The sequence below is a fragment of the Cygnus atratus genome, chromosome 1 (assembly GCF_013377495.2).
Source record: "Cygnus atratus isolate AKBS03 ecotype Queensland, Australia chromosome 1, CAtr_DNAZoo_HiC_assembly, whole genome shotgun sequence".
Classification (NCBI taxonomy): Eukaryota; Metazoa; Chordata; class Aves; order Anseriformes; family Anatidae; genus Cygnus; species Cygnus atratus.
The window spans coordinates 189,989,776-190,551,404 of NC_066362.1; the positions used below are offsets into that span (position 1 = coordinate 189,989,776).

Consider the following 561,629-nt stretch of genomic DNA (forward strand, 5'->3'; position numbering starts at 1 on the left):
CAAACCGAATCTGACTCAGCATGACACCTTCTTGCTATATGTGCCATTTCCCCCTCCTTTACCCATACCATGGTTTAGGATTTTACTTTGATGATACCATTTTCTCACTCTAACACAAGGTAAAGGACAAATTTCAGTCAGCATTTCTGTGCAGAAAATGGCACTGCCAAGCTTCAGAGACGTCTGGCTCCTCTGCCACCCTGAAACTTGTCCCCCCCCCACCCTCTCGAGCAATTAGTGCCTGAGGGAGACCCTCCTCTGAGAGCAGCAGCAGCAGCACTATTGCTGAGGCTAGCAAAACTGTTTATTTCAATAGCTCTAGTCATTTAGGCAGACTGTTTACCCTGATGCTCACTTTCAAATGACACTTTATGTAGAATTACTGAAAAATGTGCTGGCAGATGCTACAGCTAAGAATAACGTGAAGCAGTCAGGTGATTTGCATATGAAAAATTTCTGCTTGTGAAGATGAGTAATCCCACAGATCATTTTTGTTTTCTCAAATTAAAATCCCAATTCGAATATTTTCCTGATGGCAAATTATTAACAGATTATCAACTTGGTTTTGAACTTAAAAGTTTTAAAATAAGCTGTCAGAGCACTTACGAGTGATGTATAGAGACTGATTATAAATTAGGATTACTGCCTTTGTTTCTCTGAAGCAGGAGCCTTACCTACACTTTTAGGTAGGTGTTTTAGGAAACACAATTAGTTTCACTGTTTAAATTTTACGTTGATTGTTTGCTCACAAAGGTTTTTAAATTAACAGTTAAGCTGACTTTAAATTTGGTATTTTTTCATATGCTGTGTCATCAAGCATGCTTCTAAGGGTAATGTCCCCAGAATCCCCAGACCAAACCCCATCTGACCCCAGATGAGTAACTGGGACACTCATGAGTACAGTCTAGACCATCATGAGTCCTCAATCCCTGTGTTAAGAGTTTTTCCTCTAGAACAGATCGCATGCTGATTTCAGGTTATCAGCTCTCATCTCTGACCCTACCCTGTGCAGGGACTTCTCGAGGTATAGCACACAAGACGAGCAGGTCACCGAGAAGAAAGACTGGTTCTCAGATTCAATATTATGGATGTTGTCTTTATTCACAAAATGCTTGCAAGCAAACCACAGTTTTAGCACGCCTGGTTCGGGAAGGTGTAATCCCAGCAACTTGACTTAATTCTTTACTACAGCTATTCCTTTGAATAGTTAATAAAAAAGCTGCTCATCTAAGAGAGATGTTGCCTTACATCACAACATAATATTTTGGTGTGTGACTGCCTAAGCAAATTGTTAAGTATTTGCTTTTCCGGTCAGTGCAAATGTAATCACAAAATAAAACAGTTCTGTGATTAAATATACCTGGGCCTTTCTCCAAAGAAACAAATAAATGCAACTTATTTCATCTGAATTTACCTGAATAACCATGTGAATGTAACTTCACTGACAACATCATACATGGACAACTAATAACAAGTCATTGCTGAAATACTTTTAAACATTCATTCCTCTAATACTCTGCTAATTGGGAAAGAAAATAGGGAAGTCTATAAAACATGCATCATTTCACTTTGCTTCTTTCTTATTTGACTGAGCTTGCTAACATTTAACTAGCATACTTTCTGCACAAGACAATCATGTTCCATCAATCTCATAGTATTTCTTAAAATTTGTGATGAAATGATGGAAAAGGGAGAAGTAATTTATATTTATTCAGACTTTCAAGAGACTGTTTTAAGAAATTAAGTGGTTCTGAAATGAGAATTCAAATAATCAAATGGAAAGGAACTAGTTAAAAATACAAAAACCTAACAGAGATTTATGCTGTAACTGATAAAATTAAGAACAGGTGCCTCAAGGTTGTGTATTAATTCCATTATTGTTTAAGATAGTACCATCTGGAAAGGGAAATATTAGATAACAAATCTGTAGACATCGCAATTAAATTAATTATCTTAAAAAACAGGAGCAGGCCACGGTACTCAAGGGAGATTTAATATGAATATATGAATGGACAACCTGATATAAAATGAAAATTCAATAGTGACAATGCAATAAAACAAGCACTGGAGACAAAAAAATATAAATTATCTATGCACCTTCAAAGGGTCTAAATTAATTTGATCATCTCAAGAAAAGCACCTGAGCATGAACACAGGCAGCTTATTGAAGCTCTGGTAAACATGCAGCATAGCCATGTAAGCATGTAAAAGGTTACAATGGTCAGAGAACATAGAACAAAACTAAACAAATCTGCTGAGCATCTTCACATGGCATCTTTCACCCAGCGCCACATCCGCTCTCATTTTTTTTTTAAATTTATTTTTGACAGAGGTGAAAGAAGCAAAGTGAGGGGGGCATTTGGAAGGAGATCTGTGGGGCTCCCATGCTGCATTGACGATTGGAGATGTCTTGGCAGACCCCGTACCACACAGCACAGCTCTGAGCAAGGCGCTGAGGACACAGATTTAAGGAAAAAAAATAAAAATTAACTATGTATAAGAAAGAAATTAACGGTGTATAAGAAGTGTTCACAAGTGCTGTTGCATATTTCTACACCCAAAAGCTAATACTAAAAAGTCTTCTGTCTTTGGAAAAGATAGTTTCCACGTCTAATTGATAAAGATGGGGATGGCATGCACTGAAGTCAGATCAGTCCCTATCTGCAGCTGTTTATTTACGTCCCATTTCCTTCTGAGCATTTCATCCTCAGCAGCTCTAGATATAAGACATAGTATTACATCTACGTAAGGTCTAATCCAAGATGGTAATGGCTATGTACCTATGCATTTATTCTGAAGAACCAAAAAAACTATGGACTCAAAGCATTCATTTATTCCAGACTAAATTTTCTGGAGTTCAGAAATGATTGCTCTTTTGTCGCATACAAAATGATTAGTTAAACTAGAGATGCTGAAGGCTGTTAGAATGGAAACTGTCAGAGAAAACTGATCGTATTGGAAAGAAAAGGGAGCAGAGGTTCATCAGTCTTGACCGAATGCTTCTAGACCCATAAAGATCAACCCACTAATACCTTTCCTCCCATTTTCTTGTTAGTGGCAGCTTTCAGCAGCCATAAAGTAGGTCGTGTCTCAGCAGTGGAGTAAGTGTACCCCAGCTAGGCTGACCAAAAGGGTGGGCAGCACCTGAAGCATGCAGATGGAGAAAAAGCAAGCAAGCAGCAGCAGCCACCTGGGACTGCTTGGCAACTTGTGGGAGAAAATATCTAACTGGTATATCGTGAGGTATCTATGGGAAGAACTGTCTTAAAACATAATAATCGTACTATAACCACATGGAAAACCCAAGAGACACTACAGACTTGTCCACTGGCCTCCCAGAACTGGAGCTCCAAGTCTGGGGGACCAAAGAAAATCCTAACCAAGGAAAAACAGCTTGAAAGATTTATCCCCTGGTTCCCCCATGCTGACAGACCAGAGGTAGAGTGGCAGTGGAAGGATTTGCAGACCACCTTCTTCAGAAAAATCACAGAGCTGGCTGCCAAGGTACCCACTGTGTCAGACCTCAGAGGAAGCAAAGTAGGGGCAAGGCTCTGAACTGCTACCCGAGGGGCTGGCTGGAGGTCTCACAGAGCTCCCACTAGGAAGGGCTGGGTAAATAAACGGGAGTGGGGTACTTAAATGGGAGGGGGGCAGAGCTTTGGAAAGGGTGGTTAATCTGAAATTTTTATAGAGCTGCTTGAGACTCCCAGGGCCCTCCTGCAAAATGGAGAGAAATGGAATTCCTGTCTGGAATTTATTAGAGGGAATAGGAACTTCATTACAGTTGTTTACCTGAATTGCCCTGAGCAGGGCTGATTCTAACACCAGGACACTCTGTAGTGAAGTCCTTGAGGGACTGCTGATGAAAAGTAGAGATGGTATTTCTGCCACACAGACCTCATCGCAAAGGGGCATGTCAAGGGGTGGAAAGACTAAAAATAGGCCCAATTTTAATACTTTTACAAGTGGCTTGAGAACAAAAAGTAGAGCATGATAATGAAATCTGCAAATAGCATTCAGGCACATTGAGTAAAAGATTACTGAAAGTACAGTAAAAGGAAAAACTAAATTACTTTGATGCATGGAATAATAGAAATGGAATGAAGTTTCTTATTGTAAGACTTCTGGGATTAGCACCCTAAAATTCCTGCTGTAATGTACGTACGCTTATCAGGTGATTTTAAGAGTAATAAGGCACTAAAATGATGCAGACGTGAAACCAGGGAAGACAATTTTACAGCCTTGGTCTATGCATTTTTAAGAGAGCTACAGAAAAAGCAATGTCCTTGTAAAGCTCAACCTGCAGTATCACTTACCATTCTGGTGGTCATTTTTTGAGACTGATCAACTCATGTTAGAAGAGAAGTGCTAGTAGGATCAAAGAGACAGAAATTACTTCTGGGAAGGAACCTGTTCTAATTCTATATGAACTAGCAAAATGATGAATGAGGGCAACGTAACTTTCTAAATACACCTGGAATAAACACCAAGAAGGAAGAAAATCTAATTAGGATAAGGAACAGTATCGACTCCTGCGTCAGCAAGCTGGCTGCAAATAGAGTGGAAGTAAATAAGCTGGAAGTCAGAAGAATTGCAGCTCTCAGAAGTCACCCGCTGGAACAGCTGCTCAGTATGAGCTGTGAGGACAAGAAACTTGGGTTCTTGCATTTTCTGCAGGACCAGTGAGAACCTGGCTGTGACTTGTAAGCTACTGAGAAGAAGGAAAAAACATCTCCTAAGCAAGTAGCCGTGGAAATAAATTGTTGGAGTAGGAAGCCCTTTGCAGGTATCCTTAGAGCAGGGTCAGAACAGAATGATCTCACAGAGGAGAGACTAAGGCATCAGTACTATAGCCTCCACTAATCAAAAGGATGACTTAATCTTCAGTGAATGACACTTAACATGAAACAAGTAAGTGTCTAGAGACAGTAGCCTAAAATACTCTGGTGCTACATCGATCCCGTTTGGGTTGGCAAGCTTCACAACAGTCTGGGACGAAAGAGGCAGTAAGCTGGCAATCTGAGTCAGCATTTTGTCTGCTTGAACACAGATATCTGCTGCATGAAGATTTTTAAGTGTTTGCTACGGACAGATGAAACAGGCTAGCTTAAACTATCATCCTGGTATATAGTGTACCAGTAACATGTTCCCAAATAGCACAGTAGAGTCAGCATGGAGGCTTTGCGAAGGAAAACATACACATTTTCCAAATACTTACAGTTACTGCTGATAAACTTCCAAATGTGAGTTATACACAACATATCTTAGTCAACTAGTCACAAATCCCAAAGATAACTCTGAAGGTCAAAGCAGCTAAACTCAGTGGCTGTCCCGTTTTACACTTGTTTTAAACAACACTTATGCTCTTGCTATTGTAGTTTTGAATACAGGAATAAGTGTCACAAGATGCCAAAAGCAGACACCTAGCAACACTGCTGTCATCCAACTATCTTACTTTTTTTTCTTATACTGATATTTTGACTCCTGGTGTCACACAGATTTACCCCCACGTAATGCCTTGCTGGTGAGAGGCCAGGTTAAGTGTGAGACCTTCACTTAAATCGTTAATATTTCACCTCTTCCCAATGAACCTCACACACAACACACCCCATCCGTAGCCAAACTCCATTCTTAACAAAACCAAGAACTCTGAGGTTTGCTCATGGCTATAATAACAAGCACTGAATGAGTAATCTGGCTTCGCAGCATTGTGTACTGTTGTTTTGTAAGAAATACACTGAAGAGCCAATGGTCTAATTCAGAGCACAAAAAACTTGAACTAAGGGATCTCTTTTCTTCATCAGATACCAAATAAATTTATTTTTAATTGCTCCCAATGAGGATCTTGTTGTCTACTTGCAGTTGTGAATCTTCAGTGCTGCTACAAATATACCCCAGAAACCAAGTCACTCTTGTGAAACAAAACAAACAGTAAAAATATGAAGTCTGGTTTAAGCCCCTCAGCAGAGCAATGCAAGAGCAGACAGGCAAAGACAGATGCTCTCCTAGAGCAAATTCCTAGAATTTGTTTCATCATTTTGATTCATCCTGCACTTCTTCAGCAAGGAAGGTAAGGTACCTCCTACAGACAAGCTGCTTTTATTACATTTACAGCTGGATCTTAATTTATTCACTAAAGAGTTTGGGGGATAATGAGAAGTGCACTGTTCTCTGTGTCCTGAAAGGACACAGGAGCAAGGGAGAAGTGGATGGTGATTACATGGCTTCAAGCCACGAGCAGAAGCTGTGAGGAGCTGGAGCATGCTCTGGGTGATGAGACGTGCAGCCCAGACACATGTGAGAGCTGTGAGGGAGAGGACTGATCTGAGGTCTGCTGTGAACACCAAGATGAATTTTCATTCTTAGGCTTAATCAGAAGCCTACAATTGCTTTATTAGCTCAAATATGTATAAACATTCCCAGTTTGTTAGTTCAAAGGTGGCCACACACAAGTTGGTTATCACGTATGGGAAGAGACACTTTCGAATCAAAAGTTTTGCTTTCTCAAACTTTGAACCTATTTTCCAAATAAACTGCTTTTCTACAAAAGCCTCAGTTCAATCTTTCAACTTTATTCTTCTCTGTTCTCAGCAGTGACTACCATTTAAGTGTAAATATATATATTCTTTATGCTACAACAGGTACCTTGCACAAAAACTGTATACCAAAAAATTTACTGAGGTCATTTGTATTGAAATCAACTGAGGTCATTTGTGTTGAAATCTAGCTAGGGTGCCAGAAGGAATTACACAGAACTGTTTGAAATGACCCTGCCAAGTAATTCACAGTGGTGGAAGATCTCCTCTGTCACTGGAGATGAGCATCTCTGGGGACAGCTGGAACAGGTAGCACTGGCTGGAGCCACCACTCTGAGCAGATTTCTGACAGTTGCTGGTGAAAAGACAGCAAACAACCAGAAGATATTGCTGGAATTTACTGCAGAATGTATTTGCAGCTTATTTGCAGAATTTATTACAGGACTTGTTTCAGAAATTTGACCATTGAAGTTAGAGGAAAGTTGCCTAGGAAAGCAAGCAAACGAGACATCCTGGCCAGAGAAATGAGGTCCACTGAAAAATAAGCACGGTTATATACAAAGAGATCGCTTGAACACATTTGGGAAATGGGAAGGAAACAGTCTTAGGAATACTAGAGTTTCAAGAGTAGGAAATAAATTAAGATACACAACGTGATAGGGGAGGATGGTTTCAAAAGCTTCAACCCAACCAGAAATGAAAGATAAATGCCTCCCGAGCTTGCCTCTTGCAAGCTTGCAATTGTTATTGCTCTTTCATACCAGTGATCCACCTCGCTACTGAGTTTTGCTTCCTTGTCTCATCCAACTTAGTGCTCAGTCACTTCTATTTCCTCACCGTAGACTTTTCTCAGATGGTCTCAAATAAACAAATCTTATCTGTACAACAGGGGAAATCTTATTGATGTCTATAAAATCCCTGAAAAGAGGGTGCAGAGAGGACGGAGCCAGGCTCTGCTCAGCGGTGCCCAGTGCCAGGACAGGAGGCCATGGGCACAGCCGGGCACCCAGGAGGCTCCCTCTGAGCCCCAGGCAGCACTTCTGTGCTGGGCGGGTGACGGAGCCCTGGCACAGGCTGCCCAGAGAGGCTGTGGGGTCTCCTCCCTGGGGATCTCCAAAAGCCGCTTGGACGTGGTCCTGGGCAGCCTGCTCTGGGTGTCCCTGCTTGGGGGGCCTCCAGATGGCCTCCACCAAGTGGCCTCCAGATGTTCAACCTCAGCCATCCTGTGATTCTGTGATCTTTCTTGGTGTTACTGTGTGTGTACATATTAATGTCTGATCAACATATATTTTATAATAATAATAAACAACTATTTTATTGGCTCATTTGTCTCAACATTTTAATCTTTGACCAAAACTAGCACAAGTTGGATGTTTTCAGCTATGAAAGAAAGCAAGACAGAGAACAAATTGCTAAAGCAAAAAGCACAGGCTCCATTACCAGCAACACCCTTTCTGGCCTGGCTGTGAGTCTAAAAGCTTTGAACTATTTTAAGAATATTAACACCACGAAAGAGGGAAGCGTTAAGGAAGAATTTGATGCATCTTTTTTAGCCAACAGCAGAAATAGCTTCAGCATTCCTTCTGACAAGATAAATGGACAATCAGCTTTTCTAAGACCAGCCAAGAGAACATTGAGATTGTAATGCAGCTGAGACAAAATGTGACCACTGGAACATGTTTGTTTTTAACGCAGATTACTCCACTCAGTCTTTCCACTGGAAATATGGGCAAGATGCACTTGATGACAATATAGTAAAATGCAAGGTTTTTTGCTGCACACATTGTATACATCTGTAAAAATAAATAAATAAATAAAAATCAAAGGATTTAATTAACATATTGCCTTCGAAGTATGCTCAGATAGAGAAAAAAAAACTGCAGGAGGAGAAGGGGAAGACCAAACCACTATGCCCATGCAAGGAACCAGTGGATGGGGCCCTAAGATGCAAAGCAAAGTGCTGTACCTGAGATGGAATAACCACTGCAGCAGTACACACTGGAGACTCACTGAAAGAGGACTCTGGAGGTCCTGATGTACTATATCATGGCCGAGAAGAGCAAGGCGGCTCCGTGAGGGCAGCTCACCAGGGCAGTTCCCTCAGGATTTGGGCAGGACTGGGCTGGTGATGCTGTTGTTGACAGTCCAAGCACAAGGTGAGATAGCCAGGCAGGTCCAGGGTTCTGCCAGAAAGTCTAGTCAGGAACAGCAGGATACAGGGACAAGGTCCATGCAGGAGAAAAGGCCAGAGACAAGGCTACATATTGCACAGGTCCACCTAGGAAGGCCAATTAATGAACGAAGACGGGAGACAGGACTGGGCACAGGTAAACCTGCAGCATGCTAAAGTCTCTGGTGAGGCTGTCAGGGCAACCAGTCGTGCAATCTGCTTGGCCCTGGCAGAAACCAAGCTAAAACATAAAGCAAGCAGCACACCGCAGCAGCGAGTAAGGCTACCTCCGTAAAGACACACTAGGTTATTTTTACAGGCATGAAGCCAGTAGATCAACAGACTTATTAGTCCTCTTCACTCAGTGCTTGTTAGCTCGTGTTGAAAAACTACCTCCCACGTTGTCCCCCCAGTGCAAAAAAGATGTTGACGAACTGCAGAGTGCAGCTGAGAGCAACCAAGATGGCGAGGGGCTGGGAGCATGCGCCCTGTGAGGAGAGGCTGAAAGAACCACATTCAGTCAGAAGTCCTGGAGGGGAACCCAAGAGCTTCCTTCTAGTACCTGAGATTATCATGAAGATGGAGCAAAACTCCTTACTGAGGTGCACGGCAGCTGGATGAAAGGCAATAGTCATACAGGGAGGTTCTGATTTAAGGGGAAAAAGCTTCATTGTGGCAACCATCAAGTACTGGCACAGACTGCCCAGATGGGGCATGCACTCTCCATTCTTGGAGGTTTTCAAGACTCAGCTGTCCAAGCCCTCAGCAACGTGGTCTGTTGAGCAGAAGCTTGGTGTGGAGACTTTTTGAGTGTTCCCAACCTGAACAATACAATGCTGTTTCTATTGATCCCATGGCTATTTGAGCGTGCTGCTGAACGCACGAATCCACAGGAGAATGGAGGACCTTTAAGCAGGCTGAAGAAGTTGTTGAAGAATCTCATTTTGGATACAAGCTACAAATACAGAAATACTCAACTGAAGTAGTGCCTTACTGAACCCAGAATTCCTTACAACAGCTTTTCCAGTGATCATTTTTTTTGACATTACTGCTTTGTATGCACATTTCTAGTTCCTTAGCTCATTTTACCATTCTTTAGACTCATTGCATATTGCAGTTTGCCCAGTAAACACACTTCAGGACCTAAGTGTGTTGTCACACTCTTACTACCTTTGACCTCCTCCATCTCTGACTGCTGGTTCCATTTTCCTTATACCTCTCTCTCTCCCCTAGCGCAGCCCTGCTGAGCTCCCCACACTCTTCAGCAGTGAAATTAGGATAGAACAGCACCCTGAAATACATTTAACGTTTTACATTTACATTTACAATTACATTACATTCTCGACAAACCACAAAATCAAGCTTTCACATAGTTTGACTGGTATTTCTAATCTTGTTGAGTAGTAAGCATTATCACGTCCTCTTGAGCCTTGAAAGCTGCCCTTTCTTGGGGGAAAAATACCGACACCTTTCATTCTTCTATTCAATAAGTAAGTCGTATTTCTTCCTGTCATCCTATTTTCCTTGATGCATTCTTCTTCCTTCCATTATTATCCTGCATCCCTCGCATGCAAACGCTGGACATTTACACTCATTTCACACCACCAGGTCCCAGTGATACCTTCCAAACCCCACAATCTTCAGCACAGTGGAGCTGTGAGGACCAGGGCTGCAGACACTGCACTGTGGCCGGAGTCGGGTGGCTAGGGAGGGTCTGTGTGCTGAACAGTGGGTGCTGTTACGTGTCTGGCCCACGAGGGACATACCCCAGGAGCTCCAGTTGGCCCAGTGCACTCAATGCTCAGGGCAGGTCTTCTGATTTAAGCTCATCTGAAGGTATCAAAGCTTGCATGCTCTAAGGCTGCTCCAGAGTGCAATCTAGGTGCAGTGACAGTATTTCACAAACTGAAGCACAGGAGGTTCCGGCTCACTTCTGTACTGTGAGGTGACAGAGCACTGGGACAGGCTGCCCAGAGAGGTTGTGGAGTCTCCTTCTCTGGAGATATTCAAACCCCGCCTGGATGCCATCCTGCGCAACGTGCTCTAGGTGATCCTGCTCGACAGGAGGTTGGACTGGATGATCTCCAGAGGTCCCTTCCAACCTCGGCCACTTTGTGATTCTGTATTTAATCAAACTCCTACACCAAAGAGAAACACCAGCACGGGCGCTGGTGGCACACGTGGCTCCCCCTGCTCCCTACATCTACCCACCAAGCACCCCTCCAGCACACCCCTCATCCCCACTCCGCTCCCCAACACACCTCCAACACCCGAGCCAACTCTGTGCGGACCACCCCCCGCCTTTCCCCTCACTTTACAACCTGCCCTAACCGTACAGCGGCGGGGGGCAGCCTCGAACCCGCGTCCCCACGAACACCACCACCACCACCACCACCAGCAGCAGCAACAGCAACAGCAGCAGCAGCGGCGGCGGCTCCTCCCCGGCTCCCCCGCGGGGCCCGCCCCGGAGGCGGGCGCGCAGGGCCGGGCGGTGGGCGGCGGGCGGTGGGCGCTGCGTGCGGCGGGGCCGCTCCGTGCCCGGTGGTGGCGGTGGGGCTGCCCGCGGCCGTCGCGCTGCCTGCGGCGGCGGCTCCGCCGCTCGGGCCGGGCGCCGGGGCCGCGGGCGGGATTGGCTGTGCGGCCGCCTCGACCCACAATGCAGCGCATGGCGCGTCATTGAACGGAGACCATGATGGCGGCGGCGGCGGCAGCGGGGGGGGCCCCCGAGGTGATCGCCCAGCTGGAGAACGCGGCCAAAGTGCTGATGGTGAGGGCGGCGGGGCCCGCGCATTCCCCCCTTCCCTCCTCCTTTCCCCCTCTCCTTCCCCTCTTCTCCCCTCCTTCCCCTCTTCTCCCCTCCTACCCCCCGTCCCCTCGCCGCCCCCTCGCCCCGCAGCCTCCCCCCGCTTTTCTTTTCCAGAGTTTTCTCTTTGCTGGAGCAACGCGGAGCTCCCCCCCCAGCCCCCCAGGACGAGGATGGTGTCCGGGAGGTCTCCGCGCCCCCGTCCTGGCGGCTCCGCTCAGGGCTGGCCGGGGGGGAAAGCACGTGTAGTGAGGAGCTGGGGGCAAGCGGCCGCCCGCCGAGCATCGCCTGGGGTCCTCGTGAAAGTTTTTGGGCTCCTCTGAGTGGAGAGCAGCGTGCTGGGCGACGGGCTTAGCAGGGAGGACGTGCAGGTCTTCTAGAAATGCCTAGCTGACACGGCTCCCCGCGAAACTGGAGTGTATCGTACCAAAACGTGGGCCCGACGGAGAGGGAGTTGGCAGGTTGTGGGTACTGAAGGGGTTTGAAGTGAACCAAGCAAGAACTGGGGAGGTTTGTCCTGTATCGACAGCTGGACAACGTGCAGAGCCCGTGGGGTAAGTGTCTGGCTGGAGCAGGCAGAGCAAAGCTTCAGCCGTGGGTATCCTCATCGAAATACACCTGTGTTCTCCATCTGAAATCAGCCTGGAAAATGTTGAATATCTTTCCAGATGAGAAAGTAAGATACCAACAAGCACTAATCCTTTTAGGAAAAAAAAAACCACCACCAACAAAACTTTTCAAGGCATGCACACAGTGATACATTTTAAGCTTTGCTTTTGGTTCATGCGTTCCTTTGCAAAACTGAGCTGCACAGGTCTTTAGACAGCCTCATAATCTCTGTGTCTTGTTTTCTTTTAAATAATGCAGTTGCTGTAATTACCAGAAGTGCTTGGCTGTGTAGAGGAAATACGTAGCAAGTATTAGTATGACACAGAACTTGGCTGTGGAAGGAAGCCCCGCGTTAGGTAGGTTTTGGTATCAAGCACGTGGAGTTGCATCTCCAGCATTGTGCATCCGTGCTGGGAAACTTAACGCTGCTTGTGGTGGCAGTTTCCCTAGCCTTGCTACTACAGAGAGGAAGATGCCTATTAATATGGAGATAAAGTAATCGGAAATGTCAGTGCAGTGAAAAGATGCCAGCCTTTTATGGCAGCGTTGATGCTTCTGTTGAAGAATAGGTCCTAAACTTGCTGGTTAAACTCTGTCTCGAGTCTGCAAACACTGTGGCTGTTAGGATCTTTGCTGATATTTCTACCTTCCTCTCTCCCTCCAGCCTCTATCAGTATGAAAAAGGACTTGTTGCAGGCACGAGCTGCTGCTTGTTTGTTTGTTGTTGTTTCTTTTTTTCCTTCAGAGCTGCTCTTGGAAGTCCTGTAGACATCCCTGAACTGGCAAGAGTTAGATCCCTGTTCCTGAGGAACAGAGAGGTTTCTGGAAGCTGTCTGTGAGGCTAAGGAACCCGATCAGGCTTTAAGGCAGGGTGGCTATGAGGGCTGTGGGAACTGCTTACGGTTTCTGCCCTGTGCCTCATGTCCCAAGAACCGCCAGGTTTTTGGGGTGACAGCGGAGAGGAGTTCAGCTAGCCTGGCGTGTGTCAGTATGAAGGTAGATATGGGACCCCCAGCCCTGAAAGGGTCAAACACCCTGCGCCTGTTCCTTCAACTCTGGACAAATGAGAGCAAAATCCTGTTGCAGGATCGCACCTGGGCAGTGATAATCTTCATTTAAATTTCCTATAACGTTTGGTAAAATCTTGTAAAAGGTCTGTTTGGAGCTGGGGGCAATGAGTAATTGTGTGTGACAGCTGGGAGGCACGAACTGATCAAACGAACTGATAGGATTAATTATTTATGTAAAAATCCGAGGACCTGGGGGAGGAGGGTGGTGAACCTGGTGCTGGTAATGGAGGTCAGCAGAGGCTGGCGCGTTGAAGTGGAGCCATACCTGAAAAATGAGCTGTGAATGGTCTGACAGATGGCAGCAGGGAGTGGTGGGGAGATTCAGGGAAGCGAGATGGTTTGCTCTCCTCACCTGAGGCAGATGACACTGGCAGTCCATGCAAAATTCAGTTGGGAAGGAGGCATCAAAGGTGGTGCAAAGTATCTGAGGATGGAGCAGGGAGCGGTGGCAGTTCACGTGGTGTTTGTCTTATTTTCAAGCTGAAATACAGAACCGTAGGGGAGGAGAATTGACTAGAGGAATTCAGACATGCTAATAATAATAAAAAAAAAAGAATGTTTAATTAACTTTCCTATAGGGTAAGTATGGATCACCTTGAGCTCTCTAAATCTTTGATAAGTATTTTCATAATTCTTTTTTTTATTGCTCTGGGTTAGTTGAGTTTTCCTTTGGAAAACTACTTCTTATGTGTCAGATATGAGAGAAATTTATTCTGAGCTCACAAATTGCTGATCTTTATGGGCTTTACAAATCGTGGCATGCAGTGTGTGAAAAATGGAGAGATTTCAATCTGTTCTCTCACCAGGTTTCTCTTACAGCTGTGTAAAAATGCTTGTCCTTTATTGCAATAATGCTTTTCAAGGGGCTCTAGGCAGCCCGTGTTCAAAAGGTACGGTTTGGAAAATGATTGAAATTCGGTATAAGTTAAAGAGTAGTTAGATGAAGTTGAAGTTGTCATTGGCTGTCAAACATGACTTTGAATGCTGATCCTTTGGCAGTTTTCTTTGGTGTGTCTGAGAGTATTTGCCATACTAAAAAGTACACACTTTTTTTTTTTACTTGATTCCTTTCCAACCTGTGTGTTTAATGTAAGCTTCCCACAATGCCTTGTAGCTTAAACCCAAAATGCCGTGCTGTAGTTCAGTGCCACGGGCTGCTCTGTACCTTTGACCTGTGTGACTCTGGCTTGGTGAAGACTGTGCACACCAGAATCCGTGTGAAATGAAGTGAGTACAGTGCTGCTCCATTTCCAAACAATGTGGCATCCCTGAACTGTAACATATGTTTCCTTTCTCTTATGTTGTGTTTAGCTCAGGTGGTAATTAATGCTAAATATAATTAATGTCAGTTGAGCACTGCTTTAATTGCTCTCTTTGTGGATTAGGAGGACAGGCTGCATTAAGGAAAGAAATGTAAGCTTCATCCCATAGGTGAGAGCGTGAAGTTGGAAGTGTGCATAAGAATTTTATTGTTGGCAGTTTATTAAAGCAGATTGATGCTTTTTTAGCATATGGTGTTCTGTGTCACCTAAATCTACATTCACAGGTTACAGCTTGTTCCCTGGCCCCCTCCAAAACGGGATGCTCTGTTCCTACCTGCAGCTTCACTTTCTCCCTTGTGACCTGTGCTGAACATATTAATATTGCAAAGAGGACATAAGAATTAAACAAGGGAATGGATTTCTGTCAGGTTAGCAAGATGAATTGATGATCTGTGCAGCCATTTAAGTCGCAAAGCTAGCGCAAGGAGGGGGCTGAAATTAGATTGCTGGACATGTGCAGGGCCAGTGTGCCTCATTAGCACTGATGAGCCGTCAGATTGGCACAATTGTATCACACACCTTCAGTGTAAAATTTATTTGCCAAGTCAGACCATCTGGGTATTAGAAATGCAAGGCACACGATGAAAAGATAAGATGTTACAAGTTTCAGAAAGGGAAATTCCGGCTGGGTAGGAGGAGAAAACTTTCCTAGTAAGTATGGCTGGTGGAGGCAGTGGAACAGGCTGCCTGGAGAGGCTGTGGAATCTCCCATCTTTGGAGAAATCTAAAACTTGACTGAATGAGACCATGAGCGACCTGATCTAACTTTGAATCAAGTTCTCTTTTTGGCAGCAGTTTGAGCTGAGTGGCATTCAGAGGTTCCTGTCATCCTAAGCTATTCTGTGCGGTATGTTCTGGGTTGCATTAATGGGCAGGTTCAAGAATGTCTGAGTGAAGGCTTTTACAAAATAATTCCCTTATTTACAAGTTTTTAAATGTTCTGTTCTCACCATGGTCTGTTTTGGGAGTGATGGTGGAGGGGAATTTCTTTCTTCTTGGGGTATTTCTTAGTTTGTGATATGTCTTGCCCATCTGAGGTTAAAGTTGGGTAGTCTAACTGTGGTGAAATGAACTTGTTTTTCAGATGTTTCAATAAGCTTGTAGAGTAACAGCATAAGGGAGCACATTAGTATTCTTAAAACCTAAGAACAAATTGTTTGTATCATCTACCCTGACAATTTGTATGGGATTTTCTTCGGACCTGTCTTCCTTGGAGTTTGGACCATGGCAATCCTCCATTTTCTAAGTTCAGTTTCTGGTTGCAGCCTGTCTTCTTTGTGGGGCAGTTCTTCAGGTCGTGATGCTTGAATAATGGTAAGGATGAAAGGAAGAGATGTACTAGCTCTGATTTTCTTATGGCAGGTTACCTGTTGGAAGAAATCCAGGCAAATGAATCACTTCAATGCTGAGACTTGTTGAAGTCTTCCAGGTCATCACCTAACAAAACAAGCTGGACGTGTGCCATAATATTGTGGCTGGATTAGACTAAACATCTGCCTAGCTCAGTTCTGTTTCCAGCAGTGTTTTCTAGCTGCTGGCTTAGAAGAAGGGCCTCAAAAAATAGAGATAATCTTTTCACTGGTATATGCTTTACCATATTTGAGTTAGTATTTTGAAGAGCTCCAGGTAGCGTTGTTGCTTAATGATTATTGATGAAATTTTCTTCCCCTCGTATCTAGTTGTTTCTGGAATAAATGTATATGTTTGATTTTTTTTTTAGTTTTTTATATTATATTTGTTTAGTAATAACGAGTTTAACAGGAGTTTTTTTGAGGGAAAGAACAAAAGAAAACATTGTTACTTGAGAGAAGCCTGCTGTTTGATCGTTTCATTCATTATTGAATTATGAGAAATAGCAAGTCATCGTGCTGGGTTTTCTTCTACTGTACACTTTGATTTTTATAGCTGTCTGTCATACCGCACCCTCTTGTCATCTTTTATAACTGGTCAGCTTTTCAAATAGGAGATGTCCCATACAGCTGATCATCCCTGTATTCCTCTGCAGAGTTTTTGAGATGGACCAACCAGAACTGCATTCTTTTGTGATGTGGGAACATGAGGAGTTTAGATGGCTGTAAATTTTTGGTATGCTTCTGTATTCCTTTCCTAGCAGTACTTAACGTTATGCTTTTCTTTATTACTTCAGAGCATCAAGGTGATGTTCTCAGAGGACTATGCTCAAGCAGTCCAGATCTTTGTCTGGAGTGGTACTCAGTAATGCAAGAGTCCCTCATTGTGTATGTATAGTTGTGCCACCTTTTGCTTAAGAACTGGTATGGTTGGTGTGTTTTACAGGCACGCAGTTCAGGTTACAGTTTGGGAATAAGTACACGCAGTGCATGGCGTGCTAATGGAACTTTCACCTGGGAGCAAGCGTGCATGGCGTGTACCCAAAGCAGACGGTGCCGAGGGTGAGGAGGTGACAACAGGAATGTGAAGATCGCTGCAGCTTCTGATATCTTTAAAAAGCAAACGTAGCATCTAGCAAAACGGGACTCTTCAGACGTAGGGCTTGTTTTTTTCTGATTGTTTCACAGAGGGAACATTCATCACTTCAACTAGCGTTGTTTCTCACTCGTTGCATGTGTCAGTGTTGCCTTAGCATGTTTCTATACTTTATTCTGAGTTGTTAATGAAAATACCGTGTGTCTGCTTCTAGAATTGTCCGTCGCTGAGGTTCATTAGTTGATAACTCCATCTGGATAATTCTTCTTCCGGCACTACCTACTGTTTTCTTCCCTTTAACCTGCTTCCTAAGAGCCTTACTGTTGGTACGATAATCTGTGTTCATTAGTTAATTAATGGCTTTCCATATGGAGGGGTGGAAGAAGTTCTCCTGGTTATTAAGTTGAGCTGGTGCTGTCACAAGCGGCCAAGTGATACATTCCTTTCTGTGAATTTCTGGCATTGTTTTGATACTAAAAAGTCTGTCTGGATTAGGTATACCTAGGAGTGTTTCTTCCACTTCTGTGTCCTGGCTTGGTGTAAGGTTGGGATTTGGGATTAAGATGGTCATGTCTTCCATTTTACCAAGGGCAAATGTATTCCTTGTGTGTAACTCCTTTCCTGCTTTCCAGGCTTCCTTGGTTTCCCCAGAACAAAAGGAAGTGGAACAGATAACCTGTGCTGGGGCAGTGACCGTGGTATAGGGAAAGCAGTAAAATTTGGAGCAATTCTGGTGCCTAGTGGGGTGTGTGTGTGACATAAAAACACACGTGCTGGGAGATGTTTGGAAGGGAGGCTGTCACATCTGAGCAGGAGACATTGACACAGTCAACCTTCAGGTCTTTTTCCATTCCTTTGAAGTCTGTCTAAACCACCCTGGTGAGCGTGGAGTAGTTGTTGGAATAGTGAGTGTAAGAAATGGGGGAAGGCTGGCAGGAGGATACATTTAAAATAGCCTTCTTTCCCGTCTCCACCTCCCAAAAAGGAACCCCCCAAATCTTCCTGTCTCTGAGGCTTAGCGGTGAGTGGTGGTTGTTCAGTGCTGCCCTAGGCTCTGCCCAGACACTGAGCTGTAGTACACCAGTCCGGGTGGCTGGGTTGGGAAGTGGATGCAGGGAGAAAAAAAAAATTAACTGAAATTATTTTCGCTGTGTTGCATTTTGAACAATTGTACTACCTTGACTGAGATGAAAAAGGATGTCTGTGCTCCCAAAAGAAACTTTGGTCAAATTGTGCTGTTAATCCACTTAGGAAATAGCAGATATACTTCTCTTTTACCTTCAGATCAGGACTGATTTCATTTTATTCTTTTTTTTAATGGAAAATACATTTAAAGTTATTTGGCTTAATATAGGAGCTATGAATGAAAATTTATTGTTCATGTTACTCTATAACAGAGAAGCTTTTTAGTGGTGCCTACTGGCTTCAACATTTACAGAACTGTGAAAGTGAACGTGCAGAAAGGCTAGGGATGTAGCCTGGTTTGTGTTGAAGCTATGACATTCAGTATTTGCCCTCCTGCAGTCCAGCTGTTTCGTGCAGCTGTGCAAAATGGTAGAGACACAACCTGTGGTGTTGAAAATACACCTTATCACAAGGTCTTTTGTAATTTATTTGCGACTGTGGAATCAATGAAGTGCATTACGGTGTTTTGCCATGGAATTTGTCAGTTCTTGACAGGGGTCCCTGGGATTTCAAAGGGCTTGGCTAAGGCGAAGAACATCTGCAGTCCTGGGCTTGTAAGTGTGATGTAGGTGTTGGCTGTGTTTTCAGAGAAGCCTAAACCAGTCTAACAGCAAATGGCTGAGGAAAACCATTACTCGTCTTTTTGCTGGCTTGGTTATCTGCTACTTCAGTGAGTTGGACTGGCTTACAGAAGGACCTGCCAGTTGCCAAAGCTAGCACGAGATAATGTTAATAATGTGTGACTAGGGGTGGAGAGGAGGTAACATGGCTGGAAAGAGAGGAAGAAGGTCTCCAGCGCTGCATTCCCTCTCCTGGCACTGCAGCCTGGAAGCTCTGCAAAGACGGCACCTCTTCACTCCTGGTAATGTAGACCAGGATCCTGTCTGCACAATCCATCTAATGAAGGGAAAGGATAATACTGGCATCCTCCATAGATGGGTTTTCGTATCTGTTAATGGGAAGAGATACAGAAAAAGTGCATGGTATTTGTATTTCATGTACTTCACTGAAGTATTTTCTTTCTATGATAAGTGGGTTGTTAATGTTTGGGCTGTTGATGTTTTGGGGGCTTGTTGTAGTATGGCGTTAGGGCTATATTGGCATGGGTGGTATATTCCTTTTCAGAAATGGGTAGCTGGGTAGCTTTTAAAACAACAAGGGGTGGTTGAGGCACATTCACTATTTTTTTTCGGGCTGCTTTGGAAGGAGCTTGAACTTGGCTATTTCACATCCCGAGTAAATAAGCCATCTGCTGGGATTTTCCAGGTAAAGGAGGGCAGAGGCAACTTGCGGAATTCACAAAGCAGCTTGCAGCATTGGTAATGCAGAGTCTGAAGATCCAGCGGTTAGGGGTACTTCTGAGGCTGGTGCACAGAGATCAGTGGTTCGAGCAGATGACAACCAACACAAAAAATACTGTTATACCATGCTTCTGTAAGAATAATATTCCAACTATTGTTGATTGTGGCATTAATGATTATATACAAACAATATCAAAGCTAGCACAACAGTGGTAACAGTTGTACAGGCACAAACCACATCGGCTCTGCCACGCATTCGTTGACCTGTTACTGCAGAAATGCCACTTTTCTGTCATGTGGCAACACAAAAAAAGTTGCACTGCCACACAGCCAGGCTGGGGACAGGGGGAAGCTGCCCGTGTTGGTGATGTGGGGACAAATGTCATCAGCTGGGGGTCCTCTCTGGACGGTTCTTGTGTCAGATGCTGGCTTGATATTAGATGCCTTAAAGCTGCGTTTGTGTGTTTAAGCAGTGGCTGAAAAGCCTTACATTTTAAAATTGACGCTGATTTTTATGTACACAGAGCTTTTGACACTTTCTGCACTGATCATACATTCCCCCCCCCTCCCCTTTAAGGTCTTAACTATTCTTTATCATCTCTTCAGCCACTGACATATACTATTTGCTTTGCTAATAATGTTGGCTTTTAGTTGCTGTTATTTGACTACTGCTCTGTCAACCGCACTTTTTTGGTAGCTTCCGAGATGGCTAAAGTCTTGTATTGTCATAGAAAAAATGTATTAAGAAGTTAGGAAAACATGCACGTGCCTCTTTTTCTGATGAAGAAAACATCAATAGTGCTTTCCTTACCTCTCAACAACAACAAAGCCCAACCCCCCCAAAAAAAACATGCTTCTTCCTGAGGATTTAGGGAGGTTTAGCTGCAAAGCTGTTACTTTGTGAGGTTGTCTTAAGTGCTATTAAGACCAGATGTTGGGTAGCTTCAGGATAATGAATTGTTTAGTGGGGAATATATAAATATTACATTCTAATAATAAAGAGAAATGATAATATTGTTTCTGGAGCTAGTCTCATGTTTGTATTACAATAATATTCTCCTTAAGAGCAATAAGGATAAAATATGTAATGACGACTACATTTTCTTCACAATCATTTTTCAGTAAATATGTGGAGTCCTGTGACTGTTCAAAGCTAGAAATTTAGCTGAATTACCCAGGCTTCTTAGAATGAACTCAGGCACTTAACTTTAAGGGAATCTTAAAAGTTGCCTCTTCTGAACAAAACAAAATCTCAGAATCTGTGCGTGTGAAAGAAAAAAGTATATTCTTCATAAAAGAAGTGTTTTTTTAGAAAATCTCAAGATATGTACTGTGTGACTGCCTGTCGGTATGTTTGGTGGAGCTTGAATACAGAGATGTAACGACATTGGTAACACATGGTTCAAGCTGTATCTGTAAGAGCAGAAAAAATTAGTTTAAAAAAATAAATGCGATCCCATCTTCTAAATTATGTATAGTAATAGATATTTTTCTTGCTATTTCTGAGTAGTGGAAGAAATGTTAAGGAGCTTTTTTTTTTTTTTAAAAAGTGTCTAGGGAAAGCCCAGATTTTTTCCTGCTTTGGAGTGACAGAAATTGATTGCTTTACAAAATCCTCTGTAGTTTCGCCATTTCTCTGTGCATTCTTACCCTCCGGGCTGGCTCCGGTGATGAGCTTCCTCCTTGGGCCTATGTTCTGCTGCCTTTTTTTTTTTTTTTTTTTTTGCGCTAAACCCTGATTTCATGTTTCTGTAGTTACATTTCTGATTCAGGTATTGTGTATTTTACCTGTGTCTGTTTGTAAGCTTCCGTTAATAGCAGTTTAAAAGCTTTTAGTAAAGCCAAGTAAAAACACGTGGTATTTCAGGCCGTGCCATTTGGAAAATACACTAAGCCAGAGGAGTTTTCCTTGTCAAATTTGGAGGTACTTTGAAAACTCAAAATTTTTCGTCTCACTTTTAATTAACTCCTTCAAAATAACTGTGCCGGAATGAAATGGTTTTGAAATTTTAGCAAGGTTGCTGGAGGAGGAAGTGCTAAAACCTGAGGTTTGGAGCTGGGCAGCTGGCGGACGCGTGGGCCTGCCTTTCCTCATTAGTGGTGGGAGGAAACGCTTCTGATGAGAGGCAAAGCCTCAACTTTAAGACGCAAAAAATGCGTCATTGTCTCGGTTTCTTTCACAGAATGACGACTTCCCAACCGGGTGTGGGCAGTGGTGTGTTTTAGCACTGTGGGTGCCCCAGCCCGGGCCTGCTGCGCCTCCTGCCATGAGGCCTCCAGCCTGCGCCTCGCCGCCCTTGCCCAGAGCAGTGGCCTCGTGGCCGGACAGGTCTGTCAGTGTTTGACCTGGCTTCAGCAGGGTTTACTGCAGCACCAATACCTGCGTGCTGTCCTCTCTGATTGCTTTTCAACCTGTTCTTTTCTTTGTTTTTCCATTTGGAGAAACTATAGTCAGAAATTAGCATGAGGTAGATAGAATTGAGTATTGTGTTTGTCCTTTAGTTTTAATGCATGAGCCGTGAAGGCACCGTGAGTGGCTTTTGCAGATGATGCTGCAGAGATATGACTGCTATTCTGGTCCCTATCAAGTTTTTGTGAACTTGTCTTCTTAGCCCTAGGGCAGTGGCTCTTACCTCCGTGATGCCCTGCTCCATCTGCGGCTGCTTACTGTAGAAGGCTACGTGAGTAAAAATAATGCTACCCTTGCAAAATGGGTGGTTATAGCTGTAGTTTCAGCAAATATGATTGGAAATTGGGCAACGGAAAAAAGTTGATACCACAAAACACTTTTTCACATAGGGATAATAAGATTAAATAGTTTCTCTTGCGGTAGGAGGGCAGGTGCTTGATATTATTTGATGTACAGTGAGCCTAATAAAAAGGCTGTACATCATCTACATCTCAACTTTTGGGCTTTGGGGAATGAATAGGGCCGTTGCCAGCACTATTATGATGTGGTGTATAGTAGAGGAGGGGTCACAACAGTGGTTCTTGACTTAAAACTTTGTTTTGAAATACACTGTTACAGTCCTGACTCTGGTAGTAAGCCATACCTATGCTGTCTCAGAGGTACAGTAGTGGGCAATTAAGAGGTGAGCTACTTGAATCTTATCATCAAGGTGCAGCTATGATTTTAGGGGCTGTGGATGTGTCAGCTTCCTATCCTGGTTGTCAGCTAATCTAATCCTGCTGGAGAATGACCTGCCATGACCTGCCATGGGGATAGGGGATGGTGAGATTCTTCTCCTTCCCACCCTCTAGGATAATGGACTCAAGGCCTTAAGTTGGGACCCATTTATCTTCATGCCTCCCTGCAGGAGAAACAGAGAAGTACCTGTAGTTAGTAGGAGCTGAGGGAAAAGCTGGGTCCATTGCCACCAACCCTTCTCTTCCCCATGCTGCCAGATGCAGAGGCTAAGTTCTCTCCAGCTCCAGGGGACAGGGTTCCTGTCCTACTGCAGTAGGACGTTTCATTCCTGATGTAGTCAAAGCTAACTGATTCTCCCTGTTAACATGAAATGGTTTAAAGCAATTTGGAACAATGATGTTTTCCTTAACTATTTGGTGTAGTTATGTTTTTATCTTTGTCCTTTTTGAGTTGTACTTACTCTGTGCTGGCAGAACTTTCTCAGGTCTGCAGGGATTGACATCTTGTTGCTTTGAAGAGTCTTGCTGACTTCAGGAACTCTGTGTGGATTTATCCATCAGCATCCACCAGACATTTTAGAGATTACTTTGCTAAACAGAACTGCCTGCCAGACCTTGCTTGTGCTTTGAAACTTTAGAACAGTGAATGTGGAGATTAGGAAATAAGGCTTTATTTAAGAATGAGCTGTGACCTTGTGTCAGCATTCATCCTTTGGCTGCTCGAGCCAGACTACCATAAGTTAGGTGTATATTGTAGGACATTTCTCAGCTTTATCTGTTGTCAGTGTGCTTAAACCAATGTTGTAACTGCAGTTATGGAGGAAACAGTAACATACGTGTGAAGCGCACAATTTTTTGAAGCTTTTTTTCTTCACAGTTTTGTCATGCTGTATCCAGGCTTTCATTGATTAAATTTAGTGAAGTTAAGACTTCTCTAAAGTTAAGAAGAAAAGTCTGTTAAAGTTTACACTGAATTTTCTTGGAATGAAATTCAAACATTTTCTTGTCCTAGGGATTATAAAGAAAGCATTTAGTTTTAAAAAGAAAACTAGATCTTGATTGAAGTGTAAGATCTGTTCTAACTCTGTGAGTGCTGCTATTGTGATAACTTTATATGGGGCCATGTGAGTTTGGTCCGACACTGACAAGTTTCAAATAATAACTCTTGGGATGTACAGAACTTTCCCATGCAGAATTTGATCATTCTTTGAAATTCTGTGGGAGCAATCCTCCACAGGGTAGATGGAGTCTGAGCTGATCCTGTTCACCTAACCTACTTAGAGTAGGTTGATGTGAGCTAACATACTGTTAGTTTAGTTGAATTTGTGAATTTTCTTGTTGAGTAGTGTGCATGATAGCCAGGAAGGAGAAAGTGCCCAATAATACCGTGAGGAGGCTGACAGCAGCCAGCGATGATAGCGGATGAACAATGCATATGGATATTTAGACCAGCTGCAGGTATCCATTTGTCAGCATCCTATCACATCTGCTTGAGGGTTATACCTTCATCAGCTTTAATTCTTTCCTCTTGGTTCTCCATGGTCCTGCCTCTTCTAACAAAGACACTGCTCTACCTTCCTCCCTTCAGCCTTCCAAGTCCTACCCACTCGTCTTCGAGCAGCAGGTCTTGGGTACCTGTTTTGATGCTGAAAGCAGGCATGGACAGTGGAAGCTGTGTCCTTGTGAGGACAGTTGCCTCTGCAGACTGGTTACTACAAATCACATACGTGTAGTGTGTTGAGCAGGTAAATGAATGCTAATTTCAGTGGAGAGCATGTAATAACATACATTTGAGGGTCAAATTGTTACTGGAGGAGTAATATCTCTAGGTTTTCATTGCTTATCTTGGAGAGGAAGTTTCATCTCAGCAGACATTTTGATACTGATGGCACTGATTTACTTTGGCTCTCCCTTCAATTAATGGGTATAGTGTGTTATATAAGACTATTTCAAACTGAGAATAGATCTTATCACAAACCACAATTTGTCTTCTGGTTTGCTTGCAAAAGATTGTATGAAGTACTTAAGCTCCAAAATACAAAACAAAATGATAGGAAGAAAAAATAATCCTATTGTTAAGTTTGCATGAAAGCAAGATGTGAGTGAGCAGATGTGTAGGAGGTAATTCCTTGAGCAGTCACGCATTTGTTCCAAATATAAACTGAGAAATACTGGGCACTCTGGGGTTTAAATAATTCATCGGATAATGAGTTTGGGGAAATAATTTTTTTAATCAAACTAAGTTTTTATTCAGAAAGTTTTAAATCTCGCTATGTTGTCTTTATTGCAGGTCTGGTCAGAAGCCATCTATTGCATCTTTCTTACCAATCATCAAAAATAATCTTAGGTATCTTTTAATTTGGAAAATTAATTTGTGCTGAAATTTCAATGATTACCCCAGGAAGCAAGTTCAAAAGAAGGAATTGGAACATAGTTTAAGTTGTTTATTATGCTAGCTAGGTTTTCTGTGGTAACTTAGCTATTACTCAGGGCTCTCACTTTCATGTAATGCCAGATCTGAAGTGGGCAGCAAAAGAAGCTATCAATGCTGGTTGTCTAAACTGCCTTCTGGCCTGGTGCCTGAGGAAAGAACGTCTCATCCACTTGGGAATCAGTTGCTGAATGCTGAAGAGCATCCTTGCATAGCCTGAGTCATTGTCTGGTGGGGTCTGTTTCACGAGTGGATGTGATATTCCTGTGCGGTTAGGTGTCAGCGTCCCCTAGAGACACAGGGTGGAAGGCTGTGAAGAAGAGTGCTGCCACCCATCCAGCTGTCTGGGTCTGGCTCCTGTATTTGAGCTCTCTGATTCCATGTTTTCCTAAGGCAAATGATGGTTATTGAATATGCTGTGATATTTTTTTTTTTTCTTACAGCCTATGTAAAACACTAGAAAAGGGTTACTAGCAAAACAGGAATGGAATTTTGTGGCTTGACTCCACAGAAGGTAGTGTAATGCAGTCTTGGGACATGTTGCTGTCCCATGGCATGGCATGTTGCTGGTTAAACTTGGAATCTCCTTATTCTGGGAATTCCATTCTTCTGTATAATTTACTTGCTTATATAGAAGGATTGCACTGATAAGTAATTCTCTAAGGGTTTTTGTCTGTTTGTTTTAAGACATGGAAGTCTTTCTTTTGGGAGGTTTTGAACATTTTAGAAGTGCACTGTAAAACTTCATGACTTAGATCTGGCTCCACTATAATGATCGTTTACATGGGTAGAATAATATATTTAGCTTTTCTTAATACAGTAAGTGCACTAGTTAAAAATACTACTTGCCCTTGTGTTTGATTTTTCTCTTTCTCCTATTTTTGCCCGTACTCGCAACTACGTTATCACTATCACATGGTGTTCCCCTGCACATGCTTCTCGGGTTTACTCATGATCTTTTTACTTTGCATATGCCTCACTGTTGCTTGGCTTTCTTGCCTGCCTGATGTGTTGGCGAGCCATCTGGGCTCCCTTCCCTCCCTGCTTCTCGAAGCACGTCTTGCCTAGTGGTGGCTGTCAGCGAGGTCCAGACCCAGTGGTGACACTGCTGTCTGTGGTGCCTTTTGCTTGTCCTTGTGTATCGGCACAGATTCCGTTTTTTTGTCTTTTTGAGGCTTCCAGACTCCCTGTAGCAGAGTTTAGACACCATTTTGAGGAACAGCTAACATGTTTAATTGGTTTTTCATCAGCTGATAGTGGCCCACAGACTGCAGTTAGGGAACAGTTTCATTTTCCCTCTTGACAACAGAGAAGGCAAGATTCTCCTACGTATCTAGGGAAGCTCACTTTGGGAAGTTTGGGGTTCATTTTATGAAGTCACGCTTTCAGTAGAAATCTCAAGGTTTTTTTTATTTCTGCCCTTGTTGAGTTTGTAATGTACTTTACTTGCAGACATAAACATTGCCTTTGGCAAGACAGATTCTTCTTGGCTTTAATAGTAGCAGGTACAAGCAATTTGATCTGTTCTAAATCCAAGAAAATTCTCTCAGTAGGCATATTTGCCTTTTCATAATGCTACTAGTGTTTAGGCTGTGCTGTTCACAGGAGACACTTCTTGTAGGTGGGAATGCTGTGGGTGTCAGCTTAAAACACTCCAGTGCACTTTTTCTGTGTTCTCTTAAAAAGCAGCAAAGTCTGGAGGAGTACATGATTGTTCTTTAAGTCATGCTAATTTGCCGATTTCCCTCTGGGTAATTGCAGAAGGATGCTCAATTTGGCTGTATTCTGTGCTGTCGTGCCACAGCAGAAGTCTGTGAAAAAGCAGAATTTGTCTCTAGCAAACTTTTCTGTCTGCAAGGAATAAATGTTGTTCATCTGATTCTTAATTATGTTTATACGAGATCGTGGGTGGTGGGTTTTTTTTGCTTTTTAGTAAGAGTATAATGCAGAGATAAGTGTAAACTGGTTAACTCAATAATACTTGAATGAAAAGCTCTTCAGTTACTGATTTTTAATGATAACGTTGTCACTTGAATGTTAGACATTTTTAATTGTAAGATACTGTCCCTGTCCAGAAGTAATAGACTCTGACACCTAAAACCTTCAAGAAAACAATGTCACTTATAATCATGAATGTGATATTTTGTATAGTAGATGTTCAAAATGAAACTGCCTGCCTACAATAGGTGGGCTGGGAGATTTGATACTTTCTTTTTAAAGCAAAGACTGTTCTCAAAAGTAAGTGGAAGGGGCTGAAAAAGCAGTGACAACTTCAAATGGCTTACAAAGATTGCATCTGATATTTGTAACCCGTTCACTATCATTCTCATGTCTTCATCGCATTGATTGCTTGGCACTTTCCATCAATGACAACTTCAGTTATATTTTTTAAAAGGTATGTTATTGAGGTAGGAAACGCTTGTACTGAGCATGTGGATCTGAATACATATGTGTAACTTTACATCCTCTATCTGCATCTAACTATTACTTCTATTTAAAACAAAACAAAAACCCCAAACATTTATTTTTACCCCCTTTTTTCCCACATGTACCTTCACCAGGTGTTTCCTAGTCATGTTTGTTTTCCAAATGACGCTTGATCTAACCGTTTCACATAGCTTCTACTGTCCCATTTTGAGTGTACTGTGAATTAATACTTTAATATTTGTTTGCATTAATTGCTTTCTGCCTAGGTAGCGTATGCTAAATTTGTAGCCCTTTTATTCCTTTCCAGTTGTGCTGCCATTTTTCACGGCATCGGTGAATAATATATCATTTAAATTTATGGTGTACCATCAAAGGAGGAGCAGGAAAAAAAATATAATTAAAGTTATGTAACACAGATTTCTAAGGAAGAAACAAAGACAGGGATTATTTGGTGATGAAAAAGTAAGTGGCAATATACAAAATTATGGAATTATGTGGTGCTGCTGTGTCAGGTGCTCTTCTTTATACTCACATAGTACAAGATGAAGGGATGAAGGAATGGGAAATCTTGCTAAAAACCTACCGGTGCTGTCTGTATTCTTGAGGATCCAAGTGCCCTTTGGAACAATTCAGTATGATTAATTTGTTGTGTTCCTGGCTCCTGCGTTTTTCACATCAGCAGATTGCTAATGCTAAGGTTGCCAGAAGTAGAGCTTTGTTACGAGCAGTGCTGGGGCTCCCCTTATTTTGTTGGTAGGGAGAGAGGTGCTGAAGCTCTGTCCACAGTGGGGTTTCTCATAATGTGCTCACACAGGTAAGAAAGCGTGAGAGAGGAGATTTAAGGGGGTGTGCTGAACTGGAGCTCATTGAGATGGAACCTCTGTTTCTGACAGAAACCTGAATCCAACTTCATTTTTTGTCCAGTTCCACACTGGAATGAAAAGGCAATTGCACGGAAGTTGTGTTTAGCTCCTTGTGAAGCATCTGCTCTAATAGAGCACAGCGTTTTGATGGAGGAGTTGGTTAGGATTCAGGAAATCACAGAAAGAAAAACCTGACTTGGGATTAGCTTCACAGCGGCAGTTCCTGACCTTCCAAAGCATTTCTCCTTGCATGTAAAATGGGATAGGGTATTTCCTGAAAAGCGTGATGATTTTATTGATTTTTACGTACAGAAAGTGCAAGATCAATTGAAGGTTGGCATGTCTGTTAAAGGAAACTATTAAGAGTCTAATGAAACATATATTTTATAAGAAGCTAATTTCTCTCTTAACCACTGAAGATCACTGCCTAACTTTTGGGCTTGGTTGTGTTTGAAATGCAAATGGAGGGACTTGTTCCTGTCAGAACTGATCTTTATATACAGAAAGAGCTATAGTCATTCCCTGTGTATTTAATGAAATTTGAAGTGTACATAACATTACACCAGAAAAATGTGTGTACCTATGATCTGTGCCAACACATTCCTTCAAATTGCATCAGTCTGTATCCCAAAATATTAGAAAGATGCTGAGGATTCAACCACACGTTTAACATAACATGGGGAATATCAGTCTCCATCTCTTTTTTTTTTTGACTCTGAGTCAAAAAAGGAGTTTTCTACTTTTGACTCTGTTTTCTCCCGAAGTTAGTGTTTCTGCTTTCCTCAGAAAGACTTTTTTCACTGTCCCATTTACTGCTGGTGACTTGAGGAGAGTCATTGCTGTTATCTGTGGTCTCTCAGAGGAGTTGCAAAGAGAAAGCAAAGACCCCATCTTTCCTGTGCTTCTTCATTGAGCAGAAAAAAATGGCAGGCAAGATTTTTCACAACTGCAGAAAAAGTATGGGATTTCCCTGAACACCTGCAGGATTTGTCTTCTAACATGCTTACTGGCTTTGTTGCAATTTTCGTTGTTGTTGCATACTTAAATAGAACTGGTCACATTATTTTCTTTCTTACTAGCTGTCCAGGCTTGCAGATAAGTGTAGCAGCCTTGAAGGTATTTGTCTGCCAGACTAGTATTGTCCTTTTTCAGCCTTTCTTTCTTTCCTGTGTGGATAACGGTCACTGGAGTCCGTGGTCCTGCTGGAGTTGATCAGCAAATGCTGCTGTTGCTGTTCCTGTTCTGCATCCAGACAGTGCTGGTAGCTGAAAGGAAGTAATTTTATTTGCAATGCTGTGTTACCTAGGAGCTGTCTGCTTATGGGGTGATACCTCATATCTTGCTATGCTAAAAAGACGTACTTGTCCTGGAGAACTTTGTATAGGTAACTTGTAAGACAAAATTTGCAAATAGTTGTTAGCAGTAATATCAGGTAGTACAAAAAGGGAAATGGTATGACTGGCAGTAGTTTCAGCATGCCAAAGGAACCCAATCGTTACCATTCCAATTTTTAATTCCCTCTAAGCTTGATTGTCTCCTTCAAACTCTTCTCTGCAATTTGAAATAAGTTCGTGAACGTGTAGGTATTCTGGGAGATCTTCCAAGCACAGCAGGTAGGCTGGGGTATGTTTCCAACACTGTTGTGTCAGGCTCACTTAAGCCAGTGGTCTTGTAATGTGAAATTTGTGCACAGAATATGCATGTGCTGGGTTTTTCTTTAAAGCCTTAAATTAGCTGGACTTTAAAGTACTTTCAATTTACCAATAACTGATATTGAGTACCGTGAAGACAGAAGACTGTGAGCTTTAAGCTCCCTCTAGTGGCTGCACTTTACAGTCCAAAGCTCGCCTGTAGCACTTCTCTAATCATGACAGTTTTGAGTGTGAGTTCATAATATATAATTATTATTATTTTAATTAATACAGGAATATGATGTGCCTTATGCCTTCCCAAAGTGCCACAGGTCTTCTGTAATCATACTTCAAAAAGCCAGAAGAGTTAAAGTAATGTGAAATAAGAGCGTTTTTCTAGTTACTGTAAGCATAAGGGACTATTTCCCATAAAACAGCTTTAATTATTTCTTTTTTTACAGTTGTGCAGCAATTTACTGCTGATCTTCCTAAAAGAGGTTTGTCCTTAAGTATTACAGAACACTGGAAACAGAAACTTTGCATGAGAAACTCAAACTTTGTTAATGCAAAATTGCAATCAGATAGCCCTGATTTAGTTTTCTTGCTCTAAGAATGTGCATATAAATGTCCCCAGACTTTGTCACTTACACCCAAAGCATTTCTTCTGATGTTGCTATAATTAGTGAGGTTTCACAGGCTTGTAGAGCTGATCTACAAGATCAGTAGTGCTAAAAGGGCAGTATCATTTTTTAGGGGGGAAGGAGGGAGGGATTGTGGGCTAGGTAATATAAGGGATAGTGCAAGGAGGTGACAAGGCCATGCAGGTGAGAGCAAGAAAGGGAGTGAGACTTCTCCTTTTGGTGGCAGAGGGTAACTAGAAGTAAGTCACTTGTCTTTGGGAAGCTTCATTCTTAGTTCTCATGAAACTTCATTGACCAAAGTCGTGTATTTCTTGAGCCTTCAGAGGATTCCCATGACGTTGTGCAGCATCAGAGGCCATAGATTAAATGTACTCTAAATGGTAAATGGTGCTGAAAAAAAGCACCCTATGACACACACGTCCTGTGCTGTGCTGTCTTACGGTGAACCAGGCTGGAGGACTGATCCAGGTGCAAAAAATAAGCCTGCCTTTGGGATGCTTTTTCATGACCACTTCCTTGGTCTGGCTCTCTGTGTTTGCACAACTGCTCACCCACACAAAGGGGAGAAGTGGGGGCTGTGTTTTGCATTTGGGTTTATATGCAACAGCACAGACTGAGGTGTGTTTCAGGCTGTGGCTGTTTTCATCCCTGTGCTCTTGATAACCTGCTCCAAATACTTATCTAGCATTCAGCACAGCAGGGCCTGTGGCATTGAATGTAGTTGGAGCCTGCCCAGAGAAGCACTGCCGCTCTGACTGCAGAAACCACCTCGGCTGGGGACAGCTCCTGGTGACAGCTGGATGCGATGCACGCAGCAGAGTTTGGGTTTTATCGTGCAAGCAGCACGTGCCTTAATTATGTGAGGCTTTTTTTTTTTTTTTTTAAGCAGAGCACGGGCTTGTGAAAGTACAGGGCATTTATTCTTCAGTGGGGAAAAAAAAATGATGTGTAAGAAGGGGCACAGCTGCTCATTAGGATCCACTTAATCAGATGATCAGCAGTCTGCTTTCCTTTGCTTCATTTGGTCAGATTATTGAGAAAATGATTGAGGAGCATCAGTTTTAATCTGTGGATTTACTAGCTCATGTTTGAATCTTCCATTTTCTGTGGTTTGTCAAGGATGAAATAATAAAATCAGATTTAATGTATTTACTAGAAAATACTAATCTTAAATTTAATACCCTGGTCTTTATGCTAGGGTGTTCATGCTTTTATTCCAGGAGCAGCAGGTGCAGATCAAAAAATGCAGCTCATGTATGATCCTTGGGTTGCCGGGGATAAGACTCCGATGGGGAGTTTAGAAGTTCAGCTTAAGTTCAGTAACGTACTCTAACATCTCAACCTGGCTTTATACTTTTTATGCAAGGCCATGCTCACAGAGTCATTAAGGTTGGGAAAAACCTACAAGATCATCTGATCCAACTGTCCCTGAACCACCAATGTCACCCACTAAACCATGTCCCTAAGCACCACGTCCAACCTTTCCGTGAATGCCCCCAGGGATGGTGACTCCACCACCTCCCTGGGCAACCCGTCCCAATGCCTGACTGCTCTTTCTGAGAAGAAAAGTTTCCTGGTTTTCAACCTGACCCTCCCCTGGTGCAACTTGAGGCCTTTCCCTCTAGTCCTATCAGTAGTTACCTGTGAGAAGGGGCTGACCCCCAGCTCCCCACAACCTCCTTTGAGGTAGTTGTAGAGAGCAATAAGGTCTCCCCTGAGCCTCCTATTCTCCAGACTAAACAGCCCCAGTTCCCTCAGCCGCTCCTCACAGGACTTGTGTTCCAGGCCCTTCACCAGCTTCGTAGCCCTTCTCTGGACACGCTGCAGGGCCTCGATGTCCTTCTTGTAGTGAGGGCCCAAAGCTGAACACAGCACTCGAGGTGCGACCTCACCAGTGCAGAGTACAGGGGGACGATCACCTCCCGGGCCCTGCTGGCTGCACTATTCCCAATACAAGCCAGGATGCTGTTGGCCTTCTTGGCCACCTGGGCACACTGCCAGCTCGTGGTGAGACGAGTATTGACCAACATCCCCAGGTCCTTTCTATCAATGGAGCCATAGTCTTTCTACCTGTGTGCATTCCTTTCTTAAAGGTGTATCAGTTCAGCTTACACTGCCTTGTGATATCAGTTCCCTGTAGGAGTATTTTTTTGCTATGTACTTGTTGAGATAAATACCAAATACCCAACGTTGGAGAATACTAATGGCAAAGGGGAAGAACAGCATGGCTTTGCGAACAGCTGGTATTGTCTGCAGGGTTGTTCTTACCTCGTGGCCTGGTGGGGGTCTCAGGATTGCTCAGTGTGGCAAGTCTGCTCTGCAGACTGTTAGCACTGTCATCAGTGCTCCATCCCACCTCATGATAATCCAGGGTCCTGTGTGGTTTCGTGCTTTATTTGTAGGTGACTTTCACTTAGAGAAGCAATGTGGAGCTGGCTTCTAGCAGTAGTGGAGAAGCAGGAGTCATCTGGACAGCCAAGCTGCCCATGATACAAGGCCACTGGGGGACCAGTGCGGCCATCCCCAAATGAGCTGACCTCCAGAATCTGAGCCCTTGCTCCATCTTTAAGATGTCAACTTTAATGTTAAACACTAGAGGGTAGTATGTTACTGCCAATATGTGATTTTAAAGCGTATCCATAGTCGAGATTCTTAATCCCTCGACTTTATTAGACATTCAAGTCTTTTTTTTAAAAAAAGAAAGAACTAAAGAAAAAATAGAACTTTGTTTCTGTGACTGTTTGCATGTTGACAACATAATTGATGTGCAATGATATTTTTGGTTTGGGAAAAAAAGGATTGGGTTGACGATCTTCTCAAGCATCAATCAGAACATAAAATTATTTGCTTTCTGCCTGATGTCTTAATGGTCGCTCTTATGAGCACACAATGTGAATGCACAGTGGTATAGAAGAAGAAGCTGTGACTAAGAAAGAGCAGGTAGTTTTACCAAGTGATACTTGCTTTTGATATTTAACAAGGCAAATATTTATAAGTTCATGACATTGCTCATGTATTTACAATTGGGTTGTAGTGTAACTGCTTTTTAGTACTGGAGTAACTCTTCTTTTCTCTTTCAGGCACCACCTTCCATGGTCAATAATGAACAACGCCAACATGCCGAGCACATATTCTTATCGTTTCGGAAATCAAAATCACCATTTGCTGTTTGCAAGCATATTTTGGGTAAGTTTTAATAAATGCAGTTAATCAGTTTCTCTAACTGGAGCTATGTTCTTCTACAGCTGGGAGTACGGACATTAGTTTTAATTTTGAGGAAGGGTGCTTTCTGTTTGTGTGGCATTTGTTTTTGTTTTTTCCCCCTCAAATTTCATGTTTCATATATTTGTTTCAGTATAATAGTTATACAATGACTGTGCTTGGAAGGGATCTCAGGCTGGCTCTATGCTGGAAGCCTGGTCAACATTACGTTCAGAACAGATTGTTAGGAGCTTTGTCCAGGTAGGGGCTTTTGCCATGCGGAACAGAGAAAACTGAAGAACTTAGTGATTTTTTTTTTTAATTTGTATTTTATTTTCTTTAAGGCTTGGACAAACGTCTCATTTAAAAGATTTGAAATACGTATTGTTTTTAAGTATTGAAAGTAGATTTACAAGCAAGTAAGAAATGTTTTTAAAATGTAAGCAAAGTAATTCAGATCTTTGTATTAGTAACACACTGTGTTTGTGTGTTTAAGCAGTACCTACAAAAATTGATTTAAAAGTTACTCTTCTGGAAGAGCTTGAATCTGGCATTGCTGTTGAAAGGGGTAGTACTGCTTTCAACATTCAGTGCCAGGTCCTGTTCACATGTTACATCCTGTGTGGTGGCCACATGGTAAGCTGAATAATGTATTGGCAAATAAACAGGATGGCTTTAAGCAGATCAAAAAACTGTTCCAGGTTCGCTTTGCAAATGTTTTTACCCAAATATGAGAAATCATGGCACCAAGAATAGGAGGGATCAGTTAGTAGTTGCAAGATGGCAAGGCTGTTTCTTTTGGCATTCGTTTTTGCTTAAAGTCTACTTGAAACTACAACTTAAATGTCTGCCGAGCTGTTAAATAGCATTAGCCAAAGATCAGTAATGGTAGAGGGTGAAGCCTCATGCTGCTCTAGGTTTTGTTTCTGGCAGCTCTGAAGTCAGTAAAGTATAACTTCATTTGGCAAAGTTACTAAACTGATGTAATAGATTAGCCTTTCCTCTATTACATGCTTATTGTAATACTGTCTAATCTGTGGAGTTTGCAGAACTCTCTGTAGCAGGATTGCTTGATACTTCCCATTATACTATTGGTTGATACATCTGCTGCTGCCAGCTCTTGTACTGGTGATGAACTTTTCCATGGCAGGAATCTATTCCAGGTTGAATGTCTTAGTTGCTGTTAACAGCACAGCTTTTTTTCAAAAATTATTTGGAAAAATTACTGTCCACCTAATAGAAGCAACAGAATATCAATTCCAAGTTTTGTGGGATTGTATGTGTGGGGGAAGGAAAGGGGTAGGTAGGTGTCATCTTTTATCAAAAATTCCTGGAAAACCTGGAAATGTGTGGAAAAGAACACATGCAGCAGGGGGAAGCAACTTTTAATTTCAAAGATTTTGCCATGCGGAACAGAGAGATATTTAAGAATTTAGACATTTCTAATGTCTAAAATGATTATTTTCATACTTTATTCATTCCACAGTGTTTTTTAAGTTATTTCAAAATTTTCTGGATTAGAGAAGTATAATTCACGAATATTATGGTATTAATATTGCAGGCCTTCTACTATGTTTTTAAATTATGCATTAATATATAGAGCAGGGTGTGGTTCCTTTCCTACACCCACTCGCAAACCGAATTTTTTTCTACAAATGAGTTCAAGGTTTTAGGATATTACACTAGTACTTTGTCTGGTCATGAAGGCTGTAACGACACTTTTTGCTTTCAGTTAGGATAACTCACCCTTCCTCTCCTCCCCCCACCCCATTTTTTCCCCACCATTGATTTTTAAAGAATTTTATGTGGGCAAAAGAACATATGTAAGTAACCTTGCTTGCAGAACATTTAGATCTCTACGTGATGTATTTGTCACTACTTAGAAGTAATGGAAATTTATGAAATATTCCTAGCAATATTATCTGTGCTAAGGGATATATCTCTGCATCTGGTTGACAAAGAAAGGAACACAGTTTAGCATTATTAACGAAAAATGTCTGCAGTGATAATTCCGTTTTTTCTTCTGAAATATAACTGGTTGGAAGGAACATGAGCTTGGTTTAATGCCTTTTGAATGTCTAGAAATAATACATCTTTGAACTGCTCATTTGCTATCACCATTGAGAAACCAGTGAGTTTCCAGGCAGTGCAGTTTTCCTTGCAGTGGCTTATCCAGTAGGTAGTTGAGATGCTGAGAACAGAAAGAACCTGGAACAGAAAGACTTTTCCCCAGACTTCTTGCTTCTTGAGTAAGTGTTCATACAGTGTGGACAGAAAGAACAGCTGATTGAAGGAATATGAGCAGGTAAGGATAGGTAGGAACCAGAAGGCAGATAGGGTTGGCTTTAAAAAAGAAACAGGAGAAAAGTGCTCAAGACAGAAACTGGAATGGAAGATAGAGAGTGATAATAACGTTGATGGTGTTCATGAAGTGTATGAGCCCCACAGGGAGAGCAACTGAGATGATGAGCATAATGAAAAGGAGAGGAGCCACCACTGTATGATTTGTTTAGAAACCTGTAGTTGAACCCACAAAGCATGAGGCTCTACGTTCTTCTGCTGTAAGCTTATAGCTGTTAAATGTACTGGCAAAGCTTGTCCTGTCTTTCTTTAGTAACTTCATGTAGAGGATAATGGTGCTTTGACTAGTTGTAAGCTTACACTGAGTACTGGAGGTCTGTACTGTTAATGATTGCAGTTGTGCATCTGTGGTACTTGACGCAAAGAAGAAATTCCATCCTCTTTTATTTTTTTTACTAGCATTCTCTTTTTGTATGAGCTTTGTACAGTTTGAAAAAACAGAGACCCAGAAATTAGAAAGTGTCAGAATTAAAATTCCTGTGCAGGAATAATTTGGCTCATCTTTATGTATGTGTTGGACATGCACATTAATCTTTTAATTAAGTGGTTACTTAGTTTTTCAAATTAAGCTTAGTAGATTTAAAGGTGGTTTGTTTTTAATTTAAGCATGTTTACCTGGGTAGGGTTTAGTTTTGAAGCCTGATTAAATTACTTATAAACATTCTAGCAAATCGGATGCTATCTTGGTATAGAACTTGCATATAAAGGAACGCATATTATAGACTTGTGTGTGTATATTCAGTGGAACAAAGTTTGTTTTGTAGTTGTTTAGAGACCACCATCCTATGACTGAGGCTTTCTTCAGCAAACACATTTTTTTCTGGTCCTGGCAGGTTGCGCACCATAGCCCAAACTCCATTTCTGGCTCTGGAATTTTATTTCACCTTTCATATTTTGTTTTTGCCACCTTGTGGCTATGCTTTTTCTGAATGCTTTTTCTGTTTTCTACAGACTCGAACTGTTTTGAAACTGTCTAGTGAAATACTACCTCCTATTTCTAAGTTCAAATTTTTAAAAGCAAAGGATCAAAAAAAAGCCCCCAAACCAAAACAAACAGGAAAAACCAACAAAGAAACCCCAACAAAACAGCCCTGTAGCTTTATATCATCATGTTATGAATTACATGCAAATTCTGGGGCTTCTCTTTAGATTGTAGTATAAACAGTCACCATTTTCCGTAACATCTTTTTCTAGTTTCTTTAGCCTGCGTATGTACAAAGTAATCAGATATTCAAATAATAAGGGCTAGTGATTTCTAAACTTCAGTAAGAAGTTATATTTTGACTACCTCAAGATAAACATGCAAGCTTAAGCTTAGTGTAGAAAACCTTAAATACACCAGCCAGTAAAACTTTTGCTTTGGTAATTAAGCACAAATGCTATCTGTAGATGTGAGTTACTTCTTATTGCCATCCATAAAATGCATGTAATTCTATGTACCGTTGCTTCCAAAGGCAAGCACTCGAATGATAGAGGACTCTTCGTTTTGGCATAGCTGACAATTTAATCATATTTTAATGTACTGTGACTAAGTCTGTCATCTATATTTTGTTCCACAGTTGTGTTAGTGGTCTCATTCTTGATCTTGGGTGCCGTCTCCTGGTGTAGCCAGCTTTTCTTCCCCCAAGTCTCTTACTCAGTTGGGTTACTGATTATTTTTTTCCTCTTTTAAAGTATACATTCTTTGTTTTCATAGTAACAAAATTATGTTTAATAATTATTTAATAGTAAAGTCCATTATTTTTTGTTAGAAATATATAGAAGATAAATACGTCTGTCTTTCGATACTCAAACTGCCTTTGTTTTTCCCCACAGAAACTAGTAAAGTGGATTATGTTCTTTTTCAAGCTGCTACAGCGATAATGGAAGCAGTTGTAAGAGAATGGATTCTGTTGGAAAAAACTAGTATCGAATCATTGCGAACATTCCTTCTAACTTATGTCTTACAAAGGCCTAAGTAAGTATAAGAAAAAATGCTGCTGAACGTGTAGAACTCTGCATAGCCTTGTTATCTTTGTGTTTCCAAGGATAGTGGTGGAAGACCAATAAAACAGTAATTTTTCTTCCAATTTCTTAACACTTAGTTAACTTCCATAGAGTTGTCAGCTTGCCTTGATGTATTCATACACAAGGTTTGAAAAAGAATTACATTTAAAACTTTGAGCATTGATTTCCAAAATTGTTTACAAATCTATTTTTGCAATGTTGTTTACAGCCTTCAAAAGTACGTTCGGGAGCAGATTCTATTAGCAGTAGCGGTGATAGTGAAACGGGGATCATTAGACAAATCTATCGACTGCAAAAGCATTTTTCATGAAGTCAGCCAGTTGATCAGCAGCGGTAACCCCACTGTGGTAAGTTTCTGTCCCTCTCCTCCCCCTTCAAAACTTAAGCAATCTATATTAGTGTAAAAGTTGTGTACTTAGTGATTTACAAAATCTACTTTTCTTATATAAAAATGAGAATTAGTAACAAGTATTCAATTTGTTTGATAACCATTAGAACTGGATAGAGCTAGTTGATAGCTATTCAAGCAATCATTTACTAAATCTGAGATTTCTGAATAAAAATGTCTTGGGACTAGTAGTAGTATGTGGTAGACGCTATACCATGTTTTTTAGGGTCTAGGCTTCTCTGAATAGCCACTTTACCTGCCATTAATACGATAGGGTTTTTTTGTTGTTGTTTGTTTCAGTGGGTTTCTTTAACAGCTTGATCTGAAATGGATTTTCCATTAGCTGGCAGGTTCATGGCACTGTCCTGTTTCCATCTGTGCAGTGCTGCACCCTCCTGTGGCTCAGCTGTCGCAATAGGCTACCAGGAGGCGGGTAGGTGGAGAGAAAGGGGCGTGAGGAAGGAAAACAGGGAATGGAAATACAAAACTTATTCTAGATTTAATGTCATACTACTGGGGTAAGTGTTACCTTCTACACTGAGCTCAAAGTGGAAACAAGGTGTCCAATATCTATCTGTGCATTTAGTGAAATTCCGTTTGCTATGCCAGGAGATATGTTTAGAATAGGTCATAATAGAGGCATGTAACTAGAGATTAAAGAGGTGATTTTTCTTCTACCAATTGCAAATCAAAGATTATGTAGATCTGTGCTGAAATCTTTAACTGAAGCTTTTCTCAGAAAAGTCAGACCTTGAAGGAACTGACTCTTGTGCGCTTAGAGCAGCAGTTACGCTAGTTGTGAGCAGCAAATGTTTAACTCTGAAAAATTTGATCAAAGTGTACTACAAGTAATGCAGCTCATGTCATGGTCCTAAAAATAGTGTGTCACCTCTGAGCACGACCGAGATCCCTCCAGGGTATGGAAATTTCTGTTACGTTTTTAAACCTTTCACTGTTACTTACCTTAATGAGAACATTTCAGCCTTTTGGTTGTGTATAATTTGGATAGAAATGGGCATTTGTTTAGAAGAACAATGCTTAGTTCGTGCTTTCTTCCAGGGAACGTAGTTTTATTTTTTAAATGGAGTTACAATGGAGGATTTCAAAAGCTTTTTGCATGCCTCTGTGTGTGTGCTTATGTAGCTTATATGATCTTTCCAAAAGATACAAGTAGGGAGTAAATCAAAACTTTGGATGTTCACAGAGAAGTCATCTCTGAGTTAACTTGCCCAGTGCTGCTTCTGGAGTTGTATTCTGTGTATGCATTAATGCACAGGCACGCTGCGCTGAGCACAGCGTGCAGCACGCTAAGACTGCCAGCTGGAAGTATATCGCCGCAGGCTTGCTGCAGAGCGCAGGGCATCACAGTTGAGCTCCAGCTGGGAGAAGGGGCAGGATTTTACTCTCCTCTTCTCCAAGCGCCGCTTGCTGCCACTGTACAGAGACCAAGTTTCCCCTTACCCACCCCTTTCACAAACAACACTTTCTCTGTAGTTTTTCCAAAGTATTTATGCTCAAGTTTTAGGAAGGGTATTAAAAATGTCTTGATTATAGAATATGCTAATACAATTTATTAGAAAAAAGTGACATGTGATGCTGTTGGAACACGTTTTCCATAAAGCACAGTACGTTTTGACAGGCTGGTAGTAAACATGTGCTCCCATGTACTTCAGGGGGCTTTATGTTGTAAAATACTATATTTTGTATAGTAATAAAGATTTCTTCTTACAAATGGTTTTGTCTTCCGAGACTTCGCTGCAAGAGAATTCCTCGTGCTGGCACAGTTTCAGGTGACCCAAGACTTGGTGTGTTTAAGACACAATAAGAAGCAGTAATAATATTGTGTGGTTTAGCCCAGTACCTATTACAGCTAAACTCTGAGTTCAGGGTATGCCTTTGTATAAATATGTAATAAATTTAAAAGGTAATAAATTACATGTCCACTTAAACTTAACTTTTCAAATACGGGTGGGTGTTTTTATCAGCATCCCTGTGGTGTTGTGCTGTGCCCCTTAGGCTCTTAGTGGAGCGGCAGTGGTGCGGTTGTGTTGGTGTGACATGGAGTCCGCACTAAGAGTGCTTCAGGATATGGTATGAAGCTGAGGTGGTGGTACTGCTTTCAAGGTCCAGGGTACAGTGTTGGCCCAGTGATTTGAAGATGTACCACCATGGACATTTCTGCACTCTGCTGGATATGTTTATATTGTTTATTGACAAAAACAGGCCGCCACCCCAATCAGGGAGGCAGATAGGACGGGGTATGGGTGTTGGGAGAGATCAGTGGATGTTTTCCAGCCTTCAGTACCTCTCTTTGTCTTGGTTCTTTCAACTTCTTTTAATCATGTCCTTGCTGTGATGTGCTGTGCGCTTTTGCCTCCAGTGTTATACTCTCGAGTTTCTGGAGCCTGTCACACCTTTGTGACTCCCAGTTCTCTCTCTGGCCTCCTCATCCATTTCTGCATCCTTCCCAGACTTCTGCTCCCCACTTTCTTCTGATCTACTGCCCACCCATTTGCATCTTCCCCCCTGAGGTTCAGTCCAGCAGCTGCAGAAATAACCTGTGTGGTCAGCAGCAGGTCATTTTGTGCTTGGAAGTGTTCAAAGCTTTCAGGTATGGCTCTTAGCCATTGACAGTGGCTTTCTACAGGTGACCCTACAGCTGAATCAGTCTTATTGGGGTAACAAGGAAAGACTGGATGGGAAACTATTGAAAAAAGAGGATGTGTTTTGTCACTACAGCAGGGAAAAGAAAACACTTTTCGGTCTATTCAGAAAAGGAACGTAAAGAACCTGGGACTAAATGTGAAGGAAAGGGCTGGCTTAAGCTGAAGATGTGGCTACTTAACTTACGTAGCAGTCGGGAACGGAGAGAGTCCTTTTTAAAAAAGCAAAGTGGTCTCTTGCCTGCTTCCTGCTTGTTTTCTCATCTGTGTGGGCTGTGAAGCTACCTGCTCCTTCTTTATTTTATAAGCAAGAAGTAGGTACTTAATCTTTTCCACTCCCTGCAAATATCTGTCCAGTTCCTGTCAGACACCTGTACTAGTTCCGTAACCTTTGGGGACTTTTCAGTAACATGTTGACAGGGTCAAGTCCTGAATGTAGGTGCAAAGACAGCAGTGAATGCAGATTCTACTGTCATCTGTGTTTGGGTCCTTTTTCTTCCCAAGCATTGGTTAAAAATATCTTCAGAAATCGATGTGTTTTCAGGATGGAACTTGAAGGCATGTTGAATAATGTCGCAAACTGATGTGTGAGCAAGACTGTTGAGAATGAAAAACTGGAAGAGATCAGAAGGAGAGGAATAGTGATGAGAGGAAGAAAGTGGGCAGGAGATTAAAAAGCTGGCTTTAGTATTGAGTAATCTGTTAATAGTGGAACACTATGTACTTGTTAAGAAAATAACAGGGTGTTAAGGAGAGGCAATACTACAGGGATAGGAAGGATGTGTGGTTAGAGCCAGGGTTTGGACCTGGAGCATTGGCTCCTGCTGTTGTTTCTCCACAGTACAGACCTTTATGGGTCCTATGGAAGAGACCTCTGTCTGAGAAGAGAAAGCAGAGTACAGAGGATCTGTCTGCCTGCTAATTTATAAACAACTTTAGGTAGTAAACCTCTGGGGGGATGAAGATTAGCTTTGGAGTTTCTATTTCTGTTCTTTCTTGGCTCTTCCTAGAGCGTCCACACAAGCAACCCCGCTCAAGGACAGGCTGTAAGCTCCCTTCAATAGCGATTTCAGCATCTCTTTTCAAAGTCTTCATCTCTGGGGGACAGAGTTTCTGGCAGTAGGCACAGTGTCACGAGCCAATCTGAAAATGCTAAAGACATGTTTTCTGTCACAGATTTTGACGAACTGTGTGGGCCAAGTTCTCAACTATAAATACCTTCAGTTTCTTGGCCTTTTCTATTTGTGTTAGAATATTGTGCTTTTGCGTAGCCGAAGGATTGATTTAGTTTGTTCTTCATTCCTGCCAGAAGGACAGGAATCCTGGCAGCTAAGGTAATCAATTCCCAGGAGCGGGAACCAGTCTGCATGCAAACACAATCAGATGGACTTTGTCTGCACTAGGATGTGGATTCTTCCAGAACACGGGTAGGCGGATGCAGACATGGTCCAACTGCTGCAGACCTGACACAGGACTGGGAAGCCTCAGAAGCAGTGTTTTTTGGATCTACAAAGCATACAGTAGGATGAATCCTACTATATAGTTCCATATCTGAACCCTTATGTTTTCTGTATATGAAAAGGTTGTCAAGACTTGCTGGAAGAACTCTGCGATCCTAACAGTTGCTTCTATCTTAAAATTTACAAATATGTTAGTCTGTTTCCTGATATTCGAAGTTGGGCTAGAGAGGAGATGGAGATGTTCCAGGTTACCAAAAACTGCTTGGGAATGTGATGTGGATCTCATGTGAAGAATGGGAAATATGAACAATCAGAACTCTGGGCATTTATCTTCATTGAAATATGTGGCTTTCCCTTCAAGGCTCAGAAAGTTGGAGTCGTTCAGCCTAGAGAAGAGAAGGTTCTGGGGAGACCTTATAGTGGCCTTCCAGTATATGAAGGGAGCCTACAAAGAAGATTTAGAGGAAAGGTTGGGCATGGTTTAGTGGGTGATATTGGTGGTACGGGGATGTTTGGACCAGATGATCTTGGAGGTCTTTTCCAGTCTTAATGATTCTGTGACTTTTTGTCAGGGAGTGGAGTGATAGGACAAGGAATAACAGTTTTAATCTAAAAAAAGGGAGGTTTACATTAGATAGAAGGAGGAAATTCTTAACCATGAGGGTGGTGAGGCCCTGGCACAGGCTGCCCAGAAAAGCTGTGGATGCCCCATCCCTGGAGGTGTTCAAGGCCAGGCTGGATGGGGCTTTGGGCAACCTGGTCTGGTGGGAGGTGTCCCTGCCCATGGCAGGGGGGTTGGAATTAGATGGTCTTCAAGGTCCCTTCCAGCCCAAACATTCTGTGGTTCTGTGCAACTAATCTGTCAATAACAATGGCTGACTAGATGACTAGTTATGTTTATGTAGCATTTATGGGCCTTATTTCTGTTCTTTAAGAAGAATTTTACTCTGATCCCTGTCTAGCTGTTGCTGTCTAATGTGGTAGTGTAAGAGTTGGAGAGGCTCTCTCGACTTTTACATTTTGAGAATTTTGACAAAACCTTTTATGTTATTTCCCCCTCACACACATGCCTTGTCTCTACCCTCAGCTATATGTTCTGGTCCAAAAAAATGACTACCTTTTCCTGTGCACCTTACTGCCCTTGAAACATACTGAGTTTAAAAAACCGATGGTAAATGAGGATATTTAAGTTGTTTCCTTCATTTTCACAAGTGGCCTATAAAGGCCTAAGCTCAGGTGTTAAAGATAGTTTGGGGAATTCTAGGGATCCAAAAACTACTCCAAGTGCAGGGTTGAAACTGCAGAAGAACTTTAAAATACAAGTATTTTTCAATGCTTGTATTAACCAGGGTGCTTTTTAAAGCTTTCAGATTTCTGTTTTGAAAGAAAGCCTATTTTGTCAGAGATAAAATACAATACTCCAGCTTAGTTGCTTAATAACTTTAATATTACAAATTCACAGCTCCCAGTATTATCATTTACAATAGGGCTACGGTTTCAAAGACAGGGTTGGAAAGTGAGGAGCCATGATCCAGAGGAGAGCTGTGTGCTCCCTGTTCTGTGTATGGTTTCCAAGGCTCTATTTCCTCAATTTGGCCATCTCATGAGATGTGCAGATGTGGAGGCCCTTGGATGTAGATTCAGTGGTAAGGAAGAAACAATACCTTTCCATGTGTTATAACTATATATTTATTTCTTTTAGTACTGTGGTGACATGCAAATAAGCAGGCTTCAGGAGAAGAGCCTCTTTAAGAAGCTTATTGACCCTGTCTGCTTGGTCTTTATTCCCTCTCAGGGGCACTACCTTTCTGAAGACATACATAGGCAGACAGTTTATTACTGAACGTAAAAACAACCAGGTTTCTCCCTCCTAGCCCTTTTTTTTTTTTTTTTTTTTTTTTAAAGCAGATCTGCTCTGGAGCACAGCCATGTAGCACAGGTCATTTGGCACATCTTGACAGTATGGCAGGCACAGGGGGCCAAGGCCAGGAATGAGTACTGGGAAAAGTAGAGAGAGAACGGACTCCTGCCTGCCAAAGAGCACTTGCCAGGAGCATGACCTGCCAAAAATAAATATACATCATCCTCTAATTCTAACGCTGGGTTATACTGATGGCAAGCCGCATGGTTAGTCTTACTATTTGATATTTTGAATTTAATTGAGGGTCTTGGATCTGTTCATGCAACTACCGTAGGAGAGAAGATCCAGCTGGTGCTTTTCAGGCAAGAACCTGGAGGAAGGATATGTTACCTCTAGATAAATGGCTTTCAGACCTTCACTTTTTTTTTTTACAAGGTTACTTTTTTCCCACCTCCTGGTTTCTGCTTCAAATCTTCTGTCTCCAGAGAAACAGAGAAAAGGACGTTTTGCACCCCAAGCTTGAGCAAACTCAGCCTGGACCGACCTCTTCAGCAATCATTAGGAGCTGCTACTTCTCTTCTCCCTTTGGCCAAAGTGCGCATATTTCACATGCCACAAGATCATCTTCCTGTGGCCCCCAGTGATTTGCAGGGGAATTGGTTTCCTCTTTCTCAGCTTAGTTTTGGGGGTTGCCTTGCATGGTTAGTCCAGGTTTCCCCCGAGAAGCAGAAGTGTGGTCTCACTGCCTGTGTTGCTGTAGGCACGGCACGTTAACCCAGAGCCGCTCATCTGTCGTGGTGGAGAAGGAGTGGGGAGGAAAGGGGTGCTCTGCCCAGCCAGTCCGTTACTGCTGACAGCACAAATCTGCAGCTGTGGGTCCTATTCCTATCGTCCAGTCCCTGCTCCACAGCTTCTTTTTCCACCAGTTGGCTCATTTGGGAAGGATAAAATAGATGAAGTCCACTGGGTTCTTCTGGTGCTTGCCTATATTCAGAATATATTCCATTGGTTTGCTGTTTGTTTGGGAGCTACTACTTCAGCTCTTCTTCAGCTCCTGGTGTGTTGGTTGTTGGCTTTTTTTTTCTTAATTTCCCTGTTGCAATCCTGTTACGTGTTGAAAATCTGGAGTGTCCCCAGTTACTCTGTGCACACAATTGTATTTCTTTTGGTCTTGTCGCCATCCTGTTAACTGTTACCTTTGCATTTGGAGATGCGGCTTATGTTTTGGGGATTTATGTTCTCTGAAAATGTTAGGATATACAGCTGCGCTTGTTCAGGGAAGTTAGGGAAGAAGCCTGTTACCTCCTTTATAAAGGAAGCCTTGCTTTAAACAATTTCTTTGGTAAAACTGCTTTTGATGTATTCTCACCACAGAATTCTATCACCTACAAACAGCACAGCAAATTTTGCCTCTGAGTAGATCTACTGTCCTCCTCTTCCTGCTTTCACACAAGTTAAAACTAGCTGATTTAGGGATGTTGTTAAATGCTTCTTGGTGTTTCCCTTTGGTTTCAGTAAGTTTGTGTTAAAAGAGTTGAGACGAAGTCCTATAAGTACACATTCAGGCAGGCAATGATTTAATGTAACAGAGTAGATCTTATTTGCTCTGCAAATAAGTGAGATCTGTAGTCTTTTAAATATATTTGCTCCCTTTTTCTGTAGGTATGAATGACATTGCATAGTATGTGGGAATGTGGGGCAGTTGCTCGATAGTTCATTTTACTGTAGAGAAATGAATGATCAAATCAAGCCTCTTGACAGCCTGAATTTCAGAACAGGGGAAGCATTTTTGGTGGTGTAGTTTTCTGCTTTGTCTGTTGGCTTTTCTGCCTCGGAGCTGGTGTACCACATGTCCATTTTTTCCTAAGCCGCATTTGAACTCTTCTTCCTTTCAGATGCTTTGTAACCTAACTACCCTCAAATGAAGCAGTTCACTTATTCCATGGGCAGTCCAGGCACAAGTGTGAAATCCCTTCAAACATTATGGCTTTAACTTTTGTTATAGGGGACATTCCACTTGCAGGAATAAGTTGCATTTTCCTAATGCATCTGAGTTTTATGAACTATGAATAAATGTTTGCTGTTAAAATGGTGCATGGCCCTCCTGTAGTGTCTGTGTTTTATTTAAAAAGAAACCCACTAAAACGATGTCACTACTGGGTGTCTGATTGCCAAGTTAATCTCTTATCACAAGTCCCATTGATCTTCTGTTTGAGCAGCTGAGAGTCTATTTTATGTATAGCGATCTTTCATAAAGTTTATTCCTGGTAATAAAGCTAACTGGGGAGAGTGCCAAGCTATTCTCAGAGGCAGTCCGCTCTTGACAAGAGAGGTATTTTATTTTGTTAGATGGGGTTATTGTTTGGGCATGTACTTGTGGCAGAACTAGTGAAATCGCTAGCAAGTGAGTCAAGCCACGTTCAGAGGTGTACTCTTACTGGTATGAAGTTAATGGCATTACTGGGCAATAGACACTCAGAGCTGACTTTTAATATGATGCCCGGCATCACGTGCATTTTCTACTTATTACTGTATGGTATTATTAAATTGGATTGTTCATCTCTTCAGTGGCATGGCAGAAAACCTTTAAAAAATCTAATACTTCGCATGTGTTAAGCGTATTCAATTTCATTTTGTTAAAGGAAGCGGTTTTATTTCACGGAGCACAACTGTGTTTCTATGAATTTGTGTCGCTTTTCAGGTTTTTGAAATCTTTCTTCTAATACCATAGCAAATTGTGTCGAGATTTTTTGTCGTCATGCCAAATGTGTACGTACCAAATGTGTAAATTCAAAAAGTGTATTTCAAAATTTTACTTACTAACCTATAGTGAAATTACTCTTCGCAAAGAGTAATTTCAGTCCCTCTGCTCTTGCCTGTAAACTGTGTAAACTTTCTTCCTTCTAGAAAGCCATTGTCTGGCAGTCTCCTCTGCCTGTTGTTGAGGTAGATTTTAAATTTTAGGCCACAATCTTTCCTCTGGCCTGCTGCTGCTGCTCTGGTGACCTGGGTATCCAGGCATGCTTACAGCTCCTCACAGGTGAAAGGGGCAGGGGCAGGTAGCGACACAAGGGCACACATGTGCCCCTCATGCCCACAGCACCCTTGGGATGAGGCAGGATTTGCACGCCAGGAAGCAAAATACCACAGGGAAGGAGGTGGTGGGGTGCTGGGAAAGCAGCGGGAGGGAGAAGTTTTGGGGAGGGAAGGAGGATGGAGGGCTGCAGTGTGTCCTGGTGTTTGCTGTGAGCGAGGCTGCTGGAAGGAATAAAGTGTGAAGATCTCCAGTAACGTGCTTCTTTTCCTCCTTCCGTGCTCAGAGCAGTTACCGAGGTCAGAACTACCTGAAATACCTGTTGCTGAAATCAGTGGTCATGTCTCCAACTTTTGCATCAGGCTCGAAGCAGGATCCCTCAGAAACAGCTTTTTTTTTTTGTAGTTCAAGGAGCCACTGCTCTTACGTCTTTGAGGAGTTTTCTTCATCATGAATCCTAAAATTTATCCTTCCTTTTAAATTTTGCCTTGAAACCAGGAGGAAAGCCTAAAAAACATCCAGGATGCCATTTTTTTCATGCTTTAACATGTTACTGCTTGAACAGAAAGGCTACATGGTTACATACTGTATAAACAACGGAGAGAGAATGAAAGGAGAAGATGTCAATTTCAGCTGATACTAAATATTTCTAGTCACAGTGGGAACACATAATTTTGCCATTTGCTCCTTATCTGTCGTTCTAACCCACTTATTTTTCTAGTAATTGGCAACCGGCTGCCAGGGATGGGTGGTCTGCATCACTGCCCTGCTTGTCCCGTGCTGCTCCGAATGGCAGCGTGTTGAGGAGATCTCCACACGGTGAAGCAGTTTTAGCAGCACAACCACTGATACCGGGTGGTAATCGTGGAGCATCAAACTCTGGGGATCTGTGATTTCAACTAGTGGTGCCCTTACTTTTCAGCTCTGAGACGTAGTGATGTATCAGTGCATTTGTAATTCCAGTATAAATTCAAGTCTCTATTAAAGTATTTAGAGAACCTTGTGAGATGTCTGCATCTCCTGGCACAGAATGGAACTGGGCAGTATTCTCTGGAAACTTCTCCATTATTCCTTTAAAAACATGTATTCTTATCCGAAGTGTTGTTCTAGAGCTTAACTTCACTGTTTTTCTTTCTCTTTTTTTGGGGGGGTAGAGGGGGTGGGTTGTGTTTTTGTGTCTGGTTGTTTGTTTTTCTTTTTATCAGATTAATTCTTTTCATATGGAACTCTTAATGTTGGACTTGAAACTCGGTGTTAGCCTGAATTTTTATATCAGCTCAAATCTGGACTTCCTGCAAATTTAAATAATAGTTCGTTGCAGAAATAGCTTACATGGAAATTTGGAAATAAAATACTGAAGTGTTTGAGCTAGTTAGGAGTACTCTGAATCATGTATAGAACTGACAAAATTGCATTTCTGGTGGAGCAAATTAAAGTGTGGTGCTTTTCACTGGCAAACTGTTGCTTTTATCATGAGTGACTAGAGAAATAGTCTACTTGAAATAGCCTTCTTGAAATAAATAGTTATTTCCTTAAAATGGGAAAATTTAGATTTAGCAACTGATCAACAATATGCTGGCCTGCTGTACAGCTTTATTATGTAGTAGAAAAGAACACCCATATGTTATCAGGAAGCTGCTATGTTTGATCTGTCTGGGACTTATTTAGCAAGTAAGAATGTTAATTTAGTGTATACTAGCTAAGATAACTAGTTGTCTGGGGGGTCAAGGTACTGACTTCAGAGGCATTTCTGAACAAAGATGTTGCAGTTGGTGGGTGGATGGCACTGGTCTCAGCTGTTGTATGAGCTTGCATAAATAGTATCATCTCCACTTTAATCTTTCGGGTGTTCAGAGGTAGTGTGCATATTTCTGTTTAACCCCTGGACACTTGCTGGCATGCATGACCCTTTAACAATTCCTATCCCTCTGTCCATCCCTGGCACCTTGGCTCCGAACGGTCTAGGAGTATAGCCAGTGATCTTCAAGTTTTTTGTTAAGAGTCTGTCTAACAAAAAGTGTTTTCATTTCGTTGGTATATAGTTTCTATTGTGTTTATTACATTAGTATATGGCACGCTTCTGAAGTACTTTTTACATCCCTGTTATACAGCATTAGCTTTCTTCTGTGTTTAGCGTTCAGTTACAGAAATTTATTAAAACTGGTGATGATGGCTACTGGACTTTGGCATCAGGAAAAAAAGCCTTTTTTATTTCAAAAATAGCAACTATGGCTGGAAAAGTTTCATAAAGAAAAGTTGGCTTTTAAATTGTGTTTTATCATAAGCATTTGATTTACCTTACCTTAAATTTTGAGAATGAAGATGATACTTAAACATATAATCTTCGTGTATCTGTTTCTCTAAAATTAATGTTTTTTTTCCTCACCCGTTTTTATATTGCTTCAGGGACACCATTCCAAAAGAGTAGCTTTCAAGGTTCTTTCTGAGGCTTGTGGATCTTGTGCTTTGGAGGAGAGTATCTAAAAGCTTTTAAGCATCAGAGCTTTCTGCATATTCCTCCCCTTTTTTGATGAGGGAGAGGGAAAAGAGGGTGCATTGCAGGTGCTGTTTTTGACTAGCTTTTATCACTTTCTGTGGTATATGTTCAATCATGATCAAATACCAACACGGTAAGTGTAGCAAATGCAAAGAAGTGCCAAAATAAACTTCAGAGTGATCTGAACTGTTAGATGGGTAGAAAAAAAGTATAAACTGAATCTTCCCTGATCCTAGTACCTGTAAAACCACGTGCATGGGGAGAGAAAATTAACAGGCTGGCAAATGGATTGCGGTGTTTGTTTCCATTTTGTAGAGCTGATTGTACAGGTGCTAGTTTTTTATGCTGCTCAGATACTTGAATTTTTTGTGTAAGGGTGGAGCTTGGATGATTTCAGAGATGGCTCACCCAAGCATCTGTAATCCTGAAAGTTTGAGTTGTTCTAATTTGTGTTAGAGGAAACTGAACTAATAGCTGGAGAAATATGCTAATAAAGTAACTTAAGGACAATGTAGGTGGTGTTATGTTGTCGGACATCTTTTAGTTATATTATTCCCCCTTATTTTTTTTATAGCAAACTTTGGCCTGTTCCATTTTAACGGCGTTGTTGAGCGAATTCTCAAGTTCAAGTAAAACCAGCAACATTGGACTAAGCATGGAGTTCCATGGTAACTGTAAACGTATATTTCAGGTAAACTAGTTCTGTATCAATATATGCTACCTGTGTTTCTAAAATCTATATATTAAGAAGCAGAAGTACTTTCTTGCACTAGGTGCATTCAGTTACAGTGTATGCTTGACAGCATTTAATTGGACTAATATATATTATAAATACAGATATTGGCTACCTTAGGAAAATTGATAACGTATTTTTTAAATACTTGTATCAAAAAAGTGCCATCTCTTTGCCCATTTTATGAATGTAGAGCTACAGATCTTTACACGGTTGGGCTCTTTAATTCCTTGGCTACCAATTGCAAACAAAACGAATACTCTGTGGAACAATGATAGTCTTAAATATAGCTTTGGTTTAAAGCCAAGGAGAGCTATGTATTTAAAAATATTATTGCAGATGGTGTAGTCTGGTTGTCTCAGATGTATTGTTTGGCCAGGCAGAAATGTTTTTGTGAAGGCATTGCTTTAAGCTCTGACTGTTGTGGAACAATTTACCAACTTTTTTTTATGCCAAAGACCACACCCCTACTCCACCAGTTGTTAAAAAGATATTGTTAAGTTTTTCCTTTAATGACTAAACTTACATAAATATTTTTATTATTATTTACCAACATGTTGCATTAGTTTTGGCAAATAAGATGGGGGTTCTCACTGTCAACTTTGGAATATTTTCTGCTTTTTAATGAAAACTTGGGTGAACACAAAAATGACTGAGAGACTCTGTTAATATGTTGTGTTCGTCCTGACTATAGGAGGATGATCTGCGGCAGATCTTCATGCTCACAGTAGAGGTACTTCAGGAATTCAGCAGACGTGAAAACCTCAATGCTCAGATGTCTTCAGTGTTTCAGCGTTATCTTGCACTAGCCAATCAGGTCTTAAGCTGGAACTTCCTTCCTCCAAATTATATCCTTTTAATGTCAGGCCCTTCATTTCAACTGACTTGGATCACCTCTGATGGGTGATAAGTAAATGTGAGGAGAGAAAAATGTAAATTAAAGTCTTATATTTAGTCCTTGATTTGTTTTTTTTTTTCACTCCTGTGTTTGCTTAAGAGGTACTTATATGAAGAAGCTGCTGTTACTTTTCATTAAAGTATTTTATATAAAAGGCAAAGTTAGTTCAGCAGAGCAGCTTCCAGTTCAGAGCTGATGATCCTCCTGGTTGTAGCAAGGGATGGGGAAAGTGTAACAAACTACTTTAGTGCAGAACCAAATGGTGAAGAGATCTAAGTAAGCTCTGTTTAATTTTTATGCAGAGGTCTGGTCTTTCTTTTTGCTCTCAGAGATGAGAAGTGGGTAGGTGAATGCCCTGTCATTTCAAGATGTGCATGCTCAAAGGATTCCCCCAGTAAAAGAGAAGAGATGGAATCTCATTTTTTTGTTGTTTGCCAATATACTGGTGCTGTTGCTTCCCTTTTCATATTTTTGTGGTGTGTGGTGGTTATGAATGTCCAGGGAAATGTAGAGATGGTAAGCAGAGGAAGAAACGGGAATATAATGAAGAATCAGAAAGAGAGAGTGAGTCTTGGTGAGGGAGGGAAGAAGAGAGGTGAAAAATGGGCCAGGAGAATATGGTAGAAATACAGGGTACAGCGTTACGATGACTCTTAATAGCTACACCAACTTTAAGATACTGAGCAAACTTACCCAGAGCCAACCTGTTAAGCTGCTTTATAAGCTTTTTTCTTAAAACTGTCTGAATAATTTGCTACTGTTACACATACTGCAGCAATCTTGGTGTTGCCTTCAAACCCTCTATATAGGATTTTATTTGAGTTTGACAATCAGAAGGCAGCATGTGTGTGTTTCTATATTGTCTTTGTTCATTATGTAATGAGCAGCAGAAGTGAAAGCGGATGTTCTTTGGTTCACATCTGTAAAGTAGAATGCCAGATATTGTCTTTTTGGAAAGTGCCATGGATGAAAAGTAAATATTCCACGCCTATTAACCACTGAGGTGGTTTGGCAAGGGGCCAGAGAGGAATTTAGTGTGTGTGCTTACAAGACTGAGACTGGAATCAAATTATTGCATCTTATAAAAGTTTTCAAAAGAGAATTTGGGATTTGTGAGAATTCAAATAATGTGTGAACACTTTCGATTTTTAAAGCAGTCACTGTAGATAGAAAGGAAATGCCTTTGTGTTGTGTAGTGGTGGGTGGAGGTCATTTCCTCTGATTTTTAGTCTTGCCTAATGCAAACCTCTGATGTACACCATCACAAATACCGATGATGTTACAGTTTGAAAGTGAAAACTCTAGCTTTTTCATGAACACTTTATCCTAACCTTAAGGTTTGCAATGGTGGGTCTAGTTAAATACAAGCAAGATGTTGGTAGAAATTTATTCAGGCCTTGAGAGTTGCAGCTTTTGTTTACACCTGTATATAATTAGAAGTGATCCAATCTATATGTATTTGTAAATAAGTGTTAATTGTAATAGCTAAGCAAGGCATATCGCTATTTGAGATTAACAGTTTTCTGCTACTTGGCCTACTTGAGATACTATTGCTGTTAAATTCTGGCCACTTCTGGTGTAGATAGACCTTTAGTTTGAACCACCACAAGTGCTCTTATGTGGTTCTATTTTACATCTTTTTATAACTTAGGTTCTACATTATATCATCTTGTTTTCTGCCGTTGGGCATTTCATTTTGCTGTAAGAATTATGACACTGGTTGTGCTCTCCCTCCTCTATTTAGCAACCTGTTTTCACAGAACTTGGAATGGCTTTAATCACTTTTGAGAAAAGTGGGTCTTAACTAAGATTCAGTAGCTGTTAGGGTGACAGCCACATGTTGATGTAGCTGATGATTGTTAGTTCCTGGACAGTGAAGCTTAACTTGGCTGCAGTTTCTACATAGGTAGCACATTACACAAGAACATAGGAATGCCAATTGATCAGTTGGTATCCTCTTTCCAAATCTTGGCAGTACGCATGCCAAAGCAATGGGCATAAATTTAATACCTAAAGCATGGAGTAAAATGATCCATAGTATCCACATATGCGTATATATATTTTTTCCTTTAGTTGATATTCCCGACAAGATAATTGATTCTCAGTATTCCTTGCAGCATAGCAGTAATCTGCAGTATCTGTACATAATCTTTAGCAGGATTCTGGTATTCTGTGCCCCCTGCCCCCTACAAAAAAGCAGCATAAATATGTGCTTTTCAGTGACTTAGTGATTTTTCACTGAGGCACAGCATTTACATCACTAAATTGCAAGAATTACATCAAAATATGACTTCTCGAGAAGTGAGAAGTGCTGTTACAGGATAACTCGGTATGTGTTGCATTGTTAAACGCAGTCTTAGGCAGTGCTGCCAGCTATTAGAAGAGTTGTAGTAAATATAAATTGTTTATTACCAGCAAGAAGAGCTGGCATAAAAGATGCATTCTGGAGTAGCCACCTTGTTGAACAGTGAAAGAAGAGAGGCTGACACCAACCTGCTCTTAAGCTGGAACTCAGTAATTATTGAGTGTCTTACTGCAGTAGTAAGGCATGATGACTTAGGAGGCTTCCTCTCAGTCACGTGCAGTTTCTTCCATTTCATTTTCTAGCACACAGGCAATCGTCTAGTGTTGTTTTCATCTGTTACCTCTAGGCATTAGTTCACCTGATGTTTGCAGATGCTTCGGGGATTTTTGGCAGTACTGTTGGAAAGGACAATAGCATAGAATTCCTATTTTGCACTAAGAACGTATGGCAGTCAGTTGTGGCATGCTGGCTTCTGTAGGGTTTCTTTTTTCAGTGCTGTCACAGCACAGTTAGATATTGGTTACTTGGATGGAATTGGTTTTAAACTGAATCTTTTCTTCAATGAATGTTTTGAATAGTTAAGGAAGTGCAAGCAAATGATGGGTAATAAGAGATACAGCCCTCTCCTTTATAAGAGTGCCTTCAAGGATCCCACTCCTAGTACATTAGGAGTGTCCAAAGACCCCAGTTAAGGAATTCAGTGTTGCTGGACCCTAATGCACTTTGACATGGATGTATAATCTGTCCTACGGAGTCAGGACGTAATCAGATTCTTTTACCTCCAGAGGTGTTTCTTACCACTTCTTGACTTTGGGATTTATCTGTTCTTGGCAGCTGCATTCTAATAGACTTTGGATGAATGCCCACGAATGCAGAAGTTTTTAATCAGGCCTTTGTCCTGCTATCTCCCATCTACAAAAAGGTGTTCCTTATCTGTCATTAGGAGTTGTTATAGAACTATTTATCCCTTATTTTATTCATAAAGGTACGGGTTTTTACAGCTTTTTGTAGAGAGCACTAATAGTACACGAATAAACAGGAACTTTAACTTTAGTTTTTGTTTTGGATTTGGTGCCTCTTCTTGCTAGGAGGCAAGCTGGCAAGTTTTCAGGTGACTGTAGAATAAGGGATTGGATTTAAAATACAGGTTACGTAACCCTGATGGGATGCACTCCTCTAATACGCATCGCTGCCATTCCATCAAAATTAATGGTGCAATGGCAATTGTATGAACTGACTGAAGCTTTTGTCTGATCGGAATTCTGGTTTTAGTATGGGTGTTCCTCAGCTATACATTTAAAGGAACAAGCTCTTCATATCTCTGTTGTGAAAATGGCTCAAGCCAGAATGAGAGACCTCTGGGAGATCCTGCGAACCATACAGTTCTGCAGACTTTCAGGATTTGAAGTCGGTCCAACCCAGATTGGTAGCATCTGTTGTGCGTAATGGAAGTGCATGAAAAACACAGAGTACTCAGAAAAAACAACACCAGGTTTGTTTTGAGGAATGATTTGAGTTGGCATCACTGCTGAAAAAGCATCCTGTCCCAGCATCTCTCAGGAGCGTGATACTGAGCAGGGAACCGCCTGGTTGAGAGCTTCTTTCTAGCAGGGTGAGGTCCTGACTGTGATTTGTTGCACAACTGCAGATACGACTGAGCTGAGGAGAGACAACATGGGTTTCCTTCAGCAGCAGGGCTGCTTTCCTTAGGTCTTCTGTTTGCTAACAGCCTGGGGTTATCCTGAATTTACTACAGTCTTCATGTGAAAAATGAAGGGATGAGGTACTGTCCTGGCTGTTGTTTGGGATATGAGGAAAAATTCACTGCGACTAAAACAGCTGTGTTGAAGAAAGTGTGAAAGAAAGAGTTGCCTTTTACTTTTGTCAGTTTTATCCCTCTTAAGTAAAAACAAACAAACAAACAAACAAAAAACTTTGGAATCCCTACTGCTTAGAAATTCATCAGCTTCCTAGGTGGCAGGCAGTGGAAAGGTGTGAGTCTTGGGCTGCATCTGTATGGCCATCACTTCTGCATAGGTGGTTTAAGCAGAAGTTAGGCTTGAAGTGATTAGCTTGCTTACTGTTAGATGTAGAGCTGTGGTAGCAAATTTTAGTAGGGATAGCAAATTTTAGCAGGGGCTGCAGAATTAATCCACTTGGGTGGTCAACATGAGACTCTGTGCTGGCATGGCTGCGCTGGTGGCTGCTCCAGAATTGGCTGGTTTTAAGGTTAGCTGGGGTCTTCCTACACCTCCTCTGCCTGTTGCTTTGCAGACACAATCTGCATCTGGTGTCTCCCACATAAAGTAGTTTTTAACAATGAAATGTTTAAGCCTACCTTTCTTCAACTGAATGCTGGATCTGTTTCCTAGGAGTGTGAGTTATATAAAGATTTGTGAAACCGTTCTCCATAGGGGGCAGCAAGCTTCTGCATCAGTTCTGGAGTTGATCCTAGACTCATCCCATGTGCTTGGCTGACTAACTAGCAAGCCAGAAGAGGTCTTAAAAATATAAATATAATCAGTATGCTAGCATTATAACACTGGATGGCAGATTTCCAAGCTGTTACCTTAATAATGGATTTTTATTTGTAAAGTATAAGTCTAAGACTGGTATAAAGCTCTCCAGAAAGATTCCAGACAACAAAGGTAAAATGATTAAAACAACTTAACAACAAAAAAAAGAAGTTAAAATAAAAAATCGGGCCTCATCACTCCAGGACTTTTTCGTCCATTTCTGAGTTCTTCACTGCTATGGAAAAAATTGCAGATGGGAGTCTGGTAGGTGCAGCCTTAGCTTTGATTTTTAAATTCCTTGTTTCCTTCTTTGTGGCAGGGCAAGCCTCCCCTCTCATGGAGGGGAAAAAAAAATAAAGCACACAAAACCACGACCTTGGGATCCATTTGCAAAAAATAGAATTTGTGGTAAGTCCTGAAGTGTTATAATCCCCCTATGGGCTGCCTTAGGATATGAAATATTTTGATATTTATCTTCACCCATCCTGGAAGAGAGGCAAAGAATGGGAAGAAAATTACACATTTGTTTATCTTTTTTCTTTTTTTTAGTATTTTCCTCCAAGAATCACAGAGAACTTTTTTCCAAATTATACTTTAAAAATTAGAAGTTAATATTTTTAAGACAGATTACTCTTATTTCTCCAGTTCATTAAACAAAACCAAGTGCAGAGCTAACGGCTGCATACATGAATGTAGGCAAAGATAAAAGAAAATCCATCTTAAACCGTGTTTTCTCCTCTTTCTCTCTAGGCACTAATCAGGGATCACCAGAGCTTTATGAAACATGAAGGCATCTAGTTATACTCTTACACTTTACAGTAGAGATTCGTTCATGTTGTTGCGTGTTTTGATGCTGAAGACTGCATTTGTCCTGTATACACCCCTGTAGTAGGTAATTTAGTGCCATTTTTTCAGGTTTGGCACAACTGGGCTGCTGCTAATAGGGCAGAAGTTCAGATGTTTCATGGCAGCACGCATCTCCACACCCAGCTTACACTAATGTCTGCATTCACCTGGTGTGGGACAGAAAATGGCTGTAAAATCTCTGTAATAGCTGCAGCCATTATTTGTATTGTTTAATGAACAGATATTTTACCTACAAGTCTGTCAGATATGTCATCAGTCCGTTAGCGTGAGAAACGGCACTAAAAATAACAGGATAGGGCCACTAAATACTGGGGCTTGTTAAAATAGTGACAGCAAAGCGGCCCTTCTTCCATTCCACGTGAAAAGTGTTATGTAGCTCGTCCCCTCCGTAAACTCAAGCTAGTGGAGAGCAAATTGATTTTCAGAGACTGATAATGTATCTGTAGTCTTTCTTCGGTAAGGATGCCAGTCTTTTACAAGAGAGTTAAGGCAAAGAACCCTCTTGAAAATAAACAATTTTAAAATGTTTTTTTCTTCTTAGAATATTATAAATGAGAAGGAAAAAAAGCATAACTTAATGCACCAGCACTGATTACATTAGTCTTAATTTGTAATATTATTCTGATAAAGGATGCATGTGATAATTTCATGCCTGTATTTTATTTTTATCTGGAAGAATTGAAGTGTTTTCGATCACCTAAATGACATTTGTATTTCAGATGAAAGTAAAATAGAGAATTATCTGTTTTTGATTTTTTTTTTAATTTTTTTCAGTGTCTAAAATATTGCAAATCTGATAGTGTTCAACACACACTGATAGTTTTGAGAATCGTGAAACTGGTTTTGTTTCAACGTGTGTGAAAATCCGTGATTGTTCTCGTGCATTGTAATGTGCTGAATGCAGCTCTGGGCACATACCATCAGTGAATTTCCACTTGGTGCTGTGCCGTGGAAAAAGTGGCTTTTTTGAAACTGTTCTGCGCAGTGTTACTGTGATTTTCTGTGTTTGGCAGAACTCAGAGGGCAAGTGTAAATAAAACAGAATTGTGTCTCCTGCCTTGCACAACAATCCTTCATATTAAAATAGATGTTTGCTTTATACATTGTTCTCTTAAACAAATCCCATCAGATTTCAAGGGATCTGCTTTCCTGAATGGTACTGTTATAAAATTTATTTTTATTTGGGAGTATACAATTTTTTTTGGATAAACTTTTTTTTTTTATAATACCTGAAAACTTAATGAACAGTATTAACTTTTGTAGTTTACTGATGAGTAGATTATATGCAGTTGAGCATGCTGTTGCTTATTCTGATGGCTGGGATACAAAGGGTTCAGAGGGAGCAGTGAAAGGTTTTAAAAAGACAAATGAAATCATAACTGTGTTGAAGCAGTTTTACTGCTATTTGGATTGAGGGGGGTCACAGTAGGAAGCACTTTCAAAAATCTGATAAATGCTACTCTGTGATCAGACTGACAAGAATGTAAATGTATTTGTTATTTTTCTGCACTGGCAGAATTTCATAAAAACTAAATTATGCCAAAAGATATGGTAATAACTGAAATGAGTGCAGGGAAGGCGTGGTTTTATTGTGTGTGCTTTTTACTGTGGGTTTTTTACAAGCATATGTTTAATATGACAATGCCTTGTGGTGCCTTACGCTTTTGTTCTTCACAGCATGATAAAAAATGTCCATTAATGCGGGGCTAACATATCTGCATTCTGTGATGCATATTTGGCTATTTAGAAAAATAGGATATAGATTTCAATGGGCTATCTTTAGCTATCCTAAGGCCTTTTTAAAAGCTGCCAGGAAAATTTTTTAGAAAATGATTTCCCATTTTGCATAAATTTTAACACCTGTTAATTGCGGTTGCTTTTTTCCCTTCTCGCTGTGTCACATTAGACACCCTGGTTATCAAAGTGATCGTATCACTATGGTATGTCTCATAATTATGATCAAACTCTTATCTAACATTCCTGGAGCATTCTTTTTTTCAATACTTAATACCTTTTATTCCTTGGCCTCATGCATGAATTATGCTGTGTATGTGAAGAGGCTTAAAGTTTGTTTCCATTACATTCTTTCTGAATGGATCCTGTTGTATCTAGGATTTTTTTAAAGCCAAGTAGGAATGTTATTGTTGACCTTGACACCAGATAACTGGGCAGACATTATATAGCTATGTTTGAATCCTCACAAAATGTGATGCTAAAGCCAACAGAATCCTGGCGTGAGACCCTCCTGGACAGCAGAGTTATGGAGCTTTTCTTTACAGTAAGTTTCATTCTTCAACTTTCATAGTCCAGACCACAGGGAAAGCAGCTCCTGCCTGTTTTTAAACCTTACTCTTGGATCCTTCCTTTTGCATCAGGTAGGACTGATTGTGTTAACTTCAGCTGGTTTGTCAAAGCAAACAAAGTATTGTTTTTCTTAGGTTAACAGATATGTGTTTTGCCTGTAAATTGCCTTAAACTGGTAACCATTAACTAAGGAAAAAAGTGTATGGTTATCTAAGCTTTGTTCTGTTTAGTACTTTTGAACATGTATTCATCAAATGAAACCAAGCATTGTGAGCAGTGGTTAGACTATGCCTTTCAGATAAGGTGTAACAGCTCTCAAATGAACAGTATTTTTTTGCTGATCTTAGAGCATTTGCTCAACAGAACAGCTAAAAATAAGTAATGTAATTGCCATTTTCTAGCCAGTTCCAGCATATGAAATTTTGCATCTCTTTCCGCAGCACAAAGTGAATCAAAGCAAGTTAAATTGAGATAGGTGAAGTTAGGAGTGATGGGGAAGAGAGAGAATGGGGAGGGGGGAATGTAATATTCACTTCCTGTGATTTAAAAAGAGGTCTGGATAAAAGTAATGTTACTTTCCACCACTGTTGGGGGGGAAAGTTGGTAGTCTTTGTTCTGCCAGGAAATGCTGCAGCAGCAACATTATTGGTTTATAAATTAGTTTACTATGATATTTTGTTATCTTAAATCTCTTGGGACCTGAGAATTCATCATTCTCATGCTATTTCATTTTTGCAAAGCAAAGAAATAATGTGTTCAAAGCTGGGACAAAGTTGTTTTCAGACCAAGCAAATGGAAATCTCCAGTGCTTGAGAGTTGTCAGATATGTGTTTGGATACATGTCTATACCTTGTAGGATTTTTTTTTTTACAAGTTATTATTTTTTTAACTGAAAGTTTTATCTGTTCCAGCAGTTTTGAAAAGGTGAAAAAATCACTGGCAGACCTCTTAGCAGCTACACACAATCTGAACAGCTGTCTAGACTATCCAGACAGTTGCTACTGTCAGCTGTGAACCTCCACATGCAAATAACTTTTTGGCTTACGTATTAACCCTTCCTTGTTTAAAAGTATGAAGTTATCTGAGTTAAATCTCTCTCTTTGGCTGGTTTACAAGACTACTTATTTGTGACGAGGATATTGTTTTCAATAACATGCAAAATTTTTGTAATGCATTTGCATTTTAAATAATGGCAACCAAAGCAGGCCTATATTTGATTATTTTTGAATGAAGGCTAGCCAGGGCAGTGTGCTGTCAGTTTTGGTTTTAGATTCCTGATTCGCAATGGTTGAGGCTGGTGGTATTAGCTTGCTATTTGAAGTAATGTAAGTGAATGGTGGTCGTTCATATTCATATAACTGATCTAAGAAATTTTAATAACCTTGCAAAACTTGGCAAGACTGCCATGTTAAAGAGGAAGCCTTCACTTGAAATCTCAACCAAGTGTGGAATGCATATTAGAAGGGATATTTATTTCTGTTTCAGGGCTTGTTTCTCCTGGCAGTTTAATCTTTCAGAGGTTAACCATGCAGCTAATCCAACTGGTTATGAGTTAGGTGAAGCTGAAGATAAAATGCCACAGGGAAGTGGTCAGACTGTCTTAACTGTACTTTTATGATATAATTTAAGTAAATTGCATGTGGAGGAAAAAGCTACCCTGTATTTTTCAGTAAAACTTACATGAAAAAACAGAAGGTGTGAGCGTAAGAAAATACTTAAAAATCCGTAGTTGATAATTGTAGTATGAATTGTGAGAATATGTCTACTGGCAATATTAGCAGATTTGAATCTAGAAGGTCTTAGCAGCAGCAGTAGTGATGTAACACAGCGCAGAAATGAAAGAAGATGACTTGGCCATGTATAATGTAAGGGTGTTGCCAAGGAAGTGATGCATTCATTTTTGTATATGTCTTCAGTGTTTACCTCTGCTAAAGAAGCATCTATATAATCTTGATTGAACTTGTTGACTAACTTTAGCAAGACTCCGTAGCCTAGGCATAGTTAGCATAATAGAGATGACTGTCATTATTGCTGTTTTTAGAAGGAGCAGTATGTCTGACTGGCTGGCATCTGTTTCTCTCTTTAAGACATAACATTCGGTACACAGTTCAATTTTCAAAATGTAAGTAAGACTTAACTAAATGTTAGTATCAGTGAGTTAATTTGAGGCTCGCGATTTTGTGAACTGAGTCGCAATCGTGACATTTGCTAGGGTTTAGGGAGTTGTAGAAACCCTCACATTTCAGACTGAATAGAAGTTATAGTAAGCTTTTTTTGGTGTGTGCTCTTTTGGATTGAGAGCCATGTGACTGTTGTAAGAACATCCTATTTTCCATGTATTACTAACTATCTCGCTTCCTGAAAGGTGCATCGAAAAATCAGAGAAGATACAGATATGGCCCAAGATTCATTACAATGTCTGGCACAGCTGGCGTCTTTGCATGGGTCAGTCTTTCCTGACGAAGGTTCACAAGTTGATTACCTGGCACACTTCATTGAGGGATTACTGAATACTATCAATGGGTATGTATGCCTGCTCTCTAAATTTAGATGGCATCTTTTAATCTTTAGTTTGGAGTGCAGCGTGTGTGTGTGAAGAACTGGTACGACTTGCTTATTTCTGGGTATAATCTGTGTTTACTCTTGGATGATTGACATTTTAAAAAATGCATCTTTAAGTAGGTGCTTCTTAAACTAACACGAGATAGATTTATTGATTGAAAACGTATCTAGAAAATCAATTGGCTTTTAACATTTTTCTTGATGGCAGCTAACTAACTCTTATTTCTATCTATAGAATTGAAATAGAAGACTCTGAAGCAGTGGGAATTTCCAGTATTATCAGCAACCTGATAACCGTATTTCCTCGAAATATTTTAACTGCCATTCCAAATGAACTTTTCTCTTCATTTGTTAACTGCCTCGCACATCTCACTTGTTCTTTTGGAAGAAGTGCTGCCTTGGAAGAAGTGGTAAGTATTCATTCTCAAAAAGTAGGTATTTTTTTTGTTTCCCTCTCTTTGTAATAGGCATAAGTGATGTGAGAATCTGGCTGTTTTGTCAATAACTGTTGTGAAACACGGTGCTTTTGTTCTAGATATTTCTGAAATCACATCTGAAAGGGTTTTATTTTTTTATGGGCAACATATTGCACAGTTGCACACTGCATCTGTCGAACTTTTGATTTAAAGCACCTGCTTCATATTTTCCCCTTTAAAAGAATGGGAACGTTAAAAAAGCATGAAAGTCTTTAAATGTTGCTGGATTGCTCTTGTGGGACTTCTCTGAAAAGTGTTGTAGATAATGAACATGCTACAAACCTGAAAGCTTAAAATCACTGTGTGAACATATGGACAGACTGAAACTTATGCTGTCAGGGGTTTTACAGGCAGGAACTTCTGTTTTAAGTGAGTGTAGCTGTTAAGATCTGTTGTTAACCCCATACTATTAAACTGCTTAAATCATCCCTCTGTTACTGCCACAGTTCAAGTAATAATTCTATGTACAAATCTAGAGCAGGAATTCAGAGGACTTTTCTGTTTGATTACTTCTTTCAAACCTTAGTTGTAATGTAGAGGTTCCATTTTGATAGGCTAAATCCTCTGCTTCCAAAAAAAAAAAAAAAAACCACTTTAAAAATAAAAATGTCTAAGGAGACTTAATTATGAAAAAAGCCTATAAGAATTAAGGTGCATCTTTCACCTGAGCTATATACATGGAATAGTTATTGATTTAAATGAAGCTCTCTAGACACCATCGTGGGTTTTCCCCATTATCATTAAAAAGAATGATTTTTTTTTTTCCAGTTTTGCTATATATACTGACTAGGCTTGATACCTATCATTTAAATGAAAGAGACTAGAGGATATACATTTCTTCAGTTAGCCTCTTGTTACTGGAGAGCTAGAATACACAACCATATTTAACTTCAGGAGCGCTCAGCACCAACTCAGAGTACTTCATCTCTCACCAAAAGCCCAAGGTAGCTCGTACCACTGTCTGGTACAAAGAGTTTGTTTTGGAAATGGCTTGCTGCTCGTGCCTAGTGAATGTGTCTGCCTATGCATACATAATCCTCTAGTTTTTGCTGAAGAAAGTCTTTTCAATATTATATTACAGTGTTATCAGATCCAGCAAGATAAGAAAGAAGACTGCAATTTTTTTTCCTTAAAGAGAGAACTTGTTCGTTGTCATAGAATCTTTAAAGTGTTCTGTGGAAGAAAGAAACATCACACTTTCATCACTTCATTGTGTCATCGGTCTAACAGTTGTATAGCTTATATCTCAACTTCATGTGGTTGCTCTGATCTCCAGGATAATCACAAAATTCTGTGGTATTCAGTCTTCAAAAAATAATTCGTATACCTTATCATCGTATCAGCAATAAGGTGCACTACAGAGTATTTCAAACTATTGCTGACTTAATCCAGATGGTGTAATGGCACGGTGTGCTGTGACTGTAGAAATACTTGTTTGTATCCCTGAAGGCAATCTTTTGGCTTAGGAATGTTCCAGCCCTGGTCAGTGTGTTTCATAGAGTCATGCAGGTTGGAAAAGACCTTTAAGATCATCAAGTCCAATCAGTGTGTAACACTACCTAGTCCACCACTAAACTATGTCCCTAAGCACCTAAGCTACTTGCTTAGATTGCTTGTAGTGATGTACTTTGTGAACTCGTGCTCATGAGCTTAATTGCTTTCTGTAATTAAGAGTTTTTGGTGAAAGGTGAAATACCACGTGCATTGGGCTCAGTAGGAACCTGAGATTCAGAAATCTAAAATGCAGCAGAACACAGACAGGTGTACGCAGTAAAGCTTTGCTTGTGGGGCAAACTGTTTTTCCCATATTTCTGCCACTTTGTGTGCCTGCAGAATGGCTTGTGTGAATGTTGCACAAAACCCATCAGACACAGGGAATCAGCTTAGCCAGAAGCTTGCTATTGAACCTGTCAAAATCAGGAGGTCCAAAACGGTAATGTGCAAACCACTTCAAAGCAGCACGTGTCTTGGCACAGAATCAGAAGCTGTTGCTGATGGTACTTGCTGCTGTTGCTAATATTGATATTCAGCAAGGGGGGAGGAAAAAAAAAAACCCACACACAATCCAAACATGTTCAAATGTTGTTTTACATTTACTTGGCTGTTGATTGAGGGAAGTTGGTGGAACATTTGCCTGAACAGCTACGCTGTGGAGGACAGTAAGCTTCAGCAATGATTGAGGTTGATTTATGATGCAGTTTGGACCAGTCATCTCTTCCTTTAATAACGCTGGGTCTGAGAGAAGATGCTTGTCCACAGTTATGCTTTCCTTTGCTCAAGGCTTAATGGTTATGCAGAAGTAGGAGTCTGTAATAGGTGATCAGAACTAGTGAAGAGTATGAGCAGGATGTTGAATGAAAATGCAAACAAATGCTCTCAAAGGTTTCTTTTTCTCAGGTAGATTTCTTAATCTGGTGTTCCTGATTTATGATTATTTTTCTTAAGTTGCATAAGGGGAGAGATCATTCTGAATTTGGTCTCTCTCTCTACTTTGCTTCTAACTTTTCCCAGTTTGCTGCTACTTAGCAAGTTTTAGAAGTGTTCTTTCTTCAGAGGGTCAGTAGACTGTGAAGGAAGAATCTTGGAGAAATTTAGCAGCATCACTTTGATGTTAGTGGTTGTACTTTGCTTCTCCTGAAGATCTTGTCCTGAACTGGGCCCTGCCAATTGCTTCTGGTAGATCCATCAGAAAGTTTCTGCTCCCCAGTCTGCAGCTTGTCATGTACAGTCTACCTGCATGACATCTTCAGTAGCCCAGCTGTAGCCTTTCATCTGAATCTAAAACAAGATGGGGAATTTTTAGTAAGGTTCCTTTGTGATTTTATTTGTTCAAGATCAACGAACTCTACTGCTTGGGCACCTACTTTATGGAGGCACTTACTAATCCTAGCTTCCTTATGAAAATACCATAAGATATTGGTAATACTATATAAAAATGCTTTATTCCGTATTACCTTCTCAAATCTGAGTTGTTTTTTTCCTCAAAAAAGGATGTTGTTTCTTGTGTTATTTTCTGGATTCTTATAAATTACTAATTGTATCTAAGTTAAAAAATACATATATGTACACATCAAAGTGTTTCATGTTTCAATGAATGTCCTTTAGCCAAATTTAAAAGACATGCTGTGCCTGTCCTAAATTTGTTTTATGTTAGCATTGAATACAGTTTGGTCTTTCTCATCATCATCTTCAGCTTTTGTTTTCAAACTTGCATGTGTCCCATATTTTAGCTAAGGTAAATACGACCATTTTGCAGTTACAGAATGATGCTGTGAAAATATCTTGAAATGCTTCCAACATGGTATCAGTTTTCCCTCTTAGTCAGTCATCCAGCCAATGTTTTTTTTTTCCTTTGTTCATGCAGCCATGTTCGTAACTTCACTGAAAGTCAGGAATTCCTCTGCCTGGGGCATGATAAAGGCCTTAGTATCTCTGTATTTCATCAAGGAATCATTTTACTAAGCTCTGCTATCTCAAAGTAACCTTGGTGAGCAATCATGTTGGTTAAAAGTTGAGAAGACTTCTTAGAGGAAAGAAAAGTCTCGCAGTACTAGCAAATCCATCCATGGAGTCATACTTCAGTTATCTGAAAGTGGTTGTATTTACTAAAGTTCAACTTCCGCATCAAGTGGAAAAAAAATAAAATGATAATTGCATTAAATGTCCTTTTCAAGAGAAACAACCCTTCTGCTGTCTGGGTTCTTTAGCTGCCCTGTAACCCGAGGGTTTTCTTGTTCAGATATGAATTTCCTTTTGCAACTTACGTACCCCATATAAATATATTTGAAAAGCTAAAAGCATGAAGTGACAGTTAAAATGCACTAAAGAATTGTAGATGCAGGCTTATTTTATGGAATTGTGCTCTTTCTTTGTTCACAGAATGAGAAGTTGTGTATCATCATCAAAACTGGCTGCCCACAGCAGGGTTTCTTTAATACAAGCCGTCTTGTAATGATTTTTTCCTAAACAGAGTTGTCATCTTTTCTGTCTCTTTATTTCAAAAATAGCGGAATATGTGCTAATCTATATGCACGTGTTCTGTGTCTAATTAAACAGAAATAGCTCAATTCGTTGTTGTTTTTGGTATGAGCTGAGATGCTTGGTGTCATTGGAGAGAAAACATTGTAGCTCCTGTATTTAGGTGATAATGTGTATGTATGAAAGGCTTAAATCAAGACTGGTTTGGTTTTGAACATTAGAAGAAAAGAAATAGCTAAACGCAGTGGTTTTTTGTTTTGTTTTTTAATTCTAGCAAAGCTGCATTGACCTTTTCGATGCATTGCTTCAGTTCTTTCTGATCTCTTCAAGGATAGCCAATAATAAGTTTTGTGATTTTTTTTTTTTTAAATTGCTTAAACATTAGAAGAACATCTGTTAAATAGTAATATAAGTATCTTTCTCTGGTTTAGTTTAGGAATAAGATGTTTGTTTTGTTTCTTTCATCTCTTACAGCTTGACAAAGATGACATGGTATATATGGAAGCATATGATAAGTTGCTGGAATCTTGGCTTACTTTGGTACAAGATGACAAACATTTCCATAAAGGTTTCTTTACCCAACATGCTGTTCAGGTCTTTAATTCTTACATTCAGTGCCATCTAGCTGCTCCTGATGGTACAAGGAATTTGGTAAGCCCTTACAGTGGTAGTTTCTGATGATAATATGGAGTAACTAACCCATGTGGGGATTTTGTTGTCGTTGTATACTTTATTATGTAGCTCAAGGGAGCCAGTATAAATTTACTACTCGTGGCTTTGAATGGAAATGAAAAATTTGCTGAATTTGTTAATCAGAGGTCATTTTCCAGTCTGTTTCTCTCACTATGAAAAGGAAATGAAGGAATACAAAGTTGGAAGTTGCTTTTAAAAATAAATAAACCTGTTAGTAAAATTGACGTGTTTCCTGCTGGTCTTCCCTATAGATGCAACGACTAAACTTCTGACCATCCTTCTCTGGATCTGGGTTATAATTAAAGTCTTCAATGAAATTGGAAGCCTTTTATCCTGTTATTTCCCATACATTATCTTCAGATTATACTTTTGAAGTGTAATCTGAGAAAATATAGAATGACTATGCTTAGACTAAAAGAAGCATGAAATACTATGTGGTTCTTCTGGATAAAATAGTACATAAATTCCTTACTGAATTTTTGAGGTGGCTGTTCTCAAGAAAACTTAAAACTACCTCAGCTATCTCTTGGCCCTCTGAGAGAGAAAACCCGTTAGTCTCTTTGCCAGGAGTATGGATCTTACTGAAATAGATTGTGGTACTGAAACTTGGATGTAGATGCTGAATGTATTAATTACTGCATAGATTTGATTCATTAGCTATATAAAATTGATCTCTTAAATTTGATGCTATGCAAAGATCTCCAGGGTACCTCATTCTGAAAAGCCCTATATAAAACCCATGTCTAGTATCTTGATATGTAACAGATGGTAATAACAATGCCAAACAGAGAGGAATATTTCACAAGAGAACTTTGAATTCATATCAGGCGGTCTTGACATAGCTCGTATACACAGGTTAATTCATGTCATTCTGTGAGATAAGTCATTTATCCCATGGGTAACCTTTTAAAAGCCACAGCTGGCATTTTAGAATGCTTCTTGTTCGATATCAAAGCAGTAACAGGAACTTTCAGTCTCTGCTTTGAGAGCAGAGACTCACTCTTCAGTAAACAGCTGCAACTTTGAAGTTGCCAAAGGAGAATGATTTGCTGGGTTAGATAAAGAAAAGATGGAGTAAAAGCACTTTAGGTAAGAAAATGTGTTTAGATTCAATTTTCCAAAGCCTTTGTAGAAACAATATGTAATGATAGCTTTCTCCGTCACTTGTATTTGAATGGTAGTTGTGTAAATTCTGTCATTCGTCAAGAGATTTTTGAAAACACTTCTAACATTGATATGTGATTTCTACATATAAGGGATCAACTCTTCAAGAAAATAAGCTCTGATTACTAGGTAGTCTTAAAATATAGCCAAGGCGAGAGGAATCTCATATTGAGATTTTTATTTTGCCTTCTATTTTTTCTGAGGTTGTAGCATTTACTTTTTAAAGGTGTGTTTTTTTCAAACAATAAGTTACAGAAAATCTTTATTGAAAGAGGTGACGTTCACTTTATCGTGAAGAATACTATCTCTCTTGTGATTTATTTTTAAGATCTCAGAGAACTGGGAACAGTGTCTTTGACTAATGAATAGGACAAAGCAAAGTGTTTAAAATTGTTCTTGGCCTGACTATATATAATGATTTGAAATCCAAATGTATTTTAGAAGTCTCCTGACCATTGGGTTTGCAGACCATCTATGTGAATGAGAGTCATTCAGTACATCATTTTGTACCTCTAGCAGTGGATGCTTACCAGAGCTGATTTATGTATGTAGTGTAAAGAAGCTGTTTGCTGCTTTCCAGCCTGTGCTTATAATGAGTATCAATTTTCATAACTCTTATATTTGACTTTTTTCACTAACAGTGAATCTTTTGACTTGAGAGCACTGTTGGAAATGGTAGCAAATATGCAAGGAGCTGATTTTGCTGATAAGTTTGTGAAATGCTGATTTCAAAACAATATAAAGTCATATTTACTCCCCTATTTACCTCATCTGTATCTAATTTAGCACAAGCCTGTTGTGTATCCATGCAAAACACCTTGGAAGAAAAACCCAAATTTACGTAGAAAAGTGTGGTGGTGATAAGTTTTAGCAAGTGTAACATTAACTGGTTGCTTCTAATTTTGTTGACATAACATCAGACTGCCAATGGTGTGGCCTCTCGGGAAGAAGAAGAAATAAGTGAACTGCAGGAAGACGACAGAGACCAGTTCTGTGACCAGTTGGCCAGTGTAGGCATGCTGGGAAGAATTGCTGCAGAACACTGTATACCTCTTCTTACAAGGTATGGAAAAATAGTATGAATGCAAATGAATAAATCCACCAAATTGGAAGAGCTTGACTTTGCTGAAACAATTTAAAACCAGCGAAGTTATTTTATTATTGTTTGTCCACAGTTTATTAGAAGACCGAGTTACAAGGCTCCATGGTCAGTTGCAAAGACATCAGCAGCAGTTACTTGCCTCACCAGCATCAGCCTCAATTGACAATAAAGTGCTTGATGACCTGTATGAGGATATTCATTGGCTTATTTTAGTCACAGGTATGTGAACAGTGTTAAATAGCACTTATTCTGATATTGCTGTTGCACCTGGAACATCTTAGGAAAGAAAAGTGCTTGCATTGCAAACTACTTATAAAGTTTTTGTCTCACTTTCATCTGTCTGCAGTAACATGAAAATTATCTTTAAAAGATTAATGTAATCTTTTCATGAGGTATGTCCTTTGGAAATTCCCGCAAGTAATTTTGTCATAGACTTCTGAGATCCACCTATTCAAGAAATTAGCCTGTTCGTGGTTTCAGTTATATTGTCTGGGCTCACATGACTTAAGGGAACACACATGAGATCAGGATAGCAGTGTTACTCAGTGGTGCAAAGAATCGAGTAAGTTCCAGAATCTCTCAGGACTGATGATCCATGTCCTTGGCTTTTTGCTGTGTTTCAGGGAACTTGAGTTTAGAACATTTTTATTTTTGATTTTTAGATGGAACTATCTTACAGCTGTTTGCAAAGCATAACATCAGCTAAGACAGTGTCTGTATTTTATTAGGAGAAATGTATACTGTATGAAATATTTTGTGGGGTCTTTTTGAATGTCTGATGTTTTAGTTGCTCTCAGATGTTGGCATAAATGTGTTTATAATATTTTTGTATCGCTGTAGGATGAAGTTTATATTTGTAGCTCAGATGATTATGAGATCAGACACCGAAAACTATGACTAAATCTGGAATTAATATTAATTATCTAGACACCAGAGTATTTTACTGTGAAAACCATTGCTTTACCTGATCTGCTGTTGCTATGCAAGGAAAACTTTATTATAGCATGTTTGTTTGGTGGCTGAAAGATTCTATAGATTTGAAATATTAGCAGAGTAGAAGTCTCAGATGAGATGGACTCAGTAGGGAAGCTGTAAAATTGAACAATTTTTATCACATAACTGAAGGAGAAAATAGTGACCACAATGTTGTAGAATATTTTTTTCAGGTACCTGAATTGGCTGTTATTCTTTCACACAAAGCAAAGCTCTTCTCCCTCTTTTATTATTTAATTTGGTGGTTTATTTTTCAGCATTAGTTTACTGTCACTTTTAGGTTCTTTTTTACAGAATGGCTTTAAATATTCTGAAGTTAATTATACATATTTAATCGGTGTTAGTCAGGGGTTGTATAAACATTTGATTCTGGTGTGATGTCTGCAGTTAATCCAATGGACTCTCTAATCAAAAAGCTCTAAGTTAACCTAGGGTAGAAAGTTGTGATCATTCTTTCTTTCTTTAATGTAAGGCTACCTCTTGGCTAATGATACTCAGGGAGAGACTCCGCTAATACCTCCAGAAGTAATGGAATACTCCATTAAACATTCAGCTGAGGTTGACATCAACACAACACTTCAAATTCTGGGATCTCCAGGAGAAAAGGCCTCTTCCATCCCAGGGTACAACAGAACTGATTCTGTAATTAGGTAAGAATGCGTCATGTGTTAAGTATGTCAAATACTTTTTCAGAGAAAAAGTGAGAACGTGAATGGACTTCTGTGAATTGAAAAAAAAAAAAGCCATATGTAAACACTGAACATTGGAAATGAAATGTCTCTTTTAACTAGTCTTTAAGTAAAGGCAAATAATTTATAAGAATGGTTTTATAACTGATCTATTAAGGCAAAGCTATAAAAGAAAAGACAGAAAAGATGAAGTGATGTTTATGTTTATGTATATATATTTTTTTTTAGGGTGGAGATAGGCAGAGAGATTACAGATAATGTTTGAAGTCAAGTTGACCTAGGGGGAGGACTGAAGGGAAGAAAAAGTATGGCATCAAAACAGATAAAACTCAATTGAAATGGGATGGCAGAAATGGCTAGCTTGGTGACCTAATAGTTGTAATTGAGGACATGATCTACCTATTAAAATAAATAGAAATACTTTATCACTACTGAAAGCCTGTCTTTGATCTGTTTATTACAGAAAGTCCTTAAAACGACTCAAATTACTTAAAAAAAAAAAAATCACTTGTTTTTAAAGCAACACAGCCTATAGTATGTTATCAAAAATTTTTTGTCTATAATGTATTCTGCACATGTGCAGCTTAAGCAAGAGCTTTCCAAAGCTTAAGTGAATTTGTCGTCTTTGGTCGTGATTTACTGTCTCCGCTTGGCAGTAGCAGCTTTGGTCTTTGGTGGGGGGACGAGTTGTTGCCCCTTATGTACACATGTTATTATTAACATATTTAAGGAACAGCATAAGGGATTTCCGTTCTCTTTTTGCAAGAAGGCTGATGCCCACAAAGGAGTCCTCGGTTTGAATCTTCAGTATGCAGAAGGCTCAATTCAAATCTTTTTTTTTTATTGGCATGAAATACTATTTACCCAAGATTACTTGTGTACTTAACATTTTCTTCTGGAAAAGGCTAGAAAAATGGATCTTCACGGGCAGTTAAGTGCTTCACGGGCTAACACATAGAGGTTTGAATAGTGGTCATTGACGACAAGCCTGGCAGCTACAGGAACTGGTCAAAACCCAGAATTTCTGATTGCAATGTCTTAGTGCAGATGGGAGTAAAAACAGAAATAGACCACCACCAACTCATAAATTCCTTGAGGACTAGCAAACTCTTACCAAATTTAATTGAGATACTGTAAAAGCTAATATTAAATATAGTTTTCTTGACTGAGTGTATTAATGCAATCACTTGGTGGTCTACTACATCATATTGTTTCTCTGTGGTAATGAAAAAGTAAGAAATAACTGGACATTGCTGTAGCTGTATCATACTGCAAAAGCTGCATGATTAGGCCACAATTTGTAACGAAGAAGGTGGTTCATGCAGGAAGGGGAGAATCAGTTTTTCTATAAAGCTTTTCAAACATTACAGGCAGCGGTACATATGTCTGCATTCCCACAACGTCAGAATGCTTGTCGGGATTCTTCTGTTGCAGTGTTTTTGAAGTCAAAGATCACCTTATATTCTGACTTTGTGGAGGGTATTTGCCATTTTGTCTCTCTCCTTGGATTTAAAGAAACAAGTTAACTGCTCTCCACTTCGTTAGAGTTGAAATACTTCATTATCCTGTTCCTTCCTCATATTTCATGAAAAAATAAGTGTTTCGTAGAGTCACACTACTTCTCCAAAGAACGCTCAACATCGTTGTTGTGTTTTAAATCTGCAGGTTGTTATCGGCTATTTTAAGAGTGTCAGAAGTAGAATCTCGAGCAATAAGGGCAAATCTCACGCACCTTCTGAGCCCGCAGATGGGCAAAGATATTGTATGGTTCCTCAAGCGTTGGGCAAAGACTTACCTCCTGGTGGATGAAAAGCTGTATGATCAGGTAAGGATATAACCTTTATGAATGAATTGGTGAGTATTAGCAAAAATATCCTTGGAATGCAGATATTAGTGTAGCTATCCTAAGGTGCAGTGAAAAAGCATTTTTAATATTGTATTTGGGGTTAGTTTTTAAATTGTTTGAAAGTAGATGTTCTCTTCCTTTTTTCATTATAAATATAAGTTGTTAGGGGACCCTTCTTGTGCATCTTGGTATAAATGTGATTTTTTTTAGCTAGTGGCATCACAGTAGCATAGCGCTCTCTCAGGTTGTATAGCGGGTGAAATTCACCTACCACAGCAATTTTATAAACTACGTCAGATCTTACAGTTCATCTTCAATACAGTGGTTGCCCTTGATGAATGATTTATTGAGTAACCTAGTCGTAATTCTGAATTAGATATCTAACACCATCACTAGGTGGTATATATAAGCTAAAATCATGTTACTTTCTCTCCTCTCCCTATTCTCATATGTTCTCATTGTATATATCATGATTTCTATGATGCGTTCTTTCTAAAGGGCAACATTTTATCGTGTTTGGAAAGCACTAATCATGATTATACCTTGATCCTGATTTTGCTTATACAACTAACTATACTCCAGCTAGCTAATGGAGGCCACTCATGAAAAGGTCTTCTTGGCTCTAACTTCTGAGAAGGAAGCCGCCGCCTCCTCCCCTTATTTCCACTACTGAAGCAACTAAGAATACTAACGCTTCAGGAGCCCTTAACAAAGTTAGGGATACCGAAGACTTGTAATGAATTTGAATTATATTATTCAACTTGTACTTGCAGCAGAGCAAAGATATCAGCTGGGGAAGAATTGGAGAGCATGAAACAGGGTATCTAGGAAATGTACACATTTAGTTTGTGTTGGCATGTGAAAGAGGTTGAACACCTCTTTTTAAATCTTATACTCAGTCATGTATATATTATGAATTTTAAAATCAGAAACGGTGGTGTGCTGACAGGAAGCCCCTGCACAAATATTACAAAGCTTTTGGATTTCACTCTTAAACTTTTTTTTCTGAAGATAGGCAAGCAGGCAATTTCAAGGAAGCTTATTTTAACGTACCAGGACCAGAATGTGACATCTTCCCTAACATCTGTGTAGATTGAAGGAATAATGCAGAAAGCTGGTGTAGAAAAGACTACGATGAAAATAAATTCTTACAAGATTCAAACTAGATCAAGAGCTAGGCTTATTTCCAGTTATTTTTATCACTTTATTTTGAGGAATTTCATCATAAATTCATGGAAACACTTTTGGGAGATGATTTTTTGGTATCTTTCTCTTAATTTTTAAAGCTTCTGAACTTTCTTTGGCATTAAAAGCTAGACATACTTAAACCTGCTATTGTGATGAGGTTGATACTTTTCTTTCTTTTAGGTGTTATGCTTAAAATTGCATGATAAATTTGGCAAAGATTTTTCTGTTACAGGTATTCTTTGCCTTTGTCTATGTAACTTTTGTGTATTTTAAGTAGGGAAGAAGTGACAGCCTGAAAAGAATTTGCTGACTGATTACCATACACTTTGGGGTTCTGCCTTCTGTAAAACTCACTCATTTTAATGCTTTTCTTATAGATAAGTCTGCCATTTAGTACAGCATTTGGTGCTGATACTGAGGGTTCCCAGTGGATTGTGGGTTACCTTTTAGAAAAAGTGATCAGTAACCTGGCAGTGTGGAGTTCAGAGCAGGACCTTGCAAATGATACTGTACAACTGCTAGTAACATTAGTGGAAAGGAGAGAGCGGTAAGTTGCTACACCTCTGGAAGTCAAAAAATTTCTTTTGCTTCCTTTAAATTTTTTTGGCCAAAGTAATCCAGATATGGGGCACTTTATATTCATGTCTCTGTAAGTCAAATTACTTTAGTAACGTGCTATAAATGGAGGAAAAAATTGTCTGACAAAGTGAGGAGTGAGACCTAGATTTGACAAAACATTAACCTAATCTTTATTATTATTGATCAGTGCACTCTCCTTCCCCTACCTGTGTGCCTCACACAAACAGTGAGAAAGGAAAATTCTCCTGGTCTCCACTCTTATTGCAAGGATTTTTATGTTTGTTTGTTTTTGTTGAACAAGTTGTTTCAGATTGAGTTCAGATACTGGCTAAGCCAGTATAAAATATGTTTAATAAACCTTTTAAAGAAAAAAAAAATAGGGTTTGGTGGGTTCAGACAAATTTCAGAAATTTCTTTGGTATTACAAACTGTGAAGAAGAAAATTCTTGAATGTTTTGCTTCTGTGAATTGACATGCAATCATGCATTCAGTCTGAAAGACTGAAGTTTGAGGAGTTAAATGCTTGAGGAGAATTTTTTTAAAGATAAATAAAAACCACAGGAGCTAGTTTTGGAATAAACTGCTTATTTTATCATGACATAATGAGACTAAGCTTTTAATCCATGCAATATATCCATTAACTATGTGTGTGTCTGTCTGTGTGTAAAACTAAGTAATTCCCTGCTTTTCTCCCATATGAATTGAGCTACTTTCAGAGTATACACATCAGAAATTTTATGGTTGAGACATTAATAAGATGAAAGTCAAAAGGCAATTTAGCCTTACAATAAAGGAATTAAATTAAAAAATAAAAATAAAAATCTTCTGACAGTTGCTAGCAGCCTGATGCACTCTGTTCATACAATTTTTGGAGTATTTTCTTTAATCAAAATATTTTTCCCCCTTCTAGGGCAAACTTAGTTATTCAGTGTGAAAACTGGTGGAATTTAGCTAAACAATTTGCAAGGCGAAGCCCTCCCCTTCACTATTTGTCCAGTTCTGTGCAGAGAACACTAATGAAAGCTTTAGTTTTAGGAGGTTTTGCTCATATGGATACAGAAACAAAACAACAATACTGGACAGAGGTAAGCTGTTTTGATGCTTCTGTTACCTTAATTTTTGCAAGTAATAAAACCAAAGTTTGAAGTTAGTGTAAGGAATTTTATGGTGATGCTAACTCAGCTCATACAAAATCTTCAGATTTTGAACATCTAATGCCAATTTTTTTTTTTAACGATTCTTTCTTTGAAGGGCCATAATTTTTTGGCAGCTTATTGGTGTTGTCCATGATATCTAAACCATTACTACCTAAACAGAAACAACTCAAAATTACTTGGGCATTCATGAAATAGCCAGTCTAGCAGTACACTTGGTAGAGACCTTTTGTAAAGGTTAAGGGCTTTCATCAGAGTTGTGCCATTTTGTCTATTTATTTTAATTTCGTGGTGTTTATGAATTATTCATTTATTCACTTAACGATAACGATAGTAAGACTAATGTGAAAAATAATGAAGCTTCTCGACCAGCTTTTCTGTGCCCTGGTTCCATTAGTGCTCAGATATTTAATACTGGAAAGGTTGGTGCTCTAATGCTTCCTGATCACGCTTCAGCTACACCACATTAGCTTTGAAGTTTGAAAAGCACTGTCCTTCTGAGAGAAGCTTATTTTCATTAGGAAAGTTATGAAGTTAGTGATTGAAGGTAAGGTTATAAGGCACTGGAAGTAACTGGGGAAAAACATTTAACTGTTCTATGGAAATGTCTAAATTGGTTCAAATTGGGTTAGTTTACAAACGTAGTCACATATGCTGATTATAAGAGAAATTGTACTACCAAGAATTGTAATAAGACAAAGGTAATTGTGAACATGATTTTTAATTAATGCTTTCATTGCTGACCTTTTTTTGCTAATACTGAATCTGGAAAAGAATCAAATAATGTGACTCAGAGAAAGTCCTTGTTATTTGTTTAAACGCTACAAAATAATACTAAATATTTATGGCGGTGCTCATTTTGCAACCAACCTGCAGGTGATGGTGGATAATGAGAATCACTAATCACTATCACTTCAGTTTATGTTAATGTGACAGAAAAATAACATAATTGAGCCATTGCAAACTGGAATTGATTGATTCTTGTACCGCTGTGCTAAAAACAACCCATGTGCTTGCTAAATTATTTAAACCTCAAATTTCATTCTTGTAATAATATACTTATTTTAATGTGACTTTTCTAAAAAAAATTAAGGTTCTTCAGCCACTTCAGCAGCGATTCCTGAATGTGATAAACCAAGAAAACTTTCAGCAGATCTGCCAAGAGGAGGAAGTGAAACAGGAAATCACTGCTACGTTGGAAGCACTCTGTGGCATTGCTGAGGCTACCCAGATTGATAATGTAGCAATTCTCTTTAATTTCCTAATGGACTTCCTTAATAATTGCATTGGATTAATGGAAGTATACAAAAACACGCCAGAGACTGTTAATCTCATAATAGAAGTCTTTGTTGAAGTTGCACATAAACAAATTTGCTATCTTGGAGAGGTAAATACAACCAAGAGGGGAAGGAGGAGAAGTGTGTGTGTGTGCGCGCATGCATTGTACAAAATAGCAGAGTGATTTTTGTATTCTATACAGAAAGAAACCCTGTATGCTTACATCACCATTCTGTCTATATAGAAAGAAATGCTATATGGTCACATCTGCTAGAGGAATTCCTTTGTTTAAAAAGATACACTCCCAAAGATTAAAAGCACGACGTCTAGACTGTTCTTTTAGCAATAAACTTGACCATAATTCATCACCAGTCTTAACGTGCAGGGGTGGCAAGAGTACAGACCGTGTTGAATGCTTACTTAACCATACCAAACTTCTCTGAAGGCTTGCGTAGCAGAGTTGCAGCCCTGTTTTATGTGACAAATGCATACTGTAGAGATGCTGCTTTGGTTCTAAACAGTGCATAGTGGTTACGAAGAAATTATCGGGTAAAATGAGTTGATGCAGGCTGCTTACATTTTTGCACTGTTGGCTAATTCTGCTCTTGCATCCAGAAGCGATGGCTTTTGCATCTAGGAGAAGCCTACTTCAATATGGGAATGCACAGAGAGTATTATGGCTCCAAATTTTGATAGCAGAAGTGAGTCCCTTTGGGATCTTGTTGATAATTTTAATCTAGTTTGCGAGACTGGTGAGATGTGTCAGCCTGGCCCAAGTCACTCTTTTTCGTTAAGATTGAGGAACTGATAAAAGTAATGTTATAATGTTTGTCAGTAGCACGTAAATATATGGCTGTAAGTGTTCTCAGTATTTAAGATAGCTGTTTCCTTGATGATTCTGTGTGCGGTTGTTATGAAAATCCATAGTATAACTGAAATTAAAACCTTCAGGTGTCATCAACCATGTAGCACCATCTTAAAACAAAGGGTGTCACTTTTAACATATAAAATTTTCTTGTTATCTAACGCTGTTTTCTAGGCCAAAGCCATGAACTTGTATGAGGCCTGCCTAACTCTGCTCCAGGTGTATTCCAAGAATAATCTAGGTCGGCAACGGATAGATGTTACAGCAGAAGAAGATCAGTACCAGGATCTCCTCCTTATTATGGAGCTTCTCACTAATCTTCTATCAAAAGAATTCATAGATTTCAGTGATACAGGTATGGAGGAATTGGTAATTGCTAAGCCATAATTTGTATTCTAAACAGTTTAAAAAAAAAAAAAAGCCATCGTAGGGCATGAGTTCAATTCAGGTAAATTGGAAACTCGAGTTTAGGTTTGCTCAGGATATGAAAATTATTTATTGTGCAAGTAGCAAAGGAAGAACTTTTCACAGTACGGCACATCTTCCAGTATTCAGAAATAATTACTGCTCTTGTAAAATAAATAGGGCATGTTGACAACAACAACTTAAAAAATGAATGCTGCAAGTCTGAACATGTAGTAGCAGAAACTACAGAGAAGTCAGATTAGCAAATTACTGCAAGAGCAGATGGGTTGTCTTTGTTAGTACAAGATCCTAACTTTGCAAAATGCTGAGCTCTTGAAAATTGTCAAGCGAAAATGTGTCAAGTTTGAGGGTTTTCTGTATTCTTCATTCACAGAATGTGTTATAGTATGTAGATATGGGTTGTTTTTTTATTTTATTTTTATTTTTTTCCCCAGCCTGTTGCTTTCTTCTGTATCTTTGCCACTTCATATTCAGGACTAATGCAATTTTGTCAGTCACCTCTAGCTTAGCTGTGTTGCATTGCTTTTGAATAAGTTAAAACACATTTGCACGATTTTTTTCTTACCATGCCCTATACTGTTTGCCCAGAAGACTTGCTCAGCAACAAACTGAATCTGCCTACATGGTTTTGATCTTTTTCACTGCTGTTCTAAGGCACTAAGGTTTTGAAGGAGAGGGAACCTTGTACTCTGAAATTCAGTGCATCTGTCTCGTTTTTCTGTTCTGTATGTGCAACACAAAAATACAGAACCAAAATTAGACTTTGTCCATCAAGTGGACATCTCAGTGCCATCTTACACATTCTTTTTGAGATCAGATATTGGTTGTTAGAAGCATCAAAATACTGTAAAAAAAAAAAAAAAAAAAAAGCCATGAAACTAAGGACTGTGAATACTACCTAAACATAATACCCAGATATCAAATGTATTGAAACTTCTCTGGTCGCTATTATTAACTTAATGCCAGAATTATAAAAGTAAGGTCATTGGTAGTCACTGGGAAGTACAGGTCTTAACAGGAACTGGAGAAACTTGGCAAGTTATAAATTACAGAGTTTTCTTCAGTAACTTCCTCCATTTATTTCTCTTTGTGTTTATAAAATTCACATAAGTATATATTACAATGTATACTATATGGAAATGTACAGAAAGTAGAGAAATGCTAGAATATTTTGCTCACTGTCTATTTGTGCAAGCATGAAGCAGATATCACTAGAAACAAGTGTAAGAGAGCTTCGTTCCATGCTGTAATGGAAGGGAGCTCTCAAAGTATCTCAAGTGTTCTGGTTAGTATGCCATCTGGTACATGTGATTATGAAATGCTTAGTCCTAATGAATATAAATATAGAGTGATGTGGCAGTCTCTACTCATTAAGTTTCTATTTTAATACAGTGCCTCATGTTTTCATTTGGGAAGAGTGTGATAGTCCTATCATTAAAAATGTCTTTATTAAAGACATGTGACTCTTTCTTCAATATATTTGATCCTCTTCTTTTACAAAATATTTTTTATCTTTTCTACAGATGAAGTATTTAGAGGACATGAGCCTGGGCAAGCCACAAATAGATCTGTATCAGCAGCAGATGTTGTCTTATATGGGGTTAATCTAGTTCTGCCTCTAATGTCCCAGGATCTGCTGAAGGTAAGTATATTTTCACATGTAACTGCTAGAATATGAAAGGTTTATAGTAATGAATTCCCAGAAATGGGTTCTAAATTGCGCTTCACCTCCACAAGTTAGATTTTCTAGGCTTTTAAAAAAGTAAATAGCTTCTCTAATTATAGATACCATTAGAAAATAAGTATTTTAACCTGTGGAAATGCATGTTTGGAAGGCCTAAACAAATATTTTTTCCCTCTAAAAGCAAGTCTGTGCAGGTTAACAATTAGCCAACCCTGAAATGTGGCCTGTGGAATCATTTTTGTGATAGTGTCAGAAATGTGACAGGAAGCATCAGCAGTGATATTAGTCAAAACAAAAAATAATGTGGGAGCAAATTGCAACTCTAATTATTTTTGCAATGCTTTCATTTCATAGACAGCAGGTTGTCAGTAGGACAGTAAAATCTGAAGCAACCAAATGGTGGTATTTCATTGTGTTACGCTATGCTAATATTTATTTTGAGTCAGGGGAACAATTCTGAAGGGTAGCTCAGTTGTCCCCTCTTAATAGGCTTTGGTTCTCACCTGGTAGCACCCACTGAGCATGGGAGCTACCTCCATTTTAGATGAATCAAGTCAAAGGATGTGCCCTAGGAGCACCCCTCTTGTTCTCCAAATGCTAATGAGGCTTTTACTCCACAGGACTAGACTTGCTCATGTGTGAAGAAAAACTCCATGACTTTGTATGGAGTAGATACTGGACACCTGCCATCAACTTAAACATTTCTGCTTTATCAGTCTGCTTTTATTGCACCATACTTTTTGCTTATATAGCTGTAGACACTGATGACTGAGGTTGTTGCCTAGAACTGTCTTTTCTTCTTCAGTGGAAAGCATCAGATTTGTCTCTTTATACAGCTGGAAATAACATCAGGATAGAGCTATGTCGTTCTAAAATGCCCTTGTTTTTCTTTTGACAGTTTCCATCCCTGTGTAATCAATATTACAAATTAATCACTTTCATCTGTGAGATATTCCCTGAGAAAATTCCACAACTTCCAGAGGACCTCTTTAAGAGCCTGATGTACTCACTGGAGTTAGGGATGTCATCGTATCCTTTACAGAGTTTGAGAGTGTCTAAAAATCTTAGCTTCTTTTATAAAGACATGTTAAGTCTTGGTTCTTTTTCTTTGCATTTTTTCCTTTCCTATCAATTTCTGTATCTATAGTTACATATCCGTAATCTACTCTTCCTCTCTGCTCTCTGGCGACTGAGAGTTTCACTGTAGTGTCTATTGAGATTCCAGTACTAGCTGAATTTCCTCTGACTTGTTGCTTGAATGCAGTGTTTAAGTGGTTTAGCGTGTAAGTTTTTTCTGGCACCCATTCCTGCCTCCTCCATTACTTCACTTCAGAGTGTGTAACTTCATAAGCCTTCAGCTGGTATCCTAAAGCCATTCCTGAATTAGTTTCTCAGCTGGTAATACAAAACACTGCTGCTGTTCTATTGGGCTGGCTCCAGAGCATTTCCTGTCACGTTGCCAATGGGCTCTCCCTCTTATAACGGGAGTACCATTTTCACTAATCTGTGGCACGTGTCAGAAACAGATGAGCTTGACCATAAGGGCCTCTTTCTGAAAATGTTATGTCAGAGAGGGTTATGTTACTTTAGGGTATGTAGCTAATAAAAGAAAGCAACAAAGTTAGAGTTCTTTTTCCCCTTTTTATTTTTTTATTATTTTATTAACAGCTTTATAGTAAAAAGACATTTTGAAACATAGAAGCATTTAAAGTATTTTGTAGTGATGCCATTGGGAAGTTTTGCCACAATTTCATTGAAATCTGACATTGATTCTTTAATGCCTGTTATCAGAATGAGTTCTGAGGTTTGCCAGCTCTGTCTGGAGGCTGTAACACCGTTAGCAGAACAGTGTGCAAAAGCACAAGAAACAGATTCAGCTCTCTTTCTAGCAACAAGGCACTTTCTTAAGGTAAGACAGCTGTTTTCTGTGTTGTGTTTTGTTTTGTGTTTTGCATACAGGTGGTGTCAAAAGACCAAATAGTGATAATATCTGACTAGATTAATGAGCATCACACACAAATATTAAGAAACAGCCTGTTACCTAAAGAACTGGCAGTTGAAGAAGAACATGGAGGACCAGAGACATTGGACTGTATTACAAAGAGGGATAGAGGTGTAGAGGAGAAAATGACTTTTCACCATTCAGCAAAAGATCTGAGCACCTCAGAATGCAATTTACTCTTATTTATGCTCTGTACTTGAGTTCTAGAATGACTCTGACAGTTTCACCACTTAAATTTACCATGAAAGCTGTCAAATAAAAAGCTGCCAAGTAAAAGGCTAGGTAGATGTCCTGGTTTCAGGTAGGACAGAGTTAATTTTCCTCCTAGTAGCTGGCAGGGTGCTATGTTTTGGATTAGAATGAGAAGAGCGCTGATAACATGCTGATGTTTTAATTGTTGTAGAGCAATGCTTACACCAAGCCAAGGACTTTTCAGCTTCCCGCTCTGTCCTGCTAGCGAGCAGGCTGGGGGTGCAGCAGGAGCTGGGAGGGGACAGACCCAGGACAGCTGACCCAAACTGGCCAAAGGGGTATTCCATACCATCTGACGTCATGCTGAACAATATATAGGGGTGGCTAGCCGGGGTGGGGGCCGGCTGCTCGGGGATAGGCTGGGCATCGGTCAACGGGTGGTGAGCAATTGCATTGTGCATCACTTATTTCGTACACATTATTATTATTATTATTATTATTGTTATTCTTTTCCCTGTCTTAATAAACTGTCTTTATCTCAACTCACAGACTTCACTTTCCCGTTTCTCTCCCCCATCCCGGAGAGGGAGGGGGGAGGGTGAGCGAACGGCTGTGTGGTGTTTGGCTGCCAGCCGGGCTGAACCACAACAGTAGAGTACTAAAACAAGAGGCAGAAGAGCAAGCATAATTGGGTATACTATGAAGAAAGGAAAATGCTGCCATTTATTCAATTTATCCAATAAATTATGCTTTTTTTTTTCTTAATCCACTATCATACTTGTCAATTTCCTCTAAGAACCATCCCCTCTGTCTCATTACATTTCAGATTAATCTGGTAGCAGCTGGCTTCTTGCTAATTGCTAATGAGGGAAAAAAAGTAATTGGGGAACTTGTATACTTGTCTCCTGATTTCAGTCAATACTTCAGTATTGCTTAAGACATATTTTCTTACTGAACTGACATTCAGACTTCTGGGGACTTCTTATTAAGAGCTCATCTCACTGAAGCTAAGAGAATAAGAAACACCTTAAATAATTTTATTTGTCTCTTTATTTCTTCTACATTAACATAGCTTTCTGCCCTTTCTCAAATTTTCAGTTAAAGTTTTAAAATCATTCTTATTTTCTATTCCCTGTTTGACTTTCTGTGAGCTGTAGGAGGTTCCAAAACTTGAGGAACGAATTCCTGTTTTTTACTGGAAGAGCAAAGGCTTTTTTTCATTCTTTCTTTGAGTTATTTGCAGCTTTTGTTGAAAAATACAAGAGATGCTGCTTCTCTTTGAAGATCACATATAAATCAACAATAGGTTTCAGTGCTTTGAGGCATGAATTAGTGCCAGTAAGCCAAAGCTCAACTTCTAAAGTAATTTAGTTTCCAATTACTGATGTCTAAATTCAAAAAAGAAAGAAAGAAACAAAAATCTTGGATGTTTGTGAATACACATTCATCACTATTATTGGAAGTGAAGATACGAGGTTCAACAGCAGATGTTTATAAAGCAGGAAGTTAAGTTTACACTTCTGAAACAGCTTTTGGTTTGTGATTTCAGATGGTCTTTGATATGCTGGTACTTCAGAAGCACAATACAGAAATGACAACTGCAGCAGGTGAAGCATTCTACACATTAGTGTGCTTGCATCAGGTATGACATTTAAACACTTAAGAACATTGAAAACTACTCACTTTTTGATGGAGAATGGTCAATTACTGTGCATTTAGCAAATCGTAGAATCATTCAGGTTGGAGGGACCCTCAGGAGATCTGTAGTCCAACTTCTTGCTCAAAGTGGGGTCAATGCTGAATTCAGATTGGTTTGCTCAGGGATTTTCCCAGCTGTGTCTTCAAAACCTCCAAAATGATCATAGAATCATAGACTCATTAAGGTTGTAAAAGCCCTCCAAGATCATCTGCTCCAAGCATCCCCCTACCACCAATGTCACCCACTAAACCATGTCCCTAAGCACCACGTCCAACCTCTCCTTGAACACCCCCAGGGACGGTGACAGATTCTCATCCCCTGCTGCTGCAGCCTCCACAGTCTCTGTTAAGTCTCCTCTAAGAGCTGTGTGTAGCTACATGTTCCCTGCGGCAGTGGAGCCAGGAGCCTGTTACTCTCTGAACAGCGATCATTTTGCTGTTCTTAAAACCCTCAACTGATCTTTTACTGTCTTTTTAGTTGCTTAACGTGTTTCTTCGTCTTCTGTTGGTGTCCGAGTAAGCATAAGTGGGAAACTCTTAGAAAGGAATCTAAGCCATATGCCCTAAGGAAGGGAAGGGACTCTAGAAAAAAGGAAAACTGTGGGAGGAAATGGTTGGTATGGCACACTGAACGTGGGGCAGGTGTGAAGGAAGAGAAGTGCCATTTATGTGAATGAGCATATGCTAAAAGACAGAAAGGACTTTGAAGGGAGTGCTTAAGGTTTTCTCACTCTGCACTTCAGAGGACTGTGGCCAAGCTCAGAATATTTCTTTTAGACTTAAAACCTGGTCTAGTTGAAAGACTTTTATTTGTTTTGGAGAAGGTGAAAGGCTGCAAAATCCATAGTTGCTTCTAGTATGCTTGCTGGTGAAACTGGATAGTAGGTGGAGAGGTGCTGAGAGTTTTCTGTCAGAGCTTTTAATTCTGGATTTTGTCCTGATGAGAGAAGGTGTATGTATTGTGGGTTTTTTTGTTTGTTTGTTTGTTTTTAAAGGTAATAAGACTTGTGTTTATTTAACAGGCTGAATATTCAGAGCTAGTTGAAACATTGCTATCAACTCAACAGGATCCAGTAATTTACCAGCGATTAGCAGATGCCTTCAACAAGCTTACTGCAAGCAGCACTCCTCCTACACTGGACCGTAAGCAGAAGATGGCCTTCTTAAAGAGTTTAGAAGAATTTATGGCAAATGTTGGTGGACTTCTCTGTGTAAAATAAACAACAAAACTCTATGCCTAATTTAGACCCTTTCTGCAAAATGCACTGAGAAATGCTGAATGCTGACTAAATCTTGTACCTGTCTCTGGGTTCTTTGCAGCCATCTCAGATTCTAGAGAGCCTGGAAGTTAGAACATAACACAGTGGAATAGGAGAGGTCAACTTTGAATCAGCTTCTGCTATTATGTGTTAGCTGCAATCTGTCATCCTTGTATGTGGGAAAGAATGAACAGAAAATTTGAATTGAATTTTTTTCCATATATGTGCAAACAGATATGGGCACAATGAAAAATAAACTCAGTGCCTTTTCCCCCCACTGGTTTAAAATGAGTGGCCAGATAAATGCGCAGATTTCTTTTCTACCCAGAATCATGTTAGAGTTTTATGCAGATGCATAAAAAGCTCTAAACAGTTTCACTGATTTTAAGCTTTATTTTTTCCTCTCTAAAGTTTGAGTTTTGTGTTCCAATGGGGAAAAAAAATAACCAAATGGTATTTTAACTTGTGTTTAGTTTTGTTTTTCTATATCAACCTGACATTGCGTGTTTTTGTAATGCAGGTTTTTACATTACGTTCTGCTGCCTAAAGTTCAGAGGAAAGAAGGTGTATATTTTTGTTCCCCTAGAAATGAACTTTAGGAACTGTAGCCATTTCATTGCCTTAATTTAGAAGAAAAAAAAAGTTCATGTACTTAAGAAATTTAAGGCAAGATTTGACTCGTCAGTGTTGGTTTAGGATGTTGGCGTTAAGCTGCTGTGTGCCTGTTGCAGCCCTTCCTGTTGACACGTGTCATTTTGGAATTGTGTCTAACGCAAGGTTCATGTGTAGTTTTACTTTCAGTATCTGTTTTGATTCATATCCAGGTTGCACGCAACTGCAATGTATTTCTACACTGAACTGTTTGCTTAAGCAATAACAACTCAAAAGGTGTATATTCCTGACTTACAATCATTTTAAAGTTGGGGCATTAGCTAAAACAATTATGCTAGAACAGGGACATCAAACCCTTTCACTCGAGGGCCACGCTTACTTCACTCCAATTGAGAAAGGTAATTGGGATGTGTAGTGCTATGGGGGATTTTGATTTTTTTTGCTGAATCTAGTTCCACTTCTACAGAGCCATCCCAGCTGCTCTGCTCTTGCTCATTTTTTTTATATCAGCACTTTAGCTATTACAACAGCAGAGAACAGTGCCCTGAGTATAGTGGACCAACAAGGGAGAGTAGCACACGAACACAAAAGCAAGGCCTATTTCATCTCCCGTCATGCACCAGAGAGAACTGAAGCAAACACAACTGTTGCATGTCTACTAAAACATCTTTTGTGGAAATATATGGAGGCAGAAGTTGGCCCTTTTGTTGAAGACCTCTGTTAGATAATGCTGTTGAATGTTTCCCATGTGTTTTTTTTAAATTTATATAAAATGTACAGTATACACCTTTACGTGGCTCTGTATAGCATCACGTTTGCAACTCTGTGCCGTTCTGCAGCTGTTCATCTCAGAATTAGTCACAATAGCCAGAATTTTAAAAAGACAGGTCTGTAATACTGTGCTATAAGTGATCTAAGACTTTTTTACTCCTCAGTTAAACCCATACCTCTCTGAAGCATGGATCCACAAGGCTAAAAAAAGTCACCTCTTCATTATTTTTCTCTCTTAATTTATCTGAACGAGCAGATTTACACATTAAAAAGTGACCATAAAACTTGTTAGGTAAAGTACGTTCCCAACTAGTATTTTATTTCTAAGATAATGCTCATCATTTTTTAGAACAGGAATATTGCACTCAATTTTTTTCGTGAAGCTCTGGTGCATTTCTTCAAAAAATCTCTTGGCTGTGCACTTGCAGAAATGATAACGATCCCAGCAGATCGATCTCTTTTAACTTATTTAGATCTTCGCTATTTTTCTAAAACTGCTTCTGGAGTTTCTCTGGGTTCATACATTACATCGGGCAGCAGTTCTGAAGCTTTTTTGTTTGTTTTGTGGTTTGTTTTGTTGTTGTTGTCATTGTTTTTAAATGAAGGGCAGTAAAGCCTGGGAACAGAAGTGGCTGTAAGAGCTGCTGGTTTGTCATGATGCTGTCAAATATCTAGCCCAGAGTCTTCAAAGAGATCATGGCAAATACCTTCAACTTCTTTGGATCTGACTGAATACCTTGTAAGTTCAGTCATCACTTCCTCTATTGCTAGCTCTGCCACTATCACTTTTTTAATCCTAAAGCTGGCTCAATATTTAAAAATATTTTTTTTAACTTGAAAATTTTGAAATTCTCTTGAGGATCATAACTGATAAATGGGAGTACAAATTGAGATGGTATTCAGAACAAAGCAATGGGCATACCCATTACTTTTCTAATCAGGCCCATTGCACTGTAACAAGCACTGATGCACAGCATATTTTGTCTATCAAAACTTGTTAAAGTGTGAACGTTACTTTCAAAGATAAGATTTGAAGATTGTTTGAAACTTTCTTTTGCCCTTCTATTTAAAATCAATGTTATTTTAAAGGGAAACTGTCCTAGTAGGGGGTTTGTGTAATTTTTCTGCTTAATGCTGTGCTAAACAACATTCTTTCTTAGTTTTAATTCCTTTCTTCCATTCTCGTGCGTTCAATGTGGATCTTTCCTTGCCATTTTATGTTTCTTTCACAGCAAATGCAAAGACGTCCCTACTTGGTGACATCCATGAAATTGTTGAAAAGATGCCTGGGAATGAGTTTTCCTAATTTGTACTCCTGCTGGCTAGGTGGCTGCTTCTACCTAATCTTTGGCTTATATATCCCTTCCAAAACCAAAACAAAAAAAAACTCCCCAAAACAAATCTTTGTTGATCTTCTACATGTTCAGTTGCTGTAAATCTAGATGCAAAGGCTCATTCAAGTCCACAGGAAAGGCACATAGATCATTTTCAGTAGACCCTGAGAGCTGACTTCAAGTAACTGTTCTGAAACATTGATAGTATCGCTGCATTGATTTTTCCATTCACCGTGCAAAGTGAATAATGGTCTTAAAAAGGCACCTGTTTCTTGAAAGGAAAGAAAAAGCAATTCGAACGGAATTATAAATGCTGCATGATGTAATTGTAACAAATATTATTTGTCTAGCCATAACATTCTTTTTGCTAAAGCAGATTATTGCTCCAGTGTTTTCACTCTGACAGGAGAAAGCAAGTAGTAGCTTCTTTCCCATTTCTCCAGCCCCTTCGCTGTCATAATAGCTATTTTCTAATGCTGGTGTAATAATTTTCTGTTGTTCAGCCTTTAAATTTTGTTGCTGGCTAGCATGACCATTTGGTTGGTTCGTGAAATTCAAGACTTTGAAAGCACAGATACACATGGGCAGGGAGAAGTGGACTGCATTAAACTTCCACTTTCATGTGCGTTATGCCTTAACTATCTTCGCTGAGTTACCACATGAATCTGCCACATCTTATTGCCCAGAAGTTTGTGTTTCACTGTTCAGTGATAAAGGGCTCACTGTTTTCCTCAGGAACGAGAAACTTGTTTTCTCAGCATGTCCAAATCCTGCAGGTTGAAAGAGAGGGGTTTGAATCGCAGTCATCTCGTGGTTGGTGCGTAGCACTTGCTAAAGCCCCAGTGTTTACCTGGGTAAATCCCTTTGTATTTAAGCCATGTAGTTCTAGGAAATAAGCTTGCTCAGAACAGTCAGTTGTCAATTTAAAATGTAATCCTTTAAGAGGTGATGTAAATTCTAATTTGTGATCTGTAAAAACTATTCAGAGACACAACTGCAGCATTTCTTTTATAAAACACTTAAAGTAATTTCAGTTGAATAATTGCGTAAGAAGGGGTGTTCTTTATGGAAGTAGCTTGATGAATATAAGCGCAGGAGTAGGAGCCAGGCTCCTCTAATTTTGTATCAGTTTTTCCACTGGGTCCTCTGTGGCCATTGGCAAGTCGCTAAATCCATGTCTTTGTAAAAATAGCGATAACACTTACCTACCTCACAGGGATGTTGTGAGGATTAGCTTATGCCTATAAAATGCATTGAGGATCTGAAATGCTCTGTAAATATTAAATATTTTACTGTTAGTTTTGTGAGGTGTAAGATTTACTGTGATGAAAACAGAAGATTGATAATTACAAAACAGTAGAGGCAGCAGCAGACCAGTATTCCACAAGAATGGGAATTACTGCAGTACAGAAATGTTTGCTGTACATTGCAGCTGCTTCAGTTACAGCCAGTTAAAATGGTGGTTTCTTCTTCAGTAAGACGTGATTCCCCACAATGGTGCCTCAGTTGTGGTCTAAATAGAAAGAGGGCAGTTGTTAGGTATTCGGGCTTTGGTGCCTCTACTTGTGACAAGTGCTGCTTGTGGTGGTAGGGTTTTTTTGCCTTTTTTTCTTTTCTTTTAGGCTTTTCTGCAATGAACAAACACCTCTCATTTCTTCCATGCCTCTACTAGTCACTCAAGTTCTGCTCAATACAGCTAAAGCCTAGTGGCATCAATTAAAACATAAAGAGCCGGTCCCCCAAAGCCTTTAAATTTGTTTTTAGTAGGAGTAGATCATGTCCTCCTTGTGTCAGATGAGATTAATGCTTCCTAGCACTAATCATGAAGCAAACTGATTTGCTCTAGAGCCTTAAGCTCTCGCCTGTCTTAAAAAATAAAATGGAGAAGAAAAACAAAAGCAATATGAGATTATTGGTGCCCTAGCAACTGAGAAATAAGGTATTCCTTCTGCTCTCCTCAGTGAGTTAAAGCAGGTTCTGCTTTTCTATTTCTTCCCTTTCCTTGTCCTGCCTTTCATGCCCTTCTAAGCCATTCTTATAAAAGATTGGGAAAACCCTTCCAACCTCAAATGAAAGATACCACCCATGCAATTTATTTTCCGGTCTATTACAGCTTGATACTTGAAATTGATTTTAAGAAGCAAACAGACTTTCTAATAGCATTCCTCAGCACACTTCAGTCTCCCATTGAACTACCCTAGATTTTATAATTAGGAAAAATAAGATTATCCTCCTTTACTTGTTCCCTTTGTGCAAAATGAGGAACCTCCATGCAGTGAACATGCAGCTTTAAGGCAATAAATGCTAGTACTGCTGTCAGTCAAATGTGTAAATATTTTAAATGTATAATTCAGTACTATGTTGAGTTTATATATTAAAAAAAAAAAAAGCAGGGATTGAAGTGCTAGTTAATTTCAAGTATTGTTTTACCTGTACAGTTGAAGATATGAAGTTGCATAGAAATATTTCACAGTTTATTGCAATAAAACTTGGGAAGTGGCTCTGTAATCAAGCCTTATCACAACTGAATTTTCAATTTTGAAATGAACACTTTCTGTATTTTTAAAGATCCATAAGCAGGAGGAGGATAAAATTGTTTTCCACTAAAGACTTTTATTTTGGTTTGGCCATGTGTGATTTGTGTGTATTCTTGTTTATATTTTTCTACAATCCCACCTGTGATGAATCCCTGAAATAGCATTTGTTACGCCTCCTTATGGTGGGAACAAAACCAGGAATGTTATAAAAACTCAGGCTAACAATTGTGCTCTCTGGATATGTGAATTAACGGTAATTTGGTTAAAGTTGATGGGGTGACTTTAGATCTATATCAGCATTTAAGGCATGAGTTTGTCCATCAATAGAAGAAAACGTGATCAGGTGTGACAGGAGAATCTCATGCTGGAGCACCAGAGTGAGCTACCAGAAATGACTGTGAATATATAATCAAATTACTTTCATTTCCATCCTCAAAAAAATAAAAACCAAATCTGATGGTGACTTTTCAGGTCACTATTATTGGGTGTTTGTACCCCCAGAAACAATACTGATTTCTGGGTCTTGAATTTTGTGTGCAGATTTAATCTAAACAGTCTATGATTAACTGGCACAGAAATGTTCTCCAAGCTTGTAATTGGTTCTCGTGTAAATTACATCCAACAGTATCTCACTTTATGTATTTCGGTAAAGTTTGGTTAAAGGCAGCAGTTCCTACTGTGCTATAACGTAATTACATTTGGAAGAACTACAGCTATTTTGTTCCCCTCTTACTTTCATTCATTCACAACTTTAGAAACAAAACAAACAAAACACAAATCCTGAAAGTAAAACTACGCTACAACTGTGGTGGTGACAGCTTGCTATACACCTTGGCTCTGTGTCTCACTAAAACTTTACTGGTTTCGAAAGTAAAATTCTTGCAACAAGGTATTTATATTGGCCTGGTTTCGTTCAGGGAATGTTTTGGTGAAGGACGGAAATGTCTAAGGTAATTTTGAGCAAAACTCTGAAAACAGCTTGGCAAGACTGAAAACAGCAGTGTATCCAAGAGCCTTGCGTGTAGAAAATTGAAGTATTCTACCTTAAATACAAGGTCTGGAATAAACTTGAATGATTTGGGTACAAAACCTTTATTCACACTTGTTTCTGTAAGTGTATGCAAAACCCATTAATTTTGCCTTTAAGAAATTTCCATTTGCTTCAGTTGTATGTGGTGAAGTTAGCGTTTGGGGGTTTTGGCATTTGGGGTTTTTCCTTCACTGATTGCCGTTTATTATAAGACAAAAGTAGGAAACCTCAGTGTTCTGAGCGGAGCTTGGCATATCAGCAAAGCAGGAGGTCTGACATGAACTAGAAGAGGGCAGGAGGAGAAGAAAGTAAAAAGTTTGCATCCTTGCTGTGTAAGATAAAAAAAATCAAGCTAATCTGTAAGAAGAAAGAAGAAAAACCCATTCAGAATGCAAGCATTAACCTATAATTTGGTAACTGGCCTCATCCTGATGAGGATTAGTAAAAGCTGCCATTTCATCAGCAGGTTTTTTTGGTTTTAAAGAGAGTGCTGTTTTGGAGCTGTATGAAACATGACACAATCAGTGTGAGGTTTGCTAATTAAATAATAAAATCTTTCTTATGTTGGGAATCATTCCAGGCAAATCGTCATCTCCAAAAAACACTGAAGGTACCCACTGTGGCTGATGTGTAACTGCTGTTCTTTCTCCTCCTATCTGAATCTCATGGAACAACTGTTTTTACCTTAACATCTGTCAGATGTTACCAGATTTGTTTTTTTTTCTGATCCTGTGTTGTCTTCTGAAGAAGGCAGCAGCTTGGTGTGTGATATGCTTCCTTTTTTTCTTCCCCTTGGTGTCTGGCCTACTGTTCACTGCTGTGAAGGAGTACGTTTGATTTCCTTTAACTTATTGCTGTGGATGCTACACTTTGGGTTTGTGGTGTATTTGAGCCGCTTCCAATCCGTCCCTGTGCGTGCTGTTTACCGACTGAAAGTCATCACTAGACTCGTTTAACGAGTATTGATATGAAAGTTTCGTTCATAACTTGGTTTAATAAGTTGTCAGGACGTTGGCTTTAATTTTAGTGCTGCACCAGTACTTCTAGCAGTCTTTTGTTCACTCACGTGATTGCTGTAACTCAGAGAAAGAAAACCAAAACCAAAAGCCCACCACCACACTTTGGAGTCCTTAGGAAGATCACTGACGTCCTCTCACCAGACCAACACTGCTTTGGGGAAGGCATGCGTTCTTCTGCCATTTTAAGGAAAGACTGTTCCTAAGTACTTTTTGCCTGCTTTTAGGCTGTTATGCACTTTCATGATTTCTTAACAAACTACTGTTAAAAAATGTACTGTAACATGGATTTTGATAAGCGCACATGTATTTAAACATTTCACTCAGCCTCAGGAAAGCTGGAAAAATTAGATACCTGTTTTGTATCTCGGTTAAAATGTTTGTTACCTACATCCTTTAAGATGGCCAGATAATGTCTAGATCCTATGAGTGTGACTGTATTTAAGATACCAGTATGGTCTGTAGAAGGAGGACAGTTTAATTTTAATCTGGGGACTGGGAAAATGGTGTCCTCTTATTTTTCTTAAGACATATATATAGTCCGAACTGGAGTTTCAAAAGCAAAAACAGTGATAAACCCCATTTGCTGTTCAGGAGAAAAAAAATGTTTTCTTTCGTAACACTAGCTTATTTCTGTTTTCTTCCTTCTCCTTAAAAAGTGTGTGTGAAATAAGTACAGAGGTGTGTGTAGGAAAAACTGTGTAAAACCTGCTGCTGTACATAATGTTTGCTACTTGACTGCATTTTCTGTTCCACTTTAATTTTACTGGTTTTGCTAAATATATTTTATATATTTTCCTTCCTGCTTCTTGTGATGGCAGAGTGATTACATCTTTGGGGGGAAAAGGCAAAAGCAAACATGAGAAGGCTCTGGCCACAAAATTCCATCGAGTTTCTTTGTTAGTACGTATCTTGTGCATTTATTTATTTATTTATTTTTGAGGTAGAGAGCTGCATAAATCGGGGGCAGTATGGCATAGTAAAATCAATGGGTGTTAAAATGTACAAAGGTATAGACACTAGCACTGTTTCAGGGTTGTTGTTTTTTTTAATGACTTCTAAAATCCCTTTAGAATATCAGTATTGTTAGACTTTACCTAGTGGTTTCTGTCTGAGGTCTGTAGCCCTCTTTGTGGTCCCTAAACTACTTGCAAGTGATCCACAAAGCCTGACAAAAGAAGTCATTATGTTCCTGTGTCACTGCAGTATTTCTAAGGTTTGCATTTCTGTTACAGAAAGAGTTGGGAGTCCATAAATTGAGGGTGAAAACTACTTCCTACTGTACTTAAATTCAGAGAGTGACTGAAAGCTTCTAAAAGGCTGTCTAGTAACCCATATTCCTGCATGCCCCGTGTGCTGGGGAAGCTGCAATGCACGTGGCTCACAGAACTACCCCACCGGGCTCTAAGTCACCTTTTATCTGCATCTGTAGTAGAACAACTCAGTATTGAAACAAAGTGCAGTAAGTTTTTCTTACAAAGATGAGATGTTACAGGTTGTTCTGTAAATGGAATATTTGTATTATTTTCCATCTTCAGAAGTAGGATTATATTGACGTTCACTAGAAGTAACGCTCGTATGGTTAAGTATTGCATGCTTGGTTGTCTTCCAAATGAAATGTGGTTTGCCATTCCTAAAAATGTCAAAGTTTGGGGGAAAAGAGGTATTTTTTTTAGACTTAAATAGTGGCAACAGCAAAGACTACAATTGGAATTTAATAATTATTTTCATATGAGGTAATGAGATTTAACTAGTATTCTTTCACATGGCTATAGCTTCTGCTACAGAAAGACTTGAAAGCATAGACTTTCATCAGTAAAGAAAAAAATGTGATTGTCAATAAAATAAGAAAAACCCAAATATGGAAACATGAAAGCCTTACGAGCAGCAAGTTGCTATTACTTTCCAGGGAGGGACTGAATCTTTAAAAACTGTTTTATGCTCTGTTTCTGAACTGCTCCAACATAGAGCAGTAGCAAATGTATTAGTAAGGCAGAAGTGGTCCACATCGTCAGATTAAAGTCTTAGAGATGCCCTTGGCGCTGCTGTATTTCAAGAAGATGTATGGGTCTGTGACAAAGGACACAGTGTACGTAGCTTAACTTGAAGCACCTTCCTGCGAAAAGGAATTAAGAAACAATAAAACCTAGTAACAAGAAATTTCTTGCAGGGTTCATGTTACAGGTGTTCCCATATTTATGGTTGGTTTGCCCTCGCATCCCCAAAGAAGCTGTGTTGCAGGACATAGCTTGCTTTCCTTCATACAGGGTCAGTCCAGCTTCTCCTGTGCTTTCCTGCTAGCACCATCTTGTAAGGGATTTGAGCAGTGTTGAGCTGTGTGTGTATTTGTTGCCATACAGTACCTGGTATCGCAACCTAAATGATGTTGTCCTCCTTGCCCCCTGAGCCCCTTCCATGTGCCCTTACGTGATCTCTGTAACTGTTCTGCACAGAAGGATCATTAGGCGCACGGGGGACTGTTGCTGCAGGAAATCTGGACTGATCGTACGTGTCTGCCCAACCTCCTCTGTCCTCTCGTTCTTCAGTCCTACTTATCAGCCCTGTGTGTAACTCTTTTTCACATAAAATGTTTCACAAACTTGCATGGAATGGGTGAATGACATTTAAATAAGTGTCATTTCTTTCTAGGATCTGAGCCTGATTTCTTGCTGCATGCAGTAATGTTACACAGATGTCAGGTAACTGTCGCTGTGCAGCAATGCATGGAAAAGTTTTTGTTGTTTTAAATTACTGCAGCAGTGTAATACGGATGGATATGGGTGCACTCCATGTAGGACAATCTTTAATGCTGGAATGAAGACCTTGTTTGGTGACTTTTCAAAGCAGAGGGGTAATGCACTGAATGACAAGTTCAGGCTACTTAAAAGTTGTCCTTCAAAAAAGAAGTGAACAAGCCCACAGTTTCCTACTGACATTAAAAGTGCTGTTTCTAAATGGAAGATAGTGGGGTAGTAGGTATGGGGGTCCAAAGGAAAAAGTTTTTATAGGACAGTCACAGAGCAACTCTGAAACAAGAAAGCTAATGTTATGAAAATGCTTTTAACAAATTAATGTGGCAAGACCTGACTTTGTAGAGAACAATGAAGAAAAGAAAAATAGTGGTGAGGCAGATTTTGTTTTCAGGCAATAAGAAATGACCAGAAGTGCCAGAAAGCACATCATGTCTGCACAAGGAAGGTCGTAGAGAAGTAAGTTTGTATGCCCAAATGGAAAGCTACAATGAATTGATTCAAATGAATATACTTCTAAAATTGCTCTTATGAAACTCTTTTATCAAGCAGCTTAAAATCTGTCTGTGTGCAAGAAAGGGAGCCCTAAAATAGTATTTCAGGTAATAGGAAATCTTAAAAGAGGTGCAGGAAACCTGTAAAAATGGGAGTTAATTGATTATTTTGTACTAGTCCTCACTACACTCTCCTTGCAATTTTTTTTTTCCAGTCAGGTGTCTGAAGTGATTAGTAAAGGTTATCTAGTTCCAACCCCCTGCCATGGGCAGGGACACCTCCCACCAGACCAGGTTGCCCAAAGCCCCATCCAGCCTGGCCTTGAACACCTCCAGGGATGGGGCATCCACAGCTTCTCTGGGCAGCCTGTGCCAGGGCCTCACCATCCTCTGAGTGAAGAATTTCCTCCTTATACCTAATCTAAATCTCCACTCTTGTAGTTTAAAGCCATTCCCCCTTGTCCTACCACTGCTCCCTGACAGAGTCCCTCCCCAGCTTTCCTGTAGGCCCCCTTTAGGTACTGGAAGGCTGCTGTAAGGTCTCCCAGGAGCCTTCTCTTCTCTAGGCTGAATAACCCCAGCTCCCTCGGCCTGTCCTCACAGGAGAGGTGCTCCAGCCCTTCTCATCTTTATAGCCCTCTTCTGGACTTGCTCCTTGTGCTGAGGGCCCCAGAGGGGAACGTGGTGCTCCAGGTACATCTCATATCTACCCTTCCTGTAGGTGTGAAAAGGGCTGTTAAAAGCCCTGGATGTTTCTCCCAGCACTTAGTACCCATAAGGGCAGGGGAAATGAAAGATTTTTGAACCTTGGTGTGGAACGACCTCAGCATCAAAACCACTTTGGTCTGTGAGGGAACAATGCTCAGAGACGCCACCTGAGTATTTTGCTGCTGCAGCTCTCTGTGGAGTTTATATGCTTTTACGAGGCTCATATTTAAGGTGTAATCATTTCTGGAGACCGTTTTAAAGCCTCTTAAACCACCGGGGGGTTGAAATGCCTGGAGAACGACGGCTATGGGCTGCGGGGCGCTGTCTGGGGACGGGGCCGAGCGCTGTAACCCTAAAAACGGGTTTTAGCTTTTTGGGGGGCTTTTAGCGGGCGGCTGAGGGCAGCGGCGGCGCCGATACCGGACGGGGACGGTTCGGAGCCCTCAAAAAAGGCGGGAACCCGGGGGGGGGGGAGGGGTCGGCAGGGCTGCGCGCGGCGCTGGGGCGGGGCCTGCGTGCGCGGAGGGGTCTGGCGGCCGGTGAGTGGGTTAGGCCCGGCCGCGGTGCTGCGGCTCTGGGGGGCCGCGGTGCTCGTCCGCGCCCTTCCCCTCCGCCGTAATGGCTGGGGGGGGGGGGGCCGGGGTCGGTACTGCTTTGTGCGGCGGGGCTGCGCCTCCCGGGGGGGGGGCTGAGGGGGCGCGGGGCGGACGGCATGGGGGTGATATCCCCGGTGCCGTGCGGTAGTGGGGGGAAGGGGGGTGGAGCCGGTTTCCGTTCAGTTGTGCCCAGCGACAGGAGGAGAGGCACCAGGCACAAACTGAAGCCCAGGAGGTTCTGGCTCAATACGAGGGGACACTTCTGTACTGTGAGGTGACAGAGCTCTGGGACAGGCTGCCCAGAGAGGCTGTGGTCTCCTTCTCTGGAGATATTCAAAACCCACCTGGATGCTATCCTGCACAATGTGCTCTAGGTGATCCTGCTCGGCAGGAGGTTGGACTAGGTGATCTTCAGAGGTCCCTGCCAACCTCGGCCATTCTGTGAGAGAGGCTCCTTAGTCAGGAGCCGCACTTTAGCACCCACACGTAGGAGGGTAACCAGTTCTGCATCTAACCTGCTCTCTGTTTCCCAAAATCAGACGATCCTTGTGGAAAAGCAAGCAGATCGGGATGGGATGTATCACACTTCCCTTCTCCTTCCAGTGGCCACCCGGCCTTCAGCCCTTGCTTTTTGAATCCTGAGGGGTCTCTGTACAGAGCGACCCTCTGCACCCTGCACCTCTGAGCTCTCCAGTCTTGCCTCGAAGCACTGCCAAGCATTACCCTGTAGCGTACCCTGTGCAAGAGATTCTGCAGCTCTGGTGTGCCTTGTGCCGGGCAGCACCTTGCTGTCCTGGTGAACCTGGCTCTTGAGGCCACACTTGTTGCCTGCCAGTTCTTGCCTTGGAAAACACAGCAGTAGGTCAGTGCCCGCAATGTTCATGCCTCTTACGGTTACAGGCTCTGCCAGTCCCCTCTCAAGTTACTTATACTTACTCCCCTGCAGAAGCTATTCTAGTCTTTGGATGTCTTAAAACTCTTCTTGAGCCTTTTCTAGTTTCAGCGTTTACTCTGCTTGTTGAGATGAAGAGCCCAGAACTGCTGTTTAGTTTTGTTATGTATGGCCTGGTATCTTGGAGCTCTTGGCAGGTCCTTTTCAATTTCTTTGTAAATTCTGCTTAATCACATTAAATACCATTCCTACTCAGGCAGGAGACTTTGTGGTTATGATGTGTAATTCTCCAAAAACATCAAATCAATGTGTGGTAGCAGCAATTAAATGATAGATTTTTTTTAAGGAAAAATAGAATGTAACAGAAAACATCATAAAACCATACTGTAAGTGTGTAATCACCCTAATCTTAAATGTTGCCTACAATTCCAGTTCCCTCATCTCAAAGAAGGGGTGTATTAGAAGAGTTTAACAAGGATCAGCAAATGTATGGAAAAACTTGAGGAAAGGGGGATGACCTCCAGGTGTCTGTGAAATGGCATGTGGAGCAGCATGAGACGGAATAATGGGGCTCTGATGTCTGCTTTCTATTGCCATAAGGGACGTATCGCATCTCGTGAAGCCAGTAGCCATGTTCACAGCAAGAGGAGGCAGTTTTTCATAAAATGTGACTTAAAAGGGGGCATTATCGATTGAAGAACTTTATGTGAATTTAAGGAATACTGCACAAATGTCTTTTGGAGAACTACATTCACAGAACAAATCACTTCAGATGCTGAAATATCTTTAGTGGAAAACAGTTAAAGACTAGGAGGGTGTAGACTGGGGAAGTATCACCTGTACGTGCCTCAGTCTCACTCTGAGACAGCTGCTTTTGGCTACCTCCAAGATAGAATTACCACTATCTACCCTTGATCTGAACCGGTAGAGCTTTTCTTTTGAACCTTTTGCTGTGGTTGTAAATAAAAAGCTCTCCAGACTTGATCCTTCAAGTGGAGCCATTCTCAGATTTGTGGCAGGTGAGCTGCCTCTGCTTCACACATCCTTCGTGTGCCTCCTTCCCTCTTCTATGAAACACAAGAAAACTGCTTTACATTTGTGTGCAGGTTTGTCAGGTCTGCTTTTCTGATGTTTCCTGAATTGGCATTACCCTTCAGGGGCTGGATCGTTGTATGGCACCTGGGCCTCAAAACTCCACAGCTGACTGCAAGGAAGCAAGTGGCTGCTTGAGGCTAGAGAAGTTTTGGTCCGCATTAGGAAGACTACAAAACAGATGTACATATGTCCTAGCCTTTTTCAGTTTCTCCTGGCTAGGCCACGCTAGCTAAGCAAGGGGAATTTTTGTGTCCAAATTACTTTGGACTGATGTACTTGATACATTTTGTCCTGTCAGTCCTCCTGAAAGCGCATTTGGCAACACTCAGGTAACTTGTCAGACACTTGAGCAAAAGCTGAGCTCTCACTCAGCTGCTTCTTGGATTTAAAGAACATGAATAAATTTGCTATTTATTATATATTTAAAATAAACATGAATTTAAAGACATGAATAATTGTTTCCAGCAGGGGAGTTCCTTTCTCTGTCTGCGTTTTTACTGTGTTTGGGACAGGATCCCCCCCAAATCCACTTGTGATTTAGAGTTGCTGTTTGACAGACAGCCACTGGTCACTGGAGACCTGAGACTTGGGTCCTTGTGCATGTTAAGTGGCTGGGGATTGAAAAGGGTGCAGTAACTTCGTGTTTCTATGGTGATGAGGCCCAGCTCAGCCTTCTCAACATTTCAGCCCCCCTGGTCAGGACTTCTTGTTCACCCTCAGGCAGTGATTGCTCCTCCAGGAGCCCCTCGTGGCAGCGTAGCGTTGTCCAGGTTCCCTTGGTACGTGACACAAACACCACCGATGACCAGCTGTTTGTCTCAAATACTAACACGGGTGGCTTGGGAAAAATACTATTGTTTTACTCAGCTGCACATGTTCTTTTTGTAGATCTAACCTGCTCTAGAACAAAGTCTTTTCTGAAGTTGCATGTGCACTTACATTCTTGGTATGAGGTCTAAGGGGCTAACAGTGTCCTCCTCCTCCTCCTCCTTCCTCCCCTCGCAGCGATTAACAGGACCACTTTCCGCTTGTATTAATATTCCTTGACCTTGCAGTAGTCTTCCCTTCCCCCCTTCAGTGAAAGGGACATTTTATTACACCAAGATGACTTCTTCAGGGCACCATAAAAGAGTGAATACTGGAAACTGGCAGAGCAGTGTGCCTGTGTGTGTACCAAACAGCGCTTCTGTGTTCTGTGGATCGCTGGGGAGGCCTGGCCTAGTCAGGTAACTCTCTTCATTGGCAGAGAAATGGCAGCCAGCCACCTGTGGTGTAGTCTGTAGGTAAAAGATCTGACGAAGCCGTTCCTTGCTTTAAGAGAGTTTTCTGAGGTGGCTTTGTAACATATGTCCCACCTCGTGCTTGCCTTCCCCTGCAGAAGTGGCACGTCCCTCAGTGCTGTGGATCTGGAAGCATCCAGCTGCATTTTCTGTAGTTACGGGGTGAGCAATGGTACACAGGCACGTGGCCTCACCTTGCCTCAGCGAACCCGATGACTGCATTTCCATGCTTCTGTGCGTAGGGGCACGGTTACATTTGCACATAGCAGCTGCACTGTGCTCAAAGAACGCTGCTTTCCAGGCGACCACAGCTTCGTAGGTATGGATGGACCAAATGTACAGGGGTACAGGAAGACTGTGAAATACTGAAGGAATTTTTGAGTTAATTTTTCCATTCTAACAAGTTCTTTCTAACTTGTTATTTATTTTTTCTCTATTTTAGGACTTGGCTATATAAAATTAGAGTTTTCATACATGAGAGCTGGTGGTAAGCGGTGTTACATCATACAGTGTTCCTGTGTAGACAAGGCACTGGGGTCTTCAGTGCTACTGTTTTCACTTGCCTTTATTACCTTTCTTTTTTTGTTTTTCTCTTTTCTTTGAGGAGCTCTCACGCAGTAGTGCCAGCATTTCCTGGATGTTTGTCAGCTGGTCAGAGCCAGACTCAGCTGTGCACAGGGCAAGGGACTGAGGAGCCTGCAGGCACCTTCCCCCTTCATCCCACCCACAGCACTGTGCGAGCCATAGGTCATACGGTGCAGTTGTAGTCACTTTTCTCATTTGCTGGGTAGGTCTGCCCCTTTAGAGGCCGGTAGCATTCAAATCTATCCCATGAACGCAATCCTGCCTATTTATGCTCCCCTCTATCCACAGGTGCTTAACCCCTTTTTTTCCTGCTATCCTTTAGATGACATCTAACTTCACACCAAGTCTTACTTTTCCAGCCTCTTGGAGATCTTATTCCTTATTGTTTTGCTTTTTAATTAGGTGCAAATGCAGCCCTTTAGACTTAATAGTAAAGAAGACTAGGCACACTGCTAGTTTTAAACTTGGTATTCCTACTGATAGTGCTAGAGGTGCCGTGGGTTTCTCTGCTTCCTCCCATCCTCCCCAAAACTTTCAGGGTTGTTTTTGGACTTGGGAGCAGTGTACTTTCTGGGAGGGCTATAGGGAGGTTTCAAGTAGTACAACTTTCTACTCACTTAAAGCCAAAGGAATTTACAAGTCTTGTTCACATAAACTCACTTACTTTAATAGCTTTCTAATGTACTTCATGTGCAAGAAAATGTCTTCATGCTGATGACTTAAGTCAGTTATATGTAGAAAATGTACATATGTTCAGAAAAAGGTGTTGGTTTTTGACAATGTTCTTAATGGATGTACCTAATGATTTTTCTACCATATATTATGAGTTACCTTTCCTTGCATTCTCACAGTTAATTGCTGCTTGGTTCCTAAAGCTTTAATTTACAAACCAAAAGGAAGACCATGAAAAAGGAGCTAAAATATCATTTATAGAAAAAGGATGCCTGTGGTTGTATCCCTTTCCATCCACTGAAACAACAGATAATTGCTTCATCAGCAATTTTATCTGTGAGGATTTCATTTCACGGGCATAGATTTAATCCTTGCGAATGCCTGTATGGGTTCACTGAATGTAAAATCAAAAAGGTTTTGACTTAAGAACTGCAAATTTGCATCAGTTTTGGTTTCTCAGTGTCAAAGCCTAGACGTGTGCTTGCCTTAGGGATAACAGCAAACCAGATTACTGCATCTATGATACACTTAATAAAAAAGAAAGTCATAGAATCATCGAATCATGGAATCATTGGATCATTAAGGCTGGAAAAGACCTTCAAGATCAGCTGGTCGATGAAGGGTAGTTGTAAACTTGTAACATCTGTCCCAGCAAAAAGGGTTCTTGTACAGGGCCTAAAATGGATGTTAGCATTGCGCATTGTTAGAAACTCTATTCTGTGTTAACTTGTAGTAATTTTATTAGGAAACTATATTAAAAATATGAAATTTAATAATATAAATAATAATTTCAAAGCATTTGTGTTTCATTCACCGAGCAGTAGGAACAAACTGAGCTGTTTTGCCCTCTGGCTCCAAGATCCCCTCCTGCGCAAGGCCTTCAGGCTCCGAGGGATGGAGGGATGCCGGCACAGTGCTCGGCAGGAGCCAGAGCTTCTAGTGAGTAGCGATGGGTTATCCCACAGCAGCAGGCTAATGGCACTGTTTTTTCAGTCTGTAGGGAGAAACAGATTTAGGAAGTGTCCGGGAAGCACTGCAGGAGGGAGCAGGAGGGGAGGAGGCCGTGAGTTCTGGAGTCCTCCTTGTAATGACGAGAGCAGAGAGAGGAGCAAATGTAAGCAGCTGTACTTCAAATTAAGTCTTCTTAGCTTTCCACGTTACGTGTGGTTGAGGTGGCACGTGTTTCTGCGCGGCCTGCACCACACACAGCCTCTGCACGAAGGAAAGTGCACACCCATTCCGAGTCCTGCTGAAGTCCTTGGACACGTATGAATTCTTAGAACGGATGCAGAAAAAGCTGATTTCCTGAGAGAACAATCTTGGATTTCCAAGTTTTCTCCTGTGCTTTTCACATGCTTGATTTCTGCTGTTGTCACCTTCGCTCCACGAGGTGGCACCGTCTCTTCTGGGAAGGACACACAGGCCTGGGCTGCTGCCTGGTGGTACGCGGTCGAGGGGTGCAGGGGGTGCCCAGCTCTGAGATCCCTGCAAACGGCTGCTCTCGGCATCTAGTGCACGCCGTGCCCTTTGAGTACGAGCTGTGCCCGTGTTCTCACGCATAAAATACACAAATTGTCAGTCACGTAGTGCTACCTTAGGAAAACATCTTGAGCGACTTGTCTGCTGAAGGTTTCTGGCATTTGTGGTGTGAGAGGTGAAGCCAGGTGATGCTGATCCTAGAACAAGAGTTTACTTCTCTTTGAGTCAGAACTGCGTGCCTCTTCAACATGGCAAGAAATGATCAGTGGCTATCGTTATGTCTAGGAGGGGAGGGAATAATTTCTACAGTATTTGCAAAATCCACTATAGCCTTTTCCTGCAAGCTGAAATAAAAGTGGTGTATGGATGCAGGGTATAACAAACTGTAACGACAACATCCCTATAAGAATACAAGCCACATCTATGTCATATGGAAAGGGACCAGTTCCTGAATTCTCTCTGGAAAAGCTGTATGTTTTTCTCTTGTTCAGAGGTTTTCCCATTAGCTATTAGACTAAGCCTGCAAAGTCAGGAAATGTTGTTTTATCTTGGGAGAGTGGGTCATTATTAAAAGCTTCCACTATTGAAAACGGTTAATTATTTTTTTTTTCCTGTGGTTGATGTCTAGAAAAATGGATGATGATGATGATGACGTTCCCCAGCTTTCAGCCCATACGTTGGCTGCCCTCCAGGAGTTCTATTTGGAACAGCAGCAGAGGGAGGGCACGAAGACCTCCCAAGGGTTTAATCAATATTCTGTTGGCTCGATAGAAGAAAACTGGGTAAGAAACTGAACTTAGTGAATGAAGCACAGTTAGTGAGCGTTACAGAGGAACAGCCCTCACCAGGTTTCTTTTGTCAATAATTAATGAAATGAAACGGGGAACACTCAAGATGTTCCTAGAGTGGCAAAACTATTTATGGACAATAACACTGCAAGCTTATTTGCCTTAATATTAAATCAGGGTAATTACATGCACAGAAGGAATAAAGCTGCCAACTAAGAAGCCTCTATGCCTTCTGGAAACTTTTAACTCCAGCCTGGCATGTGAGGGTAGTGAAGATTCTTCCCTCGGTTTGAGGCAACACAGTGTAACGAGGCTGAATGTTCTTTCCTTTCACATCATATTTCTTTTTGTGTTTATTTTGTTGGTTTTCTGGGTGGCTGCCTTGTTGCATTTTTTCTTCTAACAGACTGACTTTGGATTTGTCTATGTATTCTTTTTTTTTTCCTGTTTCTTATATCTTCTGATTTAGTACTTTTATACTTTATTTCCTTCTATACTGTCATTTTTTGAGTCCTTTTTTCCTTTCCCACTGAAGTAACTCAATTTAAGAGTATATAAATACTGTACATCTGCATGGTTTGAACTAATCTTCTCAGTGATTTTGCATTACTTGGTTTTCCTGATACCATAGTAAGTGTTGTGGAAGCACACAGTGTAAGCTACCTGCTGTCTCTCATTGGTTTACAGAAGTAAAAAGACTCTCAGAAAAATTGTCACCTTTGTAGTTTGTGAACTGAGAAGTTGCTGTGGATTTTGTTTTTCTTCCAATAGGACTCACAACACCTAATTGTACATAGCACAGTCAGAAGGTTTGATGTTTATAATTGTGCGTTATTTTTCTCAGCAACTGAGCCAGTTTTGGTACAGCGATGAAACTGCATCATGCCTGGCTAATGAAGCGATTGTGGCAGCTGGAAAAGGTGGCAGGTAGGTTTTAATGTCTGTTTTGTAGATTTGTCACGCCTTTTCTATAATTATTTCATTTATGCAGGGAGAGCATGCAGTTTAATTCATTACTCTTTGTACCTCAGTGTTTGGTGGAGATGCGGCAGAAATGCCCATGCCATTATTTAGTTAGGTAATAGTTTATACTGAGCTTACAAATTAGTGTTTCATTGAATGCTGTAGCCTCTGCCTTGCAAAAATTGGTTATAAATCTTTTTTTTTTCTTTTTTTTTCGGAGAAATATAATGAGTTCCAGAGCGTATTAGTGACTTCTAATTCTTTTCTCTGTTTTTATACATTTCTGCAGAACGGATGGAAAAACTTGTTTTTCCTCCTATTTCTGTAAGGATTATTTTTCAATTTTAACTTAAATTTTCAATATATTTCCTTGTTGTAAATTAAGCTTTTCACTTTTAAGACCTTTTAAGGTCTCTGTGTGGCATGGAAGCTGAACATGTAAAGGCCTGAATACTTAAAACTCCATTCTTTGATTTTTACAAAGTAATTATTTCTTAGATTTGAGGAAGAATAGCTTGCATTTTCTGGGACAAAGGCTTAAAATCCCAAAGCAGCCCTGAGAACTTATGGAATTGTCTTTGCTGCAATTATTTCTTTGTTTGTTGCCTTTTAAAATCAGTTTTCTAAGTTGTTGTCTCTCTTTCAGGATAGCCTGTGTTAGTGCACCAAGCGTGTATCAGAAACTGAAGGAACAAGATGACAAAGATTTTTCAGTGGTTATTCTGGAGTACGACAGAAGGTTTTCTGTATATGGAGAAGAATTTATCTTCTATGATTACAACAACCCTTTGAACTTACCGGAAAACCTCCTGCCACACAGTTTTGACATTGTAATAGCAGATCCACCCTATCTGTCTGAGGAGTGTCTTCAAAAAACTGCAGAGACCATCAGATACTTAACAAAAGGAAAGATTCTGCTTTGCACAGGTATAATTAATAAAATATTTAGGTCACTGTTGAGCATCTTTCTTACCTCTCAAAAGACAAACTTACTGAAGTGAGAAAAATACTAACTCAGTAATACTAATTTATAAGTAATTCTAGGAAGACTGCATCCTGAAGGGGGTAATGTTTTACTGGAATACTTTAGTTCAACCTTTATTTTTCATTGAAGGGATGTGTATTTTAATAGTTAAGTCAGTAATTTTTTTCTTATGGCATTATGAGTTTTAGTAAATTTTTGAAGAATTGTAAAAACATTCTGCAACGTTCCAGATTTTTATTTATTTATTTATTTGTAAAGGGGCATTCTCTACAATTGTAGTGATTGAAATCTGGCTATGACAAACGTACATGCAACCTACCGTTAACATCTTTTTAAACTATGCAATGAGTTTGTGATTCCTCAGCATATCCGTAGCTGCAAGATTTCAGCTGCTTTATATTTGGAAAAACTAAGGTGAGCTAAGCAGAAAGAAGGACGAATAGGTTGGAACGGCCTTTGCGTAGTAAAGTGGGATGATTCTAGCTAAGCCTTGAAAACAAAAACACAAAAAAGACACTTTCTTTTTCTCATATCACTGGCTCCTTACTGGTAAATATAGAAATTGTAATGTGAATGAATATATGAGGACTCTCCACTGTGATTCAGGTAATTGGTTATTAGGCACTGAAATGCAGCAGGAGGAATTAAAACTCAGTGATCACAGCAGTAAAACTGGAAGACTTGCCAGCTGCATTTTTAGGCCCTTCTCCATGAAGATGCACTCGCTAGTTTTAAGAAGCTCCGAGTATCTACCTTAGACCTGGTGGTTCTTAAATCTGTAATCTTATTACAAGACATCTGAAAACATCCAAGTAATTTTTGCAAAAAACAAAAGACAAAACCCATATATGCATACAATTCTGGGCAGTCAACCAAGTAGGCAAAATAGAGAAAAATGTAAATAGTATGTGGACGTAGAAAGCCTACTTCTTTGTTTACTTGTAAATGGCAGTTATGCACAAGGATAGTTCTCAGGTTTTTTTTCCCTGAAATGGATAGGTGGTCCTTCAGTTTACAAAGTTTGACAAATACTGCTCAAGAAAGTGATTTCTCAGCGTGTAGCTATAAATATCACGCTGTGGTTTATTTAAATAGAGGAGTATATGTAATCTGTTTGCATTTCCCATGGCTCCCCACCATATTATTCTTTGGCATGTAGCAAGAAGATTGAGTTCAAATTTCTGTTTTTTATAAAGGGGGCACCGATCTTACCCTCTACCTATTTTTATGAAACTTTTATGACATTCATTTCCTTGGAGCTTCTTCAGTTCTTTCAGATTTAGATTTCCCAACAGCTTCAGTTGCCAAAGAGGGCTGAAGGTGTAGCTGCTTTAAGCCTTGCCCCCTCAAAAAAAGCTGTTTCTCTGCATACGCATTCATGAGGAGCTAATCCAAAAGGCCAAACATTCTGTTAACTGCGTTTCTCACCAAATACTAATTATTTTTGCTGCAGGTGCAATCATGGAGGAACAGGCAGCAAAGCATCTAGGTGTGAAGATATGCAAGTTTATTCCAAAACACTCTCGAAATTTAGCTAATGAATTTCGATGTTACGTGAACTATGCTTCTGGACTGGACTGATTCTCACAGGAAGATCTGTAACTTTTTCACTCAAGTTCCTTTGTATGTTTTTCTCAGTGACTCCACGTTTCTTCATGCTGAAACGTTCAGCTCCAGGGGATATTTTCTGGGCTAAATTTAATCAACACAGGGTGATAGTCTCTCTCGGTGTAAGCATTTGCAAATATTGTGTTTTTATCTTACCTGGTAGGTAAATGGGGACCAAACAATGTAGGTGCTGGGCAACAGGAACTTCTGTGTTAGAGTTTCATTCCAACCACAAGTTTCTTCCATTCAGGGACTTTTCAGTGACACCTCTGAAGTGATTTTAGCTGGTTGACTTGTAACACCACGCAAGTGCTTTCCTCACGGACATCAGAATTGTCATCTGCATCATAACTGATGACTTAGTAGCTAGTGGATGATTGAAAGAGCATGAATATTGGTCTCCTTTCACCTTGAGACATGTTTGTTCTCAACGTGTCATGTGTTTTCAGATTCATTGTCCAGCAGGCTGATATTTTTATAAAGGATAACTAAAGAGAAAGCAGGTCTCCTTCTGGGGAGGCCTCTCCAGTTGCTTTTAATAATCAGAACTACTTAAGAGCTGCCAAGTAAGATAAGACCTACTATCTGTTATTGTTCCCAGACTGGCTTTTTATAAAAATGTGGTGGTTGTTTCACCTTTTCTAGAGCTTTGTCACAAACCTAATCTTTCTTTTTGTAAAAGATAAGATCTACTTTGTCATCAATTATCACCATATAAACTTGTGTGTGTATGTGTGTTGTACTTGAAAAAAATAGTGTTTAACATCTCTTTGCAGAAGTGCAATGCATTTATTTTGTGATACAGAATAAACATAAGCAACAAAACCTGAACTTTTTATAAACAACCAAAAAAAATATCAAGTAGATCTTTTAATTTCCTAGCTAAGCTAATCTCCAAAGGTTGGTATAAACTTGATGTCTCCTTGAAAAAAGCACAATACAGATTTCCCCGTGAGAGAGAGCTTTACTTTCATTAGGGATCCTATACATTAGTCAGGTCAAATCACCCTAAAATATGAGGTAAGTAATAAAATGCCAGAAATTAACCCATGCTTGCACTAGTGCTTCAGACTGTGTTCATGGGTTCTCACTTTGTTACCCTTGCTGCTGGCTGAGATCCTGCTTCTGTAGTAATGTGACCTGCACATGTCCATTAACTCTTGAATCATAATGGCTCTGATTCAATGCAGTGCCTACATTTTAATTGATTTCACTACCAAGTTAACGATGATGTATGGGTATGTCATGTGTGTAGTTTCAAGAACAGACCTTTTTTTCCCAAATACCCATTTTTATCTTTGCCTCCTGCTCCACAGAGAGAAGCACAGTAGTAGAATATAAACATATTAGAAATTGCTGGATCTCACAAGGCCACTGAGGTATACCATAATGTATTGATAAACTCCTGTTATTTCTAACAGGCAAATTTAAATTTTATATACAAGGGTTTGGCTGTATTTCAAGCAATTTCAATCACAATAGACGATACATTAGAAAAACTTTCCTTTGGGATAGGAGAGATTTTCGATAACTGGGATTTTTTAAAGCTAATTTTCTCTAACTTCTTGACTACACTGCTGATACATTTTTGGGTGAAAGCTGATTCGTAAATTGCAAGGCGCTCAACAGTTTTTATCAGCTATAAATACACAGAACATATGTACTTGTCTTCTTGTCTTTCTGTACTATATTTATATATTGGGATCACGTAAAAGGCTAACAGAAATGCTGCATCTACAAAATGAAGCACCTAGAAGAAGTATTAAGAAATTTATTTTGTGGTGGAGATAAACCTAATTAAACTTTTGAGGCAAGAATTCTAATAATATAGAGATAGATCGTAGTCATGTTTCTGTGCATTTGTCCTATTTGGATGCAGATTTTCCCATCTGATAGTGTAATAGTAATGAGCAGAAATAACATAGATGTTATATAAACCTCTCGGAGCACTCAGAGAATCAAACTTCCTGAGTCGGACCCCAAGCTGGTTCATATATACCCTTCCAAGCCACTTTTGCTCTCCTCTCTGCTTTCAGAGACCCGTTCACTTCCTAAGTTTTCCCTCCTCACTTTTTTTGCCTGCGCCTCCCCCCTTTATAGTGTTCCTGAGTTTTGTGGTACCAGTTTTTTCTTTCGCAGGTGTTGGTTTCCATCAGGTGACGGGTAACAGATAACGTTAAGGAACGCGTAGAGGAAGAGTGCACAGGGGAAATGGAGAGCCGAGGCAGATCCAAGTCACTGCACGTCTGTGGCCGATACTGTCCTGCCATTCAAACCAGAAAGCATCCTTGCTGTCGAGCCCCCTAAAGCCAGAATTCCCCCTGAAAATTACTGCCCGCAGGTGACATCCAGCTGGGGTTATGAGCAGTGTTCCAGGAGCCCGAGCCATTGCTGTTATGTGGCCAGTTCCAAAATAAGAAAGCAAAACAGTGTTAAATGTGTAGGCATGGGAACAAATCACAACTGTAGGCTGGTTTGTGTTTGTTACCACAAATGTCTTACACACCAGGCAGATGGAAACAACGCAATGTGAAGCACCTTCTGAAACTTATTTTTAACTGCATAGAGGCTTCAGATGGGACAGGTACGGTACGGCTGCCAGAACTGACGATACTCTGCCCACCTAAATTAGAATGTGCTGTTTGAATACAAGCTTCACATATGTTGCTGCTTTGCTGCTAATGTCCTGCAGTTGTCTGCTTCCTTTTGCTAAATCTGCGTTGTTGGGCTCTCTACAACAGAATTGAAAGATAGTTTTGCCAGCTTCATCAGAGACCCATTACTTTTCTTAAAGACATACAACGTCGAGTTGTACCAAGAAAATCAGTTCACCAAGAACGTAACTGCTGCTTTCACACGTTGGTCAGGCCGCTTTGAAAAGAGGCACTGTGAAGACACGTGATTATGAAAATGAGGGAACATGTACAGTTTTGTAGATGCACTCAACAGAGCAGCCCGTTGTCCAACAGCTTCCCCCTTAGAAGGCTGGTGAGCTCGGGCAGCTGCCCAAGCAGAGCTTGACTGGTGGCATTCACACAGCCTTCGTCAGCGAGAGGACTTAAACTGGTTTTGTCCTTTCTGGGGAAGTAGCTGTGTTCCTGAGGCTGCAATTCACAAAAATCCGTAGTGAATTTGTACTTTGTGCCAGCTCTAAGACCTATTACGTAACAGCAAAATATCTCCCTTTTCTGTAACATGATTATAAAACAAAATCTTCAGTGTCAAGTAACGAGTGGCTGGCTTTACTCTGGATCTTTTAGGGACTGCCTTTCTCTTGGAGCAGCCTGTGGTGAAGTTTTCATTATGATGCCACTCTTCCAGAGGCATTTATGACTGCGGAAGCACGCTTTATTATGACACGCTGCAGCCGTGCGGCGGCAGGACATCTCAGCGCTGTGCAGGCGTGTGTGTCCATACAAAGGTGACACTCGGCGGAGGAAACCCGGCATCGTGCGCATGGGCTGACGGCTGCGGGTGGAGGAGTAGATTCCACAGCTGCCCGCATCTCCCCCGAGATGACAGGTGGAGCATTTTGAGAAATGCCATTGGATGAAATCCACGGTACTTTCATTAAGCTCTGATTTGCATTTCCCATTAAAATTGCTGATGCACTTACCTGGGTGTCGCACAGCTGGCCAGGCTCCATACAGCATGGCTGCCTTCCCCCCTCTGCCCATGCCACTGCACAGGGCAAGGGGAAGTACCGCTTGTAGCTGCTTCTCCACTTCACCTATTTTGCAGCCTCCTTAGAAAGAAGGGCTGCAAAACTAAGTGGTAGCTGATGCCACCCAGCAAAAATGCGTAGCTCTCCAGGTAGTTATGGTAAATCTGCTGCTTAATCCCGGAGAAATTAACAGGCGTTTATGCTTTCTGGGTGTGTGTAATAGCCTTTTTCCCTTTTCCCCTTGCTGCTGGTGATTTCGTGTTTACTTGCAGCTGCAGGCCACTGCCTGCTCACACGAACACCTCCATGCAATGACAGGCCTTTAAACCAAAGCTGGCATCTCAGGATTTCCTCAGCCTTCCTGCGTGATACGAATTTTCCAACGTATCTTAAGTGATACTACAGAGAAGAAAAGTTCTTTACTGAGGATATTGTTCCGTGTTTTGTGGCTCCTAATGTATTCCAGGGACAACCTCATTGAAGGAAAAGATTTTCCTGGCACAACAAAAAAATTCTCAAATCAGCCGCAGCTGCCAGATAGTTTCAGCTTTGAATTGTTTGCATTTATTGGGCCTGGAGCTGGCTCAATGAGGCATTTCATGTCTGCCTTGTGTCAACAGTTTGTGAGCCTTGAAGCAACTCCAATGAACTTCCCTCCCCCCATGCAAATTAAAGGCAAGGCTACAGCAGCTGTAACCGGAGGGCTAGAAGCTGGAAAATGTCACACCGCCGTTGAAGTCAACCTGATATAAATCCATGATGTGATGATATCTTAAAAAAAAAAAAAAAAAGGAAAAAAATCCAAACAAACGCAAACAGCATTTAATACTTGAACTTTTCCACATGAGTAACGTGGAGGGGAGGGGGGCTATAATGGAAGGGTGTTATGAAGGTTAACAAATGTTTGCATGGCTAATAGCTTTTGATGTGAAGTATTAAGAAACACTTGTTCACTAACAAATTATTATCAAACAGTTGCTCACGCTGAAACATAAACACAGCTTTTAAGAGACATCTAATGGGAGAGCTGGACCAGGAAGCAAATTGGCTCAGCCAAAGTGTTTGTCACAGAAGTGAATGGAGATTAAAAAAGGAAACCGGTTTCTAAGTGGAATAGCATGAAGGTGCCTGCGACCATAGGAAGCTTTCTGCACTTGTTGCATATGAAGAGAAGGAGGTCGCCAACATACATAATCTATTGATCCGTTGAGGTTTTGCAGTTCCCTAATACTTTCCTTTCAGTCATCCAATTCCTGGAGCTTTATGTAAGCTAAAGCATCTGTTTTTCTGGATTGGCAGAACCAGTTGTGTTCCATTTACCTGCTCTTAGCCCAGCATTCCCAGGAATTCCCAGAACATGCTCTGGTTACTTGGAAAACCTCAAACTGATTCCGTAATTTCTGCCTGAAGGACAGAGTGTTACAACAAAAAGTGAGATTTTTTTTTTTTCCTTCTCAATGCCGCACAAATAAATGCATGTACACTCCTTAACTTAGCAGTTGAGTATTTACTAAGTGTTGAGGGCTGTATGGTTTGGGGTCTTTTTGTTGTTGCTGTGGGGTTTTACTGCATCTTACAGTGAATTTATGTGTTGGGGAGTCTGAAGGTCCGATTTCACCCTGTCTGAAGAGTGAGTGTGGAGAGAAAACACTATGTAATAGTGAAACCTTAAGGAACTGGGACTGCTGAAACATCATCTAACGCAGTGTTTCTCTGGCTGTGCTTCCCTTTTGAGGCCCTCTGTCTTTGATTAGCATTTCCCTTTTCTCAGAGGGTGAGAAGTCCTTCCACATTAGGAGGACCGAAAAGTGGCTGTAATAGCTGCAAGTATTTACGTTCCCTGGGGAACAGGTAACTACCTTTAATTGCCGGCAGCCGCTAGGCAATTAGCTGTTCTCTGAGTAGCGTAAACACTTTGTGACCTCCTTTGAACCTTTCTTTGAGCATCCCTTTGAGCTAGAAGCATCCTGGTTTGAGGAGACACAGAGCTAAAGACAAGTAGAATTGTGAAAAAAACATCCCCAAAGAAAAAACAGTTATAAACGTCAATCTGACATTGTGATGGGAATCTTCCTTTTATTGGTTTCTGAAGCTCTTAAAGTTGTTTTAAGCTTTGTAAGAAGCTAGACAGATTGCACTATGAAAATACTATTATGCTGTACTGAGTCATAAGGGGCACAGTCAGTAATTACCCACCAAGACAAGAAGTTGTCATATGATTTTAATTCTCTATTAGCTTGTTAATTCTGTTCGGCTTGTAGTCTTTCCATTCTTCATCCAATGACAGCCCGAAGTAGTGAATGTGCCATTGTGTACAGTAGGGGCTTCCTCCATGTGAACTAAGCCCAATTTGGAAATTCTCGATGTAGCAAATACCATGTCACATACGGTATTTATTCTGTTTTGCAATGACATTGCAGTCACGATCATTCGACTGTTAAAAGACACTCTGCTGTTCATTCTGAGATTTATCAGCTTTGGTGATTGCAGCTCTCTAAGCAGTTGTGGTCATGCGGGGTATGCTATTCCTGATTATCATTCCCTCAACTAAGTCAGCCTTCGGACCCTCGCTCTGGAAACATGGGTTTTTGTGTACCGAGGGTTTGCAGTTAGGTCTTGCCCCCAAGCTCCTGTAGGCTGCAAAGACGGAAGACTGTTTTTGCAGGTGATTGTCTGCTACTGGTAACTCAGGGGAAAACGAGCAGCACTAATGGTATAAATCATTTGGATTTAACAAGTTTGAGTTGTCTGGACTCACTTTAGTGACCTCTGTACCATCTAAATGTTAAGCATGTAGATTGTTTACTCATCTGCAGGTACGTGAATGAAGCCTACACTTTGTACTTGATTTTTTAATGCAGAATTTCCTCTCCTAACATGAAAAACGTTTTGGCCTTTCAACTTCACAGAACACAAGAAACAGCAAGCAGTTAATGGTGAATGAAATCTAATACAGAACTCTTGGGAACCAAGCTTTGTTTTTTCTAATGGATATTTTCTCTGCAATTAGACATAGTCCACACCAGAAAAGTCCGCTGCACTTTTATAATATTCTAGCATGCTTTTTCTCAACAGTTTTGTACCCTTAGCAATTTGGCAAGTTTAAAAACAGCACTCGTAGGACGTTGTTTCATGAATGACTCCAGCACGGTGAAGGTTCTCGTTCTGTAGTGTATAAACAGCCAAAGGTGTAACAGCCAAGAACGCTGCTTTGAGTTGAGATATGCAGTATCGAGGAAGGCTCTCCCTGCCTGAAAAAACATCCTTTTAACTGCTGACTTGACACGTGTGTGGTGGCTGTATGATCTTTATATAAAAGTATTTAAAAGTAGAATATAAGAGACTCCTTCAAAATATCTACAACCAGTAGTCTGCTATAGTAATAGGCAGCATGTCGTACATTTGCATCACCTAAAATTTACTGTGAATAAGCAAGAATAAAATGTTCTGCTCTAAGGAAAAGAAAAAAAAAAGAAGCTACACTGGAATTTGCAACAAATACTCACATGAGCTAAAGAAGTTCTTGGTATGAATTGCTGTCGCTAAAGATCTGAGTGACCTGACAAAAATTTCCATCTTATAACTGAAATAACTGTGAGTAGAGAATCAGGGTAAGCCGGTGTGTTCTCTGCTGTCATGCAGTTTCCTGAGGTGGTGAAATGATGTGAATCCTGTACAGGTGATTCTTCATACACTCTTCATTCTGATGATGGCTTGTTCTGGTTTACGAGCAACTTCATTTCTTGCTTATCTATGCTGGAATTTACGCTTTCGGCCTCTTTCTCTTGCTCAGGGACACAAGTGCAGCCCACTGGGATAGTGACGTAGTCTTCCGTGTACACGTAGCGGCCCCCGGCACACGACGAGGTGCGGCGGAGGATGACAGTGGGCATGTACACGGGGGTGCTGCGGAAGTGAAAATTCTCCTCGCCAAAGATCCCCATGAGGCAGCCCTTGCACAGACAGTACGCTTCAGGAATGTACTTAGGGTATCTCGTGGGGTCGTATGAAATTCTACAGGAAAGCAAATAATAAAGATTCATTAGTATCTCTCTATGTATTCATCTGGAAAGCATTATTATAACGTTATTTGACTGTAAACATTTATATAGCGTTTTTGTTGTTGGCTTTTTTTTCTTTTCTTTTTTTGGCCAGGAAAAACAGCTGTAGTTGTTGCTGTCCGGCTTCTTATTTGTAAAACGGAAAGAAAAAGCATGAACAGCTAACTTACAGAGCTGCTCGGGTCCTACAAGGCACGCTGAAGTATGAAGTGCCTGGCTTTCTGAAATGTGGGATTCGGGGGTTTAAAAGGAGCAAGTCTTGCATTTGACTGAGTGGGTAACTGGAACATTAAAAAAGAACCTTGGACATTTCCAAACTTCTGATCCGCCTTGAATTCTTAAAAATTACTACAACTACTTGTTAGCATTGTTACCATAGAAGCTATGACGTGATGATTTAAAATTTTATAATTTAAATAGAGTTAAAGTATGCTTGGAGTGTTCAGGGTTGTAAATGTTCCTTTTCCTTCAAAGCAGAACTCAGCATTTCTTTCTCTAATTCACCTCTCTTGTCTCTTCTTCTCTCTCTAACAGAATAACACATGCACGCCTACGCTGAGATAAACTGCAATATTAATGTTTTTGCTGCCCTCTCCTGCCACATTTTGAAGTAAGGCATTGCCCCAAAGGTTCCAGAGTGTGCATCCTCTATTTTTTGTTGTCCTACATTTTGTTGTTTTACCCGTTCGCTTTGCTTACTAAAGCACCGTTTCTGGAAAGTTCCCATTAGCAGTCGCTGGAAAGCTTGGAGCCTAAGTACGGCTTGCACCAACAGAGTCCAAGATACAACATTCCTCATTGGTCGCAGTTGGAGGCAGAAATAAAGGCATGATATTAGGGTTTCAAGTAATAGTGATCCTGACTGTCTTAAAACTGGTGTTCTCAGCAGACAGTAAAAGCTGATAAAGTCAGCTTGTTTTTTTTGAAATTAAAAAGGAGTACACGGCATAGAAAATGAAGTGTGTAGTTACAAAGTTACTTTTCTTGCTTATACTGGAAATAATCGCGGGGCATGGCTGTAACTTGTTAATTACAACTGGGTACCTTTAGTCCAGCAAAAATGTTTGCATTGCCAGAAAAAGAGGATGTTTTTTATACGTGTAACATACGCCTGCAGTCCTTTGTGCCTGCAACCTCTCCCCAGATCCCCTTCTTCCCTGGCACTTCAGCACTGGCCCTGATTCAGAGCTGGTTGAACCATGCGCTGCATGTCAGCGCGGGCCGCCTCTGTGCTCCTTCCCCAGAGCCCTGGGGAGGATGTTGACTCCGCGTTTCTTACCAGCAGCACCCACTCATCTCTCACCTAACAGAAAACCCTTTTCTTCCCCGTGCCCCTGCTCCTCCTTCACGCAGCACGCTGTTCACCCACGCGCAGCAAGCTGTCAGGCCTCTCCTGCAGGCTGCGGGAGTGGGAGGACGCTCTGGGAGGTCATCTGGGCCAAACGTCTCCACCGAGGCACGTTTGGATGTGTTTGCTGATGTTTGTCCAGCCTGTTCTTAAAAACCTCCACAGGAGATTCCCCGGTCTGCCCAGAGGCTCTGCTGCAGCGTTTGACTGCCTCTTTATTTGGTAAGTTTTCCAGCAGTGAAGCAGAGTGGAGTTTTTCTTGCAAACATAATCAATCATTTCCTGTGCTTGGCCTGGAAATTACAGCAGGGGAGGCTAAAAAAATGAGTAACAGCCAAAGGTTTGATATTAGGGAATGTACACAGCTGTAATGCTTATTGTGATGTGAAGTGCTGCAAAGCCAGTAAAGCTTCTTGCACCGGGTTTTAAACCACCCTCTATACGGGATCAGGGTAGGACCACCAAGCAGGAGATGAAGTGGGACAGCTACATGAGAAAAGTGAACAAATGAAGTAACTACCAATCAATATCATTATTTATGGGGTGATACAAACTGAATATACAATGCCCCCCTTCCCGCAGCAGTTTTAAAATAACCATTTGAAAAACTCAGTGGATTTAAAGTGATTCCCAAATTATGTTTCCCGAAATGCCACAGTCTGAGTGTTGGAGTTTGCATCACTGCCCATCCCAAACATGTCAGCCTTTTATCTTTTCGAGTGGCCTCTGAGATGAGAAGGGACTTCTGCTGCAGGAGGGGCAGCGTAAGCCTGCCTCCAGCTGTAACGACACGGGCACTTAATTCAACAAAATCTGCAGCTGCCAAAAAAGCAGCCGGGCTCTCCCTCGCATCTCTGCCCTGTGCTGGTGCGCATGTCCTTCTGGTCACAGGACTGATGGGGGAATATCTCCAACTGGAAAGCAGCCTGGCTGAAAGCTGGATTCGGGTCTTCAGCTGTCTTGCCGCATGTGAGCAGAGTCCTACACAAACGAGGCAGTGCGGACACGCAGCTGTAGATGGGGGCGGAGGGGGACTGCTCTTTTCAGAAGTAACGCCAGTGTATCACATTAAAACAAATCTGGAACCACAACTTTAGACAAACACAAACCGGATTATCCCTTCATCAAAGAAAATACTTTTTTACTGTTATTTTTGTGGTATATATTTTACCGTATATTCTGGATTCTTTGCCTGTTTAAGGAACTTGATTTCCTCGCAGAGAAATGTGACCAGTTCTCCCACAGCCAGACATCTGTGGTGCTGCAGATGCGTTTTGCAAAGCTTCTCTGTCCCATTTGCACTTGCTTACTTTCCCCAGGAAATACCTTCATGTTACAGGATCTCACACCAATGTGAAATAAAATGTCTGCTAGCCAGCAGAAAGTGGAATACGGTCATTTCTCCTGCGATACATTCCCATTTCAAACCCAAACGTGAATAATTTCAGTGGCAGGCTGTTAAACTCACCGTGTGTCAAGCCAGTGGTATTTCCTATACTGTGTTATCTCTAGCACCTGGTTTATGATGTTACTGGAAAGCACAAAAAAGCTTGATGCAAACAGCACTTCCACTAATAACAAGAGGACCGTGTCAGTGGAATCAGGGTCTACAACAAACTTCCCCATTCTGAATTCCCATGTGGCAAAAGTCTGGCATCAGTGAGGTTTTCTGGAAGGATGGTGTGGTGTGATTTCCTACTTCATTTGGAAAATCTCTTATATTCTCAAGTGTGGTATAGAAACCGCTACTCCATGAGATGAGGACTGAAAGGAATCACAGAGGCTCCAAACCCCAAAATGAATCCAAAACATAGAGGTGGTTTTGCATCCAGACCAGAACTTCAGTAATAACAAACCAGAAGTTGGGGAGCAATGCCTCCTGAAACTGAATGCTGCACTAAATGTACACTGCACTTTGGAACCATACCCAAGGTTCTGCATCTTCAGCTCAAACCTGTTAAGAAAGGCAACGAATGTAACTGAAGCCTCATTTTACTGTTTTTAGGCAGCCCAGACCAATGGGGTCTGAACTGCCAGCAAACCTCAGTAACCTAGCCATGTGAGGGCACTGGTGTGACCTGCCTCCTGCCTTCATGCATTGCATGTAATCACTTTGTGCATACAACGACAGGCTCTCCTGCTGAAGCTTGATGCAACTCCATTACTCCAAGCTCTACCAGTCACATTTTTAAGTCTTCTGCAACAGGACAAACATGTTTGGTTAAACTTGGGTTAAAGAACTGGATAAAAAGCATGCCCCAAGTTCTCCCTGACTCCTTCCTGCGCGTAGTGAAATATGCACCTAACAGGTGGACACAGCAGTCAGCTGAGAGGAGCTGTTGATGTTGCTGTTAATGCAGCAAGCTGACTGCCTAACCTGTGCTCCTCAGCTGCAAGTGACAGGGCAGCGAGCTGTGCGGGGCTGCTGTGTTTCCATCTGCTGGAACAAGAAGCGGGTTTGTACTGAACTGGAACTGCTAATGAAGTGTGACTTGTTCTAGGTTGCTTTTCCTTATGACCCTGTAAGTGTTTTGAGAGCTCCCAGTGAAAAACAAACTTCCTGCCGTTTATGCACTAAGCCTGGAAATCAAGAGAGACACTTCTGTCACAAGCAAAGCTCTTGCAAAGACTTCATCTGTCTTGTCCTGTACTGCTACTTTTATATGTAGCATTTTTAACAATATTAGCACTTCATAGTCCAAATCCAGAGGGTCTGATGCTGTGCTGGATGCGGCAGGTACAGCTACCTCTTCAGAAAATCACAGCTGTTGTGAGGCTATGCAGTTACATGAGCACTGTACTTAGCTACCTGCATATCAAACAAACTAAGCACAATGTAAACTCAACAAAAGAACGCCTGCTACAGAGAAATACATGTCTTGCTAAGAGAAAAAAATAGTTGTTAGCTCCTAATCCTGTAAATATTTCAGAGCGCGAAGTAAAGGGACGATGATGTGCATGTTAGACCTCTGAAAACATCCAGCTGTTGTACGAGCATGCGCTCAAACCACGAGGACAGCAGTTCTGCATCCCCTTCTGTTCTTGCCCTCACCTGCATCTCTGGGTCTTGCATGCTGAGTCACACGATAGCGTTAAATCTTGGAAAATGTCCTGGGTAAGGTTCTTGAAAATCATTGGAGTCTTATTTAAAGGAAACGCCACCTCTTGTATGACATTTTTTCAAAAGCACAGCAGACAAGCTTGCCTTTAGTGGTAAAGACAAACTTGCCTGTATTGCTTTTGTTGAGATTTTACGTAAATAAGCACTAAGCCAAGGATGTGTATAAACTGAAATTGTTTTTTGAAAAGCAGAAAAAACAAGCTAGGCAACGTTCAAGAAAGGGACTAGCTAGGGTTTCATGATCAGGTTAACACTGACAATAACAATTAAATCTGTTTTACTCAGTGTTGCTGCCTAGGATCTCAGTATGGAAGGGAGTTTAAGAAGGAATCCTTAAAGGATGCTGAGAAGCTTTGCTGATTATTTCATCTTACTGCCATCAGTACTGCCTTTCCCCATGGAAATCATCACCTCTCTACAGAAGTTCTTTATTAGTTTTCTAGCAGAGACAAAATGCTGGATGCAAAACAAAAGAAGGCAGGCTCAGCTTTTGAGAAACTAAAGCTCTAACCTCATCTTTCAACCCAGGAAGTGAACATTTAGTAAACATATGAGTAGGCTCCTAGAGACAGACACAGAAGCCATGAGACTTGGAAATTCAGAATCAGGAATGAATTCTTGAATATACATAAAGGGTTTTGCCAAATTCATGCAGAAGTGTGTTTGCAGAAGCCTCTGAATGTATTCCTATAACTCTTCCTGTAATTTCTAGCCATGAAAGGTATTAGAGCCCTAAGAGAACAGATAATAAAACTGAAGACGATGAAAATAAACAGCTGATTAATGGAACAGCACCTGAGGCCGATTAATGGAACAGCAGTCAAAGAAATCACAGATCAGCACTGTCTGCAAACTTGCCATTGACTTCAGTGGGACCAGACGGTTCAACTTGTACACCTAGCTTTACGATCGGAGCCTACAAACATGTAGGCATGTGCTTAAAATTAACCCCTTTTTAATGGCTCGTGTCCGTGAGTAAAGTTACTTGCGTGTGCATCTCTGGAGCTGAGCTTGCCTTGGTAAGGATCCACCATGCTTGTGGCTTCTGTAGATTTTAACAAGCGACACCCATCCTGTACTGTCAGCAGGATGGTGAGACAAGCCCGTGCATGAACTCCTTTGAAGCTCCCGTGAAACACAGGAATGGCCAAGGACCACGGCACTTCTTTGCAGAAGCAGGCTTTCTGGGTTTCACTGAGTATCCACGCAATGCTACCAAGAAGGACAAGTAGTGCCTGGAGAGATGTCACAACCTGGCACACCATCAGCTTGATGATTTCACAGCATGCTGCTTTCAAGGCAGAGCTTCTGCTGCTGACTCTACTTTTTTTTAAAAATGGGTAATTCCTGGACCAGCTTCCTGCAGTGCTGAGCACATCCAGCATCCTCCAGATTTCACTCAGCTCAATTGACTTCAGTTCAGGGAACTCTGATGTCTCTTTATAGCTCTGCAGGGTAAAGAGCAATACAGGTGGCTAAACTTCATGCTCCAAGCTATACATTGATCTCCTGTGACCGTCAGGATGGTATTTCAGTATCAGGCAGATGAATTAATATTTTCCCCTAACTTTTGCCTGAAATACCAACTGTTAGTTACCTGCCAGCAGCAGGATGTTGGATCAGATGGATCCTTGGTGCAATCCATGTGCAACTCCTTTATCTCTGGGTTGTAGCAAGCCAGAAGTGAAGTAAGTCTTGTAATTTGTATAACAAAATTAAAGATATTAAATACAAAATAAGTAATGAGAACAGAACAAAGACAAGGAAAGAAACTACACAAGGATCACCTGTACTTTTACCCAGTCAAGCCTAATTCTTCCACACTGAACAGAATGACAAGCTTGGATACAGGCAGCGCAGTAGGGTGGATGTTATGCATGGATCCCTAAGTAATATATTTGATTCTTTCTCACAAATGCTGGTTTGAAAAAATTTCAGTTGACTTGAACTGTCATGCGAGCAGAAGAATTACAAGAAGCAGTGTTAAACAGCTGGGAACAGGTGCCTAGGGAGATCTGCAGGGGAAGGTAAGTAGAGCCAGACTTAATATCTTTATTATTAATGATCTGGAATGGGGAGTATAAACAGTATGTTAATGAAGTCTGCAGATGGTCACAACGGGAACTGCTGCAACACCAGTGAAGACAGAGAAATAGCACAATATATCTCAGACATGAAAATGCAGGTCAAAAAGAAAAAGGACCCTGTCTGCATTAAGGAGAAATCAACTGCCCTGTAACTCTTTAGTGGCAGAAAAGAGGCTGGAGAGCTTCTGAAGTCTGCAAGACGCTGGAGCTGGGCAGGAATCTCAGTGCAAGATTCAAACAGTGCCAGTCGTGCTTTGGGGGTACCCCATCCTGCCGTAAAAGAGGGGACTGCCTGCTCTTCACAGGTGGAACTTGGTGAGCTTGCTTCTGGGCCTTCACTGCATGAATGACCCCAGTGATTCAAAAACACAGCAGCACACAACAGCCATGACCCTTGGTAAGATAAGGGAAGGGGAGCAATTTATGAGGAAAACTTGAAAGAATTAAATGTAAGCAGGATCATAAAAATAGTTCTGTAACACAGAAGAGAGCTGTACGCGGATTTTCAGAATAACACCCTTGCCATGGAAAAGAAATTGTTGGGATCATTTAAGTGGAGTTGGTTAACCACTGACAAGACATAACGTGCCACGATCTGCTTTAATGTAGAGTGGCACGTCCTTTTTGAGGAGACACAACAGCTCCAATGGGATTTGGGAGACTGCTTAGAGGGTAACGGGGTGAATGCCTGTTACCTGAATGCTGCACAGCAGACCTGATCTTCCTAATGTTTTTTCTATCTGGCTTCACAATCTATGAAACAGCAGGTTGTAATAATAAAAGCACATTACTGTTCGTAATGAGCAATTTTATACTTCACACATCTTGCAATGTCTGTCGCTGTCTCATACTGGTAATGATGAAGTAAAAATGGGATCAAGAGACAAAGCGGTGAGATCTGCTAACTAGACAGTGTTCTCTCTTATGAACTAAGCCTATACAGAGCTCCAACTGAAAATAAATACCTGCCCAAAGAGATGTGAGTATGGAAATCACCACTTCCAGACAAGGAGAACAATTTTCTGATAGCACGAGTGAAAACCAATGTAAAAATACTTGAGCCTACCGGTAGGTGTTCATCATACTTGTTTTTTGCATGTTTAGATTGGTTAAAAAATTCTCAGACTGCTTTGAAAAAATGTATTACTAAAAATACTGTTTCTAAAAATATGTTGTTTATGAAAGGCTTATTGATCAAATAAACCATTTTTCTCTCAGTAGGATTACTTCTTAAACTAAAAGTGGGCAAAAACCATGCCACAAAATAAATGTTTATGGGAGATTGCTAACAAGGAGATGTATTTAAGTTTGCTGGATATACAGTAACTGTGTCAGAGTATTTATGAAAGATAACACACAGAAAGTAGCAAGAAAGTTCCTTTAAAGTTTGTGCGTGTTTTAGCTTCCCATTGCCTGCAGCATCTTCACAGAAAGCTGGAAATTGTGCCCCCAAATCTGTCACTCTTTTTCAGCCAAAACTACCAGAAGACTTATCAGTGAGAATGGGACCAAAGTTTCCAAGCTTTTTCAGAGTATCCCACAGAAGCGCAGACCCTTGTTTTGGGGTATTAAGCAGCCTAACAGCAGATTTAGTTTGCTTATTTTTTCTTACACCCCCCTAAAAACAGCCTGTCAGCCACCTCGGGGGATGTGTGTTTGTGAAGCGCTGGTTGAAAACAGATGTAGAGAACTGCAGCACTCATGCCTCTCCTACGCTCTTACAGCAAACTGGACAGAAAGCCGCTGGGAATATCAGTGTTGGGATACGTGGAGATACAGCTCCGTTGGTCTGCACCCAGAGCACGCGCTGCTCTCAGGTGCATTTAGAAACCAGCGGTGGCTGGGGTCACGGCTCGGGGAGAGCACCTGAGCCCCATGGGGCTGCCATGAGGTGATGGGCGGCGTGCTTGGCTACGGCCTGCTGCCGATGGTCCTGTGTGTCCGGCCAGGTTCACCTTGGCGTCCAGTCAGGTTCCCTGCTGAGACCAGTCAGGTTCCCCCCTGTGTTCAGTCACGTTCACCTCTGTGTCCAGTCATGTTCCTCCCTGTGTCCAGTCAGGTTCCCTGCTGTGTCCAGTCAGGTTTCCCTTTGTGTCTAGTCATGTTCCCCTCTGCATCCAGTCAGGTTCCCCTCTGTGACCAGTCAGGTTCCCTTTTGTCAGGTTCTCCCCTGCATCCAGTCATGTTCCTCCCTATGTCCAGTGAGGTTCACCTCTAAGTCCAGTCAGGTTTCCCTCCATGTCCAGCCAGGTTCCCTTCTATGTCCAGTCAGGTTTCCCCCTCGTGTCCAGTCATGTTCCCCTCTGTGTACAGTTGGGTTCCCTCCCATGTCCAGTCATGTTCCCCTCTGCATCCAGTCAGCCCCCCCTCTGCATGCAGTCCGGCTGGGGCTCTCACACGACGCTGTCCGGACCCCCTTAGGGAGTGCTCCCAGTGCGTGCAGCCGCACCTCGCCCCCCTCCCGCCTCGCCCCCATCCCTCCTCGTCCCCCCTTTCCCCTAGTCTCTCCTCACCCACCGCCTCCCGCCCGTCCCCGCCGCCCCTCCAAGCAGCGGCACAGCCCCCGGAGCCCCCGTCCCCGCCCGTGTCGCCCCTCTCCGAGCCACCCCGACCCCTCTCGCCCCTCCGCCGCTCACCTGTACGCCCAGGGCGAGGCGCTGCGCAGGTTGACGGGCAGCCGGAGCTTCTTGTCGCCGGCCGGCCGTGCCCCCGCCGGGCAGCTGGCGTTGTGCTGGCGGCCGGGCGGCTCGGGCTGCAGGGTGTGGTGGAAGGCGCTGAGCATGCCGGCGGCCAGCCGCCCGTACAGCTGCTCCAGCAGCTCCTCGGGCCGCTCGCCGCAGCTCCGGGGCCGAGCCGGCCGTTTGGGAGCTTTGGCGGCGTCCGAGGGGAGCGGGAGCAGCGCGGCGCACAGCAGCGCCGCCAGCACCTGCAACGACGCCGCCGTCAGCGGGGACGCGGCCGGGCGACCCCCGGACCCCGGCCCCGCCGCCCTGCCCGGCTCCCCCCATGCCCCTGCCCCGGCCCTCGGCTCCCTCCCCATGGCTCCCCGCCGCCCTTACCCTGCCTCGCTGCATGGCGGCGGCCCGAGGAAGCCGAGGGGAGCCTGCCGCTGGCTCTCCCGCCGGAGGAGCTGTTGGAAAAGTGCCCCGCTCCGCGCTGCATCTCCCCGCGTGCCAGCAGCGTCTCAGGAGCTCCGCGCCGGGAGCTGCCCAGAGACCGGGGAGGGGGAACAAGGGGGGGAACCCGCAGCCGGGGTGGATTGGGTGTCTGGTGCCACCCCTGCTCAAGCAGGGACACCCGGAGCAGGCTGCCCAGGACCACGTCCAGGCGGCTTTTGGAGATCCCCAAGGAGGAGACCCCACAGCCTCTCTGGGGGTCACTGAGCAGAGCCTGGCTTCGTCCTCTCTGCACCCTCCCTTCAGGGATTTAGGAACATGGATGAGATCGCCCTGAGCCTCCTCTTCTCCAGGCTGAGCAGCCCCAGCTCTCCCAGCCTCTCCTCACAGCAGAGATGCTCCAGTGCCTTCATCATCCTGGTGGCCCCGCGTTGGGCTCTCTCCAGTATGCCCAGGTCCCTCTGGTACTGGGGAGCCCAGAACTGGACCCAGCACTCCAGATGTGGTCTCACCAGTGCTGCCTAGAGGGGAAGGATCACCACCTGTGACCTGCTGGCAATACTTTGCCTAATGCAGCCCAGGATACTGCAAGCTTCCTTTGCAGCAAGAGCACATTGCTGCCTCATGTTCAGCTTGGTGCCCACCAGGACCACCTTGGCCTTTTCTGCACAGCTGCTTTCCAGCTGGGTGGCCCCCAGTAAGTCCTGGTGACTGGGTTTTTTCCTCTCCAGGTGAAGGACTTTGCATTTTTCCTTGTTGAACTCTATGAGGTGCTGACAGCCCATTTCTCCAGGCTGTTGAGGTCCCTCTGGATGGCAGCATGGCCCTCTGCTGTATCAGCTACGCCTCCCAGCTTTGTGTCATCTGTAAACTTGATGAGGGCACATTCTGCCCAGATTCATACATATCATTAATGAAGACAATGAACAGGACTGGACCCATTATTAACCCCTAAGGCACATTGATAGTGACTGTCCTCCAACATGACTTTTTGCCTCTAGTCACTATTCTCTAGGCCTGGGCATTCAGCCAGTTTTCTGTCCACCTCACTGTCTGCTAATCCAGCTTCATCATCTTGTCTGTGAGGATATTATGGAAGACTGTTTCAAAAGTATTACTGACAATAGCCACTGCTCTCCCCTCCTCTAACGGGACAGCCATTACATTTTAAGTCAAGCATGACTTCCCCTTGGTGAGTCCATGCTTCCTACACCTGGTGGTTTTCTTGTCCTTCATATTCCTGGAAATGCTTTCCAGGATTAGCTGCTCCATCACCTTCCCAGGGACTGCTGTGAAGCTGACTGGCTTGTGGTTCCCTAGGTCCTCTTTCTTGCCCTTCTTGAAGACAGGAGTGTCATTTTCTTTCCTCCGGTGCTTGGATGCTTCTCCCAGTTGTCATGATCATTTGAAAATTATTGAGAGAGTCCTTGCCATAACATCAGCCAGCTCCCTTAGCACTCATAGGTGCATCCCATCAGGGCCCAATTGATGTACGTATTTGCAATTTGATGAAGTATTGCCTGACTTATCAAGTACCCTCTTCCACCAAGGGGGTATGTCTTCCTTGCTCTAGCCATTTCCACTGGTTTCTGGGACCTGTGATGCCTGAAAGCCAGTCTTGCTGGTAAAGACTGAGGTGAAAGTGTCATCCAGTACCTCAGCCTTCTCTGTGGTCTGCATAACCAGGTCCATTTTCTTACTCATCAATGGGCCCACATTTTCTCTAGTGTTCCTTTTGTCACCTATGAACTCACACAAGTCCTTCTTGTCGTCTTTTACATCCCTGGCCAGATTCAATTCAATTTGGGCTTTAGCTTTCCTAACTTCATCCCTGGATTCTCAGACAATGACTCTGTCTTCTTCCCAGGTTACCTGTCCTTGCTTCTACCCTCTCTATGCTTCATTTTTGTGTGGAGCTCCTTGTTTATCCACAAAGGCCTCCTGGCATTTTTGCCTGACTTCCTGCTCATTGGGATGGACCTCTCTTGAGTCTGGAGGAGGAGATCCTTGAATGTCAACCAGCTTTCCTGGGCCCCTCTTCCCTCCTATGGGCTGTACCAAGCAGATCTTTGAAGAGACCAAAGTCATAAGGGTAGTAAAGCTTGCTTTTTGCCTACCAGAGCCCTTCCCTCTGGATCCTGTGAAACCCCAGCTTGGTACCACAGAAATACAAGACATCAATTTCACAGACCACGCCAGATTTAAAACATAATGATCTGGCATACTTAATGTGATTAAGTGACTTAATTTCATGGGTTTTGAAAAGTGATTAAGTTGAGCCCAAATGTGATTTTTGTGGGTTTGGTACCTTATGAATCATAAGTCGGTAAATACTCATGCACGAGAGGTATCATAACCTTGAACTGTATGGGATTTGAATCAGGTTTCAGCTCTGAGGAAGGACTTTTTTTCTAATGGAATTCAAAACTCTTTCGTTTGCAGTCTTTGTGTCCTGGGGCAACAGGCTGTGGAGAGTGGCTTTCCATTTATCCTCATCCAGCCTAACCCCAAGCCCTACACTACACCTGTCCTAGTGTAACTTCAACACCTCCAAGTGATGTGTTGCAACATGATTAAGACTTATCGTAACACATCTTTTTATAATACTCTTCTTATGTTAAACCAGTATCTTTTCTTAACACTTTCTGAGTTGCTTGAGGATGTCTCACTTGGCTTTACATCAACATTACTAGGAGAAGTCTGGCTCAAAACTTCAGAGCGGAAGGAGTGGAAACAATGCCATAGATGTTAAATTGCCAAAGAATTTAAGGCTCTGAGTTTCTAGAAAATATTCCAGTTCTGTATACTAGTTGCGTCATACTATCCAATTAGCAATCTCACTGATTCAAGTAATAATAAAAAGAATCATAGGAAGGCAACTGATGAGATTCCAGTACACAGGAACTAAAACAGTGCAGTACTGTCTCTCATGACAGCGGACCCCAGAGACTCCTGAATTGTAAAAAAATTGGCTTATATACTTTGGTAAAACTTAGATTCTACCACGACTTTTAGGAGTTATTGAAATGTTATTAAGGTACTGGTATTGTACCATTGTCATTGACTTATGGAAAAACCTACAAGGACTTCCATGGGTAATGGATGTTTTCTAACAGAAGGCAGGTAAGACAGTGAAATGCTTTCCTTTGAAGGCCTCAGATGAAATCACCAGACAGAGCACAGAGCATCCCAGTTGTGCCCAACCCCATGGTGAGGTCTGCATAGAGCCTGTTAGGCACAACGTGCCCCAGCCTCCTGCCTCCTCACGCTGAACGAAGGACATGACTGGCAGCTCACGTCCCATGTGTTTCTGTACTGCCGTATGACTGTCCATTTGCCACATTTTGAAACCCTCATACCTACATGATCTCAGAGCACCGACTGGCTTCCCACTCCCTTTATATCATTATGTGTGCATAACAAAATATTTACAGATTTCTGTACACATATAATAGAAGGGGTGTAGAATATGCTTAAATATATATTTATATCTATTTATTTATTTATGTGCATATATCACATATAAAGATATTTAAATATGATAAGGAAACAAGGACCACACAAACCAGAAGGACCAGCCATCAGGTTCATGAATTGGAAACTTTTGTTCTGAGATGTACTTTGAGATTAAACTGGACCTGTTTAGCCTGGAAAAGAGAAGACTGAGGGGAGACCTCATTATGTATACAAATATCTGAGGGGAGGGTGTCAAGAGGATGGAGGCGGTCTCTTTTCAGTTGTGCCCAGTGAGAGGATGAGAGGCAACGGACACAAACTGAAGCACAGGAGATTCTGGCTCAATACGGGGGGACACTTCTTTACTGTGAGATGACAGAGCACTGGGACAGGTTGCCCAGAGAAGTTGTGGAGTCTCCTTCTCTGGAGATACTCAAACCCTGCCTGGATGCTATCCTGCGCAACATGCTCTAGGTGATCCTGCTCGGCAGGGGGGTTGGACTAAATGATCTTCAGAGGTCCCTGCCAACCTCGGCCATTCTGTGATTCTGTGATTTTCACATGGAGAAACAGCAAGGGCATGGAGCTCCCCACATAACAGCTGTGGGACACATCCAGCTGCCTGTGAGCCCAGTCTGGTCCTGTGGCTGCAAAAACGGGGTAACACCAACAGACACGGGCAGCAGCCACCCTCAGTAGGCAAGGACAGCCCTTGCTCCTGCAAAGGGCTCTCCCCACCACAGGCCAAGGCTGCCTGTTAGTCCCACGTCTCCCTGGTGGCCAAAAGACCCAGCTGTGCTCTGGTCATTTCCCTGTCCAAGCCTCCAGCTCTAGACAACAAAGAAACAACAGCCACTGCCTGTCCTGTCAGGGACAACCCCTGGCTCCCTGCTTGATCCCAGCCCTCCCCACCTCTGCCCTCCTCCCCACCACAGCCCTTGCTCACCCACTCCTCGCCTCCAGCCTGGGCTGTCTGGCTCAGCTCACAGCCCTTTTTATACCCGTCCCGTGGCGGCTGTGACATGGGCACTGCCAACGTTCTGCTGCTGTGACATGGCCACCACATCACAGGGTGAGTGCTTGGAGCTGATGGAAGGCCCAGCCCTCAGCTGCTGGTAAAAATAGGCCTGCTGCTCTTCTGCCTTGTTCAAACATAGCGGGATGGACAAAACTCAGAACTCTGTGGGAAAATGGCCGACACAGAGAGCCCGCAGTCACTCCCGTCTGTGTGAGGACAGCCTCTCATGTGGGGCTGTTGTCACTCCAAGGCCTGTCACAGCCCTGTCCCATCCCACCCCACCTCCCCTCGGCCTCCTCATGGTGGCAGGGACCAGGAGAGGGAGGTGGAGCTCAGCATGAGGGTGCAGACAAATAAATGGAGTGTCTGAACACCAGGGAGCAATCCAGGTGTTTAACATGATCACCTCGTGCCACTTTGGCTGTTTCACGTCCTGATATCCTATATGCATGCATGAAACTGGCAGATAGGACGCTGGGTCTGGGATCACCCAGGTGGGATGCACAAGGGCAGCTCACATTGCACTAGATGCCCAAAATGTAATGCCCAAAAGTCCACTGTCTCTGTCTGTGGGCAGGTAGCTCATCCCTGCTGCACAGAGCAGGGCTCAGCCATCAGGACCACGGTCTGCAGTGTCACTGCAGGTGCTGCGAGGAGACCCCCCTGACCCAGAGCTGCTGCACCAGAACAGGGCAGGGCTGAGGTAAATGTGCCCACAGCCCATGCTCTGAGAAGCTGTCGTCAACGTTTTTGTTTGTTTGATTTTTTTTTGTTTTGTTTTCCTGCCCACTTATGAAGCAGTAATACACACAGAAGACTCTAGAGAGAACCAAGAAAACAAATGTCTGTTTCAGGGGACAGAATTCCTGTGACCACTTTCCACCTTCATCGAAGGAAGCTGAATTTCTGTGTTTTGTAAAATTACAGCAATTCACAGGGTCATTATAAGGGAGCCTACTGTACCCCGTGACATATTTCATACCTGTCGAGAGAAAGGTAACTACTTGCATCTAACTGAATCCAGCACATCCTGAAGACGACTTCTTATCTCAGGTCTGAGAGGTCAACCAAGGATTGTTTAATACATTTTTCATGATAATACAAGCTGAAACAGGATCTCAAAAGGATTAGCATTTTGCTAGGTTTAATACTGCTGCCTTCCTAAGATTAAATAAATAAATAAATAAAAATGACAGCGGTCCTATTGCATTTACAGAACTTTATTCAGGAATTTTAAATGACCTACTATTTCTAAAATGATAAACACAGAAACAGAGCTTTAATGGTGTCAGAAGCACGTACCTGCAGTGTGGCTTCTGGAGATGGAGTCTGTTTTATATGACCAAAGCTGACCAAACTCTCCTTGAGTTTCTAGGATGAAGTTGACGTACTTAGTTCACAGTGTTTCCACTCCTGCAGTTTCGGAGATCTACCACAGGGCTGAGGGCTTTCTACATGACAGCATGGAACACAACTCACATTGCTCCTAAGCTGAATGCCAGCTAGGTTAGCACCCTAACAAGGGCATGGCCACCACATCAACACAGCACAATAACCACCTATAACCCACGTAATTGTTCTGGACAGTGCCCCACTAACATGGCCATGCTTACTTCTAGACCCGAGCTACCTGAATCAGGCAGGTGTGTTCACTGGAGAGCTTGAGGCCCTCCAATAATGTGGTGACAGAGTGCTTTGGAAGCACACACAGCTGCTGTTTCCTGAAGGGATTCCAAGTGTATCAGTCCCCACGAAAGATCACTCTCCAGCCTGGAGTCCAGGAGGGATATCATGTCTTGTCTTCCTAAGTGCAGAACATCTCACCCAGCAGGAGGAGGCTGCACCTAAGCTGCCTATTAAGAATGGTTCCTGGCCCATGCCAGGCTTCGGGCCATGCCAGGGAATTGTCTGGGAGACCACTAATAGTCATGGGTCAAATCTGTACCATGGAGCGTGCTGATGGTCTTACAGTATGGATGGGTATACACATCAGCTCCCCTGCTCTAGGTCTGCCAGAGCAGGCACTGTTTTGTTTCTAGCAGAGACACAGCCATAGCTAACATGGTTTTGAAGGAGCTGAATTTGGACTACATCATTTTGACTGTCAGCAGGACTTACCTTTCCAGTGTTGCAGCTTGATCACATGACTTTCTGTCAAGCTTTTGCAAAATAATGTGCAAATACACTGTAACCCAAACCATGACATAATCAAATCCTCATGCTATAAGAAACAACATGTTCCAGAAGTTCCTGGGAGTTTGTGCAGAAATGGAACAAAAGCGAAACTCTTTGTTTGTAAAACACAGAATTTCATATAATGCAGCTGTGCATCTGGGCAAACGAAACCAAGAAATTCCTACTGATCAAATCTGTCTATAGGAGTGTTTCTGCAGACTAAGATTGGCTGTGAACCATATCCCAAATAATTAATAACTCATACCACTTTATCATAGACTTGTCTGTGCAATTGCAGTATTTAAGTAGATGCTTTTGTGTTAGAAGACAGTGTGACTGTATCTTGTCTTTTCCTTTGTTTTCCACTGTATCCTGTGACGGTCCCAAACACTCTCCCACTTTAATTAGACACATACTCCATTCCACTGCTGCCTGCAGCTGAAAATGCTTCCTCCTGCCTGTTGTAACCTGGAAGCCCCTGTCCTCCAAGACTGTAAGCCCTACAGAAAATAACTACTGTAATATGCAGGAATATGTCATCCCAGGACCAGAGCAATAGATATGACAGAACTGAAGATGATAGCAAGAGAAAGATGGGTGCAAAATGTGGGCATAAGGTTAAGTCATCTGCCCGAGCCCTTCTCTAAGAACTGTTCAGCTGAATTCCCTTCCCACCTCCCCTGTCTTTCTAACTAAATTAATTAAAAAAAGATGCACTGTTTTATTGGATGTAAGTGCCAAGGTGCTGGCAACCAGGGGGCTGCAGAGGTGGCCTCTGTGAGGAGAGGTCGAGGCTGTCCCATGTCTGACCTGGCCAGTTCCAGCTGGCTGCAAAGGACCAGCATATAGCAAGATGACAATAGTGCACACATTGTCCCTGTGTCGACAGGTGTGTACTGTCTTTGGACTACTGTCAAGGAGCAGAGAAATGTAATATAAAGGCTGCAGTGAAACTGGGGTTCACCAGAGACAGAAGATGCCACCCTTTTCTGTATTTCTTAAGCTAAAAGACATGGAAGGCCTCCTGCTCAGCTGAGTTGAACCTGCAGCAGATGAAGTCATCTTTTTTCCTTTCTGTCCTGCTGCTGGGAGAGAACTGCAGAACAGGGAAGACTTGCAGAAATAAGATAGGTGGCATCCACTTCCTTCTTAAGCTTTTTCCTTCCCTTCCCTTCCCTTCCCATTTTAAACCCTGAAAACCCAACCTAATTGCAGAAATACCTAGCAGATTGCCAAGAGACTGCAGAATGGCCCTGGTTCAGCTACACATAAACTAACATTAAGATACCTTCTTCAGTAACAGTGTAAGTGTTTCACTGAATTGTGACCTCAGAGATGAACAAGGTCATATCTAGCATTTTCAGGAAGTCAATCCACACACCTTAAATAAATTGTGGCTTTGAATGATGAATATGGGACTTCCAACCTTATAATATTGCTTTGAGGTATCTCACAGTGAAAGGTGAAATTTTAGAGACTGCTGCATTTCATACTATCATCGTATGTATTTCTGAAAGCAAAAGTTTTATACATTTGATATAGTTTGTGCTGAGTTTAAGTGCCTGTGTAGATTTTATGCAGGAATAAAAATAAAATCTGGTGGGGTTATTTATTTTTATCTTCAAAACTGTATTTTTTATATATGGTACCATAAATAAGAAGTGTTTCACAGGTATTTTATCAAAACCCACTAAAAAGTCATCACGAAGGAGTATTTTTCTGCTAAAACATTTAAAAGGAGAAAAAATTATGAGTGGACCATATATTATTCTGGAAGCAAATCCTCTCCTAGTTCTTCATCAGCAAAGTCATCTTCCTCAGTTCTCTTTCTTGCTGCAGTTTTCGGTCTTTCTGCTTGTGGGCCAAGTGGATCTATGTAGGAGGCATCTAGGGTTTAAGCAAGCACATTTGAAACAGTTACCTGCAAGTAATTTTAGTTTTGCTTTAAACATATGCAATCAAACATAAGACTGCTTTTTAACATGACACATCTGTAAAAGTGTCTTTGAAATGCAGACTAGAAAGATCATACGAGCACTGAAAGCAAATACCACATTTGGGAAGTGAGGCACAGCACTAGGGCAAAGTTACCTGAGTTCTAATGATACGAGCTCTCTCTTTTTTTTTCTTTATTTTTGTACAGACATTAAGTGAGAATAAGACTTCAGAAAGGTGCATGGAACAGGAAGGTTGAGATAAGCTAGTCAAGGAAGGGCATTCTAGGAAGTAACACATTCCACAAGGATTAGAGTTTTTAAATCCCTTATACCCCTTTGAAAATGCAGCTTTAAGGTTGCAGCAGACAAATATCAAAAGTAAAAAAATATTTACATAGGCCACATTTCTTAATATTTATAATTACTTTAAAGTGAGTTCTACAGAATGCAACTAAATCTGGGGGAAAATGCTTTCCTAAGCGTGTAATTATACTTGCCCTTCCAATAACTTAATTTTTCTAACTCCCCTCTCTTTGAGGGCCAGAAAAGTCAGAAGGTGTAAGCTGCACACTTGCCTATTTCTTTACTGCTGCTACTTTCATAAGGTTCACTTGTTCCAGGCAAAGCTTTTAGTTTGGCACTCAGTTTTTCCCCTTTGGTACCACCAGTATCTGGAAGAAAAGAAAAAAAATAAATGACAAGTAACATGCTGTCATGTTTTGTGAAATCATGATACAAGAACAAGATAAATTAAGCCGCTATCTGTCAAACAAGATTTGGATGAAACCATCTTTTCACGATGGATACAGTACTCATTTGTAATAGTAGTTATTACAACACAATGGATACTGTGTGCATGCATGTGTGTGTTCTAATGTCTTTTTTTCTCCTAATGTATAGCTTTATTTATTTTGGAGTAAACATACTAAACTATTTCTGCTTCAAATGCTAACATTTCAGTTGCTTATAAATTACAGTCACATTTTGGAGTTAAAATAACCATGATAAATATAAGCACTGTCACAGTGCATTTTGACATTTCGTATGCCTGTGTGCTTACTAATATATTAGTCTGATCCACCTGTTGAATGCTGTCAAGGTTAAATACAACATTAACTTTGCTTTAAATTAGAAGAGTATATTTGGCATGTGTTGTCTGCATGGCAGGCAGGCACAGTTCATGTATACAGACCATCCCGGCCCTGCATCCTGCTGTAAACACTGTGCTGGCAGCTCAGCTTGCAGTGGGGCCCCTAGGAATGTGTCAGCTCTGAGGGCTGCCTCGTGCCCAGACAACATCAGATTAACATTCTCTTGCCACAGCAGTATTCTAGACACTTTAAATATTCTGTTCACCTCTGAATCTCCTTTTCACATTCATGGCAACCTTTCAATCTCACTTGCTACAACAGATTTTTATTCAAATTTTTTTTTTTCCTCCTAGGCAAAAATGTTTCATGTTTGGCTTGGTGTATTTACAAGGCAGGACATGCCATGCAGCCAAATACAAACACACAGCACAAAACAATGTGGTTATTAAAACTCCATCTGTAAGGAAGAGAGATGGGTTTAATTCAGCAAACATTAATTACAAAGTCTGGACTTGGCAACACATTTCCATTGTCTTACTTACTACAAATGTTCTTTTTATGAATTTATTACTATTTTAAAAAAATATTCTTCCACAAAGTGGACAAACCTACATTTCTCTATAAAAACTACTGCAGACTGACGTTTAATCAGGCCTAAATTGGAAGAAAATGCTTCTGCTCTGAAAAAGATCTAATGCATACAGCCTAATACATATATGTCAAATGGTTAATACGTTTACAGGAGACAGATTATGGTTGAAATTTCAAAGCAAGGGAAGTCAACTTTAACATCCATTGACCTCCTTTTGTTCAATTCTCTGTGACAGGTGTCATGGAAGAAGTAAATGCCTAGCAAAGGATTTGAATAATCTGAATAAACCAAGGGGTTTGATTGCAAGGGGATCAATCAGAGGGCTGTGAAATTAAAAAGGCCCTCTTGATTTCAGTGGGCTTTGAAACAGGCCTGCACAACCGGAGGTTAGTGCTGAGCTTCAAAGATGATGTGGATGAAAACATGTTGAGTACGGTTAGAGGGCAATACAAAAATGGTTTACAGAGAGAGGAATAGAGTAGAAATACACACAGAGCCTTGTGAAAGGGAAAACAAGCAATCTACAAACTGAAGAAAACTGGAAGAAGTAGGGAAGAGACACAAAGATGGGAAAGATACAGCAGAAACCACAAGAGGGGAAGACTGAACACATTGGAGGAACTGCATTAATGAGAATCATAGAATCAGTTAGGTTGGAAAAGACCTTCAAGATCAAGTCCAACCATCAACCCAACCTGAAAAGTCTCATCACTAAACCATGTCCCTTAGTGCCACATCTACACCTTTCTTAAATACCTCCAGGGACGGGGACTCTACCACTTCCCTGCGCATCCTGTTCCAGTGCTTGGCCACCCTCTCCATGAAGAAATTCTTCCTAATGTCCAATCCAGGCCTTAGGAATGTCCATTACCCCCCCGGCATAACTTGAGACCATTTCCTTGCATCCTATCAATTGTCACCTGAGAAGAGACCACCACCCTCCTTGCTACAACCTCATTTCAGGTAGATGTAGAGAGTGATGAGGTATCCCCTCAACCTCCTCTTCTCCAGAATAAACAGCCCCAATTCCTTCTGTCACTCCTCGTAAGTCTTGTTTTCTAGTCCCTTCACCAGCTTTGTTGCTCTTCTCTGCACACATTCAAGCAACTCAATGTTATTCTCGTAGCAAGGGGCTCAAAACTGAACACAATATTCAAGGTGTGGTCTCAACAGTGCCACGTACAAAGGGACAATTGGTTGGTCCCAGAAAGGAAGAACTTGGTGTAGTGAAAATAAAAGATCAAGAAGATGGCATATCTAAGGTTTTCTACTATGAAGGAAGTAAAACAAATTTTCAGTGATATTACCCGATGAAGCTGAAGGATTTGGAGTTAACCAAATGAAGAAGAAAGGATGGTAGACAAAACAAAATGACTGAGATAAACCTCATATGTGCAAGTTACCTGTACATCTTACTGTCCTAAATTGAACAATTTTAAACAACCTTTCTCATCCTAGGATCCTTAAATTTTATTAGGACTATATCCAAGACAGGAATAAAGCACTAAGACCAAATCTGTAAGACAAATTTTCTCCTATTTTCTCTTTCCCATCCACTATTAGATGTGCAACCCTTGAAGTGCCTCAACCTCACCAGCTTTGAATTTCCCTGAACACTTATTGCTGTGATTGAGTTGCCCCAAATGGCTGTCCTGAGCAGCAAGATGCCTGCAGGATGTTCAGCACGTGACCTCTGTGCCTAAATTCCCCTTCCAGTTTATGAATCAGTATCGTCAACAGGATTCTGAGTGCTATTACGGTGAGCAAATGTAACTGTAGGCACAAACGTAGCTTTTTAGGATTCAGTTGCCCAAACACGTTATTTACTGTCAGGTTAGTGAACTGAACTAGCCCACTAACACAACAGAAACTTTTTTTCAAGTTTATCAGCAAATTAATGCAGCTCACCTTACCTCTAGTGTGACCATTAAAGCGAGCATGGAGGGAAGGTTAAGATCTCTTTTGGTAGCAGCCTGCAGTTAGTTTGAATTAAGCTAATATATGAAACCATTTCAAGTCTCCAAAGACTGCACTATGCTCTAAGAAAGCGGAAGAAGAGTATCTTTCTTTTTAAAGTACGTCTGGAAGAGAATAAGAGGTGGTTGACACCATCTACCTTACACGTAGATGTCATACAGCAGCGCAGGACATGAGGGATCTGACTTCAATGCCTTCCTTCACCTGAGGGAGGTCAATCCCACAGCTCCCATCTTTCAGGAAGTGTCCTAGCTGGTGAGCCATTTGGGGTATTGCCTTTCTCGAAGCTCTGCCACGGAATACAGGATTTGGCTGCCAACATGGTAGCTATGTAAAATTCCACTGACTATATAACTTTATCTGCCAGAACCTCATCCTGAAACTACTTTTTATAGTTCTGTTTGTAGATAAATCATCTATATGTTTATATTCAGTATACATACATAATGTTGCCAAAGTTAAGGAACATTGGCTTGCAATGCAGAGTTCAGGATTTTGGTATCCTACACCAAATAGAACTTCAGGGGAGGAATCATTTTTAAATTAGGTCATCACAAACATGCTTACTTGTGAGGTACGAGGGGTGAGTTTTACAGTTTCTACCTGAGCTTCCTGTGGGGAATGAAACTTTTACTGAAGTAATACACAGGAAATAAACAAAGGTAACACTGGGACAAAGAATAATGATAAAAAGTCTGGATCAAAGGCCTTTTTTTTTTTTTTTTTTTTTTTTTTGTAGAGTTTAGCTACTAAAAGTACAGCTTTGAGTGTTAACATCTGTCTGATTGCATTTGCCATCAAAGGACTACAGGTAAACATTTCTCAAACTGCAAACAAATTCTATATACATTACTTGAGTAACTGTACAAACCAATGCTCCTAATTAAATAAAGTTTTTGAATAATGGAAAACTCAGTGCCGAACTAAATTGCTTTCTTTATCCAATAAAACCTTCACTGTAATGAATACATGCTCCTAATACATTTATGTATTGTGATTTTTTTTAAAGCTATGTTATTACTGTAGGTTGTGTGGTAGGTTGTGTGGAAGCCAGTCGCTGTGTACCCACTCTGGGTTGATAATGTGGATGCATGCACATAAACTGATTGCAGGAATATGGCTCCAGATCTTGGTTGAAAAAAACAAAATTAACTGATTAAGCAGAGCTTGGCAATGTATTTTTTAAGATATATTTACTCTATAAAATGTTTATACTTGAGACTTGGATTATCACACTGACATCATCTTCTCCTCACATTCTGTGTGCAACAGCATCAACTGGGATCTATGCATATAAAGACACAAATAATATATTCTCCGTGCTGATATCTGTTACGGTACATTCCTCCTCTCATCTGGTTAAGAAGTCATGCCCATAATGTTGTATTTAGGATATTAATAAAATTATGCATTAAATCTATAATATGTTCTGTTCATTCAGATTTGTTCAACCTCCATACAAAACCTAATTTGAATTAATTCTTCCCCATACAATTTAAAACAAAATACAAACCAACATCAAAAGAATCAAAGTATAAAACTTAGTTTTTAAAAAATGGTTAATTTTACATGGCAGAAAAATGAATAAAGCAACATATTGCAAAAGTAACCCTGTCTTGGAATAATCCTATTTTAAGCACTGACATACCTAGCAAAAAAAATTTCAAATTTGTGTGTTTCTGTACTTCCAACTTAGAAAGATGTATACAACATGTGTATAACAATACAAACCAATAAAATCCATGATACTTATATTTATCTTTTAAAGGAGCCTCACAAGTTGCAATTACAGCAATGAGATAAATGCATCAGGACTTCTTCCAGTATGACAAAGGACGTATATTAGAATTTTTAGTACCATTTTACTCATAAGGAAAGATCAAAAGGTAAGTTTGTTCAGTAGTCTACCTCTGTAAAATGTTCAAGTAAAAAACTGCATAGTGGGGTAATAATTTTTAAGATTGCAGATGTTACATCAAATCCAGAATGTGTTTAAATGCAGCTCTTTGCACCTTTCACGTTTGGGATGAAGGCACCTTCTTTGGAGAAGAGAGGGCTTTGTTTTGATTTAATTTGAACAGTAAGTTCCGTATAGCATACAGAATATCGTATTAAAACTGAGGAAAGAAGTGAGAAGCACGTGCAATTTTTAGCTCCACTGCAGTTCATTTTGCTTTGAAATTTAGTTGAATGAAGGTTGTTTCTGGTGTGTCAGTTAAGCTAACTCCTTAGGTGAGTTCAGATGCAGCAAACAGATTAAGATATTCTTGTCATTCAGATACTTCTCCTTTCCATTTATAAAAAATAAAACCTAAAACAGAACTCTTTTTAAAAAAAACAATAAAACAGTACACACAGCAGATGGAACCACCCTATGACAATTTGTAATTAATGAGGCATAAATAGACACACAAAACCTAGCAAATATAAGTGATCGTGCAGTTCTTGCTGCAGAGTAACAGGAGAATCTCCTGCCTCAACCACAGTGAAGATTATTTAGGATTCTTATTGCCTTAATGCTCAGAAAGTGCTTGCATATTATTTGAAGAGAGCCCTATAGGGTGCTATAGGGTGTTTGAATACGGGATGTTTGTTTGGGATGGACAAACCCATTTCACCTCTAGTATCATCACAGCTGAAATGAAAAAGGGAAAAGACATAAACTATTCTTGTGCATGTTCCTTCCCAAATTCATCTGGACAGGCTTAGGTAGCAAGGAGAATGCAAAATGCTCAGCCTTTCATCTTCTGAATCCTACGTTACTTCTTTGGGCTTCTGTCCGAGACTGCACGACTCCTCATACACACAACTCCCCTCTCATCTGGTACAAACCTCCCCATTCAGAGAGCAGGGCAAATGCAGAGACCAAGTAAACACTGCTACTGTAACGTATGCCTTAAGGTCATACTTTCACTTATCTATGAAAGGCCTTATGGTCTTGAACAGTAAAAATCTCTTACAGTAGTGAAACCCACAATGTCCTAACTTCCAAATTCTGGATGTTAGTATCACATCTTGGCAAAACATGGAAAAGTGAAAATGCTGAAAAATGCTGTTAATTTTTTTCCATTTTTTTTAAATTAACAAGAAAAGTTTTAAGGGATTATGTCAATGTAATTTCCTTCCAACATGAATCGAAAGGAACAAAAATCATTAATCTGATATTCATGAAGAGAAGAAACATTTATAGGAAGAGTGAACAAATGTGTTCAATTTTAGGTAGGCATTTTAGATTTAATGCTTATTCTTCTCAACAATACAAGAGTGGACTTTAACTGACACTCATAGATATTAGTTTTTTTGGTTGCCCTTTTTCCATTCTGTCTACCATCTATGCATACTGTAATCATATTCTTCAAATTATGGTTTGGTGCATCTCATGTTTCTTCTGTTTTAATTTATATTGGCAAAGTAATAGGTGTACAAACCCTACAGGGTAAGGTTTTAAGTACAAACCTTGTTGATTTCTCTTTCGTCATAGGTTCCTCTTTAAAAGCAATTTTAAATAATACTTCCTGAAACAAAGAAGCCTGAAGTATTAATACACCTACTACAAATAATATAGAGACAAAATACTTGATGGGAAAAAAGTCTCCTAGGGATGCCAGTAAGTATGGAGACACTGAGCTGGTAAGAGGAAAGAAATAAAACCTGCATCATACTTAAAATATTTGGAATGCATACACACTTCATTTAGCTAGTAAGTACTAAACTAAGGATGATTCCATGCTTCACTGGGTTCAGTAATGATGGCAAATCCCTCATACAATGAAGGAAAACGATCCCTTTTGGTCTTGGCAACAGCACTGGAAGAGATGAAACACAAAATGCTTATAAATGTTTCTTTTCTTATATTGAAGTCATTAATATTTCCAAAGTGTATTAAGATCTTAAAATAAAGTAAGCGTTGTTTATATTTCATGTGTGTCTCCATGCAGGCTGTGTACAGAAATTTCTTACACTGTAAAACACAGATTCATAACCCGGGTGAACAATGCTAAACTTTGGACAAAATAATGTTTGGATCTTCAGGTTTCTTTCAGTCTTCCTCAAGAAAAGGCAGACAAACTACAATGTAGTCCTTAACATTTGCTGCCGCAAGTGTGCAGCTTCTTCACTGATAAGGAAGACTGACTCCCCAGAATCAACATTACTAGTTAAAAATGTGTAATGCCTTTCATTCCTTACATATAAATATATATATCTACATTCACCACAACTTTTAATTAAGAATCCCCTCGAAAAGTTAACTCCAGGCTCAGTACAGGACCTTCTTTGTACCTCTGCTTGTTTGCTGAGTCATTTGCAGAAAAGGTTGGATCTTTGGCACTGACTTTGTATACTAGCAGCTTCCCAAACATGCTCTTACACAGACTTGTTCCCAAACTGTTTTTTTCCATTCTTTCATGAGTTTGACACAGTATCTTGAGCAACAATCTAAGAATTACTGATAGGACAAATTCTAGGTTAGTTCTGACCTTGCTTATCCCCTCATCCTCTTCGTTTGCATCTGCTCTTCTCCGATTACTCTGATTATGGAGGGTGGAAAGCAATCCCTTGGAATTAGTAGAGTTTGCAGTCAAAGTTCCTGAAGTACTCAACTTTTTTAAGGGGGAGATAATTTTTCTTTTTCCTCTTTTTTTTTTTTAAACTAAACTTTCCAGAGATATTTCTGTTTTTAAAGAAAGTATTGACAAAGTGGTTGTTTGTGGGATTAATGTTGTCTCAGCATTTATCCAGCTTGGTTTTTATTTATATTCTCCATTGCTAAATTACTGACTCTCTTACTCTCTCTCCATACTTTTTTCACTAAGAAGGGTAGATATAATGACAAAATATAGTTATAAGAAGAGAAACCCGTTGTGCCATTTGCCTGGACGCCTGATGCAATGTTTTGCACAGCACTAAATACCCTTGCCTGCTCGTCATTTCTATTTATTGTAAGCCGAAGTAGATCTCCACTTTATGATAAAAATCTGTCCTGATGCTCTCTCACATTGCTGTTTTGCTGGCACCTCTGTTTGATTGCCTCATCATAGAGCTTATGTTATAAAGGAGAGTCCAGAAACATTTCCATCCCTCTGTGTTACTAATCTCACCTCCAAATGAATTCTAAAAGTAAGAACTCTTCTGTGATTCTGTTACCAAAATAAGGAACTTCACCCCAGGAATTGTTTTGACCTGAGGCCCAGAACAGGTATAATCCAATCTGAGCCGAACAATGTTTTTTTCTACTTAACAAGAAATGATTTAAAAGTTTCCTTAGTGAAACTACTGAGCTAAAAAAGGAATGAGGTCTCTCTTAAGAATCCAGTACTCAGTCTAAATTCCTAGATAAATCAGGAGATCAGTCTTCCTAAATGCAAAATAATTCTAAGGTCATTTTAAGATGATTACCATGACCCTACAGAATTGGATCAGTGTAGTAAAACATCTAATATATAGGTGGAGAAATAAAATTACCACCTAAGAAAAAAAATCCATGAATCGTTTCTCTGTAAAAGGAAGGGAAAAAAAGCAAGAATTTCTAGGGGAGATCTTCTATGACACCCACCGATGTAAGATAAAACAAAAGCAGAATACAAAGGAACCATTTCCTATTTGAGTCAAAATGGATTTTTTTCCAGCTGGCCAAATTAGCCTGAAGTCTGGTAGTTTCCTTAGAATGGCAGTGGGGAACAGTTAGGTTTAACAGTACTAATGTTTCATGAATTTAATAATGGGAGGGAAAAATCATTAGTTCTGCAGTATGCAGACTGCCTAGTGCAGAAAAGGCTAAGCAGGCAAGCTTCCAGACTTACCTTGCTAGAGTTTTACATTTATGAAACTCAGCATTGTGAATCTATAGGAGCACAGAGACATTACAGTCAGAGAGTGAGCTTTTCTTTGTGGATGCTGCTAGGACTTCAAATTTGCCATTCTGGGAAAACGGGAAGAAGGAGCTCAAAGGTAGTACAGGTGTCTGCTTATTACAGGGTTTGTTGCACGAAATAGCCTCTTGAACTTGTAACAAACACTGCAAAAGACTAGATGGTGGGCATAAAATTCCTTTTTCTCCATGCTAAATAAAGATACAACGAACTTCTGTAGTTCATGGCTTACCCATTCTGTTTCGTTTTAATAAATGACTCCTTATAGTAACTATTCCAAATTTCATCCGAAGTTAATGGAATAAAAATGTTCAAGTCCACAGTATTAAAAACAAGTCGGAATTTAGCTTCAGGGATACACTGAGATCTGCATATAAAATACCAACCTTAGACCAAATCCATGCTTTAATACTGGTTGAGGTTTTGTACAATAAGATAATCAGAAAGTCTGAAACAAATTTTGTGAAGTGCTTACTTATTACTCACTGCATATTTATGTGCATTTAGAAATGTAAGGCGCTTTTACAAATGCTTTAAGAAAAACTATTTTCTTTAGAATCCTGACAAGTCTGATATTTAAGCAGAGGCATTAAGTACTTACCGCCACCAGCATTTCCTTCTTTGCGGCTACGTGCACTGCCATCTCTGCCAGACTTAATGCGCTGGAGAACAGTGAAACAGGTTTGAAAAGAACAGAACAAAAAAAAAACATTTAGTAATATGCGTTAGAAATAATTATTGAAAACTCAACCTAGCTTATTACTAAAGCAGGAGAAGAATATTAAACTAGGCTTACTATACTGTAACTAATAAACCTTGTTTATTCAAAGGATAAAATTATCCTCAAAGTCAGCGTTAAAAACACTGTTTACATAAAACTAGAGTCCTGTGAAATTCAAACAGAATATCTCAACAAATTATTTTCCTTCAGATAAAATTTATACAAGGAATGTGCATAAAAACAGTTCAGATGAACCTTTGTAAAGTACAGCTGAAAAAACAGGCAACACAGCCCTCCTTGCATGAGTTCAAAGTAGCCTCTGCCTATTAACGTCTTGTAAATCCTACAAGTGTTTTATTATTGTAAAGATTCAAGGGGGGGGGAAGTAGGGAAATCTATAAAAAGAACTATTCACTCCATAGATCTTTCATTTTGAATACTTGGCACAGGACTGTACTTTACAGCAAAATTTAATTTGCTGCTGAGTGTTAAATGTAAGATAAAGGTGAAGGCAAATACTTTAAAAACTATGCTTAAAAAGGCAGCCCTCTTGCACTGAGGAAGGTACCATAAACATCTTCCAGCTGTGTTTTTTTAGGGTTATTTGAAAACTTTAACAGTTTATCAAAGCAATACCTCTGTATCACATGGCAGAACTGGCTTCTCCTGGCTAAACACCAAATTTCTCATGCATATATCTTGTGAGTTACAAGAAGGTACATCTCAGTAAGGGACTTTTTTATGTACAGGTACAAATACTTGGCATTTAAAACACCTGGCTGTTAATAAAGTAATCTCTGTATCTTTTGAATTCAGGATCTGCTTAAAATACGTGCACACTACCTAGCTATGTATTACTGTAGCTTCTTCACTCATTTTTTCACCAGAAAAATATCAGAGTCTGGCAAAGCTGGAATGGCACAGAAGTGAAAGAACTTCCAAGCTTCTTGCCAAAATGAAAAGGAAGAACCCTTAAATCAAAATTCACAGGACTCAGACAGGAAAGCAGCATGCCTAGCATGAAACCAGGAATGGTATTGGAACTACCCAGTCTGGGACCAGAATTCTCATACTTTTTATTTATTTTGGTAAACCCTCAAGTCTATAATATGTTCTTTGAATTTTGGACTAGGTATCCTGTTCACCGTCCCGTGAAGCAACATGCCCTTCAGGAAGAATGTCCAGACTATCCAAATGCTGCATGATCCCTCAGTCTGTCAGAAGTTCAGCTTTTGTCTGTCAGAAGGAAGTGGTCCCTATATGACAGTACCCTCGTGGCATTTACATCATTGGACTTTACTCCCAAAATGTTACAGAAGTCCTAAAGCTTAAGCATATGAGTAATTCCTGTAAAGTTCCAAGTGAGTAGCTTATAAGTCATCCATACTAAAGGCAGACACTTAAAATAGTCCAGCGATTTCCACCCTAAAAATGCTTATTTCTCTCCTATGACTGCAAAAGAAATTTAAGGTTGATTAGTCCAGATGTGGATGCCTGAAGGTAAATGCAGTAAATCCCCCCGTGTTCGCACCTATCATCATTGCTTCACACCACACCCAATCAGTCCCCCCTTTCCAGTCATTAAGCTCTCTTAACGGAAATAAATGGTAATGTGTGTATACATCAACACCAAGAAGCTAGTGTGAACTTTTACAGTAATACTTGCCTTTTATTAAACTGAAACATGAAAAAGAAATATTAATGCATTAAAAAAATAACATGAAGGTTACAGCAAAAATCCAATGCTGAGAGAAACAGGGAGAAAAACTTCTACAGTGAATGAACCCCGCAGACGTTCCCAGATTCTTGGCTGGAAGCATTTAACAACTTGCCCATATTTGAGAACTGAGTGAAATAAGTACTCCAGAATATTTATTTTGGTATAAAATCCATGTGGATATATTTATTCTGGCAAAATGATGCCAAAACAGCAAATTTTGATAAATTTCTACACAGAGACAAAGTCTGTGTGCAGACTTTGAAATGCAGGTATATTACACTGGCATTTATCTTTTCCTCTTTACTGAGTGCAATCAAGAAACCACAGGTTAGTCTAAAACTGGGAGCAGGAACTGAGTTGTATCTGGTTTTGTTAACTGAAACCAGTGTTCCTTTTGGAAACTGAGCTGGTGAAATATTAAATTTGATAATTTTAGAGCTTGAAAATATGGTTTATGACTATATGCCCATGAATGACAGGAAGAATTTCCTAGGACAAAAATACCTAGTAATTTCCAATGCCAGATGGTAGACATAAGAGTAAAACATGCGCGTGCACACAGAATAAACTTCAAACAAACAAACAAAACAAATGCGGATGGAAAGCCAGATGTAATACCAATACTAAAAAGGAAGTAGAGGACTATTGTTTACAAGATAGTATTGTTGAGATTCTGTCTTGTGCTACCAGGCATCTATACTGCATTCCATTGAGATCTCTATCATTCAGGTACTAAAATCCCTTAACAAAAGGTAGAATGAAAAAAGCAAAACAAAACAAAACAAAACAACACATACATGTGCTACAGAGATCTCAGTTCTTAAATAATTTAGAGAATTTAATCTTTTTTAATATTTGCTAATAGCTTTTTCCCACCAGATAGTACAGAACTCTGTTCAAGAAAGCTCACGTTTCCAACATGAAATAAACATGAGGAAATTTTGCAAACATTATTATTATTATTTACAAATTCAAATATCACTTTTCTTAAAAGAAAAATGTATTTTTCTTAGAGTTGTCAACATTTGCAGATGTATGGTACGTAATTAAAATATTCAGTGCAAAAAATGCTGGAACTATATATCAGGAACTAGATTACCTCCCCATCTCCAGGGACCTCTCTACTTCTCACCAACTACAATAATCCAGTTTTCAGCTCATTTCATCTCTGAGCTTTCCCGAGTAAAGTACTGAGGTACTAGGTGTTATTGCAAGGAACTATGACTATAACTGATATCGAATTGATACTACCTAAAAACTAAGAAAAGCATGTTTAACACAGTTCAGAGAGGACTTCTTTAATTGTTTTGTAGAATAGGAATATTGTATCTGGATATCTGCTTTGTTTACTGCTATTATGGGGGAGACATGGATGAATATTAGCACTACTACATTTTTAGACTGCTTTCTTTTGTTTATTTTTTGAAGTGCTCAAATTTTACATTTACAGAAAATCCAAACCAATATACTTCAACTAGCCCACAGAGCGAGGCTGTAGCATAAATTTGGAATTGTTTGATCAGCATTCCCCTTTATGAGCTCTTTTCACTTTTGAAATGCCCCAGTCTACACGTGCATACTTACACTCTCTAGAATTGAAGTAAAATTGAAGTAACTAAGGATGTATTTACACATTATCTGACATTGAAAGGGAGTCAGTGAGTCTTACTAGTTAAATTAGGTAAGACTTAATGTGTTCTAATGGAACTCTGCAGCTTTCAGACAATTCACTGGACAGGAAGAGCAAGCTTGAATACTCTACAGCTCAATAACAGAGACAATGCTTCCAAATAAGAACCTGTTTTTAATTTTGAAATCTTACTTTATCACAAGAATAACAAGAAAATTATTAACACACACCTACACCACTCTGAATACAACACAAGTTGTGATTTCACACCTTTCACAGCCTTTAGTTTTTCCATAAATTTTTTTTCAGTTTACAATTTGCCACTGACATGAATGATTTACTTCATACCTATGTGATTTATGTAATTCAATGTTGCAGTTTTGTATACAGCAAAAAGGAGTTCTACTACATGAACAAATTCTTACGCTCCCCCCATCCCTCTATAGCTGCATTATTACTTGGCTGGTAAATATACTTCGCACAGTCTGGCAAATAAGTAGGAAAGACGACATTCCAGAGAAGCTGAATTATGTGGGTGGCTCCAGCATTCCCATCCCATACACATAACCCATCTTTCACTGGTATTTAAAATCACAGAAAATCCAGTGCTCAAAAAAGATTCAGACAGATTTAATGCTGATGCACAATTCAAATGAATGCACTAATTCAAAACTAAGAAACCCCAAATTCAAAACATGAGCCTCTCCAAAACAGGAGAAATTAAATAAAATTAAATAAAAATTATTTTATTTTAAAGCATCAAAAATACTGTTTTGGCTTTGTGCAGTGAAACTATTATTGCAGAAAGAAACAGGCTTACCTGCTCTCTTATTTCTTTTAATTTTTCCACTTTTTTGAGCTTTGTCATATATTCTTGGACTTCTTTCAGTCCCATATCTGTGCAGAGACGAACTAAAAATCGGAGGCCTAATTGAAAAGCAAAACGTTGTTAGAAAAAGGCTTACGAGGAGGTCACACTACAAGTGCACTCTACCAGAACTGGACATACAAAACAGCGCATGGAACATTGCAAATAGCTGGGAATACCAGGTGACTCTAGCCCAATAGCACTATGCAAGTTATGATATTATGCAAAAATTCAGCACTTTCTGTGATGCAATGTCTGTGTCCACAAACGGTGCAAATACCATTTATATACAAATATGCAAGACATACTGAATACTCCTGGCTCAGAATGCTCAACAAATATTTTGGAAACTGGAAAGCATAATAATGGTACTAACTTATTACTGAGGTGACACTACCAATAGCATTTTGCTGGAAACAATTTTACAAATGCCAAATGAATCCAAATGTTTGTTTGTTTTTCTGTTGCTCTGTTTTTTTTAGTTAAGTATTAATTCTATAGAATAAAAAATACAGACATGAAGATCAAATATGACTGTAGGATGGAACCAAGAGGACCCCAAGAAACAGTCATCACCAGACTCCCAAAACATTGTTGCTATTCCTGTGTGTTTGTCAACATCCCTTTGAAAGAACTGCCTCTGAAGCAGAAACAAGCATGACATGATCCACTTCCCTCCTGACTACTTTCACAAACATATGTATTTTTATTTTTGTGCTAAGTTAGTTTTCTGCTGCTTTAATGAGCTGCACTTGTTCACTGAGGGATGAGATAAGCATTGGAACCAGCATAAGGAAGAGGGTTGGGTGCCAGGGAGGGAAGAGTGACGAACCATTGTTTCAGCAGCAGAAAACTGTTATATCAGTTAAATTTCTTGTCCAACTGCTGCCTCAGTTTCGTAATTTGTAGAAACTACATTCAGAAAAATAGTGGCATTTCTAAAAGGTTTACCAAATACTCCACTCCTCTGAAATACAAGTGACCAATATGAACATAACATTTTGCTTATAATGTTGAGAAGTCATAGTATTGAATTTCTCTTGTACAACAGAGCTCTGTGATTCCTCTTAAAAAAAAAAAGTAGTACATTTGTTAAAGCAGAATGACACAATTTTATTTTAACATACAATAAACACTCTTCCCACATAAAATTTAAAATTGTAGGCTTATTGGTGACAACATTGTATTTTGGAATTAGTAAAACAAAAGGCAGTGTGGGATGCAAAAGGATATTCAAAACAACCAGTGACAGTCTCTATTTTCTACAGGGCTTTTTCATTTAGACTACAGGTGTGACTGGTTCAGCAAAATGTCTTTTCAAATGTTTCTTCAAATATATGTTTCTCATAGTGCAGTTTGAAATTCTCTAAGGATTTTCTAGAGACCAACTACTTGACCAACTATACTTAAAAACCCAACCACAAAATCATATCCTCTATGTTCTTTATGAAGGCTTTGCTTTGGTAAAAACAATATAATTTTCTCATATCTGGAAACTTGCAGTGTGAGTTTCAACTAGTAGAGACTAGAAGCAAAAATGCATGTATTTTTAATCTCTCTTCTGAGAAAACAAGTAACATAGAATCTAGCAAGTATGCAAGAGAATGAGCTCAACCGATCAGCTACAGTTAAAGTTTATTTTCATCTTTCTCCAGCATTACCCTAATATTTCTTAAAGCACACTTCATTAGTGTTACAAAAAAAATGGGGCAATAACATGAATTAAAAAAAAGTTAATGAAAATATTTTTATATGAAAAAAACTTACATCATATGGATTACTACTCAATGAAACAACTTACATTCGACATTCTCTGGGAATTTTCTGTGAATGACTTTGTATTTCTCTAGAGCTTTCTGGTAATTACCTGCAAACAAAACAAATATCTCCTACCCACATATCCAAAATATAAAAAAGAATATCTGATGAGGAATTGATACAGTTTGATATCACTTCACCTTGCCAGTTTGAGTACATGATTTAATATTATAAAAGCAAATTTGATAAAAACAAACTTAACATTCTTTAATTACTACCTGATAGTAAAAATTAAAAGCATTTGAAAATAGCCCAAATTATTCTGTGAAAAACAGTTTCCTGATTTTTGACCTTTTTTCTAGCTGCCTGTACAACCTCAACTTCCTATGAGGCATCTACCAGATAAGACATATTAAACACATCGTGGCTTATCTGAGGCTGCAAAAATATACAGATTGATCAAATAGAAATGCGTAACTGCTGCGCTCAGCCTATATTTCCTTCAATCAGAATACTTGTTTCTCTCTCTCACTTTGTTTTGCCCAAACAGCAGTTTTCATAAATCTGGTAGCAAAATAATTAGACTTTAAGACTTCTGCCTCCAATTTGGCTCAGATTGATTATTATGCAAAGGACTGACAGAGCCTGAGAAGCTAAAAATTCATATCCATAACATAACTGACAAAAAAATTTGTTCAGATATCACCGTTTTTATTTTCCTAACGTGAGATAGAGATCAATCTGACTTTCTATGTGTTAACATGATAATCTAGGAATTTTGCCAGCAAATCATAAATGATCTAAAAAACAGCCAAAAACGTGTTTCCTTCCTGGGAAAGAAGTTAATCTGCCTCTTTTTGGATGGTGCTGACTGTTCTTAATTCACTAACTTCCCCAGGTCCTGTTCCTTCTTCCACTGTTGAATTAAATATCAGTGAGAAAATGCATTTGTTTATTATGGAATTGAGTCCTGCAAAGTTCTAAAGAAGAAAAAAGGAGAATGACAAAATGGGTCAACAAGAAAGAAGAGTATTATTAACATGATTAAGTGATGAAAAAAACTAGAAAGATTAGTCTCTTTCTATTTTGCCTGTTGACATACTATATTCACAGTAAGAAAACACTTCACATTAAGACTGCTTTTTGTTAGTGTAACGCAAATACTACTATAATATCTAAAAATTACAACTACTGTTGAAAATGAATGGTCATTAAACAACTTTAAAATCTCATGACTATGTTAGATCAGATGGTACTACTAATTACATTAAAAAAACATCTAGCAGATGATTTATGCTGCTTTATCTTCTTTATTTTAATTATTTAACAGCATAAAGAGTATTTTATGCACATGTCAGTACAGGCATACTTCTCAGAGTTAAAAGAGAAGTCACGCTTTATTGCATATAAACAAAACATTTCTAACAAAATAATATATAACAATTTTTAAACAAAGTTTAGACCAGTATTGACATCAGACAGAAAGATCAAAAGGAAAAAAAAAATCAAAACATCAAACAAAACAAAACAAACCTTCAACTAATTACAAAAAATGTTACAGAACTTACCACTTCTTCGATAGCAACTGGCAACCATCAGCTGCCACTTCACTTGTGTAGGTCTGCACATAAATAAAATAAAATGATGCACATTGCCAAACAATGAATAGGCAAAACATTCTGCATAGCATTTGCAAAGACCTCCCCACTTAGAGCTCTCCACTGTGCCATCACCTAGATGTGCCATCACCTTTCTATCTCCATTTTAAAATGTAATGGCGATACTTACAGTCAGAGAAAATATGAGACATTTGCTCATATACAACAAAACTGTGAGGACTCCTTCCTCACTCTTCTCAAGATAGCATGCAAATTAGGAAAATTTCATGTCAATTGTGTGAAGGTACTCTGAAGCTGAAGCATTTCTCATGTGACTTACAGTTTAGTATACCCAAAACACACTGCACACTATCATTTACAGGACAGTATTTGTATTTATTTTCTTCAGTCCCTGCAGTCACAGCATAGGCCTTTTTTAACTCTAGCTAATCTACTTCTTTGCCTGACAGTCACCAAACAATCTTGGAAAAGTCATCTGCTTCACATTTTTCAGTTTCAGCTAGATATGTCTCCTGCAAACTACAAAGGTAGCCAAACAGACACCAACACCATTCTATGGAAGTTTATTATGCAGTCCAGTGTTAAATTCTAGAGAGAATAAGTTGTCAGCAGTCAGCATCAGCTTCACAACTACTTTAGTAATGATAGATCTGTGTATGCTGGTAAAAAAAAACTGTCTAACACCATCTTAGAAGGAAATTTTAAATGTTAATTATTGTGATTAAAACACTGAATACAGTAAATAATGTTAAACTAAAAAAATGCTGGTCATGACTAAAGCAAAGTTATATTTTTTTAAATGTAATTTTATTTACAGTTAGAAGTGATACTTATTCAGCAATCTATATCTCAACATTCATATTTATCAATTAGCATATCTAGACTATTTTTAATAACAAACACCCAAATATCTATGTTGTGTTATGTACTAATAACAATATAATCCCACAGAGAAATAATTTCTCTGTATTACAGATAGATTACAGTTACAGATAATAATGAAGAATTTCATATGCCAATTATTCGTAAGTACTTTACAGTCCAAATCCTTCATGCTTCATGCAAGGACTGACTGCAACTTGAAGCCTAAAATATTTAGATCTTTGCCAAAACAAGATTATGAAATAATTCTTTTTAGTTTCAGCTGTTTTTTTCCAGTTTCTAAGAGGGCTGTGAGCGCCAGCATCTGTGATCTAATAGCTTGACTAAAATACAAATTTTTAAGGTGGGCAGTATTTATACTGAAAGGAGTACTAGCAAACCTCTCCGTTAAGTGTTGTGTGCAAAAGAAATAAAAATGGAGACAAGAACCTACCAGAAACTGCTAGGCATCTCCTGGCTATAAATGACTAGCTGGTGAAAAACCAACTGAGGCCTACACCAGGCTCGGATGCCGATGTATGTTCAGCAACAAGATCCCGTATTTTGATGGAACTTTTTTCATCCCTTCTAGGGTATGTGGTGTCAATACACTATCAACTACTGAAATATTTGTTACTCTATGCTACCAATCTTTTCTTTGCAATTTGTACAGATTTGTTTGTAGGACCAAGTGGTTGCAAAATTGAACAATAATGCATAATGGAATATTTTACAGCTGCTACATCCATAATTTCAAATATTTATATCCTCTAATTACAATATTAAATTACATTATTTAAAATGTTTCATTATTTTAAATGAAAAATTAGATTTACAATAGAATCACATTGATCATACCCTGCACAGATAAAGATTTGAAAACATTTTCATGAGGTAAGAAGGAGTCTAAAGCACAACAACACCAGCATAAAGAAAAGTCTCTGCATCTATTTGCATACTGTCAATTGTGCTAAGCAACATAGGTATGGTGAAAGGCCACACCGATGCATTGTGTAGCTTCCCCAAGCTGTGACTCAGACTGAATGCTAAACATCAGGAATATGATCTTAATCTAGTTTGTTCATTTAAAAGCAGTTTATGTGATACCTCGTTTAGGAGTAATGCATTGTTGCTACTGGTGTGATGGAAAGCTAGTGAGTTTGGTGTATTGTTTTATTTGCTTTTTAAAGAAGTTTTCTGAGATTTTGTGCTTTTATTATTGTTGTCACTCAAAACAATACGATTGTGTATTACAAAAAGTAACTATGAATTTCAACCAGGTTCTGTATTTTCCGTGTACCATAAAAAGTTCAAAGTGTAAGTTCAGTGACCAATATGAGAACAGGCACAACTTCAGTTAACTCTTTGTTTAAAGTATATTTATGTTTATACTTTCCTAATTTTTAATTTTGTGAACTGTCTCCTATATTTTTTTCACCTAATCTGTGTCTTTCTTAATAATTATTACCTTAATTTGAGTGAAATCTGTTTTCCCATATATTTTTATTGCAACCTTTAATCCCTATTTAAACCTATGCTCTTCTCTTCTATAGTAATTAGTCATTTCTAACTGAAGCCCCTTCTAAACCAGAATTAATATTTCGTACTGAACATCTAACAATATTTGCATATAATCTTTCCTTGTTCATATGCTGTCTTGTTCATGTATGTCATTCACATTCACAGAAGAAAAAGAATATCAAATATTAGAGCAACACAAGGCAAGTAGTAACGAGTTTTCCTTAGTCTGATTTTCTGTAGATTTCTCAAAACACACAAGAAAAATTTAGAATCACAGAATCATTAAGGTTGGAAAAGACCTCCAAGATCATCTGGTCCAACCATCCCCCTACCACCAATGTCACCCACTAAACCATGTCCCTAAGCAGCACATCCAACCTTTCCTTGAACACCCCCAGGGATGGTGACAACACCACTTCCCTGGGCAACCAGTCGAATGCCTGACCGCTCTTTCTGAGAAGAAATGTCTCCTAATTTCCATCCTAAACCTCCCCTGGCACAACTTGAGGCCATTCCCTCTAGTCCTATCATTGGTTATCTGTGAGAAGAGGCTGACCCCCAGCTCCCCACAGCTTCCTTTCAGGTAGTTGCAGAGAGCAATAAGGTCTCCAATGAGCCTCCTCTTCTCCAGACACAACAACCCCAGTTCCCTCAGCCGCTCCTCACAGGACTTGTGCTCCAGGCCCTTCACCAGCTTCGTAGCCCTTCTCTGGACATGCTCCAGGACCTCGATGTCCTCCTTGTAGTGAGGGACCCAAAGCTGAACACAGCACTCGAGGTGCGGCCTCACCAGAGCTGAGTACAGGGGGAAAATTCACACTTGCTGGAGTTAATTTTGTTTCTATGAATTTCAGTTGGTCTATTATCATAAAATTCCTCATGAACATGGGGAGAAATCTTTGTTTCCACACAAAAAGACCAAATGCATGTCTTTTTGGAATTCCATTTAAACTGTGGTTTGCAGATTTAAATTAGATCAAAATTTTGTTAAGCTTTTGTCTCATAAGCTCCCTTTTCTGATCTAGAATAGAATGCTTAGCCTACAGACTCACTTTCTTAAGTACATCATATTCTGCTAAAGGTCAATTTCATTAATTAAGTTTAATTTACTATATATCAAATACCTACGTCAAGATCTATTTGATACGTCAGCGTACTTCCACTGACCATGGTAATTCTGCATGGAACATATTTGCTTACTTCTACACTTTGTAATATCATTCTTTTTGTGGTAGTAGAAGTTACGTGAGAAGGGAAAATGCAGCAACAACTGCTAAAAGATACATTTATCTAAACCATCAAATGCTCACTGTGTGATTAAAAAAAAAAAAAAAACAGAAAGGAAACAGTTCGTATAAATCTATAGAGAAGGAAGTCTTGGGGGCTTAGTAGAGCTGTTCCCCACTTCATAGCTGTGTTTAATGGTAGAGGATAGAGAAAAGAGGTTCAAATATCTAATACTCTCTTGGGCCCAATGGAGGATCTTACTTAACACTGAAACTGCACAGTAAGAACAATACCATCCTGTAAATGAACAGAAGGTTGAGAAAATTAAATAATAATTCAAATATAATTAACTCTGGTATTTGCTTACAGTATTAGGTTAATTTATCTCTAGGCATGATTACGCATGTCCAATCACAAAATATTTGAGTAGGCATAAAATAATAATTACTTACAGGATAAGTGCTGCTCTTTCAAAGTACTCAATGGCTTTTTCACAAAACTGGGTGTCAATGTAATAGGCTCCAAGCCATTCAATGACCTCAATGTTTGAAGGGAAATACCGGTACGACTGACAAAATAGGAAAGGTGAAAGAAACACAATTTTAGTGATAAACAACATCTTTATGTTACTTCTGGAATATCTTACTCAAGTGTTTAATTCCCCAGATGCCAAAAATATGCGATATATGAATGGAAGCAGTGTACTGTACAAACTAATCCTAAGAAGAAAAAAAAAAAAAGCATGCCAGGTTTTCTAATTACAGAATGCTTTTTAGAAGGTACCTGAGATGAGCCTGTCACGTTTTCCATCTAGCCTTATTTGAAATACTATTTTAAACAGTTTGCAACAGCTAAAATGTTTACTTAGATCAGCTCTATATGTGAATAAGTTACCTAAAATGTTAAACAATGGTAACTAATACATGTACAATTTCACACTTAAGTCAGTCTTCAGAAAAACTAACCTAAAAGCATTCTTTTCTATGAAATACATAGGTATGTAAATAACATTTTTGGATTCTTAGAAATTTCCATTGAAATAGGCTCCAAAATTATAATCACGCACAACCCGCTAGTACTCAGAACTGCAACACAGACTTTGGTCATCCACACTTTACACAAAAAAAAAAGAACTCTTGGCTTGCAAAGAAGCTTCCTTTCTCCTGTTTCTAAAACAAAAGGATCTCTATAAACCATAGACAGCTTGAAAGGAGAGAGGACACCTATCTTTAGGCAACTGTGTGTATATTATGTGTAACTGTACCATTAATGTATCTATAAATATATACCCATAAACACAAACACATATATGTATAACCATATCCATTACACAGACATACCTTCCAATTAATGCTGCCAAGTTATGCACCTTTTAAAATCACATTTGTTATATCCATTTTTGATAATGTGTCTCAAACCGAATTTATATTGAAATTGTTAGGGGCCAATCTAAATAATGACTACAAGAAAAATGAAAGGTGGAGGGTCAAATACCATGTGGAAATACAGTCTAAGTTTCTTCGGGATCTGACTACAAAAATTAGATTTTGTCAACTCTCTTGCCCCCTCAAAATCTCATTCTTTCTTATTTTGGGTGACATTTTGAATAGTTTAAAAAAAATCAATTGTTAATTTGATACAGGAACATGTGACAACGTTTTCATTACTTATGAGAAAGATTTTTATTATGCATTGGAAAAATAACAAAAAGCAAGTACCTCGTAGTAATAATGAAAAGCTTGAGATTTATCACCTTCATTGTCATATAATTTCCCTAGCTTTGAAAGGACATGAGGGTCAGTTGGTACTACACTGATCAGCTGCATAAGCCACTCTATGGCTTGATTGGGATCTTCCATCATTTCATATCTGAGGTTTTTTTCAGTCAAGGACTAATGATGATGATACTCTATTTTGATCTACTCAGAATTCCTACTGCTTTACATAATGTAACCCACATGCTGGACAGATATACCAGTCACTGTAGTATGGACATATGTTGTTAACTTTTACACATTGGTTTCATAATTTCTTTAGCATCAGAAAGTATTTTTGTGAAAAAAAGAAATAATTCATAGAATCATAGAATGGTTTGGGTTGGAAGGGACCTTAAAGATCATCTCATTCCAACCCCCTGCCATGGGCAGGGACACCTCCCACCAGACCAGGTTGCCCAAAGCCCCATCCAGCCTGGCCTTGAACACCTCCAGGGATGGGGCATCCACAGCTTCTCTGGGCAGCCTGTGCCAGGGCCTCATCACCCTCACAGTGAAGAATTTCTCCCTTCAGAGGCTGATCTGTCACCTTAAAAAACACCTTGGGCTTGGTTATCTCCTATGTCAGTCACTAATTTTACTTAGATTTCCTCATTTATAAGAGTGAAGAGTGAGAACCAGGAAATTTATTTGTAGCCTTCACGACTTGGTTTATTTTTCATAATATATAATTTTGACCCAAATAATCAATTACGTAAAACTGCTATGTTCAAGAACAGACTTTTGCCTGCAGTGAGATTTTCTGCTCTATGTCAAAGAAGCACAGCACAGACTGTACAATTTTGGTCCAGAGAACAGAAGCAGCTTTGGTTTTAATTATTCCTACAGCGTGCTCTCCCTTCCCTAGTCACCCCTAAGCTGCACAGCAGCTCAGATCTGCAGCACTGCGAGTTAGAGCTACTTCCCAACATGTTTTTCAATTTTTTGCTGCACCTTACCCTTACCCATCGTGGAAGAAGCTTATGAGCACTGGTAGACAGCAGTTTTACACAGCAGTGGAGCACAGAAACTCTCACCTAGACAGAATTGGGAACCGTAAGGCCATTTATTCTGTTGTGAAATGGGCAAGGCAAGGAATAGAAACCACAGCCCTTTCGTATTTCTGGAGGTTGCTTATTTTACTGACTAAAATATATTTTTATTACCTTCATTACCCTTAGAAGTGTAGTACAGGAACTGGAATCTGTTCTGCTTTGGGGATGATTTTATTATGGTTTGCACATCCTCAGAAACATCGTTAAAGGAATTCATACTGTAGAATATCACTGGTGATGTGCAAAGCCAAAACACACTCCACCCCATACTTGGCTTTCCAATCTGTTCTGCTTTTGCAGCAGTGGGAGACAATTACTTTCTTACACATACACTAGCCTGAAAACAGCCTTCCCAACAGAACTTCAATTTCATTAGTTATTTTTTTTCAGGTTTTACTCAACTGTGCTTACGTTTGTGACATTAGTTTCATAATAAAATCAGCAGCATTTAAATATTCCAGAGCACACTTTAATACTGAGTGTAAATGTTTAACTATTCCCTGACACACTGATTGATGCAATGCAAACAGCATTAAAGTATTTTTCCACTTGCTTCATCAGAAATGTCAAAGAAGGTTGTAAGTTCTGTCCTTGTTTTTACAAACATGAGAGAACCAATTTATGCACGATCATCCTAGTTATAATGGACACTACAGTAAATTTTTTAGTCTCCTTGTCATGACTAGAACACATATTTCAGATTAAATGAGTCTACTCAAACCACCATCACACCATCGTCTACTAAAACCACCATTCCTTATGATAACCCAGAAAAAAGATACATGTTTGCTATTTGGTGAAGGACTTGGGCACTATTTCGAAGGATTGCATGGAGTTTCAGAAAACAATCCAAGGCTTCGTCTATTCTGTTTAACTTCTTGTATGTTAAACCTAAAAAATAAAGGTTACAATATAACTGCAATGAGATAAAAATGTATTCAGCACATTAATTGACATGGTAACAAAGAAAAATAAATTAGGCCCATGAAACTCAGCAGAAGTGTAACTGCCATGACATCAATGTACTCTATACTTGGGTCATCCTTGTAATTCCTTCCAGCTAGCATGACTTAAAATAATAGAGGCAAGGAGCAGGAATCTAATCAAAGACCAAGAACATTCTCACTTTCTGAACAACATGAATGAGGGCAAGGGATGGTTTTCAGGAGTGGAATGACTGTTATGGTTCAATAATGCCAGTGCTGGTAGGTTTTAGTAGGTAGTAACATGTACGGTATTTTTTTAATATTCAAAATGACTTATCAATATCAAGTAATAATTGCAGATGATTAACATTTTTTTTGTAGAAGAGATAGGAAGTTAATATCCTGCTATAACACAAATTACTGAATAAAGTAATAAATTATAAATTAATAATAAAGTAATAAACAATAAATTAATAAATTTATATACAAGAAAGCCAGATTCTCAGAAACACTAGTATCACCTTTAGACAAAAGCTAAATCACAAAAGCACCTTTGACTTACCAAGATTATAAAGTGCTTCAGTGCAAGAGGAATCATTCCTGAGAGCTTCCTTATAAAACTCAGCTGCTTTTTCATAGTCTCCATTTGCAAAAACAGTATTTCCTTTGTTAGTTAGAGCTGCTGGATTGTACCTATCAGAATTTACAGCTAAATCTGCATAGTTAGATGCTTGTGCCAATTCATTCTCCTATATGAACGAAACAAACATTGCATTAGTCATTTGTCAGTCAATCTCCTTGCAGTTCTGGCTTCTTACGGTTACTATAGTGGAATTTCAAAAGATTAAGGATGAAAAATTAATACATTCTTTAGTCCTAAAATATTCCTTATGTATTTTTATAGGGCAGATCATCTCTTTCAAGTTTCAGAGAACTTAGCACTTCAGACTTATTTTGCCATTCTGTTCCACTCAGTCTGGAAGTTTTCTTAGCTGCAACAAAGTAGTATTTGTTTAAAAACAACAACAACAAAAGCCCCACAAACCCTCCAGATTTCATATGCAAACACTCCTAACGTACATACTTCACATGTTCTTGAAGTTCAGCCATGGTCTTCAGGAGCTAAGTTTTAAATGCAGGTGGTGAACAAATCACGCTCCAGGCATGCTTCTGTGGCGTGGGCATCCATCTCACTCCCTCCCAGCAGCAGCAGACAAGGGACATGCCCCAGACCACAGCCACAAAAGCATGTTCCAGAACAGCTTTTATGACAGGCAGTTTCTTGTTGTTTACACAGCTTATTTAGACAAACACAAAAATTGCTCAAAGATCCAGAAATTGCTATATCAACTTTGGTTCTTCTTAACAGGTTTTGTTGAAGCAAACACTTACCAAATAATAAAGGAATGAAAGGTTTGTTGCAGCTGCGCTCTTTACTCTGCTATCCTTTTTTTCAAACATTTTTAAAGTCTCCAGTGCCTAGAAGCAGTTTGGAAACAAGTTAATTCCCATTGAAGCAAACTTACACCAAATTCTTTCAGAAAGCACTGATAAATTACACAGTAATAAACATCTAAAATTACCACCTCATATCATCACATACATGATAATTACTACAGCTCGTAACACATGATTACAGACACACACACAAATATATATATGATATTAATCTTGGTCACAAAACTTGAATAGCATCAGCTATATACCACTTTTTATTTAGAATTTAGATTAGATACAGGTATCTTGAAATACAGGTATCTGATAACAATTCTATATACATAGAAAACATAAGTTTATATTATTTGTTTTAATATAGCCAACAGATTAAAACTCTCACACCTATTTTTCCAGTTCTCTAAGTGAACATGAAAGGACTGAGACTAAAACTCTTTATGAAAAAGATAAAAAAAAATACACACTATGTATTCAATTCATACTATGTATTCAATATGTATATTCAAGGACGTGTAGGATTGGATTTCAACCTGAAGTTGTTTTGTGAAATATGACGAAAACACCTGTCTAAGTTTAGGAAATATTCAATTATGTGAAGACTGAGAATATAAGATAAAGAAATATTTTACCCCCCCCCAAAATAAAATTCATAAACTTTGAAATGAAGAAGTTCATGGACAAAAGTAAAGAAAGGGTAAATTTAATAAACTATCAAAGAAACTTTAATATCAGGGCTGCTTTTTTTCATTGACTATATAATAACATTTGTAATTGCAGACTAAACTGTTAAGAAAATCTCTTTTCTTTACAGTAAATATTTATATTAATTACACAAACTTAGAATATTACAGTGGGCCCAGTTCTGTTGCCTATTATAACACAGATGTGGCAACTTCAATTTAGCCATCAACATTTGCAACTCAAGTTTCCTTCTTCCTTTGCATGAAACCTATAACCCACTGTCTACATATCAAAATGAATGCATCACACCATATGTGGCATGCCAAAACAAACCAGAAGAAAACAAGTGTTAATTAACTGTCATCCATACTGTTTTTAGTTACTTCACATGAAATACACAACAGTCCTAATGATGTGTAAAGCGACAAAGTATATAAAGCTAGTTGCAGTTAATGGATTTAGTCAACTACATTCAATGTAGAACTATTAACTACTAAAGATCATAATATTCTCCTAACAATAGAAAACTCTCAGAAGAAACAAAGCAATTTCACCTAAAGAGAGAATTTCAAAAGTTTGACCGTACAGCTTGTGCTATCTGGTATGTGAGACTTCAGCTATGACAATTTCAATCTTTTGTATTTATTTGTGACTTTCTGCAAAAAGGGAACGGTCCAAAGTATTTACAGATATAACACTGTATCTGAGATACCCTACTCCTAAGCATAGACTTGCTTCGAGTAAAAGCCATGCATTTCTCACAACTGAATCTTTTTTAGTGAAAGTAAGAGCTATATAGTTGAAAATCATTTTCTGAAAAGCCATTTCCTGTTGTATCTGATATGTTTAGCTTTGCTATTACTGCTAAATGGCACCTTTGACTGTAAAGACTATAGTGGATGTAATCTATTTTTCATTTATAATGAAAAGTTCATACGACTCTGAACTCTATTCACTTACTGGTAACCAAGCTGCAGGTCTCTTAAACCATTTCAGCGATTAGGAGCCTTAGGATGAAAATCAGTAGCAAAACTCCTTCTGTCCTTGCAGAGTGGAAGTGCTCTCTTTATCATCAACTAAATGAAATTTCTAAACAATTTTGTAACTTTTTAATCCCATCAATAATGTTTATTAGATTCAACAATCATAAAACAGATTGCCCAAATTATTCTTTATAAGACGATTCCATTGTACCTAAATTACTTGCTTACAGAAGTTAAACTTGAAAACAGCTTGCCTGACTGAAGCAGGGTCTGCCAGAGATGTTAAGGAGCTGCATAACTAACTTACAGGCTTTTATTTTAAAATTAATTTTCAAAGTTCTTCTTTGAAATTAAGAAAACGTTTTAAATATCCAATACACAAGCCCTTTCAATAATAGAATGCAGTCTAGATATACTGTGGGAATTTCCAACCTAAATTTATTTTATTTTTTTGTTAGGACTATTTTAAAATAGTATTAATTATGATGAGCACATTAAGCCCGTTAGAGTTACAGCAGAAATCCATTTCAGTTTTTTGGAAACTTAAACCTTCAGCCTAAAACTAAATATTTCAAGAAGTTTCCATTCCTGTTCTTCAGCCAAAGGTGTGTTGAGCAGGTGGTGAGTTACTAAGTATATGAACAAAAGACAGACTGGATGAATGTAACTGGCAGCTGCAGTTATATTAGAAAAAAAAAGACTCCGTGCAATTACCATTCTTTAGTCCCACTCTACTATCAAGTAGTTCCAGTGCAGGTTATAGGTTTTCTACCACATAATCTAGGCAAAAAGTGCACCCTCCCCATTTACTCCAAACCTCCAATGCCCTTCCCTCTCCCTGCACTGAAGTACTCCACAGGAACATCATCAACAAACTCTGTATCTCCTTTTATCTCTGAGAAACAATTTTTATACCCTATATTGGATACTAACTGGAGACTGTGAATAAAATACCATCAAAACAGTCAATTCTTGAGATCATATTACTCTCTACCTACCTGTACATCTCTCACTCTCCAAAAATGATCAAAAAAGCTAAAGCCAAAATTTTCAAAACTCTCATAGTACTTTTCATATATACATATATATATGTATGTATGTATATATATATAAGAAAAGCTATCTGTCAGATATGCAGTATAATAAAAGGATAGCTTTCTTGCTACATCTACAGGGAAGGAAAAGAGGGCAGGGTGGACAGGAGCAGCTCGAGAATCCAGAAGAGCTTAAATACAGAGAAAGGAAGGTGGGCTTAAGTTAAGCACATGGCCCTGTGTGCATCCTTCCAAGCTATGGGAAGGTGAAGGCCCTTAGATGACAGAGGTATTCAGCTTCCACTATAATTTTGCTGTATACGATTCTCTCTATTTCTTGCCACTTGTACAACCCACGGGCTACTATGTTCCTTCTTGTTTATTCAACGTTCCTATCACTGACTGTATTGAACAGTGCATGTTAGAAGGAAATTGAGCAAATCCTGTCAGATATCTGACTTGTGCGGATAAAGTTGTTTTCCAGCTGCTATCATTTCAAAATGAGCCTTTTTCACATGATGAAAATTTGGTATTATAAATTGTACTGAAACCTACTAAAAATTTCATTAAGAGCAAAAAATGCATTTGACTTAAAATAAAACAATATAAGGCACATGAACTTAGACAATAACAAAAACTTACACCTGGTAAATTGCAATATTAATTTATACACCTTCATTGGCAATTTATATGCGTATAAAAGGAAAGCTATAGCTAATAGCCTGCTGTGCATATTAACAAGAGATTAGGGATAATTTCTACCATGAGAGCGATTCAACATGAAATTAATTGGCAAAGATTTGTCTATAATAGCTACTGGATGGCAAGCTGTGGAAAGGGACCTTACCTACGTAAAGACATACACATAGTTTCTACTTACATGGTCAAAAGTTACTTCACAGGTATATTTATAAATCTAACAAAGCAATGAATAGGATGCGTGTAATAATATCTATGATACACACTAAAATCACAATGATTTTGGTAGCTTCATCTTCTGAACTTCTGCCAGTTAAATTTTGAGCAATGAGCTATGCTTTTACTTGAAAGCAGCGATACTGTGTCTTTTCTATGATCTTCCTCACTTGCTATTGTATACTGTAGCTTAAACCATTATAGTATCTTTTCAGTAATGGTAATTCATGTAATGGTGATTCATACTAGTTCTCTATGCTCTCTAGGCAAACAATCTTTTATGAGAGATGTAGAACTTTCCAAACGCCTGAGCAGACAATTTAATTCCAGTTTGTATTTCAATAGCAGGATAGGAAGGCTGACCAAAGTTCAAGGTGACATTATAATATTTTAGGTAATGTGATGCACAGGTAGAAGTGAGAATAGGATAACATCAACAGTATTGATACATACGAAGTGCATCTGCAAATATTTTGGTGTTAAAGTCAACATAACAGCGAAAGATTCAGATCATACTAATGAAAATAACCTTCTGGCTGATTAGCAAACTGCTCTTTAGGCTCCAATTCACTGTACTGACTACATTCCCATTAACTGCAAAGCGAGCTTAGACACCCAGGGAAGATAACTAAAAGTAGGTGTCTTAATTTTGAAATGAACTCCATTCACTGTAACTTCTATGTCAGAAATTTCATTTAGATGAAACTCATCTCTTGGCAATGTGTTTTTATAAAGTTATTTTACTGAAGAGCTTCAATATAATTTTGGGGCTTGCCCAGATCGTTCTTATCCTTGCTGAAAAACATGCAGTGGCAATGTAAGATGTCTTTGACAATACAATATTAAAAAAATATATAATTAAAAAAATAATAATGTGAAAAGTTGCTATACCTGGTTAAAATCCTGTTGCCTCAAATAAGTAGTGGCTTTATTTATTTCCAGGTCATTGGCTAACTCTACATAGTGGGAAGCTTTCACTACTTCAACACACCTGCAAGAGAAAGAAATCTGATAAACAAAGTGCATCTGTGCAAATGCCACTTTGTTACATACTTTTGCTGCCAATTCGCTTTCCAAATTTCCTTAGCTATTCCTTCTTTACAAAGGCAAACAGCACTTTGATTAAAAATATTTATGAACACACTTTGTTCCCATAATCAACCTCAGTAACTCTGTTCTCATTATATTTAGGCCACTGACTGAAAAAAAAAAATGTTATTTTCCATCACTGAGTGAACTTTGCAATACTGACGTCAAACATTGACCTAAACAGATGTTGGATAAATTACTCAGTGCTTGGTCTTGGATTCCATTCTTTGAAATGGAATCTTGGTTCCGTTCTGTTTTTAGAATATTTTTTTTTATGTCAGAATTATTACAGCAAAATAGCACTGAGCTCAGGACACATTGTTTGACCTGCACTAACATACGTTCTGTGAAAATACTCGCATATTTTGTGTATGTTATCTTTAATTAATATATCTGTGAGTATTTTCACAGAAATATGGAGGAAAATAGGGACAATGTGCAAAATAAAAACATAGAAATAACTCCTAAAGTAACACTCAGCCTTTATATAAAGCCTTACTTATACTTAACTTCACACTATTGTTTTGGGGGAAACTCCTTCTTTGGACAGGTTCTCTCAGCTCATTTTTCAAACCTGATCTCCTGTTGTGTATGATACTACCAAACCCATAAAGCAGCTTTGTGAACAGATGGTAGACTGTGTTCCTGAGCTACATAATAATGAAGTCATAATCGTAAACTTCTTTCTGCTCATCCCCCAGTTACTTTTGGCTTAGGGTCTTCTGCAAAGTGAGGGGAAAACAGAATGGAGGAGACAGTTCAGATGTTCATTCACAGACACCATCTTTTAGAGTTTGATGTGGTGTATTTTAAAACTACCTAATCACTTGAGGCAAGACCTTTTTTTTTTTTTATTGAATGTATATACTGGTCTCCTAAACTGTTTGGAATTAAGCATACAATGTACAACTTTCTGTGATACTTTAATCCCTCCCACTTTCCCTAAGTGGTGGAAAGCCCTTTTATTTTAATAGTTGGCTAATTTGCCAACAACAGTTTAATTTAACAAACTGCCAGCTTCTATAATTGGGTTGGCACATGGATTGTCACTATACAAAGTATACAAGTGCTTTTTGACACTGGAGGAAAAATTATACTGAAAGAAAGGCAATTTCTGCACAGGTCTGTAATAACAGAAAGGCCCCAGAACAGTTTTTGACTGTTCCTGTTACTTCTAACCATAAAATGCAGAGATCTATCTATCCATCTGTTCCTTATGATGATAGAATAGTCCCAAGATTACGTCACACTTTAAGAACTCTCAGTAAGAAGTTATGACATAGAAAGAATATTTGTCCCCACTTTATTTTTGTGAAGAAAATTAATCTGATTAAAAGCACATTTAATATGCAGAGGACTCATGGCAAACTGTAGTACTTGGAAAACCAAACTCAAAATGCTCGTTAAACTAACATTTACAACTTCTTTACAGGGCTTGAATACTTCAGCCTAGGAGAGCGAAGAGTAAATCTGTCCTGATATATGCAAAACAATCCCACACATCTCACCATTTAGTTGTTTAATTAACAGATATGAAAGAGAACATTTTACTTCATGAAGAGTATTTTGTGGATAGCACCGAGGAAACTTAGTATCTGACTAACTGTGAAATAAGGGAAACTTATTTGGTTTTATGAAGAAAAACCAAGATACGGAACAAACAAATCAGACTTACTCAGCAATTGCTAAGAAGTTATAAAGCAACAAAATTATTTTCACAAGACATACTGTTCTGATAAGTCAGAATGGGAAAAGTAGGGAAATGATTGGATTATAATGATTATTAAATCATCAAACACCACCTTGTGGGCTGTGGCAGACTAAACATGTCCTCAGCATGAGAGATTATTTCATACTCCTATAAATTGCTTCATTAATAAATTACAGTCACAGGACCTTCAAATTTTGAAAATATTGCTAATTGGCCAAAAAAAAAAAAGTAAAGGCAGGAAAGTTCCCTTTTCGTATCAAACTTCCTTCAGTTCCCTACTCTATTTTTTCAAACATTAAGAAAATCTAACACTGAATATATCTGTTAGTAATGCTTTGGTTGCAGATTCATTTGCGTACATTGCCTTCCAATAAGGTTACAAAAATACTTAAAATATCAAAATAGGTCCTTATAATAGAAAAATTTAAAAGTTAACAAAATAGCTCAACAAGTTATACTAATAATTTTTACGCTGTCATTATAGAAAGTGTCTTTTTTTTAAGAGTATTCTGTAAGCTGTAAATTGAAAAATAAACTGGATATAAAATCCAGAACACTAAACTGTATCACCAGCCTATCACTGTGCTTGTATATATGTTAAAGAAACAGTAGATGAAGTTTACATTTAGAATCATAGAATGCTTTGGGTTGGAAGGGATCTTATAAATCATCTAATTCCAACCCCTCTGCCACAAGCAGAGACCCCTTTATTTACAAACACTAAGTTTACAAATTAAATGCAACTAAACATTTCTAGTAAGATTTAGATTTCAGTATTTTTTATATAATGACTTTGTGGAGTAATGAGAACTTCTTAGGCACCCCAAGTCTTCCCTATGCTATCTGCTACCTTACCATAAGGAATCGTGATTATTGTCTTCCGTACAGCGTTTGCAGGTCAAGACTTTTAATAAGTTCTTGAATTGTCAAATTTATTTTTGAATGTAATTGAATTTTACAAAGCTCCCTTTGCGCTAATACACAACAGTTCAAAAGGTATAATTAACAGTTGAGTTTCAGTAATGCAATGAAATTCCTTTTTTTTTTTTTTTTTTCTTCCCTCCAGTGGATTATGGAGGCAAACTGAAAACAGCCTGGACCCTGTGCTTGAGATGTGCAACAAACTGTATTTTCCAGACTCTTCAAGTTTGTGAACCCAGTCTAATAACCAGCACCAGAGACTGACATACGGGTTAGACAAAATGACGGCCTGCTTAACTCTTACCAGTCATAGCCAACAGCAAAAGATGTTTCAATTACTGGTGCAATCAGTTTAGCAGCTGTCATGATGTATTCCTCTGCCATGGATTTCCTAAGGAAAAAGAAAAAACACAAACGTCACCATTTCAAAACCATGTATGCAAAATATAACCAAATCTTGTTCTTGCCTTTTCCTGCACTTGGGACAATCTGAAAACTCAATCTAACCAGTCCCTGCTAACACCACCGCCCTGTATCTTCACAGTGCTCTCAGTTTTTCCTGTTTTCGTTTCACTGCACACTGTAGTTTTACTTAAAAAAATAAACAAACAAACAAAACAAAACCAAAGCTGCAATTTTATGCTGTGTAAACCATAGCATATGAGATAGATGTTTTATTTCCCCTTCCGCATTAAACCCCTATTTTATATATTTTTTTTTTTTACAACTGTAGGACACTAAACTCAGTGATTGAGTTGGTTCTTCCAAACATGTTCTTTCTTAAAAATTATGAGGACGCTTTCATTATATCAATAGCTGTGGACACACAAGAAGATTGGTAATACTTTAAGGAACTAAAATCCATGGCATCAGAGTGAAGAAAGAACAAACCCCACTATTACCTCTCACGTTCTATTTGTCTTAAACTGTCATTTTTAATGGCTTCAATCAGTAGATTGGTATGTGGATCATCCTGGATGGGGACAAAACAACTGTAAGTAATTATGCCAGTATACATGCATTTTAATTATTTTATAGACAATTTGACTGCAAACATAAACAGATTACATAGTCTACAATGTCAGTTATTTACTTTTCACATTTCAAAAAGCTGACTTCAATTTAAAGTAGTTTTAAATCTAAGTACAAAATCTGAAGTTTGACATTACAACTACTTTCATCCTATTTCAGTGCTCAGCCATGTGGTCATGAGGAAGTCCAGATTCCAACAAATTCTAAGCTAAATTAAGCATCTACAAATTTCACTAAAATCTTCCTTCTATAAAATACGCTACCATATTACAAGTTTTATTATCACTCATTTGAGATTACTTGCATTAATTCACTTATTGCTTTGCTCCTTTTATTTTAGCTTATAAATCATTTACTATAATGTTAGGTAACTAAAGGAGGCAAAGCAATGAATGAGCTATGTAAGTCAGCCAGATGAATTTCAACAAAATCTTTAATAAAACAACTGTGAGGTATGGACATCATGTAAACCCTATCTTCTGAAAAAAAAAAAAAAAATATTTGAATATTCTCAACATATTTTACATTTCTGAGCACTACGGTCACACTTAATTCATTCTACTAAAAAATGTTATTTTAGATATGTAAATACACATCAATTTACATATTCAGTATCATCAAAGCATTCAACATCCCTTCCCCTTTCTCCTGAATTACCACATAAAAACATAGTTTATTTTGTTCAAACTTACATTTGTTGAAATGTATTTGTCATCATAATCCACTTCCAAGGGAACTGCAATCAGTTTTTGGAATGCTTTTTTCATTTGTTCACTGTCTCCAATAGCAAAATAACATAGGATCAAGTTGAAGCCTGCCTTCAGATTTGGGGACATGCTCATTATATGTTCAAAGGAAGAAATGGCATCAATGTATTGGCCAGTTTTAATAAATGCAACTCCAATATTTTGCATTATATTAATCCTAAATAAAGAAATCAGAATTAGATTACATTTTTAACTATGACATTGTACTCAAAACTTGCATTTCAGAACCCTAATAGCATAAACTCACCTCATCTCTTTGTGGACACTAGGAATCTGGTCTAGAGCCATACGGTAGAATTTGATAGCTTTGGAATAGTTTCGTTGTTTTAAATATATGTTTCCCATATTGACCTTCAGTCTACCTATCATAAGAAGTGAATGAGTTACAGTCTTATAAAGCATAGTTAGAGTATTTTTAAAAATTGTTTCAAAGGGAGAGCAGAACACCTTTTTAATAAATTTGTCTTCATTATAGGGTACCAGTATTCCTTTAAAGAACCCCTGCAAGGAACAGCCTCCTGGTAACTTTCACCCAGAAGGAGTTAAAGCAGTAGTGAAGCCTAAAAAAGAGCTATCAACATAAGATGTATATCTGATTTTGATTGTGAATTGAGGAATGAGTAGAAATTTTTTACAGTGCGCTCCAAGAAGGCAGCTGTAAATAAGCATCTCTGAGAAAAAGAGAGTGGAGTCCGCAGAAGTCTCAAAGATGTACAAAATACTGAAGGAAGATTTTAGAAGGGCAAGTTGAGTCAAAAGAGAATAAAATAGTATTAGAGCAGACAATGTAGCATGTTCCATGAGAAAATCATGTATTTGACTTTACGTTTCGCTTAGCTCACGGAAAGAAAAGATTTCATGAGCACAACCACACTAAATGAGAGCAGGTCAGACAGTGTGTATCTGCCAGTCACCCTGGCAGACATGAGAACTGAGATCTCTGTGAGTCAACATGAGGGAGAGGAAGTCCTGATTTAGAATGCTTGGCTACCAATTTTAATTCATTTTGGAATGTAACCTACCTCCATTGCTGAACATCTTATTCTTCACTATAACTTGATAAGTATTCAGTGCTTCAGCATACATTTCATTAGCAGCATACTGACTAGCCAGATTGAAAAGAACCTATCAAAAAATGGAATTATAGGTACAAGAAAATAAAAGTTCTCTCAACAGTAATAAATTTGAGTTCATAGCAGACAGTTTCACATTAATTTTACCTAAAAAGTATTGATTTCATTTTATTCTTTTTTTTTTTTTTTTTACTTAAATAACTACGAACAAAAATCATGCTACATAAAGACAGTGTTATAATGCAAGGTTATTAGAAGCATTTGTTTAAGACAATACTCAGAAACTACGTAATTTATGACCAACAACGTGTGGAAAAACGTCCTACTATCAGTGGTCCCTCAGTCTACGGAGAGAGAATTTTTTGAACTGTTGTTTCAAAACAGAAGTTCCATTGGGGTCTGGTAAAATACTTAAACATGTTTCTCCCCAGCTTTACTCTGAACTTCACTGTAAAATTAATGACTGAGTCTGCCTAACTTGATGTATTCGTTGCTTATCATTTTCTCTACAGCAATACCTGGAGTATAACCTTAAATTTCTCCCAAATATTTTTATTTATGTTGTAACCTTTTTTTTAAACAACAACAACAACAACAACAACAAAACTACTAATTTGAAAACCAGAAAGTAAATCTAAATACCTGCTTTAAAAGTCAGGATATTAATATGTCCTTTTTCACATAATATATTCCCCGACACTTTATGGTTCAAAATAAAGGCAGTGACTGTCTGATCTCTTCTGCTTTCTTCATTATAATATTTTCTAGACTTGTTGTTTTTGAAGCGTGGGGTTTACATTTGTTATATTTTGATATTTTAATATGCATGCTTTTTATGTGAGTAGGTAGCTGGAATTTATGTTCATGGGTGTAGTTCTTCAATTAATGTTGACTAAGTGGTTCCTGTGGTACTCAAGAGGGCATAGACTTGCAAGGGAATAGATTTGGTAATATATATGGATCTTTGCAATCCAATATTAAGTTTTTAAACTTTAAGAAGTCATTCACTTTATCTTTATAAACTTTTTTTTCTTTTTAAATTTAGACCGTATCTGATCTGAACACACAGGGAAGTGGTGAAGTCCCCATCCCCCCACCCCTGGAGGTATTTAAGATGTATGGACGTGGCACTAATGGACATGGTTTAGTGTTCGGATTTGGTAGGTCAGGTTTATGGTTGGACTTGATGACCTTGAAGGTCTTTTCAACCCTAAATGATTCTATGATTACAATAAACTCACTTAGCAAACACTGAAACATCATTAATAGGTTAGCTACCAACATGCCTCAGTCACTGAAGATTTCTAAGCACTTACTGAGTACGTGAGATCTAAGTTGATGTTTTCTGGAGTAGAAATTTGTTCACGTTGTCTCACCAATACTCTTTCCTTTCTTCCAGCTTCTTTTGCTTTTTCCAGAGCCTTAAATAAATGACCAAAATTTAGTGATGCCTTGAATCTTACTAATCCAAGACCACAAAAATACATTCAAAACAAGTATGAAAATAATATACTCATGTCCATTTTCCTCAGATGCACAGACTGCACACAGTGCTTGAAAAGTAGCACTATAACCCACAGAAAGGTGTTGATTGGCTATAAGCAGACATACAGTTGTCTAAGTCAGCTTAGCTGTAATATTTTTAGAGAAGTATAGTTACACTGTGTATATATACATATGCCATAATCACAACTGTAGGAACGTATTAATCATAGATTTGAAAGGGGAAAGGGATAAAACCAGGCTCGCCAGTGATAAGGTACGGGATAGCATGCCAAAATTTGAGGGACTGCATGCTAGTGAGATCCTTCAGCCAGCTCCATGAGGTGCTGGGTACAATGAGGCACATTTGAAATGTTTGTACACCAATACACATAGCGTGAGGAGGAAGCAAGAGGAGCTAGAAGCCTTGGCTCAGTCCCAGAGCTACGACATCATTGGCATAAGTGAGACCTGGTGGGAAGAGTCCTGCAACTGGCGTGTTAGGATGGACATAGGCTCTTCAGAAGGGACAGGCAGAGCAGGCAAGGGGGGGTAGTAGTACTGGATGTAGTGGAGGGGTTGGATAGCATGGAGCTCGCAGCTGGCAATGACACAGCTGAGAGCCTCTGGGTAAGGATTAAGGGACAAGCAAATAAAGCAGATGTTGTGGGAGTCTACTACAGACCACCCAGCCAGGACAATGACACTGATGAATTAGTCTTTAAGGAACTAAGAGATAACCTCTAGATCAGCCTCCCTTGTCCTTTTGGGTGACTTCAACTTGCCAGATGTTAACTGGGAAAATCACACAGCTGATACATCAGGCCCAGGAGATCCCTAAAACACCTTCACGGTAACCTTAGTACAGGAACTAAGGCAGCTAACTAGGATCCTAGATTTGTTGCTTGTAATCAGAGAGTGTCCTGTGAGCGAAGTGGTGATTGATGGACATCTTGGCCATTGTGGCCATGAAGTAGTTGAGTTTATAATCTTTAGTGGTAAGAGGAAAACTGCCACCAAAACTTCAACCCTGGACATGGGGAGAGCAGACTTCAGGCTGCTTGGGGTACTAGTTAGTAAGGTCTCCCAGTAACCTAGTAGTTTAGGAGCTAGAGTTGGCCAACCCAAAGGATATGGAAAAAAGTATAAGCCTTGTCCTAAAAAGTAAGAGAAGTTATTTTGATACACAGGAACCCAACCAAGGTTGGTGTGCTTTATTGCCACTGTCCTGTGAAGGGTACTAGTGTTTGCTATTCAGGGTGTGCTTAGCTTAGAAGGTCCCCTTGTCCGAAAAACTGAAGAGAAGATGAAGTAATTCATTTTGCTGCTAATCCCTTATGGTGCAACAAAAGCAACATAGTAAGGGTCTTCCATATGCTATAGCACCAGTAAATCCCTGACAGAGAAGGCTACTACTGTGGAGGTGGATTACATGCAATTGACCCTGGTGCTAAGGATCAGTCCTGGATGAAAATGACATTATCCAAAAGGCCTGAGTAATACCAAGAAAACAGAATGCCGCTCAGACAAGATCCATACATATCTGGGGATCAATTTTTGCAAAGAGGGTGTTTACATGCCTGATATGGAAGAAGGGTCCGCCATTTCCATAAAGTCCGTATGTTAAATTGGACTTATCTGTGCCAGTTATGATTAATAGATTAGACCTATTTGAAGAGGCCAGTGGAGATATGGGGAAGGGAGTCTTTATAACACTGAAATCCTAACAAATACATACACAACAATAGAAGTCCTATCTTTACTGGGGGGCAACACAAGCTATCACTGTATCGGAAGAGTCATAAAATTAGAATTAAGACGATTTTAATAATTTGAAGTGTTTGAACCACAAACTAATTTGAATCATCTAACTATGCAAATTGTGCTTCAAATAATATCAAAAGAGAAATGAAATCCAGAAAAAATACCAATTTCAAGTCTCCACAGCTGTTGGCAATGCAACTTTCTTCAACCAGTTCGTTCACTTTTTTTTCTAACTGCCTAATCTTCTCTTCTGAACTAAAAAAAAACAAAACACAACAACAACAACAAAAACAAAAACAAAACAAAACAAGAATAAAAGGATTGATTACCACCAGTAATGTAATGGCAAACACTAAGTTTTTATGCAGGATACTCTCAATAAAACAACTCAGTGATATATCAGGTCACAACTAACCAATTTTCCCATCAAAGAAAATATAATGTGAAACTATGCCCAGAGAGAACCCTCCAAAGGTATCACATTCATACACACAAAGACCTAAGAAAACACAAATCCTCTTATGAGAACAAGACAGACATGCAAATTTCATGCACCCAATTTGTTGAGGTGAAACAACAACAGAACAAGCAGATTAACTGGTGAAACTTCCAAATCAAACATCTTGTGAAACAAAATATTGTATTAAAAGCAATTAACTGAAACTCATTTGCATAGAAAACTTTAGAGCATAGCTTGCATGTGCAGATTTTGGTTAAAAGTTCTTATTCAACTGTATTTTTTCCTCATTTAAATAACCAAACATATCAGTAGGATTCCCTACTCCTACATACTTATATTTAAGGAATTTAAGCTCAAGGACTTCCTCTCAGCCCACTCACCAATATTCACACCAGACCACAAGACTTTCACAACCTCAGTTCTACCTCAGGTGTTAAGTTCAGACAGCAAACAGGGAGAAACAGCAGGCAAACCCACGCAAGTCCTCGCGCAGAGCTACGTGCATCATGGTGTTCCTTGCCCGCAGTACATTCTTTCATAGTTCTCCACAATCCTGTTCAGTCTTAAGAATATTTGTGTGGCAACAGCTACATCCAGGCTGCTGGGCTACAGTCAGAGCCAAAAATCTCTGAAATCAGACTGTCCCTAAAGTCAGTGCAACTACTCTGGGGAGTCAGCTAACCATGTATATAAATGTTTGTGGCACTACACAAAGTTACATGTTTGGCCCCTCAAGGATTTTTAATTGCCTGGATGTTTCTAAGCTCTGCTATCAGCTGTTTTTTGTTGCTGTAAATGCTTTGAAATCATTCAGAACAAACCTGTCTGGATTTTTCATTTCCAAAGGTGGAGCGGGACCTCTTGCTTGGCCAAGAGGATCAAATAAAGAACCTGCAAAATTAACACAGTACTGAAAATTGTAAAATAACATCTTCATCTGGCAGATAGCAATTTCTACAAACCGTACCTCTCATGGCTGCCTTAGTGTAACCTGCAGCATGCACTGCTGTCATGGGTCGAGAAACCCCATCCTTAAATAAAAACAAAGAAACGTTAAGTGAGTGTTTGTAAAAAAACAGATTGTGGACAGTATGTGCATCAGTTACATATTACAAAACCTTTAAATACAACAAACAATTGTTACCACCTCAGAAAATTGCGTATTTTTAAACTGTTTTTATCGACCTGTGTATTTCTCAAATATTATACGTTATAACTGTCCACAAAGAAGAGCAGCAAACAGTATATGGAAACTATAATTGATACAAATATGCACTGAAAATTGTACACGTATTCAAAATACTTAATTTCAAACATTTTTATTTTTAGAAAAATCTTAAGAATTGTTGGTCTTGAGGTCTGTAATGTGCTCTAGCTTACTGTCTGTCACACTGTTTCAGAAAGCAGGTTTTTTTTCTTTTTATTATTAATTTTATATGATTTTTAGACTTCGCTGGTAATCAGAATGTTTGATTTGATTTAAACCAAGAGAGACAAAAAGAAACTAGAAATTTTCTGTATTTGTAACTTACTATCAGACAATTCTTCCCCAAAATGCCTGACCCCACCCCCAATACCATCTTATTAAACTAAAAAAGGTCAGGCCCCTGAGTGCAACTCATAAACCTTAACGGTTTTGACCACCTGTGACCTCCGCCCACACACCCTACCCATGGGTCCAGGAGTTTTATTTAAGCTCAGCCCTGGGCTCTCAGCTCTTCCCTGGTCTATGCTGAGGAGTGTTATTTTCTATGTTTGCTGCAACTCTGCCTGGCTGTAGCACTTCTTTAATCCAGATTTCATCCAGCAGAGTGACTTCCTGGATTAATCTCAGCCTTGCTGCTATGGATGTGCCCGAGGGTCACGGCTCCTAATCATGGCCCATGCATCAAATTTTTGGCTTGACCTTGAACCTGCTCCATCTCCATTACATTGCCTTATTTTCTGAACTTTTGGTTGGACATAGCCACCATTTCCATGTGGAACCTACTTGGCTTGCTCAGGTACCGTGGGACTGTCTGGGCTGGTGAGGCCCCCTGCACTGCTGTCCATGTGATTTCTTCCTGGGCTCCTGGTTTGGCTTGGCTCCCCTTCCCTTAGGGAGTAGCCCCATTCCTAATGTTCTCTGATAATTCCTGTCTCCCACCTGGACTGATACAAAGTGGATATATATTGATATATATTTAACACAAAGTCAATAAGTTTAAGGATGGTGGTATAGAAAGTCATGGATGTTTTGCAATAAATTCTTTCTAAAGTACAAATACATAAGAAAGATGTAAAAAAAAAGAATTTTTTTCCTATTTCAAAGAAAAGCTATTCAATGCATGTCAGGAAGTTTTAAAAACAATTACAGTTGTACTGGCTCCGACTATGTGCTCAGATAACATACTCAACAAAAACACATTTGCTGATGGCAGTAGTACTTTAAAAAAGTACAAACTTAAAATAATCTTTTGTATTCTTATTTCAATTAACCCTTAAATATTTGTATCAAACCCAAACATGTAGCAGACATAACTGTTGTGAGACAATATAAAACATAAATACTGGAAACTTTTACCTGTATAGCTCCTGTCATTGGTCTTCCCATAGATGAAGTTAAAGTTGCCTTTGACTACAAAAACAAGGAACTTGTTTGAAACTACTATTCACAAGGCATTAGAAGCCTGAAAAGGCTATACATAGTCTTTCCACAATTTAGTTTTAAGAGCTTATTAAACTCAGAATTTCTTAATAGAAGTCTCATTTACATTATTCACATGTAACATACTTGTGCCTGGTAAACTTGAAGACGTGGACCACTTCAGTTAGCATAAATTTTTAATACTGTTTTTATGTATTTGGATATTTCTGCCAGGCCTTTAAAAGATGTAAATTCCATGGAAATTTCTAAGGCAACAATATTTTCCAATATTAAATTGTTGAAATTAATTTCAATTAGTAAAAATTACGCATTTCAAAATCCATTACAAGTAATTTACACAAAATACTGCAGTAATGTTCTGAGTATGGCTGATACAAGATTACAAACTGTAATTCGTCTATTTTATGTTTTGGACAGCCTTCAAACATCATTTCACTGCAGAGTTTTTTTGCACTTAACTACGAATTTTGGGGAGAGATTTTGTCATACTTTCATGCAGATTTATTTTACAATAAGCACAGATATGCTTTGAAACTGCCAGTGGCTATCTTTTCCATTAGCTAACATGTCACATGTTGTCCTTCGGTATTACTGTTAGAAGTGTAGAGGAGTAAATGCATGAAACATTAGTAAATACTAAAGGTTGCTACACATGCAATACAAATAGACAAAAATAAAAGGTCTTCAGGTCATAAGAAAATGTTCCTGATTTCTACCCCTAAGTTTTACTGTTTTACCTACTATCCATCACGTATCATGATTGTTTTTTTTCTCCTGCTTAAGGCTGTATTTACGTTAATAAGGATTGTGGAGCAGGAGAAGCAAATTTGCAGAGTGAAAGAGGTAGTATTATGGACTGGACAGTGCTTTGGGGGTTTCTACCTCTAGGGTGGTCCTGCAGACTGATCCATTACTGGCTGGAGAACAACACTTCATCTACTTCTAGACTGCATCACTTGAGTTAGCTTAATTCAAAAGAGCATAGTTTGCACGCTCCAAGACTGGTCTGTGCACTTAGAAAATTAATAAATAAATGTCTATCTGGAGACAAAAATTTAGACGAGCTTTTTGCAAGGGATTAAATGATAAACTTAATTTTTGGCATTTTTTTGGTAAATATCTCACTTTCATTATATATACACAGTAGAACAAAAACCTACCCCAAATGCAGTACCTAAAGGTCTTGAAGCTGATGTACCAGGAATTTTGGCTGTCACCTGGAAGGGTGAAAGAAAGCAATGAACAACTGTGTGTTGATTAGTATTTTTACACAGTGAATTTGTAGAAATAATGCTTCAACTGTTACACAACTTGTAGAAACAAATTATTCTGGCAGATAAGTAATGCTAATCGGACAGTTTCACCTCTTCTTTAGTCATACAATATATACGTCAAAAGTGCAGGTACCAAACCTGTATTTAGTTTTGAAAATTGACAGGGGTTATGTCACAGCTAAATGAAAGTAAGAATTGATGTAATGTACATGAGTATGGAGGAAAAAAAATCAGAACAACACATGGTTTTCTAGATTACACTTTCTAGTATGTATCTCAGCCTTAGTATAATGCCAGGGCCAGTAATTGTCTGCATAGAATATTAAAGTCCTTTGATAATATTTAGTTTTGTTCTTTAACAATCCTTTATTTCATTTCATCAAACATCAATACATGTTTCCAACCAAAATTCCTTGTTTGCTGTCTTCCAGCTTAACTCCAGAACTTAACAGAATTAGTATTCTGTTAATTTTTTACTTAATTTTCTATCAATCATGTTAGTAGTAGACAAAAAGACAGTAGTAGACAAAAAGATAAGAGACAAACTTTGCTTGGGTATGGGACCTAAAATTAGAGCTAGGGCTCTAGAGAACTTCTACACTAGTAGTGTAGAAGTACCTGGAGTACTGCATTTGGCTCTGGGGGCCCCAGCACAAGAAAGACATGGACTTGTTAAGTCAGGTCCAGAGGAGGGCCATGAAGATGAGAAGGGCCGGAGAACCTCTCCTGTGAAGACAGACTGAGGGAGCTGGGATTGTTCAGTCTGGAGAAGAGAAGGCTCCGGGGAGACCTTACAGCGGCCTGCCAGTACCCAAAGGGTGCCTACAAGAAAGCTGGGGAGGGACCCTTTGTCAGGGGGCGCAGTGATAGCACAAGCGGTAACAGCTTTAAACTAACAGAGAGTAGGTTTAGATTAGAAGAAATTCTTTATTTAGATGGTGATGAGGCCCTGGCACAGGCTGCCCAGAGAAGCTGTAGATGCCCCATCCCTGGAGGTGTTCAAGGCCAGGCTGGATAGGGCTTTGGGCAACCTGGTCTGGTGGGAGGTGTCCCTGCCCATGGCAGGGGTTTAGAATTGGATGATCTTTAAGTTCCCTTCCAACCCAAACCATTCTGTGACTCTATGATACATTTTAGTATGTACTTACAGGGGGTCTTCTCCCATGACTTGTTCTTGCTGCCTGTTGAAAACCTATATCATTTTCTAAATCCTAGAAAGAATAAAAACTTCTTTAAATCTCACCATCCAAAGCCACAATCCCAGAACATTTTGACTACTGAAAGCAGACAGGTAAAAAATGATTCTTCTTCCAAAAACACTTGATAACTGAATGATAAGTTTTACTGACAACAATGATTTTAGTTGGTCTATCTTTTTGGTATTTTAGATTAAGAAATTTTGATTATATCCTGAAAAATGTAACCCTGAGGATGCAGAACTTAAGTGATGACATAACTTTTTTCTGTCCAAAAGCTCACTTTCAGTTGTTTTTCTGTTTTTTTAACTAATATCAATGTCTGTCATGCCCATGCATTAAGATATATCATTGAAATTACACTAGAACTCCCATGGACTTCACTGTAGGGATTTCATGCAGAATGCCAGGGAAGTCTGGCAATGTTAGTCCTGCTTTAGGTAGGCTTGTGGGGTTTGGACCAAAATACACTTCTGTTCCCTCTTATTGCTCCAATTCCACTACACCAGCAATTTCCAGAAAGTGGTCTGCAGGATTACTTGGCTATCCCAGATGCTCTACTGGTTGCATAGGGAGCTGCAGGGGTGGGGGGAATTCTACTCATTTCTCATCTCCTTCAGCTGCAGCACAGTAAGAGACCAATGACTGGTAAGTTGCCTTTTTTATCGGGAAACTTGCTGCTGCATACCACATTGAATGTGAATATGAATATGGACTTCAGATAATTAGAATTTAATAAATTATAATCATCACAGAGTATTACAAAAGCTACAAAAGCATTTTGTTAGAGAAGGTAACTATCAGAAATAATTATTCCAAAAGATCTTGGTGAAACTTCATAATTCTTGCTAAATACAGAATATTTCACTTCAAAACAGTAGTGTCCTTGCACATTACTGTACCCAAGTTTGTACTTAAAAATGAATCCTATGTAAAGGAAAGGTGAGAAAGAGCAAGCACTTTTACCTCTGTGTCAAAAGTGGGATTATAATCATTGTAGCCAGAATAAAGATCATCTTCATCTTCCTCTGGAGCCAGGTGCACGTTTTGCATCATTTTTCTCTGAAATTGTAAACATGACAAACATGGCATATAAGATACATATATAAATCTTAAATATAATGGCAACTCCACCACCTCCCTGGGCAACCTGTCCCAATGCCTGACTGCTCTTTCTGAGAAGAAATGTCTCCTCGTTTCCAACCTAAACCTCCCCTGGTGCAACTTAAGGCCTTTCCCTCTAGTCCTATCATTGGTTATCTGTGAGAAGAGGCTGACCCCCAACTCCCCACAGTTTCTTTTCAGGCAGTTGTAGAGAGCAATCAGGTCTGCAATGAGCCTCCTCTTCTCCAGACCAAACAACCCCAGTTCCCTCAGCCGCTCCTCACAGGACTTGTGTTCCAGGCCCTTCACCAGCTTCGTAGCCCTTCTCTGGACACTCTCCAGGGCCTCGATGTCCTCCTTGTAGTGAGGGGCCCAAAGCTGAACACAGCACTCGAGGTGCGGCCTCACAAGAGCCGAGTACAGGGGGACAATCACCCCCCTGCTCCTGCTGGCCACACCGTTCCCGATACGAGCCAGGACTGCCCACCTCCTGCTGCGGGAAGCCGGGGCCCGATCCTGATCCCGGGCCCCAGGCCCGTTGCCCGGGTGACGGGTGCAGCCGCAATCCCCTGATGCCCCGCGCCCGGTTGCCAGGATACCAGAGCGGGGCGCATGCGCACAGCCGCCGCCGAAGCCTTCGCCCCCGCCTGGGCGTCTCTCCCCTGTGAGGGCAGGTTCCCGCCGCAAATGGCGGCGGGGCATGGAGGGCGGGGCTGGAAGTGGTCGGCATGGTGCGTGCTGCGTCCTGAGGGTGAAAAACCAACACTTTCTGTAAATTTCACAGAAATACAGTTCTGTCCTCCACGGTGCATAACTGATCATCTTTTAGATTGGAAATTACTGCTTTGAACTTCTTTGGACAGACTTTTAAAGTGGATTAGTGTTGATCCCTGAGCTAGAGCTACATGTGAACTAAATTTCACTTTTTTTTGCTTCTTTTTGGACTTATTCTTACCTGCAAACGCTTACACATACACTTAATTTCCCGAGTTAGGTTGTGCATAGTTCCAAGATGGGAACACGTGCTAAGGAATAAAAAGATGTGTCATACAATGGACATAACAAGCAAGTTTTGTTTTCCCCTATGCTTTCCTCAGCTTCCAGAAGAGGAACACAAAGCTCCTGTGAGGGATGACAGGCTCAACAGACTGCCTGCCTTTAGTCCATGGGATAATAATAATATAAATGGAAGTAAGATTTGTTATCTCCTGGACATTGCTTTGCTGTGTCTAGAAATAAAAATCTGATGAGTGACAGCTAATTTGCCCACAACAAATCATTGCACTCTGTGAACTGAAATGATCCAGTGTTCAATGGGAAACAGAACAGACCAGAGACCTCTGAACTTGCCTACAGTATTCTGAAAGAGAAAAAGATTTATGAGGCCAATTGTAAGCTGCCCCTGCTGCCTGACACTGAAAGCTATAGATGACACGTAAGAAAGCTACAAAGCCACTACGCAGCATGTGGTCAGCCTGGATACCCTTTTTATAGTCAAGGTTTGTGAGCATTACACAATGTCTGTGCTTTCTGCTGCTCACCTTCTTTCAGCCTCAAAGTCCTTTCAAAAGAGATAAGGCACGGAGGATACGAGTGAAAGGTCTTTCTATTCCAGCTCCCAGCAAGGGAAACAAAGATAACATAAAGAAGTATTAACACATTATCGCTTCTTGTATTAACTTGTTAACGTTCCATGCATGAACCACTTTCACACAGAAACTTTAGACTTGAGACCTTTGGACATGAGAATCTTTATCCCTGGCATTTCTGAAATACAAGTATTTTGCAGAGTAACAGACTCCAGGTGGAAAAAAATTTCAGGTGAATTACTTGCCACAAATTATGAACTTCAGGATAAAAAATACATATACACTACTATCCTCCCTTTTCTGCCTGTGACCCCTCATGTAAAATTAAGCCTATGGTTTTTAGATTTTCTGTCTGTCCCCAGACACACTCAGACTGAGCAGCAGGTACATGCTGTAGCAGAAGCCCTAGCTCTGCTACCCAGCTCATCCATCTCAGGGACCTGTGCATACCAGTGCTCAGTGCATTGTGGTGTTTTCAGCCCAATTCTTTAGGGCACTGGAGAAAAGGAACTCCATGCTAAGGAGTCAGGGCACTTATCTTGTAAATAAAACAGTGTCAGGACGCAATTGGAATCTGACTGTGTTCACATCAAACTTCCTTACCCTCAAAAACCAGCTGTTGGAAGATGTTCCTGGCCTCTATTCCCAGACCATACAGGGAATTGTATGGGAGAACAGTAATTAGCTAACACTGTAATGGGCTACGTTAACAGCAGAGAGAGTTGACTCCAGCCCCTGGTCCAACACTGTGCATTGCCCACATTGATAGAGCATGCTCTGGGGACAGGAGCTCAGGAGAACTCCCTGGCCCAGCTCCTTAGCTCCCTCGATCCGTACACTTCTTAAGAACTCACAACTTGAGGGTCTTAACAGGCTTTATTTATGCTTTTAAAAGCTGTAACGTTTTTTTATTTTATTTTTCGTGAAGTATAAGTAAACTTTAATGCATAAAGATTTAACACAAAACCTCAGTCTCAAGATCCACTGTGATAACACTGGGTCTTACTCATGGGATGGGATTATCAGACATGTTCTTCCAAGGTTGCACAATGGGGTGAAACCCAAGTGGTACATCTGCATTTACTGTTTTGGGTTAAGTCCTGAGGGTGACCTGGATTGTGAAGCTGTCCCCCAACAATGTTACAAGCAGCCCAAGCAACATCATCTGGTGTGAACTCCCGATCATTTTAAGACGTCAGCACTGTCACTAAATTAAGCTGTCCAACTCTTTTTCCCCCTTCTGATTTTCATTCCTGTCCCAGATCTGTATGCTGACTTACATTGCGTTAACTGTTTCTGCAATTAAAGCATACTACAGATCTGATTTTGTTGTTGTTCAGTTAACTTTCAAGACATTGTGTTCCTGGTCTCATTCATTCAGTGAAAACTTTATGGCAGGTTAAGGAGACCACAGACATCCTCTTAAACGATTAATTTCCTTGCAGTTCAATAAATACATGGTGCATCTGTCTTTTTGCAGCACTGACGTTGCAAGTAAGGACTCAGACAAACTGTTCCAGCAGCTACTAAGTTGGGTTCAGGGGTTACTGGCCTCTGTCTGCATGTTGTAATCATTGTTGGCATGTGCCCTACCCTTGCTCTGTTGCTTTAACTGTTTGTCTGATCTACCCTTAAGCTGTGTTTTTCTTTTCTTTTTGAAATCATTCTGAATTGGAAAAGTATTTCTCCCATTAAAATCTTCTAAAAGTGAGTAATTTTCTAGCATTGAATTCTGGTCTGACCAAACGTTCAGAAGTTTTCTACTACCACGTGAAGACACTTCAACTTAACTGCCACACACAGTAAAGCTGCCATTAACCACTCCTCTCAAAACTTCATAGATCTTGTCAGTATACCTGTAGAAATTGTTGAGGGGAAAGAAAATATGGAACGTGTTTAAAATTAAAGCATTTCTAATACTTAACTTTTTTCTTTAGTTGACAATTTAAGAGTTGAGTAGTAATTGAACTTATTGGTAACAAATCTATTGTACCGAGAATTAAAAATAAAAATTAAAGCCTTAATCAAGCTCTTCCTATGCTTGGAAGTTCAAACTTCACTATTTTGCTGAGTGAATTATGTTACAGCCCTGATACTCTGGGCTCATTTATCTCATCAACATAAACAGATACGTAGTGCATATTACTTTCCTCTTTTTATCAAGCATATGAACGGTACAGGTGTCAGAGCCTTTATACATTAGCTCATTATTCCTGAGCTGTTAAAAAACCTCTGTAGCACTTTTTAATGCAGAGTTCTTCCAGTAAAGGTTTCCAAGCATAAAAAAGAAGTCTTGTCTCTTGTATGAGACTTAAACTATATATTTGTGATCTCTGAATTGCTGTGCATAAACATATATAAATTATATTAAGAGAAAGTTAAAAAATTATGTTTGTAGATCCACTCTTGCTGCAATAGTAAGTACAAGGATCACAATGTTTTCAGGGTTAGGTTCTCAATAAAGAATTAATTAGGTAAAAATATCTTAAAAGGTTATATTGAAAAATTTCAATAGTGTTACTCAAATATAGTTCTGAAGGGGGGATTATATTCATTATAATTCTGTCCTAAATATCAATTTAATATTTAGTCTATTTATTAAAGCAAGTAAATTTATGTTCAATTAGAAAACAAACAGAAGTCAATGGAACCTCCTTATAATCCATGTTATAAGTAATACATATATTGTAGTTTGGGCTTAAAAGACATTTACAACAGGGAAATTATCTTGTTGATGGGTATTTCTCCTATTAAAAGGTACAGTTCTCCCTAGCTTTGCTAAATCATGCCTTTGCATAATTTTTTACTATGGACTTTCCAATTCCTGCAGATTGTTCAAGAATCAAGTTCTAGCACTACTGGTAATATTTGCATCAGACTGTTTGCACTCTGAATGACCACCTAAGTTAACTGCGTAAACTACTAGAAATACCTAAAGTTATAGTTTTAATTGTAGTATAATTTTAAAGTAATCACTAATTATAATTACAGCGTGCAAGCCATTAGCTAGACCTCTACATAATAGAAATAAAATTACTAAATTATTATTTGAGCTTATTATGTTTCCTGAACCATTAGTATCCTAGTAGCAACATATCATAGCTAACTACAAAAGAAATGTTCACCAGAACAATCCAAATGTACAAGTAACATATTAAACCAATCTAATACTTAATGAGGGTGAACTATGCCTCTGTTTTCATCCTACTCCAAAAGTTCAGGTTAGGATACTCTGTATTTTTGAGGCATGTGATTCCCTTATTTTCTGCATGGGAACTCACCCTTCCATCTCCCACACATTCCAACCCCTACTGGTCCCAGCAAGCATTGGAGACTCCCATGTTGTTTATTCCAAGACTCTCTTATAGTGCCCTGCTCCTCCCCTACAGTAATCCCACCTCCTCTCTGCAGCCAATAGTGGTTTTCACCTCCTTCCAGGGGGCTGCAGAGGAGCATGCTCAACACAGACTAGAAACATGGAGGAGTCAACTTTGCAGCTCCCAAGATGACAAGTCAGGTCTGCTCCTACTGCTGTTGGACTTCAAAAAAGAATACAGAGGCTGGTGAGTGCATATTGGCTCCACATAGGCCTCTTCTGCTGCTAATGTAAGCTCTACTTCTCAGTCCCTAATGGAGCTCAGAGCTTTCCACCATATTATTGGTAAAAGGTTTTGATGAAGCCATCAGAAAGGTTTTGATCTTCAGCCTTTGGGCTGAAGATATCTTCTGGCCTTCCCATGTGAACTGCAGGAGAGGGAGGAGAATCAATGCTCCTTATTCTTGGAGACTCCAAGTACTGGGCCTAAAAGTTCTTATTTTGCGCAAAAATTAAACTTTCTGGTTTTTCTTTTTAACCATATTGTCTTCCCTTGACATGTGCTTCCAACAATTTAATTCTTTGCATTCCTCTTTCATCTTGCATACCTCTCTCCTATTCATGTGTTGACAGTTTGGGCTCACTGGTGAGTTTGGCCATTGGAAACAATGGGGCATGTGGCTGTTGTCGTGCCCTAATAAAATAACTAATGCAGAGTTAGGTAGCATTGTTACTACTACATTGAAGGTAATAAAATAGTTCAGATTCATTACCATAGACCTCTTGTTTTGTTCACCAGCAGGGTGAAGGCCCTGTAATTGCTGTTACCACAACTATGATTAGTTCTCAGATAGTTCCTGTAGTAATCCCTCCTGAATTGTTTAACTGAGCTCTTCATTTTGCAATATCGATTTGCCCAGCTATAACAGCTTTTGTCTCTAAAAGTGTAGTAGTTCTTATGACAACTGCAGGTATAAATGCACACCTACGTATATCAAGGAATACTGAAATAACCAGTGGGTATTTCCAAATAAGAGTGGTAGTGAACTTGTTCCGAAAACCATGGTTCCCAAGCCCAAAATACATCAGTTTTATGTTCTGGGATCTTACTTTTTTTCTTTGAAGTAAAAACTTGAGCCCACAAAGTATACATTGCTTCAGTTATGCTTTGTCTAAACAAAGTTCTTTGTAACACATGCCAAGTCATGCCATTTCAAATTAGTCTTCAAAGGAGCAAAGCTGGTATTTGCTATAATCATAAAACAATGCTTTCTGTGCCAACCTTAGCAAACTGTGAGCCACGAACTGGCAAGGCCAGGTTTCCTGCACACTGCCCTCTTACTTACTTCCGTCTTCTTGTGGCCCAGGTATCTCTGCTTCGCTCCTCCTACATCTCCTGACTGCTGGCAGCTCTCAGGTCACACGTGCAGCATTTAGGTCCTGAGGTCACAAAGATATTGGTGTGGTTTTCCACCTGCTGTCCTATGACTAGTCCTCATGAAAGCTTTAGGAATTTACACTTCTAAGATCTCTGTCTCTGTGCTAAGTATGGCTGGACTTAGTGAAGTGCTAGTGAGGGTGGTGGACATACAAAATGATTATGTTTTCAGTTATGTTATTTTTTTGTATTTTTTTCCCCCTTGGAAACTAGAAGAAATGATAGCCAAATAATGTTTCACTGAAATTTTTCATCAGTAATTATGAAACACTTATTCTTGAAAAAAATCTATCAATTTTCAACTTGGTTTTCAGTATGCCAGTAACACATAACTTACAAGTGGTTTTCAGCTATATTAAGAGTACAGTAATATAACCAAAGAATCATAGAATGGCTCAGGTTGGAAGGGACCTTAAAGATCGTCTAACTCCAAGCCCCTTGCCATGGGCAGGGATGTCACCCACTAGATCACGTTGGCCAAGGCCCCATCCAGCCTGGCCTTGAACACCTCCAGGGATGGGGCATCCACAGCTTCTCTGGGCAACCTGTGCCAGTGCTTCACTACCCTTACAGTGAAGAATTTCCTCCTAATGTCTAATGTAAACCTATCCTCCTTTAGTTAAAGACCATTCCCCCTTGTCCTATCATTATCTACCTGAGTAAAGAGTCCTTCTCCATCTTTTTTATAAGACCCCTTTAAGTAATGAAAGGCCGCAACAAGGTCTCCCCGGAGCCTTCTCTTCTCCAGGCTGAACATCCCCAGCTCTATCAGCCTTTCTTCATGGGAGAGGTGCTCCAGCCCTTTCATCATCTTCATGGCCCTCCTCTGGACCTGCTCTAACAGTCCCACATCTTTCTTTTGCTGGGGGCTCACACCTGGACGCTGTGCTCCAGGTGGGGCTTCACGAGCGCAGAGTAGAGGAGGACAGTCACCTCTGTCCACCTGCAGGCCACCCCTCTGTTAGTGCAGCCCAGGACGCAGTTGGCCTTCTGGGCTGCAGGCACGCGCTGCTGGCTCGTGTTGGGCCCTTCGTCCACCAGAACCCCCAAGTCCTTCTCCGCAGGGCTGCTCTCAGTGAGTTCTTCTCCCAGTCGGTGCTCCTGTCTGGGATTGCCTTGACCCAGGTGCAGCACCTTGCACTTGGACGTGTTGAACCTCATGCTGTTCACATGGGCCCACTTCTCCAGCCAGTCCAGGTTCCTTTGGGTGGCATCTCTTCCTTCTTTGGTATCAACTGCACCACTCAGCTTGGTGTCATCAGCAAACTTGCTGAGGGTGCACTCAATCCCATCACCTATGTCATTGATGAAGATATTGAAAAGTGCCAGTCCCAGGACAGACCCCAGAGGGACACCACTCGTCACCGGCCTCCATGTGGACATAGAGCCATTGACCACTACTTTATGGGTGCTTTGCTATCTTTGATAACAAGTAGGCATTTAAAATCCTAACTTTTGTTTCTTTTCAGGAATATCCAGCATGATTACAGAGCAACATGCAGGTGAGTAGGCACTATATAGAATCAGAAAAAGTGAGTAACACAGCATTCCAGCAGAACAGCTGATACTATAGAGCTGTCAAGATTAATAAAAAATTATGTTGACATTCTAATGTCACATTTTTTTCACAATATAAAAAGTTTTTGTGCAAAAATCAAGGAAAGTCAACAAAAATATATTATTTATCAGGATTCAAGAGAGAAGTATTTTAATAGTATGAAATTATATATTTTTATTATAATTTAATTACAATAAATATACATTATAATTTATTATAATAAATTAATTTATTATAATATACTTTATTATATTTTTAGTATACTATTATTCCCTAATGAAAAAAAAAAAGGAAATACTTTGGACTTCGAACTTCATTTTGGAATTCATTTGTGCACTCATCAGGAAACTGAGAGCTGTGGGCTTTGACACACTTTCTCGTACTTTCTGTGGCCCAAATGTCATGGGATGGGGGCTTTGCTTCTTCAGAGAAGGCTGCAAATCCCAGGGCCCCCATCCTCGAAGGTGTTTCAGTTTCATCAGGAGCTCATGTTGAACCTGAACACCTGATGTGGCCAGCAGGGTCTATGCTTTTGGACAGTAGGGTAACTTGGGCCTCAACTTTAAGGCCGGATTTCGGCAGTAGTTGGGTACACTCCCTTCGAGGCGGAACGGGCAGGCTGTACCCCAGCAAAGCCTGCCCTGAGCCTGGAAGGGGCTGCCCTCCCTGCTGCCTCCTGGCACAGCGTGGGGCTGAGCACGCAGCTCCCGTCCTTCCCCGAGGGGGACCGCAGCACGGCGCCCCGTTTTCGGAGGGGACAAGCCTCCGTGTAGGGCTGGCATGGCTGCGGCAGGGGACGAGGCGAGCCCCGGTCGAGAGCCACCGGGGGCGGTCTCCCTCCCGTCGTGGGAGCGAGGCGAGGCCGGCCCGGCCCGAGAGGCGCGGCCAGCGGTAGCTGGAGCCAATGGGGGCGGCCCAAACATGGCGGCCGCCGTGGGTGGGGAGCGGGCGCCTTAAAGGCGGCGGCGGTGGCGGTGGTGGCTGCTGCTCGGCCGCGTCCCCCGCGGGTATGGAGTCCTCGCAGGTTGCCGTGATCGGCAGGTGAGGCCTCTCCTTCCCCGCTCGCATCTGGGGGGCTCCGGGAGCCGGCTGGAAGGAGCAGCCGGGGGGCAGCGGGGCAGCGCCTCTCGCGGCCAGCCGGGCTCTCGGTGCCCTCTCCGGCCCGGTGCTGTGCCGCCTTGGTGCGGCTGGAAGCACGCAGGAGGCTGGGGACAGGTTTAACAGCTGCTGCCGTGAGCGGTGACCAGCACTCGGGCTTCTATCGTGTGCCCACGGCGTTGTCCTCGGTTGGGCATGCAGCGGTGGGTTTGGCTGTGGAGGCATTGCTTCGTCCTCTTCAGCTAAAATTCGTTTATTTGAGCAATAACCTGGTTAGGCGACGCTGGCAACGAGGCTGCTTGAGGTTGGAGGCACGTGTCTGGCTGCTGTCACGCGCCAGCAATGAAACCCGCCGCTACCGGTGGCACTTGGTGACACGAAGAAGTGTCCGGAGAGCCGGGCTCTGTGCTGCCTGTCCAAGAAGGGAACCTGCCACCCACAGCAGCCGAAGCCAAGCGAGCAGGTCTGGATCCACGGGCTGCAGCACTGGGCCCAAAATGACAGTGCCTGCCTGTCCTAAAGGAACGTCTTGGGGTCAAGTGCATCAGCATCCTGCCGGCATGTTGCTGTCGTGCACTACTGCTCTAACGCACAAGTCTGGTACCTACCGCTGACTTCGTACGCTTGATAGTGCCAAAGAAATCACACAATCCTGAAAATCAATATCAAAATAGAATAAATTATTTGATCAAATGTTGATTTTTTTTTTTTTTTTTAAAGAAAGTTAATTTAAAAGTGCAGTTTGAGAGAGGTGTTGTTTATAAAGATTCTAACAGCTTAGATATACTTGTTTAGGGGTTCAGATGGTCCAAACGCTTGTAGCTGAGAAGTATTTGTTAGCTGGGAAGTTACCATAGCTAACAAACGATGACCCATACGTTACTTTTCCATAAGCGCTTGTTCTGTAGTTTGCCTGAGAACTGCTGAGATCTGGGCTTGCTGCAGTGATGTTTGCTTTTTCTTTTAAATGATGTATTTTATATAGACAGTAAATTCTCATTTAACAACACTAAATACACAGTTTCACCCCGCACCCCACCCCCAGTTATTTCCACTGATTCCTGCTATTTCCTGAAACTTCCTGTTTTGTTCCATTTTAATTCTTCTTTAACTAAAGGCTGAACACGTTCCTGTTTTCTCTTCCTTTTCTTATCTGGCCTACTGCTTTGTCTCTGAATTTTTACCCCCCATATCATCGTTTACTGATGACCTACTTGCCTTTCGTTTTTCCAGTTGACAGACATTGCTTAAGTTTAATGTTACAAGGACAGCAATCTCAGAAATATCAGGAAATGCATGTGATAATAAACACCAGTAATAATAGTTATGGATATAGAATTCTGTTCTTGTTGCTGTTAGGATTATTATTTGTGATGTTACTTAATCTTGCTGTACTGTGTCTCAGTACTTACGTTTAAAGAGGCTAATGCCTGCTAATAAAGTTACTTAAATTAAAAACCTGCATTGCTTTGATAGACATGATGAAATTATCAGTTACTGTACGTTTCCTTTATATATTTCTTAATAATGGGCTACAAGTAATATGGCTTTACCACAAGATGTGGGCAGACTGTTCCTGCAGGCCTCCAGCATGGTAGGATGTTTCATCTAAAAGCAAGGGCGATGCTAGACATGGGTAGGTGGAAAAGTAGCATAAAAAATATGTATTTTTTTTTTCTTGGTTTTCGCACGCTCACAGTATTTCCTGAATTGTGGAGGATCCATGAGTGCAGTAGCTGGGCCTTAGGTTTCTCTGATTATTTCTGAAGCAGGATCTTGAACTCCTGGACAAATGGGCTGCTCTCCGTATTCAGACTTTGAATTAAACAAATCAATTTCAAAAAAATGAAAAAACAAACCCTTCATAATGTGATTCCATGCACCAGTTCCAGGTTGGGATTGCAGCTGACAAAGCTGTTAATACTTGAATCCAGTGTCCCAGAGTAGCAGTTCCTACTCTTTAGAATTCTGCTATCCTTTTTCTTTTTTTTTTTCTTATCTTTCTCCCAGCACTCAGAATCTGCTATGCAACTAGCAAAGGATATTGCTTTGTTACAGAGAGAGGTTGGTTTCTTATCAACATGTAAGTGATTTTTGGATTGATTGTTGTAGAGTCTGGACTGTTTTAGTTCTTGCACTGCTTGTTGTTGGACCTTCTCCACCCCACCCCAGATAAATGCTACTTTATTAACTGGTTAAAATTTATTTCCTTTTCAGCGGACTCATTGGTCGCAGCTGGGCCATGGTGTTTGCTGCTGGAGGCTTCAAAGTGAAGCTTTATGACATTGCACAACAACAATTAACAAGTGCACTGGAAAACATACGGTAGGTCACCTAACTTGAAATGACTGACGTTGCAGTGAATCTGTGGGATTTCTGTAATTATGAATGAACAGCTTCATCTTACTATTCAAGAGAATATAGATTTTAAGCATTAAAGAAGGCTTTAACTTAAAAGTACAACTCCTGTTAAGATCAGAACTGTGCCTCTAAATCTCTCAATGACACTTCTGAAGAGCACTTCAGTAATTAAGTAATAGTTTAAGACCTTAAATTTAAATCCAAGTTCTTGAAACCATGTCTTCCATGATTAGGTTATTTATAGACTAAGCTTGAAATACAGGAGCATAAGAGTTTTTGCATAGAAAGACAACAAAGACTTCTTCAGAACTCAAAGAGACTAATACTGATTGCTAAAGAGACCTACTGCAATTACCACTTTTCTATAACTAGATTTTAAAAAAATTCTTAAAGTAACATTTTAGCATCCTAGAAGAAGAGGTGGCTAGTTCTGTTAAAGACACAACTGCTGAACAGTTACAATAGAGGCTTGGAAGCACCTTTAGAAGTTGCAAATTTGAGGACTTGACCATGAGAACAGTCAAAATGCTTCAGACATTAGCCCCCTAGCCCTTTTCTGTTCACCCTGTGGCACTACAGCTGAAGCCCCACGCTTTGGAAACATGCGGAGCTGCAAATTCAAGTCCTGCCTGTCTGCCCTCCCTCCCCTGACCTGTAGTGCCTAGAAGTTGCTTATGTACTGAGTGACTCTTAACAATATTTCTTCCAAGTATTTCTCTTAACCTTGCCTTGAACCTGTGTAAATCTTTTTGCAGCCTCCTTGCCAAGGGACTTTGTGTTCTGCGGGTTTACTGCTCGCTGCGTGAAGAGCTGTTCTTGTTTGTTTTGAACCTGACTCATGAGGTGCTTTGCTTGGCCCCTAGTTCTTATGTTAGAAGGGACAGTGACTGGTTGGTTCCACTCAACCTTTTTTTGCCCGTCATGGAAGTTTAGTGCTTGTGTATGTGAGAGTGTACATTGATAGAGTGGTTCTGTGTACAGCCTCATATTGCTATATCAGCATTTAATGCTGAAGTTCAGATTGCTTCCTGATAAGCTTCCAGCTAAGTGCTTCAGCCCTCCTCTCTTGCTGTCTTGCAATGTGACATGTTAGCTGCTGTGCAGCAGCCTGTATGGGGATTAAGTTGTACCTAAAAAGGGATTGTGGTGTGTTGCTTTCGGTAACAAGGCTTACAGCAAGGAAGAGTGACTTCAGGAGCTCCTGTACACTAGTCCTGTTGTAGGAATTTAGATGTGAAACAGTATGTTATGTCTAGTGAGATTTTTTTTTTTAAGTAAAAAGTTGGTAGTGAAGAAAGGGGGAAAATCTGTCACTTACAGGTGTTTTTTTTTTTGATGATTGTGTTTTTTTTCCATTTCATCAAAACTCTCAAGATAAGTGTTAGTCAACCCTAATGTCTCTGTTACTACACCTATATGATGGTACTTTAATTTTTTTTTTCAGAATTGCTGTCATAGCAGTAGCCACGATGAGATTCTGGATTTCTGGAGTTGGGAGGAGACTTGTGGTCTGCATTAGTAAAGCTAGCACTCACCCCATTTTTTTTCTTTTGCTGATAGCAGAATGACAACTGCAGTCTTCCAAGGATTTCAGCTTGGAAAAGAAAAACAAATTATTGTGTGTAGTAGGGTGGAGAGGCATTTGGGTGTGTCAGCGTACTGTCCTGTGCCTGCACATGCTGTTCCATAGGAGTTCAAGGCAGGTTTTGCCTTTCACATAAGGTGTTTAACTCAACTTATAATTAATTTATGTATCTTGGCTGTTGTAACATTTTATTTAAAAAGTCTAGTTTCAATAAAACATAGTGTTGTTTTTTTTGACAAGAACACAAGCTATGTAGTTTCATCAACCACTATTTTAATGATTGTATCTATCCAAATACAGTCAAACTTTTTTTTTTGCACTGATTTCATAGCACACAATCTGCAGTAAATCCGTTTGGATTACTGATATGATACTTTTATAAGAGCTGGAGCTTAAGTAGGTAATGAAGGCTTGTAGAAGAGAGCAGCAGGGACTGCCGGTGGAAGCTGTGTGACAGCCAGCTGGTGGTTGCTCCTCTGGATTTGCTGGGATGTGCTTTCCATTCTCTCCACATTGCTAATAATTTAGGGAAGTTCTTAGACTTGAATGTGTGGGGTTTTTTTTTTGTTTGTTTGGTTAGTTGTTTTGTTGTGTTGGTGGTTTTTTAGCTTTAGTATTGAAAAGAGTTGTGTTCTGCTTTAGTTTAAAGTCTATGACTTAGTTGTATGTGCTTTACATATTAAAGAAAAACTGAAGAATGCAGAGGACTTCTTAGTTTTATTGTTCTAAACCAAGGAAAAGTGGATTTGAGTAGTACACAGTAGTCACGTCTACAAGGAGTAGAAATAATTTAACTGTTATGTGATTGACTTTTAGTACGTTGACTTGTAACTCATTCTGGATTTATATAATCTGTGTTTCAGTAGGGCACTTCGGGATTCATTAATCTAATGAATCCAACTCTCACAGCAGTTGTGTGCAGGCTTGCAAGAGGACTGGCATGGAGGCTGGGAGGGGCTTGCATTGAGGATGGGAACCTGCATGTATCTGTGGAAAGTCTGAAATGTACTCTGACACGTTTTTCAGAACACCTGGTCAAAAATGAGACTAAACTGTGAAATTTCCATCTACTGACACAAATGGAAATAAGTGTCAGGTTGCCACAATGCCAGTAGACCAGATACGGAAAGGAAATGAGAGTGTGGTTATTGAGGCCTAGCGTGGTACAGTAGATTTCCTACATACCTGTTGATACATACTGGGTAGTCAGTGCCCTGACACAAAAAATGACTGCACACTGGATTGAACTGGGTGTACCATTAGCATTATTAACCAGTGTCTGCTCTAACGGAACAACCTCCTCCGGAGAAGAAAACAAACTATCGAACAGCTTTATGCCCTGCTTGACCTACTGAAAGAACCTGTACTAACCTGCCTTAGAAAATGTAAATTTTCATATCCAATATGCTTTCTTCAGAGTCCATGTAATTCTGGTTTGAATGCAAGATTGTTGAGCTTTAAAATAAAGAGAATTAGAAAAACAAGTAGTGCCCTGTTCCTGGAAGTAATCCTAAAACATACTGTGTGGAAATGCTTTGGTGCATGTCCCCCAAAAACACTTTGACTCTTGTAATATGTAAACTTTTTTCAAATAGTTACCGTGCTACTGTTCTAAACATAATCACACAGCTGATAAAGATAGGTAAAACACAGTAAAATGCTGTAATAAAAAGATAGTGAAGCTGTAAAATGAATTCTATATGGAAAAATAAGATGGGATGTTTGAGACTAGTCTAATTGTTTCCCAGAAACAGTTCTAGAACGGTAGCTTCCTCTAGCCACCCTTTCCACTGGGGAAGAAAAGAGTTTCCAAGCTCTTCTAAGGAACTGGAAGGCAGGGCAGGTTGGTAATGCTACTTCTCAGAAGTTCTGCATTCAGAAATGCTTTATCTGTCTCCTGAGACTTAACGGTGGTGATGGTGTGAAGAGATGCTGTGGGGCTTGTCTACTCGGTCATGTGAGGGTGGTGATGTGCTCGTTCTGTCCATGCCCTGAGCTCTTGTTGAGCCACTTATATTTGGAAGTGGTAGGGCCAAGTCCCTTTAGGCATGGTGTCTGCTTCCATTCTCTTACGGTCCTTTCCCCAGCTGTAATAATAGGATATTTTCAAGATGCAAAAAGGACTTTCAAAGCTTTAAAGTTTCCTATTCGTCAACTGATGAGACAGGATACAAAAGATTGGGAGACCTAAATGCATGGCCTTTTTCTGTGGTTGAAAACAAAAACAAAAAAACTTCCATCTGTATCAGTGGAATGTTTCTAGATGCAGAGAGTAGACTTGGCATTTACTCCTTGAGTGTTTGCAAGTCAATTGAAACAGTCTCCAAAGAGAAATGTTGTCTTTCTCCTCATTCCTGTGTGGCAGCCAGTCTCCCTTGGCAGCTCAAATATAAGCTTTAAATAAGACTGACTTTTGCAATGACAAAGGCTGTGTTTTGAGAACAGTTACGGTGTTGATGCTTGCCTGGTATGCAGAAGTAACAGGTTATCTGAAAAGGTGATGAAACTTCCATTCCTGAAGGCTTTCAAGGTTTGGCTGCACAAAGCCAAGGTTAACCTCATCTGGTCTAAGCAATAGTACTGCTGCAGGTGCAAGCCGGACTTGAGACTTCCTGAGGCCTCTGTGTGCCCGTGTGTGCATGTGAACCTTTAGGAGGTCTCAGAAATCAGATCGGATTGCATGCGTTGCCATGCTTTTATGCTGTGCAGCTGCTCTGGAGTCCTTTGCTTTCTGCCTCTTCAAAACTGTGCCAGAGGAAGATGAGGAACTGCCCTTCTTTAATGTACAGACACTTCTGTGGAGAAGGTGCATTTGACAGCTCTGGATCTCTCATGTCTGGACCAGCTTGTCCTGCTGTTCTGGGTGGAAAACTTGTAATGTGTAAGTTGTACACTTATATTCAGTTTGGGGAAAGCAGGAAGAGAGGATTTGGATGTGAATACTTTCAAATGGCCACTTGCAACTCAATATTAGCAGCTTAGTGTTTGGCCATTGTGTGTGTAGACAGCTGGTCCTAGGGTCAGGGGCATTTGTTTGCAAGCTTGATTTGTTGTGTCTCAGGCTAGATCTATGGGGCTGGTGATGTGATGTGGGTTCTGTGGGGTTTTGTTTTTTCCTGGAGGTCTTTAAACAAGGTTTAGATTTAGATCTTAGTGATACGGTTTAGTGGAGGACTTGTTAGTGTTAGGTCAGAGGTTGGACTGGGTGATCTTGGAGGTCTCTTCCAACCTAGATGATTCTGCGATTCTGTGATTCTTTCCATTCTAGCTATTCCCTCATTTATCAAACAGCAGTAGATAGCAGTCTGATGCCATGACTGGTTACTGGCTCTGGTCTTTGGGCAAAGGTGGCTGGCTGAAGTTGTGAAGAAGCATTTTTGATGTTGCCTCTTCTTCCCCTCCCTTCCCCTTGCTGATCTGGTCAGTAAGTTGTGATTCAGTAGTCATGAGCTATAGATATATACCTTACCTTGAAGTAAATAACAGTTCAGTTCCCAGAACAGTGTTGACATGGGCAGTCCTGCACAACAGAGAAGCTCTGGAGCTTGTTGAAGGGTGGGCTCTAAAAGGAAGCAGTATTTTCTTACGGACATGAATTCACCATTCTCTGAAGACCTTATGGGTACTGAGTCAGATTCTTCAAGCTGTTGCTTCATGTGCACCATGACACAACTGCAGAGTGAAGTCCTGTGGTGTGTTCTTCAGCAACAGCTGCCTTGGCCTTTGAGTCTGTGATCGTACTCGGCGATGATCACCCCGAACATGAGGCTGCTCTGAATAAAAACTCAGCCAGTAGAGGTCAGTGGTGCACTGCTGTATGCATAAACCAGTCAGTTGTGTGCCTTGATGTATGGTAAGTATGGGGAAGCTCTCTTCCATTGATCACACTTCTTCTGTGGCAGTCTAGTACCCCAAGGGAAGGTAAGTAGGGTTTAGCATTTGGAAGACTTAGAATTCATTTGTGGAAGAAAATAACCAAACGGTCAATAAATGTATTAGTGAAAGGGCAAAAAAAAAATCCTCTAGGGAAAGGGGAAGCCAAAATTGAAGTAATGCGTTAATTGCATTTCATGTTCTACGATCTAAGTAAAATTTAAATTGCAAGCTTGGTGATGTTAACAGAGGATTTTCTTTGGGAAGAAGAGGGGATGCGGAGGAATGGTCTAGCCTCAAATTCTGAAGAATGAAGACAGTAGCTATGTAGGTTAGTTAAGAAATTATATTCTCTGTGCACAGTGTAGTGTGTAATGGCTTATGGCAGAGGCAGGAATGAGTGGAAGGTCATCACTGGCAGAGGAAAAAAAAAAAAGGAAAAGAACAGGAGACAGGTGCTGCAAACTTCAGCAAGAGCTTGTGGAAGATGAATAAATGCCACACCTGTTGCTGGCTGTTTTGAATCCCTCAGTTACCAATCATGGTATGGAGTTTCAGGGGACCAGGAGGAATATGGAAGTGTAATATTGCACAAAAAGTGAACAGGAGCTTCACCTCCTTTGTAGAAGGGCACGATTCTGTTGTGGTCACTTCAAACTTTGCTTAAAAAAAAAAAAGTATGGGCTATGGCAAGAGGATGCTGGATTCAGGCAACTGTGCCTGTGAAATGGCCTTCTGATGAATGGATATTTGATGCATTCTGAATTAATTGGTCCCCTACCATTTCACCTCACAAGGAAGGCGTCAGGAGCCAGAAGTTTGGATATTTTAGTTTAGATGGCCCTGTCCCTTTACACACAAAGTGCTGGCATCGTTAGTGTGCCAGAAGCCTTAGGAAGTCAATTAGAGCTTTTGCCTAGCTACCCGTGGTGTACCCTGGCAGTTTGTAAAAAGGGATCTGAAGTGTCCTGTTCCCTGCAGATTGCCATGCAGATTACTAAAGAGGCAGAAGGCTGTGCTTTCCAGCTGTCCCATTGCTGTTTGTCAAGGAGCTGAGTGGGGAACTTACTGAGAAACTTGATGGATTTTCTGCTGATTTCTGTGGGACTAACCAGAGTTCTTGGGTATAAATCCGTATTTGAGAAAAGAAGCAAAAAGCTGATAGAACTCTGCATCAATTTTGAACTACACAGACTGATAGAAACGTTAATATTGGTTTAAAATCCAAAGGACTCCAGAACAGCAAACATGACAGACCTGGGCAGTGCCTGAAAAGTGCATAAGTCCTGGCTTCATTTTCTAGCTAAGAATGAACCTTTTCAAAGGTGTCGTCCAATGTAAACAGAATTCCATGCCTAGCTGTTTACTGAAGCGTGCTCTGCCTAAAACAGTTTAAAAAAAAACATTGTCAATGATCAGCTGTTACAAAAATAAAATATCAGAACTTGCACCACAGAAAAGATTATCTGGAGTTAAGTATTGAAGGATTTCCTTGAAAAGGAGAAAGCTAATACTTGTAGGAGTTAGCTGCGTGTGTTTTATAGCTTGTTTTTCTTGTGTGTGTTTGAAAGTTGAAATGTGCTTATTCTGTACACATTAAAATATGGGTGCGTATTCTGTTTTGGAAGGTACAGTGTTAAACTTTACCAACTTCACATAGAATTTCAGTTGACATCTTGCCTACTCCCAAATTATAGGAAATACTTTGATTGAAGGTGCAAAGTCCATGGAGATTAGAAGGTATTTGCCTCTTCTGGCTCTTGTGCTAAACCAGGAGCAGAACTGGTCTATACACTTGTGACTGCTGCAGCGTGCTCCTTACCTAGATTTTCGTGGTAAGGTGTTGCAGCTCTGGGGTGGTGTTGGAGAGATGCATTAGGAATCTGGATTGTCTGCTGGGAAACAAATACTCGCCTTTACACTACCTTCAGTGGGAGGGAGGGCATCAAAGTAACTTGCAGGGCAGCAGGTGGTTATGACCTCTTAATAAAGCCATGATGGAACTACTAGAGCCTATACTTGTATTTTCTTGGACACGATCCAGCTACACAGTTGCTGAAGTAAAATTCTGATTCTGTGGAAGCCCATGGTTGATTTAGTGAGCCATTTCAAGCTGAAGGTCTGAAGGCCCATTGAATCTCTGAGATTTGACTTCCTTCTGTACAGCTCAGTAGGAGCTGGGTTGTCTTTAAATAAATCTCTGAAGACTTTTATCTTTGGTAGCTTCAGAATACTGTGGTCTAAATGGCTCATTCTACCTATTTCTCCATGAGCGAAAATAGCTGCTTCTATCATAAGATGTGAAAGATTGCATATTTGGGTGCCTAAAAAAGATCAGGCAAATGTACCCGAAACACTTTGTTCTCCCTTCTCTAAAACGAGAGCTGAAGGTGATTGCCTCAGATGTACATGCTGACAGGGTGGGTGAGATGAATCCCCCTCAGTCTCTTTAAGAAATCTGGAGGAGGAAGCTTAATATTAGATCTGTGGGCTCAAGACTTGTTGACAGGAAAGAGCTCTAAATAAAGGGATGGCCTGACGAAGTGTGGGTGTGTTATCCCACACTGCTCAGCTGGCAGCCTGAAGAGCATAGAGAAGAAGAAGAGAGGCAGGGCAACCTACATCCCTTTCCCTTAATTTGAAGTGCTGCTTGGAAAAATATTGATTGACTCAGGGGGCCCCATCTCTTCTGAGGTCTTTAGATGCAAAAACAAATCCAGTGGTACTGTTTGGGTATGAGGGGGCACCTGGGCAGGCTTACTAAGGACTGGGTTGTGGCTGGATACAGAGGTCATCTTGGTCTATATAAATATCTTCTACACATTTAACATGCGCTGTCCCAGAAAGCCCCGTGTGAAGACTGTCATGTCTGTGCTGCAGTCACTTAGAAAAAGCATGATGGATCCCCTGGTTGTTTCAATATTCAGCTGTGTGATTCGTGTAACACAAAAATACACTTTTTCTTTCCAGGCTGTAGAGCTTCTCTGTTTGCTGTGTCTTTTTCACCCTCCAGTTGGGTGCCAAGTGCAGTTTACTTGCTGTCTAAGGAGGCATTCAAAAAGAAGCCAAAGTTTCGGAACTTGTTTGTTAGGGAAAACAAAGGATTATTTTTTCTCCCACTGCTAATCATTAGCTCAATTTCCTCCTCTTCAGGATGAGCAATTTTTGCTGAATAATAAACAAAGGCTTTAGAGGAGTTCTGACTTGAGGTAACCAACAGATTTAACTGTAATAATGGCTATATCAAATAGCTTCAGGTTGATTGTGATGAGGTGCTTTAATCCCACTTAATTTCTGTGGAAATTACACCTCTCAATTACTTATACAATTTTGAGGCTTGCTCTTGACTTTTGAGGGTTTTAAGCTCTTTTCTCAGGTGGCGTGTCCAACCCCAGCAGTCGTGTACTTGAAAGTTCAGTTCAAACTCTGGCCACTTAGTTTAATAACTACAGGAATTTTCAGACATTTGCACTGTAGTCATTATCTGTGCTAGGGGAATGTATTTTTTTAGGAATGACTCCTGGCAGTATGAGATGTATTTATTTATTTTTAATACAGTTAAACTGATCCTACAGAGGTGTCAACAAGAGCTGTTGTTTGTAATACTAGAGGAACTAAATTAATGGTATCTCTATTCCCATTAAATATAAGTAGAAAAACTCTTGCTGATTCTGCACTAGTGAAAACAGGCTTGAGGTGGTGACAAATTTGGGACTAGGAATAAATCTTGCAGCTGTCCATGGTTGAAGAGAAGAAAAACCTCAGCAGGGAGAAATGACCGAAACTAACCTTTATATTCTTGAGTATAAATATTTGCTGTGGCATATATAGTGTTCATATCACTGGGTTGTTAAGAAGCTTTTATTTAAAAAACAAGAAAAGTAAAGGTGGCTTAAAAATGTACTTAAAGATCAAGTACTTATATGTGTCTTGTTTCTGTCAGGAAACAAATGAAAGAGCTGGAGGAATCAGGATTCCTGAAAGGATCTTTGAGTGCAGAGAAGCAGTTGGCTCTCATCAGCATCTGCACAGACCTGAAGACAGCAGTAGAGGGTGCTGCTTTCATTCAGGTAAGCAAAGATTTAACAACTAGCAAACAGTTTAAGAAAGATGATGAAAAATTACTGTGCAGTAGGTGGGCGGTAGCGAGTTCAACACGCTGACCCTGTGAGGATGGTTGTGCTTGTTACGATTAAAATTCTTTCCAGCCTAGTATTCCAGCAGGGGAGATCATGCCTCTTTGCAGGTTTGCCTACTCAAGAGTCCTTGCAAGTTTCTTCTAGGTTATATTGGAAGAGGCTGACAGCTGGCTAAGCTGGGAGAGAATTGCTGACCTCCACGTGCAACAAAGACCATACCTGTTAGAAGAAGGAATGTGGGGCAGGAGATTCTCGGGGGAGAGCTTATCTATTTAGGCAACATCGCTCATGCTAGAGCTAGGACTAAAAAGTATTTCTTCTCCAGGTATCTAGGTAAGGGAGGGAATATGGCTATGCCCAAGGCTCACTTGTGACTGTGATGGAAAGCAAGCCTCTTCTTGCTTGTGCCCTCAGGCAAAAACAGGTTAGGCTCTGTGGAGTGCACATCCTATCTCTGCCACAATCACTTGTCATGGATGCTGCAAAGAGTGCTGCATGAATAGGGAGAACTGTAGCCAAAACCAACTATCCGCAGAGTGTTAGAGTATTAAAAATAAGGTTAGTAGACAGGCTGGATCTGTGCTGCTAATAAAATTTGGCTGGGGAACAAGTTAAACTATTGGACCTGATTAGTCTGTGCTGCATAACTACTCATGCCCACATCAGTGAGCATATAATAGTTAAGGGAATAGGTGCATTAGCGACCATTTCTGGAGTAAAGTCTGAATGAGTCTGCACAGAACTCAACATGCTCTACCCTATGTGGTTGCCCAGTACTGTTCCAGGGTTGTACCATTAACTTTCCCACAACGTGTTGCACCCAAGAATTTACAATTTGCAGTGTTTCGGGTTGTAAATCCTACAGTCTGTTTAGCTGCAGTACATCCTTAATAATAAATGGAACTAAAAGAGCACGTGTCCAGACCCTTTCTTCCTCCGAAGTAGCCAGTTGAGTGTAGAAGAATGGGAGGCAGAGCAAAGCCTCACAGAGGAGTCAGGTGTGAATGCACTTGCAGTTTCCTACAGTCATGAACTATTTGGTGTCTACTTCCTTTTCACAAGGTCGTGAAACTATATAGTGTTAGCCCAGTATCTTACTTCCTCATTAGTAATGAGCTTAGAGTTTGTCCGTTCATATTGTTTTCACATTTGTATCATGTCTACAGAGTTTAATCTGCAAGTTTATTGTCTGTTCACTCAGTCTTATAAAGTCCTTCTGCAGATGTTTGCAGTAGTAATAACAAGGATCAACTTAATTCTATGAGCTAACTTGCAGGTCATTTCATCTCTGTGAAACAGCACTGGTCAGCATTTTTCACTGAGTAAGAGCTGACTGTTCTTCTTACTTGATGCTTACTATCCTTACCAGTTACTGGCCATGAAAGGACTCTTTTTCCCTCACGTAGCTGGTTAACTTCCTTGAAAGCCTATATATGTCAAATGACTTTGTCTTTGTTACAAGACTTCTGGACATCCTTACTGACAGCATCAGCTGCGTGACTCCTGTGCCTGTTGCCTCATTTAGAGAATTCAACTAGATTTGTGAGGCAGTGTTTCTCTTTGAAAACATTGCTTTGTCTCTTCCACATTTATTTAAAGCTCGTTCAGTGCTCCCCTTTTCTCTTAACTTGCTTAATAGAGACATAAAGCTTACAGGCTCAGTGTTGAAATCTTCCCTTAGTTCCCTTAAAATTGGCACCATGCTTGCTACTCTCCTGCTCTTTGGTATCAAAATGCATACGTTCAACTGTTTCAAGTGAGCAGTTGTGTGTCACTTACTGGTTTGGGGCACTGCAGACACATCAAAACTGGATACCATGTCCCAGTACCTTGATTTTTGATCCCCCCTCTCTTTATTCTAAGATTTCTTCCACTTCTTCCCACTTGAGACAGACCATGGGAGTTCCCAAGAGGAGAGCTTCAGTGTCTGCAAGGAGTAGAAAGGAGAAACAGAAGTATATAAAAAAAAAAAAATGTTGTTCTCTGTGTTTTATCCAGACGTTCCTTCTGTACTTAGGTCATTTCTTGTCTCTATACATTATTCTTCTTCACGTGTTTTGAAGAAGGAGAAATAACTTTTTTCTGTGCATTTTTTGTCTTTGGCAAATTAACAGTCTTTCACTGGCATGATCATTTGAGCACCTGGTCATCACAGCTTTATGAAGTCTGCCTTCTTGGTCCTAGCAGACTCCTAGTTTTGCCTGTTTTTCTCTTGCTCTTTCGAGCATTTCTTACCACCTAGTATGTCAATATGGTATGTCTGTTCCTTCCATGCCACCTGTAAGTATTTGGTCCTATTTTACTGACAAGTGTGCATCTCCTTTCAAGCATCCTCACTTGTATTTTACTATCTTCTTCTGAAGCTGAGTGCAGTTGTGATGGAGTTACTGGCACTTGTTGCACCTAGGGATTTTGAATGTTTATTCCTGCTAGAGAGGCTCTTCAGCTGTACGAGTTTTGAGCAAGGTCCTGCATGCTACTTCAGATTAAATCAGGGGCTGCATTTTTTTGCCCCCTTCATATTCTTCTTGATCAGCTGATCAGTGAAGCTGGTATTGGGCAAGTGTTGCAAAATCAGAGTAATTCTGTGTTGGAAGGGACCTGTGGAAGTCACCTGGTCCAACCTGCTGCTCAAAGCAGGGCCAACTTATATCAGTTTGCTCAGGGTTTGTCCAGTTGAGTTTTGCGTATCTCTAAGGATGAAGACTTCCAGTCTCTTCAGGTAACTTGTTATGGTATTTGATTAACCTAATTGTGAAACTTTTTCCTAGTATCTAATTGGAATTTTCCTTCTTGCAACTTTCGTCTCTTGCCTCTTGTCCTCTCACCATGGACCTTTAAGAAGAATCTGGCTTCTGTGTGCTCCCCGCAGGTAGTTGAAGACAGCAGTGTTTTGTTCACAGTGTCTGAATAGCAACAATCTACCTGGGGTAGCTCAAGCTCTCAAGCTTTCTGGTACTATCTTATGTTCTCTTAATCCTTCTGATAACACTTAACAGCTACATGTTAAGCATATAAATAAATGAAGTAGGTGCAGTACGCTGATGGGTAACAAGCCTTAAGTGTGAAACACTGGTGGTGGTGTTCATATCAGCTTATCAGTTCCAGGCCATAGTATCAAATTTTGACTTGAGATGAAGTGTTACCAGATATACAGTGTAAGCAAACAAATTATTTGAACTAGTCTTTAATTTGTTCTTTTAGGGGTGTGAAGAGAAATAAAAGAGAATCCTTATTTTTAGGTTCATAGCCCTATTTCAGCATTGAACTGACTACTTTCTGGCTGGCTGAACCATATTAAACTTCTGAAACTTCACAGAGTACAGCTTTAAACCTGGAAGGACAAGATGGACTATGAGGACAAATGTATTGTTTTTTTCTTATTTTTTATTTTTAATTATTGGTTACTTATAAATTAAAACGTCATTTGCGTTAATCTGGGTTGAATATAGAGGGCTTAATTTTCTGGCCTAGTGATAAAAACCTACTGATTAACTTGTCAGAAGACTTCCATGAGATCTGCATTTCTTTACACTAGATTTCAGTTGGTTAAATCTTAACTTATTTTCAAATTTGGCCTATGTAGAGTAAGTCCACCTCAAACTAAAAATTTCCTTGATGTTTGCACTGCTTGAATGAATTCTGCAGGTAGCGTTCTATGCTGTTTTAGTGGGACATAACTTGAAACAAATGGGGTGAAATAATAAAAATATGGAACTTCTTGAGTAGCAGTAATGAAGATAAAATGAAAAAGTGAAGTGAAAGATGCAAGAAATAATTAGAAGGACTGAGAAGAAAATTTGGAACGGTAGTGTTGTGAACTTCTAAAAAACAAGGTATGCCTTGTGTCTTTGTTTATATCTTCTATCTCCTGGACACTTTTATGAAGTAAGCTATCTTGATTTGGTACGCTTTACATCATCTTCAGAAGGAAATTAATTTGCTTTTTGCTTTAAAACTGAGTATTCACCCAGGAAAATGATGAAAGTGCAATTTCACCTCTTGGTTTTCCTGTGCTACTTAGAAGCAGTTGGAAGTGCCTCTGATTACTAAATAATAAAAATCAGTGCAGCGTTTGTATAATCTCTTACCATGGTGCTATTAAAGTAAAAGCCTATCTTTATATGCTTTGCTCTATTTTTCTGTTACTAAATTCTTCCAAAGCTTATTAGCTCTCATAGGAGGATAAAATGACTAGCTGTTGGTAAGATCTAATGCTTGATACTTGAGCTACCTTGTTCTCCAGCAGCAAGCAGGGAGAGTGCCTTGGCTTTGAGGCCAGTGCTCACGGTGAGCTGCCTGGCTTGGCAGGGCTCCTTGCAGCTGGGGCTGGAGGATGGCAGGGAGGTGCTCTCTGAGCCTGCCAGCTGGGCTGTGGCATGGGACAAAGCAGGCTGGCAAGAGGATGATGTTAAGCTTGAAATTCAGACTACTGCAGTGGAGAGAATTCATAATCCCCGTGGTGTGAGGTATTTATCCTTTTACATTTTAAAGAAACTTTGCCAAAAAAGCCCTAGAGCAGTTTTTCTTTTTTTTTTTTTTTTTTCCCGTCTTATATTAAAATGGGAGGACTCCCTCCCACCATCCTACCTTACATGTGCAAACTCTTGAACTGGTAATAATAACACTAATAGATTTTTGGCTTGGTTTCTTTCAGACCTTCCTAGATGTATTATATCTCCCAGGTAGACATAAATTAAATAATTTTAAGGTGGTAGCACTTTTTTAATTATTAACTTTCAGAAAGTCTGGAGGTGCTTCAGGATGGGATATCAGCATTGACTTGGGAGTCCTGATGGTTGTTGTCTCGTGTCTCTTGTCACATAAACTTACTTGACTGATTGGTACCAATTTCTACTGTTAGTATTTGTTCTGCTCTTCTGATGGCTTCCAAGAAGGTTTGTACTTCTGGTGATGACCTGTCTGCAGACAGGTCAATGTGCAAAGGTGTCTTCAGCTGCCCTGAGCTCATAGGCTGGGAGACAGTCCTGGTTTGGAAGCTGTGTTAATGAAGTACCTCTGTAAATGAAAAGCTGCTGCAAGGCAGTGTGTGCAAGCATTGCAGTAACAACTTCTTTGGGACTGGTATCTGGTCGGCTTGGAGCACTGGACAGGCAAACACGGATCTGTTTGCTCTTAACTGGGCAAATATAACCTTAGGCCTGGTTTTACCTTATCTACCTCAAACACTGGTCTGAGGCACCAGCAATTCCATTTCAGCTTCTGAGGGAGCTGGCTCTAGGGATGTTAACTGACTCGCCATCTCTGTAGAAGCTTGAGGAAAACTGTTCTCCATTTGTAGGAGTGAAACAGTTTGAGCTCAAAGACTTGCTGTAAAATACTGTATGAAGTCCATGCTTGAGATGAACTGGAAGTCTGAGTAGGCAGCTGTGGTGCTGCTGTTGAATGGACTTTTATTCTTCCAAACTTTCTAGTGTTCACTCCCATGTAGCCTATGCATGTACCAGCTGGCACTGTCAACCATTACAGACTTTACAATGGTTTTGGTCCCTGTTAGAGGAGGTATTCACTGCCATAACTGTTGTCCTGCCCAGCAGTTAACCCTGCTCCTGTGTTTTTTCACAGTTCTCTGGTCTCCTTTCAAGAACTGTATTATATTTCCATTGCCTTTCCTGGATTCCTTCCGCTGGCACTTTTCCCTGTTTTTCAGGTTGGATGGGATCACAGTAGAAGGAGACAGCAGGTCTGATTCTTCGAGAAAGGATGTTAATCAGCCACATGTTGAGATCTTTTTGCCCCTTCCCTAAAGGACCAAAAAGGATTCTAATCCCTCCTGTGGCAGCCCTGATCATCTTCTCTGTTTGTTTCTTGAAAGCTTTGTAGGATACAGTAACCTCAGGGAAAAAGGTGGATGTCTTCATAGCATGATACTGACAATAAATGAGATGAAACTTGCCTTCATTTATGTATTTAAAAAAAAAAAAAAAAAAACAACACAATAATTCTCCACAAAAAAAAACCCTCCTAAATCTGCAAGTTTTTACTCTAATTTAGATAATATGTAATTCTGCTTGCCCAGCTCCCGTTCTGTGCTTTGTACTGACTGAAGGTTGAGCAGACACCTGTAATTCACTTGTTTGTTCTAACAGTGTACAGTGGCTGCAACTTGATATTTTACTTCTCCAGTTCCTTAACAGGGCATGTTTCTGAACTGTAGGAAGGTACAAAATGTTTCCATCGAAATGCTAGATTTCACCTCACCAAAGTGGTATTTATTTGTACAGTGTCATGTGGTAGACAGTCTCTCATGTCAGTCAAGAGCTAGTGATTTAGGAAGCATCAGATTTCCCTCTAGTATGAACTCATACAGTCAAGGCACCTAACAAGTTATTTTGGTAGATTTGAGGTGAGTTAATAGGCACAAACTTTCTAATTTTTATTTCTTTTCAAAGTCAGATTAGCCTAGAAATACTGGTGTTTTAACTGGTGCCTTTGGAAGTGCTCCATAACAAATTAGGCTTGCTGGTCTGTTGCCCTTTAGCTGATGGTTTTAAGTTCTGTTAAAGCCGTTCTGAATATGAACTTACCACTGTTCTGAAAGCTGGATACTTGTAGATTTGCTGTAAGACACTTCTATAACTATATTTTGAACTGAAATTTAAACAAGTCCAAACAATATGAATTGGAGTTAAACTTGTATAGGGGTTGCCCTGACTCAAAGCCTCTGCTCCTCAACAGAAGAACCTATGAGAGGATTTCACCTTTATTAAAAGGTTCACCCTTACGTTTAGCTGCCCCGCCAGCTCCTGGGTTTTCCAAAGCCTGTCTGGAAGGAACTTCAGAGGTTGCTTAGTCCATGCACTGCCCCGAGGCAGGATCAGTCGTGCTCGGACAACTGTCTGTCAGAAATGGTTCAACTTGTTCTTAAAATCGTCATGTGATGGGACTCCTTCTTCCCCCCTGCTAAGCGCTTTATTACCTACCCTTATTCTGAGTTTGTAACTGAAGCCCTGGGATGTGAGCATATGTAACCATGCCCTTCCATTTTATTTACCATTTTTTTTAGTGTCACCAGCAGTGGTAATGTGTTCCCCCTCATTAATGACTCAGTGGTCTGCTCTTCAGTTAGGGTGCTGCTGTCGTTATCCTGTAAGCCATGGGTAAGAGAGAAGGATACCAGTTTGTGTTCAGGTTGAAAACAAAGACTTGATTGCTCAGGTTGTGTGGCTTGTTTTAGGGTAACTAAGTTGTTTAACATCTGAGTCTTTTGTCTGCAGACACATTGTGTTACCGATCCAGTATTTGAACATGTGCTTAAATCCCATTTTGGAGGAAGTCCTGCACCAGCTGTGTGGAATGCATGTCTGCAGGGGGGAGAGGGGCAGGCAACCTGTTGAGCTGTCTTTCTTTGGCTTGTATCCCACGTAGGCTGGGTTCCTGCTTCACCCCCAAGTGTTTTGGGGCCAGTCTCTTGATCTCACTTCCCCGCAGTGCTCAGCCAGGTGCTCCCTGTGCTCTGAGCTGCTGGGGCTCAAGCTGTAGTCATGCTCTAACATAGCCATGTCAATTATCAGAGTATGTTGTTGATTTTCTTTTTTCTTTTCTTTTTAATCTTCCTCATTTTAACTGATCAAAATGCTGATACCACACCGAAGGATGCTACATAGCCTGGGGCCTCCCTCACTAACAGCTGTGTGTGTGCATCTGCTGTTCCTGTGCCGTGTCCCACACCCCTGCGCTGGTGTGTGCAAATGTCTCCTGTCCAGCAGCTGTCCTTACCTTCACCCTCAGATAAGGGTAATAGCTCTCCTTAAAAGGAGACTGAAAGAAATGTTTCTCCCCACCCACACCCCATCCTTGTAGTTTGAAATGATGCATTCTTATTTGACATCTCGTCTTAGTTAATATACTTAATTACTAGATATGGTTGTTTCTTGTGATTTGAGGGTGAGCAGGGGAAAGCTTAGAGTGAAGACCTTAAAAACTAAAGCTGTAAAGCACTTTAATGCCCCTGGCTTTCGAAATAACTTGAGAGTCTAAGAGAAAGCTAATAGTTTAGTTCTTTTTGACTTCTGTAATAGGAGAACCCAGGAATAATGTGCAGTGACTTACTTTTTTAAAACAATCTACGCTTGCAACTTTGCAAGACCTACACATGCAGTCCTATCTCTTCCCTTCTGCTTGTTGTCTGAGTAGCGTGTTAGTACCCTGTACGTGCTGCTCCTTACACTTGTTACTGATTTGTGAAGTCAAGACAACTTGTGGACAATCCCAGGACTTATATTTAACCACAGATTTAAGAGCAAATGTTTTGGAAAGTCATTGTTAGAACTCTGATAGGGCTGGAAAGACCTGATGTGGAATTAATTTCAACATGCTAGGAAAAGGGGAAAAATATTTTCTTTAGAGACTCTGTGATCATCATCTTTACTTCTCTGTCCTGTGCCAGAGGAAGGAATTAACACTTGAGTGATTCACTTCAGAGTGTAAAGGAGTGTACCTTAAGTCAGGGTGTGGGGAGGCTGTTCTTCTTTCTTTTTTCTTTTTTTATCATGTTATGCTTCCTTATGTAGATATCTTAAGGAAGCTTTTACAGGTTGTTGCTGGAACTGATTTTAATCGATATTTTCATAATTGACCTGAGAATGTTGGTACACACTCCTGGTACTTGAGTTTGCAGGTGATAGGAAATTCTTTTAGGTGGCCTAATGCAATGCAAGCCTAAGAAATTCCTGACAAGCCTCCTAAACCTGAGCAGAGAAAGAGTACTAGGTGAGTAGTAGCACAGATGTGAAAGAACATAAGGGCACTATTTAAATCATGGCTACATGATTCTGAAGTCACAAGTAGCAGTTGCAGTTTGGGAACGAAAATGTAATTGTCCAACTTTTCTCTAAAAAGTTCTCTTAAATCATCAATGCAGTGTGTGTTTGTAGCCAAAAAAAAAAAAAAAAAAAGCTTGCAAAATGTTGAGTATCACTTGGGAAGGGATGAGAGGTGAGTGGGAGGTTATTGTCATACTGCTGTATGAAACTTTGGTGTGCCCTTGTCTCATAGGTGCTAGACCTGCAGACAGAACTCATATCAACAAGGATGGGTGAGAACTAGGGGAGGTGCAGAGGAGAGCAACTGACATGATGAGAGGACTGGAGCCCCTTGAAAGAAAGTACCACGTTATGTTGTGGGTAGTGAATTGCTGAAGTTGCCTGCTATGGAAAACTGGTGGCATGAAATATCAGCAGGTTTTTATAGCAATTAGGCAAAGCTGGGGACAATATAGTGGGCTAGAGGATGTTTCTTACATTCTTAGGGAAAACCTAGGTAACTTTTGTCTCTGAGCCATTGTGTTCATGTCATTTGGTTTGGGGAGGTTCCACTTGTCTCTGTGTGCATGTGTGTACTTTTAAATTAATTATTAAAAAAAACAGAGGCGGAGGGGGGTTATCACCCTACAATATTTTAGACCATCCATCTTTTAAGCTTCTGATACAGATGATGAAAGCTCTATTTATAAATACATATAGTCATAAATTTATTTTAGGACAGAAAAGCTAAAGGAATACATGAAAAAACATATAATGTGGTGAGATCTGTCTCATAGAGTTGCACCATACAGTCATTGTTTACATATTTTACAGTCAAACTACTTGTCACTTGGCTAAAACAACAAAATGCTTTGAATGATTGTGACTAGGATAAATAATAATAATACAAAAATAGTTTGTGTAGAAATTGATGAAGAAATAGGGTCTTAATTTTAAACCTGTTCATATAACAGTTACTGGTATATCCACATACTATTTATCTTAAAACATGTCTCAAAATAAGCACCTAAAATTACTTTGTAATTTTTTTTAGAAAAAAGGGTGGTATAATAGGAAGATCTAGAATACTTGCTGTCATATATTTTCACTTGGAATATGTAATCATTTTGAATTTTGTTAAGTTACCAAACCTGTTTAACAAATGTGAAATACTTGATAGTTGAGCTAAATCAGTGATAACAGTAACATCAGAAACAAAATTGGTATTCTCACATAATAGCTTGTTCTGATGTTAAAAACACTTTTCTTTCTCAGCCCGCTTTCCTGGCAGAACCCCTAAGCTTTGCAGTCAAGATGTCACACTTCTTAATTGCAGTGGTGTGGTTCATGTGTGTGACTCGTCTGCTGATCAGTCTGCGTATCAGTGTGTGACAGAACAAAAAGAAGCAAGTCCCTCTTTCCTTGATAGTGCACCTTTGACCTTCCAGAAGAGAATTGCAGACCTAAACCCTGCAGAAGAGATGAAACTAGCAAGTCTAACAAAAGCCTAAACAGAAATAATAGTTAGTATTGAACTACTAATTATAGTAGTGAGTGTTTTAAACACTGTTTTACTGAAAATATAATTTGATTTTGGTTGATATGGATTCTGTGAAATGGCAATAGTGATGAGCATAGCTGTTCATATGCATACACAAGTGCAGTATTGCTTCGATAACTTTAATAATCTCAACTGTGCAAGTAATATTGTACAAGAATTGTCTGCTAAATTGCAAGGTTTAATTTACAGATAGCTTATTTTAGCATTTGTACATTCTGTTTTTGAAGTCAGCTGTTTTTTTCTACAAGATTCCTTTATTATTTAGATTTGCTAAATAATTTGGAATAAAGGCTTTTGACTGTACAGTTGCTAAATATAGTTAATAGATCTTTGAAGTCTTTTGTTTAACTAAATTTTCAGATCTTACCGATGTCTGTCCTTATAGAGATGAACTAAAATCCATGGATCCCTGCTTTATGTAGGTTTGTGTAAATCAGGCTTTGTTTTTAAAGATACATCTTTATAATGTGATTTGGTAGATTAAAAATAAAACAATTATGCCTGAAGTCTTTTCTGTGTTCTTTCTAGTGGATTATAGCTATAGAAGCTAATTAAGGTATTTGTATAAAGGAATTAGGCACCAAGACTTTCAGAAAAGCAGCTTTGAGTTGCAGAGGTCTCTCTGCTCTTTGTTTCTTAATCCTGTGAAGATCTTTGTATTCCCTCCAGAAGCTGGTAGTCTGTTGCTGTAGGAATTAAAGTGGTTTGTGTCCCAGGAGTGCTGTCGGTCCAGGTCCAGCTCGTGGGACAAGTCGGCGCTCCAAAGGTGGCTGCTGTATATCTTTGTGTATGAGAGGATCACTGTCACCTGGCTCTGGAAAGCGTTCTGTAGAAAAGGAAAAGCTGAGACCACTTACAGTGCTGTAAATTACATGTGTGCAAATACAGGAACGGAGCCAAGGTTCTTGGTATGTTTGGAGATCCTCACTTAACTGCACAAGATGAAGAGCGTGCTTGTAGCAGTTGAAGTGGTTATGCTTTCTAAACAACTCACCTGCTGCTTGAAGCCCTGTTGAATTCATTGGGGACTAAGAAGGCCCAGAGCTCTTGCAAGTAATTTTCTACCTTTTGTTGTGGTTAGGGCAAGGTTGCAGGGCGTTCCTGCTGCAGCAGCTGCAGCATGGCGGTGAAGTACAACCGCTGGGGGTTAGGTGGTGTGCTCTGCGTGCCAAATGAAGGTAGGAGAGGAGGAGTATCTGCCTAGGGAACTTCATAACATGCTACGAGCTGGAATGTGGGTGGATTTTCAAGGATTAGTTCCTTCAAGCTCAAAATTGATCTGTCTTCACTGGCAGAGACTTATATTGTTGTAAATGTTCATATTAACGTTCTCAGAGAATAAGTGTTTTCTTCATTGCTTCTTGAATACACAGCAGCCAGAATCTGGTCAAGAGGTGGGAACTCGTCGTTGTACAGCTGTGGCTTTCAGTTTCTTCAGGGATTCATCCCACTTGGTGACCACTGTCAAGCTCCATACTTGCTTATAGAGATGTCTCTGCTTCTCGCTCTGACAGCATCGTCAGGTGCTGTTATAGAAAGTTGGCTTGCTTGTTGCTGAACAATTAGTACTCTCCATGCCAGCTTAAATCTTGGACTTTCATCTTACACTGTGATGCTTGTACTCCTATTTTAGGACTATACCGCTGTGTTAACAGTGCTTTGCTTCAGGCCATGCTTTGCTTCTTCACCTCACAGTGCTAGTAAATCCATTGCCTTGGCAGCAGCTCCAATTGCTGGTGCAAGGAGAGTGGAGGTATTTTGCAAGGTAGTGTTTTGGGGAGTGTTTGCTAGAGGGTGATGCAGGTGAATTGCTTCCTTGGCATACCCAAGAATGGATAGGAAGAATCTGGGTAGATGCCAGCATTTAATATAGGTAAATGAAGCTGTGCTCTCAGGTGAGCATGGATGTGTGTGGGAGTGCAGACGGCATGGTGGGAAAAGCCTGTACAAAAACACAAACCCACTTGATTTCAACAGATTAAACTTCCTAGCTTTGTATGTACTGGCATTCAAATGGTCACATCATATGTGAGTGCAGATTCTTAGTTAGGGGTGACTAGACCCTGATCACCACATCTGGGTATCACTGTTGGGGAGGAAGTCTGGCATGTCCTTACCTTGTCTAGTTCCTTCAGTGTTCATAGGCTGGCCAAGTAGCAGCTATGTGTTCTCTGAACATACAGATAACAGGCATTAAACTGTCTGACTAGAAGTTTTTAATACAATGCAGCTATTCCAGGAGGTGGGTTTTAAAAATAAGCAGCTGTCGTGTTCTGCTCAGACTGCTGAAGAGGACATCTAATAAATTTTTAGTCAGATTAGCAGCAGCCTTGTCCAAGCGCTCAAGCCTTGGAATAAAGGCATACTGTTTCTCGCAAATGAGAAGTGCAATCTCTACAAAAAGGGCACAGAAATATACAGTGTCACTTAAAATGCACCGAGGTGTTTGCTAACCTTTTTTTGCACTGATTCTTTGACAGGGACTGTAGTAGCTTTAAAACTGTATCTTATCTTGCTGTTTGATCTTCTTTTTCTCAGGGTAAACAGAATAGCCTCAGACCTCTCCAGGCTCCATAACTGACAGCAAGTGAGGCTCCTGTTTAATAGGTCGTTTAGAGCTTAATTTTCTCTCTGTTCTTAAGGGAATTGGTGTGTCTGAGAAAATAATTGCATGCCTGATGAGGACAGAAGCTTTATTGCAGTGGTCCAAGAACCTGAATACAATTGTGACGATATATGAGAAACTTCAAGCAAATGGCCCATTCAGAAACCTTACGTAACCGTGGCAGAGGTTTGAGTTTCCAGCAGATTTGAATTTGCCTCTTTGATTGTCATCTGATGTGAGAGGAGGCTTAGAGTTTCAAGTTCACAATACGTCTATTCAGCGAGACCCGTTTATTAGCCTGAACAGTATCTGCGGACTTCTCTTCATCTTTGGCTTTACTAAAAGAAACTATTTAAACTTAATTCCAGGCTCCAAGCTTGCTGGTTATGAGCAGAGTATCACTTTGTTTTGATAAGGATGCCTATTACTTTGAGCTCTCTCTGGAGTTCTTAAATGACCCCGTTTATCTCTTCTGCGTCATGGAACTTTTAGTACTGTCCCATGCAGCAACGTGCTTATTTTCTTGGAAGACTTCAAATTAGTCTTAACCCATTTATATCCAGCCTAATGGAAAAACTGTGGCCCTGGGCATTCCTGCTGAGTTCAGCATAACAGGAAGGACCGAATGAAATGCTGATAGGTGGGAGAAGCTTAGGGCTGGAAAAAAAGTAGGTATTTTCTGTGATTTGATGGGAAGCTGAAGTTTTGCAAGTTTAGGATTCTTCTAAGACTTTGTAGAACACTTCTGGGGAACAAAAAAAAACAAAAACAAACAAAAAGCTGGCTGGCTTTATTCCCCTGTTTTCTCCTGGCCAGACTGAAGTCTTTCTTACTGATTGTGGGATCCGCTGTAGTTGTTCTCCCATGTCCATGTTGCTCTCAGACTGGTGGATTTCTGCATGCTCTCCTTCAGGCAGCTCATGGGGATAACTTTCAAATTCTGGGGACTGGAGATTCTGGCTGTTGGCTCATACAGGTAAAACTTCACAACTCTGTAGAGCTGAATGTGCTCCATAGCTTGGGAGAAGTTTTGGTAGCATGCATTCTACTTCAAAAATCTTTCTCACAGTTGAAGTAGGTGTCTGTATTTAAGCTTTTCAAGCGTGAGGGTCACAGATATTTCGGTGCAGGTTCCAGAACTGTAAGTTGTGTTTTTCTGCCATAGTTCTGGAAATCATAGGTTTGTCTTCTTTTGAGCTACATATGTTCATTTCTGTCTTGTCTGAAAAAGAACAAAAGACCACTGACTTACTTCATTTGAGGTTCTCTTTTTTTTTTTTAAATAAAAGCAAAACAACAACAAAAAAAGTCTTATTTCTCCTTACTATGTTACCTCTGTATGAATAGCAGTCTATACTTTATACAAAGCAGAATCATCGGCTTTGTGTTGAATCTCCAGTGGTATGTAGTCATCCATCTTCTGCAACAGAGAACCTCTAGGGCTTTTCACTTCCTTTGTGTGTAGAAAGGTATCTTTGTAGTATGGCTCACTGGTGCATCTAGGCTGAATTAAAACTGATGGTTTGTATGGGTCAGTGAAGTCTGAAATGCATAGATAGGTGCTATTAAAATAGAAGACTTCTAATACTGTTTTTTTGTTATTTCAGGAATGTACTCCAGAGAACCTGGAACTGAAAAAGAAGATTTTTGGTCAGCTGGATCTTATTGTTGGTGACAATGTTATCTTGAGCAGCTCGACCTCTTGTCTCTTACCCAGCAAACTGTTCACTGGCCTTAAGCATGTTAAGCAGTGTATTGTGTCGCATCCTGTAAGTATGATGACATGTATTGTTTTCATAGTAACATTATAGGTATTTAGTTAAACTGTGTCCCAATTTCTTCCCAGCAGATTGAGAGAGGATATGTGGAGTGCTTTCATGTTTTTGTTAGTGTGCAGGGCCTGAATTTTTGGAAATGCTTTAGTTTGGTCATTCTGTGTGACAGCATATACTAAATTGAGAATGAGTGCATGTTTTGTACTGTCGGTTCTAGATACCTTCTGTGTAAATTATTGTGCTCACATTGCTGTGTTATTCCAACTAATAGTTCTCAAAGTACAGGGAGTCTGTGTTCTGTAGACAAACGTATAAAATTCCCTATGTTCTTCTCACGGCATCATTATTATTTTTCCTGGTGTCATTTTTCAGCTGATGTTCAGTGTCAGTAAGGTTCCAAACAGCAAGCTGTATGCACTTGTCAGGTAATGTAGATGAAAGGTGGGAATTTTTAGCTCTGGTTTCATCAAATTTTTCATGCAGAGGTGGTACACCTGAAGAGGAGCAGCAGGCAGATGAAATGGAACAAATTGTACTTAAAGCTGAATTTGCATGCTTTGTGTCTGACTGGGACAAGTCAGTGATGCATAAGTAGCATGACCAGAGGTGGCAGCAGAACCTCAAAATGCTGAAGGCTACCTTTGAGCCTCTGTAAGCATTTGTGGGGCTGCTGGACAGCTGTTTTTCACCTCTGTCCTCAGTGTGGAGGAACATTTTGTCTTAATCACTGGGATTCTTACTGCTCTGTCTTCTGGACTCTGAGTCTGTTAACTGATTTTTCAAACACAAGACTAATGTTAGGTTAAGAGGGCTGTGGTCAGGAAGGCTTGCAGTAACTGGAGAATGGTACTCTTCAGCTGTCTGTGGCTCATAGAATCACTGAATAGTTTGAGTTGCAAGGTATCTTAAGGATTATTGAATTCCAAACCCCCTGCTATGGGCAGGGATGTTACCCACTAGATCAGGTTGCTCAAAGCCCCATCCAACCTGGCCTTGAACACTTCCCCAGGGTTGGGGTATCCACAGTTTCTCCAGGCAGCCTGTTCCAGGGACTCACCACCCACTGAGTGGAGAATTTCTTCCTTATATCTAATCTAAATCTCCCCTCTTTTAGTTTAAAACCATTACCCCTTATCCTATCACTCTGCTCCCTAACAAAGAGTCCCTCCCCAGCTTTCCTGTAGGCCCCCTTTAGGTATCATAAGGCCACTTTGAGGTCTGCACGGAGCCTTCTCTTCTCTTATGCAGGCTGAACAACCCCAACTCCCTCAGGCTGTCTTTGCAGGAGAGCTGCTCCAGCCCCTTGATCATCTTTGTGGCCCTCCTCTGGACTTGTTCTAATACCTCGACATCCTCCTTGTGCTGGGGGGGGCCCAGAGCTGAACGCAGGGCTCCAGGTGGGGTCTCACGAGAGCAGAGTAGAGGGGGAGAATCTCCTCCCTTGAGCTGCTAGCTAAAACATTACTACGTTTTGTCTTTCCAGGGCAGAATGTACAGTAAATGCCAATTCCTTTGGCATGCTCAAGAGTGGCAGTGTGAACGCAAAAATACAGCACTACTTTATTGTGATATCTCTACAGCTGCCTGTAGCCTAATGCTGCAGTGTCAAAGCATTTGGTCAGCCTTTTTGACACCCCTCCACCACTACTATTGTGTCATGGGGTGACTGAGGAGCAAAAGGAACAAAAGGATTGGTTTCTCTCCTTAAAACTGATTATTTTTATCCCCTTTTAATTAAAAGGAAAAGGAAATCAAGCTTCAAAGTATGTATCTGTGTCTAGGTTTAGCCTTTCTCCAGTCTAAAACTCAGGAGTTCCTTATCTCAGATTTCCAGGGTTGTAACTTTCCATAGTGCAAAAGATCACATCTCTTCTTCTAAGCTTCTGTATTGAGGAACTATAACTATGATTTTATATATTTATTACCATTCCCTAGGCTCTTCTGTCTGTCAGCCTTTCATTTTTTTTTCCATTACTCTTCTATTGTTACCCCAAGCTGGTTTGTACTGGTTGCTCCATTTAGTTTGAGCTGCAGCCTTCATAGGATCAACTTCTGAAACCATCTTTGATCAGATCTGGCAAAGTAGCTAGTTTCTGCATAAACATTTTTCTAGGTTGCTGTTGTAAGGGTATGTGTATTTTCCAAAGTAAATACTTCAGAGTGCCATAAAATGTCTAATTGTTCTGAGATGGCTTTGCAGTCTGAGACCACTTTCTTAGTAGTCTCAGCTTCACTCAAAGGGGAGTGTACTATTCCAGGGGCATTTCTCTATTTGTTATATCAAGAAAAATATTTGCTTTGTAGTAGTAGTTGGTTTTTGATTGTTTTGTTTAAATCATGACCTTACTAGCAACTTAAACAAAAGTAGGACATGGGGAATGGTGGCTGAAGGAAGTAATCTGTTCAGAAAGACACTGAAAATAAGAAGTGTGGAATTTGATATTCCAGAAAAATAAAAAGCTCAAGTTGTAAAGCCTCTGGCACAGGTGAGCATGCTGAGGAGAAATGAAGAGAAATGCCCAAAGGCCAGAAAGAACTCTTCACTTTGCTTAACATAATAAGCTCAGTAATCAGAAAAAATAAATGAAATCCTGCAGCACAGCTGTATGATAGAAGTGCATGCAATACTTACAGGCACAGCTGTTCTGTCAGCAGTTTCAGGCCTTGTGGTGGTAGAGGTCTGCACAGCAGTTAATTTCTCAAGTACCATATGAGCCTGCCAGATCACACAGCTAGAAACATGGAGCTAGAGGAGACTGCCACCGAGTGAAGTTCCTTGCTGTAAGAGGAGGCATGTCATCAAGTTGTCTTAAAATATATTAAGCTCCCTCTTAGTTTTTTTTTACTTGACTGCTTCTATATGAAGTTTTCTTTTATTTCAATCTTACTAATGGTCCATTAAAATTTTTTCGTGTAGACTGTGTAGTTGTGTAGCTTTTTTCTAGTCTAATTCTGTCTCTCTTTACTTCATTTATTCCTTCTTAGTTATCATTTTGTTAGGCTGAGTAAGGTAAATTCTCCTGCTCCCTTAAGAATGCCTTTGCATTACCCTTCTCATTTTAGAAGCCTTTTTTTTTCTCCCTTTCAATTTCATCTACATTTTACCACTTTTAGTTTTTACCAACATCAATTATCTCACTCTTAAACAATTGTCCTCCTAAGTCTCCACAGTGTGCTCGGTAACACACCCATACACTCCTTGTGCCAAGTCCATGAAATAAAATATTTCAATAAGGTCTCTGTCAAAACTAATTGTGGAAGAAACTCATAATAGCCTCAGTCTTGCTCAACAATTAGCTTGTCTTCTTTCTGATGAGACCCGGTGATATACTTAAGGGTTAGAAAAGCCTTCAGAGAACTTCTTGGAGCTTGCAGTGTTTCAGGTCTTGCCGAATTGCCTGGCACCACCATGTCTGCAGTGGTGTCCGTCACACCACACAGCTTTGGTGGTGACACTGCCAAAGCAAATGAAGTAAATGTATTACATGGGTTAGAGCAGGCATAGCTGTACAGCAGGTTATGTGTTGGTCAGATGCTACAGTAAAGGAAAACGTGTAAGTACTGAAACAAAAAACAAACCAGAGGAAGGACTGCTGGCACACTGCTGTGACTAAGTCCTGTATTTGCATTTACATGAGTACAGTTAAGAGCAGCTGACTGCAAGGGAGCATGGTGAAAGAATCAGTATTTAATTACCATCCTTTAAATGTGAATGTTTTTTTCTGGTGGTCATTTATGGTATGTTGGGTCTGACTGTTACTTGGAAATGAGTACAAGAGCTTCATTTAAGACCTTAAGAATATAGTTTAAGGACTCCTACTTCTGGGAGGAGCACACACTGGCTACTGCCTGTAACGCTGACCTGAAGAACTTTAGGCACTTCTAGGATGTTTGTTAGAATTTTTTGTTTATAACTTCAAAAACACACTGCACACAAGTCAAGACTTGTGTGTAAAATTACATTTGGGAAGAGTCATGGAGAAGTAGGTTTTTGTGGCTTTTTTTTTTTTAAGTAGGTGCAGTGTCTGATGGTAACCTGTTCCACAGCGTTTTTTTTTGGAAGTATGCATTATGTGATATCTGTTAATGTGTTTACAATATATTCACAGGCTTGGGCCAGTAGCCATTTATCTGTTGAGCTTTGCATCATACAGGTGGTGCATAGCAATAATTCTGTTACAAATTTTCTGATTATCTAAAAGGAAATGCCTTGTTTAATTTGGGAAGACAAGTGGTGGTCATTTTTTACAGCAAAAACCAACCTGCATATTGGGAAAACATCAGTTATTCAAGTTGGCATAAAGCCTTCTAGTACTGAAGTGTTCTCCTCCTTAGGCTACATGAACTTTGTTGTGATTAAACAGAGCTACATTTAATCATAGAAGATTATTTTATTTTTTTAATTTGAATGAATATACTTTTTTTACTGAACTGGTGAATTGTCTCAGGGTCTAAAGATCAGACCTACTCTATTCACTGGAAAATATCCACGCTAGTAGAAAGTTATAGATACGCTTTATATTAACTTGATCTGTTAGTCTCATAGCTGACATTCTTCTTCTGTGTTTCTTCTTGAGGTAAATCCACCTTACTTTGTGCCATTGGTTGAAATTGTTCCGCATCCAGAAACAGATCCTTCTACTACAGAGAGAACATATGCTCTTATGAAGAAGATTGGACAATCTCCTGTCAAATTAAACAGAGAAATTGAGGGGTTTGTTCTGAATCGACTCCAGTATGCAGTGATAAGTGAAGCCTGGAGACTTGTGGGTGTACGTATATATTTTTCCAATTTTTACGCACTGTCAGTTTTGTAGAGGCAAGCAAGATTATATATTTAAATGTCCTATAAAATTGTCTTTTTTATTAAACTGTCCCTTGTGTACGTGAAAATTAAAATTAGCATGTAAGTTAAAAACAGTAAGAAGTGATGTCAGTAATAAATAGCAAAGTTTATGAAAAACAAAGTGATATGATCGTAACAATTATCCTTTATCCTGCTTTCATTTCAGAATACTGTCATTTTTTAGGACAATCAAAAGAACAATGTTGAAAGTGCAAAAATCAAGACACTGATTTTTATTTTTTCTATGTTGTCTCACTATTTCCTGTTATTTTTCTGAATGTTGCTGGCTTACTTTTCAGTTATTATGAAATGTTTTAAATGGTTTTCTGTTTGGCCTTTCAGGAATTGAACTATTAGGTTCATTTGATACTTGTAGGTAAAGACAGATTCCTCCTCCTCCCATTCTGACTTCTAGCTGAGAATCATTTGTTCTGCTTCAGCTTTTCCCACAGTTGCATGTTCTGTGCTACAAAATCCATTCTTTCACCAGGAAGAGCTGAATTAAGAGGCTGTTGGAATTCTGTTGAGAAGAGATTTAACTGGTGTGAGTGGGGCTGACTTTTTTGTCAGCCAAAGACTATTTTGACTTTTATTTTTTTTCAAGCTGTTTTAAAAAAATAACAAATGCGCACAGGTATAGGTAAAGATTTTGAAACTAAGGTAATATTAACATATTGTAAGTAAAACAACTCTTTCCAAAGCAGTATCTAAACATATTTGCTCAACTGATTTTACTTTCAATTAGCTTCCACTAGCAGCACAATGCAACAATGTAAAGGAGATGATGAGTAATAATACATAGTGATATTCGGAAGGAACTGAGCTTCTACTGGAGATGTTTCTTTAAATTAAAAAAGGTATCTGTTATTAAAAAAGTTAAAGCAAAATCTTAAGTATATGTTTAAAAAACCCTTCAGAAAGCTGTGCTCATGTTGAAAGACATAGGATAGAAAGGATATTAACCTTTAAATTATTTTTCAACCCATAATAAGGCTTATCAAGAGGAAAAAAAAAAAAAGGAAATAAAAACTACTACCAAAAATATGAACAAGGAAGACAAACCCCTAGGGGAAAATGACCAATGTTATTGCTAGGCCACTTTCCATCATCTTTGAAAGGTCGTGGAGAACAGGAGAGGTGCCTGAGGACTAGAAGAAAGCCAACGTCATGCCAATCTTCAAAAAAGGCAAGAAGGGAGGACCCAGGCAACTACAGGCCAGTCAGCCTCACCTCCATCCCTGGAAAGGTGATGGAACAGCTCATCATGGAGGTCATCTCCAAGCATGTAGAGGATAAGAAGGTGATCAGGAATAGTCAGCATGGATTCACCAGGGGGAAATCATGCTTAACCAATGTGATATCCTTCTATGACAAGATGACTAGCAGGGTAGATGAGGGGAGAGTGGTGGATGTGGTCTACCTTGACCTCAACATTTTTTTGTCTCCCATAACATCCTCATAGTCAAGCTCAGGAAGTGCAGCCTAGATGAGTGGATGGTGGATTGGCAGTTGGCTGGATGGCAGAGCTCAGAGAGTTGTGCTTAGTGGTGCAGTCTAGTTGGAGGCCTGTAGCTAGTGGTGTCCCCTAGGGGTCAGGTCAGTACTGGGTCCAGTCTTGTTCAACTTATTCGTCAACGAGCTGGACGATGGAACAGAGTGCACCCTCAGCAGGTTTGCTGATGACACGAAGCTGGGAGGAGTTGCTGATAGCCCAGAGGGCTGTGCTGCCATTCAGAGGGACGTCAACAGGCTGGAGAGATGGGCTGAGAGGAACCTCGTGAAGTTCAAGGGCAAGTGCAGGGTCCTGCACCTAGGGAGGAATAACCCCATGCACCAGTACAGGCTGGGCTGGCCTGCTGGAGAGCAGCTCTGTGGAGAAGGACCTGGGAGTCCTGGTGGACAGCAGGCTGACCATGAGCACTTGTGGGCCAAGAAGGCCAACAGTATCCTGGGGTACATTCGTAAGAGTGTTGCCAGCAGGTCAAGTGAAGTGATCCTCCCCCTCTACTCAGCCCTGGTGAGGCGACACCTGGAGTAGTGTGTCCAGTTCTGGGCTCCCCAGTACAAGAGGGACGTGGAACTATTGGAGTCAGTCCAGAGGAGGGCTACAAAGATGATTAGAGGACTGGAGTACCTGTCGTACAAAGACAGGTTGAAAGAACTGGGCCCATTTAGCCTGGAAAAGAAGACTGAGGACAGGTTGCACAGAGAGGTTGTGGAGTCTCCTTCTTTGGAGATATTTAAAACCCGCTTGGATGCCATCCTGTGCAGTGTGCTCTAGGTGATCCTGCTTGGCGGGGGGTTGGACTAAATGATCTTCAGAGGTCCCTGCCAACCTCGGCCATTCTGTGATTTTGTTTACTGAACTGTGATGCTCATCATTGAGGAGGTTCTCCAACTCTAATCTTTCCTTGAAAGAAAGGGGTCTAACAAGTTGTTTCAGTCATGAGAAGAACAAGATTTTTTAGAAGGGAAAGATGAAATGAATAGCTGCAGATAATGAAAGGGAAATTGAACTTATCAAAGACTCCCAGAGCTCAAATATTAAGGTCATGAAATAGTGGTGTAAGCATCTTTTTACACACCTGCTAGTATAGTATTGTAGAAATGGAAGTTAGCACTTACACCTGAGATTAAAAAAAAAAAAAAAAAGCTTTAAGTGTAGTTGGCAAATTGTGGACCAGTAAGTTTGGTAATGCGTAGGCATATATATCAGGGAAAGTAATGCCTCAAAAATATAGGATTATTTCATGACTCTAAGAGGCTTAAGCTGAATTGTGAAACTTGCTGTCAGAAACCTTGGATGCCAAAACTATGAATTGGTTCAGGGAACATTTAGACACATTTATGTTAGATGAAAACAATGTAGAAACAACCTCCAACTCTCAAAATCTGAAAGACTGGACTGCTGGAAGCTGAGATGCTGCTTGTGATTAAAGTATGAAAGTATCACTCTGTATGTGCTCTTTGACTGTGGAAAGATAAGAACACTGTAGGCTATTATCAGTGGGAGAAAAAAGCTACTGATGAGGTGAACTTCCAGTATGAACTTGTACCTTTAGTATAAACCTGTGGGTGGTATTATGTTAATAGTAACACAACAGTGCTTTAAGCACTGACGAAGTTGCTTTCATTGTGCTTCATCTAAGTTTCCAAGTTGTTCTGGTTTTGTTTAATTTTATTGCATTTCAGGCAAATACACATTTAAACTGCAACAACTTTGATTGTATTTCCATTTCAAAAGTCTAGACGAATACCAGGTATCAAAGGTGTATAGTTTCAGCTGTATGACTTGGGGCTAAACAGCCCCTTTGTTGGGGGAGAATCACTGTAGATAGGTGAAAAATACAGGCCTTGAGCAGTTTTTCTTCCTACTGTTGTGCTGCCAACTTCGTCGTTTTCATTGCAAGTCATGTTCTTTTGGTGTTTTCCACTTTCAAAGTGGAGGAAATGTATTTCTTGGTTCTGACTTGTAAAGTCACTTTTTAGTCCTTATTTTTGAGGGTTAAAATATTTTGAAAAACATCAGCATCCCCAGCTCACAATTTTTGAGAAGCTCCTAAAAAATCAAATTTTATTCGGTGTTCTTACTTTGTTGCTGCAGAAGGTCATATTGATTCTTTCTAGTAACAAAACTTTTTGCTACCCTAAGAAGTACTGTAGGTGGAAGCTAAACTACAAATATTAGCAGTAGAGACATAGTAGTAAATAGAGACATAGTAATAAAACCCGCTTGTCCAAAATGACGCTAGTATTAATCCTTTTGTGGTTAGATAGGTAAATTGTGTGTATTAGATTTGGCAGTCTGAGACATTTTGGATGCAGAACACAGGCATTCTTATGAAATTAGTTATGAATGCTTTGGTATTTCAATGCTAATAGTTGTATACTGCTTTTGACTGTTGTAAAAGAACAATGAAATGGAACCATAAAACATGATTTCAAGCATACTTGTTTTATTACTGGTTGTAAAATGCCAGAACAAGTGTCTTTGTATGCCTGCTGTTACTTTCATAAATTGATCAGTTTCTTGATCAGACTTCTGTTACGAGTTTTCTTTGAATTTGTTTTTAACATGGTGAGTACTTGGGGGAAAATCTGTGCTGTTGACAGAGGACTGCTGTATTTGCAACTGCTCTCTGACATATGCAGAAATATTTATGTCCTTGTTAAAAATCCCATGTGTGAACCAGGAGAGAAACACAGCAGTGATCTTAAGTGTTTTGAAGCCACTTGAAACTATCTTAAATCAGCCCCTTTTTGTAAACAACCCTCTGTGAGGACTTTGAAATGTGAACTTGAAAATTCTCATCTGGGTCTTCACTTCAAAAATATTTACAGTAATAGTAGGGGGAACAGCCTTACACCTGCACACGTGCAGAGGTGCTTTCACGACAATCACCTTTTCTTTTATTTTTTTTGATTAGCTGATCTTACTTCATCCAAGAAACTAGTTGAAACTTCACTGGTAGAAGTATATATGTACCATTTAAAAGGGCATTGGTGATAGACATGCAGGTACAGCTGTGCTAACACCATTTATCTGGAAAACATTATCAAGAGTGGACTGAACAGTTTGCAGGGTATGTTTTAGTTCCCAAATGTAGCTCAGTAACTGACAGCTTGCCAGTCCCCCTTTTCTTTAGCAGTGTTGTGATGAGATACGTGAGGCATGGGGCAGGAATCACACCACAGGAGAAGGGCTCTGATACAAAGCTACGATTGTGTCACCTGACGAGGAGCATTTGAACATGGGGCTGTACAGAAAGCAAGCACTGCAGTCCCAAAGCCTTCATTGCTTGCTCTGAATTCCTGTGGTAAATATAATTGTTTGCTGGATCATGCATTGGACTTGCCAATTTCTGCCATCTGGGATCTAAGAGTAGGAAGTGCAACAGCCAGAAATCTGGTGGGGGGGGCTTGCCAGCAGGTTGAGATCAGGCTCAGACTCCACATGGTGACCTAACTGCACGTGGGCATGGGTGCTTAAGCAGAGCACAGCAAATTTCAGGGCAAGGTGATGAAAGTAGCAATGACAAACCCAGACACTTGGATACAGTTTGCCTTTGCCAGAGATGTTGGGGTCCTCAAGAGCACCCATGAGCTGGTATATTGAACCCGGGCACAACCTGAGTGAATGCAGGACTGGGCCAAATGTGGGAGTGGGAGGTTAATTTGATGAAAAATTAGAAGAACTGGAGGTTGAGAACCCAATTTTTAGGGAAGTAGGAGAGCGAAGACTGGTTTGGTGATGTACAGAGAGTACACCTTGGTACTGAGAACTTTGGTGAGGTAGATAACATGAAATGTTGTTTTAAGGATACAGGAGTTCAACTTTACGAGAAGTTATCAGCAAAGACCGTAGATGGTCTTTTCTTATGGTCTGAAAAGAAGGAATTCAAGCAAATGCTCTCCTTCAAGACGAGTGCTGCAATGAGATGTTTTATTTTAGATCTGAGTTAGTCTTTTCATGTGACATGATGTCTTGTTGAACATTGTTTTGACATGCAAGTTACAAGCTCTTGGGCAGTGCAGGTGTTTGTGGCAGGAACTTCTTGTATCGGTTTTCTCTCTCCCCAAGCTCCACATTTATTCCATGAAAATGCAGATATTGGGAAGACTCCAGTTGTCTGTTTCCATGTCTGCCTCTTTGAGGTCAAGTATCTGAGAACTTTCTGGAGAAAACTAACGTAAAACCATCCAGGACATACAATAAGTTCTTGTAGGCTTTATATTTTTAATTCTTTGGTTGCAAAGCCGTTTATAATGAGAGTAAGAGACATACTGTGAGATGTTGAGTTTGAAGACCTTTACTGCTCTGATCTTCCTAGTCGTCTTAACCTTAAATTTTGATATTTTAAGTTTGGAATTATTAAAATAATCTGTAACCAACAGTAGAGAAAAATATCTGACCGCTTTCTCTATTATTCCGTTATCATTTATTTACTTTCTCATACCTCCATTGACAGTAACCACTGCTATATCTGATTTTGTTCGTAGCTCGTGGGAGCAGAGACTTGCCCTCTTTATTTGCTTTATTTAGGAGTTTCAGCTGCCTTTAAGAATCTGCTGAAACTACTTTGTGAGATGGATCATATGGTGCATGTCTCAAAGATTATGTTTTGTCCTCTATGTAAGCTCTTAGTACCGCTTTAATACAAGTTTCTTTAAAAATGGGTTTACTCTATAAGTTATAGTCATGGAGACTGTGTTCATTAAGAATGGGTGGTCCTGCTATTTAGTGTTTTGGGTTTGTTTTTGTTACTCTGTTGGAAAATAAGCAGTTGTGGTTTGGCTGTGTCCATTTCAGTTCATTTTCACAGCAAGAATGTGCCTTGGCTTCAGTCCCTAATTTATGTACCTCACCCGTCTCAGGTGGCTAGCTTGGCTGTTCTTAAATACTGGTAAGACTTCAAAATGCCAAATTCGTTATTATTAATTGTATTACAGTGTTGTTCAGAGGTCCTTTACAAGAATCAAAGATAACTATAGGAGGATTAAGTATGCAGTTTATGCAGTATCCATAAAAAGTGGACATCATAAAAAGAAGTTCAAAAGCCCAGGGAGAAAAATAGTGTTGATACTCAGTGGTTCTTTCAGGGTGAGGTGTGTGAGGGTGTCATGGGGGAAGATGAGGGCCAGCAAAGTAAGGAGGTGTAAACTGTAGGACAAGTTTCTCAAACGTGATGAAATGGGAAGAAATGGAGCTGGTAGAGGGATCTAGGAGAAAAGTCATATGCTCAAAATGATAGGACTGGAAAAAGATTTCATCAGGGTGTGGATCGAAGGGACTTGATTGAAGTGATAGTGAAGAAGGGTGTAACGAGTGCTTTTGACAGAGAATGAATATATTAGTAGCAATCGGAGGGAAAAAAGACTGGACCTTAGAGATTCAGAGGATCCAGTGGCAAATCTGGAGACCTATTATGTGGTCAAGGAGGGAGTAGAGTCCAGAATAACTCCAGACAGGCTGGAGTTACTAGGAGAACATGGTGAATTGTTAGCAGCAGGAAAAAATAAGATTGTTTTTTGTCCGTGACATATTTAATATGATGACAATCCAAGTCGGTGACAGAAGTTGAGATGCAGGTGTGACTCACAGACGTAAAACCTGGCAGGCTGGTCAGGGCCCAAAGGTGGAGATGGCAGAACCGCCACAGGCTTTTGGAAAGGAGAACAGGGTCCCCGCATAGCGAGGATCACTAAATTACCGAAGGATAATACTCTGGCATCACAGGAGATTAAAATACGTGGGAAGATCTGATTATGGTATCTAAGTGGTGTCATAAGCAGCGTGGAGGATTCTGATCTAGTGTAGATCTTGAAGTTTGGCTGCCCGTTGGGGTCACTGAGGATTTTGGTGGAATTTGTTTTAAATTACCTCCTGAATTCTGTATCTGTGAAAGTCAGTCAGCTTCTGGTAAACAGAGCTTTAACTTTTATGTACTTCCTCTTCCCTTTGACAAGTGCTTAAGGGGAAGACTTGCAAGAAGGGTTAGGCAGAACGAAGAGGAGGAAAAATCCTCCTCGGGAGGGTTGTTTCACACCTAGACTTAATGAAACTGGGTTGGATGGAAGACTTTCTTGTTTACTTCTTAGCATAAACACCAATCCTTGTGGAAGACACCTTGCTGACCTTGCACCCACCCTGCTGAATCATTCCACCAACTTAATGATCTCTTTAACATAAGTGGGAGTAGTTATCCCCTAGAGAAAGACAGTTTAACATATTTCTTACTTGTCTTCTCATTTCTGAACAGAACAAGGCAAAAGACTTTTCTTTAAGAGGATCTGTGTGACAAAGAAAATTGAGCTTATACGTACAGAATAATAAGAGACCTCAGCTGGAGGGATCTGTTTTATTTTCCTTCTGTTAACCACAATTTTTGCCTTTTAGCGGTCATAGCCATAAAATTACAGCTTTAGGCAGAAAACCAAGAGCAAAGCACTCACCCTGTGATCCTGAGGGCTCCAGCTCTTCAAATGTTGGTACTGAAGACTACAGTATCGGAAGGAAGAGATACTTTTTCATTTGAAAATCAATCTGCATTGATTCTGAATAGTTTCAAAAGTCTTATGTAAGCCTGTTAACTCTTTAATATTATAGTTTAAGTGCTGCTGCCATTCAGATGCTTGTCTGGAACTTGTGGTTATTTGTCTGCAAATCTTTGTCAACCTGAGAGGGGAAGAAAAAAAATCACTCATCAAGCACAGCTTTACCAGCATAACTCATTGTTCGGATGAACAGTGATGAACAACCCAACAGAAGGGTGCTTTTGTTGACTTTGCTATTCTTGTTCAGAGAAGTTGTGGTGTTATTTCAGGAGAAAAAAACTTTCACAGAACATGTGGTGCCTGATTGTTTCACTGACACCCGTTCTGTAACCTGAATGCTGAGGTTTGCACTTGGACCTGTCTTTACACAGACCTTCTTGTCTTCCTCTAGACAAGTTACCGTACCACTGCCTTACCTTTGGGTTGAAGAAAATAATACTTCCTTATCCCTGCCATTGTGTGCCTAACTTGGGGTTGGAACTAGATGATCTTTCAGGTCTCTTCCAACCCTAGCTATTCTATGATTATAAATTGTTACCAGAGCTGCATATTGCAAACATGGTGGGTTGGTTGTAATAATTATGTCATTGTTTCCTTTTTCAAGATAGATTTCAAAAGTCTCCTGCAACAGTGACTCAGACAGGGTTATTGGTGATAGGAGCAATGCCTACTAACAGATTGAGACTTGAGATTGAATATTATAAAAGTCTCTATTTAAGCCTGAGGTGATTAAAAACTCAATTTCTTTGGTTATGGAAGTTATGTTGGTCCTTGGCTTATCATTTTCTTCTAAAGTAATAGTAGATGTGTTTGACAAACACAGGACACTGTGGATGGGATTCAGCTCACTTAAGCTGAGACTTGTACAGTGCAGATGTTTGACTTGCAAGCTCCTTACTTGTTTTTCTGTGCATGAGGAAAATCAGGCCCTTTCAGGATACAACTCATCTGGCCTACTCCAGATGCATGGCTTAGGATGCTGATCTCCTTTTTTTCCCCTACTGATCGTAAAGAGAGTCTAGATGTCTAGCTCAGACATCAGAGTCTGCAGCAGGTCAGGAGAGCTGTCCCACATGCTTGTAACTCTAGCTGATCACCGTGTGGTACAAAGGAGCATGTCAGACATGGTCCTGCAAGAGGGAAAATTAACAAAAAAAAAGTCCTGTCTTGGCCAAGCAGACAAGTATATCTACTTGCCTTCTGCAGCTAAAGAAGGCTCATGGAGCAAGAGGTGCTGAGTAGGGGGATCACCTCCAGGTAGGCTACAGGTAGACAAACAATTCAGCATCTCTCTCACCTTAACAACCAGAAGGAAATGATTTTTCTTTTGTCATTGGGAATAAAGGCGGCAAGTTCTTGAAATGAAGCTTTATCTGATGGGAGTAGTTAGAACAGGTCTTAGTTCGTTCAGGCCTTTCCAGTAGGTGGAAAATCAACTTCATATGATAAATATTATTTTTCTTAAGTAAAGCTGCATGGTAATGAACAGCAACTCATTTTTTATAAGCCTTCATGTACTTGCCATAACCTGATGGGGGCGTTGGCTTTCCTGTAAGTGACACCATCTGGGTGGAACAGCAGCACTCAGTTTTTAACAGGAGAAATTCTTCATTTTGTATACTTCCGGTCCTGCCAACTCTGAGGTTTGAGATTGGCAATGAACTCAAGAACCTGGGCAGGTTGAGGCTGTGTAGGTTGAATATTCAGTGAGTTTTTTGGAAGGGAGTGGCAGCTGCATTGCCTACGTGTTTGGTCCTGGCCTTTTTTTTCAGGTGGCCTCAGGGTAGTACCAATGCTGCACCCCCATTCTGCCAATTGCAAGTCTGCACAAAAATCCTGAACTAGGAGAACATGAAGGGAGGTGTAAGATTTAGCTAAAATTTCTGTATTTAAAAGTGCTGGTGTGATACTTGGACTTTACTATAAACTCTTTTTGGTCATGTGCTTTTAAGAGTGTCACCCTTGCTATGTGCTCTCTGATTCTCTTTTTCTAAGTGTTTATTGGTTGACATAAACAGGTCAATTTAATTTTAATACATGAATTACTGTAAGTAGTAAGTATCAGGCAAACTGATGTGTACAGGTAGTTCGTATCACATAGTGTATTAATCTACTATCAATTTAAAAAATAAGGTACTGTCAAAATGTATTTAGATTATGAAGTACAGTGATCTTACCAATGTGTTTTAAAAAAAGTTAGGTGAATTAATGTTTATCCTGAATTATAAGAAGACTTGTATAGTAGGTGCACGATTCTGGTGAACATTTACTAACTGCTATTTCTAGTCTCACTTTTTATTACTTCTTAAATTTTATTTTTTTAAATTATATGTAAAAAGCAATCAGTTTTGCATTAAAACTTAACATTCACAAGTTTTCCTCTTCTACTTCTGCTATATAGGAAGGAGTAATATCTCCTACTGATCTAGACCTTGTGATGTCTGATGGATTGGGAATGCGATACGCGTTTATTGGACCTCTGGAAACCATGCATCTTAATGCAGAAGGTAGGTACCTTAAAATGAGATAAATATGGAGAAAGTCTTACATTGCATAATGTCAAAAATGACATCTAACTGAAACACCAGTTGTGTACCTCATTTTTCTGAGATCTGTCCCAGTGCTTTGAAACCATTGCTGTACACATAGTTCAGGACTGTGTGAGTGTCAGGAAAAAGTGTATCTGATAATCCCATGTCAACAGAAACTCACTTTCCATAGGTGAGTGCCTTTTTTTTTTCTTTGAGGAACTGGTAGCAAAAGGTTCACTGTAAGCATGGCTGGTGCTGGTTTAGTTTAAACTAGTTTAGTTCTTGAAGTGAAATTGTTTCTGTCTGCAAAACACTGTGCTTACAAAGTTGAATTAGTTGAAGCAGTCAGGTAACAGTTCAACACGTCTTGCATAATCAAGACAGATTTTACGTGTTTCTGGAATTGTAAATATAAATCCAAGCTAAATAAAAAGTGAATTGCATAAAATGAAATCAAAATTAGAGACTGGGGCCACAAAGGTTTAAGCAATAAATGTTACAAAACATTAATGATCTTTACTTCCTAAAGACTACCTAAACACATTTTTAATTTTTTTATGTTGTGAGCTGTCTTTATTCTGCTTTTGTATTGTCCTTGACATGGCAGTCATAGATGGCAATCCATAGATGGATTTTTCAGGAACTGCTGCAATGCATAAGAATACAATAATGAAATGAAAATAATAAAACAAGATTGTAAAATATCAGTGAGAAATAGGAGTGTTTTATGACTTCATATTGATCAGTCACTTTGCAAAAAATTGTCTTTTAAGGGCAAATTGGCAATTTTGACATGAATGTGGAGCTGTGTCCTCCACCAGAGGATTTCAGCTTGTCAGTTTGGTGGCATACCAGTAAATTAAATGTCACAAAGTGTTTGCTTTTGTGCAATTGTTATTTTTTGTTATGCAAATATTATGCATCCATCCAAGTAGAGGCATCTTCCTAAAAGCTTCCCCAAGAAGTTTTCCAGTAATTTCTCTACTGAATGTAGACTTACTCCATATAAAACATATGCATTTTTTAGATAGATCAGAACAGATGCACATTGCACAATCCTTAAACACAGCAATCTACGTGGAGTCCTGCAGGCCAGGGTTCTCCAGTCCTTGCCACCCAATTCCACTAACCTGCCATGCTTCCTCTGCATGAACTGTCTTTGTGCAGGTGGTTCTGTCAGAGCCACTTGTTGAACTGCCTCAACTAAAGCATAAAAACAGAACGACGTGTATTAATACCAGAAAAAAAAATGGTTTCAGAGGCTGAATGATTCTTGGGTATCCTTTATCTTATTTTATATATAATCTTAGAATTAAGGATCATGGATTTAAAAAAAAATTTACTTGAGATGAATGGAATTTATAATCATTTGGGTTGGTTTTGATATTCTTCCTGGAGTGCCCTTTGACATTTAATGCTCCATCGTGATTCAGCTTAGTTTCCTTGTTCCCACCAGGAAGTAGTTACTGTTACAAAAACACTTCTGAAATTTGCCATCTCAAACCAGTTTTAAGTAGCATTTGCAACTGGTAGGTAGGTTGCTTATTCATGGCAGAGATTATCCAGATTCTAGATTGATGCTACCTTTTGTTAGGAATATTAGTATTCAAGATCAGAGGATGAAAATTTACAAAATAGAATCCAGGAGACTGATAAACCGAAAGAGTAGCTTTGTGGTGGGTTTGCAAAATATAAAGCCAAAATATACCTATATAGTTATTTTAGCATTATATAACATTTTCAATTAAAAATTACTTTGAAATAATGTAACTAGTACACTTGTGAACTGGGCCCCTTTTGACAAGGTGCTTTTGTGTTTATTCAGTAACTTTGATCATGAGAAGTATTCCTTCGCTCCCGATCTAGCAGATGCCTTTTCTTCAACTCCAGAGCTGCTTCTGTTTGTGCTGGCAGACTTATTCAGGCTGCTGCTCTCATCAGAGACAGTTCTACATCAAAATTGCTGATGTCAGGACACACGATGGCTTATGGTCACACTTATACCACTGCCAACTTGTTTGTTTGCCCAGAATTGCTTCCCATAGTAAGGAATAGCATGGACCTCACCTGCTTGCCCAGGACAACACTCTAATGATGCATTGCACTAAGTGTCTATTTTTGAGCAGCAGAGAGAAATGGAGATGGAGATACCTCTGCTCTCCTGCTTGTTTGCCTGTCCAGCAGCTTTACCAGCTTCACAGCAGCTACCTTTCTAGACTTAAGATGTTAATTTCCCACAATCTTAACATCACTGCTTAGCAAATCAATGAGGAAGCATAGTAGGGATGCAGGAAGCATGAGAGGAAAATAGTGTTTGTGGGAGATCCTGGAAGTTGGGGAAGACCGTTTTTCTTCGTAAGGGCGGTGTGATATTTTTGTTTGGTTTTGAATAAAGAATATTACTCCAAAGATTTCTTTTGAAGTCAGCGTTAATTTGACATGCAATACATCAAGATCCTCCCATGAACCTCCTGTGTGCTAATGCCAGGCTTCCCATGTGTTAGTTCTTCAGTCCTTTCCTGCATCCTCATAAGTAGCTTTATCAAAAGCTATTATCTAGGCCACCTTAGACTACCAGTTAATCCATGCGTGAGTAATGGGAATTCTGAATATATGGCTGTGAGCCAACAGCTTTGAACATCAAAGTGATAATGTCAAGGCACTAAAAGGAGCAGAAGCAGCAACAACAACTTGAGAACTGAATGGCAACAGACACAAAGGTAACCCCCCTTTAAAAAAAAAAAAAAAGGCACATTCAATTTACATATCATAATGTTGATGGTTGGTTTCACTTTCAGTAAGCTGTTTTTTGAGTTTCATCTTATGATTTCTCATGGCAGTAGCACAACGAATGCCGTTAAGTTCCTTTTACAAGGAACATGAATAGACTTCAGTAGAGTCATTTTACCTGTTTCCTTATTGAGGGATTATGTTAGCAGACAGTGTCCCTCCTGTATATGTGCCTGTATCATTAAAATATACATCCATCAACATTTATCACACAATCTTTACTAATTTCACTTACATCAATAAAAAGAATTCTTCATACCAGAAACAGTTCCATGATTGTTACCTGTGAAGATATTAAATATGATTTTAAAGGTTGGAATAGATGACAATAAAGGTCATTTCCAAACTAAATGATTCTATTATGCAGCCTCAGTAAGATTGTATCTCTTATTTCTTGAACTGGCAATTTCTGTTAAGACCTTAGAAGAAATCATCTGTAAAACCAGAGGCCAGACCAACATATACAGTATTTTACATGTTTGCAGCAGAAGTTCTTCATTCATATTTCATAGTTGGCTGTCTTAGGTCAGTTACTTTTATTATCGGGGTATTTAGTGAGCTATAACTGTAATTTAGTCTTGATCTAAACCTGGTAATACTGGTACAGGAGCTGGATATGGGGAGGCTGAAGGATCTTCATTGCTATTTTTCTGTATTGTATTTATAAAAACACCATTCCAGATTCATATTCTGCCTGTTATTCACTGTGGTATTTGTGAGGTGTCCATAGCATGGGCTGTATGGAAAATGGATTTGATATATGGTCCTTAAAAGCACAGATGGCCAGTATGACTCTTCGTGGTCAAAATTTTGCTTCTCTTACTGGAAGAAAGAATGCTAACTCATCTTGGAAGCACCTGTCAGATTAATAGGTTTTGGATGATAGGAGTAGAATGATTGTGTTGTATGAAAGGCACAAAGGATCAAAGAGAAAGAGGGAGAATCATAACCCATAATTCAAAGCAAGGTTTTTCTTGCCTGATTTGGCAAAACATAGCCGAGTATGTATTTTAACAATTATGGTAGACATACATGCTGGCTAGTTCTAAAGCATAGGTTATTTTCATTGTTACGTCCTCTGGATTAATTCCTCCATAAAGGGAGCAAACAAAGATTCAACCCAGTTCAGGAGCTTTTGTGACACAAGTAAGCAGTATCTCTTTAGGTTAAGGTAGTCAAATCAAAGAAAAGGAAGATTGCCCCCTCTTTCTGTCTAGCTCATGTATTGTGTTTTATGATACTGAAATATCTCCATTTATTTCAGGAATACTTGTAGAGCTGAGATGATCACAGTGATACATAATCCTACAATCTCTTATTTCATGTGCCCACCAATTATTTCATACCTGTTTACTCACATTCAGTTTGCTTTCCAATAGGGTGATTAAAGCAGTTTATAGTCTCCTAGAACTGCTGTTTGCATCTGCAGCTGGAGGCTTTTTCTATGAGAATGCTTGTGTACAGTAAGCTAAGGTTATTCTTTTTTATTTTGATTTTTCAGTGCAGTGTCTGGTTTCACCAGTTTCCCACTATGGACCATTAGGTGCAAAGTGGGTCTCTCCATCTTCTGAAGGGAGCAACTTATCTTGCACAGGAATTCTACATGGTTTTTTGCTCAAGTGATCACGATAAAGCTCTGATTCTCAAAAACCCATCTCAGTGCTTCTTCTCCCTTGTGCTAGCAGAGGAATTTGCATGCTCATCAAGTGACCTGGTCTATGGAGCTCATCCCATATATGAAGCTAATCTAACAAAAGGAATATTTGTATACTGCTACTGAGATGGTAACACAGCACCACTGAGAATAAAACTTTTTTGTTGCTACGACTGTCTTAGTGTAGTTGAAAGTATTCATGCAGCTTAAGTAACCTCACATGGAATTAACGTAGAGTAGCAAGTGTCCTGTGAATTCACACCTTAACTGAGAGCATACATTTGTGTCCGAACACACCCTTGATGAAGATAGGATTACAGGTAGAAAGTTTTCCTCAGACTTACAATGTCAGCAAAACAAAGAGGTTGGGACTTTTTTCTCTGAACATATCCTAACCATGACAAATTCCTCCATGGTGTTCCTGAAGTACACCCCTTTTTTTCTGATCTTATCTATACTCACCTTCAGTCTTACCGAGTGCAACCTCTTCTTAGATTTTACCTGCTAAAATGACCCCACCCCAGTCTTTTCAAATATTTGATGTTACGTCAGTGGCTTGACCATCTTGCCTACTGTTTTTGAGTTATTACAGTATCTTCTTATTACATTGCTCATCAGGTTCAAAGTAGTCAAGTTAATGCCACTGTCTCTTTTTCTGTCTCACAAATATCTCAGTGCCTTCCTCATTTTGCCCCACGTGTAATGTCCTTGCCAAACTAGTTTACCAAGTTTGTTTGCTTGCATCCTTCATGCCTGTTGTCCTTCTTATGAAGAAGGAAGGAGACTTAGCATACAAGAAGCTAAGTTACTTGAAGCTGTTTACATGCTGTAATGCATGAACTACATAATGCATGTGCTACCTTTTATGTTGCAATGTTTTCCCTTCTTTTTCACTGTTCCTCCCATTGCCTCTATATATAGGACCTTCACTTACAAAGAGGTCTTCTAAAGGACAAAAAGCATTTTATGCATACTTCTAAGCTAAAAGTCCATCCAGAGTTCCTTTTCTTTTTCGTCCTCAATGCCCTGTTCATCTTGATGCAACGAGAGGCATTTCACTAATACCTGTGTTTGCATCACACCAGTGCAAGTCCTTTAGGTGAGTACCTGCAAACCAGAAGTGTAGCTTATTCTTCCTTTGGCAGTGGTATAAAAGAGCCTTGCATTTCCTATTGGGCAAGATATGGGCAGCTAAAGAGCCTTGAATGAATGCCCTCATCTCATGGTAACTTGTTCTTTTAACTGCATTGTACCAGGCAGAAATGCTGAGCGGGATAGAGACTTCCGTGGTAGCTAGAATGTACCCCTTTTCATCTCTGTAATCCACATCTGCTACTCCCTTAAAACACTTTATTTCTTCCTCTTCATCCCCTCTCCACCATAGTTGGAAGCGTGGTAGAAGGGAGATTCAGGGGACTCCTGCCTTCTCTGGAGGTATTTCTGTTCCATGGTGGTAGTTCTCAGGTGCCTCCTGCAACATCTGCCTTCTCTCCCAGCTGCCTCTCTCCAACATGGATGAGGTCAGTGTGCAAGGAAGACAGAGGTTAGACAGGGAGACAACAAACCACACGGGTAAAAGGAAACTGTTGTCATTCCTGTACTGCAAGTTGTTTCCCCTCTTTGTCCGAGATGCATCTGTTGTCATTCTTTTTCTTCCAGTTGGAGATAATGAGGCACAGTAACTGGATGCAAGGAAAGATGGTGAGCGTCTTTAATAGCCCTATTTGCCACCATTTTCCTGTTTCTCCAGCTCCCAGATGCTTCCCTGTCTTATCTCACACTGTTTATAGATGCTAATTCATCCAGCTTTAGATGCTGTCTGGGTAGTATCAACAAGGATTAAAGTTAAAGGGACTCTGTCATACTTGTTTTCCATCTTCTGGTCCCTATGCTCCAGTCAAGTGCTCTTCTCATTCACCTTTGCAGTAGCCCTGACCTTTGAGTCAAGGAACTCAAGTCTGAAGATCTGGAGTCAAATATTTATCATTTTGAGTTTGCGTTTGAAAAGCAAAGTGATTTTTCCAGCAATATTCCCCATTGCTCAAGCAGTTTCTTAAAGCTGGCGGCATAGGTTTGATCTTGACTACTTATATCAAGTCAAACATTGTGTGTCTCTTGAGATTTCACGCTGGGAGTGCTATCTTGAGTTACCTATTTTGAAATGATTTTTTTTTTTTAAAGTCTTTGAGTAGTACCATGTGTATATTCAACTTTCAGTGTGTTCCCTTCTCCTGAGACTGGAAGGTGCTTGCATAGAGCATCCACACCATTTGGCAAGCAGTATATACATGCCTGTGTGTTGCAATTTCAGCCACAATGTTGTGGTAAACTATATTGCTGCTCTTCTCTCCAGCCATAATACTTTGTTTTTATCTTTTCTTGTTTTGATGACTTTGTTTAAGGCTTCTTTTCATTCATACACTGCATGCAGTGAGTGAATTGTATTACCCAACTTGCATTTGGCATGTCTTTGTTACCTTGGTGAGATACACCCACCCAGAAATTATTCTGATTCATTCATGCTGTAGGTGAGCTGCCAGTAGGAGCTCAATTTCCAGGACTAGCTGGCTGAGTGAGCTTTGAAGGCCATCTCCAACCCAGGAGTTCACATCCACTAGGTAAACGGATAAGCCAAGTCCAAGCATTCTGCTTCCTAAAATACTAATGTTCTCTCTTTAGGCTGAGGCTCCTGAAAAAAAATGCTGACACAGACTTCTGTTCTACCTTCTCTTGACTGTACAAGAATTGGAACTACTCAGATCTGTGGTATTATTACACAGGCTGACCAGGTGGTTGAGAGGTTCACCTTGGGTTCTGGAAAATTACCAATCCCAAGCTATTCAGCACTCATCTAGGTGTCATAGACCTGTGTCAGCTGTTTAAGCACCAGAATAACTGGTAACTGACACTGCTTTGTTTACCATTCATTCGATTACTAATTGCTTGAATTGCCATGTTTGGCTGAATAGCCATTCCTGCTTTTGTGATTGTCCAGCTGGCAACAGCTGCTGCTAGCAGCTGTGTGTTAGCAAGCATGGCATCAGCCATTTCTACTTCTGTTATCTGGGAACTTTCTATGACGTTGCAGAGTGTGGGGGCAAACATTTTGCTCAGACTCTTCACTGTTACAAGAAGCAGGTCACATGAGTAAGGTGAAATGTAAGCATTGTCATCTTGTGGTTGGTGCATGAGTATCATTCAGAATATCTGCTGCAGGTTGATCTAGGTTGGCTTTAGGTGCCAAAGTCTGTGAACCTAGCTGTTAAGAGGTAGCAGACAGGCCCTTTATGCTAATTATGCTAATAACAGGGTATGGTCAGTGTTCCAATAATCAGTGGTCCTTTGCAGAGATTTTGTGGAGGAGGATGGTCTTTGCTTATGCCCTCAATGAAGAGAGAAAATTATGTCACAGCTTGTCCAACATCCCACAATAATGCTTTTCTTCCTGAATCACACTTCCTGTTAATGATGTTTTGGAGGCCACTAGGCAATTTGAATGGTTCTGGCTTTGTTCAGTTTTCTTGACTGACACACATAAAAAATTTCCATACAACTGATACGGTATATCAGTTCTCTAGTTATATGAAAACTTCGTATTTTGTTCAATTTGTGTGACCAGCTGTCCTGCTTTTTTTTTTGTGTGTTGGAGAAGACCAGAACATGCCAGAGAGGGTTCGAGGAGCAGGTGTGCTCCATGGGTAGATAACAGAAGGAGGCAGGTTGACTAAATGCTGATCGGTATGCTCTTGGCACCACATTCAAGCTTGGCACCACTTCAAGCTACTACAAGGTTGTCCTTTTTCCCAGAGTTTCCTTCCTTCCGACACTGGAGCATGTTTCTAATCCATTTTTGAAGAGGGTTCAATACACTCAAATCTTCCCAGGTTGCTCTCTTGCAATGGATATGTTCTCCCATTCTCTCCCTGTGGTTGGTTGTGATGATCATCCTAACTTCAGAGTGCTAATTTCTTAATGGAAGCATCTGTCTTTTGAAAGTTCTTCCGTCTCAGGTCCAGGAACAACAACATTCTCCATACTCTTACCGACCTCAGAAGCCTTTTGGAATGCACGTACTTCAGCGATTTCAGGCTAAGAGGCGTGCTGTGCCGTATAAGTATTGTTGTTTATGATTCATGGTTGCCAGTAGTCTGAGGTTTCCGTTCCTTCATCCACCTTTAACCTCAGCTATTTAGGGTTAGACAGGTGTGACTTCTGTGGTATTGATACCACACAGTATTGCATTCCAGGGAACTGTTTGTAAGCTGTTCAGGAAAGAGACTACCTAATGACCTGACCTAGGATTCTTTGGTGCGGTAGTCAGGCCACCCCACTTAAGTTTCTCACATTTTGTGGTTGGATAAGACCACGATGAGTTCAGACTCATGCTTCTCAGTCTGTACAATTTCCTGAGCCTTTGTGAAAGAGTTGGTGACTGTCCCCACCTGCCTTTGTTTTCTGGAGCTTTCTCTTTCTCTTTGCATGGATAATTAGTTACTTAAAATGAGAATGAAGGGTGAAAGTTCTTCAGTTCTAAGGTTCTCAGGAAAGGCAATTTGTCACAAACTTTTAGTGGATATTCAGAACTTCCCATCTCAGATTTACATTATTCATTGGGATAATCGCATTCTTATTTGTGTTGACTTGCTTACTGACAGAACAGCATTGCTTGTTTACTGTTGTGGTGCAGCTTATGACTTCTAGATTGAAGTTCACTGGGAAAGGCTGTCTTGTCCCTTCTTGATTATGTGGTAGTTAGCAGCACTAAGAAGTCCACTAGATATGTGTGTCTGGCTGAATGACTGAGTTCTCTTTTTGGTACATTTATCATTATAGCTGCTCTCTAATGCCTCAGCACTAATTATTTTGGGATTGCTACTGGAAGCCCTACCTTTGGCCAAGGTCTACTTGAATGCTGTTTTACCCATCATTACCAGCTAGCTGGTTCTACGGTTCTCTCACTACGTGTTTTCTAGGGTGCTGGTCAGAAGTCATCAGTCAGAGGCTTTATTTATCAGCAGGACTTCAGCCTTTGGGTACAGATTCTAATGGGTTTAGACTTCCAGCTTCCCTGCTCCCTTTCTTATCTATCCATTGAATGTAGCTTTCCCAATGGCCATTTTTCTGTGCTAGGATGAAGAAAATTCACGCTGTTACAGCTGGTCCTTTTAATGCTCTCTTCTTTAAGACTGGTGTGTCATTGTCAGTTTTAATTGGAAAAGTCATTCTTCTCTTTTCCCCAAGCCTCTTGCTACTGGTGCTGAATCTGTATTTTGCACATTTGATGTCAGGAGCCTTTTGACTGACCTTGTAGATCCTGACCCTTTCAGTAGCGTCTGAGGGTATGTTTTCACTGCTGGAAAATGCAGCTGTTCCATGCAACGGCTATCAAAGAGTAAAGTGGGTTATACTCAGAGGTGCTACGTTCAGCTTGTTGCCTACAGGGACTGGGAGTTCTTGGGGTGCATGAGTCTGTGTTGTTGCAAGTTGAGTTGACTGAACAATGCAACAGGTTGCCCAGAAAGGCAGAGTCTATCTTTTTGGAGATCTTCAAAAGCCACCTGGATATGGTGCTGGGCAAGCTGCTCTAGGTGTTCCTGCTTGAGTGGGAGTGTTGAACCAGATGAGATCCAGATGTGCCTTCCAACCTCAACCATTCCATGATTTCTTTCTTTCTTCTGAGGAGTAGGGCCTTCCATTTGTCCTTGTTAATTATTTTTTTAAGGTCTCTGTCGACCCATTCTTCCAGCCTAAGTTGTTCTGGATACTTGCCCTCCAGTGTATTGGCTGGTCCTCCCCCTCTCTCCCTAAGGAGCTCCCTAACCATCTTAGTATCATTCAAAGACTTAATTGCTGTCATGCAGTACAGTTCTCGGGATAGATTCCTGTGGTACTCCACTTTTATTGGCCTCTGAGTAGAGTATAACCCATTAACTGCTACCTTCTGAGCCTGAGCATTCACTGCATCTTTATACATCTAATTACCCAAACATCTAGACCCTAATGTCCTAAGTTTGATATAAGAATATTATGGGATCAGTGTCAAATGCCCTTCTGAAGTTGAAGTAAATGATACCCACTACTTTCCCATTACCCATAAATCCAGTGATTTTATAACAGAAGTCAATGAGGCTGGTCCGATATGATTTACCATTGGCAAGTACATGCTGACTGTTAAAAATCACTTTCCTGTTATTCCTGTGCCCAAGAATTTGTTTCCAGTCAAGGACTTGCTCCTTGATTTTCTCGGGGACAGAAGTGAGATCAATTGGCCTGTAGTACCCTGGATTGTTCTTCTGACCTTTTCTGAGGATGAGGGCAATATTTGCAATATTTGCTGTCATTTGGGGATCTCAAATGATTTGATCAGTGTATTAATTGTCATGATTTTAAAAACATGCGGCCTTGCAAGGACATTGGCCATTTCTCTCATATCCTTGAGTGCAGTCTCTGTGGTCTGATGGACTCAGGTAGGGCTGAGTTCTTGCAAGTAATCCCTGACTAGATCCTCATCTACTGCTGGTTGCTCTTTTCTCCCTTGAACCCTGCCTCTTAAGCACAGAGGCATGGGAGACCTTGCTGAAGCAAAGAAAGCAATGAGTTACTCAGCATTACCTGTTTCTCCAGTCACTAAGTCACTAATTCAGCAACAGGCCCAGACTTCCCTTGTTCAACCTTTTATTACTAATATAACAGTAGAAGCCCTTCGCGTTGTCCTTGACATCTCTGCAAGTCTCAACTGGAGTTGAGCTTTGGCTTTTCTGTCAACATTGCATTCGACGTGCATGGACAGTGTTTTTTTCTCCTTATCTACTTGTCTTCCTGAGAATCAAGGTCTTGCCCTTGGAGGATGCTGTCCTTAAAGAGCAGCCAGCTTTCCTGAGCTGCCTCGCCCCTCAGAGCAGCATCTCAGTGGGATCTCACCAGTTTTCTGAATCAGCTCAAGTCTGCTGCCCCAAAGATCAGGGTCTGTACTCTACTAATACTCTTCTTTACTCCTTTCAGGATCTTCAACTTCAATATTTCATGGTTGCTACAGTCAAGGCTGCCATTGATTCTCATACCCCAACCAGAACTTCCTTGTTACTGAACAGCAGAGCCAGCTTTGCATCACCTCTGGTTGGCCCATCCAGACCCAACCTTTATCATGAGGATGTCCCTGACACTCTCCAGAAATAAGCTTGCCTGCTTGCGTTCTGACATGTCACCTTCCAGCTTTTTAATTCATCCACCTACTTACCCTGATTGTGTGGATGGCCTGTAACACATTCCGACTGTGAGATCCCCTTTACTGGCTTCTCTGCTGGTGCTGACCCACAAGCTTTCATCAAGCCTGTCACCCATCCCATAAAAGAGCTCCACGCATCTGAGCTGCTTCTTTACAGAGATAGCAACACCCCCTCCTTGTCTCCTCTGCCTGTCTTTCCTGAAGAATTTGTGTTGTCCACTGCAACGCTCCAGTGATGTGAGCAATCCCACCACACCTCAGTTACTCGAACAGTCCTGTCGTTGTGTGACCACACGTGGAGCTCTCATCCTGCTTGTTTCCCAGGCTGCATGTGCACTACAGGTGGACTCCTCCTGCCTTGTTTTATTTTTTGTGAGGTTTGTCTTACTGTCCATTCCTTTTTTTCACCCCAGTACACCCCTTTGTCATCTGACTACAGGTTGTAATGTTGCTTTTCCATTGTTCTAATATAAAGCTTTCCTCACCAGATCTGCCAGCTTTATGGCAAAGATGCATTTCCCTCATTTTATTGGGTGAATCCCATTTTCCCCTAGCAGGGATCAACCCTCAGAGAGGGCTCTGTGGTCATAAAAGCCAAATCCCTGTTGTCACCCCTAGTTGCACAACAAGGTGTTGATCTGCAAGTATCCATCTGTTTCTCCTCAAGCCTTTCTCCTTCAGTGAAGACCACCTGGGTCTCTATGCCTTTGACTCTTTTCCCCAGAGCTTTGCTGCTCTTGATACATTCAAGATCAATAAATAAAATCAAAAACAGGGATGCTTCACCTGGTAGGACACATACCAAACAGGAGGAGAGAAGAGGTGAGAACGTTCTCCCTGTGAACACTGTTTGGGGAGGTTTTCTTGTCTCAAGTAACAAAGCACAAGTATACCCATGGTTGCCTACTGCATCCCTCGCATAGCGTTGCCTGCTGGTATGGAACATTAATGGGTTTTGCAATGAAGGCATGTCCTAAATGTTTTTTTCTTGAACTTTAATGAAAGTGCAGTGGATAGAACACATTTTTCCTTGTGATAATGAGGTGTCTTAGGCATAGTAGCACCCCATTTTTGAACTCTGATTTAAGACAAAGCTTAAGCACAGGTAATGTTATTGAAGTTAAAGTAGGAATTTCTGTTCAAGTGTACTTTTTCACTCTTATTTTTAGGTATTTCAAATTATTGTGAAAGATACTGTGAAGGTATGAAACTTGTTTTGAACACCTTTGGACCAGTTCCAGAATTTTCAGGCGAAACTGAGCAGAAAATCAGTCAGGTAAATATATAGAGAGTCAATAGATGCGATGACTTTCAGAACAAAGAATGTTAGCTTTTGTTTTAATGTATGTGTAATTTCAATTTACTGTTAGAGGCATCTGTACTCTATTTCTTGTGTGAATGTGTACCTTGATCGAAAAGATCGGTACAGAACGTATATGATTATATAAGTCCCTTTTCCAAAGCACTTTGAAGTACATCAAGGGAATATGATCTAGCAGGTGAGTAACATGACTAGCCAGAGGAGTCAACTGCAAACAACCGTGGGTTATTTACATTAAATCCCCCACGCTATTTCTTATTGTGTCTGTTCTGTCCTCTACTGTTACATGCACAGCTCCAAATTTCCTTTCCTACACAATGACTTTTCTCCCTGTGTCTTCCTCTTACTCAATCTTCCTGCGTAAGTCCTATAGCTTTTCTCCTCCAGCTGTTCTATTGACTTAGTATATTTACAAACTAGATCTTCAGTCTGTAATGCATACAAAGGTGTGTTTATGTTAAGCATGCTTACAGGAAAGATGTGTATTTTAAGTGCTATGCTGTATCAGGACCCAGTTTGTCTATTACGTTTCAAAGCCAACAATTTGTTTATATTCACCATATAGGATATTATATGTGTCCATAGCAGTTAACTCTGAAGTATTGCCATTTCCTAATTCTACCTTTTCATCATTGCCTTTTTTAATGCTTTGCTGAAGAACGTGTGTATGTAATAAACTGTTCGTGTTTAACTGTCACAGATTAATTCCACATATGCAGGCAATCTGTCTGGAAAATAGCTTTTTTGTTCCTCTTTATGTTAATGCAATTTCAACATCAGCTATGTTTAAAAGGAAGATTCTTCTATGCTTAAACAGTATAGTCTGCTTGTAATAACAATCTATGACAACTGTGGAGTTATTCACAATTAGAAGCTTTTAATTAGAATGAAACAGGTTGGTTTTCTTTATGGAAAGCCAGATTCCAGTTCAGCATTTGTTTCTGTGTCTATTATCTACAGTCTTCTATGCCAAAGATGAGCTTGCAAGAATCCTCTCTTAAGTGTAAAACATTAAACATCTCTTATCTTACTCATCTATCCCTCCCCCTGATTTTTTTTTTCTGGAGTGACTGCAACTTGCCAATTATTAGTAGCAGAACCAGGTTTTATCCAGTTTCTCAACAATTGCCTTTTAAACCTAAGACCTTAGGTGCTGCTTTGGCAAAGATGGCCTTGTAATCTGTACCTCCACTCTCAAACACAGCTTTTTTTCCGTAAATGAAAATCTGTTTCCATTGTGCTAGCTTGCTTGAGTTTTCTGTCTGTTCTTCTACTTTCAGTGATATATTTAACAGATACGTCTAGGCAGCTTTGTTTATGCACTCAGAAGCAAAGCACTTTTTTTTCCCCTCCATTTACTTGCAAATAATATTTCTGCCTTCTGATTCATTCAGGCTTCTATCTCTGGACCCTCAAATAGTGCTCTGTGTTCTTTCCCCCATTTTCCATTAAAAAAACAAAAATAAAATTCTGGGTTTGTTACATCTCTTTCCCTGTCATTTCGACTGTAACTGTCATTCCTAAAACAAATGTTTTCAAAAAACATGTTATCTCCCATTACATTTATTAGGAGCCAGAAGAGAGACTGCAGCTTTAAATACACACACACAAATTTGATTTAGAGTATATGTTTAGCCACATAAAAGGCCAGGCGGCCTCCTTCCTACTTAATAAAAGATTATTGTCAAGTAGGAGAGACAGTGGCTGTGTGGGGTAAACTGAGAAAAGAAACTGATGCACTGATGTATCTGTAGACACGTTCATTGCGACATTCAAGCCAACCTTCTCCAAGTGGGAGCACTTCTCTCATACATTTTAGCTAATTTCCAGTCAGCCATGTGAAGAATTAGTGGCCTATTGCTTGTGATAGACTATATTACAGTGTGTGTTGAAGGTTACTTTGTCTGATGCAGCGAAAGCAAGAAAACAATCCTGTTTACTACTCAGGAAAATGAGATTTAATCATCTCTTAAATTTTCTGTTTCAGGCAATGTCTGAAAAAATTCCAGTTGTTCCGAAACACCTCAATGCCAGGAGAGAATGGAGAGATGAATGTCTTACTGGTCTTGCCAAGCTGAAAAAACAAATGTCATCTAACTGAGGTGCACCTCGTCTAACAGGAGAGACCAAATGAAGAACAGTTCTTCATAAAAAGTGGAAAATTTTGGTCACACAGAAGAGGAGACTGAATGTGCAAGCAGTGATATGCACTTGTGTAGAGACCAATGAAACTTTTGGTCCAATTTTGTCACAACATAATTCATGAGTAACTGGAAACAGTTATTAAAAGTTCAGTTAAAACTTTATCAAATTATATATATGCATTGAATGTGCAAGCATTAAGTAGCTGTAGCAGTATGAATATTGTGCAATGCTGGAACACAATCATGTTTTAATGCATTTTTTCAGCTTGCTTAGAAATTCAGCGCTTGAACAATATTTGCTTATGCAGGGATCTGAAATTGGCAAACATCAGCTGTTTGTCACTGGAGAAAACAAGCCCTCACCCGCCAATCAACGTGGCAGTGAGGTTAATTTGTAAAGCACTGACTGTAGGTAGGGGGAGGTTGTGTTAAGCAAAGAGTAGATTTGCTGGCCAGTGAGCTGAGACCTCAGCAGCAGTAAGGGTCACTTCAGCTTAGCTCTGTAACTGTTCCACAGTGTAAGGAAAAGAATTATTCATCCTTTCCCTCCCTTTGGCACTTCTGTACTAGTGTGATGATCTAAATGTGAGTACATAGATCCCTCCCTCACCCCCTTCTTCTAGTTCTGAAGATTTACCAGAGACCTGTACTCAATTCTTCAGACCATGCACTTGATACCCCATGGCTTTGCCCAAACTTCAGTCAGGTAGTTGATGCTGTCAGTAGGCATTGCTGTGTAGACAGATGATCTATTCTAAAATTTGCCTATGAGAAATAAAGTAATGTGATTAAAAGTTGTTTTGGGAGATGACGTGGTATAGTGGATTGGTCTGGACTCTTCCAGGCTACTCCATAACCTTCTGAGTGATCTTGGGAAGCCAGTTCACCTCTTTGTTTCCTTGTCTATTTTGTACATTATCAGAAACAATGACTGTTTCTTTAGGACTCAGCTGTAGAACCCAGGTATCTGATATCTTGCTCCCCTAGAGAAGGAAAGATGCAGTGGCTTAGGTGTAGTGCTTAAGCTTTACTGCTGTCCTTCCTACAGGAGGCAGAAAGTTTGTGTAAGGCTGGAGTGTGCACCTGGAGGTAGTAGTGTCTTCTGTTGCTGCAGTGGCATGCTTCAGTCCACAGTGGACAAAGTTGTCTTACAAATATGTGTACCGTGTAATATAGCTGGATTTTGATTTTAGCTGGAACCTTAGGGCAGCATTGTTATGCAGATAATAACTCAAAACAGTGCATTGCACCCTACATTACTCCAGTTAAGCATTTCTGAATTTTGTGCCAGCTGGTCACATACGTTCAGTCACAGCACGGATCCCAAAGTGTTAAGCTTTTGCTTTGCTAATGCTCAGCTCGGGGGCATTTCAAATCTTGTTCATTACAGAAGATGCAGATACACAAACGGGTTACCGCAGCTTAATTAGTTCTGGTGCTGAACAGCAGCAATGTCTGCATGTGCACACTAACACCACTTAGTTCTGCACAGGTTGCAATGAACAAGACCTGAGATAAATTACGTCGCTTGATGCACGTGGTGGGCCAAGAGCACACCTCTGGATGTGAAGCATGGGATGGGAGGCATGATGCAGAGATTGTCCTATGCTCTTTTATAATCAGCAGAGAGAAAGGAGAATTTGTAAGCTCAATTTATTTTATCCCAGTTTTAACCTAAAATTGTCAAGAGTTCTTCTAATGCTTTTTATTGTCACAGTGACGGGCACAACGTTCATTTAGCCATCTGAAGTTGGGGAGGTCAGCCCTCGCTATTGGTGCCTTATTAAGCAATAATAAATTAATTGAGGCTGATTTCCTCATTTGATGTATGTTTCGTATTTTAGACAAGGCCTTAGAAGGTTCCAATTACTTTCAAGATCAGACCTGTTCCGCTATGAGCATATGACACTGTCATAACTAATTAGCTCGCATTGCTTTTTTCTGAGATACTTTAAAACTCGATCGTGTCATCATATATTTGCCTCCATTTTTATTATTTGCTTATGAATAAAAGATTTTAATGAGAAAGGCATTCTCCTGTGGTCTTGTGTGATGCTCTAGTGGTAGGACTACATCCGTGTCTTCAGAAACCAGTGCCTTGATAAAACAATTTATTGAAGTCGATGGGAATAAATTGGCAAGAAATAATGTGCAGTCTCCAGCACTTTTTCACTCTTGTGTGGGTGACCACTTGCTGCAGACACCAGGCCTGCTACAAGGGAGTGGTTTTCTGTCTGGGCAAAACCCTTAGGAAGGAGCAGAATAGTGCCAGAACGCTCCTGTGCGGTGACCCAGCTCCTCACCAGGTCAGGACACAGCAAAGCTCACTTCAGAGCACTGCTCCCCACCCACGTTCACAGCTTCTGGTGGGGGAGAGGCTCAGCAAAAAAATGTATTCTACCTAGCATTTGCTTAGGATTTGAAGCGCACAAAATTACTAGTTGATAAATACAACAACAACTGGAAAACATTAAGAAAAGTTAGCCAAAAGGATAAGATGGGCTCTCTTCTTCCCAGGGTTTTGTACCCTATTCACAATTAATCCCTTTTAATCAGCAGGAGGTTGGACCAGAGACCTCCTAAGCTCCCTTCTAGCCTCAGCTATCCTGACTCCAAGTTTCCTTTGATTTTGGCCTATTTTGTATCAAAAGTTGCTGTGGCTTACGCAAATCATCTCCAAAGAATATATACATATATATATATATAGATTAGTTCAAATTATCACATGAATTGAGGACTTTATAACTTAAATTGTAACTGAAATTTAGGATGGTTTGAATGGATGGAAATACATTCTTTTTTTTTCTTTTTTTTTTCCATATATTTTCTTGGGAAGAAAAATTTAATGTCATTAAATTGGCACAGCTTTTTACATATAAGGAATTCCTTACAGAAAACTTTGACTCGCCAAAAATCCCCTGGGAGGATGTGGTGCTGTGTTCACGTTATGCAGCATCTCCCCTTCTTGGGGCTGCCGTGAGGAGCAGTGGGTTACCCAGGGTAGCTTCCTCTTATTTCCAGAGGCAGGAGATCACGGAAATTTTTCACACGGTTTGCTCTCAAGGTCTGAATTGGCCTTTTGAGATGCAAACTCCTGGTTTCTAGTCCTGCTGAAAAGCTTTTTTTTTTTTTCTTGCCTTTTTATTTCCTCCCTGATTTTTCCTCTCCAGTCTTGCTTTCTCTCTCTCCTCCCTATCCTCTCTCCCATTTCACTTTTTTCCTTTACTTTCCCCTCTTGGCTCTTAGCTTCTCCTAACAATCCATTGCTAACTACTTCCAGGGTATTTGGCTGGTAATTTGCAAGGAACTGCTTGTAGGCCTGTGCAATTGGTCTGCTAATTGGGTGTTGAAGAATCCCTTCTGGGGAGCAACTTGTTGGAGCTGAACTGCTTGTTAGATACAAATCCTGATTCTGATAAATTAATTAATTACTTTCAAATTTGTGTCACTCCTTTTATCCCATGATTTTTTTTCCCATTATTTTTTTTCCTCAAATGCAATAGACTTGCAGTGATAGACTGCACCTCGAGTGTGTTACGGGGACTTTTAACACCAACAGTCCTAGCAAGTTGCAGAACTACCCCAGCTAAGGTCAAATATTTATTTTGTTTGATTATTAGCAGAAGAAGCAAGGTTCAAGCAATTGTTCGGTGGTAAACTAAGAGATATTTTGAAAGAACTTATCATGTTGTTTTTTTTACATAACTGCATATTTTAGGATCCTGTATTGTTTTTAATCATTACAGCTATAGGTCATTTTTAAACCACATCTTTGTTGCACTGTATTCTCTGTTTTACCAGTTTGTTATTGATCGTTTTCCTTGTTAGGTGTATTTTACTATTAGTTACTGCTCCTTAGTGGAAGCAGAGTAACAGTGTGTTCATATCATTTAATGCTGGTAGGAAATTCAAATCAGTGTTTTTGCATCAGATGAGGAGGAAATGGCAGCTACAAGGAAATACCTGCTTCGTTGAAGGAAGTCCAGTCCCTCCTTTCCTACATCTCTGAATATAACACAAGCCTCTCATATCAATAATTTTTTTAATGGGGGGTTGGAAAAGATCTGGCAATTTAAATAGCAATGCCCTCATATCAATAGTTTGATAAGAATTGGGTGAAAAAAGTATGAAAAGGTGCTGGAGAGCCCTAACTTGGAGCAGCTTTGAGGCAAAACAGGGCAGCCTTGAATGCTGGGCCCTCGGTGTGCTGAGAAGCCCAGGCCTGCACACACGGACCTGTTCTTGTGAAGCGCTCTGAGGAGGTGTCAGCAAGGGAGGCTGTGGCCACCTGCGGCCAGACCAGCAGGTTTCTTGCACGTAGCCCATCAAATATTGGTTCAACGTCCTGTGGCTGTGAGGAAAAGCATGCACCATTCCCAACAGACAATATCTAAAGACAATAGAACTGACAATAGCTAAAGGAGAGTGTTGATGAGGGCATTGTTTCCACAAAATTCAGAGGACTGTTTTGCAATGCATCAGGCTGCTTAGGGTTTCTGGTTTGCTGGGAAACTGCATGACCTATCTCCTTAAAGTACATTCAGATAAATTCTCCATAGGCTTGCCCATCCCCCAGCATTTTTCCTTCCCAAAACACTAAGGGAACATATGAGAAAATGTTCTGACGACAGAAGTCCCAGAGATGTCTCTGCCCTTCGGTGGGGACTGACAGGTCCAGCTCTGGGTCCGCGCCACGGCACTCGTTTGTGGGGTTTCTTCTTCAGCCTCGGTGACCTGGAGACATTAATGCTTGGCTTCGTAGAGTTCTTTCTCCTGCTTGGATTTCAGACCTGTACTCGCAAGAAGTGGAGATGTACAAGGGGCAGAAGCATCCAGGATATTGTTTATCTGTGAGTGAAGTGCAGTCCAACATGGAAAGGTCAAGAGCCCGTACTTACATGTGAATATAGGAAACCTTTGTGCTGAAGTTAAATTTTTGCTTTTTATTTTTTAAGATTTCATTTTATAGAATATAGGGCTGCAAATTTGCCCCAGATGGGATGTTTGTAAAGTTTAGCTTAAGCCCGGGTGACAATTACTGCCACAGAATTGCACACTGCCCAAGGGACCCTGAACTCCATATGGGTCCAACACCTCTGGGCTGCCACGACAAAGTGTGATTTGCAATGCAATGCAACAGAAAGCATTAAAAAGCTCCTGTAATTTCAGCTATTGTGAAAATCTTCCTCTGTACTTCTTACAGGTTTTAACATCGGATCTTGCACTTAATTTTACAATATCATAACAATACATACTTTCCAGATGAAGCCACAGTTGCTTGTTTTGGGCTGCTTCAAACCGGTAACACACCACAGTAATACAATGGGAGCATTTTGTGCAGTCCAAGGAGGCAGGGATGAGGCTGGAAAATCCTTGCTGTTGATCTGATATGACCGGAGAAAGGTTGTCATTTAGCTAGGAGTTGCTGGGAACAGCATTGATGGAACTGGTTCTTCTGAAAGAGAAATTAGTTGGATTTTTGTTTTTTATTTGGCTTGCCCAGTAACTGCTTAAACATAAATTAAAACTGGCACTGCCAGTGGGAACGATCTACCCTTGTGCTTCCCTAGAGCAGCTACCTCAGTGAAAACCTTGGCAATTTTCATGTCCCAACATCCTCCCCTTCCTCCTTCTTTACCCCAGCTGTTATTGCTGAGCCTGGTGGCATGGAGCATCCCTTTGGCCAGCCTGGGCCAGCTCCTGGCTGTGTCCCCTCCCAGCTCCCTGTGCACCCCCAGGTACCTCGCTGGCAGGGCAGCACCAGGAGCTGAACAGTCCTTGGCTCTGTGTGAGCGCTGCTCTGCAACAACTAAACCATCCCTGTGTTATCAGTGCTATTTTCATCAGAAATCCAAAACACAGCATCATACGAGCCTCTGCAAAGAAAATTATCCCAGCCAAAACCATGACATCCAGAAAGTGTTTATGTGCAAAGACAAGCTGTTGGAATCAGCGAAGTAATACAGAGAAGGCAGACAGAGAAGTGCAGAGCTTTCTACGTCCCAGAGCACCCTAAGACCACAAAGAGAGATTTTTCCGATATTACTCAGCAGTGTCATTTCAAAGCCATGGAGTAATGGAAACAGGTACTTGTGCCATTTCAAACATGCAGGATAGTGGAATTAGAGAATTGCATAACCAGGCAATTTAACTGAATGGGCAGTGCCTGTATGTGATGCACATCATGCCGGAGTGTATGGAGTAGCATCAAGTATCACTGTGTAATTCTGCAATCCAGAACCATGTCTTGCATTGGCTTTTGGTGTTCTTTTTTAGGAAGAAAAGTTAATTCCAGACATCGCCTCCCTGTTATGAAAATCAGTGTTAGTGCCTACTAAAGGGTGACAACAGAAGTTTGATCCATTTTTACAGTCTGAATATAGCTACAATTGCTCAGAGAGGAACATCCTACTTCTCTAGCCTGTCACTTACAAAACAAAAGCTATTAAAAATAAGGTTATGACAAGAGAAAAATACAAAATTTCTAATAAGATGCAGGTATTATTTATATTACTACAAATAAAAGTGATTTTTTTAGTAACCTGAGCTTTACCTTCTTATTTATTAATCTGATTTTAGTATCTGAGTACTTTAGTGTAAATAAAACCATTAGATAGGGATTAATGCAATCACATTTAATCATCAGTAAAAGTGAGGTATATGCTAGTGTTGTCCTCGTACACTGTATGAACAGCGCTTATTGTGTCTAACTTCTGTTCTTTAGTCTTCTTTAAAAAAAAATCCTGTTCAGACCTCTCTGCGGTGCTACCTTGGGATAGTGCTGCCCTAACAACTCATCACATTGCTGTCATATAGCTGGCAGAGACAAACTACTCAGAGAGTGGGTGCTGACTGGATGCCCAGGTAAGTATTGCCATGCCCACCTTGTTAGCAGTTCTGGCTCTATGCAACATTTATTCTTCTGTATATTCAGAGCAAAGGAAAATGCAATTTCCCACTCCTGCCTCTCCTGTAATGTGCCCGTGTGTTTCTGAAAAGCCACCAAAGGGACCTTCCTCTCATACCCAGCACCTGGCTGTGCTGGTGCAGCTGCAGTTCAGTAGATACGCAGCATGGGTGCCTTGTCAACAACCCTGATTTTTGTTCCATTTCCTAGGCCTCATGGATCCTGCTTGACTTGCTGCCCTGTTTCTGTAACAAGAGAGTTCTGCCTGCATAGCCCAGTCCGCTCACACCAGCTCATGGTCTGAAAGAGGGTAGATTTTGGTGAGATATTAGGAAGAAATTCTTCACTATGAGGGTGGTGAGGCCCTGGCACAGGCTGCCCAGAGAAGCTGTGGATGCCCCATCCCTGGAGGTGTTCAAGGCCAGGCTGGGTGGGGCTTTGGGCAACCTGGTCTGGTGGGAGGTGTCCCTGCCCATGGCAGGGGGTTGGAATTGGGTGGGCTTTAAGGTAGGTCCCTTCCAACCCAAACCATTCTGTGATTCTATGGGAACCCTGGCCATAGCATGTTGCATAGCTAGAAGTGGCTATTAATAGTTTATCCACATTGGCCTGTCTTCCAAACTTGGACTATTCACCTGTAAAATTTTATTTTTTTTTCCTTCCAAGATAATTTACCTGCAAATCCAAGTGAGGCCACTCTCTTTCTTCCGTGATCTCTGCTGCAGCTTTTCTGATTTTCCCTAGTGCAGGTTACCACCAGCTGCCACCCTATGCTAGCATTATTTCTCTGTGAGGAAAGCTTAAGAACTTGCTGTAGAATGAACATTCACCTTATAGCAGCATGTGGCTCTTTTGCCAAGATGTGTGCAGTTGTAGGACCTTCTTCAGGTGGTCATATCAAAGGCTCAGAAACCTGTATTGTCATAATTAAAGGGCACAAGCGATCACTACTGGATGTAAGACCCTACAAGAAGGGCTAGATGTGACCATAATCATGATTTTTGGGGGCATAAAAAGAAGTGATAATTTGGAAGCTACCTAATTAAGGCATTGCTGAGAGACTTCCAGAACAATACATAATCACCTTCTTTACAAGTTTAATAGTTTTAATAGTATAACATGAAAGCACAAAGACCAGAACCGTAAGCTCAGTTACCATGGGTAGCCTGGTTAGTTTATCATTAAGATCATAGTGCTCTCTTACTTTTGCAACATGCACCAAGCTAATTTTCAAGTGTAGGAGTGGGACCTGCATTACTCTGGTTGCATTTCATAAATCTTCCTATGTGGGTGCATTTCCTCAAGAAGTTTCTTTAAGGAAAGGAAGACTTTGTGTTTTCCAGCCCTTTTTTTAGTATATGGTCCTTTGCATGATCACGGAATCACAGAATGGTTGAGGTTGGAAGAGGCCTCTGAAGATCATTTAGTCCAACCCCCTGCCAAGCAGGATCACCTAGAGCACATTCTCCAAGCTCACGTAGCCATATGCTTATATAAAGTACACTTTATATTTCTTCTTTTTCCTTTTTAATTTTTTAAATCTTCCTCTGAATTGTCCAATCACCCTTTATCATACAACCCTGCTTCCACTCTCTTCTGATGACCCTTTTCTTTATTGTTAATGTTTCTTATCTGCTTAGGGGATCATCTTTAGTTTCAAAGCCACACACGGGAATTAATCGCTGCCCAGAGGTTTTAGAGGTCTCCCACTCCAGCCTCTGCTAGCAAACTGAATTTGTGGTGGTTACTGATATTTTTTTCACTCAATAGATGGGATCCAGATGCAGACCTCTGGCCATCTGGACCCCACATAACCTTGGCTGATGTCTCCAGAGCCTTTTTTGATCCTTCCCCAGCATCACGCTGCTGTTCCCCAGGAGCAGCTCAGGAGCCCATTGGCAGCAACATCTCTGGTTCAGATTCCTCCTACAAAATGCCATGTGCTGCTAGTGGTGAACAGCCAGAGTCCTTTCCTAATCCTCTCTGTTGACAGTGATGTTTGGCTGCTCCAGTTTAATCTTGTGATATGTTCCAAGATTAAGCTGCTCCTTTTTTTATGGCTGACTCAGTACTTACCTGTTGACTCAGTGGCTGCTGAGCTCATTGGTGACCAACTCGAAGTTATTGGCACGAGGCCATTATATACCACGGGGGGGTTATATTTGAAGCTGCAGAGTGGTAGAAGCAGGACCCTGGTAGCGAGTGTGGCCTCAGTAATTGGGAATGTTATTCCAAACCCTCATCACTTCACTTATATCTTCTCTTGCTCCATCAGGCTCTGGTAAAACCCCTCTTGGTCATCACTTCTGGGCTTTCATCTGCCCTTCCACATGTTTTATGACCACGCTCTGTCTCACGGTCCTGCTTCAGCTGTGCGTAATGACCGTGTTGCGTCCCCATGCCACTTTCATTTCCTTATCCTCCTTTTGGAGGACAACTCAACAGGCAGGAGTCCAGAGTCCTGCTTTCTGCTCCTTGATTCATACTGCTGGCACGTGAGTGTGAGAAATGCCCTCCCAGATCACGCTAGTAGTCCTTTACTGCCAGGAGCCTGCACCATTTAAGGGAGAAGATGTGAACTCACCTGCTTCTTGCAATTCACCCCACGATGCCTCCACACTTGTCAGATGGGGGATGTCAGCCATACATCCCTGCCTGTGTCCTTCATGGATCCTTCCTCCCTATCTGGATTTGAACCTCTTGCTCCAGAGTTGGTCTTGTCCCTGTTTGAACCCACCAGTGCTCCACCTCAGCTTCCTGCGGCGTTGAACTTCTGGAATTTCACTGGCCTGCGTGAAATGTTTTAAATTGTCACTTTCAGTGCCTGCCCCCTCATTTTAATATTGTTTGATTAAAGAAGAACAGCTCTGCATTCCCTATTTTTTGCTAAACCTGATGGTGCCCCTCTTCAGCCCTCTCCCCTCCCAGCAGAAGTCACGGCCTTTTGGGCTCCCAGGGCTGACCTCCCACACCCTGCTTGTGTTGGCCACCTTTGGACTCCACGTGTGGTGGGCATGCCAGGCTCCACTCCACAGCTGAGCAGTGCTCTGTCTTTTGCCACATGCACTGCTGCAACTCGTCTGAGCCCCAGCTCCTTCCAGATCTCATTTTCTGTTCTTTTCCCTCCAGCCACGAGACATATTTTACTGATTTTCTGTTCTGCAGACACAGCTCTTCCAAACACGATCCTTTCTCGGGTAGTCTTTATTCTTTTTGCTACTTGAACTATTATTTACACTTTGTTTTTTACTTTTTTATTATTATTATTTTGGTTTTGTGTGTGGTTTATCCTGTAGTATCCACCAGAGAAAACCGGTTTTATCATATCCATGTCACCTGCTCCTCTTTTTCCTTCCTTTTTTGGTAGAATTATGAAGTGTTTAATATATGCTTCTCTTTTTGTAGATCTTTTCCTCAGTCTGGGCACGGGACCAGCTACAGTTGCACAAACTTAGCAGGATCCTCCATCCTTGGTCAAAATCCCCTGTTCACATGCCCAGGAAAACCACAGTAGCTGGGTGGAGAAATTATCATCTCCACAACTAAATTGCAAGCTGACTCAATTAAGACAGATTTATTGGAGAGGATTTTATGACAGTACGTTTTCACCTTTGGCAGCAAGCTCACAGGAAGCCCAGCAGATAGTGCAGGGCTGCACAACAGCCCGGAGCGTGGCCGTGACATCAGAAGGCTACGTGTGGTCATCCTCAGGTGTGTGCCAGCATCTCCCTTCCCTGGCCAGGAATGGGCAATGGTCCTGGGCCACTCTCGTTGCTTCTGCCATTTATTCTTACTCATCATGCTTTCTCCTAGCTATTTTTTTAATCTGTAGCTTTATACAGTTCCTGCTTTTCTACACCATTTTCTTATATGTTTTTTTCCCCAAATCCATGACTGTTTAGGGGTCCCTTAGAGTTTCCTCTTCCTTTCAGCTGCCCCCTCACTGCTCAGCTGCACCTTTGCTTTTCCATTCTCTCTGCCCAGGTGGAGGCAGGTGGACACCTGGGGCCTCTGCAGTTCCCAGGGGCTCTGGGCTGGGGACAGAGGCTGATCCAAGCCTGGTACCTTGGCAGAGGTTGTTTTCTCAAGCCACAGTCTCAGCCCTAAGCCTGGCAAGTTAGAAAAGCCTGACAGGGGGGCGAACCCACATCACACTAAGACAGCGGTAAACCAAACAGGCTTATCACCTGTTGCACATAGCTCCTCATCTCCTCCTTCTGATGCCCGTAATTTTGGCTGTTCTTCCATTTCCCACTAATTTATAACTGCTCATGTGGTCATGAATGTTGCTCCTACACTTTTGGACTCACTGCTTATAAAATAAGTTAAGGAATATTATTGCAGCTTTTACAAGATTGTACCAAGTTTATCTTAGGTCAAAACAAAAGCATTAAGAGAGTTTGATTCGCAGCTTACAATTAAGAAAGAAAAAAATCTTCCTAAGAGTAAGTTAAGCAACCAAACAAGCTGCTTAGAGCAGTTGCAAAGGTCTTTGAGGTCTTTTAGGGAAGATTAGATACACATCTTTTAGAGATGATGAAGATATAGTTAGCACAAATCAGAAACCCTTCATCCCTATAAACATACAAATTAAAAACAATTAAAATATACAACATTGCCTAATGCTTAATATAAGCATACACCCAATGCTCATGCAGCTGGCAATTAGTTCATCTAACAAAGAGACAAGAGGAAGACCAAGAAAAAGGTGGGGTGACACCTGATCACAATAAGTAAGGGCTGGATCACAGTAAGTGTTCGCTCGAAGAAGGTGGTTTCCAAAGAGCAACTTTGAGAGCACTTTGGATGGTTCTAAGAAGAAAGGCTCACTGTAAACCAGAAGACAAATATTCGAGGAAACAATCCAAGATAGAGTGGGCTTCACAGAAAGGTGTAAGCAAACGTGGTAAATCTACACAAGCCATAGAATAAAATTGTTACAGAAAAGGTATGAATAAGTCAAGGCTGCTGAGACATCACCATTGCACAAAGTAATATAGAAATCACCAAGAGTGGATACTCATACCTGTTAGAAAGGGGAAGGCATGAAGGAAATGGGAAATAAGGTCAACATACACGAATGTAGGCCAATGACAGTAGTCATAAGGGAACAGAGATGGTGGAGGTGAAGGGGGTGTGAAAGGAGGCTTAGGTGAAGGACCAGACTGTACCATCCATCGCGATGTGAACATTGGTGAGTTGAATTAATTGGGAAGCCAGTCGGGTGGGATCAGTGTTAACACTGAGGCAGCGACAGAATTGGGAACAGAAAAGCAAAGCAGCTCTAGAGGGAGGTGCTGGTCTCTGCTCCCTGGGAACCGATGACAGGACGTGCATGTATGGCACAAAGCTGCACCATGGAGGGTCACACTAGACATGAGGGGAAATTTCTGTACTGTGAGGGTGGTCAGACACTGGTATAGGCTTCTGAGTGAGGTTGTTGATGCCCCATGCCCATCAATGTTCAAGAAGCATTTGGATAATGCCTTTAATAATATGCTTTAACTTTTGGTTAGCCCTGAAGTGGTCAGGCAGTTGAACTTGATGATCTTTGTAGATCCCTTCCAACTGAACTGTTCTAATCCAGGTACAAAAGGGCTGTTGTGTGCCATGTGGGAAGGCAGTGAAGCAGACCTCCCTGGTTTATCAGCCTATAGCTGGCTCTAGGGGCAGGTAACTGGTATGAAAGCTGCATCTGGTATCCAGTGCATCTGGTATCCAGCTCTTCATCGTGCACAGTCCAGCCCCACATCAACAGTGTGATGGAGCTGTTTGCCTCTCCTCTCAGTGGGGCCCACACCACAGTATCCATCTGCTCTTGGCTCTTAGAGGTCTATGGCACATGAACGGCAGCTCTAGGATGTATGAAATAAATGGGGAGGTTGAGGGTTTTGCTATTTCTGGCGTGATTGACAGGAGAATCAAATAGAGCAGGGCACGGCTGTACAACTAACAGGAAAAGCCACTGAAACATCAGAAAAGATCTCTGAAAGCAGATGGAGTGAGGGTGATCTCAAGACTTCTTTAGAGACACAATGGGAGTTGGTACTGAAAGCCCTGGTGAAAGTAGCTGTCAGTGGGTTCACATCAGTTCAAAGTGACCGAGGACAAGCCGGTCACCTCTAACAGCTGGGGTGAGAGCTGGAGGACAACATGGGCTGGTTGTGCTCATTCCTTGCTGGAGGCGTTTGCTCCAGGATGCTGCACCTTGCAGGGCAAGCAGTAAATCATACAGGCGCTCAAGTGACAACGTTGTCATAAAAAAATATGCAGAGGTGATTGCAGCTCTCTAGGAATTGGCAAAACCCAATTAGGCCACTGATTGAAGTCAAGTACTAAGGACAGCCAAGGAATTGTGAAGCTCCCATGATTTTCACCATTTTTCTGAACAAAGATTTTGCATTTGGGGGCTGTGAGAGGTATTCCATGGAAGATCTGAATGCTCAGCAATGAGCATTGATTGCTGCAGGTAACTCAGCGTAGGTAGCCATTGTGTTCGAATTAGTGACAACACTTTCCATCACCCTGCAAACATCAGTTTTGCCATCTTGGTTTTACAGCTGTCTCATCAACTAGGTCTTCATCTAAGGAAGAGGGAAAAACATTGCTGTGCAGCAGCAGGAGTTTGCAGAGAGCAGGTAAATGCCCTGCAGGCAGGAGCTGCTGCATGGGTGATGACAAATGGAGACGTGGCTCAGCCACAGGTGTTGAATGAGTCCCAGTACTGAAACCATTCTTTGGAACCTTTATGTGGTGTCAAAGTGCAAATGTGTCTGAATCTGTGCACAGCAGGTCCATGGGCATTATTCCATGGACTGAGGATGGCTGCAGCATACAGAAGGCTGGGCACATAAGATTTGTAAGTTTGGGAAAAAAAAAGCTGCAGATTAAAAGAATTGGTGGTAAGACAAATAAAGAGAGTAGGTTGTGAGATAAAGGTACATAATGGGCTACAGCCAAAAAAATTATAGAGGTGATATGTAAAGAATGTCCTGAACTAATCACTTCCTTTGTGTAAGTATTTGGGCTTTGCAAATGGTTATCACTTAGTAACCTACGTTGCATTTTTTTTTTTTTTACAAACTCGAACTGCTTCCTGGGGATATTATCTCTGTCTGGCTCAGCAAAATTAAAGCAGTATCTCATTTAACATTGCCTATAAGTAGATGAAAATAGTTGGCACCAGATGTGTTATGAATGACGCTTACAAAATTAAAGTGCTTTAGATGACAGAAAGTGGGGCATACTTGGTGTTCAACACTTTCTTATAGAGTAGCAATCCTTGTTTAGCTTCACGGATCTTATCAAGTGCTTGTTCAAGCCAAGTTACAGCTCCTGCCAAGAATACTTAGTGCCGTGTTTCTGGCAATGACGTGTGCACCAGGCAGGGACCTGGAGGACCTCTGGCCACAGGCTCCGCGCCATCGTGTCCCACCAGCAGCACGCTGTGGAGGGACCGTGGATCCGAGGATGGAGGGAGACATCATGGTGATGTTGTGTGAGGAGTTGCGAAGATCTCTATGGAAAAGGAGTCTCCAGCCTCTCCCCGTGCTCCACGCCTTGTACGTTTTGGAGATGTTCCCTAGTAGCCAGTCAAAACATTCCTTGTTGCAGAAGGACAACTTATTTCTTCACATCTATGTCTCAGCAGATAATATAAAATGGTCACCTCCTTATGAAAGTTTTATGTGATAGAGGGCTGTTACCATCTTTGTTCCCAGTATTCATCTCTAAATGAGGCAAGTTCCCCTAATTTATCCTTATGATTCCATGAGTTTCTTCTGACTCCTGTGCTCTCTGAATGCTCCTTGCTTTGTCAAGCCATATCCTGACCAGGATCCCCCCACTCCCATTAATTCATTCAGTGAAGATCTCAGTGTTCATTAAAGTGCATCAAGTCATCGCTCACTCCTGCATTAGAGGAGTGACGACAACATTTGTCCTCTCCCAGTTCTTCCCAGGTGGATTTCCTTGGTGACCATGATGACCCGGGCTGGACATGGGGGTGTCCCCAGCCAGACCCCCACCCAGACTGCCTGCACCTTTTGCCCTCGCTCGTGGCTGCCATTTCCAGCCCTGCCTAGATGAGCAGAGAGGGAATGGGTGGAGGGCAGGGAGTGGATGATGAGTGGCTTGATCCTCCTCCTCCTCCCTGAAATCTCCTGCCCAGCTCTTGTGGCCGGCACGGAGGGAAGCCTGGGCTGGGCTCTGAGTCACCCCCGCTCCTGCCTCCTCCTCAGCCACACGCTTTGCAGGAAAAATCCCTTCCCTCTCTGCTCATGGACACCTCCAGTGCACAAACACAGCCTCGCTTGGAGCAACCACCTCTCCCAGTTCTTCTGGCTGATGAGCCTGGAGATCCTCCATGGTGCCCCTCTGCGAGGGATTTGTTGCAGCATTAAACACAGGCCAAGAGTCTGGAGAAACACAGCAACCATTTCATGACATTGTACTGGCTGGTGGAGAGCTGAGATAGCACAGGTCTGCTGTGTGGGCACCTGCAAACCTGCAGAAAGCTGCTTTATTTATCCTGCCTTGATTAAATAACAAGGAAAGCTTAAACACGCCGTGCCATTTTACTGACAGCTGCCTTAATGCTAGAGGTAGAGGTGAACAGAGGCATTAAGCGTTGGATAATTGTTAAGTGTTAAAAGCGACATGTCTGTGGCCATAGCACTCCTCTGGGAGTTCCCTTTAATGCCTGAGCCTCCTAAAGCACCACCTAAAAAACCTCTGGTGCACGCAACCCAGCACCACCCTGGAACTGGCACTCAGGGTCTTCATAAAATCAGGATTCTGACATGGGGATCACACAAGTTCTTACTGTAAAGTACACTTCTTATTAGCTATTTATATTAAAGCACTTGGTACTTTAAGATGAGTTTTTCCTTCTTTTTTTTCCACAATCTGCAGGACTGTGGGAAGCAGTTTTTGGTTTGACATCCACTGGTTGTCTGTGTTGTGTGCAAAGGTTTTCACCTACCCCAGGTAACCAGCAAGGCTGGGTTTTCACAAAGGGAATCCATCACCAGCCAACATTTGCAAAATCCTGCAAACTGCCCCCTCATGTTCTAAAACAGGAGGCAAATCTCCCGTTCACAGGCTCCTGAGCTGGAGGAGAGACCCCGCTTGGCCTCCAGGAGAGCGAGGAGGCTTTTCTCGCCCTGCCCTCGGCTCTAGCAAGAAGTGTCCCCTCTCACCCGCACACCAGCGAGTCATGAAGCCATTCTGGTGCTGCCCAGGCCAGTCTGGGGCCATTACTCATCCTCTCGTCCTGATCAGACGTGTTCGACCGCTTTCTGCAACCCCCCCGAAGGGCTGACGGGTGCCTGCCGCCGCACGCTGCCGTGAGCCCGTGCCGTGATCGGCTTTGAAGGCAAGGAAAAGCAGAGGCAACCTCGAGTTGGGTGCCCAAGGAGCCCCAGCACCACTGCTCCCCCCTGGTGAAAAACCCCACTAACGGCTGGTAGGGCCAACCCTCTCCTCCCATTAAGCAGGCTGGGGCCTCACCATCAGGGTGGAGGTTGACCAGAAGTTTGTGTGTTGGGGAAGGTGTTGGTGGGCTCAGCACCCTCCTGCATCCTCAGCCCCATCTCAAACCATCTCTCCTCACTTTTTTTTAGCCACCACGAGGGATTTCGGTTTGGTCTAACCCCCTGTGCAGCCAGCAAGCAGGTTCCTATCTTGACTTAACCTACAGGTAGAACGACTCTGGTCACACAGCCGGCATAGTTCAGGGGTTTATGTCCACGCCCCTGTGGTGTGCGCAGTCCAGTATCCCTCAGGTTGTCTCTTTCATCATCGGTTATGCTTCAAGCCTCTGTAATCAGATACGGTTATCAGAGCAACAGGGAGAAATATTTACCAACATGAAATTCAGAGAAGTAAAAACAGAGAAGAAAGAAAGATGGAATGAGAAAAGAACTGGAAAGTCAGCTTTATCTGAAATGTGCATTGGTCTTTGTCAGAAAATGATTTAGTTGTGCTTTTAGACACGGGTAGTTCTATACACGAAGATTTATCTTATGCAACATATTCTTTGCCTTGTGGTCTGCTTGTAATTTGGTTGATAAGGTACTTGTTTCTTTCCTCTGACACGTGTTTATCTTGAGGAAGACACCAAGAGCCTGGGATGCTGGAAGTTCAGATCTGGACAATATTTATACATTTTTATTGTTTTCCAGTAAACATCCACTAATTCCTTCCCAGAGTTTCCTCTTATTGGATGTTGTTTTGGCTCTGATCCACAGCAGGTGGCTGAGATCTCGGTACAGATCGCTGAGCAGAGGTTTTACCACACACTGAGGTTCCCCTGTGTGCAGGTGACCAACCCCAAATACCATTCACCTACAGAAGTCAAAGAACACCCTTTCCTCAGGACCCTTTAGCCCTTGTATGAGAAAACAAGACCTTGGCAACTCCTGCAGCCATGACTTTTGGCAGAACATGTCAGTGGCCTTGTGCCCTTCTACCAAACTCTTTGGGGACAGCTGTCCTGTGCTGATGACTGCTTGATGTTATGGCACTCTGGTTACCTTCTCCCTGCTTAAGTGTTCCTCAGCTCTAAAATGGAAATTTTTGTTTCCCTAGGGTGAACTTGGATGGTTAATTGCCATGGGCTTCTCTGAGCCCTGGAAATGGAAAGTTTCACCAAAACCCAGTGCTGTTACTTCTGGCACTGTCCACAGATCTGTGGGATTCAAATGGGATTTCTGGTCTCATTTCTCTGCAAAAGTTGCTCATCTGGCTCTTCTGGACACACCCTGCCTTGTGACTGTCATCTCAGCACTTAATGAAGGGTTTAATGGGCATCTTCTCCTCCTCCCTGCTCAGTGAGGTCGCAATTCTAGCCTGGACCCTTCAGGGAGAGAGAGCAAGGATGGGTCTCACCAGGGAAGCAAGGATGGATCTCATCAGGGATCTCCTTCACAACACTAAAATGTATTCCTGAAATCATGCCTTGTGAAGATCTGATGTGGCATGGGTTATACATACAGCTTTGTGGATGCAGAAAGTGTTAAAAAGTACCTACTTATTGTGTTGCAAAGGGCATGCATTGCAAACTTGGGAAAGTATGTTAGGCAGCATGAATTCTGCCCTTAAGCAATATGTAATATGTGAATTACTTCTTAAAATTAGTATCCCGTGCTTGTTAGGATTTGGTTTTTTTTTTCATTAAGTCTCTTTGCTACCTCATCAAGACCAGTCTGTGCACTTCTGCCACTCTTTCAAATACTGCACACTTTCTACTGGGCCTGCAGGGATTTGGGTCCCCAGGTTTTATCCTGGGAAATTGCGATCTGCAGGACCTGAGCTTTTGATGAACACTGCACGTGCTCTGGAGCAGCTTGAAAGCAGGTAAGTACATGCTCAGCAGCACCAGCAGCCCCCAGCTAGCTAGTGCCATCCTGAAAGCCTTTCCCTGGCTTTGCAAAGAGGGAAGAGGTTGACTCAAGGTGAGACTTGAGTAGCTCATATAATGTTTTCCTTCTTAAGACACCAGCCACATGCCAGAGGGCCCCCTGAATGAAAAGCCCTGGGGAACACTTGTTCTCTGGGGTTAGGATAGGACATTGGGTGGGAAAGCAAGTGGACGTCTGATTTCCCAGGAGGGTTTGGAAGACCTTGTACACGTTCATTACACGGTCAATGGGTAAGAGGAGATAGGTGTCATGACAAAACCATGCAGGCATGAAAAATGCAAGGGTCTGATTCCCTTTCCTCCATCAGCATTATTCTATGCTGATGAGATGGACTTGAAGGCACAGAAAGGGCCTGAGAGCCCTCACTAATGGGGAAGTTCTGATGATTCGGAGTTTGGGCTATATATGGATTGTATTCACTTCAGAAAGGTGGTTTTCACAGCAAACATTTACAAAAGTTAGAAGAAAATAAAAATAAAATAGGCTCCTTTAGGAGCCAGCAGAAATGGGAAGGGAGGTCTTGGTCACTGCTTAGAAGAGCGAGACTCCAGGTAGCAAACCAGCAAGATGAGAAAACATTTTCTACCCCTACTCAGCTGGTGGCATGGTCCGCAGACCACACAGGCTTTGGAGACCTCAATTTTGGTCCAGAGAATAAAACCCTCTGGACATCCTTGCAACTCTCCTTCCTGCTTACATTTGGGATGGGGGTTTAATGAGACAGACTCATCTCTCATAAAGGCAGGGGAAGAGAGTTATTTACCTCTGGCTTATTCTCTGCTTTTGTTAATTTATCATATAATTTTGTTTTACAAGTAGGCAGTGACTTTTATTTTCTTGTTGGTGTGGTTATTTTACGGTTGAAGAAAGGGCAGAGATGTATATGAAGTACCAGAAAAGGAAGGAGTCCCTGATGCTGGGGGTCCTGGTGAAGGACAACATACTGGAATAGAGAGAACTCCTCTGCTCTCATAAAACACAGGATGCTTCAATTAAAAAAAAAAGACTCAGGTTTCCCCTTGAAATTCAGAATTTACTAGAATCTCTTGAACCAAGAAAAATGCATCCATGGGAAAGGAGTGCCATTAATAACAGGTCTGCACTCACATTGGGTGGTAGAAGAAAAAGAAGCAGCAATTTCCCCCAAGGGAAGTGGGATTCTGAAAGTTAAACAGAAACATTATAATTGCAAAGAGTTAAAAGGCTTCCTAGCCACCCTGGCTTCCCTTTCATATCCTGAACATGCTGGGGTAATGCATTAGCCCTGTGGCACAGTGGAAACAGCCCATCAAAGGGCTTGCTTTCTGTGGTTCCATCTTCTGCAGGGAAACTGAGGAAACACGAGAACAGGGAGGTGGGTAAGCGTGGACAGATCCTGCCCACAGAAACTCCCCGTGGGGATTATTCACATTTTCTTTCTGTGCAGGAGACCACTGGTTTCTCAAGATCTGAATCCACCTGCCCTAGTTGAAAACAACTGCTCTTATGGGATTTGCTTTGTTAAATTTAAGGCAACACATACAAAAAGGAACCAGTTTGAGCGAGGTGTGGGTCAGCCTTTACACACTGGCCAAACTTCCCTTTCTATTTGGACCCTTCCATCAAACTTGCATTTTAGACCTTTCTGCAATGTGAATTTTGGTTTGGCACCAAACATAAACAATTATCCTGCTCTAATGTCACCTATGTTCTCCTACCACTCCTCCTACCAATGTGCCATGCAATCTATGCAGGCATCGATCCCAAGTTAAAAGACAGCATCAAAATCTGAGTCACTTCCAAACATTATTAAGTGCCCATTTTGGCTAAGCTGATGATGGTTGCCAATCCCATTTCATACCTGTCCTTCCCTTTTTTCTAGTCTTTCTCTCCTCCTGGCAGAGGACTGTATACATGACCAAAACACAGTCTAATGTCTTTGGGTCTGCCTTTCACTTGGCTTTCATATGGATTTTGCAGGATTTTTCATATGGCTTTTGCTATGTTAATGATTTGACTTGATGATCTTAGAGGTGTTTTCCAACTTAAATGATTCTATGGTTCTATTTTACATCATATCTTATGTCAGGGATGATCTTTTAGCTACATTCAGTCAATCATCTTCCCTCTTGCCCATCTCACCAACCGTGGCTGAGATGAGTGTCTGACAATCTTGTATGGAGAAGCTGAACTCTGTAGTTCACCTGTAGTAAAAAAAAAAGAGTTCAGCTCTGTAGGAAAAAAAAAAAAAAAAAAAAAAAGTCAGCTCCTTGCTGTTTTCACAGGGTGGAGAAAAATCTACAACCAAAGCAAATCTGGTTTCATGGCTACCAGGCAAATTTTTCCTCCTCCACAGCCATGGGAGATCCTGAAAGTGTTGGATGAAAAAGATTTGCTGCATGGGATGGGGGAAGGCAGAGCAGGAAGTAGTTTGCAAAGGGTCACTGTGGTGGCTTTACTCAGCTGGGCAGCTAAGCTCCACCACAACTGCTCTCTCATTCCCCCTTCTCAAAGGGAAAGGGGGAGAAAATATGACGGAAAGGGTTCAAGGGTTGAGATAAGCACAGGAAGGTCACTCAATAATTATTATCGTGGGCAGAATAGGCTCAGCGTAGGGAGATAAGAGAAATTTATTACCTATTACTAACAAGCTAGAGCAGTGAGAAACTAAAAACACCTTCCCCTCATCCACCCTTTTCTACCTTCTTCCCCGGGAGCAGTGAAGGGGAATGGGGGCTACAGTCAGTCCTTGGTGCTTCGTCTCTGCTGCTCCCTCACGGTCACTCTCTGCCCCTGCTCCCCGTGGGGTCCCTCCCACGGGATGCCGTCCTTCCTGAACTGAGCCTGCGGGGGCTGCCCACAGGCTGCAGCTCTTCAAGAACTGCTCCCACACGGCTCCGTACCACGGGGTCCATCCCCCAGGAGCAAACTGCTCCAGCACGGGTCCCCCACGGGTGGGCGGCAGCTCCCCCCAGACCCCCTGTTCCTGCGTGGGCTCCTCTCCACGGGCTGCAGCTCCGGCCCGGGGTCTGCTCCTGCGGGGGCTCTCCATGGGCCGCAGCCTCCTCCAGGCCACATCCACCTGCTCCACCGGGGGCTCCTCCACGGGCTGCAGCGTGGAGATCTGCTCCATGTGGCACCCGTGGGCTGCAGGGGGACAGCCTGCTCCACCAGGGGCCTCTCCACGGGCCGCAGGGGAACTTGTGCTGCGTGCCTGGAGCACCTCCTGCCCTCCTTCTGGTTCTCACTCCTCACTCTCCTGTAGTCCTACAGGCAACACTCCCAGCTGCTGTTGTACAGCAGTTCTTTTTCTCTTTCTTATATATGCTCTCCCAGAGGGGCAAACAACGTTGCTTATTGGCTTGGCTCTGGCCAGCAGCAGGTCACTTTGGAGCTGGCTGAAACTGTCCCTTATCTAACATGGGGGAACTGCTGGGCTCTGCTCACAGAAGCCACCCCTGCAGCCCCCCAGCTACCAAAACCTTGCCACATAAACCCAATACATGAGGTTATGTATGCAGTGACGCAGGAAGACCTCATGCTGTGAGGACACCTGGGAGGCTGGAGGTTTGCAGCCACAGGAGTTGTTGGCCAGGGCCTGTTATCTCCAACCATACAAACTGCTGATTGGTAGAGTCCCACAGAGGTTAGCTGGCGCATACCGCAGAGGGGATGGGGTCCCATAGGCATGATGGGCAGGACTAAACATGCAGAAGCCCATCCATCACTGGGCTGGATAGGATAAGTGGGAAGAGTCCTTCCTTAGGAGCCAAACTGGTTGCTGCATGAAAAGGAAGGAGGTTTCCCTGTGACCTAAACACATCTAGCATGGATTCAATGGGGGCCTTTAAGTGCCAGAAGACAAGAAGTCTTCCCATAGCCTGAGTCAGCTCTGTAATCCCCACACTGCAGATTACCACACAGACATGCACATAAAGCAGCAGAAAAAAAAAATGGAGATTGCATCCCTCAGGAGCCACAGGTGCTCCACAGGCCTTTCTGCTGCTTTAGAAAATAACATCATTATGCCAGACCGCGAAAAGCAGAGGGTGTGACTGCCCTGCATTGCCCAACCCCTGCCCACTCAGCTTGGCAGGGCTGGTGGAGAAGAGAGGCAAGGAGAAGGCTGAACACTGGGGCAGGGGGAGCGTGTCTGCATGTTAGCCCAAGGTTCACTAGGAGCAGCTGCGGCCCAGGGTGGTTTTTGATGGTGTGGGCTGACCCAGGTAGAAAGGGAGTCCATCCCTTTCTGCTAAGCAGGAATTAGATAAGAGGCACTCACTGGCCACTGAAAACCAATAGTGCTGGTTGAATGAAAAATCCTCTATAGTATTAACAGGCCCAACAGAAATGCCAGAAAGATGCTAATAGTCACTGGCTGATTGTGGCACCCTCTCCAAGGCCCACATGCAGTAGGGGATGGAAGACATCCCACAGGATTTCTGTGGTGATCTCCTGCAGGGTGGGGGATATGTTTCTTACCTCTTCGGGTAGGACCTCATACAGCTCATGAAGTGTACCTGACCAAGTCAAAGCCAGGCTATGATTTTAACCAGGACAACTCTGTTGAGACTGGCTTGACTACCCTGGGCCATCCCACTTGGGGATCCTTGTTGCTGAAGGAGAGATTACCTCTGCGGCTTTGATTCACGCAGACTGAGGATCATTGCGGAGGGATGAAAGCCGGGAAGTCCCCTTCCTTCTTTCTCTTCCTGCAGAGCCTGGCAGCCCAGTTTAGTCATTCATCAGCTGAGAGGTAGAGGGGAGGTCTGTCAAAACCTTCAATTAGTCACTGCATCTGCACACCTTAGGTCTTTTTAAAGTTAGGCAAGTGTCGGAGCTGGGGACAATAGCGCTTGAGCTGGAAGATGATGCTGGCTTTCTGCTCAGCCCATACCTGTGTTTCAGAGTTCAGGTTACTCAACTTGCATAAGGAGTGTTTTCTTAGAGTGTTTTGCTTTTGAGATGCATCTGTGAGCACACGTTGGGAATGGCTCCTCTTCAAATCCAGTGGCTGATATTGCAAAATCTTGCACTTGACATAAAATTTTTGCAAATCATGCCTTTGAAGTCATGATCTGTTTGGAATAACTCAAGGAAATCCATTATTATTTTGCCAGTGCTTTTGAGCTGTTTAGGCAATCAAAATGCTTGCAAGAACAGGCCTTTACCAAGAGTGTAAAAGGTGTCAAGTGTAGTGACAAGTCCCAAGTCACAAGCAGCAGGATGTGTGGGAGGAAAGAGGACGTGGGAGGATGAGAGTCATAAGAACCCCAGAACCTCCGTCACTCAGACCTCATCGTGGTTCAAGGTGACAGATCAGCCTGGTCCAGCTGTGCAGGGAGAGCTGGGCAGCTCCAGAAGAGCCCGCTCCTTCTGAATCTTGGAAGTCTGGGAACAGGCAATAAATTAATGGGTAAAGATCACTTTAAGTCATGAAGAAAAATGTGAATTACTGGTGGAGTTTCAGCTCTGCACCAGCAGGGAGCCTTGTTTTTACTCCTTGGCCAAAGATATTAAGGAACATTTGGCATTTGAGGACAGTGGCAACCTTCTGCATTTCTATCACATGGGGTTGGGACAGATGCCATTACTTGTTTAGAGTTTCTTTATGCAAACATATACATAGGTGAATACCTGCTTATGCAAATAATTCCTTTGAATGATTTTGTGGATGTATAAAAATATCCTTGTCAGACCCTCACATCCCCAGGGACAGCAGAAAAAACACACAGCTGAAGCTCTGAAGATTGACATCAGCTGTTAGGAACCTCAGTAGTGATATTTCTTATATATGATCATTTACAAAGTGAAAACGACAATGTAATAGATGGCATTTGAAGTTATTTTCTTATATTACTATCCATTTAGTGAATATGCAGCTGCAGTTACCAACTGATGGGGCAAAGTCAAAGGCCCATAAATATACTTACATAATAATTCTTTTTGCCAAAACAAAGCATTGTCTTTCATGGCTGAAACATACGTAGAAGTAAAAAACATACAGGAAAACAGTGAGACTGTGTTACTGTACAGTTTGTCTAAGTAGCCATAGAAGCAGCCATGGAAGAAGAGAGAAAAATTCTTGGGAGCTTAGTCACTCAGGAACCTTGTGGCTAATTCATTATGGCTTTCTTCGTACTTCATAAGTTCCTGCACTTCATAAGGACCCAGCACTGGGTCACTAAGGCTAAATTCTGCAGGCCTGTATCAACTCACACTTAAGGTTTAATACACGGAGCCTCTGTCCTTCAGGATACTTTGCACAGCTGCATAAAACAGTTGTAAACATTGAATAGCAAATAATGATAGAGCAGGAAAAAAGGCAAATCTTCAGAGAGAGACCATTTTTTTGCAGTACACCTGGATGCTGTGAAACAGAAGCAGCTGAACTAGAGGTGTATACATACATATTTACTCTTCCTGACTGAGCCAGTAAGGAAGATGGACAGTTTGTGTATTTATATGGCTGTATTCTTTCCCAAATTCATGTCTCTTGCTGATTGTCAAATAGGAGCAGACACAAGTGGCTAAACTCCTTTGGCCATCTTCTGCTATCTACATCCAGCATGTGGCTTCTTGGCTTTTGCGATCTCATGCGCATGTATGTGTAAGGAATGTGAGATTGAGCTAAATTATTTTTCTGTGACCTACACAGAAACCTGACCTACCCCCAGAAATGTTGCCTCTAAGAGACCTCCCCAGAGAGGCCCCTCTCGTCCCTTGGACGCTGGTCCTATTTCAGGTCAGGTATAACAATACTTTCCAAATCAGGGGTATTCCACCACCCTGATCAGTCAGAGAAGACAATTACCAGCATGATTTAACTGGAAAATTTTCAACTCTTGAATATATTGTGGTGACATTTGCAGGTGGTATTGTTCATATGCATTGGGGGAAATGGGGCTTTTTGTTAATACGCATATCTAAGGTATGTGTAGGATTTGGCCTTTTTAAGTAGCTGTACTGATGTTAACTAAGGGTTGTCATGTTAGTAGCTGTCCTGTGTTCATTAAGATTTTCTACCATGGACAAGGAAAGATGAAAAGATGCTGTGGTGGAAAGGGAAGTTGTGGAAACTGCTGCTGCTAAGGCGATCCACAGCCCTGGAGACATGGGATGAAGCCACCTACCCACCCAGCGATCCTGACTCCCATCAGGACAATGCAGAGAAATGTCTTGTCCTTCACTATAGTTCTGTAATTTGAAATGGAGAGGAAGGAAAACTACATGATAAAGAGAGAGGAGGAGAGAAAAGTCTTTGGATTTACTGATGGAGGGAAAAAAGACCTCAACAACCTACCAGTATATAAGCAGTACTACCTTGCAGTAGCACCATGATGAACATCTCACAACACATTGTGCGGGGAAGCAACACCCCATGCCCCAGTCCATGCTGAAGGTGCTCTGCCTGCATGTTTTGGAAGATGGCACAAACTTTTTGGGTAACAGGGTGACCTCTCTGAGCTACATACAACCCATGGGAAAGGGAAAAACCACATCAGAGAATGACAGAATCACAGAATATCCTGAGTTGGAGGGGACCCACAAGGATCATCAAGTCCAACTCCTGGACCATCCAAAAATCAGAGCAGATGTCTGAGAGTGTTGTCCAAGCACTCCTTGAACTCTGTCAGGCTCAGTGCTATGACCACTGCCCTGGGGAGCCTGTCCCAGTGCCTGACCACCCTCTGGGTGCAGAACCTTTCCCTAACACCCAGCCTGACCCTCCCCTGTCCCAGTTCCATGCCGTTCCCTCGGGTCCTGTCACTGTCCCCAGAGAGCAGAGCTCAGCGCCTGCCCCTCCGCTCCCTTCGTGAGGGAGCTGCAGGCCACCATGAGGCCTCCCCTCAGCCTGCTCTGCTCTGGGCCGAACAAACCAAGGTACCTCAGACGCTCCTCATACATCTTCCCCTCTGGACCCTTCACTATCTTTGTAGCCCTATGAATGTCACCATGCAGCAGGTAACAACTCTTCCTTGGATGCAAGTCCTTTGAAATGGTTACATCTGAACTTTTTTTGTTTTTCAGTTTGAGTTAAAACCACTTGCATAAATAATCTCGTAGAAGTGTTGTTTGTTGCTGTTGCAGTTGTTGTTTTTTCTCTCTCTCCCCTTCTCTTTGTTTAAGCGTATTAACAACAGAGTAATTACATCAATATAGTGATACCAGTGAAAGCCTATAACACTGCTTTGAAATTACTTGCACAGGTTAACTTCATTTGTAATTTCTGAAGAAAGTGTGCAGTGCTTCCTATCAGTGTTTTCCCAAACTGCAGATGTCTTTGAAGGGCAGGGTGGAGCTGAAAAAGGGAACAATTTTAGGCTGTCATTAACATTTTGGAGGACAAAATACCTCACACCAAATAAATGCAAAAGGCCGTAAATACTTTCTTTATGTTACTATCTATGCAGCTGTTGTTCTTGCCACAGGGGTGCTTTGCAAATACAGGTGGAAAAGCTGGCTGTACATTAAAGGGTAGTTGTCCCGTTTCTGTCTTTCTTAATCTGTGTGCCACATTTTAAAAGCCTTGAGCATCCATATTTTAAAAGTATCAGCTCAGTGATGTGATGACTTTTTAATGGAGCCACTATCAGAAAGATGTCTTACCAAATTCAAAGATGTCAAGAAGAGTCTAACATCTACTAATTTTAAAAGTCTAACTTTAGATCTAATTTTAATGTTATTTTAATTACCATAGTGGAGAATGAAATTAAGTGTCTGTGGACCAATCCTATTCTCATAACATTTTTGAGAGGTTTGGCAGCAGCTTTTATGAGAACAGGGCTGGGTGTCATACCTATGTATACTTGTAATGGGAGAGGGATTGCCAGTATCTGTATCTTCTGGAAAGTCAGACAACCTTTGTAAATCATGCATGCTGTCTGAAGCTCATAATAGGAGGACCTGTAAAGATGAATTCAAAGGGGGTCACTTATACAGGGGAGAGAATGGGTGACAGAGCAGCAGGGATATGACCAGGTTGCATTAACAGGAATATACAGAAGTTGTGCATCCTGCCCTGCCTACCGTGCTGAGGTCTTCCCTAGAGAGTTGTTATTGAGTGTATGAACCTGCAAGAAAAAGAGACAAACTGAAGTGAATTTGTAGCTGAAGGAAACAAAGAGATGAACGTTTCTGGTGAAAATAACACTTGTGTGGCTGTTTTTCAAAAAGCCGAAACCCAGCTCTCCCAAGCCGTCATCCAAGGTTCTTGGGTATTCAACATCAATGTAATCTGGTATCTAACAACCAGAGGCAGAACAAAAATGTACTAGGAATACAATGGCTTTGGCATCCATGCAAAGCAATGCAGAGACAGGCTAATTCACTGCAAGTGAAATTGAAGAGCATTAGCCACACAGTGTAGCCTTCCTCCTGAAGGCTGGAGGGAAGCTTTAGAAGAACGGGCTGGAGAGATATTCTGGTAGTTTTACCCTGCTGGGCAGCTGAACCTCCACCATTGCTGCTCTCTCACTCACCCTCCTCAAAGAAAAAAAGGGGAGAAAATATGATGGAAGGGATTCAAGGATTGAGATAAGGACAGGGAGATCATTCAACAGTTATCGTGACAGGCAGAACAGACTCACCATATGGAGATTAATAAAATTTATTACCTATCAGACTAGAGCAGTGAGAACTGAAAGCAAACCAAAACCACCTACCTCCTCCCCCCAAGCAGCACAGGGGAATGGGGAATGGGGGCTGATTAGATTAGAGAAATTTATTACCTATTACTAACAAGCTAGAGCAGTGAGAAACTAAAAACAAAAAACACCTTCTCCACATCCACCCTCTTCCACCTCCTCCCCCTGAGCACCCCAGGGGAACGGGGAATGGGGGCTGCAGTCAGTCCCTGACGCTTCGTCTCTACCGCTCCCTCACGGTCCCTCCCTGCCCCTGCTCCCCGTGGGGTCCCTCCCACGGGATGCCGTCCTTCCCGAACTGAGCCTGGGGGGCTGCCCACAGGCTGCAGCTCTTCAGGAACTGCTCCCACACGGCTCCGTACCACGGGGTCCATCCCCCAGGAGCAAACTGCTCCAGCACGGGTCCCCCACGGGTGGGCGGCAGCTCCCCCCAGACCCCCTGCTCCTGCGTGGGCTCCTCTCCACGGGCTGCAGCTCCGGCCCAGGGCCTGCTCCTGCGGGGGCTCTCCATGGGCCGCAGCCTCCTCCAGGCCACATCCACCTGCTCCACCGGGGGCTCCTCCACGGGCTGCAGCGTGGAGATCTGCTCCATGTGGCACCCGTGGGCTGCAGGGGGACAGCCTGCTCCACCAGGGGCCTCTCCACAGGCCGCAGGGGAACTTGTGCTGCGTGCCTGGAGCACCTCCTGCCCTCCTGCTGCACTCACCCTGGGGGCTGCAGGGCTGCTTCTCTCTCAGCTCTCACCCCTCTCTCCCAGCTGCTGTAGCACAGCAGGTTTTCCCTTTCTTCAGTCTTTCTCCCAGAAACCCAACCAGTGTCACTCATGGCTCGGCTCTGGCTAGTGGTGGGTCCCTTTGGAGCTGGCTCTGATCTGACATTTGCTCACAGAGGCCACCCCTGCTACCAATCCCTTGTCACTTAAACCCAGTGCAGGTATCTTTGTAGACAGTGAGATTCTCTCTGGAAGAAAAAATTGGCACATTAGTGAAAAAGAGAAAGCCAGAGGAAGGATGAGCAACACACCTCGAATCTGTTCCTGGTAATATGGAAGCCACCTGTCAGTTTGCCACCGAGTGATGGGGATTACTCTGTACAGACAAGGAATCCTTCCTGGACTCTCTTCCAAGGCACTTAATGGAGGAAAAAAAGAGAAAACAAGTAAATACAAAGTGTAAGCATGGGCCAGAAAGAGTGATGTGGCCAACAGGGCCTGGTCAATGCAAAGCCAGGAGGGATGTATGATCGATCACACAAGAAGTTGTGCATACTAGACTGACAGTTCAGGCAGAGCTGACTTTACCTGTATGCACTGAACTGAGGTGGCCAAGGGAAGCCTGGGCTCACCCCAATCATTAACATAAATACAGACTTACAACCAGACACACCTGCCTTGAAAAAAGTAACTCCGCTTGCAAAATTGCGTGTCTACTCCTAGCATCAGATGGAGAGTAGAGCAGAACAGAAGAGGGCAAGAAATGCCTACACCTCATTTTTCTGCTGAATGGAGACAGAAGGACATGCAGAGGAATAAGCCAAGGAGATTGGGGGAGACTGGGGAAATGAACTGGGGGCCAGTAAGAAACCTGAGCCATCATCAGAAAAACATTTTGGGTGCAAAACGTAGAGTGGTGGAAAAGATAAGGAGAAATTACAGTGGAAATAGAAATCTCAAAGGAATTGAATGGATACAAAGTAGAGAAGGAAGAAAGAAGGGCAAAGAGCCTGTATGATGCTAGGTAACATACACCAAGGGAGAGGCTTCCGGATGATACCTTAAAGGAAGAGAAAGCTGGGTACCAGCAACAAGTGGAAGTGAAGAAAAAAGGAAAGCACCAGGCAAGTGCTGCTGCCTGTGTAGGACTGCTAGGCAGAAGAGGATAAAAAAATAAATCTACTATAGGAAGTACAATCTAGGACACATGAAGCAAATGAAATGCAAAGCCTTTGGGGAAGCTCAGGAGCAGCTTTAGAGGACCTGCAGCAGGGATGGTTACTTTGGGACACAGTGGGGAGAGCTCTGGAAGGAAGGCTGGAGCCAGGCTTAGGGCAAAAGCCAGGGAAAATCAGAGGAAAAGGAAGAGGAGGATTAGAGGATGAGGGAGAGAAACTCCTTGGGTTGAGGAAGGGCTACAGGAACAAAATAGAGAAGCAGGAAGGGACCAAAGGCTGCAGCTAGAGATCAGAGAGCAGGTCCCAGGAGAAGACAAGGTTGTTAGAGGGGAGGGGGCAGAGGTAGGCAGCACAGGCTAGGAGCTGTGAGCCATGCTGGCAGCCAGCAGCAGGAGCTTGCATATTCAGCAAGTCAGGCAGCAATTAATTAAATCAAGTCAGGCAGCAATCGGTCAGTTAAATCAGGTAACAATGACTCAATTAAGTTGAACTGGGGAACAATGAACTTATTACATCAAACCAGAGAACAACGAACTGATTAAATCAGCTGGAAGCCTCCATGGTACATCCGGAGCCTGGGCTAGCAGCCACGGGAGCAGGGGGATTCTCGCTGCAGCTGCCTGCTTCAGGAGAAACATCACAGCAGCGACCGTGCATTGCTGCTGACAGCCCTCCTAGTCCCCCCTTGCCCAGAGCAGGAAAAGAAAGACACGGCAGACTACAGCTGGTCTGATGAAATGTCTGTAATAAACCAAAGGGGTGGGGAGGTGGAAACTGCCAGCTTCCAAATTAGCAATAGCGTTGTGAAAATTACTGGGCTGCCTAAGGATGGGAAAGGCCCTCCCTTCCAAATCTGGGTGATGCTGGATATCCGGAGCTGTCAGCTTAAGAAATCACCTGAGAGACGGGCGCCTGCTGACAATTTAGCCTGCCCTACCTACGATGGGTGAGAGGTGCACTTTCCCATGGTGTCCTGAGTGAGCATGGCTATTAGGGCACTTGTACTAAAATGTCTGTGTATGTCCTTTTTGAAGTAAACACTACAAATCACATGGATTGGCATGAGTCAGGCTGCTCATGTACTAGCAGTACAAGGAACCGTTTTCATCCCCTTTCACTGGTCTCCCTTATCATTTGAGTTTGTGGTGTTGGTCTTTTCTATCTTTTCTGTTCCTTCTGTCTCCACCAGAGAACATCACCAAGCTCGCTGAGTTACCCTACAAGAAAGCACTCTGTCCAGGGTGTGTTTGTCTTGGGCTATGCCATGAATATCAGTTAACTGAAAATAAAAGAGGGAATGTTTCATTGATGAGGACAACCTGAGCTCAAAAAGATATGGGTAACACCCATCTGCCCCATTGTTCAAACAAGTGCAATTCCAATTGTTCTGTGAAAGTACCTGTAAGGTTGCTGCTGGTGGGGAAAAGTAGCTAGGCATTAGTAGAATTACAAATGCTTCAGGAGCTGCAATGGTTAATGAGCAGCTATATTACATGGACAACCTTTATAACACCACACGTTTTCGTTGAAGTAATTATATTGGAGAGGAAGTGACTCTTTGGGTGTCGTTTCTGGATAGATGAGGTCTTGGGATTTCCAAACAGTATGTAAACCAGGGCTAATACAGTCCCCATAAGAGTGTCTGCCGATAATTCAAACTGAAAATAAATAGTAAAAAAGAGCAGATTCCTGAGCAGTGTGCAAGAGGGTTGGTGCTGCATTCAAAATTTTGTATATAGTATCAGCACCATATGAATGCCTGTTGCGTCCAAACAAAATGTGCCACAAGAGAGCATGCACTTTGAGGCATACCTGCACAATACTTTCACACTGAGGCACTGGAGTTAATTTTCTTTTTCCTCCTCTGAATGGCTAAAATAAGGCTAAAAAGAAGGCTACAAGAGTCTAAATAGAGATATGAAAGCTTGGAAAGGAACCAGAAATCTGCAGTAAGAAAAAACTCCCACTTCCAGTCCTCAGTGCAATTTTTGAACTGCGGTCTGCCATGGGAAAATGGAAAAGAAACCTCCTTCCTTTTCTCATTCCTTCTGAATTATAAAAATACTGAGAAGTTGGAAACATTTTGTGCAAATCTTTAGTCTAATGAACTGTATGAAAATGATGTTAAAATTTCGGTCAGAAGTTCTGGCTGTCTCAAGCTCTGGTTTGCTTAGAGTGGTCACGATGAAAACTTGAACCATACAAGCATTTTTAAAAAGCTGCTAATGATGCAAATGTTCTCGTAGGATAGTCAGCTTTACCTGTGACTGGGACAAGGACAAAGTTATGCACTAGTAAAGAGACTGGCTTATATCCTAAAGTTAGGATTTATATCTAAAGATACTCTTGGTCCTTAGCATTGTGCTGTGGCAATCATCTCTATTTATGTATTTATTTATTTTCCAAAAATTGTATTTAGAAAGATGTTTCTTTTGCATCTGAATTACCATGTATCTAGTAGCATGGAATTTCTGAGCCCTGTAACTTTAATTTTCGGCTTTGTTTACATGTCAATAATAGATGGTTTCTGTCTCTATCCTTCCCTTCCTTCCCCCTTTTAACTTAAAAATTATGTCAACAAGAAGACTTTACTCATTCACATTATAGTGCACAGCTGCAGCTCTTACAGAAGGAGGAGTTGTCATAGCTCAAAAGTAATGAATTTACATGTATTTATTTCACAGGTTTGTCAAGCAGTACTTCTATGCTGACTAAATTACGCATAAACCATTCCTCGTCTGTAAAGAAATAAGTACAATTTAATTCCAATATGTAGACAATTACTAATTATATTTCAACCTTTCTTCCATAATTAAAGAGAAAATCATAGGATTATAAAACCCTTTTTATGTTCCTTACATTCCCAACACTTATACATTTTGTGTTCTCGTATCCCTGGCATCATTACTTATAATTGGAGTCAAACAGCAGGCTGACACTACCAGGTGGGACAAGTAGCATCTGACACCGTGTGTAAGTACATGGAAAGATGAAAAAAATGACCTAGCAGAGGAAAGCCTGGCCCCTTGCTCCCCAGTCACCCGTTCCCTTGCTGCTTCCCACCATGGTTCCAGCTACAGAACTGCTTTGGAAATTGCCTCCTTTTGGGAACACAGAACATCATGGAAGAGTTTTCTTGCTGCCAGAACTGTAGGTTTCTGTTCTAGGAGAAAGGCCAGATGTTGGCATCTGACTGCAACACCCTCCCGAAGGCAGTGCAGGAAAGACCTGCCTGCAAGGCAGATAGGAGAGGTCCATGCCATGTCCTGCCCATGGCTCATCTCCTTTAGGTAATTTCACAGAGTCTTGTCTCCACGCGTTTCTCATAATACTTTTCCTATTGTAAAAAAACTTTTTTTGGCAGTAAATGTGGACTTGCGAAACAGCACAAACTCAAAATCCTCTGCCGCAGCTAAATATACACAACCTTTAAAAAAATTTGACCTGGTAATGACAGAGGGGACACATTCTACTCTTTAGAGGTCACTGAATCAAGATGGAATGTGACTGGAGAGGGAAAGATACATGAGTCCCAGATGTCTCCTCCAGAGTTTTTCTTACATGGAGAGATGGGCTTCCCTTTCACAAAGTACAGCCACATGGCCAGGTCCTGAGGCACCTCCCTTCCTCATACGCGCTGTACGCATGAACCTTGAACGTCGTCTGAATGCAGAACTTCCACAGAAGGCAGCGAGTGACGGAAGACTCAGGCCTGAGGTATTTATGCCTGTCTAGCTCACCATAGCATCATGTACCTTGGGCCTGGTCCTGCAGATGCGGCAGTGACCCGACTCCAGCTGATGCAAGCACTGAGCCCCTACAGATGCTGAGTAATGGCTGAGTGGTCCGAAAGAAGAGCTGATCCTGCTTGGACCAGGAGGTCGGGATAGACCTCCTGAGATCCCCTAAAACATGAATTTCCCTGTGGTCCTACCATGCAGGTTGCGTGGAGCCAGGTGTGAGGGCAAGGATGAAGGATGAGTGCCACAGAGACAGGGGGTGATATTTGAACCACAGCTGACGGCAATTTCTTTTCTTTCAAATGTCCACATTTGAGTTGCTTGTGCCAGACTCTTCTACCTCTTAAACCTGAGCACGTGATCAAAGAAACCATTGACTTTTGCAAAAGATTTTCGATTTATTTATTTATTTTATTATTCCAGGAAGTGGAGATAAAGGACAGAAGAATTAACTAGAAGTGGTTTGCCATCTGAACCCTTATACCAGTACCTTAACCAAGTCCAAAACCTGAGGAAATGTACTACTGTACTGTATGTTTTCTTCAGAAATTTAGGTAGAGGATTAGAAACCTCTAGTTTGATGTGCATGTGTGCAAGATGGAGAACTCAGAGTTTCAGGCAGGGATTTTTGAACCCAAAGGTTAAGAAACTGAAGTGTTTCCTCAGCAACTGTATTCCTTGGAAACAGAAAACTCTGCAAAGTAGGTCTTGTAGTGACACAGATCTGCAGCCCGCTGGAAGCCTGCAGGCTTGTTGGGTGCTGCTGTAGCATTTCAATCACCTTTTAGGACAAACTTGGGAAAGCCAGCAGCTCTGGACTTTTCCGGCTGCCGTTTGCCAGTAATTCTGTAATGATTTTCATAAGTAAAGGCCTCCGTTCTTTTGTCCCGAGGAAAAGGCCTGGGTTTGACGAGACAGAGCACGGGGGCCAGGCAGGAGGGGACGGAGCGGGGCAGGGGCACGGGAGAGGCCCCTCAGAGCCGGGCCCCGCCGCGGGGCCGGGCGCCCCCATGCCGGCCCCGGCCCGGCCCCGGCGGGCGGAGGCGGGCTTGGGGCGGGTTAAAAGCGGCGGCAGGTGAGCGGGGAGGGACCTCAGAGCCGCGGGGCGGCGAGCCGGGCACCGGCCGCTCCGCTGCTACAGCCGGACCCGCAGCCCAGCCCAATCCGGGGTAGGGGGCTCCCGGGGCGCTCATCTCTCTACGTGGGCACCGACGGGGCAGGTGAGGGGTGAGGCGGGAAGGAGGGAGCTGGGGCCGGCCGCCGGGGGAGGCCGCTCCACGGTGCCCTCCGTGAGGCGAGGGACGGGGGTGCGGGGCAGGCCCGGCTCGACACGGGGCCGCCGCGCTCGGTGCCGCCCGGTGAGGGGCCGGGACCCACCTCAGCCCGGCCCCGAGCCCTGAGGCGCTACCCGGGCGGGCTCCCGGCTCCCCTCAGCCCGGCCTCACGCTTCCCTTCCCCAGCTCCGGCGTGCTCCTGAGTGCCTAACAACTCTTTTTTTTCTTTCTTTTTTCCCCCTGCTTCTCAATCAGCAGCTCTCTGCGAGCACGTTATGTGAAGCACCCGACCGGCTAAAACCCCGAGCGAGCTAAAGGCTTCCGCAATTACAGGTAATTCATGACACACCTACCGATGCTGAGAGTTGCACTGAGATAAACAGCTTGCATCAGTGCAACTGACAGGTCTGGTGAGCACCTGGGCACACACAGGAAACATTCCTCAGAATCACGGGGGAATAGGAAATGAGAGGTGTGAGTCAGAAATAAACGTATCTCTGGGTGTCAGGGTGGATGGGATTGTGCGAGGAGTGAGTACTCAAGTGCTATTTCAATAAAACTCAAGAGACATATTGGAGTAAGAACAAGAGTGCTTGGCATGCTGATGTGGATGGCACTTGGCTGCTTTTGGGTGGCATTCAGGGTATGGCTGTTTTTCCTGTCACTGGGTTTTCCTAGGTGTTACTTTTCCTATCTCTTGTGTTGAAGAATCTCTGTTTATTTACTTTTTATTCCCCCCCCCCCCCCCCCACACACACACACATAGAAGGATGTATTTTTGTTTTGTGCTTCATTGGATTTTACCATGCGGCATAGAAATATTCTAAGAGAGCAGGCAGAGGGTTAAAAGAAGGAAGTAGCCATTTGTCTTAAGTGTATTCTTTTTAAACCCTGTCTTTCTGAATTTGATCACTAATAAGCTTGCTGTTGAGTGTGGTTTGTTTGAAATGATATGTGGGTTTCGGTCTGGGTTGTATTTGTATTTACCACAACATACGTGTGTGCACTGAGCTGACAGTAGAGCAAAATACAGTTTCATCCTTGATTTTTGTTAGTGAAGTTATGTAGTTTCTAGTCTCCATTGGTCTCTGGTGTTCAGCCTGGAAACCCTGCTTGCTGAGAGGCTTGACCTAAAGTAAGGTAGGAAAGGCAGCTGGCAGGAAGATGTACAGGCATTTGTAGAGACAGACAGCTGAGGACAAGGCAGTGGTGGCTCAAGCCTCAGCCTTCTGCAGTAAGCTTGGAGAAGGAGACACCTCCACATGTCAGCTGGGGTTTGCAGTATATTTTTCCAGGTGAGATTTACAACATGCTTGCAGAGCCATGAGATTGTTCCTCTAGTGAACATCCATCAGGACGTAAGTCCTCAGAACTGTCAGTCTCTTCATTGGTAGAAGGACTACATATCGCAGAGACTAAACATGGAGCAATAAAAAGTCATGAAGTGAGATACATCTCTGGAAGAATTCATTTCTTTCCTGATGGGGCTAGTTCTCTCAGATTTCTGAAGCTTGGGCCTCTGCCTGCGTTGTTGTTTTGCATCCCTTGAAGTCTAACCCAGACAGATTACTTGGGCAGCCTCATTTAACTTTTACAAAAAGTAACTATACAGTGAAAAAGATACAGCAGGATATCTTAGTATCTGGTAAATTAGCAGCAATTTGAGGTTTAAGTTATTCTAAAAAGCATTTCATTCATTCAGTTGACCTCGTCAGTAGAAAGGACACTTTATAAGTTCGATTTTTTTTTTTTTTTCTTCTTGGTGTTCCTGTGAACAGTTTCAGTGCAGTAAGTGGCTCGAGAAGCTTCAGCAAACAGGAGCATGGATTGAATTTTTGTTTTTCTTCTGCTGTTTTTCCTTCTGTTTGTCACTGTTTTTAATTGCTATTAGTGATGACTGATAACTTATCTGAAAGGAGAACTGACTCTTGCCTGACTAAACAGTCTTTTGCGTAAAGAAAAGTCTGAAATGATGATACATGAGGAAAGATAAAGTGCTGTCATAACAAAAGGAGTGGGGGGGGAAAAAACCCAAACACATCTATTAATAGCTAAAAGAAAGTTGAAAACTAATTCTATTCCTGATCTCATGCATAGTTCTTCCTGTAATAGATATTTTTTAAAGGAAAAACTTGATTTCTATATCTGCTTTTGTTAAAAGAGATGCTAACAAAATACCCATTCAAAGAAAAACTAGACTGCAGTATAAAATCATCATGTATGTAAACTTATTCCGTATTTCTGAAAGAGTGCAAGCTTTGTGTGTGACAGACAGTAACTTGCTGAAACATGGTGAATTTGTAGAGGGGAATATTGGATGTTTGCCTTGGGTGGGGGAGAAGGAAATAAGAATTAAATAACTAGTTTTTAAAAAAATCTCTGCAAATAATGCTGCTATTTTCATGACTGGGAGCAAAGAATAGTGCACCGAAGATGTTCTTTAAAAATAGGGAAATAGGATGCCAACATCAGTAAAGAAATAATCCTCAGGAATTTGAGTTCTCTTTTGAAGCAAGAAGTTTTAAGCAGTCTTTCCCTGCTAACCTTTCCGTCAGAAATGTCTGATGGGCCAAATTCCAGTTGGAATTCTTCTGCCGTGTTATGCCTTCAAGCATGACTGTTTTTTCTGATGCCCAGTTTTCCACGAGCGGAGTGAATTTTGTGCAGAGATGTTCTGGAGGATGCTAATTCTTAATTTACAGTTGTAGGCTGGTGGAGGAGCTACATGTGTTTCTGAACATGCTTGGGAAATGACTTAGTCAGTAAGGGCATGAACAAAGGACAGGCTTAATGTGGCGATTGGTGTGGAGCGGAACCCTTAAAGCTGTTGATAATTACTTAGCAATGTTTTTAACATTTAACTGCATGCGTGTGGGGTCATAATCTGTCATGTTAAAGGCTATTTCTGGGTTTTACACAAGGCTTAGATAGAGCAAAAAATGCATCCTGTTTCCATAAACTTGAGTAGAAGAAATGTACAATGCTTGCTGTGTTCAGACCTGCAGCTGTCAGAGGTTTCCTGTTCCTGATTAGTCCTTGCCTGTTCCTGTGTCAAATCAGATAAACTGTAACTCCTATCTGTCCTAGCTCTTCTGTTGCTCTCCAGTTTCCACTCTGATCTGGAGATAGGTGTTCAGAACAAAGTTTAAGAGCTACTAGAGAAAATTGCATGGGCTTTTGTGATTGTTAGACTGCTCTTTTGATACTTATTCAACTTCTTTACTAAGAAGTAGAGCTATTGACACTTGAGGAGCATGCAGTTGGAACATTCTGAATATCCTGCTGTAAAATTAAAATATCTGGAAGTTTAATAGTGAAATGAAGATTTTGCTTTGACAAAGTCTTGAATTCAGAGCTGCATCTTACAGTGTGAACTCTGCATTGAAGCTATAGTAACGTGGGGAGCTGTGTTCTTCAGTAGTGGGAACATCCTGAACAGATTTAAGCTCTGTGCTTCAACTTGGAGCTGGTACGTACTTACCTGTTTTGGTGCACTGATAATGAAGTATGAATCTGTGAAGCCTACAGTGGGGCATGGCAGACCAACCCCGGGAGACAGTGAGACTGTTATCCCACTTAGTGTCTGGGAAACTGAGGCATGGCACAGGCTTAAAGGTAAGTAGGTAGTCTGGGAGTTGGCAACTAAGTGCTGTAGCCTCTATGCCAGCCTTTCATGATGAGATAAAAGGGTGCTGTCTCTGGAAGAAGTTAAATATGTTTTTACTAAGAGCTTCTTGGGATCTGTCCTGGTAATACTTTGTGTTTTGTTTCTATTTCAGTATAGCACCAGAACTAACTCAACAATATAATAAAATCTTCATGCTTGCACTCTTGCTTACAAATAACTTCACTCTGCCAACACAGGGTCTAGCTTATGCTGGTAACAAGCTGCTGAAATCCAGGTTTGGCTGTTCTTCAAACTTGGATAGGAGACAGCATATATAGCTCTAAGACGCTTTGATGCTGGTGGCAGCCCCTCTCCTGACCGGTGCTTACAACGTAACTGTGTAGATCAAGACCTGAAGGGAAGATTGTATCAGCAGAGCTGTTAAACATGTGCTGTACCTCAACAAACAGTAATACTTCTGGTGTGAATGTGGGCCGTAAAATAGTTTTTACCTTTTATCTGGAGCAGATGAGATGTTCTAAAGATTTCTCCTTGGATGAAATTGTGTTGGAACTGCCGCTCTCAGGCATCTGAGTTACCTCTCTGTCCATTGCTCTGGCCAGGACCAGTGAGTGCTTTTTTGCTGGTTTATCTCAGCTAATGTATTCCTATGTTGAATAAAGTGACGTTTCTTTGTAGACTACTGATCTTATATCAGTATCTGGAGGCACTACGGAAAGTGGCAGAGTGTCACACCAGACTGGTGAATCCTGGTACTCTTAATAATGTATTTTATGTTGTTTTCACCTTCGCTGTACTTCTAACTGTGTGTGCTGAAGCCATGACTTTAACCATTGACTAATGATTTCTCAGTGTAACAGTTCCTAACAGAGTGGGGAAAAGAAAGAAAGCATCTGCTAACTAGCTGTATTCCTAAATGCTGGTGCTCAATGGCAACTGTCCTTGGTCTTGTGCTTTGCAGAGATTTTAGTGGGTGTATGCGGAATGCTGTGATTGCAGTTTAATGTAGACTTATAGGAACTATTTTAAGTAGTAAGCAGTCTAGTCATGGCAGCACAGAGCTCAAGACCTGCCCAGAAGCTGGGGAAATAGTTAAGCTTTCTTTTTCCCCCCCCCCTAGGAAGAACAGGTACTGTTAGTGGGCTAGACAGCAGCAAGATGAGAGCTACATTTTATGTGCCTCTCCATGGGTTGTGTGATCACCTAGATTACTTCCTTCATTGCTAGCTCTTCGGTGGAGCATGGTGATCTCTAATGATCACTCTTAACTCCTACTGAAACAGCTGTACTATCCTGCTCTTCAGATTTCTCAGATGAAGGAACAGAAGGTTCAGCTGACAGCAGGACAGTGATTTATGCTGAGAGCTGTAAAGGCTTATCTTTGTGCCCATTTTTCTTTTTTTTAAGAAAGTGTAACACTTAATTTCGTCTCATGTAAAGGTGCATTCTAAATGCTTAGCTCCTCAGCTTCACTGGCTTATCTTCTGTTCTTCTAATCCTCCTCTCTTATTTTCATTCCCAGTCCCTACTCCCACTTTACTCTTTTTTGCCCCAATTTCACCCAAGTTTGTGTGTCTAACTTATTCTTATAACATGCTTTACTTCTGGGATGAGCAAAGCAGGTAAGTCGCTGACTGCAAACTGTAATTTCTGTATACATTTAGGTGGATCGTCTTACACATAAATAGTATCTGGAGTGACTCTGAAAATAAGAGTTAGCACCCGTTAAAGGGGAATAGTTTTCCTGCTTTCTTCTCCTTTGGTCAGCCAGACAGTTAATATTTTACTTCCTAGTAACATGGTCTTGAAAGCAAGTATTCGGAAGAAAGATAACGTCTGATCATGAGTCAGCACCCTAGCTTTTGAGTAAGTTAGGAGTAAATGAGCCATCACATCACTACAGATAGCCCAAGCTGTATGCCTAGCTGGAACAATCTGAATCGATGGGTTAATAGTGTGAAGGGCCATTCTGAGTTACCTTGAATTCGGCTTTGGTCACTGTGTCTCTTTACTGGAGAGAAAGGTGGGCACTGCAGACCAGTTTCTGAATTGCCTTTATTACGTTCTCTAAATTGCGTTGTTGAGATGCTTAAAGCAAGCCAGTAGGAAACGCTGGTTCCAGAGTACTTGGATGGAATTCAGGCTGCCTGAATGTGGCCCTACAATCTCAGCTGTGTTGCTCTTTGGGAGTTTTACTGGCTGCAGTATCTGATGATCAGTGCTTCTATCGATCTCTCGAATGTCTCAGAAGTCACATGCCTCTCCACCAGCATAAAATCAAGTCAAAGGCAAGGAGGGGCAAAGGTTGTTGACTAGCTCTTCAAGCAGCAGGAGGAACGGGATGGTGGCAGGAGGGGTAGAGGAGATAGTTGGAGGACTTGGAAAGGCGGGTGGGAATGGTGGAGGGGGGAAGGTTTGGGTAGATATGACAGGCAAAGACTTTTGTGGGGGGGAAGAAGAGGAAGTGGCTCAATGAGCCTGAGGCTTGTTTTACTTGCCAGTCAGGTCAGATGAAGAAAGACTGCCTCTCCGAAGTGTAGTGGCTTTTTCTGCACACATCCAGATATGGACGTGTTTTTGGTAGGATTAAAGCTCAATATACTCTCAGAGGCGATGGAACAAGTCCAGTGGATGATATAGTTTCATAATATATTGTCCTCAGCAGTGATGTTTCCTCAACCATATTTCCCCACTGGCTGCTCAATCTATTCCATAAATTGCAATATATATATTTAAGTGCCTTTCAAATGGTTTGTGGGGCTGTGTGCTAGTGAAATGGGTCAGGTTGGGGGGGGGGGGGAACAACAACACATACTTGTACTGGGAATAACTTCTGAACAAACTAGTTGGGTGTTTGTTGTAATGTACCCCTGCAGTGCTGCAGGAGATAGAGAGCTGCAGTGTGACCTCAGGAACGACCAGTGGTGAGGAAGCATCTCTATCTGGCTTTGCCACCAAAGACAAGATACCCTTTAACTACACCCTGAGGTGATTTATTTTGGAATCCCCTTCTGCACAGGGAGACAAGGAGTGATTGTACATGGAAACAAATTCTCGTGAAGCTGTAGCAACAGCAAGGCAGCGGTTTTGGTGTATATTGATAAAGGAAAGCTTATGAGGAGGGAGTATATATGTTCCACTTCTCAGACTCTCATGTTGTAAGGAGATAGTCATCGTGCCCTCTTCTGTCAGCTGAAACAAGAAATGTAAGGAGTCTGGTAGATTTAAATGATGGGGTTTTGATGTGTGTGTTGCCACAGTTGACATGGTGCCCATTTTGTACAGGACTTATACTCCAGTGTGCATAAGCATGTAAAAACAACCTTGTATTCACATCATGGTTAAATTTCCTCAATTTGCCTGAGCTATCATCATCTTTGCTCTGTATTGTATGTGACTTACAGGGTGTGTGTAATTCAGTTGGAAGGCAGTAAGGTTTTTCCCATTGTTCAAAATTGGAGTGCAATGCAGAAGATAGTTCCAAAGATATATCTTCATTTTCTTTCTTGTGCAATGTGACCTAGCTCAGAGTTAGTAAAAATCTTAACTACATCACGTGATAACTGCAGTGGCCTTTGCATCAGTGGCTACTGACCTTTCTCCAAAAAACAGGATTACTTTTTTTATTGGTGCCCTATGCTGTAAATGCCAAAGGAAGATGACCTCTGGAAGACGATGGAATTCATAAAGTTGAGAAATGCCTTGACAAGGCAGTTCAGAACAGAGGTCAATGAGTCCTTTTTAAAGTGTCTGCCTGATGGGCACAAGAAATGTTGGTTTCTTAATTTCAGAGTAACGTGCAAACACCTCTCTGTAAATCAGTCTGAAGGGGGTGGAGGTGTGGAATGCCTCTTAACGCTTTCTGTGAATGGTTGGCTGGATTTGCTTGGCTTCCACAAACAATTGCAATGTTCCTGGGGAGGCAGGGGGGAGGCCAAGGTGAAAGGTGCTCTAGGTGATCCTGCTTGGCAGGATGGTTGGACTAGATGATCTTCAGAGGTCCCTTCCAACCTCGGCCATTCTGTGATTCTCTAACTCGTTACAGTGCTCTGAAATGCTGCTTCTGTTGAAGAGTCTCTGAGCTACTGTTGGCTTGTTTGAACTCTTCAAATGTTGACTTCAGCTTTCTCCCAGCCTCTTAGACTTCTCCCCTATTCCAGCCAGTGTTATTAAGGGAAAGCTGCTTGGACAGGCATGGAGAATGAAGTCCTGCATCTGACTGGTTATCCAAGGCTATTTTTTGTAGTTAGTGGAGAGAAACACAACTTTGGGATGTATCTCATAATATTGATTTTTAAACATCCACCTCAAGATAAGAAGATGGATCATGACCAAGGTTTCCCTACTGTGGAGTTTGCTTCAACTAACAGTGCAGAGCGCCCTACAGTCACATCCTTAAAAATCTGGAATGCAGGTTATCCAGATCTTCTCGTAAGGCAGAAGCACTCCTCAAGGTCTCTCTTATTCCTGGAATGTACTCATGAAAATGGATCGTACAGGTTTTGTTTTCTAGTTTCTTCAGTTTTCTGTAACTTTCACAGAGCTTCTTCACGACACCCTGAGAAGTCCAGAGGCTCTAGTAGTTTCTCATTCTGCTTACGTTTCAGCATAACACCTTACTTTTGACTGATGTCATCTTTCATTCTTCATTACTGCTGTCAAAACTAACTGATGTTGTAGCTTTTAAGGCCATTTTCATCAATTTTCCCTGACTGACTTTCCTCATTGATGCAGCTAATAGATATTTTCAGTTGCCAAATACACATTGAAGTAAGATGAAGTTGATTCCATCTCTGTAATCAAGTAATAAAATACAGCCTGCTGAAATGTGGTTATGGTGTCACTTTGCTTATAGGTGAGACCACTCTATCAGCAAGATGTTACCACAGCCCGTTAATGCTCTGCAATTATCCAACATTGCCTTTATTTTATAATGTGTGCTTGATAGTGTTTGTTTCCCATCCTGATTAATCTTTATTTTGTTTGTTTTTTGTCTTGTCTTAGGTCATACGATTAAAACGAGACAATGGATTGGGGATCTCTGCACACCATTTTGGGAGGTGTAAACAAACACTCCACCAGCATTGGAAAGATATGGCTCACAGTCCTATTCATCTTCCGCATCATGATCCTGGTTGTGGCTGCAGAGAGAGTCTGGGGAGATGAACAAGATGACTTTGTCTGTAACACTCTGCAACCTGGTTGCAAAAATGTTTGCTATGATCACTTTTTCCCCATCTCTCACATCAGACTCTGGGCCCTGCAGCTGATCTTTGTCTCCACACCTGCGCTGCTGGTGGCCATGCACGTAGCTTACAGGAGGCACGAGAAGAAACGGCAGTTCAGAAAGGGAGACAAGAAATGCGAGTACAAGGACATTGAAGAAATCAGAAGCCAGAGGTTTCGTATTGAGGGTTCCTTGTGGTGGACATACACCAGCAGCATCTTCTTCAGACTGATCTTCGAAGCAGTCTTCATGTATGCATTTTATTTCATGTATGATGGGTTCCGAATGCCTCGCTTAATGAAATGTAATGCTTGGCCCTGCCCCAACACGGTAGACTGCTTTGTTTCTCGACCTACTGAAAAGACAGTGTTTACTATTTTCATGATTGCAGTGTCCAGCATTTGCATTCTTTTAAATGTGGCCGAATTATGTTACTTACTGACAAAATTTTTTCTCAGAAGATCTAAAAAAGCTGGAAATGCAAAACATCACCCCAACCACGAGAATAAAGAAGAAACCAAACAAAATGAAATGAACGAGCTAATATCTGATAGCTGTCAGAACACAGTTATAGGATTTTCAAGTAGCTAAGGTAGTGCCAGTGCTGGTACTTACTCTTTTTGGAGTAAATATTCTTTGTCTAAAGGCTGCAAATGAAATTTATGCTAAACAACTTACACTGGGTGTGATTTTTGTTATGTAGTAACATGTGTCAATTATGCACTTGTTTGGAAGGGAAAGAAAAGCCAGGGCAGCCTAAACATGTGAAATTTATATGAGGGTTAAATAGGGAAGTGTATCTTCCTATGAACATCCTTACATGCTGATACAGTTTCTGTAAACTATCTGCAACAGCAATAAGAACAAAATTCGTCCCAAGATAGACATTCTAATGTTACAAGATGTTTTGTAATAGCGATAGTTTTTACTTGTGAACTGACAATTAAAATATTTTTGTAAAGTCTAAGATTCCATGTTACTTAAGGTGTTACAGTAAGTAATTGACTCTGTTTTGACTAGCAGGCTTATGCAAGTAAACCCTGAAATACCATACTCACAGAGAGGAGATGGTAGTAGGCCACATCTTTACAGCTTTGCAAGCACTGCTTGGGTCTGGACAGGTAACTTGAGGCACCTGCATAGCCCCTGCTATAGGTGAAGGTGTATGAAAACCCACCACAGGTAGTGGATAATTAGGGTAGCTAGGTTCTGAGTGCAAAGTCATGCATAAAGCCAGCATGACAATACTAGAGGCAGTCTGAGTAGACCCACTTTGAACATCTAGCAGACAAGATATAAGTATTCTTATTAATCTTTTCATTGTGTCCTGCCAGTTTTATAGGAAAATACATAATTTTATGTAAATATTCCACTTACACATGTTTGTCTGTAATGTATTAGCTGTATTTAATTCTTTATACTATATCACATCATGGAACCTTTTGTGTTTTAATTTTTTCGTGGTAGACTGGTGCTGTTGTGAAACTAGGGCCTCTTTGGTTTTAAAGACATGGAAAAGTATCTTAAACACTGGAAATGGAGAGTCTGAATAAAAGGCAAACACTTTAAACTTTGGCAATGAAGTGAGAGTCTATATGTGACTGCTAGTGCTATATGTGACTGCTAGTGAAATCTTGAGCAGTTTATGAAAGGTTCTGTTTCTGAGCAAGGACTTTACATCCAAAGTACACATGGGCATGCACCACTCATTCCAAGCCTGAGTTGATATCTGGATTCTGTTGTACCTCCACTACAGGGGGGAAGTGTGTAACTCCTGTCTGCACAGCGGTATGTGGTTTTGAGATGGATGTGCTGTTGAAAGTAAAGGATCCTGAAAGGTCAAAGAGGTGACTGTGGTAAGACTCTAGCTATGGTGCTTTCTCTCCTATTTTCAGTTGCCTCACTTCATAGTAAGTCATGAATCCCCAGTCCTTGTAGTTGCTCTTTTTCATACTGGAGCAAATGGGTTAGCATCATTGTTCTTGTACCATGAAGCAAGTTTTTCAAAGGGCCAGTGCAGGTATCCCTAGGAGCAGCGATTGCACCAGGTGCATAAATCACCTTCAGTTTTAAATTTCCCTTCTGTTTTTCTGTTGCATCTCACTTTTTCTTACTTCGTGCCCATGTTCTAAGAGCTTTGGGTTTATTTCTTGCTTTATGTAGGATCCTAATAGGGTGCAGGCACAAGCAGCAGTGAGAGAAGATACCTAACATCAGATCTGTCCCCAGATGAGACCCTAAACTGATGGCTGTCATTTATCTATTCTCTTCTACTGACAAACTCCTGATCTTCCCTGCATTTTCACTTTCTCTCATTAATCGCTGTTCTGAAAAGAAATTATTGATAGTCTTCTGAATGCATCTACACGCAAGCTTGAGGGGAAAAAAGTATAAGTACAAAACTGTAAATCTGTATGCTTGGATTGTTCTCTCTGCTGACTGAAAATCCAAGCAGAAAGGAAGAGCAATACAAGAGCTTGCCTTTGTAGGCATTGTTACTGATGGCCTTGCAGCTGCTCCAAGTAGTACAGACTACATGGACTGCTATGACAATGGTATAAACCTAATTACTGTTCTGGAGCTGCTCCTTTACAATGGGTAAGGTCAGTGCTTGGGCAGTACCTCACAGCCCCTGCCCAGCAAATTGCCTCCCCCCCATTCTGTCAAAGAACAAACACAGATTTCAGGCTTCACGCAGTGCTGGGCTGGAGGTGTGAAGAGGCAGCTATTTTCAATCCAGAGCTATATTTCACATTTCACAGAGCAGCTGTAGCTGTGGACTTTCATCCGGGGCATGCTGTGAATTGTGCGCCGTATGGGGAGATTGGTTAATTATTATGCCTGATCATGCCTCATCACTTGAGGTGATCAAATGGAAATAGCCTCATGCTGAATGTCAATAAATCTGGAAAACACCTTAAGGTAAACACGTCATCCTCAGATGGAGGATAAGTATTTTTGCTTGGTTTATCACAAAGGGCATGCCAGCTAAACCCCAAACTGGGACGTAACAGTAACTCTCTATATGGTATTTTCATTTCCCACTCACATTTTCAAACAGTGGTTTTATTCAAAATTTTTTTTTTCAGAATATCATGTCTGTTATTTTAAGCCTGGATAAGTGGGCAAAGCTTAAATGAAGAAATTGGGTGTCTGTGATCCCTTGTGCATCAGCACAGCTGTATGTATGGTGTTACTGTAAATGGGTTTGGGTTGGTTGGTTCATGTGTGATGAGTAGGACCTGATAAGATGCTGGCAGAAACAACCCTTCTCCACTGCTGGAGTGTCCTGACAGCCAGTTGGACCAGAAGCAAATGTGCCAGTCCCTGTCTAATCTACACCACGGACAGGAGCCAGAGCTTGTCCAAGGCTACGCTAGTGCAAATTTATTGACTCAACAGGGAGGACCAGTTGTGACTGAGATGTGTTTAGCCGTGATGTTTCCTGTCACACTACTGTGCAACCCTACCACAAGCACTCTATCTGAAACATCATCTGGCTTTTGTTACGGCCAAGGAAAAGTCCCTTAATTTTTCAGTGCCCTCTGAATTGTATTCCCAATCTCCCATTGCATTAAGCTAAAGTACATAGGATCACGAGGAAATTGCAGCTTGCAGTATTTGGCAAAGTTGGCAAAAGCAGGCGCTTGTTCTGGTTTCTCCAAGTCACCTTCCTACAGCCTGCCACATCCCATGGCCTCATAAGGTGTTATAGGGTCTCTGACCCACTGGTGACTGGCAATCTGTGCCGTGCTGACACCACCACCCTATGGCAGTTCAGTGAGTTTCTTAGCTGGAGATGGCTTAATTGTCCCTGCCCGTCCCTGGCATTGTACCCCACCCTGTGACTTTCCCCTTTGTTATGCCTGGGGCAGAGATTGCTTAAATTGGTTGTGGTGCCAAATGATTAATCAGAGCCGCTGGAAAAGCTCTCCTACAAATCCCCCCTCAGCTGCTTTCCTATCAAACAGGCAGGAGCCTGGACTGGCTCTTAGAGTCACAGACTGTCCTGAGTTGGAAGAGACCCACAAGGATCATTGAGTCCAACTCCTGGACCATCCAAAAATCAGAGCAGATGTCTGAGAGCATTGTCCTCTTGAACTCCTTGAACTCCAGCAGGCTCAATGCTGTGACCACTGCCCTGGGGAGCCTGTCCCAGTGCCCGACCACCCTCTGGGTGCAGAACCTTTCCCTAACACCCAGCCTGACCCTCCTCTGTCCCAGGTCCATGCCGTTCCCTCGGGTCCTGTCACTGTCCCCAGAGAGCAGAGCTCAGCGCCTGCCCCTCCGCTCCCCTCGTGAGGGAGCTGCAGGCCGCCATGAGGCCTCCCCTCAGCCTGCTCTGCTCTGGGCTGAGCAAACCAAGGGACATCAGCCACTCCTTATACATCTTCTCTCTGGACCTTTCACCATCTTTGTAGCCCTCCTTTGGACACTCTCTAGTAGTTTTATGTCCTGATACTGTAGCACCCCAAACTGCACACAGTACTTGAGGTGAGGCCACACTGGCACAGAGCAGAGAGGCTCTGTGCCTGCTGGGCTCTGCTCCCATTACACAAAGCAGCCGTTGACTCTAGCCCCACTGCATGTTCTCCTCTGTCCCTCTTTCTTCTCAGCCAAACCCCCTGAAACCTTAGTTTTGTTCATCCGTTCACCTAACCCCTTCCCAGCAACCCCAGATGACAAAACCACAAACCAGACCAGTGGCGGGATGCTCTGAAACCCCTCTCAACCTCCTGTGTCGCTAACCTTCCTACCCCAGCCCAGTGCCTCATTTGTGAGCTCCTTGCTGTGTTGGTCCACACCAGATCAGAGTGTGGGTGCCCCGAGCAGAGGCCTGGGGGTGCGTACCACACTGCCCCACCATGTCACCTACCATCACGCTGCCCCAGCATGCCAGAAAGAATTGCCACCACCAACGCAAGGCAGACCTCTGCTCCCAATTGCTTGCTGTGTTTTCCTAAATGCCACTCTTAGCTCTATATCCCTCACTAAACCAAAGCTTTATTGCTGTGCTTCTGAAATAAACCTATTTCTATCCTTCATAAAGTAGCACTCCCTGCCTTGCTGGCTCTTCCCTTTGCCACTTGCGATGACCGTAGCACAGCAAGCCTGGAAAGGCTGTGCCCAACAGCCTGCCCAGGAGGAGTCCCTTTTGTGTGGATCTTGGTAATGCTCACTCATAGCTCAGATTAAGATTTATAAAATTTTATTGATTTGCAAAGGGAGCAGCTCTGGACCTTGGCTAAGAGCAATTGCCCTGTTTCTTTTCTTTGTTAGATGCTGCTCTTACCACAGAGGGCAGGCAGAGGGGCATGAGTTCCCCATGCCCTTTCTGATGTAACCTGTGTCTGGTGAAGTTGCTTGGTGTGCAATCATCACAGAAAAAATTCTGCTCTGCTGTCAGAGAGAACAGCTTCTGAAGCTACTGCTGGATCTGAGATCCTACACCTGCTGTCCTCCAGGGAGGCCCGTGGGCATAGACCATCTCCACCCCAGTAAACACCCTGATGGGGACTCTGCGCCCCTGATGTGAGCTTATGGAGCACCACTGCCTCTTCAGCGTGCAGGGCTCAGGTGGGTTTCTCCCAACACCTCGTCTGACACAGAGCAACGGGCAGGTGGGTCCGTGGGAGGAACAGACAGGGAGAGGCTCTGGCAGGGGCTTGACTCAGCCTTCAAGCCCTAGCAAGGGCCGCAGCCAGCACCCTGCCTCGTCCGTGCCAAGAGGCACAGGGACAGCAGCACCGCTCCCTGTGTCTTGTCCCCACCCGGGTACCTCCTGGCTGTGCTGCCAGGTCACCCGCCCACGCCAGAGCTTCTGCTCCAGCCTCCTCCTGCAAAAGCCACATCAGCACTTTCTGAGTGTTTGCAGAAGTTTCAGGGCTTGATCCAAGGCTCCTCACTGCCACTCAGAAAATCCCTGTTGATCTCCCCGGGCTTGGGCCTGGCCTGTGGGAAGGGTGTAACTCCTTAAAAACTCAGTGATGCCACCCAGCCTCTTTCTGCACAGCCCTTTTGCAACACCAGATCCCACGGCACACCGCAGCCGTGACCTCCTCGCAGCACTTTTGCCACCTGGGTGAGCGGTCCTCCTTGCCACCAAGGCCACCCACTGCAAGCAATGCTGGCCGAGCACAACATGGCCCGGCAGGCCCATGCTGACATGTAGTCGTGCTCACAAAACCACAAAAACACAAGAGCAACATCATGCAAAAAAATGACAACAACCTCCAGGAAGAATCAGACCATGTTCTTTGGTATCACCAACAATATGTGGGAAGGCTGGAAAGGAAAGCAGCTGGTGAAACCCTTGGCTCAGGTAAAACACCATGCCTGTCCCCGGCACTGAAGTCCACAACAGCGACACCTGTAATGACTCTCATGGTGTTTTTCTAGACCTGGGTGACACCAGAGGGAGAGTTTAATGCTGTTAATAGGGTGCATGACTGGGGTTTAATCAAAGTATCTCCCAGGTAGGCGTGCAGGACAAGTTCTGTCGGTGATAATAAAAACCAGTTTAAAAGCATCCTCCAGAGCTTTAATAGTCTGAAAAAACAGTCACGGTTACTCAGTATCCGGTTTCTTGGTTTCTTATCTAGTCAAAATTTAACTAGTTCCCGTAAAGTTTCCCAGCACAGATAAGGCTGGAGCAGGGAGCAGGAGTGCTCACACCTCACACACTGCAGCCACCTGGGAGGCTTTGAGCTCCCCAGGAACCACTGACCCAGGGGGGTCATGCAGTCAGGTACTCAGCCCCACCAAGGACACCAGCCAGGACCACCAGCGGGGTGCTGATACCGGACATCACTTCCCCACTCCTCAATGAAACATAAACCTGCACATCCCTCTTCTTGCTCAAACCGCAAGGAAGCACGGCTGTCCTGTGTCCTCACAGGCCTTTTTATTGAAGCTTTCTCTATATGAAGTGATTGATATATATATATATATATATATATATATATATAGGCATTTATGCAGGTGCACAAGTATGACACATGGTTAATATTTTGTACTAATACAGAATAAATTAGCACTCCCAGCAAACACTTAAAACACTGTGTTGAAGATTCAATTTTATTTTGGCATCCCTGGTTATTATTCTTGTTAAAGCAGTATTTAAATAGGCTGAGAGAAGACAAAATCATCAAACTACAAGAGTGAATTAGTCAAGATCAGAGAAGAACTGAAGATCTTCGGAGAAAGATCATTTTAGCAGCAACACAAGGGTAGGAGGTCAATGGAAGTTAAAACGCATTCTAGGAAAAATTTGAACTCCTCATCCAAGGCCCTGATTTCCCCTGAACTGAACTGATTCAGGGGTGAGAGCTGGCCTGCCTGCCTCTGCTCTGCACCTAGTGATGACAGAGATAAATCAAATTATTCAGATGTATAAATGAGAAAATTAATAATGAAATTGATAATTATGCCATCCAATCATGCTGGCATGGAGGGGGGCAGATTATGATACCCACAGAGGGTCAGACGCTGGAACTGCACTGACTATATTAAATTTCATGGGGGCTGAGGAGTTATGGATCAAAGGAGAATACCATACTACTCAGGTTTCCTTCCTCGCAGCCTGATCACCTGATAATTTTTGTGTTTATCCACTGCTTGTTGCAAAATTCAGTGTCACAGCTGAGGCTGCTTGCAGCTTGCAGCATGCTAAGGGAGAGCCCGACCTGCCCACACTTTCTCCCACTGGCTCGTGGCATCCCCCCTCTTCTCCTGTCAACACTGCTCTCCATCCCAGGGAAAGCAGGTACTTCCATCTGAAGTCCCTTGTGCTAATTAGGAGCTAAAACATATTCCTTGCTTGTGGGCGGGTGTTTGGTCACGCCAGGATGGGTGATTCACACCCCAAAATCCACAGCTGCCATTGCAGTGTAAAGGGGCAGCCAGGCCCTGGCACAGTCAGGAGACACGGTGAAGCGGAGCTGTGGGTGCCCGGGGACTCACAGGTCACACTGGAAGGTGCCGGGTGAATTTAATACCTGGAGGGTTGGGTGGCAGCTGAATGGGGGTTTTCTTTATTGCAGCTCTGAACGTAGGTGTCTGATATTTATTTAAATCCTAAGTACCTGAAGAATCTTGGATCTCATCCCAAACCTATCTAATGCCTTTATCACTGTGCAGGAAAGCCTGGATCAGCAGTCGAAGGTTTGGGTAGTGGAAGGCGTCCCACCAGCTGCTCACAAACCCCTCCAGACCCAGAGCTATGCTCTGCCCTGGGGCCTCTCCGCAGGACTCAGCTGAAGGAGGACGCGGCCTGGCCTCCCCTGGGCCTGGGGACGTGCAGCATTGCCTGGTGCATGCATGATTCACCAGCTTAACTCACTGCTCAGCAAGCTAGCGCTCGCTGCTGGCTTTTTTAACAGTTCTGGTTTTACACAGCCTCCTTCACCGAAGAGCTGGAACACATTATCCAGTTAACCATCGAAAAATTAATCACTGGAGGATAGCCATGTATTAAATGTCATTACAAAACCAGCAACAAATGCATCTTTTCCTAACGGAACTGTTAGGAAGATATACTACTTTTTTTTTTTTTTTTAATTTCCACACACAAGCAAAAATAAAAGTAAATACCAGAAATGAGAGGGCCAAGGGGCTTCAAGAGGTTGCATGGCCCAGTCTGCAAGTTTGAAGCAGGATTTGGAGGACATGGCACGCTTGAGAGATAAGGACTATCTGTTTTTCTTGGGCTATATCTAAAGCAGAAAAGCTGATCAGATTAACTAAACATTATATTTATCTCAATAAATTTCTGTGAAACTGTGGTAGGTATGCTTCAATTCGTTTAAAGTTTATATGCTTTACTTTAGCTTCATTTGTTGATGCTAAACCAATTTGAACATTGGGTAAATTCAGTGCTTTTTCCCCTTTCCCAGATGAGTCCCCAGGCCTTAAGGAATCTTTTCCCACAAGTTGTCTCCCCTGTCCTTTTGTCCTTCTGACTTCCCCTCTGCCAAGCTGGATAAATCCTGCAGGAAGGGTGGGGAACAACACCAGCATGGGCTACCTGCAGCCTGGTGGCTATAGCACTGTGTGGGGAGTACAAGGTAAAGGTTTGAGTCCTCTCAGGTAAAGCAAAGCAAAATCTCCAGATCCTGGGTGAGTCTGGGAAAAGCTAAGGGTGTCTCTACACTGTCATTTTCACCAAGGTGGGAACACAGTGCTGAAGTGAATCTCCTGGTTATCTTCACCCCACTGTTTTGGATTGCACTGTGGAGTCAGAATCACGGAACATCCAGGTTGGAAAAGACCTTCAAGATCATCAAGTCCAACCATCAACCTGACCTACCAAATCCCATCACTACAGCAACTCCCTTAATGTCACGTCCACACATGTTTTAAATGCTTCCTGGGATGGTGATGCCACCACTTCCCTGGGCAGCCCATTCCAATGCTTGACCACCCTCTCCGTGAGGAAATTCTTTCTAATATCCAATCTAAACGTCCCCTGGTACAACCTGAGACTGTTTCCTTGCATCCTGTCACTTGTGACCTGAGAAGAGAGACCGACACCCTTTTACTCCAACCTCCTTTCAGGTAATTGTAGAGAGTCAGCCTAAGTCTCTTTTGGACTGAGCAAAACTGGAAGACATACTCCTGAAGCACAACCGATGTGCTCTGGCTGCCAGGGGGATCAGTCCATGGGGGCTGGCCCAAAGCAAACCCCATAGACATGTATGCAGTGTGATCCTCTGCACCAGCCCTTCCTACAGAGAGCTCTTGCTGGGCTGCAATAGTTACGAATGTCTGTAGCCATCACCTGTGTCTGCAAGTGTCCTATTGCAGTATTGTGTAATGCAGTATAATGTAATCTACTGAAATGTAGTGCAATGTACACGTAGCCAAAAGCTATTCTATAAATGAGATAGGTGTGAAAAAGGAGAAGATCCTTGGTTTGGGATTCTGTTCCCGGGACGGTTTATGCGTTTAGCATGAAATCATCAGCACCAGCAGCTGCTCTTAGGAGAAAGCAAGGTGCTAAGCCTTTGGTGGGTAGAGGTGTGGAAGTGTCTTTCATGCCAGAGGAGGTCTTCTCCCAACTCTGTCATATCACAATTCAAACGAGCTAAAGGAAAAAGAAAAACCTATGTGGTTGTTTTTATTGATCTTGCTGTGATTTTCATATCAGCAGGCAGTACAACTATACTAGTAGGTAGTGCTGGAAGTGTGCTGAGTGCCATAGAAAAGAAAGAGAGATGCAAATCCAATTAAGTAGGCAAACCAGAGCTACGCATAGCTAAAAGGGCAAGAACAATCTTGTTTTATGCCAACATTTCATGCCCCTGGAGCTATAGGCATGCGTGTGTATTTTGCTGATTTATAGGCAAAATTCCTGTTCCCAGCATATACAATAAGCTTCACTACAATGCAACGTGTCTTGACACAAGGAAGAATGTACTCACCTGTGATTGCGGGTTGCAGTTTGGAAATAAAATGTTTCTACAGCAATCCCTGGTGGGAACGGGAAACTGCACATACTAATCCCGCCTCAAATTTCCTTGTAGCTTCACGGAAATGTTGTCTGTCGGACAATTTCCAGTAGATTCTATCTCCTTTGAAATTATAGAAACTACTGCGATTGATTTACGAGCACCCTTACACTGACACTCTACACATAACAATTAAACACCTAGCAATAACACTTCTTAATCAGCTTAGTCCTGATTCATTTCACATTTTTTTTCCATGAGCTGAGCATGCAAGGAGCTGCTGTAAAGTTGGTGGCTGGGGGCTGAGACAAGAGGAGCTCTTGCAAGGAAGCTCCAGCTCACACAAGGCTGCAGTTGTTCAATGCATGTGATTTTGGCATTTCCCCTTCAGGGTTCCCAAAATCCAGCCTCTCTTTCAAAATTATTTATGTGGTCAGATACCAAAGGAATACACTTGTTTTTTTCGTAGTCAATTTATTCTGCCACCATTTACTCGTAATAAAGTAAGGTTGTACGGGAACATTTAGGCATTGTGAATTTTGAGTGAGTAGTAACCTGTCAGAAACGTATTTCTTAATAAAAGAAATGATCTACTGACCCATAAAAATACCCCAGCAAGTCATCAAGTACCTGCTTAGCTGGAGCCTTCAAGTGCTCAGAGTACCTGGGTAATGCAAACATTGCAAAAGACAGTAGTTTTCTTGGACATCCACCTTTCCCTGCCCTTTATGCTGTATTTGAATAAAGTGAAGGGCAGAGGCAGAAACATTCCTGGCCCAAGGAGTTTATTATTTCCTTTTCTTGGGGTATTGGTTGGAAGTGATACGTCCTGTGTCCGTCTGGCTATTTTGTAAGCCTGAATGCATACATTGCTCAGGAACAATCTCGGTGGCACATCTGAAGAGATGCTGTGCGGCTCTTTGGCACTGCTTGGCATGATGGCTCTGCTTCTGTGTCTCCAAGATCCCTGCCCACAGATCTCTGCAATGGGCTCTGCTGGGACTTCTGCAATCAACAGAACAGACCTTGGTGCCTGCAACATTGACCTTCCCTGGGGCTCCATCGTCCCCAGGGGAGGGAGGCTCCCTCCTTATATGAATTTAGCAGTAATTATTGCTCCATTCCTTAATGATCTGGTCCCTTCGGCTTGATCCAAGTCCAGCTGTTTTAGTCTAAGAGTAGGGAACCTCCTGAGCTTTTTCCCCCAGCTCTGTGCAGCTCCAACACACCTGCATTTGCACAGAAATCCTGGAGAGACCTTCCAGGGAAGATCCTAGCAGTTTGCAGCTTATCTTTTTGAATACAATTCTTTCCCCAAAGAGGTTGGAAGTCCCTTTCCACAGCCTGAGCCAGGCCCAGGGAACAGCCGTTCTTCTCCTTGGGTGTATTCTGCACACTGGGGATTCCCTGGTCCTCAGCAAAAGGAAATGCAGAACCAAGGCAAGTTCTTAGTTTTTGCACCCTGTGGCAGCTGCTGACCAAAAGAATGGGGAGAGTGACAGGGCTGAGAAGGCACTGTCTTTCAGGCAAGGAAATGGGACCCTTAGGAAAGCCAGAACTGGGAAGTGCTATTGTGAAGTGCATAAAGATGTCAGGGAGAGCCTGAAACAGCAGCCAGACAGTTCATGCTACAGAGAAGGGGTCCAGGGACTTCTTCACCAGCAGCCCTTGTACCCCAAGGATACTGCCATCCTCAGTCTTCTCCACCTCTTGTTGCCCAGAGCCAAGGAAGAGCCAACATCCTTACTCCTTTTCAACCTGTTACAGACAAGGACTATAAAAATTATATGAATACAAAGCAACAACCACTTCACACTTCCCGAGGCTGTTCACAATGATTTAAACTGCCATTAATTACTGACTCATTCTATGAACAGCTCATGCAGTCTGGCTATTATCTTCTATTGTAGACCAAATTTATCAGAGTGTGAGTCTTAAATCATAAGCATTGGTCGTTATCAACCAGTCCCTCAAATACTGAAAGTCCACCTGTTTATACTTAACATTCATTTATCACCTGCAGAAATGCAGCAAAGGAATGGAGCACAAACAAAAATATGGGCACAGAAAGGGTCACACTCACTGGCCTCAGGACATTTTAGTCAACTGCAGAAGAATTATTTCATTAAAACATATATATATGTGGTTTTTGTTTGTTTGTTTTGTTTTGTTTGTTCATTTGTTTGTTTTTTACTTGTGTTACCTAAGTATCTAATACTTCCTCTGGATTTATTCTTGTGTTTGCTTATCAGCTTTTACATATCAAGTGCACTATCTGCGACTCGTGTTACCAGTCTGGGGTTTGTATATGCCATAGAACCCAGAGGAGTCCTTCCAAGCAGCAATACCATGCCATAGTCCTGCCCCACCTGCCCCAGGAGAAGCAGACCCTGCCTCCCTCTGACAAAGAGAGCTGCCCTCAGCTCAGCAGTATTTTCATGTACTTTGCTGTTGGGTTTTGTGTCTGGTTGTTCCAGGTCAGCACAATCATTCTGGCAAGCTGCCTTCACTCCCCACTCTGCTGGTATGAGGTAGCGTACAGATCATCGCTGCTATCTTTTCAAGTCTGTGGAACATCGATGAGGACACGCTGTTTGAACCCTTCCTGAATGCTGTCTGGTGTCCAGCGTAGACACTGATGAACCACAGCATTCGCTCAAAACAGCCTACTCCCAAAGAGGAGGGGCAGATCTGGGCAGACACTACCACCTCACCTACTTTGTGTTCTTTAAGGTGCTCATGGCTTGTACTTCCCCAGTGCTGCCTCTGTTACTTCATGTGGTAGGCTTCCAATTACCTTCTCAGCACATGTATAATCTGGGAATATACCCTTTTTTTCATCATATACTCAATGGCCTTTGGTCAAACAGCTCTTCCTGAAGCCTACTGCTTCGGTTTCCTTTCTTACTTCCTGTACAAACCCGAGTCTCACAGTCTTGCATAATTTCAGTTGACTTTCCAGCTCCAAATTGTTGCCCATTGACTAACAGCAGTCAAGCTTCAGCATGCAGCTGCCTGCTTGGTTTTGTCATCACAGGCACCCTCCTGGTGTTGTTTCTGCATAGGAGGACCAGTGCCAGCTTTGCACATAGCTTTGCATGCTTCGGTGCCCAAATGCTCTGCAGGCACTGAAGATTTTCCCCCACCAGCATCAGTATGTGACCCTGTCACGCTATGCTCTCCTTGAATCTGCTCCACTGAGTACAGATGGCCACCAAAAGTCAGCAGGTTTTAAGCATTCTCCAAATTATGCACACAACCACCTTGCAGAGTGCTAAATTATTTTCACGCCTCAGTGGCAATGGAGACCTTCTTGAAGAAAGAACTTTTGGCCTTGAGCTGTGAAGGAGCCATCTGATGGGATGAGTGACAAGTAGCAGAAATACAAGTGAAAAAAAGTCTAAAATCAGGGAATGCAGAAAAAATGGGGAATCAAAATACAAATAGTATGTGTCTGAGAAGTTGACCTGTCCTTATTTCATTTCCTATGCCCATAGGCATCTCCTGTGGCTTCACATGTCCCATTGCTCCAGGGAGAAGCACTGGACTTGGAGATGACACCCAAAGGGTCCTGAGGTTGCAGCTGACCCTGAGAGCCATGCAAATACATGTGATCTCAGACCACAGTTGTCACTCAGCATAGATCTGCGGGTTGCACATTTTGGTGTGTAGCTTCTGCCTGGAAACCTCTTTGTAAAAGTCACTTCTTTTCTTCTTTTTTTTTTCCCTTTTTTTTTCTTTTTTTCTTTTTTTTCCTTTTTTTTTTTTAAGAGGCTGAGATTTTATCTGTATCCCTTTAGTTCCTCATGACTCTTCCTTCCCAAACCCAGTTCAATTCCTTTGTCCCCGAATAGGTGAGCAAGAGGAAGTGTTTCCCACCATATATTTGTGCTCAATAAATGACTGGGTTAATATGATGCATACATAGGTGCAACCAAGTCGTTACTGAATCATGCTGTCCTTGTTTTTAATCTGATTCAGGACTTGCACTTGAGACCTCAGCAAATTACATGATTAGTCACGTAGTCAGTGATTTGAATATTGACAAAAGGAACCAGAAAAGGCACTTTTCTCAGATTGAATTGAAACAATGCAAAACGTGAATCCAGCCCACTTTCCATGGTGGAATCATCCATCGTTTTTGGGTGCTGCCTGCGCACTCCCCACCCTTTTGCTTGAGCTCCTGTCACTGAGTCCACTGATTTACAGCAGAAGTTTTATTTTGAAAGCTCTCCTCCCACGTCCCCCCCGTTCCCTCTGTGGGGATGTACAGAATCAGCCCTTCTCCCACCGCTGGCATCCAGCCTTTCCTTCAGAGGCACTGCCCACCCTCTGTCCTTTACAGCTTTCATTGTGCTCCATCAACCCTGCCCTTAGCAATTTCTTTCCTCAGTCTTCAGTGCTTGCCACCGATTTCTCTCACCGGCTTCTTCCTATTCTTATCTCTGAATAAGTAAATTAATGTGGGCTTCTTCTAAGCTCTGTGTGCTCCAAGAGATATGGAAGAACAAAAGGTCCTCAGATAAGCATCAAAGATTAAAGTGTTCTTGGCAAACCTGATAAAACTCTAATAGCCTAAACTCTAATAGTTCATTTGCAGGTATGTAATGTGCATAACAAAGGACAGGAATTAGCCAAAAGTTAGGTCTGCCACTAGTTCTGGCCTGTACCCTGCACCCGCTCTCCCCTGAGGGGAGATTATTTTTTAGGGACAGAGGAACGCACAGCCCCAGAAGCAAAGAACATCACGATCATCTCTCATGAACCTTCCTCTGCTCGAGTCTGTGGCACATTTCATGACAGAGCTGGGGGTGAAACAGGACCCCTCTGTGGAAAGGGACCATCCCACCTCTCTGACAAGAGACCTGCAACCCTCTCCCAAAACATTTTTTGAGCAATAGACGGGAAATACAGGTTCTACCCACCATCTCTGTTTTACCAGTGAAGGTATTTGAGCTTTTGTGCACAAGCAGGGCCAGCTGCTCGTGTGAGATGTGGCCAGGGAAAGGTGAGCCTGTGGACACCCCACGAGCTATGAGGTCTGGCCATGGGAAGGTGTCCTCCAGAGCTGCAAGGCTTGGGTGAAGAACGTGGGATGGTGAGGCAGCCATACAAACCCATATGAATTAAGGAAAAAAGGCAAACAGACACTAGAAAACTGAATCCTTCTGGATGCCAGAAGGGGGTGAAACAAGGGCACAGGCTGCTACTGACACTTTAAAAGTGTCACTTTAAAGTGTCACGCTGTTGTTCTGTTTTGTTTTACAGCTGAATTAAACTGGTTTTAATTCTCTGTTATTCTACACATCCCGTACAAAAGAAGGTGCCCAAGCTGCTTCATGTAATAATTTTGTAGAGTAATTTTAAGGAATGGTGTGGTAAAGATGGATCTAGCTCGTGGAGGAAAGCTAGGTGCTGCATCCCTCTCCAGGAACCTCCTGAATTTCTTGAGCTGGGCAGTGAGTGAGCATAAGGAAGGGTTGATGTCTACTGCACTGGCTTCTTGTTTCAGTGGTCTTTGTGGTGCATTTTAGGAACTCAGTGCCATATAGTAGACTTGGAGGGCAGGGCTTTACAGACTGCAGCTCCTATGACTGGGTATTTGTGTTAGCCTGACTTCGTCAACAACACTTCAGGCACTGTTGCATAAAATGCAAAGGCTCATTTGTGTAAATGCTGGGATGGCAATTTACATGAACATGAAAATAATGTTTGGATGCGTGTTTCAGACACTAATGTGTGTGCAAAGATATCGAAGTAGACCAAACAGACAGCTCAAAGGCTATCAAACTGTGGTGGTTTTGGTCTTAGCATGACTAAAATGAGTGTTTGAAGAATTAATATGGAGACAAACCGGTTACACACGCTGAGTTGAACTGGGAAGGTGCTTTTATTGCTGATGTTGGTGAAAAATGTCAGGTGTAACATATTTAGCCCAGCCTTGAAGAAATGAAAACTATTTCCGAAATACAATCTGACTCTATAGCTATATTTCCAGTTGGTCAAAAATAATTCCGAGTGACAAGTACCAAGGAAGGTGCTAGGTGTTGAAAGAGCCTTGCTTTAATCAGGAGTGATGAATAAAGAGGTTGCTACACATATGACTTAGGAAAAATCAAAATGTTGTGAATAGCACATTAAAAACCAGATGCTTCATCGTAATCAAAACTAAACCTGTACATAAGGGATAGCAGAAGATCTTTTCCATAGTGGATAATTATCTTATCCATAGCAGATAATAAAATGGCAAACAAAACTTGGTGTCAGCTCGTGTAAACTAATACACAGGGAGAAAAATCAATCTGAAGTATACCTGTTCAAGTATATGTATGCACCCCAGGAGGTACCGGTTCTAGCTGCTAGAAGTCTTAGGAAAGAAACTTGGAGTGACTATGGAAAAGTCAACTCATTGCTCTGAGATGCCTGAAAAGTAGAAACAAGTAAATAAGGATTACTAGAAAATGATGGAGGATGCAACAGAAAACATTGCTCTGTACATATCAACTGTGCATACTGTAGGTACTTGGACCATCCTCATAAAAAGGCACAAAAATTTGTGATGATGATGATAAAATTATATAGCAGCTCCTACGTGACAAGGATGTAACAAATCAGGCTTACCAGTGCAAAATAAAAAGGATGGAGAGAGGATATGACACAAATTTCCGCGTTCATGAATGCACAGAGGAGTTTAACAGGGAAAAATAACTGGCTATTACTCCTAGCAGTGAGGAATAAAGAGTGTCCCATGAAATTATATAAAAATAGGTCTTAAATAAATGAAATGATTTTTTTTCACAATAGTTAAGCCTTTCAGATAATTACTCCATGATTTTGTGGTTTTTGAGATATATATGGGATAAATTCAAAATATTTTTATAATTCAGATGCAGGCAACATCAAAACATTAGACAAAGCAATGCCAGGAAGTCAATCAAAGGCTATTATAAATATACATCCAGACAGAGCTTCTGGAGGTGCCCATGGGCTGTGAAATGAAGAGACGGAGACACAACCTTTGGAAATAGCTAAGACAGATTATTGGAAGATGATGCCAAGAATTCTGCTATCTGGAAACAAGCTAATAACTGTTTCTGCATTGAGAAAATTACAACAGTATTTTCCAATTTTTATGAAATGCTTTTATTTCTGCATTATCTTACAACCCACAAGAATCAGTGTACTGCACAAATATGCACACTTTGTAACATTCACCACCAGCAGTGCTACCAGAATAAACCATCCCTACAGCTGAACCTTTAAAGATGCCAGAGTTGGTAGCACTTGGCTCTTGCACCTCCTGCCAACCAGCCGGGCATTCAGCGGGGTGCGGGCATCTCTGAACTCGTGCTTGGACAGAATTCTGGCCAACTTTCCCTTCTCCTTCCTAAATAAAGTGTTAGGTACTTCCTCCTGCATAAAAGCAAGCAAACAAAAATGAAAGAAAATAAAGGTAACACTCAGCTTTACCATCGTTTTTGTTTGGCTGTGAGTGAATGCCACCATAGATAGTAGCAGTGAGCAACATGAGAAGAGGATTTCTTTCAAGCAGTACAGTTACTGCCATCAGACTTTTCAAACTTTGATATTATTTTATAAAACAAAGTTGATTCTTTCAGACATTTGTTCTTCTTTCTCTTCCTCTTCTTCTTCTTCAAGATCTTACATATATGACTTTATTTTCTAAACCTCCCAGTGCAGAAGCAAAGTCACTTAGCCATTTTGCAGACATACACATACACGCAAGTGTTAGTTTTCTGTAATTGTTATCTATACAAATTACCAGATCAAACTTAAATTACATTTGAATCACTGCTGATGAAAGCGTTCCTACTTCCAGACACGCCTCATAAACCCCAGCTCCGTGCTTAGTACAATACGCGGGACAGATAACACGACAAAAAAAAATAAACACAACCATTTCCAGCGGCGCTTTAATGTACTCGGAGAAGTTTTTATTATCTCACAAGCGATGGGCACGGCACTTCACCATCTTCCAGCCTTTTCACACACCCGCTGCAGCACAGCGTTCTTTTCCGGCAAGATTTTTGGTCACGGCGCTTTAAAAAGAAAAACAAAAACCCTTCACTGGGCTGTGAACGATGGTGTTTACAAGACTGCGAAGGGGCAGCAGGGGTGGGTTAGAAGACTGCAAAGGGGCTGGTGCCTCGGGATGGGGGGGGGGGGGGGGGCGGCCTGTCCTAGCCCCGGCCTGGCTCAGGCCCAGCCCCGGCCCAGCCCCGGCCCCGAGCCCCGGCCCGGCCCCGGCGGGCGGAGGCGGGCTTGGGGCGGGTTAAAAGCGGCGGCAGGTGAGCGGGGAGGGACCTCAGAGCCGCGGGGCGGCGAGCCGGGCACCGGCCGCTCCGCTGCTACAGCCGGACCCACAGCCGTGCCGAGCTGAGCCGTGCCAGGTGAGGCTCCGCAGCGGCTCCTGCCCGCCGGTGGGGTCGGGGTTAGGGGGTGCCTGACGGGGACGGGGCGCTTTGGGAAGGGGCAGCTGAGCTGTCTTGTAGCTGTCCTGGAGTAGTATTGTTATTATCGTTTTTTCCCCAAATTTTGCAGCTCTGGTTCAGAACTGCAGTGTGAGCTGGCTCTTGGAGCCAGGGTTGTTCATCCCGATGGGGTGTGCACTCAGATAACCTTCCTTCAGTCCCGATTAGCCCCTCTTAAAAGATTTCACTGATATATATGTATATATCTCTTACGTATCTATTTTAATGACTACACAAAAAGAGGAAATCTTAACCTAAAGATGCAGGTATCTGTTCACGGCCATGGGTTCAGGTCAACATAAAAAGCTGCGTATAACATTATCAGTCTTGGCAGTGTGAGATCATGAACAGTGGGAGGAATTGCAGGCACCTCCTCAAGGCTTTCGTATTTTCTTACCCAATTTAACCTTTCTTCATGACAGTAAATGTGACCTGCTGCTTGTGCCTCGAGGCCTGTCTGTACAAGCTAGGCCCTCGTACCAAGGGTATGTGTTGGGGCATGCCGGGCCCTCGGTCATACCATAACGGCAGCGGCGTGAAGAAGTTGTATTTATTTATTTTTCTTTCTCCTGTTATATGAGAGTTAGAGGATTTGAAGACTTTACCAGTGTGGTGTTGCAAGGTACCGTGCTCTCCCTAAAGCATGTGCACTGCTCCAGGGGGAGAAGGGGCTCTGTGGCTCCTGTGCAAGGCCAGTGCTGCTCTGCACAGCAGCTCGAGCCCTAACCTCGCTGGACCAGCTATGTGAGCTCCCAGCTAAGGATCTCGTGTGTTGTCCAGTTTAGGGAGAGTTTCCAAATGGCTGCTGACCAGTGAAAGATGAGACTGAATTCTGACTTCTGCAAAACTTAAGCTTCTTTTTTTTTTTTTTTTTCTACAAGGTAAAGAGTATAGATTTTCTTCAAGAGTATGAGGAAGGGAGGAAAGCTGAAATAGAGCTTCTGACGTTCAATCTCCTGTTTATTTTACTGGGGTGTGATAGCATCTAGAAAATCAACATAAACTCTTTAGCTAAGGGCTTTGTCTCTCAATTCTTTGGCTCTGCTCGTCTCCCTTTCTGATGAGATAGCGATGAATGTGGAAGGACAGGCTCTGCAGTGCCTTCCTGTGCCTGCTGGTTAGTGCATCTATGCATGCAGCCCCAACAGAGCCAGCTTGAGGTTTCTCAGCAGCATTGGCATAATCAAACACAGTACTTACAGTGATGAAGGCCCTGCCAAGCAAAGGATGTGTCTGAGCTGCAGCAGACAGCCTTGGGGGCCTGCTGGAGGTGTCTGGGAGGAGTGAGGGCTTCTGCTGGAGATAGTCAAGTAGTACTTACCTGGGAAGCAAAGCAAGCACAGCCCAGCCTTCTAGGGCTGTGGCATTGGCAAAGAAATCCTATAAAATCACTTGTGTTGTCCAGATGTGGCATTAACTTATGCGATGATATCATTTTCTATTGCTTTGGGAAATGCATTGAGAGGCAAAGCACAGAGTGAACCACAGAGAGAAATATCTCAGGAAAGGGAAGTAAAGGCACAGAGGATGCAGGGAGGAAATATTTGAAGGTGTAACTTATTTCCTACCCAAAGCCTTGTTAAGAAATATATCAAGGTATGCTTGTTCCATTGTAAATATATGGAAGGAGAGAATCTAATAGGCTGTTTGAATCCATGAACATACGGATGGTATTAATGAAAGTGACTTGCATTTCACTATGATTCTCAAGTGAGTGCTAGGAAGTCCTCTTGTTGATAGAAGATCTGGAAATTATTCTTTGCCCCTTGAAAAGTAACTATTTGGTGTTTTGTGTCATCTTACAGGTAAAAGGACACAGAAGAGAAAATGGATTGGGGATCTCTGCAGGCCATTTTGGGAGGTGTAAACAAACACTCCACCAGCATTGGGAAGATATGGCTCACAGTCCTATTCATCTTCCGTATCATGATCCTGGTTGTGGCTGCAGAGAGAGTCTGGGGAGATGAACAACAAGATTTTGTCTGCAATACGCTTCAACCTGGGTGTAGAAATGTTTGCTATGATCACTTTTTCCCCATCTCTCACATCAGACTATGGGCCCTGCAGCTGATCTTTGTCTCCACACCTGCGCTGCTGGTGGCCATGCACGTAGCTTACACCAGGCATGAGAAGAAACGGCGGTTCAGAAACGGTGAGAAAATTGATATAGAAGAGCTGAAAAACGAAAAGATTCACATTCGAGGTCCCCTGTGGTGGACATACACCAGCAGCATCTTCTTCAGGATCATCTTTGAAGCAGTCTTCATGTACGTGTTCTACTACATGTACGATGGGTACCAGATGCCTCGCCTGGTGAAGTGTGATGCATGGCCCTGCCCTAACGTAGTGGACTGCTTTGTGTCTCGGCCCACCGAGAAAACCACATTTACTATTTTCATGCTTGCTGTGTCTGGGATCTGCATGACGTTGAATCTAGCTGAGTTGTGTTACCTAGTGGCAAAAATTTGCATGAAACAATCCAGGAAAACAGCAGCTTTAAAATAATCTCTCAGTTCCAGGATTTCCTAGCTCCCCATTTCCCTCAAATTTTCTTAGGTGTCAGAAAACAATCGGCAATATTTTCACACTCAAAGAAAAGGATAAAAATAAAAGGGTATATTTTTATAATGATAGCCTGCTTGGGAAGCTGATAATGAGGCAAGTTTCAAGATTATGGGCTAATTCATCCACAAGTAGAGAGAAAAGTCTTTTGGCAGCAGCTCTTCCAAGTATGCCTGCTGCTGTGATGGTCACTCTTCAAAAAGAGGGAGTGGAAAAGCCCAGAGAAGGCTCTAGTGCCCACAAGAGAGCAGGGAATCAAACACAATGTCTGCTTCAGAGGCAGGCCAAAAACAAAGGGCTTTGGTCAAAAGTGGGATGAAGGGTTTTTTGGGAGGAACTTCCAGTTCCTGGAGAAGACAGACATGACCATTATAGAATGCGTCCTATTCTCTCTAAGCATTCTGGAGAGACATGAACTCCTTAGCAAATGCTATCAGCTTTGCTGGGGACCAGCAATTTATTTTTATTTTATTTTTTAATTTTTTATGTTCTTTCCTGCACTGTGGAGCCACTCCTATGGGGCTGGGGGTGGCCAGTCTCAACTGCTTGTAGTCAGTGCTCCTCCCTCCACTCACAGGGGCTGCAGCAGTGGGAGGAATGAAGTTTGTTTTTCCTTCTATTGGTCAGGTGAAAGAAAAGGGCTGTTGCCTCCCTGACATTTTGTGGAGAATCACAGTATAGTAGATTTTATTTGATAAGACTGTATCACCTGACTGGGCCTCCTTCAGCTGTGTACCTTTAATGTTTTTTTCAGTAAAGATCAAGAAAAATTGCCTCATTGTTTCATTCTGTTTGCTTTCCAGAAGTGCTTCAACACTTACAGCTTGATGTGCAGTAGATTGCACCTATTGGTGCTCCTTCCATCAGTCTTTTTTTTTTTTATTACTCATCCATCCTGTATAGTTTTTCTTCATGAAACCTTCTCCCACTCTGAGGTACCTTTCAAGTAAGTGCATCAAACCACTCCCAATCTCTGACATTCCACCTTGTGAGACTGAAACACCCTTCCTCTTGTTACCATACGTTCAGCAAGAATTACAGACAATTTGCAGAGCTGAAATAGCAAGTGTCCCAATCAGAAATGAGGAGGATCTTAGGAACTTGATGTTTTTCTTAAAGTTCACATTGCTGAGCTGTGAATTGTAGCATACTAACTTGATTTATGTGAGTCAGTTTCATTTCTCCAGAATAGTCTCGAAATATGTTCTGCTTTTATGCCTGTCCTAGGCAGCTACACCAGCACATACAGCAATGCTGTGTACCTCCCAAGTGCCTGCCCATTGAACTAACTTCTAGAAAGCTGCCTGTTTCTCCTTAGCTTTAAGAACTAGCTTTCCTCCCAAAAGAATGAGCGTTATCTTAGGTTCTATTTTTTGCATACATCTCCTCAAATACTTTTAAGTTTATCACTGTTGGATAAACAAAGCTGCCTTAATTAAGACTCGTGACCCCTCACTGTGCGCTGGAAGCAGAGCACAAGCAGGCTCCCATTGCTTGTGTGCTGTATCCAGTGTTGCAGCTTGACTGCAGATGAAAATCTTTCCTCTAACAGGGGAGTGGGGAAAAAAAAATAGGAACAGCATCCTTGGAAGCATGAACAAAACGATGGAAAGTCAATAGTGAGGAACTGGAAACCTGGTCTCTGAAAACATCCTTAATTCAACTCTAAAGAACAAAGTTTGGCACATATCAGGTTTGTGCTTGGTAAAGTTCCTGCATTGTTCCGTGTGTGAGTACAAAGAACAAACTATCTACATTCCCGGTGCTCTAGTATTACATTTCTTTTGTAACAACAAGATTTTTATTTTCTGCCGAAAGCATAATTAAAGCACTTTTGTGGTGTCTGTTTTCTGTATTACTTATATGTGCCATGTATTGCCTAACATGTCTAATGAAAATCTGTTTACTGCAATAGAAAATGTATGCGCCAATAATACATTTAATAGCCAAGAGCTACTGTAAGCATTTAGCCTTCTGCCACAGGTTGTTTTCAACCACTTACACTGCCTTTGCTACCAGCTACATGCTACATCCTGCAGACTTCATGAGCCCATAGTGGAAGGCCACATGTGTGATCAGTGCTAGAAATCAAGTATGTGGTGTAAATCATTCCTGTACTAGCAGAGCTGCAGCTGGAAAAGGCTCATAAACAACCTAGCCACTCCACTGGGGGGAGAGTTTATTTTCCCAACGTGCCTTTAACTGGAGCTTCAAATGAGCTGCACCGCAACTGGTAACGGCAGCAAGATGAGGTTAATTATCTTCAGCTAGTAGTTTGGCAACCAGGTATTATACAAGGAAAAAAAGACAGAAATTGGGAAAGTGGCTGGACGTGGCCAAGAGAGGAGTTCAATTTGGAACTGCAATATCAGAGGATAATAGCTCTAGCAGGAGGTGTTTATTGTCTCTGAGATTTCTGTTTATGTTTTTATTTGTCTAAATAGCTGCTTTGTAGGGAAAAAAAATGTTCAGATAATAGGAACTAAACACTTTGCACCTAATTCTGTTTTCTACATTGCATGGTTGACCTACAAATAGATTTGATACAGATTAAAATACAATGCTGTTTTGGAATTGTGTGTGTTCTTTCCTGAAATACAGTGTCAACACCTTTGGCATGCGGTTCCTGGACTTCGCAGAATGAAGGTTACAAGACTGTTGAAGAATAAGGCAGCAAATCTGAAGTCCTGACTGTAAAGAAGGCTGACTCCTTACTGCCTAGAGTACAGCAGAGCAAGAATGTAAAGTGTCAAATAATGTGGTATCCAAACTGGGAAGTGTAGGAGTGGGACAGGCTAGAATTAAACCGTGGCTGAAATCACCAGAGGTTTTCCATTGGCTTCATCAAGGCTAAACTTTCACCCCAAAACCTTGAAACCAAGCCTACAACTATGCTTGTCAGAAAGGGAGGAAAGCAAACTTCACTATTAGTTCATAGACCCAGCTAGAGAAAACAAAGAACAAAAACTCCTATGGGAGAAAGGCTACTTTAAAAGGAAGCCAGAAGTCCGCATTCTGACTCCTGGATATAGAAGTACCTTTATTAAAGGTTTTCTATCATGAACCAATGTACTGTATTATTTTCTATCCAACAGCAAGAATATAAAAGACAAATGATAGGGTCCATACAGAGATGTGCACTCCTGTACCATGGAGGTTCGGTTCAAAACAACAGCATTGTCAAAAGTTGCTTTTTTTGGTAAAAAGTGAATATACAACAGCAAATATACAACACCAGGAGCACATTACTAAAAACAGCCCTATGGAGATTAATTTCTCATTTTCCCTAATTACAATTCCCTCCCCTACAACCTGGGCTAATGTGGCTTATGGGCAACAAAATCATAACGAATTTCACTGTGTTTTGTGTTTACCTGTTCTGATAACCAGGGCAGTCGCTACTCTGGGTGTTAATTACAGTTTTCCTTGGATTTTCACCATCATAGTATGTACACAGTCATTTAAACCTGCTTGTAGCTAAGGCAATAGCAAACGTAATGGTAACTATCCAAGACTTAATTAGGTAAGACTAATGGTAATGATCTTCAAAATACTTCAGGAGCTACATGTACTTTCTTCCCGATCTGGCCAACCCAGCTTGTTGTCATTTTCTTTTACAGAATATATTTCACTTCTGTAAAGTTGTCCCAGCTCTGACTTGGGTATTTTCTTGATATATCTTCCTAGCCATCAAAAACGTCTTTATGCCCTAGGCTTGGAAATGTACTAAGCTTTAATGGAGCAAGCTGGGGGAACAAGTCACACTTCTGACTTTCTACCTCTGAGACAGCTTACCCCTGCCATGGCTGGTCCCTCTAGAATTCATCCCCAAAACTGGCTGTGTAATTGTACTCACCTTCTCCTTTTTTCTGCCCTGTAAATCACCGGCGGTAACTCAGTGATTATTTTTACATCCACCTGCTCTATGCCCACAGCAATCCATCTAATAAAATAAAATTCTCTCCAAGCATCCTGCCAGGCAGCCAGATGCTTGCACCAGCCTTTCTGGTAAAGGAGTGCTATCACACCAACATGACTTAGACTTTAAGGGAATGTGTTTAGAGTGAACTGGTAGGGGAACTTATACAGCCGAGCTATGAATCACTGCAGGTTTTGGATGAATACAATATCATGTTTAAATGCTGCTTTCTATTTGCTTTTTCATTGTATCTTTGAAGCTGTTCACATAAAGCCTTGCTGTCAGGCTGCTGTTTCAAACAGCAGTGTGCATTCTGCGCACTACTGAAACCAAACGGCATTTCAGCATGTCGCTCATAGCCCAGCACAGTGCCCAGGTTAGTAAATACTGCAGCCACACCGGTCCGAAGCAGGCAGCATTTTTCAGTGGGCAAGCTGTGCTGGGCTTACTGGCTTAGGCAGCATATATCTTTGCTGTCCTCTTGGCAATTACAGTAATATAGGCTTGTCAGCTGTGAAAGAAAATAGCAGTCTTAAAACTGTTTAAGCCAGAATCATGAAATTTTGTTTAAAATGTTTTGCAGATATTTTTTGACTGAGGTTCAGTCCCTAAGAGAATAAAAATTACTCCTCCAAGAGATCCACCCATTAGCAAGACTGCAGCACTTTCTTTTGATAGGGAGACTGTAAAATTTTCTGTCTGGTATCCAACATTGCTCTTGTCTTAAGACTCGTCTCACTTGATCTGAAAGTATTATAGCAGTCCTAGTACAGACTTAGCCCTTAATCCCGTTGTTCCTGAGTTTTCCCAACTGAAAGATAAAGACGATAACTATGTCGTGTTCACAGGGAGAAGGGAAGTTTAATCAAGCATTGTTTGTTAGGATTATTGCAATGACGGGTGCCAGAAAAAATATTTTATAATTATTGTGTGGTAAAGATTTCAAACCTATTGTGTGTTGCATCATTCCTGTAATACCTGCTTATGGTTAGTCATGTCCCTGCCCTGGATGTTGCGTCCTGTCCAAGGACTGAGTGTTTAATATACGGTGTAAGGAGCTTCCACAATGTCTCCAGCACAAATTAACAAAACCAAACACATCCATACACATGTGCACCCAGACACAGAGGAACAACCAGACTGAATCATTATCTGTTATCTGATAGAAGACTGAGACATTGCAACATGGATTTGTCAGGAATGATTTCTGCCTAGGCCACGATAACAGGTTTTGTATATAGCAGTAAAATAGTTGTTAATGATTCATTGTCAAAGTGTGAGGATCCACCAAGTGGGATAAACTCTATGCAGCTGGGAGGAACTGCAGGTGCTTGGGAAGACAGGCCTGGAATTCGATAAGATCCTTATCACCGGGAGAAATGGTATAACCAAAGCAGTTTGAGAAGGACTTGGGAAGTTGGGAAGGACTAAAGGTTATTGTTGTGAAACACTGAGCACTTGCAAAATTGTAGGATGGAGAATTGTTCTGACGCAATGAACAATTTTTGAAGGGAGTATGTAGTAGACCATCAGTGGAACATGAGTCAATAACGTTATTGACTTGGAAAAATATCATACCGGTATGTATTAAAGGTTTGCCAAAAATATGATGTTTGTAATAATCTTTCCAATATTCTTAGCACCTTCAAGTCCTTATCTGGATCCTACTTCGGGGCACCTTCTGTTAAAAAAGCCCATGTATCAACTGGAGTTGGGAATAATAGGTGACCAAATATCTAAAACACAGAACTTGTGAGGAAAGCTTGAAAGAAATGGGCCAGCCTGGAAAAGTGTGAATGAAGATCCACAGAACTCCCCAAATATGCAAAAGATTGTGGCAAGGAAGATGAGGATGCTGTTGTTTATATCTGCTGACAACTGGGCAGGAAGTAAAAGGCTTATGTTGGAATGAGATGTGGGCTAATCACTGCAAAAAGCATGCTGTGAAGAGGGCTAAGCACTGAGTTAGATGACGGACTTTTCATCACTGAAGATTGTTGAATGACAACTTACTCCAACATCTGCTGAGGGTGGTCTAGATACAGGATTCTGCTATGGGACAGAGGGAATTTCTAAAATCTGCAGCTGAGGGGGCCCCAACTGAACGGTCAAGTTGTACAGGCTCTTTTTGCTGAGCCGAAGCTCAGCTACTAAATCAAAATCTTCTTCATATGAATTCAAGTCTACATGTCAGTGCACAGGTCTATCCATTATGATCTCTATCAGCAGGGTTTCTTTCTGCTTTTAGCCATTGCAATAACACATTCTTGCACCGTAATAAATTCCACTTGACAAAAGCATACAAGGTGGCATACACTTATCCAAGTAAAATTGCAATTCATATAAGTGAAGTTGGTAATAGTTTGTTCTTTTTTTTTTCTCCTCAGCAGAGTGGGTAAAAAGCTCTTTCTGCCTCTGTTTTATATCTCACAACACAGGCATTCCTCGCAATAGGAGGAAGACCAAAACCCAGACCAATTTTCAGTTTTGCTGCCCAGTTGACTATATGTAGGTGGAGTTCCCTGCAGCCTGGTCTGCATTCAGAAGTTTCACAGTGATAGCAAGCCATTTTGTTTTACCGGTTTCTTTCAGTTCAAACCAGGCCATCGCATTGTGCAGCAGTTTGCATTTTGCAGAGAAAGTTTCCCATACATGAGCTCTGCTTGTTTTTCCGCTCCTTTTGCTGTTCCTTTCTGTGGAAGGTATCTGGTGTTTGAGGCCTTGACAAAGTCATGATGTATGTCAATAAAGTATATTCCTGGTAAATACATTTTATTTGCTCTTACCCTGAGTACAATGGACAAGAACATCAGGCGGGCAATTTCCTTGTGCAGAAGCTTTGGTTGTGGTTTGGCATTACAAAGCATCCACTGGTAGCGCTCGTTTAGGATATTAACGTTGATGTCATCGCTTCCTACTCACCCCTAAACCCATCTGTGTCTCTCCCTCCCCATCCAACACAGCACCTCCACTCCAGGACCTGTATCGTGCCAGCACGGTTGTTTGCACAGCTGCGCTCAGCACTGCATTTGGTGACTCTTTTAGCTGATACAGAAACAAGTGTTTTGCTTTGGTGCATTGATTTTTAGCTGGACCAATTCCTTGATATGGCTTACAGGGAGGGCACATGAACAAACGCTTATGCTGACGTGACTGTGGGGCAGTAGGCCATGGTGTTGGGCAAGAAGAGCTGCAGGGAATGAGCGGAAGGGGTGGAGGGAATGCCAATATGTTAAGTTGTATTTGCTGCTACACGCAATGCAATTTCAAATCACAGCCTCTGGGTGTATTTTCATAGATGGCTGCTACTAGAAAGGCAAAAGTCTTCCTACCTTTTCCCTCTTTCGCTGCTGTACCTTCCCTGCTCTCTACTAGTCCTGCTTCTCACCTACTGCCCTCTTGTCCCTTGCTGCAACACAATCCCCCCTCAGCCCTTGTAGGTGTTGTTTTAACTCACTAAGTCAACAGAGAACTATTTGAACTCTGCCTTTTGTTCTGTTTTCAGCTCAGTTAGCTTCCTGACAGGCTTGTGGCAAGCATTAATATATTTCAAATATCAATATTTGTCTCTTATTTCCTCACTTTTCTGTCAGTAGTTTGGAAAACAAACAAACAAAAACTTCTTGCCATGACCAAGTGATAAAAAGTGCCATTCCTTTTAAGATTCTGCACATCCTGCATCTCTCTTTATGATTCCTCCTCCATACAAACACCTAGCTTGAACAGTTGTAATTTTTCCTCTTCTTCATCACATGGGGCTTTTGCTCCCAAGAGGATGACCTGAAAGCATCTCACTGGTATGTATCCCAGAACAGCCTGATTTCTTCATTGTGTTAGACCTCCACAGTTTCCAAAGGACTTTTGAGATGAAGCCTGCTCTAGTGGGTGAAACGCCAGCCTAGAATATCAGTGCCATTCTCAGCTCTGATGCAGATTTTCTGTATAACCTAGGATAAATTATTAAGCCTTCCTTGTGCTTCTGTTCCTACAAACTAGAAATCACAATAACTCTTATTACAAATACAATATAATTTTTATAATACAAAATAATCACAATAACTCTTCCTGTCATCAGATCTTATTTGTTAATATGTTCTCTAACGTGCTTCTCAGTAGTGTCTAACAGAACACTAACTACTAATTGGTACAGTAATAATAGTAACTATAATATGAGATTAAGCCAGAACTCCAATCTTTTTATTACCAATTTATTTAATAGCTAATAGATTCCAAAGTATTTTGATTCATCCATGTAGAAAACAACTAGAGAAGAAAAGACTTCAGTGCTTCTTGCTTGAAACTGTGTGCCCTGAGGGAACAGCATCCTTTCTCAGCATTTAAATATCTTTGGTGCCATCTTCTGTAGCACAGTGGCATGTCAAGTAAATTCTTTTTATTGGCATATCATGCAGGGTGCCACAACAAGCAGAAATTAAGGTATTCATAGCTCTTTTTGAGGCTGCGTGGACACAAGTGCTATCAGCACTGCTGATAGCCATGTACCACTTCTAATTCCACTTTTTCTGCTAAAGGAACCAGGGTCATCACCTGTGTGGAGGCCTGGATGGAAGATGAAAATTATGTAAATATTCATTTTAATGTAAAAAAATAAATATGGACTTAAGTTTTATGCTGCTATCTAGTGTTAATAACAATGGAGAGAGGCCTTTGAACATAAAAAGGACCTAGGGATTTGGCGCACACTGAAGTGGCATCTGGCAGTGCTCTAAACCTTTAAAGACAAGTGCCGATGAGGAAGTTGGCAGGATGGCCCCTTCATGGGAATCCTACTATCAGAGTGTCCAGGGGAAGAGACACTTCTTACCACCATTTTTTAAACCCAAGCATACCTTTCTTCTGAACAAATTCCTCAGGGAGACAAGTACTATTTTTTCTCTTTCCCCCCCAGTTTGGCTTCAGATCCTCGTGTTCTGGTAAATGACTAAAAATAACCCCTCATGCCTCCTCAACATGCTTACATGCTTGTGTATTCACCAGTACATAATTAGTCCTTTATTTTTAAAGGCGCTCCTTTCAGGTTTCCCCTGGGGATTTGGCCTTCTCACCTGTGAATTTTCTACAACTGTCCCAGAGAGGTTTGTTGACAGTCCAAAACTCTTCTTGTAAGAACCCAGAAGGGAATTCCTGGAAAGGAAATTGTTCGTGGATAGGTAGACCCGCAGTGGGCAGCCACGGCATCAGATTATCCCCATTTGAAGATGTATTGAATTTTATCTTAAAAATCCTTGGTGGTGGTACTGAAAAGCTCCTCTATAACCTCACTGCTCTCCTGATCAAGAATATTTTTCTAAGAAAAGAGTGTTAAGGTCAGTTTATACAGCTGGTGGGAAATACCACTTCACACCTGCAAGATACTGAAAAAGCAATCACGGAAACACCAAGCACTTCATAGTATTAAACCTTTTGGACAGATGGTTGGAAGTGAGATCTCTCTCTTCTTCTTCCTAAAATCAAACCTTTCAGCTGAGGAGGTTCACTGCATGAAGGAAGTTGTGATGTCAGGAGCTACAGGGGCTGCTGGGATTCCCTCCATTGCCATCATGCCCCACTGCTTCAGGATCCACACTGTGGTACTACGACACTGACAATCATGGCAGCACTGTGTTTTGGATATATCACCCACCTCTGGTGATAATCATTTGTCCAAGTGCCACCACTACTGCTTAGGTCAAAATAGATCTTCCTCCTCAGAATTTTCAGCTGAAAGATTTAAGAGGTAGCAACAAAGCATTGCAAGGATACAGGCACATGTGGATCCTCTGGTTCAGTTTGTCACTGGTCCTCTGCTACACACAGCTCTTCAAAGTGTCTCAAAATTTCTCATGAATGTTATTTTTACTGAATAGAGCAACAGAGAGCTTTGAAAACAACATGGTGTGGTCAAGTTTACAGCTCTCTGACTGTAGAGTAGCTATGAACAGGAACTTATATGCTATTGCTGAAGAGTCATTGTGCTAGAATAAATCATTCTGTCCAATGTTTTCTTTTCTCAGGGTAACAGTCAAGAACACACAAAAGACTAAGCAAAATATAGGGGATGGCAAAATATTTGAGTACTGGTGCTGAAAATATTAAGAGACGACTTTAAATCATCATCTGGACAGAGTTGCAATATATTAGGTTCTTTAAATGGTCTGCACACAATGGCATGGCAGCTGTCCTTGACTGAGGAGAGTCTTTGAAAAAATGCTTTTAAAAAATATTGCCCATAATGCCTTCTTTTCCTAACATAGGCTCAGTCACAGGTATAGGCTCTCAAACCCTGAAGACCCAGCCTTGCTATTTGTAGAACTTGAGGAGGCTCTCGAAATCCCATAAGGAGCAGATGCAACGCCGCTTCTCTTCTGTCAGTGAAAGGATGTGACCTGAGATAGGGTCATAACCGCTGCCTGCAAAGCACCTTAGCTTGTGGGGCCGGGAGCTCTTTGTACAGGACACACAGGCAGCAGAAAGGCTTACTTCATCATAAAATCATAGAATGGCTTGGGTTGGAAGGGGCCTTAAAATATGATCTAGTTCCAACCCCCTTGCCATAGGCAGGCACGCCACCCACTAGATCAGGTTGCTCAGGGCCTCAGCTAACCTGATCTTGAACACTTCCAGGGATGGGGCATCCACAACCTCTCTAGGCAACCTGTTCCAGTGCCTCACCACCCTCTGACTGAATAATTTCCTCCTAACCTCTAATCTAAATCTCCCCTCTTTTAGTTTTAAACCATTTCCCTTTTTCCTGTCATTATCTGATTGAGCAAAGAGTCGCTCTCCATCTTTTTCATAAGCCTCCTTTAAGTATTGAAAGAGTGCATCGATGTCTCCCCGGAGCCTTCTCTTCTTCAGGCTGAGCATCCCCAGCTCTCTCAGCCTTTCTTCACAGGAGAGGTGCTCCAGCCCTCTCATCATCTTTGTAGCCCTTCTCTGGACCCGCTCTAACAAACCCACATCTTTCCTGTGCTGGGGGCTCACACCTGGACGCAGCACTCCAGGTGGGGCCTCATAAGGGCAGGGCAGAGGGGCACAATCCCCTCCCTCCACCTGCAGGCCACCCCTCTGTTGGTGCAGCCCAGGATGCAGTTGGCCTTCTGGGCTGCAGGCACGCGCTGCTGGCTCGTATTGGGCCCTTCGTCCACCAGAACCCCCAAGTCCTTCTCCGCAGGGCTGCTCTCAGTGAGTTCTTCTCCCAGTCTGTGCTCCTGTCTGGGATTGCCCCGACCCAGGTGCAGCACCTTGTACTTGGACTTGTTGAACCTCATGCAGTTTGCGTGGGCCCAACTCTTAAGCTTGTCCAGGTCCCTTTGGATGGCATCTCTTCCTTCTATTGTATCAACCGCACCACTCAGCTTGGTGTCATCTGCAAACTTGCTGAGGGTGCACTCAATCCCAGTGTCTATGACATTGATAAAGATATTAAACAGTACTGGTCCCAGGACAGACCCCTGAGGGACACCACTTGTCACCGGCCTCAACTTGGACATAGAGCCGTTGACCACCACTCTCTGGGTGCAACTTTCAGTCCAACTCCTTATCCACTGAATGGTCCACCCAACAAATCCATATGTCTCCAATTTGGAGACCAGGATGTCATATGGGACCATGTCATCAGCCTTGCAGAAGTCCAGGGCCGACATTGGTCGGTCTTCCCTTGTCAACTGATGTAGTCACTCCATTTTAGAAGGCCACCAGGTTGGTCAGGCACGATTTACCCTTGGTGAAGCCATGCTGGCTGTCTTGGATCACCTCTTTGTCCTGCATGTGCCTCGACATTGCTTCCAGGAGGATTTGTTCCATGATCTTCCCAGGCACAGAGGTGAGGCTCACCTGCCTGTAGTTCCCCAGGTCCTCCTTTCTACCCTTTTTAAAAATGGGAGTGATGTTTCCCTTTTTCCAGTCACCATGGACTTCGCCTGACTGCCAGGATTTTTCAAACAAGATGGAGAGAAGCTTGGCAGCTACATCAGCCAGTTCCCTCAGGACCCCAGGATGCACGGCATCAGGTCCCATAGACTTGTATATGTGTGTAGTTTCACCAGGTGGTTTCAAACCTGCTCTTCGCTTACCGTGGGAGGCTCTTTGCTCCCTGAGCCTCCATTTATGGATTCGGATTTGGTCTGAGGGAAACAAAACAAACTCCTTTGTGCGAATAACTTAAATTTCGGATATATCTAAAGCACAGTGGCGGGCAGCGGGCCACCGGCGGCCTGGGGGCCGCCACCGTGCGGCGCTGCTGCGCCCCGCGACATGGCGGCGGTCGGTGCCCATCACACCCCGGCGCCCTGCCCTCTTCCACCGCCGCCCGGGAGCTGCGGCCGCTGCTAACAGCACTGTGCCGGCCACAGCCACAGAGCGGCCCCGGGACGGGGACGGGGCCTCCGGGGCCCGGCCAGGCTGGGGAGGGAGGCGGGCGAGGGGAGGGGGAAGAGGGGAGGGACGGGGACCCGCTGCTGCCGCGGGGGCCCCGCCGCGGGCGGGCGGCTGAGGGCGCGGCCAGGCAGCAGGTAGGGAGCGGCGCCCCCCTGCTTTCTTCCATAGCCCGAGCTAAAATTTGGGGGCTTACTGTGTCTCCCCCCAGGCCCGGTTAAACGAGCAATGATCGGACGCTGTCCGGGCTCCCCCGAAGGAGTTCGGCTTTCGCTAATTAAAACAGCCTCGCGTAAGTAGGGCGGGCGGGGGCTCACGGGCTGACCCGCCGAGGGAGGCGGTTGGGGACTGGTAACAGGGGGAAGTGTCCAGAGTTCATAAAATACCTCGGGAAATGCAGGGGAGAGGGGGGAGCCGGATTTTTTTGTGTGTCAGGGATTGTCACAGCTGTTGCCGTGCAAGGGTGTGTGTGTAAGGGATGTTGTTTCATCCTTAAGGGTTCCCGCTAACTTTTGAGCATCAGTGTGCATTGCAAGCCACTTTTACACTAGGAGAGCAATGAAATCCAAGATGTACCATGGAGACAGACTTACTTCCACCCTTGTGAATGGTGCCACACAGAATGACAGCATTAATGAACATAACCCAAGCTGCTTCTGACGTTTCATGCAGGGAGCTCTGATTTACCTGACCGATCAAGGGTTTCACCCGATCATGGGGAAAACACCTAGCTGACCTCCCTTGGGCCACACAGGGACCAGGCTTTTGCCTCACTCTGGTCACATCTGTGGCCTGAGAATTAACCAAAAACATACCAGTTACTCACTTGTTCACTTGGGACTCTAAAGGGATGCAAAGTATTTTAAATGAGTAAATGCTCTTTGAAACTCTTTGGAAGATATTTATAGCTCAATTAGGCAAAAGTTGGCCAGTGTTAGCAGGAAGGAAAGTTGTGTCATTTTTTTTTCCCCATAGGCAAAAAGAGTATCAGAGAGGTATTATTTTGGGTCCATCCCTGACTCGCTGAAGAAATCACGTAAGCCTGGGATGTTATTAGGAATCCTGAGCGTGTGATATAGTTGTATAAGAGCCTGATGTAGATGTGAAGAAGGAATTGAGTAGCCAGAGCAACTAGAGTTTCCCTTTAAGAGAACTTTAAAGGGAAAAGTGAAAATCCCACCAGAGCACTTCAGAATTAAACTAGAAGAAAAATTAATTAGTTTCCATAAGACAAAAATGTACTTCAAGAAGTTTGAACAGGGTATCTGGCACTGCCTTGCAGTTACTGTAACGTGCCTAAAGTCCCATCGTACTTCAACCTGTCCTCTGGGTGCCTGCTTCTCTGTGGTGAAAAAGGGTCTTGAATCTTTGAACTGCCAGAAAAGCTCATATTTCCTTTGTACATCTGGGGCAGGGGGTGGGACGCTCCTTACTGTGCAGTTTTTAGATCCATGTGGCTGATCGTATGTGGACACCTGACAGATCTGTCTCATTCATGCTTCACTCACTCGGGATGTAGGGACTGTCCCCCTCACGCTTGACGGCTATTCCGTAGTGCCCACTCTTCCATAGCTTCACACTCTTCTCACCTTTCAGAGTGTTTTATTGGTAAGTCTCTGTCTTTTAATTCCAAAGTAGAGCTCTTAGGTGGCATTTCAGTATGCTGGGGAAGAAAAGGGGTTACTTTCTGTTCCTGTCTTTTTTCCTGTGAGCAGTGAGTCTGAGCAAAGGTTTGCTATGCTGGGGAACAGAGGAGTTTAGCAGGTGGAGTGTAGCTCTCCTCCTGGGCTCCTTGCACTTTTGCTTTACTCAGGACAAACTTTCACTGAAGTCAAGAGGTTTTGCCTAGGATTTAAGGAAGGGGCTTCACAGTAGTAGTGAGTTTAAAACGGGATTTTTTTCTCACAAATGTTTAAAATGTGATGAAAGTGATAATAGAAGCCTCTGAAACTGTTACATTGTGAGCATAAGAAAGATATCTTTCAAGCCCTCATTCAAAATAAGTTTGTAAAACAAATTATGAAACTTCAGCTGTTGTGTATCATATACATACATGACCAAATACCATTAGTTTTCACTGGGAATTATAGTAGCTCATTCTGTCCCTCCAGATCTTCCACTTTGTCTGGAATGACACAGTCCACTGCAAACTTTGTGCAAAGTGACTACTACTTTCATTGGATATGGATTACCAGAGATAAAAAACTGATATGTAGTTACTTGATCTTTTAGTGTAAAAACAAGGAAGTATTGCAAGTTGTGTTCTCTTTTAACAGCATTTTTTTCTCATACTGGTTTGTAAAGCCTAGGTAATTTTGAAGATAAAAACCCAAATCCCAAGATATTACGGACTACCACAAGAAATTAAAGAAAATGTGGGCTGAATTCGTATTCTGACAGAGACATGTGTTAGGTCTCAAAATAATTGCTAAAGGACTTTTTTAGATATACCAGTATTACAAAATCATAAACACACCAGCTGTCATAATCTGGTAGTATATGCAGCCTAGCTGTGTAATTATTTGTGTGTATGTATATATATATATATATGCCTATATAAACATACATGTATGAGTGAAATTATAAATGAAATATCATATTTTATACACTTGACAGTGATAAACCTCTTCTGTGATGGGGTCAGAAATAAAAATAGAGGAAGTAACTGGCAAGTTATAAATGCCAGATGATAATTATTTCTCTCCTGTAGAGTCATATATTTGACATCATGGGTTTTAAAATTTATTCTCTGTCTTGCTCATTCTCTTTGTCACACAAACAAACAAATGCAACATCCACAAAGTCTATTCGTGCTTGTACTAAACTTGGTAACTAATGGCAGAACATTGATTCTTAAACATAATTCCATGCCATTTTTTATGACCTGCCTATTTTTCAGTTTCTGTCTCAGCGAAATGATTTTTTTAAGTGACACAAACAATATACAGCTCCCAGTTCTTATGACACAATCCCAAGGTGCATGAAATCCTAGCTTTTCATACTATTGAATCAAATTGTTTTCTGAGACAGATTCTCTGTCATTCTTTTGCAAGCATTTCTCTAATAATTTCATGAAATACGTTTCATGACAGATGTTTCATTTTTTAATCTGTATTTTTCCAATCGCAGAAGGAAAGAATGTCTCCCTTCACAAACCATATATGAGGTTAGGACTAAGCAATTTCCTGTCTTTGTATTTGAAATCATGACCAACAGTGCTGGAAGTAGTACCATGCAGCTGAAGTTTAATACTACAAAAGCAAGCTTGGAAATGTTCTCAGCTAAAATACTGAGTAGTGTCTGTTTAAATTTAAATGTAGGTATTTTGTTGTTGAACTCAGTGGTGACCACTCAAATATTCCATGAGGTCTGCGAGCTCTTGGATTTAGTCTGATGTCATGTAATCATTATTTATGTCAAAACACACCTTTAAAATGGTTGGTGTTATTTTTGGGTGCATTACATTGGCTTTACGAATTACTCACTGGTTTATTTATTAACAATGAAGGGAGATAAAGGACCTGGATTTCTTCAAACCCTCTAGCCATTGGAGCTAAGTATCTTTGCATTGTCTTTGGAAATTATGTCCTTCCCATGTTTTGGTATAGGTGATACAGGTTTGTGGTGAAAGCAATGATTGCTGCAGTTATTACTGAGATGAACACTGAGGTTTTCACCTCTGTGCAGTTTAGATGCTATGAAGTATCCACTGCCTTAAGGACTTTTTGTCTGTGTACTGCATGGATTTTCAGACTTCGATATAAATCTTTTATTAATGTAAGCAATTAGAATCCCTTTTAAGTGTATCCTTTGAGAAATACATCATTGTGTCATACCTTTGGTGGCCTGAATTATCTCAGACTGGGCATTGTTGGCCTGTAGCAAAAAGGGAAAAAAACATCTTCAGTAGTATTAGTGGATGGAGAAAGACTGAAAATAAATTAGATTCCTTTGCATTTTACAAATTATTATTTTGTTCTTCCACTAGTCAGTAGATAATTCTTCCAAAAAGCACAAAAAATCCTACTTTAATTGTAGTGAACATTGCTTATTGATGTGTCCATATTAAAAAAAAAGACAATTGCTGTCTGTTCACCTTACACTGCATGGATTATAATTTTTCATGAGGGCAGATTGACTTCATTTTGGGGAACAACAGAAAGTAGTATCTCTCTTTGTTAAGAACAGTTTGTGGCGCCTAGCCCAACGGAAGCAAGGGTGACCATGCTGAAAATGGACCAAAATTTTGAAGATAAAGAAAATTTGGTGTGCTAAATTTTTCCAATCCAGAAGCTTTCTATTACAAATATTAGTAACCAAAGAACAAACCTTAATTTTGACTACTTATTACTGGAACCTTCCACTTTGCTTATCTGGGCAGAAAACAAAGAGTGAGACAACTTAGAATGATAGAATAATGCAAAGGATAGAAGATAAATGAAGTGTTGAATTTGGTATTATGCTAAATTTCTTTAATCCACCCAATATCACATTATTCCTTTTGCTGTTGCTGCACAACAACTTTTACAGTCAAAATATGAAAATTACTGAACAACATTAAGATAGAACTAAACTGATAAACTTAAGCTTGAGGATAAAAATTAAAAATCATATAAAGATACTAAATTAGTGTTAAAGAAATAGAATATCCTAACAAAGTTTATGCAGCCTTGGGTTAATATTTTGAGAGAGAAAAATACATTCTTTAGAAACACCTTGAATATATTTCAAAAAAAAAAAGAAAGATTAAAAATTGTTTTGAGACCAGAAGCATTACTGTACAAAATCAGTATTTCAAAATCAGTATATTAATACCATAGTTTACAATTTATCATGCTGTGCTGGAAAAGGAATTCTATAATATTAAAGGCAATGTTTTTTTGTAGGAAATCAAATATCTATTTTTAGATAGGGAAGTTTATGCTGAATTAACTTTCTGAGGATAAAGTGTATTAGCATTCCAGGATTTCCAAAAATGTTGCTTTTTGTGTGGAAGAATACAACTCTGCAATTACAGGTATCTCAGTTCCTCATAGTAAAATCAAGCTATACAAATATAACAATATACAAAACTAACAAAATAACTACTTTAACTGACAGCTTCAAAGATGTTCAGTACTGACTTTGGAAATGCTTCCTCTTGAAATTCAGCAGCACTGTTGCTGGAAATCACAGTAAATTAAATACCAAAAATAGTCAGTTTTTTCACTGGTAATTTGTTACATGTAATGATGAATTCATTTTGGGAATTGTAACACACACAGGTATTTAGACAAAAAAATTAAGTATAAAGGTAAAAAGAGCAAAGTGTAATTCAGTTATACTAATTAAGTTGAAATTTTTAAAGGAGGGATAGCAGGATAATATTTTTTTTAATAGTGATTTTTCTTGCATGTTGATTGTTGTATCTGATTTGTAATTACAATTAATTATTCCTGAAAATATTGAAGACAGATGAAAGTAAAGTTTTGTGGTTTGTTTTCATTCGAAGGATGACATCTGAAAGGTAGAAGTGTGTTCGTTAGGAGAATGAAATGTACTTCTTACATATATTCCAGTATGCTTACTTATATTCCAATTGAAAACAAGCCAGGGATAACAGAAGCAATACTAGCAAATTATAGCTTGTTTCTCCGTTGAAGACAGCTGATAAGGAATCTGATTTAAAAAAAAATCTTTAAAATAAAATAAAAAGTCTTTCCAAATCAGAATTGTGTCACTGACTAGAACTGAACGTGAGAAGCCCATCATATATGAATTATTGGAAGCCACTGAAAATATATGCCAGTTGTTTCTCACAGAAGTAAGATCATGTCATTTTATTTCTCTGTGCACAGTTGCTGAAGTGCCCAGAGCTATGGTGGTTTTTTTTTAGAAATAATTTTATTGACGTTGCAGTATAGTAACCACAAGTGGCAGGACATTAGGGAAAACAGTATAGAAACCTTTCCACTGTTCCTCTCAGAATTTGTCATTTTCCCCAATATTTTTAGATATTCCAATAATTCTCTTTCCAGAAATAAACAGACTCAAACATGAGTAACCTTGGAGAACATTTGTGTTGATGGTGTACACATAGAATTAAACTGTACATTTGATAGTTTTTGAATAATCATCTGTTTGTATAGGGTTAAAATAGCAGAGACCTGAGATACTACTAGTCCTCTGAATGCTATAATAAATAAATCCTGATAACAAAAAAAAGATCGTTAGCCAAACTTTGTATCACACAGTGATACAAGTGCAGTCACTTTATGAGTAAGAATGTTCTAATTAATTGAACCAATTTCCATCTGTTCCTTTCTAAAAATAGTCAAGAACAGCTAGAGGCATCTCAGGTGGAAAAAACAGAGAGATGACATTGTTCAAATATTTAAATGTAATAGAAATTCTAGTTCTGAGTGTGTTTTGCCTGCCACTGTGTGTAGACACACTTGTAGTGGCTAGTGAGAGCACTGAGCATCCCGCTCCTGTGCTCCCCCAGACCCATGGCTGCCTGGGACGCAGGGTTTGTAATTCTGAGCACAGGCGTGCAGTGTTCTGCCAAAGGAAGTGCACTTAAGAAATGTCATTTGTCAAGGAACAATCTGTTCTGTCGCAGCGTTGTGTAATTATGAGATGTTTTAACGTTGCTCTAATTGCTCTTATTGTAGGTTAGAAATCTGGAACGATGGGCGACTGGAGCTTTCTGGGGAGACTGTTAGAGAACGCGCAGGAGCACTCCACGGTTATTGGCAAGGTTTGGCTGACGGTGCTGTTTATCTTCAGGATACTGGTGCTGGGGGCCGCTGCTGAGGAGGTCTGGGGAGACGAGCAGTCAGACTTTACGTGCAACACTCAGCAACCTGGTTGTGAAAATGTTTGCTACGACAAAGCCTTCCCCATTTCTCACATCCGCTTCTGGGTGCTGCAGATCATTTTTGTCTCCACTCCAACCCTCATCTACCTGGGCCATGTGCTGCACATTGTACGCATGGAGGAGAAGAGGAAAGAGAAAGAAGAGGAACTGAAAAAGAAGGGAAGCATCAAAGACAACAACTACCCAGGAGCAGCAATGTCTGGCAGTGGTGGTGGAGGCAGCAATAACGCCAAGGATCCTCCTGCCAAAAAGGGGAAGGAGAAGCTCCCAATTCGTGACGAGCGCGGTAGAATCCGTATGGGGGGCGCACTACTCCGTACCTACGTCTTCAACATCATTTTCAAGACACTCTTTGAGGTGGGCTTCATTGTGGGCCAGTACTTCCTATATGGCTTTGAACTAAAGCCAGTCTACCAGTGCAGCCGCCCACCTTGCCCACACACCGTGGATTGCTTCATCTCGCGGCCCACTGAGAAGACCATCTTCATCATCTTCATGTTGGTGGTGGCCTCTGTCTCCCTGCTGCTGAACATGCTTGAGATATATCACTTGGGGTGGAAGAAGCTCAAGCAGGGCATGACGAGCCAGTACAGCCTTGAGATGCCGATCACAACACTGACACCGGTCATGGTAACAGGGGAGACCAAACCCGTGTCCCTGCCGCCGCCGGCACCACCCGTGGTGGTAACGACCACGGCACCCCCTCCCGTTCTGCCTGACACCCGCGCTGTCACGCCGCTGCTGGCCCCGGTGACCATGGCACCGTACTACACTGCAGCTGCTCCCAGAGCGCGGCCCCCCTCCAACACGGCCTCAGTGGCAAGCTACCCCGTGGCTCCACCAGTTCCTGAGGAGAGGCACCGTGCCATCACCCCCACGCCCGTCTCCACTCCTGTCACCATCCCGACGCCCATCCCCACGCCTACGCCGGCCGTCATCAACTACTTCAACAGCAAAAACCATGCCCTGGCAGCTGAGCAGAACTGGGTCAACATGGCAGCCGAGCGGCAGGGGAAGGCTCCTTCCAGCTCGCCGGGCTCCTCCACCCCCAGCAGCGTCCGGCGTCCCCTCCCAGAGCAGGAAGAGCCACTGGAGCAGCTTCTCCCACCCCCAGCCGGGCCACCCGTCGCGGCGGCCAGCAGCAGCAGCAGCACCAGCCTGAGCGGGGCGAGCAGCACCAAGTGGGACGTGGAGGGTGAGGAGGAGCTGGCGGAGGAACGGCCCGTCTCGGCCGCCTGCACCACCGTGGAGATGCACGAGCCGCCGCTGCTCGTCGACACGCGGCGCTTGAGCAGGGCCAGTAAGTCGAGCAGCAGCAGAGCCAGGTCAGACGACCTGGCCGTGTAGCGCGGTCGCCTCAGCGCAGCGGGGCAGGTGGCTGGAGGCAGAGCGGGCAGGGGAGCTGCCCCTGGGGGGGCCAGGCCCGGCGCGGGCGGGGAAAGGCCTGGGTTTCAAACTTTGACGCTTGCTGTTTTTTTGCACTCTGTGAGTTGTAGTGGGGAAAAATAGCAACATTTTCTAATAGGTCAGGGGTGGCCGAAGTGCAGCCCGTGGGCCAGGGGACCAACCCCCCTCTCTTTAATGTCCGTGGCGGATCTCCCAAGGGCAGCCGTAGTGGAGGCCTGCACAGGTAGCAGATGGCGATGGGAGCTGGTCTTGTGCCCCGAGGCTGATTTTGATTTGAGAAGAACATTGATATCCTTAGTGCCCACGTGCCTGCCCATCATCTCCTTCACGCCCTTGCCTTCCAGCCTTTTCACACAAGCTGTTCGTGAGCAGACACCATGACTTATTTTCTTCCTCTTAAATCCTAATAGAGCCCGATGGCAAACACCAGGATGGCATATTGCCTGTTGGCACCCGTCACCTCTGTGGAACAACTTGCCATGTTAAAGACCAAGGCGACGGCAGTCTCTTCCGTATAACACAGCTTAATGAAGCCTTTGTGCTCATGGCAAGTTGCCAGTGTGATCCTCTTGGCTGGGCAAAGTTTAGGTAACCCCTGTAATAGATTTTATCACTTTGAAGTTCATCTTTCTCCCTTTTCCATTTTTTTTTTTTTTTTTTTTTTACTCTTGACCTGTTAGGAAGTGTTCAGTTTGACCTTCTATCCAGTGTTTGCCAACCATGATCACACCATTTTTTTTAAGCCCACAAATACATTTCAGCATGTTTGATTATAATTTTAGATGGCTTCTGAAATTGCTTAGCAGAGGACAGGAATGTAAACCACACACCTCAGAAATGATTACACAGAACAATTTCTCTTCAGAAAGCAAGGATTATGATTTCAAGACATTGTGGCCCCATACGTTGCCTGTGGACAAACAATAGGATGAAGTGCAGCTCTGCATTTTAGACTATTAGATACCAGCTTAAGTTTGTTGAAAAAAAGCTTTTTAGAAGTAAACTTGAGTGCATATTTTTAAGTATTTAAACATTTTTAGAGTAATTTTGATCTGTAGGTTTAAACTTACTTGGATGTGTACTTACTCATTTTAGTTTGATTTTTGATCTTACAAGAAAATGTAAGGGGAAAGAAACTTAACTAATGGTGAAAGTCCCAAAGCAACATTATTTCCTGTTATGATCTACCCTGTCCTTTAACATCAATCTGTAGTGTCTGACAAGTCCGTAAAAACAGATTTAGACAACACTGTATTGCAGAAAAGGTGGCTAAAATATCTGGGCAACATGCTAGTGGCTAAAGGGTCTGTTTTGATCCCACTGAAGTCACTTGCAGAATTTCCATTCATTTTAACAAGGAGCAAGATTTGGGGATGGATCTCGCAGGCCTTATTCAATCAAAACTAAAATTCATACGGAGTTTTGGGAGCCAGAAGGAGTGTAGATTTGGGGCCTTAGATAAAGACATTAAAATCCTGCTTTTGAAAATCGTGCATTTCCCTTAAAAACGGGTGGAGGAAACTGCTGGGTACTTTTTTCTAAGGTGCAGCTTTCCTTTTAACTGACTTAGTCCTCCTATCCTTTGTAACAAGTACTCTCGCAGAAATCAGCCGGAATTTTGCATGCTTGGTAAGGCTTGTAAGAGTTTGGGTACAAAGGAACACAGGATTAGGCCCAACTTCTGTTCTAAGCAAAATCCAAAGGAACTGAAGCTCAGAGTCGGTCCTATGGCTGCTGTCAGTTGGAAGCACTGTAACTGGAGAAGAGCAGTCAAACACACTGGGATAGCCCCTTGCGTGGTCAGAGTATTTGGCCTGGCAGTGCAACCCTTCCTCAGGCGAAGCAGGGTCACCCTGTAGCAAACACTTAAAATTGCCAGTTACTCTGCTGTTAAATGTTTTCCTCAACGTGTTTATTTTATTCGACAATTAAAATATGTTCCCACCACTCAAGATGAAAGATTTTTTTTAACTCCTTTCGAATAGACAGAAGGAGTTTCTCATGGTCAGAGGCACCGTTCTGCAACCCTTGGGTGTGCTGTCTCGTGACTTCTTGACCAGCAGGTAGTGAAGCAGGTGAGAAGTCTTTCTGCTGCCACGGATCTTGGGGCAGACACTGCATTAAAAGGCAATGTACAGCAGTACAATAAATATATCTACTATTAGGTGTTCAGCTTCGGGCATGCTCTTGTGAATTTTCTGTGTTATAAGCCATAAAACCCCTTTCTGCAAGAAAGCTAAAAGCTAAATCCTGCTCTGTGTTGTTTTCCTGCAACTGTGCTGAACATAGAGGTGATACAGTTGCCTAGATGTAAACAAAGGCAGAATTTAGCACTCAAAAATTTTAGCCCTATTAGCATCTATAGTAGCAGTTTTTAAGTTTTGGTAAATGCCAAATAATTAAATTGCTGCAAGAATGCAATATGCATCTCTGTGTTTTAGTACACCAGAACTCATGGGCTGTATTTTCCTTTCCTTTATGCTTCTGAAGAATGAAGCCAAAGTCTCTCTGGAGTGTGTTTCTCTAAACCAGACCAACTGGAATATGTGCTTTTTTTATCAAGGCCTGAGAGCAAAACTGACTTTCTGTTTGATGGAGCCCTGTATCTTGCAGTCTGTAACTTACTGCAGCCCTTAGAGAGTGTCCCCTGCAGGACTGCATCCATATTGTATATAAAGAAATAAGTTTAACTTAGGATCAACTGATATCTAGTCTGCCTTTTTGAATTAATGTGTGTGGTTAGGCCTGCGGAGAGTTTGGGTGCTTTTGTGGAATATATGGTATTTTCAGGCAGAGTAACTACTGCCGGAAAGCTGTCAAAGATCTTTTTTTTCCTTTTTTTCTTTTTTTTTTTCTTTCTGTTCTGTTAGGTTCAGGGGGAGAAATGCAAGTCTTTTGTAGTCCCTAAGAGAAATCTGACAGAGCAGTCTCCACATCAAAGCAATACTAGTCTGAGAAAGCAAAGCTACAACTCACAGGTTGTGCTTTTAGGATCACCTTGTTTAAGTTCCACCAAATAACTCTACAGTGTCAAGCTTCTTGGTTACCTACAATTTCATTTGGAGTCCAGTAATTGTTTCTTCATTTAAGCCCAGGTAACTGTTTCGGCTGAACTCCCCTTTAGTGCTTACCATTCCTTTTAGTTGCCATATCATGTTTGGGATCTGTTGGAAAAAAAAATCCCATTGATGTGGCAGATGTTGAATACTTTAATTAATCTTTGCTCATGAATTATCATTGAATTCAACATATGTGAGTAAAGCATAAGGACCAAACTCCGGATTTGTCCTAATGCACAGTGTTAAAATAAGACTACAGATACTACAGATCTTAATTGGGAACTAATGGAAAAATTATGATAGGGCCCAATCCTTTTCACTCTTTTCCTGAATAAGAATTACAGATAGAAATTATTTAGTGTCTAATAAGATATTTTCAGTACATAGGTATTAGTTAATGTATCAAAAGGTGAGTGTTTCAATGATTAAAGGTATTTGCCCTGTTTTGGTATTAAAAAAGATTAGTTTGCTATCTTCCGTAATTGGAAAAAATGTACAAACACTGACTAACTTGCAGAACAGAGTCTGTTGGCAAAAATATCTGTTAATTTTCAAGTTTTTTACTCTTAGACATTAGTTAATCCCAAAGAGGAGGCTGGTAGCAAATAGTACTTTGATTTAGCCTGCTCACATGGCCATTCAAGCCACAGTCGTGAAAGACTGTATTCACACCCCCAACCTGAAGCCAGTTATTGCGGAAGAGGAACAGAATCATGCCTGATCAATCAACCAAACAAAACAACAACTCAATTTTTTTTGCTCTTTTAATAGAATGTGGGAAGATTGTCTTAACTAAAGTGAAAAAAAAAATCTAAGGTAAACTATAAAGAAGAGAAAAAGAAAAAACAACAAAAAAGATATTCTTTGAACAGGCTACCAGGTGTATGATGTGCTACTCTTTTTGCAGTGAGTCATCTCCCTGTTACTAGTTGACCTTGCTTTGAGCAAGGGGGTTGGACTAGCTGACTTCCAGGGGTCCCTTCCAACCTCAGGAATTCTATGAAACACATTTTTCAAATCACTGATGGCAACATTACATTCTTCATAATAGTTTTACAAAGATGTAATAAAAGTATATCTATATTGCACATAAATACATAGTTTCTTGGCCATGGGCACAGTTGATCTGTCTTCTGTCACTGAGCTTTTTAATTAGTGCAGCTGTCAGTTAATAGAAAAGAAAACCAAGTACAGATGATTTAAAACCACACACTTCTTCTCTTTCTATTTTGATTAAATGAAAACAGCTTTCTAGAAACTTCCCTTTATAAAAGTGGTATATTTTGTCTATGAAAATCAATCTCTTGGTTTTTCATAGATAAAAAAAAGTGCTCCTTGAATTTGTTGGTCCGTGCTGGCATTGAAAAATCCTAAATCCTTGAAAATAAGTAGTATTCACTGATGAAGTAGATGAGCTGTGTTCTTCTCTGGTGTAATTTGGAAGCCAGTTGTGTGCAAAATGGTTCCAAGGATTGATTTGGCTCAGTATATTTGTCACTTATAAAGGCACATGGAGCTAATTAAATGTCTGACATTTTGCAGCTCTTGAGATTATTTTCTGGTATGAATACATAAGTGTAGGATTGGTAAAATAATTAAGGCAAGCTTTAAAACTCAGATGAATACTTAGGTCCTTTTTTGGTGATTCATGGGACCACTCCCTCTGCTGATGCGAATTGTTGCATTCTGCTGAGTTTGTGTGAGTGATAACAGTCTGCAAAAGCTTGTCTGCAAAAGCAGAACATTGAGCCCTCAGCTCATTTTATTTTTATTTTTATTTTTTTTTAATACATACACTAACGCCATGGAGTTGAACAGGCTGGCTTTTTTTATTCCCAAATGTTTTTGTTTCATTTACTTTGATTTTTCTTGTGAAAAGTGTGCTCTTGTAATTTTGATTTTCTGAAGTTTACATTCAGTTTTTGATTTCAGATTGCACATTTGGATGAAATTGTTTTCCAAGTTTACATTTGTATGAGAAGTAAAAGAACGACTCTGCCAAAATCTTAAACCTAAAAGTGAAATGTCAGAAATGTCTTACTCTAACACAGGAACTCTTCAGACATAAGGCAGTACCATTAAAGAAAATGAAACCCGATCACTGATCTATAGCATCAGTTTTCTCTGTATGTTTAAACTATGGGAGCTGGATATATAGGGAGCACACTATGGAAAAAGATACTTTCCACCATAAACTTAATTATTACCCAGTAAATTCATTATTATTGAATTAAGTTCATTATTATTGATACGCCTTCTTGTGTGTGTAGAGGTTCAATGACAAAAACTAGCTGTGGCATATGTCTTTTAAAAGCTAAATTTACAGCCTGCTTTAAAATTCCAAACAAACTACTCATGGAGAAACACTGCACTGTTACACGTAGAAGATTTTGCAAAAAGGTAAATGTTTTGTTTTCTAGCCAACAATATGGTTCTGAGCCTGCAAATGCAATTTCATCCAAGTTATTTTTACTCTTGCAAATAAGATCATTAAAGGTAATGGGACTATTTGCATAAGCAAAAAACACTGATGTGAAAAAGAAATTGTAGATTTGCATTTTAAGTTCATTGTAAGATGCCAATCAAATTCCAGAAGTTTTCGTCCTTGAAGAGTTATGCAAGAAATGTGAACGTACTTTAAGATGGAGAATATATTTCTGTTCCCATTGACACTGTTTCTCACAGTTAAAGGGTTGTAAAGCATAAGAAAGCTTACTCAGAGCTTTCTTGTTGCTTACTGGATGTTTGTCTTTTACATGACAGAACCTGACAACAAACATAACAAGTTTTCTGGGCCATCAGGGACTTGTAATAACCATAAAAGCAGTAAACAGTTAAAAAGTGCTGTCTTCAAAGAAGTGCCTTGTGTATTAAACTCTGTAAGAAACGAGTTGATGTAAATGTTAATTTACCTCAAATGTTTACAAAATCTTGACTAAATAAACTTTTTGTACCACAGTATTGTCTCTTCTAGATTAAATTTTCATGGCTGTGTAGATGGTCTTTTGAAATACTGGGATGACTGAACAGTTAAGCAAAGTCAGTTAGCTCTCTCCCTTTATTCACTTACTCTGCTGCTTCCCTTCTTCACATGGCATGCTTGCTGAATTGCAGCTGTTGGAGAATTGGATGTTTGAAACCCACCTCCATGCAGAGCGCCCGGTGCCTTCAAAGGAAGTTCACAGTCCAGAAGACGTGGCTGGTAGGACCCGCACTGGCAAGTGCAAGGGGTGAAATGCTGGCCGCCTTGAAATCAGCGGGAGGTCTTCCTCTGCCTTCTGCCAGACATACATTTAAACTTGGCTCTTATTTTGACACACACATTTATCTCATGCTGTTATGGTGTTAATAGTGACTCCCATCTTTTCTGCCAGTGACTTGCACTTATACAGACTATGATGCATCTAGCTGGTTTGTCTAATGAGACTCTTACTATAAATGCACAATGGTTTTTAGTGTCCTTACTAGGGATAATGCTGGGTACCCACCGTGTTTGAGATTTGCCCCTTGTAGGCAAAGTTCACAGTTTAGCACACAGGAGTGTAACCCAATTTGCTACTGAAAATGTATGATGTACTTGAGTCCAGGTCCAAGTTTAATTTGTGAAGAGCAGCAATGTGGGCTAGATTAAGTGACTGTAGAAACGATAAAATAAGTATGGGGGTTTTGTAAGTCTTACTTTCATGTGCATCATTTATACGCCAGTGCCATGGATCTGGGAGGGCAGGAGCTTTTCTGTCCTGGGGCGCTGGGTATTTCTCTTGTGTTAGCCCAGCCTAGTGTATTTTGATGCCTCCTGTGCTCAGGCAATACCGTGTCTGCTCTACCTGATGCATCCATATGGTAAAGCAGATTTATCCACCGTCTTTGAAGACTGGGCAAGGGTAAAGCAAACTGACAAGGCTATAATATGGATAGTTCTAAGATAATGCACAGCAGTGGGAAGAAGCCAAGGAAGAATGTGAATAAAGTGATAATAGTGATACCAGCTGCATGGGTAAAGAGAACTCCCTTGTCCCTGACCAAGAGCACTTTTTACTACAAATATATGTGGCCAGAATGTGTTGTATTCTTTTCATTTAGATGCAGATTTCACTGCAAAGTTCCACAACCATGCCATTTGAAGAACGGGCAGAGTACTCCAAAAAGAGCCGAGAGCACCAGCTGGTACAGAGCGTGGCTGTGCACTGGGCTCTCCCTATCTTGCGAGGCAGCCACGCTGCCTTCACAGGGCATCCAGCCTCCCAAAGAATTGCTGGCAGGAGCATGAAGCACGGATGTTGCTACTATTAACCTCTAAAGGCCTGTGTGATGGCGGGGATATTGTTTGCTTCCGGGGCTGCCTTGCCACATTGAGCAAGGCAGCTTGATGAGGATTGTGGAGGAATAACCAAAACCATCTCAGTGTGTAGGAACAAAACTCTCTATTTGGAAATGGTAAAAAAAAAACAACCAACCAACCAATTCCCCCCCCCAAAAAAAAAAAAAAAAAAAAAAAAAACAGAAATAACCACAGAAGTTTAATGTTCCCATTGTGCCTCCCAGAGTTTAAAAATGAAGTAACATCATGCAATTCTCTACCTTTAAGCAAGGTACAAAGACTAACTGTGAAAATCCCTTTAGAAATATCTGTCCTTATTGCCCCTCAACGACATCTGTGTGAAATGATGTAGATTCAGTCTGCTACCAAAGCTCTGAATTTGACCCGAGTCCAATTTGGGCTGTGTTCTCACCTCTGGTGCATCAGTCCCAGTGCTAACTACGAGCTGCAATCAAGGTGAAAGCCGTACACCAGTACAGCCTCTCCCCCAATACCGTGGCAGGGCACAGCGAAGCTCGTGGTGGTGAGTGGAGGAGGTGTGTTGGGGGCAGCTCTCCAACCTTTTCCTGTAACCCTGCACTGTACAGCTGTACTGGAAGCCAAATGAGGAGCAGCGTTTTTGGCAACTGGGTGTGTCTCAGGTCTAACCATCTTCGTGTCTATTTTCAGTTGACAATGGAATAAGCAGATGTTTATCCAAAACCTCAAAACTGAAGAGAGGCCCTTCTCATAGAGATGGTCTAGGAAGAATTCACTGTTCTTGGAGAGTCCTAGTCCAGGAAAAGAGTGTTTGAGGAAATGTACGTTTTAGAACTTACAGGTATGTGCAAGAATTTAGTAGGCCAGAATTTCTGCTAACTTAAAGTACTGCTACTGCATTAGTAGAACAGTTGGTTTGCACCACCTACACTTCATTGTGTAAGTGTGGTGGTTGGTTGTTTTGTGTTTTTTTTGTTTTTTTTTTTTTTACCTTCGTAGAAAGGAATTAGTGATAGATAGCAACAAAATGCTGTCCATCGTAGTAGTTACCTCCCTTTTTCTCGAAGTAGCTGATCTGCATATCTCTGTGTCACTACTAGTTGTATAAGGTCTGTCAGAACTTTTTTCAGGATCAAGAGGAGGGGCTTCCCTCAGGAACTTTCGCCATACCCTGTTTTCAAGGGTGACACTCAGCACTTATGACAGTGGCTACATGTGTTAAGGTGCCTGGTGCTGCAGAGAGCAGGGACAAGTATGTTAACACCAAAATCATGAGATCATGCACAGCTGCAGAGGGGAAAAATAAAATAAAATACCTGCAATTCTTCATCCTCAATCCTATTTATTTGTCCCGTGAAAGCATGTTAAAACATATAAAAATGTCCAGGTTTTGGCTGTTCTGAGTAATGTGAGACATGGCTTTTTAAAGAGTTCCTGTACTATTTAGAGAATATTTCTGAAAATACAAAGTGCTTAACAAGTTCCTGCTCTCTATTCTGTGGTACAGATTTCTCCTGTGTTTATACAAGATCCACCAAAGTCTGTGAGTAGATGGTGGGAAAGTGAAATAAAAACCTTATTTTCCACACACACAAAAAAATATGTCTTATATTTCTATACTCCTAAATTAAATGAGAACTGGAAAGGAGGAGAAAGCAGTTAACAGCCAGTGTATATTCTCACTTCCAATTTGGCAAGATGAAACTTTCTAAAGACTTTGGCTGTAAGGAATGTTGTGGTCTTCTGAGCAGATATTAAGGGATAATTATGGTTGGGTTATCCAGCCCCACAGGGGAACCTACTGTTTGCTTTGCATGGCTTATCTAGTGTGGTCTGTTATGAAAATTCAGCACAAAATGCAGAAGTAAGCAGCTGAGAATGGTTTGCCTAAGCAAACTTGTTCTTGTTTGAATTAGTCACAGATAATCTAAGTAGCTTCTTCATTATGAGGAGTGGAAGATGAGGAAAGGCAGAATCACAGAGTAGTTGCATTTCTTACTAGTTCTTTGTTAAGGGGTGTTTCATGCTGAATATAAATACGTTGTACCAGGTCTCTAAAACAGAGGTAGTTTTCATACCCCCATTCAACATCCCTCCTTTCTGTCTCTCTGCTCTCTAGGAGGGATTTAATTTTTTCTTTTTTTTTCTTCAGTCATAAATTTGCATCTGTCTTTCAGACTGCCTGTACCCCCTGTAGGGCCTGGTATGTATCTTTAAACAGTCCCGTGACTGAGATTGGAATTCAGTAAAAACAACGAAATCAGACAACAGAATGAGCAGTAAGGACTGACAGCGTCAGTTAAAGTTATTTAAATTAACCACAGTTTAGTGTGGCTGAAGTTTTGTCTCAAATAGCTATCACAATGCTGAGCGTGATTTGTCCTAACGTACAGATGACTGTGAAGCTATACTCAGCACTGTCACATTTAGCAGAAGTGCTCATGTGTGGTTTGTTCAAATAGAACAGTGAGTTTTTGTAAACCAAACCATCTATTTTCTTGACAAGACAGGCAACACTGGCATGACCTGGACAGGACTGAGAAAACCCTGCAGCAAATCCAACCTGGCTGGGATACCAGAAACATGCACCACTAACTGTCCTGCTTTGCAGCATCCTGGAGTTTTACTAACTCTCTGCTCCATGTAGTAAAGCCCAATGCTTTGAGGGAGAAATTCTTGGCCAAGAGTCTACCAAATGATCCCCACATTACCTTTGCCTGCTCATGCAGGCCAGCCCTGCTATCAGTGCCAGGCAAGTCAGGGATCTGCCCAAGGGCCATGGGATGTCTGTCACTTCCCTGCTGTGGAAACCCAAATGCCCAGAGGTCCCAGTTAGCACAGGGTCCTCTGCAGTGTGCTGCAACCACAGCTTCTGGCCACAGCATAACCAACATTTCTTCAAAGGAAAAACACCTGAGCAGTCCTCAGAATGACAGCAATTTCCTAGAGTTTTGGTCTTCTGGGGCTAAAGAGTTACAAACAAGATTGCTGCCCACCGATCACACTGCTTTTATCAAGTAGGATCAAAAACATTCCCTGTTTGTCATTTATATGTTTATAGGACAACTAAAATAACAAACAAATCTTTCCAAGCCTGTAAAACTTCATGTACCGCTACGGCTATTCCTATAGTATGCTTGAACAAATTCATTTTGAACCCAGAAAAACCTCTGCACAGTGCACTCAGCTCACTAGATGAGTTTTCTTTCATTTGAAGTATAAATGTGAGGATGATGTGAAAGGAGGCAAGCTGGAGACAAAACCAGTTGTGAGAAGGCAGTAGAGGCAAGCTCCAGGCATATTTTAATGCTAAAGATCTAGTGTTGAAACCACTCAATGGCCATTTGGGATTTTTTCATCTTCCAGCACAGACCACTGTTCCCTGCCTGGCTTTGTCCTGACACCCATTGCTTTTTAAAAGCTTCTTTCTCTTACAGAAAGTTTATAATCACCAGAAAAAAATGCTTTCAGGAGAGGACTGTGCATACTTCTGTTGGCTTAGTCTGTGAAACAGGAGCTCATCATTGCAAGATGTAAGTTGTAGCTACAGCCAGTTAACATTCAGAATTTCTATTTCATAAGAAAGCCTGAGATTTCAAATCAAGAAGCAATATGTTTTCATATATCTTTCGTGAATTAAACTCTGAGAAATTCTCTCTAAAGCATTTTGTATTGGGAAAAAAACAGATGATCGTTTTGGAAGCAAAGTATCATTCTGGAATTCAGCTCTTTTTTTCTTCTTTTTTTTTCTTTTTTTTCTTTTTTTTTTTTCTGTTTTGTATTATTTTAAGGTTATTTTGCAACATGTGAAGTGTAGCTGCACCTCATGTAGTGTCAAGCCAAACAAAGCAGAGGTGGTGATGATGGGGTGATTTCTGAGCTCTTCCCTGAAGGCACCTAAATTCCATCTATAGTTGTTTTAGACACCTAGTTGTTGTTTTGAATCTTATTCCTTCATCCTTGAGTTCAAAGCTTTCATATTCAGAGTGCTGAAGCGCCATCTCCATAGAGGATACAGATGGGATAATAATCCCATTGCTGTCGAATAAAATGGAGAGAGGATGGACTGCTCATCATCCATGTGTAATGGGAAAGCCAAAATGTATTTGTTTAGGTGTGAAAATCTGTTACAAATAAAGCCATGACCTAACTTTCTAACACAGTTTTGTGTACCACTCTGAATTCCTTTTCCCTACGGCTGCTATAGCAAGTCATGCATGACACTGAAATGTGCATTACAAGTTTTTTGGTGTATAGGAGAAGTGCAGTGATCTGCATGTAATGTGGGTAGCTGTCTTTATTTTCAGCTGAAAGAATTCTCTCAGTTGCAACAACGTAAATCCAGTATAACTCCATCACACTGGTGAAACACAGATAAGACTTCCTTTGTGTTTAAATGACTGCCGTGGACAAGATCAATTGCAGAAAGAATAGTTCTTTTTTAAAGAAAGATCGGCAAGTTTAGTACATAATGGGCCAAATTAATCTCCGCTGTAAGTACACTCATTGGTGTTGCAGCAGGAATGAATTAAGCCCGAAGCAACTTTACAGTAACTCATATATAAGCATGCACAACTAAAAGTGTAATCACTTTGAACAAACTCAGCATTGTCTGGAGCATAGTTGGTCTGCTGAACCTCTGAGGCTAGGAACTGGCCATTATGTGTTGAGTTTGTTTAGACAGTACCATTTTTGTTCAATTGGCTACGTCTGTGGTATTTTAGTGACAGCAGAAATGTTCACCCTAACTACAGAGTGACATTATAGCTGCCGGACAGGACTTTTTTTTTTCTAGGACATGTATGCTGTAACTCATTTGTACACTTTTGATATAGAGAAAGTGTGTTTGTTTCACCAGTTCTAAAATGTGTGACTCTTTGTGTTACATGCTTAATTCAAAAGGGGTTGAAATGCTCTTACAGAATAGTCCTCAAGAGTGATAAAAGGAATTGAAGAGAGTGAAGACTGAAACAAATTAGATCCAGAATTAATTTAATATTAATTCATCTTTAGAGAAGATAATGTAACAATTTTTCTCTGGTTTCAGGCTTGATTTCTGTGTAGTTTTCAGTTCCAAATGCTGTGTTATAAGTGATACAGCCACTGCTATTCCCACCAAGTTCCTCAGCCTTCAGCAATGTGGTTCTTTTAGAGATCACTGGTTGTTCAGACTGCATCAGAGGAACACATGGGCTGTGCATTTTAGGCCATCAGTATCAGTGTCAGAAACCTCCAAGGATGGTGATCTCACAAGCTATATCCTCTGTTTTTCTAAATGTCCACTGTGAACATCCCAAGCTGCAGCCTCTGGCCGTTGCCACTTTTTTACACCATCTGCCACGTGCAAGAAGCATTAGGCTCTACTGTGTTTGTAACCTCCTTCCAAGTGTGTTAGGCTCCTGTTACATCTTCCCTTAGCTTTCTATTTGCCAAACTAAATAAGCCCATCTCCCACAGCATCCCCCTGGGGCTCCAGGCCCCTGGCCATCTTGACTGACCCTTGCTGGATCCTCTCCAGGTTCTCCACATCCCTCTTGAACTGAAACTGGACACACTATTCCAGGTGAGGCCTCACAGGCGCTGAGTAAAATCAAGCAAGTTGCCCTCATTTTCCTCCTTGAGAGGATGACTCCCAGGACTGCCACGGTGTGACAGTGAGCAATCAGAGATGTACACAGCTAGCTGGGCAGGAGTGAGGTTTCTGATTTGCAGGTAAGTTTGCAATAGCCCTTTCAAAACCTCCAGAAGCAAGAAGGGATCAAACAGAATTGAACAAAGAAGGGAGTAAACTGAAAGCATTGTGAAATATATTTTGGAAGAACTAGGCAAGAAATTCTCCTGTGTGAGGTGACGTTAGGATTTTGTTGTGTTTTTTGTTTGTTTGTTTGTTTAATCTTTGGTATGATGGCTAGGACCAGATTTGAAGTTATTTGACCTGCTCCTAGCAAGAATCTTTGCAGTTAGAACAATATCTTCTACATTGTGTAATGTCTATTTTTTGCTTTGTCTACCAAATGTCCTGTGTCTCCTGTTGGGTTTATTAGCTGTGTGGGGTGGTCAAATGCCCAGCTGTTACCTCATCAGACACAGAGATCTGGGTCTGGCTGGTGATGTGAGGTCAGGTCCAGCCCTGACAATTTTGCTGTTGTATTGGTGGGGTGGGGTGGGGACAGAGGAGGTGGATGAGGAAGTTTCAGCAGGACAAAAGTGATTTCCCTTTTTTCTTAGTTGGCCACTGTCGGAGGAATAAGAACATGCTTATCACTCAGGATATTTATAGAGTTTCCTACAAGAAGATGGTTTATAAATAACTACAGATCTCAGCGCGACTTTCAATTTCTTTATGGAATATAGGCCTTAGCAGAGAGTAGGGAAGTTTAGCTATTCTCAGAGTTTAAAAAGCTACTGCTTGTGATGCTTTTCTTATGATTAGAGCTCAAGACAGTGTCTGTGGTTCAGAAGAGCTGTTCAGGCAACTTGCTTACGCTCTCCCGCCTGCATTTGTTGTTGTTGTTGTTATTATTAACTTTTGGGTCCATTCCAGAATCCTAAAGCAATCTTATAGAATCACAGAATCACAGTATCGCTTAGGTTGGAATAGACTTCTAAGATCATCAAGTCCAACTGTTAACCTAGCACTACCAAGTCTACCACTAAACCATGTCCCTAAGCACCACATCTACACATCTTTTGAATCCCTCCAGGGAGGGTGACTCAACCACTTCCCCAGGCAGCCTGTTCCAATGCTTCACAATCCTTTCTGAGAAGAAATGTCTCCTAATATCCAACCTGAACCTCCCCTGGCACAACTTGAGGCCATTCCCTCTAGTCCTATCATTTGTTGCTTGAGAGAAGAGACTGACCCCGACCCCGCTACAAACTCCTTTCAGGTAGTTGTAGAGAGCAATGAGGTCTCCCCTGAGCCTCCTCTTCTCCAGAACAAACAACCCCAGTTCCCTCAGCCGCTCCTCACAGGACTTGTGTTCCAGGCCCTTCACCAGCTTCGTAGCCCTTCTCTGGACATGCTCCAGGGCCTCGATGTCCTTCTTGTAGTGAGGGGCCCAAAGCTGAACACACTACTCGAGGTTGAGGCCTCACCAGAGCAGAGTACAGGGGGACAATCACCTCTCTGCTCCTGCTGGCCCCACCATTTCTGATGCCAGCCAGGATGCCGTTGGCCTTCTTGGCCACCTGAGCACACAGCTGGCACACATTCAGCTGGCTATCAACCAGTATCCCAAGATCCCTTTCCAATGGGCAGCTTTCCAGCCACTCTTCCCCCAGCCTGTAGCACTGCTTGGGGTTGCTGTGCCCCAAGTGCAGGACCCAGCACTTAGACATGTTCAGCCTTATACAGTTGGCCTTGGCCCATCAGTCCAGCCTATCCAGATCCCTCTGTAAAGCCTTCCTATGCTCAGGCAGATCAACATTCCTGCCTTACCCGCTGTTGTCTGTGACAATCTTGATCATCTTTGTAACATCAGGCAGTATTGCCTTGCAATTTTCAGTCCCGGCTTACAGCGAGGTTCATGACCCCACTGACCTGACCTGTTTCATCTGAACTGCATCCAGCCTGTGGCACATCTGCGGCTTGGCAGACTTTCTCCCATATGGCTGCTGTGACAGCCTGGAGTTCAGGCAGGAATTAAAGTGCTGATGATTCTTGGGAGCTCTCAACATTTTTCTCCCACAAGCTGGAGCTTGGCTGGGTGATGGGGTTTGCTAAAGAGCACTGGTACTTTGGGAATGCTCTCTTCAATGGAAAGGACACTGCTGGCAGGGACTGAGGCAACATGCCATTAGAGCTTGGGGCACTGCTCTTAGCGACTGTGATACTGGCAGCCATGGGAGCCAGGTTTAGTTGGTCTTTCACCTATGGAAGTGGCAGAGCCTTCTGGAGACTGAGTGTATGGACATTTTTGTTTTAGTCCTGGCTCTGGGTGCTGGCATTAGCAGTCTAGGCAGTGAGGCCATTGGGAAAGCACAAAGGCCTCACTGCCAGTATCAGAGCTCCTCAGGATCTCTGGACAGCAAGAGATCTCCTGGCTGGATTCCTTAATGGATTTCTTTCTACCTGACTTGAAATCACAGTGACAGATGTGACAATTCAGATGATGGAGTACTGGAACAGGCTGCCCAGAGAGGTTGTGGAGTCTCCTTCTTTGCGGATATTCAAAACCCGCCTGGATGCCATCCTGTTTAACATGCTCTAGTTGACCATGCTTGAGCAGGGGGGTTTGACTAGATGATCTCTGGAGGTCCCTTCCAACCTCAACCATTCTGTGATTCTGTGATTTGGGGAGAACTTCTTATGAGTTTACCTGTCATCTCCTTGAGGCTATCACACATTTCCAGAGGAATTTCCAAGCTACAATTGCTCTTCGTCTGACATTTAATCTTGAAGATGTTTATCAGTTCCAGCCCAGCATAGACAAGAGACAGTCCATACCCTTCACTTCCAAACATTTTTTACCTACTAAATGCTACCATCCTCTTGGTCTCTCATGGGCATCATCTCGATGTCATTTCCTATGGATATCTCTCTATACATTCTTACAGCTGGGCTCTGTCTACACCATGGGTGATTTAGTGACTGCTGTCTTTCTGGGTAAATATTTCTAACGCATGACCTCTGTGGAGTGGTATTGCATTAGTGCTGATTCTCAGAGCTTTCTGTGCCACCTTGTAGGATACTGTTAATTGTACTACCTCTTCCTGCAGAGTCTGCTTGAGTGTTGTGCCTGCAGCTGACACTGTTGAGCCATGTCAGCTCCTGGCACCAGTCAGCCCACGTCCCCTGCAGGCCTGGGCACCTCCCCAGGCACTGTCAGATGGTGTGTAGAACAGATTAACCAGCTGGAGAAGACAGAACCAAATCCCAAGAGTATCTCACCAGAGACGGTCTTCTCAGGACCTTGGGGCCCAGCAGCAGGATGTACCTGAACTTCAGAAAGGACTCTGGAAATCACTACCTGTGCCAGATGCTGGTGCCTGTATGTCATGAACATTATAGCTACCTGACAGGCAGGAGAACTGTGCCAGTTCCTGAGGCTTGCTCACCAAGGCAGGTTGGCAGCATTAACCCTGTAAAAAAGGTTAAGCAACCTCTTCCACAGACTTTATTTTTTAAGGAGTTTATAGGATAATAAGGAATTACAGACTCTGGTGAAAGTCAGTGTTAATTTGTGCTTATGAATCATCTACAGTCTTTCGAAATCCCTGCTTTTAAATCTGCTCATCAACATCTAAACACTGTTTACTTACGAAATTCAAAGACCAGTTTCACTTAGGATCAGGTGCTACTCAGTATTTTTCTGAAAATAACCCTTATGTGAACGTGCCTATATACTGATTTAGTTTAACTCTGTTATGAACCTTCCCTTAGCTTAATTCTAAGCAGATTCTTAGGTGATTTCTTGAGACGGACTTAAAAGATAGCTTAAAAGATAACAGTCTTTAAAGAAGCAAAGTTGAAAGGTACATGGGCTATGCTGTAAAACTGGTCATGAAAAATGAAACAGGCTCATGCAAATTAAATATCTCACAGATAAACACACACGAAGAGAGCCAGACATAGAAATCTGCCTAGTTCTGGGAAAACTTCCAAGGACAAACAGAGAGTTCTGCCCATACTTTATTTTTTTCTGATAGGTTGGCTAGTGTCACCTAGAAATGACAGGCTGAAAGTGTATTTTCCCTTCTTCATAGCTCAGAAATATATATACATTATTTTTTTTTTCCTTTTATGAACTGTTCTATCAACCCCTGAGTCCTTGGTTTGACTCTTATTGTGATTCTGGACCCCAGATTATTCATTTTAATGCTCTCAGTCATCTCTGCACTGTGCTGCAGTCAACAGTGTTGACATATCTGCACACATTGGAATCTGCTCACTTCAGGATGCTTATCTGCCTGTGGCAGGAGCCCAGTTGCACGGAGACCTTGTACAACAGTCTCTGGCTATGTTTTCTGCTAACTGTATAATGGGTCTTTCCCCCAGAGCAGCCAACTGTGGAGTGGGTCAGCTGAGATCTTACTGCCTCCCTGGAGCAAGAAGTGGCTGCTCACAGAATGCACCCATGCTTGACTTATAAACATTTTGTCCTAGAAAAATAACAAATTAATATCTGTGATATGCAAAGGGAACTTGGTTGTGCTTACAGCTACTGGCCAAGAAAGATAACTTTTGGCTGCAGGGAGTCCCAGCTGGGATCCTCACAAGGAACATTCCTCCACAGCTTTGCAGAGACGTTTGTTGTGCATTGTCACCAGCACCTTCACTGTCTGGCTGCTCTTTTGTCCAACAGTGGTCAAACAAAATTTTAGGGCTCTGCTTTTCAGGCTAAGATGTATAATATTTACACATATGAAACTAACATAAAATTCTGTCTACTGGTGTCAAAGCTGGATGGTCCTTAAGTAGACACCAGACATGGACAACCTCGAAGAGTAAAGAGTTAAGTTCAAAATGTAGAGTAGTTACCAAGCAACTATTTTCCCTTCTGTATACAACACTGTGTTATCATTACAGTGCTCAGAGATAGGCATGAATGACACAGTGAAGTGGGCCCAGGAGGCGTAATCAGCTTCATGTCCCGTACTCCTGCAAGCTCAGCTGGTTTGTTTCGAAGAATAATTGCAAAGTGCAGGTCACCAAGCCTGAAAATCACATACTGAGTTTTCAAAACACAACTGATCTGTCAGCTTGACTGAACATTTTTCTGTATCTCTGAATTTATGTCAAAAAGATGGCGAATTGCAAACCACGTATGTCAGCCCAGCATCTCCAAGGTGGGCTAGCTGGCTGGACTAACCTCTCCTAAAAGTGACCTCCTGCCAAGACTGATTTACAGAGCAGGCAAGCTCTGGCACTCACTGCCCTTCTGCTGTAGTGGCTTACTTTTGTACTGACTCTTTTCCAAATGTTCCCCCAGCATTTTAGAGCATACTCTTTTTGCTCACTGTTGGTCCAACAGCCACGAAACCTCAAGTCTCTCAGCAGTGCCTTTGCGTTAACCTTGAGAATGTTCTGCAAGCTCCCAGTATCTCCCTTTCTCCATCTCCAAAAGGGGCACATGACTTTCACCTGCTTTAAGCAGTGCTTTCACATCTGCAGGTGAGAAGCTTTAAGTTGTACAGATATACTGGTAGCTACTGGAAAGGAGGTACATTTTCTAGAGCAGGCTATAGTAATTTGTACAAGCAATACACAATAATAGTTAAAATTCAGCAACCATGATTTAGAAGTTTGTGTCCAATAGCCAAACTATGAGCGTTCCAGAAAACAACCTATTTAAAATTATTTATTTATAATTATAACACTGTTTATTCTGTATATCATTTTGTTCTTTACTACAGCTCTAAAAAGCCCTGCCCTGTCTCAATACCTCCACTAACTAGCTAAGGACATTGCAAGCCATCCCATACAGTTCCATGACTTTTACCATAGTCTTCTTTCATCTGAATTATGTGCCACCAAAGCCCTAAAACACAAGCCAGAATAATTTTAGAGGGAAGCCCCAAACTAAGCAAGCATTTGAAGACATGCCATTGGTGATGGGGCTTCAGTGTAACATGGCAAGCTCCAATGCATGACTGATGGGAATGTAAACAGTGTCACATGGGGAAATGATCTGAGAGAGGCAAACTCCATACATCTCCAGGCTTTTTTTGTCTATCATGAGAAGGCAACTGCACTGTATTACTGCACTGTGTTCACTGGTTTTCCATGCACTGGATAACAACAAGAAACTTCCAAGTTTTGAGACATTACATTTTGTGGGATCCTTCAAGCAGTATGATTTTATTTTTGAGGAAGCACAGTGTTGGTGGCTAAATCCAAATGCAATGTCTTCAAAACACTGGGAGAGCTAACAGAGGCTGGAGGAGCTTACAGCCTTGTCTCAGGAGGCAATGACTGGAAGTGTATTGTGGGATTTCTGCTGCACTAATAAGACAACCATTTTTATAATGCCAAGTAGATCTCAGGAAGAGAAGAGCATGTGCTTCGGAGTAGGCCTAGACATGAACTAGACCTTGGCCTGGTGGTGGGGAGGAGCCTCTGTGCTGTGGACGTGACTCCCTCCAGTCTGCAGGGACGGAAATGGTGCCTGGATCTTCGTCTTCCCGTCCTGCGCTGATGTTTACACACTCAAAGCCACTGTCACAAGAGGCAACTTGCTGACAGGGCTAGCGATGGGGTCAAGCACAGAAAGTGCACCAGCACTCAGTCCTTTGCCCTTTCCCCTCTGGTACGCCAGCACTTGAGATCCCAGCTGGAAGTACTCAGGACTAGTGTGGAGGCAACAGAGTGTCTCTGATCTGTTGAAGAAGAGGATTTCAGCATTATCAAACTGATATTTTCCATAGACAGTAACTTTCATCTTTTACACAAAATTTGAGGTAAAATGGTTAATACAAAGAGAGAAATGCTTTCAGTTTATTGTTAGGAATCTAATTTGGCATGGGATTCGGGTGACAAAAAAATCACATTTCCCTTGATGCTGTGCCACACAGAGGGGATTGGAGATGATTTCTGCTACAATAGTCTTGCTGTAGATACTGCACAGATAGGACTTTGGTGTGCTTCAGCTACAGGTCAATGTCAAAAATACAATATGAGAATACAAAGAGATACTGGGAGATACAAGCACTGATGATGCAAAGACTGAAACACGTAAAGATACTCACAGATGCAATAATGACAGATGCAAAGACAGAGCCAACAACAAATTGAATGTCAGCACATGATGTTGGGAAGTTATGCTGTGGTTACTGCCCAGAAGAGAATATGCTGCTTTCAGTTTTACTTTGAGAGAAAAGGAAATCCCAGTGAGATAAATATAGGATGCTGTAGCATTTTGTCATTTCCTTACCTGAATCTCATTTAAAATTATTGTTATACTGACATTGCCTTCATGCAGGTTGTGAAATATATGTTTAAATCTGTTAGAGGCAGTGTAGACAATGTAATCAGAGAATTTAGCTCAGGCTGCCTGTGGCATTCTGAACATTTCTTAAGCATCAACACCACCATCTTTTTGTGAATAGATCTAACGCAGGTTATTTACTTCCAGGAAGCTACTAAGATGCTCTAAGATGGAACAAGTTACAGCTGTCTTACATACAGTTAGTGGCAAACAAAAGAAAACCGCAATCCATGAGTTTCTGAGTGTAGTGGGTTTACGTGGAGAGGTTTTGGTGGTGGGGAGCTGCAGGGGTAGCTTCTGTGAGAAGAGTCCGGAGGCTGCCCCATGTCAGATAAGGGCCAGTTTCAGCTGGCTCCAAAGGGACCCGCTGCTGCCCAGAGCTGAGCCAGTAAGTGATGTTGTTTGTACCTCTGTGAAAGCAGATTGAAGAAAGGGGAAAAAAAAAAAAACTGCTGTACTACAGCAGCTGGGAGAGCGAGGAATGAGAAGCAGCCCTGCAGCCCCCAGGGTGAGTGCAGTAGGAGGGCAGGAGGTGCTCCAGGCACGCAGCACAAGTTCCCCTGCGGCCCGTGGAGAGGCCCCTGGTGGAGCAGGCTGTCCCCCTGCAGCCCACGGGTCCCACATGGAGCAGATCTCCACGCTGCAGCCCGTGGAGGAGCCCCCGGTGGAGCAGGTGGATGTGGCCTGGAGGAGGCTGCGGCCCATGGAGAGCCCCCGCAGGAGCAGGCCCCGGGCCGGAGCTGCAGCCCGTGGAGAGGAGCCCACGCAGGAGCAGGGGGTCTGGGGGGAGCTGCCGCCCACCCGTGGGGGACCCGTGCTGGAGCAGTTTGCTCCTGGGGGATGGACCCCGTGGTACGGAGCCGTGTGGGAGCAGTTCGTGAAGAGCTGCAGCCTGTGAGCAGCCCCCGCAGGCTCAGTTCGGGAAGGACGGCATCCCGTGGGAGGGACCCCACGTGGAGCAGGGGCAGAGAGTGACCGTGAGGGAGCAGCGGAGACGAAGCATCAGGGACTGACCGCAGCCCCCATTCCCCCAAATTTAATTCTAAAAGGGTTTTGGCTTTCCTAACTTGATCCCTGGCTGTTCGGACAATATTTCTGTATCCCTCCCAGGCTATCTGTACTTGCTTCCACTCTCTCTAGGCTAAAGAAAATGGGCTTATTTAAATAGGAAATAACTTACAGCTTAAGGGTTTGATATAGAAGTCTCGAAGGCTTTTCTCCCATTTCTACAAGCCTGGGCTCAAACCTAAAAGTGACATCCTAAAAGAATGAAACTCCTTTTAAAATACAGCCAGAAGATGCTTTTCCACACTCTGATTTCCACTTCTATAGACGCTGTTCTGATGCTTTATGTTTATTCATATCACTAATAAAACAATGATTCTTAATTTCAGAAGTGCCTGCCTGCTGGAGAACTGAATAAGCTTTCCTCTGGTGGGAAAATAAGACAATTCTGTTTAGTTTGATCCTACCTGGCTTTTTTGTATGCGCATACCAGAAGTGTGTGTTGTTCATATTTTCAGACCTCAGAAATACAGTCATGAATTTTCTGATATTTCAGTTTCTGTATGCCCATATTCCCACATGGACTGTTTATGCTGCTGCTTTTCTTAGAAAATGCCAAGGAAAAACAATAGTCTTTTTCCTGGAAGTTTTTTGCGCTCTGCTCCTCCCTTCCCTGCATTGCTGATAACCCCTGCTGTGACTTCTGAAGGGCTCACTCAGAAGTCCAAGGGTACTTAATGGTAAAGCCTGGAGCAGCTCATCAAATGCAAAGGCTGCCTGGATTAGGGAATGGAAATTCCCTTTCTAAATGGCCAGCTATGATAGACAAAACAAGTGCTGCACAGCTGGTCCATCCCATCAATGCAAGCTCATCCAGTAGGCAATGGGGTGACAGTGGTGTCTCCAGGCAATGATTTACCCCCTAGTCCTCAGGTGTGTTTCTTCTAGGAGTATTTTCCATGGGGAAAGGCTGTTCTCTCTGCAGAGACAACTAAGGCAGCTACCTTAGATAGGTAGTCTTAGGCAGAGTAAATCCTACACATGACTATTACTTAGCTGGATCAGAGAATAAATGAAGGTATTTAGCTGTGTCCTGTGGAGACACAGTACTCCTCCATGCCCCGGATTGCCACACTCCATGTGTCTAGTGATGGACTTTGCCATTAAACACCATGAACCTTGGGAGGGATGGACTCAACCCAGCCAACTCGGGTTGAGTCCTGTTGTCCATCCTGTGGTTTCTGGGGTATGCAGCAAATTTAGGCCCATAAAAGAGCACAGAAAGACTGTTTGCAATGAGGAATGCAGGTGCAGAAACAAGAACAGTTGTCTCTGCTGACATAAATTATCACAGTGTCATAGAACCATAGAATGGTATGGGTAGGAAGGGACCTTTTAAGATTATTTAGTCCAAACCCCCTGCTGCAGGCAGGGACTTCTTTTACTAGACTAGGTTGCTCAAAGCTACATCCAGCCTGGCTTAGACACTTCCAGGGATGGGGCATCCACAACTTCAGGAGGAGGGGGCTTAGGCCAGGGGCTGAGTAGGTTGCCTCAAGCCAGCAGCTGTGCATCTTTCCATGGGGAGAGACCTCTGACTTCCCAGTGCTTGACAAACTCTTTATTTCTCCTATGTTTTATCCTGGCTTTTGTAAGGCAGGGAAGAGGTGGGCAGGGAAGTCCTGGGTTGGTGAGCCACAGGCAAGAACTTACCTGGCTCCCAGCACAAGGGTGTGGGATCTCAGCATCCTCCAGGAGAAATAAAATGCTTTTCTAAGGTCAAATTTGTGTAACTAAAAAATTCACTTTTCTGATGTGCTTGTTTGCTTACAGTGACCCCTGTTTTAGTGCTTTGTTTTTTCACAAGTCTTATGAAAAGGTGCTCTTCCTGCCATTTAAGCTGTTGATAGAGATTTTGTTAATTGCTGTTCTACAAAGGTCAAGGCTGGAAAGACACTGAGGTCACGTAATGTCCACACCCAACATCAGCAGAATAGAGCTGCCAAGAGAGACCTAGCTGGATGTGGAGACCATGGTCACCTTACAGACATACTTGTGAAGTTACCTATGGAACAATGAGATGTTTTTCTCTAAGAACAGCCAAGAAAATGCCAATGTTCAATAATCAGGCCAGGCTCTATTGGTTTCCCAGGGAGTATCTGGGTATGTGAACTTCTACTCACATGAAAAACATAACCCTTGCTCTTGAGAAGGTAGCAAGGATAAATAGCCAGGTGTCCTCTGACATTTCTCTTCCTCCAGCTTCAGAGGGCAACATCCTGCCTTGAACATTAATTCTCCTGGGAACTCTGAAGCAAGACAATGCACTGTGCTCATTACCTGGTGAAGAATAAACTGTTGCTGTGATCTAAATTAATTTTGAGTTGCTTAGGGATGTTTTTCTGTTGCTGACAACTGATCCTTCTAATGTGGTGCTGCAGTCCCAGCCTAAATCTTTTCCAGCATGCTTTTCCTTGACTGATCTTCCCTTTAGCAGACAGTCCTTTTTAACTTTGTACTTTAAAACTAAAAAAAATCCATGCTGATCATTTAGATGACGCACTGTATTGCAATGTTCTAGCATTATTGTGTTAGTTCAGCAGTAAATCATGCAGCTCCAGGACATGGGAAATTATGGACATGATTTCTGATAACACGCAGTGGTATTTCTTTCTTGTTGACCTTAATTTCCCTTTCCTTCCAGCAAAGCTGTGTGAAAGGGTTTCTGATCCAATGGCCACCTTTTGAGCTCCTGTTGCTGTCGTCAGTAAAGGAAGACAGAAACCGAGTGAGCAGAGAAAGTACTGTGGCCGTAGCAGTCAGCAGCTGCCTTCATCATCTCACCTGTGCATTTTGCAGTGCTTTGTCATGTTCCTTAAGCACAGAGCAGTTCGTTGGGCTCTTGCCAGGTATTCAGGGACTGAAATAATGGTAGAAAAGGGTTCAAATCAAGAAAGAGTCTGTCTGACAAAGCAAACGATGCATAGCTGATGTGTGAATCTTATTTCCTGGCTGCAGTCACCTAACTGGTCAGGGCTATAGAAAATGACTTTCTGACATACAGCCAAGTCTATGCCCGTCTTCTCCAGTAATTCCTGGTTTCCCATGGACATTAGCAATTCCCTGTCTCCAGAGAAGACAGTTTTTGCCTTGGGCTTCAGAGATTTCCTATGCTAACCAAAGAGCTGATATAGTGATTTCTCTGTGAATTTTGGCAAACATGAATTCTAATGAGATGCAAACTTCGTAAACATATACCGTAACATATAAAGATAATTTGGCTGTTATCAACATCAGAGACTTCCTTTACCAAGAAATTAAGGGAGATATTCCATATATAGAAAACATAATAATGATTTTATGGTTGAGGAATCAGAGAAAAACTAAGACACAGCTTTATATTCCAACTTTCCTGCAAATTTCCTATCCAACCTGGGCTGAGTCATTTGCTCTCTGCTTGTGGTTTGGAAATACACAGTTATGCTCTTTCTTTTTCTCTCTTTCTTTCTCTCTTTCTCTTTCTTTCTTTCTTTCTTTCTTTCTTTCTTTCTTTCATTCATTCTTTCTTTCTTTCTTTCTTTCTCTTTCGCTTTCTCTCTCTTTTTGCTTTCTTTCTTTCTCTCTTTCTTTCTTTCTTTCTCTCTCTCTTTCTTTTCTTTCTCTCTTTCTTTCTCTCTCTCTTTCTTTCTCTCTTTTTCTTTTTCTTTCTTTCTTTCTTTCTTTCTTTCTTTCTTTCTTTTTCTTTCTTTCTCTTTCTTTCTCTCTCTTTCTCTCTTTCTTTCTTTCTCTTTTTCTCTCTCTCTCTCTTTCTTTCTTTCTCTCTCTCTCTTTTCTCTCTTTCTCTCTTTTTCTTTCTTTCTTTCTCTCTTTCTTTCTTTCTTTCTTTCTTTTATTTCTTTCTATTCTTTCTTTCTTTCTTTCTTTCTTTCTTTCTTTCTTTTTCTTTCTTTCTTTCCTGTTTTGTCCTGATTTCTCAGATTGGAAAAACATTGACTTTATAATTCTCTTATTATCCTTTTGTAAGCCTTGAACATGACTGGACATGGGTGCAGCTGTGTTACTCGCAATTACTTTGTCACCTTTACACTTCATTTGAAGAGGAAGTTAGTGCTGCAGAATTCCCAATTATATACTTGTTTAATTTGTTTTATTTATAACTCTTCACCAGGCCTGGAACAGAGTGATTCAGCAGCAGCATGCAGGCAATCTCTTTTTCTGAAGTTGTCAACCCGTGCACCATGTCTGAAGGAGCGTGCCTGCTGCACTAAAAAGTTCTTAGTTTCAAGGGGAAGTCGTGCTTCACCAACTTAATCTTCTGCGATGACATGACTGGCCTGGTAGATGAGGAGAGAACAGTGGATATTGTCTGGGCTGCCACAGTTTTTAATACATGATGAGCAGTGGCTTAGCAACTACATCCGCCAGTTCCCTCAGGACCTGTGCGTGTATCTCATCAGGTCCCATGCACTTGTGCACATTCAGGTTCCTCAGCTGGTCATCCAGATCAAGAAAGTTGAAGAATCAGAGTTGTTGTGCAGCCTGGAGGGCAGCATGACAGCCTGTTTTGGGTTGGCAGAAGGCACCAGAAAGCCCAGCAGTACCTTCATGCTTCTGACAGGACTTCCAAGCAATTTAAAAGACCACTCAGAGAGACTGTGTCCCCAGTTTTATGATCAAACAAGCTTACCTGGCTGCTGGCAGCTTAAGTGGTTGCTTCCCCCTGATAGTCTCAGTACCCCCTGCCTGGATTTACTGCCCTGTCCTGGCTCTGTGAATTAAACTAGATAAAGAATTAACTCAATTGCTCATATATAGCAGAATATATTCAACAGGTCAACTCTAAGATCTGGAGCGACCAGGGATGTCTGCACAGACTGGCTCCTAGGTCATAGTGGTTCCTGTTGTCCCTTCAGGTATAACACCTCTTGATTGTCTTGAACACTAGAAATATTTTGTGATATTTTTAATTAGAAGATTGGATGGAAAGTTCTTGATGTGTCAGAATGGATGGTATTATTTTCAGAGTTTTTCTACATCTTGGCATAAACCAAAGTCTTAAGAAAATGATAATAAAAGCAAGAACTAGAAGTAATTTTACAACAGAATTGGACTTGAACTTCCTATATTTACATTTTTAATAACACATCATGAATTCATTAAATATTTAATTAATATTTTATCTTAATAACAAATTTTAATTTCCACTTGAGTTGAGAGAAGGAGGTGGATGCTGACTGCCCATGAGAGTCATAAAGAGCACTGAATCCTCATCCCCTGAAAAGATACTTGTTCTAACTGAAACAGGCTGGAAATGCAATTACTTTAACTTCAGTTTTTCCTAGTTGCCTAAAAAGATCACATTGTACTTGCTTAAACAAAGCATTTAAAAATGCAGTTGTCATCCATTCTATTCCTCCTGTAGCTGGACACTTTGTTGTTTTATAATAAATGGTGACATTTGTTCATATCATGTGATTTAAAAGGATTCATCACACATTAGAGCCCATAATCACAGCCTATAGTCTCATTTTAACATTTCTCACCGGCATATCCTACTTGACCCTGCTTACTGCAGCACTTCTATTATGCTGTCTAAAAGGACAAGAGGATTGAACAGAAACAAAAATGCAGGGGTGAAAATTGCTTTCACACTCACGGCTATGTGTTCAGTACTGTTATAGCTCTAGATGAATAGAAGAACTCTGGAGTCTGGCCAACACCGCTTGATAGAAATCTCCATCTTCCAAAAAAAATGTCCTGATGTGTTTAAAATAAACTGGAACAGCTGAAACAGTGAGCAAGAACCTTCTTTCACAGAAATACAGGACATCACTCAAGACAACCTGATTTAACATGATATCAGCTTCATACTTCATGCACTAACACTACTTTGTGGTGTTCATTTTTTTTTCTTGGCTTGCTGGCAATATATGATGAGGATAAATATCAAAAGGTTGAAGGATAGTGATTAGATAGGTTTATGATAGGTAACGCAGTGTTGGCATATTCCTTATGAAATAAATCAAGCCATAATAGAGCAAAAGCTTTTATTTTTCAAAAACTTGTTGTTCAAATTTGTTGCAGACTGTTTGCTGATAACACCATGTAAATAGCTTTCATGTTTCTAATGACTGACAAAGCCAGGCCAAAATCTTGGTTTTCTGTTTCTTTCCCTTTCTCTTACTTTAAAGAGCTCTGCATATCAAAATGATGTGAAATTAAAAGGTAGCGGGGCACTGCCTGAAGCTGAGCCAAAGAAGAGTACGCTGTGCTTGAGCTGAGCGGTGGGTGGGAGGGAGGACATCCCTTCCAGCCCACAGGGGTTGGGCACTTGGTGGTGCAGTGCCAGGGTGAGCTTGTCTTGTGTTTTGCCCCAGGGCCAGGGTTTGGTCTGGACCTTATTTTATTTAGCAGTTCAAGTGCTTGGTGTGGTTGGGGTGAGGCTAGTAACATCCCTGTCCTCGTAACCCTGGTCGTGGGCCCCACACACATCCACCTGCACACTTCCAAGTCACACCCATGGCTGAGCCAGTTTAACTCATCTCCTAAACCAAATCTTCTCCAGCTTTGCTGAAACCCAGGTGTGCAATGATGGGAGGTTTCCACCCAGTAGCAGCACATTCCTTCTGGGGAAAACAAAACAAAACAAAACAAAACAAAACAAAACAAAAAGAATAATGAAGAAATATGACTAAAGAAACCTGTTTCTCCATTTTAAAGCCCTCTTCCACAGTGTGTACAGCTCTTCTCTTGATTTTTCATTTGTCTTCTCAGAGACCATCTGTTCCAGTAGACTGTTCACAAAATAGCTTTAATAAATATCTTCCCATGTCTCAGCTTTTCTATGTCCCCAATACTCACCTCAAATGGCTATTGTGCATGTCATTAAACAAAGCTGATAAAGCACTGCAGTGGTATATATACATTCTAAGAGAAATCATTATGGTAGTGTTAGTACTATATGAAATCAGATACAAATCTGTGTACTACAGCATTGGCTACAATTATTTAGAATAAACAGTAAAGATACTAGATGTTAGAAATAGTTGACTACTTTAGAAAATAGTTCTGTAAAAACTTTATTCAGGAACAATACATCCCAACAAAGATGAAGTTGGGCCTGCGTGGATGAACAAGGAGCTCCTAGCCAAACTCAGAAAAAGGAGGCTGACAGAGGGTGGAAGCAAGAACAGACAGCCTGGGAGGGATACAGAGAAATTGTCTGAGCAGCCAGGGATCAGATTAGGAAAGACAAAGCCCATTTAGAATTAAATTTGGCCAGGGCAGATTGTGCCTGACAAATCTGGTGGCCCTCTATGATGAGGATACAGCATTGGTGGATAGGGGAAGATCAATTAATATCATCTACTTTGACATGTGCAAAGCATTTGATTCTGTCCTGCATCACATCCTTATCTCTAAAATGGAGAGACATGGATCTGACAGATGGACCACTTGGTGGGTAAGGAATTGGCTGGATGGTCGCACTCAAAGAGTTGCAGTCAATGGCTCAATGTCCAGGTGGAGATCAGTGACAGGTGGTGTTCCTCAGGAACCAGCGCCATTTAATACCTTTGTTGGTGACATGGACGGTGGGATGGAGTGCATCCTCAGCAAGTTTGCTGATGACACCAAGCTGTGTGGCGTGGTCAACACACTGGAGGGAAGGGATGCCATCCAGAGAGAACTGAACAGGGAACCACATGAACCTCACAAAGTTGATGATCCTTAAGGTCCCTTCAAACCCAAAGCATTCTGTGTGTGATTGTGTGATCTTTCTTCTTCCAGTGTGATGTCCTGATCTTCTTCAAGATCTTCTTGATGATGTCCTGTCTTTTCATAGCTTTCATGGTCTTGTTGCATCTCAGCTCTCCTCCTAGCTGGGCCCAGCCCTGTGGACATCAGTCTGCTGCTGTCCCTTTCTGTTTGCAGTCTTGCTGTACAGCTCTAACATGTGAACAGGGTCCAGAGTGGGAATTGGTGTGACTGTTCCTGCAGCTGTCAGAGGCTATCTATCTCCCCATGGGATGGGAGCAGCCAGACCAGACCCTTTTGCTGGCTCCCACAGTTTTCCATTTCTTCCAGAATCCACTGCGTGAAAGTGTCACTTTGCCATTAAATCAGGATTTACTCAGCAAAAATAGTAGTTAAATAGCCAAATGACTATTTCAAGCAGTTTCTAAGCACATATGTTATGGTAGTTATAGCAGCATCCTACCTCCTCATTCACTGTAGTAGCTGGGTGAGGAAGGGAAATTTCATCACTTGCTTTCCGGCTGTGGGTTTGCTCACAGCCAGCTCAGGGCTCCCAAGTGCATGCAGGCTATGAAAATACACAGATGTAATATGGCTATTAACATGGAAATATTCCTCTAACAGCTCTCTGTCATAGCTTCTTGATTTTTGACGGGTCAGGATATTACACCTTTACATCTAGAAAATTAAATAGAGAATGTAAACGACCCTGAGAGTTATTTGGGTTACTTAATAGTATGTGGGATGTGATTCACCTCGTGCAAGTTTAGATGAGATTAAATTTGTGTTGCCTTAGAGGCAATGGTGGGAAACAGTCACTTGTGCAATGCGATTCTCCAGTTTTGCTTTATGTCACACTGGGATATGCATGAAGAGTCGTGCCCTAAAGCTGCCTGTACTCGTACTGAATGTGGAGGTAGCCAAGGGGAGTTCTAACAGGAAAAGCTGCAATGATGTTTCTGTGTATCTTCAGGTCAAGGAAAATGTCTGTAATCCATGTATCTGACCACAGGACGCATGGAGCAGATGAGGCAGAAAACAGTCTGGAGTTAGAGATGCTTTATAACCTTCTCCCATATCATTTTTTCTGGAAAGACCCCATTAGTTATGCTGGCTGTGGGGCTCAGAGCAGAGATGACTGAAGACACCAAACACCACACAGCTCCAGGAGGGATCCCAGCAGCAGGCATGTTATTTTTATTGTGATAAAGCTTCTTTTTCTTGATGAAAAACATTCCCCAACAAGGCTTGCTCTCCATAAAACACAGAAGGAAACATGGATAAGGCCTCTGTTGGCCTGCAAACATTACCTGCTGTCAGCCCCAGGGCTGTGGGCATCCTTGGCATGGCTGGCTTAGGCCAGTGATTTGTCTCAGTAAGAATTCAATAGCTTTCTGTGTGAGGGAGGATGTGGTGACCTTGTGCACAGCTCATCCTGACTCGCCTCTGAACATTTCCCAAAACTGCCACAAAAACTGCAGCCACCATCTAAACCCAAGGAGTGTGATCTTCACTTATATGTGGCGCATGGCCCTCCTGTGTACATGGTGCCTGGTCTTCACTGCAGTGCTCCACTATACATGCTGCATGGTCCTCAGTGTGGTGCTCCTGCATACGTGGTGCGTGGTCTTCAGTGCTGAGCTCCTGTGTGCGTGGTGCGAGGTCTCCAGCACGGTGCCACTCACAAAGCAGGTATCAGGAGAAGCGCAGGTACTTGCACAGGAGGTAGCAGATGCTACAGCCTCTCTGGTCTCAGACCTAGTCACCTCTCCCAGGCTGCCAGGTGCTGTCTCCCAACACCTCTCCTCCATACTGAGAGAATCGGATGTTAAATCATCGCTGTCTGGGGCAGCTCTCCTCTTAGCCTTATACCCATACACCCAGGGTTATGTCTCCTTTCTGTCAGCCAAAGGGCCACAGGACCCCTCTATTGTCCTGGGGGAGGAAATTCCACCTGTCATCCTTTGATGGTACGTTCAGGGAGGACCCATCACTGATAGTGTCTCTCACTCTGCCCTGAGCATCCAGGAGCCCAGAGGATTGTTCTTGTTGCATGCTTGATGGTTGTGGCTGGGCTGGATTTAAACCAGCACATCCCAAAGGTGCCAGGAAGGCAGTGACTGATTTGACAGCCCTCCACTTCAAGAAAGACATCGAGGCCCTGGAGTGTGTCCAGAGAAGGGCCTGGAACACAAGTCCTGTGAGGAGCAACTGACGGAACTGGGGTTGTTTGTTCTGAAGAAGAGAAGGCTCAGAAGAGACCTTATTGCTCTCTGCAACTACCTGAATGGAAAGCGTGGGGAGCTGGGGGTCGGCCTCTTCTCACAGATAACTAGTGATAGGACTAGAGGGAATGGCCTCAAGTTGCACCAGGGGAGGTTTAGGTTGGAAATGAGGAGACATTTCTTCTCAGAAAGAGCAGTCAGGCACTGGGACGGGTTGCCTGGGGAGGTGGTGGCGACACCATCCCTGGGGGTGTTCAAGGAAAGGTTGGACATGGTGCTTAGGGACATGGTTTAGTGGGTGACATTGGTGGTAGGGGGATGGTTGGACCAGGTGATCTTGGAGGTCTTTTCCAACCTTTATGATTCTATGATTGTATGATTCTATGACATCTGTATCTTGCTTCCTCTTCCAAGAGCAGAAGACACCCTGAGGCAGCATTGGATCCATTTTCCTGGCCAAGATGTCACAAATACAGCAGCGGTACTTTGCAGCAGGCAGCTCCCCAGTGATGAATTAGAGCTAAGAAGAAAATGAGACTGCACAGAAGTCTGCTTTCCTCCATCTTTTCAGTCTTCAAGTACCATCTGTGGGTGGCAGTCACAAGACATCCCAGTGTTCCTGGCTGAAGAGAGTTTTTTTGTTTTGTTTTGTTTTCCTCAGACATGTTAAAATAAGCTTCCCTGCAAACGTTGATGTCTACCACAGACCTGATGTCTACTGGGCACTTACACAAGCAGTTGGACAGTGAGTTCAGCATGTCCCAGAAATGGTATGGTGTTCTTGTTTCTGTCATCCCAAAGTTTCACATGGCTGTGGTGCTCTCCTCTGGGGAACAAGGAGGATGGACTGTCCTAAAGACACCTGTGGGGACACTTTGTGTCCTCCCGAGGAGGTGTCATCCTGGCTGGCCAGATGCCATCTGGTTGTGTATAGAGTGAGTGAGACTGGCTCTGCAGGCACGTTTGCGCTGGAAGGGTGGAAACATCTGCATTGAAGTGCTTGGGTGGTGTGGGTCTGCTGCTGTGCTCTGTGGCCTCACTTCATTTATCCCTGGTCTATCAAATAGCGAAAAAGTAATGTGCACTGTGAAATTTCTTCTGACAGGTTTTTAACTCTACATTTTTGTTTGAATATTTCTGGTTAGCATTGTCTTTTTCTTGTCCTGCTTTGTTGTAGCACATCTTTCCCAAATATGTAGCACATATTCCCCAAACCATGCGGTAAGGGCACACTATTCACCATACAGCAGGAGCAAGTCAATGCTTCAGTAATGCCAGCTTGGGGCTGTTTGGACACATAGCACACTGAAATGGAAGCTCAGGAAAAAAAAGAGAATTGAAACTAAATTACTGTTTTCCACATCATTCTTTAAAAAAAGATGGAATTATGAAAATCTTTTGCTTGTTAACAGTAATGTGTAATTGATGTATTTCATTTCACCCTAACACGAAACCCTGTGAAACCCACGTTGCTAATGTGCCTGATTTTTCACAGAGTTAACAGAAATGTGGTTACATCAACCTTTCATTGTATGTGGTGTCAGTTATGCACAGCAGTCTTTGTTATGCATTGACTACGCTCTCGCGCATGTGACCATCTCAGAAACCTTGCACAATGGCATAAAAAGGCTCTCTTCTTGTCAGCAACACCAAATTTGGAGAAAAAAAAAAAAAAGAAAGAAAAAGATTTCAAATGATTGCCTTCTGTTGCAAGAGGACGTATTTTAGTAGAAATACCTCTGATGTATCATTTATCTGTGTATGCCATTAATTAATTAATTTACGGGCTGACATCATCAGGTACTATTTAAGGAACTGGTTTTGATCACCTACTTTAAAATAAATTAATCACCAATTACCACAGACTTCCGTAATTCTGCTTTTTTTTCCAATCTGCTCTTGATCGTTCTTTTTTGCCTCATTGAGAAGTGTGCAATAGTTGCACTGTGGTCTGCCTTCACTTATATATTTATATGTACACGAGTTGTTTTACCCAGCACAGCTAGTGAGATTTCTGTTTAGCCAGAAACCTTTTTACAGCACCTACAAGATTGAACAGCTGAAAATTATATTGAAAATGAGTACAAGTAATGGATTAGTGTAATATATAAGGTACTTGCCTGCAGACACATATTGTTTCTTCCATGAGGGTGACTGCTGAACTTCTTCTGACCCAAACCATGTGGAAATCAAACCTGGCAGGTACTACAGCAATATATAGTAAATGGAGTTAATGAACCCATCTACAGAAAAAAAAAAAAAAAAAAAAAGAGAATCTAACTAATTTAAGTCTCATTGTAACTGAGAAATATAATCACCGTAACATGTCCACTGATCTGTGTCCAAAGCTCCCTGAAACCAATGTCACCACTTTCATTTCCTGCAGCCACCGCTGGATCAGGCCCTACTAGCGGCAGGTAATACAGCAGCTGTGAGATGAGCTGCTTGCAGACGTTAAAATACAAATAGTGTTTTTGTGTTAAAGAAATACTGCTTGATACTGGGGAAAAATACCAGGCAAAATGCTTAGTATTAAATGAACATTTTCTGTTAAAAGAAGAAGTTACTTGTGTCCGGTGTCTTACATGTGCTCAGAGATCACTAGTGAACATGACCCCAGTGGGAGACACTGCTTGTACAGCGATTTCCTTTGTGCCTTTTGCTGGATTCATGTATGCAGTCATCATAAGCTCTTCTTGTAACTTGCAAATGATCAGTGTCGTGGCAAGAACAGACCTCTATTTCCTCTATCTTGCAAATAATTCATGCATTGCCAAATAAGCAAAGGCAATTTGAGGAATTTGTACTGCTGTTCAAGCAAAAGCTCCCTGCTTCTCCCTTGTGAAATGTTTTCCTTTGCCAGATTCCCAGTACTTGTATCACACATTTGGTAACCTGCAAAAGGGACCTGTTCCACATTCCCAGTGTTCATAGCTACTACTATCAGGGCTGTCTGTTGAGCTATTCCCACTAGTGATGAGGATTAGCCCTTTCAAACCCACGGTGATGAAGCTGGGAGGTGAATGCAAGAGGGTTTGGTGGTAGTTTTTTGTGCTGTCTTTGTTAATCATAGACAGAGAAACAGATCTTTTACAGAGTCCAAATCGTGATTGTTACAGTCTGCACTGTGTCATGATCTCAATTTATGAAACCATTAAAGCTGTTTCAAAGGCCTTTACTACTGTGCTAAGTTACCTTCCTGAAACAACAGACTTGGCTCTATTGATTCCTCTACCAACAGTTCAGCAAAGTGATTGTCGTGAACCAGAAATGTTGCGCTATAAAAGCTCACCTTCAAAATCTCTCCAAAGAAAAGGCTGTACAAGGCAGTCTAAGTCTTTGGAAGATTCCTGACATTCGCCTTGGTACCTGCATTTTCTGTAAGGTACAGTTTGGGCACCTGAGTGCTGAATTCCCGTGGAAGTCAAGAATCAAATAAAAATAGGTTTTAGCAGAGCTTCCAGATCTGCATTCAAACAAGCCATTTCACGTCTAATTCCCTATCCTTCACATCACAACATCACAGAGTGCCTGAGGTGGGAAGGCACCTCTGGGTCCATCTGGTCCCACCCCTGCTCAAGCAGGGACACCAAGAGCAGGCTGCTCAGGACCACATCCAGGTGGCTTGCCCAAGGAGGGAGACTCCACAGCCTCTCTGGACAGCCTGTGCCAGTGCTCACATGCACCTCTATGGTCTACCAGAAACTCTACAGCAGGGAAAGCTGGCAGGCTTCTGCTGAGATGTCAAGATCAAAACAGGAGTTCTGAGGGACAGCTTTTGTGTGTGTCCATCCACTGCAGGAGACATTCATAAAAGCATTTTGCTCTTGTCAGTTTTTAATATTATGATACAAACCTAACATGTGCCACGATGTGTGTGAGAAGTCACAGTAGGTTTTGGATGGACGTTCAGCCAGGCTCTGCAATCATAAATCATCAAAACCCTGCCAGGGCCAACATGCCCCAGGACTGCAAAGTTAAGGCAACCAAGCAAAGGCACCTTCTGCAACTGATATGTGCAGCAGAGCAACATCTTTACGCTGTAACTCACTGCCTTCAGCTCCAGATCCAAACCATCCATCAACATCTGGGACAACTTCTGAGGTGAATCTGCATGAGTACCCCAGTGTACTCCCATGGGTTTTGGAAGGAGGTCTAACTCCATGCACCCTCCCAGCCCCACGGGTTCATGTGATTCCCACCTCACAGCTGGTGAGATCTGTAGTGAGGCGAGTCTCCTGTTGGATGCTTCCACCACATGAACCCTTACAGTGGGCAGCACCAGGGCGATACTAGACACCTTTTGCTCGTGGTTCTTCACACTAACATCATTTTGGGCCTTTTTTTTTTTTTGAAACTAAACTCAGATTTAATTCTTCAGTCTGAAGTCTTGCTGTGGTCACGTTCCTTTTTCAACATCTGGTCACTTTTGCTTGGATTTTTAAATCTTAACAGACATCCTATTTCTATAAAATATTATACACATATTATGAAATATATACATACATATATTATTGAGAAATGCATACATATATTATTGAGAAATGTTTCTACAAAAATAACAAAAAACACACAAACAACTGAGAACATCCATCTCTCTTTTTCTCCCTCCCCCCCCCCGCATATGTAATTTCATACATTTTTCGTAGTCTTGAACGGAGGGGAGCTGTGTTAGAAGAAAACATACATAGCTGATACCACATCTTCTGAAACATATATTCTAAAAACGTGAAAGCAGTTTTGTGTTCTGCAGCAGAACTGCCACTGCTTTGCTCCTTGTGAGTGGGGAACTTCTCCAGCAGGTCAATTGAATTTCTCCATTAGTGAGAAGGAATGGACAGACAGGAGCAGCCAAACACAAGAGTGAACACAGGAGGGGGTTAGAGATGCTTTTCCCAGGAACAGCACCTCCATTGCCACCAGTAGCTCCAGGCCTCACTCATCAGACCAAATGCATCCCACACCAGTGCACCTCTGTCCTGCAGTGGCCATGGGCATGTTGTTGGGACCAGGACATCTTTTTCCTCCTGGTAACTCATCTCAGAAGACAGTAGCAAGAGGCAGCTCCCCTATAGCTCAGGAACCTCCTTCCTTGTGTTGGGAATTGCTGTGCCTCTGTGCAGGCAAAGCACAATACATCCCATACATGGTCTTATTTCTCTGAGGCTTTTCTGCTCACCTGTTTCTCCCTGTACTGCAGCCATCTGTCCCAGGGTGCTGCTGAAGGAACAGAAGGAGCTAGGATACTTGCTTAAATATACAGGCCAGTGAATTCACTTTCTAATATTTGAAAAAAAAATATATAACTATAAACTGTTCTTGTGATTGCTCTCAAAAACACAAGTCTTACCTGGAAGACTTAGCACTGCTCCCACCCTAAGATCACACCCCAGGGGGTTTATGTGGACTAACAATGTGCTGTGAAGGGGTGGCTCTCTTCACGTTAACTTTTAATTCTTTTGCTTGACACTTCATATTGACATCCCATTATTCACTTCCTCCCGTCTGAGCTTAAACAGTCTGGATATTTCAGTCCTTCTCCCATAGAAATCATTTCTACATCTTTGCTAGGCTTCCATTCCCCTGAAAGGTCAATGATTGCACCACAAAGTCTGGTCCCTTGTTAAACTCTGACCACATTGTTACTACGGAATTTTATAGGATCCTCTTTTATTTTGGCAAAGTACCAAAACCTAACTAACCCAAGGTGTTTCTCATGGTTCAGGGGATTTAGTTGATGTGAAGAGTTAGCTTGCTGCTCTGCTCTGTACCTCCTCTCCAAGGAGCTTCCTTTATGGGATTCTCCAGTCAAGCTGGAGGAGAAATCACATTATTTTGCCATGATGATGACACCAACAAGAATGTCCTCCTTGGGGAGTTAGCAGACATTGTTTTTTTAAACGTGAAAATGAATGTTGGACTTTGTCTTTGTGGATGAGGCAAGATTTTAGAATAAGAAACACTTATTGCCTGAGGGTCATGGTCCCTTCTCCAGGCGAGCATATATATTTATATATGTGTGTATGTATGTGAGAAACAAAGTTGTGTTTTTGCAGTAGAGAATTACTTTTCTGTATTCCAAGGTAGTTGTGTAGTCATAATAAGGAGAAATGCTAAGTAGATAAGTGGACAGTAGAAGGCCTCACTGTTCCAAAATAAGGTAGAAGCTTGAGAAAAAGAGGATGAGCAGTGTGAGAACAGGAAAACAAAGATCACAAGTTCTCAAAACATAAGAAAGGAGAAATTAAAGGGTTGAAAAAAAGAAAAATTGTACATATATGGTATAGAGGAGCGTCGAGTAGCTTGTGAACCTGTAGTACTCAGCCAAAGAGGAAACAGGGAAGGTGATCAGGCGTCGGGAAGTAGGGAATAAAAGGTTATGATTTGTTTACAAAAATGCGCTCCTGATTGACAGGACACCCGCCATTGCAATCGCAAATAAAATAGCTTCACAGAAGATCCTGAAGAAAATTGAGATTTTTCTCACAATATATTAACAGACAGTGCAATCTACAGATACTTCTTTAAAGTATATCACTTCAAGAACATTGCCTGTAGAAACTACCCAAGATAAGAAAATGTGTATGAACAAGTCTGTACATTGCAAAAGACACCTGGGTTCTTGTCCTCCAACAAACCTGAACTGAAGGACACACAGAGAATTTGAATTATTTATTTTTTAGCTGCCTTAGCTGATTTTAAGCCCATCAACTAATGTTCTTGCTCCTGCTCTCTTTTAGAATTTTTTTTTAAACAACTTTCACCTTCAGCTTTAATCTTAATAAATAAATAAATAAAAAATAAATAAAATAAAGCTTTACTTTTTAAGTTAATGGAAATCAGACTGTAGATCTTTCAGTATCTATTCTTTTGATTACTATCATTGATTTGTTATGTACTAACATGGATTTCCTTTCTGGCATTAGAGAAAAAACAAATAGAAGATGTTTTCAAGATGTAACGAGGAGGGGAGACTTTCAGGAATTATTTTTGTCCAGGTCGATGATTTGGCAGTGGTGGTGGGTACCTTTGTTTGCCACGGTGACACAGCTTTGTCCTGAGCTGAAAAGCTTCCTTTTAGCTTCAAGTAGGGTATTCCAAAAATGCTTAATTAAAGACTAGAAATGCAAATACTACCTTTACATCGCCTGCATAATGTATGCTGAAAACAGAAAACATCATCTTCATGACAGTTGGAAGCATATTGTTTACTCAGCAAACATACCAAGAAATAAAATACGTCTTCTTTTTTTTAAACCAGAAAAGCACTTTTAGTGATTTGTCACAAAAGAAACGTCAGCAGTTTAAATTATTCAGATGACAAGGATGTTCCTGTTCATTTCTAAGACAGAACATGGACGTTTAATGTTTTATGAACCAAAATTTTAGTGCAATAGCAAAATAGAGGACTTATAACTATCTAGGCACAGGCTCTCAAAACCTACCTGTACATGACACAACCAATAATAACCCTGACCACTTCCCTCCCCTGTGACTGAACCAGGAGCACTTATAAAAAAGGAAAAAGGGAAAACAAATGCTAACAAACCTAACCCTTCCTTGTACCTGGCAGAAGACCCATTCTTGAGGACCTCTTCTGAGAGAAACCAAACCAGTCTGCCTTTGCTGGGGAAATGGCAGGTCAGAATGAGCCACCAACTCATCATTTGCTTATTTTCCTCAAAGTCAGGCAACAGCTGAAAAATGGAGGCAGTTCAATGCTAGGTCTCGTTCTCTCCAGACCTCTCGGACACAAAACGCTGGCTCCCCTTCCTGGCATCCCTGGGCCTTGTTGTCAATAGCTTTCACCTCCTGCACAACCTGCAAGTACCACTGAGGGAGACTTTTTCAGCATTTGCCCTCCAGTCAAACCGTCATTTTCACAGTTTTGGGCAAAGACAGGTATGACCAGTAAAATAAAGACTTTGGCTTGGCACGCAGTTCTGGGAAGCTCTCAGCACTGATGTGACAGGCTTTGATGGTGCAAAACGGGATGGCAGGCAGAAGCGGGCCTCATCCAGGGCCACATGCCACTTCTCCAAAAATCTCCATGCCATGGGGGAAGCAAAACTCAGGTCATGTCCAATTCCTGCTTATGTTCACATCTGCAGAGTCTGAGAGTACACAACTCGCTTGAATGAGAAATGAAAACTCACTCCACCTTCTCGTTTTCTTTCTGTATTTGCTTTTAGTCTGCAGAAATTGTTCGACTGAGAGGTGTTTCCAGGACTGCCACTGGTTTGCCTGGATAATGCCATGGTTCATGAGGGGAGCAGACTCTGGGCTGCTTTTCCTAGCTGTGATACACACAAGGATCACCTCAGCCAGCTCTCACATCTGACTGCCAGCAGCAGAGAAAACCCAACTGACGGTGTCCTTAAGGGCTGTTTCCAAGGACTCAACTTTCTTTACAGATTTTCTTCTTTCTTTTTTTTTTTTCTTTTGAGAAAAAGAAAAAAAGAGGCTAGAGATAGAAAAATATTTGATTAAACAGGTAAAGTTTTGTGACTCCTTGCTGGTACCTGGTACACCATACAGGGATTTAACTGCATCCTTCCCTGCTCAAATTATGCACAAGCAAATATGCCACAACTGCTGTATCAATTGCTTTACTCTATGAAGACAAATGATTCTTAGGTGAGGAAATACAAAAATTTTCCGGTTGTATGAAATTAATGCATTTGGAAACACCAAAATACTGATATCCTGAAAACAGAACTAGCTATACAAAATGCTTTTAAATATCTACCTCGTTTCTATGCCCACTAACAGCATAGAGCAGTAGCTGGGTGAAATCCTTTGAGACAGGCTATGCAGCAAGTTTGAATAGGGACAGAAGCCTGGAAGGGACTTTCAGAGTGCAAAGCCTACAGTCCTAAATCCTGTAAACTGTTCAACATGGATACAACCAATCTTTTCTGTCCCTTCTCTGTTTGCATTAGCTCACTCCCCTCACCCAACAACACCAGCTTCTCCAGCCACCACCACGTATCCCTGAAGATGCTCACCACACAAGTGTCTCACTCAAATCCTTTCTGGTATTCTGCCTGTGAGAACTGGCTTGGGGATGGTGAGGACTTTTGTAAAGGTAACACGAAGGTGAAATTATGCCTTACTGAAGGATAAGGAAGAAGTGGAATTACTATTACAGCTTTCTCTGGCCATGGCCTAATTCGGGGCCGCCCACAGCAAGCTGGGGCCCTGCCAAGGCAGAGCCACTCTCCCAAGGCTGCCAGCTCCGGATGGAGCAGTGCAAAGAACATCCCCACATCATCTTTTTATGCCTGTGAGATGGCTGCTGTGCTTGTGGATGTCCAAAGAGACAGGCAATTACCACTACAAATACTAGCATGAGCCTAGATATTGAAGCACTTGCCCCATTACATTGCGGTTTCAAGCACCTGTGCCATGGCTCATGTTCTAAGGCTTTCAGATTTCAACATTTCAAATTAAAAAGCTGCTACAGGGAAGATTTATTTCTGACTTGACAAATCCCCAAGGCCATGGGGAGAGTACAGTCTGTGCTGTTAGCCATGATCAGGCTCTTCAGGAGACGCACACAAACCCTATGCCTTCAGTCTAGCCCTAAACAGAGGGTAACTCAAACTTCAAGGCAGCTTTAATACATTTCCAAAACATCATTAGCATCTGTTGTTGTAACCCAGACAGTCTTGTTTCACTTATGAGGGTCTCATACTATTTTAAATCTTGGTAACTCCTTGGCCTTAAAAAATTTTGAATTTCAGTTTCATTGAAAGTCCTGATGCCCTTGGCACAAGAGGAAGTTGGAAAGCTCCCACTCATCTTAGTCTATGTCATACTCCCTTCTACTTGTAATGTAAAGAAAATACATAACCGTCCTTCCTAACAGCAGCAGACCAAAATGTGAAAGTGAGTATTAGAATGAGAATGAACTTTTATATACCCTCCCACAAAAGAAAAAAGTATGCTAAAATGGAAATCTGGTGTGCATGCCCATTACCACTCCCATCTTTTCCATCTCAAAGACATTTCTGCCAGCTTTCAGGACTGCCAGCTTTGTTGGCCACCTCTCCTATTTATACAGCCTCTCATACGACAAAGTCATAGATAATAAGAAAACAAATTTTGTTGCATTATAGATTCACACAGTGGCATTTTAAAGGCAAATAACATTGTACACTTCAAAATTACTCCACAATGACAACCTTTTTTTTTCAGTAATTTACGCTTAGTTCAGTAATTACAAAAACACCTAGGCTGCATTTTTCTCATACTCCCAAAATTACTGCACAATTATACACAGAAAAAATGTGACTGACAAAGCAAATTACTTTTCTGAAGATTGCATGAGTTTTTCATTTTTTCATAATGAGGCATATTTTCTATGTAATTTGCTTACAGCTGCTTTCTCATTTTCCCAGTATCTTGAGGCTACAACTTCACTGACGAATTGTTCAAGACTAGATCTCCAACGGAGGAGATGTAGAGCACTTCCCACATGCACTTTGCAGGTGAGCTGTGCCAGAGCTTACAGAGGTGGCCAGAATATCCAGGTTACCACTTCACACTTCCCTCCCAAGGTGGAAAGAGAGGGCAGGATTCAGATGCATATAGTTAGCTTGGGAGCTCTGTGTAGGACAGAACATTGCACATTTTGCTGCACAACAATCATTAACACTCAAATTTAGGAAGAGCACATTTACATTGAGCCTTGATGCATTCTTGACCACTGTATCTCAGAAGTTTACAATGTTTGGCCTTGACACGCTAAACCCATGGAAAACACTATGGTTGATGATGGAATAGCTCCATCTTCTGGAATATAACTTACTTTTTTGTCAAACCTTGTTGTAAAAGTTATTTCAAATCCTAACTTTAATATTTTTACTGATGAAAGGTGAATCCTGCATAGTAAATGTGATGAATTCAGGATAATATGATTTCTGATAAAATTAAGAGAGCATTCATTATTTTCTGACGACATTGAAAATGTACATGCATTGTTCAGCATACCATGTTTCAAACTAACCTTATTATTTAAGAAACAGAATCTGATTTTGATAATAACAATTCAGATTCTGTTTGAGACTAAACACTCAACATACACACTAAACTTTAGTCCTGATTCAGGGTACTTCAGGTTTCATGACAAAAGTCTGTAGTTTTACAAGTGTGTTTGTGGTTAAGCACTGTCTGAAACAGGGCGAGATTGAAGCCCATGCTGAAGTAACTGAAGTCTGAAATTATACAGAAGGGGATACAAGTGATTCTTATTACCATTTTTCAAAACATTTAAATGAATGTTTAAAAGAAATATTCCATGTTAAGCACAATACATTTTAGGTAGGTAAATAGTAGTGAAGGCTCCCATACTTAAAATTTAAGATGGTCAAGTGAGATGTCTTAAAATTTAAGATGGTCGAGTGAGATGTTCAACCAGAGTGGTCAGAACAAAACTATGATTACGATTCCCAACTTCATTTCTTTTATGCATCACGGACACATTGTATTGCTGTTGCTTGAAAAACAAACAAAACAACAAAAAACTTACTAAAGAACTAAGTTCTTGTGCACTCACAAAGGGAAAAGAGCATTGAAGCTATAAGTTATCTACTGAGTGTTGCTGTGTATTATTTCTTGATTTCACAGGAAGGTTAGAGTCAAGAGAAAAAAAACGAAAAAATGTAAGTATATACACATCTACTTTTGAAATAGTGATATCTAAAGTTAATATGTATTCATGGACACACAAGAATAGCAGAAGTTTAAATAAACTTGCTTACCAAAACAAAGCAACTGAAGCTTTATTTCTCTACATAGAAAGATGAGTCCTTATGTGCATTCTTTTAATCTAAGGAAAATGAAAAAGCCATGCAGCCCTTGCAAGAAATGAGTCCTAAGGTGGTGTATATATATGCATACACAAAGTTTCCCCTTTAACAGATGATTCCTCTCAACATACTTCAAGTCACTTAAGAAAGCAAAAGTCATGACTACTACTTTATAGTAGAATATTCTACTACAATGTTTTCAGTACAATAGCAAAGTCATTGTATCAGCCACCCATATTGCTCACATCAGTTAAACAAGAGCAAGGAACAAAACTTGAGTAGATAAACATGTATCTGGAAATCAGACTCCTTATGCAAAATAAGCACAATGAAAAGATACAGAACACATGAAAGGAGTTTTCTTCAAAAAAATGATCTTTCAACTTTCTGCAACATCACGTGTCATATGGCTTTTGAATGGAGGCATTAGTTAAAAGAATTTTCCCACCCATAGTCAAGTATTCACTGTATTTAAGTACAGCAATGCAAGGACAAACAAGTTCAAATTTAGTACACTGTATTACTTTATGTAATACAGCATTAGAATTCCTTTCTCTAAGGCTACAAAGACAGATTTACAGTAATATGAGGTACCAGCATTTATGGCAGGAAAAGTAATGGAAAAAAATTATACAGCATTGTCATCAGACATTTTTTTTAATCTTTCCCTTTTCTTTGTTTTTGCCTTTTTTTGCCTTTTCTTTTTTTTTAAACAAAATACATGTCTTGATGATCACATGCTTTAAGCTTATGCTCATTTATTTATTTATATATATATATATATTATTTGTAGGGGCAATTGAGAGAGAGTCACAAATAAGGAAAGGACACTAAGGTTTTAATAAGGGCAACAAAAGAAATGTTTTCACCAGAATAGATTCACATTACAGTACACCAATATTGACAGCATTCTCTTTTGTCTATTTTTGGTACATAAGATGGAATCTCTCTACATAACCTTATAAGGCTTCAGTAACTAAAAAGTAAAAAACCTATTAGTTTACAATTTATTTAAAAATTCTGAAAGACACAGCAAGTTCTAAACTTTAGTAGTGCTACCCATACACAACCATCCGGTTTAAGAACCCATTAAAAGAGTGTCCTTTCAAGGAAGTTTGCAACAGCAGAGTTGTGCAATATGGTTGTCTCTTACTACAAGAAAAAAAAAAAATACACATGGCACATTCTCATTCATATTTTGCAATGTAAAAAGTTACAAACATACCTAATCAAATAAATAATAAAATAAAAAAAAAAGAATCTGAAATGTGTTTGTTATGTGTCCTAAAATCACTACGCAGAATAATGGAAACTTTCACTCACAGATTATTTACATGGTAATACCCAGGTGAGGGTACACACTGCTACAAAACTCATAAAACAAAGGGTAAACTTGAAATGTTCTCCATAATAAAGGTCTAGCAGCATGACTATATCTAATGCTGTTTGTTTTCTTGAATGTTTTTGGAAGTTTGTTTTAATCTATGTCCTCATCCAGTTCATAATTGTCTTTTTCATAAATATCTTTTACTAAAAGAACCCGTACGAGCATATTTTCCAAAGTGTTGCGGTCCAGTGAGGTGGAAGTGTACCAGATAGGACTATCCGAGGAGACAGAGCATTCTGGTTGCAGATAGAACATGTCCGTCCTCTGATTCAGATTCTGTGGGCTACAAGGTGGAAAACAAGGGGAGTTAGAATAACAGTTTCACAGAATGTATTAATACATTAATATTTCTGACATTGTGTTAACGAAATTCTACATGTACTTAGGCAAGTTATAAAATGAAGATTAATGTGGAAAAATACTAAAATTCATTCTGTTTTACTCAGAGGGTTGGTCACTAAGCCTTAAAATACCCTAACACCTGACCTGTTATATTTTGGAATTCATATACATGCTTGATCCAACTCAGACATATCCTCTAAATTACTAGGAAATTCTAGTATTTTGCCCATTTAAGCAAGTCTCAGGAAATTATTTTCAATCCTGCATATACAAGTGCTCATTCATGCTCTGTCCTTCATAAAAGGATGCCCCACTTCTGGAGGCGTTCAAGACCAGGCTGGATGGGGACTTGGCCAACCTGATCTAGTGGGTAGCATCCCTGTCTATGGCAGGGGGGTTGGAGTTAGATGATCTTTAAGGTCCCTTCCAACCCAAGCCATTCTATGATTACATGATAAATACTACAGACTTCAGGAGCCAACTGTATTTCACAGTTTTTGGTAAAAATATCAAGCCCATCTTCCCAAACTGGCTGATAAAATTTCATGTGTTACTTTCATCTGATGGGGTGAATGTTGATTTTTTCAGTTCTCACATAAATCAGATTGCCAGATTAGATGCCAAAAATACGATGGTTTAAAATATTCTAATAATATAAATATTTTAACCCCCCTTCCCACTTTTTGGAAAAGCCAGTATTTTTACAGGAACAAGCAATGGTATATTGCTCACAACTGTGAATGAGAAGATCCCTCAGATATCAGTTGCAATTGTCAACTGTTTGGCAAGTATATTTCAACCACAGTTTGGCAAGTATATTTCAAAAAGCTGACATTACCTTAAATTTTACAATATTTCACATACAATAGATTTTAAAGTGTCAAATATGTTAATTACATGATTTCATCAAAGATGCAAAGTACATGTTGTTAGAATTGGAACCAGAAGAAGCAGTCTGCTGCTCTAGACAGCAGTGGTGACCAATATCTTAATACCTGCTAGACAGTGGGACCATAAACAATGCTCCAAATGGACTTCCATGTGTTTTTCACAAACTTGAGATGTTTCTAAAAAAAAGTGATTTGATCTCCTCCCCACTACTGGATGTGAGTATCAGTTTAAAAAAAAAACAAAGAACACCTTCAACAGCGTAATAATATACCCTCTTCAGATCATGACAGTAGATAGTGGAAAGGTGAAAAAACAACAATCCACCCCCCAACACTCATAACTGAATTAATGAAAAATGAGGTGCTTGCATTAACAGACAACCATAAGTTTCTCTTTATAACATCATATACTTGCACTTATGTCTACATCTTTCTTCAGTTTTAAGAGTAAAACATTGTTTCATAACACATATCGTGTGTTGTTTCCTTTGATCTACTGTGTAATTTTTCTTCTCCTGTATCACTTGCCTATATTCCACTTACAGTTACATAAAAACTCCACTAAAATCAGTTGCTGTGGTGGCTGTTCCAATTAATGAAAAATATTTCCCATGAAATCCTCTTTTCAAGCACTTCCAAAGTACGTAGCTGCTAAATTAATTTATTTTTTTTTTAATTTTCCCTATTTTTTTTTTAATGTATTAATTTCTGAGCAGACTGGAAGGAAACAAGCTATTTCTAAATGCTGGGTCACTGTCAGTAGTATTTCTTCTACTACAAAAATACTTCAACTTACTTTGAGGTACCTCAGAAGTATCTACATTTCAAATTCCTGATGACTTAACATGAAGTAAATCCATTGTCTTGACCAGATTCTTACTGAAGAGACGCTGACCCCACAAACACCCTCAGTAGCAAAACCTACCAGATTCCTTGTTGATACTTCTCTGCAGAGATGCTTGATGTTGCTTGGTTAAGAAAATTGAATCATATTGTCATTCCCAGATGGAGCCCTTGACAACCAATACTGAAGTACTCCACTGCTCCCACACTTTTCAGGTATTGTCCATTTACAGGACTGGAAATTTCCATGCTTTCGCTTCATATTTTTTAGAATTCAATTCATTCTTTTGCTTGAGCATATTTCATCATCAAAATGTATCCCTTTTGTATCAGGTCTACTCTATATTACCATTTCATACGTACCTTTTAGACAAATAGCATTCAAACATTTTCACAGGGCACCTAGCTGGATCAGACGTGTTTTCAATTTGTTCAAATATTGGTTCGTCGTCTTCATGTTTCCTTTTTCCAGTAGTAATTTTATCTTTAAGAAGAAAACCAAGAACATCTAAGCCATCACTTGAAGTTATTGCACATTTTTCAATAAACGCCCCAGAGTGGGCTCACTAAAATTCAACCCACCAGGTACTGCAATTCAGTCACCACAGCTATGTATATCTGCACACTGGAAATGCAACCCATAGCCACAAAGTCCCAGATGTATCATGGAGACCAGTGAGCTGAAAGGGATCATTTACTGCAGACTATTACTGTACTCTCCACAGACAACATACTCCCATTAAAGATCCAGGAGCCAAGAGCTGCTAAACTTTACACAACGGCAGAACTTTGGCTCCTGGCAAGGTGCCCAGATGTCCCTCAGATGAGTGAAACGTGGATGCAATACTTATATGCTCCTGCAATACTTATTTTGGAACTGTCATAGTACCTTCACTATCAGCTCTGCATAGGGAAGACACTTGATATCGAAGACAAGCTTTACTTTCCATTGTTAGAGGATTTTTCTTCCACTGTCTAAAAACAGTGCCAAAAGAAAGTCTTAAGTGCTGTTCCACTGTTTTCAGACCAAAATACTTGGTGTTAAAGTAGAACAGCGTATTCAGAAGAGCAGCTGGTGAATGTGATCCTAGCTGTTTAATCCTCCATAGATAATCTTCTTCAACTCGAGAGAATATCGACCCTTCAGGAAAAAAAAAATTAGAGAAAATGGATTAGCCCATAAACTGTCGAGATGTAAAAGAATAAAGTTCTTGCTTGATGTAAAATGTAATAAAATGCTTATGAGAGAAGCCTCTCATATTTTATTATACATCCATGCCCCAAAAAACACCCAGTAAAGACACCAGCACCCACTGTTTCAGGAAGAGATGGTTGATGAGGAATATATCAGAATATGCAATTTTATACAGAATACATTTCTTTAATTATTGCAACAGTATTTCTTACATGGCACTCCCTCACGTTATTACATAAAAGCAAATGTTCAAGGGGCTAATCTTAGTCCCTTCAAAAAAGCATATTTTTGAGTTTTCTTTAATCTGCTCATGAAAGACTTCTGGATAGCCACACCTTCATTCTTATTGCTCATGGATATCTCACTTGGAAATTACTTTCAGGGCATTTGTTTGTATAGGGAGGGCCAGAAACAAAGCCCTCCAAAGCTATACAGAAAAAAAAGACAATATCAAGTAGAGAGAGGAAAGGGGCTGGTAAGAAGGAGCCTTCACTCACAAGAAGATTGTGGCAGAGATGGAAGAAGTATGGATTCTGCAGTTTAGTACCAAAATTGATCTGCTGGGAAAAATTTCCTAGAATACCACACTTCCGTTTTCTCCATGAACCAACAATATTCCTGAGGAAAAGGCTCAAAACTGAGAGTTCTCCCAGTCCAGTTAAGGCTTAATACATAGCTCATTAGCCCAGTGCCCACCTGCCTGTTTCCCATTTGAGAACTCACTTGGGCAAAAATTAATCCAGCTCAGGTAAAAAGTTGAAAACGAGCTGCTTTTTCTGGTTTCTCTCTCCTGAAAATGGATAGTCAATTTAAAATTAACAGGTGGTGGCAAAATCAATTCTTGCAACATGGATTACCAAGAAAAAAGATAAGAATTACAGGTACAATCTTAATTGAAGTCTTAGATGAAATCTTTGTATTTTTGATCAGTTACTATCTATATATTTTGATCAGTTACTACCACAATACATAAAATGTTTCTATATAACTACGTGCTTAAGAACACAGAGCTATTAAGAGATGAAAAATATACATGACCAAAAAGAAAATTACCATCTGGAAGTATGCTTGGTTGCCAACTTCTAAGGATTTTACTTAATTCCTGTTCAAACGTCTGGTAGACTGGATCAATAAATATGTTGTCTTTTCGATTACTTCCATATAAATACTACAGAAAAGAGAGTAACAGACAATATTTACAATGTCAGATCAGACCGAATCCTGTGCACTACAGGGTTGTTTGTCAGTACAATACTTGCACTCTTAAAAAAAAACAGTATCTGAAAATAAAATGAAAACCTACTAAATACTGGAAAAGTTTTAAAACTCCAATGCAATGTATATTGTAAATTTTTAACTAGATATGAATCATAGATTAATTACAACTCTAACATTTTTCTCTAAAATGTTCTTGTATCCAACATTGTATCAGTGAACGGTGAGTCACTGAAAAAAAATTATACTAATTCATCTTTTCCTCCAGCTATGTCTTCAAAGAAAAAACACATTTAGCAAGAAACTGCCATTTTATTCGTGAAGTCTGGTCAATGACAAAAGCATCTACAACACAGAAGTCAGAGGAAAAAAAAAGCAGTGCAAGAAAAATGATAGGTTGATGCAAGGCACCTGCCTATTCTGCTGTCTATCTTCTTCACCCTCTTGACCTTACAAACAGAAACTCTTTTGAACCTTTACCAAGAACTCATGGCTGAAGGCTATACTAGTGTTTGATGTTATCCTCTCTGGAGACATTTCTAAGAAACGGAGGATTGGATTCTTAAAATTTCCACTCCAGTGTTATCTTTGTGTGAACAAGCCTGTTAGTGAATACAATAAACGTGACAGACACAAAAAATGTACCCAGTTCTGGAAATGGTATCTATTTCTGTACACCTACTTGAAATAACATTAAACAGCACTCATTTTCACTAAACAGTTCAGCATATCTTGATTTGCTTATCTTTGCACTTTACTTTTATAATAAGGAAAAATGAATTAACATACTTCCTAGAAGCTTCCAGCACATCTTCCTTCAGGTAGGTATTCTTCAAAGTACAATATTCCCCAAAATGTGATTGTTTCTATATACATTGGTTTTGATTTTATAAAGCAATTCCAAACCAGACAATACTGCTTACTATAAGCATCATAGGGTTTGCTTCTCTCTCCCTTGAACATTTTTCCTCATTGAGTTTTCCTTTTCTCTGTATTAAACACTCCCATAGGTCTCTATGAAACACTGGCAGCAATACTGAAATCAGAGCGAAAACTCATTTGAAACCAATTCCCACCCAAGCCTGTGACAATTCAACTAAAAACATTACAGTTTTCTGGTTCAGAATATGTTTGGCTAAGCCCTGACATCCCCTGTAAAAATCTGTGAGGCTCACAGACCATTAATGCTGCAGGGTCTACATGATAATGCCACATTAGGGTCTTCCCTGCTACACAACTACCAAATGCATGTCAGCAAACCTTCATTTCTATATCATAGTGCTATGCTCTGCTACACTACAAGCTCTGGAGGGGGCAGGATTAGCATTATCAGCTTCCAAGTGAGATGGTGGTAGGGTGATGGTTGGACCAGACGATCTTGAAGGTCTTTTCCAACCTTAATGGTTCTATGAGCTCTAAGGAAACCAGACTCACCAGGAAGGCACTATTGGGCATGCTGCTTTCTGCAATGGAAAACAGCCTGAATTACAGCCCAAAGCACATTTAAACACCTGCATAGCAATAACAGCCTGAATTTTGCCCAAACCACCCCGTTATTAGACTTACTATTATGCACTCTTGTTTCATTAGCATTTTGCTGAGAGTATGCAGACATAGATTTATCAAGGGGTGGAGGAAAAGGTGACCAACTGAACTGGCTTTAATTCCACCTCTCCCAGTGCACCAAGATCACTGTTTCTGCCACTGCTGCAAACACCACAGACTCTTCCCCTCAGTGCGGCATGTGCAAAAAGTCATCTTATACTGGGACAAAGTCTGAGAGCCATGATGCAGCAGGATTGCAAGGCAGGCTAACACCTTTTTCCACAGGACCCCTTTCTGCTAGATGGCCACCCCATCATGTGACAACCTTTACTTTGAAGTGTGGTATTTTCAAGAACAGTACTTCAAAGATCCCAAAACCATTACCGAACCAATTCTGGCCAGAGGTAGAACAATTTCAGCTGCAAATGAAACTGAACAGAGAAAAGGTACTGGTTTGAATCAAGGACTAGTATTCTCTAACAGATTTTTCAAGTGCTTCCTTTAAGAAAAAAAAATTACAGTCAGAAAGACAGCTGAAGACTTGATGGACTCCTGAGCACTTCCACTGTGCTCTAGCCATGCTACAGCCAGGAAGAAAAGCTCCAGCCTGAGCCAGTGCTTCACCATAGTGAGTTTGGTAACTTTGATGGAGGGGGAGAGTGCTCTATTTCTAACTCACATCCTCCCCATTCTCTTTCTTTGATGTATTACTCCAAGTTAGTAAAATACTGCTGATCTTTGGCATAATTTAATCCTTATCTGGCATCATTTAATGTTCTCTGAGCCCCTTCTGAGTTAAACAGAGCCAATACCTTTCACACAGTAACAGACAATTTATCCTGTCTTTCAGGAGTACCCATATGGGGGTTGTCAGACGGAAAGAAGAGGTAAGAAAATACTGGAAGGCAACGGAGTTTTTTTTGCATTTTGTGGTAACTACATTGCGTTTAGAGTACCTCTGAAGTGTTTAAACCTCTTTCTTCAAAAGGGTAATGCATACAATTTGCCATTAGCACACAGATGTCTGCTGCAACCCTTGCCAGATCACATGCTTACATATTTGCGCTCCTCTTGCCTCTGTGAAACACAAACTCTTCAGAAAAAGGGCAAATATTCCTATAAATCTGAGTACCAGTGGCACAACTGGGCCAGACAATGAAATGGGGCTGTTAACACCACCTGTATTAAATACTGGATGCTAAATATAATCTTATAAGTACTAGTTACTCCTTTAATGTTTTGGCATTGTACATGTGTTAGAGCTCCTGATATTTGTGTTGTACAACACGAACACTGGTTCCGATGAGCTAAAAAAAAAATCTTATTCTATGTTGTGAAAGCTAATTATACAGACAAAATAAACAATGTCAATGGCACAAAGAAAATTTGAAAAAGAGAAAAGCTATTAGTGAAGTTCCATTTTATAAACACATAGCTCCTCTATGTTTATCAGCTCAATATGAGTATTTTCTATTCAACAGAAAGGTACAGAGAGACAGCAGATCATGCAAGTGCAGTGGCAGAAAGCTAGCTGAATTTGAAACATGCTTTGTAGCAATATTGACTAAAATGCCAATGAAGGCTCACTTCTGAAATTTCAACCATGAGGGAACGATACCAACTAACTCTTTAATTTTGTATACTATTAATACGGAAAAGTTATTAGAAGCACTATTTCTTTTAAAATATTTTGGTTAAAATATTTATTTGATTGAAAGATTTGTTGAATATTTGTTATTCAAGTACTTTGCCTTATATATAAAAGAAGTTTAAGCAGGATGACAAAGTTTGTGAACATCTTGCTTTCCACATCATATGCATTTTTATTGCCTTTTAACTTAAATGAAATTTTCTGTGTTCTCAGCTCTGAACATGGTTTATTTTATCTATGATTTGCCTTATGTACCAAAAAAATAAGACATTCTCTGCTTAAAAGATAAGCTGTGGAATAGCTTTTTTTCCATATTTAGTGATGTGTTATTGCCTTCACATAAAATACATCTAAACTGACTTCCTTTTGCTTTGAAATATGATATAATTGCAATTTAGGGTGGAAGGCAAAAAATACAACACAGTTTCTTGCATTCCAGAAGAGAAAACTGACTGTCCCCATCTTCAATATTTGATAAATTAGGCTCTCCCAAAACAACACTTCAAATAGCTTGTTTCCACTATCTGCTAAGTAACTGAATTAGTAAAACCTTTACAGCTCATTCCTAATTTCATTCTTCTTTTACATTAAGCCATCTTTAGCAATCAAATGAAGCACAGCATTTGGAAAAATTATGTCATTTTAGATCGCAAATTCCTTGCTTTACCCCAGCAAAAAGCTTAAAATTATAATATACCAGCTTACATTTGAGTTTTCTGCATGGGTCTGCAAACTCATTTTCTCTACAGACAGCTTTCTATAATATGATATATACAACAGCCTCTCTGTGTTCCAGATCATAGCCATTATATTAAGAATAGCCCCTAGCCTCTTCTCAGCCAATAAATCCACGTTATCTCCATTCTCCCACTGAAATGGATTAGAGTCAAATCAACAGCTCAATTTCCCATCTCTACAGCCTCTACTAACCTCCTGAATCCCAAGACACAGATAATAGATGCTGTCAGGTGCATAGTTCTCTCCATTTGGCCTTCGAATTTCATTGACAAAATGTGCCAACCCATAGTTTAACTCAGCTGAAGTATGTGATAATAGATCTTCCTTTAATTTCACAGACTTTGCTGTAAAATAAAGAAAAAACGCTACATTATACAACAGTATTATTACATGCTGGGGGTGGGATGGGGTATTTTTGGACTGAAGGGGGGAAAACTGGCTTGATGTCCTCTACACTAACCAATGAATGAGTCTAAATGTAACAAGTAGTTCAAATGTTAGGTCTATATTAAAATAGGCAAGGCTACCAGAGTAAAGTCTAATTAATTAAGTGCAGCATCACCCACTGAAGAATTACTGTCATGCACAGCTGAGGATGACACAGAGGCAGGAAGTAGCCCAAGATGCTGAAGTGAACACAGTGTTGTAGAGGGAGACCTTCAGGGGAAATGACAGTTTCCAAAGATCCAACAGCGTAACACAACAATGCTAAGATGCATGTGGGAACTGAAGAACAGCAAGAGTACCAGCAGTCCCTCTTTTTCCCCTCAGCGTAAATACATGTCCATACAGCAGAGCTTTGCAGAAAGAACAGCAGCGCTCCACAGGAGTGAAGGCCACACCATGTCAGAACGCCAAAGCCTTGTAATGCCAGCCTTTGGTGAAGATCTCTTCATCCTACAAGAAGTAGGATGCCCCTCCCTTGCAATTCAGAAGAAGCCCAAAAAAGGTGCAAACTCTAAGGCAAGTTAGAATACAAGGAAAATCAGGATGCAAACAAAAAATCTAAATGGTCATGAAGAAGAGCTAGAAAGGTTCTGTCCTGGCTTACACTAGAATTGTAAGTCCTGGAATCTTGAGCGAAGAAGTAGGGAAAATTTCTTTAGGAAAAAAAGAGTGTGGCAACTCTGTGGTAAAATAATCACAGTTTTTGTAGGAACACTAGGGACATGTGAAAATTTCTACTAAAAATTCCAGCTGAAAAATCAGACAATATCAGCAATTCTCACTACCAAATTAAAATCTGGATGCCAGACTTTTGGAAATACTTACTTGATTTCAGTTCTTCTAATTCTGGCAGCTCTTCGTTTAAGTGCCGAGACTTCACCCAGTGCTTCCACGCATTTACACCATATGCATATTTAAATGGAAAACTACACTCTGAGTTTTCAGAGCTATCATCGTGAGACTGGTACTCTGACACCGCTTTCCTCTTCACTCCCTGCCATTGAAACAAGGTGGTTAATGCTACTAATAGCTTCTAACAGGAATAATAGAAGCTGGGCAGAATAAGCAAGCTGCAGGCCAAATTACAAACTAAAGGTTCAGTATAAAGGAACATACGTTTCCTTCAGCTAGAGCCAGCAGGTAGTTTCTGTGTTGAATATACTTCTAAGAGGAGTGTTTACTTAAGCTGACAGTCATTTCTAATTCACCTTTCAAACTGATTTCTAAAACAGACAAAAGATTTTTGATAATGGAGTTGCTGCATTGGTTATATCATATTAAGCAACGAACATAAGGCACCCAATAATTCAGTGTGTTTTTAGGATGTCATTTTGTCAATGCATAGAATGTTAAAGATGCTATCAACCTGTCAGGTCAACTTTTAGGCTTAGCTGAACTCATCAATGGGAAAGCCAACACTGGTCCAAAATTAAAGCATGCCTAGCAGTGTAACTAAAGGGATAGTACCAATAGTACAGACTCCAAATTTAAAACCAGACCCATTTATTCTTAGTAAGTTTTATTATCAGCTTTGTGCCAGGCATCAGAAACTCTATTGCCTGTTAGTTTCCTTCTAAATAAAAGAATAGGGCTAATTTGTTTGCAACGTCTAAACTAGGATTTTAACTGAAAACAAAATCTAGGAAAATTACAAGCAAATAAAAAAGTAACAACTTTTAATCATTTTATACAGTAGGTGCTATTGTCTCACTATAAGCCATGGTAATGCCAACATTCTTCTATTTTACTATGAAATTAAATCATGGGAGTTTTGTTTAAATTGAAGGCAGAAAAACATTATTGAAAATACAGTAAGTATATAAAACAACAGGTGAAGCACTGACACACTACATCCACAAATCTATCAATGTGAATCTTTTATAGCAAAAATGGGATCAGAATTTAGAAACTGCTATTGTCCTATTAAATCTAACAGTTAACTGTAACAGTCAGAGGACTAAAATAAAGTGCTTATTTTATGTATCAATTTACATCAAAAAGATAGGGTACTACATACCCCAGGTACATAGGCAATACGAGCCTATGAACAGTATGAAAATTGAAAAAATCATGGCATATTTTTGCCCACTAAAATTTTGTGCCTTTTTAATAGAATTATATGATTACCTTCTTTTTGGAGCGAGGCCTTGGCTGTTCCTCATATTCTTCCCCAAAAACGGGAGGCAATAAAAACTCATTTTCTGTATCAAGCTCCTCAGTTGCTGAAAATACATTAACAGAAACTTAATTTTTAACTCCTTTTGGATAATACTGATTTGAAAAGACAATGAACTATATCAGCATGCATTAACATATAGGGTCTACAAAAGCACACATGAAACGTTAACAAGGACTGGATTTTACTACGATGGAATAAGCCTATTCTTACTTTAAAGGTAAGGCAAAACTACCAAAATGCTTTTTCTAAATAAATTGCAAAGTACGCAATGCTGAACATTTTCAAAAACTACCTCACATCACTACGACAGCATTTCTTACTCTGGACCTTCACACAATTTTTCCTGCCTAGACAGTCTTTGGTATCAAGAAGTTTAAGTTATGATGAAAATGAGCAACTATGAATGGAAAAATACAAATTAACTTAATACAAGCACTATGCTCATTGACTGCTCTCTTTTGTAGTCATGTTTTGTATTTTATAAAGCTACTGTATGTGATTAAAAATGCGTCAAGAATGTCAGTTCTTTCAGAGAAACTGGTTTTAGTCTATATTTACAACGTGGAGGCCTAGCTTGTGACGGATGTTATGGTAATACAGGTAAACAGATAAAAATGCATTATGATAAAATACTATTTATTTAACATTTCTGGGTTAGGATGAAGGTCTATTACACCAGGCAACACAGCAGAATGAGAGAATATACGAATAGATTTAATGGTATAAGTTCCAAATTTATTTACTTTACTGAAGATAGTTCATCTCTCATGCAACTATCAAACAATGACTTCATTCAAAACAATCCTCTTCTGAAGATTATTCCAATTTTACCACCTTACTACTCAAGAACTTATTCAAACTATCACCAAATGTAATCACCACAAGTAGGAAATTTGCATTCAAAGATTTAAGAACTCTACCCCAGACTAAACACCAGCCTTTCTCCTGCTATCACAAAGAATCTAATATCAGAAGCACTCCAAGACAATTAACATCTACTATAAACTGCTGTTTACTATTCCACTTTGTTTTTTTCTTCCATGCTTTTTTTTCCTTTGTAAGAAAGGCTTTTTACATAAGAAAGAGGGTTAAAAAAAAAGAGGGTACATATTGCTAATAATACTTCCTCAGATTAATGTCAATCTGTTTTCCTAACTCCAAGACTTGATCTTCAAATTAGACACGCAGCAAACTGAGAAACTCGGTTTGGGCAAGTAGTGTGGATATCTATGGCACAAGGCAAAAGGAGACTTTCAACAGCAGATATAGAAACTACCCATGGAAGGTACGAGTTATATATCCAAAGAAGCTACACCTAAGGAGTTCTACCTATAGCCAGGAGCTTTCTTGTATTGATTAGGACACAGTGTAAGGAAATAAAGACTTTTTGCCTGCATTCTGCAGAGAACAGTAGAAATTGTAAGATTTAAAACCAAGACCTTCTTTCAAGAAAGGTCTCAAACTAGTGATTTTCCTGTTAATTCAAATATTAACTTTTTCAAATACACGTATGGACATGAATAAAATACTAAAAGGTAACACAAGTGAAGTGCAGCAGTCTAGTCTGCTACTTCCTAATAAACTTCAGTGGGAAATTTGTCCTTTTGTCTTAGAATCATAGAATGGCCTGGATTGGAAGGGACTTCAAGGATCATCTAGTTCCAAACCCCCTGCTGTAGGCATGGACACCACCCACTAGATCAGGTTGCTCAGGGCCTCATCTAACCTGGCCTTGAACATCTCCAGGGATAGGGCATCCACAACCTCTCTGGGCAATCTGTTTCTGTGCCTCACCCCACTCTGAGCGAAAAACTTCCTCCTAACCTCTAATCTAAATGTCCCCTTTTAATTTAAAACCATTCCCCCTTGTCCTATCGTTATCTGTCCGAGTAAAGTATCTGCTTGTCATCTCCACTCTAAACCATCATTTCACTTCACATGTAAATATCCGGTGATTCAGGATGAATTCATTACTGTTTTCCATGATACATGCTGTCTGAAACTTCAAGCCTTCAAAATATCCTTCCTAAATCCATGTCCAAAAAAAAAAAAGATACATCCATATAAGCCATAACCTTATGAAAGATTAACTCCTTCCTTATCTTTGCATGCTGTTTAAAATACCATGTTTAGAAAGATGGAGAAAGTCCTTTGGAAGTCCCCAGTCCTGCAACAGCATGGCAAAGTTTTACTAAGAGAGTCAGCCAAGTAGATTTTGCAATCAAATTCAGCTCCCATTATAGGATGATGAAACAAGGTATAATGGCTGTTCATAATGTCTGTTTTACAATATATATTAAAATTACAGAAAAAATACCTCTTGGAAAGTCTATTTCAATATCAAGGTCTCGTTCGTATGGAACATCTGGCAAGCTTCTCTGTGCCTCTGTTTCTGAGTTTAGTAGATTCGACTCAACTATCACACCTGTAATTAAAATAAAATAAGAAAAATGAAAAAAACTTATATTTTAACTAACGTGGATTAGTCAAAACTGGACAGATTTAGACTGTTATAACCTGATTGGTTCTAAAACTGCTTTTTCTGCTCATCGCCATCCTAGATTTTGTTGCTTTTGGGATCTCAGATTTACTTCTCCAATCTGATTTCCTTTAAACAGAAAAGATACCTATGATCCCATCTGTCCTTCTTCATTAAGATGAGCCTCTCAGTGTACAGAATATCAGATACTGGGGAATCTGGATCATATCAACCAATCACAGAACACAAATAGGCTTGAAATATGTAACTGCTTTTCTATATAATTTGGCCAGCAAACAGAACAGACTTTCAAGTCTGTGAAAGATATCCTTCAAAAGCAAACAAGGAGGGCAGGCTGAGAGAAACAAAAGCTTGACACAGAAATGCTGCCTGGTGCTCAGAGGGAGCCTCCTGGGTGCCCAGCTGTGCCCATAGCCTCCTGCCCTGGCACTGGGCACCACTGACCAGAGCCTGGCTCCGGCCTCTCTGCAACCTCCCTTCAGGGATTTAGGGACACGGATGAGATCCCCCTGAGCCTCCTCTTCTCCAGGCTGAGCAGCCCCAGCTCTCCCAGCCTCTCCTCATAGCAGAGATGCTCCAGTGCCTTCGTCGTCTTGGTGGCCCTGCGCTGGGCTCTCTCCAGTATGTCCAGGTCCCGCTGGTACTGGGCAGCTCAGAACTAGACACAGTACTCCATAACCTTGCAGTGCTACCAGAAATGTCCAGCTTTAGTGAAAAAACGGCAACATTTTAAGGAACAATAAGCCTCCTGGGACTGGCAACTTCTGTATCACCGTTGGCTTCCTATATACCAGGCCCAAGTCATAAGTTCATGTCCTTTATCAACACTCTTGATACGCTAGTCGAAAGTGCTTGAAAAAAAATATCTTCGCCTCAGTCATGGAAAGACCTTAAAGTCTGTTTTTTTGAAAAAGACAGCAAATTCTCTTGAGAAGATACAGAAGAGACTTGAGGATTTTGGAAAGCAGAGCTGGGAAAGAGGGACATAGATATGCATATTGGAAAAAAACAGCATTAAAAGATATGCAGGATTTTTTGATCTTCAGACATAAAGTGATCCCAGAGAGAGTTCTTTCCTTTTAGGTGCCCTGCTGGGATGACAAGCCATTTGATCATCACAACCACAATGATGTATCAGCTGATGTGTTACTATCTTCAGAGAGATGATACTTGCATGTGAGGATCAATCAAGAGCCAAAGCATCATTAGGTAATCTGGTTTTGTTGACCACAGTTCCACTTGTGAAATGTATGTTTCTCTAAGTTTTAGCAGCCCCCTGCTTCCTCACACACAAGGTAAAATGTGCATAGTAAAGTATTACCACAAAGAGAATGGGCCCCTGCTGTCTCCCACCATGTTCAGAGGAAGCTGTTCACACCCATGTGAGGTGTGAACCTCAAAGACACAGCTATGGAGAACACTTCCCCTAAAGTTTTGACTGGAGCATGTCTGGAAGGAAGAGTGGTCTGGTTATGACTTGTTTTGAGTTACACTGAGAAGAAAACCTGTGAGTACAAACGTAGATGACTGCTTGCTATCAGCCAGGATGCTGGCACAAGCAAAGGAATGTTTATATTTTTATAGACAAAGATAAGACAAATGACTTTGCCCACCAAAGTCATGCAAGAGACTGCAGAAAGTTTTTTGTACTTCAAATGTGCCAAAATGTTCTAAAATATTTAAATAATTAAGATTTCAACTTAATATAAGTACTCAATAATAGAACTGTTGCACTGAAAGAACCATCAGAAAAAACTTCTTTATCTACATACACCCCAGCACTCCAAAGAGTCAAATACATGGTAACTAACTCACTGGCCATGTCAGAAACTTCTGCTTTTCCATCATGTTCAGGCAACATCCCTGACAAAGTCAGTAGCTCAGATTCCAGAGGATTTGAGGGCACTTTTCCCCTCAGCTCTTCTACTGCTGCAAGGATTTTCTCTGTGCTATCCAGAGTAGTGGGCAAGAAAACTGGAACTGGCACCTGTGTAGACAGGGAGGAAGAGATGATTAAAAAAAAAAGCTGCAACAAAGCAACAACAGCGACCAACACAGGAATGCCAACTCTACACCCTTCTAGAAGACCGAATTAAAACAGATTAGAAAAATATCACTTCAGTGTGGGCTAAAAAAATTGCTTACAGGTTAAAAAAATCAATACAAATGATTCACAATGGAAGGGAGAAAAGGAAAGGACACAAAAAAAAGATACCAGAAACTATAGTGTGTCAAAATCAGAACAGAAAGAATTTTGGAGCTCTACACCTCATTCTGACTATAACTTCAGACTAACAGTTTGGACAAATCAACATCCTCTTTTAGTGACTTGTTTGTGAAAGATGGAATTTCAGAAATTCCTTTTTTTTTTTTTTTTTAACCACTGTTTGGATGAGATTTGGTACATAAATGATAACAAATTTAACTTAAGAGTTATTTTCTTTTCCCAGTACAAGATTCCTTTTTTGCCTTTCTTTCTTCTTGTTTATCCTGCTCTGCCATCCCTCCTTAACACAATCTTTCAGTTTCTCCATCACAAACAAGAACAAATCTAGTTGTTTAATGGTTATTCAGCAAACAAAAAAATCACTCGGAATTGTTTCTAAAATGTTCAGCAGTGCAAGATTTTCACACAAGCAAGCAGATGGGTCCTAAAGAACAATCAGGAAATTATATGCCACTGTCAGATTTCTGATCCCAATTCAGTAAATTGTGCAGCAGTATCCTGCAGTCATTTAGGTGGAGCAGAATGAGAATAGTCAGCAGTACAAAGTGGTCCCTTGCATTCAAGTGAATGGATGCCAATTTAAACATAAAGCTGGTCTGACTTACCGGAACAGGAACTGTTGTAGGAACAGGAACATTTTGACTATACATGTTCATAGGCACCGGAACATAGACAGGTACAGGAATAGGCACTGGGACATACTCTTTTTTCCAATCATCTTCTATTAAAAGAAAAAAGAAAAAGGCAAACACTGCCAGGTACTTAAATATATTTTACACCTGCAGGTTAGGGAAAAAAATCAAAATATTTGCCATATGTTCCAAGAGAATAACAGTTTAAAAAAAGCCTGTAACAAAGTAAACAGTGGTTCAAGAGTTACCTGTCTGACAAGATTTTGTCTGCATATGAGGTTTACAGTATGTGGCTTTTGTCATTGTCAAAGGTTTGCAAAGAACTGCCTTGTTCTTCATTTCTCTGTTAGGTGTTGGAGAAGGTGGTGGTGCTGAGCCCTACAGGCAAGCAAATAAAAGAAAACGTATTGAAGTCAACGTAGTGCAACAACACAAAGTTTTTTGATGTAATGTATCAGTTGATACTTTCCATGCACAAGATACTGAAGAGAAAGCTCAAGCACACAACAGCACTATTATTCTTTAACTGTGTGCTATTCTGCATTTCTAGTAATGAGCTGCTCCTAAAATGAATGTAACATAGTAGTGTTTTGCTCATTCTGGGCTAGCACTTCAATCAATAACTTTTTTTTTCTTTCTTGTATACATGGAAGTAAAATCTAAGCTATTTTATAACTTTAAAATAATTTTAGCTGTTAAAAAGAATCCAAAATGAATAGCAAAACTATTTTTTGGCTCAAAGTCTGATCTTCTTGAAGTATGCTATAATCCAAAAATCACTTTAAAAAAATGAGCGTTTCTAGATAAAAACACTCTCTCTAAACAATTTTAATACTTAAAGTATAAACTTTGAGCTCCCCCTGCTGGCTCTACAATAGCGTCAACAAATACTTGGGAATATCACAATGCTCAAACTGCATTCTTATAGTCAACAGGTAAAAAAAAATCTTGCTCCTAACATGTTTTTTTGTCCCCTGGCACCTGTTTTAGAACCTGATTTAAGGAACAGAGGCTGTCACTTTTACTTGGTCATATGTTGTAAGACTAGCCCCACGTGTCCTTTTAAATACGGAAAGAACGTAAAATCATAACAAGACTAACAGGCAGAACACCTTCTAAAGTGTAAAAAATAATTGTATCACATTTATTTATTATTATTGTAGCTTTTATATGATCTTTTAAAAAGTTATAGACCATACTAATATCTTTGGAAGCTATTAAACATAAAATACCAGATGTTTTTAATGTGATGGTTTAGCTTGCTGGTATCTCCAGTTACCCAAGTTCCAGTCAATTATTCCAATTATTATTACCCAGGTATCCAGTTATTTTCTGTGTTTTTCATTAATGTGTTTTATAATGCCATCAAAGTACTTTCACTTAAAACTAAGAATTGTCTTACAGAACCATATTTTCATTAAGAAGTTGAAATACTTCTTTCACAGAAAAGGGAGATCTTGTGACAAAGAAAAACCAAGTTTCAAACCAAATACACTAAGTTCAATGAAAAAAATATTATTAATAATGGTATTTATGACTAGTTGACAAAAACTGATAAACTCAAAGTGAAGGTTACTGCTCCGCTCATGATGTCCACCCTCACAGACAGCAATCCTGCAGAAGGTGGTGCTTCCATACTCTGCCACTTGCAGCAAAGTCAGTCAGGCCTTGTGTTCCAATTATTCTACTCTTAGCACTTAGAATTTAAGAACTGATGCTTTGTTTTCAGCCCTTCAAAGCTGAAATACAACCTTAATATTCTAACTGATCAAGGAAATTCTCTTCCCTTTCTATACTCAATAATATACCTAATCAGTCTAAACAAAAAAAATAGACAGACTTCATGGAGTAACTACACTTTCTTGCAGCACAGATGTAAAATAAAAGGCTTCAATGTCAGAAGACATTGAAAAGATAAAATATGAACATTTAAAAGTTAATTTCAACTACTGATGTGACAAAGACTAAAAAATACCCACAAATTTAGTTTAGTATCATTCAAAGACATTGGTTTGTGGTATTTTTAACAGTGTCATCTTTAGCCACCAGGATCTCACATTTTAAATGCCTCCAATTAGGTTATATGTATGTTAAAAATATGTACTTACTGTTATTTTTGTTCGAGGAGTTTGACAGCCCTGATCTAAAAAATGCAAGAAAACATTTTTAGATTTTTTCTCCCTTTTTCATGATCGTAACAGATTTCAGTAAGTAACTCAGACAACACGTATCATCAGAGTAATGTCAAATTAACAGCACTGCTTAGCGCTGTACCACAGGTGAGAACTGTACTCAACACTGCTCATCACAAACACCTCACTACTCTGGCACCAAACCTTACACAAAGCCAAAAGCCAAATCAATGCTGCAGACAGATGTGACTATAACCTCATTCATAAAAGTACATATCGGAAAGTTCAAATATGAAAACAGCCATACAAAGAAGCTGTGTTGATATAATTATATTCATTGAAAAGGTGATTCACTTGCATGCTGACGTGCAATTTAGATCACTGTAAACCATGTGAACATGCCTTCTGCCCCCATCAGAAAACATATAAGGTACCTATTGCAAACAGGAAAAAAAAAAAAAAAGCAATGCATTGCTCACATCTAGATAATTCTCATTTTCTTTGAGTTTCCGTTTCATTTGTTTCCTTTTAATTCAATTTCTTCATTTCCTTTTAATTCTGAGTGCATTTATCTGGTCTCTTTGACCAAAACATGTTTTGAAAAGAAATGCTTCCACAGAGCAAGTAACAAAACACTGGAGCACAATGAAAGAGGAAGCCACTTTCTATCCCCACGAAGGTAAAACACTAAAATTACGCTTAAGCTAAAAAGATCTAGTTTTTGAAAAAAGTGATTACAAAAGCATTTGATTAGCTGAAAATGTTTCAGCTCCCAAAAGAGCATTAAAATACAGAGTTAAGATAAAAAATATCTAGCAACTCAATAAATTATGCATCTGGTGATAAAAAGGGCAGTCTCTAACACAAGCAAGTTTATTACAACAAATAAATAATTCAAGCAGCTTTGAATTTTTCACTTAAAAGAAGCATTTTGTTTGCCATTTAGCAAGGGTAAGGCAGCACGTACCGTATTGTAAGTTCTCAGGTCCTTTTTGGGTTGCCAGATTTGGTTCATTTTGTTGACAGTAGAAACGGAGCAAACAGTGCTGATCACAGAAGTGTTTCATTTCTCCACGCCACTGCACCTTCTCTTTGAGATTTCCTTGAGACTTACAACAGTCACATCGTGCAGCCTTAATGCAAAGAAAGATTGTGACATTTTAAATAAGCCTTGGAAAAAAAATACTTTTACATTTTAAAAGGTTACATTTTTGAAAGTACTGAAGAATCGTTACTGCTACACAGTTAAGTCTCACTCATGTAGGCTCTACATTTATACAATCCTCTAACCCACATTTATACACATATTAGTCACTTTACTTTCAAGTGTTTGCTGAGGGTTAATACCCATAATTAATATAATTAACATGCTGTGTTTCAATTAAACACTAAGTCTTAAAAATTGCCCATTTTTGCACAACAATTTTCATTAATTCTACTAAAACCTTCTGCAAACAAGAGACAAAAGTGAGATTCCTTAATGACTTGCTTGAACCCAGGACAAGTAGGATACTCTCCCCCAAGACTGGTTTGTGTTTTTTTGCTTGTTTGTTTTTTCCCCATTTATGACTTAAAGAAAACAAAATCACTTCTCTACGTGTCAGATCAGGGCCCTTTGATATAAATAACTTTTCTATTCCCATTATTTTGGTAGTTTGACAACAATTTTAGATTCCAATTATTAATTAGTTCCTTCAAATTTATTCTCTCACAATGATTTAAAAGCAACAAAAATAGCCCTCAACCTAAAGAGGATTCCAGTTAGCCACAACTTTAAACTCAAAACTTTGTTATTCACCAGACTACAGGATAACTTCATGAGGCATCACTAATAAAGACATTTTTCTACTAAATTGGTTCCACAGAATTTAATCAGCCATGCTATAAAATATCATCTGAAGAGTACTAGTCCCAGTTTCAGATCTTCAGTAAGTGAAGAACTGTTTGCAGTGTTGTTCCCCTTGATATTTTCTTGCAATCTCCATCCCAAAGTGGTCTTTAAAAATAAGCCACCCCCCAAAAAAACACTTTATGGATGCTTAGGAATCCCAAATAACTCAATCTAATAGTATAGCCAGAAAAGGAGGAGGGAAATTATGATAGTATGCAACATAAAACATTAATATGCAAAACCATACACAACACTGTAGTTATGCACAAGGCTCTGATGGCTGAAAAAAGTGGTCCAACTGTAGTTCTTACAATTCCAAAAAATGTATCAAAAGGCCAATTAGTTCAAATGTAAAAGGTAATTAAATGTTAAGTCCCTTCACTGTACTTGACCAGTCCAGCACCATTCTCTGGCAATGAAGGAAATTCAGCTTTTAGCTGTAATTTTCAAATATTATGAATGATATATTGAGAGACTTGATTCTAACAGTACAACCAGCTTCAAGTATATATATGTATGCACGTATTTCCTTTAAATAAACATGTTTCAACCCGCCTGGGAGCAATTAAAGCAAATAAAGCAATTAAGGGTGTCACAGAAAGGGCAGGTATTTCTCCCCTTCCCTGGTGCAGGTGCCAGCAGTAGTGCTCATGCACCTGCCTGGCACACAAGGGCAGGAGCCTTGCAGCACCACATTACCTTCCCTATCCCTTACTTTTGGTTACATTTGTCACTTTGACTTTCTGCTGATGCTGGTCCACAATTCATTTTGCAACATAGATGTTCTCAGAGGGACAAAAGAGCAAGTGAATTGTATTCTTGGAAGTGAGTGGGGAAGCAGACAAAGCATGGAGTGTTGTCAAAATAGCCTAGGTGTTATCAGTTTAGGGAAACTGTGAATTTACAACTTCAGTGCAAATACATCTTTACAAAACCACCAGAAGGCTGAAATACCAGTAGGAAAAAAATAAAATAAAATTGTATAATTCACTCTAATTTTAAATCTCAAGCCCCTCTAACAATGATCATTAAGAATGACAGCTGACCCCTGTACAGAAAAGCCCACCTATTCTCACCTACTGCACACAGCTTGACTACCAAAGTGCCATTTTCTTCTCAGTTTTCTCTGTCCTTCAAAGCAAGAAGGTGCTAAATCTTGTAAAATGCAGCAACTACAGTCTTCGGGCTACTAATTGCTTTCTCCCTCTATTTTCTGCTCTTTCATTTAAGCCTTTGAATAAGTGAATTGATGTCTCCCCTGGACTGCTACTATGGTATTTAGCTGGAAAAAAAAATCAGTTTCCTTAGACATGGTAAACCACCACTCCTTAGCAAACCCAATATTCCCCTGTATGGATGCTACAGTTCTCATCTCTGTGTTTACTACATTAATTTTAAATATTTCCATAACCATACCTGCAGTCAATTCTATAAACCTTCCCATGCACTGAAGCTTCCTACTACCTGCTTACTCTCCCACTTCCCTGACCATGAAATTAGTGAAAGGAAAAACCCGAAATCATGATTTTCTGCTTTTTCCTTCCTTCCCATTTGTTTTTATTTAAGGTACTGGAACTACTCATGAACTGAATCTCCAAAATCCTTGCCTTTGAGTCTGTTCTAACACTGTATGTCTAAAAGATCCACCTATACCCTCTGTGCTCCATTTTCACCTAACTCCTTTTCCACTCATGACTGCTTTTTGGTCCAATTCCTTCCCCAGACTTCAACATGCTCAAATCGCTAGTGTCCAACTAAAAATGTAAGAATCAATTCTGTTTGCCCCAAAGTTAGTTTAAAGTATAAGTTTTCACATGTGGGGTTTTTTATTTACATTTTTAATCCTCCATTGACCTGTTTCCAATGTTCTCCAAAGATCTGTGCTGACGTTAATTTGACCTTATCTTGGCTGTCTATTCCAGACTACTTTGGTTCCGTCTGCAAAAGTAGAAAGCAAGAGATGTTTCCAGAAAGTGCCTGATTATACAAGAAAGGGTAACTGCTTGGAATTGAGATGTCTAACTATACAATGGCTAAATTTGGACGAGAGAAATTTCACAAGGGTGTCTTGCTGCCTTTACCTTCTAGATTAATGTTGGCTCTATCATTTCAAATTTTACCATGGCTGACAATCATTGTTATTTGCTTATGCCTCAGACTGCAGCTCCTCACCTCCAACTTAGTTTTGGCTATAGACATCTGACCTCCACTGAATACGCAATTATTACCATACATGTTCAATCCAATCACTATTCCACTGCAGACTGGAATGACCTATATTTGCACTTGAGCTGTGGTATTTTTGGCAATGTTTCACAATGTGTATTTTAAGAAACCAATTTCTGTACTGTTCTCAAAACTGTATAATCTTTGTCAAGATACTTTCAGTTCTCTAGTATGAGAAACATCAAATGATTGAAACTGTCATCAAACAGGCTACTAAAATATTTATATTGAAATCTGAAAAATGACTGAAATTATGATCCAAACCACAGCATGCAATTAAAGTTTACAAGGAGGAGCACTAATAACATAGGGAGCTAGCCTCAAGACACTGAATTTTTTGCTTCTCTTCTCAGAAGTGCATTGGACACCATACTACAAAACATCCTCAGAACTTAGTACCAACCAATTTCAGCTGTCATTCACCAGATGATGATGACCGAACTATTCTTTTACATTTCAATCCTTTGCATTAGGTTTGAGGAATACTTCTAGATAAGCCTGATGTGCTTCTACCTCTGCTATCTTTTTCTAGCTTTCTGTGAAGAGAACTTTCGCACTCAGGGAAGCCCTCCCACAAATAATTATTTTTTAAATGTTAAGATGTTTTCCAGATAAAACTACATGAGAAAAATGTGTCCATAAAAGAAAGTAGACAAAGAAAATGGAGACAAACGCTTGTTTAATGAGCACAATGCTGACGTTAAAACATTACTAGGTTATTACTACTTATTTCTCTTTACATATACATTTAATTGAAACTCCAAAATAACACTGGACATCGCATAAATGAGACAAAGCTCATACATATGTATCTATTCTTTCAAGAAGCTAAGAGACAAAACAGGAAATGAAGTACAAATCGAGGGAGGGGCCTATATCTATTCTGTCTTTCTATATTTTGATCATTACCCACTTATGACTAGGTAAGAATGTTCACTAACAATATGCTACCAAACCTAGGATACCTGGAATGACTTTTATAAAAAGAGGGAGGAGTTACCAGCAAGAATGTAAAGGAAATAAAAAGTTTTAGCAAAATACACATACCCCAAACCTAACCTAGTATTTGTCTTCTCTATGCAATAAATCCCAAACTTCTATAGCCAGAACTTTAAAAAATGCCAGCTTCTTTAACCTGAACTTTAGGCAAAGGCTTTAAGAAGTATTTGGAAAAAAAATGACAATCAACAATTCAACATCATGTAACACTAGTTCCACTAGCAAGCACAAGATTCAGAAAGTAAAAATATCTAACAGTTCAGTGTCATCAAAAGTATCAAAAGTCACTAGTTGCCAGTAAATCTGCTTGAATTACTTTTTCATGGCATCATATCTTACTTTCCCGTACCACGGTACCAACACCATTTCTTAAGCAGACTTCATGGGCTAATTCAGTTATTGCTTTATCCCACAAATCAGAAGGATAAACTAAAGCGAGAGTTTTCAAGTGTTTCCCAATTATATGACACTAGTTTGGTACACACATCCCCAGGCTGTATTATTTGCTGAATCACCAAGAGGTTTCTAAAGCACACCAAAGCTTTATTGAATTCTCTATTAGGAGGCATTTTTTAATAAGGGATAAACTTAATCCCATACCTCAAGTTTTAAGGCATATTGATATAATATTATTGTATGAAATAACATTTTAAGTCTAAGAACTCTGCAGCCAAGCTTCATCACCCTATTATCACAAGAGACATAAGAAACTGATACTGGTCTTCAGTAGTTTTCTTTCAGAAAATTCTAAAAGGACCCTATGTACATTATTCAAAATAAAGACTTTACAGTGTTGGGCTGTAACACTTCTGGAACCTGCCATTCCAAAATATCAGATATGTCTTCAGATTCAGGTCTTTTATGGTAGGTAGATCATCTTGAATTACAGGACTTTTATCTAGCCCTCTAACATTTCAGGCTTTTTATTGCCTTCCAGGCTCTGAACAGAGTTTTGGTAAGGTGACAAATTTTGTATTGTCTTTTTTTCAATTGCATCCACAAGTATAGTTCTTTTTTTGATATTATCAGTGTAGCTTTCCAGGATGTTCACAGAGACCAAATATTTTATCCATGGTACTAATCGCAGGTTAAACCCAGTCCAATTTCACCTTTACTTCTTTCAAAAAAAAGAAAACAAAAAAAAAACCTCTTAACGTGAACTCTTTGCTGGTTGTGCTTCACAAGGTAGTTAAGCTTCCAGAGATTTAGAAACAGATGCCATCACATTTGTTTTAAACTTTTATTAGAAATCCATTTGGTCTTGCTTTTCCCTTTGGCATCCTTTCCACTGGGAAATAATCAACAGTGAAAGCCTCTGCAGTTCAAACTGTGGGAGAAGGGAAAAGGCAAAAAAGGAGGCAAAAGCAGGAACAGGATAAACTCTGCCAACCTAGTTTATCATCAGTAAACTTAAGGTATCATACAGCTGCTAACTAACAGTGTTTTCAACATTCTGAATACATACGTAAGTAATTTTGACAAGAAAAATATAGTATCAATTGAGGGGGGAAAATTGGAATTGTAAAGTAACAAATACATAGTAGTTGGTTTTTTTTTCTGTAACTCAATACTGCTTTGCCAAATGAATTAATAAATCAGATCATAGAAATGCTGCTCTACGTTCTAAGAAAATTCAAATGATGAAATTAATATGTTTGCTTTTTGTGTAGCAAATGCTTTGCTGAAGTAAGCCATATTTGCTGCACAGTCCTTGAGATATCCTCACATGTGCATTTTTGTTTTGTTAAACTCTGGAGCTCTTGTCAAAAATTCTGAGTTACTTGCCTTGTAGTACCAGTCCTGAAATTTTTTACAGCACTCTTCACTGCAGAAATCTCTCACTACACCATCAAGTTCCTTAGTTGCTCCCTTTTTGCACAGCTGCGAGCAGTAATTACAAGTAACACATCTCAGTCCTAACCGTCTTGCAAAGTCTTGTTTATATAGCAGCTTGCAGCCTGGAAACAGATTTTAAATATTAGGAACAAAGTAATTTTTACAGAGAGATATCACAATTAAGAGTTAAATATCGAAAACTAAATGAATACAACAACAGCTAACAATCGGGGCTTCAGACAAATTCAGGTTGCATAATACACTATATTTCAAGACATTTTTACCTGAATACCTTTCCTTCACAACCCTATGGTTTATGTGGTGTCTGCATCTCTCTCAAAACACTATGCTTAAATCTGTACTTATCAAATCCCTGAATAAACAGACAAAAAATTGCATAATTTGTTTTTCATATAGATCCCTGCAGAAGCATTGACTTGGAATTACATATCCTCAGAATGCTAGATATACAGATAATGACAAGCAGAAATTGTAAGCCAGGCAGCACTGTTCTCTAAAACAATAGCTATCTTCAAGGATCAACCTACTTCTATTACTACTTCCATTCATTTAAGTACAACAAACCACTTAGACAACTCTTTCATTTTTAAGAACACTGATAGGTACAAGATCTAAGAACTGAAGAGTTTCCTAAAAAAAAAAACAAAAACTACAAAGTAAGCAATGAAGCGAGCAGTTCTGAGAATGATTATGCAATGATAGGAGCTTACATATGAAATTTGTGTAAGATCTCTATCTTAGATCTGTATCGTATTTTTTTCCCATTCACATAAGGTGGGTTATTTTTTAATTTGTATTCGCTATGCACTTATAACACCAAGGTCATCATAATGAGAGCTATATTCTTCAATAATCTGATCTTCCCTCAAGCAAACTAGAGAAGATACTCTAAAGCATTAAATGCATTAAAAGATGAATACTCTAGCTATTACATAGGCTATTTTGAGAATATAATCTTTTTAAACTATCTCAAATCCAGTGTCTATTCAAGCTGATGCCTAAATCATATTCCGTGCATCTTTATAATTTTGCTAATTTTACAGAACAGTATGAGAAGATGAAGCAACTGTCCATATAAAACACCGAAGGGACAAGATAACATCTACGCAGACCACCAATCTAGGATGCTGCAGCTGTTTTTACGATTTCCCAAATACCATACTAGCACCAAGACCAGAACTCAAGTCTTCCTAGTACTTGCTCTGCTTGGGCATATTGCCTAGTACATGCAGACTTCTGTACTTCTGGTAAGTTAGGAAACTCAGTATGCAATATATGCTTCCTCTGGAATACACAATATAGAAATAACGTGATTGTAATAGACCCAGTAATTTCAATTAACTGTCTTGTGCTGTTGTCTATTAGGGAAGAATTTGGTATTCTGAATTTCAGTTAAACAGACTCTAATTTTAAAACCACTAAAAGCACATGAATACAAGTGGAAGCTGCAGCAGACAGCGTCTTCCAAAAACAAAAGGTTATTAAGAAATTTTAACTTGCAACATTACAAGTTCTGCTAAGAAATTAAATTTCCTAACAAAGTCAAAACAATACAATTACCGTATATCATACAAATAAAATACACTGCAGGTAATAACTGCTTTCAACTGTGGTTTTTTTTTTAGTCATATCTCTCTGATTCTTTAACAACAGAATAAAGAAAATTACTAACACAAAGCGCAGAGTGCAAAAGGTAAGGGCCAAATGAAGCAAATGTCCTTAGAGTGCAACTAATTTGGATGCAAAATATATTGCTCTGCAGGAAATAATAATCCCGAAGGTACCAGTGCATGCAAGATTCAAAGTACTGCTTAAAGCACTCAAAATTTCTTGCCAGTATTTTTTCTAACGGCCATATTTCTCATTATTGTATGTGGCATTGGATTATTTTGACTTCGTCACAGTTCCAGAGACAGGTCAGCACCACAACGTATCCTCCTCTTGAGCTATGCCTTAGAAGAGCCATTCACAGCTGTGTCCATCTTTTAAGACCAAAGCTAGTGAAAGTAGTCTATCACCAATCAGGTAAGCTAACTGGCTAAATAGCCTACAAAATGAACAGTAAAAATTTACATTTTTCTTGGCTGCTAAAAGATAGAAAGTAAAATTGAAGATACTGCTGTTACATTAAAAAAAAATCAACTAAGAATTTTTCCATTCTACAGTCAAACATCTCCCACATCTCTGTGACTCACAGAAAATAATGAGCAGTGAAAAATAAGCAGGGAGAGAAAAAGTCCAAAATTCAGAATCCAGAATCCAGCCCTTGAGAGTAAGTGCCTGAAAAACATATTTGTTTGTATTTTATAAATCACTGACTGCAGAACTTCTTGCTGAAGGATGCCTCTACAGAGGATTGAGAATCCATCTTCATAAAACTTCAGATGTTGATAGAAGACTTATATCCCTGAAGACTTTTGTAATGGAAATACAGGCTATTCTTTCTGCATCATCATGAGAAAAAATTTTCAGAAATAGATGTCTGATGCTTTTTAATGCCTTTTTTTTTTTTAATGTCTTTGTAATATGTAACATAATCCACTTGACCAGGGAACCTTTGGTTGCTTCAAGATCTTGTTTCAGACAAAGGGAAACAGAATGCCTTTTTATAGGGCTATAAATACTTTTTACAGGATATATTTTAATTAGGTCCTTGGTACTGTGTACATACCTAGGATGTAACTTTATGGTAAGAAGTTATGGTTTTGATTGGAATGGTAAGACTTTCTTTAAAGCACAGAGAAAGGTGTTCACTTTTGGCAAAACAGATTGAGTTCATTCAAACAACTTGGTCTTCACAGTACACAACGCAAATCCCAAATCAACAAAGCAGTAGCTCCCTTGCTAGCCTTGTGGACATGACCAATAAGCGGGCTCTAACTGACAGAACACTGCAGATGAGTAATACAAAAAGCACTGGTTTTCTGATCATTCCAATATCAACACTAGAAACCTAAAGGCTTGGCCAACATACCTGCCCTACAAACAAACTTGGGCTTCATGAATAAGCATTGCCCGAGACCAACAGCTGCCAGCCCCATAATTTTGAATGAAGATACACAAGTAATTCCTGAACTCTTCAGAATTTTTGCTATTAAAACATATATACCAGCTAAAGTGTGACAAGATAGAAGCCTCTACTGCTTTAAGTGATTCTAAGAGATTAGCTGCTAGTCATTTTAAATAAAAATGTACGTGTAGGTCATTTGGTTCCAGCTATACAGGTAACTGAATATATTCTTTAGCGAGGTTTTAACACAGGACCACCCTGTGAGTCCATTACCTCAAAGAGATCACTAAGAAGCATTTTAAGATGAGATCTCTCTGATGCAAAATTTGAACCAGGCAAAAAAGAAGTTGCCAATATCTGCTAAATCAACCTAACATCCTCAACTAGGCTATTGAAATTCTGGCTTCCAGACAAAATCCATTCCAAAACTCATCCCTTCTTGCAACCCTAGACCTTCCCACATCAGCTAGAGAGAGAATAAGCCTCTGAACACATGCAAAACAGACTTACTGACAGGATGACACAGAAGCAGTTCCTCCAAACCTTCACTTCAAACAAGCTAAAGGTCAAGAGAGTTTCCTTTCTTTCAGCAGTCTCTAGAACTGCCAGATCCAGCCCTGCAGAGCTATCCGTGACAGAAAACATGTTTCACTTGATGTCTGTAAACTAATGCAAGCAAGCTACCAAGAACCTGGTCCTATTCTACCAGCAGCACCTACCTGAGTTACTGGAAGTTCAGTACATTCACACATGCAAAAAGCCATGAAAAAGAAATGCTGAACTACAACACTTCCTGAGTCATTACCAGTCTCTTGTTATCACAGAGAATAACATCTGTTATACAACACTATTATTCCATCCTAAAAGCAATTTTTTTTAATTGCTGAAAGGCTGTATTTATTAGATTATCTTTCTCCTTCTTCAAGCTACATACCCAGACTCACTGTTCTCTCAGCCTGTAGTAACTTCAACAGTTATCTGTGACAACTTCATCTAGAGAAGAATAGCAGCAGGCCTGTAACATCACAAACCTGTAAAATCAATAGGTCTGCAACATCACAAGCTAGGTCTTGATGAATTCCGGAATTATGTTCCAATCCACATCATTCTGCTGTCGTCTTCTCTTCTATCTCTCTGTATTGATTCAAATATAATATCCACCTCTTCCATACCCTTGCTCCTACCGTTCTCTCTGTCTCTGGCTTCACAATAAACATCACTATCCTAATGAAAACAGATGCAAAGCATCCAATGTTGGGTCCTGGTTGGATTACCTTTAAAGTAGATCCCATTTTCTCTGTGTAATAAGGAGGTCGTGTAACCCACTTCCTTCTTTGTCTTCTGCTGAGGAATCTTTTATTACTTTAGTATGCAAATTCAACTCACCTTCTTACACATCCTAAGTTTATCCTGACAAAAATTTCAGATCTCTAGGTACTAGCTCTTTCCCTCCTCTTCTCTTACCTACCCCCAATCCAGTTACCCAGTTTCTTCTTGTTCTTATTCTCCAGTTGATTATTCTCTGGGGTTAATAAGAAGCATCTTTATAAGCTTTCTTCCTCTTGTGATCATAATTTCAGCACCTTAAGTCGTCATCACCCCTTATCTGCAACAGCCAATGCGGTCTTTGCATAACGAACTGGTTCAAACCTCTTCAAAGACATAGAAGGAGAATGAACACTGAAGAAAGCAAATTTAATGAAGACTGCTGTAGTCAACCAATGGATAGGGTTTCAGGTTTCGCTTCTATTTTCTTTGCCATTTTAGAAATTAACTCTACATGATCTAAAAATTTCAGATTCAGCACAACCTGTACTCAAAATTCAAATAGCTCTAACGGTATCAATATTCTCTCTCTATAGAGGGATAGAAGATTATAGAATCATAAACGTTGGAAAAGACCTCCAAGATCATCTGGTCCAACCACCCCCTGTAGTGGGTTTACATGGCAAGGTTTTGGTAGCAGAGGGCCATAGGGGTGGCTTCTGTGAGAAGAATATAGAAGCTGCCCCATGTTAGATAAGGGCCCCGCTGCTGGCCAGAACCAAGCCAATAAGCGATGTTGTTTGCAACTCTGCGAGAGCACATTTAAAACAGGAAAAAAAACTGCTGCTATACAGCAGCTGGGAGAGTGAGAGGAGTGAGAGAGAGCCTTGCAGGCACCAAGGTCAGCGCAGCAGGAGGGGGAGAGGTGCTTCAGGTGCTGGAGCAGAAGTTCCCCTGCGGCCCGTGGAGAGGCCCCTGGTGGAGCAGGCTGTCCCCCTGCAGCCCATGGGTCCCACATGGAGCAGATCTCCATGCTGCAGCCCGTGGAGGAGCCCCCGGTGGAGCAGGTGGATGTGGCCTGGAGGAGGCTGGGGCCCATGGAGAGCCCCCGCAGGAGCAGGCCCCGGGCCGGAGCTGCAGCCCGTGGAGAGGAGCCCACGCAGGAGCAGGGGGTCTGGGGGGAGCTGCCACCCGCGGGGGACCCGTGCTGGAGCAGTTTGCTCCTGGGGTATGGACCCCGTGGTACGGAGCCGTGTGGAAGCAGTTCCTGAAGAGCTGCAGCCTGTGGGCAGCCCCCGCAGGCTCAGTTCGGGAAGGACGGCATCCCGTGGAGCGGCGGAGATGAAGCATCAGGCACTGACTGCAGCCCCATTCCCCATTCCCCTGCACCGCTTGGGGGGAGTGGGTGGAAGAGGGTGGATGGGGTGATGGCGTTTTTGGTTTCTTTCCTTTGTTTCTCGCTTCTCTAGCTTGTTAGTAATAGGCAATAAATCTTACCATCTTCCTACTCTGTTACAGTAATTGTTGAGCGATCTCTTCATCCTTATCTCAACCCTTGAGCCCTTTGTGTTGTGTTTTCTCCCCCTTTCCCTTTGAGGAGGGGGAGCAAGAGAGCAGCTATGGTGGAACTCGGCTGCCCACCCGAGTAAAACCACCGCACCCCCCTACCACCAACATCACCCTAAACCATGTCCAAGATAACCATAATAATCTCCTCCTCAACATATCTCTAGCATTCAACATTTTTGACTATAAGAATGCTGTCAGAACAATCAAAATCCACAGTAATGTGTTAAAATTGTCAAGTCATTCCAGAAGATATGCATACAGCCAAGCACTAATTGGAAACTACATCTACACGACCAGACTCTCCCACTTGTGGCATACCACAAGAAACGAGCCTTCAGGTTTTCTGCATGCATTTGTCTAGAATGCGCAGGTCTGCTTTCCTTCAACACAGCCAAGAGCCTTTACCTGCTGCTTCTGCAGTGAGAGCACCACTTAAATATTTCATAAGGGACTTCTCTGATTTGAATATGCTCTCTTTCCTAACTCTTTTTTTTTATTATTATTATGTCAATCAGCTGAATAGTATCTTTGAGCTTTTACAGTAATAAAATCTGTTTGTAATAGTTGTCTGCAACTTAAAGATATATTACCAGACTACTAAATAAGACAACATGGCCTGAACAACCACATTGTGCCAATCTGAGCTCTGTAACAAAAACTGCTATGACTCAATTTGATGTTAGGGATGTTCCATTACAACTTATGTCCATAACTGTCAAAGCACATTGTATTCTCTCAGGATAAATCAGGCACCTCAAAATCTGTCTGAAGTGGCCTCCACTTTTCTATTAACCTGATTTGTAGGAAAGAAACACCTTCCCTCATTAACAACACGATTCGTACAATTGCGAAAGGGGATTTTTGTGCATCATATTTTTTACAGCATTTAAGACGAAAAGCTTTTCATTTGTTCCATTTTGCCACAATATTCCAATTCTTCACTGAAGAAATCCTCAAAAGAAAGCCACAAGGAAACCAATATTTCAGGTCAGAATTTATCTTAGAGGGGTACATTGTACATTGTCAAAGGAAGCAGCCAAAAGCAAAAGCAAACTAACGTGGCTGGCTAAAGATGAAAAGGCACCACACTGAGCACAAGTTATTTTGGTATGGTAGGACACTGTCAGAGCTGCAGAGAGGGAGATAACAGCTCTGTGAAGCACAAACCTGAGAACTTGCAAAAGAAAATTTTTATTATACGAAGTAGTTATAACTGTGATATAAAATTTTACGTATGCTAAATAAATATAACTTTTTTCTGTCACTACAATCTATACTACTCACCGATGCTTGATAACTTTATGAGGTCCTATTGCAAAATAGCATGCAATTAGGAAGTAACAACTGTCATAAAATTTTGTCATAAAAACGTGTGCTTTACTACCGCTTTAAGAATTTTCTATACGTTAGCCCAAATTCTGTACACTGTACTTTTTAAGAGGTGTATCTATATCTCTAAAAATAGATAGCTGATAACATAAGCTATAAAAAATCCTTTTAAATAGTTTCTGTATGTTTAAGAATGAAAGCAAACATCAGCAATGAAAGGGGCACAAGCAGGCTCGACACACCTATGGTATGATGCTCTGCTGCGCAAGAGCATCATACCAACTGCTCCTCAGTGCAGCTCCCCACCTACTGGGGAAGCCCAGCAACTCTAAGCAAGTCTCAGTGATATTTCATATCACTTAACATTTTGGAAATCTGTTAATGTTTCCAGCAATAACAGCAATCTCTGTAATTTCAGGTTGATTTCTAAATTGGTTGTGAAACATTTGACTGTAAGCACTTGTAAGTAGTTTAAAACACTTGTGTTTAGGCTGTTCCCAGTATCTGCAATGTTTTCATATAAATCTAAAAATCAGCTAAGCATTTAACAGTATACTTTATCTAACGATCTACTGTCCAGAAATGATTGAAAAGATGTCAATCTAAAATACGCAATGCTTTAACTAAATACTTATCTTTCCTAGACATACTAAGATCAGAACTCACGTAATTTCCTAAATTCTTTTTCTACTTGTCAGCTCTATAATATTTCAAAAGGCGTTAGATTCTACTTAGATGAAATATCAGAACTGTTTAAATTTAATTTCCAGAATCGTGTACTTAGACCCATATTTCTAGAAACATGTAAGCATCCTGTCAAGATTATAATATAGTTGCTGTTTTCATAGTTGAATTTTCTGTATTATCCATTTGAAAGGAACTTCCAAGTTACTTCCAAGTATCAGATAACTGAGTTACTCCGCAGCTTACTGACCTTCTTCCAAGAAGCAGACTACTGCATATGAATCAATGTTAGTAAAATTCACATCACAAAATTATTACAATGCCTGTATTATTTAAATTATAGCACTTACTTCTATTGGAAAAGATTAATTATATGCCAAATGAAGAAAAAAAGGGATGGAGATACTATTCTAAAACAGTTCCATTGCTGAATTCCCAAAGACTGACTACTTTTGTACATGAGACTTGAAAAATCCCAAACTCAAGATCTCAGGAATAACAGCTTGCACAGCCTATCCTCAGTTGTCACTCATGTGACTACATATATATAAAATTTCACAAGCAACTTTGATTATCTTGTTTTAGCATACATGACATACATTTCATTTAATTTAGATATTGTTATTTTGGTATGCCTCCCTAGTCATAAAATGCCAGCACAATTTAATTTCCTAAGTCTCAGCACCAGGGGGACAGATTAACTAGTCAGTTCAGGTTGCTCATCCTCCACATAGGATCTGAGTTTTGGACAAAAAACAGAAAAAGCATACTGTATCCCATGAAATAATTAATAGCCACCTTTAAGCATGAATCATTTCTAATTATACATTATTGCAACAGAAATTTCAGCTGCTCACTGCACATATTTTCAAATATCTCAATAGACATACTAAGAAACAGAGTTGGAATGAAACTGCACAGAAATACTAATCCCAGAGACTTTAATGTGGGTGTCAGGGTTTGTCAATTTTATGTGTGTATAAATTTAGAAGTGTGTGCATGTGTAAAAAAACAAAACCGAAAAAACAAAAAAAACTCAGGTCTGAAAAATGTGAGTAGAGGAATGATGGCATCTTCATTACTCCAACTAGGTCGGCATAAGTAGTCAAGGGGTATTTGTGGTTGATCTTATATATGTTTCCTGTAAGTTTGCTTGAAGATGAACAAATAAGCATTCTTTCTGAAATTTCAACACCTGTTTAATTTCTATTGATTTTTACTCAGGAGCCTTCCTTTATCAATAGACACCTGAAATTTGCCAGTATTTTCCACTAAGAGTTTTATTTCTTCCAGAAATGACAGTATCTTTTGTAACTGAGTACCTCAGGTATTTCTTCTCAAATCATAATATATTGTCTTCTGGTGAAGAAAAACTACATCCTCACCAAAATGGTCTATGTTGGTAGAATTTATCGAAGAATAGTTTGCAATATCAAAACTAGCATGACCTCCATATCAAATGAGTTCCTTTCCTACATCTACTTGCTTTTCTACTTTATAAACAGTTGGGCGTGTATTTCTGGAAAAAGCCTATGAGATCAAAGAAAAATTAGGGTTGTTTGGGTGCCTGTAAAGTGGGGAAGAGGAATTTATCACCTCTGATGATAGAACTTTCATTTGTTTACCTCCACTCAGTCCACCTATAGATCTTGACCCCTTCCACCCACATCACATCCCCACTTTTAACTCCTGAATTCCAAAATTTCTGCAGCAATCTATAACAATCACTAGATCTCCTTTAAAAAAACTGACCCAGGTTGTTTCTACAGAGCTTCTGTGCAGATCAGCAAGTCATTTTCATCAGGTAACAGGTTTTTTTTTCATATGCATCACAAAGCAGACCTAAGCTTCTGCTAGCAGATGTGTGCCATACTTATTCAAGCTACATCTTATTTAATGGTGCTTTTCACTACCTTCTCTCTGTTATTCAGTGGTTCAGATCATCACACCAAGACAATAAAATTCATTTTAACAGTAAAATTTGATGTATTCACCCTCAAAGATCACCTCTGCTCTCAAACTGGAATTCCAACACATGCAAACTTGGGACCCACACTAAAACTTTCAGTAATGGATTTCCCCCATTCAGTAACTGTATTTATGCAGGAAAGAATATTTCTTTCCTTCCTCAAATTTTCCAATAGGAAATACAAACCCTCTCACTCCAAGCCTCGTCATAAAGAAATGTCTCTATGGGAGTAATAATATGGTATAGTTTGCATTATGAATCTTATTGATTTCATTGTGACAGCTGCCAGGGTTTGAAATGAGGAAGTCCAAAGTATCCACAATAATACTGGCATACACTGCAATCTCCAGGTTCAAAGAAGTTTGCTCTTGTCTTTGAACACATTTTGTGGAATTGTTTATTCACAGAAACAATATCTAGCTAGATGTTACTGAGTGTTGCAACATACTGTAAAACTCTCCACCTATCACTTTGCAGTCCAGAAAACAAGAAAGTAATGATGGTGGAGAAATCTATGCCACCACACTCCATTCATCAAAAACAAGAAATTCCGAAGTCCAGAGCTATAAAGAAATATTGTGGAAGAAAGGATGCCTCCAGCCACACACTCCACTCCTCTCCAAGCTAACAGGACCCTGATTCAAGTAAATTGGTACATTTGCTGTTTAATCTGCTTGAAAGCAGAGAGCCTTCAGCAAGGTTTATCAAATGACAGTGAAAGCATTATCATATGAACTACTAAAGAAAAAATACATATATATATATTCAGTACATCCTCCAAATATAGGTCATCCAAACTTGTAGTTAAACTTCTAAGATTGGGATTACATATCAGTTATCAAAGGATAGCTCACCAGAAGTGGAAGACAAGACCGTATTTTTCTGTTTCTATTAAGATGTTCAATGTTTTAATGCAACTTAAAAGAATACTATGCCAATATACCTCTTTGCAAGCCTGTTTTTTTGTTTGTTTTGAGAATTCTAATAATTGATCAGGAAAAATTACAATGACTTTAATCAACATATATCAACAGGCATCACTGGAGCTATTCCTTGAATGACCTTTCTAAGCTAACATAGAAAGAATTTCCATTGTTGTATTAAATTTTGAAAATACTAATCAAACAGAAAGCTTGGTATTCCTCAATGCAGGTAGTGTAGGGATAGGCTTTGCTGCATAAATTTTTTTTAAAAGAAGAAAATATGTAAAAAAAATTTGTGCATATGCATAAATGTGTATGTATTTACACACACACATTGAAGAGAGATGTCCAGTCTTCCTAACCTGAAGTAAGTGGTCAAAAACTCAACAGAAGACCAGAAAAGCAACTCTGATGAATTAACAGGCATATACATGTATGATGAAGAAACTTGTGTTTCAGCATCAAATACAACAGAATGAATGGGTACCTTAAACTTTAACACGAAATATGAACACAGTATGTCAGCTGCAGTAAAACTACAATGACCAATACCTCAGAAAAAAAAACACATACATACCTTCACTACAAAACGGTCTTTTGATGCCAGAGAAATTCACCGTCTCATGCAGCGTTTTTTCCTCTTGACAGTATTCACAGTATGTAACTATGCAGTGCAGTTTCTTATAATCATCAGAACATGCTCTGCTGCAGAACTGATACACTTTGTTCTAAATGCAAAATTGCAAAGCATCATGAAGAGGGTTAACATTAAATTTTAAGATCTGGGACGTGCAACTTTAAATAATAGTTTGCCTTTAGGACACAACTGTTACATGCCACATAAATAGATGAGCAAGCACACAATTAGAGCATGACTTCTGGTGCTAAAAACAAGCAACTCTTTCTCAGGCTCATAGCAAGTCCAACAAATAGTCAACATTTCATATGAAAACGTGAAATAGGAAAATATGCCAATCGAGTTATCCAGAAAACTTATACTGCAATTACAGGTTTAAACTTTTGTAAACACTTCACCATTCTAAAAATAATGGGGGAAAAACAAAACAAAAAAACTTACCTCCCATTCCAGTACTTCTGGCTTTGAACAAAAAGAACTTTTGCAATAATTGCATTTCAACTGAATATCAGTGGGAGAGATAAACTGACCGTTTGTTGAAGACTGCACACTGAGAGTCTGAAAAACAAAATATACATACATATCACAAAAAATAGTTACTCTTAAAATGTGTTTTTTTTTTCATTTAACCCACATTGTTTGAAAATCTAGGAGTTTATAAATAAAGTCAGCAGCATTTCTAGGCAAAAGCACAGCAGGTTAGTCTTTTCCCTTGACATCTTAGATTCTCTAGTCTTGAATCTTCACCCTCTCTTTCTCAGTATTTCTTTTATCTTACCTTTCTAATGTCTGCCATTTGCAACTATAATGTATAAATGGAAAAAAAGAATCTCCTAAAACTGAACACCTGTTAATCACAAAACGTGTATTTTCAGAAAACTATAATTCACAGCTTGCCTTACTTTGGTCACAGAATTTCAAACAAAAACCTACAAAAGCATTTTCAAATCCAAACCTGACCAAAGCAGATTATCACCACCTTACCTAATCATATCACTTCAAAATACAAATACTAAAGTAAAAGGCCTTCAGCAATAATCTGAGTAAATGCAGGGTTTAAGATTAAGAAAAAACTAGCTAATAGTCCTAGCTGGCCTCAATCATTGTGGCTGGAAGATGCAACCATTCAAATAGCCAAGTCCTAAACAAAGGTTTTCATATCAAGAAAAATAATATAGATTTCATGCAGGAATGAGAAAATTACGTAACTGAATAATTCACTTAATGCATTTCTGCAGTAATCAATAGAGAACTCAATTTTATAGCATTTGTACTCTCCCAATAGGTTGTTTATAAGCCTCCAAGACAATCTTTTGCGTATCCTTAGATCAACCAACTACTGGCATGTTACCCATGAACCGTTCAAGACAAGGTTTGAATAAGTAGCGATCATGGACACCCAAAGAATCCAGAATATAAATTTCTTACGTCCATCTTCTCTGCAAGCTTTGCAACAAGACATTTTTAAAGACACTCTCTTTACATGAGATGAAGAGGTAGTAACAAATCTACATTAGTGAAAATATAAAACATTTCTGTTACAGGATACTTTGCTTCAGGCTGCCATGTTACTAAATCTTCATCTACACTAAAAAAATAAATTGCGTTAAGACTGGTTATTGATGTAAACCTTCACATAAGCAGGCCAATACTGCTGAGTGTTAGCCAGCAGAGCCAACAGTATTGGTTTATGCAGATGCTCTACTTCTGCACCAGTTTGCGGACATTAAGTAGTCATACACATGGACAGAACCTTAGAACCAAACAACAGAAAAGACATCACCTTTATCCCAATGGTCCATTGTCCCTTAACAGCTTGAAGTCTGATGCCTACATACAGTATTTACTGGTTTTATCCCTCTATATCCTGCAAACCTCTCTTCTGTTGAGAGAGATTTACTAGATTTTGGCTGCTCTAAATAGGTTGCTGAAGAGTTGTACTAATATAGGAGCCACAAAGGCATTTTGACATCTGCTCTGGTTTCAACCACAACAACATCAAGGTCCAACCTCTGTATTTCTGCATTTGCAGGTTTCCTCAAAAAGCAAACACCATTCTCAACACGTGCTGCCATATGGATTATGTAATTGCAATGAAAGCCCTAGAAGCTCTGGTTGAAAACAAAGGGAAATCAATAAGCAACTATAACCCATCACATCAGTTTAGAAATGAAGGAAATGTTAAACTAGCAGTTGTGACGACCCGTAGATCACTGAAGATAAAGGGAAGAACGAAGATGAAACTTATCAAGCACTCACAAAAAGAAAAGCAACTGTATATTTTCCACGTCTATAGTTGCCATTAAATGTGGTACCGCAAAACCCTATCTTGAGGGTTACAGCATAAAATACTGGGTTTTGTTGTTTTCTAATGTATGGCACTTTCAACTTCTTTTCCCGTTTGCTGTGGTAGAAATGTAGGCCCTACCAAGTCTAGGGGACTGGTAATTGAAGAAAAACAAAAGCTGAAGATATGAGAACAATGGAATTTTAGACCGTTAAAAATTCAAACTTGTTTTAAAGAATATTTACACTTAACTGTAGATAAAAGCTATCTGAGTGATTAAGCCTTACTGCTTCTAAAACAAAACCAGTGTTGCTGGTTGTTGCTTTTTTTAATCATAAAGTTCTATGGTCAAGTAAACATTTTCTACAGAAATCAGTAAAGAACTGAATTCACATTACTGATAGCTCTAAAACAAGCAAAAAATAGTTGTTAAACCAAGAGTTAATCACAACATGATTTAGTTGCCTCCTTAAAGTTCCCGTTATGCTGCAATTAAAGGCTGCTTCTGCATAGTATTTTAATGAGTCAAGATGTCATGCATGTAGCATCATCCTGTCTTGCCTCTAAATTACAATATGCTTAGAATAGAGAATATCTTTAGGAATTATCTGGAAGCATTCTTACACAAAAGAATCGATAAGATCACAAATTTGTTAAAGTGTTTCACAGGTCACCTTGAACATCAAGGATTTATTGATGTTATGCTTTACCAAAGATATATTTGAAATCGTGTGCGTGTATGTGCACATATGTACATACACCCTTAAATGGAATCTTAAATTCAATCCCCAAATAGTTATCTTTAATTTGGCTTTTCTTGAGCCTGAACAACAAGAGCATGGAAAGTGCCAAGCAAGATTAAATATCATTGTAAAGCCATTTTCAGGCTTCAGTGCAACCACCACAAACTGCTCTAAGCTGTCAAATTACAACTGAACGATAGACAGACACAGCCCAGGAGTCTTGTGAGAGGACCAGTGTAGAAGCACGGATTCTGGCCTGCCCCTGTCATTACCTGCAGCAGTAAGTGATAGAGGTGGTATCCTTGCTCATAGCAATACAAAATCAAATTGTGGAAACATTTCTGCGTGTAAATGTGTATGTGGAAGGTGTAATAGGCAGCCAAACATTTTTCTTTTACTAGTTCAGGAAAAAGAATTTTGAAAGAATTAAATTGTTCTCTGTTAACATGAAGAAGAAGCAAATATATATGAGGCAGGCACCCATATGGACTGTACAGGCACCCATATGGCATCATACAAACTGTGCCACAAGGAAAGTTAGGGGCAATTAATTAAATAGGGAAGGAACTAAACACTCCCCTTGCCCTCACACACACAGAACTTCAACCATTGCACAGAACCCTCAAATATTTGTTATTATGATCAGATCTGAAACATTATTTCTCTAAAAAGCATGCCAAGCATCCCCCACATGCTTCCCATTTCAGAGACAGAGAGCAAGACAGAGATGTAAGGAATATGAGAAAGAACACTTACAGACATCATAATAATGGTTAAGGGAGAGATCAACACAACCATGGAAAAACAGAGTAACCTGCTTAAAAATGTACTTTTAATTCTTACACAAACTGGTTCTAAAACTCTTCAGATCTATCCATAAATTGAAAAATAAAAGCTTTAGCAATAATATTCTGAAAACTTTGTATAGACTTATGGTTTGGCAAGATAGCTTGTGTTTTAAGACATTTATACTTTTGCTAACTTGGGTAAGACACTTGTACTACAGCCTCCATGTTCACAAGAAATAAATTAGCAGCTTTATTTTTCCTTAAGAGACAAGTTCAGTGCAAGATCTTCAACTGACCCAGTAAAGTTACTGACAGCAAAACTGGATTTAAACAACACAGCTTTGGAGCAGTTCTGTCCTTTAATCTCCAACAATGTCCTCCAACATGAGCATGAAAGAAGACAAGATACAGTCCCACTATTCTAATACCAACTATCCAACATCAATCATATTGGGCAGGCTATTTTCTTTTTTACCCTCTTTATTACAGGGATGAATGCTCTTGCAAGTTGTTTGCACGAAGATGAATACAGATATAGATGTAAGTTGCACAACAAGTAGCTCAGCTGAATCTCTCAAGCATTTGAATAGATTAAAGCAACAATTATCTAGAAACATAAGGTTATGCATTAGGTAAAACGACAACCAACCCTAAAACACTGCAACCAAAATTAGGAACTTAAACATTCCAATCCATCTGTAAACCAAAAGGAAGCTTTTGCAGAAGGGAGACACAGACCTTGAACAGCAATTATTCCGTTGTGAGAAAGGCAACTTCTAACAAAGAAAAAAGTACAGGAAAAACAGGCACAGTAAGAGAAAGGGATGAATACAATGCCAGAAAAAGTACAAGAAAAATTATCTTCATTAGTAAAAAGTGAAAAATATAGAGAATCATGATGAAGCAGCTGGGTTTGTTTTTTTTCAAAAGATCATTGCAGAAAGCATTCCAATGTGACTGAATGGAATAAACTGCGTTCTCAATTTAGGTCCAGTTCCTGTGTGTCACTCAGGTATAAGCCCCCCCATGGGAACACAGAGTCCAAAGCACATGTTGCAGTATACTGTCCTCTCCATCTAAATACTAAACAAACAGAAGAAGCAGTTCTTATATTACCAACTTTTATCTAATGGTGAATATAATTTTATTCTTCTAGACAGTGAATACATGAAAACTATCAAAAATCAGAATCAAATAAAGAAGATTATCCAAACTACCTGTAAGCAAACGACCACCTAGCTGTCCTTGCTGCTGCTGAGGACTCACAGATTATACACTACAACTTTGAGGAGAGACTTCCATGTCGTACTGAAACTATAAAAGAAGTATTAGCGAGGTCTCAATAAGATCAAGAACCCACGAAGACATCACTGATCTGCAGTTATATTCCACAGTGTTGCTAAATATTGATTTATCCGCGAATCCAAGAAGGCCCGGGTTGTACTTGTCATTCACTACCTTTATTTTTCTGCCTCAAATAGCAGAAAGTTTTCATTCTGAGCACTCTTGGGGCTGCAATCAATTGTAAGACCACGTAGAACGAAGTAGATGCTGAATGAGTTTGCAAGAAGTCCAACAGATTTGTCATTACATACTAACAATCCACATCTATTTTGTTAATCAGTTCCATTTAGACTGCACTGACAGACATCTAAGTTGGTTAGGATGAAAGCACAAGAACAGGGCAACATGTTGGAGGTCCCATCCAGGGAATGTTAAGGAAGCAATTAAGAGACTGATTTGCTTTCCAGTAGACAGAAAACTTAAAAGTTTCATGACAAATGGGTTAACCCTATACGGGTGTAACTGCCTCCTCACATGGTGTTGAACAATTATCAATCAAACAGCACACATTTGGGGAAGCTCTTTTTACATACACAAATTGAAACAGTGTCTTTGAAACGTTCTTTAATCATCTAGACATTAATCACCATAACGCATTTTACATATGCTTTAACTAAGTCATATTAAAGAGATGACATTTTCAAAAAGCGTATCAGCCTCTTACAGTGTGCCTACCATCAGGCTTGCAACAATCCAATTTCTGGACGTAATTTAAACAGCTAGTTTCATCCGTAAAAGTTGTAATGACTTAGAATCTAACTTTCCATTTCAGAGAGTCACTATTCCCCATGTCACAAACCTTTTTTCAGCACAATATCCAACATGAGAATGTTGTTACTGTATTTAGCATAAAAGAGATGAAAATTGTTGGTTATCAATGCACAGCAGCAAAACTCATCTCCATACAGAGGCTGGCATGGGAAAAATAAGATGGGTAGTGGTATTACTTTGTGTTCACTTACAGCATCAAGGAGAAATGGGTTATTATTATCCTGTAAGTTTAAGATAGTAACTAGTGTTATTATTATGAAACAGTACTTTCAAAAGAAATGGTTACGAGCCAGAAGCATCTGCTATGTTAATTGTAAGTCATAAGCACGTATATAAATGCAAGCTTGCTTAATATGCAAATATTTAACACAAACACAGGTAAACAAATATTTAGGGAGGAAAATATTTAACACAACAGCTAACCTGAAATTTAGCTACACAACTGGAACTGCAAAAGTTGTACAGTTTTCCATCAGGCATTGTGGCTTGATACTGAGGTAAAGAGTTTCGTTTACAAAAGTGGCAAATAATTTCCATACCTAAAAGAAAAACGTAGTTTACAAACAAAGTAAGTACAAAATAGTAACGCAAAAAATACTGGGTTACAGGTCAGCTTTTCAATGTAAAAAGCTAAAATTTGTCTGTTTTCCAGCCAGCTTCAGTAAGTCACATAAAACAAAAGAAATTGCTTTTTTTTTTTTTAATTCTGCCATTAAAGCTAAGCACCACATGTGAAACAGCACCTTCTACAACATTCAGTAGAGCGTTTTGATCTTAAGTTTGATGAATTGAGATCTATGTCTGCTTTGCATACTGAAGAACATAAGTTTTGATTTGATTTACTCATTCCTTTCACCCAGATTAAACAGTTTACCTAGAGAATGTTTATATACAGTATAACTACCTCTATCCTTCTGCAAAAGAAAAAAATTATCAATTATTACTTGAGGAGATAAAATGGGGTGGGGCCAAGACAAGAAAATATTAATTCACATGTGTGGAAGTTTCACTGCCATTCTGTGGCAGAGAGCAGTTTATGTTGCAACATTTTTCCCCCTCCCGGAGACCTTAAGACACACGAACTGTTTCAAAAATCAAGCAAAAATACTAGCGAGGAAAATGACCCCTCATGGGTCCATCTACTAGTGTTCAATATAAGATGATCTTTTTAAAATCTACATTTAAAAACCTATTAAGACACTAAAAATCTGCAGAGATTCATTCTAAAACAAGATAACCCACCCCCACTGTTCAAACTTGGAAAAAAAAAATCAGGTCTACTCTTATCAGTGACGAAAATCCATCACCCTTGTCACTTACTTTGTGATTTTGAATATTTTGATTTGTGTGTGTTCATGCATGCAGTTGAGCAGTATGGCTCCATATATCCATTAGGTCCTATGCACTGAGTCATGTCAAAAAACCTGCACTGAGCTCTGCAGCCAGTACAAGATGTTAATTTGCCATATTTCTAAAACATAAAACAAAGCAAAACAATGCATTAGTTAAAACCATGTTCGGCTTTTGTTTTTAAATTATAGTATAATAAATAGAGGAAAACTTATTTATTTCTGCAGTTCTCTCATCAGAACCTTCCTATACTGACTGACTCTCATAATCATTTTCTCAAGTGCAGTCAGCACTTATTGTTTCTCTCTCCTGGGATCTGGCTAAAACTAAATTTCTGTGTAAAACAAAAAATAAATATAAAAATTACACACCCTGAAAATAAAATAAGAATATTAAAAAACCACCCACTACCTACAAACTGTGATTAGAGTATGCAACAAGTTCTGCTGAGTTGGAGGGTTTGAAACGACGTTGTTTCTCTCTCCTTGATGGTTATATGGACAATGGTTTTATGACAAGAAATGGGAGTTTGGCATGATGAAGGATAAATAATGGTGCTAAACTTGGAAGAAAAAAAGTTATACTCTTCCCCCAAATTATATCCTTAATGTTATCAAGTATGAGTTAGTTGTAGCAGTTTCTTGGTAACAGCACCATTTGGAGAAATTCTCTAGCTTTTAAAGTCTCCTAGTTCCAGTCCACCAGGCAGGAGAAATACACTGCAGAGTTCCTATACTCCTCATTTGACCCACCGAGGAACTGTGACTCCCATTAACCTGAAAACAGACTCAGTTCTGACATCTCAACACAGCAGTCAGTCAGTCAACAGTGTTCCACAAAACAGAATAAATGTTATATAAAAAGCATGGAAAAGTTGCACTGAGCAGAAATACCAGTGACAAAGTAAGTAGACAAAAATCAGTAGTTTTGACCTGCCACACCTATTATTTACCTAACAGTGAAGTATGTAGCCTACGCACCATAAAGCAAGTTTCAGTAAAAAACATCTAAACACCTTCCCTGGCCACAGAAATTTATAAAGGCTTGGATAGCAATCACATTAATTATTGAATTTGAACAATCACGAGTCTCAGATCAGACAATCTCTGCTTATTGGGTATTAGAAAATACCCTTCTGAGACTTCGGCATGTAAGATTTCTTCCCGCCTTCCGTTCAGGAATGATTTTGGCATTGCCTCTCCTCTTTTTCAAGGCTTAAGGGGAAAAGAAATACAAAGAATCTTTCACATCTACTCCACCTTGATCAAAGTAACAGAAACTTAAGTGGGTATCTTTGGTCTTCCCGTTTCTAGTTACTGACATTTGAGAACTAGCTAAATACAGTCTCACAAAAACGGAAGAAACTTTGGGTAGCATAAGATAACATATTCCCTATATTAAAAATGAGTACGTGTAAACATACAAACATACAAGCTTCTGCCACAGATTGGGTGTAGCATCTTGCACAGACTAGCAAACTTTAAAGATACCTCAACAACTTCAAAATTTGCACAACACTTTGATGAAATCTTTGCTGTGGATTTCCTCCAAAAAGGAATCTGTGCCAAGATAGCAAGCTTCTACCTAGAGGAAAATATTTTATATAGGTCCAGGATCCTTCTTTCCCATCTTACTTTTTTTTTTTCTTTAAAAATGTTCCCCAGTACCTGCTAATCAGTCCTCCTAATGAGCCACAATACTGGAAAAATTCACACTAAGTATCAAGAGCTAAATGCAACCATTGTACTGTTCTATGAGCTGCAGCTATTCTGCCTATATTCACTCATCTCCTCTGGCATGCTGAGAAGAGGAAAGTAGAAAATACAGAATTCTTCAAGTTATACCATCTAGAACACACGAGGTCACGCTTTACATCAGACTTTACTTCTTGAAAAAATTTCAGTGAACAACGACCATCAAAAAATCTGCACGCACATATAGCCTTGGTACCTCTAGAACAAAACGAAATATAAATCTAGAAGCACTGGTGCAAATATGCTGACATAGCTTAACAAAGTGCATTAAGGAATATAATCAGAAAACAACGTACAGGCACGTGGAGCTCTCAAAAGTTCTTGGTCTGAAATAAAAATCAAACAAAGCCACAATAACTCTATATCAAGATGAAAATATAATATATTATAAATGAATTTATAGTAAGCTGATGAGAGCATAACTGGACATGATTCACTGTATCAAAGGACTTCATGTTTGGACAAAACCCCTTGGAAGTAGAAAAAGCATTTGCTAACCAGTATCTCAATACGTCAGAATTTAGCTGGTGTCAAGGAAGGCTCATGCACATCAAGTACAGTGCACCGCCATGTCCATTATTTCTGAATTTCAAACATCCTTATAATACTGGAGTTGTTTACTGATTTGACACTAGATCTTTCAGACTTAAAAGCAACAAGAAGCATCTTTTTTACTATCTGTTAAAGCTACCAAATCCAGATCCGAAGTATCAATTTGCTTATAAATATTCCATAATTAGAAAGGACAGTTTTTTGTTTTTTTTTTTTTTACCTGCCGAGTTTCCCTAGAACCTTAAACTATGCTAGCAGTACAAAGACCATGAGTTCCCCCAAAAGAAAACAAATCAAGATGCAGAAGATTCTCTCATGATTATTGTCACAGCACTTAAGAGAATTTAAGCATTTCTGTATTACTAGCAATTTCAACATACATTGTTACAGGAGTGAAGGGTGGACAGCGGTGAAGGAAAAAATAAACCTTAAAAGGCTCCAAACCTCTTCAAATTTATCGCTCCCAAGGACTCATCAGCATGTCCTTCAAGCTGAACTTCTGGTGTATTTTTATTATTCTTTTCAGCATTCCCCGAACTTCTAAGTTTGAATATTAAAACCATTCAAAAACTAAAAAGTACAACACTGCTATAAAAGAAATTAAAGTGCTGATAAAATACCTGAAAGTATTAATCAATCAACATTATACAGCTGCATTGCACTTTTTTTTTCAGTAGTCCAACAGAAAGGCTTTCCCCATTGACAATATCAACAGGCATCCTTGTATTGTCCCATGTTTTTAGACAGCCATAATGCAAAACACGAATTTTCTCTTGTTCTCAAGTGTGAAAAGTCAAGATGAGACACTCACGGTTTTGTACTCTCACATTCATCTCAACAGAATCATAGAATGGCTTGGGTTAGAAGGGACCTCAAAGATGACCTAGTTCCAACCCCCCTGCCATGGGCAGGGACACCTCCCACTAGATCAGGTTGCTCAGGGCCTCATCTAACTTGGCCTTGAACACCTCCAGGGATGGGGCATCCACAGCTTCTCTGAGCAACCTGCGCCAGTGCCTTACTAACCTCTGAGCGAAGAATTTCTTCCTAACCTCTAATCTAAGTCTCCCCTCTTTTGGTTTAAAACCATTCCCCCTCATCCTGTCATCATCTGACAGACATAGGTTGCCTTCCATCTCTAAGAATTTGTAGTATTAGTTTCAACCCATAGAAAAAGTAAAATTTGAGAATCCTTTCTCTAGAAGTATTCTTGAAGCTGGACTAAAGCAAACAGAAAATTGATAGAAACTAAGTAGAACTACATTAACACATTGGGTATAAGAGCAATCACAAGGCATGGATTTATGGCCTGGATGCAAGACAAATTATGGTAACAACAGATCCACAGAACCAAGAATGGTATGAGGGTCACTATGGCTCAACTGTTGTCTTGTCCAAGATGAGAACTACAGGAATTCATATGAAGCTCAACAGAAAAATGGTAAAAACAAACAGCAGGAGGTGGTTCTTCACCTAACAAGGTCAGCAGAACTTCTTACTGAAGAGAGTCATGGATGTTAACACTGTATGTGTGTTAACTGCAGAAGTACTCAAAGAAATTCATTTTAAAAAGTGAGTGGAAAGTTATACAAGTTTTAAGTGATCCCTCGATCTAGAATCAGAAGTACAAAAAATACTTAGGACAAAATATCATATATATACCCATCCTGTTCTTACTGTTCCCTGTATGTCCACCTACATACACTGCAGACATTGCAATTCCTGCTCTGAACCAGTAGTTGTTCTCATTCTCTTACTACGTAAGATTTTTCTTTTTAGTTCAACTTGAATATTTTAACTATCCACAAAGAAAAATGTGTTCAGAAAAAAAAAAAAGGAAATGAAGAAAAGTGTAAAGCTGTGTCAATGCTGTTAATGTATCACGGTCATGAGACCAGAAAACTTTACTGGTAGAAAGAAAAATGAAACAAGGAATACCAAAATCTTCATTATTGACTAAGAGGGAAGGAAACACAAAATACAAGACTTCATGACTTTATTTTAAACATCACTGCTTCATTCCTCATTCCAGAAACACAGAATCATGCAGGGGCCTCCAAAGGTCAAAGTCCAACCTCCATCTCAATGCAGGTCCAGAGCTAGCTGCTCAGTTCTTGTCAAATTTGAGTATGTCCAAGGATGGGCATTCCAAAACCTCTCTGGACAACCTCTGAGTGTTTCACCACTGCCATAAATTAAAGAAAAAAAAATCCTCGCATGTAATCAAATCCTTTGTGTTTTCAAATTGTGTCTGTTGCCTTTCAACCTCCCACTGCACACTTCCGTGAACATTCCAACTCCAACCTCCATATAATCCCCTAGATCTCCCTTTAGCCTTCCCAAGGCTAAACAAACTAATCTTACCCAAGCCTGTCCTCCCATGTCATGTGCTCCAGCCTTTCAAAACATCTTATCTTGGTAGCTCTCCACCAGACTTACTTTACTCTGTCCATCTTTTTCATCCAGGTTGATCCAAAACTGCATACCTTGCTCCATCATCAGTCTCTGGAGTACAGAACAGAGGGGAAAAAACACCTCCCTTGACCTGCTGACTACCCTCTTGCTAATACAGCAACAGGTTGTCTCGAGAGGCTTGTGGAGTCTTCATCCTTCAAGATACTGAAATCCCAAATGGATATGGTCTTTGACAAGCTGGCTCCAAGTGGCCCTGCTTGAGCAGGGCAGTGACACAACAAGAGGTGCCCTCCAACTTACACATCTTTGCTACAAGGGCACACTGCTAACTCCTGTTCATCTTGTCATCCATCAGGACACCCAAATCTTTTTTTTCCATAGCTGCTCGCTTGGCAGTCATCCTTCCATTCCAGATGGAAGACTGACTTGCACTCTCCACGATACTTGTACTCTCCATGATACTTCAGGAGTAGACAAGAATGATTATAGACAAAAGCTTGCACATTTTAAACTAGTCTCTGCTTCAGTTCCAAAGCTTCAAAGATGGAATGAGCTCAGAACCAACTAGCAAGAGAAAATATCCGACATTTTCCTTCCATGCACCTCTTCTTGAAAATTCAAAAACCTCCATCTCCAAGCTATCCCTAAGAGATTTTGCAGAGTCCTATGACACTATGAGTACATTTATGGCCTGCAATTTTAAGAAAATTTCAAGAAAAATACTGCTATAGAATTAGCAAATAGCATCAATTCAGTTACTAATAAAAAAAGTTAATCTACAGGCAAAATTTATAGAAAACAACAGCATAATACCCTCTGATGAGGGGAAGCTTAATGTCCAACTACATCTCTCCCTCACTCCTCCACCTAGATTCTGCGTTGAGATGACCTAATTTTAGTTAGAACACATTCATACTTGACTTCTTCCAAAGCATAAAGTCTAAAGCAAAAGTGGAAGCCTGAGCATTCTTGTCTTCTTCCATTTGATTCTAAAATCACTCACTCTTTCATGACATTTGTAAACTCTGTAATAAGCTTAATCCTAGAAACCAGGTCTACTTCTCATGGTAAATAACTAACAAAAGAAATACGATAAAACACTTCATGCAAATTCTTAGGAGTCATTAATTCAGTATACACTTCAAGTCTTCATTCTGTCAGCTAGGATAGTGTTAAACTCCAACTGCCAACTACAGAAATGGCTATCAAGACACAAGATAGAAGAACTGGATATATTCCAGGAATAACGGTACTGTGGCAACAGAAATCCAAATTCTGAGAAATAAGAGGAAATTCATTTGGACGCTTTCTGAGGAATTTTTGCTCGTGTCATTATCAGTAAAGGTGTCTACCTTTGCATCTTACTAAAGGGATGATGAAAGCTGAAGTCTGGAGCTCTTCTTGTACATACCGTAACTAAGAATAAAGATCAAGCCCAAAAATAAGTATCAGACCAATACCGTAACTTCATGGTACTTTAGAAATAATGTTCGCTTCTGTTTGCAAACTAGAACTAATTACAGTCTCCTTTCTTGAACCTTTCAGTTGCAGGAGTATTGCAGGAGTATCTTAATAAAGCTATTAGTGCCTAAGATTTGGGAACCGGCATTACAAGCTTTTATTCTCCATTGAGAAGAGCAGTATGGTCTCTTTCATGTTCCTTCAGAAGAATGAAGGACACATTCTTGCTACAATCTCTCCCATGCAAAGACCAGTTGACTAAGAACATTAGACCAGCTGATTGCTACAATGCTATACAGCAGCCCGAAGATCTGTTTAGAACTGGAGGAAGTGCCTTATAATTCAATTTATACAGTCCACTTAAGAGACCTGTACATACTTCTCAATCCAGGCAAAAGCTTCTCTCCACTATCTTTACAGAGTAACAGTTTAGAATTAGAAATAAGATAAAAATAGGAAAAACTTCAAGAAAATATTCAGTGACAGACACACAGACAACCTGTGTTCAAATAGAAACGTAAATGAGAAAGAAAATGGAAAATTTCTGGAAGTAGAAAAGCAGAGATATTCACTACATGGAATTCTACAATAACAGAGATGCACAAGAAAGGCAATCAAGAAAGAAGCAGCTAAACTGCTTCAGATTCATTCAAAAGAAGGATGGGTCCAGATGGATCCAGAAGCAACACACGTCTAAGAAAAGAACCAGATGTCAGCAGAATCTGTAACAGCAAAGAAAGAAGAAACCATATTATTTATTAAGCCTTTTGAAATTCCACACCCGTACCATCTCTACCCCAAGGAATAAACTCTTCCCTGCTCCAGCTTAAGGTTAAGATTAGTAACACGTCAAAAGCATTTGCCCATGTCTTAAGAGCAAAGGCTCTTACGTAGTTGCTTTTGTGGTTCTTGAACACCAAGTAATTGGTGTTTCAGCTGAACTACACAACCAACCAAATCATTAACATGCCCAGTAACTTTCCTCTGGCATCTCCCACTTCCAGTGCTCCCTCTTCTTGCCAGTTTCATTCCCACTCCCCAGACGTTTATCTTCATTAATTTAAGGAAATAAGAGCTGAAAAATCCCTTCTTCCCTTACCTCAAAAATTTTACTCTTACATTAACTATATGAAAGCTTTTCCTTCTGTTTCATGTTTATTTTGCCACTTCTCTTTTCCCCTCTACCTCCAATCATTTGAGGTGCAACAGTGCACTGATGTGGTTACATCTACCCTAACTCCAATACCTAGTCATATCCCCTCCTTGCTTCCTCTTCATAACAACTTCCTGGGCTCCCATTCAGATTACACATCACAATTATGCCTTAAGTATTTTTCTTCAGAAGTACGTGGCTGTTTTAACATTTCCAATTAACCTATCTCATTCTATCTACTAAAATAGGGGTGAGACAGAATGGGAATATCCTGAACAGTTACTACTAACAACTCTGGTGCTTCAGTAGCCTGGTTACATAGTTGTGAGGGTTTGTTTATTTTTTAATTAGAGAGCAACAGGTTCTACATGTGGGGAAAAAAACATTTAAAGCAGAAACGGTCAAATAAGTGGTTCCACAAACTCAAGTACATAAGAGGTACAAATATATATATATATATATATATATATATATATATATTTCTAGAGGGATTTGGTTTACATCTGAGACACAAGAAACTGGAGGTATAAAAATTAAGAGGCCTCAAAACCAAAGAAACCTCACCCCATACAGATCAAGAAGGAAAGGAAGTGAACTGTCTTGATTGGCAAAGATTTATTTCATCTAGATCATGAGAGATAAATGGAAATAGCTAGATGCTTTTTACTTTGCAGAAGTGTACACAGTATTAATATCAGTATTGTAAAACACAACTTAGTACCAGACTAGGTATTACCTGAAGTAAGACAGAAGTAGTTTACTACATGAGGAAGAGGTTCCATTATCAAATCACAGTTCGGTTGAACTGGCTGAAACCCCAACACTGTCTCTTTGGAGAGAGCAGAAATAATTTTTTTTTTTTTAAGTCAGTATTTCTAATATTTCAATTTAAAGAGGCTGCTCAGACCTCACAGTTACTGCTTTTATCAGCTGTATTTACTGAAACTTGCCAAGAGTTTAAAAAGCAGTAACTACTGCAGGAAGCAGGAGATTTCATACCTAATTGCACTACCAAAAAAAAATAGGACAGATTCATCTTAATAACAAGAGCACAGAGAAAGAACAGACACTGCATGGGACAAGTTAAAAACCCTGAACACTTCCACCAAAGCACCATGCAATAAAACATTCTAGCATAGCATTCCATAGAAATTTATACTAGTAGATACGATACTTTCTGTGAGAGTAAATACAAGCTCTATGTAAATAGTAATCCTAAACTGCAGAACTGACATGCATGTCATTGTATACAACAAAGGTTCCTAAGCCTCTGCACACAGGTAAAAACACAATTTCACAAAAGAAATTGCTAGGCAAGGAGTAGAATGCGAAACGTCACATTTGAGTTGCAGCTGCCTAGGTTAGGCTTTTTCTATTGCCTGTCTGTGAGCGAAGAGCTGGTAGGGATGGCATAGCCTTGTTAGTCTTGAAGCACATTTAAGAAGTCTTCATCTAATCAAAGAAGACAACCAAATGGCCTTTTTCATAGGATCATTAAAATCACAGAATCATTAAAGTTTGAAGAAACCTCCAAGATCACCTGGTCAAACCATCCCCCTATCACCACCATCACCCACTAAACCATGTCCCTAACCACCACGTCCAACCTTTCCTTGAACACCCCCAGGGACGGTGACAACACCACCTTTTTGAAGTGCTGAAGAAAAATTTTCACTAGATGAAAAGACACTGCAGCATCCTCTCCAGCCAGGAAAATACCCATTTGGTTTGCGTTCACCTGGTACTCAACTTCATTCCAAAACTATTAAGAAATCATGAAGGGGAAGGAGCTCTAGCCATTTCTTTTTTGACAGCACATAAAGACCATCGCTTTTAAGAAGAACCCGAAGTAATCAAGGTCAAGGACATTCCAGCAAGAATTTACTTGAGGGATCAAGAAAGACAAAAAAGGTGAAGCATAAAAAAAAGTAACATTTTTAAACTAGTAAAGCGTTAAACACGTTTCATGCCAGAATCGAGAACACTGTGGACTGATCAGGCCAGTAAGCAAAACAGTTCAAAGACTTATCTATAGAAGAAGACACAATCAGACTCAGCCTTATCTTAGTTGAAGAGCAGAAAATTAGAATGTATGGCTGGTAGCAGAAGTCAAATCACAGACTTCACTTGATCCTTCAAACAAGGTTGTCAGGCCTGTACCCAGCTCGGGCCAACCAGGGTACAACAAACATCATAACTGCCTTGAAAAGGAAATCGGCTAATTTTGTGGATATGGAGAATATCCAATAGTATCTGGAGGAAAAACACTGAAATGATGTATGTGGCTGCTTTGGATAATATCTTCATGGCAGGCATACCTGGGCTTTCTTTCAATTTGTTGCATATATACTGATTTTTTTTATGTGTAAATTCTCATTTTAATTATGAGATGCCTACACAAAGGAATCAAAATATTTTACCATTTCCAAAATTACATAGGCAATATAATATCTGACAAAGACATGACTACCTCATTCACCTCTAGAGTTGTGTTTTCTTTACTTCTTTTGTTCAGCATCATTCTTCAAGTCCTTCTTGCCCCCCTAGATGTGAAGAGTTTGAACTGCAGTGCAACAGATAAAGAATTTTCAATCTAGAAGTAGTAGTCACCTTCAGGTTTAAAAACATCTGCTTCTGGTACGAATTTTCTTCTGACATCATTTTATCTAAACTGTCACAATGATTTTGGTTTTGGAGCAAGGTTTTAATGTTATTTTCTCTTTATTATTTTTTAAGAGCTTGACTTGCACTTAGCTGTCTTGATGAATGGCTGTTGTACTATCAGGATAACTAATTTTTTCTTCATAAGCTATGCGTATGTAGATTTTTTTCTTAAATTCTAATAAATTATTAGTCTATTTATCTTTCATAAATTTGTCATAGTAAAAGAAACTTAAGCTCTGTAATTGTATCAGTTGTAGATAAAGAACAATTCTTAGGAAAGCAGAACACAGGACGTAATATTCAAGATCATTTGTCTCAGTTTTAAAGCAGGTTCTGAAAATAGTCCATAGAAAGCTATGTGCATCCATCACTTTCAAGTGTGACTTAGGCACTTCAGAAGAAGACCTACTCCCCATGAATAACACTTCCTTATTTCCCTGCCTCCCACCAATGCAGTCTAATGCAGAGGAAAGAAACCCTTCATCAACAGTGGATTATTTGCGCTCGGTGGCCATTCCAAGAGCCACAGTAATTTTTATTATGCACAATTTTCATTTCTCATTCCAGGAAGAAAAAATGTCCATGATAAGTTAATGAAAATTAATTGTTCAAATCAGTGTAATATTTATTTAAAAAATATGGATGAAGTATATAGATAGGTACAAGTAATGAAAATCAGTTTTCATTTATTACTTACTACTACAAATGTATAGTGATAAGCTTATGACATTTACAAAATAAACTGCTTAATACAAAGCTCGTACCAATAAGACCTATTTATTTTACAATTTTTTGTAAGAAAACATTTGCTAAAACTGTTATGTCACACGTGGTAATCAGTTGCACAACACAATGTTGTAATCAAATGACACATCAACTTTTCCTGTATTATTGGCTCCAGTGTGTTTATTTCAGCATGTAAAGTCTCCCGTATTGTCTCCTTCACTAGTTCTCCTTTAACAGCCAGATCTGAATCAAAGATTTCCAAGAAAACATTGTTACTACTGAATTAAGCAACCTGTAATTTACCAATTGTGGCCCAATGATTTACCCGTGACATTTTCCACAGTCTAAACTTCTTTTCAAAAATAGAATTCCTTGAATACATTCAGTTCAAAAACCTTAATGAAAATGCAAGTTCAAAACTAAATAAATCTTGCTAGACAACTAGTTACTCTGAAATAACTGTACCCTGAGCAACTTTGACACCTACAATAACATACGCTAAAAAAAGCTCCTAATTTTATAGTTCTAGTTTCTCTTAATATCAAAAACACCCCCAAAACCCACACAACTCCAGGAACATTTGAAATCTGCCAGCTATGAATTACATTTAATCACCAGTCCAAACTAGATGCCCATGAGCACTAGAGTTAAGCTTCTCAAAGCCTATTACAGTTCCCCAGTACCAAATATTTCCACCAAAAAAAAATATTAAGAACTTGTTTGAATAAAACCTGCTGTCAGAACTGAATACACCAAAACACGTTTCTCAATTTGAAAGGTTCTCTTAAGGATCCGCACAATGATGCACAATACCCACTTACTATTAGCGAAGATTTCCTGGTACTGCAAACTTCTCCTCTTCCCCAAATCAAACTAGCATATACAACTTGCTACCCATATCTTTCTCAAGTACATATCTAAACACAAAATACAGAAATATCTAAACAAAGAGTACAGTCTGTAATGAGAGTTAAGTACAGATTTATCATTCAACCTCTCAAAATTCCACGTTCATTTCTTAATTCCATATGCAGTGCATGTTATACTGGTTGTGTGGGAATGTCTCAAGTTCAAAGTTAATCTCATGCCTTTTTGTTTCTTCGAGAGACAGTATTCAACGTTTCTTCAAGTCTTTCCATGGCTTCTGGGCATGCCTATGTTTTTAGTATCTTGGAAACCTATCCTGTCCCTTTTGGTTTCGCTGTGACAAAAGAACAACGCTTAAGTTATGTTTTCAGTTATGCTATTTACATATGCATGTTTCCAGAATTGCTGTTTGCACATTGCATATACACACGAACAGCCAACCCCAAAAGTAGCAAAACTGAATGTCCAAAGAGAAAATACAAACAAAAATAATGTTAACATTAAGGAACTTATTATATATACATTCAGTGCAGGGCTCCCTTTTCTCTTAGGTCATTGGTTTCTCAAAAATGGAAAGAGATGAAGAAAGAACCCAAAGCAATATTCAGCACTGGGGCCACTCACATATTCAAGAGTTAACTTCAAAAAAAAAAAAAAAAAAGGCAAAGAAATTCCTTGCTAGTAAAATAGCAATTTTGCATTTCATAACACTATCCCTAAAAACTCAAAGCAGTATGGACCAAACAATAAAATTAACAAAATCCCCAAATTGCTCATTCCCCAAAACATTTGGCATTTCACAACTATGAAATTGTTATCATAGCATAAATACTGTGATTAATGTTTAAACCTTCCAACCAGCATTAGCAATGAACAGTTCAGAGTGAAGTTAGCTCTGTAACATATAAAGTGCATCACTACTTCGCTCTGTAATATGTAAAGTGCATCACTACTCGCCATCAGATTTCTTGATTTGGTACCATTTTGAACCACAACAAGTATTGCTATCTTAACAATTTTAAGAATAAATAAAACCCAAACCAAGTAAAGAAAATAAAAACACAAGATTTAAGACATGAAAGAATGAAAGTTAACTATCATTTTCAAAATCATATGCTGTACAGTGAAGAAGAGACATAGTACAGGTACATAGCCAACATGTAAGCATATTCTCACAGCAATGTCCAACCTACACGTCCTGTGTATTTTTGACTGTTTTAATAGCTTAAAAGCTATTAATAGCTTAAAAGCTAAATCCAAAAAAGAGTTATCACTTATGAACCAGTAAGCTTGTGTGTCAGCCTTGCTTTTAACATACTCCTAAATGATGTACCCATTACAAATGATACACCCATTAGAAAAAAACAGAAATTATTAACAGAAAGGTTAATTACAATGATGTTTGGTTCATAACAAATAAGTATTGTTATTACAGTAACATCAAAAAAACAATAGTAGAAGGCCCATTTGGGTTAGTTTGCCCACACTTGCATTAACGTCATATTTTTAGTCTTTGTTACTTAAGACTTCTAATAAAGAATAAAACTACATTATGAGTAAGATGATAAATTTAACGGGTATTAATGCTTATTTTAATTTTATAGATTAAGAAATAATTACCTGCTTGTATTCACCAACGCAGTTCTGACAGCAGAATCTTTTCTGCTGACCATCAATAGTAAGAATATTGTTTCCAGCTCCTTTACTGGGTAAATACTCTCCACAATGCTCACAGCAATTCATTATTAAACCATTTGCCATCCTGTATCTATTGAAGCAGTGGTCACTGCACAGCTTATGAGTCATATTTTTAAAGCTAACTTCATGACGAATCTGAAAAATAAGAATAAAAGTATTCCGTCACCACAAAAATACCAAGTTGACTAAGGCTACAAGAGAAGTCAAAAATCTTGCATTCAAGCACAAAACTATATAAAAAAACACAGATTTTACTAGCTGAGTAATTTAAGGACTGATCACATAGTATACAAATTTCTTTTGTTTCCAAAGTTATAAGCAAAATCTTGGACCCATTTGTTCTTGTAGCCTAGAAGCCAAGATCACAGGGAGGGATGTAATAATTGGGTATTAGAGCAGAAGGTCAATTTATGTAATTTTACAAAATAAACATGCAAAGACTGGCCAGACACATATGAACTGAAAACTGTATACATTAGCCTGAACTACAGTGTCCCCAGTAATGGCATCAAGAGAAAATACATTAATGAGAATTTAGACTGAAGTATACGGTATGTATCTCAAAACGTTTGTGTAATATTTCAATATATACAGTAAAAACTAATTCTGTAAATCATGACTTTTTAATGGCAATTCTGCTAGGGAGATCCATGTTCTAATTACAAGAGGCAATGCTCAATAAATTTGTTGACAGTAGCTACAAAAACTATCAGCAAAGGCACTTTCTTAAAAGTCCAATAAAGTCAACAAGAGTAATTTTTCTCTCTTAAATTATTTATTTGCTCTTCATGTATATTAAGCCTATCTCAGTGCATATAAAATGCTGAATCATTTTAAGTTTCCTTTTTTTCCAGTTCTCTTAGAATATTTGTAAACCAAGATCATTCTGGCTATTTTCATTACTGAGAACAAGACAGGAACAACAAAATCAACCAGACCTCAGTTAGTTTACCACAGATAGTGCATCTTGATTTATTCAAAGCTCCTTTCGAGGGATTCTGTTTATCTTCATAGAATGATAGACAGGATGTACTGCAAAACTCCTGGAAAGACTCACTTGAATCAACTTGAGCAACAATGGTACCTTTCATTGTTGTTATATCTCTGAAATAGAAAAAAAGTCTAGAATGTATGTGTATAATTATATATGTATTTAAACAAGAACACTTTACAGCTTGTAACATGCATTCTTCCTTCAAATGCTTGTATTTCATATTTCAAAACAGCTTTGTGGGTGTATAATTGTTAGTCACATGTCAAACACTAAGTTTAATAAATTTTTCTGACTAATGTCAGCACTCCAAATACAATGTTTCCTGTGTAAAAACATATTCCTCTCCACCCCCCACCCGGTGTTATTTTTTTCCTTATTACATTATTCTAGAACTAGGTAACTAATGCATCATTGTGCTTGCCACAACTGGTACCTAATCTTAAACCAAAAATGAATATGGTGAATTTAAACTAGCTCTTTGGCAACTTCACGCAAAAGCTATTCTTAAATTTCATACAAGAAATTTAGAGCTACAGTAAAAGGTGAGAAATGGTCTTTATTTGCATATGAGAACTTCACCATTGCCTGTATTAATCTCAGCATAGGATGAAGGGAATAGAAAAGGTTGTTTTCTCATACTTACATTTATAAATGTAATCAAAATTATTAAAACTATACCACTATAAAACCTAGTTTTATCATTATTTTTATATGTTAACACCATTAAAGTTCCAAAGCACCTTAACAGTTAACACAGCTGCCCACGAAGCTGCACCAACCTAATGCATAAAACCAGAGAAGTAACAACCAATAAAACTAATCTGAAGTAGAACAAATCCTCTTCTAGCTGCACTTTTTCCACTAAAGTTAATTCTAAACTTCTTTGATCTTAAACTGTGTGCTGCACACAGAGCAAACTGAAGGTAGCTAACACCGCATTCATCAGTCAGCCCTTGGATTCAGGTCTCCCAAATTTGAAGACAATCTCACTGGTAGCTTTGCTCAATCCCAAACTATCGTAGGCCATAAATTAAAAGCTGTAAGGAGAAGAAACAGAAGAAGTCTCCCCATCTGCCTATTAAGTAAATAAATAAATAGTCAACATCCAGGAAGTGCTATTAGACAGAATAAATGAAAAACTGTTCGGGCAAGTCTAGCTCTTCACTGATATTATGATTGATCATCAGCTGGAAAAGACATCTCCCAGACACTCGTACATAGGAGCTCTGAAACTAGGATGAGTGGAAAAATGCTGTATGGTCCCTAGACAGATCCCCTTGAAAGCGGGCCTACAAGAAAGCTGGGAAGGGACTCTTTGACAGGGAGTGTGGTGAAAGGAAAAGGAGAATGGTTTTAAACTAAAAGAGGGGAGATTTAGATTAAAGGTTAGGAGAAAATTCTTCACACTCAGAGGGTGATGAGGTCCTGGCACAGGCTGCCCAGAGAAGCTGTGGATTCCCCATCCCTGGAGGTGTTCAAGGCCAGGCTGGATGGGGCTTTGGGCAACCTGGGCTTCTGGGAGGTGTCCCTGCCCATGGCAGGGGGTTGGAACTGGGTGATCTTTAAGGTTCCTTCCAAACCAAATCATTTGATGACTCTACAAAAATAAACTTGTACCACCCCTGTATATTATTAACATTTGCAAGCCTGCCTCCCATCAAAGGAAAGTCAGCAGATTTTGGCTTGCCTTTTGGCAAGATAGAAGGGATTTAGGTTTGGGACTGCTATCACTTCTGATCTGCAAACCAAAGCCAGAGCTCCTGCCCTGAGCAGCTTTCAGTTTCTGGCTGGATTCCATAAGGACTTACAAACACTTGTAACTTTCAAAGCGTAGGAGTCTGAGGTCAAAAAGAAGTAACAAAGTCAATAAAATTTGAGTTTTATAAACACTAAGGAGAATGCATTTCTTACACTTTTCTTCTTACTAACATTCCTATGCTATTTATCTAGTTTCAAAGGTTTTATTTCTGTAGAGTGTTATTTAAAAAGATTTACAATAAAAAATGTAGAAGTTTTATTTCCGATGAGGGTGCGTATCTATATATCTATTTTTTTCTTCAAGTTATCTTAAGCTTCACCTTCTCCACTTAATCTACGTATCTGAAGATAAAATTGAGCATTACCTCTGAAAGTCACCTGTGACGTATCAACTACTATCATTGCTCCAGTCTACATTCAACATCTCCTACATTTTGCTAGAGTTCCCATATTCTTTCACTAAACTGCAACCTGACAATACCATTTCTGCATTAGTAGGAAAAGAACACAACCGCAAATTCAGAACAGAGTACCTGGTTTGCTATAATGAGGTAGCAAAAACTCAGCGATAAAGTAAAAAAGCTGGATAAGATTGGCCTTCATAATAAAGCCATACTACTGAGGAACCATTTAGTTCACGTTCCATCTTCCATCTAAGTGTGATTGAATGAGCAGCTGAATGCTAATGGAAGAGTGAAGATCAACATCACCTCTAAAATTGTCTGAAGATGACTTCACAGATGTTCTCTAGAAATCAAACACTATACAAACTAATTTAAATGCAAAGAAGCTAGGAATAAGACACTTTCTCATCATTTTCATTTGTACGTATCCACTAACAAGTACATCCGAAGAATCAGTTGCAAGAGAGCATTAATTTAGCCATGAGCTTTCAAGATTTCAGTCAGGAAAAAAAATACTAATCTTCATCTTTATATATGATACAGCTAGCGGAATATTTACCATGCCAGATCACTTCTAAAAAAAAAGAAATAGGTGTACAAACCAACAGAAAGAGTACAGAGCGCTCTTAACTAGCACTGTAGAGGTAAGGGTTGAGAGAATTTGAGCTTTTATGTGTGTTTTAAAAGAGCTAAAAATGTTAAATCTGAGGTATTTACAGTGTACCAAGGTAAGAAAATGCAGGATATAAATACTTTCTATAGTTTAATTTTACTGAATCTCAAGAGAAAGAAAAAAAGAGAGAGATCTGGATACAAGCCATTCATCCAACTCATTGCATATTAATGTAAAACTTTTACCAGTTTAAATCTGTGATTAAGCAGAAATAATCCTCTCTAAAACATATATTAATAAAGGCATAAAGGCAGCCTTTAGTGCAAGCCTTTTTTAAGTTCAGTAAGAATTCATCATTTAATCAGTGTCAGTGCGGGGTGTACTAGACTGAGGGACTTTTCTGAAAGAAAAAAATACACACAAGAAAGTACAAATACCTCAGTTATCAGTACACCAAAAGAACAAGATAGCACGGCTAGTTTGTACACCTAACACTACAAGAGTAAAATTATGGAAGATATTTCTTTGGCAATTTTAAGTTTTGGAAATAATGAAAAATTGCAAGGCAAGCCTATCCAATAATTTAGAGTAAGCCTCTTAAAAGTATGCTTGTCACTCTTCTACTATCTGCTCAAGTTATTTTCAACTTCAAATGTTGCCATAGTTGCACCTATTCTATGGGACAAGCCCAAAGCACCTCTTCCCTACACACTACAAACAGTGGAAGAACTCCCATAAGCTCCAGCTGCTTTTAGTTCCTACCCCATTTTAGATCTCCTGATTTTCTATCTTTTGCTATCAAAATGAAAGCTTTTTATGTAACACAAGGTCCACTTTTTTAATGATAAATATTGTATCTAAGGAATGTATCTTGGCATGGGATGTAACTAGACACCTTGTCTTAAAAAAAATCTACAATTTTTAGTGTTTACCTTTCATAGAAAATCTGCCCTAGTCTGAACTTGAACACTGATAGACTTAGTTTCTTACAGTGTACACAGTGAATTCATTTCCAAACATTAAACTGACACTATATAAAGCACTTGAATAGACATTTTATATCATTAATAGAGCAATTCTCATAAATGCATGAGAATCTCAAGTATTACTGGATTTAGCTGCTAATATGAAACAAAATAAAAAAATCCCTTACTTTCTGCACATAACACAAAGTTTCTTTGGAGTGGGTTTGTGTGAGAATGATGAGAGGCAGGTAGTAGAACAAAAAAGGTGAGCTGATCCTTTCCGCTGATACGCAGTCTGTCCCTTTTGTAAAGGCTTTTTGCAGTTTGCACATGTGACTTTAACCTGTTTAGAAGGCTGCTGCTGAGCAGAAGGCTGGAAAATCTGTTTAGGAAGTGATGCTACTGGTGACAAAGAATCCACACCTGGTTGCTTCTGATTCCTAGGGAATGAAGCTGACTGGGATATCCAAGAATCTTCAGGTAAAAAAAAAAAAAAAAAGGTTAAGTGAACAAACGTACATATATAGAGAATAATATCCATAGATTATTTTTTTTATTGGAACTGACAACAGAAGGTAGACGGTATTTTAGAATTTGAAGTTTAAAATAAAATGCAGTTTCATTGTACCACTCTCCACTGTTGCAGAAAGCTTCAGAACATCAATTAAGTCTCAGGATGGTCCCATTCTACACCTTGAGACAAGTTTTGCAGACCTCAATTCACTTGCACTGTGTTTGCAAACTGGTAATTGTATCTCCAGACAAACAAAACTGCAATTACCAACTGCAATTAAAAAGAGAGACCAACAGAGAACACAGAATTTCAAAACCAATGTTTGAGATACAAACTTCTCAAATGTATCTATAAAACCATGAAATGTTAGGAATTTCATTAGTTATTTTGTTCTAAAGCAAGCTTTTAGCAATTGATGTGTTTAGCCTCAGTAATAAATCCTTGATTTGGAGTTCCCCCCACTAGTCTTTTAGTCTAGTCTCCAGACAAGAGAGCTGTACTGCAGTCAAAGTCAAGCAGAGTGGGTCCACATCTGGGGTCTGCATCTATGTCACTGGTTATTGCACGAGTTTGTTTTTAACCTTCTCAATGCAGCGAGTACCATTTAATCTACAAGATGGCAAAGTCATGACTGTTTCAAGTCTTCCTCAGAAGAAACCAACACACCCAAAAAATGAGTCTTCATTACATTCACAATTCCATGTCCTTGTGTTCCAGACTTGACTAGCCCTCTACTTGCATTTTTGTACAATAGACTACTATGTAACTATGTCACTTCTAGCCAATCCTTTATAGTATAACATTTTGCAGAACAACTTGCGTAACAAGAACTTAAGTAAAATTTGCTATTGAAAAAAAATGCACCTAGAAACATCACATGCTTCTGTTAAATTATATGTTCAATAACCTAGTTTGGACCAGAAAATATAGTTCTAACGAAAAAGAAAACAAACAATACAGCCCTTCAATAAAATTGAATTTCTAGGCTTTTTCTTGGAATGTAAACTTTCATTTTAAACAACTATCACCACAATTCAGGAACTTTGAGCTTCTGAAGGATGCCAAGAATGATATATTATGTAAGTATGAAAGAAAACCTGAATAGGAACTTCTTTCCACTACAATAAACCATTTACACACGTTTCCAAAAGCATGTATCAGCTACCCCAAGCACCATCAAAGCACTTGGGACTTACCTTTCAAGCCTGTTATTCCAATCACTTACAACAGTATCTCACTACTGCTTACCATTTCACCTGCACAGCTACAACTGTATTTGGTAGTACTTGTGCTACTATTTTTAAGTTTATACTGAATTTACTGTAAATAAATGTAGCTAAATAAAAACTGTGAAGCCTTTAATGTCCTACTGCAGTAGCTACTTCAATATCCTACTTCAGTATGTTCCTGCAATGTTATTAAACTAGCATTAACAATCAAATAAAAATTATTTCAAATCCTAAAACTTCACACAACAAAACCTTAACCTACAGACTCTAGTAACTGCCCATAACTTGTAATTAAGGGACATTATCTCAGTTCATAATCATTCATTAAATTGTATGAGGAGAAGGTATCTTTTTTTTTTTTTAAAGTATTTTTTTCACAAAGGGTTTTATTATTTTACTGCCAAGCTTTAAAAAAATTTTGTGACAAATTTTCAAGAACTCTTGTTACAGCAACAAACAGACATTCTTCAACAAGTGGAAATCATTTCCCAATGTGACTTGGCAGCTGTCAAGGATGTCCTATTTCTCAGACATATAATAGAAGTTGGAAATCAACTTGTTGCAATGCTTGAGGGTAAAGAGAAGGGCTGGAACAAAGAGGTGGGGAGAAGAGAGAAAGGAAACAGAACAAAACACATTCCTATTTAAACCATTAAACATGTTTACTTTTTAAAGCACAAGTCTCTACACTGACTATCTAAGTTATGTTAGCACAGTGCTCAAGTTAAAATTCACCTGAGTGCCCTCTTCAAATTTTTCTATACTGTTACGTGAACTACCTCAGACAGCTGTTTGTATCCTGACAGCACCTTAATACCGCAAAATATTTTCAGATTCTCCTTGTAGAAAGAGGTTTCAAGTGGGAATACAGTTTGTATCTCCTCTATCAGGAACATGTAGCATGTGCTGTAAAATTACATGTGCTTGTAGTTCTAGTTAAGCACTCCACTTCCACTCACCGAAACATACACTTGCTAGGCCCATTTGGGTTTGAAACTTTTATCATGACTCCCTAGCACCTCTTTAAGATGATTTTAGTATTTGCTTATTATCTTACGCTTCAAAAGGCCTCCCCTAGTTGACATCTTGTTGCATTCCTCCTTCCACAAACATGTCACAAGAACATATATCTTATTGCTTTTCCTTTTTTTTCGCTTTTACTTTTTCCATATCACACCTTCATTCATAACATTTTTATCTCATGACTTTTCCTCACATTTCATTTTAACCATGCTTCCTCCTCCACTTTGCATGCTCTACAAAAGACCTCTAAAATCTGTCTTTCATGTCCTTGAACTGAGAAGTGTCACACTTCCTTAGCTGATTCCTGATCAGTTTCCATGCCCCATTGCCCTTATGTCTTCATCCTTCAGGTTTCTATCTGCAACTGGCTCCTCTAATGGTCACATTTATGAGACCATACAGTTTCATGTTCAATTTCTTAACTATAATGGCTGTTCAGGGTGTTCCCATTCTTTTTCATTTGTTCCTGCTTTAAACTGCTATGAAATTATTCCTTACCCTCAGTCACACCCAATACATTCATCTGTAGAGCCATCTTGAAAGAAAAAAAAGGCTCAGTGAAACGATGCCTTTAAATTTTTATTTATTTATTTAACGAAGCTGAAGAAACTATCAGCACAACTTGGGGCAGGGGTGAAGGGAAAGGTGTTTGTAAAGCTTTGTAGAGGTATGCAGCTCGTGAAACATACTCAACTACCTCTGCATTAATCACCTAGTTCAGATAAGGACAATTCTAAATCGCAGCCCTCAATTTACTGTGTTGGTTCTGCTCTTGGAGCAGTTTTGATGCACAAGAACTGGATTCCATTCCGAGAAACAAAACCTAAATTTTATCCTAAAAGCACATGAAATATATACTATAGTGCTTACTGGAGACATTAGGTTTTGAATTAATGTGTGGGACACAAAGTTCGCTGTTATTTACCTACCTCTTCCCACATAGTTGAGGCACTTCGCTCAGGGAAGCAGACTAACGCTAATCCAGAAGAAATCTTCCAAACAACCTATAATGCATTTGTCACCACATACAGCGGATTTTTGAGGAGCCTCACTAGCAACAGATTTGATATACTATTTTTCTAATATGTAGATATCACATGTCCTTGTTCCTTTAATAATAAGGATCAGGAAAAATAATGCTCTTGGTTTTCATCTTCAAGACTTCAAATCCTCCATACAGGAAGCAAACAAAAATCACAGGATCACAGAATGGCTGAGGTTGGAAGAGACCTCAGGAATGCATCTAGTCCAAACCTCCTGCTCAAGCAGGGACACCCAGAGCAGGCTGCCCAGGACCACGTCCAGGCGGCTTTTGGAGATGCCCAAGGAGGAGACCCCACAGCCTCTCTGGGCAGCCTGTGCCAGGGCTCCGTCACCCGCCCAGCACAGAAGTGCTGCCTGGTGCTCAGAGGGAGCCTCCTCCTGGGTGCCCGGCTGTGCCCAAAGCCTCCTGTCCTGGCACTGGGCACCACTGAGCAGAGCCTGGCTCCATCCCCTCTGCACCCTCCCTTCAAGCATTTGCAGACATTGATACTTCTGCTGACAAGCACACGCACAGTCCCTAGAAGAAAAGAAGGCAACTTCTAGGGAAAAAAATAAAATTGAAATACTTATCTTGAAAATCTTTCCTGTACATGTCTATAAGTAGATAAAAACTGTAAATGACCCAAACCTACCATTTTCCAGGCTTTTTCTTGAATAAAAGACACTCCCACTATAGCTGTCTTCCCTCTTCTCTCCTCCTTTTTTTCCATGTTCCTGGTCATTTTTCTCATTTCTCTCTCACGTTGCATTTTTCTCCTTCCTTTTTACCTGTGCCAGCCCTTCCTGTTTCCTTTTGAGCCTACTGCTCTTTATAAATATTCACATACAGAGACCACAGGCATAAGAAATAAAACCCTGCATTTGCACACCTTGAAATAAATCGCTCATACCCTTTCTCAGGAAAAGTACATGCTAATTTTCTTCATAAGTACTTTCCCTTAAAAAAAAAAGGGGAGGGAGGGGAACAACAACACTATTTTAAGGTAACAAATACTACAAAAACTTTAAGTTCTCGTCCACAACTACTTCAACAACATCTGTGGTGGCACTATAATCATACTCCATGTCTGAGGAATCAACTATCAATAGTGATAGTATTAGTTTTAAAAGATGAATTTCTAAGTTATTCAGTGAGACATCCAGACTACAAATGTTTCCCAAATTTCAACTTCAAAAGTCAAATCTTGAAGTTAGTTTTAAGATGAATACAACAAAAATAACATAATATAACATCTGATTTAAAGGTTTAGTTTCAATACTGGCATTTCCATAGTACAACACAGAAGATATTATCACTTTTGCAAAAACGTATTTGGTGATGTATCACCAAACTGAAGAACTATACTACTTAAATATTTCTTGAAAAGTAGGCAGAAAGTCCATATGTTTTAATCAGCATATTAGCAAGTTAAGAAATTGTGAATTAATAAGTGCCTATTGCATCTGGATTTTAATTGTTTTAAATTTTCCTTTTAAAATGACCCTAACTAGTCTGAAGCCAAATCTTTTGCAAAAGTGGTAATTCTCCCTCCTCACTCCCACTTCTATCCCAATGGGACAGCGGAGTATCAGTATACAAACTTGAAAGATTTTAAGTTAAAAGCTTAAATGTGAAAGCTTAAGTTCTATAGAATAGCAATTCAAGAAAACAGTTCACAACTGCCCCATGTTATTTTTAGCAAGACCTGTTTACTTGCTAAAACACGAGACAATATACTGTAATTTACACAGATACAGAACAAAAACAGCCAACTCATAAATGTAAGTGTATAAGACAAATGCATATTATCACAGCTGACAAAATAGCACTTATGATGTGCATATAACTTACTGCAGGAATATGCAAGTCTACAAGTTGTATCCCATTTTGTTAAGCACTGTAAATACTGAGAACCTCTCAGTATGGAATGCATTATGACAGTTAACAACTTTTGACTTAAGATCAGACTTTCAAATTCATTTTTTTGCATGTCAAATTATATTCAGATGGCACAACAACAGATCTGTAAAATAAATCTTATTTAAATAATTTTGATGCATTATACTAGTTATAGAACCACACAAAAAGGTATAAAAGTTACATAGATACACTTACCTTTTTTTGTGCAAATTAAAGGGACACACTGAAGTCATAAAGAAAGCTTTGCTCTTTAGATAAAAATATTTACGTCTCAAGACATCTAAAAGCATCACTACCTGCTAAACTGGGATACTGTACCTACGCAACATATCATGTTATCAAGCATGTTTTATTCTAGAGTCACAGATAAGGCTGTCATAGGAATGAAGAGAACCAAGATCTTCCACAAGAATTAAACTAATAAACTAAAGCAGTTCAATTGCCAAAAAAAAAAAATCAAACATTCTATTATGTATTTTCACATTTTAAGAAAATAATCAGAATTGTAACTTACCAGGATTATGATGAGTCACAGATTCTCCATTTTGAAATACATCTCCAGCCACACTCATTCTACCAGGATTGAAAGGTCCTACACCAGTCTTGGTCTGTGAAGTTAAAGATGGGGTGTATGTTTGCATATTAACACCAAAATTACTTGACTGCAGTCCGTTAGAAACATCTCCCAAGTTGGCATTCTGCAGTGATGTTACATGTGTAATCATTAAGTTCATGTCACGCCCTTCAGTATTTTCTAAATGACCATCACTCACAGAGCTCACAGCACGTGTTTCTAATGTGGTAACATTAGCAATCTGAATTTCAGAGTCTGGTTCTGTGGTTATACCACTACCACCTATTCCTGAATTTACCTTACTTCTTGAAAAACTGGAAGCTGAGAAATCCATATCGTTGGTTCTATTTTTACACTCTGGAAGTCTTCGTTCATTAAAACTGGAAGCATTCTTCTCTTGTCCTTGATTTGTTTCAATATCTTCTTCATCATCAATAATAATAGTTTCACTTATGCTCCCCTTTTGCGAATTTAAGTCTTTTGGAGGAGGAAGCATTTTGCAATCTTCCCCTTGAAGTTCATCATTTTTGGATGATGTAAACGCAGCGTTCCTTTGTTCTGTTATCAGTGATGTAGAATTTTGAGGAGGTTGTATAGGTTCAATAAAAACTACATCATCATCATCTTCTATAGGCGAGTTTTGGAATTTACTAGGTCTAGAAACTAAAGAACTAGGTGGACCTCCAAATGTATTTCCTACATTTGCAAGACCAGCTGCCATGGCGGTATTCCCTAGTAGACCAGGAGTATGTTCAGACAGTTCTAATCCTCCCAGAGAACTTGCGTCCATTGCAGATCTGCTATTTGAGGAAAAGCAAAACAAGACAAAACATACCCAGCTTCAGAGAAAGATGTAACTTTCCAGTAACAGTTCCAAAAAAACTACAGAATTAATAGTTTCAGCTTTTACTTTGTTTTCTTCCTATACGGGATCACACACACACAAAAAAGTTTATCTATGCTCTTCTGAGTACCTTAACATTCATTAACTTTCTAATCCTGTACTAGCAAGAGATACTGCCATTCCTAGTATTTCCCACTAATAGCTACACGTTATGTTTAACAGAAAATACACACACGCCAGAAACTGAATTTCTGTTGGTATTTATTATAAAATCTTCATTTCTCAGTCCCTCTCCTGAGGGACTCCTTCTACCCACATACACACACAGTGATCCCATAACACTGTTTTTGCTAGATTGCAAAACAAGATCAAGATTTAGACAAGCAGAAAGAAAATTTGAATTCCTATTAAATTTCATTGCTATTAGAAATGTTACAAAGTTACAACATTAACAGATTTATACAATAAAAGACTGAAGCCAGATCAACACACAAACTAGCACCCAGCCAATAAAAAGAAAAAAAAGCAGAAGCAAAATCATTTTGCATATTAATAACTTTGAAATTCAACTGATGTTTCCCCACCGCCATACAGCCAGAGCTCCTTACATGGCCTCAGTGTAACGGGCAGAAAAGGAAAACAGATATGAAACTGCTGCACGCAATGAGAATAGATACATTACTGAGGGTGCACAGCAACTACTCATTTCTAGCCACTATCAGATGTGGCTCATCTGAGGTCCTTACTTACTACCTCAAGTCCCACTGCAGCTTTCAACAGCTTTTATCTCCTTTCTCTCTAACAGCAAGCAATGTTTCTTCAGGCTCCCTCCCAACAGCTACCTTGCTCGTGGATTTCTGTTTGCATTTAGTGATCGTTCAGTCTGGGGAATCTCCTGTTTATAATTGTCTATTTTACCATGAATTCAAAACTGATAAAAGGCAACCTGGATATTTAATTTCTGTACCTGTAATTCCAAATAAGTAATTAGTGTTAAAGGAATTAAAATCTCTAAAAAAAATTTTGTACTAAAAAAAGTTAGTAATATGTGAATACCAAGGTGATCTTCATATATACAAGAAACACACAAAAATAACATGACGGGGTATGTCTGCGAGTATACACTAATGCATGCTATCACTGAGCTTTTGCGAAAAGCTAGAAGCAGCTTTCCATGCATTTTTTATAAATCCTTTATAAAAGGAAGGTGTATAGAGGAAGTTGAAATATCCCACTCATCAATACTTACCCATCCAGAAATCCACTGCAATCTCTTTACCTTAATACGTTGCTCCAAGACCTTTTATTTCCTTTCCTGTGGGGAACCTGCTCTTCTTGTATCAACTTGCTGCCTTCTGTAAAATCAGTTTTCTGAAACAGGGTTGAAACAAATGTTAGATACCTCAAACAGTTTCTGCATCTCAGACCTCTTGTACCAACTCTGTTCATTAAGCTGAATTCGCAGTTTAAGTTCAAACCTGACTTTTAGCACTGTTGTTCCATGCCAATAGAGAATGTTAGTCTAGACAAATATTGCCATGAGTAAAGCAGCAACAGGACTATTTATTCTACATTTTCCAATCTATGATGCCACATTTCCAGAATCTTTTGTTCAGTGCTTTATAGGCACATGAAAAAAGTACAATGTCTGTTAAGAGACAGACATAGCTGCAATTACATAATCAAACACTAGAATTAAAAAGTCTATCTGTAATAGAACATAAAAGAAATGGTTCAAGCAAACCAAGCTATTGACAAAAGAACTGATAAGTTTCTTTGCTTTTTATGGTGTCAACTTTCCCAATGTCCTGTAGCAGAATATACAACATTAAAATTCAGACACGGCAAAAGGAAAATTACAGAATGCATACTGCAAATCAATCTTACAGTGCAACACAAACCCTACATTGCTAATCATTTTCAAATTGTATATACACACTGCAGTAATACTGAGCACAAGTTCAGGCATCCATAGCTTATATTAACGCATATGACCATTCACAATGGACTGAAAATGTTCATAGCTCGAGACTGTATTTATTCCTCAGGTTTTGCAACAGTCATTAGGTTTACCAAGCTTGGCAGCATTTTTACAATACAGTATCAACTTGTATAGTGTTTGAGGACAGCCCTTAAAATCCCCAGAAAACAAAGAGGCCTAAGGGAATAAAGCACAAAAATTCTTCTAAGCATGTATAACATTATTCAAGCCCTCATGTCCATTAACTGAAGCTGGCAAACCAGAATCCAAACAGCAAAGCTGTGAACCAGATTAATCCTAGAAGAGAGGCAACCACCTTTTAATTCCTTCATATGGTAGCCTTACAGCCAAATGCCATTATGTAAGAGCATTTGAACTGTAATAAAGGTAACATTCAGTTGGAATGAAGAGTTTTCTTACAAAAAAATTATCAACGCAGTTGGCTTGTACCTCCCTGGAAATCAGTCAGTTACACTGAAGATTAATTTAATCTAATATTCTCTTTTACCTATCTTTTTTTCCCTCTAGGGCTGAATAATTCAGAAGTTAGATTTCCCTACATTTCAGCTTTTGCTGAAAAGCATGTATTCAGTTCATTGATTCTTAAAGTTTCCCAGTTTTATTTCATATATTTTCTTTCTCAACAAGGAGAAAAGCATATCAAGCATATAAAGCTTTCAATAAAGTTGTACATATACCTGAACAGATGGGAGCAAAGAGGAAATGAGAATATGCCAAGACTATACCTCAGGTCTGACTCAAACCTTTGCTATTCCTATTTTTACAGATGCTCAGTAAAAAGGTAGATTTGCACATAATATACTGCAGAGGTAAGTCCATGTATTATAACATAGCCTGAAAGATATCTTTTTGCCTAAACATACTTGTTTTTTCCACACAGGATCTTTAAAGGGTTTTGTGACCTGTACAATAGTATGGTATGACACAGGTATGACATAAAAGTAAGAAAAACTTGTGTGCTTAATTGTTAGTGGACAGTAACACCTGCACGTATTTCCTCACAAATATCAGCTTCTAACTCTGCAAGACTCAGAAAAAAAAAAAAAAGTTTTAAAAAACTTGCAAAGTGAGATAGCTAGTGCTCTATAAATGCCAATATTGAGGAGAAACTCAGTGACTACACAGGCAATGTTGTGGTCAATTATTTCTAAATGAAAAATACCAAAAAAGTAATAATCTACCAGGTGAAAAGTATAGACTTAGAATGGGAAAAGAGGAAAAACTCCACACTTCGTAACTTGTTAAGCAACTCCCACTGCTACTGTAGAAGCACGATAGCTAAAACCTCTAAGATTCATTAGACTGATCACTGGATGAATTTTTTAGACTCTAGAGAGAAGAATAAAAAATAAAAAAAATAACAGAGACTGGTGAGGCCTAGTCTGCAGGCAATGTATGTTCAGTTCTGCTGTGCAGTGAGCTCAAGGCTTTGTGGCAGCACACAGGCACCACAATTACAGCTGGATGGAAACATGGGCACTACCAATATACACCAGCCCTTCCTGAGCCAGGCTTTGCATGTCCTCCTTTTAAATTAGATTACATCACTCATGTATAAGAAGTGTTCATGCTGAAATAAATTACAATCCCATGGCTACATTCAAGACTTAATTGCTGAAGAAATAAAAGGCAAAATTTGGGCATTTCTCTAGAAAAAAGTGACAGATATGACAGCTTTTAAGACAGCCAGCCAAGCAATGCTTCATAAGCCAAGTCTTAATTCCACAGCTGAATAATAGAATAGTTTTAAATTTATTGGAAATTGAAGAAATTTTGGAGTGGGGGGAGGGTATACCTAAAAGTGATTAACTAACCAAAATCTGGAGTTTAAAAGCCTTTGCTGGGTGCCATTAATTACACCTGGGATGCAGGTGACAGGTATGGAAGAACACAGTCATGGTTATGAAGCCCTGGATCAAAGTCATGGCAATCAAAAGGAATCGCTGAAACCCCACCAAAACAACATCAAAGCAGGGCACTTGAAACAGACACTCAAACCAAGACCAGCATGTGCAAGTGCTTCCATATAAAAGGAAAAAGATAATTTTTTTCCCTTTCTAGGCTTCTAAACTTTGTAAGGATAAGAGAGCACATAACTAAGAGATCTTCAACGCTGAATAGATGAATAAAATCCTAGGGGTAGCGCTATACCAGGGTACAAACGCCACAGGAACAACAGAATGATTGATTTGCCCCTGTGAAAGAGTACTACTTTCTGTCAAGAAAGCACAATATCTTAACTAAATTATTTACCTCAACAGGTACTGTGCTAACATTTACATTCTATACCCAAAATAGAAGAAACAGCATATTAATGCTATAATATCAATCATTTCCACTTGACAGCACACATGAGATAACAGGCGCAAGAGAGACTGCAAAAGCCAGACATGCAGTGAACAGAAGAATTCAAGTGCTGTTGCATAGACTATGGGAAGAGGGCAGACAAAAAAACAGAAATGGAGATGCAACGCAGCCAACTGCAACCAACTAGGAGACCAACAAAAACAAAAACACCACTTGGTAATTCTGCACCATGCAACATGGTCAAGATGCAATTATCTGAACAGCACATTTAAGCTCCCAAAGGAATGAAAAAATAATTTGTCACTTCACCACTTATCTTCAAAAAGGAAGAACAACCTAAGTATGAGGAACCCAGTAGAAGGAAATGAAATGGAGCAGCTAGAAGAACAAAAAGCTTTTTGACAGCATGAAGGCTATTTAAAAACTCACCATATTAAAGTACACAACCAATCTAAAATGACCCCCAAAACCATAAGGACTACTATCAAAAAGTCTCTGAGATAAAAAAGATGCTGTAATTGTACTAGGAGGGAAGTCTCACACATGCTTACCCTATTCTTTACCTTTTGCTAAGCATGGCTTAAGACAGGCCACTGAGCTACGTCAGAGCAAAGGTTTGCCTAACATACCTATTCTTATACAACAGTACAATTTTCCAAAATAAAAAGAGTACCTGAGAAACCTGAACCACAGCAGAAAACACAGAATAAGGTGTTAGCACTGACATTCAGGAAGGAAAAGATCAGGGAAGACTACATCAAAGCTCTCTTTCTAGGGGTCAAGTCAGAGGAAAGACATCCTATCAAAGTGCTAACAGAAGAGAATTTTAGAACAAATCACTAGGGCCACATGACATTCTTTTACGACTTCTAAAGACAGTCGGCAATTTTGTATTTACCTATCTGCAACCAATTACTTAAACAGAAGGTGATAATTACCCAGATAATTACAGATTACAGTCCTATATCCATCACTAGACAGACTGATGGAAACTACGGCTGAATAAATACACTAAGGAAAAATACAGTGTAAGGGGAAAGAATTAACAGGGATTTTGCAAGAGGAATTTAACATCTCACAGGACTACTGTAGAGGTCTTCTGCAGGGTTCACATGCTCATTGACCAAGCCTAATTAAACCAGTATACAGCACTCAAGATTTCCGAAGACATTCAAACACATTTCTCACTAAAGACTGCAGTAGAAATTATCCATAATTAGATTCAAGATAGGGTCCTCACGAGGATTTGCAATTATTTGAAGAGAAAGAAGTATTATGTATTGCTTGCTGTTATCTCAATAAAGAGGAGTTATTAATGGGGTCCCAAAATAAAATAATACAGGTCAACATTCATAAATCAACCATAAGAGATGGAGACTACCACAGGGACATTTTCCTAATCGTGCAAAATTATTCACAGCATCTGAAAGCAGAAGAGTATCACAGTGCTGAACGATAGGCAAAATTCACTTGTGATAAAAACATGACAGTGAACAGGGAGAAAAGAGTAACAACACACACAGTGATTCTTCTGAACTGGAAGTCAAAGATCCACTCTTTCAAACCAAATCTACTCAACCATCAATGACCAAAGAGGAAAAAACCAAGTATGTTAAGACTTTCTAAACAAAGAATCAACAATACAGAAGATGCCTGTCACTATAAGGAAGATGCTGGTGAACGATGGTTGGGGGTGGGAGGTGTTTTTTGTTTGTTTTTTAAATTATGAGATTTTCAGGTCACCCCCTTTTCAGAGAAATAGAAAAACAGGTGAGATGCTGAAGAATTTATACTAAAGAAAAGCTTTATTTTTTGGAAGACACAAACAAAGGAAGATAACTCAGGGGAAAAAAAAAAAAACGAATGCAGAAGATAAATAGAGAGCTATGCCCGGTGTCTCATTGTACACAAAGACACCCTGTGAAATAACTATGTAGATTTAATAATCTATTGTGCAGGAAAGATTTTTTTTTTTACTCTCAACTGTGAGCACCGCCATGACAGAATGCTAGAGGCCAGAAATGCAACCAGTTAAAATAAGGATTGGGCAAACCTGGAAATAAATACACTGATGACCATTAAACACAGTAGTTGAAAAGCAACTACAGAAGTACTTAGCCAGCCAGATGCTGAAAATCGAGAACACACCTGCAGAAAAATTGTGCTTTAACTGCCAAGCTTCTATCCCTAGATATTGCTGCTGCAACCAGATTACCGAACTGTCTACTAACCTAACATAGTAATTACTTTAACCTAGTAGAGGAATAACATCATTATTAGATGTACAGGAGATGTCACTAGCCTCATGGAAGTCTTAACCACTTATCCACATCTGAATTTTGGCGCCTATGGCTGTTAGGTTGACTTTAGGGGAGGGGAAGAAAAAAAAAAAAAAAAATCAATATTTAAGCAAAATAAGGAGCTACAAGATTAATCTGAATACATCTCAATGTTCTGTGATGCTGTATGGTTCTACTGATTAATTCCTTACCTTGATGTTTCTTTGACCATAACTTCATTTGAATTCCTCAACTCAGCTACTTCCTGGAGTTCATACCCTTCCTTCCAACCACAATACCACAGAAATTCACTTTTCATTACCTTGATTTTTTATAAGTCTAATTATCAAAACCTCAGTCTATTGTGACGACTGACTGTATACAGCTACGAAGAAGCTGTTTCACTAGCTTAGCAGGATGCTGTAACTTCTTGCTATAACTCAGGACCATTAAATCCCCTACACAAATAGATGCAACCTACACACCATGGTATGAACCATCAACTGAACCTCCCCGGCTGACCAAATGTGTGCCACCAGTCACCCCAAAATAAAGTAAACCATTCCAATTAAAAATCACTTTTAAGTGGCTGTTTTACACTGCAATCAAGAGAGTGTAATAGCCCAACCATACCCACAGAGGAAGACTGAAAGCACTAGAAGAGCAGAAGTAATCCAATATACTTTAAAGGGTTGCTATTTAAACCAGCTGTAAGCTAAATCTGAATGCTGCTACTGCAGACCAGTCTCAATTTATGTAGTGAATAAAATATAGTGTGTATGGACAGCCAGCTACCTATGTGAGCAGAAACCCAGGTTGGGGAGGGTTGAAGGGCCCTTCTGAGTCATCGGATATAGAGCTCCGTTACCGCAGACAACCACACAATAAGATCATTTCTGTGGAACAGCCTTACTATAAACATTCAGCATTTTTGTGCTTTCTCCTTATATCCTTCCCGAGGGGTATCTAGCCAACAATCCTAGCATGTTAGGCAAAAATATGCCTCATACATGGTGGCCCTGAGTTACTGTCAACTTTTACAGGTTTGACCTTACCAAAAGCTGTAACATTACTGAAGGTCCACCTGGTGATTAGGTTCACAGGCTCATTTCATGATGCTACCACACTCATAACCAGACAAAAGCTGATCCAGCTAATAAAGACTTTCCTCCAAAAGTCCTCTCCAGCCACATCAGTTCCCCAAAACAAATTCTCTGCACAACACTAGCAGCTGTGCCAGACTGTAACAAGGTTGGTCAAGACCACTTCAGTGGATAGGATAGTGAGAGGAAATTGAAAGCCACAACTGGCTGACTCTGACAGCAAACACATCCCATACTGAGTAAAACACGCTTGCTCCAAAATGCACGTGCCATTTGACAATGAAGTGAGTGAATACTAAATTAAAACGTGTATCTACTGATCACAATCAGTAGGGTATTGGAAATTTGTAAGCAAACCTAACATACTACATTGAGGCCACAATGACTAATTAGTCAACCAGCTTAACACACAAATCATGCTACGGAGTTCAACATACTTGCGTACTTTGAGCTAAACTTAAGTGCAAATATACACAACAAAGTAAAACAAGAGTCTTTCTTAAAATATTATTCAAGTTAGTTATAAAGATTAACCAAGAGTCCAAACAACATTTTACAGTAACCCATCAATGTGTTCATGTTGCTGTTTCTCAATCGCAGGTAAGAATTTTCAGGGACAGGATACTCAGTTTTGACAGATTAGATTTACAAGCCTACAGTCCAAGTATCATCATTACAAAAGCCTAAGATCTCATTACTTCAGCCTAAGGATAATATTCCAGAAGAATTTATTTTCCAGCAGGTTTGGAGCTGCCTAAAATTCCATTTTTTCCCCAGATTTTCAAATCTGTAAGAAACTCACTAAAATTCACTATACAGCATCCAAAACGTGTTTGTCACACGTTTCAAGAAATTGAGGAGAAAAGCATATGCATGCAAAGACCTGCATTCCAGCAGAGACAGCAACTAAAAACAGTAAGATGGCAAGAGCTATGCAGTGAAAGAAACATTTTGAAGCAGCTGAATCAGTAAGTTGTTTTTATTCAGAGGAGAAAGTATTTAAACACAAACTAAAGCTTACTGAGAAGTGACAGGTAGGAACATGCAAGCTTCAGTACCTCCTGAATATCTTAACTGTACTGCAGCCATCAACTTCGCATATGAATGCTGACATCTGGTTTCCATCTGACACTTCCAGGAACACCTGAATACCTTTATTTAACACAGCCTCTTCTTTTGGTCTTACTAATCAACCAGTGCTGAGAATTGCTCCCTCATATGCATGAACAGCATCAAAATTCAGGATCAATCTCAAACTTGATTCTATTCAACATCAATCTTGAATGGAAGAGTATCCACACCAAGCACCTCGCGTTTTCAAGATTACTCACAGGGGAATAAGCAGCACTTGGCACAGCTATCCATGGCAAATCAAAATCATAACGTTGACAGTGTAGAAGCTTTAGGACAGCCATACTGACATGTATCCCACACACACTCAATGTATTTCATACCTGTTTAATCTTGAAAAGGTGCTGAACAGCAAGAACCCAGTACTGCTTCTAGCCTTAAAAGCCATTATGTGTAATGTGGCAGACAATAAATTCTCTCTCTACTACTCAAGCAGCAACGTGCTACTTGAGGATATACGTCGTTATAAATGGAATAGAAAGGTGAAACAAGACAAAGAAACCAAGGACCCACAAAAGAAGGTTTATCTGAATGCTTATCTACTACTTACATCCAAATACATATCTATTTCCAAGAAAGTCGGTAACACTAGACCACAGCAAGACTTGAAAGATGACCTAAGTCAAAGGGAACATTACAGTAAGAGAAGAGAAACACTAAAGATACAGAAATAGCAAAAGGACAAGCGCAATACACACAAAAGAAAAGTAGAAGTGTACCATGTCAATTGACATAAATTAATTTTAGAAGTACACATAATCTAGTTGGGAAAAAATACATACTCAATGGCTAGATCAGAAACAGACCAAAATTAGTAAAATTATTTAGATGTCCAGACTAGAACATGGAATATAGGCTACTGATTACTAAGCATCCGTGGGTCCCAGCACTCATTTCAAAAACAAGCCTCACACTTGCTCCACAGGTACCAATAAAGATTATTAATCCAGAATTTAAATCTGTCAAGTCCCCAGCTTTTGCTAGCATTTAAAAAATTAAATCGAGATGGTAATACACAAAGTGTATAATCCCTTTAACACACCATTTAATTATTACAGGTTTGAGGAAGCAGAGTTGGAAGTACTCGGGTAACATTGTATAACACTTGGGTAACAGAGTCATTACAGCAAATGCTAGAGGTTTAAATTAATATAGATATTAATGAGAAAAAGCTCGAAGTAATAATCTATTTCTATGTATTACATATGAAGTATAGTCTCCCTACAGCCTCCTCTTCTCTAGGCTAAACAAACCAAGTGACTTCAGCCGCTCTCATATGTCTTGTCCTCCAGACCCTTCACCATCTTTGTAGCCCTCCTTTGGGCACTCCGATAGTTTTATGTCCTTCTTATACTGTGGTGCCCAAAACTGCACATAGTACTTGAGGTGAGGCCACCCCAGCGCAGAGCACAGCGGGACAATCCCTTCCCTCAGCCGACTAGCAGTGCTGTGCCTGATGCACCCCAGGGTACAGTTGGCCCTCCTGGCCATCAAGGCTGGCCCTCGTTCAACTTATCAACCAGAACCCCCAGATCCCTTGCCAGAAGGCTGCTCTCCTGCCTCTCGTCCCCCAGTCTGTATATATAGCTAGGGTTGCTCCTTCCTAGGTGCAGAGTCTGGCTCTTGCTCTTGTTTAAACTTCACATTGTTGGTGATTGCCCAGCCCTCTAATTTGTTGAGATCTCTCTGCAAGGCCTCTCTCCCCTTGAGGGAGTCAACAGCTCCTCCCAGTTTAGTGTTGTCCACAAACTTGCTTAGTATGCGTTCGAGTCCTGCATCCAAGTCATTTATAAAAACATTGAAGTTGGCTAAGTTCGTAACATTAAAAAGAATTGGGGGTACAATCAGTCACGTATAAACCACTGAAATCTGAAAAAACAACCAGGGACAGGAAACAGGAAAAGAAATCTCAGCTGTGAAAGGGTGAGATCTAGTAGATTACTGTATCCTGTAAAACTATGCATTCAGAAACAGACCAATTTAATAGACAGAGCAACGTTAATTCTCATAAGAAGTTAACCTTCCCTGTATTTTTTTTTAATTTAGTACATTTAAGGCGATTTTAAGCAGTTTTTAAACCATGCTTCACACATTTACATTATCGATTTTATCTAACAGCATCATTTTTTTTGTTATGAAAAAAATGTCCAATGTAACTTCCAATAAAGCACTGCTTATCAGTTGAGAGCATTTTTTGGCATTAAATGATATCAGACTTCGCTTAAATGCTTCAAGTTTAATAGAATTATAGAACAGCAGATTTTGAAAGGGGCTGATGGATGTCACCTTAGCGAATTCACTCCAGCTCAGAAGGGTGTCAAATTAGAAACAAGACCCATATCTGAAGTTAAGTCAGGTTTTTAGGGTTATATCCAACATAGTCTGGAGTATCTACAGAGGTTTTCCAACCTGTCTGGTCACCCTCTTCCAGTGCTGTCATCTTAGCTATTCACAATTTCCTGGTTGCAACATGTGCCCATTACCTGCCATCAAACCAGTATGTATCTGCCTTCATCTTTATACCTTCCCACTAACTAGCTGAAGACAGTTACACATCCCTCTAGCCTTCTCTTCTTATGGCTAAATACACCCCATCCCTCTTGGCCCCCATTTGTTACGTGCTCCAAGTCGAAGCATCCTGGTGGCCTTCCATTGGACTCATCCCAATCTATCGCTATCTTTATTATACTATGGTCAACCCCAAACTGGACCGAACACTCTAGATGTGGCCTCAAGTATCAAACCATGTGGAACAATCACTATCCTCAAACTGCTGGCTGTAGTCTTGCTTCATTCAGCCCAGTATGCTGTTTGCGTTCATCCCTGCAAGGGCACATTACTCGTGTTCAACTTAGTGTCCATCACAACTCCCAGCTCCTTCTCTGCAAGCTGCTTCCTCTTCGTTTTTCTTTTTTTTTTTTCCTTTTTATAATTATTTTAAAACCATACAACCTACACTTGTGTATGTATTGCCCATGATACAAATAACTATGGATAACTGATAAACATTGTATCTAATGGCATGCCCAGTTTCTCAGATCCTGGGCTCACAAACATCTTTTAGTAAAGCTTTTAAAATCCATTTTTATTTTTGTATGTGCTCAGGAGGAAAAAGTACCATTCAGTATAGCTTATAAATAAAGAAGTTTACAGATAACCAATTTTCCTCTTCTCTTTAGCAAAAACATCAACTAGTAGTCTTGAACAGATTTTTTTCATCTGAGAAATACCCAAGTTCTGCTCACAACCTACTATCTTTTGGCTGAGTATGGACAAGCTTCTTCAACAGAATTTACCTTCAGTGATTAGCATTCAACACACCTAGTAATTCAGAAAAAGGAAAAATTGAATTTGAGAAGTTATATGAATACTATGCTAGATATAGCAAGGAAACCCATGTAGACTATTGACAAACAGCCAATGAAGCCACGGTATTACAAAGGAAAGAAAATCTTAACATTAAGCAATGTGAAAAAGCAGGCTTGAGGAAAAAAAATAGTTCAAGTTTGATGCAGAGGTAAAGTTGATAGGAACTGGGATCCAAGGCGAGAATGGACATGGTCAGCATTGCTAGTATGGTAAGTTTTCAGAGCTGTGCTCCCTGACTGGCTCTAAGTTAGATTATGCAGTCAAGACTCCAGTATATTGAGTGGGAAAAAAAAATCAACTAGTTTTAAGAAGTTAAATGTAGCCTTATTTTTAACAACAACAAAATGCATACTATATTTGCCATGGTTGCTGTTCCACAACAAAGAAACATATCCAGAACAGGACAAGAAACACATCCAGATTAGGACAGGACTGCCGTGATCTTGGCTTCCAACTCCTCTCTCCCACTTTCTCCCCTTCTCACGCTTGTCCTAGGTAATCACAGGTCCCAACAGTCAGTCACTCATGGGGACTAAAGCGATAAGAGCTGAAAAACTAAAAACAGAACAAAATGCAACAACTACACAGCTCCCCTTAAGAAGAAACTTCATTGTGAGGTTTCGTGGAGCTGAACTGATTCCCCGGAAGAGACAGAAAAGGCCACTGTTGGTAAAACAGAAGAGGACAACAGCACTGAATTAGGGTGGCTTAAACAGTCATGCAAAGAAGCATATATGCTTATTAGAATGAACCCAATTAAAAATACATTGCATAGCATTTGTTCTAAACCAGTATTTTGAGTCCAAACCTGTAACCTGAATGAAGACCTGTACAAAGTATATTCCAAGTCTCATTAAAAATAATAAATAAAAAAAATCCATCAAACTTTGCTAACGGAGGGCTTTTCAAGTCCTCTTTAAACTTTTGCCTAAGAAGGATAAAGTGGTGCCTCAGTCAGTTATTCCAACTCTTCGTTATCGTAGATGCTGAAAGGCTACCCACTGTTCCCTGAGTTTGTGTTGCTTATCCAATAACCAGCCCTCAGAAATGAAGTTTTTAACGCAGAGGGCAGGAAAAGCACCCACCCAATTATCTAATACACTCTTGGGTGCATAGTCTGTCTCAGACCAGGATTAAGTCACACCCTAACCTATCCTCTCCTAATTGAGAAAAAAACTGAATTTCTAATATCTGTTAATACAAAGCATATTTTCCACTCCTCCCTAAGTCATTCTTGTAGGTCTTCTCTGAACTCTCCAGTTCTTTTTAATTATTAAAAAATGCTGGACTTCGTTCAGATCATAATTGCGGTCCTACACACAATATTAGGCAGACCACCTCAGTGTTTCTATTTGTTAATTCTTTGGATAGAAGTGTACATAATGCTAGCCAAACACAGTGACAATAATTTCAAAATATATCCAACATTTGCATCTGACAAATTAAAAAATAATAATAATAAAAAAACACCTTTGTTGTGTTCTCCATTTTCTGTCACCTCCAAATAGTTGTGTTTTTTTGGTATGTATTGCAGAGAACATCTTACAGGAATTTCTAGATAATATTTGGCTTCCTTAATGAGGAACCATCTACCAGAATAAAACTTTACCTTCTGAATTAATATTAAATAAATAAATAAATAAAAATAACTACCATGAACACAGATATATTGGCTAGTAATTCAGGAGATGTCTGGTAAAGTCTTCCAGCTTAGTAGCAGTTCATAAACATATACAGGTTGACATATTAGTCATTAATTCTTGGTGAAATAAAATTGTGCCGTGATTTCAGGTGTAACAGAACACTAGGTCTTCCTTCCCTATCTACAAAAAAAAAAAAAGGAAGAAAAAAGCACTGATACCACACCCATATATTACAGCTCATATCATAGGTTCCTAGGAGCCAAAGTGACAGACCACGTTATGCTAGCCACTGTACAAACACAGAATAGGAATGTCTGTTCAAAGAGCAAACAACACAAACATAAGGCACAACAGATGGAGAGAGACAAAAAAGAGAACACAAGGAAAGAGCACCACCATAAACAATGGTTTGAATTAGCTCTTGTTCCGAGGATGGAGTGTTTGGGTCCCAGGGTAATGGGAAAGGTGCTGCTTTGTTTTTTTTAGTAGGCTTTGTTTGTTGACGTTTGCTTCCTCTGCGTTACTAGATTGCACCTGCTTTAGATGGTGCACACAGGGAACCTCCCTGAGCACGAGGAGCATCACAGGAGAATGGACAAAGGTGTTTAACTGACCATGATGTCACTTTCTGGAGAGCCCTTAAAAATCTCTTTAACAAAAAACATATATATATTACTGGTAATACCTTTCACAGCTAATCCCCAACTTTAATTTAAAGGCTGGTAACCTGTTACTTTTACAACCATAAACTATAAAATGCAAAAAGATCAGACAGTCAAAGCCAAGGAATACGGAATCACTCTTGAGGATTCTGAATCCACATCAACAGATCAGGATCATTTTTACTCAAACCGTAAGAAAAAGTGTTACTATAAAATACAGAGATCAAAAATGAGGTATAAGATATATGTGTTAATGGATCACATAACTAAATAAATACCAACCATTTACGTGTTTATTATCAATTAAGATAGAGCATATTATCCGTAAGAAGAACAGTGTGCTCTGTGTCTAAAACAATAGCTAGATTACAGGCTTAAACCAGAGGTCCCGTGACAACACAGCCCACAAGTGACAGACAGCATGGAGAGCTTTCCTTCTGGGGAGGAAGGATTGCCTCTGAGATAGCAGCCTGAGCTAAAGGTCAAACGTCCACAAAGAGATGTCAGAGGCACACACCGCGATACAGCTGGTAGAAAAAGCAGCAAGTCTGGAAGAGAGAGATTTGAAAACCCTCCATACAGAGATGACAGCTGACTTTATGAATGAGATGAGCAAGATAACTTTCAGAGAAATTTGGTGTAGTACTAGGGGCAAACATCAAACTGGAGAGGTCTAACAGAGATAGATGCAAAGAAAAGAAACTCAGGAAGAAGAAAAATCTTCACTAAGTCTAAATTTTATTTTATTTTTTGGGGGTAGGCATACTTGCTTCATGAGTGGACTTCTGTCTGGAGCTCCATATAGCTATATCTCACAGAAAAGCCAAAAGGAGCACAAGATGACAAAACATAGTCAGAAGTCTGCAGTTTGCAAAACAGGTCCATGTTTCTAGTGACTGAGGCCCAATGGGGCTAAATCAGAAATCCTATATATTGCTATTCTATGGGTTATACCCAATTTGCCTTTCTTCTTCCAATGCTATCTTTAACAACAACAGAACTGAGGAAACTATATAGAAAGCTGTAAGAGCTCTTCCATAACACCGCTGTCCTCTCTCCAGTGGAGGACCATGACCTACTTTATTGCCACCCCCAAGAGTTAAACTGGTGAGCTACGGTGCAAATATCTGATCAGTTTTTCTCCAATCAATTAAAAGTAGTGTGTGCAAACAAGTGAATATCAGTATTTTACACACTTTTCCAAAAAGGTGGAATTAAGATGACTTCCTGCTCGGCATTTGTCAGTAAGCATTAAAGCTAATGAGTAAGGACTATGCTTCAATAACTTCGTACGCTATAAGGTACACAAATTTAGGCATTATGGATTTCAGAAGCTACAGTAACACAAACAAAAGGATTCTGATAACTCTTGTAGGAGTTAGAGTTTATGAACCTTAACACGGTTAACTACAGAATGCCTAATTCATTTATTTATTTTAGGTAAAGCATTAACATTTTAAGTGTTAAGTATTCCAGAGATCCAAAACTATCCTTCCTGCCCAATAGCACAACATGCTTATGTAATTTCATCTCAGAAAAGCTTAAAATCCACAATCCTCTTGTGTTACTGATGCTCAGTGTGGCTGGGGAGAGTACCAGTAATGTCCAAGTGTATTTCAAGATTCTACTGCATCTACTCTGTTCCAAGAGTTGAACACTCGCTTCTGAGCCCCCTGCCCCAGCGCTGATCCCAATGCCCCCACCAGATTATTCTCCCGTGGCCAACAGTAGCAGTAGAGAAGGAAGTTATGGTGAAAGGTTGCTCCAAAAAGCTTGGAGGAAGATGGAGTGCTTATGCATTAGCAGACACACAGTAAGCATTAATGCCCTTCAGACAGAGTAATTGCAAAAACACGCTGGTGGCAACCATGTCACCAGAGACTCCCATTTGACCACAAAACTGAATAATCGCTGTTCATTTTGAATTCATTGTCTGTATTGTAACCACTGACTAAAATAACAACTGTTTTCTTACTCTAGTATGCTATCAGAACAAAACTTGAATCACTGACATGCCCAATTCATGAAATATTTGCGGTGAACACGTGAGACTTCCTGAATGGACAGTTATGATCTAACCCATCTATAAAGGGCAGGCATCAACCCCTATACAACTGCTGATGTTCCCACACATACAGATTTACAATCTTTTTTCTGTGTGCATATGAATCTTACTGAACTCCAGTGGCATAGAATTACACAGACCAATTATGGCTTTTGTCTTAAAATTCATGATTTGTGGAAACTTAGGAAAGACAGAAATCTTAAACTGCCGAAACAATGTAAGCACAAATACGTGGAATTTCAAGCCAAGTAGTCCACGTGTGTTAACTAAGGGGACACACCAGGGAACCTCATGTCAGAAGCCTCACACTTCTCTCTTCTATCCAAAACTTCTCTCACAAGTACCAAACACTGACAAACTCACTAATCCTGCTCCAAAATGAAGAATTTTAATACTAGCAACTAAATCGAGCAGATCGTTTTACCAGGGTCTGCAGTAGATATGACAAAGGGTAATTGTTTTAACCTAAAACACGTTAGATTAGACACAAGGAAGAAATTCTTCACTATGAGGGTGGGTCCCTTCCAACCCAAACCATTTTGAGTCACATACCAAGTTAACGCCTACTGCCAGACATATCTTCCAGCAGCACGTAGGGTAAGCTGCAAGTATGGAAGAAAACTTAAGTTTCTTCTGAACTCTACTCTCTCAGAAACCCAGTTATTTTCCTGAAGCACTCACCTATTAAGATTAAATCACAGAAATAAAGTTTAAAGAAGTTGCAAAAAAGCGCTTCTAACTGTTGCGATAAACCCAACAGTTTCAGCAGACAACAAAATTCCTATAGCATACAGGGCTTTAACAACCTCACGAGGCAATCATTCATCATCTTCAACTTCTCAGAAGGGATAGCTTACTTCTCAAGTTCCCAAACTTTATATCTCAATCTCTTTCTACAGATAGGTAGAGTTCATTATTATTTGTGATGTACATGTCCCCTAGAATAAAAAAGCAGTTCTCCATGAACACTGGATTTTCCATCAGTAATAATAATTCATATAAATTATTCGCAGAACTCCTGATTCTGCTTTTGTTGCTGAGTATATTGATTAGTTGTGAACTCCAACACACTCAGATAGAACTTCGGTAATACCCTATTTACTCCTTGACACCAAAATGAAAGCTCCTGTAACAGGTCAAGGCTGTTCACTATGCTGCTGGACGAAAACACAAAGAAAGCCAGCAAAAGTCTCAGAGTTTGTATCAGTTTTGGTCCCGCATCCCTCTGCATACTTGAACAAGCTCCATAGAAGACAGTAAACTTGCTTTCATTTTTTCACTGGCGTTTGTACATTCTTGCCAATGCAAATCCCCCTTAGCATATTATTTCAGTGTAAGCATGAGTAGAATGGAATCATACTTAGGGTCAAAGAGTAACAATACACAGCAAATTTAGTAGATACTCTAATTAAGACAGTCTTTTATTTTAAAAAAAAAAAAACCTACTTGGTCTAACTACCTAATTATGTCCCATCATCACCTTCATTTCACAAATTATGGCTGAGGAGCCTGGAGTGCCCATGCAGCAGCAGGCACTGAATAGACTCCCATCACACAACAGCCTGGCCTACCACATGCCATAGGACATACTGCTTTCCTCCAGCCACGTAACAGAGAAAAGGCTGTACCACCACCACCACCACAGTTGGTGGAGAACAATATGCCATCTAGTAGGATGCTTTCGTGCAAGACGTTAGTGTAATTCACAAACCAGATGGCAACTACTCATTGAGGTTTGCTGAATCTTAGCTATACAGCTGTTCTTGGCAGTATTCTCATCTTTTCATAGGCAGCCACACAAAGCTGCAATATTTTTTTCATACCAGCTCCAGTACACATCCTTTTCCACTCCCTTCCAACACAGTCTCCCTCCTTCCAAAGCATTACTTGCCTAGATCACTGTTAGAAGTTACTTTTTTAACATGAAGAAACATCAGAAAAAGCAGAACAGCTGTCAGACTGGAATGTATAATGAATCAGAAGTAAAATTAGATGGTAGCCTTCCTCCCAAGGCATGGTGAAAATAAAAGAACTACAATTAAAATTATACAGTAGTTAGTCAAGGTTTAGAACAGACTGCTTTATTAATGATAACAAACCGTACGAACTCTTAGAGTCTTACACAAAGTTGTTAATTTTAGAAGCTCAAAATAAATTCAGATCTCATGTCTTCCTCTTTAGCAGTGGCATTTTTGCAGAGAACCACTTATTCCTTCTACATGCAAGCCATCAAAAAGTACCAAAGTGGCAACCTATGTAAATCTGGGCAATCTACTACCTAGAATGGTAAGGGGAAAATAACAAAAAGACTTCAAGACACAAGCGGTGGAGAAGACTACAACATCTGAATTCCTGCTGTGCCCAACTCAAGAACCTAGAGCACAAAATACACACTCCCTTTTTTGTTTTGTTCTCTGTGCTGCACGTTATCAACCAGACCTCCCAAGGCTAGGCTACGCTTTTTGCAGTGGCCTCTAGCGGCGAGAGCCTGCAGACAACAGTCGCATCCAAACTCATGAGCTCCTAAAACGTGCATCTATACACGCCAGGTTACTTTCTCCTTCACTGTGCTACTTTGCAATTTCAGAATCACCATTTTTCACAGTATACAGCAAAAAATGATATTAAAAGCATATAAACTAGAGTCAAATTACCCTGATCTTACATACAAGATTTGATAACGAGCCTCCCCTTAGGTGGCCTATCACCCAATAGAGAACACAGTCTGCTTTGAAAATCCCAGAGATACAGCACAGAAACCAATCGTTATTAAGAAGCTATGGGTTTTTCCCTAGTGACCTTCAGCTTTTTGGGGAAGGGGCAAAGTAGATGGCTCAGAAGCACTGCCCAGGGCACACAAAACACCAAAAGCACACAACGAAATCACCCGAGCAAATCCAGAGGCGTAAAGACCCAACCTGAACGTACAAAGACCAGACGCCGGAGCACACTCTGCAAACTGCTGGCTTATTTTAAAACCTCCCGTACCTTTCCTTATCTTCGAGACACGCAGCACACGGGCTTGGAGAAAGAGGAAGAAAATAAAGATGGCAAAAGGCGCCTCGTTACGGATTTCCATTCTCGCTTTGAGACTCTAGAGGGCACCCGAAATATGCCCTCCCCCTCCCTCTGGAGCCGGGTAAGGCGAGCGGCAGCAGCAGCCCGTCGTCTGCTTGCCGGAGTTGGTATTGCAGGAGCGATGTCTGCAGCAGCAGCAGCGCCCACCCCGAGGAGGAGCCGCCTCACAGCCATTACCGGGGCTTCGCCCCAGGGCAGCAGCTGCTGGACCCAGGAATTTCCCCACCCGAACCCCTCCTTCTCCTCCGGGGGCAGGGGGTAAAAAGGAAGGAAGGAAGGGGGGTCAAGCCCTCGGTGAGCAGGCCTAAGCGGCGATAGATACATAAATAGCACTCACAATGGAGCTCCCTCTCCTCGTCGCTCTCTTGCCAAGGCTGCACCAAACCGGGCTGGAGCCTAAGGGAAAGACACGGGGTTAACACGGGGCACCGAGCAGCGCCCCCAGGCAGCATTTCCTCTGCCCGACGAGGGCAGCAGGTATCTCCCGCATCCCCTTCAACCCAAACCCTTCCAAACACACCGATAAACAGAGATTACCCTCGGGGGGGGGGGGAACCCTTCCTGCACCCCACCCGCGAGCCGGGCCCCACCCGGGGCTCAGCCGTGGCGGGGGCTCCCCGGAGCGAGTGCGGGGACGAAGCAGTAGCCCCCAGGAGCCGGTAACTTGGCCGAGCCGGCCCCGAAGCGGCACCCCGAGGTGTGTGTGGGGTGGTCCGGGGGGGTCACGCAGGCATACAGCCCCCCCCCCCCGGCAGTTGCCCCCGGTGCGGGCTTTGCCCCCCTGCAGTCGACCGGCAGCACCGCCGCCTCCTGTCCGCCATTAGAGGGACCCAGCCGAACAATACGGGAGGAGCCGCGCCGGGCACAGGGGAGGGAGGCACCCGGGGCTGGGGGGGGAAATTTGGGGAGGGGGCCGCGGTGGTGGTGGTGAGTGAGGGAGGGGGGCACGGCAAGGCAGCGGGGCACAACAGCCAGCGGGCACCGGGGGGAGGGAGTTAAAATAGGAGGCGCTAACCCAGACCCGGCCCTTCCCCCAAATACCCCGACCCCCCCCCCCCAGCATTGCCCCCGGGCTCCCCCCGCCGCCCACCCCCCGGCCGTACCGGCGGGGCTGCCCTCGGCGTCGCGCCCCCCCCCCCCCCCCCCCTCCTCCCACCGCCACCACCGCCACCACCACCGCCGCCACCACCCCGGGAGGTGGCGTCGCGGCGGCACCGACGACGCCACAGCGGGGCACTTGGCCCGGGGAAGCTGCGAGGCACGGTGGCGGCGGAGCCCCCCCCGGCCCTCACCCGGCTCCCCGGGGCTCAGCGGGCGCCCAGTGCCGCCACCCCCCCACCGAACCCGCCGCCCCCCCCCCTCCCCCCGCGGGGACGCACGCACTCTGCGCTACTCCTCCGGCGTCTCAACTCTAACTCGGTCCAGTCCCGGGCTAAGCGCAGCTGCTAACGGAGGGGAGGAGGAACCGGGCCAACCGAGCTTGGGCAAAGCCCGCCCCCTCCACCCCGTTATTGGCTCGCCCCGAGGGCGGGCGCTGGCGCTGGGAGAGCGGAGTGGGCGGGAGGCCCGCCCGTCAGGGCTGCCCGCAGCCGGTTGACCCTACGGACTGCCAATCTTTCTGCTGGCCGTGCCTCGAGTTCTTCCCACTTTGATCCATCAGGTTTGAGGAGCCCGAGTCGGTGCCCACCGGCGCGCCGCCCGCCGGGCTCGCCGCCCCCCTCGCCCTTCCCCGCCGCCGTCTGACAGCGGCAACTCGCACAAGTTCGCGGCCGGGCAGGCCGCGCTCCTCCGGGCCGCCCGCTGCGAGACCCGTCCTCGCCTTGCGCCCGGTCCCTGCGGGCGCGACAGCCCCCGGGCACGGGCTCAGCTTCCCCGTGAAAAGGAGAATTTTGGGGGGCTGGCGAGGCTCGTCTCCAATCCCCCCCCCCACCAAGAAGGCGCCGCCCCCCGGCGGGGCTGTGAGCCCGGGGCCACTTCTATGAGGGACGGAGGGTGGATAATGGAAACTGCTCCCATAGGGGAGAGCGAGGTTGCGCCCGTAGCCCCGGGGAAGGAGCCTGCCCCCGGGCACCCGCAGCGTTGCCCCGCCGAGCAGCGCCGCCCCGGCTGCGGGCACCCTCCTACCCCCACCCCCCGTGGGGGAGGGAGCCATGTCAGCCGCCGACATGGCTCCTGGAGGAGCTGCTGCTGCTGCTGGTGGTGGTGGTGGTGGTAGCAGTGGTGGCGTCCTCCATTTTGTCGGAAGCCGCTGCGGGGAGCTTGGGACCAATTCAAACCAACGGGAGGCGCAGCAGGGCGTCCATTTGAGGCGCCCCTGCACGGCTCCCGGAGGAAAGAGGAGCCCGGGGCCCCCCTGGCAGCCCCGCGGGGTGGGGAGGAGAGCTCCGGGGCTAGCGACGGCAGCCAGGCGCCGGGAGCCAAGCTGTCCGCCCGCCCTCTGCCAAAATGGAGGATGCGCACTTCCCTTGCGCGGCGCCGTGCCCCGTCGCCGGCCATGGCACCCACGCCCGCTTGGTCGAGGACCTGGTGAGCCGGCCCCGCTCTGTCCCATCTCTTCGTCCTCCCCTGCCCAGAAGAGGGAGGAAGAAGGAGCGAGCACCCGCCCTTGTCCTTTCCAGCCCGGATCATTTCGCGTCAAGCACGCGGCGCGGTGTCCCCCGGAGAGAGCCTCCTGCGGGGCTGAGGAGACGGGTTCAAGCTGCCGGCGCCATTTCCATGGCGGAGCCGGGGCCTCCCGCGGGACCGGCCCGGGCAACCGGCGGAGGAGCGAGCCCTCCGACGGCGCTCCAGTCGCCGAAGGGCGGGCTTCTCCCTCGCTACCGTTGGTGTGCTCGGTTAATAATTTTCATGTGTGGGAGAGACGAGAAATGGTCTATCTTCTATTGTCACAACAATACATCTAATTCCTTCCCAACCGTCCCACCCAGAGGCACATACTTAAGTCAACAGCCCAAGCCAAACGCTTGCCCAATGCTGTTACTGTAAGTTGTTGACAGGAATTTATGAATTTTCACACCATCCTACCTCTCTGATGAAATTTGGAGGGCTGCTTGGTGTTGGAGTGACAGAGTTACCAGAGGGCTGGTGGCAGCTTGCACCGCCATTGCTCTTTCCTGGATGAAGGAGGTGAGATGATGGTGGGACATGCCAAGGAGAGTTATTGCCACTCATTTTGAAGGTCTCTTCAAATAATTCACAAGCATTGTTCCACATTACAACACTGTCCAACTAACTGTTCATGTTAGCCAGACAACCATTGAAATCTCAACACTAAATCTCATATGACGCTTAGGGACATGGTTTAGTGGGTGACATTGGTAGTAGGGTGATGGTTGGACCAGATCATCTTGAAGGTCTTTTCCAACCCTTATGATTGTATGAATCTATATGTTCAATCAGGTCAGCTGGTTCCTAAGCATTTCCTTTATTAACCTTGAAAACTTTCTAGGTTTGTAAAAGTCAAAAACATGTTAAGTCATCCTCCGCATTATACATTTTCCTACCTTTCCAGTTGCATGCCTCAGGAAGACATCTTTGTTCTGCTATAATGAAGTTCAGAAAGAAATTCAAGAAGACTTAAGTCCCAGGTTTTGAGAGCTTTGATGCACAAAGATAGGTAGTAGAAAACAAGGGGTTTTCTCATTTAGAACACATTAAGTGAAAGTCACTCACTCTTAGTTATTCAAAAAAGTAACCAAAGAACACCTTCCTTTTACTACTGCCCTTGCAATAAACATTACCTAACAAAGTTATCTAGGACTTTTATATAGGAATGTAGACCCATTCCATTAATGCTTTAGCTTATACAGGTCCAATAGAAATTGTAATGGTTTTGCTTGCAACTTTGGGACTGGACTGAAATATATAACTCTAGAGAGCCATAGTCCTCATGTAGACATATAACCCTATTTTTGAATTTGTATATTCAAAAGTAGACAAAAATAATGATACAGCACATATTTTTGTATTATTTTTACGTGTGACATCAGGAGAAAAGAGAAATACGTTCAGACACCTAGTAAGCTCTTCCTCATCTTTAAAAACATGTATAATTCAGATTATTTTTAACAACAATGTAGATCAAGTAATTCTTTTTTATGCTGAGAAAGCTAGCATTAGCTCAAACACTAAGCAGTAAAATCTCTTCATAAACGCCACAGATCCAAAATGGTTGTACTTATAGGCTCCACACCACTGCTTTCATGGACAGGCCTGATGTCAGCAACTTCACTAAAAAATGTTTAACAGATTGACTGGTAGTAGACAAATTCAAGAAAGCTGAACCAACAGTATGCTCAATGACTTATAAGAGTGACATGCTTCTATCTGTCACGGAGTAAAATTGTCTTAAAAAGCAGTCAACAGTATTTGATCTGAGAAGGAGTAATGTGATATATTTTGAAGAGTTTATGTTTGAGCAGGAACCTTAGGAACACTACCACGCCAGCCTTCAAGTGATGCATAGTAAATTGCAAGATCAGAGTGTACATAGTTAGAAGCTACCTCCTGCCATCAGCAGTGTTTATCTGTGATTATAAATAGTGGGATTTGTTCCAGAAGTGGAAGTAAACATATTCCGTTTCCTGAAGGACTTCTTCTTCAGCCTGAACACTGTTTAGGTTTGCATCAATATAATTGTCCCGGTGTCTAGAACAGAGTTCTGAGGACGGAAGAGGAAGTACTTGAACAAGATGTCTTTCACCACTTCATATATGTAACACTTCAAAAGCAATGGTTCATGGAACCCTTCAAAACACAGACTATTACAGCTGATTTGAAGATCGGCTTGGAAAAAACTTGTGGTTGAACAGCAAATAAATCTTGGGTTTGTAAAAATGTCTGTGTGTTTCCACCACATGTGAAGTGAAAGTGGAGACTAATCCTTTGTAAAACGTGACCCCAGATTTTCTCTTATATCGTTTGCTTCCATACTGTACTGTCCCACAAACCACATTTTCACTGCTTTTTACAGTTTTATTTACCCTTTATCTTGTTTCTTTCTCTGTTTTCTTCCCCTACCATTTCTGGCAATATTTATTTTTCTTTTGTCCTTAATCTCACTTATTTGCCTCTATATAGCCTTAATTCCCCTTGGCGTTTTCCTTCACCATCAGAAAGAAAGATGTGGAAAAACTGTAGCTGTTGATGGAACATGTCCTGTTTTCATGGTCATGGTATAATCATCTACTAGTTGGTTCATCAGCACAACTTCAAGAAATAGTATTGGAAGGAAAAAGATTAAAAAACAAGAACAAAACCAGACAACAAAAATAAGAATTTTTAAAACACCTGTGATCAGCAACATCTTGATCATTCTGTTTTTATTCTATAATATTCCCCCTAATTGTCTTCCAATTTTTGAGTTTCATTAGGTATTTCAGCTATTCTTTATAGACTAAAACTCTTAAAAGAAAGAGACCATATGTGTGTATATGTTTGTACAGTACATAACAGACCCCACACCATATAAAATTGAAAAAAAAATTGCTTTCTACAAAATATTGCCTATGGTTTTCATTATGGTTTTTGAGGTATGTATACTTCTCATAATATTTATAAATAAATCAATATGTATCTATAAATAAATTGCATTCAGATGTTTAATTTACAGCTTTTCTGACCAAAAGTGATCTTTCAAAAGGTCAAATAGTGAGAGAATATACACTATCCTATAAGATTACTCTTCATTGCCTGATATAATATGTCTTGAAATGACCCTTATGCCACATCCCATATTTCAGTTTTGAAGAAGTAAAGGACAACAAACTGGGCAACCTCCACACAGAAGTCATCCCAATTGACCATGAATGTATTACCCAATAAAGTGTTATTCTGATTTTTTTTTTTTTTACAATAATCAACATTATTTTTACTTGCAAAATATTTTTATTCTTTTTTTAAACATCTGAAGGGTTTAGTTGGATAAATGTTTTGTCTTTATGGATAAGAAATGACAGTGTAAAACAGAATACAGGACCTTAAGACTGGAAGAGACTTCCTAGGTCACTGAATCCAGTTCTTTGCTATTACAGGAAACTGTGTCATATAATCCCTTCCAGAAATTTTTCAAGCTCCATCTTAATGGTAGTTTGATATGTTTACCCCCTACTCCTGTTGCATATCTGTTCCAGAATTTCATTGTTCTGGTGGTTAGAAACCTTCTTCTAATTTCCAGACAAATTTTATTCAAGAACCCATTTGTTTTTGTGCCAGCATTTGTCCTCTGGCTTAAATAGCTCTTCTCCCTCCCCAGCGTTTACCCCCTGATATATTTATAGACAGTAATCATATTCCTGCTCAGCCTTCCTTTTGCAAGACTAAACAAAGATCTTTTCGTCTCTTCTTGCTCAACAGATCTTCATTCCCCTGATCATTCCACTAGCCTGAGTAGAACCCACCTCCCCCAGTCTGAACTCATCTGTCTTAAATATGGGTTCAAATTCCAATTATGTTGCATTTTAAATTGAACTAGTACACTGTACAATACATTAATATTTCCATATCTCCAGAAAATATCTCAGACTTGGGTGCACACTTGCTTTTTTGCACAACTGCATTAGGTAACCACCATCCATTCTAGCAATACCCCTGTTATTTTCTACCCCACTCGTTTATTAGAAAATTTCTCAGTTAACAGCAACATTTTTATTATTCTCCAGGTGCATGACCTTGCATTTTGTACTATGGCAGTTTGTTTTGTTTCCCTTAGTTCAGTCATCAGGGTCATTCATTGTTTTTCCATATGACATCCCACTGCAGCTCTCGTGTTGGTGCTGCTGCCTGACTCTGTGAAACCAGCCAATGCAATAAGCTTATTTTCTCTTAACTGACAAACAGTAAGATCAATCCCGAGAATAAATCCTGAAGAAATCTACTAGCAGACACCATCCCGTCTGACACTTCCCTGTTCAGTACTTCCGGCTGCCATTTCCTTTATTCTGCTCTGGCAAATAACGTCCTATCTCTGCGCTTCTTGATGTTATCTTAGAACATCCTGGTTTGGAAGGGACCCACAAGGAAAGCAAAGCAGTCCTCCTTTCCATGAAAACTCTCTACATATTCTCAATTATCCTTTAATGTGTTGTGTTTGTACCTTCCTCTTGGAGTAACAGCAAACCATTTCCATTTCAAACTCCTGATCTCCTCAGTCCAGTTGACTTGATTATCTGGGTCCCTTAGTTTACCAAGAGTTGCCTTATGAAATCAGGGGGCTTAGATACAGACCTGCTTTTGTTTACTTTCCATTCATTTTACACTAAATCAGTTTCAGGATAATGTTCTACAACTAGCTTTTTTGTACTGTCCTCAAACTGTAAGTCCAGCCCTAAAATAGCATCCTTACATGTTGGTTTAGTGACCTTTTGCTGAGAAAAGCTGCTATTCTGACATTCAGCTGTATTTGGGGTCCTGCCACCATTAATAATATTTATTCTCCAGCCTACTAAACCGATCAAGGGATAAAAATGTGAATAGCTTTTTGCCACCTTAGTGAGTTGAAGTGACTTAGGTGTCAGTCAGGTACCAAAGCCCCCACAGACAGCACAGTAGACCGTGCAGCCTAAGGAAGGGTGGAATTACTCCATTTCAGCAAGAGGGAGTTGTTACATGAGCCTAGCCTCTCATCTTACCACAACCTAACTTTGGAGCGGTGTCTATATATGTATACGTATCTAGAAAGAAAAATCTATTTTCTTTCTAAATCCAATTTCTCTCTAGTTTTTGTGGATCTCAAAAAAAAAGGGAAAAGTAGCTCTCTTGTTCCCTCCTCTACGGCTGGCTGTATGTTTCTGTCACCTTTCTGTGCTGACACGTGTATCCATGTGGCTAAAAATTGGCCAATTTTCAGTTGGATGAACATGTTGATCTCGCTGCATGTGCAACCAGACAAGTGATACTGCTAGATAAGGGGGTGCAGTGGGAAGCACAGGGGAACAATGCATATCCCATCTGTGAAACCACACTGATAGCCTGCATAAATCAAAGTGATGCTATATATGTGAAAAGGAAGGAGTATGTTTTGACTGGTGATCTGGCTGCTGTTTTATCTCAGTAGGATCTACAATGTAGTTCTTCATTAGTTATTAACATTGTTTAGAACCAGCTGAGTGGAAAAAATGCACCATATAAAATTGTGAAGTTAATTCTATTTCATAAGGCTAAAATTTGTCAGCTTTTGAAATATCAAAAATTATTGTAGGAAATTCAATTTTAAAATAAAATTATTAAAACTTAAAAAAAAATACAAATCATTGTGATGATGGTTTTAACAATATTTTGACACATTTCATAGAAAAAGAATGGGGAAAAAAAAAAGGTAATTTTTTGCAAACCTTTTCATTTTCACAGCAAAACCATTGTTCTTCAGTTTCATTCAAAGTGTCTCAGCCCATTCTAGCAGTGAACAACGATGCTTTTTTTGGCAACTTGTCCTTTCCTTTTGGATGAGGACTGTGCCATGGTCATCAGTACCTTCAGATTAAATTAATGCATTGCTGTTTTGTAGGCTAAAAGGTCATTTGGAAAAATCAGTTCAGGCAGGATGCAGTCAGGAAATTTATCACAGGATCTTTCCACCAGGACTTCATTGAACTCTAAGGTGGATGGGAGTGTATGCTAAACAGCACCGTTGCTCACTTGCCACGAGACTCAAATCATGTGCCACAGAGAGCCTTGTAAGTGGGATGGACCCGAGCCTATTTTCCACAAAGACAATACTGTGTGATGAGACTCTTGCAAGACTCCTTACAGACCTTACCATTTCTTCCTTTAGAATGACTATAAAATAAGACTTTCACTTGTGGCCAGAAAATTAAAATTCTTGTTCTTTAAACAAACGTCATCATATTGCAGCTTTTTTTTCCACATTTAAAAAAATTTTCTTCCTTCTGTGTTTTTGTTTTGTTTTGTTTTGTTTTGTTGTTTTGTTTTGCATTAACTGACGCTTGATCCTCATGTTCAGTCCCCTCACTGATGACATTCCCTCCCTCCTATGTCCCAAATTCTGAATCTGTTGAGTCTGTTCTTTACTTTTGTTGTCCTCCAAAGGTCCATCATTCCCTTTTATTTTTCAAGTATATCTTAGGGTATCCCTTCAATGCATTGCTCTTACTCTACTCACCTTTCACAAACCTTTTTTCGTGTTGTTCTAAACCATTCTGTGCTCTTTATTATAAATAAATAAATACATAGTATATATGAAAAAATAAGTGAAGCAATAGTAAGTTTGCAAAGTCAAATACTTACAGGTTAGGAAATGCAACATTCCCTACTTGCCCATGCAACTTTGGTTTAGTTCAGTTGTATAAAGCCAACTGTAGAAATCACAGCCAATTCCCAAAATGGCTCTTGAGAACTGCCTCTTATACCTTCCACTCGCTGGAGCTGCTGCCTCCTATCCTTGAGTCACACTGCTTATGCTCAGCTCAACCAGCAGCTCCTCCTCATACTCTGCCAGCCCATGCTGAGTCAGACTCAAAAATCCCACCCTGTGCTCCCACCTTCAGACCTGCTCCTATGCTTTCCACCCCTTGAGTTAATTATTAATTGGCAGTGAACATTTGAGCATATACATTGCATCATACTTCCTAATTACCCTAATACTCTTTTTTTTCATATCACATCTGTCTCATTCAGTATATAAAGTGAATGGCATTGATGAATGCTGTTCAACATTTTGTTTTATTCTCATGTTTGGGTATTCAATTCGTGCTTTATTTAAGCAGCTCCATGCTCTAAATAATTTTCTTTTGACACCTGTCACTGGCAGATGAGAGCTTCACAAACATTAGTTCATTTATCCCCACAGAGAACTAAGGTACAATTAGATTAGCATCAAAAATATGTGTTAATTTTGTGTGCCTGTTTTGGGTGCCTGCTTTTGTCAAGGATATAGCATTTATTTTTATACTTTATTTGGCAATCACATCTGACATCAATTTCACTTTCAGTTGAGAAGTCTCCAGAGCATAAGCCTGGGAAACTAGAAGCTGAAAAATACACATCTCTCATCACCGATCCCAAATGTGAATTAAATGAGTTTCAGCCCCATGCGGGATTCATTGAAATGGGATAAGGTTAGGGTCCAGTTATTCAGAAGATATTCATTCTGCTGTCCAAAGCACACAGACAGCTTTTTCTTCTTGAACTCTTCTGCTTCAGTCACTGCACTGCCTGGCTTTTGTACTAGATGAGCAAAGGGTCATACAAACAACAGACGACTTCATACTTTGAACACTAGGTATCCTCTGTACTGAAGGAAGGAATGGCATGTGGTAAAAATAGTATGTGATCTCACAAATAAAAGACTGTATCACAGTACATATATTCCAGGAGTTTGAATTAAGTTTTTGCAAGGAGCTTGAGATCCAGTGTTTTCTACTTTTTGAATGTTCTCGTTTCTTGTAATCTTAATACTCTCCAAATTACTTTTAGGAGGCAATCTAGAAAAAAACAACCATCAGAAATTCTGTCTTGATGAAGCAAATTGACATCCTTGGGGCTCATCCAAAAAGTTCAGAACTCACGAGTTTATAGAGCAAAGTCTGGTGACATGATCTAATAGCAAATAAAAGCAGCAGAAAACTGTCATCTGTGAATTCTGTGCAAACCAATCATTAGGGAGAGATAAACTAATATTTTATGTTGTCTCTTTGCCAGCTAACTCATGAATCCTGGATCCTAATCTGCATTCAAAAGGATGATGCATTCCCTTTTCTTCTCTGTCACTGCCTGCCATGCAGCCTATATCTCGTCTCCCGTTTTCTCACATCTTAACTTCCAGTGTAAGGACATACATCTTGGCACATCTGAGGCTTACATCCCGGTCCTGTATCTCTTTGAAACCTTGTTCCAGCTCCCATCCTTTCCTTGTCTCAATAATCATTTAATCCCTTCAAGTTTATCTTCTCGTATTTCCATACTCCAGCACAGCTTCCCTGCTCTCAGTTCTTGGCATTATAGCAAGCTGTTGAGGAACAATTGCAAAGTTTGCACTTCAACCTGGAACGTTAATCATATGGATGGAATCTAAGAATTTAATCACAAGCTAACTTGGGCAAATAGAGTTTTTAGGCTTGCAGGAATATAGAAACATAAAAGCAGTCAAATCAAAGGTCTGTTAGCCCAGGATCCCATCTCTAACAGTGGCCAGTAGCAGATATCTAGAGAATAGCAGAAGACAGCTACAGGGTGATACCTCTCCGAATATTCTGTAAGCCTCCAGCTTGTATCTTTTGCAAATATAGGTTAGTAGATAAAAGTTAGGAAGGAGGGAGGTGGGAAATAACAGGTTGCATATATTACCATGGATCACGGTTGTTAAATAAGTTTCAGGGTTTGTTTGGAACAGCCAGGAGACATTAATGGATTTATTTGTGCTCCTAGGCTTTTGGATACTGTAATTAATTACCCATGTGTCATAGGATTTCAACATACCTAACATTTAGTGTTTGTCAAAACAACCCTAACCTGTCCAAAGTCACTGTTCTGCTAGATTACGGATGACCCACTGAGGTAGGTGGCTTTTTTTTTTTCCTCTCAGATAGAAGACAGATGCCAGTTAGTTGTGAGACCAGGGAGCAGTAGACCTTTGATATAACATGTGAAAGAAGATTGCAACAAGATAAACTACAGGAAAAAGCTTAATCTGAACTTTAAATATACTTTATTATAAATACCTTTACAACAAAGCCAAAGGCCATACATTTTACCTCTCTACACTTTGTAGACCTTTAATTTAATGGGAAAGTATCAAGAGACATTTTACAGCTCGAAGAAATGGAGTACTCGACTCCATTTCTATTTGTGTTGGTAAAGCAAAGCTAAAAGTATGGATCAGAAGTAAAACTACGAAAACATCTGTGAGGAAAAATCCTGGACTGGAAATTTTGCTCTACAAAGTCACTTTCCAACACACAAAATTCAAAAAGGCTAGAAATAATCGGTGCAAAATGCCCCTTATGAAGACATTATCAGCAGATGACTAGGGAGGCAGACAGGGAATTAATGTAAGGAACAATTTGTGAATGGTAAAGGAATGAGTATCAAAGAGTTGTCCTGCACTGTATCTGTTGGGTCACTGATAGTAGCAGCAAAACTCACACTGATGGCATAATTTAGGGGAACTCTAGCACAATGTGATCCAGTAATACATTTTGTATCAGTAATACAGCTTTGTGGGTCCCTTCCAACTGAATTATTCTATTTATAAAATGTAATTGGGAGTCTCCCTTGTTTTCTGACTATAAGGTAGTTGATATATACAGTTAATCTGTAAGGACATGTCACATATAGAATGATATGATCATTTAGTAAGGGGGTCTGAGGAAGAAATATACATTTTATTACTTCTACATGCAAGCTTATTAGGCTGGAAGAAATTTGACAATCTTAAGCAGCCAGGTGGCTCTATCCTGGCCAGAGCTAACTGGGTCACAGTGAAATATGATCTTTCAGCACTGTCTTGTAGGCAAGAGGACCGCTATAACACTTAAATATATGAAGAAAATAATCCTTAAATATATAAAGAAAATAATACTAAGAGGTTGTAGTGAAGTTATATTACGACTGTACTGGACAAAGTACTGTTCATACTGTAGTACATGGTCCAAAATATGCTGCAAAATTAGAGCAAATAACTGAGAAAATTATGGAGAACAAATAAAAGAGTGAAAAACTGGACTTACTCTGTGGTTTTCATCTCACAAAATTGCACTATCCTGTAGACAGTACTATATTTCTGCATGTACTTTTCTCTCACCATTGACTGCTTGCCCTTCTTGAAAACTGGAATTATATTTGCTACTTTGCAGTCCACTGGGACCCCTCCAGATTACCAAGACTGTTAACAGATAACTGAGAGAGGTCTCACAATAACATTGGCCACCTTGTTCAGTACCCTGGGATGGACACCATCAGGCCCCAAATGCAATCAAATGCATTTACGTGCATTTGGTTGCACCCAACTTTTGGATGTCTGAAATAGCAAAGCCAATCTGCAGTGGGAGACACCATTGCACTGAGAAGCTCAGCTGGCTTTAGCTTCAAACAAATCCTAACTTTAAGATTTGTCCCAGGGAAACTTTTATTTGGTAGTACTAGAGAGAGCTCCTTGTTTATTGCCAAGATGTTGCAGTCAGACATATTCGAACAAAATAAAGCCTTGGGTTGCACTGGAACTACTTATCAATGTTTGTTACAGATTCATCATCACCAGAGATTCATCATCACCACAAATGTTAAATCATGTTTATATTTTTTTTCCTAAAAGCTGTAATATAACTCACATAGGAATTCATTCTGAAAAAGTCTTTTGGTCTGTGCTGATCAGGCAGCCAAGGGTCTATTCTAGAATCAATCAGGAGAGAGGACACAATGGTCCTTTCTGGCTTTCTGATCAAGGAAGCTATCATGAATTATCCTTTTGTCTTTAGCAGGGCCCAGGTAGTTTAACTAGATTCAAGAATTAGAAAGAAAAATGGAAAAACATCCTGTGACAAAATGTCCCATGACACTTAAACTACATGTGGTCTAATCAGTTTGTCAAAGGAAGGCTGATGAGTTTCATGTTGCTATTCATTTAGATGTGATTATACATAAGTAGATGGCACATCAAAGAACTGCAGAGGAAAGAATTTAGAATGTAGAACTGCTAAAGAAGAGTTACCATCACTTTTTTTTTATTCTCCTGTGAAAGATAAAATTGTTTTTATATTAATCAGAATGTATTCTCTTTTATTTCTTTGGAAATAAGTGGGATTGCATCAAAAAGTAACTGACTCTAGTATCAGTTTTCTTCTGGAGGAAACAAATCAAGACCCAAACTTGGGATAACTGCTGAAACTAAATAGTGGCACTGTGTTTTCCACTCAACAGTTGTTTTTTTTTGACTTGTTTGTAGGAATTACTCATTTTAGTGAGAGATCTTGTTTCAAGGATGATTAATTCCAAAATAAGCACAGCAGGAAAAATATGTGTGGTTATTTACAAAGAATGTTTAATAATAATTAGCAAGATTTTTGTTTGCTTGTTTGTTGTGTTTTGTGGTTTTGTTTGTTTGTTTGTTTTTTCCCATAAGTGGGTTGCATTCATTTCATTCAGGAGAGGTTGGCATGGCAGGTGAGGAAGAGGAGGAGCGCTGTATGCAGATAAGGATTAAGGAATAAGTGAATAAAGTGGATGTTGTTGTGGGAGTCTACTATAGGCTGGGTGATCACCCAGCCAGGATGATGACACTTATGCGTTATTCTATAAGGAATTAAGGGAAATCTCTAGGTCAATTGCCCTTTTTCATAAGACAACTTCATAGGCAACTTTAGCTTCCCAGATGTTAGCTGGGACTATCATACAGGTCCAGGAGATTCCTGAAGCACTTCAGAGATAACTTTTTGATACAGGTACTAAAAGGGACAACTAGGAAAGCTGTCCTCCTTGATCTGTTGGTCTCATGGGTGAAGAGATGATTGATGACTGCCTTGGCAGTAGCAATCATGAAGTGGTTAAGTTTAAAATCTTTGGTGATATGAGAAAAATTGTCAGCAGAGCTACTACTCTGGATTTTGGGAGAGCAGACTAAACTGCTCAAGGAACTAGTTATTAAAACTCCTTGGGAATCTGCTTTCAAGGCTGCCAAGATCCATACATGCTGGTCACTTTTTAAGGGCACAGGAGCAGGCAATTCCAATGTGTCAGCAGTCAATCAAACAGGGCAAAAGATTGGCTTGACTGAACAGGGATCTCCATCTGAAACTTAAGCAGAAAAATAAAGTTTATAGACTTTGGAAGGAAGGCCAGGCTGCACAGGAGGTCTACAGAAATGCTGTTCGCTCTTGAAGGGAGAAAATTAATATGGCCAAAGCTCAGTTAGCGTTGAAGATGCCCAGTACAGTGGTGGATTAAAAAAAAAAATGCTTTCTAAAATACATTAATAGCAAAAGAACAAACAAAGAAAACATTGGACTGCTACTTGTTGAGGTTGGTCACCTCACAAATAAGGATAAAGATAAAGCAGAAACATTTAATGCCTTCTTCACTTCTGTCTTTAACATCAGTGAGGGGCCTGGGGACCCCTGGAGCCCTGGGCTTGGTCAAGACTTCGGGAGTGATAAGCTCCCAGTTGACTTTGAACTTGTATGGGGTTTGCTGCTGCAACCAAATGCACATAAATCTATGGGGCCTGATGGTGTCCATCCCAGGGTACTGAACAAGGTAGCCAGTGTCATTGTGAGACCTCTCTCAGTCATCTGTTAACAGTGTTGGGAATGTGGAGAGGTCCCAATGGACTGGACAGTAGCAAATGTAATTCCAGTTTTCAAGAAGGGCAAGAAAGAAGAAGCTGTTAATTATAGGCCTGTCAATCTCAGTTCAGTGCAAGGGAACCAGGGACAAGACCTGCAGAGGGGCAGGCACTGAGCTCTGCTCTCTGGGGACAGCGACAGGACCCGAGGGAACGGCATGGAGCTGGGACAGGGGAGGGTCAGGCTGGGCGTTAGGGAAAGGTTCTGCACCCAGAGGGTGGTCGGGCACTGGGACAGGTTCCCCAGAGCAGTGGTCATGGCACCGAGCCTGCTGGAGTTCAAAGAATGTTTGGGCAGTGCTCTCAGACACATGGTTTGGTTTTTGGGTGGTCCTGTGTGGAGCCAGGAGTTGGACTTGGTGGTCCTTGTAGGTCCCTTCCAACTGGGGATATTCTATGATTCTGTTTTTCCTCCAGCAACAACAACAACAACAAAAAAAAAGGAGCCTAATTTTCTTCATGTTTATCCAGATGCAAATTCAGATAGGTATTTTAAATTAATAATTATGTCGTTGTCAAATTCTGTATTTACTAGAGAAAAATAATCTGATTCAGACATTTGGTGTGGATTAATGGGTGCATTCAAGATTTGTTGCAGTTCTACATCAAATCTGCCACTGCTGGGAATATCATTATCACAATAAATATATAAATCCAATATGATCCAATGCTTTCAGAAATAAAATAAAACTATTTTACTAGAAGAAGGAGCAGTGAGTTAAACAGAAATTTGGCCTGTACAAATTAACTTAAAAACAAAACCTTCATTTCTATATCGTAAAATGTGCATTTTTGTAGTAAGAACTTCTCCATATACAGAGTAAAAGTCTGAAATATTTTAATTTTATTTCTTTCACTGGATCAGTGGAGGGTTCAGAAGCTTCACAGAATACTGAATACCTACCTCTCCCAATTCCTGCTGTTCTAGAAACTAAAGTAGGTGTTTTTTGGGCATTGATCAGTTTTAAATTTCAGACTAAATACGAATCATGTGTAAATAAAAATAAAAATAATAATTAAAAAAAAAAAAGGATGTAGAGATATTGCAGCATTTTCCTGGTTTAATTTTCTCATTTTCTTGTTGTCACTTGCAAGTTGATGTATTGAATATTCCCAGGTATATACCAGCTGAGGTAGTGGTCGTTGTGTACATTTGGCATTGGCCCATGAAACTATGATTACACTCACATCGTAGGAAATGAAGTAATTATCTACTACTTGATAGTAAATGGCTGAGGAATATTCAACTATGTTTGCCGTATAAAAAGGAAGGAAGGAAGGAAGGAAGGAAGGAAGGAAGGAAGGAAGGAAGGAAGGAAGAGAGGCTCCAGAGCAATACAGAAGTAGCTAACCTTTTAGAAAAGATCACTATGATTTTTTTTTTTCTGTATAGCATAAGACTTTTAAACACAGGAATGCAATACAGCTTGAATATGGAGCAAAGTTAAATCAGTATATTTTGCACTATGGAGAAAGAAACATAAAACATAAGCTGTCACAGAGTTCTTAATTTATATCTCAGGTTAACTAACACTGTCTTGAGAACAACCCTATTTGTCTAAAATGCTGCATATATTTGACTTACTAGCTGTTGACAAGCATTATTCCAAGATCAGTCTAGCCCAAGGAGATAAAAGCAGCATTTTGCAATTAAAACACTTAAAACAATATATATATTAATTACTGGGCATATTATTTCTCAACAAGCAATAGACCATGTAAAACAGAGCACAGCAAAAAACACAGGGTTTCATTGTAAGTGAAGAAGCAGATGCTGAACTCAGGAAGCCAGAACTGTTGAAGGATTTGCCAAAATGAGTAGTCAGTTAAGAGTAAGTCTATTGACAAAGCTAAAAAGAACCAAAGAAAGCCCTTGTGTATGCAGGGAGCTGGGGTGATCTGGTCAAAAGCAAGTGCCAGTTCTGGAGTGGGAGGAGAAAGAATACACGACAGAAAGCAGATCTCAATAATATCATCAGTAAGGACTCAAGTCAGGAGCATGATTACAACTGAAATACAATTTAAACAGCAAAGAACAACTAGTAGAACTACAGTGCACATGAAGTGTTTGGGGTAGATCTTTAAATACAGGGGACAAAGCTTCGGGGTTGGCTTCTACCTTGTCAGCTTGTCAAGACTTGTGACCAGCTATGGAGTTATTAGCCCAGAAAGTAACTACCAGAGCAATCTGACTGCAAGACACAATAGTATACAATCCTCAAAGTGATGATGCTGCTTGGGCCATTTACTCCTCGGTAACACAAATGAGAAACAGCACCTCTCAACTCCAAAATGCATTTTTGCAGCTGAGTGTGGTCTTCCAGCAAACAAAGCAAAGGGTTTCAAACAAAACAGTTCCACTGTGGACTGTGACAATAGCACTGATAAAGATGAATTTCACCAATGACAAGCTGTCTTTAGTCATTTTGACTCTGTAATATGATTTGTTTAGGTTCATGTCCAGGTATTTTAGTCATTTCAGCAATTCCATCGCCTAACACTGGGACAGACTAGCTAAAATCAAATGAAACATTGCACAGTAGAGAAAAATTCAGTCAGTCTCAGCAGACCAAAGTTTTCAATTATCATTAAATTTTTGTAATCTATAATGATTCTTTCATGTCATATTACATATTTGCATATAACTTGTCATTCTCCTCTACAGACAAGCAGTATTTTTGAATATCTTAGGTTGATAGTGAAAGTTTTTATAGTTTTATTTCTAAACTTCCTACCTGTGTAGAAAACACATGGAAAACACATGTTTGCATTGATAAGCAGTTCTGAGAACTGGAAGAATATCACCCATACTGATATGGGAAGCAGCTTACTTCAGCTGTAGGTAATATCAACAAGCTTTAGATTTTAGGATTGGAGACAGCTCCTATGTTGAATGGGAGCTGCATCCAGGTGCCCCCTTTTATCTACCATGTGATAAAGAGTGCACCTTAGCTAATGAGGGACTGGGAGGGAAGCTAGGAAGGATGTGGCTTGGACCTTCTACCCTGATGTGTAACCCAGAAAATGAGTGCCTACAACAGCAGATATACAGTTAGAGGGAAAAAAGTGATGGTTCTGGACACATACTGATTACGATACAGAGATCAAAACTAACAACCAACAATGTGGACTTCTTGCATTTGCCATCAGTGATGGCAGGTGAGGCTATCAAGACACATAACTAGAAGCAACTCGTCATCTGTTGCGTATGGCATAAACTGAATCCCATGGAAACAGTAAGATGCAACATGAAACCAAAAGTGTGCTAGTTCTGGCTGACATGCATGGTATTACAATGAGAAAAAGGACTTAGCATAAGTCAACAGAACTGATTCCATCTGTATTTGCATAAAAGTAATAGTTTAGCGTATAACAATGAAGCACCAGAACAGTTATCCTATGAAAACTACTTTATTTCTGGGAATTTTACCATTGGGAGTGGTAAAAATGACAATCATTGTCACAAGCATAGGTAGCATGTTCCACAAATAAGAAACGACAGAGTCAAGGAGAATGATGACCACAACACATGCAGAAGAAGCTGTGTTGCATCTTTGGGAATGGCTAATCACCCTATAGCAGCCTGCGCACGGTGAGTGATCAGATGGGTCAGCATGTGACAGCATGCCATACCAGCTCTTCTTAGAACATCAAACAAATATCCTGGCACTTTCCAGATACTCACTGGAGAATGAATAATTAATTCAATTTCAGCTACTGTGCTGAATCTTTATGTGCGAAAGGTGTCTAAAATAGTCCCTAAGTATTTAATGCAAATTCAGACAGTTAGCTGGAAATAGAGAAAGTAATAAGGCCCTAGAACAAGAATTCCCTGAACAGACCGTAAGTGGCAATGGCTCAGTTCACATATGAAGAGTTCCAGCTGCTTTTCAAGGAAGTGGTATCAAAGTGACACATCAGCCTCTTACCCTCCTGCCATGAATGGATTAGTGAAATGATTCATTCAGCCATTTGACAAAGCAATCTGTGCTCCATTCCTGTGTAGTATTAAGCTAGCCAGCTCAAGCTAGTTAACAACACAATCATCTTCTGTCTGTAGAAACACACTCCAGTACTACTGCTTATAGGACTTAATTTAAGGCCTCACTAGGATGTCCTAATCCTTGATCTACAGAAGGATACTGAAAAGAAATATTATGACTGACTGGTCACAGCTAAAATCATCTGAGCAAGCAGTTTTCTTGTTTTTTAAAAAAAAAAAAAGGCAATTCTGAAGCAGTTTCAAAAACTGGAGTAATTAGGACGGAGACTGGTCTTTTGCCTCACTAGGCTGAAATCTCATAGCACTAATTAGATTGTGGAGAAGACTTGGAAAACTAAAGCTGAGAGAGCTCTCAGTGTCACATAGTCTATCACTCTATCCCAATGCAAAATTATTTACAAATTTATCATTCCTGACCTGCTCTTTAAAACTTGTCAGCTTGTTTTTAAACAACCTCTACCACCATACGAATTTTATTCTAACCCTTCAACATCTTCAACATTCAGAAGTTTTACCTAACATCCATTTTGAATCTTTCTTGCTGAAGATCAAGACCATGTATTTCTTACCTTGTAAAAATGGACACAAACCACAGAGTATTGCCTTCCTCCAAATATTGTCCATTAATCTATTTGAAATCTTAGGACAGATCTTCATATCTCTTTCTCAGAACAAATATCTTGAGACTATACTCCTAATTTCTTTCAGACCATATTTTCTACCCCTTTAATTGTCCTTTTGGTATCCTCTGGACACTTGCTAATTGATGCATGACTTTGCTGAGTGCCCAAAACTGGACACAGTATCCAGCTGGCATCTCTAGAGCCACATAAAGTGGGGTTATTTCCTGTGTCTTGCAGACTGTACTCCTGCTTATCCATCTCAGTGTCGTGTTTGGTTTGGTTTGGTTTTAGCTTGTTTTGTTGTTGTTGTTGTTGTTGTTGTTTTCCTAACACCACTATATGCTGATAATACATCAGAAGTCCAACATCCTTCTTCACAGAACAGTCACCTGAGCACGTTGCTGTTCTCCATCCTATATTTGATTATTTTTGCCCGTAGGTTGCATCTTGCACTTTTCCCTATTTAATTATATCTTTTTTATTCTCCAGGTTGTTTCTGTGATTTACCAGCACTCTTTTGAATTCTAATCCTTACTAAACATAGTTAAATTCTCTCCTATTTTTCTGTAGCCTGCAAAGTTGGATTTTCTATTTAACTACTCAGGTGGTTTTTGAAATAGTGAACAATACCGGCCCCAGCCCATGCAGAACTCAAGTCAATACGCTCTCCACTCTCCCACTTGGACAGAGAATAATCAATAACAACTCTATTAGTACAGTTTTGCATTACAGTAGTTTGATCTAGGCCATGCTTCTGTAGGTTATTTATTAGAATTTCACTTACAGGAGTATCAAAAACGTTAAAGTCAGCATACAAAAGCATATACTGACTACTTCTTCATCTATAAAACCAATTAACCTGACATAGTAACTAAATTATCTTGGTATGATTTGCTTTGTGCTGGCTGTTACTTTTGTTCTTTTTGGTTCTTATATGTAGTTTGTTCCAGTATTTTTACACAGAAAGACATTAGGCTGATTGGTTTAGAATTCCCTATTTTCTTTTTTCTTTTCTTTTCTTTTCTTTTCTTTTCTTTTCTTTTCTTTTCTTTTCTTTTCTTTTCTTTTCTTTCCTTTCCTTTCCTTTCCTTTCCTTTCCTTTCCTTTCCTTTCCTTTCCTTTCCTTTCCTTTCCTTTCCTTTCCTTTCCTTTCCTTTCCTTTTCTCTTTTCTTTTCTCTTTTCTTTTCTTTTCTTTTCTTTTCTTTTCTTTTCTTTTCTTTTCTTTTCTTTTCTTTTCTTTTCTTTTCTTTTCTTTTTTCTTTTTTCTTTCCTTTCCTGTCCTTTCCTGTCCTTTCCTGTCCTTTCCTGTCCTTTCCTGTCCTTTCCTGTCCTTTTTTCTTTTTCCTTTCCTTTCCTTTCCTTTCCTTTCCTTTCCTTTCCTTTCCTTTCCTTTCCTTTCCTTTCCTTTCCTTTCCTTTCCTTTCCCTTTCCTTTCCTTTCCTTTCCTTTCCTTTCCTTTTTCTCTTCTTTCTCTTCTTTTCTCTTTTCTTTTCTTGCCTTGCTTTCCCTTGCCTTACCTCGCCTTGCCTTGTCTCACTTCGCCTCGCCTTTCCTCACCTCGCCTTTCCTTCCCTCACCTCACATTTCCTTTCCCCTCTCCTCTCCTCTCCTCTCCTCTCCTCTCTTCTCCTCTCCTCTCCTCTCCTCTCCTCTCCTCTCCTCTCCTCTCCTCTCCTCTCCTCTCCTCTCCTCTCCTCTCCTCTCCTCTCCTCTCCTCTCCTCTCCTCTCCTCTCCTCTCCTCTCCTCCTTTTTTTTCTTCAGATACAAGTATGATGTTTTCCCCTTTCTAATCTCTCATTACTTTTCACGAATGTTCAGATATAGCTGGTCACTACTTCCCCCTGTGCTTTAAGTATCCTAGATTGAAGTTTCTCAGGCACAATTCGAGAACCCACAGTTTGAAGTATTTTCTAATCTGTTCTTTCTTATTTTAGGCTGAGTACTTACTCCTTTAACTATGGCATTGTGCCACCATCTGACACAATTGACCTTGGTGGTGGAAACTGATCCAAAAAAGCATTAAGTTGTTAGTTCAGTTGATCATTTTCTTCTGTATTGATTAGTGAGCTAATGCTTTTCTTGATAATTGTGTTATCACTAATGTAGTTAAATATACACATACTATTCCTTGAAGTTCTTAGTTCACTACCTCCTTTTTGTGTGTTTGTGTGTGTGTCTTGGCCTCTCTCATTTTTGTACCTATATACTTATGCTATATATTTTTATTTCATCCTTGGCAATTCCATCTTTTTTGCACTTTCCCTGTGGTTCCTCCTTGTTTGAGAAGAATGAAAAAATCATGATTTAACTAACTTGGTCTCTGTGTACACCTACTATCTTTCCTACCTGATGAAACATTACACATTTGTATATTTAAATTCTTTCAGGAACTGGCATCTTGTCTCCAGTTTCTGCTTGCTCTTTTTTTTTTTTCCCTAAAGATCTTGGATTCTGTTTTCTAGGCCCTCTTTCCCAGGTTGTTGTGGTTTAACCCGGCTGGCAGCTAAACACCACACAGCCGTTCTCTCACCCTCCCCGCTCCCTCTCTGGGATGGGGGAGAGAAACAGGAAAGTGAAGCCTGTGAGTTGAGATAAAGACAGTTTATTAAGACAGGAAAATAATAATAACAACAATAATAATAATAATAATAGTATTACTAATAATAATGTGTACGAAACAAGTGATGCACAGTGCAATTGCTCACCACCTGCTGACCGATGCCCAGCCTATCCCCGAGCAGCCGGCCCCCCCACCCCGGCTAGCCACCCCTATATATTGTTCAGCATGACGTCAGATGGTATGGAATACCCCTTTGGCCAGTTTGGGTCAGCTGTCCTGGGTCTGTCCCCTCCCAGCTCCTGCTGCACCCCCAGCATGCCCGCTAGCAGGACAGAGCAAGAAGCTGAAAAGTCCTTGGCTTGGTGTAAGCACTGTTCTGCAACAATTAAAACATCAGCATGTTATCAGCGCTCTTCTCATCCTAATCCAAACCATAGCACCCTACCAGCTACTAGGAGGAAAATTAACTCTGTCCTAACTGAAACCAGGACACAGGTGTTCTCCAAACTTCCCATTTTCAACCTGTTCCTCACAATTGGTTAATACTTCATCTTGGAAAGCTTCGAGATGCTTTCCCCTTCAGTATCAAAAGATTTCATCAAAGCATTTTAGGACCTTACCAGACAGTCTGTATCCCACTGTGTTCTTTTCCCAACAAATAATAAGCCTAATTAATAAACCCTATTACTATCAAATAGTTGCACACAAGTAGTTACTCACAGCTTTCCATTTGCTGATCTGTAATAGGTTGCCACCACAGTAATACCCATACATACTTCCCGTATTCTTTGTCCAGAGATCTTCAGCAGATGTCCTTCTTTCACCTGCAGCTTATAAAAAAAAATAATAATAATAAAAAAAAAGTAAGCCTTTGCTTATTTCCTAACCCATCAGTATTCTAGTTGCCTGAACCATAGTACAATATCTCTTAATGCCGATTTGATAATAACTTGAGTAATGTATTAGACTTCCAGGTCTTTAAACACAGTCATTTAGAACTCAGCTGTATTTAAATGAAGGGGTGAAGGAAAGGGGTGTTCATCTTCTAAGCAGCAGGAAGAATAAAGATTCATGACTTCTCACACTAACCATGAACATTCATTGGGCCTTCTGGTTATTTTAAGGTATGCTCATCATCTTGTAAGTTCCTATGCTGCAAAGACCCAGAGGCTTCCCTACCCCTTCTTGTTCTACAGGGGGGATCAGCAAGTTCTCAGCCTAAAAGACATGACAAATCCCAGTTGTACTATCCACACATTTTTTTAGAAAAGGAGACTGAGGGAAAACCTCATCACTCTCTACAACTACATGAAAGGAAGGAGGTTGAAGCAAGGTGGGTGTCAGTCTCATTTCTCAGGTGGGACAGGATAGGACATGAGGAAACAGCCTCAAGTTGTGCCAGGAAAGATTTAGATCAGACATCAGGAAGAATTTCTTCACAGAAAGAGTAGTCAGGCATTGGAACAGGCTGCCCAGAGAAGTGGTGGAGTCACCATCCCTGGAGGTATTTAAGAGACGTGTGGACGTGCCACTTAGGGACAGAGTTTAGTGGCAGACTTAGTGTGAGGTCATGATTGGACTTGATGATCTTACGGGTCTTTTCCAACCTAAATGATTCTATGATTTTGGGGGCATCTTCTCCTAGCCTTTGAAGTAGCCTATGGACTCAGGTATATCATGACACGGGGTTCCCATTAGCTTCACTGTGGCTACTCGACTGGAGTAGTAATGCAGGGGCAGGGCTCACCTTCCCCACCACCCTGGCAAACAGTGGCACTGATAACTTTATCCCCTCCCACACAGGCCTCAGGGGATGCCTGCCTCCTCTCAGTGACTACAAGAATCCACATTTCCCTCCAGAGAAGCAGGAGCAGGAAGGGTATGCAGAGATAGACAGTACTTCTCTATAACCATGCTTTGCATGTTTCTGTGTGTGAAAGAAACCATCTGTGACTCCTTTTGTCTGTTCAAAGAGTTCTTCCTCTAAGTGGTGGTTGTTGTTCACACTTCTTATTTAGGCTAGGAGATAAAACATCTCTATCGGTCATACCTAATTTATGACTTCAATATTTCCTTTGCAGCCACAAGACCAAAAATGTGCATTTTAAGTTGTAAATAAAAGTCTGAGATTTATATGTAAGTACACTCTTCCAGGAGGTAGACAGAAAGCACTGGGATCTAATATAGGGTTTAATCCCTCCCTAGATAAGTTTAGCTCTCAATGTCCTAAAAAAAATTAGAATGCACTGTTCAAATCAGGTAGATTTTCTATCATGTTATTTGATAGGCTAACAATAAGATAGTACGATAGACATTGAATAAGTAACTGTATTTTCAAAAGTGACACACCCCTGATAGTTCCAGATGGACTTAGTGGTAGTTGTTGGTTAGTATTGTCCAAAATCAAGCTATATATTTAGTAACTGGAATATGGACATAGGATAACAATTTTAGATTTCCATCAGAAAACTCATATTTTTAAGGCTCTACTATGTGACTGTACAATCAGTTTCCAGCATACCAAAAAAAACTTCTTCTGCACTCTCAGATTAAACAACGGTCTTTGCATGTGGAACATTCTTTTGTGAGAATGAAAATGTACTTGGAAATATCCCTATTTAAGTAATTTTCACAGTGCACTAGTTCAGAATCATTCTTGCTAATAATCTCTATACAGTGCAGTTGAAATTGTTACTCAGGTGCTTTAACTAAAAAATAATAAAAAAAATAATAATAATCCTTTAGTTGGTTTCTGAAGACACCCCTCCTCTACTTGATTCATAGGAACAGACCATAAGACCACAGTTTCACGTGGTGGTTGGTCGCATTTTAGGAAGTCTTGTAGTATAGGATTAAAAGCATTGCATCTACATTACACAAAGTCCTGAATTCATACAATCTCACAATGCAACTTCAAGTGTATGTAAAAAATGTGAAGGTTATCTTTGTCCTAGAGGATTTGATATTGGACCAGGTATTATCTCACCAAGCTACTTTTGATTTCATGCTGAATCAAACAACTTTTGTCCTGCTGTAGACTGTATGAAAAAGGATAGCCACTATAAAGGTACCATAAACACTGTATCAAGTGCTCTTGCAGTGTAATAGAAATGCCACTCTGTATTCAGGCTTGATCTAGATTAAATTTGTATGGTAAGGTGATCCAGTATGTACAAGTTTGGAACCAAGTCCTAAGACTTCTCACGATATTTTTAAGTGGGCAGTACTCCAGTAAGTGACCAGGATACTTAATGCTCTTGAAATAGACTTGTCATAATTATTTATAGTTTTACTTAATTACAACCTCTGTTCCAGTAAAACATCCCATTCATTATTTTTCCAGAAGTTTTGAAAGTGGAAGGCAAAGTAAGATAGAAATTGATCCTTTTGAACAAGTGGATCCCAAGATCCAGATCCTACATAGTATTTGGCTATCAAACAGCATTTTAGCATCTTGAGTATTTTGGGTTGAAGTAATTTTACATACATATCAACATTGCACAGCACCTGGATTTTTTTCTACATCATCTGGAATTCAGAAGTAGTCAGTACAACTACTCTTACTAAAAATTTACTAAAATAAAATAGCATAGGACTGAAGAAAGAACTTAGATGGAACCTTAATGGTGCTGACAACAGTTCTACAACTGTAGTCGTATGGTTTCAATAGCTAAGATTGAACAAACTGAGTTGCACATTTAAATACAGGAAAACAACAATGTATTATAGTGAAATAGCCAGGAAATTGGGAGACCTATCCTAGCTTCAGATGAGTAAATGGAGATTTAATGTTCTACCTTTTAACAATCAATTAAGTAACAACAGTTTCTTTCTACTTTACAGTTACCACCAAACAGTCTCTGACAACTTTATCTGGGAGATGAACAGAAATGGATTTGTATTTGTAACTAAGAAGAAATGCATAACTTTGAAAATCACATTGATTGGAACACCCGGTGTATGGCGATATTAGGATTGTCTTTGTAGGTTGATAATTTTGTGACCAGTTCCCAAAGAGACCCACAAATAAGATCTTTAAACCTGTTGAATGGAGTAAAATGCGAAGTCAGGACATATAGTCCTATAAAAACAAAAACTGGCAGCATCTCTAGCCTCTGAGAGCGGCAGTTAAGTTGGCTGAAGGATGCTCTTCTTCATTATTTCACTGTGTTACACAGGTAGCTGACTACATAGTGATGATCTCTGAACCACTTTTCATTGTAATTCCTGCCATTCTACATAAAATAATTGCATATCAAGAAGACCTATATAATCTGTTATTTCTTTGCTGAGACTTCATTGAATTTTGATCCCTCTATGCCATTCATCCATTCATTTAAGCTACCTGGAGAGTAAGTTTTGCACTTCTGTTTCCTACCACAAGTTCAGAAAAAAGAGTATTAGTTGCTTCTGATGGCCTTATTTGATTCCTCTGTATGATTTGAGCCTTTTCCACACTTCTACAATGTATTCAGTTTTCCTTTTTGCGTTGTTTGCTCCTCTGATCCTTGAACATTTCTGTTGGGAGATGTAACAGATTCCTACCATAATATAGAAAATATATTTTAAATTCTTGATTAACTAAAAACTTTTGTCACATTCTCAAAACAGTCTGCATCTCAGGATGTTGGAATAGGCTTCCCTGAAGTGATTTTGAAATATACAAAGAATGTTTTATAACAGTAAATACAGTGCTTCTCACAGGCAGCTCTTCTCTAGGTTAAACATTCACACTGTCTGGATGGACTGCAGTCTGTGTTCACAGATTTATGCTTATTTTTTCAAATACAGTATCGCCCATTTTGCACAGTATGGTCTCCTGAAAGTTCACTTGGCAAGAAACAGTTCTTGCTAAGTATAAAGCGTGAAATCTGGCAACAAAGTTTTAAATTAAACCCAGTGTTTTTCAGCCTACATCCTGGCAACTGCTGTTTCACTAAAAAGCAGCAATTTGTAACCAGCATTATCTGTAGAGTGTAAGAGGGTACAAAATGAATGCTCATCTTTCTGCATTTAATGTTTTATTTATTTAATAGACTATAGGGTTGTATAATACAATATCCAGTACTTGTATTGGTAACAGGATAAATCCGATGGTATAATGACACACCTAAGCAAATGTTCTACATTGCAGTATCACTTGAATATACTTTCAACGGTATCACTTAAAGGTATCACTTATTTCCACTGTGTTACTGACTTTATAAACATCTTAATATCTGTTTCAAAGAATTTGCATTTTAAGCATGTTCAGTTTAACTTTATATAGTCTAATGTACTAATTAATATTGAGCTTTAAACAAGTTCCAAGAGATCAATCGGTATCTGCTGTAAAACATATTGCAATTGTAGTTTGAAATGAAATTAAATTACAGAAATTGTATAAAAAAAGACTGTGCATATTGACATAATATCTAAGGCAGACTTTAGAAGGAAACAATTAGTTGAGAATATATATATCTATCCAAAACGTTCCACTTAGCTTCCCTAGCACACACATTGCTTTTCCCTCCACTGTCAGAATTAGCTTGAGGCAATCTTAAAAAAAAAAAAAAAAAAAAAGTTCTCATTAGCTATTTGGATAAATATTATTGAGGAGCATTTAATATATTTCTTTGACAGACTTTTTAAAAATGAGCTTGTGCTACAATAGCTTTTCTGAGATACTTAATGTTACTGTTATCTATGCTTTACTTCAAAATATCACCCCAACTCAACTCATTAGCTAAAAACTAATTAAATAGTACACATATAATACTCTAGAATTTATTTTGTCTTCGGAATTTTAGAAGTTTGAGTAGCTTGTATTACCTACTAGTTTTAAAATCAATGTAGAATTTATGCAAGTATTTAGACAAGAGTACAAATATAAGTCCTTCTGTTGGGTCAGATCAGTCAGTGGCAACCTGAAAACTGTAGAAGTCTAAAGTGCAGATTGTAAGTGCCTTTATTTACTAAAGATTGATGTAATATGCTTTCCTTTAAAAGTTATTCTGATGAGGAGCACTTAAAAAAAAAAAGTGTACTTCAAGAGATGCTATTGAATTAATAAAAAGTTATTTGTTTCATCCTTCCATACCTCACTTACAAGATGCATTGAATATACCTATGCTGCACCATGAAAGCTAACCCAAAGCTGCTACCAAGGTCCCATTTCCCAGTGGGGATTATGGATGTGGAGCTGTGACTGAAGCATTTTCCCCATCCTGCCCCAGACCCCAAGGCAGACCCGAGCACATCCACAACCACTTTTTCAGGTTAACATTCCCAGAGCCAGTCAGTGCTGGCCACGACAAGGTGGCAGTGAATAGGGCAGGGCTGCCTGTAGCCCCTCTGCCGAGGGTACTGTGAATGCTCTCCAGAAAAGGTTCTAATGGAAACAAGAATCAATAAAAAACTTTATTATCTCTCATATATATTTCTTGTTGAAGGAGCAGCAACTATCCTCAGTAAGTAGTGTGCAGGAGTGTGCATACAGGGGGACAAGGCACCGTCAAGCCAGGTGACGGAGGGCTGAGATGATCCCATGCTGGGAGATGGCCCCAAAACTTCCAGACCTGAGCACAGGCATCAGCGTAGTCACCTGCTTTACTACACACAAAAATAGAGAATATACTTCTGAAGATTTCCTCTTGAGTACAAAGTCAATTTTAAGATTATGTAAATCTTAGCCTAGCAATTAAAATTGATTGTATCCAAAGTGTATCTGTATACACTTTGTCCTCTTATGGGAATGCATGGATATCTCAGATTCCAGCATTGTTGAAAATGGCAGGAAACTCAAGCTCCACTAACTTTTAGGGTGACATTTGGAGCTCGGTTTTACTTCACGACAACTTTTCCAAACGACTTGGAGCTTCACTCGCCACGCGGGTTTAGACAGCTCGGCTGCCCGCGCCCTCTTTAAAAATGGCGGCCGGCCCACGTAGGTCCCGACGGGAGTGAAGTCGCTGCCGCCTTCGGGCCGCCATTTTGAGAGCGGCGGCTTTGTGGCGGGCTGGGCCAGGCGGGGGCAGGCGGGCGGGGAGCTCGAGCTCGGCCCGGGGAGAACAATGGCACAGGGTGGTTGTTCCGGAAAAAAAAAAAAAAAAAAAAAAAGCGCATCGGCCTGTGATCTCAGCCCCGTTGAGAAAAATGGGAGGCGAAGGCTTTGTGGAAGAGATCAATTATTCATGAGGATCCTTACAGGAGATGTGTGTCAGCCAGCCGCTGCTGACTGATAAGCCTCCAGTTACAGGGGGAAAAAGTAATAATTAAAAAAGAGGAATTGTGCCATCAGTGCAAAATAAGTGTTTTAAAAGACAGTCAATAGTAGTACATCTGCTAAAAAGATGGTAAGAGATTAGAATGAGGGATACATGGTGCCATGAACGGTTTTGCAATTGTAGACAAATGGTGAGAATTACCATATACATAACACGTGTGTGTGTGTGTGTGTATACATGTGTGTATGTGTAATAACATTAAAGCAATTCACCCTTTGAAAACCAAACTGGCCACTTGCTGTAACTGCTGCTAAATCCATTGCTGTTCACATAGCCCAACTCCTCTACTTTGCCCTTTCAGCTGCCTACTCTTCTAGCGCCAATTTTTGTTCTGATTGCAAAATATTTTACTTTTCACACCATTAAGCCTTCTGTCTTTTATGGAAGTTTTTAATGGTTTCCAGGTGGTAGTGTGATACCATGCTAGAGAAAATCACTTCAGCCCTCAATGTATTTTGGTATTTTGACCAACCATCGCCACGTCCCTCAAGTATTCTGGCTTGGGATTCAACTAACAACAGCAATATGAAGAAGCCATAGTGATGTTTCCATGCTGTCAGATGCAACACTTCCATCCCACTGCGTTTGCTCAGCAGGTCTTTATGTGCTGGTCCCCAGCACTGCTCATGCACCTTCTTTCTTCTAGCCTTCCAAACCAAGCAGATTTGTTTTTTGTTTTTATCATCCATGTTCTAGACCTGGCCATATCTGTTTTGGTAGGTGGGCTGGATGCCACCAGTTATTTTCTATTTTGCTCCTGTTATTGACCTGTATAGCTTCATACAATTCATGTGCAGCTTGGAAAGTTGCCTTTTGCCACCTTTTAATGTAACAACATGGTGGTTGACCTCACCATATGCTCAGCTGTGTGTAGTAACATCAGGTCTTTGTCTATGATTATAGCAGAAAGTCTCGTTTGCCTTATCTTCTCAATTCAAACATATTTTTCATGGTTCTTTTGCTGTTCTTCTCAAAAGTAGGAGATCAGTTCTTTAGTCCACTGATTACCAAATTAGGCTAATTTTTAGATCCTGAAAGGATGCAACCTCATGGCTCAAAACTGACAAATCAGTGCTCCATTTCTCCACTTAGCTTTTGATACTCAGTCTTGCAGCTGTCTTTATGGCCAATTTTGCCTATGCTCAAATTATCTCCAGTGCAAAGCCACTTAAACTTAGCTGCAAGGCATAGGAGTAGTTTGCCAGAGTGTGGCCCTTCTGGCCCTGTCCAAGGAAAGTCTCCTCACTTCTTTCTACACCCTATCACACTCAGCATAATGTGTGAGCATTGGGCTAGTTTGAGAAAAAGTGTCTCCACTAGGTCACAGCTGTCCCTTGAGTATCCATCAAGCCCATCTACAAAAAGCTAAATTACTGACTTTTTGTCACCATACAGTTCCAGTCTGATTTGTCCATTCCAATGGAATCGGACATGGGTCATTGGATATTCCAGGGTCCTGGAATGCCACTGAGTTCCAGGTGCTTCTGGATCATGATTTATTTTTTTTTCCAAACTTCACACTGTTTTACACACACTCTAAACTAGGCATTGATCCCGAGCCAGTAGGCACAGATCCTTAACCAGGCTTGGGCATGTGGGCATCCCATTGTGTAAATGCTATGGGTTGTTGTTTTTGCATGTGCGTGTGGTGCTTTGTACATTTTTTGCATTGCCCATATTGCAGTGTATGTTGCATTGAGGATACCTCATTGTGAGGCATCATGTGATCACGAGCTGATTTGCAGAGTTATAGTAGGGGTATCTGGCTTATAACTTCTTTTATTCTTTCAAGTCCTGTTCCTACAAGCAGTACCTTCAGTCCTTTGCCTGATAAAACAATGACCACGGTGTCCCAATTTTTGTCACAAATGGAACACCTAATGAACTGTAGTTGCTTTGGGGATTTGTCCTGCTCACATTTCTTTCATAGGATAACTGGGATTTTGTGTGTGATAATATACTATTAACCATGGGAATTTATACTTGAAGAGTTCTTTTCATTTGAGGATTCAGAGTGCTTGGAAGTTAATTCAGATTACAGTATATTACCCTTGTGAAGCAAGTAAACATTTTCCCCAGTGCAGAAACAGATATTAAGAACATCAAGAATTTGTAGACTGTATGTCCTGTAGACACCTATATAAAAGTAACCTTATTTTTCAATATAGTGAGTACTTACGGCATTCACTAGGTTTAGCCTCTAACTTTTGTCACCTGCTATTGAAAATACGCAAGTAAGTTGCCCAGGTTGACAGGGTAACGTGTTAAATGTGTTTGCAGGAAGTATCTGCCTTTACTTGGTCTGACATTTGAACAGAAACCCATTTTTAGCTCCCTTTACAGTCTTTACTGTACTTTTGTACCAGAAGGGAAAAAAAAAAACACACTCATATATGTAATCTATCTAGTCTATCTAGAAGCTGGCAAAATGCGATGTGATGTTATGTCTTAACTTCTATGTGAGACAGTAGGTACAATTCCTAACAGATTTCTTCATTGCTGGGCAACCAAGCAATCTTGCTATGCTACAGATTTAACCAGTGACTTGCAGTAACTCTCATGCAATGCAGCAGCACTGTAAGGACCCACAGGAGCAGCTGTGTAACTAATGTGGTGACAGGGAAACACACAAGGCAACAATTCCCCTCTAGAAGGCTTAAATGTCCTACCCAACAGAAGTAGGCATTGGCTAGCTACAGGAGGGTCATCTTTAAGTGAGAGACATTTTTCTTCGAGAATAGGCTATCACTACAAGGTTGTCTGACTTGGAGGCATGTGGAGCGAGCGGTTGGTTGTATTTGTTTATTAAAAGAACTAAACTGGCCTTTCATTTACTTAGGGATTAAAGCTTGCTTGAGAGACTTAACTGGGGCACCTGTGGCCTTCTTTATTCTGGTCTGGAAAGAAATAAAATGGATTATACTGGGCTATTACATGGACTATAACCTTCGGAAAAAAAAGTGGGTCTACATTTAATTTTTTCCTTAGTCTCAAAGTTTTTGGTTAATTTTACTATAGCAATTCAGCGTGTTAGATTTCTCTGCTGCCTGCCTGTTGGCTGAGCTATCTCCTTGCCAAGGTAACTTTATCTTAGTCCCAAGAAGAGCTGGTAGCAAGAAATACGTGTCCATGCCTCATTTGCTCCAGTTCAGCCTACTATTTTAGCCCATGTCCACTTTGAAGAGTTGTGTACCAGAAAGCTGGCAAGACTTGGTGGAAAGATGGCTGACACAGGGATAGAGAAGTTTTAAACTGCAGCAGGATGTGCTAGGCTTCCTCCACAAATTCCTCAGGTGAAGTTGTTATAGGGACACGCTCTTTGTCATGCTCGGGCAGATGGATACATCCGAATTCCTGATCTCAAAGGAGATAGTACTCCCGGGGTGTGTTTACTTTAGGGAGTGTTTCTTCCTTGCCCTCGGGGAAGGTGAAGCCTCTTAAACAACCGCTGTTTGAGACTAGCGTAAAATGTGGTGCTACATTTATTTGCTGTCAACACTTCTTGAAACAACCATTCATTTGCTCCTCTTCCCCCCACCCCCCACCCCAGTTTATTTCTTTAGCTGGATTATTTACCCAATCCCATTCATACGTGGCTGTATAAGTAGCTGAGAAATGTGTTAAAAAACGAATGGGACAGCAAAAAATGTCGGGAAAGAATGGAGCAGAGGTTCTTTAAAACAGCACAAGTGGTGCTGCTAGGCATAGCCATAGTCACATGAATTAGATTCTCAGAGTTTGACAAAAATAATAAATAAATATATAAATAACATGTTTAAAAACCGATCTATGTGTGGTATAATTCTAGACATACACCCGAATTAGCAAATAATATGAAAAGAAACTTTATTTTCTGACATCAAGTTTAGTTTAGCAACCATACACATCTTGCATCATTTTTGTTGTCTTTTTTTTTTTTTTTTTAAGGTAAAACTGCACATCTCCTACTTGCATCTACTCCTTAGACAGGTCAAAATTTTTCTCTTAAACATTTGGCATCAACTGATTTGCGGAAATCAGACTCTATGACCTCGGAATAGTTATAAAGCAGGTATGTTTATTCAGCGCTGCACACACACGCCGGGCTCAAGAGGGATAACTCCACCTAGCTTGCGCACCAACGGTTACTGGTAGTGTGCTTATATTAGTGGGATATATACATATTAATTTCATTTCATTTCCTTAAAGTCTCTTGCGTATTAATCAGGTCTCCGAAGAATCATTAACGTAGGTTCCTGTCCCTATTCGCAGGCGTACTGGAGGCCTTGGGTGGTCCTCCGGCGTACTCTGGTGGTCTTTTGTTGAAGGCCAGAAGTCTTCCTCGCTGCTAATCTTCTGGCCTTTCTGTCTTCGACAGACTTCAGCAGTTCTTGCTGGTTCCGTTATCTATGCATACAGTCTTTTACTCCCTTATCTTTGGGTCCTTACCCTACAATTGTGCTAGCTAAGACCTGGGAATCAACATCCTTCATCTTGTTCCCTGTCTCACAACTACCTGTCAAAGATAGTATGGTGAACTAGTCAGGCTTTGGGGTTTCTCTGTTATGGCAGTTCCTGAATTTGTGCATGCTAAACTACAAACCACAGCCTACCATAAAAAAATAAAAAAATAAAAAATTAAAATTAAAATTAAAATGTCAGAACAATATTTCAGCTCACCTAATTTCACATTATTTCAGAGTTTTGATTAAGTAATTGTTAAGCTATTGAATTTTCAGAATATTAAAATATTTTGACCTGAAGAAAATGCTCAGAGATAATAAATACTATTTCTTGTCTAGCTGTAAGAGTGATTGATGGTTATGAGTGAAATCAAAGAGGTTTAGATAAAAATATTAGATAAACTACTGAAAACTGAATTTATACATTCCTAATTGAATTAAATTCCTTTCCTAGCTAAACATAAAACCCAATCCTAGACTTGAAAAGGACAAATAAAAAACACAGATAAATGTCTCATACCTTTCCAGATTACAGTCACCACCTATTGCGAAGATTCTCAAATAGTTCAGATTATAGAATATTTTCAGTGGAATTGTGGAAGAGTTGGTCAATTCACAGAGAAATATTCTTACGTCCCAATTAGGAAATGAGAAGAAATTACTGTAGAAGGATGAATTATGTAAGAAAAATTACACATGAGATTGTTTTAATCAGAGATTAGAGAACATGCAAATAATCAAAGGCAAGATAGGTATTTTCCCACAGATTGTGACAGAGGTGATTTGGAGTGAAAGACAACGTACCACATGCCATCTACTACATTGCATTGGAAATCATATGAATGTTCCCTCAGTTGAATGGAAACCTTTAAAAGCCAAATTGTTCTCACAGAATCACAGAGTGTTTGAGGTGGGAAGGCACCTCTGGGTCCATCTGGTTCCACCCCTGCCCAAGCAGGGACACCCAGAGCAGGCTGCCCAGGACCACGTCCAGGCGGCTTTTGGAGATCCCCAAGGAGGAGACCCCACAGCCTGGGCAGCCTGTGCCAGGGCTCCGTCACCCGCCCAGCACAGAAGTGCTGCCTGGTGCTCAGAGGGAACCTCCCATGTTTCAGTAGATGCCCATTACTTACTCTTTGAATTGATCCATTTCACTAACCCAGCATAAATTAATTCAGCAGAAAACTGTGTACGGTTTTCTGTTGGTCAGTGAGCTGAATGGATCATGGAAGAATCTGCTGGACATGAGAGCAGCATGAGCACCATATGGCCAAGGGTGAGAGGAAGGCAGGGAAGAGAGAAGCAGTAGAGGAAGGAAGGGAGTGTTTACTCCCCCTTTGCTTTGTTTACTCCTGTGACAATGAACTATTAGATCAGCTTGGCTGTTTGTGGAAATGTATCTTAAGCATAGTGTGAGCACTGTTACTAGATCACTATATGTGCAGACTATGAACCCGTCCCTTTAATAAAGGAAACAGTTCATAGCTCATTCAAAGCCCAGTTTCTTTGTTGCCTGCTAATGCAGTGAAATCTTATTCAAAATCATTAGGACAATACAGAAGGCACTGAAAAGAATTGTACACAATCCCCAGAAAAGTCTCTACAGTAAGAAACTGAGATAGCCTGTGCTTGGAACTACATCACCTCAACATCAACAATCTCATTGCCAGCCCTGTCTCCTGCTTATCTAGCATTTGAGCATTAGCTATTAACAGCATCTCCAGCCTTTCCCCTGCTTCCAGCTATGCTAAGTTTCACACATTTACTGTGATACTCTCACAGTTGTCTTTTGTCAAAGGCGTTTTTTCACAACCTCTCAGTGTGATGCCACAGCCCTCTCCTACTCTGTGAACCCATGCTCCAGATGGAGTGGCTTAGCACTTCCCTACCACTGGCACCTAAATGCATCATGGAGCAAAGGAGAGGTGCTATGTGGGTGAGTGAGCCCTGGCACAGGCTGCCCAGAGAGGCTGTGGGGTCTCCTCCTTGGAGATCTCCAAAAGCCACCTGGACGTGGTCCTGGGCAGCCTGCTCTGGGTGTCCCTGCTTGAGCGGAGCTTGGACCAGATGGCCTCCAGAGGTCCCTGCCAACCTCAACCGCTCTGTGATGCTGTGATCAGGGTCTGTCCTACACTTAGAGGGCTTATCCTCAATGGTTGGCAGCATACTCCTCCCTCAGCTTCAGCCCAGTGCTCCTCCCTTACTGATGTAATCCCAACAAATTTTTCTGGCATCATGAATGTGTCACAAGTATTGAGGAAGAAAACAACTGATGGGTGAGGGGGTTACTGTTTTTAAGGACCTAGTGCTGTACCAATAACACGACTCAATTTTGAGTGATTCCACTGCAAAATTCACTGTTGTATGTTTCCATCACCATAGCATGTGATTATTTGGATGGTAGCTGTTCTGTAGAGGCCATAATCACAGACGGACTGATGGTGGATCATTTTCATAGTGTTCATATTATGGAATGAAGAATAGCAGGCAGGTCTGGGATTTGGAGCAGCTCCTATCAGGGTTAAAGAGTCAGCGCCTGGTTAAAGTTTGCCCGTGTGTAATGTGACTCGGGAGGACTGAAGAGGGAGAGATGGGCTTCGGGGCCAGAGAAAGGTAAATATGCACAGTGGGAAGTGCAAAGAGGAAGGCCTCCGGGGCCTGCAGGCTGTTTTGGTTGGGCTAATTGCTCAGCTTCATGGTAAATTGCAGCTGCCTGAGTTTGTGTTAAACTGGTCTGAAGAAAATGGCCTGAATGAAACGCGGGTGTGGCACTGTTTTCTTTCAGTTTTTGCAGCCAGTATAGGTCTCTACCAGTCACTTTGTTCCCCACAAACCACTCCTACTTCCAAACATAATTCCAGGGACTCTCAGGAGCCTTTACCCTATGATGTGCTGACAGCACGCTGAATGATTGCTGAGGGATAAATTTAGGGTTGAATGTATTTGGGGGATGCCTCCTTAAGGCTTTACCTTCCCACTTTCCTTAGTAGTTAACTGTCACTCTTCTAGAGAATAGGTGAAGACTCCATACTGAAAAACATTCCAAAAGAATTGCATTGTATGCATTGATTATATGAGTGAGGAAAGTAGCTTTGAAAAAGTTACGTACATTTTGTTAAGCTTAAATGTCAGTCTGACATGTTTGTTTTCATAGACAAATGTGTTTACATATATTTTCAGTCCTTGTTTCCCTGAGACCAGCGTTGTTTTAAAGAATAATACTGACGTCTCAGATAATTCTGAAATACTGCCTTTTCTTTCATTTAAAAAAAATATATATTAATACTGCATGTATAGAGGTGTCTAGTAACTGTATTAGGTTATATTTTACAGATTATTTTACAAATGATATTCATACATTCTTCTCTCCATGTAAACACAATAAATTTGTCTTGTTGAATTATGCTAATATTGAAAACAGAGAAAGGAGACCTGCCCACCAGGTTTAAAAATAGAAAATCCAATTCATCCTGTCCATCTGGGACCAGCGAGATAATTTTATGGTAGGTTTTCTGTCTTTATTTTCACTTGATTTACTCTATTGAAGTTCTACTGATAATACCGGTATTTGTCACCAGATGGCACTGCAATGTCATTATCTTGTAACAACTCTTAAAGCCCGAGTACTAGTCGAGTACTCATCAGCTAATTACAAAGTACGCGTACATCATTTAGTCGGATAGTATTAAACACTTCTTTCTCCACACAATCGTGTTTATACCCTAAGGCTTGCTGGCACAGCTATGACAGCTACTGTTTTTAATATTCATAATTTAACTTTGTAAGAATAACTGAATAGTGTAGACCAAAACCTACACTAAGCTTAATTGTCCAGATATTGCCATGAGTAATATTTCAGGCAAACACGGTCTTTAATTGCAAGAGATGAACAGTGGCAGCAGCAGCTCCCACCTGTGGCAGGTCTTGCACACCTGAAAGAGGTGTGCCTCCGTTTCCTGGCCCTGCCCTTCCGACTCGGATCCCAACTTCAGGCCATCAGCCACTGACTATAGCATTCCCACTTTGTCATTGCAGAATTTCATGCTTCCCCTTGTTTCTCTCTTCCAGTCATGTGCTCCCAAATGGGTCGGTCCCCTCCATGCCCTACTTAACCTCTCAGTTTGAGTGCTCCCTGGTATATTCTGTTATGATCTTCCACTGCAGATTGAGTTACAAGTACAGATCTTAACTGTGACTCATTGCAGAAATAGGGACTAGACAAAGCAGAGATATTTAATGCCTTCTTCGCCTGTCTTCAACACCAGTTATGTTGGAGGACTATGACTGCGATAACAAAAAACTCCTAGCCAACCCTGAACTTGTGCAGGATTTGCTGTTCCAGGTGCATGCATATAAGTCTATGGGCCCAATGGGATTCATCCCAGGGTACTCAGAGAGCTGGCTGATGTCATCATCATGAAACCTCACCCAATTATTTTTCAATAGTCTTGGGAATCTGGAGAGATCTCAGCTGACCAGAAACTGGCAAACGTCATTCCACTTTTCAGGAAGGGCAAGAAAGAAGACCCTGGTAAATTACAGGTCTGTCAGTCTCTCTTCAGTGCCTGGTAAAATTATGGAGAAAATTATTCTGGGTGTTATTGGAAAGCACCTGAAAGACAACGCAGTCATCAGTCAAAGTCAACATGTGTTCATGAGGGGAAAGTCCTGTTTAACAAAATCAATTTCCTTTTATGAAAAGGTTATCCAACTGGTTGACCAAGAGAAGACAGTTGATGTAAACTTTTTGGATTTCAGCAAAGCTTTCAATACTGTTTCTCACAGTACCCTTCAGGACAAAATGTCCATCATAGAGCTAGACAAGTACTTAATGTGATGGGTGAACGATTGGCTCAGGGTCAGGCTCAAAGGGTTATAGTAAATTGGGTTACATCAGGCTGGCAGCCAGTGGGGTACTGCAGGGCTCCATTTTAGGCCCAGTTCTCTTTAATGGTTTCATAAATCACAGAATCATAGAATGGCTGAGGTTGGAAAAGACCTCTGAAGATCATCTAGTCCAACTTCCTTGCCAAGCAGGATCACCTAAAGCACATTGCACAGGGTGGCATTAAGGCAAGTTTTGAATCTCTCCAGAGAAGGAGACTCTACAGCCTCTCTGGGCAACCCGTTCCAGTGCTCTGTCAACCTCAGTGTAAAGAAATGCCCTGTCATATTCAGATGGAACTTCCTGTGCTTCAGTTTGTGCCCGTTGCCTCTCGTCCCATTGCTGGGCACAACTGAAAAGAGACCGGCTCCATTCTCTTGACACCCTCCCTTCAGATGTTTATATACATTGATGAGATCAAATGACTTGGATGCAGGACTTGAAGGTACACTAAGTAAGTTTGTGGATGACACTAAATTGAGAGGAGCTGTTGACTCCCTCAGAGGTAGAGAGGCCTTGCAGAGAGATCTCGACAAATTAGAGGGCTGGGCAGTCACCAACAATATGAAGTTTAACAGGAGCAAGAGCCCGATTCTGCACCTGGAACCGAGCAACCCTGTCTATATGTACAGACTGAAGGACGAGAGGCTGGAGAGCAGCCCCACGACTAGGGATTTGGGGGTTCTGGTTGATGGCAAGTTGAATCTGAGTCAGCAGTGTGTCCTGGCAGCCAGGATGGCCAATGTGGAGCGCATCAAGCACAGCACGGCCAGCCGGTCGAGGGAAGGGATTGTCCCGCTCTGCTCCGTGCTGGTGTGGCCTCACCTTGAGTACTGCAGGCAGTTCTGGGCACCACAGTATAAGAAGGACATAAAACTATTAGAGAGCATCCAAAGGAGGGCTACAAAATGGTGAAGGGTCTGGAGGCCAAGACAGGGCCAGTTCTCGTCAATGTTTTTATCAGTGACCTTGACACAAGTTGAGTGCACACCAAGTAAATTTGTGGATGTTACTAAATTAGGAGGAGCCATTGATTCCCTGGAGGTCAGAGACATGTTACAGATTTTTATAGATTAGAGTACTGGAAAATCACCGACCATATGAAATTTAACAAGAACAAACTTTGGATTCCACACTTGGGATAGTGTAATCCTGGATGTACATGTATACTGCAGGACAAGTGGCTGGAGTGCAGCCCTTCCAGGGAGGACATGGGTGTTTGCTTGATGGCAAGCTCAGTGTGAGTCAGCAAAGGGCTAACCATATTGCTGGACTGCACTAAGCACAGCACAGCTGACCAGTTAAAATAAGTGTTTGTCCCACTATACTTAGCATTGTTGCAGCCTCACCTCAAGTAGGGTATGCAGTTTTGGGCTCCACTATATACAAAGGATATAAAAATAATGAGTGTGTCCAAAGGAGGGCAACAAAGATGGTGAAGGGTCTAGAAGGCAAGATGTATGAGGAGCAGCTGCAGTCCCTTGGTTTGTTCAAAGTAGAGCAGGCTGAGGGGAGGCCTCATGGTGGCCTGCAGCTCCTTCACAAGGGGAGTGGAGGGGCAGGCGCTGAGCTCTGCTCTCTGGGGACAGCGACAGGACCCGAGGGAACGGCATGGAGCTGGGACAGAGGAGGGTCAGGCTGGGTGTTAGGGAAAGGTTCTGCACCCAGAGGGTGGTCGGGCACTGGGACAGGCTCCCCAGAGCAGTGAACACGGCACTGAGCCTGCTGGAGATCAAGAAGCATTTAGACAATGCTCTCAGACAAAATAATCTGGGTTTTGGGCGCTCCTGCCTGGAGCCCGGAGTTGGACTCACTGATCCTAGTGAGTCCATTCCAACTCAGGATATTCTGTGATTCTATGATTCTAGGAAGTATAAATAAATAAACCTGTGAGTCCAGAAATGTGTTGAGTAGTAAGCTACTACTAATCACCTGATCCAGGGCAATTGCCTCTGTTGAGAAGCTGACTTTACCATTAATGCAGTTGTCACCACTGAGGTGTTGTTATCACAGCAATCACTTTGAAACTGTTTCAGGGTTAAGTACATGTAGTTTGGGTTTTTTATTTGCAGGTCAAGTTGTATGCCTCTGAGTTTCATCAGGACCCTCACATTTGGTAGGGAACAAATGCCGGGATATAGGAAATGAAAAGCTAGAACAGTTGCTTCTGACTGAGTCTCATATGGCACAAGGCTGGATGGTGTGTATCTTGGAAAAACATTCAAGTCTCTTGTTAGTGTTAAAACTTTAGCATACACCAAAGAGATAAAATGAAAAGTACTGGTGATTTTCACAATTCTACTTCTGTTTTCTGCTATTGAAATGTTCTTGTCATCAAGGGAATAGCAATTGTACTACAAACAGTAGTGCTATATGCAGACTATTGTATTTCTGTTAAAAAATTAAATACAGAACCATTCACAAAATCATAATCCAAAGCTTCAGAAAAGGGAGCCTAGTAGATGTAAGGGCAGTATATTACTAATACAAGAAGTTGTAAACTTTTTATGGTCTTAAATAAATTCCATGCCAAAAACAACTTTGTTAGTACAAAATCAGGTCTGTTCTGTCCTTTTGAATGTCAAGTTGAATAAACTTAGGCTTACAAAAAAATTCTGAAGACTTACAGAGGGAAAACAAACTACCATGTAATCATAACTATTACTCCTCCATTCCTCTGAAATGACCTTCATGTAGTATTCATGTAGACCTTCATCCGTATTCAACGTATTAAATATAATAATACCAAATTTACAGAGAGTGGCTGGAAGAGTTTGGCAGAACTCACATTTTACAAGCTGCAGCTAGTAAGTCATTAAAATGTTAACAAATGTTTGTAACAGAAGGAAAACATTGGAACAAGAACTTCTAAGGATCCATTTTGTCACTTTCAAAACGTTTTTGATTAACTAGTGTCAGTGCCAAGGTGTAGCATTAATCTTGCCACAAAGACTCTAGACCATTAGGTAAGGGACGAACTATTCAGGGTTGTCCTGATGAATGAGCAAATTGTTAAATGATACAGTGTAACAGAAAGTAAAGAGATGACTAAACATAGCAGAAATCATCTTCTTTTTGTACACTATACTAAAGCATTTGACTGTAGGGCATGTGCAAATAGCTCCTCATCAACAAAGTCTAAAACCAACACAAATATATGTGTTATAGTTGTACTGTGACTAACAAAAGCAGGCGATGGATGCCTGAGCATATTAAATCCATGCATATATTGAAGACATATTTATCATTTTCTTGTTTCTGGAACTTGGAATGTTATTGAGCTATTTCAGTGGACTATGATTTAGTATTGAGAGCTACTATTGATGTAGCTAGGGAAAGGTAAGAATAGCATGGAACTTATAAACATGCCTTGTTCCTCCTATTGATTTTTTTATAGTGAAATCATAGTTGTGTATTTAAATGGTTGAAGCCTGTATTACTGAAGTGATTGATAAAACTCTGTCTGAAAATCATGGCAATTTTATTATACAGTGTTGGCAATAGCAAGTAACTACCACATTATCTCCTTTTTCCTATCTACTGAGCTTTCACTTTCTACAATGCGTTGTCACATCATTTCTAACATATGTTCCACTCCCTTTACACACTTACCAGTTTTTAAAATATATTTTGTTTTGCTATGAGTAGTTCCTTATTTCGACTCAGCATTTTTATTGAATGTTAAATATACTACAAACCATACCTCTTTAGATCCCATATTGATACTCTTCCCTCGTGTTCCTACACTGCTCAACTTCCTGACTTTGCTGGGAGTAGATACCCTCCTCCACTCTGTAGTTTCTGATTTTCAGAGCTTTAAATCTGGGTTCACTTCAGTGCTCTGTACCCAAGATTCTGCTCCAGAAACAGGTGGGCTGAGAAAGTGATTTCTGCTGTTTGGAAACTCATGTTTTGTTTTGTCTTTTTTTTTTTTTTTTTTTCCCAGATTTCTGGTACATGCTTAAAGGTACCTCAAATGGAAAAACAGATAGAATATTCCCCATCTAACATGGAAATCCCTCAGAGTCGGGTTCGTGCCTCTCTGTGATACCATGCAGCAGTTGAATTCCTGGTTGAAGCACACAGATCAAAGTAAACAACTAGCAAACCAGACACACAAGCATCTGAGAAACAAGCGGGGGGGGGGGGGGCGACGGGGACATAGCCCTGTGCTGCAGCCCTAACTACAAGGAGTGCCCCAGCAACACAACGTGTGGCTTCATACCTCTGAGAGGCAAGCCACCACCACCTTTACAACACAAACCCTCCCCTGTGCCCCCTGCGCCCTCCCCCTCCCGCCCCGCCGCGGTGGCCATTACAGTCGCCCCCCCCTCCCCGCCGCGCCCCACAGCGCATGCGCGGTCCCCGCCGGGCGCGCAGCGACGGGGGGCGGGGCTCCTCTCAGGGACGCTGCAACTCGCCGAGGGCGGCCGCGGCGCCATTTTGAATCGGCTGTGGGTGGGAGGCAGCGGCGGGCGGCTCTGCGTCCCCCGAGAATTAACCGGCGACAAGGGAGCGAGGCCCCGAAGATGGCCGCGAATCGCAACTTAAAGCAAGTGAGGATCGAGAACAGCTCGCCGGCGGCGCCGCTGGGCATGGTGGGGGGCGGCAGCGGCGGTCTGAAGGGCTTGCGAGGCCTGGAAGCGGAGAGTGAGGCGGCGGCGGCGGCCGCCATGGCGCTGGTGCCGGGTAAAGAGGCTGGAGACGAAGAGCAGGAGGTCGGCTTCACCATCGACATCAAGAGCTTCCTCAAGCCGGGCGAGAAGAGCTACACGCAGCGCTGCCGGCTCTTCGTGGGCAACCTGCCGACCGATATCACCGAGGAGGATTTCAAGCGGCTCTTCGAGCGCTACGGGGAGCCCAGCGAGGTCTTCATCAACCGGGACCGCGGCTTCGGCTTCATCCGCCTGGTGAGGGTTGGCGTGAGCCCCTGCGGGTTGCTTCCTGACCCAGCCTTTGCAGCCGAGACACCCCAGTCCCCTGCTCCCCGTTCTCCCCTCGCCGCTGGAAGAAGGCAGCAGCTGCCCCCCGCTGTGTTTTTTCCTTTGCTGCTCCTGCTGTTCCCTCAGCTTCCTTGGATTTCTGCTCCCGTTCCCTCTTTGCCTCAATCCATCCAAGCCAGAGGCCTGCGTTGTGAGCAGCCTCCCCTGCCCCTTGCCTTCGGGTTTCCGGGGCACCGCTGGGAGCCCCCGCTGCTTTTGGGGCTGCTCTCAGGGTTTTTCCACCAATTTACAGTTTATGTGCTGCTATGGGTGCTCCCGCAGCCTGTAACTCTTCAGTGACAGGAAGATATGGTTGTGAGATCTACATTATTCATGTAATATTTGTAGAGATTTTATTTATTTAATTGGGAGCATTTAGCATATTTCAGGACTGGAAGTGTTACCTCTTTGTGTCGAACCAAATTTCAATCTGTGCAGCTCCCTATGAGTATAGGTTTGGCCTATGAAAACACAGTTAATTTTAAAGACTGGACTGGTTTGTTTTGAAATACTTCTGCTCGCATATCTTGAACGCTAAGAACACATAATTTCAAAATTGCAAAGAATTGGGAACGTTGTTTGTCTAAATTGTGTCCAGATAAGACTAGATTTTAGGGTTCATACAATTCAATCAGTATTATCTCAAGCGTGCAGAAAAAGCATCATCCTAAAAGCTTGTGGTCCTGCATTTAAAATTTTCAATTTAATGTGTAGCATTAGTTTTAATGACTGCCATGTTTAGAAGGCTCTGTTTCACCTAGTTCTGAGAAAAGAACTATAAAGTTTTTAAACACTTAAAGTGTTTTGGGTGAACCCGGTTATGATTTTTCTGTATATTTTACTGGTTAGGATTTTGTATCTTTTTGGTTGTCAAAGAGAAGTGCAAAGATAAGTAGCGTTCTGCTATACGCTTTTGACCAAGACAAAATCTCCCAACCTGAAATATTTTTCTGGAGGAAGTGTGATAGATTTGCATATATTACTCAATTTTGTATGTAAGGTAGATTAGATATAGTATTTATCTGAATGTCCCTTTTCTGCTATATTTAGGGAATATACTATTTTCTAACGTTTTATGTAGTTGATTGAACTAGAAAAATGCCTGTGATCTAAAGAGTTCTTTAAATACAAGGGTTTGCAGGTATAACATTTGGTAAGAATTTCTGAAATGAGAAAAAAGCAGCTATTGAGACAGATTTTTCTTGTGGATATTGGTGCAGAAAGGCCATAAATATGAGAGAAATGAATACATGAGCAAAGAAGGTAATTTCATTTCTTGATGAACTTTGAATCCATTTGGAGTTCATCCAAAAAGAGTAATGAGCATGTGTGATATTTTCATTCAAGTAATATTTTCATTTATTATAAAAGAAAATAAAACATTTTAGATTCTTTAGTATAATTTCTGAAAATATTGTTAACTAATATATGAATATAAATACTTCAGTAGGTATATGTGGAAAAACTGTAAAGTTTTCAATTCTACTGAAAGCCTTCACCAAAGCAGCATGTAAGTCCTCTAATGTGCAACAAAAATTTACATCCAAGTCATGTTTCAGAATAAACCAAAGGGAATGAAAAATGCATGTTCTTTCATTCCGTGGTTAGGAACTTTTGGGTGAAAAAGAACGCTGAATGACCCTAATGCAAATGTGCCCAAATTAAGGGAAGAAAAATTGCTACTTTTCTGGGGGAAAAATAAACAATGCAGAAGCACTGTCTGTTGTCTTTGCAAATAAAATATATAAAATATTTTATATCTTGAAAAAGGAATCTAGGACACTGGCTGAAATAGCAAAGGCAGAACTTGACGGTACAATTTTGAAGAGCAGACCACTTCGCATTCGATTTGCTACACATGGAGCTGCCCTAACAGTCAAGAATCTTTCACCTGTGGTTTCTAATGAGCTGCTGGAACAAGCTTTCTCTCAATTTGGGCCAGTGGAAAGAGCTGTTGTTGTAGTAGATGATCGTGGCAGAGCTACAGGAAAAGGTTTCGTAGAGTTTGCAGCAAAACCTCCAGCACGGAAAGCTCTAGAAAGATGCAGTGATGGGCATTCTTGCTAACAACGTAAGTTCACAGGTTTTTGTTTGAATTTGTGTTGAGTATGTATTTCTAATGTGAAAAAAAAAAAACATTCATGGGCATTCCATAGTTCTTATTTCAATTGATGAAAGTCATGAGGTGAGAAATTCAAGTGATTTACATGAATACTCGAAAATACACTGGCTTTTTTTTTTTAGTGTGGAGATCCACATTTTTCTGCTGACTACTTACAAGTCTTTTAGTTACCATATTGGAGTCCAATAGCAATGTTTTGTTTTTCCTTCCTTGTTTAGTAAGGCTTTTGCTAATAAGGCTTTATTTTCATTGATTGAACTCTTTCTGATCCCAGTAACAATATGACAAAATATTCTTTTGTTTCTTGGCAAATTAATACACTACGTTACTGATATTTCTGTAAACTCAGGAAAATGTTTTTGTGTTTATTTCCATCAACAACTTTTATTTGTGGCTTGTTAAGCCATAAGTAATTCTTTTTTAATAATTTTTGAACAAGTTGATGGCAGTTTCTGGAAGTCTTTGAAGAGCAAGCAAGCAAGCTTGCAGATTGCATCACTTCTCTCTAACATCTCTTATTTCTGTACTTGATGAGGAGAGTTGTTAACGGCTGTACTTTCACACGTTAACTTGTGACATTTTCAAATGTTTTCTTAGAGACAGTGTGAAATGATAGATATTTAGGAATGCATTTCTCCCCCCCCCCCCCCCCTTTGGTTGGGAAAGTAAGGCTGTGATTCCACAGCATTGAAGCTTGTCATCAAATCAGGGAACATGTAGTTCTGTTTCTCTTCCTGCCCTGACTGTGCTGTTGATCTCTTAACTACTTGAGAACTGTTTTTGATGCTTACATAAACCATTTGTGCTTGCTGAAACAACATAAAATATTCAGTTGTTTTTGTTAAGTTCATTTTTGACCGTTTCAAAAAGTGAAGAGATTGCAGGTGGGGAAAAAAGTTTGAAACTCCTCTTTCTGGTGATAATCTCATAAATCTTGTCCCTTAACTGAATCCTGATTATCTGACCAAGTAGATGCATAGTAAATTCAGTCTCAGGAAGTCTCTGTTATCAATAGGCACCAGCAATTGATTCCTTCTTGTTCTTGTCTGGATTTTCTTGGCATTAGTATTTGGGTGGAAGCATGGTGAGCCAAACCAGGCAACTAATCTAGTTCAGTGAATGCTATAGAGTTACATGAGTACTATTCTGGGTGTGAGAGATGTGGCAGGGAAAAGAAGCTAGGATACAAGGGAGGGTAGTCTTGTTTTAGTAGCTGCTGGATAGTTTTGTTTGATGGACGTGATCATCTAACCATGGCCTGAGTGAGTAAAAAGTACTTGATCTTTGTCTTGCTTAAGTGGCTGACATGTTCCTTAATGCACAGTTGCAATCATAATTAGTGTGAATCTGCTGCCATGCAATTTTTTTAATGTTTTGCTTCAGAATCAGAAATTTCATGTTTTAGGTGAGATTCCTTTGCCTGATTAGAATTTTTTTTTCAAATCATGGGCCAAATGCATCAAAACGAGGCATTTGAAACATGAATGTGGAGATTTAAAATTGTTCTTTTAAATCATCAGCTTGTTACCCCCACAGATCATTTGCATTTAAATACCAGAACAGCCAGCGATTGTCATGTAGATAATTTTAGGAAAAATAGTTACTAAGTTGTGCTCTGTGATTAGACTTTTTTTATTTGCCTCAATACCCAAAGGTTTCTTTTCCAGCTGTCCATGTTGTTAAAATACATTTTTTTTCTCCATGAAAAGATCCATACATGAAAGTGTGGAACAAAACGTTAAGAGCTGGCATTCTGAAAATAGCAGCTTTGTAGCTCTTTTGTTACAATTTTAAGATCTTGTTTGGGTATTTCAAAAACTGGTACAGAGTTGTTTTTTTTTTTTTTAATACAGTTCAAGATTATATTCTGCTATCCTTGCATTAGCTAACACTTGCCTTTGATTACTTGCTCTGATACTGAGAATTCAAAGAATGAGCTTTAAATAATTTATGCAGAAGTCATTTTCTAATCATCATTGGAAAAATAATGCCAAATTACCAAGCTTTTTTAATTGTAGAGTAACTTTCAAAACTAAGTCTTTATATTCTGTGGAAGTATGAATAGGGTGAGTGCTCTGATTTGGGTTTGGTCCTTTCCAAACATAATCATGGTCACCACATTGCCTTTCTGATGAAAATGTTTTTGAGATTTTAAAAATCTTTAAATATTCCTATACTTCACAACAAACAGGACTACATAATGTAAATTGTATTTTATAGGTAGAGTAGCTAGTTTTGGGTGCAGAACCAATAATCACTTTCAAAGATAAAATCCCAACAAATCTTGATTTTAAAAATTATTATTTAAGAAGGATTTGCAAAACTTAGGACTTCAAGATAACATGCTATTTTTCTAGAGAGCATCTTCAAGATCTTGAACAGTTTCTTTTACGGTTTTAATTATTGAACTGAAATTCTCTTCCAGAACACCTCGACCTGTTGTTGTAGAACCAATGGAGCAATTTGATGATGAAGATGGGCTTCCAGAGAAGCTAATGCAAAAAACACAACAATATCACAAGTAAGTTGCGTTAAATCAATTTTTTAAAATAAAGTTAAAGTTGCTTTGTTAGCTTAGTAAATATACACTATTTTTTATTTCAAGTTTGTGTAATTGGAAGGAATATTTTGTATGCTTATTTTATACAGCCAGGAGCAAAGCCAGACATTAGGTCAGGTAACTTCTTCCCACAAAAAGGTGCTGTGTCATTTTGTATTCAGAATTAGAATAGTTCAGTTGGAAGGGAGCTGCAAGGATCATCACGTTCAACCACCTGAGCTGTTCAGGGCTAACCAAAAGTTAAAGCAGATCATTGAGGGCATTGTCCAAATGCCTCTTGAACACTGACAGACACGGGGCATTAACCATCTCTCTGTGAAGCCTGTTCCAGTGTCTAACCACCCTCACGGTGCAGAAATTTTTCCTAATGCCCAGTCTGAAGCTCTTGTGACACAGCCTCGTGCTGTTCCTGTGTGTCCTGCCATTGATTCCCAGGGAGCAGAGACCAGCATATCCCTCTGCACTTCCCTGCTCAGGGAGCTCCAGGGAGCAGTGAGGCCACCTCTTGGCTTCTCTTCTCCAGACTGGACAACCCAAGCGTCCTCAGCCTCCCCTCACAGGACATGCCTTCCTGCCCTTTTACCAGCTTTGTTGCCCTCCTCTGTATGTTTTCAAGTACCTTAACATCCTTTTAATGTTGTGGGGCCCAAAATTACAGACAGTATTCAACATGGGGCCACACCAATGCTCAGTATAGCAGGAGAACCACCTCTTTTGACTGTCTGGCTATGCTCTGTTTAATGCACCCCCAAAATGTGGTTTGCCCAGGGCACACTGCTAGCTCATGCTGAACCTGCTGTCGATCAGCATCCCCAGGTCCCTTTCTGCTGAGCTGCCCTCCAGCCTCTTCTCCCAGTCTGTGCCTGTCTCTGTCATTACTTTGTCCCAGGTGCAGCACCCGGCATTTTCCTTTGTTGAGCTTCGTGCTGTTGCTGATTGCTCAATGCTCCAATTAGAATTGCTAGAATCATAAAATCATAGAGCTTGGAAAAGACCTTCAAGATCATCTGGTCCAACCATCACCCTACCACCAATGTCACCCACTAAACCATGTCCCTAAGCACCATGTCCAAACTTCCCTTGAACGCCCCCAGGGAAGGTGACTCCACCACGTCCCTGGGCAACCCGTCCCAGTGCCTGACTGCTCTTTCTGAGAAGAAATGTCTCCTCATTTTCAACCAAAACCTCCCCTGGTGTAACTTGAGGCCATTCCCTCTAGTCCTATCAGTGGTTACCTGTGAGAAGAGGCCGACCCCCAGCTCCCCACAGCTTCCTTTCAGGTAGTTGCAGAGAGCAGTAAGGACTCCCCTGAGCCTCCTCTTCTCCAGACACAACAACCCCAGTTCCCTCAGCTGCTCCTCACAGGACTTGTGTTCCAGGCCCTTCTCTGGACACGCTCTAGCACCTCGATGTCCTTCTTGTAGTGAGGGGCCCAAAATTGAACACAGTACTCGAGGTATGGCCTCACCAGAGCAGAGTACAGGGGGACGATCGCCTCCGTGGTCCTGCTGGCTACACTATTCCTGATACAAGCCAGGATCCCTCTGCAAGGTCCTACATTCCCTAAATAGAGTCAGCAGCACCTCCCTGTTTAGTGTCAGCAGCAAACTTGCTGAGGATGCATTCCACTCCTACATCCAGATCATTGATAAAAATGTTGAACAGAACTGGCTCTAGAACTGAGCCCTGGGGAACACCACTAGTGACACCAGCCAGGTACAGCCCCATTCACTACAACCCTTTGAGCCCTACCATTCAGGCAGTTTGTCACCTCGTGTACTGTGCGCCTGTTGGGCAGTTGGACTCTGCAGTCTTTGTAGGTCTCTTCCAGCTGAACTGTTCTTTGACACAAAACAGTGTGACATTTAGGATTGGATAGGACCTTTCTAAGTTCTCTTAATTATAGTAAAACTGAGACTTGAATCATTAGTTTAACTTTCTGGGGTTTTATTAAAGTCGATGGTTTCCTGGTCTCCACTGAAACCAATTGGAGATTATTGATAATCAGTGTATATTCTTTTGTGGACTCTCTCTAGAGAAGCTGTGGATGCCCCATCCCTGGAGGTGTTTAGGGCCAGGTTGGATGGGGCCCTGGGCAACCTGGGTGGCATCCCTGCCCATGGCAGAGGGGTTGGAACTAGGTGGTCTTTAAGATCCCTTCCAAACCACTCTGATTCTGTGACTTGGGGTGTGATCTGATTCTGCAGAGATTTGTACACCCACAGACATTATGTCCTCTGATTAGCCCCTTAACTTTGTAAAGTCAGTGGGATGTAAATCTTGGCAGCTTCTATGGTTCAGATAAAATTTTGAGCATAAAAGAAAGTCTTGAGCACAAAGTGAAAGAAGGGTTACATAATCTCATTAAAGAATAATTGTTGATTTTGAGATGTTATTACCATTTAAAAACCATGTTGCTTGAAACTGAAACACTTACTCTCTTAAGCAGGTAAACCTGCAGAATAACACTTAAAAATATAGCAGTGTTACAGTGTTCACTGCTAGAATGTAAGATAAAACCTTGGCTCCATTATTTAAAGATTTTTACTGCTACTCTGAGCTGTTCAGTAAGCTGTTGGATGTACTTAATTGCTTGTACGAATGGACCGCTTTAGAAAGCTGAACAGTTAATCTAGTGTCACGGCTTAATATTTTTTACCATTATAAATACGAATTTTTACCTTAAAATTAGATAAATTGAACAGATTTTTATTTGGACAATTTCTCTGCTCAGGTTACTTATATTACCTTAACAGCTAAATTAAGCATTGTCAAACTGGTTTACATCATAATAATCTGATTTAAAGTCAGGTCTACACTTGAAGTGATTGTTCAGAAATTCTTTGGCTGTTACAGCTGTTGATCGAAATGTGTCCTTCTGTACATTTTAACTGCAAAATTTTTATTAGGGAAAGAGAACAGCCTCCGCGTTTTGCTCAACCTGGAACATTTGAGTTTGAGTATGCTTCACGTTGGAAGGCTCTTGATGAGATGGAAAAGCAACAGCGTGAACAGGTTGACAGGAACATTAGAGAAGCCAAAGAGAAACTAGAGGCAGAAATGGAAGCAGCTAGACATGAGCATCAGCTAATGCTGATGAGGCAAGGTAAAAACCAGTTAATCTACTAGTATTAAATTTGTTTTTTTTCCTCAGATTTTCTTTCTGTAGCATACTGAGCTATATGTTAAATGCAGAGATTTTTGCTAGACACTATTTAATTAAATGCATTGAACTGAGAAAAAGGAAGTAGTTTTTCCCCTTACACATGCTTCTTGATGACTGGCAGTGATGGATTAAGAAACTGTGAAAAGGGAGATTGCCTAGGTCTGTGTCTTCACTTAAGTTTGTCTAATGTAAGTAGTTTGTGTAAAGAGAATGAGTGGTAGCTTCACATTCATCAGTAAAATTATTTTCTGGTTTTGGTGTTGCTTATGGTGCAAGAGAGGAGGACTAAGCACTGTTTGTGGGCCCTGTGCAGGAAAAAATTGAAATGATACCTCCTATTTATTTGGACTGTCTTGTGACAGACACAGATCAGACTGATACTACTTGAAATATTCCAATAGCTAATTTTATATTTTTTTTCTTTTGAAACCCAACTGAGAAGTCTGTGTGTATGATCCTATAGGTAACAACTGAATAAGTGACGTTTGTCGTTATTTGCAATCATTCTTGCAACCTTTCTTGCAATCATTCTTGAAATCCTGAAATCACGTGTCCCTCTTCTGTAATTGTGTGGGCATGTTCTCTCCCTGGTCTTGCAGGAAAGAAGTTGTTTTCAAGCAGTTGTTTTCAAGCCCTACTTTGAGAATGAAGTTGGGTGGAGCTTGTACTTGGGTGGAGAGGGCAGTAGTAGGGCAAGTACCTGGTACTTTCTGCTTGCTAGTCTTCTCCCCAAAACACTTTTTTCCCAAAATGCTGTAGACATGCAATTACTACTTTTTGTGTTGTTTTCCAGCTGAGGCCTATTGAACACCATTTGATTTTAGTTCACTGTATGTGACTCCCATTACAAGACTTCTGAGTCCTGATTTTTGATTTTGCAAAGACTTTAGATTTTGAAATCAGTTTCTCAAGGTTCTTTGCACAAACGCAACACTGAAGTATTTTAACTTGTTAAAAAATAAAATTTTAAATGGAGATCATGGAATCTAAAAAGATTCCTATCCTTAACCTTAAGTCATGACTGTTCAATAACTAGCTTGAAAGTCTGAATAGGCTTTGTCACTTTAAAGGTATTTGAAGTTCTTGAGATTCTAAGCAGTAACATTTCAGAATTTAAAACCAGGTAACTCATGCAAACTTTCTGTTGCAATTATTTGGCGTTACTTATAGCTTTACTCTTAAGGGTTTTTCTGTTGATAGTGCAGCATCCCTCTGTGAGAATGGTTCATCTTATTTTTTTCCTGCTGACTTGAATGACATTGAAAATACCTGCATGAGGTGGATAAGGATATTCACTAGATTGGTGGCATTAAAACCACCTACATTCTTTGTTTGCCTGGTTACATTGAATATAAATTCATAGTCTCTTAAAATCAACTTTAAAACATTATCTTAACTGGAAAAGAGTTTAAAGAAGCATATTGCATTTTCTTATTTAGTATTCCACTATTCAATTTCTGCTACAAATGGAAATTGTCATTAGGAAAAAGTTCACCTAGCCTCTTTTTTCTAAACCAGTGTGCTAGTATTTAATGAGAATGCATGTTTATATAAGAACTTGAACTGAAATACAGAGCATAATAAAATCAAAACCAGTTTTGAAATGCCAAATAGTTGTCGTAGCACCTGAAATTGTCATATTCTAGATGAGGAATGTTAATGTGATATAACAACAATGCACGTAATACACAGTACCCCCCCATCCTTTTTTTAACCAAGCCTGCATTAATTAGATACATTTTTTTAATTTTGTGTGTGACTATTTGATACTGGTAAAGATGATTCAGTGCTGAGATTCAGCTTAGATATGTTTATCAGTGGCTTCACTAATTGTTAGTTGGCAGTGCTAATTCCAGTTCTAGACTTGTTACTCATAACTTACTTTCAGAATTTACCTGCTGCCTGTACTTGAGGGCAAGTTTAGGGATATCTTTCTTAAATTATCATGCCTGAATCATGTTCTAAACTGAGATCTAAGACAGTGGCTTGTTATTAATATAGGTCTTAATGGTAAAAATCGGGAGAAAAGGGTTTGGTTTGTTTCATGGATACTAGGGTTTCTTTTAGAGACCATGAAGGAAAAAAAAAGTTTTAATTTTTTGAATAGCTATTAAGATCCACTTTTATATGGAAAAGGAAAAGAATTACTCCTCCTGCTAAAGAGCTACTAGAATATGAGTGGTTTTGATGCTAATATTCCAGTGAGGAAATGTGTTTTTTGTTACAGTGGGAAGAGTGTTTTTCCATCCTCCTTGATTAGCAGAGTGATTCTGCTTCATACTAAACAACTTGGAATTCTACTAAGATACTTAGATTTCTGCTTATTGACGTGCAGGTGTATGACTTGCCAAGCTCTAGAGGTTAGGAAATATTACTTCTGTTTCTTTTTCTCTTACCGGCTTCGGGGTATATGAAAATCAGCTAGTTTTTCCTGTATTTTTACATAAGCTGCCTCTAAAACTTGCTGGTCTGAACCGTCTCTGGGAGTAGGTGGTTCAGACCATACCAAGAATATTTATTAGCAGTGAGCTAATTTTAGGAAAGATGCATTGAGACTTGAGGCATCAAAAGCTAGAATTAATGTTTTTGTTCTGATTTCAAAGTGTATTGAAACAGTTATTCTGAAATGTGGAATGTAAAGCTGCAGTATAGTAATGGTCAGGCGCTAAAAGGATGAGAAGGATGAGCTTACTACAGTCCATATACTCCTGCAGATGAAGGGAAAAAAGTTTTATAAAAATTGCTTTATCAAAACTATTAGGACTTGCACTAGCACATACTGCCTTAAACACTTGGGTTTTCGTGGTGTGGTATTAACACTGGAGAGGGAGACTTCATTCTTCTGATATGTGTAATTTTTCACTTTTAAGTGTCATGTTTTGACAGACTGAGTCAGAAGTGGTTTGTAAAGCAGAGTACGTGTTTCCATGTGTAAGTAAGTTGGCATGATGTTTCTGGTCTACATATTGCTGGTATGCTTCAGGCTTTTGTAAATATGACAATGGTGGTTAAGTAGTTTATCAAAATAATGGAAATCTTGACTAAACGTAACACAAAACTTCATTCTTTGTTGGCTATATGGAAATTAGACATTTGCTTTCAGTTTTTAGAATCTGAAAAATTAGCTAAACCAACCTAATCTGTTTGGATTTGTTATTTTTGCTTGCAGGATTAATTCCTCAGGTGAAAGTACGCTTTAACCTTCAGTCCTATGCTCTGCAGGAAGTTGAATATTGAAGACCTTGCTTTCTCCTTTTCTCCTTTTCTTTTTTTTTGTAGCACAAGAAGGTACTGAAGCTAATAGACGTGCTTTCTGGCTCTTCTATCACAGCTATCTGCTTTAGTGCAGGTTTATTTCTGTTCAGGGAAAGGGCCCGTCCCCAGCATATGTCGGTTCAGAATTACCGGCATTGCAGATCTTCTAATATGAGCGGCTCTGTGCACAGCCTGAACATCCAGATCTGCATTTTCATTTGGCTAGTAAAGCTTTGTGCCAAGATTCTGCTGTGGACAAACGGTACTGAATCCAATTATTCTGCTTGAGCTTTAAAGTACAAACAATTTTGGTGAGGGCAATAGTCATAATTATGCCTTGAAAAAAATTTAGAGATTGGGAAAACTAGGACTATACAATTTAAAGGGAATGAAATAATAAATTCATATCAATTAGTGATAGAAGGCAAAAAATCCTGTTTCAGTATATTAATGTTATAAAAAAAAAAAAAGGGGGGGGGGAGTGCTACATAAGTAGGAAAGAAAGTAAAGACAACTTAAAAGGAAATACCTTTTCCCACAGTAGGCAGCGTTGAATGCAGGACAGGTGGATTCTTGATCTGAGTTAAATCCTGAAACAGTCTAAAAATTAACTAAAAAAAAAAAAGTTGAGTTGTATTCTGAAACAATCTGAAGGTTATTTTAAAAAGTTAGTGGCACTCCTTGAGTATAACATTGGCCAAGTCTGCTGTGGCATGTGCTGTTGAAGACGCAGTCCTCAGGCTTTGTCTTATGAGTGAATCTTCATTCTCTGTTGATTTTGCAGAAGAAATGGGAGAAAAGCAAGCCTGCAAAATCTGCTTGAGAGAAAGGACTTCTATTGTCAATAAGGATATTATTTAGTAAAAATCTGGTAATCTTCTTTGTTAAAAGAAAACAGATACATAATATTTTAGTAAAATGTAGTGATGTGAAAGATTAAGTTGTAATATATGCTGCTGCTGCAAGTTTGAAAGTGATTTGCATAGCTAATAAAGATAATTAATGTAGTGAAGAAACACATAGAAATATGTGGAGTATTCGAACTAAAGCGTTAAAAGCGTGTAATAGGTGGTAGGGTGGAATTTTCCTCATGGTGTCCGTAAATAAGATGTGGCCAATGTTCTATGAAGATAGAAGAAGCAAACTGCTTTTCTTGTAATAAGTGGTAGAGTTAATATTCACTGAAGAATGTATGAATTTCCATGGAGAAATCAGTAACAGGACTGGTCAGAAGCAAACAAGGCTAAAGCAATTACCTTTCGCTGGGGCTTGCTTTTAAGAGCATATAGCTATTCTCTCCAGTGGTGTTAAAGATCAGGCATTTGTAAGTCAGTATAAGCACAGTCACGTGATTAATCTCTATAAAGACTCAGATCCCATGCACCTGACATACATTTCACTTTTTTTTGATGTGTCATGCAGTTGTTTGCAATAGATAGTGGAGAGTATGTACTGTATTTGTTTTCTTGCTAGTGTGACTTCAGCAGTGCACAGCATTGAGAAAATTGATGCCTTACCAAAGATACAAAACCAGGACATCTTCTAACTGATCTTTTTTTTTTTCCGACTATTCTCTTTGTTTGAGGGCTTCAAATTTCTGTTTCCATAATCTGCTTTGGAAGCATTCCCAGTCGTCTACCTTTCCATGGTTCTGTGAGACTTGGATCTGGTGTGTTTTTTCATATGCCAAACTTAGTTTTATGGGAAGGAACCAGTTAAATGCGCTGAGAAATTTCTTTTGTTTTAAAATTGAACACGAGAATGATAATCTGATGGCAGTAGCATTTTTTGAGTTTCCGTATTGTAGATTGAGAGCTTTCATCTTTATTACATTTTTAATCCTGTTAGATCTCATGCGACGCCAAGAAGAATTGAGGCGTTTGGAAGAACTTCGGAATCAAGAACTTCAAAAACGCAAGCAGATACAATTGAGGTATTCTGTCTTGTACTGTGTGAAGTTGTGGCAGTAATTTAAAGGACACGGCTGTTGTCAGCCTGCATGAATTTAGATACTGTAGTGTGTAGAACTTTTAATACCAAATACAAACACTTCCACTGTTTAAAAGTGTTTCAAAAGCATAATGTGGTACATTTCTGTTAATGTTCTAGCACAGAAAAGTGGTAATTTATGCTAATATAAAAGAATGATTGCAATTATTTCTAGTACTTCTTTAATTTTATTTCAGCTCTGCTAGTTCTGTTGTAAATATCCAAGCTTTCTAACTAGCCTAGAAATGTCTTCACGGAGATGTTTCGTATCATGATTTGCTTTAAACATCTGATGGAAGAAACATATCTGTGTAGTAGAACACGCTTCTGAGGTCTAGGGGCATTCATATTCGTGTGGAATAGTAGCGTTGCAAATTTATAAAATTTGTAAAATTATAAAATTTAAGAAAATCTATTAATTGAGCCTGTGTATTTGGATTTCTACTTATTCACTTAAATAACAGAAATGTAGATGAGAGAAAAGAACAAAATACTTTGCAGAGTTAAAAATATGGCTTTCAGCACTATTGAAATAATTTAATTTGTAGTGACTTGTTGGGGGGGAAAATGTGTTTTCACTTGCTTACTAGTTAGAACAGGTAAGCTGTAGCTGGAAGAACAGGTATAGAATATACTGGTATTGTGAATACCTGCATACCAGTTAAACAAAAATACTTCAATAATAAGCTTATCAGGCGGACTACATTAGTTCCTTACACTGAATAAAAAAGGAAATAACGACTAGTTTTGTTTGTGCTTGATGTTAGCTCCTGGGACTGAGTGAACAGGTCATGAGTCTAAGTTGACATAGTTTTTGAAAAATATTCTAGACATGAGGAAGAACATCGACGGCGTGAAGAGGAGATGCTACGGCAGAGGGAACAGGAGGAACTGAGACGACAGCAGGAGGGAGGATTTAAGCCAAATTTCATGGACAATGTAAGTAAATTCTGCCTGACTAAAGTCAAATTTGAAAATATTGTACTTTTTTATACACAGTCTATCTTATTGAGCTGCCTTCTTATTTACAGTTTTTCCTTCACTATTCTATCATTCTCATGAGTGGAATGGTACAAATTTAATAATGTAGTTACTTTCTTGTACGATGGCACCGCATTTTTCCTACAATCTGCTGATGCAACATTTCAGTTAAGTGAAGGTATTCAGATAATCATTTGTGTTTTTTATTCAGGAAACTAATTTTTCAAGGCAAATCACTGAATTTAAGTGGGAGGTCATGGGAATACCTAATGCTTCCATGAGGAGGTGCCCTATTTGGACTGTAGGTTTTAAATTTTAAAGCAGTTCAAACTGTTAAGCTTGTTTGAGTTGCTTTGTTTTATGCTTATTTTATTAAGTGTAATATACTTAACAAACAAGTTGGGCGATGTTAACTTCATATGGAGCCTGAAATCCCTCTCCCCTTTGACCCTACTGTAAGACTGAAGATGAAAATCTGAAGTTCTTTACTAAAGGAGACCAAAAGATCGTTTAAGAAGGAGAAAAAATGTTCTTTGCTATAATTTCTACGTTACTTATATTAGTAAATTAGGTCCATTCTGCCTTTGAAGATTCATCGTGAAGGACTAGCAAAATAGGGATATCAAAGGAGTCAGCTTCTAAATATTCAGGATGATCTATTTTGGGCAAGGGTATGATTTCTCTTCTATCAACCAAAGCAGTTAAATAAGCACAACCTGTATTATGAATGCTTTAGTTTCATGCAGGAAGGATACCTTTTACTGCTAAAACTATTTTTAGAGAGGAAGCAACGAATAAGCGATCCACATAATACTTGTTTATACTATTATAATTATAGTCACTGGGGGAATTTTGCTCCCCTTTACAGGCACAACTTGATGCATTAAAAAAAAAAGTGCTGGTTTCTCAGCTACTTTCTGATTTTGAGCTTTGTGGAAGAACTAGTTGTTCTACTTTCGGTACAGTAACGCTTCCTGTAGGACTGAGAAGACTATATTAAATATGTTCTGAGGCATTCTAAGAGAAGTTATAAAAGAAGATTTCCTGTTTTCTGCAGGACTTCTTTACTTAGGGTTTTTAGTAAAGATAGTGGGGAAGCAAAACTGTTCCTTTGTGGTGTTACTAACTTACCAGTTGATTTTACCGATTGTGTTTGAGAAACTTGCAGTAGAAAATAATCGATTTTCTATTTCTGTCTGTGCTCACATTGTAAAAAAGAAAACTGCTTTCAAGCATGCAACTTCTTTGGGGTGATGAAGATCAAGAATTCAATACTTATGTCCTTCAGTGCGTTCCAACCTATTATTAAACTGCAAGTCATATTTTGTGAAATAGCATGTAACGATCGTGTGATGTAATTTACAAGCGATACTTTGTGATTCCGACTTCTGCAGTGCCAAGTATGAGATTTCATGTCATGTTAATATTCTAATAGAACATCTTTTGGGGTAGTACAACTTTCTGACCATATAAACTGTGTGTCAAAATCGTCCTGTGCCAGTGCCAGGAGATCCATGTCGCTCACTGCAGAGAGCTGCAGGAAGAGGAAGCTGGGGAGCCATCCCACAGGGATGAGATGGCATTAGCTCCCTTAAATTACTTTGCTGTCAGGAGGTAGTGGTCTAAGCCCTGCAGGTTAAGGTGCTGGGAGGACCAGATAACATTGGCCACAGCAACCTCTCTGCTGGTTTGCTTCTTGCAGCTTTCTGAGATAAGGTTACATGCTCTCTGTGCTTGAATTGCTTGCCACAGATTGGCCATCCTCCTGCTCATCTGCATTTTTAAATTCCTAAGTCTGTGTGAATAGAAACTGTTGAAGTTTTGTGCTAGACGTGGCAAAAATGTAGCGCAAGAAGGGAAGAGGGATGGTTCAGATGGAGATCACTTCAATTACTATGCATAATTTTTGTGACTTTTATTCCATGAAATTTTTGAGGGGGAAAAGTAAAGGTGGAAGAAAGCTTTGGAAGAGTGTATGTAGCTCTCCCACAGAGTTGATTATTGAAATTCTTCATCTGGAATTAATACACTGCAAGAGTATATAGATGTAGTTGTGCAGTGACAAGCCTACTAAAAGTGGTACAAGTAGTATAAAAGAGAATATAGTTAGCTGTTTCATTTCTAATGTCATGCAAACTTGAGGTGGCATATACAATAATTTAAACAATGTTTTCTCTAGTTTTGAGGAATTTTAGTATTCTGGTCTTGTATTCTGTTTTACTTGTAGCCTCCTTTAAACCTTAAGAGGAGGAGTTAAAATTGGAAGTGATATATTTTTAGTTTAACAATTATTTCTAACAAGGATGGCCTATCATTCTACAAGCATTCATTCTAACATGTCTTTAGACAACCTTACTTCAGTTGTAATGTGTGAATGGGAGTTTGAAAAAGCCTTTGCATTTTGGAGCAGATAAGAATTTTAAACCATTTCTGGAGATTGCACAATGATACTTTTTTTTTATTTAGTAGAATTCCTAATACAGCTGAGGTTTTTGATGTATTCTTACTTTATTAACTGTAAACAGACTTCATCTGGTAGTTTCTCCTAGTTCCATATTACCATTGTGCATACGGTGAAAAGGTTATTCTCTGTTTTAAGAGTTTAAAAATTGCTTCTTTCTTAGGACTGCATTTTATGATACTGGTGGGATGGTTTTTACTGCATTGGGTCTCAAACTCTTTTGGCATAACTTACATAACATATTAGAATCTTCTGCCAACCATGTATTTAGAAAGAAAATGATAATTTTCTAATGCTTGTTTTTGTCTCTTAAAAGCTTTGAAAAGTAAGCTTCCTTCACTTATATCCTATCCCTTTTTACTGTTCAGTATGAAAGGAGGACAAATGGTAAGTGCAATGGCAACCAGAATTGGAACTTGTCATATAAGGCTGCTCTATTAGGCTTTCCTGTTTAAAGTTTCTTCTGTATCTTTTTTCTAACTTGTTAAACTTTTATTTTCAGTATTACCCCTTCTGAAAAATGTCTTGTGGTCAACTAAGCCAGTTATTTGGTTTAGTTACAGTTGATTAAAAAGAAAAGTTTTCTTCAAGAGTGTTTTCTGTTGCTAAAGCATTCTTTATCGTGATGTTGTATATTAAAAAATACACTATTACTGTATAGTGAGCAGCCTAGTGATGCCCAGGCAATTTATCAAGCTAGTTGTGTGATCACTAGTAGATAAGTTACTTAAAAACTCTTCCATATTGTTTAGGGTTTTCCACCCTGCTTTCTAAAGTTTTGTTAGTTGAAATCTGCTGCTAAAGCTCTCTCTATATCCATTTGAATTCTGTGATAGCTTAATCAGGAAACTTTTCCTATACTATTTTGTCAAATTTTATTTTGCATATGTGTTTCTTGCTAAAAGAAGAGCTTGCTGATAGTGATTGGAAACAATATTTTATTTTTCAGCAGCAGAAATATATTTTAAATTAAAACACAGTACTTGTAAATGCTGTTAATATATTACTAAAACTGTGCAGTGGTTAGCAAATCGTGAATGGCTTATGGAGATATTGTTGTTTATTCTGAAACAGAGCGTTTTCACTAAATAATTCCAGTACCAGGAGTTATTTTTAATTGATGTCACTGACTTAGAGTGAAAAGAGAACGATTTGTTTTAGTGTATTAGAATAGTTTTCAAGTCTTTACAAAAGAGACCAAAATATGTAGAAGTTATAGTCTTAGAGTTTTTATGGAGCTCATATCTATTTCCCTGGTAAAGCTGCAAAATATTGTAAAGGTGGGTATTTTATGTGATGAAACAGTAGTTAGAATACTGCCTGACAGCTTACAGCTCTTCCTACTGATGGTTTAAAGAAAATGTTGAGATTTTTTTCTGCTTTCCTCTTTGCTCCCGCCCCCACAAGGAAACTTCCCCCCTTTTCAAGTGTAACTCGTGTAGGTAAGGAACTGTTTATTGCAGGGTCATCAGTTTTAACTTCTAAAAGCTTACTGCTCTTTTGTGTAAGACTTTATATATGCATAATTCATTTTTTAATCATCTAGTTTTTGAAAATTAACTCCAGAAGATTGGTTTGCTTTCCTTTTATTTTCTTAGAAGCTTCACTGCTCAGGTATGTTGCAAGTACGAGCATAAAGTGGCAGGTGCTAAAGCAGCGCAGGTTGCTTCAACAGCAGAGATTATAGTGGACTTGAAACAAAAGCTGCAAGGTTGTGGAGAGCATAGGGATAAAAAACACACATCTTAAAACACCATTCAAGTTCGTAGCTTCAGCCGTGCAAGAAACTTGATTGATGTAGTTTGATGCATTTGACGTATTTAGTCTAAGAATTTTGTCCTCCTTCGCAGGAGTTTATAAATGAAGCTTCCCCTTTTTTATTTTTCAACTATTTTGAGCCTACAGTGGTATATCTTAGGGATGCTTCATACAAGTAGTAGACATTTTTGAGAGGAGAAAAGTATCAATTAGATTTCCTTAGTCTTCCGTAATACAGCAATAAGTTTTTGCTCTTCAGGACTCCTTAGTGAATTGAACTGCGTTTTTTTCCATCTTCTGATTCCATTATGCTCCAAAGTCCCAGTTATATAAGAAGTCTGAATTCGCACTGTATGCAGAATTTTCTTTGTTCAAAACAAAAACTAAGGCAGATTTCCAGTAATAAATTCACTAATAAAAGTTTCCACACATCTTTTCAAATTTGATCTGTTCCCTACTAATAAATTTATTTTATCTTGACAGCCTAGTGTACTTCATGAAACTGAGGGTCGTGAAATGTTTTCAGGTTATATGACTATAATCTTATTCACAACAAACTGCTACAAAATTAAGATGCATTATTAAAAATCTCTTTTATAAAGTTTGTTTGGTAGAGCTGAATTGCTTCTTTTGCAATCCAGCATTCATACTTGTGGAAAAAGTAAGCAGCTCATTTGACACCTTAAAAATATCGTAAGGTAAAAATATCTTGGAGAAAGGCAAATCCTTAGAACTAAGAAAAAAAGCTGACAAATTACTCCTGCTTTCTTGGCAGTGATTTTACTTCAGTGATCAAGTTTCTTCCTGTGCACAAAGCAGCATAGGCCATTCAGCAAGCAGTTTATAAAAATACAGTATGTGTTTTAGTGGGTGGTCTCGGTTTTGGCAGTAATATTATTATTTTTTTTATTTTTCCAGATTTGCAATGATATGTATCCATAGATAGATAATTCAGTTTTGCATTTCTTCTGGCCCTCAGTGTTTTAGATACATATTTTGTTGCCTTAGGTAGGAATTACAATTCACACAGAGTCTGGAAAAAAATAAATATTTTCAGCCTTTAATTACAATATTGGTATGAAAACTATTTAACTGTACTATCTGCTTTTAGTATGAAAAGGCATCGCATAAAAATCAGTCATCAGTCATGAACTTCAGTCATCTTAATGTAGTATACTATGTGTTTATGTACATATACCAAAGCTATTTGTGGAATAAATTATTTTTTGATTTTAACTGACATTTATTTTATGACTGTTTTAGGATTGTTCATAATTTGACTTTCTAGATTGATTTGTATGAAGGATACCACTAAGGTAGTTTTTCAGCAATGGAGCAAAAAGTCATTGCAGTGTTCCATTTCATTTGTAACTTTATATTTCAGTATGTGTGAACTATGAGTATTTTGGGTAATGTGGTAACCTTTCCCTGTGTTAAAGTAAAAAACTGAAGTTTTGATCTTTTACTCGGTTGCAGTCAGCTTACCATGCTGCACAAATTGCTTTAGAACATACTAATGATTACTTCAAGTGAACTTGCAAACAAAACAAGTGACCATTCTTAATTTTTGCTCTTTAATGTGCTGTCAAATGTACATAAATCTCCAGTGCGAATTCAGGTGTTGGGGTACTATTCCTTGTAAGCATTCCCAGTTTTGTTCTCTTCTGCAGTAATTGATATGGACTTTTTTCTGGTTTATAGATTGTTTTTGTTTATAAATTTTCTTTCAGTAAGACTGACGGATCAAGAAACTTAAGACATTTTTCTGAAGATATTTCTTATACAACAGCAAAATTGTCATCAGTCTTAATTTTTCTTGAGGCCTTAGAGCAGATGCTTTTTTTTTATGATTCATTAATGGAAGGACTCCAGTTGCATCTCACGTGCTTGTTTGTAGAATACTCCATTTGTTTACTTAGTTTTACTTAGTTTTACTTAGTCTTACTTAGTCATGGATTTTACAGATGAACATGAAAGATCTTTTCAAAAGCAAATTTAGTAACACTACAGTCCATGTATTTAATGTAGTTTCTGAAAATTGTCACTGCTCACAAGTTTAAAAAAAACTACCCGACAAAGTTCCCCAAATACTGAATTGTTCTTCAGTTTTTCTGACAAATAAGAATGAGGCTTTGGTAAATATATTTTTTTTTAAAAAGTCATGCATTAACATAATTGTTTTGTTGATAAATGTACATATTTTGAAGCAACTACAATTAATATTTGCCTTAATCATTTTCATTTTCTTTTCCTCAGCTACTGGATTTAAGTTTAACTCGGAGCTTGTACATGTATTTATACAGACTAAGAAGAGATTAACTATCGTTTTCAATTGTCTACTCAGTACCTATTTTGGACTCATCCACCTGTGTGAATCCTGAGATTCTACTTTGTGGCATTGGGACTTGCAACCAAAATAAGTTCCTGTGCTTAGAAAAGTTTGTCTTTATGCAAAGGGTCTATATTAAAGGAAAAACGAAACACCCAAGGAGTGAGGAGTCTGTAGAAATAGCGTATTTTGATGTGAGGGAAACCTATTAATGCATCTGTTTGCTGAGTGTGAGGAGAGATCATATATAAGAGCTGATTTTTCTCTCTTAAATGCAGTGCCTTCTGAGTAGCTTTTTTCTTTCTTGGTGTGAGCAGAAAGCCTCTGACCTGCTTAGCCTCTAATGTTTTGGTTCAGTAACTGGCAGAGCGGAAGACTGTAACAATGGTAATGCAGTAAACTGAGACCTAGAAAAGTGCTCACCTTGGTGAGGTTACCTGTCTTTTGATATCAGGCTAAATGCCATTTTTTTTTGTTTTAAAACATGTAACATTTCTCTCATGAATCCATGACAAGTCTCATTTCTATAGTATAGGCATTGAGTAGGTTTACCTTACTGCCTAATGCTCGTTTTGGATTACTAAATCTTCAATGAGGAATATGGAATGTAAGTAGTATTTCTGTCTTCTATCAAGTTTTTCTTAAAGTTTCACTTTAATTTTCCAGAGATCTGTTGTAATAATGTTAGATGAGTTAGTGTTTTTTTAGTAGTAGTGTTTTTTGGAAAACATGAGACAAGCACATCTTCAACTGACAGTTACCATCTTGGTTAATGGAAACTAACTTTTCATGGTTTTAAAAGGGTGACAATTAAATTTTCTTTAAATGATAAATCTTAAATAATTTTTCCCAAACACAGTTTCCTGCAGCAGGTAATGAACGACTCTCTAACTTAGCTTTAGTGTTGTGTAAGATGAAAGAGCATTTGTATTAGCTGTGTTTTGTACGTGACAAGAAGCACGCTGGCTTTTCTAGTGGTGCTGAAGGCAGTGCTGTTGATGGCTACGCTTGTGACAAGTTAGCTTGTGTCTCTTCTATGATGAACACACCTATGTGCTGAATTATTAAACATCAATTTGAGAACTTGTATGTTCCTTAGGCAAGAACCAGCCATTTTTGTTCGTCCCCATTATGATGGGATTCCTATTGTTTCTTACATGATTTTGAGCTGTAGGTCTGTAGTACATATAAAAACTTTTGATGAAAGCAGACTCCATAGCTCAAGAGTTACTGTATATGGAACTAGAAAGCAATATTTTTCATAATCCATTTTGATTTGTTCAAGTGAACAGTTTCTTAAACTTTTGATTAAAATACTAGAATTGCCAGGTACCATGTATATGGATTTCTTCAATCAGAACTTTCTTTATTCAGATGATTAGACTACCTCATCTTCCTCTAGTTTCACAGTAAATGGCTTCCGGGTTATTTAAAAAAAAAAAAAAAAGCTCACTGGGAAGCTCTGGAGGGATATGGAGCCTGGTTTCATGCCAGGAAGTTTCATTGATGCTTTTTTGTTCATGTTTAATATGCCTTAAGTGCTGTATATGTGAACTGGCCAGAACTTTGGTGATAAAATCTTCAATATTTAACTATCCTGAATGTAAGGAACATTGATAATACATATAAAAGATGTGCATATGTTTATTAGAAGTTTGTCCTACAGGATCTTTTTCTAGTGATGAGAATACACTTTTGTCATGGTGTAAAACCGTGCCTTTCTACTTCTGTTTTGCAAATATTTGCATATTCTAGTCACCTGGTAACTCAGATCAGTTACCAGATAGCATCTGCAATTGGAGTTTGATTTAATCACAGTTTAGTTAGTGAATATAATATCACTTGGTGAGGAAAAACACATTAATACATAAGTCCAGAAAAGAATGATAGAAAAATCTGTGGCTATAACTAGTACTGCTTTTAAAATATTTTAAGGTGATTTTCCAATGTTGTATTTCACATTCAAATTAAAAAAAATAGTTGTTTTTACATAAACACATACTTCATGATATAAGTATATTCTTGGCAGGTTAATTTTTCTTCTAAGCAAGCTTTGGCTTCATCTCATAATTCATCTTGAAATTAGGAAGAATTGCCATTTTGGGACACTCCAGTGTTCATTCTGATAATTTGGCTAGTTTTGTTTCATGTGCAAGGAAAACTTGATACATGGGAAAAGTAAAATATAGCATTGGTTTAGAACACCCAACTTTTGGTTAAATGTTTGTGGATTTTTGCGTGATGGTACAGTTAGCCCAGACTTTGTTACTGGTTAGACAGCCCTTCAACTCCACACTTGCCAGGGTGAATTGTGGAGTACTTCTTAAATGCAACTGGTTCTGTAAAAGTAAGGGAGGGGTCTTTCATGTTTCCATGGATGTACCATAGTCTGTTTTGATATTTATCTACTCACATGCAATTTCTTTAGCTAAAAAATAGAGTAACTCAAAGACAAGCTGCACCATAGAATTCTCTAATATGGCTCTGGGACCGTTAATATTGTGAATGTGAAGTGATTACGTGTAATGATCGTAAACTGGGAGGTACTGGTGGATATTGCTTTCAGAAGGTAAGTAAATAGTTAAGTGCCTTTAAAAAAAGTAATAAAAATTGTTGAGCTGTTGAAATGTATTTAATGTTTTCATTTCATTGCTATTCAAAAAATGAATATAATAGAAAAAGGAACTGTTTTATGATATAAGTTCAGTGGAACTAAAGTGGCCCTTAGCTCCCATGAAACCAAATTAATCGACAATATTGTAATGAGGAAGTTACCATCAGGAGTAATATATAGATGTCTTCCTTTTTTCATGGGGTGTGGAAGGATTTCTAAACCTGTTGAAGCAGTTACCTTCTCTTAGCACCTGTGTTTTATGAAAGTATTTCTGAATTTTACCTTTAAATATGGAGAAGCAGAATTTTACCTTCCTTGTGAGTGTTAGTTGTTAGATCAAGGGCAGAATACTTCTATTCCTGCTTGTTCTCAAATAGTTTACAGATCTAAAAAAAAATTCTCTCTGCAGTTATGCCTTCAGCGCTTCATCTGTATAGCCATAGACAGTGAAGGGGCTTGGTAAGCTTTCCTCTAACTGAATAGATAAGGTGATGGTGATTGATTAGAGCATGTAATTAAACTCTTTAGATTTTCTTCCTAGCTATTCTTGTTTATATTCAATTTGTTTGGTGCCAGATTTTGCCATCTGTATACATTTTTTTAGTTGCTGAATAACACTTTCCACAGGTTGTGAGAAAATGAGGAACTACAGTTAACTTGTCTTTTTATTTTGTCATGCTGTTTAGATGCTATTTTAATGTATAACAAATGGAAGTGGGTGTGGGCGGATTTGGGAAATAATGATATATCAATGCAATGTTTTAAATACAGTATTAAAATGCAGAGAAGCAGCAAGTAACTACAAGACAAGTAGATAAGACATCTCAATTTGGAACAAAATTGTAGAATCAGAATATGTCCTGTTGTACATCTTTGCTAGTTTTGGACTATTTCCTGGTTTTGGTAACAAGTTCAGTTTATCACTTGAAAGTTTGGCCTGTAATGAAGCATTCTGAAAGAATGAGTTCTGTGTAAAACAAAGTTGCAATATCTTATATGATAAAATATCCCGAGGGAAAAAAAACGCAAGCTTTTGAATGAACATATATTTATTGGTGCTTTTATTCAAATTATTGAAACTTTTTTTGGTAAAAGATTGCAGTTCTCAAGTTTAGTGTGTAAGATCACTAGATAAAGACGTTTAAAAAAAAAAAAGCACTATAGGAATGTAGACAACTTCTGTAATAGTGATGACCAGTTTTTTAATATCAGAGATGAGTGAATATCTCAGCATCCAAATCAGTGACTGAATTATCAGCTGTCTTTATGATAAACTCTTAGAAAAAAAAACCTGCCTTTTCTGGATCAGAAGCTAAGTATTCTTTTTCTTGCTCTGAGATGAAAAAACAACTATTCAGTTTTTCTACTTTGAAGTTCATTTTTCTTTTCTGCTTCATTTGCCTTATTCCACGTAGTTCAGGGCAGTGGTTATTTTCTGCTTCTCGTGACATAGAAGTGAGAAAATTTCTCTTTTTGTGTAACAATTGAAAGTATTTTTGTCTCTTTTTCCTAATCTGGTTTTTAACTTTCTCCCCCAAAATTAAATCTTGAAAAAAATCACTTTCTGACAGTAATTCATGTAATAATTCATTGACAGTGACTCTTTACTGCAGACATGTTTCAGTCTAAGATGTTATCCATTTTCAGTTGACTTTTCTGAAACAACTTCAGCTCTTAGGTTGCCTTCTTGCATCAGTATTTATGTACAAGTTTTCTGAGTTTTCCTTTTTCTAATTGTGAAGTAGTAACTGAAAAACTTTTCCAGTCTGGAACAAACCCAGTGTGCCATATGGAGGTTGATGAATAGCAGGAGTGTTGGGGGAGTTCTTGGTGTTGGGGGGCGGGAAAAAAATCTTTCCTCTTTTTATGGTGGTGTTTTTATCCATGTTTTTCATGTAAATATATATTTGTTTTATAATATATTTATTTGGATTTTACTTTTGATTGTATAAGTATATACTCATGTTCTGTAAGCTATCACAGGTTTGCTCTCTTAGAGGTGGAATTAACTAGAAAATTTTGGATTTAAAAAGAATCAAATGAGAGAAAGGGACACTGAAATGTAAGTAAAATTTAGTAGATAAAGTATTGTCTCTTCTGCATTATAAATAAAGGAACGTATTTAGTGCTGCATCTTATAAACAGCAGGTATATTTGGAAAGTATGAAAAACAATTTTCCTTGGCTGAGGAAAAAGATATGTCATGTTGAAACTAGTCTTAAAATTCTTTGCAGCAATATCTGAGATCTGATAGAATGTAATGACTGTGCATTCTTGAATATTTTCAACACTCCTCAGATTGCATTAATAACTTTGAAGCTACTATAGGTGACAGTCTTTGAGTGTTAACATGTACAGTGAGATTTACATTATAGTGTTTAGTAAAACATATTACTATTTTTTTTTTGCAGTCTTCTTGGTGCTTACAAATTTGAGGGACTTTTCAGCTGGTTTGTGGACTTAGCTCTTTTAGATTAGCTAGTGGCTGTGTCCTCTGTATTAAATAGTGGTTTATTTCAGGGGATTATTAAGTGGGTAATTTGTCCCCTAAATGGCATAATGTAGGTAACATTAGTGCCATTAAACCGTCTTCCAGTGTAGACCTGACTTAAATATCACATAAAGATTGATGATGGAAGGAAGTAGACTTCAGATTTAGCTTTGAGCCCAGCTGTAGGGGGGTGGCTTAAAAAACAAAGCAAACTGGGAGGATCAAAGTTACTTAACACATAAGTCCTGCCCAAAATAAACAAACTGCATGCTTTGGAGAGTAGGAGCTAACAAAGGAAGGTCTTGTTACCTAGACAAAGGAAGACCTTAAACTGTCTTTCATCCTCTTCTTGTAAAAATCAGAAAAAGATGTTAAAATTTAAGGTGGATTTACCAGAATGTGTAACTTTCTATTTTAAAACATTTTTTTCTGAATCTGAACCATAGAGGCATGTGTGCTTGCAAACTTCCCCCCATTTCTGTCTTCAGTTTATCAGCCAGTGCTAATGTGTATGTTACGTAGTTAATGAAGTTCCATGATAAAGTACTGTCCTATCCACTTTAATCCTGTATAAAATGTTCTAGTATATGTTACAAGGTATGTTAAAACTGGCAATTTTCATATCATGCTGTTAGGCGTTCTGCACGTTTAGTAATATAAACTCAAGAGCATTCATTACATCTGTCATTTAACTAGGAAGTAATTTAAAAAGTTTGAAATAAAACATTTGAATGCCTTTTTAAAGAAAAGCTTCATCTCAAAAAGCAGCAAATATTTTTAGCTTGCTTTAAGTGCTTTTGTTGTTTCTGTGGGATATAAATGCTGAGAGATGCCCTCAGATGCTGAGTGTTCTGTGAGAGACGTAGAAGGGAAGCGAGGGAAAGTCACACACAAGTTGAAAATCTCTCGTTTGTTCCCAAAAGAAAAAACAGAGAGCAAAGATGTAGAGCATGGAGTTTTTTTCCTACATGAATACTTAGTAGAGAATTGATCAGATCGTAAAAATGCTGGTTTAAATGACTTATTCCTATCCTTTTGCCATTCATTAGTTCTGAAAGAAATTCCCCTATTTTAATAGCACTTCTCAATATTACTGAAATAATGGAAGTACTTAAGAAATGCACCGAACTAACCATAAATCTTTTTTCCATAAGGGTAATTGTAACTTTTTGCTCAACAGCCAAATACTCATTTTTGATATCATTAGGAATGTTTTTCCAACTTGTAGCCTTTACTGGAATACATATGTTTGCATTTATTTCATGCAGTGCGTATTACTGTTTTTACTGATTCTTCCAGTACACGTTCTTTAATAGTTTAACTTAATGTGTCATCTCCATTAATTCTATTTATGACTTGAATTGCCAAGGAGGAAATTGGCTTTAACTACCTCCTCTAGCACTGTTGCTTTGTTTTTCACAAAGACCAAGTCCTGTTGACAACTGTTAAACCTGATGAAAATTCTTTTCATTAGATTCTGTATTTAAAAATATGGCTGTTTTTGTGTTTTTGACATAATTTCATGTATACAGTATGCTTTGCAGCTACATTTACTTTTCTTGTTATCTAGTTTAATGTATTTACATGTATAAATCTGTGTAATGTAAGGGAGCTCATTTTTTATTTTCTATTTCCTGGGTGGGTGCTGTTCATAGAAATACTGAGTTGTTCAGGCTGGAGGAGATCCATGCAATCACCCAGTACAGCTCCCGTCTTAGAGGAAAGACTAGCTCTGGATTTAGGCTGCATTGCTCAGGAACGCACGAAAGTCTTGCATTTTGAAATAAGATTGTTATTTTTCATGTGATAGAATAAAGTGCAATATTTTGTGATACTGTAAATTCCAGAATCTTGTGTAGGTCTTAAATGATGGATAAACCTGAGAGGGAAAGGTGATCAGGGGTGGGTGGGGGAGGAGGCTTTTCTTACTTTAACTCCTTATTGGCAACATAACTTCCAGTGAGCTGAACAATGGAATCACTGGCTTGAAATGACAAAATATTTTTAGGAATGAGTGAATAGTGTATAGTCAAAAAGTGTTCCACATGCTCTTATTTTTGAGTGCCTATCCAGTGCTGTCAATCGCTTAAATAATTTGTGTTTAAAATATGTTTTTGCATAAATTACGATTTTGTGTAAGGGTTAAGGAAGATTATGCCAAAATTACTTAGGCTTCCTGGTGAAGCCTTTGGAAATAATTTTTGGAAATAAAAATTTTTCTTAAACTAGGAAGAATTTAATGAAAGAAGAAAATAGAAGAACGTTATTTATAGAAGATTTTATTATATTCATATTTATATGAATTTATATTATAGAAGAAAATTATTTATACTGAGGTACAGAAATGTCTTACCTGGTTTGTCAAATACAAAGTTTGTTAGGGAGCTGAATTCAGTTTCCACTTCAGTGAAAATAGATGGCAACATTAGTGTAAATGATATTTTGCTGTGCACACAGAACTTGGATAACTGTGTATTAGGTTACTGATTTTAATATGCAAACCTAAGTTGATGTGGTAAGTGCTCTTTGATAAGGCATTGTTTAGATGCTGTGCCTTACTGTTATTTTGGTTACCATTCCTTAGCCCCTAGCTGAAAGGTGAGTGCCTATTTCTACCTGAATTTGGAAGTGTTTGGCCACTTCTTAATATTTATGTTGATACCTTGCTTTTTGCTATTCTGTAATATTCAACCATACAGACATACATTTTTGACAGTTTGTTAACATGAATATTGCTTCCTTTTGAGAAAAAAAATAGTAATTTCTTTGGTCTGGCACAATTGAAAGTTGTGTTTCCAGAAAAACAGAAGTAATGGTTTCAGTTAAAAAAAAAAAAAATATATATATATATATATATATTAATTAAACTTATAACTAATTGTGGTTTTATTTTCAGTGTGGGAAAGGAATTATATCTGGTACATTCTCCTGTATCTCATCATAGGTGTCTTTTCAAAACTGTTAGTTTTGTGTTCTCATAGAGTCTATTTAAGATTATACTAATATCTCTTAAAAAATGAAGAATCATCTTGGCAATTTTCTATATGCTTCTGACTACTGCTGTGAGTGGTTATTGGGGTGCAAGAACATTGCACATGATAAACATTAAGTGCTCAAGAAAATCTTGTTTATAATACCTAGAAAAAAGAAATTTTATACTATATTAAATGCACAATGTATATGTAATTTGAAAAAGGTATTCAGTATTTTTATGTGGGTCTAGTTAATGTTAACAGGAGTTGGAAACAAGGAAATACAAATTTTAATGCTTGCATCTGAAGTAATTGGAAAGTATGGTGCTCTAGTTGCCATCATTTTTACTAAAAGCCAATTACTCAGGTGAATGGGACCCTTTTGAGGTTTGTTTGCATTAGTGAGTTGTGAAATATGAGAATCATGCAACAGGCTTGGAAAACTTTTCTTTGAGTTAAAGAAAAGGTGAAGAATTATTAAAAGGGTTTATGAAGGATACTATAAAGAATTGTAATTTGAAAATAGGGTATTATTCATTGTTTTAAAGGCTCTTCCTAAAGATTGCTATACTTCACTACACATCTGTTGTAGAACTGTCTCCCTCGTAATTGTATGTCACCCATTTTTCTTGTTCTCTTCCAGTTTAAGTTATTTTCCCAGGTACCTGCTGACTTCAGAGGTTAACTGCTTCCCTATGGATTTCGCTAGTAAAAAATTAACTCTCCTTTGTCTTGCTGCTCAATTTTAACTCCCTGTAATGGGTGGTTGGGGGGTTGGCTTCAGGGGAGGGGCTGAAGCAGGCTGCTACTAAACAAGACGAGTAGTTATGTGGGGAGGAAAAGAAGCCCTGTGAAGAAAACTCTGTTCTAAAACTCTGTTCTCATTGTAATGTTCAACAATATCAGCCAGTAGTGGTTTGGCTAATCTGTCAAAACCACCTGTTGGCATTTCTTTCTCTGGTAGTTTAGGTAAATACCAGAGAGCAGCTGACCAGGCTTACCTGCACTCATTCATACTCACATGTTAAAAAAACTGTTAGGTCACAGTTGGTGTGGGATAGCACTGTATTTCTGTTACGGGGATTCCTTCAAATAAAAGCTTTGGTAAATTACCTAGGTACATATTTTTACCGTTATTATGTCAAGCATTTAATCACATTCTTGATGCTTTCTGTCAGTTAGTGTATTTTCTCTAATAGGAGATTTATCTTAAATGTGCTAATTCTGTGATAACTACGTAAAAATTTCCCCATGCTGAAAATGTACAAAAATGCTGTGAATTGTGAACATAAAACAACAGAAATAATACTTATTGTAGGCACGTTGACAGGTAGCAGAGATAAGGCATGCTCACAGGAACATGTTCGTCTGTAGTCTACCACTGAAATATTTTTATATGGTTTTAATTCAACACCAAAGTTAAAGCTACAAATGGCAAGTAATAACTTTGTGGGTTTTGTTAACAGAGGTCACACTAACAACAAAATATGGGTGTCAGTTCCACACTTCTTGCTTTTTTTATAATTTTACTGGTGACTGAAGACCTTCAGAATTTCAAGCTAAGACAAAACTGGTTTATTGTGTGGAGGAAGTTTAGTATGTGTTATAACTTGCCAGTGCTTTTATCTTTTGCAAAGAAAACTAGTTAAATTTTAGCAAGTAGTACAGTTTTCTAGCTCTGTACTTAAAAAAAAAAAATAAAAAATCCCCTAAGTGGCTTTGTACTTGGCCCTGCCTTGTATGGCACATTTCACATTAGGGGAAAAAAAAAAAAAAACACAACAACTTGTAGTGGCATCAGTCCTGACTTTGTGTTGCAAGGATTGGAAGCCTCCCAAATTAGGTTATGTGCAATAATTCAAAATCCAGTGCATTTACTTGTAGCTAAACAGTATTTCTCAGCTTTTTGTGTTTTGTCTGAAATCTGTTTTCACACATGCATATGGCCGTGCATATGTGCATGCACAATCCAACTGATATAAGCTGGTAGCCATGGTGTCTTTCTGCTATGCTGGTTGAGGGATTGACATAGGGATAAAATACCACTTTTTCTTTTGCCAGTTTATGTCAGGGCTGAGGTGTAGTAGCAGACTAATATCAACAAGGTTGTATGCTGATTCTGCAACTGGCTGTATGACTGATCCTAGTAAGATCAAGTAAAATCAGATGATTTCAGTTAATGTCGGTTGACATTGGAGTGAAGGATCTGACAAAGTCATTGCATATTCTTTTATAAATGAAATCTAACATAGGCTCTAGTGTCAGAAGAAGTCCTGATTAAAGTGTTCGACAACTGCCTTTTGTAGCTGGACCTTGAATTCAGCTCATGTCTTTTAGTAACAAGGCCTTATATTTCTTCATTTTAATCTCGACACTAAAGCATAATCCTTCCAAAACTGTCTAATCTTCTTAAGTACATTTCCTAGGTTAATATGAGTTCCCAGAGATGAAGTCACTGACCCGAGGTCCTTTTGTCATACATCTTATGACAATTTCCTATACCAGCATATTTTTGCAAAGCTATTGACCCTGTGCTTTCAAATGTTGGAGACTGCTGCTTTAAATGTTCAGTCGTAGAGGACCTTCAATTTTTGGCATCCCAAAACATGATTCAACTAAAACAAGTTTTGTGAAATTGTTTTTTTTAAAAAAACTAAACCTATAAATGCATTTTGATATGATTAATATTCAGTGCAAAAATCAAGTTGGGATAATGGAACTGTTTTTAAAATGTCTGAACTTGTAAATTGTAAGTGGAATAATTTTCAGAATCAGGTAAATTTTTTTATATGCTTATTCTTAACATGCATGTATATTCACTCGATGATGGAATATACTTCAACATTCTTACAGAAAATTCATTACAACGTTTTTTGGGTGCATCATTGTTTTTCATGAGCTGTGAAATTTCTATTTCATCCTTCTGATATAAACAGTAATACCAAACTTCCTTGGAATTGTCTGTGCTGGGTGTACTTTGTTTTCCCTTAAGTGGTAACTTTTGCATATTGTTTCATAGCAGGGCATGGTTCATGACAGTAATGCCAGAATTTTTTTGCTGTTGGATAACTGAGCGTTGATTAAATCTGGATCAATTTCACATGTTATTTGTCTATTCAGTTTAAATGCATGATATGCTATAAGTTTTTATGCTAGTTTCAAAAACATGGTCAGTGTCTGTACTGAGACAGCAAAAAATGTACCGCAACTGAGTTAAGTCAAAACTATTTGAACAAAGTTGAATTGGCAGATTGAATTTATATACCATAACACATCAGAGCTTGGTTTGCAGTCAACGCCATCATTTTTGAGTCATAAAGACAAATTTGACTGTATTACTAAACAACAGCTTCTAGACAACAGTGTAGTAGGATCTCTTTATTTACAGTTTAAATATACTGCTGATTATTGAAGAACATTGAGTAAAGATGGATTGATTTGCAGTTGATTACGTAACTTTTATGAAACTTTAGATTGTATCTGATAAGTGAAACTCGTGATATTTAACCTTTAGCATTATGCAAAAAAATGTACTGCATTGTAATATTGAACTTCTACATTTGACATTTATAAAAGTAGGGGAGTATATTTAACTTTATTCCTTGCACACTTTTGTAATTAATGGGAACTTTAGAAACTTGAGATTTTTTATTTTCATGGAATATATGGGAATGTTTTAAGTTCTAAGAATGATAGGTTGATCATGAAAACTATGTTTACTTTCAGAGAGAACAGGAAATGAGAATGGGTGATATGGGTCCTCGTGGAGCAATAAACATGGGAGGTAGGGATCTGAAGGAAAAGGCTTCTGTAATGTAAAATTTGTTTTTCTTTGGGACTGTACATGTTACTCAAGCACTATTCATTGGTGACAACTATTGGTAAAATCGAGTAAATGGTATTAGGAAATAGGAAAAATACATTTTTCTTCTAAATAGTTGTTTTTTCTCTAAGTATCTGTTTTGAAAATCAGTAGGAGAAAGAAAATGATCTTAAGAGAAAACAGGCAGGGAAAGTTGATGCTCTAGAAATTATATGATGCAGTACAGTAATTTTCAGTTGTGAAAGTGCTCAGCGTTCTTTTGGAGGGACTACGTGATCAGAAAAGTTGCGACTGTAAGTGTAAGCAGTGAAATGATTTAGAACTTAAAATAGGTCGGTTCCTGTTGACGTACTTCATAAAAGTTTAGCAAATAATGTGGTTGGTGTCCTGTTCACTTACTGCAAGTCTCTATTTGCAAATATTCTCAGTTCATTTTCATGGTTTAGAGTATTGTCACTGCTAAAAACTGCTACTGTGAAGTCTAAAAAAGTACTTTCTTCATCGTTAGTCTTTGTTCTGTATCTGCAGACTGAAACAATTTGGAATATTACTTAATCAGAATATCTGCTTTTAAACAAGACTAAAATTAAGAATATTTCTTTAAAAAATTATTAACTATCAATATATATCTTTAGGAGCTCCCTGGTGTTCATTAATAAGAAAATAAATTAGTATTTTTTGTATTTTAAATTTGAAAGTGTATATACAGCTTAGTGAATGCTATGGCTTGACTTTGAGTAACATGAATTTATAGACTGAAGTACTTGCTCAGTCCCCATTTCAAATATGTTATTCACCACTCGCATTCAGTGACTGAGAAACATTTATAACCACAAAATGGAAATAGGCTTTTTCATTTGCAGAAAATGAAGAGGCTAAAATAATTCTAACAGAAGTCATTGTAAAGATCAAGTTATCTAGAAATAGTAATCTGAAGCATAAATTGCATTTATTTTATAGCTGCATTTTTACATTTTTTTTTACATATTGTTTCAGCGCACTCTACTTGAAAATTTCAGTTAATTAGGAGGCTTTGTAATTATTGATACTGTGGAAACTAACACCAGTTTTCCAGATTCGTAGGGTATGCTTTTATTATACAGATTTAAAATATGTATTTATAGTAAAATATGTATTTATAGCAGTCAGTTCCCAGCCCCTTACTTTTCTTGTCAGGTTTTCATAGAATCACAGAAAGGTTGGGGTTGGAAGGGACCTTATAGATCATCTCATTCCATCTCCCCCTGCCATGGGCAGGGACACCTCCCACGAGAAGGAAGTTTTAATGCTTAACTATGATATCCATCATTGTTTTGCTTTGTAGGCTTTTTGCTATGACTTTAGATTTTAAACTTGATAGAAATACATTTAGAAATAAATATGTAGTTTCAAAAGAAATTATTGTAACAACTAACAGCTATTTTAAAAAGGGAAAAATACCCATACTGAATAGGTAAAATGTCTAGTTCTACAGTAGCTGGATTTTAGGTTAACTCCCTGTAGAGATTTTTCTTTTTCCAGGCCATTAACAACCCTATCACCAAAAAAGACCCCAACCACCCAAACTCAAAACGAATAATAAAAAATCTTTCTCTAACCGGGAAAAAATGGCTTTTTGGGAGCCATTTCTGCATTGCTGAGGGCTGTTGACTGTGACTTATTGCCAGCTGTGCCATACCTTGGCATGTCCATTTTAGACATTTACAGAGTGTTCAGCCCTTCAGATTGCAGAAAGGTGGGTTTTAGTCCTTGTGTTGTGGCACGAACTTGATTGACTGTTTTCTGTCTGTTGCTATGCCTGGTCCAGTGAATAAACTGCTAACATCAGTGTCCCACTGAAAAAAATAGGCAGTGAGGTGCTATAACGTGCTGTAACAGCCTCTCACTGAACCTGTGCAGGACCCTGCTCTCTCCCTATATTTACACTCCCTCCCTTCCTTCTGACAGAACTTACAGCCTGAAACTGGCTTAATAGTAGAGTGACGCTTACTGTTATAATGCTATAGTATACTAGATGTCACTCTGGAAGAAGTATGGATACATTTGTATGGTATAGAGGGTAAAAACACTGTTGCAGTTGAAGGCTAAGTGAACATTACCTATATGTGTGGCTGGCTGGCTAAGTTTAATTAGCAGGCTGGTAAGCCATAATAGGTAATTGAGCATTGACTGGTTTTAGTCATTTTTCACTACCAGCACTGAGTACTGCCATCATGACAGTCATATAGGGCACTTCTAGACTTTGAATATAGACGTTTCTCCTTATTCTAGCAATTTAAATCCTTCCATGTTAGGTCCTTGAATGGTTGACACTGAAAAATAGTTTTATTGGCTATTCAGCTATAATTTTGTCTTGTATTACAGCACAACCTTTTACTTGCTAAATGAACTGTTCACATTTGTGGGTAGGCAAGAATCTGAGTTGAACGTGCCTGTATTTTAGCTCCATGTTGTAGGGAGAGGTCTTCATGTATTTAGGACTAAGCTCAGGCAAGTACTGCTTTTTAAAATACTTTTCTCTATTGCTTCTAATAAACTTGTGCAGCACTTTCTACGTGCTACTGTGTTGCATGGAGTGTTTTTGCTAAGCAATTTACAGTTGATATAATGTGTATGATTGAGTCTAAGTTTATAATTTTAGCAGCAGTATCTTGATGTAGTGATCTCACTGACTGCTGCGATGGGTGCTCAGTGCTGGTAATACAGATGCAGTTTTGCATACGTACAGATAATCATGGTACTGTGTTTGTGCTCAGTGACCAACTTACGATGGTGGACATGTATATACATTACTGAAGAAGTTATGAACAGAGGTGAGAGGCTGATTTTTGAAATAAAATGACAAGTTTTTTAGTCTGGTAAACATGTCTGATTTCTTGATTATTTTTTTTTGGTATGCATTATCATGACTTGAAACATATGCTAGATTCCAAAGGCATGTTTTCTTCTATTGTCAAATTTCAGATGCGCACTTTTGGTTGAATAGTGTGCGTAACCATTGTGGGGACAAAAGAGTGCATCGCCACCAGTCTTAAAGATTATGACATCTCATAATAGTAGGCATAAATGATTTATATAATCAGACTTTTTCTTACAGCATGAAAAAATGTTTTTGAATGCAGTTCACTTGAGTGTGTTACTGGGTGCTGGCAGTGGTGGTTTCTAGCTCAATGTTGTGGCCAAATGACCTCTCCAGAAGAGCAAAAGAGGCTTTTTAAGCTTTTCTGCTCCCTCCTCCAGTGAATCAGAATTTTTAAGGAATTTTATCTGTGACTTAATTTCCAACAAAACTTCCTTTATGTTTCTGGTACTTTTACTATAATAAAATACATTTAAATGCAAGATTTCTTTATATCATGTTACAAATAATTCATTGTAAAGTTGAGTGCCACCATTGGTATCACTTTTATATGGTATTGCAGTGTATTAGTCTAGCATCGACATGTAACATTAATACTGGTAGAACAGTTCTTGTATATTTAATGTTAAAATCCTGAAAGGGCTGAGTTGCCTTATAGCTATTAATTACTGCAAAATCACTTGAGATTTTTTCTCATTTTTCTAATTTGTGGTGTGTAGTGTATATATATGCTATATGAACAGTTAAATTCCTGCACAGAAACAGTACAGCTATATTTAGCTGCAAAGTTCAGGTTTCTCAACTGTAGAAGGCAGATTATGCAACGTGATAACAGGGATTAATTAATCTGTTTAAAAGCAGATGATTGAGGTAAATGTACAGTCTCAAAGAATATATATATTTTATATTTCAAGTATTGGAAGTCTTGTACATTTGGCTTTTTAAATATTGTAAATTGTTTTTTTATTCTTGTAAAATTCAGATAGGACAGCTCTTAAGTATAGATTGTTTTGCATAGATGCGTTTAGCCCAGCACCTGCTGGTAACCAAGGCCCTCCTCCAATGATGGGTATGAATATGAACAACAGAGGAACTTTACCTGGCCCTGCAATGGGTCCTGGTCCTTCCATGGGACCAGAAGGAGCTGCAAATATGGGAACACCAATGATGCCAGATAATGGAACAGTGGTAACGTATCACAAATTTAATTCCTTTGAATAGATGTCATGTCTCATGGCACATATTTGTTACCAAAGATATTTTCACACTGAATAAGAGCATGCTAAATGGTTTTGAGTCTGTTAAAAGTAATTGATAAGACTTGTTCATGAACAACACAGAAAGAAAACCTTTATTTGGTCTTAGAAGACCATTGTGAAAATCCCACTTCCATCAGGAGAAAGGTGACTTCTTTGATCTGTAACAAGACTTTTAGAATTGGGGTTAGATCATATATTATTTGTGATAAGACTTTTCACATATGACCTGTCTTGAAAAATTTGCTGATAAAAGGAAATCACTTTTGAGAAATTAAGAGAAAACAACATACCAGAGTAATCTGTAAACTTCGACGTTTGCTATTTTTTTTGTTTAATGAAACTAAATCATATGTATTAGCTTGATTTCTCATAATCAGATGAAAAGTTAAATGTTGGAAGCTATGCATAGTGTGAAGATATCTTTGTGTAAACTACTTGATTTTTTTTAAAGTGACTTCGGTGTTACTGTATTTCTTTTCTAATGGTGTTGAAAAAACAGATTGACGGTAATCACTTAAAAAACAAGTATGCCAACAGCTGCTAGTTATAACTGTCATGTCAACACAGGCAAATAGTATTGCCCAGCTGCCAAGGGTACTAGGAATGTAGGGTGTACATCTGGATTTTTTTTTTATCAAGAGAGGATATGCTATTGGGCTCCAGTTAAAGCACTGGCCATTTTTGCTCTGTTCTTACAGCCAGTCATTTTTGCTAGCTGTAATGTCTTCTGTAGAGAAACAACTATAGCATTTTAAATCTCATATTTATATATGTTCAAGTATTCTTTCATAAGTAGATACTCGAGGTGTTCTAGCAGTGGTGTGATATAAAGGAGTATGAGGTATAAGCAGTGATTCCATTATAGTTTTATTGGAACACTGAAGCACTTGTAGCTGTAAATTTTATCTATGCCTTCTCAACAGTATCAGTCAATGACTGAGCTATTTTATAGAGTATTTTGACAAAATCCTTTGTTCCTTAAAGGAAAATGAGATTTTGATTAAGTGCTAAATACATAATAAGTTTGGTCTTCACCAGTGAAAGATGACGACCTCATTTCACATCATAGTGACCGATTCATTTTATCTTTTGTGTAACTTCTCACAAGGATGGGGGTGTTTGCTTGAAACTACTCTGTTACTGACTGGCCACCTCTGGAACATTCTCTTGTGATTGTATAGACACTGAAAAGAGGTGTGAGGAAAAAACCGGTGCTGTCTTAAGTCATGATAACTATCTCAAATTGTTTTTCTACAAAAAGCCATTCCAGTTATGGAAGTGTAGGGAAGGGAATCTACTGACACTTCCAAATGTGCTTTTTAAAAACAAACAAAAATTTAACTTGCATTTTCTTCTGTACACCACTGAAGGGGACAAATTAATTGCTGTTTTTTTTTCATTTTGTAGTTTCAAGATTTTTAATTTGGGGGCAGGCCCCTACAGAAAGGCATGCCCTTCTTGTGTTTTTGTTGCTGCTAGAAAGACACTTCAAAGATTCTTTGAGGGCTGTCTACTAAAACACTGTGAGAGTTAGTTTCCATTTCTGTTAAGAGAAATGGAGAATACAATTTACAGACCAGAAAGGTAATTTTCATCTTTTTTAAATTGGATGTTTTTATAAATCATCTAGGGAAAATTGGAGTAAACTGTGTTTTTGTTGTTTACTGCCATATTTTGAAATATTTGTGAACATAATGTTTTAAAAATAGCTTTTTTTCCTCATAGTTTATTGTAGTAGTTTACTACAGCAGATTTCTCTTTAACTGGATAGAAGACTTTTATTGGAAAAAGTTGTTTTTGTCCAAAAGTTAAATGGTAAAATTTAACAGGAGTATGTGATGAGCTATTTTTTAAAGTTCATATCCATCACTAGCAAGCTGTAAGCATTTAAGACATTTTTAAAAAAAATATTTCTTACCAGTGCTGCAGATTTTAAGGTTCTTTGAGGGCAGTAGTAGATCTTAATACAGCTGTTGAAAAACTGTTTTTCTTATACAATGTGAACTTTTAAAAAATCATACACGTATATATAACCATGATCTAAATTCTATATAACTTCATTTATATAGATATAATACTGCTTTTAAATAAAAATATATGCATATATAGTTATGAATTAGGTGACTACTGGAACTCTTGAGCTCTACTGCTATTCCTGGAGTTAGGCTTCTGGAAGAACTGTTCTGATTCAGGCATATAAATAGCGTGACAGTCTTTAATGTTCCCTTTCAACTCTGAATACCTGGGCAGTTATGCAGCGCTCTGCTCAGAAGGAATTTCTTCTGAAAGTGTTACTGTCCTCAGCAGCTGAAGGATGAGTTATTTAAAGATCTGCTTGTACCATACATCCATGCTTTTAATGGTTTAACTTATGTTGAGGTAATGTTTTAAATTTCATCGTGTAGGGTTCTGTTTTTAGACACACAAATGCTGAACTATTAAGTGCTCAGATGCATGTTTTCTGTTTTGAGTCTGAATTGCTAATAGTCAAGACTATTTAAGCACATACACCTTAATGTTGAGTATGGAACTAAGGAACATGTGTAACGTTAACTGGATTTTCATCTTCTATTGATATTTCCAGTTAAATTTCACTTTTAAACTTAAGCATAGTCCAACTATGCATTGTATCACTAGTTATACTAGTTTATTTGAACTGGGTTTTACAAGTCTATTTAAAGATCCCTGAAGTGCCGTACAAAAGGCTGACTTCAGGTGGTATGGACTGAAATGCATTTAATCTACAGATTTGTAGAAATTTAAGTCTTCAGGTTATTTCGCTGTTAAAAGACTAAACCTGCAGTCTCTAGAAATACAAAAGCTCAACTTTTTTTTCTAGTTTGACAATGTTTCTGTGTCTAACTCCTTTAACAGAGAAGCATTGTAGTTGGTATGTTAGGCTGAAGAGGACTCAGGTCTGAAAGCGCTGTTCGCTCTTCTGTTACGTAGAGAATATGTATTGTTCAGATGTGCTTGAAAGGATGAAGTTACATTCAGCATCAGAGTTGGTTTGCATACTTAAATTTCTAATTTTTCATTTACTTTACAAAGTTGGAGGGTAGCATTAGCAGTCTTTAATTTCCAGCTCCTTTTTGATAATAACTAATTGAATTGCTCCTTTCTTCCCTCTATGTGTGATCCTGATTCTGCTGGACTATCTGCTGAACTTCCTGACAACATCACTTGTGGGTTTTGTTGTAACTTACATTTGGCATGTTCCAAATGGACTTGTATTAGCATAATGAGAGATTCCCTCAAGGAGGTCCATCACAGATGGGTTCACCTCTGGTTAGTAGAACGGGCTCTGAAACTCCTCAGCCGCCAATGAGTGGTGTAGGTGCCGTGAGTGGTGGACCTGGTGGCTTTGGTAGAGGAAACCCAGGGGGCAACTTTGAAGGACCTAACAAGCGTCGCAGATACTAAAACTTATTTCATTCCTTACTGTTAAGAAATTCCAGTAAAAATATACAGTGATATGCCTTTATAATTTTAGCTGTTATCTGGAAACGGTTTTATTGTTATTGTAGTCTTTAAAACGGTTTCTTTTGTAAAACTTTTTTGTATTCAGTCATAGGCTTTGTAGTATAGAGCAGAAATGATGCAGATCATTATGTAAGGCAATGTGTTTGTGACTAGCAAAATACAATGTGTGACTATGCTGTAAAACATGCAGTTATCTGATTACAATAAAATATAAAAATCACTTGAAAGGATTTTGGGAATGTTATTACTAATACTGGGTGAGAATAATTTTATGCTTAATTATAAGTGGCATTTTCATTCTTAGTATGTAGTTTCTACTGTGTCAAAAAAATTCTGTTAATAGTGAACGTATTCAGCTAGAAATGCATGTTGCAGTACATACTATGAGAACTTACATTGCAACTGCTTACCTTTACTTCAACTTTTAAAAGAGCATCAAGTTTTATACAAAGTGTTTTCTTAAGGATACTGTGTCCTCTTTTATTTCAGTCTCCCTCTGCAAACTTAGTCACAACAGACTTACCAACAGAGTATCTGTCATTCAAATAATTGAAAAAATTAACTTTGGAGGAAAAAAACAAAACCAAAACCATAAAACCTCTGGAAGAGGAATCTGTATGTTTACTTTATTCATGACGGTATGAATGAATTTACCTAAACTGTACTTGTGCAGAAGAAAAATTGTTGTGACATGTGTGTTCTACTGATTGTTAAAGTATTCTGGCATTGAAGGAAGGAAATGCTTGTGCAAGCTGGTTTAAAGCCTTCCGCTGATGTGCGATGCATCATTATAGGTATATATTTCCCCCACTGGTTGCATTGAAACAAATCTGTTATCATCAATTAACTGTTTAATTCAGAAGCAAATAAGGGTTTTCCAGTTAAAATGGTTGTTTGCTTGTATCAGAGGATTCATATGCATCTAGAAGGACTGCACATAAGTATTCTTGAAAAATGTTTTACAGAATGATAAATTTGAAAAATACCCATTTCCAACACAACGCACACTACTTTTGCTGATTGAGTATTGAGATTGGAACTAAGGATAAAGCTGCTAAGAAGCTTATTATATTCAGATTTCATCAGTCATGGAAGATGATGGAAAAGGCCTATTGGTTCTATTCCTGTAATGGCAAGAAAGTAGGGATATGTTTGGTTACTATTGCTTTTTTCCTGTGAAAGTGTTTTGTTTTTGCATCTGTTCTCTTATGTTTTCTGAAGTAGAAATAATTAAAATTTATATGCATGAATAGTGATACTAAATTGCTTCAAAACTGATTTGAGATAACATTGTGCCCTAATTATATTAGAGTGATATGTATGTAGCTCAAGGCATGGGATGCAAGCAGCAGAGAGCGTGTATATGTTACTTTTTAATATAGCAGTGATGGTCTTGGTGAATTTAACTGTGAGTAAATGAGTAAAAATAAATAAATAAAATAGAGGAATTGCTAACATTTTGGAAGTATACTGTTGAAATTGCCAGTGTTGTATGGCCAAAGACAATGCAAGATTGTTTTCATAGAATTCAAGAGTTACCACGTGAATAAGTCCTCACTTGTGACATCTCTAATTCGTAAGCATTTTCTTCTTGACTATCTTTAATACTGCCTTCTTTTGCTCAGAGATGCATGCCATGTTATGCAATAGCGAGTTAGGTTTAAAGTCTGAAATACTGTTCCCTCCTTGATACATGTATCAAGTTACAGCATTCATTCTTCCAGAAAAAAACACCTGCAACCACTTTTCCTGAGCATACTGGTCCTGAAAACTTAATGCTTGGGAAAATCGCTGCTTTTTCACTAGGTATTTATACCTATATATATAAGTAGTGTTTAGAGCAATTACTTAAGCTTTCTGCTTTCATGTTCTGCATTCAGTTGAAAATGCAGTTTACATTAGTGTGTATTAAGGTGTGTAAATATTAATTTTGTCTCCTTCTCAGGCCTTGTTTTGAACATAGCATTTTTATGGGGATTAAGAAAGATATGTGAGTTATTTACTAATTCCGAACTGTAAAGCTGTGAGAGGAACATGTTTTAAACAATGTAACCCAAACTAGGTTCAAAAGGCTTGTTCCATTTTTTTTCAAAGGAGAAAACTTGTCACTTGGGCCTTTTTGCTAACTCCTGTCTTATTCAGGTAGATAAGCCACCATCTCTGTAGTATCTGAATGTGTTTCAGAAGCTCATTAAGCATACCTAATCTGCGAGAAGTGCTTCATTCTTCCCCAGCCAGCTTCAAACTGTTTTAAGTGCATATGTTTGTTGCACTGCTTTTTTTTTTTTTTTTGCTAGCAAGCCAAGCTGTGTATTTGAAAGTTCCTGTAGATTTTAAGTAATACTGGTGATTTTCATTCCATAGTTAATAGCCACCATCAGTGTAATGCTCTTGGGTTTAAATGGCTCTTCTGCATGCTAAGATGCATGTTTATTTGCTGTCCTTACTACAGAAAGTCATCTAGTCTTTAAATATCCATGAAACAAACCTTTAAGTCTGGAAAGAAATAAAGAAATGTTGAATTTGGATGCACTTTAAACATTTCATGAATTCCTTTTGTAGCTAATGACAGGCTGCTAAGTTCTGCTCTGAATAAAAGTTTTCTTAGGACTGTCTGGCCATGTTGGTTGTATGCAGCTCAATGGTGTAAAGGCAGTGCTTTTCATTTTGCCATATGTGGTAGTAACTGACTCTAGCTCTTCAGTAAATAATTTTGTTAAAAAAAGGAACGGTCCAAATTAAATCATTAAAAATGGTAGGGAGATATGGCTGAGCAGTGTTTTTGCTTGAAGATACAGCCCATATGCTGGAAGTGATTTATTTTTCTTATTCCTCATCAAGCTTAGCATAAGTTTATCAGCTTTTCTGTGCACACATGTACTGAAGTTCTGAACTCTTACCATTTCTGCTACATGCTGTGGCAGCGCAAATAATCTTGAAAAGGATATGAGATAGTCAGTAGTAATGGGATTACTTCTGGTATTTTTTGAGTTTTTAGATTATTCTTGAAATTTTTGTATAAATTGCTTAATTTTTTATGAGGTACAACTTCAGTACTTGAATATAGTAAAGCTTAAATATTTGTAATATTATTCCATTTAAGTAAAAAGCAAAGCTGGCCATAAGTTGCTTATTGTCCACATCTATATTTTATCCAGTTCAACCTAAAGATACACTAGACTGATGACTCTTACTAGAACAGAGGTTGTAACAGGTGGCAAAAACACAGTATAAACTAAATATTATATGAACTGAATTTTAACCATACTCAATAGGATTTTGTAGTCTGTATTCTTTGAGTAACTTTGAGATCCATAGTATATTGTCATAGGTTAAAATTTATACCAAACTCATTGTTCCCTTTTTGGTGACTTTTCTCAAAGTTTAAAGAAAATCATGTATTCTGTTAATAAGTTGTGACATAAAAATGCATCGATTCTGTGAAGTACTGATTGATAAACAGTTGCAATCTGCTTAGAGATAACGGCTCAAAAAAGATGAAGTAGTTGATCTAAAGGAACATTCTTAAGTAAAAAATAAAACCACAACAAAAGCCTTATGTTTTGATCTGAGATGCTCAGCAAATAAATGGTGTGCTCTGAAGGCCATGAAGTTCACTTAAGTGTATTGAGGGAATGAATTTTTTGTCATACATCTTATGAAGAAAAATCGTATGTTAAGTTAGATGAGAAATCTTTCCTCACTTAAGACAATAATATACAGCAATGGAGCTATTAAAATAGCAGGGAAGGCCAGGTGGTGACTAATGGGGTCATTTTACATTGGGCTATAGGTGTGGATGGACACTCAGTCCCATTCCTAGGTGTGGAGCGGTGCCTATCCATACGTAGTCTCACGCAACCTGCATCCAGAGCGTCTCATTAGCTCACACTTTGGGCGACTTGATAGGACATTTTCCAAATGCTCTTTAACTGTCTCCTTAGGTGCCCTGAATTTATTGATTTGGGCACTGTGCTGCCATTAACATGCAAAATCATCTTGGTGTTGGTGCTTTCCTTGGGGTGTTAGCTTACTTCTAACATGAAGGAGTATCAGTCCCAACTGCCTCATCCTTCAGTAGTGAGGAGGCAGTGAGTGTGGCATGGGGAAAATACAGGGGTTGGACGTTGCTCTGTTAAGTTATTGGTTATTTCTTTCATGCTGTTTTGGCAGCAAACACAGGACTGCATCATCCCGAAAGCATTTGTTTTCATTAAAATCAATTTGATGAAATGTGAGAATTTAATAACAACAGAATGATTGAGTTGCATTACTTAATTGTGTATAATTGTTTTTTTCCCATAGGATTGCCTTTTTGCTGCATTTTGGGATACACCATAAAATATACTTAATATTACTGAATATTCACTTTTCGTGAAAACAATACTTTCATCTTAAATACTTTCATCTTAAACCATGAAACAAGCCTTGTGTGTGTGTTCATTTTCCATGGGATAGATTTAATAGGTCTTTTCCATCTTGAACTTCCTTAAGCTGTGATTAATTGAAATTTGGAGGCATTCATATTAATGACTTCAGCCTGATTTCTAGAAGTGGCAGTAGGATGGCTTTCTTCAGAAAAGCAGTTAACAGCAACCTTTTTTCTCATTGAAGGAAAAAAAATTTGAAAAAAATCATTTGCAGATTAAAACAGCATACTTATTGGTAAAATCATTTTAAAAACTGCTATCATATAATGATTGTTATGCCCATATTGCATTAACAGGGAAAAAATAAAAACTTTATAAATCTGAGTAAAATTGTGCTGGTTTATATGTAGCCCCTCAAATAGGGGATAAAATGCTCATAATGAGGTATGAGATTGAAAAGGAACTTCACTGTGTTACTGCATACAGGTGTTGATGAGTTTTATCACTTTGTGTTGGTAAATGGCTTGTCTAGAGCTTCTATTGTTTGTAGTTTTACTAGCGTGCTTTTATATCTAATTTCTGTAGAGTAAAACATAGCTGTATAATTTGAATTTACATGCTAAATGTATGTGAGACATAAAGTGCTTGACTTAAGAACAGTGAGAATAAAGATGTTGTCCTTGCCATTGATTTCTCAGTTTAAAAAAAAAAAAAAAAAAGATTGCACACAACCTTGAACAGGAGTAAGTGTGAAGTCTTGTATGTGAATTGAAAACGGGGAGGGGGAATAAAGAAACATAATAAAAATAGGAGAATTGTGGCTTACTTTTGTATCTACACTAGTTATACAACAGTAACTCTAAATCTTGTTCTACCTGAAAACCACAAACTAATTTTTAATGGAAAACAGAAATACCAGTTACAGTAATGTTTTGGATTTTTTAAACCTTGAGTTTAGCATTTTGCAGATGGTCAAGGAAAATCAGAAGAATTGAAGTGAATTAAATGATTTTTAAAAAGATACTCGTGAGCTAAAGGGATGGTCATTGCAATTGGATATGTTCTGTGTTACTCTTGCAAAGTTCTTCTGCTTGACTTTTGTGTCTGGTTACAGCAACTGCATAACAATGTACAAGTCTCATGTTTTTGTAAGTATGAAACAGCTGATTTTAAGATGGTTAGCTTTTTATCCAACCACTGGGAATCCAAACTTAATGTATCCTAGCCAGAGAAGCAGCAAACAGAAGACAGCGTAAGGGAAAATAAAATACAGAGTATTTACTAGTCTTTATGGAATAGAATTAGGGTGTTCTCCTTAGTTTCTTTTGCCTTAATTTCACTGCAATAATTTTTGCGGAAGGGAAAGTAATTTTATTCGTAGTGAATATTTTAGGGGAAAAAATGTTTTTCTTCAAATAACCACAAACGCTTAAGGTGGAAAGAGGAAATATAATCAATATCAAAAGATGCAGAAACCACAAGCATTTATTATAATTCTTTTGCAGCTGATTGTTTTTGGTGTTTTTGGCATTTTAAAGTGCTTCCTTTTTTTTAAGCTCCATTATGGATACTACTCTTCCTTCATTACTTGCTGTAAAAGGATTTATTCTGCAATGCTGTTGCTAAGCTTAAATATTTGATCTAGTGTAAAATTGCAGAAAAAAAAACCTGTGTAAACCGGTTATTTCGGTACTGCAAAATGCAGTCTTTCAACTACCAGCTGGAAGTGGTCTTTTAAGCTGCTTACAATTGTTTTACATGTTTGTATGCTGGTGGGAAATCCCCAACGAATCTGAAATCTGTGTACATTTTAAAAAACAATAATTCAGTACGTTGCTGCAGGTAAGAATAGCCATTTGTCCTCCTTGCTGCTCGGTCCTGCTGCTTGGCTGTTTTGTGCCACCCTTGCATCTCTGTGCCCATGCTTGGTACAGTGAGCAGGAAAAAGAGAAATCCCAACTATATTATTGATTCTGCTCATTTCATGTGGAAGGAAAGAACAGCAAGGAGGGGGCAGCAGAACAAGAGATGCTTCATTACTGTGGACACAGGTTAGTTTGTGCTGTACCTGCAGCCAACCAAGAGAATATAGTTTTATGTATGTCCTCATTAAGTGAGATGGGATACTTTTTCAGTACTTCTAGGAAATACATAGCTTAGAAATAGGTAAGAAATGTATTTAGGGCTTCAGATCTCTTGAGTTGGCATCATTCCATTTTACGTTCTTCGTGATAGTTGACCTAAGAGGGCAACTGTTTGAAATAATGAAGAATCATTTACCACTAAAATATTGAGCCAAATTCTGTCAGCTCGGTCTGTCTGTTCACTTTCTGCAGTTTCCAGAAAGCTATATGCAAGTCAATAAAAAATGAAAAAGTGTTCTTCATGCTTTCTCCAGGAAAGATGATACATACAGTTGTTTTAGAGAAGCAAATCTATTCCAATATATTTTTTCTTTGAAGAAAATGTACTCTGCAATTAGATGGGAAATACTGTCTTTTAGAAGGCTGACATTCTTCATTCTTTGATAACAATAGCACTGCATTTTTTCAAATATTCCTGTAAGCACTTTTAAGGGATGGAGGATGAAAGGTAAGCTGCAGCTCCAGTTTCAGTCAACTTTGAATAGTAAAAAGTCTTTCCCAGAAAGTACAGGAAGAAAAGTATAAGATGAACTGCTGTTTCATTATTCCATTTTGTTCCAATGCAGAGTATTGTGCTTTTAGGACTCTCAGCATGATACTGGTCTGAAATGATGAACCAGGGCTGTGCCACGTAATGCAGAAGAAGTTTTTGACTTAACCTGTGACAAATGCAATTACTACATTTCCAAAACTGAAAGTTCAGAGTTCTGAAATAAAATATATTAAAAAAAAAAAAAACCACAAACCCCACAACACTTATATATTGAATCACAGGTCTATAAGTGGAAGTTGTCAACTTGGCAGTTGAGATGTCAATGTTTTTAGAGCTATTTAGTATATGTGCCAGTTTCTTGTTGCCATGTTATGTTTTACATGTAGTTTTTGTGGTACCATTTAATGCGTGTTCAACATCCTCAATTCTCACATCACAGTTGTCTCATCTTGTGTTCACACTGTTGAATGCAAATGTCTGTAGAAGGGGGGAGGTACTAGAGCATTTGTTTACTGTTATGTAACTATTGTTTAATAGTTTCTCATTGCTAAGCTTGCTTTATTTTGTGTTCGCTATGCATGTTTTGTGCAAAATATCCTTTTGCTATTGCATATGGGGGAAAAACGTATCAAGTCATTTAAGTGTGTTTATTAAGTGTGTGTGTGTGTTAGCAGGTTAATTTGTAGTTATTCATAAACTGAAATCCTGAAGATGCATCTTAATATTTCTAAAATGACCGCTGGCTCAGTAGAATAAATTCACTTGGAATACTTTTCTGCATGGTTACATGTAGATTTTTTTATGCTTATGGGCCACATCGGTATTTATTTTAATTTAAAAAAAAATTTAATGTCCATAGATCTGTTTTTAAATTACAAGCATGCGTACAAGACGGTAATGACGTTTGCTCATTTTTCATCAAAATTGATGTTTGCTCTAAACAGTACTGTAACTCTCCAAGTTGTATTAAATTAGATCATTAGTTTGAGTTAATTCATTTTTAAAGAAACTTAAAGAATATGTATTGAGAGTAAAACAGTCCACAGGGGGAAAAATACTACAAACTTGTGGAGAAATGATGCCCTTATCTGAATTGCATTGTGTTGCTGGCCTTGTATTTTTTTGTTCTTCAAATTGAGACCATTGTGCAGAACTGTTTGTTATAAAGACTTGAAAAGAAATATCACTTGTCTTATTTTACACAGTTATTAGTATTAACTCATGTTAGCATCTTTAAAATAGAATTGGTTGGGTTAGGTGCATGTACTTTACTGCCGCTGATGCCATGCAGTATGAATATCAGAAATAGGGTAACTCAAATGATGGTAGATACTGAAGACTGATGCTGTGTTTTGCTTTTAAATCCAGTTGGATAAAAGCTGATCTTAAACATTAGTCTTACTATCTTTGAAATGAACTATTTCATGTATCTTCTTCCAGTTAACCATGAAACTGATTTTCTTAGGTGTCTGATATTTTGGGGAAATAAACACTGATTTTAAAAACTGCCTACAACCTCAGTACTACAGTTACTACATTTGCATCTCTATTGCTGTAGTCACAAGTTTTAAAGTGTGAATCTGTAGATTATTCTAGGGGAGAGCAAAGGTTGCTTAATTATTGAGACCTTAGGTGGGAAAAATTAGGTAGAAACCTCTTAATATTTACTGTATTAGAAAAAAAGAAGCAATATTTAAAACTGCAGTGTCGCAGTGTCAAGGAAGCCAAATGGTGTATCTTTCAAGAAGGTGCAAGAGCTTTTTACTAGAGATTTTAAATATTTGTGAACTATTAGACCTCTAAATCTTTCACTGGTCTGACGTGGAGGACATTGTGGAACCCAAGCCTTCAATTATAAGGTGAAATATTATGGTGAATTATTCAAATATTATGGTGAAAAATATGCATTTTTCTCCCCTTCCACAAAGTTTTAGAAGTGATGTGAGGAAGTAATGTGATATACTGACTGTACTGTTGGGCTGAATCCTGTGTCTCTGAAGATTGTCATTAGCTTCCTCTGGGTATCATTATTCTGTTTAGGACTCCTTTCCTTATTCTGTATTCCAGATTTCCTTTTACTGTAAAAGGTTTATCTTTTCTTGACGATATGATCTGTATAAGACTATTCAGGGGTTGTAACACCTAAACGTGATACAAATAGGTTAGAGGAAAGAGAAGATGTCAAATGCACAGTAAAAACAGTTCTTCCTATCACTTGGCAAGTCATTAATCCCCTGTGTGTTTTGTTAGTATATGAATATCATGTGTATGTTTTTAATCAGTTGAGTGTTTAAAAAGAGGATTAATGGTGATTCCTGAGAGGAAAAATGTAGTTTTTAAATTACATTTAAAATTTTCTCTTGTAAAACAATACGTAAGTATTAAGAGACAAAATACATTAGAACTTTAGTAGCCTTCCTTGTTTCATAAGTGTGTGGAAAAGTCAAAATAGATAAGTGCTCTTTGTGGATTTACACACGGGGAAAAAGGTAACAAGGCAAAAGCAGGAAGACATGTTTTGACCTCATCTTTCCGCTCATTTCATCTAAAATTTTGGAAGCTATGATAGAATTTAAAGCACTATATATGAGTCTTGATAACCTTTATCTAAATTTCCTGAATGCTGTTTCAGAGTTTTGCAATAAATAAAACTAGTTTAATGTAAATATGTAAATAAAATACATGCTTGAATGGACAAAATAAGTCTGTAAGCCTGTGTTTCATGAAGATATGGAGGAGAGTAATGTCAATGAGTTGTCTACGTTTTGTCATATTTTTATTTTTTGCCTACATTACCTAAAAGGAACAGAAATGGAAACTTATGAATAATGCGTAAGGGAAGGCTGAATATATATGCCAAAATCATGCTGGGGAAACAAATGAAGTTTAAATATGTATAACTTCATTTGCTGCTTCTTCCAGTAGAGCTCCCATTTAAAAAAAAAAAAAAAAAAAGCTCCCATTTAAAAACAAGTGCTGTACAACCTAGGTCTTGCTGATTGCAGATTTCCTCTCTGCCTTGGTTGTGGCAAAACAACAGAAATAGCACTATCAGGATTTCCATTTATGATTAATGTAATGTTTTTGCCTCAGTGATACATCTGAGTAATGGTCAACACCTGACATAGCTGGTGTGCTGACTGGATATGTATGCAACTGCATGGCTGCTGTAACCTTGCCAGATCTTTGGATCTGGTAGTGCCTTTGGTTATTTCAGCAGTTGCTTTACCTACCTCAGGTAATGAAGTTCCTTTATGGCCACATGGATGCTCTTTAAAGTTTTCCTCATCTTCCCTATGGCTTAGTGAATTGCAGTCACACAGTGGCAGCTACTGTAGTCTGGGAGTTAAGTGGTGTAGTCATGATGACTGAAGTACATGAAGTACTTCATACATGAAGTACTTCAGTTACCATTTGCTCATGCCAGCTACATTCGACTTGGCTTACACCTCTTCAGTCATTGCAGTGCGCTTCCGAACTTTACCTTTTATGAAGCAGACACGTGATTATTCCCAGTGAGGTGTAGTACAAACCATTACATTTGTACTATCAACAATGCAAATTCCTTTGATAATTCAAGATGTGCTAGAGAAAAAGAATCTGTCTGATTATTGCAGTCTGTTTCTCTGATTATGTGATAAAGATGTCAAGTCCTGGTTCTACTTTTGTCTTCAGGTGCTGAGTATCATCTTTAAACTGTCTGGATATCTACATTTATTCTAGTTTACACACTTCAGTGTAAACTAAAATCACATAAATCTATATACTGTCAAGCACAGTAGTCAGATGCTGATCAGATGTAAGAGATTGAAATCTAAGTTGGCCAAAGTAGGTCTTTAATAACATGGAAATAAAGTTTTGAGAAAGCAGGAACAAGGTTGAATGGAATAAGAGAGCTAACTACGAGCTCTTTAGAAGTTGGTCCACAAAAAGCAGTAGGAGACTGATGTTCTGTTAACCTTCCAAAGAAATTGATGCATCAGATAGTTAACACAAGTTTGGGTTTGAAATATGAATTTCCTTGAAGAAATCACTACTTCCATGGAGTTTCTTTTCAAGACATAGAAAATGATGTTTATAGTGTGTTAGATTGACGTTTTGTGATTGTGTACATCAAAAATTGGAAACAGGTAACAGGTATCGTGTTCTAGCCTGTGTTCATACATGTTTTCTCATAAATGTGTTGGTACTTAGAAATTTGTCACCTGACATGCTTTTGATAACTTATGCTTAATATGTAAAAATTACAGTATGAGCTTACATCTTGAAAGCTGAATGAACTCCAATGAGAAACATTAAGTCAATTTGTCTTTGATTCAAAATATTTTAGTCATGAATATGATGCCAACTGACCAACCCTTGTGTGTAAGTTGACAATAGAAGGAAGCTCCCTATTTCTTTCTTGTGTGCTCTTGGCTTAGCTCTGGTCAAACCTGGTTTCATTGTTAAGGCTTTTGTACTTCATTGTTTTCAAATGAAGAAAGTTTTAGCCAACTGGATTGTCATTTAAGGGGCAGGGGGAGGGGTTAGTTCTA

The 561,629-nt window shown here is 40.1% G+C and overlaps 10 protein-coding genes across 33 annotated transcripts; 7 read left to right on the forward strand and 3 right to left on the reverse strand.

Annotated features, from left to right (window-relative positions):
• Window positions 1–11,324: 11,324 nt before the first annotated feature.
• Window positions 11,325–93,596, forward strand: XPO4 (exportin 4). Its single transcript, XM_035542719.2, has 23 exons — window positions 11,325–11,473; window positions 33,662–33,767; window positions 37,959–38,100; window positions 38,359–38,497; window positions 50,628–50,744; window positions 51,481–51,634; window positions 59,538–59,650; window positions 62,042–62,199; window positions 62,474–62,648; window positions 67,167–67,343; window positions 69,470–69,612; window positions 69,725–69,870; window positions 71,117–71,294; window positions 72,999–73,158; window positions 74,745–74,914; window positions 75,857–76,031; window positions 77,194–77,487; window positions 78,418–78,598; window positions 80,193–80,311; window positions 81,252–81,382; window positions 82,145–82,262; window positions 84,097–84,189; window positions 85,268–93,596. Exons 1-23 carry the CDS (start codon window positions 11,396–11,398, stop codon window positions 85,463–85,465), a joined length of 3,465 nt encoding a protein of 1,154 aa, XP_035398612.1. The 5' UTR covers window positions 11,325–11,395; the 3' UTR covers window positions 85,466–93,596.
• A 3,635-nt stretch (window positions 93,597–97,231) lies between these two features.
• On the forward strand, window positions 97,232–108,430 carry EEF1AKMT1 (EEF1A lysine methyltransferase 1). 3 transcript variants are annotated; one of them, XM_050713043.1, is made up of 6 exons: window positions 97,255–97,295; window positions 102,870–102,990; window positions 103,984–104,137; window positions 104,988–105,070; window positions 105,753–106,033; window positions 107,545–108,430. In XM_050713043.1, exons 3-6 carry the CDS (start codon window positions 103,988–103,990, stop codon window positions 107,670–107,672), a joined length of 642 nt encoding a protein of 213 aa, XP_050569000.1. In that variant the 5' UTR covers window positions 97,255–97,295; window positions 102,870–102,990; window positions 103,984–103,987; the 3' UTR covers window positions 107,673–108,430. The 3 variants fall into 3 exon arrangements, with proteins under 3 accessions (XP_035398614.1, XP_050569000.1, XP_035398616.1); XM_035542721.2 differs by lacking the exon at window positions 102,870–102,990 and having other exon boundaries at window positions 97,232–97,295; XM_035542723.2 differs by lacking the exons at window positions 97,255–97,295; window positions 102,870–102,990 and adding an exon at window positions 97,740–98,214.
• Window positions 108,431–113,423: 4,993 nt separating this feature from the next.
• Window positions 113,424–125,166, reverse strand: IL17D (interleukin 17D). Its single transcript, XM_035542724.2, has 3 exons — window positions 125,040–125,166; window positions 124,617–124,906; window positions 113,424–115,377 (listed from the first exon to the last, which is right to left on the reverse strand). The coding sequence occupies exons 1-3, from the start codon at window positions 125,052–125,054 to the stop codon at window positions 115,062–115,064; spliced, it is 621 nt and encodes a 206-aa protein (XP_035398617.1). The 5' UTR covers window positions 125,055–125,166; the 3' UTR covers window positions 113,424–115,061.
• An 8,166-nt stretch (window positions 125,167–133,332) lies between these two features.
• Window positions 133,333–346,847, reverse strand: IFT88 (intraflagellar transport 88). 5 transcript variants are annotated; one of them, XM_050710949.1, is made up of 26 exons: window positions 346,800–346,847; window positions 180,323–180,418; window positions 179,309–179,371; window positions 178,047–178,103; window positions 176,803–176,856; window positions 175,207–175,270; window positions 175,061–175,130; window positions 173,944–174,034; window positions 171,850–171,954; window positions 170,479–170,585; window positions 169,708–169,818; window positions 169,386–169,617; window positions 168,564–168,634; window positions 167,966–168,052; window positions 164,832–164,931; window positions 160,265–160,351; window positions 159,435–159,621; window positions 158,729–158,837; window positions 156,856–157,006; window positions 155,590–155,705; window positions 151,478–151,530; window positions 149,953–150,018; window positions 148,104–148,210; window positions 143,814–143,874; window positions 134,258–134,353; window positions 133,333–133,632 (listed from the first exon to the last, which is right to left on the reverse strand). In XM_050710949.1, exons 2-26 carry the CDS (start codon window positions 180,410–180,412, stop codon window positions 133,511–133,513), a joined length of 2,457 nt encoding a protein of 818 aa, XP_050566906.1. In that variant the 5' UTR covers window positions 180,413–180,418; window positions 346,800–346,847; the 3' UTR covers window positions 133,333–133,510. The 5 variants fall into 5 exon arrangements, with proteins under 5 accessions (XP_050566906.1, XP_035398618.1, XP_035398619.1 ...); XM_035542725.2 differs by lacking the exon at window positions 346,800–346,847 and adding an exon at window positions 180,948–181,064 and having other exon boundaries at window positions 169,708–169,822; window positions 170,483–170,585; XM_035542726.2 differs by lacking the exon at window positions 346,800–346,847 and adding an exon at window positions 180,745–181,044 and having other exon boundaries at window positions 169,708–169,822; window positions 170,483–170,585.
• On the forward strand, window positions 189,238–248,721 carry CRYL1 (crystallin lambda 1). The gene is made up of 8 exons (XM_035542729.1): window positions 189,238–189,402; window positions 191,677–191,784; window positions 201,222–201,348; window positions 215,956–216,117; window positions 220,701–220,895; window positions 231,426–231,531; window positions 244,394–244,500; window positions 246,533–248,721. Exons 1-8 carry the CDS (start codon window positions 189,266–189,268, stop codon window positions 246,644–246,646), a joined length of 1,056 nt encoding a protein of 351 aa, XP_035398622.1. The 5' UTR covers window positions 189,238–189,265; the 3' UTR covers window positions 246,647–248,721.
• LOC118246010 (gap junction beta-6 protein) lies at window positions 290,204–290,995 on the forward strand. The gene has a single exon (XM_035542730.1). It carries the CDS (start codon window positions 290,204–290,206, stop codon window positions 290,993–290,995), a length of 792 nt encoding a protein of 263 aa, XP_035398623.1.
• On the forward strand, window positions 309,173–312,508 carry LOC118246011 (gap junction beta-6 protein-like). The gene is made up of 2 exons (XM_035542731.2): window positions 309,173–309,263; window positions 311,150–312,508. The coding sequence occupies exon 2, from the start codon at window positions 311,172–311,174 to the stop codon at window positions 311,847–311,849; it is 678 nt and encodes a 225-aa protein (XP_035398624.1). The 5' UTR covers window positions 309,173–309,263; window positions 311,150–311,171; the 3' UTR covers window positions 311,850–312,508.
• On the forward strand, window positions 330,872–332,407 carry GJA3 (gap junction protein alpha 3). The gene has a single exon (XM_035542732.1). The coding sequence runs from the start codon at window positions 330,872–330,874 to the stop codon at window positions 332,405–332,407; it is 1,536 nt and encodes a 511-aa protein (XP_035398625.1).
• Window positions 346,848–376,370: 29,523 nt separating the features above from the next.
• ZMYM2 (zinc finger MYM-type containing 2) lies at window positions 376,371–467,426 on the reverse strand. Of its 18 annotated transcripts, none has more exons than XM_035542741.2 (26): window positions 467,294–467,426; window positions 466,248–466,306; window positions 465,821–465,853; window positions 447,551–447,642; window positions 445,368–446,224; window positions 439,332–439,617; window positions 435,348–435,513; window positions 434,332–434,544; window positions 421,090–421,240; window positions 420,193–420,308; window positions 414,278–414,394; window positions 413,777–413,927; window positions 402,378–402,550; window positions 396,444–396,609; window positions 395,453–395,487; window positions 393,593–393,722; window positions 393,318–393,433; window positions 392,301–392,472; window positions 390,303–390,410; window positions 387,934–388,028; window positions 386,632–386,800; window positions 385,552–385,703; window positions 381,264–381,378; window positions 379,905–380,156; window positions 379,379–379,499; window positions 376,371–377,223 (listed from the first exon to the last, which is right to left on the reverse strand). In XM_035542741.2, exons 5-26 carry the CDS (start codon window positions 446,215–446,217, stop codon window positions 377,031–377,033), a joined length of 4,047 nt encoding a protein of 1,348 aa, XP_035398634.1. In that variant the 5' UTR covers window positions 446,218–446,224; window positions 447,551–447,642; window positions 465,821–465,853; window positions 466,248–466,306; window positions 467,294–467,426; the 3' UTR covers window positions 376,371–377,030. The 18 variants fall into 18 exon arrangements, 17 of the variants coding, with proteins under 17 accessions (XP_035398634.1, XP_035398629.1, XP_035398642.1 ...); XM_035542736.2 differs by having other exon boundaries at window positions 445,368–446,227; window positions 447,521–447,642; XM_035542749.2 differs by lacking the exon at window positions 465,821–465,853 and having other exon boundaries at window positions 445,368–445,461; window positions 445,726–446,224; window positions 467,294–467,425.
• Window positions 467,427–509,386: 41,960 nt separating this feature from the next.
• PSPC1 (paraspeckle component 1) lies at window positions 509,387–550,307 on the forward strand. The gene is given in 10 exon segments (XM_035542773.2): window positions 509,387–509,892; window positions 511,735–512,017; window positions 512,020–512,035; window positions 514,512–514,607; window positions 517,556–517,752; window positions 522,916–523,000; window positions 523,887–523,995; window positions 542,389–542,446; window positions 546,364–546,533; window positions 549,842–550,307. Coding segments are annotated over 10 exon segments (1,581 nt in total). The 5' UTR covers window positions 509,387–509,511; the 3' UTR covers window positions 550,028–550,307.
• Window positions 550,308–561,629: the final 11,322 nt, after the last annotated feature.

What these genes read in the sequence shown, in the direction of transcription:
- EEF1AKMT1 (XM_035542721.2), top strand. Translation starts at nt 103,988, where the DNA reads ATGGATGATGATGATGATGACGTTCCCCAGCTTTCAGCCCATACGTTG. An exon ending in GCAGCTGGAAAAGGTGGCAG is followed by an intron (nt 105,071 to 105,752) that starts GTAGGTTTTAAT and finishes TCTCTCTTTCAG; the next exon opens with GATAGCCTGTGTTAGTGCAC. An exon ending in AAAGATTCTGCTTTGCACAG is followed by an intron (nt 106,034 to 107,544) that starts GTATAATTAATA and finishes TTTTTGCTGCAG; the next exon opens with GTGCAATCATGGAGGAACAG.
- CRYL1 (XM_035542729.1), top strand. Translation starts at nt 189,266, where the DNA reads ATGGGGGCGGCCCAAACATGGCGGCCGCCGTGGGTGGGGAGCGGGCGC. An exon ending in CAGGTTGCCGTGATCGGCAG is followed by an intron (nt 189,403 to 191,676) that starts GTGAGGCCTCTC and finishes TTTCCTTTTCAG; the next exon opens with CGGACTCATTGGTCGCAGCT. An exon ending in AGGGTGCTGCTTTCATTCAG is followed by an intron (nt 201,349 to 215,955) that starts GTAAGCAAAGAT and finishes TTGTTATTTCAG; the next exon opens with GAATGTACTCCAGAGAACCT.
- GJA3 (XM_035542732.1), top strand. Translation starts at nt 330,872, where the DNA reads ATGGGCGACTGGAGCTTTCTGGGGAGACTGTTAGAGAACGCGCAGGAG.
- LOC118246011 (XM_035542731.2), top strand. Translation starts at nt 311,172, where the DNA reads ATGGATTGGGGATCTCTGCAGGCCATTTTGGGAGGTGTAAACAAACAC.
- ZMYM2 (XM_035542740.2), bottom strand. Translation starts at nt 446,217, where the DNA reads ATGGACGCAAGTTCTCTGGGAGGATTAGAACTGTCTGAACATACTCCT. An exon ending in ATGCAGAGCTGATAGTGAAG is followed by an intron (nt 379,500 to 379,904) that starts GTACTATGACAG and finishes TTCTTCTTAAAG; the next exon opens with ATAAAATTACTACTGGAAAA. An exon ending in GAATGCTATTTGTCTAAAAG is followed by an intron (nt 377,224 to 379,378) that starts GTACGTATGAAA and finishes TCCACCTTGTAG; the next exon opens with CCCACAGAATCTGAATCAGA.
- IFT88 (XM_050710949.1), bottom strand. Translation starts at nt 180,412, where the DNA reads ATGATGCAAAACGTGCACCTGGCTCCAGAGGAAGATGAAGATGATCTT. An exon ending in ATCCCACTTTTGACACAGAG is followed by an intron (nt 179,372 to 180,322) that starts GTAAAAGTGCTT and finishes TATTCTTTCTAG; the next exon opens with GATTTAGAAAATGATATAGG. An exon ending in ATTCCCAGAGAATGTCGAAT is followed by an intron (nt 148,211 to 149,952) that starts GTAAGTTGTTTC and finishes CTTTTCAATTAG; the next exon opens with GCCTCCGATTTTTAGTTCGT.
- IL17D (XM_035542724.2), bottom strand. An exon ending in GCCTCGCCCTGGGCGTACAG is followed by an intron (nt 115,378 to 124,616) that starts GTGAGCGGCGGA and finishes GCTTTCCTGTAG; the next exon opens with AATTTCATACGACCCCACGA.
- XPO4 (XM_035542719.2), top strand. Translation starts at nt 11,396, where the DNA reads ATGATGGCGGCGGCGGCGGCAGCGGGGGGGGCCCCCGAGGTGATCGCC. An exon ending in ACGCGGCCAAAGTGCTGATG is followed by an intron (nt 11,474 to 33,661) that starts GTGAGGGCGGCG and finishes TTTCTCTTTCAG; the next exon opens with GCACCACCTTCCATGGTCAA. An exon ending in AGAACTGATTCTGTAATTAG is followed by an intron (nt 71,295 to 72,998) that starts GTAAGAATGCGT and finishes TTAAATCTGCAG; the next exon opens with GTTGTTATCGGCTATTTTAA.
- LOC118246010 (XM_035542730.1), top strand. Translation starts at nt 290,204, where the DNA reads ATGGATTGGGGATCTCTGCACACCATTTTGGGAGGTGTAAACAAACAC.